Raw genomic sequence first — 576716 nt, forward strand, 5'->3', positions numbered from 1 at the left:
TGCCATCACATGTGTCTGTTGCACTTCTTTGTGGATGTAAGCACGCAGATTGTTCGTTCTTTCTGAGGTTTCTTCTCGGGGTATGCATATGCATTAGCGTAGAAACTGTCAGGACTGGCAAGAGTTTAATTTGTTTTCAAAGTATTTGAATATGTGCAACATTAGCCTGAAAGCAACTCATTATGGCCATTTTTAAATTGTCTGAAAATTTGTTGCTGTCATGACAAGTTGGTTGCTTTTATCCTTTGTAAGGACCAGCTAAAGGCATGCTCAGTCTAGCTGGTTAAGGCTTCCTTCATTGCCTAGTAAAGACTTTTTGGCATCACAATAACAGCAGTACTTCATTTTCACTGACCTAAGCTCTTTTTTTTTTCCCCTCTAGCCTGGAGTGGAAGGGTTCTGCTGATCAGCACCACCGGAGGAAGACAACAGATGAGTACGATGAATCTTGCAAAAGACTTCAGGCAAAGCTTTGAGTCTGGGACTTATTCATGTATTCTGATTTCGTTTGCCTCCCCGAGGTGTGTGGCCCAGCAGGAATCTTACATGTCGAGAACTTTCTTTGCCTACGTAGCATAGAGGTGTTTGCACTTGAGGTTGCAAAACGCTACTAAACAGGAGGTGGGGGGGGGGAAGAGGGAGGCTACACAGGGTAAAAGCTTTGAAAGTAACTAGAATTATAAAAGGAGCATCGAGAAGAAAAAAGTCAGTCATAATGATTCCCTCCCCTAGACAGGGTTCAGGTTTAATCGAATGAGCCACATGTACAGATTCACTCTTGAACATTTTAATTTTTATCGTGATTGTTATTTTTTATGTAATGAAATAAGGAGAATGAGCCTTATTTTTTTTTTTTAATAACTGTAAATCAGCTTTCACTCTAATGAGGTCTGTTAATGCTACAGGAAATAATGCTTCTGTTAGAATTTGCAAATTAAGAACTTGGTCTGGCTTCCACTCCAGACACTGATAATAGTTTCACTGTAAGTAGGAGGGGCCCTGTTCGAAGTAGTACTGGAACTGATGCAGTTTGCTTTCCCAGGACGTATGCTTCGCACTTTGGTTGCAGCTTCTGTCTTGGCCAGAGCATTTACAAGTGTCTCCCCCATATGGTTTCGCTTGTGTTTGCACCGTGTGAGCTCATGTTGCAGTTTTCTCTCGGCTGTGGCACTTACAGGTGCCATGTATAAAATCACTCTCATCTGCTCGACTACTTTCAGTAGCTTGTAGGAAGCTCATTAAGTGACTTCTGCCCCTGTCTCATTTCTCGCAATTGGTCAAAAGTTAATTGGGAAGAGCAAAGACAAAACAACATGGACAGACAGTGTGGTTTTGAGAACCTTGATTCTTCTGGACATCACACTTCAAACAACAGTGAGAATTATAAGTGTGCCTAAAATGAAACTGCACTATGCTTGAAGGGCGGACTTTACCTTCACATGTTTATAAACAAGAAACAAAGGCTTGTTACTCTGATACAGCTGATACAGCTTTCAAAAAATGCCAAATATGAGATGTTCTTAGTGCATTTAGTTGCCTTTAAAAGTTTAGTCTCTGTTGTACAAAACTGTTGAAAGCTCAGTCACAATTTGAATCAGAAATGAAAAGGAAAGAAAAAATTATGTTTGCTCAATTAGGAAAATGAGCAAGTAGATCTTTGGAAACTTCAAAAGGTCTCAGTGGATCTGGGCATTACATACAACTGATTCTGAAATTACAGTATCCGATTTTTCAGAAAAAAAATTGTTGCAAAATGTTGAGAAAATAATAAATCTTTGGAAATTGTGCTAGTTATACTTCTGCATCAGCAACGTGGAATTTAAAGCTAGTAATCTGTGTTTAACAAAGCCTGCATTTTTCTATGAAAAGAAAGGCTTGTTTTGGTCTTTCTAGATGGGTAGAGAAAATAATCCATTAAGGTGACACTACGGTGGGTGAACTGGCTCTAGCTGAAGTACAAAGCAATTCGCTCTTTTGCAAAACATTTTCAATACTTCCACTCAGTATTTAGTTTGTACCTCTTACACACAGAGGTAGCACCTGTTGACAGCAGTCCCATGGAAGTCCTTGGAACAACGCCTGTGACCAAAGTCAACAAATCTGTGCTGCGTACCTGACAACTTCCATGAGAGCAGTTGTAGGAAATCATCTGCTAGAATACGTCTTAATTTCTGTACAATTCCACAGGGTTGGCTGCTTTTTTCTCTCCTGCTGTTTGACAGCCGCAATACCAAACTGTTGATAAAACAAAGAATAATAAAAAATTCATAGGTATGAACCGATCTGACCACTCCAACACCACTGCCACCACCTCCTCCCCGCTGTATTTTTGTGCATAGATTCCTCAGGTTACCCGAGAAATGGAAATATTAGCAATGTTCGCCTAATACGGCAGCAGCATGGGTTATTCATATATGCAAGGCTTAAAAGGAAACTTCCACAAGAGCTTCCCTTATCCTAATAGCTTTCTAAAAGCACTTGGTAGTTCTTCCCTGTCGCTGACTCTGCTTTTGCAATGAATTGTGTGAGGGTACAGGTTATCAGAGGACTCCAGTTGCATCAGGGGAGGTTTAGATTGTATGTTAGGAAAAATTTCTTTACTGAAAGAGTGGTCAGGCATTGGAAGAGGCTGCCCAGGGAAGTGGTGGAGTCACCATCCCTGGAGGTGTTCAAAAAGGGGTTGCTTGACAGTTGGACTTGATGATCTTAGAGGTCTTTTCCAACCTATGATTTTATGAATCATTTGCAGTAAATGGTTTTTGTGAATGTGACGGTATCTGATGTTTGGGTTATACATTCAAAAAGAGTAGCCCTGCATTGCGAAAACATTTAATACCAAGCATTTAAAATTCATCTGGAGAATCAGTCTAATTCTGCTCCCATTTAAATCAATACCAAAATTCGCTGATGAGCCTCTTCCTGTGTTCAGTAAAACTGCTTACCTTTAGTTTTGAGTAGCTCACAGAGTATGCTCTCAGCATAGATTTTAGAAAAGCTAAGCATTTCCAGCTGTTGGTGGAATTCAGTTAAAGTGCTATTGACAAGTGAAGATCTGAGTCAGTCCAGTCGTATTGCCAGTGACAGCCCTAAACCAGGTATTCTCTCCTGTGTTCCCCCCTGACTAGGTTGGAGTCAAACAGCGATGCAGATGTGACAGATCAGAGCAAGGGCTGGCTTCGGGCAATGCGATATCTGGCACATGCCCCCAGGAAGTAAGTACAAGTACAAAGCGGAGAGAATGGAGCCAAACAGCCAGGCATAACACGTTGCACTGAAATGACTTTCAGACGATGCCTCTAATAATTTCTTACTCTTAGTTGTTCACGTAATGAAGAATGCTGGGGCCAACAGATCAACCGCTGGAATCAATGGAAAAACTTACACACATGACCCAGTGGGCACCGAGTGAGATCAAAGAGCAGCAGACAGAGGCTGAAATCAGGACTGGCAGGAGAGGAAGCAAGGGTTCACACAAAGGAGGTCTCCTTCTGCAAAAGGCCACAGAATGGGTGTCGTAATGAGTCAACATTTTTCTGATGTAAGTCAGCGCTCTTACAAAATAATTTTATTCATTAATCTCATTCTTTTTAGCAAACACAGGCAGCAGAAATTTGAAATCCTGCCAAGTCTGACTCAAAATTAATTTGGGTTTGTGCTTATATGGAAGACAATAGGCCTTTTGTCTGTAATTATATATGTGCTCCATAGGGTGACCCTGCATTACACAGGATGTAACTGAACAGCCTGTAATTGATGAGGTTTCCATTACCACATAACCCAGTGCGCACAGTAATGAGATCACAGAAAAACCTTTTTTAAAGCATTAAGTACTTTTTCATACAACAAGCTGAGTTCATATTAGAAGGCAATAAGTAACCCGATTTCCTGGAACCAGGCAGTAAGAAACTCGATTTTGTGGAACAATTCGATACATAGGTGCATATGTGCCTAACACTGGATTATACAGACATGATGAAAAAATTGCATTTAAAACTGAAAGGTAAACTGAGTCATGCAAAACTGGTGAACACTTTTTGTTTAATATAGTGAGTGGAAAAAAATGCTATTTCAGCGGAGACAGTTTTGACATATCCAAAGTAGCTACACATCATTTAAAAACTATGACAGTTTTGCATAGAAAAAAAAGGATATTTGAACAACAGTAAAATGTGGAGATGTTTGAAAAATACTTTTTTAAAGCCAAAAAAAGCCCTGCATTCAGTGAAGACTCTAATTCTGCAAATATCTAACCTCATTCTGAGTATGTACACACATGCATACTGCGACACTTCCATGTGAAAAGTAGGATACATGTGTACTGTGTGTAAAACTTTGGAGGACTGAGACACGGTTTGCTCATGCTGTTGCTCCTATTTCAGCAACACCTGGGAACATGCAACTGGTACAACACGCAGTCTTGTTGATGCAGTTGCAAGGTGATGGTGTTTGAGGCTGTGTTTTATATTGCTTCGGTGAGCAACCTCCAAGCACTCCTTTATGTTCCCCTCCCAGCAGGGCCATTTAGCAGACCGCAGGTGTGCCATGCCACGGGGCTGAACGGGGAGTGAGACTCAGGTGTGAGAGCAGGAGTGCCCCAGCCCGACTGTGTCAATACAGCAGAGGTGCCGCTTTATTTCCTGATGCTGAGAACTGGAAGTAAATGCGGCATCACATATGCTGCAGTCCGTTAACCGGGTGAAAGGTGAGTTTGTGTAGCCACTCTATAAATAAGCAGATTTAAAGAGGCAAGAATATCCAAAGAGGATATTTTTAAGAAATGGAATGGAAAATGGTGTTTGTTAACAAACAATCTTGACAAAGTTTTGCTAAGAAATGGAACTTCAGTTCTAGAGCTGACTACCTTGGGTATATGTGGGTTTTGGTACTTGATTTATTGCGTCTGTCCTTTAAGGGAAGATCTGTACGTGACTCATTCTGTGCTCATGCTGGAGAAACAACCCACTCCCCCCCCCCCAAAAAAAAGTCAGTGGGTAAGCTACATCTTTGTAAAAATATTTAACACTTGTGGAAATGTTTAACGTTTTGGTTTAGATCTAATAGACAAAAAGTGAAAAAAATATTGTTTTTAATGTCTTCTTCATCATAAAACATACATTTTGGACTCTTTTTCATGTAGAAAGTGGCCTTTACAAATCAGTCAACTTTAGGTAAGCCTGCCACAGAGCAGGATGAAGCCTTATTTATTCAAAACATCCACTGTCACTGAGGACAACTGGCTCCTAGAACTGAGATAGATGACCTTCTACAATTTCCTCTGACATTCATGGCATAGAAGGTTCCCTGGGGTAAACAATGCTTTATAAATGCAGCTGTTTAAATAAGTTCTTCTCTCACAAATCATCCAGGTAGTCCTCTTCCAATTATTTATGTCTGGAATGGTAGCAGGTGTCTTCTCTTTGTTCAGAGTTAATCTTCTGAAAATATTTCTTAATAATATCTTTTCCAGAATTTTGCATTTCATTGTTGTGAAGTGTTAGTGCAACGAAAATCACAAACCACAGAAAGGTAAGTCAAGCAGGGTTGGTTTGTGTTTTCATCTTCCATCTAACCCAAGTGTCACCTTCGCATTAGTAGCAACAGAACGAGGCATTTCTGTTTCCTGCAGGAATTTCTCAGTGTCCTGCACAAAATCCAACAGCAATGTACAGACTTTTTTCTCTAGAGTTTCAGAGGGATGCAGGAATTGCTTTAGTGCTGAGCTACATGCATGCAGTGACCCTTCAAGTATTTGATTTATCTTCATTAACATAAAATTCTGTTACTGGGAATGAGAAAGAATGAAGTGAGTTACAGCTGTATTTTTACAGTTACGCATAATGCAAGCACATATTACACAATTATTAAACTATAACCATAGCTTATTAGAACATGGAAAATAAGCATAAAAAGAGGAAACAAAAAATAAATACTTGTTGAAGAAGGAATAGTTTTGTCCATGAAGCCATATTTAACATATTATAGACTTTGAACTTCTCAATGTTTTTGATCTTGGAAAGCAGCAAGCACTTTAGATTAGCACAAACTTCACCAGGAGGGCATTCGGCCTACAAATTGAAATGCAAAGTAAGACATGTTCCTTTTTCCATTTTCCCCTCCTGTATATGTATATAAGTATAATCTGGCCCGTATGTTTTACTTATTTAACAAACTATTTTGGAGGGAACCCATTTTGCAGTGCACTCTTAAAATATAACTCAATAGATATAACTTTGAAGACTTTTAATACTTTGAAATGTCCTATCAACATAAAAAATACTGCTTTTTTTTTTTTTAAATTGCATATTAACATTTCAATATACGTTTTCTCAAAGAGGCACAGAAGAGTCTAATATAATTCCCCTGTCACTTACTGTTATTTCGGTTTGGTCTTTGTCCATCTCCAAGTGCTGGACTAATTGACAACGTAAAGAATTTCACATATTCCCAAAAGTCTGTTTTACATCTATTATTTTTAATCAGTTCACAGACAGACTTTTTAAAAGATTTCACCATTGTATGCAACTTGAGAAGTTTATTGTACATTAACTTGAAAACATTGTCTCACAAATTCAGAACAAAAAGCAATCAGGATTTTGCCATTTCTTATTTTCCATCACAATTCTCTATCAAGATTAAAAAGAGAGACCTGAACTATTGTGGAGATACTCATATGTCCCTTCTGCTAGGTGCTGCATACTCTTGACACCCCACTGAAACAGGTGTTTGGTCAACAGTACTCAAATTTAGTCCTACCTATTTTTATCCTTTTAAAAAAAAAATATGTAACAACTTGAATTTGCTGGATAAGACAAGTAAAATTTCAAATGCCCTTTTTTTTTTTTTTTTGAGAAAGAAATCATGAAAGCTGCATTCTTTTATCATTATTGTTTCAAAGGAACACATATACTTAACGAAGGGAAAGTTAAAAGAATAGTTTATACTTATTTGACTTAAAGAGGCTGGGATTTATAATTACCTGAAGAAACTGAATACTGTGCTACCAAGAAGGCATTTAAGAAATGTTAATTCTTACCTCATAAGGGTGCTGAAAGATCTCTTGGAAGTTATCAGCACATGTTCATAACGCATGATCTTTATATGTTCTCTTTTGGGGTTGTACTGGAAGCATGGGACTAATTTTTAAATATTTTGTGTTTTACTTGCAATTTGAATTAGTTGAAAAGTTTAGCTGTTAAAGAGGGAAGTATACTGTTGCATGATTATAAACCATGTCCTGTTGGCTGTATTTGTTAATAATTTCATCAAAATCAGCCAGTGTTCTCATGCTAGTGAATCAATTCTGTGCATTATGAATACAAGCATTAATTTGCTCATATTGTTACCATTTAAAAACATACAAATCTCAGTAGTTCCTAGTTTGCCTTCACAAATATATGTAGAGCTGGAGCAACCATTTCACATTGATTAATATAAAGTGACGCACAAAGATGTACTTGCTATTTGTGCCTCCTTTCAACATCTTCGTTGAAATTTTAAAATGCAGCTACATACACATTATAATAAATAAGGTGAGGATACCATCTGCAATTGACAGGAGATTCTATGCAAGACGGGATCAGAGCTGACTTTGCACTGTGGAACTATGACTTGTGGTTAGAACAACACTGGCATTGTGCAGACCTGTGACAGACATTTGCACTTAGATTGCCTTCATTACCACAGAATGTGGAAAATGCCTGCCAGGAGCTGTGGGAAGGGCAGGGAGGAAAAGCGACACATGAAGAAAGGGGGTAAAGAAGGCAAGATCTGTTCCTGTAGCTACTGGCAAAACAAACTGCTTTCTTATAATCTTTATTATTGGCTTAATCATCCCTTATTCATTCTTGACTTCTGGCTGATGTCCCTTTCTTATGTCTTCTGATCCCTCGTCTCATCATTATGATTTCCCCATTGCTATTTTTTTATAGCCTAATGGCAGTACGGATTTATACATTCCAACTTGCTATTTTTATATTTAGTCACCTTGGCTGGGATAATGATTTATCAACTAAAAAGTAAAAATTAAATTAAATCCATCAGATTATGAAAAACCACGGATTTTTGGTATGGATATAGCTATACAAAAGATACAGTGACTTGTCCTGTTTTTATATTGATCTTCTTAGCACATGCTTTATTTTTGTAAATAAACACTGTTACAGCACACACCAGGTTTTGTACTTTAGACTGCTAAACACGGTTATTTTACCCAATACATTCTAATAATGTCTAACTCAAACCTGCTAGACCAAATACCCAGTTCTATTAACTAGAAGTACTGCTAAGTTTGTTAATCGTAAAATCTCAAAACCTCTAATTGTTTTTTTTATTATGATTATTAATTATCCTATTTTGGAAACAGGTCTCAGAGTTTTGTTGTTAGTTTCAACAGAACCTTCATTTGGCCCTTAGAAATCAAATACGTAACTTCTGCTTGGAGCTGTAGGAGATGGACTTGCAATTTGAATCACAGACTCATAGAATCCCAGGCTGAAAGGGACCTCAAGGATCATCTGGTCCAACCTTTCTTGGCAAAAGCAGGATCTAGACGAGATGGCCCAGCACCCTGTCCCGCTGAATCGTAAAAGTGCCCAGTGTTGGGGAATCCACCACTTCCCTCAGGAGATTATTCCAATGATCACGAGCAGTCCATATGTCCACTGTTTTTTTCTGCAAATGGAGGTTTTTCTTCCTGAAGCTTCTTTCTGAATTTCACAGAACCCAGGAAAAGCAAGAAGCAGCAGAATAACTTCTTTCTCTAGGATTTAACTACAGGCCATCTTCTGGAGTACCACTTTTCATATTTCTTTACTCTCTTCTGCCTGTATTTCTGGTGCTTCTGAAGCTGTGGTTGTACATTTGCTGTAAAATAATCCAAACTGGATTGGAAGATCAGACAGATCTTTTTCCTGATCTGGTTTATTGCACAGCCACACCAAAAACACAATGGAGAGTGAACTGGCATGAATGTAGGCACAAGTGGCAGACCTAACAGCTGTTTAACTTAATTAAACAAGAAAGCATTAAGATGTAGATGTTGAAAAATGGAGTATTTGTAGAAGCCACAGTTCACTGATAACACTGTAAATGCTCTGGAAAACAAGTAAAGAGGAGACTGGGAAAAGAAGAGAAACAATAAATTCAGGGATATGTTTTTAAATATTCCATGCAAATAAGATGCTAATGCAAGATATTCCATCTAATTAGCTACGGAGGTATCCAGGAAAATATTAAAGAATATTGAAAATAAATTTAAAATGGAAAAGTACTGAGTATATGAGGTAATATATGAGTTTTCTGAAATACAGAGACTTTAGATATATGAGGTTTTCAGTGTACAAAGCTACCATATACTGTAATATTCTGTATAGTATCATTATCTAGTCACCTTTATTAATATTTAGGACAAACAACACAGCTCTGGGACAAATTAAAGGCACTATAATCACATAAAATATGCACAAATACTGTATTTAAACATAAAAAATTAAGGGATTTTTTTTGCAAGCATGATAGGACACAATTTCTGACTGTAAGATAAAACTGGCAGTATAGTTTTAATATTTTGGGTGAGCAACATAGGGAAAGCAGGAAAGTGATACACAGTGTTTTCTGATCTCAGTGCTTATAGAGTTAAGTCTGTAAGTCATTGAGCATTGAGGTGTATGGAAATATGTTTCTTTGTTATTCAAAGCATAACAAATTCACACTTCTTTAGCACTTTGAATTATAATAGTAAAGCCAGCAGATGTCATGTAATTGGATTTGTACTGCCTCTGACGGGAGTGGACCAAATTCAGCTGGATATTAGAACAACTAATATCATTGAAGTTCATATAGTTACTAGAGATTTGCTCCTGCCTGACTAAGAGGGCAGTGTTAAAATAAGAAAGGGGGCCAATTTAGGGGGAATGTTAAAATGAGGAGTAAATACAGGGCTAGATGCAATACAACATAAAGCTGTACTCCATCCCCGCTTCATGTTCTATTTTTTGAGTCATATACACAGAAATTTCAGTTAAAAAGCCAGCTGTATTTTAACACCTTCTCTGAATGTGGTGGGAAGCCAGTAATGCTTGATCTCCAAGTGAAGTGGGACCTGGGGGCTCAGGGGACTGTTTTGGTTATTTTTTTTACTAATTTAGAAGGACGATTTTTAATTGAAATTGTCATGATTGACTGAATTTGTCAAAAGAAGGTCTGTGTTAATCTCTTTGTTAAAATACGAATGTAACTGTTGGCAAGCTGCATGGATGACTATAGCATGCAAGGTAGCATCTCTGAAATCACATATGCCGAGCATCGAAGTCTTAATAGTGAGAGATATCAAAACACATCATTATAGCTCCAGAAAAAATATACAGTATCCTACAGTAATGAAGATGAGTTAGGGTCATATTGTGCCAACCTTTTTCACTTCTAGTAGTAGCACTGCATTGTCTATTCTGTGTGAATAGTCCCAGTGACTTCAGTGGAACTCTGAATGGCGGTGGGCTCGTGTGAGCTGGGACGGTGCAGTACAACCATCTGTGTCCTCACGAGAGTTAAAATGCCCAGATTTTCTTGTAACCATGGGGAAATTCTCAGTTCTGAGTTCCACTGCCGTATATGGTGTGCCTTAGACTATATGGACAAGTCACTAGTAAGTTTCTGCCACAGGTAAAAGAAAAAAATGTAAAACAGCTTGCTCTTTTTCCCAACCCAAACAAAAAGGCTAAATCTTACCTTTTGGTATAGAAATGAACACAATGAATTTGTAGAATAGAATAGAATAGACTATTTCAATTGGAAGAGACCTACAGCGACCGTCCAGTCTGACTGCCTGACCCCTTCAGGGATGACCAGAAGTTGCAGCACGTTGTTGAGGGCGGTGTCCAAAGGCCTCTTGAACACTGCCAGCCTTGGGGCATCGACCACCTCTCAAGGAAGCCCGCTGCGGTGTTTGACCACCCTCTTGGTAAAGAAACGCTTCCTCATGTTCAGTCCAAAGATTTCTAAGCAGGATGTCTTGAATTGAGAATATATTCTATATTTTTGGTAGTTTGTAATATTTCTAGAACAAAACATGTTGATCTGAGGAGTTTTTAAAAGTGGGAACCATTTTCATTCCCTGCAATTTAACAAATTCAATGCAAGTTCTTAAAAATTCTCTCTTGACCCATCCACTTTTTTCAGCAAAACAAAGTTCAGTTCAATAAGGTTCTCTAGCTCTAGTCCAATACTGCTGTTCTTCTGGCAATGCTGGACACTGCTTGAAGAAGCCAGAACAACGTTTTGCTCAGAACGTTCAAGAAACTAAATTAATTCATTCCATGTAGGGGAATTAGAATTATTTTTAGAATTTTTTAAACATTTGTGTTCAAGTTACTTATTCTTGCTGACAAAGCAGGATGAAATACGATGCTATGTGAAAGCAAAGCAATTAAATAATGTCTTTCAAAATTCCTTTCAATAGTCCCCTCCAGGTTAGTAAGGAGGCTGTGATCAGTTGACCCAGAGGCAGCAGCTCTCGTGCTGAGCGCAACATGCAACATCAAGGCTTCATGTCCATTGCAAAGGACGTGTACAATACTGGATCAAATGGCAATGAAATTTGATCTGGATGAAGTGGATGAAGTGTGAAATCGCAGCACATGTTTGTCAAATTATCCAGAGCATATGGCGTTGTTTTTATGAAGGCTCTTATCTTGGCTGTATGTTGGCTTACTGAGGACAAGCAGTACTCACCTAATCAAAACTCTGCTGCTGCTAGGTTACTTCTAGATTTTTAAGCAAAATTTGAACTGCTACAGTGAGTCTGTATACATACATGGTTATAGTGTTTTTGCAATATGTTCATGAAGTCAGATTTGCCATCTTGTAGTGACATAGCCTAAGGCAGAGTTAGAAAAGCATGCGCAGCCACAACCACTGGGTGATGTGGAGGCTATTACTTCTTCAAAATAGGCCCCAAAGTTGAGGTTACCAACTTTTAAAGATGCTTTTGAAGAGGTAGATCTAGGTACTTGACTAAAAGCACGGGGAAAAGGGACATGCAATAGGAAAAGTGTGATGTTAGCCCATGCTAACCATTTTCTATCCATCTGTTTTGAGTTAAGAGATAAAGTTCTCTTTTATTTCATCTATTTGGCCCATTTGGTCCTTTTAATTTATGAATTTATTGAGCATCTAATTGGCTATAATTTAGTTTGAGGTTTGTGATGTGAAGAACAGTTCAGGTGAGAGTACAGTGATAAATTAAGCAGCTTGGGCCAAACTCTCTGTACCTTTTACAGTCATTTCTATTGACACAAAGTAAGCTAGCAGTTTTGTGCTAAATGGAGTAGACTAGGCTTGAATATATGTCAGTATAACACAAGTCTCAAATGGGTGTAAAATTCTACCATTATTTGTGTTTTATAAATATTTTATAATGCTATAAATGGTTAAAGTGGCACAGAGCGTCTGCTTATTACATTCAGCGACAACCACTTGAAGTTGGAAGTAGATACAAGTATGCTGGAGGACGGGATTTGAATTCGAAATTATCATAGCAATAGCAATAATTAAAAAGATTGAATGCAGGTCAGTAAAAAGAAGTGAAAGGTAATGCACTCAGGAATAATGAGTTAAATAAAAACAGGATGAAAAAATAGTTGGCTTCATAAATCTGAAGGAAAAAAATGGATAATGGGTCAGAGTTGAAGGCAGTTCAATGAAGTCGTTAGTTGCAAAGAAAAGGAAAACTGCTCTGGTATCTCTGAACAGGTCGGTAGCCTACAGCACATACCGCACCATGTTTGTGTTTCACAGAGCATTGGTAAAGGCTTCATCTGCAGCTGAATGCCTGCTTTGGGGAACAGCCAGTCACAAAGGAGTTGACTCAATTAGATGAGATGCCACGAGGCAGAAGGATCAGAAGTGCAGAACAGCAAGGTGAAAAGAGATGTGACAGCAGTCTTCCCAGCCACTAAGGACCGTTGCAGAGGAGAAGCAGATAAACTTCTGCATGCTCATTGCAAACAGTATGAAATGCATTTCTCTTGCTGTCCATATGGAGTAGACATGATTAATTCCAGCAACAAATATTTAGACTGGAGACTAGGAAAAGGAATCTGAATGTAAGTACCGCAAAGCTCTTGTATGGATTGCCCAGGGAGGCTGGTGCATTTCCAGCACTGTACATTTGTAGATTTGACACTACGTCAGGGATGACATCAGGATATGAGGCTGGATTAGAGGGTTCCATTCTTTTTGATGATTCTGTGGTAAGGTTCAAGGCCACAGAGAATTGTGATGCAATGGAAACACCAGTATCAGTGATCAAACCCAAACCTATAGATTGGATTATGGTACAGTGTATGTGTGTGTATAGCTCTTGACTCCAGACTGGCAGAATTTGGCCTGATACTTAACAGAAAAAAAACTGACCACAGACTGCATACAAGGCTCAGAGAGCCAAAACCACAGCATACACAGAGAAGAAGCAAGGCAAGGAGCGTTCTGCAAAAATACAAACTTTTTGTTTTGAAACAGTGTATGTTTATAGCGTAACATCTCTCACAGCCATTAGTGTTTGTGTAGATTAGCTTATCTTAGCAACCAGTTCTAAAAACGGAGCACAGGCTCACACAAACTTCATCACATCACATCCAGGAGGAAGTGATTTTGTTACTGTGCAGGGACTTCTACTGTATTCATTACAGCCAACAATATCAAAGAAGCATGCAGTAGTATGAGATAACATTTATTTTTCTATAACATTTGCATAGACAGGACAGTGTAACTACTAATGTATTCCCTAACTAGATAAAAAAAAAAAAAAAAGAGAAAAAAACACCTCTTGGTATTTTGGGGTTTTAACACTTGAAAGCTCCATCATTTTTCTCGGACGTTCTATCACTGAGAAATGTGCGTATCTGCAAATAGGTTCTTTCTGCATTAGTCTGCACTGCTTGAATTTCCTTCTCTTCATGCACCTTTCTCAGTTTTAAGTTTAACCTGCGTAATGCCATTGACATGCATACCATATATACCACTGCAAAAAAAAAAGAGAGTAACAGCTTTTATCACAAAAGTGTGGTGGTACCTGGCATTAAGATACCAGCAAAGGAACACCATGCTCCATGTAACAGGAAGCTGAATGTCACTTTTCAGCTCTTGTTGTCCACATCTTTGGGTCTGACAGCTGCAGGAAAAATTGGTCTATTTCAGGACAGCAAACATTAGCATTAATTGTAACTGCTGAGATAATTTGTAATGTTTCTTTATTATTTTGTTAAGTTTCCTTTTGTGAGATGCTAGGAACCGAAGTTTATTGCACAACTTTTGAATCCAGACTGCAGGCCTTTATTTCAATCTTCATTCTTGTTTTCGTATGAATAGCTGTCAGAATGAAAATCAGCATGCAATATAAATTACGCACATTCAGAAACAGGGGGGGAAGGAAGAAGCACAAAAGAGACAAAAAATCAGATGAAAAATCCTTTAAAGATTTTGCAAAACTCCCTCAAAAAGATGTCGGCAAAACATAAAGGTTAACCTAAAAGTAACTACGTTGGATATTGAAATTGGATATAAAGGGTGTACTTGGGTGAGAGATGTGTAGAAGTAGCGTTCTGGCCTCAAGAGACAGCGACCATACAACCACCGTACATAAAAATAACACGTGGGTCCCCAAAATGCAACAAATTGCCATCAGCTGTCAGAGCTGCACAATGCCCTGGAGAACAAATGGCGCTGGAAAGAGCTCTCCCAAGACTCCGCAGAGCTGCCTGCCTGGACTGAGCGATGAAACTCGTACCTCAATGGCTGAGTGAAAACGGATTTCACACCTATACTTGAAAAAACCACTAAAATTACATCAAAATAGGCAAACGGACTGCTGAGTGGCACCCGAAGAGTTCGGCAGCGGGGCTTCCGTCTGGAGGGCAACACGTAGCTCAGAGCCGTCCTGCCCTCAGAGCGGCCACCGCGCCTTCCCCGGCCGCCCCAGGCCCGGTACGCCGTCCCCGCCAAGGGCAACGCTGCCTCCCTGCCTGGGCCCCGCACGCTGCCCCGGATGCCGCTGCTCCGGCCCGGCGGAGCGGTGGGGCAGCCCCGCTGCCCGCCCGGCCCGGCCCGGCCCGGCCCGGCCTTTACTGCCCGCAACCAACATGGCCGCCGCGACAGGCGCGTCACGCGGCCGCCTCGGCCGCCCCATTGGAAGAGAGGACGGAAGTGACGCAGGCGGGAACCCGGCGGGCCGTGGCGGCGGCGGGGCGATGAACAGCCGGCTGCAGGAGATCAGGGAGCGCCAGAAGCTCCGGCGGCAGCTCCTGGCGCAGCAGGTAGCGGGCGGCGGCGGCGGGGCTGTCCCCCGCGCCAGGCCAGGCCCCGCCGCGGCCGCTGGAGCGGCGCGGGCCCCGCCCTTCCCCGCGGGGAGGGGGCGATTGGCGGGCGCGCGCCGCCTCAGGTGCAACGGTTCCGCCGACGGTGGCGGGAGGGGGCCGTCGGTAACGGGAGAGAGCGGTCCTGCCGCTGGCCCACGGAGCCCGGCGAGCCCCGGCGGGCCACTCCGTTTGGCCCCGCAGCCCCGCGGTGGCTGCCGGGGGCCTCCCGCCCGCGGGCGGGCCTGGCCTGGCCTGGCCGGTCCGGTCCGGTCCGGTCCGGTCCGGGGGTGTGTCAGGTGTGAGGAGTGGCCCGTGCGCTTCCTGGATGTTACCGTTGGGGGGGGGTTGTTAATCAGTAGTCACTGAACTTGTCTCGCCCGCTCTTCAGTTGGGAGCCGAAAACGCGGACAGTATCGGAGCTGTGCTGAACAGTAAGGATGACCAGCGGGCGATCGCTGAAACGAGAGAAACCTGTAGGTCAGTACCAGTGTGGAGTTCCTGGGCTGAACAGTAACACAAGCCTTTGAAATAGGGTGAGGTTGCGCTCCAGAGAGCAAAATAAAATCTTACCGTTTGTTTGAAAACATACAATTCAGTAAAAGTAAATGCTTTAAGTACTCATCAAATCTGTATTTTGAATAAGGTGATAGTTTTAGTCATTCGCTTCTAATAGCAGTTTGGAAATCGAGGCTAGCTTTTGCTTCCTATGTTAAAAAGGTACTGAGGTGTGAATTTAGAGTATCTGTGCTCTGTAGATCTAGATATGTAGCTATATATCTATATATATATAACCTCTATAGATCTAGAGATACAGCTATATCTATAGCCTTTATAGATCTACAGATACAGCTATATGTATCTATAGCCTCTGTAGGTCTAGAGATAGAGATTTATAGAGAGATGTATAGAATCTGTGTTGTCCTAGAGCCTTTATACTTTTGCGAAGAGCGGTTATGGGGCAACTTATTTAAAAGTTCTTGTGGAATAACAGACACGCGTGGGACGGAGGTGCTAGTGCCTATTAATTCTCAATGCATAACAGCAATTTTCTTGTGTGATCAGGCTTAAATTTGTAGGTGTACTGTTTTGGTTAAAATAAGCTGTACTTTTTAGAACAGAAAAATGTGGAAGAGAGATACCTGTTTTCAGAAATCCTGTCCTTAAGAAGTTTTGCTGGTCTCAAATATACCAAGAGAGGAACAACTTCTTATACATGGGATTTCAGAATAGTTTCAAACTTGTAACAGAAACACGTAGTCAAGGCAGATTATCAAAGATTTCTGAAGTGCTCTCTCTGGAGAGAGAAGCTATTTTATATGATGATTTTTTTGGGATGTTTATAGGGCTGCTTATGATACTTCTGCACCAAATGCAAAACGCAAATACCCAGATGAGGGAGAAGCTGATGAGGAAGAAATTGAAGAATATAAGGTAAGAAAAAAAGGAAAAAGTTACTTTTCTCTGAAGGACTTATAAAATGTGTGTGTGTAATAAAAATGAATGCGATGTGTTTTGATACTTTAAAATATATGTCCCTCAGTGGCATCTCCCTTGACATCTTCCACTGCAGAGATCTAAGAGAGGGGGCACAGATGCAAAGTGGTTCTCTTCAGACGTGGCGTAGATGCATTGAACTGTCCACGCACCAGAACCCGATGTTTGGAGGCTTAGTTTAGGGCTGCTCCAAGGAGGAGGCAGGCTTAGGTGGTAGTGCCCACAGGGAATGGCAGTGTGCCATGGCTGGCTCTCTTGTGTGGGAAGAAGTGGTAAAGTGTGTGTGTGCGCTTGGGTATGCAAAAAAAAAAAAAAAAAAAAAGTCTTGACCAGAATTTCTTTGTGTCAGAAGAAAAGCTTGCATTTAGCAAGAGACACAGGGCATTGGATGAGATATAGGGAGGCTGAGGGTCTCTTCTGCCTTAAGTGCAAAGGAATGCAGTTCTGGATGAGTGGAAGAAAAAAGGGATTCTAAGGGAATGGAGGCTTGGTTTGAGGTGTGCTTTAAGTATCCAGAACATCCAGGAAAAGTTCAGTTTAAAAAAACAAAAACAGAGTGCCTCCATGGTCATTGAAGTATGAGGGTTGTCAAACTCGCATGCCCTTCGTTTTTGAAATGCTTGTCCAAAAGCGTTGTCCGAGATGAGTAGTAGATAAAGGAGGTTAAACAAAGGCACAATTGTGATACAGCTGTCTTTCTGATTTTCTTTGTGATCTTGTTGCAGCATATATCCTCCCTCTCTCTTTTTTCCTTGTCCTAGTAACCTTGCTTCTGTGGTTAAGCAGAATCAAGGCCAGTGCATTTATGAAATAATGCAATGTCTGCTGTTCTCTTGGGTGCCTAGAAATAGCAATTTTTGAAATATGAGGCCTTGGTACTGTTACATTTGTGTTCAGGTTTATAAATCCTTCTGTAATAATGTCTATTTTGTTTTAGTAAGAAATAAGAAGTTACTGTACGACAGGACATTTTCAATGACTAAATTTTAAAGTCTTATCTAAAAGTGGGCAGACATTCTTCTTAACATGCTAAGTGTTAGTCTGTACATCTTATTTAGCAAACCAATGAAGTCACCATCTCAAAGAGGGGATCTACAGAGTATACACACTGTTTGTAAAGTGGGGTTCTTAGGTTCTCATTAGTGAATAGTTCATACCCGTTTATTTTACTCCTTCACCAGGTATGTGGTTAAACAACATTTTTTTTTTTTCTGTAAAATGTGGATAAATCACTTCAGTTGGCAAAGCGTATGAATCTTATCGTTAACATTTTCTGTGGTAGCACAGAGAAGACTTAGGCTGAGGTGGGCTGTAACCACTAGCAAGTGGCTAGACTCTTGCTATATTGTTGAAATTGAAGAATATTTTAATAATACTAGCTTGGAGCAACTTCAGTCGAGCAGATGAATAGATTTAAGAAACTTGAAACCCCCAAGCAGAACATCTATAGTGGAGTCATCAGCTGTTTTCTGCAGATGTTGCTAATTCTCTATTGGCAAGGAGATAACTTCATAAAATCCCATATGTATTTATGTAACTTTTTTCATTAGTACTTTGAGCCTGTTTAAATTGAGTCTTGTAATATGAACTGATACAAAAATTTAAATCCTTATGGTATCAAGCCGTATTGGATTGTGTTTAATATTCCTTAGACAAAAGTAATAAGAGACTTAACTATTAATGTTACAGACAAATATTGCAAGTTTGTCAGTTTTGTTAGGAAAATTAGAGCTAAGTATTTCCAGTGTAAAGCGAGTCATATGTCTCTCAAACCCTAACTTGCAGTGTTGAATCCTACATGATGGTATCAGCTAATCCTTCTGAAGCGGTTTAAAATTTTTATGCCCTAACTTCAGGTTTGGTGGAAATGAATGTGCCCTCAAACCTTAACTGCTCCAGCTGGAGCCTGAGCATCTGGCTGTCATTGCTGGTGAAGACGGTTTACTGTGAAGATACAACATTGTTGTTACTGCAGTGCAGTGTGGTGGTGCAAGGTCTGCAGGGGTAGAGTGTGTGGATGTGGGCCTGAAATCTCTCAACAAATGCAGCTGGGTGTTTTAGAGGGTTTCTGTCAGTTTCCAGTGTTCCAAGCAGAAAGTGAAGTGAGCTGATGACACCTAAATGCCTGATGCTGGTGTTTTGAGAGAGGGCTGAACAGTGATGTTGGCTGTTTCATTACATGGAGGAAGTGTGAGAGCAGTTTTTGAGATGAAAGATGAAGTATGTTGATCTCTCAGCCATTTAGGAACATTTGATGCAAAAAAGGTGAAGTTTTATATTTTTTGGTTTTGTGGTGGTAGTTTTGGTTGGGTTTTTTTTGTAGAATAAGTGTAAATTTATAGTGATGGTTCTTAATAAGCATCAGGCTAATATGGAAAGAAAGGGCAGAAAGGCTGCTTGTTAAGCTTCCCGCTGGGAGCTTGACTTCTGTCTTGGAGCCTGACTCTCTATTACAAACCACAGAGGTAGGACATAGGGTAAGAGATGCGTTATTGGCAAAAATGAATAATGGATATATGAAGGTCAGAAAGCTAAATTGTGGTTTTAAAGAACTGCTGCAATAGTCTTGTTTTTGTGGAACAGTAACAGTTGCACTGGGGTTAGTTGAGCTCCCTGGTCTGTATTTGGAAGTGACAGATAATGGGACTAGACTACCTGCTGCTGCTCGCAGGCTTTTCATAGCCTTCTGAGATAAGTGATTGTTGCTCCACCTCTCCCCTTCCCCAGGTGAATTTACTCAATTGTTTGAACCTGTGTAAATGTCTGGTATCAACAGTGCTTTGTGGCAAAGAGCTCCAGAGTTTTAACTTTGTATGAGGTACAAAAATACCTGTGGTTCGAATTTGCTGTCTGCCAGCCTGATTTGATAGAGCCCTGTTTTACTTTGTTTCTGCAAGCAGTGGCCTGTGAGCTTGGAATGATTCCATGCCACTGTTCTGGAGGCGGGAAATCTCTTACTTGGTTGAATCATGATAATTGCTTAATGTATCTGTAGTCATTTGGAAAAACTTTATTCTTGAATATTGTGGGTAGGTTTTGTTTCCCTAACTCGGCAACAAGATACCAGATTTGGAAAATAAGAATGATTAATGTAGAAGAACCTAGTGTCTTGGTGTCTTGTATTATTATTAATTTCATTCTGTATCTGCTTTGACTGTGTCCTTTTACCTTTAAAAGTTGGTGGTGTGGGTTTTTTGTTTGTGACCACAAGACTTTTTTTTTTTTAATCAGTTAGGAAGACATGGAGAACTGGGATGACTCAGAAGCAGGTTCTAACAAATGCTTATCATAAGAAGGCTGAGATTTAGAGGAAGATGGAAGAGGGGAAACAGGTGTAAGCTTATGATGGCATAAGCAGTTTTTACTAAAAACTCAAGCTTTCAGCTTTTTTTTTATTTGCCTGAATAACACTTGCTGCTACTTGTCTGCTGTGCATTCCTTTTCCTTGTTAAACACTGTTGTAGTGTTTCTCTTTTTGGTCTGGTTAAACAAACAAACAAAAAGACTGTGTCTGTAAGTTCTTCACCTGAATAATGGGGAGGGGGAATCTGTGACCTATTAGTCACAGCAAACATTTCAGAAATTGGTTCAGAGCTCCAATTTGGAAACAACACAGAGCTTATTTTAAGATTACGATAGCTAGAGGCATCAAAATAGGGAGAACACTTACTTTTGCATTCAGACAGCTTTATGTAGCGTAGGGCAAATGCAGCAGTAATAATAGCCTCTTCTCTGCATCTTTTGACTTAAGATGTGTGTTAGGGGGGAGAAGTTGAGTTCTTTTCTATGAGAAATCTGGTTCTCCATATTTCCTTTTATTTCAGTGTGTTAAAATGTCTTTTTTTTTAAGATTTCAGCCTTCAAACTGCTTTTCTCCTCACATGAAGCACTGTATTAACTGATTAAGATTTCTGTTGTAATCAGTTATGTATTAAAGAGCATATGCATGCTACGAAAATGTGGTAGATGATATTATTTAGTGGTTCTTCAGTTTTATTTATATATAATATATATATTGGGTTGTTTTAGGATCAATGGGAAAACAGAAAGTGACATGAAGAAACAGGTCTTCTTTTTGTTTCTGTTCTCTCCGAGTTCTATGTTGGATGTTCAGAGTATGTCAGTGTGACAGATCTCTGAATTCCAGAAATCTAATGAACAAATGGTTGGTGACACTAACTGAGGAAAAAGATTGCAATACAAGTCCTGTTTGCTGTAAATTTTTAGACCGCAAAATGGGAATTTTAAAGTTACTTTTAGGGACAGTCCAAATGAAATACTGTCTTGTACCATGTGCTGTTTCTGCAAAGTGTGGACTTTAACAGATTTGTATAGAGAAGATGGTTTCAGCTGCTAACACTGGAACATAGAGATAACTGAGTGGGTATAAATGTTCAAAGGTCCTACTACAGAAGAACTTAAACAAAATATATCATTTGCTTTAGTCCAAGGAGTGAAATTTGGGGGGGACAAAAATCAAAAGTTCTACATCTTGTAAAGCACTGCCTACATTGTTGCAGTCTAGAAATGAAGGGTTTCTTATTTTATTCTTCTTTCAGAAGGCCTTTCCCTATAACACTCTCTTCACTAGTGAGAGAGAGGCAGACTTTTTCAGGAATAGGTAATTTTTTTTTCCCCCTCCAAAACTGGAGTTGGAACTGTTCATGCTCTGCTGTTTTAGGAGACTTCTGTTTGTAGACAGCCCACTTTTTTCCCTAAGAAGCAGAATTGTAATAAGGAAAGAAACAGCATGATCTTGCATACTTGTAATATCTGCTTTATTTCCAAGGATGAAGTAGAGCTACAGCAAGATGAAGAGAACTTGCCCTATGAAGAAGAGATTTACAAAGATTCCAGTACCTTTCTTAAGGTGAGCTTCTTTTGCAATTAGAAGTCTAGTCAAAGCTGGCATAGTTGTGTTAAACTATTTCTGCAATTGATGATATTTGAAATACAGCTTTAAAGGCTGAAGTAATTGACTGGAATTCACCAGTACGGAATTTTTCTGTGAAAGGTAAGACTGTAACTAGTGTTTCTGTTGATCTGACTAGAGATCTGTGTCAACTTACAATGAGCTGTGGTAGCGGTGGGCCTGATTTGGAACTGAAAACACAATGGTGGTCTTGGCTAGCATAGCTTATAAAGGCATGTTGAAAAGAAAAAAAAAATCTGTTACTTTCTCATTTGTCCGAGTAACACATGAAGTGTGTCTTCCTGTTGCTCTCGCTGAACTCCCTTTTGTTCTCCAGGGTACTCAGAGCTTAAATCCACACAACGATTACTGTCAACACTTTGTGGATACAGGACATAGACCCCAGAACTTCATCAGAGATGTTGGTATGTCGTAGTCAGTAACTGTTTGAAGATAACTCATTTATTCGGTAGCACTTCTTTTTCTTCCCCTTTTTTAATTCCTTACAGTTACTGGGAAATGTAGATATGCATACTGTCTACTTCATAGTTTTGTCTCTCTGTATGCATACATATCAATATATAAATTTATATGGATTATTTTCTTTTTAATTGGTTAGGAGGTGATTATTACCAGGGCTTTTCTTACTCTTGGTTTTATTTAAAAGTATTTAACCAGGAAGATTTTTTCAAAACTAAGCTGTTTCGGTTCCAGAAAGTAGATCAATCTAGTGAGTGAATCTTGTAACCTTTGGAAGTCTGAATAACTGACTTGCAGTTCATCTGTTTCCTGGACTGTATTTCCGCCAAGAATGCATGTAGCATGTAAAGTATGGAAAATACATTTAAGTCAGTAAGTGATATGGATAATATTTACCAGCTAAATTATGTGATTGCTGACAACTTATTAGAAGGCCCAACATATTATTGAGTTTAGAGGATGTTGTTTTTAACTTTATGTCCATCCAGCCATCACTGAACTTGTTACTGAAATCTTACTTTATTCGGCCTGAATTTAATCTTTCTAGAACTCTAAGGTACAGTTTGGTCCTATTTCCCAGAGCGGGTGCCTGGTAGTTACTTGGTTTTTAAAAAAAGCAGGACACTTTTCTGCAACAGTTCTCTGTATTTTTATCAAGTTTAAGATTGTCAACACACATATATTGTGTTTATAGATGCCAGCCCAAAGAGGTTTTGTTTGCCTATTGAGGCATTAGTTTGTTTCTTCTCTGTATTTTGTGAATGCTTGTGTGAAACACATCTGGATGTTTAATATGAAAAACGAGCTGTTTTGACTCAGTTATGTCTCTTATCTGAAAAGTATCTGGGCTTCACAGTATGTACTTGAAATAGTTACACACTGTTCTTTGAAATAAGGTGAGTACAAAGAAATAGCAGCACATGTTATTTACTCTGACTTCTCTGCTGCATAAAGAACTGGGAAGGGACAGGACAAATCGTTATATGAGTTAATCTGGAAATGAACATGTCAGCAGCAGTTAGTCTAGACCCTTTATTAAAGATGAGGTATGTCAAATTGCATATTGGTTAGCATACATAGTCTACATGATGATCAAAACTGCTTAGGTGCCACTTCGTAATTGGACATGACGCTACAAAAAGCTGTAGGGAAGTAGTGGTTCCAGAACACCCGGTTTTATCTTTTTGATGTTGCTGTTGGAAGAGAGGAAGACCTGTGGGTTTTGTTTTGGTTCGTTTTTTATAAACCAACTGAAGTCATCTTGATTGAAAATTCTTTTACATCTGTTGCTTAGCTGCTGCTAACTGGCTTCCATAACTGGTGGTCAGGAATGTTTGACTTGTACTGGCTGGAAGCAGCACAGGAGTGGAAATCAGAAGAACGTGGTGATGTTTTTAAGATGTTATGTATTTAAGGAAAAGAATGAAAATAAAATTTGTATGTTTTATGCACGTGTAATAAGAGATAATAAGGTTAGATACAAAGAACTTTGCGTTTACCAGGGCAATGCTAGGGTTGGGAGTTCAGAAGTTTGAATTCAAATAAGGAGAGGGATGAAGGGTTGTAGGGTTTGTGAGGTTGGGTGGAGTTTTTTTCCCCCATGGATTAGGACCGTTGAAAGTTGTAAATTTAAATGAACATGAAGTTTTGTAAATAACTCCTCCTAAAGCTGAGCCGATACTGCTTGGGAGGTGGGAATGGTACCTTTTGGTTTGTGCTGAGCCTACTGCTAGCAAAAACAAAAGCATACTGCCTCTACTTACTTTTTTTGAGGGAAAATGTAATATACTGAAAAATTTTCTTTTCTTATTTTTTTAAGTTTGCTCCAGAAAACTTAATTAGGGTTCTCCCTTCTGCATTCTGTACACATGAAAGGTTTGAAAATTAACATCATAAAGCTAAGTGTAGGAACCCAATTAATAAATATATGTGTAGTCAAATCTTCGTGACTGACACTGGAGTGTACCAGATCTCAACGTAAGGGTTGCCTAAGTGAACCAGCCACACCCCAGCTGCCATCTTAGAAATAGTCTTCAAAGATTAAATAAGAGTATTCTGTAAATGAATGTTAATTAGATCTTAATATAAACTAATGGGGGGATAACAAAATAACTTTCTCTCATCATTCCGGTACTTTAAGTTTAAATGAAAGATTGTTTCCTTCAGCCAAAAGGAGTTGTGAAGTTCTGGTCACTGTAGTGCTCTAGAGAAGATGAGAGCATAGACGTGACGTTCAGTAACAGCCGTAATTAACTGGGTGAAGGCAGGAGGTTTTTGTGAAGTACTGAACAAAAAACTGCTTTGAAGGGTTTGGTTTGTTCTAACAAAAATTGAAATGAGGCTAAGTATTAACGTTTCAACCTGTTCAGAATACTGGACAGTGCTTAATTGATACAGATTTACTCAGTAAGCAGTTACTAACTTCATGTTTTCTTCTTCTTAGGCTTAGCAGATAGGTTTGAAGAATATCCAAAACTTAGAGAGCTCATCAGATTGAAGGATGAGCTGATATCTAAGTCTAACACTCCTCCCATGTAAGTGTTCTTGTGGAAAATGCCTTTCTTCTCCAGACCTGTTTGAAGTTAGCTGTCTGCTTTGCAAATCTCTCTCTTTAGCACCTGCTCAGAATTTACGTTTTCTACTTATGTTTGTATATACAAATTAATCAATTGAAACTTCAGAAGAATAAAATCAGTTTGTTTTTGTTAGTTTAGTCTAGATGTTTAAAATAGTATATAAATAGATTTTCTTTCCAGCGTGTAATTATTTATAGTATCTAAAGCTTTGGTTTTTGAGACTGAACTGCCAACTGATTGGGCTGCAGGCTTTAATTTGGGGACTAAAAGAACATCGTATGACTGTGAATCTTGTGATATCAATCAGTTTACAATAACAAGAAAAACGTTACAGAATTGTCCTCTTTGTATAGCTTTAGTTGTTCTTGTAACAGCTTTTTTTTTTTTTTTGTATGATGTTCAGCTATTACCTTAGTATCAGGTGTTATTTCATAGTTTAAGACTCAAAAAATTTTAGGCTGGCTGGAAATGATGTGTCCTGTTAACTTCAAATTACCTCTGAGTTTTTGCTGAACGTTAGACGGTGTAAGCATGCAGCATGTTACTCTTAAGAATTTGAATCTATCCAAATGTGAAACTAATGCTTCTTAGGCACTGTAGTCCTAATCTGTACAGAGTGAAATAGCATTATTTCATGATAGTAACTTGAAAAACTCTGAAATAGTTGTCTGAACAACTGGGATACAAACTGCAGAACTCAGTTTGCTGTTTGAAGTTAGATGCATTTTGGCACTCTTAGCCTTAAAGCACAGAAGGGGAAAAAAGAGTAATCGAATGCTGCCTTCTGATAACACCAAGTACACTTACGGAATAATAATCTCTTCCAGACCCTTTGTTAGGAAGGGGGAGGTGGTGGTCTGCTAGTTCACTTCTTTAAGGTGAAAGATATTGATGGGAGGGCAGTGTAATTTTTTTTTTTTTATAGTGATACAGCAGTGACTGGTGTGCAGGTGTGAAGGCCAGTTTTAAGAGTGCATTTGAGTGTGTATTTAATAAAATCATTGTGTGTCGGGAATTATGCTTTTGTTACAGGGATAGAGAAATACATTTCTACTATATGAAAAATAACCACACTTCCAGTATTCATAGTCTTCTGAACATAACATATAATAAATGGCAATTCTAAAACTATGCCACTTTCCCAAAGTGAAACAAATTAGAAGTCTGTTAGCCAGGCAGTGAGTGTTTGCTTCTCAAATGTTGATGTTTTCTCCTATATAGTCCATGGATGTACAGAAAGGTCAGTGATTCTGTACTAGATATTGTTGTACAGTCTTTGTGGGCATCTGTTTCCTGCTTGTTAAATTAGAATTCTAAAACCTGTTTATTGAGAGAAAGACTGCTTTTAAAAAAAACATATAATGCAACAGCATCCAGCCTAGGTTAAGTGAGAATGCGTTACGCATCTTCTTTGGGTTTAGTGTATTTGAGCTATATGAACTAGGCAGGACACCCTACTCTTAACTGGCTACACTGAAGTGCTGTGTAGAGTACAGTTTTCAAACCAGTATTATAACTTGTCCAAGCAATCTATCATCTTTTGTTTGAACAGGTATTTACAAGCAGACTTGGAAGCTTTTGATATTAGGGAACTGAAGTCCAAATTTGATGTGATTCTTCTGGAACCACCACTAGAAGAATACTACCGAGAGACTGGCATTACTGCCAATGAAAAATGCTGGACCTGGGATGATGTAAGTGCTTTTCTTGTAGTGGAAAGGATTTCTTACATGTACTTAAGCAAATAATTTGAGGATTTAATTTGGTATCAGGAAGTTTTAGAGATGTGTTTTAAGGAAAAATGGGGTATGTTGGGGGTTTGGTTTTGTTTTTTTAAAGAAAAGTCTAGATTCTTATGAAAACTAAGTTTTATATTGTATGCATGCCTACACTATCTGTGTAGCCTTTTTTTATTTTTCTTAGAGGAGTTTAATGAATTAAGTACACCTTTTTGTTCTCACTGAGCCTGGCTGAAAACTTAAATCTATTAATAGTGGGTTTTCTCCCTACCCCCAAATTCCATGTGTTTTGTATTTGTTTTTGGCTGTTGAAATTCAGAATATCCATTGTAAATATTCCCTTGTTTCTTGAAATTCTCAAATTTTTAAGGTGTGCTTTTTAATATGCTAGTCTTCTAGTCAAAAGAGTAGATGAGTATACTTCACTGACATACATCCTTTCTCTGAGGTTTTGATTAAGTAGGAAATTTTAACAATCAACCCAGTTGTAATCCTGAGAAGCCCAACAAAATAGATACACCTTACTTGTGGAATTTTTTTTCTCCTATTTATGTATTCCCTAACTGTTCAGTCATGTCAAAGTTTTTGATTTTATTTTTTTTTTGAAGCCATGTTGATTTCTGACCCCTTTTTGCAAGCAAGGAGAAATCTTAATGTGCAAGATGTGGTCTTTTTTGAGATCACTGATGGTGCTCTCGTTCTGTTGTGCTCTAGTAAGTATGCAGAGAATTGAGTTAGAGAAAAGATTTTAAAGTTCTTTCTGTAGTAATGCATGTAGATGCTTGTAAAGAAGGAAACACTCAGAATGTATTGATGAGTAACTCCATTCTGTATTTCTCAATCAAGTCAGCTCAGGAAAAGCAAGGTGAGGTCTGGAGGCTGTGAAGTGCTGGATGTCATCAAGCATAACAATTTGACACAAAACCTGCTGCCAAATTGCCGTATCCTTCAAGATTGAACTAGAGAATTCCTTCACTTGGGCATTGAATAAAAAACTTGTAATGCTAATGTCAAATAGTGATAAATTGGCTCTGCTCTATGTAGCTATGCTTTACTCATTAAAAAAACAAACAAAAAACCCTACCCAAACAACCCCACCCTTGCAACAAAGCAGACAATCTGTAGTAGAAAGGAACAGCTGAGTAAAAGAAAATGTTTGCATAACCATGTCAGGAATTCTTGTGTTCAGGCATAAGGGTGGGAATACGAAATTAATAAGTACCTATTATTTAAAGACCCTATTTAAAAGGTATGCAGGACTGTGCGTTAGCAGCAAATTTGAAGTGAGTGAATCAGTAGATTGAAGCAGTTGTTGCTGAGATTTTCTTACCTGTGTTCAGTGCATTTTGGGGGAGGGCGGTGATGGTGTTACTTCAAACTAGATTTAGTTTGTCCTTAGACTGGAACCTGCACATGCTTGACTTCAGAAGTGAGTCAGCCAAACTGAAGGATCGTGAGAACAAACTAAAAATCGGTCCACCTTTAAGGAATGAATTTGAAAACAAAGGCATTCATACCTGTGATAAGAGACTAGGTAGTGGCACGTTAAGCAATAAGTAGCCTCTGTGTTAACCATTCTGTCACATCAGGCAGAAGCCGTGCCTGACAGCATTGCCCAGGGAAGAAACATTCTGTCCTAACAGAAAAACTGGAAGTGTTAGAGTCAGGAGTCACCTGCTTAGTTGGGAGCTATATCCTCCTAGAATGGTTTCTCCTGCATTATTTTTCTTCACAATGGCACTGAATGAAGCTTGATTTGATGTGTCAGCAAGTTACAGATGACTCTCTTCAGCTTGTAATGAGTAACAGATGCATTGCATCTGAAGTTATTTCATCCTGAATGTTACTCATTTGTCATTGTTGAACCACTGTCCTGATAAATTCTTGCTGCTTTTTTCCTGAAAGTGAAAATAGAGAGATTGTCTTTCCGATACACTAATAGGAATTAAGCTTTTTTTTTTCTGTCACGGGCTTAATGTAAGTAACTCTGGTGCTGATAAGAAACGGAGCACTATTGCTCTTTTTGCTACCAATGGAATGATAAAATGAAGCTGAATTTTGGGGAACAAAAAAAATCATGTGGCTTGTATTAGTCTTTTAAGTCTAGAATTTTCTGTACAGATAGCATTTCTGCTAATAGTTAAGCTGGTCATCAGCTCTGTCGAAAACATGCACTTGGGTACTGGTAAGGTAACTTTTACAATGTACTTTCTGAAAAACAATTTTAAGAGGATGGCCATGAATGGTATACAGACTAACATCTTTAATAGAAGTGCTTCCTGATGGTTTTTGTGATAATGCTTTAACACTTATTAAGTATACTTTCTCATACAATTGGTGATTTATATTTAATCCAGAAATGCTTTTATTACTATTACTTTTATTAGATCATGAAATTGGAAATTGAAGAAATTGCAGCCCCAAGGTCATTTGTGTTTCTGTGGTGCGGTTCAGGCGAGGGTCTGGATCTTGGCCGAGTGGTAAGATAATGTTTTAATTCAATTTATTGGGGACAGGCTTAAGAGTTTATTTTTATCGTTGACTTTTTCTATACAGAATTCTCAACTATAACTGCTGAGAGATGTTTTGTTACTGTGGTAGAGGATATATAATATGAAGTGGATTAAATAAACGTAAGTGTATCTGGTATTTTCTCTTTAGATACTGTTTATTTCCAGATGTGTCGCTGTGACTGTGAGGAAGCAGAATTCTGTAGGGTCTAGAAAGCTGTACTGCCATCTTGTTTTTGATGTATGCATGTTGCTATAGGAGTAGGTTGCCATGTTGAGTGTATTTACAACTTTTTTTTTTTTAACAGAAGTCTGAATAGTTTTCTTCCTGAAATATTCATGCTAGTAGAAAGTACTACTGTTTTGTAAAGTGAGATAAAATTGTGTGCGTAGCACTACTTATTTTCAGAAAACACCTGGAATTTAAATAGGTTTACTCTTGGTGAGCTCTACGAAGTTTTACCTCCCTATATGATCTTGGAGTTTTAGAATAATCTTTCTATATGCTGGGGTAGCACTGCTTGTGTTGGGGATGGTACAGTAGGAATTTCTTATTGGCTCTTGTTGTGCTGAAACATTCTTTGCTTATTTTGAGCAGTGTATTAAAACAATATGGCATTTGTTAAAGGACAACGTGTGATTACTAACCTGTTTTCTTTGTCTGCTTTTCGTTCTGAGGTTGGTTAAAGTAGCTATTTCAGATAGATTGATTTTAGTCATAGGTGTATGCATAGTAGCTGGACAGTTCTTGAACACAGCAGTAGCCAAATGAGCTGGAGTCCATAATGCCTGATTTCCTCCCTTTCAGACTACGCTTACAGGAGTTAAGGATTAAAAAATAATGTATAATTTTTTGGTATGTTTTGTTTTGTTTTTTACAGATATAGGAAAAACCACAAAATGATGGCAAAAGCTTTAGACTATTCATCTTCCTGTTTATAGAATTTTACTCTGATGTGAAAAACTGCCAGAGTGCAGGTGTTAGTGGAGACAGGGCCAAGGCAACTAATCATGATGTTGCTCAGACTGATTTTGATTAAATTTAAGCTTCACTAGGTAAAAATGAGTGCAGAGTTCCATAGGGGATCTTTGCAGTGGTTAGATTTTTTTTTTTTTTTTTAAAAAAAAGATGCTCTGTAGGCAAGTCAATGTACGCATAAAACTTGTCCTTATTATTTTTTGGGGGCAGCTTGACAAAACAGTACAGTCATGCCAGTAAACTGTTTCATTCATCTGGGACAGATTTCTATTCCAGCAGTTCTTTAAGAAAACTCAAGTACCTACATGAGTGTTCAGTTTAGGTTTCTTAAGTTTTTGCTGTAGTGTGAGCTGTTTTATCTGTCCATAACATTTAGTGTCTACGCAAATGGGGTTACAGAAGATGTGAGGACATTTGTTGGATTAAAACAAATAAGGACAATCCTGGAAAGACCAAGACTCTAGACCCTAAGGCTGTTTTCCAAAGAACCAAGGTAAAGGTTTGGCTCAATTTCTCCTCTGTTCCCATCCTGTCTCTTCGTGCTAATGAAACACCTGGTGCTCTGTGGCAGTTGGTGACATGCTTTCAAGAAGGTGTACATGAGAACTTTAGAGTTCTGTTCTGCAAAGTACGTTATATGGAAATAAACATATTCAGAGGATGAATGATGAACAACTGTCCCCTCCTTGACTTTAGTCAGTGTGAGGTATAGAAGTTTACCTACATTTAACACGGCTTGGTAAACCTCCATTACGGTCTTTTAAAATGTGCTACTCATTTGAGCCTTTTTGAAATGCAGGTAGCTGAGGAGGGTTCATAGATTGACGATGGAATGAGAATGAAATCCTGAGAGGGAAGATGGAAACTGAATAGAAAATGTTACTGTACGTTACAGTGGTTTTGGCTTCTGGGTTGTTTTGGTTATGGGTGAATGGTAAATAACTAGTTAGGCTGTTAGCAATACCTTTTGTGTAAAACACAAGCTCCTTTCCAGGTTAGAGGAGAAAACTTGCTAGCGGAGGAACATCTTTTGAGTGGAACTAAACTTAGCAGTAGAATTTGACTAAATTTACTGTCAAAAGAAGTCTTTAAAACTGTAGATTATAAATAGATGTAGTCATAAAAAATAACTCTGGAAGACTGGCTAATGGTTCTAAATACACACGTGTAGGTATGCACCCAGAGCTTGAACCAGGTAGAGGACTGTTAGGGACCATAGCTCAGTCAGCATCTCCCAACTTCCTGAAGATGGCTGTAGTGCACAAGTGACAGAATCGGTCAGCTTGGTTTAAATTAAACAGTTTCTTAGGGATGTGTTGTGGAGGACGTGTAGAAGAAGGTGCAGGGAAAAACAAGTATTCTAAGAGACTCAAATGTATCTTATTCAAAAAGTTAGAATAATGTGGATGGGATTAATAAAGAATTGTTTGGGGTATATGTGGGTATAACAGTGGCAGTTTTACTGAAGACAGAGTTGGATAACAATTGAACAGTTTGAAGTGTCATTAAACTCAGGATTCATTCCACATGCATTAATCATTCATTAGTATTAAACATCATGAACTCTGGCTGAGATTTGCCATTTTTAGGAGTATAAGCTTCCCTTTAAGATATCTGGAATCTTTCTATGTCTTGCATTTATATTAATCTGATGTTTGTTGGAAAGTGTGTTGTATTAGTTACAGTATTATACTTCTAAATATTTATATGCTTATTGCATATAGTATTGCAGATATGTGCAGCTGACTCATGAGGGAGAGGTTAAAAGTAACACAGGAGGATTTGGGGGGGCCTTCATGTCTTTGTTTAATGGAGAATAGTTTCTGATATTGCAGAATTTCTGTTTACTGAGCAAGGGTTGGGCTGAGGTCACTGTTTATAATAAACATTGAAAACAGAGCTAGCTTATTCTAAGTAGTCTGTTGTGCAAGATGTATTCAGCAATGATTACAACAGCAAATGCTAGCCTGTTACGTTTAGGCATCTCTCTAGATGGATGCTTTTGCTGTACCACCTGCTATAGAATCTGATGTACTAATGAATGACATTCCATGTGTTACAAAAATAAAATGTTTTGGGTGGTTCTTCTAAAGGCTAGATTTATAAGGCTTTGCACGATGGGTCGTTTGCTTAGCAGTATTCTGCCTTTTCATTTAGTTAAATGTCAGGTCTGAAAATCCGCTAGCTTGGATACAGTTGAACAACTGCATGGATTTGATAGGTGACATATTCTGCCTTTCATATTTATTCACCAACTCTTAAAACGCTTACCAAAAATCTGGAAATAATTACATACTCTTGTTGCAACTTTTTTTAGAGCTATCTGGTGGTGCTTAGTGAATCAGTGTTCTGTGGTACTGGGGAAGATCACTCATCTGAGCTTAATATTTCTAGAAACAGAACTCTGAAGTGAATATGTAGAACTCTCTTTTCGTCCTGTACCGATTACAGTGATTCCTCATTCATAGATTCTACATACTAGTAACTTAAATTGATCTGCAATGTTTTAGAGGAAAGCAATGCATAATACAGTTAAAGAACATTTTTAATGCTGATGGAGTTGGCTGAGAGTGCCTTTAGAGCTGGATAGTGGTTTTACTTTTTTGATGCAGTGATATCTTCTAGAAAGGAATCTGAGGGTGAAGGCTACTTTTGTAACAGAGATACAATATGACAGACTATGTCTCATTTTCAGTGGCTGTTCTATGACTGGGAACTTTGAATATTATTTGGACGAATAAAGTTAGGATCAGAATGCTGATACAAGTATTAATCATGTTTAATAACTATTCCCTTACTCTTGCTATCACTTTGTACTCTCTTCACTTGTGGTGATTTGTCAGACTTTCCAACTTAAAGCTTGGGCTTTGCTGTGATTGAAGAAGTCCAAATGTCTTACCTTAGCCTTTATTTGAGTTTTACCGCTTCATGGTGTAGTTCATCAAGCCAGATAGCTTAAACTACTCTCGGCTTTGTTTTCAGAAGGCTCTTTTGTTAGCTGCAGCTTGTTCTGTTCTTCTGTCTCATGCTTCAGACTTTTCTCTATGTAAGAATGGGATCTGCTCTGCCTAGAATTTCCTTTCCTCTCCATTGTGCTCAAACAGCGGATGTCTGTGCTGTAGCAGTGTGTGCGGCATGTGACCGGTGCTGTTCTGTGTGCGCAGGAGCACTGCCTCATGGGCATTAAAGGAACTGTGCGTCGCAGTACAGATGGTGACTTCATCCATGCTAATGTCGATATTGACCTAATCATCACAGAAGAGCCTGAAATTGGTAACATAGAAAAACCCGTAGAGATTTTTCACATCATTGAGCATTTCTGCCTTGGACGACGACGTCTTCATCTTTTTGGAAGGGACAGTACGATTCGACCAGGTAACTGTCATGTTTATTTTTGTCAAATAGTTATATTTTAATTTACTTTAATAACCCTCTTCCCTCATCTGAAGCCACTCGATGGGTTCTGATGGAAGCTGAGACAATAGGGGTTAGTCCTAACGCACCATTCTTCTGCCAGGACTTGCACCAACTGAATCACTGTATTTCTGCATGTAACCCCATTTCCCCCACCATGGGATTATGATACCACAGAAAGACAGGTGAACTGTCTTGGTGACTTGTCCGTAGTGGAAATCTAGTCAGGAGTGAGAAAATCTACTGGATGGAGAAATTTTCCCATTCAGATAACTAACCAGTCTAAAGTTCAGCAGCAGAGGGATTGTGGCATCACTTGACAGTTCTCCTGACACTTTGATGGTAGCAAAGTGACTTCTGCTCTAGTTAATGTTCTATCCCTCATCATCAAATAGTAGAAAATTTTGCTACAAATAAAGATCTCACATGCATATTTGCTTAGCAAGAATGTCTGTCTTAGGGTGAATCCTCAGCCTGTGTTGCAGGAGCATCATATAGAACCCTACTAAGCGATATTACAGTTAGGTTATGATTTCTATTATTATTATGTTTGGGAGCAAGACCAAGTTAAAAATGCAATTTAATACTGCTTACTGTTAAGTTTTGTTTTATAAATATTCATTTTTAGAAATAAATACTTGCTCAAGCAGTAAGACCTTTAAGCTTTTGTTTTCTCCGTGTCATCTCTAATTGAAGATAAATGCTGAAATTATTCAGTATTCTACTGGAATACTAAAGCGCATCATTTCTGTCTTTTTAAGTTCATGTTCTGAATATTTCTTTTTTTATTAAACTTTTATTTTTGGACTCGCTAATACAGTAAAATCCACACTAGCTCTAAAAATTGAAATGACTTTATCATGTGCAAGACAGAGTAGCAGAATTCTCTGCTTGTAAAATTCTTATCGGTGTCCTAAGGAGGTTTCCAGACATGTGTCATGGGTCAGACAATAGATCTTAAGGAGGTACATGTTTAGATTATGTGAAGATCTGTCAGTCATGAAGCAGCATTGTTTGGAAAGTCTATGACAACTATCAATTCTGTCAATTTGTTTGGAAGAAAGTCTTTTGTTAACCAATGTTTTTCCCTGTTTACGTGTTTAATTCATCAGCAAGTATCACAAAATTCAGATGAGATTCTTCTTCCCCACATGCCACACCAGAAGCATGATTTCTCTCTGTAAACTGATTTTAAATCCCTGTGAGCTTAGTGCTGGTCCTGTTGCCAGTATCTGAATACCCAGTGTCTTACACTGGGTGCGGCATCTGGCATGGTAAATGCGTAGGAATACATGGATCATTTTGAAGGTAACTGCATTTTATTTGTTTCCATGGTCGGGCCTTTCAGTGCATAAGTGATATAATATACATATTTCATGCAGAAGTGATGAAGGATTTTCACCGCAGGAGAATACAGATGGAAGAATAAAATCTATTTTGACAGCTTTTTAAACTGTTGTATGTGTTGTCAGTGACATTTCTGCCCTAAAGCCTAATGTGAAATACAGTCCAACAGTCCTGGTTCTTTCAAGTACCAACGAATGCTTGAATTGACAGGCTTTATGCCTCATGCTGTGGGTAGTGTAGTCATGCTTCACGTACTGATGGATGCTGTGAGTGTTGGTCTCTGGCCACTTTACGGTAACAGCATGCCCTTTTCAAAAGTAAGTGCGGGGCGAGGTGTGAGTGGGGCAAGTGCTATAGGTGCGCTTGCTTTACGTTGATTTAACAGTGTTGTGTAACACTGTTTTAACAGTAACACAGAGATTAATAGTTCAGATGACAGGAGAAATGGAATACAAGTCCATCCATGGCCAGGCTTGCTGCATGTGAATGCTAATACTTGTGATATTAAAAAAAACGTTGCTTATTCTTTCACTGCAATTGGAATAGGATGTAGATCAGTATACAAGCTGCAAGCAATAAGTTACCTAAATAGATTTTGAGGTGTTGTTTCTCTCTTGCTTGTACGACTACAGAGTAGTGGTTGTTGGCCACTCCTGTTCTTTGACCGGCCTTTGGCTTGAATTTTAATGATGATGTCAGGCTGAATTCTGTTGGTTACTTGTGTGTGTGTGTGTGGAGGGGGGCTGTTTTGCTTTGTAGAAAGACATTGTTCAGGTGTTATTTCAGTACTGTTGTAGGCAAATTCTTCTGAATCAAATTCTGTATTTTTTAAATTTGGTGGTTACTCTGGAATTGCATTGCATACTTTAAATCCTATACTTATCTCAGAATCCTCACAGTGCTCTGTGAAGTATGAAAACCTAACCTAACCTGCCTTTTTTTTTTTTTTTTTTAAATGTGCAGGAAGCAACGTAAATGTTACGTAAATTCTCAGGGTAAAGAGGATAGTGTTAAAGAACTGATCTTAGCTTTTTTTTATTCTTATGTTCTTTATAAGCATGTTGTTGAGATCACTGAACTACGTTTTTCTTCATTAATATATGATACAACTGAAAATTACATTCCCACTGACATCTTTCAGTGGTTTAAAGCCTATTTTATGTCCGAATGCTACTTAAGCTCATAATCAAAGAAATAGGAGCGTGCTTATTTTGAACGTCTGCCTGCCTTGAGTCACTTCATGAAGCTGAAGGGCGCACTGAGTGTTTGTGCATAAACAGGTTAATTTAACTCTTCAGGCTCTATTTTGATATCCTGTGGGCTTCAACAGAATTGTTATTTTGTTGGGTTTTCAGATACGTGTTTCCAGCATGCTGTGCTATTGGCTGCACCGCCACAACTGGTTTCTGGAGACAAAATTATCTAATTTAGGTTTAAATGTCTTTTAAAAAGGGGAGAAGGAGGAGGATGATGTTATTTTTCCACTAGGTGACTTTACTGATCTGGTTTAATCTGCTCCCAGAATGGCTGCAAGACAGTATTGTGGTGTAAGAATAAGTCGGAAGGAGGGGGAAGGGGCTTGTGAAAGCACTGTGTGAATGTTCCCATAGCCATGTGTAATAAAACAAACAAACAAACAAGCCCTTAGAAATATCAAACTAAAATCTTAACTTTTTAACAACTCTGGCTTTCCTAGAGGTGACCTTTTCATTCTGTTCAGTACGGGTGACTTGTAGATAAGTGTCTGTCCCTATCGCTTGAGTAGGAAAAAGACAATAATCACTTTACTAGGAAAAAGACAATAATAGCCTTGAAGCATGAAGTTTGTTCTTGCTTTGGTGACTCTGGTTTTGCTCCCTAGGTTGGCTGACTGTAGGACCCACCCTCACAAACAGCAATTTCAATGCAGAAACGTATTCGTCGTACTTCACAGCTCCGAATTCCCACCTGACCGGCTGTACCGAAGAGATTGAGAGACTTCGGCCTAAGTCACCACCACCCAAATCCAAGTCTGACCGGGGAGGTGGTGCTCCCAGGGGAGGAGGAAGAGGAGGGACTTCAGCAGGCCGAGGAGAAAGGGGCAGAGAGAGGAACAGAACTAACTTTCGGGGTGAGAGGGGTGGCTTCAGAGGGGGACGTGGAGGTACCCATAGAGGAGGCTTCCCCACCCGCTGACGACTTAGGTAATTGCTTCTTCCCCTGGTCCTATGCCTCATCTCCGAAGCTTTTTCTTAGTTCTGTTTTTGCTAAAGTGAATTATTCTGGGGACTCAACCTTTTAGAATTTTTTTTGGTGCAAGCAGTTACAGAGAGTCTGCCTGCCAGTAACCGGCCTGGCACCTCGTATCACCTCCAGGCAGGGCCCTGCACCCAACAGCCCGAAGCTCGGCCTCCTGACAGCTTCTGTTTGGCAAGCAGAGAGCACCATCTCTTCAAACCACGGACAGGATTGAAGTGAAGATGCTTGCTCTTCCCTTGTGAAACTTGCAAGCTGTGGGCTTTATTAACTGTCATTTTCTCCAAAACATGGATTCCTCTTCCTCCTTTGGAGGTTCAGGTTTGGACTGACTTGGATTAATATGATGGAGTGGGCATGAAATGCAGTTCTGAATTGCACGGCCATAGCAGACTTACTCTCTTACTCGTGGAAGAAAAAGTGCTGTGTCTAGATTCACACCTGTTTTAACTTCTCTGAAACCAAGGCGCAAATTGAATAAATACAATTCTATTTTTTATTATTTGGTTTAAATTTCCTGAGTTATTCCTGGGAATAGGGAACAAGTTTATTTTTCATTTGTGGTGTATATGCACTGACTTTTCATGTCTGTAGTGGGGAGAGTGGTAGTCCTGTGCAGTCATATGTTGTGCTTCATGGAAGGCAAGTTGTTGTGCATTGCAGAAGTTCTGCATCGGTCTGGACTGCTTCTTCAGTAGGGATTTTCACCCAGTGTCTGTTCATAATAGCCGTGTTCTTTGGTAGGGAAAACCAGTTTTATTGCAGAGCAGTTGCAGTGTCAGTAGTAAAAAGATCTCATTGGAGGTCGTGTTGGAGGTGTGAGGTGATGGTGTAAGTGTGCTTCCTGAAAATAATCACTGGGGTCGCGGGGGTGCAGTAATCAAACTGGGTGTTTTGCTTTGCCTGTGGACATTATGCTCATTGGAAATAGAACTGTTGGTGCTCAGATCGAGTACAGTGTGAAAAGCAAGCAGTTCACTTTGGTGTGTACAATATTGGTTTTTAGCAAAACCACAACTCTGAACTTCTTGGTCAGTACTTGGTAGACTGAACAAACCTGGCTTTTGAAGTCTCAGAATCTTAGGGGTTGGGAAATTGGCTTTTAAATCTCATAATGTTTCTCTGTTGAAGCCTAGCTTTTAAATAACTGTCCTGTAAAGTAGTGGATTATTAAACTTGTTTATCAAAGCTAACGTTGAAATATTTTTCTCGATGTTTTGTGGGTTTGTTCTCCTTGAGGTTTTGGAATTACTGAGTTTTACTGTGCTTTCCTCCGTGCTGTTGTAAAAGAGCAGGCAGTGACTGTTCTTTTGGTGTGTGTAATCTTAGCACAGAAATTTTTAGGGTCTGGTCAACTCCACGGCCTTGGTAGTGCACTTGCTAAGGGACTGCTGAAGGGCAAATGGAACTCGCCTATTGCTTATGTTTTGTTTCCTTCGGTGTTATATTGGCACGTCTGAGGAGTGACTGGAGTTGGGGGAGGCGGTGTTCTAAGGGTTGTGCTCATTTGACTGGCGGTGAAGTCTGCCAAAGGCTACTGGGAACAGCATCTGATAGAAGATACGTGCCACAGTAAAGTAACTTTCCTGCTCTTGCCCTAATCATGTTCTTACTCAAAAAGTAAATACTAGAGACACTTAGCCTTAGGAAGGTTGCTTTTGTGCCAGTGACAAATCATCTTTTTTTCTCAATTAGTACAAATTGTTAATTCCCATTTCCCCTTTTTAATTATATGTCCATAGCCGGTAGTTCGGTGCATAGGCTACTCATAACACAGGAAATAAGGCTACACTGAAGAGGAAACTCAAAAGTAACGGGTTGAGATGTGTATCTGTATCATTTTGCGGAAGCTGGGGTGCTGCTTAAGACTTCAGTGACTTGGGAAATTAATTGCATATGGTCTCATAAAAAAAAAAAACAACAAATCCCTCTCAAGCATGCAGAGTTAGGTTTCTCATCATTCCCTCAAAGCTGAAATAGCTGATGTAGCGTAAAGAAAAAAAGAATACTGCTCCAGTGTTAGATTAGATCTGTCTGGATGGGCCAGCTTCACCACGGAAGTGTAATGTATGTGTTGTTAACAAGCAACTCAACTGCCCCTTTTTTAATTGAGGTTAACAGACAAGGAAATAGACCTTTCTACATGTCCTCTGTGAAGAAAGAGGCATACAGTCATCATCTGAAGGTGGTGTTTCAGCAGAGGGAGAGGGCCTGTAAAGGTGAGACAGTAGTGCACAGGGGTGGGTACCCAAAGGCTTGGTGTCGTGTGCTTGTGGTTGAGGAGATGGTACTTAGGAACTGCTGTAGTGACACACTATCCCCCACCCCCAATTATACAGTAAAAACATCTGTTCATTTTTAAAATCACTGTTGATTTGGACAGTATCTAAAGTGGTGTCTAGAGATGAAAAGCTTTTAATGTCATTACCGGTTGTCAGTTGATTTCTCAGTTGTAACACTCTTAACAGAAGGAGGAGGCTACCGCTCATAATCAGTGAACTGATGAGTGTTTCATTTACCAGAAGTAAATGAAGACTTAATTTGGGGATGCTGTCCCTGAAGATAAAAAGCCTAAGAAGTTTCTTCCTTTCCAACTTTAATAAATGCATAATGCCACCAATCTGATGTGGGAGGCCTCTCTAGATCTTGTCATGTCTGTCCATTCTGGAAGAGGCTTACAGTGCTTTGAATAACTTACACCATGTATGAATTAAGGGAAAGATTTGACAGGTGCACTGACAAGATGCTTGGGATGTCTTAGCATTTAGCTTCAAAGGGACTTTCAGGCATTGGCCAACTCTTAAGTCATTGTGTGTGGATCCAGCCATCAGCTTGAGCATTCTTCCCTCTTTCTGACGCTGCAGGCTGTCAGAAGTTGGCTGAAGTGCTGGATGTGCTGTGCAGGTCAGTGGGCAGCGCTCTCAGGGATTCTGAGGTTCTTCCCCAGTGCAGGATCATGCAGATGACACAAGCTCACTGCAGATACTGAATGGTTTGTTCAGTGGAGTGGAATTTAGCCTGCAAACTAAACAATGATTTTGATCTGACAAGGGATGTTAAATGGCATTAAGTCAAGGGATTAATTTTAGAATACTCGGATGTTTTAAAATCCTTGGCAGGGGATAGAAATATCCAGAATGAACTCTAGAAAAGAATAAATGAACACTTGGAGCCCATTACATTGAAAGCATCTGTAAGTCTTGTTTCTTGAATGTGGCTTTTTAAGGATATGTGGAATCACAAAAGCGATAGATGAGACCTACTGTTTCTGTATATAATAGAAAAAATGTTTCCTTCCAAAACTGGTAAAGTTGGTGACAACTTTATTGTCAATAGTAAAAATTGTGCAGGATGAAGGTCAGCTTAATAACGTGGAGGAAGGCTCACTGATCCTTTTCATAACAGGGTCCATCTTATGGGTGAAAAAGCAAGCAGTTGTTAAGTTCTGTGGTGAAACATGAAGTAATTTTGAGTGTAATTATTGCAGCAATTGAAAAGGAAAAAAAAAACAAAACCAGGCCTAAGTACTGTAAATCTCAAGTGAGTATCACAGTCCTGCTGTTTATGCTGGAGACAGGAATTGCATTTGTAGTATGTCGCTGTGATAACTGTTGTGATTGCTGCAAGAGCTGCTGCATCAATGTGTATCTGTATCTCGCTGCTAGTTTAGCCATTATGATGTCTTACAGTCAGCAGAATCCACTGCATGTGAAAGGCCAGCCCTCCAGTGAAGGAGCTACGCAAGTACAAATAGCTCTGTCTTACTACAGCTTCATTCTGAAGAGCACCTCTTTGCCTGACATCCTTGCTCTCCGAGACTTTGCCACGGCACAGGGCAGTGCTGTGTACGCTTTGCTCCAGAATTCTAGGTGTAGAACAGGTTGCCCTAAAGCAGTTGAAAGGTGTTTAAGAGGTGTTGGATAGCTTCTGGCAGGGGCTGACAGCATAAAAACCTTAGTACATGAAAGAATAAATACACACACACAATGATTATATTGAATAATTGCTTATTTCTTTACACATAGAGTTGCTGGTGTCATTTTGCAAAGTACACTGATTTGGAATGGCAACAACTACTTTTTACAGGGTAAAGTCTTCAGCTAAAAAGTGCTTGTCTTGGCAGCTGAATTCAGGCCGAGGATTCTTTTGTAATATAGCCACTTATTTTAAGAGCTCTCAGTCAACGCACAAGGATACAAGTGTTTTGATAAGCTGTCAAACAAAAAATGTGCATCTTGACTGCTTATCTTGGATATTAAAATGATTAACACTGAGTAGCAACACTAACATGTTTAAAGGCACTTTTTTTTTTGAGGCCGTACTCTTATCCTTACTTTTGAAAGTTTTTTCTTCCTTTGAAACACTGATTTTTTTTTTTTGGTAACAATAGCTTTTCAACTTTGGAAAAGTTCAAACCTCACCTGCAGAGGCACTGGTCCTAAAGATACAACAGACTGATGAAGTATTTGAGGTAAACGGCACTTCCCGAGAGTCTGACTTTCTAGATTCTACCTTAAATATTGATATTAGCAGAGGCTTCTTTTTCAAAGCAGTGACTGTTGAATAAATCAGTCCTGTGAGAGGAAGTCACTGTAATAGAACCGGAATTAAACAAGAGGCTTTCTTTTTATAGCACCACAAATGACCTTTGGTTAATGTGTCAAGTGTCTCACAGTTGACCTGCCACTGAAATTTTGAGGGACAGATGTTTATCCAAGTTGTATTGGGAATATTCCAGTTAGCAAATGTACTAAGTAAAACCTAACACATTTGATTTTGAAAATATAACTAAAATGGTATGCAAAATTAATGGCTGCCCTTAAGACTAGAGATTTGTACCATAATTGTGTGGCATTATCTGCCAAACATAGCAAAAGAATTGTGTGATTGCTGTTCTTCCTGTGGTCCATCACTGTTAAACTTATTCCAGTTCAGTTATGAACTGAGGCATTTTTGCATCCTGGATAGCCCCGGGCATGGAAGGTTACCCAGAGCTCGGTTTCTGTAGAAAGTAATGCTTGTCCCTTCTAGGAAGAGAGGGATTATTTTTCAGAGATTAGCTTTATATGAAGGATATTGAAGTACTCAGTTGAACTACATGATTACTGCAAATCTGATTCAACTGTATGCCCTCACTTAGAAAAAGCAGTGTTTTCTATTATTTTTCCTCTTCTGTATAGATTCTTAGCATCTTTCCTGGCTCTTAGACAACTTACAACTAGCAAAAGGAATAATTAAAGAGTTTTCTGAATTATATTTGAATAAATGCATACCATATGCTCTTAAGCGTTGACAGTCTGAAATCTGGCAGTTCACTTGGAGGAGGAGTCAGGACTCCCTGAAGATGAATACCTGAGTGCAGAACTTCCTATTCTACAGCTTACTAAGCAAGCTAAATAGTGAGAGGTGGCGTGAAATGAACCTGCACAAAAAGAGCACAGAAAAGGTTCACTAAAGCACAGCAGAATGCCCGGGTATGGTGGAGCTGCGGGCCAGCCTTCAGGCACCAGTGACCGTCCCTCTTGCAAAATCAAAAAGAAACAGACAAATTATACTTGAGTTCCCTTAGCTGAGCAGCTGGCAGATCTCTTTGTGAACACAGCACAAGAAATCCACATAAGAAGCTCCTCCATAAATACTCTTGTCTTCTACTAGGAACTGTCGGAAAAGCATCTCTGGCTGCTCCCGTTGTTTCACTATCATCAGCTGAAACGATAAGAGATGATACATATTTTTAGGATCCAATCATACTAAATGGCAGTATGGTTTTCCTGGATCTGGTACTGTGTGCTGGTGGGGGGGATGGGACCCAAAACTAATGCATCTCCACATTGCAATAGCTGTATTTATGAACACAGGAGAGAGACGCACGTGAATTAAGGTTTGCAGAACAACATGGTAACCGTTAGACTTGACTACCTCTGAAAATCTGTTCTGATTAAGAATTAAGCACATTTGAGATGCTTGTGCCTACAACGCATGCTGGAACTCACTGATGTACAAGAAAATTCCCGGTATGTAAAACCTTTTACAGCTACTGAGGAGTTTTGTTAAAGCCAGTAGTGTTCTTCTGAACAGGTACAAGGAATGAGTTGAGGCAGAGAGAAGTTACCTTCATAGTGTAGGGCTTTTGGCTCTGGATAAGCTCCAGTATTGACTTCAGTTTCTTAGAAAGTGGATTGTCCAGGTCAGGCAGTGATGTCTATCAGAATGAAAGCAAGGCAGGTTGTTACATCCCAGTTGCATCTCTTATGAATTCATACAAGACCAGCTGCTGATATTTGTAATATTTACCATACAAGTTACTGTGGATTTCATTCTAAACTGGGAAATGCCATGTCCTTCACAAAAATGTCTCATCCATCTAAGCCATTTTGCAGTTTAAAATAATCACCATGTGAAAATACATCAGGAGAAACTTTAACTATTGCAAAGTGTTGTGTTCCAATTTTAGCAACACACATTCAATAGGACTTCAGTATCTGCAACAGTGAAAGTTTAAGAAAGTTTTAAAACGTTGTGAAAGCTTCCCTCCCGTACGTGTTCAGGGTGTAAAAGCTTATCAAAGTGTTAGGTATGTTGAGACACTTCTGGTGTCTTAACACCTTCTGCTGGTCACCTGCTTTTAGCTGAATGACGTGTTTCTCTGAGTAGCACTCTGGTCTTACTAAATCATAAATTCTGGAAAAGAGACTGGTCTCCGTCTACTCACAGCCTCCGTGCTGATGTGTGCAAAGGAGGGCACGTTGAAAAGTCCTTGGATGAGCTCTGGGGGCACACTGACTCCCAGCCACAGGAACATACTCAGACCATTGGCCAGAAGGAAGGCCCCTCCTTCGGAGAGACGTTCCTCAGAGCAGCGGACGGCAGCTGGGACAGCATCACTCTTCAAATCCAGGCTGTGCTGTGGGGTGGAAACACACAAGAGCTGTAGACTTGGGGCCTTCGAGGTGACTGAAGCTCTAATTAGATACTGAAAAGTAACTGTTGAAAGGTTTAGTACATCTTAGTGGTTCCTTTCCCGATTAGAGGAATTGGAAATCAGACCTTTTTCAGTTAGTGCACCATGTGCAAAGGACAACCTACCATGGGAGACGCATGCTAGCACTGACCTTCAGTAAAGCTGGCATCTTTCATTAGCCTGGGCAAAAACCTCGTTAAAAGTACAGTGAGATTCTTAGAGGATGCTGATGCCACTGACTGATAATGTTACTTCCCCGTTTTCCATTACTCTAGAGGTTCTAGCTTCCCTCCTCAATTCACTTCAGCTAGCCACTACATCACAGTACAAATGTAATCCAGCATGGTAGTAGAACCCGTGCTCAGCAGACAGAATCTTTTCTGCATCTGCAGGATTATAAAATCACATAATACCGAAAACAGTCTGACTGAAACTGAAAAGATGTGCAAACAAGATACTCACAAGTGGCAGAAGCTGGGGATAGAAAAACAACTGTGTGTTGGCTACCCCCATGGACATGACCAGCTGTCGGTGGTACGCTCGCTCGTCAGTTGGAATTTCTGGCCTGCCAACGAGCACGCAGCTCTTCAGCAGACAGTTCATGTACACTGGCAGCACCTTCATTGCGTCCGGAAGAATGAGCTGAGGGACAGAGAAGCCTTGTTATTTGATACATCCCATGTGCTGGGGAGTGAGTGCTGGGCTCTCAAACACTTAAATGACTGCTTTTTTCTTTGATTAAAGAGACAAAAACCTAGAAACACTGGTTTATATGTGCTGTTTCAAACCAGATATGGTAGCTCTGAATGGTTAACACATTTAATAAGAATCCAGCAGAAACTGTTTGCTGTGTAGACTGTCATTGTCATCTGGGATGCTGTCACCTACCTTGTAACCAACGCTCATTTTTAGGTACTAAAGGGCATCACATAGGAAAAGTGGCTGTTTTTTCTCCGAAAAATTTAAGGAGGGAAATGGTGGTCCACAGTGAGGGTCTCTGGTATTGTTTCTAACTTATTTGGTCCTCGCTAACATTAAACAAGTTACAGCCCAGGCTTTTGAATATTGGAAGTATTGCATGGTATGTAAAAGGCTTAGTCTTTCTCCAGGCTGAATCACCAGGACATAAGGGTCAATAATTTAAAAGAACTGTTGCTTTTATTGCAGCATTTAATTTTAAGTCATTTAATTAGGATGTGCTAATAATGCTGATCTATACATTACATTCAAGAAAAAAGAATTGGAAAATACAGTTTTTTTAAAAGAGATCAGGGGAACTAATCTAAATCAAAGCCTCCAACATTGTCAGAGTCCTTCGGCCTTCCTATTGACTTCATCGGTCATGTACAGTAGTGCCAGCTGTCATTCAAAAAAGGTGTCAGCAAGCCAACCCTTCCTGCTATCTTCTGAAGCACCTCAAAGTCTGAAGGAGATAGGGAAATATTTTGACAGTTTCAAGAAAATTAAAAGTTAAATTTGAAGGCTTACAGGACTTGAATTTTAAGTCCAGCCACCTCTGGGTATTTGAAACAGAGAAAGCTTTTTGTCAGAAATAGTTGCTGAAAGGATTTGAAAACACCTTCCTGCTGGTTCAGTTAGACGTCCCCAAATGTTCTGGATATATAAAAGAATGGGCTGAAAATAATAGAGATGTCTTAAGTTGGAAGAATTTTCAAGTAGTGGGGAATGTAAGGAATCAGGTCCCTACAGCTTCTTACTACCCTTTGGTAAATAAAGGAGTTAACAGACTGTGACCTTAACCACCATAGATTCACCCCCTTCCCCTGGAGTTCGGCTCCCATCTAGACATCAGGTATTTATTGCTCCAGGACACTTGAGAGACTTACATGCAAATTCAGATTGTTCACTAAGATAAAATGTTATTTTAATTTCTTGACAAAACAGTCTTAGTTGTCAAAAATTAGAATACTAAAATATTTAACAGCGTAAGAAGAAAAAATGAAAGCTTTGTGAGTCAGCACATAATTCCAGCAGGAAGAAAAGGCTGTCTAAGCGCCTTTGTGTGAATATGATCATCAGTTCCCTCAACGGCACTGCCATTTGTTCCGGAACAACAGCCTCCGTGTGTTGTAATTGCTACCATTGAATCCCACCTGTCACTAATTATATCTGAAAGAAAAGTCTGTCCTAAAATTTTCCTTTCTGGCAGTGCTGATGCTGCAGGCGTGGTCGCTCATCTCCTGCAAAGCCTGCCTGGGGGAGGGCTGAGTTCCACTGGGTTTTACCTGGCTTACTGCCGAGGGGCTGGCACAGTTCTTCCGGTAACACGCCAGCATGTGGGCTGTCTGAGTCACCAGGATCTCTCTGACGGTCTTCAGGGGGTGGCTTAGAAGGGCTTTAAAAGCTACAAATACAGAAGAATAAAAGAGCTTGCGAAAGATGGGGACGTACTTTTAAAGTATCTATATTCTGCTAGCTTCTAGTGTTTACTAACCTGAGGTCTATGGCTGCTTTTTAGTCTCTTACAGACAGCATCTGGAGGATGTTTACTCATCTTTGCCCCCAAAAAACCCCACCAAACCTCCAACACTGATAGGATGTCCACTTCTACTGCTGTGCCTATACGGTTTTGTTCATTACAAGTTTCTAGCTACCTTCACAAGCATTACTTCTATGGCAGTGTCTAAAATATGTAATCTATTTGTCTTTTCAATTTTATAATACTTCAAAAGTTGCTCAGGCTTGGAGCAGGAAGTTACAAAACATGACTTCCCACTAGGTAATCTCGCCAACTTCCATCCCAAAATAAAAAAAGGAAACAAAATTGGTCTGTTACAACTTTACCTGACTTCGCAAAGAAGTTGATAAGTGCATCGGTCTCACAAGTCTTGTAGACATCAGCTAACTGGGAGCTACAGTTTAAACCTATATTGTGTATGCGAAGTCGTCTTTGCCCGCTTATTGATGTGTAAAGCACAGCACACTGCAACACAGGAGCAAATTAGCTTTTATTTTTATTTTAAAACAAAAAGCTTCTGTTATTCAAGAGCCACCTCCTTTGTGTGTAGAAGGCACAGAACTACTTCTGAAGACAGCCTAGCCCTGCAGTGCTGCCTCAGTGCTTCTGTCATCTATAGGACCAACGAACCTGTATTATTTATGGAAGTATATTAGACATTGTAAAAGTTATGAATCTTAAAATTATAAAAAATAATGACTGACTGAAAGGCTTATTACTATCATTTGCTAGACACTGATGATATCATCTGAAAACAAGAGACTGCTGATTATAAATCATACTTCCTAATTGTGTAATATTTGAACAGTTCAAATAAGTGTATTTGAAAAGATGCCATACAAGAGATGAAAAGCTTCCTGAGAAGTACTGGAACATCTAGGATAGTAAAAAAGGACCTCCCATTATCTGATCATGGGTGGGATACTCCTATTCCTAACAAAAGGTCTACCACGAGTCAGTCTGTTGGCAGTTTAGGCAGAGAAATACCAGTTACTGCCTAAGTGGCATTTCCAGGAACTGCTACTGAAGTCCCATGTCATGGACTAAGGCGGGAAGCAAAGCTGTACTTGGCTCTGGAACAGCCTGGCATGGTCACGGTAGGAACAAAGCTCCTGACAGACTGGGCAGAACTCCTGTGCGCATGGCCCTATGGTGGCCCATCAGACCTGAGCTTGCCTAGCTGAGCAGGCGAGTGTGGAGGGCTCTCCTCTCCCCTCCCCTCTCGGACTGGAACCGCTCTGCTTGGGAGAGAAGGTGCTACCAGTCCCATCCTAATTCGCAGGGCACATCATGATGCCGGCAGGCGAGTGCTGTGGGGCTGACTGCTAGCGCTCGATCCCCAGAGCCTGAGGGAGCAGGGCAGCCAGCTGGCAGCTTGCAGGCCAGAACTTTCATTGCACAGGTCCCATTGCTGGTGGGTCCTGAGCAGCCCGCAGGGTTGGACGTCATGTTTAGCAATAGAGAACTGCTCTTGAGCAGAGAGGTCACAAGGAATGCCACAGCAGTAACGGTTTCCATACAAGTAGTAATGAAGCTTGTACTCCAAATACACTTATTTAGTAAAAATGGAAAAAAATAATAGCTAATGAGGTCTCAGTGAGTGTTTCAAAAGCACTCTGGTACCCCAAGTAGAACGTGCAGTATAGCAGTAGTTGAACACACTAATGGTCGTGAGGGCCATGCCTCCTCCATGCCTCACTGCCTCCCAAACACACATTTGTGCTGTTGAGGTAAGATGCAATCTTTGGCTAGTTTATTAAAACCTTATTATATTAGTGGTGTTATGTCAGCAGAATCTGCGCACGCTGTGCCTTGCTCCCATCAGTCCTACACCACATTTCCTGTTACAGCTGCAGAAGTTGTTGGTCACGATTTCGTGACGTTACATGTAAAGAAGTTTTTTTTTTACCTGAATTAAGGCTCCACTGTCTTCATTCAGTTTGTCGTCATGTTTGAACTCCACTGTCACTGCCTTGTCGCAGTCAACTGCTGCCATCTCAACATCCGTGGTGTTGTTCATGTAAATGGCACCAAAGAAGTCCGTAGCCCTAAAGCCTACAGCCAGATTAGAACAAAACAAACATATCCTTTTATTTAAAAATGACAAATAAGTTTGACATTATTTTGTGACTCTCTTTTCATGGTCAATTTTGCTTATAGGAACCGTTTTCCCTTGGGGATTTGCAGCCTCAGGGGGCCCCAGGAACTGTCCTTGCCGATGGCACTTTTTGACAGTTGGGCGAGAGGGAAAAGCTGATGGGCCGTGAAGCTGCGCTGTCGCCCTGAGACCACCCAGAACCTTTGTGCTGTTGGCTTGGCTACTCTGTGTGATTCTCAAACACTTGCATTTGAGGTAAGAATGAATGCTTGGAAAGTAGACACGGTAATGTCATTTGAAGTATGAAGAAGAAGGAACGTGTAAGTGTCCAGCAGCAACACTTCTTTACACAACTTGCTTGCAATCTAAGATGCGTGCATAATGATCAGAAGCCTTACTCGTACCTGAAAATTAATAGTTATGGAGGCATATACAGGAAGGACATCTTCATGCATTTCATCGGCCTATCCAGTTTTCAAGAGGTGCATAATGAAGGTAAAACAGTTAGCCTGATTTTACAAGTGATCTGTACAGCAGCATATTATTTTAAATTGTGTACTGTCATATGTATTCGTGTTTATTTTCATTCTCAGCGGGTACCATTACCTGTACTTGTCCGAACCCTCATGATTGCATCAAAGCCGGTCTGCTTTTCCACATCCTTCCGGAGGTCACGCAGGAACTGCGGGCTGTCAGCAGCGAGCTGGGAGCGCAGAGCAAAAGCAAATGCGGCAGTTCACCACCGGGAGGCAGCAACAGAGCAGAAAGCCAACCCTCCCCCCTCCCTGGGACCCCCCCTCTGACATGAAACCTGTTCTTTTCACATTTAACATCTCTTGTTTCCTTTAAACAGAGATAAACAACGTTGACTGCTTTTTTTCTTGTTAACAGAAACATGCATATGCTGTGCCCACCAGCTCATCACTAGGCACGGACAACCAGAGTTTCCATTCAATCAAATCAACCCCAGTAACACCCCTTCTTGCGCTCCGCCTCGCAGCCGAGCTAGAACGTTATGGCACAGCCTCAAGAATTACCGAGGAGCCTTGCTGACTTTGCAAAAAATGCTTTTGCAGGGCAGCTCCCGACACAGAGAAAGTCCCCTACTCCCCAGAGAGATTCTCATGAAATTTTAAACAAACAAGTATTGTTACAGCTTCTTTTCTGGGGGGAGTGTGTGTCTTCATCATAAGCATTTTATCTGTATATACAGGAGTAAATGACTTCGCTGCTCAGATGCCACCATATCTAAGCAGGGCTGTAATTTTAAGATACCAATCAGCTCATTATTGTTTCAAGACATATATTTGAGCCTGATCTGTCATTTCTAAGTTTGAATTTTATGCCCTGAAGTTTGTAAGTAAGTTTTCTAGAGTCACTCTGCTTTTATGTTAAAGTAGACGCGCACGTTGAAGAGAAAAACAACCAATCCCCAGGTGTTACTGTCTGAAAGGCAGGAAACCTGCATCGCTTACCTGGAAATTGCTGTACTTGTACAATGTTCCTCCAGTGTACATGGTGACAAGACCCATGGATGCTACGTCCACATACTGATTTGGGAAGAGGAACAAATTCACACAGCAGCCACTAGCCACACAATCCCTGGCTAAGGCCTCGTAAGAATTCACCTGGGGCTGGAAGAGCGTCTGCACAGAATTAAAAAATACAAGTGTCATAACATTACATACCGTCGGTAGCCAACCACAATCCAAATGCCCACTTGAAGAAAGCTGACGTGGAAGTTTTGAATGAGGCATGGACTCGATTAACAACACGTTGGCCCTGCCCGTACACCGGTATGCAGGGAACCAGCTCCGCACATGTTCGTAGAGAGCTGCATCACTGAACAGGCAGGGAGCAAAGGCTCTCCGCGGGTGGAGTTATTTGCTGCTGGGGGGTTTCTGTTTTTGATGGGAAGGGCTGCTCTATGGAACTATCCGTATACCTACATAATCAGGGCACAGCGAGAATGGGAATATTACATATTTAAACAATGCATCTTTGTAAAAGAGAAAAAATGAAAAAAGAGCAAGGCTCTATTAGAGAAATTCAGCGTAATAGCAGTCCCTTGTTAACTCAGAGTAGAAAATACCTTTTCTTTATCTGTATTGAGTAGTTTTTTGTCATCTCTGTTTCTCAGCTTCCCTGGTGCTTCCGCAGTTGGCAATGAAGAATGGAAGATAAACAATTTTCCAGCACGTTCTGCAGCCTGTTTCAGAGACACCATATTGGCATACTTATTACTACCAAGATAAACAAGCCTAATTTTCACACACTGTGATCTCTCAGAGAACAGTGTAAACTTTCTGCAGTTCCTCAGAGCTGAAGAACTAATTTAGAGACTCAAAACTTGATGGAAGTAAGTCCCGGAACAAATTTATGTCAGTAAGTAACTTGGTCTAGCACACAGAAATCTTGGCTGATGCATTGTTACAGTAATTTCTACACAGGAATCTAAAATCTCGATGGGCAAACTAGGAGTACCTCTCTTGGAGACTTTCTAATTGGATACAAGCATTATGCAACAAGCAAGTATCAAAGTACAAATACTAGATTAGATAAAATGGAAAAAAAAATGTCATTTAACAGAAAAAATTACTACTTTCAGTTCAGGCACACCAGTGTTCACTACATTTTTATAGATGAGCGATGATTGCAGTCCTGTGCTATATTCCCCATTCAAATCTACACTAAAATGCAGGAGTGCCAAAACTTGTGATGAACATTTCCTTTTGTCGCTAAGAAATGAAGTAACTGCCAGTTTTATTCAAGTTGTCTCTTCTTATTTAGAAGTCTAATGAGAACATGGTATTTACTGAGATGACAAACTACTAACAGAAAACCCTGAATTCTAAAGATGACAGTTACAACAGGAGCAGAACTGCAGGCATCTTTGTACTACTAACAAGCTTTTCCACCAAAATTTAGAAAATGCAGTTTATCACCTACTGTTACTACTAAGACAGCTAATGGGAATGAACAGAATGGAACAGACTATTTCAGCTGGAAGGGATCTACAACGATCATCTAGTCCAGCTGCCTGACCACCTCAGGGCCATCCAAAAGTTACAGCAAAGTGAAATGAAAACCGATTAGCAATTCTGATGTCATCAGGTATTGAAGAAGTTGGGTGAAGGCAAAGGGAAGGAAGGAGGAAAGAGGGATTTGTCCTTTTCCTGCTACAGACTTAACCGCACATCCAGGTTAAAACTGCAATACCCACGACTCCAGACCACAAATTGGCTCTGGTACGTTCTCCTCCAGGTCTTAAGATGTTCAGAAGATAAAGATACCCAACATTTCAAAAAAAGCTATGTCATTCTTCTGGGAAAACTAGAAATCTCTTTGCTATGGCAGACTTGCAGTTGAAGACAGTATCTTACTTTTAACAGACCTGAAATTTCACCCTTAATATTTCAAGCACAGATACCTTTAATCACAAAAGCCAATTTCTTCAATTCCTTTTAAGCAGCATTCTGCTGAAGACTGAAAGACATACCAAATACCCATTTGTCATGATAAGCATCAGGAGTTACTGACATTGCTTTTGACAAATTTTCTAAAATGTGTATATATATTATTTCTAGAAGTGTATTAAAATTAATCTCAAATAGGAACACAATCCATTTTAGTCTTTTTTAGACAAGAATTGTTTTCTTGAGCACAGGTATATGCATGTTAATAATTCACAGTGAAAATCCTTACAAATTACAACTTTAAAAGACTGAGCTAAATAAAAAGCTTCATCAAGAGCTGCTTTCTTTTATAGCCAACATCAAAGGAAATTTACAATTATGGCCCTTCAGTTTGTTTTGTAGAAGTCGAGTATTTGTGAAAAGCATTCTGACGGAAGCAGTAACCAAACATGTTTTGCACACACACCTTTTGGCAGTATGAATAAATAACAAGAAAACAGGTATTAATCAAATATTTAATAAACAGATCTGAGAAATGTTGTCTATTTTTAGTTCAACAAATGCATCTACTCAAAGTTCATGCTTTACTTATACACAGCTCGCAGATAAATCAACTATTTTAAAACACCACTGGCTGTTTTCTGCCCCTACAAATCTTGTGGTGAACCATGGTGGCATTCTTTTAACTGGCAGGGCTCCATGGAAATGTCACCACTTTAGGGGATGTCCCAGACGTACAGAAAGCAGCTGGGGATGCATCTTGACCTGTGGATTCATTTTCAGCTGTATTCAAGCTGTGAGAACTTGTCAGTTAAGCAGAAACCCCCTACCCAATTCAGTCATAAATATATCATTTTGCACAAGAAGTTGGCAGAAGCAGAATAGGCTGGGCAAAATCCAATATTAGACTGACTCTTTTCCTGCCCTTCACACGTGCAGGGATTGGGTATCTTCCAGAGTATCTACTAGTTCTGTTGCAGTAACTAAACACTTTTTTATTTCCCTCAAATGCTGAATGAGAAACGGACTCCTGCTCCTCATCTTCTCCTAAACATCCGTTCTACGTAGAATAGACTCTAGGGATTGGTTTCCCTCAATAAGCAAAACCTGGAAACAGACGTTATTGCTTGCCAGGGTTCTCATTTTGACTAAAGCAGTTCAAAAGTGCTGTTAGAATAACAGAACATTCGTGCTGGAAACAATCAGTGACTTTTTTTCTAATTTCCCAGTGTAATTCATAGGAGGACTTGGGACTGGCTTTTAGCAAACCGAATTTCTGCAGCTTATCAAGTTTTATTCTCATTAGAGAGGAACATTCTAACCTTTAGTGCCTCCATGCCAGCCTCGATAACAGGAGCAAAGATGGTCTCACTCTCGTTGGTGTCTGCAAACATCTCTGGAATCTGGTCCAACAAGCTACGAAAGATGAAAGGAGCAGTGTCTCACCCCGCTGGCGTATTCGGGATAATCCCCAACATACCTTGTAATATACCAAGTCTTCACACAGAAGATGTTTTCCGTGCAAATTTAGATTTAAAAAAAATGAGTTTTGATTGGTCAAATTCTTAGGATTCCAAAGAGAATAAAACAAAATATGATTTTTTTAAATTCTATGAGATGCCTTATTTCAAAGCTGGTAACACAAAGGAACATGCAATAAATAAAAAATAGCTAAAAATTACGGAGTTCTAGTGTGCTGTAAGGACTTAAGAGTCCTTAGATCATATCCAGGCGTGCATCATACACATCACAAGAGGAAAAACGTGCAACATGGCACACAGCTGCTGCAACACCCCCCCACCCCCCCATTTTTAAAGCAGCACAGCAGAAGATGCATGGTTTACACCTGGCCTAAATATGCTTTCAAATTCAGCACTGGGGGGTTGGTGATACCACTTTTTCCTTCCTCAGGGGTAGAAATATAACACTAGACACCTCTGCTGGTTTCTAAAGTATTTCAATAAATATATGTACCCCTCAAAACCCAATAACACAACTGACTAAAAGGCATAATGTATATCATAAACGTTCAGATCTTATTCACATATGTAATAATTATACTTTACTTGATAACCACAGATCGTGATTCCTGAAAGTTCACAAGGAAACCATCCAGCAAAGGAACAAAAACTTCTCCAACATCTGAGACCACCATCATCTGAGGCTGAGCTAAGCTGCTTTTTACATTAAAGAAGTGGAGGACCTTGTTATAAGTGACAAAACCAACTTGAATCGCTGAGGATTCTTCTTGCTCTTCTCTGTAAGAAAACCAAACCCAACTGGTTATAATTCTGAAATTCCGACCTTGCAATAAAAGCATTCCTTTGAAATGCAAGGCTGCTTTCAGATCATTATCTGTCCTGGGAGCAACAAAGCAAACAACCACCAAGCAGATGTAAAGGCCTCAATCTTTGCCTTTGGTCAAATTAAAAAAGCCTGATAAATTCAACTGCTGTATTATTTGCTTTTTTAAACATGCGTATTTACATCAACCCTATCAGCTGTGCATCCTAGCCAAGCAGTCAAAAGTCCCTAAGATAAAGAACAAGCCATGTTGTCCTCAAAACATGGAAAAGAGAACAGGATGATTAGTCATAAGATACGATCAGAAAATTAGCTTTATTTAGAACACATTGTAATTCAGTGACACTAACGATTGATGCCTAGTAAGAATAGCAGCTAGGCTTGAATAACGTCTGGTGACTTTGGTGGGTGAAACTTCTGCTTCAGCAAGACTACTTTTAAGCAGCAAAAGTGTTAGATCCTCCATAGCTCTGTATCAGACAGAAAACACATTGCAGAATTTCCTCATTATTGCACGTAAGATCCCAGGCCAACCAAAGCTAGCAAACTGCTGCTCAGCCCCTGTTTTTGTAGAGGTAACTTCCTACAAGCAGTAGCCCACTCTGCCATTAGTAGCAGTGACTCTAAAATTTCAAGCAAGCAAATAACGTGTTTTCTGCCATGCTGCAAGTCTACAAAAACACCGAGTTCTTGACACCAGGTCTTGAGACACCCACCTCAATCCTTTCTTTGCTACCTCTAACGTCTCACTTCACAGCCACTTTCACAGGCTTACCTGGCCCAGGCCTTTACACCGACAGCCCTTTTGTGACACAGATTGCTTTGCTACCCCAAGTCTTCCCTCTTAGAGACAGGAGCACAGGGTGAATTCCCAGCACAGGGCTTTCACCTCACGTGGTAACAGCAGAGCATTTTTGCAGGTGTCTTTGTCCAGCAACAGAAAATGAACATGCAGTGACCTTTGCGTCTCAGCACCAAAATAAGTTTCACCACAAATTTTGGTGGAATGCCTTAGGGATTTTTTTAAGTTAGTATTGTTTAAAGACAACAGACAAGTCTTTGAAGAAACTGAAGGGCCTGCCCATTTATATTTTTTTTAATTGCTTTTTTTCAGTGGACATGAAAACTTTGGCCCTGCAAACAAATTACTTAGCAGATCTCTGCAGAGTGCTGGTGAGGAGAAGAATTAATGTGTCTTTTTGTGATGCCGATACACTTGCTTTCATTTTTCCTCAACTTTCCTTATTCGAGCCCAGGTGTTTCTAAACTGCCAACTGCTTTTTGTTACTACACTCATGCCTTTTATTATCTGCAGAGTCATGGCCAATCCTGATGGAAAGCTCTGAGATATGTTCAGGATAATATCAAATGCTTGTGTCTCCAGTGTAATCTTCATCGACAAAGTACTTGAGAGATGGCCTTACATGGGCATCTGACAAACTAACCCCCCATCCTGGACTGGAATTTCTTTCATGCACAGAGATCCCAGAAGGACATACAATAAAAGATTTTTAACATATCCCAGATTACCTCAAGGATCTCATCTCCCACTCTTCCTCACTTTGTTCTCTCCATTTCTTAAGTCTGTTCTCCCTCTGCAGGTACTGTTATTTGGAACGCATTTTCTTTCTACATGTTCTTCAATGCTTTTATATACCTTCACTGAGAAACGTCTTGTCTACTTCATTTCTCAGTCTTTCACTGCTCTCATTTAACTCTGTATGTCTGCATTATTTAGACTTTTAATGAGAACTATACTAATATACTATACTTAAAACTATACTAAACTACAATAAAATAATATACTGTCATTAATATTGATCAGTAGTAATACTGCTACTACGTGCTTAATGCTCACAAAGCAAATGTGCTCTATTTAATAAAATGTTTGTCGCCTGCAAGATTTGTTCTCTTCTCAGATACACACCAGGACAGAAAAGTCTCTCAGCACAGCAAGAAGTGTTAGAAGTTTTGCTAATTAACAGTAAGAGCTAAAGATACAAGCCATCAACACTATGGCTTTAGAGAGACTTGCCATTCCCGAATAGTCTGGTTTTGGTATTTCCCTGTTTAATTTAATGAGAAAAGCAACATTGCAGTAAACAGAACTACAGCAAGTAAAATCAAAACTACAAGCTGGGACTTAACAGATAATACCACTAGAGTTCACTACAAGAAAGGAAAAGAACGCAAGCTACATGTGCAATGAGTATGACAGATTCTTTCCATTCATAGAGTAAGCCCAGACATCAAAAGTTTAAGAACTGCCAGCAGTGTTAAAATTATCATTTGGTCACTATCGCCCCAAAAATGCCCATACTGTAAATTTTGACATTTTCTGTAGCTTTTTTTTACCTCTCAACACGCAAAGCTGCACGAAAACTACAGTGTAGCGAGATAAGCAAAGCACATTTGTGTTTCTTTACCTTGGGAGTTTATCTAGCAGAGTCTTCAGTTCATCACATATGAGTTTAACGAGGCCACTGTTTATGTTTCTGTACGATACATCAATCATGAAGATATAAGCAGGTGGCTTTGGAGGCTTGTTGTTCTACAAGAAAAATGACCGTTCACAGGGAAAATTAGACAGTGCTGTTAATGTTGAAAAATTTACAGGTGTTACCATAAGGCAATCTAAATACAGCATTCAGTTGTTTGAAAAATGCTATGGATGATAAACAGTAACTGTTGCAGACAGCTGACAGGTACTGGGTAAAGTCCACCCCTGGAATAAAACATTATTACTGGAAAATAGCATCGTAATGGAATAAAATATGTAACAGGTAACAGTTTATTAGATATGATGAAACACAAACATTTGCTGCTGGAATTCAAGTGTTTAAACAAATTTGCCTTTTGGCTTTTTTCTGTACCCATACTGTTTTTGCATTCCCTATATCAATATGCAATACCATTTTGTTAATGTGAATGCTTAAATTCAGTTTTTGTTTGCATTTGCCTCTAACAACTGTTATTTCTAACCAATCTGGAAACAAAAAATACAACTTAGGTACTGAACCAGAATGAAAATATCTCAGTTCTTAGCAGTACTAAGCGGTGAGCATCTGCATCCTGTCTGTCTGTCTTGCTGTCTCATGCTCCAATGCGTTCTGGACAGCTGAACCGTACTTTCAGGAATAAGATGACTTTCTGTAAGATAATCAAAGCATGAGAGCGGAACATCCAGTGTACGGAACTGCTGCATACACAGCAATGACTTGGGCTGGTACGGGTTCCTTTGGGAATTCCTCTCATAATGTAAGCGGCCTACAAATCATGACACGCACTACTGACACAAGTTTCTGTAAGTAAGGAGAATTAAGATGAACGGTTATTGTTTCCAAATAAAGCAATGTAATGCTTAGAAAAGTACCCAGGAAGACGATCATACAAAGCGAACATAGCTACAGTGATCATCGTACTCCCTACAATCACTTTCCCTAACTCCCATTAAGATGAGCAGTGGTCATTACTTAGTGTCAAATCCAGGACAGCTTTTCCATTATACTGTTTCACTGCCTTCATATACAGAGTTCTGACCACTTAACCAAATTATACTTGTTCAACTAAACCTCAGAAAACTCCACTTAAGAAAAAAAATAATCTAATCCTTGAATTATGACTTATCCATAGTCCCTGGCACACTTCAAACTAAACTTTATACCCTTGATATCACTTCATTTGAATCATGTAAATCAGGATTGATTCCTACGAACTAAAACCAAGCAGCATTTTTAAAAGCTGTTCTGTTTACTGTAATAGATTCTAGTGTCAAAAACTGTATCAAACACTACTTCTAAACTCTCATATCGCATCACCATTTGTAAAGGATCCCTGTGTAATTTCTGACAAATATACAGCAGAAATGAGGACTTGTGCTCTTGCCACATCCGCTTTGTAGGAGTGCAATAATGCAAACCAGCTGTTATTTGTTAACATTTTTTGTGCTGTTCATCCTTGTTATTTGATAAGCACAAAAGGAAATGACTTTTCAGTTCTAGTCTCAAACTGGATTTATGAAAGAACTAAACCTTTGCAACTTGGAGCAAAATGAAAAATGAAATTATAAAATAATGTTAACTTCTGTATAAAATGACTTAGCATTTCCAGCATAAGTTTTAATTTTGCATGAGATTTCTTTTCTGTAACATTCTAGTAAGTCTATACACGGGTCTTTGCAACAAGCAGACAGACCGTACTGGATGGCTTATCAAGGAAATTCCCTCATTTAAGCTTTAGTGCAAAAGCCACTGCACTGAAAGATGCCTTGTGATGACGACTGCATCACATAGGGTTACACTCTGGAGCAGAGAAAAAGAACTGTGAAAATGGCACAGAGCCATTCAGCACACATGAGTTTTCAGAAGTTTAGCTGCCAGAAATTAGCAAAGATTAACCAAATTTGACAGAGCTACACTGGATGTACACTGAGGATCCTGCACTGTATTTCTGTAATGCCTCACTACAAGTCTCTCTTGTTCTAGGACTTAATCCAGATTTCAATAACATCTATACAGGTCGTCTCAGGGATTTCACTGGATTTTGGAGCAGTACCCTAGTGAAGAAAACAGAATTAAACCAGTTCATTTTCTTCATACCAGCAATAATTTGATGGTCTGAGGAAGTTACTTGCATCTGCTTCAAGATTTTGTAGGATTCAGTTGCCTTTCCTAACCTTATCATGACCTCAATTCCACTGACAGGAAGCAAATTCTGCCTGATTTCAGCAAGACAAGAAAAATGCGTCCATACTGGGGACAGATGAAGTCACACTTGCAGTTTTGTAAAATGCTGGAAAGTATAAGTAATTTATGCTTTGAAAAGTATCAAATACAGTTCTCTAACAAAAGCAACTACAAATACTTAGAGTGACTTGAGTGGGCTTTGGATTGAGTTCTTCAGTGAGTTAATATTAGGAGAGAGAACTCATTCCATTGTAACTTACTGGCCATGATACTAAAACTACTCTTGCCAGGAAAAGATTACAAGGTCAAATTTGCTAAGGTTTTCAATACTGGGAAGGCAATTTAGGCATGTGTCTGTCTTCCAAATCCACAGAAGACACACACTAAAATCCAACAGTGCATCAGAATTTCAGTTGTATCCTCTAAACAGTGCAACATGCTAGCCAGCACAAACACCCCAGTTAAAGACTGGTGATCCATGACTTTGCTGTGCTATTTCTTATTCTTACTTGCTAGTCTCATACTCTGCAGCACAACAGAACAAAACATAATATTATAAGCTTGAACTCTCTGCATCTATCTACATTTTCTAGAATGTTCCTAGACTCTGATATTCAGCTTACAAGTGCATTTATTCTACTGTAGATATTTAAAGGACTTTGTTTGTTTTGACATAAAATTTTAAATTAGTTTACATACTGGAAATACTCACTCGGCAATAATCCAAGGTAGCAACATATTCATAAGATCCCAGAGATAGCTCAGGCCTTTCATAGTGGTCAACCCGTCGGCCAGTGTGGTCCAGATGTTGAAAGAAGAACGGAGGGACTAAAAGCCAACACAAGAACAGGAAAAAAACATTTATACTTTGCGGAGGAGGGGAACAACCCAACAATTTCTTTCAACAGATACAATGTACTAATGTAGGCTCCTCTGTTACTGATCAAGGGAAGAGTTTAAACACTTCTTCAGGTGGTAATTTTTCCCCTACCCCGACACTGGGTTGAAAAACCCCCACAACGTTCTAGTAATGTTAGCTCCTTCTGTATTTAGAGGACAGGGCATATTCCCCTATAAATGTCCATATGCTCCCACCTCTACACTGTTAGGCTTGAGCAGGCGACCCAGGCCACTTCCACAGGCCGCAGCCTGCCACCCTCAGGATGCAGACTGAAGAGTGACTGCTTTGTTAGTAGACACAGTCTGCTCTCAGCTAATTCAAATCACCGAGCCAGAGCTCTGCACAGGGACAGCAGTTAAACCAGCACTTTTCCTAAAGCCTGTACTGCTTTATCCAAACATACCACTCCACTGGCAATGGCTCTACAAGGCTGACAGCCCTGGCCTACTGGGCAGCAAAGTGCATTGGGTACATTACACTGGGAACCTTCTGCAGCTACAGCTAAAAGGTGCAGAACTCCAAAACACTAAGAAATCAAGTGGGTTTGCCACCAACAATTTATACACAGCTGGTCTAACAGTTAGAGTCACACTGGGGAAGAGTCATCTCCGGATTTAAGCTCCTCTTTCCTCAATCAATATATATTTAGGATGCTTATTTTTCACATTTTTGCCTGTAAAAAGTGTATGTGAGTGTGAGCGGGGGGAATATGCACATAGCTTGTTGGCCAATTTTAGTTCTCATTAAGGGTATTTGTTTTTTTTTTTTAAGTGCTTTCTGACTTGGATAAAAGACACTGTAGTAATACAATGGATAACTTAAAAATGACACTGCAATTTAAATCTCTTAAAATGTTCACGATGCATTTAAATTTCTCTTTATGAGAGTTCAAATTGCTAACAAACCATGAAATTTGTTATCTGCTACGCTTGCACAAACATTTGAGTGTCAGGCAGAAAAGAAGCTGGAAGCAGTCTGTCAAGGTTCACATTTCAGAGTTGAAAAGATTACTGTATTAGGGAAAGCACTATACCGCTGTGATCCATCTGAGGAAATCCAACTTGATACAAATGTCTAGAAAGGCTAGTTCTGGCAAAGATTTGGGATTTAGCCAAGAGCACAAGAACAGTTATGAGTCACATGCAGCACACTTGAACAAATATGGCATGGTATCTTCTGTGAAAACCAACACTTGTCACAGCAAGATTAATAGGTTATTTAACCACTGCATCCACAGTCATGGACAGAACTAGGCTAACATGGTTCTAAATATTTAGGTTTTTCTGGACATTTAGATTTCTCAAAGAAATTATTTTTTTCCACACAAAAGTTGCTTTCAGTTAGCAATGGAAGAGGCTTTATATCCTATGTTGACATAATATTTTTAAATAAAGTTTGATCGTATCAGACAGGACTTCACGAGTCAGCATCATTTTTCATACATTTATTTTTTTAAACTGTACTGAACAAATGTTTCTACTTTCTTGTGTAGTACTTTTTTTTATTTAGCAAATAGGTCTAGTCACTGCATCTCACTAAACTATTTTCTCACCAAGTCAGCAAGTCCAGAAAATCATTTTAGTGATATAGTTTCTTTTTAGTTTTACGGAATTTGTATGAATCACGGACCAGAGAAAAACAACTTACCATCATTTACACAGTTGCAAAATCCACACTGGTATCTCCTTCCACCTTCAATAAACTGCATGAAGGGACACATATAAGCTTTGCACCGGTTGCATCGGATTGGTCCAGTCTCACCATGGTTTACAACATAAAGAGGTGTCTAGATGAACAGGTACACAAAGTTATAAAACGCAACACAAACTTGAAACCAAATAAAGTCAGCTAGAAAGCCGCTGCTCAACGTTCGCTCTTGTTAGCGATCACCTGATCAAGAGACCGTTCATTGTTCCGCATTCACCCCAGATCTGCAGCGCGGCTGGCTCAACCCCCCAGATACCCTGAGGGGCTCTGCTTCCAAGTTCACAGGCGGTATTCTGACATTTATCAGAAAGAGATTAAGGATTCACACCAAAAACCTACAAAGTTTTGAAAGCACTGGAAGTTCAGGGCTCCCGGCTGATTTTCTCTGGCAAAGGGTTTTTACTGCTCACTAAGAGAAATCTGCTGGAGTTGGGTATTTTGTCTTCTCTGTCAGACTGAGCTTTTCCCAAAGAAATCTATTGCTGCTCATCTATTGCAGATGGTCTCTCAGACAAATAGGTGTTAAGAAGGCTCCTAATAGTTTGTCCTAAACGCTGTCCCCCCAGTGCTGCCATGTTACATGCTATACTAATGTTTAAATGTTGTTAGGTCACCAGCTAGAGTAGGAGACTCAGAAGAAATACTAATATTTATTGAAGGAAAGTACATACAGCAAACAACTACAGGATCTCAAGCACTTGTCAGTTTAATTACACTGACCATGCTCGCTTATAGCCTCTGCCAAAAACCACAGCTAATGCAAGACATTTTCCAGATGCCTCTTCCAGTAATAACCACGCAGCAATTGAAAGATGCCTGTGATTATACTTCATGTTAGAAAAGTCATACTTGAAACCACTATAAAAATGGAAGCTTGCTGAAGTATTTGTGAAACTCTACGGAGCATAAACTTATTTTGTATTTTTCTTTTTTTCTCTCACTCCCTTTAATCCCGGCTAAAAATCTCTGAACATAAGTGCAAGAAAAAAAATCCAGAGTTTGGACACAAAACAGATCTCTACAAGACGAAAAATGCTGACAGCCTTTGAATGCTAAAACATTGCCACTAGAATTTTTTTTTTTTTAAATTATTCTGACTCTTCTTACGGAATGGACATATTTCATCTATTATACACTTTATATTTTATTGGAGCATAAGAGTCTTTGAATACCTAGAAAATCATTCATATCCTTCTAGCATTTACTGCTTACACATATCTTATTGTTTGTTTATATTTTATAGAGACTATTTTACTCATTTATTTCTCCAAAGGGTTTAATGCTTTTTGCCAAGGATTTTATACATATAAGTAGATTTTTATTGCATGAGTTTTAAGTGCTGCCTCCTACACCACTGAGACATTATTTTACTTCGTGTTCTTTATTCTACGAAAATTGAGTTTAACACAAATTAACAAATAATGTCAGCTGGCAAAATATCAGGGTCATTTTGTAGACACAAAAGCCCTGGCTATAAAACCCGCCCATCAGCCACAACCGCTTAATAAGTTTTCAAACTTCTGGGTTTTGTTCATTACTTGGCCATTTTCTGATTATCATTCTGCTGTATTAGTTTAATGAGGCCTGGATCTGGTTTGCAGTTAATATTATTATAGTATCTGACCTGGTAGGGGAAAAAAAGACTAAAAAAACTCCTGATGCATTTACACACGTTGATTTAGTAATTTAAAACCTTGTTTTGATGCATTTAACGTTGTCCAAGAGCAAAGAAAAATTACCCCCAAAAGATCATAATTTGAAACACCAAAATTCAGACCTTGGCAGAAAAAGCATGAGCAAGAACAATCAAAAAATAAATGTCATGAAGTTCAGACCCTAGGTGTCTACATTCTTCAACATATTTAATAAATTACCTTCTCAAAGGCAGCAGAGAAAAATACAATGGGTTTTTTTCCTTGTCTTTTCATATTTGGAGTGGAAATTTTAGTTTCCTCCTCTCTTTAAGCTGTACTTATTACAAAGTCCTTTTTAAAACATGGGGTAAGAGCCTCAGCAGCCCAAGGGTTATGTTTGCAAAGATCTACATGCACTTTTAACATCATGTATTAAATGGTTGTCTTGAAATTACTGAGACTATGTGTAGTGCATGAGGTTAAGACATGAGCTAAAGTCTTAACAAAATAGCATCCACAGGCAATGTTCTGTAAACATACACTGGGCTGGATTCTGTTTGGTCTTGCCCAGAGAACTAAAGGATGAAACACCAATAAAAAAAAAAAAAAAAAATCACACTGCAGAAGCTAGCTATTTTTTCTTCCTAATAAGTCTGCAGAAACTTAAAAAAAAAATTAAGGGGAAAAAAAACCCAAAGCGAAACCAAACAAAAATGCATGCAACAGAATTAGGGATTTTGTCTAACAGAGAAAAATCCTGAAAAAAAGCCCTGTGTGTACCTTATTTATTCATTTGGAATTTTTTGAAATTAGATGAAATTTACATTTTAGTATTTTCTTTAAATAATTTAGAACATTACTTCAATAATGAACACATCTAATGAAAAAGCTATTTGTATGATAATTTCAGAATAAGCCCTCAGACAGGAAGCATCAAAACCCCACTTCTTCACGTGAACAACATAGTTGTGAAAGAAACTTTACCTCAAAAAGGAGAAATCTTCCAGTGCATTACACTGCAAGACTAGACATTCTACCCATCACGAAAAAGTCATTTCTGTTTGTGTATGTAAACTGCTACTGCATTTCCAACTGTCAAAATGACTTCTCAGAGTGAAGTAACTTTTTTAAAAAAAATAGGTAGATCTCCACAGGAATATACAGAGATAAATAACACTGTACATGCATTAAAAAGCATAAAATAAAGTATTAAGCTTAAACTTATGAATGCATAAAAGAAAAATGGTCATAAAAAAGACATGGTACTAAATGGGTAAGTATTCTCTGATGTGCTCCACTCTCTGTAGATGTCACTGTATACCAGAATATAAAGCAGAGATCTGTGTATGGTCCCATGGAAGTCAGCGGCAAACTCTCATGGGAGCAGGGGCATAAGATAAACTGTTAATATTTTTTTTTTTTTTTTTTTTTTTTTGTTTTGTTTGTTTGTTTGGGTATTTTTAAAACAAATGCAATACCACTTTTCCTTTGCCTTTCCAGGTATAATGCTATCAGCATTTTCTTTCTCTTCTCTCTCAAATCTCTACCAATAACAAATGAATCAAGATATTTACCGTAACTATTTGGACATCTGCTATACTTGTGGACTTGTTATGGCCTTACACCTCTCTTCCCCCTCATCTCTTCACAAACCTTTGTCCAATTTGCCTATCTGGAGAACAGAGACAGACCTCGCAAAAAGGAACACTTCGGTATTGATTGTTGCCATTTCACTACTATCAAAATACAAATATTTCTCAAAACCAATGATAATACTTGGTAGCTTAAATCTGACCGGGACACATAAAAGGGATTCCTTTTATGTAAGCCAAAAGAGTAGAAAGGCAGAAAGAATCAGTTGTGCTGGGAGGCAGACCATTATAGTTCTAGGTTAAAGCAAAGGTGGATTGGGTAGAAGAGATGGGAAATGCTGTAAGAGACCTGCATAAACTTTCCCTTCTCTGGAGCCTCAGGGCCCCACTGGAGTGCAAGTCCTGAAAGCCAATCTGATAAACCATAACTTATTCCACTATTAGTCCAAATATAGCTATGATAGCAAGGGTTGTATTTTGGAAATATTTCAGCAAGAACATCTCTCAGGAGTCAGAACAATGTCACAAAGCAACAGACAGACATTGGTGGCACAGCTCCAAGATAAGACACATCCATAAAAATTGCCAAAGGGACTGTAACCTGTGCTTTAAAGTCTGAGAAAGCTGAATTACTGTTCCTTGCTATAAAAATGAAGTCCTGACTCACTCCTGAGGGTTCCCTGTGACGCCTGCAAAGCATCACCGTATTCATATTGCAGGATCAGGGCCACAGCTGGAAATTTTCAGTGTAGGAGACTGTGATGAAGCTCAAGATTGTCATGGCCATCTCTGGAAAGGTGTTCCAAAGAGAAAAATCATTAGAGTGTCTCTGGAGAACAAGAGAGGCATATGCAAACCTGAAGAAAACTAGTCATTTATCACACAACAAAATAAAATATACGCAGCATGTACTTTCATTGCCAACTGCCATACAGACTGGGCTGCAAGAAAACATTTCGTAGCTGTACTGCAACACAACTCCTCACGTGTGACGGACACCGCACCTTGTCTTTGCCTTTTCCTGCCTACCACAGCCCAGGTGGATTCCTACCCACTCCTTCACACAGACCCTGTCAGTACAGTGACAAGCCTACATTAGGAGCTGTGGTTTTGCCCTTAGCTTGACTTCACCATCCTTTTGGCGCATTTAACACCCCAGCACTGAAACAACAGGAATGCTATTGTATTGAAAAGAGGCCCACACAGCTTGTGAAGTCTGGCTACATCCGAGAGGAACGCAGAAACTCCTTCCATGAGTGTAGTTTTCAGTTAGATCTGCGTCTCTATCACACCTTTAACCCATACCCACAGGAAGAGGAACTTGCCACCAGTTCTTCTATATACTTTTGAAGAACATTACCGCTGGAAGACATGGAGGGTCACTCTACACCATGTAACACTGTATACTACACATAACAAATTGCCTTTTCAACTGCATATTATCTCAGGGGCAAATGATTCTGAAAGCACACCCCATGAAAACCCCAGATTTAGGGGATCTAAGATTTCAGGACGTGTTTAGATGAGGGCTATTTGTTTCAAAAGGAAGTGTCTCACAGGTTTGGAGAGTTGCACAGGTATGTAACTCCTGATGACTTCCAGTATGACAGTTCCTTAAAATTCTATGCCATGATCAGCAGTACTACAGCAGATAAAATATCTTATGCTTCTGCTGTACAGCAAACACTAAACACTGTATTTGCAAGGCTGATTAACAGAAAAAAAGACACAAAACTGCCAACTATTCAATCCAGACAGTTCATTAAACAGACAAGCTGTGCAGTTTGCCAGGGCAAAAAATTCAGAAAGGCAGTGTTTCTAGAGTTATTATTTACACTGACATTGATGCAAGTCTAATTATTAAAATATTCATATGAGAATTTTAAGATATGCTACACAATAAAAATTTCTAATGCGCAGGGGAGAAGGCTGTTGGCCAAGCGTGGTACCACTGTCCCACATAAATCTTGTATTTAATTAGTACAGTATGAGCAAAAAACTCCTCCAGATAATCTCAGAGAATTTTCAGATGTAACACTGATGTTTTTGGAAAAAACCTAGGTCATAAACCAAACGGTCTCTGTTGCCTAGGACTCTTGAATGGGTTTGTTTTCTTTTATTATATCATCATAGATTGCTTTTGAGAAAGATTAACCAGTCTACAAATAATCCCTTGGTTTTGAGTTGCTTTACTGATTCGCATTAAAATGTCAAGAAAGCATGTCGCTTTGTGATGTTCCTACTGCCTTTTATCAGAAGCCATTCCCATTGAAGACAGAAAGTACTTGGCCTGTTCTTGGTTTTCAGATGTTGAACACTGTGATCCCCCTCAGCTGATGACTCCAGCCAGTTTGGGCTATCTCCTCTGCAGGGTTCACAGCAGGTTCAAGTATTTTCTGTAACACTGCTTTTTCATCTATTTTCTTGTTTGTTTGCATAACTGCAGCAGGGCTAAAGCATCAGCCATGTGACGCAGTATCTCTTAGCTGTATCCTGATTTTCACAGATCACATAAAAACGCAAGAAGCATGTTCAAATGTTCGTGCTCAAAAACTTTCCAGATCCAGGCTGAACATTCACCTGCACAGACAGCAGTGCAAAAAAAACCACAGCACGGTAGCTGAATTTCAAGTTGACACCACACATGGGATATGATCCAGTGTGTACTAAAATAAACAGAAAACCAGTTATTGATTTCAGTGGATCACACCCCAGACTATCCTTGAAATCCTTACTCAGCATTCCCTTTTTAAGGGGAGTATTGCAACCAACCAAATAAGAGTTGGCAGCGTGAAGAGCATAAATACAGGCTACTCTATTCAACATGAGAAGGATTTTTTAAAATTTGAGAAGGGGGGGGGGAAACATGTAATAGTGATACAGTTTTGATGTAAAGAAACACAAAATTAGTTAACTTAGTTCTTTAGAACTTCCATATCATACAGGTGACTAGGAGGAGACACAAAAAAAAGGAAAAAAGTTTACTATCCATGCCTAAGAGAGGCACCACAAGCTCTCCTGGTCATGGTCCCAGACCAGGAATACCAAGCATTAACAAGTCAGCGCTCTCCAGCACTTCTCAGCTTTGAGGTGCTGACTGTTATTTGGATGTACGGACATGCTGTATCTCAAGTGAAGGTCAGCAGCCAGGATTAACTGATGATATAAGCAGAAGCATGAAATTGGATAATCAAGAAACCGTGCTGAACAACAGACTTTCAAAATGTTAGCACTTTAAAACAGATCTCAAGCAAGATCTGCCTCAGTCCAGTCTATACTCATCCTAGCAAGAGTGGGAGCTGTGCAGAGGCACATACACAAGAAAAGAACAAGGAAACGTGTAAGAGACACAAAACTACCCTAGGACAGTGTTGTCATCACCATGTTGTTCCTCCCCCCTCATTCCTGTTAGCACCCCTGAGGGTGATATGCACATGTTCAATCACATGAGAGGACTCAGGTTCATGCCTGCACTAATCCACAGTTCCACTTCCCACCTATCAGTATCATGGATGGTCCAGCACTGCAGTCCTTTGTCTGCGATTTTTAGGCATGATTGTCACACTAACTGTAAAACCACTGGGAAATAAGAAAGGGGAGTTTTAGGAAGCTTCTCTACAGAAACTGCAAGGAGGTAGTCTAGCTTTATTGATCACAGGGGTTTCACAATAAAATCAGAAGTTTGATTTTCAGTGATGTGTTCTCTGTCTAGCTTGAAATTAATTCAGCACAGAACAAAAGATATTTAGCAATATATTTTATATAATATATATTTTATATATATTATATATTTTATACAATACATATTTTACAGAATAAATAGAACTCAAAGATACCTCATTCAGGCATCATTTTTATTTTTTGCAGATCACTGCAGGAGAGCTCTAGAGGATCCTCAAAATAGCAGACGGAATTTGGGCTCCAAATACTATTACTACTGACAACTTCTGGACAGGCACAGTCTCTTACCTGTGCTAGTTTACCCTCACAAAATTTTTCAAGACTGCTAAGTAAATCACAAATCTAGCACCACAGTTTAAAAGTACAGGCACAGCCTGTAACACACAAAGATAATGGGTAAATTGCGTATCAATTCTGTTTTAGAAGGTCAAACACCATTTCATGTAAACACAGCTGTGACCATTCCCAACATGCTCTAGAAGATCCTCAGGATAGCCAGTCAAGCAACACTCCAAACAGTACTAGTGGAACATGCAGCTCTAGGTTTAGGGAACAAGTATTTAAGTCTGTAAATAAACCTAAACGTAGCATAGTGATCTCTGAAGCAACACTTCTCCTAGATGAAATTCTGCATCAGAAGAACATTATAGATGTTATTCACGTATTTGTATCAAGAACAAAACCTAACTTTGGATTTCAGGACCATTTGGGCTTGCTGGGCTATCACCAACTTTAGAGACCAAATAAATGGGTTTTTTTCTTTTTATACATGCACACACACAGATGGATAGACAGATGTGTGTGCATATACATGTGTCTGTCTGTGTGTGTATATACATATATATATAATATTTTTTCAGCATTTGAGAGAAAAGCAATTACTGACTTAAGATCATGCATGTCCTCTACAACCTACTGTAGGTGACCCTGCTCCGGCAGGAGGGTTGGGCTAGATGACCCACAGAGGTCCCTTCCAACCCCTACCATTCTGTGATTCTGTGATTCTATGAAAGTCTGATGAATGGAGAGCTTCTCTCCTTCTCGAAAATGTGGAGTTGTTTTTCTTTTGTTAGATGGCATTGCCGTGACTTTTTAAACCGACAACTCATGTTCGCATTCCTGAAAACAACAGGAACTCTCTTTCTCCTATTTTTACGTAGCCAAACATATTAAAGAAAGAAACTTTAATCAGAAAAAAAGCATAGACAAGTTTAAGAGCATTTTAACTGGAGGTGGATAAAATGATCCTGCTTATCTGCAGGCCTTCTTGAACAGTGTTTATTAGTAAGCATGCCTCTAACGCTAATTAATTTCTTTCCACGGAAATCAGAAAGAACTTGGCATACCTAAGTGGCATGCTGCATTCACAAGCCAACTACAGTTAGCCAATTGCCACAGCGGTACTTAGAAAGCATAAGGAGAATTTTTGTCACCTGAACAAAAAGCAGCACCAAGTATCTTCACCTCTGTAGCAAGTATATCTAGTTTGATACCCTTTTTAAAAGTCAAGTCCTTTCTACAATGTTAGTTTGAAGGTCAACAGCAAAACTAGCCGTTACTTTAAAAATACCACATCAGGTAGGAACGTTCATACTCTGAGTCTCTCTACCATGAATACTTTCGCTACTACGATATCTGGGATGCTTGAAGCAGACTCCAGAACTTCCAAGCATTAATAATGTTTGTATGCAACTACCCTCCTCTCTTTTATTAACACTGAGCTATAGGTGTATGTTACAATTAAGGGGCTGTGCCGTACCGACTTAGGAGCTAAGCAATCCTGCACACAGCTGCTCTATTGCTCCTTTACTCTAGGGTTGAGGAGGTAATCTATGCCTCTATTTACCAAGCATGGATTACCCTATTCTGTTAAACTCCATAGGAAAAAGCAGCCCACTCCACCTATTTCCTATCTTACAAGAAGAGGAGCTTCCCTTCCCACAGAATTAATGAAGGGACATTCTGTAAAAGGAAGCTTAGTCTCTCTATTTTTCCACAGGACAGCATTAGAGCTTGCTATGATTGTGCCCTAGATATAACCTGGTGCAACGTTTGCTTGATACAAAAAAACCCCAAAACAAACCACCTAACCACAACATGCCCCCCCCAACATCAGCTTACTACTCAATTTTAAAAAAACATTTTTTCTATGTAATTACACACTTTTCATGGTTGCATCTAAAATATAATACTGCACTAATATGCACAGATAAGTAAGATATGTATAAGCTGAAAATGCAGTAACAACTTCAGTTTAAAAAGCAAAACACAATCTTTTCCTCCTGAACTTACTAAATACCAGCGTGTTCTGGCTCTGTGAAGTTTCCAAGGTAACTGAGTAACATCCCTGACGGCTTAAGGTTAGAGCTTGCACCGTCTTACAATGTTTAATTTACTGCTGTTGCTACGATCAGCTTTGGCCAGTGCATAAGAGGAGACAAACACACATCATTTCAGGAGAGCAACATGCAGCCTGTAGAGGAAAGCGCACACACAGAATGGCAGATGCCATTCAAACAGCTATTTTGAGTCAGAGGTATCTCACAATACCCAGAGTAATTTTCTACTTGAATGTCATTTTCATTGGCAAAACAAACAATCCATATTGTTAGCTAGCTAATGAAGTGGACATGAATGTTACTTTTTATTTCCCTTCTAATTAATGTTGCTTAGGCAGGTTTTTCTTCTGCTATTACCATTCTGAAGAACAGACAGTCTCCAACTTATCAAAAACTAATTACAACATCTTTAGAAAGCCATTTTCCTAGTCTAAATTTCAAATTTGTAAAAAATTAATCAGGAACTCTGATTAAAATATGAATAAGGTGTATATAAATGTCAAATTTCAAGTCACTGTTCCCACCTCTTTCAGAATTACCTCCTTACCGTAACAACAATGGTGCATGGAACAACATGCTACAGAAATATTTTAAAGAGTACACTTTAAGAGTATTTTAAAACATATGCTAAAAACAAAAGGCAGAAAAAACTAAATCAGGAAATTTACTTGAATTAGGAAAAGCTTGGCCGCCAAAGCCTTTGCTAAATTTGGCTCTGTACATTCATTCTAGTTACAGAGTGTAGTTACAGCCCAATAGGCTAACAAAAAACACTCTCCTAGATGATGAAGTCTTGGGAACCAGTCCAATTCCAAATGCTTTACTACCAAATGCAGACTAGCACAGGGCATACTCCATAAAGAAAGCCTCATCTAACACAGGATTTATGCACCTCTAAATTAGGCATTGCGAAACCTAGCTTACAGGCACTGGTCTTCAGAGTGATATAAAACTTTCTGGGTGAGGCACCTGGAGATGCTTGAGAGTTCTGGGCTCTCCATACCAGCACCCCAGAGGAGCTACACAAAAACCTCAAACATTAACCTTGCGCTAGCTAGTTGAAAAAAATAAAATAACATTGACAGAGCAACAAAGATTGTCAAATGCCCATCCTGCTCCATAGTTTTGGCAGACGCAGAACTATGAGACTGGAGTTTCACAGTTCTCTCCCAAATGAAGGCATCAACAAGGATGCTTTGGAACTTATTTTAATATCTGAAAAACGAAGGAAATAGTAGGGCTTAGGCTCACACTTACCAGCGTGGTATACAGTAGTGACTTCGGAATACAAGTTTATGCTACCTGGACAGTGTCTATATGGATTGATTATTCCAAATAGCTCGACAATGGATTGGTTGTAAAAATACTAAGGCAGTCCTAAGAACAAGGAGGAATGTCTGGTAGCACGGCCCTACCCTGAAACAAACTGGCCTAGTTGTGGTACCAGTGTGGTACTGGTGCATGTGCTCTCTTTCTGGTCCACTGACTTCCGTCTGTAGAAATTTAAATGGAGGCAACAAATTTTTCCGTACAAACTGGTAAATAACAGCGGTCAGCCCCACTTCCCTGGAGGGTAAAAAAGTGTTTCAACATTGTCAGACTAAGTGTCCTAACTATTAAGTCATATCATATTTGCAGGGCTTCTAATCTCACTGCGCTTTAGAAAAACATGACAACTAGCACAGATTACCTTGCTAGTGTGACCCACAGACATTGACAAAATCCTTCTCTGCTGGATCTAGGACAATCCAGAGACCAGAACTGCTGAGCATGCAAAGCAATCTGTCCCACTTACAACTGAGAGATAGCAAAATATTATCTCCTCTCTGGTCAACAGCTGCTCGTTTTGCTGTGGAGTACTCATTTGAAAGGAGGAAGCTTTTGTTACCTACACTGGAGAGAAGACCAGTATTGCCAACAGACACGAAGCTATTTTGAATAACCTAGATATAAAGGATCATATGAAGTCTACACAAAGGAACAATGTCATTAAACATTCAACAAGCTCGGATATTTCATTTCCAGTAGCTGTGGATACGAAGAAGAATCTCACTTATGTCAGGTTCCAAGTATATATGGGGATTACAAAGTTACAAGCCAACACTGAGCAGGGTGAGACATTTCAAAACAGACAGCAGGGCAAAACTGTCACCAATCTCTCTTTCAGAATCTTTTCATCAGAAAGTTTTCTTAAAACTCTAATATCTTCACAGTTTAAAAAAAAAGTTTACCAGTAGTATGGATAATTTTATTGTCTAACCATGCAATTCCTGTCTAAAAAGACTCACCGTGTGAAATTGCTGAACTCTAGGTAAAACCAATTGCTTAGAGAAGCTTCAGCACCCAAAAGGAAAGAAGGCAGCAACACAGAAACAAACTCTGCAAAGAACTTTGGGGTGATCCCAGAGCTGCAGACCAGCAAGTCCTACTTCCACAGAAAGCAAACTGGTAGATACTACAAAGGAGGAGAACATAAAAAGACACATAGATAAATAGGACATACAGAGGAAGAGCTGATGTGGCTCTTGCGGAGGGATGTCATGACATACAGTTCTATCAAGAGTCAACAGTCAGCCACCAAGCAGATAAACATGATCTAGTTGATATACTGTATTTCTTTTGAAAAATGTTTTTTGACAGAATCCCTCATCAAAAGCTCTTAAATTAGCTAAGCTCTCATGCAATACAGGGGAAGGGCCTCATGTGCATAACTAACTAAATAAAAAACAGAAATCAAAGGGTAAAGTAAAAATGATGGCTTTTTACAGTGGGTAGATGTTATCAGCAAGCGCCTCAAGGATCTGTTCTGCAGTCTGTGCTTTTTAATACATCCCTAATAGAAAGAAGCAGTCAGTAAGATGTTTAGTTGGAATCACTTCGTACTGCCTGCAAACTAAGCATTCCTCACTCTCCTCAAATCAAAGTTCTGCATGAGCACATAACCACTAATAAATCCATGTGTCTATATAAAAACATGCTTCCAACTAAAGCTATGGTCTGCTCACCCTTCTTACTAGCTACACAATATAGACAGCAGAACCAGGGTCCCCACTGAGCCCAGGGTAGATTGTAAGAGTCTGTGGATTTCCCTAATTCTTCATATTTATTTAACATTTGAATTATTTATTTAAAACTCAAAGGAACAGACTTGGGGTCTAAAACAAATTCACACTCTGGTACTTGACATTGTTCTTGAAACTAAAAAACCCCCACATTTATAACACTGCATCACATGCTAGATATTCACCTCACTCAATTTTTAGCTTCTGCTAACCTTACAACTCTTCCTAGGAAGCCATACTATAATTCCTGCAAAAACTATAGCTTTCCAAACAGCTCAGCTGCACTGGTCATTAAAGTTTGCTATTCTGAAAAGGTTAAATGGCTATTAGCTCATGAACACCAGCATTTCTGAGAAGTAATTCCATTCCAATTTAATCTTTCAACTAGTTAATTAACTGAGGAGAAAATGAAAAGTGAAATATTAAATTTCCACCAATTGATATTTCTTAAAAAATATTCAAATAAATAGGAAAGAACAAAGTAGAGAATGATGTCACAAAACTACTAAGGAGCAAAGAAGAAGGTAATTTAGATATTTAAATATTTAAAACTATACATAATTATTTGGAGTAGTTTATATCTGCTTTTCCAACATGAAATACTCTTTTAACTACCTTTTGTTAGCAAGTAGTATTAAATGTTAAATTAAGATCACATGGTTTATTCAGGCTCTGGAAACATTCATACATCTCTAAAACAAATTCATGTAGGGCTTGGTCTATGATGATAACTGTGAGAGACAGTTTATTTTTATAGACTGTTGCTAAAGCACTGGTGGACTAAAAATAAGTTCTGTCAAACAATGATACTGTATTTTCTGTCTATAACAAACAAATACTTTCCATAGATCATCCAAATCAGGAGAGTGAAAATGAACTGTTATTTTTCAGAAATAATAAATAAGGACTTGGCAAAGATAAGATTCATAAATGCCTAGAGCTGTTAAGAAAGACACTGGATGGCGGGGGAGGGGAGAAGGGGATTAAGGCATGAATGTTTTAACAGCCTTTGTTTCAAATGATGTAGAGCACACATGTACTGTTCACTAGTTTATAATTTTCTAGACTGGCTGTAGGTTTTTTGTAGCAATCTTTGAGAGACTGTGTGCCCTCCATGGATTTTGTCCCTCTGACTTTCGACTTTTGTGCTAATCTGAATTAATCAATTTCACTTGCTCTGCTCTTTGGCAGCTCAGTGCCTATACGCTGTGTTGCTAACTTAGCTGCTCTTGGGATATCATACACAACCCTGCAGTGATCTCTGTTGAAAGGTCTCTGCTTATGCCTTATATTCACTCTCACTTGTGATTTAACATCACTGAAGTAAAGTCTCCTTTGTGGACTTCTCTTCAGTGTGGTCAGTTTTACTATTCACATTTTGATAATGGCTTCCCTAGAATTTTCATTGTGCAGTTTTACAAGGTTACATGTGAGCACCTGAAATCCTGCATCTCAGCTGCATTATATCTTTCTTATTCTTTCAACTATAAATTGATGTGAAGTTGAGCTTTCTTCTCTTGATGTGAAGACCAATATTCCGGCCTACTGGTATATTTTTATGTCTTGCTTCATATTCACTTATGTTGGCCTTGTGTTCTCTCAACTCAGAATTTCCACCAGACTTCTAGATGCTACGGAACTTCTCAGACACAGTATTACTCCACAGGGTCTCAATTGCCTGGGGAGTTTTTAGCAGGGTATAAAGCAACAGCATCTTTGTCTTTTCATTCCACTACATTTCTGTAATTCTGAATTTGTTCTTGCTCACTGCAGGGGCAAACCCTGTTTGTTTTGGTGCTCCCCCCCAAAAAGCCCCCACATTACACTTTTTTGAAGACATGCATGACATTATTTCGTTTAACATCCTTATCTAGCAGCATGATCATTTTACTTTGTGTTCTTATTTTGTTCTACAGGGATAATTTGTATGTCATTCTTCAATGAAAATGGAGACGCTGCTGTTCAAGTTTGTGTATTTCTTGGCTCCTGACAGTCTTTCCCCACACCTTAATTAAAAAATTTTTTTATTCACTTTGTATGCTAACTTTCCCAATTCACTTTTGGAGATGGGATAGCAGCCTCTGAGTGTATACACTCCACTTTCCCCAAAAGAACCCACAGCGACTAATCAACTTAAATCTGCCTTTCAGACATGCTGAAATCCTGAAAATTTTTCCAGGTTGGACCTCCAAACTGCAAGAATATTTCTGAGAAAACTACTGTTAAGTCACTGGATCTAAACTTTTTATTTGAAAGTTCCCAGGACCTTTTACCTTGATCTCCCTGTGTTCTTAGTCTAAGGAAACAAACATTCAAAGATGAATTTCCAGTTGACTACTGTCTCTGTGAATGCTATTGACAGCCTTTTTTTTTTTTTTTTTTAAATTGATTACAGACATTAGGGAGCGTTCCAGGCTCTGTCAGCTGGAGCACTATTGATTCTTCAGAGTAAAATCTGAAAGCAGAGACAAATGAAAAACATCTAAATGGTAGAACAAAATGCTGCTAACCTGCAGAAGCTACAGTAAACTCCAAACAGAATTTCTCATAGGATCTACTTGTCAATGAGTAACAGGAACAAAATGCACTTGACCAAAGTGATGCCTATCTTTCTCATTAGACGCTCAAGTCTGCCAGCTCCAGGACCCCATTACCTTTTCCTACTCCCTCCTATCCAGTTGCTTTAGATGAATAATCTCTCAGGCACTGCTTCCCGCTGCCTGCACAGCCAAGAACAGCTCAACACTTTGCTCTGACCGTCAAAGTGTAAACTCAGCAAGAGAAGCTAATCAGAGTGCACAACCCTCCAGCCGGTACCAATATGTAACACCATTTACAAGTCATCCACCACAACGGTGAATGTGTTCTACTAAGAAGGAAAATAAGGTCCGTACAATTGTGCCCTCCCTCTCGTACACATATCTAATTCTACTGGTGTCAGTAGACTTAGCTGTTTCACTGCTTTTTGACTAAATTTTTGGTGCATTTCACATTATACAGTGACAAACAAAGCATGGTTAGGAGAAAATACGATCCATAGTTCTCTTGATATTATTTAGGTCACCTGGACAGCACATAATGCTTCATCAATGGAAAAAACAATCCTCTCAATGAATCAGAGTGCACACTCAGGATTGGCTTCCAGAAAGTAAGAACAAGCCATCTGAAGACTGCACTGAATCCTCGTATTATTTAGAAATGGGAGCAAGGTAAGGTTTTTCCTTTGTTTCTAACCATCTTAGTGCAGTAATGGCATAGGGAAAAAAAAAACCCAAACAAGACAGACATGAATTCTATGGCAACAGATCACTGAAAATGCAAATCTATTTCATATACTATTTTAAATTCATCCTCAACTATAAGTGATGATCAAAGCAAAATACCAATGAATTAAGAAATGTATTTATGGAACGCTCTATTATTACACTAAAAAGTCTATGAGTCACTTGAATGACTGTGATAGCCCATAGCTTTTTAATACGGCTTTACTAACACAGAAAGGCATGGTCTATGTAACATGCATCACATTGGATTATGAATATTGTGTCGGTTTCCTGAAGTCCTTACTTCAGGAAAAGTAGAAGTGAGATAGATCAGTTTCTCAGCTGTTCCTAACCATACTAACAGCTGCACAAAGCATCTGTGGCCATTTCACATCCATGGTCCACTAAACCCTTGTAGCCATTGCTTTTCTTCCTTCTCCTTCGAAAAGAAACAGAACTGAAATTCTCTGGGTGCTAACACCGAATATATTAGAAACTGCAGAAACAGAGACATAACTGCAGCTGAAGCTGCAACAAAGGTGAACGAAGGGAAACTATTCATTGGAAGGCTAGAAAAAGAAATCGTTATTTTAAACAGTTACTACGTACAACATGCTGTCTCTCAAGAGAGAAAGAGATTAGACAGATTCCCACTTTGTACTGGCCTGTAACATGTGATGAGCATCACCTGTAGGCACTGTCAAAAGGCACTTAAAGGCATCCATAAGATAGGCTAGATATTCCGAAATGAAGAACGTTCTGTGCCTTGCGGTCGCTAGTTTCAGCCAGAATGTACCATACAAGGAAATTCAGAAACACACATGGGCCCCTGAATGTATTTTACCTCTATAAAAAGCCCAGTTCTTTCAAATTAAGTGGCTTTTCAGATTTAAAGTGGTTATAAATCCCATATGGAAGATCATTTTTATTAAAAGATCTTAAGAGCAAGATCTTATTTTGGCAGAAACAGTGAAGACAAAGTGCACAGGCAAGCCTCAAAAAAACTGCCTCAGCTAAGACTGCCCAGCGCTTCCTACCATCTCTTCAGTTCTTATAACTTAACCAAGCTACAATTGTTCAGACTAAAATTTTCCACACTGGACTTATGCCAATTTTGAGAGACATTTTTCAGATTTTTTTTTAGCCTCTTCCAAGAAAGAAGCTAGAGAAAAATACACTGCCCTTTACAGATTAATGAATTCCACTGACCTTTCCAACAGCTTGAGAGCACTAACACTTCAGAACGGGTGGGTCACTCAGTAGATCTTGTTGCGAACTCTGGGAAAACCCTCCTGAACTTGGCCAAGTAGAAGTGCTGATTTATGTATGTAGAAGAGATATAGCTTTTACCAACTCATTGATCAACCTATCCAAACACTATGCAGGAGACAGGGAAGCCATGCATGGGGTACACAAATGACTAGAGAGGCAGACTGAAAGCGAAAGATGCGCAAATGAAGAGCCAACATGGAAGCAGAATTGTAAGTGCCACCTGGGCACAGAAACTGGGATAAAGTGTAGTAAAGAGTAAAGAGAGGCTGGTAAAGTGAATTGGTGGAGAAGCAACAGCAGGAGTTTCAACTAGGAGAAAATGCGGAGAGGTAACAAGCAAAGTCTGAACATTCTCCTCAAGACCTGGAATTAGACCCAAAATTGCTGTCTAGTAGACAAATGATGAGACTCAGTATCTGCAGAACCACAAGTAATACATCCTACTTCCCTGTGGACCACAGAGAAGATAACTACATACTGCCCTGCTAAAATAATACTCTTAATTCAAACTACAGAGGTCTGTTGCATTGGAAGTTATCCATCCTGATAAAGAACAACATCTGTTTTTTTCCAACGTATTTTTTGAAAAAACCCTAAGAATTTACATGTCATAAAACAAAGTCAAAGAAAAATCAAAGACTGTAAAACCAAGAGCTGAAAGTCTTTGCAGTTTTAATTAGGCTTTTCTGTGCATGCATTTTATGAGGAGTTTTTGAAGACACAATCACATACTACAACTTTCATGAAATCCCTGGTTTTCCTTCCCAGCAAACAGCACTTTGGAAGTAAATCAGTGCAGCACATGAAAAGTGAACACATTCTGCAGACTTTTGTTGCAGAATTCAGCAGCTGTGCAATGGAGGAGGCAGGAGTTGAAGAATAAGAAAGATGATCCTACAGACAGATGATGCAGCTAAATGCTGCACTTGAAAACTAGTTTTATCTCTGCTACCGATACAATCCTTTGGGGATGCCAGGAAATCTGGGCATCTGTTTTAAGACCACAGAATACTGCCAATCTGCAGAAATACTTTGCAGACAAACCTGGGGTATGTTTGGAGTATGAAGGGCTATTAGAGATGGTCATGTGAGAAAAGGAATTGATTAGGTCAGTGCCTCGAAATGAGTGCCAAAAATGGGTGGTTACATTTGTCTTCTTTCTATGACTCAGCTCATCCAAGTAGAAAATACCATTCTCTTCTCAGTCTGTTCTGAAATTGAATTATTTTGTAAAGAACTAAATGGAAAAATGCCATTTTTTGAATGTAACTGTCCATGTCTTAAAAACTACCTGACACAGTTTGTGGTTGTCCTCTTTTAATGTCTTCATCTATGCCTACGGAGTTCCAGCAGAGCAAGCAACTGACAAAGTTGGCAGAAACTAGAGGCAGCTGGGGGAACACCAGGAGCCTAGCAGTTCAGATCACACAGCCACCACTCTTGCACCTTTTCTAAACAAAGATTTTTATCCCTTGAAGTTGCATCATGACCCAAGTGCATCTCAGTCTTCTGCCACCTCTTCTGTCTCTCACTGCTTCACAGTCAGAAGTAAAACACCCTCAACCCCAATCCAATCAGAGAAGGAGAAGTTTGTAATATTTAGGAGACAAAACCACATAGGACTAATACTCATTTAGCCCTTACCTCATTTGGTGGAACAACAGCAAAAGGCTGGATCACAGCTGCCAGCGGAATGCGAGCCTGTTTGGCCATATCTGAAGACACTGGGAAGCAGTAGGTAGTACATCGGATATAACGAGGGCTGGCGTGGCCTAGAACACCCAACATAGCATACAGAATGAAAGACTATTAAAAAGGAACCTACCTGTCCCAAACACAAACCAGAAAAATCAAAGCAACAACGTAAAGCAACAAGTGCATATACTAAGTTAAATACATGCTTTTTTCCCTCCCATGCAAGCTTCTGCCCATCTCTCCTCTACATATGTCCGTCCATTGCCTGCCCCTGTGCGTAAATCTTGTCTTGCCATTTGAGATTAAAGCAGAGATTTAAACATATCAAGAAAAAAACCACAATTATTTGCAGTAAGAATCTCAACAGAGATTAGTTTGAAACATATCATATCTAAGATCTTAAAAGAAAATAATATGGATTAAATTCCCAATGGAAATGTCAACTCCATATAACAAAACGCTGCAGACTGATATCTACTGTTAAGACTGCTCTAATAAGCTAGCTCCCATTCAGATAATAGTATACCTGTGTTAACATTACCATGCTCAAATGGTTATCTTGCAAAATATAGAATGCTAAAATCACCACACCACTTCTAGCACACTTAGCTCAACTCCCTTGATGAGGAAGTGTGCTGTTCGCTGCAGACAAGAGCACTGAAAGGCAACAGGAGTTCAGAAATCGGCTTCCTCATGCTCCTTTTTTAATCATCAAGCTGCAGCTCTGCTTAGTTTCTTGACAGGAATTTCTTTTTTCATCAGAACTTCATTACCCCTGTCTCTGATAATGCCAAAAAATCTTGATGTGTTTGTACATTTTATACAGTTTATCCAAGCACTGATAAATTACCACTGGACTAAATGACACCATCAGGTTAATCTGTCTTAAAATACAAAGTCTGCCGTGAAAAGCAGCACATGGAATATTGTACTTCCAGAATCTAGGCAGAAGCAAAGGCAGATACACTGGCCAAAGGAAAAAAACAAGTCAATTAAACAGCTTGTCCGCTGCCTCCATCGCCCGAATAGAATTTTCCAAGATTTATATCTTAAAACATAAGACTGCTAGTCTCATTGCTTCTTCTAGTGTCCATCTTTTAAAATTTCAGATTAATCCAAAAAGGGTTTTCAACTTGAAATTTAAAACCTTGAAAAATTCTAAGTTAAAAAGAAAAGTCATCTTAAGTATGCATGGTATTATAAAGGTCAGGAAGGGTAGCGGAGCTGTTAACCCAAGGTGTGAAAATTCAACTCCCACTTACTCCCCCCTCCCCCCCCGCCTTTATTTTTCTTTAAAGGGAGTTTCCCACTTCACATCCAATTTAGAGTATGAGCATTGTATTCAGATGGAAAAAGCAAGAATTTAGTCTGTCTTTTTTTTTTTAATTATATTTGATTTCACCTAGAAAGACTCCCAAATCAGTAACAAGGAGAGCTACCTTGGTCTTGGATTATGCAGTCTGTGGTGACAAGAGGAGGAACCTGTCCTCTTGTGTTTGTAGCATAGATCTGCCCTCCCCTAGAGGCCTTATCATTTTCAATTACTTGAATCTGATGAATAAGAAGCAAGAACAGTATGAGAAAGGTAAGCCATGAATTCATTTACATTCATAAACAGTTATGCTAACATCTACGCCAAGTAACACTATTGACATTGTCTTACACAGAAGTGCTATAAACTTATCACAATACAGGCTCTGGGACACTGAACAACTAGAAAACTATACACTCAGCTGAGCAGTGTAACTCATTCACAGCTGCAGTTGCCTGTTGGAACTCAGGGGTAACACTACACATTGGGGTGGATAAAACCTACATACAGTGAACAAATGAGTTATTTAGAGTAAGTATATCGACTGCTAGGAGGGCAGACCTTTTCAAGAGGCTAGCCAGCAAACTGAGGAGAGTGATGATGTAAATAAATCCTTATTACTGAATCTGACCTTCCATTCTCCCAGATCAAACTGAAGCGCAAGGCTGCATCACCTTACTCGGATGCCATATATACCAGATCATCTTCTGTAGGACCATACTTGTGCCAGCTGCTGTTCTTCATAAATGAATGTACAGGTAACTTATCAGATTGCAACGGTGGGAGGGGTTAGCCCTCATTTCTCCTGACTAGGCTCCATGCACAGGGTGGTTAAGAAACAAACAATAATCTACATAGCAGATCACCTTCCTAGCTGAGCTGTATTTCAGCACTGCCATTTAGAAAGCAGCAATTTAAACTCCTGAGAAAAGCTTTGTTGGCCATTAGGTAGTATTTCAACACTGGAGCTCAGGGTTTTCATTCTCTAGGTCAGACTACCATGTTGTGAGCTTCCTCCTAGAAAGAAAGTAAAGGAGAGCAATCACAGAAATTTTTATTAAAATGAGGCAGCTCTGATCATGTACAGATCTACTCTGGTTGAAGCCTATTTTACAGCAATTTACAATGTAATGTCATGAAATGCTCATGAAGCTGGCTTTACTACTGAACAAATTCCTTTCCCATACACTTCCTCTCCTGTCACTTCTGCACAGTCCCTCACCCCTGTTTAAGTCTGATACTTTTCAGGATATAACTGAAGTTATATAAAGAAGTATTTAGTTCCACACCATAAACTAGATCACTGAGATGATACCGTTATTCCTCCTCTTCCCTCAAAGAAGCTATCTTTTCAGTAATCTAGTTTAGAGTGTAGCTGAACAGCTGCATGAGGCAAGAGGAATGAGACAGGGAGATTCTGAAACAGGCTTTGCCACTGCTGCTGGTATTCCATGGAATTGTATCTTTACACTGCACATGAATTTCTAACAATAGCTAGGGAAGTTCAGAAGCCTCTGTTGGAAAGCAAACAGAGAAGAAAAACAATATTAGTCACATAGAGTCTATTGATCATTGTCCAAGTGGTATTTCCTAACACACTGGAAATAATCTGTGGCCTGTAACTTCTTTTTTCCCCAATAAAGTTTTTGTATTGCAATTTAAACATACAATACATTCTTCAGAGAGCTTGTTATATCTTCTGCTTGATTACTTTTCCCTGCCTCCTTGGCTTGTATACTTATTGCTATCTCTTGTAGTAGAAGGAAAAAGGTTTTGCTCTAAAAAGGTCCACTGGCTGAAGAAAGCAAATCACTTTCAGACTTAGCTCTACAATGGATCAATGTACCATGCTATTTCACAGTTAACGGGCCTAAATATATCACTGTTCTTGGAAATAATTGTTGACAAAGCCCAGATGCTAGTTTTCATAGATGCTGTCAGAGCCGTAACAACCTCTAGCATATGTAAGAAAAATATAAATCAACAACAGATAAGAAGCAAATTTATCTGGCAACATTACTGTAATTATATAATGTAAATATAACAAGAGAATTACACATGGTCATACTTATTCCTCATTCTGAATTAGCTTTTTGCCCTTTACAGACGTTGACCCAGATCATGTTTCTTTTAAACATGTCATTTTGATCCTCGCTGGGCTGCTTAAACAAACCTTTCAACCTATTTTAACATCGCTGTCATAGTCAAGGCTGTTTATTCTACATGCGTAATTGAAACAAGACATCAGTCCACCCTTTCATGCCAGGCCTCCTTCTCCCCTCCCCTCCTTTTTCTTTAATTAGACATGACCATTTTATCCTTCTTATGTAAAAAGCACCATACTGAAACACCTGGAATGACTGACCTATTAGGGGCATTTGTTAATTACACAGACACTCACTTTAGTTTTTTTACACAATGTTTTTCAGTTACATTTAACTGGAAAATTCCCTTTAGCAGAGACAACTGCAGTTGTTACATTAATCTCTAAGTGATTATCAACAAGCATTTTTCCAAAATTCTGGGGATTTTACTTCAAAGCCATCACTGGATAAAACAAATAATCTTTTCTAGTAGGACAAAAGAGTATTCCAACTTAAGGAAGCAGGGCTGCTCCCTACTAGACACTGTCAGGCTTTTACACAAATGCTTTTCCCTCATCTCAGTGGAACACAAATTCTTTCCTGTACAGCAATACTGCCTCAGCAGAGAAGTGGAAGACTCATTCACCCAGACTAGCTTACAGTGTAGTGGTTAATACATTTTTTTTTAAGAAGAAAGTTCTAGGTCAAAGGTGCAAGATACAGTCTACCTCAAGAATCCCAACTCTCCGAGAAGCTTTTGACTTGTCCGGATGATTGCCAGAACCAGTATAAGTGTGTGCATCAGAATGTGTTTTCCCCATGAGTCCAAGCACGTTTTCTCCCTTTATTTCAATCCACTGTTCTCAATAAAGAAGTTAAATGCAGCCTGCATCTGACTAGTTATTCCTTCGGGTAACAATTAGACTACTTCATTTAAAAAGGATGGACACAACCATAACCTTGTTTTCTCTTTGTCTAACACCATTCTAAGCAGAAGAGACACTGTCCCACCAGCGCACGTTCGGGTGTGCATCAACAGCTGAGCCTCTTCAACCTGTATGAAGCTTAAGCATTAAGTATATTCCAAGCTACTGAAATCTTTACAAGGCTGCAGCAACTGGAAGGCTGCTCAGGCAAATAATTCTAGTTGCCTGGGAAACTCCTGAAATCAAACAGTGAGGTGGCTTTTGAGCATGGGACTTCTCAGCATTTCCAGGACGGCAGTTTTAGAGTTCACATACCTGTATTCTGCACAAATTCTACTTTAGGTGTCTATCTATTACTAAGTTTAAGCCTTCAAACCTTCTGGAGCAAAAAGGAAACTGAAATGGAAATTGAATCATGGAATCATAGAATCATTAAGGTTGGAAAAGACCTCTAAGATCATCAAGTCCAACCGTCACCCCAACATCACCATGCCTACTAAACCATGTCCTGAAGTGCCACGTCTACACATATTTTGAACACCTCCAGGGATGGCGACACCACCACTTTCCTGGGCAGACTATTCCAATATTTTAGTATTTTTCCTAATATCCAATCTAAACCTCCCCTGATGCAACTTGAGGCCATTGCCTCTTGTCCGGTCGCTAGTTACCTGGGAGACCAACACCTGCATCACTACAACCTCCTTTCAGGTAGTTGTAGAGAGCAACAAGGTCTCCCCTCAGCCTCCTTTTCTCCAGACTGAACAGCCCCAGATCCCTCAGCCTCTCCTCATAAGACTTGTTCTCTAGACCCCTCACCAGCCCTGCTGCCCTTCTCTGGACACACTCCAGCACCTCAATGTCCTTCTTGTAGTGAGGGGCCCAAAACTGAACACAGTACTCAAGGTGCAGCCTCACCAGTGCCAAGTACAAGGGCACCATCACCTCCCTACTCCTGCTGGCCACACTATTCCTGATACAAGCCAGGATGCCGTTGGCCTTCTTGGCCACCTGGGCACACTGCTGGCTCATATTCAGCCGGCTGTCGACCAGCACCCCAAGATCCTTTTCCACTGGGCAGCTTTCCAGCCACTCTTCCACAAACCTGTAGCATTGCATGGGTTTGTCACACAAGTGCAGGACCAGGCACTTGGCCTTGTTGAACCTCACACAACTGACCTCAGCCCATCGATCCAGTCTGTCCAGATCCCTCTGCAGAGCCTTCCTACCCTCAAGCAGATCGACACTCCCACCCAACTTTGTGTCATCTGCAAATTTACTGAGGGAACACTCAATCCCCCCATCCACATCATTGATAAAGATGTTAAAAAAGATCAGACCCAAAACTGAGCTCTGGGGAACACCACTCGTGACGGGCTGCCAGCTGGATTTAACTCCATTCACCACAACTCTCTGGGCTCTGCCATCTACCCAGTTTTTTACCCATCGGTAAAGTGAAACTTGAAAAAGTGAAAGGTGAGGAGTTGCAGTGAACACAAGTAATCCTTCAGTACTGCTCACTGCCACACTGAGAATCTTGTTGAAAATTCCTATTTAAGTATTTGGAGTCACAGGTATGTCCCATGTTAGATAAAGTTATAAAGCCTCTTCAGTACTAAAACTAACATTATGCACTAATTTATCCAAAACTGACAGCACAGAGTACCAAACTGCATGTAATTAGGAAATTGCAAAAACTGGAACACACCTTGTGAACCAAGCCATGTAAGCGCCATTTTATTTATTTTATTATTTTATTTTAACCCCACCAATTAAAGTAAATACAGTATTAGCATTGTCATTCCTTTATCTTAAATGTGGCAGAAATTTACTTTTATAAAAAATTGTGGCCACATTACTTACTGGGCTTGGAATAGAGTCAGGATCAAGCTTCTTCTGCTGTGGGCCTGGGAGCTGGGCTGGACCCCCAGGAAAAGCACCAGGATAAGACAGCTGAGATCCTGCCATCTGAGGACCATAGTTTGCTGCAGAGTTACAAATGACAAGTCATTTGAAGTATTTGTGTTATGAATTTTTAACATCAACTTTTGCCATACAATTCATTCTTACCCCGCTAAACACAACTTCTCCTTCCCTCAGCAAGTAAAAGAAACTGATTACTTTGGCTCACACAGTCTGTGTTTTAAAGATATCACAAGACTAGGTGTGACAACTTTGGCTCCTAAGTTTTAGCAGTATGTCAAGTAGCATGGTTAGTAGCAATTATCACAGCTACTTACACCAGGCCATTACATTAGTGAGAATCTCTCCCCTAACATCAGACAGTGAAAATTGGTCTAGTTATTTTGACAACTAAAAAGCCAGCTAACTGTTATACCCATGTCAGGTGAAATAATTGTATTCAGTTACAATTCTTTATTGCCATAGTAAAGTATTTTTGAAAGCTGTTTATGGCAGACAGTACTATAACACAGAGAGCAACCTATGCCTTTACAGAGTATAAGAAAAACTCCTGTCATGTTGTGCCTTTACCCATTACTAACCAAATAATTCTGTTTCTGACCCAAATTCGTCTCCTTTTTCTTGTTAAGGTCTCAACGGAGTGCTAAACTTTTAAGCAAAAGCATAGCCTGCCTTGAATGTACTAGTCAACAATGTAAATCTTTCCATTCTATAAAAAGAGGATCACAGAATGGTAGGGGTTGGAAGGGACCTCTGTGGGTCATCTAGTCCAACCCTCCTGCCGAAGCAGGGTCACCTACAGCAGGCTGCACAGGACCTTGTCCAGGCGGGTCTTGAATATCTCCAGAGAAGGAGACTCCACAACCTCCCTGGGCAGCCTGTTCCAGTGCTCCGTCACCCTCAGAGGGAAGAAGTTCTTCCTCATGTTCAGACGGAACTTCCTGTGCTTCAGTTTGTGCCCATTGCCCCTTGTCCTGTCACTGGGCACCACTGAAAAGAGCTTGGCCCCATCCTCCTGACACCCACCCTTCAGATATTTATAAGCATTTATGAGGTCCCCTCGCAGCCTTCTCTTCTTCAGGCTGAACAAGCCCAGCTCCCTCAGCCTCTCCTCGTAGGAGAGATGCTCCAGTCCCCTCACCATCCTCGTAGCCCTCCGCTGGACTCTCTCCAGTAGCTCTTCATCTTTCTTGAAGTGGGGAGCCCAGAACTGGACAGAGTACTCTAGATGAGGCCTCACTAGGGCAGTGTAGAAGGGAAGGAGAACCTCCCTCGACCTACTGGCCACACTCTTCCTAATGCATCCCAGGATGCCATTGGCCTTCTTGGCAACCAGGGAACACTGCTGGCTCATGGTCAACCTGTCGTCCACCAGGACACCCAGGTCCCTCTCCGCAGAGCTGCTCTCCAGCAGGTCCACCCCAAGCCTGTACTGATGTATGGGATTGTTCCTCCCCAGCTGAAGGACCGTGCACTTGCCCTTATTGAACCTCATCAGGTTCTTCTCTGCCCAGCTTTCCAGCCTGTCCAGGTCACGCTGAATGGCAGCACAGCCTTCTGGTGTATGTACCATACCTCCCAGTTTGGTGTCATCAGCAAACTTGCTGATGGTACATTCTAACTCTTCATCCAGGTCGTTGATGAAGAAGTTAAACAAGACTGGGCCCAGTACTGACCCCTGGGGGACACCACTAGTTACAGGCCTCCAACTAGACTCGGCGCTGCTGACGACAACCCTCTGAGCTCTGCCATTCAGCCAGTTCTCAATCCACCTCACCGACCACTCATCCAGCCCACAATTTTAATTTTTCCAAGTCAGCAGAACACAAGCCGTCAATGGTCACAATTCCACCAGTGATTCTCCATGCATGTTTTGTTTCCAACTACATAATAAACATCCTTCCTTACCTTGCTGAGGATGATATCCAGGCCCTGGAGGCTGTCCTGAAAGCTGTTGCAAGTTTGGATTAGAGGGGACAGGTCCAGGGATTCCATCTTGTCTGGCCACAGGAGGCAATGATGCTTGAGCACAAAGGCCATTAACATTATTTGCTGGTGGAGGAACCTGTGATCCAGGTGGTAAAGCGATTTGCTGTTGGGTTGGTGGTGGTAGCTGCGGACCCTGCAAAGATGCCAGATGCCCAGAAGACACACAAGAGCTCGGAGTAGTGCCAGGACCTGAGCAAGAAACTATGTCAGCTGAGTCAAAAATGAGAACCTACTAACTCTGCGTGGAAGGTGGTCTATCTTTGCTCAATACATTTACAACATATAGGTAATATTGTATCCCATTCGGATAATGCTGCATTATGGGGATTCTGAATGCCTGTTTACATAATAAATCTGACCTCATAGTTTAAATCTGAACTGATTCAGACATTCAGGTTTTTTTCCTTTTGGCTGTTTTCAATAAAACCCTGCAGCTGGGGTGGATGTGGAAAGAGAGTGGGAAGCCAGGCTTTGACAATTCTTGATTAGAATACACATAATTCACTATTTGCTTTTGAAATAATATTTAATTATGTAATGTGAAATAACATTCTTTCTGCTTAATAATCAATTTCTCCAATGTGGCATGTTTTTGGTAGTCTGCTAATCACATTTCACCATGACAGGTTCAATAGAAGATAAATCCACTCATTTTATCTGGTTTACAACCATTGCCTGGCTTTGATGCTGAAAGATGAAACGTGGGAATTATTTTGTACATACTGGTGAGGAATAGTTTGTTGTTTATAAGCTCCAGATTCCCATTAGAATTAAGACAACCCTGGAAATAGGGGGTTTTTTTTGAGGCTTACAATCTGTAAATACTTCTTACTTTAAAAACCCTACATTTTTCAGTCAAATTTCTCCCCAAAGATCTATGGCAAAATAATCTTCAAGAAATCTAAAAAAGTAACCAAAATTAGGTTTGGAGCAAAAGGATCAACATGTTAATATACAAACATTGAAATGCATCTTCTGTCAAACATGTTAACTAAATAAAAATTTCACATGCAAAACACAAGCTCAGGTTCTCAGATGGTACAAACAAACACCACTCCAGTAGCTTTACCAGCTGTGAATTTCAGCACTTAACTCTGTCAAGTTGCACCAGCCTAGACTTACAGCTAAGGAAAAATAAGAAGAACAAAACCCAACACAGAGGCAGAGTTGTAAAGAATCCAGGTCTTCAGTGGTCTGAAGAATATCTCAACCTTCCAGCATGTAACACAATAAACAAGAACATTATATTTTACATAATTGTTGCTGAAGGCAATACAATGAAGGCAGGAAGCAAAAAAATTTTTTTGCTCTAAATAATGTAAGTTGCTATGTATTAAGTGCTCTAGAGGTGCTGGGACACACCTCATCCTGTATTAAAAGGTCTGAGTTAATTGTGCACTTGCAGTTCAGGACCTCAAGGTTGAATTCAAGTCTAAATTACTTTTTCTAAGGTGAAGAAGGTATAAGTTTTCACAAGCAATTGTACAATGAGAGGGTCAAGGTAGTTATGCAGGTTTCATTCAAGTCAAATCAGTGACTTGTAAAGCCAGTGCAGGAATAGTGATAAAGAATCAGCACAGCCTGAACTGAAACATGTATCTTACAAAGATATCAACCACAAAAGTGATCTTAATTTTAAAAAAATTCATACTCCTAAACACACTGGCCCCAGCAAAACAAGATGCTAACTAAATTCCACTCCTTCTGAATTAAATGGTAAATTTCACCAGGGAATACTCTGGAAAAGCAAATATGACCAAACAGAAAACTAGTGGTGGGAAGCAATTTACATGGAAGAATCACAAGATCACATCTTTACCTCATGGCTTAGATTTGAGACGTTTTAACCTCAAAATAAATGCAAATAAACTTAGATGAAAAACTAAACTATAAGATCTGGACAGAAAAAGAATAATCTAGTTTAAAAACAGAGAAAAAATCTAAAAAGCTGAGAAAAATGAAACCATGTCTGCATACTGTTGTCCATGCCTTGGCTGTTGCTGACAGGATCACCAAGTAATTCGAGAAATAACTGATAAAATAGCTGACTTTTACAGGAGGTTCATCAAACACCAATTCAGAATCAACCCAACAACACTGATTTAAGGAAGAGGATGATTTAAAAAAAAATAAAAATCTAAGAACTTGAGCAAATGATAGTGGTCAAAAATTTCATTTTCTGTTTATACAGAAGTTCAATAAGTTTCTAATTATCACAGTCTCAATAGCTTTAACTGAGAAAAAGTCAATCAGATCAGATAAAACTGATTACCATAGCTATTTATCTGCATGCTGTTGAGCTGGTTAGCAAGTTGTGTGGTAGATGAAGTGGACACAGTATTTGGGTAAGCTGGTTGTGACTGATGACTGTAGGGAGGATAGGGAGGTCCCATATTGCTTGGAGGTGGAGGGCCTTGAAACCTAAAGGGAAAAATTAGTGCAGTTATGCAAAACACTACATCAATCATTCATAATTCTAGAAGGTCTCATACCTTCTCAAGGGTGGCGATGAAACAATTAATTAGGACAGACAAACTCTTAAGAGAGTTTGCTCACATTCCTCAGAAAACATATACTTGTATTAAAATAGTCACGTAGCACAGAGAGAATGCACACTTGTTAAAAAAAAGACAGTACATGTTTGTTTGCATACTTGTTAGAAACAAAGAAGAGTGAGTATGCCATGGCAAAGAGAGAGTGGTAATAACTATAAGAAAGCTTGAAGATAAAGAAACACAAGCTTCTGAACATATCGCATCACTCCATCCCCTTTCCACGCTTATAAAGGAAGAATCCCTGCTGGGGATTGGTGAAGAAGATTAGGAGAAAAGTCTGCGAAGAGAGAAAAATTAAGTGAGAAACTGTTAAGGAGGTGCCTGTAGTAGATGAAAAAAGAAGATGCAGGTAGGGGAAAATTGCTTCATTATTATCAGATATGAAAAAACATGAATACAAGAAAAACAGCTACAGAAAAGAAAGAGGTAAGACACATGTGGCTTATAAAGATCTTTTCTACCAGACTATTTCACTCGGTGAAAAAGAAGATCTCAGGCTATCTCCTAAAAAAGATCTACGCTGACTTTATTATGGCTACTTCCAAAATTGAGGAGGGGCCTAGCTATATCAAGAGACGTATTCACTTTCCTTGAAATTCTGATGTGGAAATCTCCTGGCCTAGAACAGCAGCTCTCAGCAATCTGGGAATAAAACAAGATCAGGTAAAAAACAGTAGACATGCAGCTGTCAGCGCAATGACTGGAAGCTAGGAAAGAGAATGAGTTTTTACTGGGCTGGTCATGCGAACCTGACTCTGTTCACCCTATTTTTGCATCTTTAGGACAACCACTTCTCCCTACACATTAGTACATTGTCTTTTACAATTGGTCACCAGTCTCTTTGAGTCCTGCTTTACACAGTGAATAACACACAGACAACAAAGAGGTTTCCCTATTTTGATGCTTAACAAAACATATACATGGTTTTATATGAACACATATAACTATACAACAACTGAAAAGCACAGAAGCAGAATTAGACTTCAACCAGCTAAACCAAGAGCGTTCTTAAATGGTTTTGAGTTCACTAAAAGTAAAATAGCTACAGGTACACAAACTAATTTTGCCACTGCTGGGAGGTAAGCAAAATAATTAACATTTGACAGAATTAAATACAAGAGCCAAGCACATTTACCCACTTATAACTACCTGCAGTATAATTACTGTGTAATAAGGCTTGGCTATACCCTCATACAATCATTTTTCGAAGATTTCTTCTTAAAGCTTCCACCTGTCCCTGTTTTCCCCCTTCCCCACTACTGTCTCTCTCACTTCTTCCCGTGAGCTCTGGAGGCAGGACAACAGCACTTCAAATAAACTCTTCATAGTCAGTCTCAGACCTAAGCAAAAGCATAGCAGTCATCCATCTGAGAGGATATAATGAAACTGCACTATAAAATGTCTTTAAAGTACCCTATGGAGCCTTGGCTGCGATCCCACAACAATGAAGCAAAGACATCAATGCAAGGTGAGGGAACAACAGATGTAGAGGCATGCACCACCTTCTAGTCAAAACTCGCTGGCAACTATCAATTTGTAAATAACAAGTTTTTGGTACCTCCTAACAAAAGATAATTAAGACATCAGAAAGTGAACAAAAAAAAAAATGCAACTTCTATATCAAACAGCACTTACAACACCTTACTGTTACTGTTGCTTTGAAGCAATGGGTCTAAGATCAAGAAGAAAGAGTAATTAAAAATAAAAAAACCAACACATGATAAAGACCTGACTTGCAGTAAAACAGAACTTAATGGGATTACTGATCTGGCAGTTAAACATCACAGGGAACCAAACTAGAAGAGCTGGTTCAGAACTGGAGTAAGTCAGAACCGCTGAAGATAAAAGGGATGCCATACTTAAATGTCAGTGAAGCAGCCAAAGAGAGGTAACAGAGGCCAAACAGCTTAGTTATCATATATTTATTCTTGAAAGTCACCTATGTGGCTGTTGCCCTGGTGTACTGGGCCCATTTTGGAAGCTGGTCTGCCTGAACTGATGTGTACCAGGTGGTGGAGGCCCAACAGGAGCTGAAGATCCAAAAGGCACAGCTGATTTCGGTGCATCTGCAAAAGAAGTACTTTTATGTAAGAATCCTGTAAGAAAGCACAAGATCGCCAAGAAATACAAGAGTACAGCCCTGCTCTAGCAAGAATACTGGCTCTAGGTGGCCCTGCTTGAGCATGGGCTTGGACCAGGCGACCTCCAGAGGTTCCTTCCAACCTCAGTCATTCTGTGATTCCATAAGAAAGGACAGATTTTTGGTCAGCTATAGAAGCAGACATGAAAAAGAGCAGATAGTAAAAAGAAAGCAAACAGTAGTTGGTAACTTTCCAGCAAAAGAACCCAAGAGGGACAGTAAGAAATAAGCAAGAATGAACAGATCCTACAATTCAGTTCGGAACACTGTCACCCATTTATCTTTATACATAGAAACAAGAGTTCCCTTTAATTTTGGAGACCATCATCAGAAAGAAAACTTGGAACAATCTTTAAAAAATAAAAGCCTCCATATGTAGAACCTGTAAACCCATGCTAAACATGGTTCTTAATTCAGATCTAGAACAGTATGAAGAGACTACAATTTATGTGAACAGCAGTGCTGGATAAACAGCTCTTCAACCTGTATTTCTTGAATTATTTTCCTTTAAATTACTCTAATATCAAAATTTGTTTGGTACCAAAACTGGTATTATTCCCAAGTACTCTAACAAGACAATTACGAGAAGTACTATCTTCTGACTATCTTCAGCATTGGATCATGCTAACACAACTCCTGCTGTCTTTAATAAGAAGTTTTAGAGGAACCGGGTAAAACTTCTTTTTTCTGTTTTCACGATAACATAGAAATCAAGGACACCACAGAGTATTCAGAAAACCTCAATATACTTGGGTACTTAGTTGTGTCATTACCCTACTCCACCATCTCAAACACTAAATTTAATGTAACCTACCATAACCAAAATGTTATTAAAAATTCTAACAAATACTTTTTTTTAGATGCTTTAGAGAATACTTTGGACACCATTTTAACCAATTTCCCCTATGACATCAGGCAAAAATATTGAGATGGTTCCTCTTCCTGTCTCCCTACCTTGGCTATGTATATTAGTAGACTTACAGAGGGAAGAGGAAACTTTACTCTTTGGATTATTTTCCACAGCCCCAATTCACTAGTCTAGCACGCCCACTTTGACTCTACTGAAACTAGACCAGCATGACTTACATAGAGCAAAATGGGCTTAAATTCCATACTCTCAAATTATTTGTTTTTAAGCTTCAACCACCATATACTCATATATTACACTTCTTGAAAGATCTGAAGCCACATACCACTAAGTTAAAATTAGTGAAAACCAAAGAAGAGACAGTCACTTTTAACTGTTGGATGTCAATCACATTACCTGCAGCATAATTATGCTAATAGAAATAAAGCAAATAACCTCTTTGCTTGTACCCAAGGTACCCTTCCTCACAGGAAGTAATTACACCCTCAGTTAGAAAGCAGATGGGCTCTAACCATTATCGAAACAGCACCCAGTAAGCAAGCTTAAGTAGGAGAACACCAACTCATAGGCAAGTTTGTGCTCAAGAATTCAGTAGGATAGGGGTCCTACTGTGACGAGCACAACCCATTGCTGAGAGCTCGGCTGCCATCAACACATCTGAGTTGGGAAACATTTCTCTGTTCCCAGAGATCGTCCCTTTTGTATTTGTCTGTATTAGGTATTAGTCATAATACAGCATTAAGCACTGGTGCTTATTGCTTCCTGGACAATGGAATTCACACATGAAGGTCAGATACCAATCTTAGATCAACATCTGAGCATCAACAATAACACAGAAAAAGCCAGTGCAGTAGCACTGTAAAACTGAGCATTTTGTGTGGATACAAGTAAGAAAAAGAGATGCAAAATGCCTTAATGGAACAACAGACTCCGAAAACACATTTTAAGCCAATTTCATACCTGGTTGAGGTGCTGAGTATGAAGAGTTAGGGTCGCCATAATGCCCATAATGAAGTGATGAATTAGGAGGTCCAAAACCTGCAGAAAAGCCTCCTATTCCTGGCTGGGATTGGGAATATGGAGGAGCTGCAACATAGCCTTGTTGACTCATGATGGCAATATTCTCGTTCAAAGTATTGGGTCCTCTTTAAGAATCTGCAAAAGAGAAAGTGACACCTGCTACTACTCTGCACTCTCTGCGTGTTTTAAAAGGCTGTGAACTGTGTTCCCAAAAAGACAAAAGACACATCTGAGGGCAAAAAAAGGGCCTTGTTGTCCTTGCTATTACCAGCCATCTTTTCCCTAAGCTTTCACATCTTGATTCTGTTGTTGTTAAAGAAAGCAAAAAAAACATCCCAAACAAACAAAAGCCAAAATTATATTAAAAGCCATCTAGAAAAACTCTTCCAATGATGAGAGCATTCACAAGACATTTTATTTCTTTCTTGCAGTCAGATTTTGTTAAACAGGATAAAAGAAACTTTTAGGAAACTTTCAGGAAAGAGTATCCTGATAATTGCAATCATTTAAAATCAGAATTAGAAAATCCGAAGAATTCTGCATTACTAAACCAGATGATTGTATCTCATAAGACTAGTTTTCGGATACAGTGCACTTGTCACCAAGGGATCTGAAAAGTTATTGAAGTTGTACACTTTGCAGCCTTGCTAGTTAAATATCTGTTTTCCATGTAAAAAAGAAATTTTTTTTTTGACTTCATACTAAATTTAACAAAAAACAGAACTCCACTAAGTTTCTTGATGCTCAAATTAAAACTGTTTTGAGAAATGCTGAGGATCCAAACCCTGAATGAACACTTACTATTTTTGCAGAGTCCCAAGTACATAGGTCAGACATCCCCAAAGAACTAAAGACACACGATATAAGCTAGCACTTTAGATGTTAAATGTGCCTTTGCAACAGCTTTTCCAACCACCTACACTTCACATTCTTAGGTTTGAGCCATTGAGTTACCTTTGGGTATGCAAACCAGATAAAAGTAAATCAGGAATTGTGCTCCAGAAACGTGTACAAAGGCACTGCAAAAATCACATGCATCCAAGATCACAACAGACAAATTCATGCTGCACTGGACTGGCACATGTCAGCAGAGAAAAGCTATCCCTATCAGAAAACCCACCTCTAGGTTTCTCATATTAAACATACATTCCCCCCCCCCCCCAAAAAAAAACCCCAAACATGCAACAGTTTTACTAATCTTCCACGTCAGACAAGAAATCATTCTGAGCTGGGTACAGTGCCTAGCCCTCCTGACATGCTGCCCGTGCAATCCTGTAAGCCATGCTCCTCAACATGCTGTAACATTTCTCAGTTGCAGTATAAACTGCTTCAGATAGGTAATCTTAGGAGGTTGTCTTATATTTTTCAGTTAACAAGGTAAACATGGGAAGAAGAAAAAAAATGTTTGAACAGAAAGGCTTCATGCTGCCAGCTGTACTTTCTTCCCTCCCCTGCCCCCATCTGAAGAGACGTGGCAGTGTGAGCTTCCGTTACTCCAAATGACAGCAAGTCCGCACTAAGTTACCTACACCCTGGCACAGACACATATATATTATACCTCTAAAAAAGATGAGATGTTCACTTCGAGGCAGCTGCGACAGCCAGCACCTTTAGCTGCGACAGCATCCAGGGGAAATGACTTCCTCCACCGCTCACTCAGAAACAAAAAAAATCTTGCCACGTCACACTTCCCACACAGTATAAACACGCAGAGGTGGTGCTGGAGAGAGGCAGCAACTGTAGCCATAAGCAAAATAACGTAAGTTTATCAAACACAGTTCCAGATTCTATTTAACACTGAGCATATTTAAACACTTCTCAAGATATGTATATATACCAACACACCACGAAAATAGTTTGGAAGCAACACCCAAAATATCAGCAGAAACCAATCACCTCAGGCTTTAGCAATCAGGTTCTAAGAACAGACACACAGAGTCACTCTGGAAATTAGAGGAGAAAGATAGGAGGATCTGCTGAACCCAGATCTTTCCCCGGGTTTTACTACAAGTGCCACTACACAGAAGGACGTGAAAACTTTTTTCTCCCTGTCCCTCTTAACACTAGTTTGCCTTACACCCCACAGCCTGAGGAACAACACTAAGACAAGCACCTCCCCACGATTTAATTTACCGCTATTAGAGGACAGGTGGTCATCTTTCTGTCCAGAGGACTGCAGTACCTATGCAGTGCTCTACTGCGTCGACATCTCTGCGAAGGCGTAAAACTCCGCTCAGCGCATGCAGAAGTAGGACATCGGAATCAAAAACAGGGGCTCACATCCTCGGATAACTGAAGAACTACTGACTTGGTATTTCTTCAGAGACACCGTCCTTGGTCAGATACCACCTAGGAAGAGGTGCTGCCCCTCCCCAAGGCATGCTGCACCCTCAGTCTGGCAAATAACCTTTGGGGTGGGTGCAGGCATCGACACACACACACACACCCCGAATGGAATCTAGCTACACACATCACATTTTGTATCTGTTTTTAATAACACATTTTGGAACTAGCTGTGAAAGCATAAGCTTAAATTTACTCCAGCGCACAACCTGCAAACAGCTCGCATTTCTACCCCCATTAACGAGGAATTCCCAGTCACCGTAAGGTCGCAACAGGTCTCCCCACCGGGCGGCTGCCATCGCCCCGCTCCGCGCCGGACACCGCGGCCGGCCGGCAGTACCTGCGCCTGGCGTCGGCTCCTCCCTGCCGCCGCCGGCGCCCGGAGCCCCCTGCCCTCTCCCGCCGCCCCGCCGGCTGCCTCCGCTGGCGGTCCCCGCCGCCCGCCCCCGCAGGCCGGGGCAGCAGACCGAGAGGCCGGGGAGCCGTCGGCGCCGTTACCTGGGGGCCAGGCGCGCCTCCGCTCGCTCAGCCGAGTGCCACGTCTCCGCCCGCCGCCGCCGCGCCCGCGCCCCGGCCGGGAGCGCGCCCGGCCCCGCCGGCGGCGCCTGCGCACTGCCGGCAGCGACGCCGTGCCCTCAGCCGTGCCCTCAGCGGCTGCCGGCGGGGCAGCGTGAGGGGGTAGCGGTGCCGCCGGTCCGCGGCCTCGCCCGAAAGCCGCCGCCGCTGCTACCGAACTCGGCGGGCAAGGGTCATGCTGGTGCTGCGTGAACGCCGACCGCGCCGGTGAAGGGTGTTCGGAAACGGTAACGGGCTGGGGAAAGAGCTGGCAGCAGGGGCTGCGAGGCTGAAGGGGCGTCCCGCAGGGAGAGTTGCGGAGCAGCCTGAGGAGATCGGCTAGAAACCGACACACGCAGCTTACAGCTGTTACCATCGATTAGTTTTGCCTTCTCTGTTAGGGGTGAAATTCGTCTTCAAACATAGAAATGTTCTAAAAGGATCATGCTTCCTCTCATATGGTGCTTTAAAGCCACGTTTTTTAATCTGTGGCTATATATATATGTAATATTATGCCACCTGAATATCTAGAGTGAAATATGATACAGGTACTTTACCCGTTTGCATACGCTGGTTTTAGTTACTGTGCGAGTACATTTAAAAATGCTGCCTTCGTTACAGGATAGTCAATGTTTTTCTAATTAACAGAGTAGAAACATGGGAGTAACATGAGAAAGATGTATTGGTAACGTGACTGTTGCTCCCAGTCGGAAAACAAACATTCGTTGTGGTGTTAAGGTAAAAAAAGGAAAGTGGCACAAAAGGAAAGTCATCACTCAAAGACAGCTTCATAAGTCACATGCATCTGGAATTCAGGCTTCATAGGCTTTCTTATCCTTGTTCGTTCTACAACCTTAATGGAGCTTTTGAATAAAGCTTTTGAAAGGAGTGAACAGCTTTAGATGTTCACAGTAATGGCTACCTTAGACAAGACTGTCAAAAGCATTCATTACTGTACAAAATAATTCTGAAAAAAGTCCCTGTGCCTTTGAAACAGATGTCAAAATGAAGGTACACAAGGGCATCCTTCACATGAAAGATTTGCAAGAAGCCTCAGCAAGCAACACAAAGCGGGCAAGTACGAGTCTTGACCTGTCTTCACTCTTGCTATCCAGAGCTGGATTCACCACTGAATAATGTAAGCTGGTTTTCTACATGTTATCGGAGCCAATACTCTTGGATATGTCAGAGGAAGTCTTAAACCTTTCAAATCTCTCACAACTGTCTAGTCAGAGTGGAAAAATTAGTCCACGAGGTGACAAGCATCAGTTAAACTGGTTGTGGTTCTGGTTGCAGAGTATCAGTGACTCTTTCCTAAGCAGGATGCAGAACAACTGCCTTTCATCACTGCCGTGCTGGACTTTCACCCGTTGTCCCATCTCCTTTGCTGGTTATATGGACACCTACAATCACCCTCAGTTATGCAAAATTCTGGTGTAATACCACGCCACTGAGGAAAATAACAGCTTTAAGTTTGGACATGCCCTATTTTGTTGTGGAAACAGGCGGGTCACTGTCCCACCAGTCCTGTTGTGTCTAGCGCACAGCTATTAACAGTAAGCAGCTGTGGATAATTCGGCACTGAATAACTGTGCACTTACTTGGCCACTGAATACTTACTATCAGATTTCTCCTCCCTGAAATCAGCTCTAGTGAACCTGAGAGATGAGATCAGCAAAAGATAGCAGCGAGAAGCTATGGTATTGTCAGTTCTTCCCTTGTTTCAGGCCTGCTCTGGAACTGGATCAAGACGCCTCATTTTTCAAGGATGCAGCTTTGCTTACATTGTCCTTTAGCTTGGAACACTGAGACAAAAGGCACCCAGCATGTCACAGTCCACATGTTTTGAAGCTACAAGCAGTATTTATCTACAGCTTCCACTTAAAACATTAAAAATAATTTAAGGTGTTCAATTTCAGAAATGTGGAAACATCATTAAAGATTGAAGTGCATTCCTGGTCTGGAAAGTAACTTCATAAAAATGAGATTGCGGGATTGCTAAGCTGTTGTCACTTCATTTTGATTAAATTATTTTAATGAAACTGTATCATAAAATCTGAGAATCAGACTAGTTTCTTCTCTGTCATCATCAGTACTGAAAATCATGTAGGTTAATTATCTTTCTTAACAATCAGTTTATCCTGAAGTTGTACCAATGCAATGCTGCCGAAAACTAATGCGATTTCATATATTTCAGACCTAATTTGGACCTAGCGCTGGTGAAGTAAATAGAAGAATTTGTCTAAATCTATGTGCTTTTTTCATCTATACTAAAAAACAGCAAATCTCCTGCCTCTAAAATCTCACTTTTAAACTTCTCACTATAATTTTTTCTATTGGTTTTGAAACAAGGAAAACACATAGTCATCCATCAGCTTGGGGAGATTATTGGATATAGAACCAATACAGGCTCTGTAGAAGGCTAACTCAAATCTTTCAGAGACCAATTTTTTTTTTTTTTTAATTATTTTAATAATTTGGGATTGATCTGTTCCCTGAATTTACTAGTGGAGGTCTAGAAAAGCCCCTCATGGACAAACTGCGGAGAACTCCATGTCTCTATCGCATAGCGCATTGCCTTGAGACAATGCATGATTCCAGGAAATCTAAATCCTAACCTAACCTTTTCATTTAGAGGATGTTGTTAAAATATGGCCTTAGCACAAGCTGCCAGGAAGAATCAGAACACCACCGTGATGCATTTGAGCTACAGGCAGGTCTATCTCATGATGATAGCTATGGTACAGCTTTTCTAGAAGTTAACATTGATTGTGTTAACACATAGCCCTGACAACTACCTGCAGTTCAGTGCTATGATGTTTTAAAAAATCAAAATATATTCTAAACCATTATCTAGGGGAAGATGTGGGCAACATTGGGTACATTCTTTAAAGAAAAAGACTATTTCATCACAAGGAATAGTTCATAAAACTCTGAAGAAGGCTTTTTTTGTTGAAACTGTTTTTCTCCTTTTAGTTTCATTTTTATGTCCTGCAGACAAAGCAACAGGTTTGCTTTGCACAACATCAGAAGGGTCCTAAAAGTTGTTTACATAAAAAGATTGCTTTCTTTTCCTGTCTTGCTTACATATAATCACTGAAATCTTCTTTAATGTTTTGTCTACTGTACAGTTAAGATCTATGGAAAACAGTTTACTGTTTAGTTTAAAGCACTTTACAAGCAAAACAAATTAATATTTACAAAATTTATATTTGTTTAAAATGAAAGCAAAGGCTTTGATAAAAAAGAAGCAATCGAATTTTGAAGGGATTATGTTTTTCTGAAAAAAAAATAGTGTGTGAGGTCAGATTAAGAAATGCTATATGAAGAATAAAGAAAGATGTAATATTTCAGGAAACAGAACATGACTGTAAGAAGAAATACATCAGTGTTGTGACTCAGTTACATTTCTAATACAAAAACCTAAGCCCAACAGAAACATAAATAAGGGTACAACAGAAGTGAATGCTGATATTTTGATTAGACAATCTCAATAGCAATTAGAAAATATTATTGGAGTACACCCTTTAAACACTGCTTATATAAAATGAAAGCACAGAGAGCAAAGGATTTTCAGAATATTAGGCAGATGTAGCTGCTGTTATTCAGGGAAAACAATACAGTAATGTTAAAACCCTGGGCATACTTTCGTTGCTATGTATATTTTCTTGTAAGTAACCGGTGTTAAAAGATACTTCCCACAGTGACTATCCACTATCACCTAGTCCTGTTTCAGCTCAGGCACATGGCCACAATAAAGAAATAATTAATTCCTTACCTTTTTTTTTTTTTTGCAAGATCAGGCACTAATTGAGCAGGTGGTGAGCCAGAGTACCCAGAACCACAGTCGGCCCCGGCCAGTCAGAGGGGCCGCTGGGACATAATTAGGGATTGCTGAGCACACAGATCATGCAATTGATTCTCCCTTTTCCCTCCTGCTGAGCACTGACCTCCCGCTCTACAGTGATGGTAAAGGCTGTTCTACATCTCAGGCTGCTCTCAGCATACCATAAACAAAGAGGTCCTGACACCTTGTGCTCATTAAAGTTTCCAAAATGTTTTTAGATGAGGAGCGTAAATCCAATCCCAATTCATAAATTTGTATTCTGTTTGTCTGGATTCACCTGCAAATTCATTTAGACCAAATATTACTCTATTCCCTGCTGTGAGCTGGGCAATTCTGTTGCACTTGTACAGTTGCTGGTAGCTTTTGAACAGCTGCATTGTTCCACCCTAGAAATGGCTGCATTTTGCTATACCCTGCGGAGGAGAGGAAGGACTGGGAGCGCGCCATTCCTTTCCTGCCCAAACCCTTTTAAACATCACTGGCAACTGGTGAGTCCACGATGACAGACCGTTTTGTCTTTATGATCCCTAACTCCCCCAAAGAGTGGACAAAAATCAACCACCACGGAGGGCATTCATTGCCTACCTTGGAAAGTTTTGGTAAAGTTTATTGGCATATTTGCAAAGCAAAAAAAATATATTTAGGGAAGAAAAATTATATGCAAGTGAAAGAGTATTTAATGCTATTGTTTGCCTATGAGAGACTCTGGGTCTTGTGAAAAGGGCACTTGCCTTAAAGCCAAGGTCCTGATTTCCTGTTAGGTTGGTCCCTGCTAGCTAAAACCACTTTCTTTCCCTGAAACAGTAGACCAGAAATGATTATAAAATGCTTTATGGTCCTCCACACATGGTAAGTTCTATGCAAGTCAGGCATTACAAAAGCAATGCTTTGGAAAACTGACTGTGGCTGCTTTCTCTAAAAAAGTCTTTCTGGCTAGTTCAAGCCTCTGGATTTTTCAGTATCTGCAGACTGAGGCTCCTCTGCTTACTCTCACTAATTGTTGCTATTTTTGATTTCTAATGAAATCAACATTCTGGCAACTCGATCTGGAACATTTACAGGAGATAGATACAGTGTTCTGAGAAAACTGCTGTGACGTTTCACTTGGGGAATTTAATTATCTTTTTAAATTAATTTAGTACTGTCTAAGATGCATGAGAGTGGAAGATTGCACTACCAGTTGTTAAAGAAAAAAAAAATAAGACTTGATTACCCTGCTGTAATTGCTACATAACAAACTGTAACATAAAAACAAAGATGAGAACTTCTTATAATCTGATGAATAATGTATGATATATAAAGCACTGTGAATAAACATTAAGCCATCAGTTTGAGAAAGGACAGCAGAAAGTTATACAACCCTTTCTGTGTTTGCTTGCTGAATGTATGGAATTTCTCAAACTTAGACATATTTCACTTCTACATTCAAAAGCATCTGAAGTACCTTTACTTTTATTGTCTTTCATTTTACATTTCCTGCTCGTGTATAAATTTTCTGATATGTTAGTGGAGTCTTGCTGTAGAAGAGTACTCAAATAAGGTTACTATCATAAAAAAAAAAAAGTAACTTTGAGTTAACTCTTCATAGCAACCTAGCTATTTGATTGATTTACTCCGTTGTCTGTTTTCTCTCTTTGTCCAGTTAATAACACAGCTGTATTTCAGCCAGTGGTGGTGATCATTCAACACACTGTGAGTACAGTCCTACTGTTAGTATAATTGATTGTCTACTGCAACTCATATGATATTATGTCCTTACTCTGATCAGTTGGTATAACAAGCAGGGTAAGTTGGTTTCTGTTCATTAGTGCTGACAAATACTCGTAACTGTTGGGTGAATCTGTTGCGTAAGAAAAACAGCTCTGCAAAATCACCCTGAAATTACTTAAGATGCAAATACTTTTATGTTCATTCACACTCACATTCACTGTGCTTCTGCTTTACACCACCATTAATGCAGAAGTAAAAAATCTTCTACCTGAGCATGGAAAAATAGTAGAGGTACTACGTACCAGTAAACCATCTCTGTCATTTGCAAGAAATATTGGCACTGATTGCAAGAGTATTTTTCAAAATACTGGTTTTGTGCTATTTGGATACCTTTACTATAAACTAATTGATGCTTTCTCCATCATCAACAAAAATAAACATCAGAATTAAAGAAAATCATAATTAAATTTTTTAAAAATCCGTCACAGTATTTGTATATGACAGTTGCCACAAAGGGAGAGGAGATGCAGCTGGCATGAAAATAACTAAGGAAAGGAGCAAAATTCTACATCACGCTTGGTGTCACAGCACGCATACTAGATTTGCTCTGTGGAGGCACAAAAAACATGTTCAGGATTTTCAGACATTGGCAGTTGTCTAGGAATCGGCCCGATCCATGCCAACACCAGCTAAGCAGTAGGTTATCACCAAAAGCAGAAGCCTGTACCAAAGACAGAGGGAGCTGAGAAGTCTGGAAACTGGCTCCTGTCAGGAAGATGCAGCGCAACAGTCAAGGATGGAAGATCAGCAGGGGTTAAACACCAAGGTGTTTTTGAAGGGCAGACTTTTCTAATATAGTCTGCTCCATTAGGAAAGGAATTAGTTATGAAAGCAGAGAGTTGGAATTCTTGTTCCTCTAGCCAGGGATGAAGATACCTGGATTGCTTTTTAATCTATTGAAGTTATTTGCATGGGGGGTAAGATTTCATGCAGGGAGGTCCCTTTTGTATCATCTTTGTTGTTACTGTTTCTCTGGTAAGAACAGAACCATCCAGAGGCAAAGAGCGGGCAATGCTGTCAGCCTTACATAGACGCAACTGGATGCCATAGCAACTTCTTATGCACTGTCCTTTTGCTAGAGGCTGTAGTCCAAACCACCAACATCGGACTTGCTGGGGCAGACACTGAACAAAGTACTTCGCTGTATTTGTGAGGTGAGTGTTAGAAACTGCTTTACAATTCTTACAGCTTATTTTGTAGCACAGAGGAAAGAACAGGGTACTGCAGGAGGATGCAAACTATCAAACTACAGAGATTTTCAGAAATTCAAGCAGACTTCACAAGGTTACACTGTGTAGTGGCTACTTTCCCCATTTTACAGACCCAGACCAAAAATTAAATGACAATTTTCAAGTGTAAAAAGGGAACCTAAGCTTCCCAAGACCCATACTGTACTATAACTCAGTTGTTCCCCTGCTTCTCCCATTCTTGTTTTCAGTACTAATAAATTCAATCTTATGAGCCTTCCAAGCGACAAACAATACCTGCTTTAAACTGCAATGCAAAAATAGTTCATTTTTATGCTGGACTGTGGCCGTGCATGTAATCAGTCACTGAGCTCTTTAAAAGGAACAGGTCAAAGGGAGTTAATCACTTTTATTCTAACTAATAAGAAAAAAAATTTAAACGATGAAATTTGAAGCAGGTGAGTATTCATCAGACTGTCCTGGGTTCAGCTGGGATAGGGTTAATTTTCAGGAGAAGCTGGTTGGGCTGACCCAAACCTGCCAATCAAATGGGATATTTGATACCATGTGAGGTCACGCTCAGTATTTAAGTGGGGGAGCTGGCTGAAGCATGGGGATTTGCTACTTGAGAGTAAGCTGAGCATTGTGCAGTGAGAACATTGCATGCTGTATATTCTTTTTACCAGTATTATTGTTGTTATTTTCTTCTCCCTTTGCCATTCTGTTAAACTGCTTTTATCACAACCCACGAGTTTTGCCTTTTCTTTCTGCTTTGCCTCCCCATCCCACCGCAGGGGCAGGGGAGGAATGAGAGAGCAGCTGTGTGGTTCTTTGTTGCCAGCTGAGGCTAAACAATGACAAGACTAATGTTAAATCTTTAAGATCTCTTCAATCTTCAGTTCCACATTACACCATCATTTCAAAATTTAGTAGGCTATAGCTCAGCTATGATTAAAATACAGTTTCAAACTGAGTATGGTATGGTTAGTCTTGATTCATTTCACATCAGAAGAGTTTAGCATGGGATATTTATTTAGCCCAAGAAATAGGCATGAAATGTTTGCGCTGGGTTCTTTCAGTAGGAAGAGGGAAGATCATAAAAGCTGACTGTCTAAGATGAGCAGATAGATAAAAGGTGTTACTTAACTGCTACCTTTAAATGACAATTCAAAGAGCAGAGTGAAGCATTATGGCAGAAGCGAGGAACACAGAACACTTACTTACATGCACATTCCATTCAAGACCCAAAAACTATTGCACAGAAGATAAATTTTGATTCCTGTAAGCTCTATTAAGAATGTGATGCAACCTTTCCTTTGCCAAAACACAGTGATAAGTAAGAACAGCAGTGGAATGACACCTGGAAACATGAATTCTAGTCCAAACCCTGACTTCAGGATTTACAAGAAATAGCTGGTTATTCCAGAGTCACAAACATTTTTTTTCCATGTTCACAAATCTTGCAGTGAAAGTGTTTTACTTTTTCCTCACCACAAAATCTTGGGGAGCGTATATAGCTATTCTGCATATTGATTTCTGGGCACGTTCTGAAATCCTTGCCTTTTCATATAACTTACTGACCCCTTTCCCAAGACCCCTTTGGGTGCTTGCAGACTACCTGTACTTCTGAATTGCCTGACCCATACAAAGGAGTGGGAGAAAGAAAGGAAGCTCCTATTGTAGTGTGCAGCTGGGATATGGTGGGGCTATGTGTGCACACCTGGAATCTCAAAAAACTTTGAGAGTCCAGGAAGAAAAAAAAGTCTACTTCTCTTCAGCCAGTAGCTCAGGAAGGTATTTCCTGAGTAACTGGGACTGGCTGTGGTAGGAACAGGTAGGACAAATACCAGAGACATATGAGTTCTCTTCTCCAGACTCTTGGATTCTTACTCAAGTTACCCATACATTTTTAGTCATTGTATTTAAAGGTGGCAGGTCTTTGATTACAAGAGGGCCTGTGATACGTTGCCACCAAGGCATACGCTTAGAGAGCAGATCTTCATTAATCTACATCCTGTCATGGTGAATTATGGAGTTACAGGGGAACTCCCTCTGCATGAATTCCTACTTATTGTGTTGTCAATCAGTAATGCTCAAGGATACCAACTTTGTTTCTGTGTTTTGGAGGAAAGTGGCTTCTTTCATCTGTTTTTTTTTTTTTCCACAACAGAGCCTAAAACTATAATGATAAAGCCATTACAAGCATCTAGGATGGCACCCAGTAATGGAAGTGCTGAGAAATACTCTCCTTGTAGTGGCATGGCAAACTTCACATTTTTAGCTGACTTACGTTTTCTTCTTAGTGAAGCATATATAAATGCTGGCAGTGTGTCCTAACAAGCACACCTGTCAAATTCCAATGCCTGTTACTAACTGCATATGCTATCAGCTCAGGACTCACAGAGAGATACTTTAACTTCATTACAAAATGCATGATTGTGACTATTGCTAAGTCTACCATTAAGAGGAACAGAGTTCTTGTTCCTCTGCACAGGCTACCTGCATTAAGGAACTTTTGCTTGTGGCTAGAGTTACTATTTCTCATCCTACTAAGAACACAACAGGGAACAAAGAGGTAGGGGCAGGATAAACAGGCAAAAGTTTGACTCTTGCTAAATGTCTAAAACTTTGTTAACCTTACCTGAGCTGGCGTGGAGGCAAGGTAATTTGTTTCCAGAAGAGAACAACAGCGAATTACTTTCCCCTTCAAGAGAAGCTTGGCTGAGCTCTGTCCTGCCTTACCCTTTACAGTTGGCAGATCGTAGACGGAGTTTTTCAGAATGTGACAGTGCAACCCTTTGTATTTCCACTTAGAGAAAGAATTATCTCAGGTTCTAGAACATGACCAGATTTATTCTATATTTCTGAGAAAGTGGTTTCTCACACGAGATTTGGTACATTTCTCTGCTTCTTCCACCACATTCGATTTGCCAGTCTTGAACTTGGGGAAAAAACCAAAGCAGGATTAGTTATAAAATTCCAACCCATCACACAGTACCTAGGCTAATAATCCACATAAGGGATTAAAATTTCAAGCCTTTACTGGTGAGGAACTGCTCATGCCTCTTATGTGTGGGCAGAGCTTTCTCGTCTGGCCTTAGCGGTAGCTAACAATTATCTATGATTTGTATTTTTAATTTCTTTTCCCTAAGAACTTGGTATTACTGGTTTTCAGTACCTTTACCACTCCATGTCTGTACTTTCACTCAGCAAACCCTCTTCAGCTGGCAGTGCACTGCAAAGTTCCTCATGCAATCAAAACATCTGGATTCTATTAATTTCTCTCGCAGGACAAGAGAAATTGGATGGGAAAAATGAAGAGCAATCAGCTTTAATGAATGTTAGCTGGAGCCATGCATTTGAACACTCCATCAATATATTTCATTCACTTTGTCATTTTATACCTTTTTCGAAAATTGAATCCTTTCCATGCGGCTCTGTTCCTTGTTGCTGCTGAAGTCAGGAGAACAAAAATTAAGGGTAGGAATTAAGAAGAAATATATTTTTCTACTTCTGTAAGGTTTGGGGAAAATGATGTTTAGCTTTGCCTTCAAAATTTGCTTTTACCTTATGCAACTACTGAGTTGTACTACTACGAAATCAGGAATGTTATTAGGTAATGATTTGTGACAATAACATATGCTATGTTGCCTTACACTATCCAGCTCACAGAAGCCACTTAATAAAAGATCTAATTTGAAGGAATATATTAGAAGAGGCCACATTCACTTCATTTAGAAGAGATTGTGTGTCATGTTTTCTTAAGTGGCACGGCTGTGATTTTATCTTTTGTTCCATGTGGGTTTTTATCATGTAATTAACAAACAAACAAAAAAGCACTGTCATGTTTTTCCCCCCCCCCCCGCTGATTCTCCCATTTGGCTAAATTGCGTAGATTCTTAAATTGTTTACAGATGATAGAGTTATAATGTACTAGAAAGCTGTTAAAATAGGCATTTTTAGGGAAATAGCTTATGTTGATTTTACGTGAAAAAATCAGATGGGAAAAGAAAATGAAATGCGTAAAAAGAAGGAAATCAGACCATCTGGGTATTTACAGCAGTAAAATGCTGCCCATAAATTAGAGATCATGATATCCCCTTTCCCTCCCTCTCTTCCTCATTACTAAGGAATGGGTGGAAAGGTTTGCATTTTTAAAGAATCCACAGACCTGGGATACTATTGTAGGAAACTGTAAGTGAAATGACAGCTTTTATTTTATTGCTGAATGAAAGATGAACATACGTCTTCTTTCTTCTCACATTTGTAGAATGTCTTCTGAACTCAGCTACAGAACTACTTGATTTAAATTAGATTTTAGATAAATCCATTTCTAGTAAAACTGTTCAGAATCATAAATGATTATTAAAATAAGAAGAGAAAATATATGGACAAATGACAGTAGATGAGGGAAATAAAATTACGAAGTAGTCACTGAGACCACACAGAGCTTTAAAGGAATTCAAGGCTGAAATAGCTGACTCTTACTTAAAACTGTTACCTGAGATTAGGGAGCACTGTTTTTTAGCAAAAGTGTTCCAAGAGATATTCAGAAAACAAGCCTGTCGACCCGCTATCTATGCAAAACAAATAGGTAGAAACTATAATATGGAACAGCAGACATCTGGATAAATATGACTTATCTGGGAAGAGTTAAAAAGGTTTTCATAAAAGGAAGTCCTGCCTCACAAACATACGGCAGTCCTTTGAGGGGATCAAAAAACACGTGGATAAGGGTGATCTGATTGATCTTGGATTTACAGAAGGCTTTCAACAAATTCCTTCACCAAAGGCTTTTAAGAAAACTAAGCAGCCATACCATAACATGGCTTAGAAGTATGAGGTGATACACATTGGGGAAAAAAACATCAATTCACATATAAAACAATGAGCTTTGAACTGACTATCACCAGGCAAGATTTTAAGATTTTAAATATGGTTCAATGACAACATCAACTCAGCAGCATCTGAAAAAGCAGGTCAGGTGTTAGCAATGTTGGGTTTAGCAACTAGAGAACAAAATTGATGATATAATCATGTTATTGTATAAATATCAACTTCGTCTGCAGCCTGAAGACTGTGTGGCATTCCAAGCCCCAGTCTCAAAAACGATATAGAACTATAGAGGAGGTAGAGAAAGGCAATGACGATAATGAAAAGTATGAGACAGCTTCTGTATAAAGAATGACTAATTATTCTGTTCTTCTTCCCTTGAGAAAAGATGACTGATACGGGTATGTAAGAGGCCTATAAAGTAAATGCCTGGAAAGTGTGGCTGGGGATTGCTTGGCCACAGTTTCCTCTGACCCAAGCAGCAGCGGACATCCAATGCATCTGTAGGATCCAGAATCAGAGAAGAAAAGGTCATTCTTTATGTCACAATGTAGTTAGGGAAGACTTCCTACAATAAGCTACAGATACTAAAAGTTATGTGGGCTCAAGAGGAAACCACATGGAAAAGTTCATGGAAGAGAAATTCAGAACTGTTACGAAGTACAGAGGAACTGCATCCAGCCGAGGAAGTTTTTGAGTGGAAGTTGCTGGAGGCCATCTGAGGAGAGTAGTGTGCATTTTCCATATTCTTAATCTTTTTCCTAAGCAACAATTTTCCACCTGCTATCAAAGACAACATTGCAGGGTAGATGGCCTCACTTTGGTCTAAGTATGGCTATTCTTAGTTTATAACAGCTCATCAAGGCTAATGTACTAGATTTTTTGACTGGCAGTTCTTTAAAGCAGATGAGCAGGTGACGGTCTGACCTAGAAATTTTTTCATCCAGATCTCATCATAGAAGATCAGATTCAAGCCAAAGCTTTACCTGTATTTGGGCACAGATAGGTATTGGGTGAGTTCTGGCATTTACCATTTGCCAAGTTTATAAAGTTTTTTTTTGTGACATAAAATTTTTATCAGTGGTTGCCTAGTATTGGATCTTTAGGTTTTAGTGAAATGATGCAGATGGTGGCAGTGGTTAAGTGGCTGTGGTTGCCATTAGCTTTAAATATTTCAGAGCATTTAAAAAATTATCTCAGAATTTATGCAATTTATTTATGCTATAGAGACCACAGAGACCAAAACGTAATAAATCCCATGAATGACTCCACTTTTATCATGATGTCCAGTTTCTGACCAGCATTTAGAAATCCCAAAGGATGCATAGAATGTACAACAAGATAAGACTAGTATTAAAAAGCAAGATATGTTGCGGCATAAGCATTTAAGAAAGTCATATAAGGCAAATGGGAGCTGTTAATGCCTATGGAGTATTATTTGTTAGATTAGGGCATAGGAAGCTGTGGGTCTCCCCATCATGGGAAGTTTAGTTACAGACTTCAAATTCTTTTCTTACTGCAGAGCAAGCAACAAATTCTCTCTCAAAAAAAAAAAAAAAAGGCAGCAGTTTGTTTGGAATTTTTGTTATAAACCCCCCTCAACATACTGACTAGAAAAAAGTTACTTTTCCTGTCTTTGTTCTCCTGTCAGGACAACAATTCTTGCCAGTACAAGCAGAGAGTCCTATATCAGTTTAAATGTACCAGGTTTAAATGTCCGCAAAGCTTTATCATTATACTGCTCTACTCCTAGTTTAAAGATTTTGATGGTTTTTGTTTCTTTTTTTTAAATATCACATTCTTTTCACAACTTCTTCTGGACTAATTAGTACCACACAATATATATACAAAGCAGAAACATAAAGAATTTTGCTTTGGAGAGCAGAGATCTTACAGCACCAATGATATCAGCTATTGTTGCCACTACTTCCACAAGACGATTTAAATTCTAGAGCACCATGTAGAGATCATAGATGAGAAGCCAGCAGAACACTAAGCAAACACTAAAGTGTTCAACTTTAAGAATCACAAAATCTAGCTCACAATGTTGTAGACAACTGTTAATTTCACTTTTAAGAGAAATTTCTCTAATGTTTTACGTGGTGATTTTAGCCAAAACCATTGGCACAATTTTGCTATGTCTTTTGCTATGACACAATCAGATTTCAGTTGATTCTCTCTGCTCTTTTGCCTTAAGAATCTCAAATAGATGGTGGGGGATGGTGGGGGATTAACTTCAAGGAACACCAACTACTGATACTTCAGTAGCTGTGCAGAGACATTTCATCTATGCTGTACAACAAAAGCAAACAGACCCTGGTCTTCTGACGGGTTATTTTTTCAGCTGAGCAATGACTAATCAAGATTGTTCTGTTTTATCATTTTACACTGTTCTGTTATATGATCAAAGGAGACAGAAGCATCTCTATCTAGTAAAAATTCCCCTCAAATACATGACCATCCAAATGGAGGAGTGTTTCTCTTTAATTTGTTTTGTACAGTAAGTATATGAAGAAGTTCAGAAACAGAGATTGGATTTGATTATTCCTTTTTACCAAAATGATAAAAGAGAGCCTAACACAAGCTCAAAACACCCTAACAGTAATTGAACATACAAATTTCATCATAAATGTATAAGATTTGAAGGGCTGATAATTATGTGATTCATTTTCCTAAAATAAAATGAATTTTTGTATTTACCAGAGTGTCATAGGGCATTTTTTGCAGCTATATACTTAAGAATTTTATCATCATAAAAGTATCTATAAAAATATGCATCATTAGGCGAAACGGAGAGAATTTTGTCTAAAGCAAGATTCTGCCTCACGAAAGACTAAAAAGCTGTCTGCTCTAGCAACAAATCAACATTGCACAAGGTAATAAGCAGCAGTTAGCCACCTTGAACTCAGTTGTTTTAAATGAGGCGTCTTCCCTCAGAGGTTGTCTAGGAAAGTTCCTTTAAAGACATTCCCTTTTTGAGTATGGCTTCTCTGATAGCGTTTTCCTGAAGTATTTAATTATACAGCAAGCTGTGCTTGTTTTGCTTCTCCAGAGCCTTTGACTTGTGGTCAATAAAGACAGCACTCTTCCTCCCACTGAATCCTGATATTTAGAGTGACATTTTCCTCTGTTTGATCAGGGAGCTTGTCTCCACCCAGTTTTTTGGTTACCTTCCAGTCTTCAGAGGCCTGATGAAGGGCTCAAGCCCCTAGAAGCCTGTCTACTTTTCCCAGCCATAATGTTTCAGTTTAACAGAAGATCCTGTCTCTACCCTGATATTTTGCCTCATGGCCTTTAAAGAACATTGCTGTAGTCTAAGGAAGCATCACTCCAGGGACACTGAACTGACAGACATGCAGGCTTAGGTTTAAAGTCTCAACGATTACCAGCTACTTAGATGCAAAGTCGTATAACTTCAAGGCCGAGTGTTTCCTGTTGTCCTGACATCTCTGAAGACCTAGAAACAGCCGACCGAAAACACTTTGTACAGGCACCTCAGTGGAATTCAGGCTGTGGGAATCTGATATCAACCTCCAGCAACCTGGGTCTCAAAGCAAGAGGTGTTTGTTTCAGAATCTAGTCTAGCCATTAAAGATGTTTCTGCTTACGTGCCGAACACTGTCCTTCAGAAACAGCTTAATTCACAACGCAATGTGATGTAAGCCAAGCTAACTGACTTTGGGCTGAGTTGAGCAGGAGCGCTTTCGCTGTCAGTTGTTGACACTCAGCTAGGGGAATACTTATCCCTTGCTGAAGAACAGTCACCTCCTAAACCACTCCAACTAGACTTGGAGGAGTTCTCCTGTTTAAAGCCTGCATTACCCCAAGTCAGTAACAGGTCTTGTAAAGCAGTGGCAAACTGACTTCCCACTGAATCTTTTTTTTTTTTTTTTAATGCTTGTAGTAAGGTTCCCCTTAATTGACATAATGCAAATCATCCATTGATAGCATCAGTAGAGAGATCTGATACTTCATTCCACTAATCCTCTTCCCCTCTCTGGTAGGAATGGCAACAGGCTGCATAAGAACAGGTATTATTAGGGTCCAGTAATAATTCAGGTCATCGCTAAATAGCAGTGCATTTTAAACTATACTGAGGCTAGAGAGAACCAGCAAAAGAAACAATTCCAAGACAGGGAAATTATAAAGCTTTTCTTTTTTTTTGTTTTTTGTTTTTTTTTTTTGCATACCTGAAGTGCTGGAGAAAGTGCATGCAGGGTAGAGATGAAAATCATAAACCTAGTTCAATCTAAGTGTATCAGTTATTCAGAGGATGTAAATGATGTTTCACTCAAGATTCTGCTTTCTTCTTTGTTTGGAATATGAACGCAAGAAACGGATAAATTAGAGTTTAAAATGTCTGGCACCATTTACTAAAGTAAACCTATGTCCTAAATTGTCACTGGGAAATGTACACTTTTTTTTGCTGTTGTTTTGATTTAGCTGTCACAAGAATCGTGCTTAAATACAGCCTTTTCTGCCTCATGGCCGAGTCTCTTTGTGTGCATTTCCTCAACGTTACTTACTGTACTTTGAAGGTGGGCTGAGCGTAGAAATCTGACGAAAGAGTGGGCTGTGCCCTTGGTCCGAGGGAGCTCTTACATTCTTCTGAATGACTACATTTGCTAGTGCAGTACACAGCAGCAGCAACAGTGTGGTGCTCTGGGTCTCCAGCTCTGCCTGGCAGGCAAATCTCCGGCTCGCTGAACATCTGCGAGGCAAATATTTCATGTTCTTCTGTAAATGAATGCTGCCTAACTGCACCAGGAAAATGGGCACAGGGGATTACCTCTGCATTGCTATGAGCGGAGGGGCACCTTGGGGCTTTAGATTGCAAGGTGGCAAGGAGCAAAAGCAGCCTTTGCAAATCGCCAAGGTAGGATCATGAGAAAAAGATGTTATCGGTGTTTTGTGAACACGAGTGCAGAGACTAGGTTGTTTAAATATATACTGTTGCCAGTGAAATGGTTGGTGTGGGTCTTATTGTGATGCTTGTTTGAATTTGCTAACCTGTTTTGCAGAGATTCTACAGGTGCTGATTAAGTTTGTTTCAATAAAAAGGAATGATTGCTTTTTGGTAGCTTGCAAGTATTGCAAACATTTTCTTAAATGTTAAAGGTTTGGAATTGTGAAATGATACATGCCTTTCAGCTCCTGTTCGATTCGCTGTGCTTCTGAATGCACCCAGCATATCGCAAAACTGAATCTCATACTAGGAAATGCTATTTCAGTCATCTATTTATGATACTTTTTCTACTCTAGGCATAGAATAAATACAGCTTTATCATGAGAAAATGTTCTTACTATTTTGGGAATCCTGGAAAGCATTACGCTGAGTTATCTTTGCTTTTGGAAAGTTATCCAGTCTTAGAAGAAGCTTTAATAGATGCCAAACATTCCCTCTTATGCTTCATGAGCAACACTGAAAATTACTGAACACTTCATAAATTATTTTCATGTATAAAGTGAGAGCAAATCAGACATTAAAAATTAGAATAAATAAAAAAATAAATAAAAAATAAGAAAAGGTAATCCCGAATTGCAAAAGAAAAAGTTTAAAAGTAGTTTTGTTAAAAATCAGTACTCACTGCATTGCAACAGCTTCTCCACTGCTGCAACAATGAAGATTTGTCACAGTTATTCAGGGTTATGTAACTCTATGGAGCTGCAGTCTGTTCTCCTAGACAAGAGGGACAAATTTTGTCCAGACCTCCGAGGTCAGCAAAACACCACTGGGTGAAATGATACTGGGACTGATCATCGTACAATGAATTCTGCCTTGTTAAATTGAGGGAGAGAGATTAAAAATTATCTTATTACCTTTTCGTATCTTGGTAATCCAGTACATTGAGTGTTAATTTTTCTGTGCTTTGCGAGAGTATTTTATATCAGTAGTTTAACTATTTGAGCTCTAACTTTCTTAAGCTGTCAATATATTTATTAATTAGTTAAATCCAATTTACTGGATCAGTTAAGTTTTCACACACAGCAGAAACAGCAAGTCTACCTCATTTTATAAAAGAAGGTCCTTTTAGTTCCTCTGTCAAGAAAAGAACATCTTTCACTACTATTTTCAGTGATTTCCAGCCCATAATATTAATCGTATTCAGTAACAGAGCTATGATTTATTGAGTGTATGTATATTTTTTTTCATTTCTGTTAAGTTTTTTGTTTTTATATTTCGCAAAACTTTATCGTGTTTAAATTTTTTTCCTACCGATGGGCAACTCTTGCTTTGCAAATAAAGCCACTGATAATAGATGACAGTGGAATCCTGCCATCTAGTGAAAACTTGTAGCTAGAACTTAAAAAATTGTGAGTAATGGTAAACGGCAAGTGGCCTGCATTACACAAAACCAAAAGTAAAAAGCACAGTAGTTTGAACACAAGATTCTGATTAAGCTTTAGTTCTCCTGATAAAAATCGGCTATACAGATACTTTTGGTTATATTCACATCCTAGACTGTGGCACTTCTGAGTTCTGCTTTACCACTAAAATTTGGGACTTGAGAATGAGATACACGGTAACAGTTGTGCCTTACTTTTAATGGGAATATCCACCAGTAAAACAGATCTAAATTTAGAAAAAAAAATAAGATTTATATTTAGAAAATAAAAATCAGAGAAACATTAGTTTGTTTTCTTGCAAATGAACCCAATCAAAAGGCCACGTAATCCAATACTTCAGAACACCCTTTGTACGAGTACATGCGTACCAGCATATAAAAGTGTTATGAGCATGGTGGATTGGGTGCTTTATGAGTTCCAGATCATTCATTTCTCCACGCTCAGGAGTTGGTCAGGATCAGCAGGATTTGAAAATTGACACTAGTATCTGGCTGAAAACCTGAAACCTAGAGCTGCCAGGCCACAGCTTTCTTTGGGACTCACGCTGTCGGCAGGCTTCGCCGTCCTCCCCGGGGAGCCTGGGCTCTCTCAGAGGCCCGCAGACATGGGTCTCCAGGTCAGGCACCGCCGTCGGGTTGAGGCACAGCGAGGTGGGGGGTCTGCAGCTACACTATGCGTGACCCTTTTTGGGGAGAGGCAATGTTTCCAGCTTTTATTCTGCTATCCATGAAAACGGAATCTAGTAACTTATGAAAGAGTAAAGAATTACCCAACTAGTGCACAGTAATTTTCCTACTGGCTCCAAAACCCAAAGGCTGTGTTTCCTATACACAATAAAAAACTGGTTTGGGTTTGGTTTTTTTTCAGTTTAAGGTTCAGCTTCTCCACTGGTGCATACTAATGTAGCTCCACGGAACCAGTGGGTCATTGGCAACTGACACCAATCAAGATTTTGTTGGAAATGTGTATTTTTGGTTCTGGTGTCTCAGCTTGCAGGAGCTGGGAAAGCTGCAGAGGGGCTGCTGGCCTGGCTGCCGGCACAACCTGCTCACAGTGTAGCCCTGGACTGCTGCAGAGGGAAGCACACTCAGGCCATGGTCATGAGCAGAGCAGTGGTTATGATACAGATCTAAAGGGGAGGGGGATGTGAAACGGGGGGAAATGAGATAATCCATGAAAATATGGCAGGATACAAAAATCCCATATTCACACTTATCTACCCTTTTGATAAAGGAAACATACTGTTTTTAAAGCTAATGAAATAAGTCACTGCACCTCACTGCCAGAAGCAACTTTTACCAGCTTGTTTTATGCCTTTTAAAATATTGGTTTATTACATTTACAAAAAAATATGTAAACCTCCCCCTATTGCTAGTTGCCTAACTATTAAAGCATATATGAAAGTAGCATTTCCGCTAAAATAAATGAGAGTTTTGCCTGTAGTATAAAGTATTGTCTTCCACGATCACGCAGTGTTAACAAAGAGATAGAGACAGACCTTTTGCCTTCCCAAGAAATATCTCAGTATTTTTTTCTCACCAGCACATAAAATAGGAAATTTTTGTCAGCAAGTAATTTTACAACCATTAAATTACACTTGAGTCATTTCAGTAACTTGTTAAATGTGAGATTGCAACAAATGGGTTTTTTTAAAGTATCACAGAGTATCATTTTATTTGTCCATTTTTAACTCTTATTCAAAATGTAAATTTTGAAAACATTTGACCCGTTTTCTCTAGAGGCATACAAACTGCTTAACATTCCTCTTCCTCCCAACCCTAGCTGTGTACATCAACTTACTCTGTTATGTCCATTAATGTTGTAAATACTTCCTAAAAAATTATTTTCAGTTAAAAAGCATTTGCATATTCTATATACTGTCCACATATCCCATAACGACTTTTAAAAAAATCCATTTTAAATACTGTGTCAAAAGGCACTGTTTTAAGAAGGATGTCTAATAAATGAATGTTATTAAAAACAAAAAAAAGATAATCAGGAGTATAAATCTAAGGAAAACAGTGGTGGTATCAGTTGTGCTGTGTATACATCAAGACACTAAACCATGTCAGTATTGCATTGTAGGACAGCGTTCCCAAAGCAGGAGACTGCTGGGAAATCTCAGTACAACAGTGACCCTAGATGGCTAAGAATTCAACATATATAAGAGTAAAGTGACACGTGATATCCTTTCTATTTCCACTGTGAGATATAGGAAAGAATGCTTTTTTAATGAATATAATAGATTTTTCCCTTGTAAATTTCTTTGCAGTTTTTAATTTAAAATATATAAAAACTGAATGTACAAAATGATGGATTATTTTCTTGACTAGCACTTGAAAGAAAGTCCTGTGAGTTTTTCTGCTAATACTTCACAATACTAACTATGTTATATATAATGAAGCTATATCCTTTAAGAAGCATTTCTTTTGCAACAGGTAATTTAGTGGAGTTGTCCTATAGATGATTCAGATTTATAACTCAACAATGATGTAACTCCATTAAATCATCTGGTTACAATAGAGGTACATTATTCTCAGCACATTTGTTACCTACACCAAACAGCAATTTGATGAACTCATTGTTTGTATCTGTCAAAGTCTTGCTAACTTAAGTTTGGGAACTTAACTGAATAGTTCTAGGATTCCAGGGTGGTAAGCTCCATGACTCAGACCTCTAAGCAGTTCAAAGGAAATTCAGTCCTCTTTTTCCTATCAGTATTCTAAAAGTAAACAGATAATTAAAAATCCATCTGATCAATTGTGTTGTAGGTTTTCACACTGAGACATTGAGGAAACTAATGGGTTTGGGACAAGGTGCCTCACTTGTTACTGAGTTCAGATCACGTCAGTTCCAAAGTACCCTGGTCTATATGTAGTATATACTGGTATATTTCTACATATATACATCTCAGCAAGAAAGATGTCTTCAAAGGGGACCAAGTTGTCCTATTTTATATTTATGAGAGCATTCATCTTGGTCTCTCCCTTATTCATCAGTGATAGAACAATATGTAGTTGCATATGGAGAAACACACAGTGATTTTTTTTTTAAGTGCTGACAGGTTTTATGTACGTTTTCAGCAACTTTTTTTCAACTAAAATTTTAGAAAAATAAAATAGTAGCATTTCCCTTCCTTTAGTTTCTACCATGCCAGTTTGCCAGTGCATAACTACAATTATAACACCTATCCTCTCAAATGCCAAGTTATTTCAAAGAACTTTATGGATATTTTGAAACTCTTAGCAATATGATTTTGCACCCTGATAATTTTTGCTCTACTACAGACATTTTCTTATGTCCAAACATGCCGAGTATCATGCAATTTTCCATTGTCTTGTATATGTTACCTATATCCCTAATTGATCCTATGAAACATTTTCATAATTCGGGTTTCAAATCCATCAGACTCAACTAGGCTGCATGCAAAATTGCTACAGTTTGTGACTGTTTTGCCAATTTCTGAATAGACTTCTGCTGCTGCTGCACAAATAGTAGTTTTACCTTTGGCTCAGTAATGACACGTGACAACTGGCTGCCTGCTCATTTTAGACTTGCGTGCTTGTTCATCAAAACACTCAGATTTCAATTCAAGTCTCAGTTTCACCATTTTGGATTCATTGGAACCTGAAACTGAAAGTGAAATTCAAAGACATGGGGACAACCTGAACCAACAGTGTGAAAAGTTGATGTCTGAATATGATTACTTAATGCCAGATGTGTACAGAGGTGGGCTCTGTTGTGGTAGTTCGACTTTCTCCCTGAACTTTTCCGAAATCCTTGACACATGCAGAACCCCAAGAGGCTTTCATCAAGTTGACCTTTACACATAGTCTAGTAGGAAAAAAACAAAAAAGGATAAGACATGTTAGCACAGCTATGTTTTTGACACTGAGGTAAGGCAAAGCATGTCACTGTCACCTAAATGAGAGGTATGTTAGCAGACGGTTGGTCCATCCACAAAGTATATCAAAGCTGCTGGATTTAAGGAAACTTTCTCAAGTTCCTGACATTCTCTTACATTGTCACCATTGGCAAACACTCACACTTCCAGGAAGGAAAACTAGGTTAGTAAAAGCTGAAATTGTGGTCACTACATTCTAGTTGAGACATGATAAATATAGCTGTGTTATACCTGTGCTCCTGGCTCATTTCAGTGCTAAGTAAGTCACACAGCTGAGTACAAACCATCAGTTGCTGAAGCAGTGGCTTTTTGCTCCCCTGCTTGCCTCTGCACTGCTGAACTAAGAGCACCATCCTCCTAGTAAGATGAAGGTAAGAGACTGTTATGTGTTTCAGCTCATCTCCAGGTGATATTAAAACTCATCCTGGAGTTGGAGTTGGTGCTTTGGTGCTGCCTGCTTCTGAAAATATACTTGTTAATGCATAGTCAAATAGCATTTTACTGTACGCTACTGTGTTTGAGATGAAGATGCTCAGCATGCTGTGTAATGGCTCAGTACTGAGCTAACATGACCCTGCTGACCTTTCTCTATTTGTATGAATTGAAATTTTAAACAGAATTTGAATACAACCTTATGAATTAGCAACAGACAGAGCAAGCCATGTTTAAAACATGCTAGTTGAACTTTGGCAGCAAAGGAGGAGAGTTTAGAGGTAACCTACATGATTTTAAACACAACTTGCCTTACTTGGACTGTATTTAAAACTATTTGTTTAAATTTGCTATCTAATACATTTCCAAACATAGTTTGTTTTTGCAGCCTGGACAAACTCTTATTCTCAATTTCACTCTCCAGACCATCTGACACAGCCGGTATTTGCTGATATTCAGAAAACCCTGTAAGGCATATTTACATATTCTTTCACACAAGGAGTTATGTAGAAAATTGTGGGTTTATCTTTTCTGGACAGGATTTTGAGTCCATCACAAGCCTTAACCCAATTTAATAACCAATACATTTTTTTTACATGTTTAGATGACATAGTTCAGCTTCTGGAAGAAGCTGGGCTTTATAGAGGTTAGGTTAATTTATTTTGAAGAACAAGGGAACAAATTAAAGTTCCCAACCTCTAACTAAAATAGACCACTGTTAAATAACTCTGTACCTGAAAATCTGCCATTGCTAGTTCGGAAAATAATGAGGAAAAAAAATTCATACACCTTTACCAGCAAAGGCTTATATGTAATTCCAAAGGCCGGGGTCCATGTTTTCTAGTTTCAAACTTTTGCATTCCAGCTATTGTGCCAGCAGAAATGTTTAGTATTGAAGTCCCATCTAGTTGTTTAAAAACTGGAGGCTGAGCGAGCAGATGATCGTATACCCTGTTTTGGATATACAGAATTACATACCAAGCTGGTTTTGGCATGCTTTCCACAGTATTTAGGCAAATACAAGCACGCTTTGGATACATGGTAGGATTCATTTGTGTTTGTTTCCAATAGATACTTTCCAACTCTCATGCTAGGAGAGTTTTCAATGGAATAGAATGAACAACATAATTCACACTGATTTAAACTAAACAAACTAAAAAAACCCAGTGTATTCCTACTAAATTAGATTAGCTGCTTTGCATAGAGCTTTGCTGCACTTTTTAGTTTCTTTGCTGGAAACATTTAAAATATACTGCATGACATTATTATGTTTCATTGTTCTGTATTTTCTGCCATTGCATTCTTCTTATGAATGTGAATGCAATAGTAAGACTTTTGGCCAAGTTCACATTAAAATATCACAACAGGAAATGTTGTTTAGAAAGCCTTTTAGGATTGTGTCAGATTGTTTGAGAGGATACCGCAAGCAATTTGTGCATATCATGGAAGGGCTTTCTTCCAAATACAGAACTCAGTGTTCTTCGTATTTACAGCAGAAATATTTAGAGTAGAAATTAGTTTAAGAGATCATATTTCATGGGTTAAATGCTTAGCACTCTATAAAATGAGTCTGATTCGCAGAGATAGTTTCAAGAGGAACAATTCTGTGCATGGAATTAACTGTGGACAAAAATGATAACATTTAGATTGCAACCAGTACTTATGAGCACTGTTCATTGGCTGGAATGAAACTGGCAGTAAAAAAACCCCCTTGGATATCAGCTTGAAAGTTTTAAATTTCAGACCTAATGTACACAAGTTACGCAGTGGATTTCTTTTTCCTTTTCTGTGATTTTTCCCATCTGTTCCATTTCATTAGAATCTCCAGTCCATAGTCAATGTGGATGTTAGGATGAGACTAACGCACATTTAGACTGAAATACTTCAGTGTGCACCAAAATCAAAGTGCTATTTTTTGGTTATCTGCCAGTACAACATGGTGTTGAGCATGAAAGCCAAAAATCTGCAAAACACCTTAGCATCTTGCTCTCAGTGGGGTGCTGAGAACAGTGAAGTGGCTGCTTTATTTGTTGCTTACGTGGAAGGTAAATTATAATGAAAGCCTAGCTCTAAGCTCAGCAGAGCCAACGGGCTTATACCCTGAGCTCTCTATCACGTGCTGCTGTCCTGGGCACAGCACAGAATCTTCTTTTCTTGTTTAGCAGGGAAACACTGTCTACAGATCTTCTGCTTCCACAGAAATGTATTTTGAATCCTTCTAAGTTTCCTTCTTTGTTTGATATCTCCTTCCTACGTCTGGGATGGGGCATCAAATTCACGGGTAACCTTTTGTTTCAAAAGAGTTACGTCATCCTGGACTGCATAGCTGTAGAATCATTATTTTATAAACTTGCCTTTTTGTAAGTATATTTGGAGAAATATGGTCCCATTTAGGAAGCTGGATGCTTTGTTTTTTGTAAGCATGTTTTATATTAAAATTCATTAGCAGATGAACTAGTGATGGGTCAAAACTATGAAGAAAGTAGATAAGCTATGGTTTTGTACACTGCTGGTTTCATTTGATATGTTTTCTATAGCATAAACATGACACGTATGGCATAAATTGCTACAATATTGAATTTCAAGAAAGTTTCTAAAATAAAGATAGTGCAAAACAATCATATGTTCATTGTGGCACTTCACAGTAACAGAAAGAAAAACAAATAGAATGACAGGGAAACATAACTTAGTAAGACCAGATTTCCACTTTCTCGTACTCTCCACCTAATACAGGAGTACCAGGAACTGCTTGTTGTCTGCAGGCAAAGGTGGCAAAATTGAATCTTTGTTTTAAAAAACAAACAGCTGAAATATTGTTATAAAGGAAGCCTTAACAAAGGAGTTGCATTTTTTCCCATGAACTCAATGGGAGCTTTGCCACTGACTTTAAAGAGTAAGGGACTGGGCCTTAGTCTGAATAATATAACACAGTTATTTAATTAGAAGCAGATACCATGAATAAAAGTCCTCATTGGGAAGGGTGTAGCAGTTTTTGCTAGGGATCTACTTATTAAAATTTTCTGTGTCTAGCAGAAGCCATTCCCTTCCAAGGACCAAAAAAACCCTTAGATTTTGGGATATTCTGATAGCGTTGTTAAATAATGTAACTTATTTCAAGTTATTTGGTAATTATGCATTTTATTTCCAAGCTGTCTTGGAAGTCTTTGCAAGGACAAAGATACCCACTTAAATTGAAGACATTTCAGTTTGCATATTTATAAGAGAGTGAAATGATTGCTATTAATATGTACTAGACTGATATTACTAGAAACTAGAGGCCATTTATTAAAGGACTGATAATGTATCAGTGTAAGCTGAGGAGAAAATTTAGACTGTGGACATATCTCTCAGTTCCAAATGTTTACTGGCTGAAGGGACTACTTGGAACTACCCTCTTGCTTTCTTCAACTCTGCAAAGAGACAGGCTTGTGTTAGTTGAAATGAGCAGGTATTTCTTAACCGATTTAGATACCAGGGCTTTGCTAACTCACCTCATTTTGCCCGAGAGCTCAGGGAACAGTCATATGAGCAGCTCATCTGTAAGATTTCGGGTGTAGAAACCTCCACGGTAGGACAGAGAGGAGGAAAGAGAGAGGAGTGCCAAGCAGCTGTGGGTGGCAACCTTTTCAGCAGGCACAGCTGTGGCAGGACAAGTCAGACAGTAACTCCTTGTGTTGGCACACCCATCTTGTTGTAGCTGCACCTTCAACAGTTTTAACTGACATCCCTTTGGAAAGGCTCTAAGGGTCCTGCAAAGAAACCACTTTTCTTCCAGAAGAAAAGCATCTATATGGAGAACTGTGCAATGGAAATGATAATGGTTGTCTATTCCTGTATAGTATCAGGTGCTTCCAAGATGTACTGCAATCAAGGGGAATCACATCATGAGTTTCACTAGCTTTACTCAACCACCACCACTGGTGTTCCTGAAGAGACCATCTCTCTATTTACCTCTTTAAATCCCTGTCTTCTGCCAGAAATTATTGGTCTTTTTTCTCTTATCATTCTCTCGGTAGTACTTTTATTTAAACACACAAGTACAGTTACTTAAGCATCACTTTCAGTGAATTCACTGAAAATTGTGGGCAAACAATGCTTCGGACTTCAAACTTGTTACTTGGTTAGAATAGTGCCCATCACTTCCCGTGAACTTCCACTGGACTGAAATAAATACAGGAAACTTTCTGCTTTGCCTGAACTCTGTCATCACAGAAATCTCTGAACTACTAGAGTTTAACAGATGTGGCTGGAATAGACTGATCAGCATTTTGTTCCACAAATTACATTTTCCTATTTTGCAGAGATCACTTCAAAGACTATCTGCCATAAGCCACTGATTTAATTACAGAAAATGCATATGGAAATAATCTGAAAGGGATAAATAGCTTTTATATATTATCATACATTCACAATGATCTTCCTGCACACTGAAATAATACTTGCAGAATGACAGTATAAGATCGGCTTATAAAATTCTTACAATTAGAAAAAACCCCCATCATTAAGCATGGATGTTTTAAGCAAATTCTAACATAGAATACTATTTAATGTCTAAGATCCTCACAGACGAGCAGCTGTTTGACATCCTTCACTGAAAAAAGCCCAAAGTTTCAGAATTGTTGGCTTTCCAAAAAGCTTGATACCTAGGAAACTAGAATGGTTTCACCTAAATTCTTAGCCTGTGGAATAAGTATGTTATGCTGATCAACATAAAATGAGCCATTTGCAAACTTGGAGGGTTTTGTTACAATAACACATAATAAAATTCCATCACTGGAATGAAACAAAATGTTAGTTTTAAAGTGTTATCTCATGGTATCCATACTGTCAGTCAAAGATAGTCTTTATATGTGTTGTGCACTTTAGGAGTGTCTAGGGGAAGACTCTAGTCACTAAACTGAACTGGAAATCACAACTAGAACACCTTTTCCTTTCAAGTCCCCAAGCCCCTTTGCTAAGTGAATTAGTAGTGTGCCTTTATGTCCAGACTGAATAATCACCTTTTCATGATACTGACATAATATTGATTATCACTAGATGGTGCTCTTATTCATGCTCGCCAAAATCATAGGTAAGTGAATGTAAAGACAGTTACACCTTGGCGAAATTTCGGTTGCTAGCTTTAATGTTTTCTTACTGAAGCTGCTCAGTACCTCCCGGACCAAATAATTCTGAAGTGTAGAATTAATGCCTTCAAGATAAATACGTATATAAACCAAGTCAAGAATAACACAATATCAAATTAATCTAAATAATAATATTAAATCAATCTTCCTTTCACTTCTACTTATTATTCCCTCTATTCAAATAGAATGTAATCATCTTAAGGAGGAGTCCATAAATTTGTACTAGTGTTTGATTTGTGGTTTCATACCACTATAATTAGGACACATTTTTATATTTAAAAAACTAACTAAATAAAAAGGAATATTTCAGAAAGCCCTAAGAAAGAGGCAGTCATAATTCTTTAAAGAGAAAACTGAAAAATACTTCTGCACCTATTTTACACCATATTATGAACATTCAGTAGTAATATTACACGTGACTATTGAATACATGTAGTGAAATAATAACAAAAAAAGAGTAAAAAACCCCATTATATCAAACCTCGGTTTCTTCCAGCCCAATCTGACCACAGGCAGAGCACACAGGGCTGGGAGCCCTGGAGATGTAAGAAGTCTCCCAGGTCCTGTATCAAATTTGAACCAAATTTTGAGCTATATTAAAATGATGATTTTTCTAAGTTCCTCATTATACTGCTTTTCCTTTCTCTACCCCCACTTTCAGTCATGACTTCAGTCTGTAATATTAGCTCTTCTAAAACCAGGTTATTTTACTAATCTTATGAAGAATAGACTCCTACGAAGTACACCAAACCCAAATACAACAATGCATCCTTGAACAGGTAGGGTGTTGGAAATCTGAGTTTTGCAGCTTGAGCCCATTTTTACCCAGATAGTTTTAAATTAACAGATCAGTACAGGTGTGATCCAACTTATTTTTCCGTGACTGCATCTTTATTTGAAAGGCTCTGATTCAGCTCCTAAATGTGTTACATTTTTAAGTAATTTTCCAGATGACCAGGATGTCAACAAAAGATTTCTGATTTCATCGCACAATTTGTGACTACAAACAGCATTTGACTTTAAAATCTCTTGTCACTGTACAAAAGCAAAAAATTTCTCAAACTCTCAGAGTTACAGTTTTATTCCTCTATGTTTACAGGAACAGTGAAAAACAACCCAGTGAATCTAAATGTAGCGAGAGGACCATGAATGCCTCCGTTCTGCACTGGCAAGACCGGTACAAAGGGTATCATAGATAATTAAGCCTGAGGAGACAGTTATCTTTGTGGCCTGTCTTTTTTTTTTGGTGTTACTACATGAACAAATGGAGCACTGAAATGCATGGACTGAAAACAATGGTGCCCAGCCCCGTACCAGCCTTCTGGGTCATTCACTTCTTGTGTGCTTCCAGGCCTGATTTGCATAAGAGGGCTGGAAAAGGTGCAGAGACAGGAAATTAGCACAAATTGATACTGGGCGCTAAGTGACCCAAGTGAAAACTAAAGATTCATTGGCCTGTTGAAATCAGGCTTGAATTCAGGCCTTCTGGATTCTTGCATCATCCAGCTCTGAAGAATTAAACCCTGGCATGGTTCGTCAGTTGCTGGGTCCTGGGATAAAAATAGAGAGGCAGCAATGAGATAATGTTTTAGCACAATCTTAGCTGAAACTGAAAAGGGTGGGAAGGACCCCTTCCTCTGATGAAAAATACTTTCTTTTCAGGTGATCTAGGCAACAGCATGGCAATTGAGCTCACCTAAAACGTGAGCCAAACCAAATCTTTCCCAAAAACATTTTACTGCTCTAGATTCAAACATTTTTTTTAAAGGCCGTAAAATATTCATTGTTCCATGTTTATATGCAGGTGTGTTCCATCAAGAACACAGAACACAATTTATTTCGGTGACTGGATCAATCATGCTGGATGCACACACAGGCACAGTCATAGCTGTAGGAGTTACCTGTTGCCTCAGTCCTCTGCAATGCCTCTTGCTTGTCTCTTATCCAGCTACAAAGCTGCTTCTAACAGGTTTCCACCAGGTCACTGTGAGTAAGCCTTCAAATGAGACTTGTGCTATCTGGCATCAATAGTTTCCAATGAACATAATATTTTTAATGATGCACAGATTGTGGGACTAAGTTTAATATCTGAAGAAGATCTTTGGTCTGCACGTGGTCAAAATACTCTATGAATAGGTTTCTTTGTGATTGCCAGTCCCTTTTATATTGTAGGACTCTTGTATAGCTTTCTCCTTACTGGGAGAGGAAATGATATGCTACAAAGTCCTCCCTGTTGTTATTGTTTTGTAGTATTACGGAAAGCAGTGCTGTCCCTTAGGGTTTCACATAATCTCATGTTATACCTGTATGTCACTTAAAGCAAAACTTACACATTGGCCCAAGTGAGTTTAGTTTCATTTAAATGCTTCCTTGAGCCTTTCTGATTGCTTTCATTTTACATTTGTAAGATACTCTCAGGCCAGATGATATTTACATGTGCTCAGGTTTCATTTTGGCTGTTTCACTCGGCTCCCTGGCCTTGCGCACCTCTAGTTTCTCCGACATTTTAATACAATTAGTCACCATCTAAACCAGTATCTCAAATACGGATCCTGCCACAACTGCACTTGACTGGTCAGAAATACATCTGCATGACTGCTTTGCTTGAACTGAGCACACAGCTAAGGAGTATTTAAGGCAAAATCCTCTCAGCAGCTGGCCCTAACTCCATCCTTCTGCTAACATTGGTTATTGCAAAGCAAGTATGTGTCTGTCAGATCTGCTGAGGTTGTCCTTGTTGAAACACCCCTTCCATCTCTGGACCTCTCATCTTTTTAATGCAAAAAGCTTTGCTGCGCTCCTGCGGTGTCAGTGGTGGATAAACGCCTTCACAGAGTAAAACACCTACGCAACGGGTGTGGAATAGAGGGTGAGGGGCACGGGAGGAAAGGTTGGACTTGGTCTTCTCTTTCTTCTCAGAAATTACAGTAATCTCTGGCATCAAAGTGTCTTCCTTCAGGCACAGAGGATGAGATATATTTTACTTCAATATGCAGATTTCTGGTTTCTTCCACGCAACAAGAAAAGAACTGGAAAGCAACCCCCTCTGATACAGTGACATTAAAATACTCTTGCTGTGTGTTTTCTTTAAATTATTATTAGGCTTAAGTTAATAAGAAAAAGGTAAGTTGCAGGGCAAAACAATAAAGAGAAAAGGAAACTGGACACTGACTCAGGCACTGAATTTAATTTATGAAGGTGCTGACCTGTGACATCTGTTTAAAGACTACACAATCCTTAAAAAGTGTGCTTCCTAGAGAAACTTGAGAAGATACTAGCAGTTCATGTAACAGGACCTTTCCCTCAAAATTGTATAGTAATAGAGGTGTCAGCAAAGTTATAAGTCTTCCGAGGCAATCAGAGTCAGGTTATCTTCCTTTAGGTGAAAAAGAGCACTGTACATTTCTACATTTCTATTCAGTTTCTTAAAATGCCACTCTTGAACTTCAGTTGATTTTTAAATGACTTCTTACAGGACCGATATGCTGAAATTTGTGTCTGACTGTAAAGGTTTCTTAAACAGACAACTATAAACAGTGCCACGAGATAAGCAGTTACACCACCATCAATTTCCAGTGTATATAGTAATGTGAACCACAGGGAAGCATCTGCTCAGGAAAGAAATACACAATTACAGAACTGATCCACATAAATGTCTTTTCAGTTTCTAGATGGCCCTTCACAAGTTCCTCCTAGCCTCTACTCCCTTTATTCAGTGCTTGGCATTTGGAAGAGTGCTCTAGGTCAGGGCTGACTATGCCATTACCACAGGTTTCCTGACACTCCTTCAAACAATCATTCATGAATACCGTGCTGTCATTGTCAGATGTTCCTTCAGATTATTTTTCCTTTCATGAACAACCTCTGAAAGCAACATAATGCATATGAGAGGAGAAGACAGAATGATTTCCATTTCCTCTTATGCTTGTATCTCATGTTTTTAAGCTAGTATTTGACCTTTGTTGGGAGTTGAAGCACTTTCCATAGATCTAAAGTGAAAAACTACATGGAGGATCTGGGTTTTGTAGCTGCCAATGCCTTAATTTCAGCAGTACTTCGAAAAAATGCCTCTTCACTCTGTACAAGATACACTTCTTTTTGTTCTGTAGTAAAAGCAGTGCCCACTCTAAAATCCAAGTCACAAAGATCTGGTGCAGTTTTGGATTTAGACACACTAAGGTTACTTGGAGGTTCCATATGGCCAGAACCATGCAACTGAGTTAAAAGCATCATTTAATACTGAAAAATATGTAGGGTATCTTGTAGCAAAGTTTGAGCAACAATAGCCACACAAAATACAAATGAATGCTGTTGTCCTAAACTAATATAACTAGGGCTGGCAAAAAACTACTACTACTGTGTTGGGGTGAAATGTTCTGATGGCAAGTAAGTATTTTATAGCCACATGTTAATCTTCTTGAACGGGATGAGTTATTAAATTAAATCCTTAAAATGAGTAGCTCTTTTATGTGCGCTTATATTTTCCAGATGTTTGATACATTCAAGATTATCCTGCTCATTTGCATATTCTTGCTTCTTTTGTTGTTATTTTTAGAAAATTCTCTAAAATGTACCATTATTCTAACATCTGAGTAAGGTTTGGAAATCTTTTTTATTTTAGTCCCATAGCATTTTTAATTATCTTTCTTAACCCTTATTGTTATTCTTTATGGTTTTGGAAGAGGAGACAAAAGAACAGAAGCCTATCATGATTTCATGTTCTAACATTTATTCCGATAACATTGTATTGAATAGGCTATACCTCTGTGGCATAACTCTCCAGAAGCTGATAGAGCTACACTAGAAGAACTGTAGCACATTTTCAACAAAGCTCAGGGGGAATACAAAAAGGTTACATGGGAGAATATGACTGTAATTTGGGGTAACACAGCATTCTTCAAAACTATCATACTCTTATAGCAGATTTCAGATCTTTAAGTTTTCAAAATATGAATGTTCGATAGCAGCAAAATCCAGGACTTAAACTAATTAAGCAAGCAGGATTTTGTCTAGGTTTTGTCCCCACTAATTGACTTCAACATTTACATGGAAGTTTAGTGAAATTATAATGCACAGGAACTATGATGTCTTTAAAAAACACAAAGCTTTTTACATTATAAAAATATCTAAGGTACTGATGCTTTCACACTTCAGTGCCTTGTCTTCAGGAAATGCAGATGTACCCATACATCTCCTAGGTGTGACTAGCTCATTGGCAGAGCACAGTTGACTGATAGGCTGCATTTGTGAGCTATGCATCACTTAATGGAATTAGCAACCGCGGTGATATAATAGCATGTTTGTATTAAAATTCTATCTATGCTAAAACTAAAAACTGTGCTTCAAACATAAATAATATCACTTCAAATTGTGTTTTCATTTTTCAAGGCCCTTCCTTCTTGACCAAACCAGAGCACTGCAGACAGCTAATGCTGTGCATTCAGTACGTGGCCGTGTCCCTGCTGAGTCAGCCCCGGAGTAATCCTAGAAAGAAACGTGTATCTGGGGGGAGTTCTGACCACCTGCAGTAATTTCACTTTTTAAAAATCCATTTGCAGGACAGAGACTACTTTTAGTGTTCCAACCAAATTCCAACTTGTGCCTGCGATCTGATTATATTAGTTACTCTGTATCCGTTTCCTCTTTGAAAGTTTTGTTAGGAAAATATTACTTTACCTCCTAGAAGGCACACACAGTGGTGCCCTTGCTGTAGGATTGCTGCATTTCGTGAATGTTTGGGCTGCAGCCTTCTGTGTATATAACTGCATCCTTGACTTAGCCAGCACTTCTTCAAGCTGGCACAGATTTTGGCTAAAGGTCATTAAAGTACTTCAGAATCTATCTGGGATTGCGCTTGGGTTGGTACATAATAATAATAATATTTCAGAGGAAGATAATTAAATAAAGTCATAGAAAATGTATGCCAAAGATCTGCTTGAAACAATACTCCGGTTTCTTATATTAAGAATTGTTAAAAATGGCAGCGTTAAAAAACAACTGGCTCTTTCCCAAGCTATGTGCCATTTGGATTTCCTTAAAAATTCAATCTTTACAGTTTCTGAATAATGCAACCATTGTAATTCAAGGACGCTCCCCTGCTGGTTTGGATTAATTTATTTTAACAACACAGAAGAAGTCTGCTGTAGCTCCTCTGATAATGTAAATCCATGTTACAATGAATTCTATTGTCTCCACCTCTCTAATAAACTGTAGTGTCAGGGATTCAGAGCTAAATGGATGGCAATACAACTTAAAAAATTAATCTCTGCTTTTGCATCTGAATTTAATATCAGGATTTCTTCCCCTTCTACCCTTAGCTAGTTTATAACTCTATTCTTATTTCCCATCTCAGTAGCACATCCAGTGAAATACTTTAATTTGTATGCAGTAACACCCATTTTACACATTACATTTATTGCGAGTCTCATGACGTGCTATTTTCCTTAGAGTACCAGATATTCTTATCTGAGTTACAGCTTTCATTAAAATTAGAATACATTTCTGGATATTCTGGATTGCAAAGTGATCACATCCACAAGAGGAAAAAACCCAAGTAATCTCAAGTTTTTCATGTTTAAATCTTTTTTCATGTGGTACTAGAAAAATTATTATTTACTAGTTGTAGGGCTAATGGAAGAAGCTTGGAAGGACCACAGGCTGAGAACAAAATGCACAGGAAGACACCTAAATAGCTACTATAGTTTCTACAGACAGAAACTGAGTAGATGTACAACATAGCTGCTATTAAAATAACAGTGGTTTTCAGAGGCTACAGAAATTGTCGCAGCAATGTGTGACGTAGATATTTTCCCAAATTCTAAGAACATGTGCATACTCTAGCATTCAAGCATCATGATGAGTTTTGGGAGTCATACAGCACTATGATAGAAAGTGCTGTGTTAGCTTACTTATACAATTACATACTCTTGAACTGTTTTCATTCCATATAAATATTAAATACTTCTTTGTTTAAACTCTTGTATTTAAAATATTAAGTAAAATGAAATAACACAATTTACAAGCTGTTTCTTACAGATTTCTCGTAAACTAGTTGCTTGTTTGACATGTTGCATGTGTAGTTTCAACAGTGACCCTACGTGTGAGTGTACATACAGATGCTTTAGGCTAACATTAAACAATGTTCTATAGCTATGAATGTTTTTGTAATCCAAATAAAGTAGGTAGTGTTTTTATAACTATCAATTCTTGGGTTATGGAGAATGTCTTCAGATAGAAATGGAAAGAGGTTTATCACTACAAACAGGTCTCATTCCCTTAAAAGGAAGTTGTTTCTTTTTTCTTCTGCTTCTTTGGAGAACTGGCTACAAACTGGGAATGGTTATTGTATGAGTCATTTGAGAAGAATAGCTACAGTGTAAAAAGTTCAGAAAGGATTTTAATAAAACCAAACCCAATTATCTTCTGTTCTGGGCACGATAAGGATAGTTTTAAAGAGAAAAATACCAGATTTTTCAGAATGCTGTAAATCAACATAATACTGTACTATTTTAAAGGGAAGAGGGAAAAGGTCAGGAAAGAATAAAACTTTTACCCCTAGTTTCAGTTCTAGAGATAAGACAGAAATCTCCCTTCGTAAACAAACTTTACATTTACTTTATTCTGGTCTGGCCTGGAAGTGAGCTTCTGCACCCACCAGTGCAAATGACTGACTGCCAAAAACACACAACAAACTTGGGAATTGTCACTCACTTAGCTATGCACAGATAACGTGACTTTTCTACAGCACCCCACGTACTTCAGCTACTTCGAAATTCCTCAGAACCCTCACACTGTAATCCAAACTGTTCTTAATAATAAAATTATTTCAAATAAAACAACATTAATGACATAAGCATCTAGGCTGTGGATAGACTGCAGATGCTACAAGTATTATTGTATTATTCCCTGCATTGCTTTCCCCCCAGTGGCTTAAAGGATACAATAGTAAAGTTAGGACAGAAAAAGGCCATTTCCATCTTAAACTTCTGCTGTTGTTTCTGATTCAGCATTTGAAACTTTTGGCACAACATAAGGACCTGAAAGAGGTAGTCTCATACCTTCTAGCTTTTGCTCACTGTGACATTCAAAGGGGAGGCTGACGAGTAAGTAGGAGGCAGTATGCAAGTAATCATCGTAAGAAGGAGGCAGTATGCAAGTAATCATCGTACCCTTTTGTTACAACCCCTGCGTTAGTTTCTACAATTCCGTGTATGAAATCAGGTCTCCAGCATGCCACTTAAAGTTCAGCTTTTCTGTGCACCACAACACTCGAGTATCCTATCTTCATTTACAACAGGGAAAGAAACTGGTGTTACGTCTGACAAAGCTAAGTTTTAATAGGGTTTGTGATTGTTAATATTAGGAATATGCCTAGAAGAAGTGCATGCTAGCCAGTATATGTATTTTCAAGATGCAATAGTGGGTGAGGGATGCTGACTGTTTAGTGAGTGTTCCATGCAAGATATGGAGAAGCAAAATTTTTTTGAGCTCAGCAATGTTTACATACCGTTACTCTACCAAGAGAAGTTTGTACACTGCATCATGAACTATAAGAGTCTGCTATATAATCCTCTCTTTAAATAGCTAAGTGCTTAGAGGTTTTTTATCTAGACCCCAAGTAATAGGGTCAGGATATTCTATTTATTGTGATAGTCAAACACAGTTTGATTAGTTCAAGATTTGCTGAACAGTCTGTAATAGTTTTTGTAAGAATATGGCTTGTCTATTTAAAGTGTGTGAGATTACAAGGGCAACCATGCTAATTGTTGCGTGTGGCTGCCAAAATTCTGTAGAAACCATCTGGAGAGAAACACAGTATACTGAAAAACATTATTTCGCCTTAAAGTTATAGGCCACCCTAAAGGAATAAAACTTTATGGGATAAGTCAGTTGCTTCACATTCAGACACTTCTTACTGTGCAGTCCAAAGACTACTATGCATAAATAATTTACAATTATTCCACCCTAACAAAGACAATCATTTGTCAGTCACAACACAAAGGTGTTAATATTTTTGAAGATTTTTATTTACTTTGTCCTTAGTGCACGTATATTGTAAAGGAATTTGCTGCATTCATCACTTGTAGTCAAGGCATATCCTATTTCTTAAATATCAGATAACTACTACGTGGCTTCATTTTGATGTTACAGTGCATGTGCAATATGGCCCAATTATATAAATCAAAGTTTCCAAAAGTGCTAGTAGAATGGGTTTTTTTTTTTAGTTTCTCATACTTCTAGCACTATGGAACTTTTCCCTGAGCGTTCCTCCTAAGATTGGTTCAACTGAGGCTGAATTTAATAGAAAGCGACCAAGTGATTTCAATGGGAGTTTCACATTCAGAAAACAAAAACAGAACAGTATTTTGGCAAGATTGGAACTCCCACTCCTAGGAAGTTTACAGCAAAATTATGAACATTTTAAATTGTCATGAGACTAACTGCATTTGAATCTTCTTTCTAGTATGTGTAGAACATCCTGTAGTCTTCAAAGCTAAATTTTGAAAGAAAAAATGCTTCAAAGCCCTCTCCACCCCGCTTCCACCTTATTAATGTTTTTTTGCAAACCCAAGAATCTTGCATAACTACAGATGACTCTATGCCTTACAGTATAAGTCAGGCTAAACTGTAAAGGAGGACACGCGCTGCTGATGCTTTATGAGGTACCTTTGATAATGAGAGGTCTACATTTTCAGCCATAATTTACCATTGCGGTAGATTGTGGATAGACAAAATTTTAGAATTTGGATATTTTTAATGAATTTTTAAAAAATATATTTTGTGGATCTCACATTTAAAAAAATGTATGGGTGAAAATGTTGCTGCTACTGCTGTCCCACAGTGGTGTTCAGCATGGGGACCTGCAAGGTTAGTATTTGGGAGGGAAGGGCAAGGGGTCCTGCTGCTGGGAATGGGAGGCCAGGTGGGACAGGAGGCTCCTCCTTGCCTCTCTATTCCTCTGTCTGATAGCAAGTGGAATGACATTGCAAAAGACTGCAAAAGAGTGTCTGTGCTTCCTTTAAAGGCCTGTCCTGCACCTTGTTGCCAGAGAGCTGTGGGAGGGAAAAGGCTGGCAGCACACCAGGAAATAATTCAGTTGAATTCAATTAGAGTGCATCAGTAGAACTAAGTGAATTATTAAAATAAACAGGCTCCCTAAATCAGAAATAATGGGTATGACCACATAAAGCAGAGTCTTCACAGATTTGCTTTACAGTATATTGAGTTCTTCGTGCCGTCTAACTTGAGCTGCTGCATTGCACAGTTGCAAACATGCTCAGAACATGATTATGTTTAGGGGCCCCTCTGACACTGGTCCGTAGCAGACAGTGATGCAGCAAGGCACTAATTTCCTATGGAGACTGAGGAGATGCCGCCTTGGTTTGCGGATGAAAGGAAAACAGAAGGAAGAGCATGAGAGAATAGCACTGTGAGCAAAGCCTTCCTTCCCTCCTCTGCTGATGATGCCTGCTGAACACCTGCAGAGAGGGCAATAATTGCTCTAGAAGAACGACTCCAGATTTTTACAATATCCTGACCAAATCACCGGCCTGGATATAACCCTATTCGAGTAGAAATAACCCAGCAGTCTTCTAATACCTTCAGATACCCTGGATCATTTTTTCTCTAAGAGGTAAATAATAGATTTAATGAGAGAGATTTTCTTATTTAAAAGGAAGCATCCTGAGCATTTCCTGAAGACTGTAGATTTAATTTATTCAGCAGTGATATGGATATTCATCAGCAAGCAAATACCCAATTTTAATTTATAACAGGCATTGCACTACATACTAAAGCCAGAAATTTGGGAAGAAACTGGGTGTAAGTGATAAAGTACTGCTTGTAATTGAGACAGATAGGGCTTTTGAACAATGTACATTTTCCTGCTGCTTAGTCTTCTTTTGACAGTAAATCTTGTAGATAGTTATGTCTGACTGAAAAGTCACAGAGAAAAAAATGTATTGATACATAAGAATAGAAAAGAGAAGCACATATATTGCAAGAGATCATGAGATCATATATTCAGGAGAATAATACAGTGTCCTACAGAGACAACAGAGACACTTACTAGTGTTGAATAAAAAGAACCTTGGTTTTTGGATGGTATTCCAGAATTATGACTCACTGCTTAAAAAGACAAATAATGAAGATAACCCAAGTTAATGAAGAGAACTGAAGGAAACAAACTTCTCAAAAAGGTTTGCGCAGGAAGCAGCACACATTTTGTATGTGGAGAAAAATACACCAAAAAAAGTGTAGTGATAGTCTATAAAAATTTTACCTTGAACTGTTCCAGAATTTGAATATGAGTTCCCTTTCTTTCAAACATTCAAAGTGACAAGTTTTTGCAAAGCAGAGCTCTCAAAGTTTGCAAAAGGCCAATGATTTAGTTAATATTTTTCCCAGTGCAAAGCAAATGACTGACAGAGGTCAAACATACAATTTGAAAGATAAGTCCTATTCCCTAGTCCCTTTCCTGTTGATGTCTCCTCTTAGTGCTCCATTCCACAGGTTTCAGAGTTTTCCTATGTATTATTTATCAGCCTCAGCTTGTAGCAACACAAAACTACACACAGCACCAGCAGAACTCCAACTTGGTGTATTTTGGAGGCCTAAACACTTCAATTTAGAAAAGCAATAAAAACAGTCCTAGGCTCTCAGTATGTATTTCAGTATGCATGAGAACAAAATACAGTAGTTCAAATTCATAAATGTAAACGTGCTCTTAAACAGGTTCCATTCTAAAATGTGAATTCCTAGACAAAGGTTAACATCCTGAGCATTGGGTTTTAAACCAATTATTATGGAAGAAAACCTAACAGCTAATTCTGCTGGAGGAAAATTTCCATACTCACAATTTAAAATGTTCTTTTGCTTGCTTTTTAGCAATCATAAATGGAAACTGAAAATGTTTGCAAGATTCCTCCCCCCCTCCCCCCCCAATAATACCTTTTTTGGTTATGGACCAGTGGTGCTGACAAATACCTAATTCTTGCCAGGAGCCAAAATACTAAATGGCAATCTAGGCCATTTTTGACAGTGCATATGCAATATATGGCCACATCTGTAAAACACCATTTTTCAGCATGCTCCTGAGAATATCTAAAAGTGCAAGAGAAAGCATGGTTAGTTTCAAACCTTGTTGTATAACTGCAAAAAAACAGCCTGATGCACAGAACAAGAGTGACAATAAGTAGAGCCAAAGATGGAGTCCAAACCAAAAAAGTCAGAAATAATAGTCAGGCATCCTATCTCAACCCATTTCAGACTTCTGCAATACGGGTGAGATGGCTGTAAAATTTTGCACTTACAGATTTTGAGGGGTTGGGATGCCAGGACCAAACTCAGCCTGGGCCCAGGACTGTTCCAGCAAACTCTTTTTAGAAAAATCTTTAGCTTTTGTATTAATGTCATCAGCAAAACTGATTAATGTTAACAGAATTATGCTGAAGAGCTCCAGTGGAAGAGCTGGGTCCAGTGACCGTTGCAGCAGATAGAAAGAGCTTATGAGGGGCAGGTATGAGTAAAGAGTCCACACAGAGTAGTCCCATTTAGCATTACAGGCTAAATTACTTACGGGTCAGATACAGCTTTTTCTGGAAGTATTTACGAGCTTGGGTTTCCAGCTACTGCTTTTGATCTGAAAACCTGCCTTTCATAATATCTGAGATACTAAGTGGATCAGTTCTGAACACATTTTGCAGTCAGAGCCTCATCTAATGTCTCACCTTTCCCTTGTCCCTCTCCAGGCTCTAATGCCTGCAGTGTGCTGCTTCAACTTCCTCCTGCATACAGAGACATGAGCATACAACTTCTGTCCTTGAATAATCCACGTCTAAATAATCTTTGTCTAAAAATTTGTCTTCAAACACCTTGCATTGCTTAGGCTCAGCTACCTCCTAAACTGGGTGTTCCCCTTTCTTCCACTCTCGCCTTGTCTTTTCGGTCCTTTTCTTCTGCTCTTCCACTTATATCAATTATCTGTGGTGTGAGGGTCCTCTTTGCGGCAATTTCTACCATGTGAAACAGCTCTATTGTGCTTCCTCCCTGTTTACTTTACTGGCATATACACATCTTTCCTGATATTTCTCATTTCTTCATCTGTCAGGTGTTTTAAGGAAAAGAATTGAACTGGCATATTTGAAAGAAACTGCTCTTGGTAAAGGTACTGGGAAGCCATGTTACATGATGAAGACTACAGTTCTGTCCGGGATTGTGAGAATTATCAAACATGGAAGAACAGTAATTTAAATGTATTAACTGCTTTGCTACAAATACCATGTGCACAAGAAGATATGAATGATAATGGCAGTAGATTAAACTTGGTTCGCAAGGCTTCAAACATGCTCAGTATGACATTCTTTTTCATTTATGCAGCTGAGCAAGTTTACTTCAGCCAGCGGGTGGGGGGTCTAAGAAAACTATTTGGACTGCGTAACAAGAACACATCTGTACAGCTGAGATAGCTTTGAAGATATGTCCAATTTGTTTTGGGGTGGGTTTTTTTCAGTTGCTTTTTTTTTTTTTTTAAATAAGCTTGAGGCTTTTCATAAAAGAATTTTAATATCAATTCTACCCCTCACACCAAAAAAAATCCTCACATGAAAACAGCATCAGCAAGAGCCATGTAAGCATTTTTATGGCCCAATACATAAACTGATTAATCAAGTCACAGAATAGTATGATATACACATGAAAAATTGGATGGAATTAGTTTGCCTATTACGCATTCAAGCAACCATCAGCCAAACACATCTTCAAAAGCGTTGATATGAAATACAGAAGTAAAGTTGCCAATTTCCAGTGAAAATCACCTATAGCTGTTTGCAGATAGCAGTATCCAATTCTGGTATGCTTCAGTATTTAACTAGGCTTGGCAGGGAGAAGTTAAAACAAAAATATACTCATATCCTGGCAATCTACAGCACTTTGAATTGAACCAATGTAACCATCTTGTCCTATTCAGGAATTTTTTTTTCTCTAGATTTCTTCGTGTTCGATAATGTAACTGCAAGCTGATCCAAAATGACAATAAGCTTCATTCCAAGTGCAGTATGAGAAAGCAGTCACAGATGGTACTTCACTGCTTGTCCATAAGGCGGATTGTAAAGGGTCTGTTAGACTCTTAAAGAAAGCAGTCTGTTGGCAGCTACCTTTCAGACAGAATTTGCTAGTATTACTGATTTACTACATTTGTACACAAAAGAGTAATGTACATAAATTTCAAGACAGAGTATCAAATTCTCATACAACATAAATGTTCTAAGCATGCAGTTTGGAAGGGCTGGATTGTATTCAATGCTCGGGGAAAAAAAGATTACAGTTCCTCCTGTGCAGCTAAATTTGGAAAGCAAGAGACCTCAGACATGCTCTGCAGTGTTTTATGTACTTGTATTAAGAACATTACGCTACTCAGTACACGTCAGGCCTATTCTAGCCCATGGCATAGGCCACTGGCTTTGATATGCCCAGAGCATCCATGGTGCATACTGAAGTGAAAACCATTTGGACAAGCTGCCCGACACCAGCAATGGCTTCATCATTACTAGCAAAGAGCAAACACCCAGATATGGCTGGGGCTTCCTAAACAGTGTGCATGATAGCTCCCTTACAATGGTAATAAGTGGAAACACTGGGAAGATGTTTGGCATTTTCCTTCTATTTTCTCTGTGTCTCACGTCACATAAATGTAAATTTAAATGTTCAATTTAAAATTATTAGAGATTCAGATTCAAATGAAACTAAATGTGTAACTATCTTTTGGACACTTCTAGATGTTTGCTTTCCCTCCTCCCTTTTTCTGATCTTCCTTCATCATGAAATCTTCCGTGTCAAGAGAGATTACTGTAAATTTCAGGCTTCTACTTCTCTGTAAAACTTGCATTTGAATCTGACAAGTATGCAGTGGGTAAAGCGTACAGAAATTCCTTTAAAAAGACCTATTGGTAGATGTGCTGTTTGTTCTCCTGTGGTCACTGTGAGGGAGACTGCTCCTGTCCCCACAGAACAATCCAACAATCCTTTTTCACAAGTAACTGGACATCGTAGATTTTGGTGGAAGCATTACACAGAAGGGCTGTCATATGTTATTGCAGTCTTATCTTTGAGCTTTTTTCCCTTGGATGAGTTTATTTTTTCAATCCTAACACAGTTTTGATATAATTTTTGGCCAAAAAACAAGGCTAGTTTTGTGCCAGAACAGCCCAGTGTAATGTGTCAGAACCTATTTTCATCTGCTTATTCAAGTCTTCCAGAACAACATTTCAGCGCTTCCCACCATACAGAACTATGCCTACCTTGAATGGTTTGTTTATTCGTACTCAGGATAGCTAGGCAACAAGTGGGCAACAACTACCCATGACCTGGTAAAACTGCATTGTATTAAGCTGTACACGTCCAGCTTTTTTTTATTTCAGAAGATGAAGTCAAATGCAAAATCTAGACCAAAACCATGAATTCGGGGGTTCCAATGTTACCTTCATCTCTTTTTTCAAAAAATTAATACTGCTGCCACCCAGCATCACTGACAAAAAGAATGGTAGCTTCAACTTCTGCAGACCCTTGGCGCACTTAACTCATACATGCTTCTTTTACCATCAACTGAAGATTCAGTTTTGATTAATCTTTATCTACTCCCCATTAGAATAAATTGCAAGCAATGCACCACGGCCTATCAGCCACCTAAAATGAGCTCTTGCCAGAGGAATTTTGTGGTACCTGATGAGCTGTGGGTCTGCATAGGGGACTTAGCATATTACAAAGCCAAGCACACCGTGGAGCCCCACGGTGTGAAGACTGTCAGACTGTGCAGTTCAGTGTAAGGCAGGTTCATGTGCCCCTGTATCACAGTCCTGGAACTGGGAGTACTGGGGAGCACAATGGAGGGATACAGGAGCCACTCGGAGATGCTCAGCCAGGTGGAAGCAGATTTGTTAGCCCAAGATCAGTGCTATTGCTGCAGTCAGCAGAGGCAAGGAGGATGCTGCAGCTGACTTCGGGAGCAGGGTGAAGTGGATATAATAGAGAACAAATCCTGCCAATTTTCTGAAGTATGGCTTGGCTACAGAACTGTTGGGAATCATTACTGTGTAATATATTAGATGCGCTTGAACAAGTTATATTTCTTGTTTTCTTGGACGATGGAACGATCTTCCTTCTTTAATGTGCTATTAATTACTGTAAAATACAAATTGAGATATTCTGTTGATATGTGGGTTTTCTTTCTGGTTTTGTTTGGTTTGGTTCTTACGCCTGGTTTCTAACAAAGCATAACTTTCAGTCCACATTCATGTCAGCAATGGCCTTATTTGAAACAGCAATTCTTTTCAAGGTGCCTCGCAGGGTGATGACCCTTAATTCCAGACATCCCAGATTTGATTAAAGCCACATGAAACAAGTTCATCTTTGTAACCCTGCACTATATTGCCTCCTTTCCTCAAACACACAAAAAGCCTTTACTAAGGCTACACTAACTCATCTTTATGTTGGTCACATTTTCTTAAAGTTTGTCTCTCTATCACAGTTCAAGCCCCAAACCAGGTACAGAATTGTGAAGTACACCAGTAGCTATATCAGAAACAAGGTCAAGAATGAAGTACAGAGTGCCACATTTATTCCTTTAAGAAAAAGTCCCTTGGTGATACATTTGTTCTATCTATATATTCTTTAAGTAAACCAGAAAATCCTAGCATTTATAATCAGAGTGAGAATCTCAGTATCTCAGGAGTAAAGACTGTCTACTTCGCTCTTTCTCAGTTTACTTCATACACAGGCCGATTACAGAGAGGAGACAGCGTGGAGCCTGTGTAAAGCTTTGTCTGACTAGTGACTTCTGAGTTAGGCAAGCAGGAACCCTTCAGTGCTTTCTCTGTAAAATTAGACATCTTCCTCTGTGCTCTCACACAGCATCAAAAATACGTGCTGTCAGCAAGCACAACCATTACAATCACAAGCATTCCTTCTGAATGAGGAGCAGAGTAACTTTCCTTTTAAATCCAAGAGCAAAACCATCTTTTCCTATAAGACGAGATCTCCCACTCTTGTCTTTTTCAGAAGTAAACTGCCTTTATCTTCCCTGGGGTTATAAGCAGATGAAATCACATACTTCAAGTCAGTGGCTATTCCTGTCCCTCCCAAAAGTAGCTGGCTAGAAGGCAGAGGAGGGAAAAAAAGGGAACAGAGAATGCAAGAGCAAAACCACAAAGCTCTTTGGGGAATTGGACATGTCATTAAAAAAGAAAAAAAAAAAGAGGAAAAAAAAAGAAGGCAACACACTGCCACCACTAGTAACTGTACAATCATTAAAGAGGAACTGTGAGGAACTGCTCTGGATTTATTAACCATTTTAAGACAAGATCAACAAATATGGTACAGGGCTGTTGAACATAAGACAAACTATGGCCCTAGCCACATTATCATAGTGACATGGAGCACCTAAACCCAAATAAAAGACCACCCTTCATGAATTCTCTTTCCTTGTGGGTGACCACTACCTTCACTACTGCTATTTTCTTTTTGTTTAGAGGTCAAAAGAAATCTTCTTGGTTTGGTCCCTGTCTTCCTCTCTCAGGCTTTCACATATCATTTATTAAAAGTTGGCAAGATCTTTAAGGATCATAGTTTTGCAATTCCCACTTACATTCCCAACCCCCTTTCCTTCCTTCTAAAGCAGCTGCTCTGATCATATACAGGCCTTGTATTGATTCAAGTTTTTGAAACCCCACTGGAGATGACCCAATCCAATGGGATACTCATGGAAATTAATTAATAATGCTAGCTTTACTTTTCACATCCACATTAACCTCTTTTTATCCATCTTTCCTCATCCTGGGGAAAAAAAAAGTCCTACCCAGCACTTAACTTTTTAACAGATAAAAAAATTAAGCATTTCTAAAGTTTAAAGTCTCTACTAGATCCCCAACTCAATTAAAGAATCATCACTGTTTAGTACTTTCAAGAAGAATTTTATAGTAATATACAATAAGTATAAGTAAGTATAAAACATATGAAGTAATGTGCAAGTGATCCTCCAGTATGATAATACCTAATCTATCATAGATGCTGTTTCAGGCTCCTAGTTATCAAACTAATGCGGAATGCTGTTTTCTTACTTGACAGCACCACATACTGCTATGTGCTTTTCTGATTATCACAGTAGATATTCATTGGTGATACTTGCAATAATAATCCACTTCTAAAATGGTGTAGATGAATTACAGCACATAGAGTAAAATCTCAGCCTTTGAATACATTAAGCATGGCCACAGAAATTCTCTCAAACTACCTCACCCCCCCAAAAGTTGTCAGACATGGAGGTCTTGTCTTTCAATAAGAAGATGCACACAGAAGATTCAGTTGATAAAACACTGACCAAAACAGAGATTTTCTGATTTATCTTCAGTCCAAAAGTGTGTTTATGTTTGCTCAAGATTGTGAAGTGCAAATTATCCCCAAGGCTAAAAGCAAATCCCTCACATCATAAAACCTAAGCATATAATGCATCCACTACAGTTACAACACAGTGTATAACATCAGTTAATCCTCCAATAGTTCGAATTCTAGCTGCAAAAGTATTTCTGTTCATTGAGTTATGAGACAGAAACCCATTATGAGCCCTGGAAAACAAATGAATCTTAGTAATTTTCCATCAGTGTAAAAAGCTTGTAACCTCGCCTGAACATTAAATTCTAGATTTAAAAAAAAAGTAAAAAACATTTTAAAAACAGAAAAATAATTTCATACTGTTTTTTAAATTGTTTTCACTTTTTGCAGGACGCAAATGTTCCTGTGGGGATTACCTGAAGGAATGCCAAATATCCATAAGAGACTTTTGCTCTGCCTTTCATATACTAGGGCAAACCTTTTCACAAATAAGCAAACCAGGAGAGCCTTAGCTCAGTTTCAAATGACCCTCAAATTGCTTTGTTGTTTCTTCAGTTTTCATGTGGAACCAAGTGAAACAGAGCAATTTTAATTGAGTTTCACAAGGAGATTTGTTTCAGTTCATTCAAATTCAATGTGAATTTCCAAGCATAGGGACATATAGACAGAAGGCAAAACTTAAGTCTTCACAGCCATGCTTGTGACTTTGAAATGTGAAGCTATAAAAGGTACATACTGAAGAGTTCATAGTTAAATGAAAGACAAGTATCTTACCTATCTTCCTCTTCTAAACATCTTCAAAACATAAAGCTACTGGTATTAATTTATAATAATATTTGATTTCCTAAACATTGGTATTATTTATGTTTATTGAATAAGCATCTTTGCACAGGCTATACAACAGCAATTGTAGAATATACATACAACAATATACCTGCATGTACTGTGGAAATATCAATAAGCAATCAACCAAACATGCAGTGTTATGCTGTGCATATGCATGAGACCAGTTTTCTCAAAAATTGTTGGAAGTTTTGTTTTTCATATCTATCTACCTTCTCAGCCAGAAGTAGCATCTGAGATGTACTAACAGTAGTCATTACCCAGCAGAGTGCTCGAGCACATATTTTGTATAAATATGCAAGCATTAATTAAAGCAAAGGCTATCTGCTTAGAACGAGTTTCAGGCTGAGATATAGCTGGCTGAACCACAGCACATACAACCATCAGCCAGCATACAACTGAATTCCTCTGAACAGAATGAAACATAAAATAAAGCCAACAGAAGTCAAAATTTCTTTATATGGATTCTATTGCCACAAAACTGAATGATTTCATATGACCGTATGAGACCCTGCAACTCAATGCCAGCAGCTTTTGTTATACCAGTCCATAGAGCATATCCCCTCAGCATCTAAAACACAAGGCTCTTTTTTTTCCTTTTGCAAGAGAATCATAATCTGAGTTCTAAATTTGATCTGCTAAAGTGATTTCAAGTGTTAAACTTCTGTATATACTAGAGAAAGAACAGGACAGAATAAAAAGTACACAGCAGCCTCACACAGGCCACTGGGGAAATGCTGAGTCCCAGTGACAACAACGGAAAAGGTAGGTTTCTGCAGTCAAAATCTGGAGCCAGTCAGGCACAGATCCTTTGTAACCACTGCCATGACTTTAGGTTTCCATTCACAGGACTTAGAAATGGAGATGTTGAAAAAATAAACTGTAAAGAATCGCAATGGTGATTTCACATAGACTGCTCATCAGAACAGTAGGAGGAAGATCCTGTCATTGCTCTGTAATGTTCAGAGATGGATTAATGCACAGAGCTTCATACCACAAAACTATATATTGCTTTAGCAGAGTGTGCAACTTAAAATAACCTCAGCATCTTTTCTATCTCACTTTCAATTTACAACTTCTTTAAGAAATTATAAGCTTAAGTTTACCTTCTCCTGCCATCCTGGGCCAAAGTCCTGAAGTCTAAATTGATCAGCTTAATGTGGCAATTTTTCATTTTGCTTGTCCCACAGAACTTGCTCTTCTGGCTTGCTGTTCACTCAGACAGGTTCCAAGCACCAAGTCCTTGGAAATTCCCGTGCAGTTTTGCCTGTAGAAGTATCTAGGGAAAAATCAGTGAATTACAAATGGAGTTCTGAGAGGCCAGAGATGAATGAACATGCAGAACTGCAAAACTGTTCTTGTCTAGGAGTTAATTGGGGTCTAGAAACGAAATTTATAATAGGGGTTGTTGTTAGATCTAGGTGTTGACCCTCTTTTCCACCTGTGTGTAAGCATTGAAGCAGAAGTTTCTCTGTAGCATAGTAGCACCTTCTGTGAGGTGCTCAAACTATGCCACTGAAAGAAATTTTAGGACAATATAGTGACATCTATATTGGGGTTTCCCAGTGTGCTTACCTTATGGAGGAAACATGCTTTTTTTCCACACTAATCTTATCCAAAATCGTTATGCCAGTAAAATTTTTTTTTGTGTAAACTTAGCTAGAATAAATCAACTACCTAGAGACTCTGTGCTCAGAGACTGGCAGTCATTTTCTTCTATCTTCTAGACCACATGTAGACATGATTGATTATTTTCTTTTTTTGTTTCCAGGAGACAGAGGATAAAATAATAAAAAAAAGATATCATGTTGAATACGCAAATAGGTAACAAGATATCTTGGGAATGAATGTACCCACATAAAAGATAAACACGGAAAAAGAGGAGAACAGAGATGAGTGAGGGGCTTTCTAGCAGCAGGAGACTCCTGTGAGTAGGTAAAAATGATATAATGATGCTAGAGTAGTAAGAGCTAATAACCTTAGCCTTGCACAGCGAACTATGGTTTACCATCACAGAAAAGAAGAGATAAAAAACCTGAGTCTTGTTAAACTTTAAAAGTGTAATGTAGATGTAAAACATTAAAAATTATTGCCTTAATCTTACACATATATCACTTTCTACAGAGTTCAGCTGGTGTTTTTACATCAAAGAGAAGCAGCATCAGGCCTGCCGTCTGGCAGCCTGGTGTCTGGCTGAGTCTTAGTTCCGTGTGGATTTACACGAGTGCTACAGCCCAGATCTGGGCCAGCACACTCTGGTTGTCCATCTTTTACAGTAGCGATGATAGAAACTCAAAGGCCTGGAGCTTGCAGCTGAGGCTCAGAAGTCCCTTGCACACACAAACTGTCGAGCACTGCTGAGGATATAAATGTGGACAATCCTTTCAGAGGATCTTACAGTGCTGCTGCTTCTAATGCTGAGTACTAAAAGGGCAGAGTTACATATGAGAATGCAGGCAACAAGTAATGTTAACTATGATTGTTTTGTCACTGAAAATTATCAGAATAAAAGCTTATACAAAAGTTTGGAAAGAAGAGGTTTTAGTCTCTGAAGAGAATGTGAAACTGCTGTATATGGGGTGGATTCTGTTCCCACTGCAGCCATTGCAATCTTCTCCCAATATTGCATGTCCGTTTATATTTGGTTTATCTGGAGAGAAAAAAACCCAACAAAAGTCACTAGTGAGCTAATGAGGACGTCTGTACACAATGACTTGAAAGTTTTCCAACTTGTTTTACTCCTTGACATGATTTACTGATTCACCTCCTGCTGTTTAGCTTTAGTGCACCACGAAGAACAACGCTTCTAAACAAACTGAATCTCATTTGTTTGAGACATATTTAGACAACAGTTTCCTGGGGATCTTCTTTCTCTTGCTCAATTTTCCACTTCACTAGACGTTGTCCAACTACTACCGAGACACATTCAGTACAATTTTCCTGTGGAGAAATAGATTTCTTTTATCAGTTTGCACAACTATTTTCAACTTTTTGTGGAGAATATTATGGATAGTAAACAGTAAGTTCCACTCTCTCACAGCAGAATATGAGTAATTATGACTGGAATTAGTGTCTATTTTTATAGCTAGATTTGGAAGAATCAGCACTGATTCAGGTCCAATTATAAGCAGATTTGTTGGAAGCAGTTTCTATTCAGCAACAACTGTAGTCATCTGAAAATGTGTGTGGGTGTCCATGCACTTATATCTTTCTATACTTACGCCAGAGAGGAACTCTCCCTTATAGCTTTAAGCAGTGATAAGCAGGCAAAAAATCAATAAATATCTTTATCACCAGGGTAAGTCACCTGTTTGAGACTAGGGAGATCCCAGTGTGTTCCCTGATAACAGAATTGCATAGGACGGGTAGTGCTGCTAAGACCATCCACTGTAATTACAGAATATTAAAGTATGTATTCAACACCTAGTCTGTTTACCTTAACAACACATCACAAAAGAGGTATTTGAGGGCAAAATCCAGTCTAAGGAAAAAATAACTAACTTCACCATTAAATAAACACAACAATCCAACCTGCTTACAACAGCCAATGTAGGTTCACCTAAAAGGTGGTATCCCCATTCTTTGTAGAAAAAGGAAGAACTGGAAAAAAGGTCTTTTAAATCTGTTTTATCTGGAGATTCCCAGATATGAAGAAATTCATATTAATAATACCCTTTTTAAAAAAGAAAAAATACAGGCCATGAGGCACATGGGATTGCGGTGACTGAAAGTTTATATTTTAGGATAATGCTCTCCAAAGACTTCTTGAACATTTCCTTGCTTGGCTTTTGCACAGTAAGTATGCTGTGAGATTTCAAGCTGACCTTTAGCTTTTGTAAATGCTGAAGTCTGTGCTTGCAGAACAAGCCTGCACATTTCGGCTAAACAGAAGAAGGAAAAACAGTGAGGAATGTTTTGTGATGGGGTTGACTCATTTCTTTTAAACAAAGGAAATACTGCTGACTCAACAAAATATAGCTAGAGATCCCTTAAGTGGAAAGTAAGGGAGATGTTTGATTTGGTGAGCAAAATCTAAGTAAAGTGACTTTTTTTCAATAGGTGGTTGACAATGGTTGCCATTACATAAATGGTAAGTGAAAAGATGTTTCTTTTGCCCTGCCTTTTCTTGGGTTTCTGCATTGCATATAGCTTCCACAGCCAATGCCTTTTCCAGCCGAATGTCAAATCCAACTTATTATCCTTTACATTCTAATACTCTGAGACAAATTCCTGACGAGGCTATGGGGTAGGAGATCTCATTTACTTATTGGGTGCAATCTGCTGTGGAGGAACAAATAGCATGCAAGCAATCTGTCCATAGGATCATCACAATGGTTGCCAAGCTCCCTGCTGGAACTGCACTTGCAACTCATCTCTCTAAGGCTGTACTGAGAGATAGAAAGGGCTAATACCTGTCTTTTGCCCTTCTTTGATCATCTCCTTATGGGCAGAAAAGACCGTGGGATGTGTGCTGATGTCCTCATCAATATTCATATAATCTAAGCTTCCTCTTAGGAAAAAAACCCACAACTAACCATCATTTCCTTATGAGTGAGCAAGCTCAATCCTCTTTCGAGTTCTCACCAGTCTACTTAAAACTCAGCTAAAATTAGAATGTTGTCCTTTTTAATTCATCACAACCCCAACATCTTACACTGAGACAATGCCAGTGGTTTTCAGACCCACTTTTCCCAGTAGACTGCTTTAAGGGACTTCCATACTGGGATATATACTAATGTCTTGTTTGTTCTTATATCTGGCTTGAGACAGCAGAGTTCCAAAAGAAATACAAGAGTTATTTGTTTATGTTAAGATATAGCCCTGCTCTAAGTTGTCATCTCATTTCTAATTTCTCCCACAAATTTAGTTCACTCAGAACCAGATGCTTCTTATTCAGAGTGATTCATTGTAAGAAAACTTCTTAATATCTGTTTAAGATTTTTCACTTCATCACATTTGAGTGTGAAAACAGACAAGAATGAGGTGCAGAGAGCAAATGTTGTTCCAGAAGAAAATGGAGTATTTGTTCATTTCACAACCCGAAGAACTTACCCTCAGCTCTTCTAAGCACAATACTGTAGCATAGTCAAAACTGGCTTGAACTTCTCATATTTCCTTTGAACATTATTGAATTAATTCAGAATTCAAAATTCTTAGTACTTTGAATGGAAAAGTTTCTGCATACCAACTTATTCCACCTTTGATGATAAGGTGACTGCCTTCATTACATTGCTCTCATAACTTACTCGCTTGCTTCTGCAAGGCCAGGATACGTGCATGTTGCATGTAGGGATCGATGGAAAAAAATGAGATGCTGTTATCCTCATGCACTCCCCCATTTCCCACAGAAATAAAGAACAAAGCTAGCACCCTTTCCTATACCTTTAAAATTTTTCTCCATGGTGGAAAATCATCTCTAGAAGGAGCTCCAGCGACAGTTATGCTAGGAACTGCAGAATTACAGAGGGTGTGGGCAACCTCTTCAGCCAGTATTTGTTTCTTGTGAGACACAGCATTTGAGACTGGAATAATTTTCTGAGCTCAAGTTGAAAAATAGTGTGGGAAGAGAGGAGCTCAGAAATCTCAATTACATAATTGTGCCTAGAATTTGGGGTAAAAGCAACCCCTTCTCCCTCCCCCTGTCGCTGAGTAGAAATAGTTACTGAAAAATGACTGAGTAATTGCCATTTTGTACATTTTGGCAAGAAACAAAAATATTTGCAGAAAGTCAGGTGGCTGGCATGGGTCATCATGAATTTTGAGTTACAGAAAAATGAGTGGCAAGGTTATAGAAGAAAGAAGTCTAAGGGCCTTGAACCTGATGGAGATCATTAACAGTAACAGTCAGTAACAGCAAGCTCCAGTGCCCTGTGTGTGTCAAACTTTGTTTGTGATTTCCTCATCTCCCTGGGAATTTGAATTTGAGCAGATGAACTCTATGAACGCTATGTAATCCATACAGCATAGCATGCTTTCAGGTATTTCCTGTTTTTGTAGTGTACCATAAGGCAAGGAATAATTCAGAATAATCACAGGGCAAGAGGATTCTCTGATAGGAACAGACAATTAGGGTCTTCTGAAGGTGATATCCTGAATGCAAAGCTACTATCATGCCCAGAGGGAGAGAAGAAATTGCCTAGAAAGAAAAGAGAAAAAAAAAAAAGCTGTCAGAATTGGCCAGGAAACTGAGTTTCCACTCCACCACTTATTTTTGGTGTATCTTCAAGCATTAGCAGTTTCAGTTTTTATGCATCATGCTTGAAACTGCTGCAGTTTTTGTAATGACAACTGACACAATTAAGCCAACTTCATTTAAGTAAGTTAGCCATCAAAGTAAGATTGGTTTCTAGTGGGTTTATTACAAGAGATTTCGAGAAGACATTTTAGTAACAAATATCCAGCTGGACTACAAGCAAATGTTAAAAGACAGTATGGTGCCTTGTAAGAACGTATCTTGTGCGTAGCAAATTCTCCCCCTCCCTTGTTGTTATGTGCTATGCTTCTTCTAAATACCTAGATTGTGTTACCTTTCCCTAACAGGAGTTTAAAGAAAACCTGCAGAACAGAGCTGCATGAAGCATAAATCTCAACATTAGTCATAATTAATTTTGGGGAAAGAACTTAGCATTTCACAGTCCACATGTATCTGTACGTACTTGAACGGCTTTCCCGAACTTGTTCCTCAGAGCTAAAGCTATAGTTTATACATACTCAATGACTACCTACAAGTGCCATTAGCTGTTTAGAAAATCTCATGACATTTTGGTACTAGACTGCCTAAATAGCAAGCCAGTGCTGCTCTTGTGACACAATGCTTCCCAGAGCAAGTCTAGATGCAGTAACTGATGGAGTAAATTGACAGCAGTGCTAAATAAAATAGTTAATGACCTTATGCTACCCATGCCAGGTAGCATTTTGGTTTCTTCTTACATCTCACTGCATAAACACAGTAGTAAGAAGAGACTTCACAAAAGTTTTTGCGTTTGTGCCTTTTTTCTCCTCAATATTTCAGTCTTGATCTGCTCTTTTAATGTGTAGGGCCACTTCTGTAGAGATGACTCATAATGCTGAAGTATTCTCCAAATGCAAGGTGAACAAGCATCACCGGGGATTAGGCTGATGTCAAAATCACTCCAGATTCTCTACATTAGATATGAACTTGGGTCAAGAAAGAAATGAAGCACTTGTTCATTGAATCATTCTGCCACTTAACTCACGTCAGCCGTACTTTAGATGGTAATTACATTCCCAACAGCAAAAGAGATCTGAAATCAATTTTGCCAGATAAGTCTAGATGAAAGGTACTGATAAAGGCACCGGGAGCTATATGAGTCTTATTTTTTATAACCAGACCTTGTTATAGCCACCAACAGGCTTGCTAATGCAAGTGGACTAATCTTTTCAAGCTGACTGCAGAATCCTCTCTAGCACAGAATATAGCTTCCTGCACTGTGGAAGTGGGAGAGATCGTATCATACACTCCCTGCTGCGGCTGCTGCCCTCTTCTGAAAAATTCTGTCTGGACCTTATGAAGACTAAGGAGCTGTGTGCTAAGTCATTCTAGAAAGGAATGTGTTCATCTTCTATTATGCTGTTTTCTCGGACACAGAGGTAAAGTGGTCCTGCTTTGGCTGTCGTTTTCAAGGATTCACGTTATAGTCACTCTTTCTCTCAAACGTATGTCTAAGATGAAACAAGGCTGTGTTCAGAGTGCAATTCAAGACATTTTTGTGTGTGCCTTTTCTGCTACTGTGGCAACTACAGATTCGCTAAGGTACTGTAAACTGGTCTCCTGGATGTTTTTTGCCCCCCTTCCCATTAGGCTATTTAGGTGGTTGCTAGCGTTGATCATAGATGTGTGGGGCTGCTTGCATCTCGAGAGATTACATGCTCCACTGATTTGAGCTGAAACCAACCCATATCTATCACCTACACAGATGAGCTCTTGCAATTGGACTTTGTCAAAACCTCAAGTCATCATGAATTAGGACTTCTAGCCAGAGTAAAAATTCACTCAAGAGCCACTGAAAACCAGCTTCTAGCTCAGAGGATTAAACAAGCCTAGGCAATTCCTGACAAAAATTCACTTAAACTCTTCGAAAATCTTCAGTCAAGGCGTTTCCAGGACCCCTACTTTGGTGAAGTCTTTCACTGTACTCAGAAATATTGAATATGTACGCTTAACTTTTCTTTGTTGTAAAGTTGATTTCTTGCTGGTTTTAGTCTACAAACAAGAACAAACAATTGTACTGCCTTCTTTATAATAGCTTCCTGCTGTGCAGAGGTTAAGTCCTCCCTCCCATCTCTATAGTTGGTTTTTTGTTTCCCCTAAAAGAGAAAGACTGAACACACTAAATTCCTCCACAGCTTCCTCATAGCCCATGCTTTCTAACTCTTTTAGCATACTTGCTGATCTGCTTTGGACCCTTTGCAATTTGCCCACTTCTTTCTGAACTTGACAGAGTACTCAGAGCATCAAGTAAAGATGAATAATTACCTCCCATGTTCTACAGACAGAGCTATCCTATTAATATGGCCCAGGATCATGTTTCCCTCTTTCCTTAAGAAAAAAAAACCCAAACAAACAACGAAAAACCCTCAATAAAAACCACCTACCTCCTGCCTCAGTCCTCCCTGATTTATTTCAGAAACACACTAAACATCCTTCAGAATCTTTGCAGCAGAACTGGTGTCAGTAAGATACTTCTTGTTTTTATGAATTCAATTTCTCTTTCCCAAGTGGAATGGATTGCATTACTCTAATTAATAATATCATTTCACTTTTTGTCTTCTGTTTTCCAGATAATTTTGAATGTGGCTCTTTTATAATGCCAACAACCACATCCACTGGGCTCCCATTAGCCAATTTTATATGCATACTCCAGCTTCACTGAATGATTAATGAAATAAATCATCGAAGGGGATCCACGACATAAGCCTATAACACTCTTTGAATGTAGAATGTTACTTTTTCTAAAAAAAAATACCATTTTCTAGAGTATTTAACCTTGCAAAGTGCAGCCAGACAATGATGCAAAATGCCTTGAAAGGCGTGTAAGAAAAGCCTTCCCTCGTGTCTATGAGCACGAAATTAATAGTTTTCTAATCAAAGATGGAATCTTGTTGCAATAAAGTGTGGTATGCTTTGTGTAAGGAAATACAGAAACTCACAGGAAATCTGTCATTAATGATAATAGCCAATTTTAAGTCACATGGGGATTTTTTCCTGCCTAGAGACATATGGTGAAAATCCTTATGTCCCCACATCAAATAACATGTCAGAAGACAGAGAAGCACAAAAAATGCTATACGAGAATGGACTTTGTGAGGACAAAAAAAGAAAAAAAAAACCGATAAAATGTTTCTGTGTCCGCTAGATCAAACTTCTGACTCTTACTGTTAGTCTAAAGAGACTGTAAAAATCATATTAAAAAATGTGAAAATGGTACTGACTGAACACCTTTAATGTGCAATATGAATGTGCTATACCTCCATCAGAAATTATTTATGATGGCTTTTTATATAGCTGCTTGAATATTTCATACCAAAAATATTCCTCTTTGAAACAGTGAATATCAAACTCTGTAGTTCTGGGGAGAATGTCTGTGTTTTCACAAGGAAAAGTCCCAAGCTTTCTGTTGTTTTTTTATTTATTAGGTTTTGGGTTTTTTTTAAACCCCCTTCACCCTAACTTAACAGCTTTTAGTGTTCATATTTCACTTCTGTCAAAAAATATTCAGACATGGAAAAATACAAAAAAGCCATCCAGAACTGTAGCTGCAGGTAATATATTTTTTTTGTGTCCTCAGTACTGCTTTCCCTGAGCTTTAATTTTCACCTTATCTCCCTTTCTTCTTCCCTCTGCCTTGTTTCTCTGTTCCCTTTTGCAACATATCAAGACAACAACTGAAAATTCATAGGATAGTTTTAAACTACATATGCAGGGCAGCAAACAGTACTCTGGTCTGCAAGTAACAGTTACTTAAAAAATAATCATAATTTATCTAATTATGTCTGTATTCGGTCTATTAAGTAAAAAAAATTACCGCAATACCTACACAGATTTGTAATTTACTTTGCATGTGCCCTGCAATGGCCATTTCTGATAGAGAATGACTAGGAAGTGAGATTGTAAGGAAAGAAAATAATAATGTTCCTATGATCATACATTTTTATTTTTCTGTGTAGTGGATTCACTGCCCTCTACTGCTTGAGATGAGAGCAAAGCCATTAGGGAACAACTTAAGTTCTCTCAACAAGCCAACTGTAACATAAACTGACTCGGAAAACCTGTAGAAAGAAAATAGTAGTCTCACCTGCTTTTTAAGGAGAATTAAACTTTCTAGCAGTAGTAAAGCTTTCCATTAAAACAAAATGCATTTAGAGTGAAGGTCTTTGTTATTATCTCTTTAAAGTAAAAGGTTTGAACTGCATTATACTGCTCTATACAACAGGCACAGCATGTGTGTGCGCCCAATTAACAGGAGCAAAAAAAAAATCCAGTAATTATTAAGGAATTGAGACATGTAGAGTCTTGGATCATCAGTAACGTTTTTAATGTTTAAAACCCCACCCTGACTTCAGAACTAATAGTAAATGCAGATCTAGCCAATACATTGATTTGATGAAACATGGGTGCTTACTTAAAGTGACGTTTAGTCATCTTTGACTATAAAGGTACCTAGACAACTAATCAGATGTCAACTGAAACCAAGACATCGGATGTGTCCAAATAGTACAATGGAAAGTACATGTTCTAGCTCTGGACAAGCTCTCCAAAACCCACTAGAACAGTGTAATATCTCACCTTACTATAAGGTAATATAACTTGAGGTTGAATGGCAATATGGAGTTCCACCATCCTACTTTTAATACCTAAGCTACCTTGTTCGAAGAGATATTTCGGCCTTCTGATAGTGATCAATATGATACACAGATCCAGATTGTAAAAGCGCAGTTTCTGAACTGTGTTTAGTATACAGGGGGATTTTCAGCACAGCATAGACCTTACTGAAAAAAAGTGTGACTTGCATATAAATATTTGATGTATTTAAGATATAATGACATAATGTAATGGTACTTAGGTCATTGAGCTCATGAGAAGTATAACAACAGTAACAAGGGCAGTAACAAGGTGAAAATGGCAAGTATATTTTTATCTCAAGAGAGCAGCTGGTGACAATATCATCACGCCTATTCCAACAGTGTAATTTCACATTGCAAATATGCAAATCCCAGTTCAGCAGCTTTTTGAGCACTTCTCACTCTGTTCAAAATATACAAGAAGTCTCACACTGCAGCTTAAGGTGTTCTGGGGATCACAGTAACTTGCCAAGAGACACTGATGAGGACAAGAGGCAGCTAACACCAGCCAATTAATAATCCTCAGGAACTACTCTACACTGAGGGTTGGTTTTGTGCATTTTTTGTAAAAATAGATTTCATTTTAAGCTACTATCATATGCTGTATTCTGTAAGAGTTCCCCACTGATGCTGCTTCTCTAGCAGCCACGTTCAGACTGTATTTGGAAAATGGTCTGTACTCACTCATATGGAACAGTACCCATTCCCTGCTAGGTAGCTATCAGTCTTTCCTCCCTCTCCAGATACTGTTTTTACTGTCTTAGTAAAATGCATGGCCTCTTCCCTAGACATCACCCTGTGTCTTAGCTGCACACGTGGCTGGTGAATGACAGTTTCAACTATTTTCCTCATCACCATCAGCTACTTTAACTACTTTCTATTTTGACACAAGTCCACCTAAAGAGCCCAGTCGAGATCAGTTATCATCCTCCCGTCAGTTACAGCATACATGAGGTTTGCATCCAGACCTCTAACAGGGAAATCTATATACTGACACTTTTTAAAAAAAAATATTATCATACATAGTGACTCTGTTGTGGCTAAAGCCACCATGGCCATGATCACCTACACACAACCATTCTTACCATTATTATCTTGGTGCTCTCGAAGACATATAGAGGAAACTCCCCACCCAGAGGCTTGTGCCACACAGAGAGCAGCCAGCTATTTCTGCTGACACGCTACCGAAGGGTTTCTAAAATAGTTCTCAGAACAAAAGATATCTTCCTCCATATAAGGAAATTCTGATGCCCTGTCCAAACATTTAGCATTTGCATGGCGGAACATGAACGTGAACTCTTCAGTAAAATCACAGAACAATATATCCTGCGTGTGTACAGTTCTGATGTATAGTTTTTCTTTAAAGGAATATGATCACCATATTAAAAAGAAAAGAATGGTTCCCATACTTTAAAAGTTCACCCCAACTTTTGGAAGTTAAACTAGTTAAAGTACAATTCTAATAGTGTCTGCCATGGCTTTATATGTATGCTTTATGATAATCCCATATAATTTTTATCATGATTTTTTTCCATATCACAGGAAAGCAAGAATAGTGGAGTGACAGGCCAGAAATTCCCACATTTACCTGGTGCTTGTCTTATATGATATTTACATGCATAGTTTTAATGACAAACACATACGATCAGACACAAACACACATTACCAAAAGGTAATCACTAAAGATAATATTGATAATATTGAAGTCATACATCGGAAGAGAGAGGGGTGGGGGAAAAAAAACATAGAATAGAAAATAATTCAGGATACAAACTGGAAAGGTCTCATCAGCTCTTCTCAGAAGAAATTTTCACAATATTCAAGAAATTATCAGAAATCTTTATTGAGTCTGAGACAAGAATTTTGAAAATATGTATACTTGAGAAATGAAACAGAGCTGTTACAGTAAGACTATCAAGTATAAGATGCTCGAATAACACAGTTATAAGGCTAGCTTTATAAAAACTGAGTAGTCTTCCCTGATACTGGGGCTAACTAATTCAGAGCGATTGTGGAAGATTTTGAGCTTCACTTTCTCGGCAACAGGATATACACAGCTCTTACTGGTGACTGTATATTGACCACCACCCTTGTTTGGTTTTTTAGGTTTTTCTTTTTTTTTTTAAATGCTTGTCTGCCCACATTACATTGTTCCCACCATCCTAGTACCTTAAATATCGTAATATTGAATAAATAATAGAAGAATGCAAGCATTGCCTAGGCAGTTGCTTCTTCCAAACTTAGAGGGACTGTAACAGAGAAATAATTATTTAGCATTTTCCCTCAGTCTCATTTCCTTTACCCAGTGTGGTTCACTTATTGTTTTGTACTCTCAGAACAAGTACTATGACAAATATGTTGCTAAAACAGCTACACAAAAGGACTCCAGGACTAGTAATAGGTTTATAAATATTTTGGAAGTTAGTGGCTTTCTAAACAAATCCTTATCCCTAACTAAATTTAGGCTTACACAAACACATGCACAATACAGCTGTTTTCTGCAACACTATGCATTTTGTGCTGCAGAGTTAACCTTCAGCTGTTTAGAGGAGGCCTGATGAAATCATGGTACAATCACGACCTACAGACCAATGGTGTTTGTTTACAGCATAATGGTGTTGCTTAATCTTACTTGTCTCCTACAGCAGCATTTCAGCAAGAAGATGCCGCTTTTTTCAGAGTGTCTTAAAGAACAGCTTGGGCTTTCCACCTCCCTCACTATATCCTTTTAAGACTCTTTTTCTTTTAATTTGCAAAATATGTTATTGTCTGACATGACTGGAAAACACTATGTGCTGAAAACAGAAGCATGCTTATCCAGAGGTACATGAGAGAGAGACATTAGAATACAGAAAAAAATTGCAGAGTCAGTTTCTAATGGTATTCAATGAAATTTTGAAGTTAATATAAGAGTTCGCAAATAAAGTAGAAAGATAAGCCAATTTGAATGATCACATATGTATCCTTGTACTCACCATTTTAGATGATCAATTGATGATGACTAAAATTAAGGTCAGAAGTCACATCTCCTTAGCTTCCAGCTCTTTCAGCTTTTTTCTTGAACATACCCAGCTGATGTAGAGGAAAAACCTCGAGTGATGGAAGTTTATATACCTTGCTGCAAACAAACAAAAAGAGAGCTTACCTTTCTCTGGTCTAGAAGTGAACCTTGGAGTTGTAGTCCTTTATTATTGCTTTGGACTAGGCATTCGTCTATTCATGTATTGGTGTTTACATTTTACATATGGAAACACTGCATGTCATAGATTTATGTCATTATTAAACAGCTAGTGTTCATTAAATGGAAGTTTTTATTTATTTAGCAGTTACCAGTTCTAATCACCCTCTGTACGACAGCTAACCAAATGAAAACAAATGCAAGTGTAGAACAGTATCTTATGAGTAGAGCATGAGACTGAGTGGAAATCACAGTAAGAAAGTTAACAGAGAATATGTTAAGACAACTGACTGACCGGACGTATAACATTTTAACACATGTCTTCTCAATATCGTAAAATTGTGAGGTTTATTAACGAAAATGACAAGGATAAGGTTCACAGCCATCTGCATGCACAGCTAACAAAAGCCAGAATTAACCTCTAAAGCCTCAACCAGTTACTTGTCCTGGAAACAGTGCCGAGATTTGTTTAATCCCCGAAGGAAACCGTTCAGGAACTGGGGAGAGGCAGCCTGCGATTCCTGGCCGAGACAGCTGCGACGTGGATCAAATTAGGAACATGCCTTGGCTGCAGAGTAAGCCAGCAGTAGAGATGACATTGAGGAAGGAAGAGGGGACTGCCACGGGAAGATCCCTTGGGTGCGTTCTCGGTGCGGCAAGGGAAGGCAGAAAGGCACTTCACAGGAGAGCGAGAGAAGGAAGTTTCGGCTCAAAGCGGAGCTGGTTTTTTCGACACAGACTGGGAAGTATGAGGACCCGGGTTTTATGGTGCTACTCCAGGAACGAATACAACATCGCGAGAGGCCTTTAGCAGAACCGCACTGTAGAGTTATGCCCACGTTCTTTAAGTTCGTCGTGACTAAACCCTTACAACTCCTGCAGTTATCATAACGCTCATCGTGATTAACCCCTCCCAATTCCTGCAGTTATCTTAAAACCCTTACAGCTCCCGTCGGGCTCCTCGTTGTCCTGGCGGCAGAGGAACCCTGCGCTGTCCCGCCACGTCCGCACCGAAAAAGAAGCGCTCGCGGTGCTGCCCGCCTGCCACTAGAGGGCAGTGTTGCTACGCCCAAAAGCGCGGGAGCCGGCGGGAGCCGGCGGGCGCCCCTCCCCCGCCCGCCCGCCGGATCCCTTCCCGAATCCCTTCCTCCGGGTGCGGGCCCTTACGTCATAAACGCCCGCAACTGTTCTCTTCCTGTCCGGAAGCAGCATCGGTAGCTTACAAAGCCGGTTTCGCCCGTAAACCTGCCAAGGGGTGCCCGGCAGCTCGGCCGGAGCGGCAGCCCCCAGGATGCTCGCACTGCTGCGCGCGCCTTTTGTCACAAGCCAGGACTGGCGGGTCAGTGAACTCAAACGCATTCTAAACGCACACTTCAATCTCCACGATGTTATTTCTTCTGAATAACAAATGTCAAAGCGGAGAGTGTTCATTCTCCTGCTATTCCTGGTTCAGCGCCTTGGGCGGACGCAGGAATTTCCCTGGTTCAAACTACTCGGCGATTGCCGCCTGCGCTTCTGCTTCGCCACTGACTAGTCTGCCCTGGCTTACCTTCTGCTGTCTTTCCTGATGTTACCGGAATGCAGACATCACTTCCAGTTGCTGTGTGCGTTTACCCCTAGTTCAGATTTTCTAGCTGTTCATAATTTTATTCACCTGAAGCCAAACAGGGTATGTAAAGCTATCTAGACAAGAGAAAAACAGAAGCAGACAAACCCAAGGCAAGTTAAGACCAGCATCAGTTCAGTCCTGCCTCCGGTTTAGAATTCCCCCCAGGAGTCGTGTCAGACTACAGCAGAAATGGACCCAGTGTCCTTAATTTAGCTCTGTTGCCTCATCTAGTCCTTACTCAAGCAAAAATATATTGGCCCCAACTTCAGTGCTAACATTGGCAACAGCTGCTAAAACCAGTGTTACCTGGGCTGCCTCGGAAAGTTTGAGCGGACTAGAAAGTCTCCTCTGCTTCATAGACAAATTATTCCCTGGAAGCCAAACAGTTCCTCTGAAAAATGCAGTAGAAACAACATTGAGAATGTTACTTGAGAACTTTTAACTATTTAACTAAAGGTTTAACCAATTCTGTTCAGACCTTTTTCCTGTCTATTCACACAAATCCAGGGATTAAGGGTTACAGAGTTATGTGCTTGCTGGATGATTCTATGTGAGGAAAAAGCAGGCTTCACAAGAAGGCTCCCTCGCAAGCCAGCATCTCAGACACTGCTCCGTTCTTCTGCCTCTAGCTCTGACCGCTATTCTTATGCCCCCTGGCCACTCTGATTGTGTTTCTGCAGCACCCAATCAGTTTAGGTGCACTTTGTACTCAGGATAACTAAGAAAACTGTAGTTGGAAAGACTGAGCCTGTTAACAACACGTTTTACCTAGTTTCCCATGAAGGACATGACAGTAATTTGCTGGGTTTTCCCAGTGTTATCACCAGTTAGCACAGTAAGTTGTATTTTGGCACCAAACTGCGCTTGGAACCATCGCTTCCCTCTTGTATCACCGCTCATGATAAAGAGCTGGCATTTTTAATGGCTAAAGTTATTGTTTCAAGAACTTGAGAGAAATTAGAATATTAAAAATCAAATACTGGGTGTTCAGTTCTCATCTCAGTTCCCTCCCACCCCCAAAAAACTATCCAAGTCAGAGTATTTTTGTGTTTTCCAGTTTTACACAGAATTTTTCTCCCCCACTGAGTAACAAGTATTCTCGTATATTATAAAAAAGTAATGGCCTCCCCAGCACAGCCTTATATAGCTCTTTGAGTAGAATCTCTCTCTAAAAATAGAAATCTCTCTGACATTGACGCTCCAGGCAGCATGGAAACTGTTGCATTTCAAGCTGAAGCTTTTGGAAAGCGCGCTCTCTATTTCCTTTACAAGCGCCCCACAAATGTGCAAAATGCACGGCCTGTCCTGTCATGAACTTTGGGTAAATGAGATTTTGTTTGCAGCCAGCGCTGTTGCAGCAAGAGCTTCTTAGAAACGAGCCATAAAAAAAGAATGCAGCACTGGCAAAAGGTGCTGGATTTACAGCTTTGCAAAAATGACACCCTTTCTTGCCCCCCCTGCCCCCCCCCCCCAACTGCCAGCCTTTCTCAGACTGCCTGACGGGGCAAGATACTCTGAGCTGAGCCCGACACTTGCGCTGAGGACAGGACAGACGAAAACAAACAAACAGAAATCTCGCACATCAGGGTAGCAGTTTTTCCAGCTCTCAGGCAGACATTCCTCTTGAGAATACACAGAAAGGAAAGGGCAGGGGGAACACAAATCCTCTTGGTCCAGCTTTTGAAGATGCTGACAACTTGCTCTTACTGAAGTCAGGGACAGAAAAAGCCATCTCTGACAGCACGCCTAAATCGGAGACTGTAAGAGTAGGAGGTCTAATTCTTCATGGCACTAAGTCCAGGAGTATTAAAAAGAGCTCAGCACCTCAGTGTCAGACTTGCTGAGACACAACTGTGCAGTGGCAACAGCCACAGACGGGCGATTGACATTGGAGCCAAAAATCTGGCTCAGCTTCCAAGGTTACAGTCTGAGTAAAACAGCATTTCCTCAATGTTCTGACTACAACTATCCATTTGCCATGCCAGAAAAAGTTATTCTTCCACCAGTGTAATATTCCCCTGGAAGCATATTTAACATGAAGTTGAAAGTGCTGTTATTTCCAAATTAACAAATATGAGTGACTACTGATCTTAAAATCCAAATGAGGAGATGGGTATCTGATTCTAGCCTACCTGGAGAAAACGGGTATCTGAATCTAGCCTACCTGCAGAAAGAATCTTTCAGCCTTCATTTCCAGGGCACATCTCACGCTTTACTTGCAAGATACTTCATTTTCACTCTGGCTGGCCCCACACTGGAATTCTGATAGATAGCCTTAAACAGTATTTTACTGAAGAGCTGAATGGCAGCTCATGAATAGTAAGCTCCATGTCAGTTTTATGAAACACGCACAAATTGGCGAATGGGTTCAAGGAATGCCTACACAAGAAAGGACTGAGGGGGTGACAAAGTAAATCTTTGCAACAGACATACTTATTCCTATTTATTTTATAATTGTCTTCAGTTAAAGTCATTTCAGACTAAGCCACTGAAAAAAAAGGAAGAATTTTACCTGACGGTTTGCATCAATTCAGCTATAACCATTTTAAAGTTTGGTCAAATTAAGTTAAATTCTGAATATATTCTAAGCCTAAAAAAAATTGAGATTCAGATAAGGAAATCGTCATGGCAGATTATAGGCTTTAATTGTTTGATTAAAAGCACAGGTCTAAATAACTTGCTCAGTGTTGTTACCAGGTGAGTGGCAAAGCCCACAGAGGGAATACTTTTGTCTCCCAGTTCCCTGGAGGCTTCAGAAACATCTCTTGAGAGTCTCCAGCCACCATTTCCCCCCTCATTAGGGCCTCCAGCACAAGCACAGAATCCTTGTCTTCTCTGTTGGGAGAGCAAACGAGAAGTAGACCACCGGCCTGCCCTGGTAGGGATGCACGTCCATGGTGCACATCCGCCCTCTGAGCCATCATTGCTGCTTTCCTGGCCAGCCTTTTTTAAGCCACCAGGGAAAGGTGGGGCTGCTGAACATTCAAATTCTCCGATGAGTCGCAAAAAAAGAGTTGTCCAGGACAGCAGCCAGGCGACGCTGGAAGGCTTCTACGTGAACCTATGTACTGGTGTTCACAAAACATTCACCAGGTTTGGCAGAGCTTTTCTTTCTAAGCACCAAGATGGGTTGGTCTGATATTGCCCTCGGTTTTAAAAGGTTGTTTCAAAACATCACACCCTAAGCATGAGGGATGCTAAGTAAATTAGAAGACTGGTAATGGAGTTTGCATGCTTTTTTTGTTTGTTTCTTTGTTTAAATAGTGAGTCCTGGGAAATTTGTCTGAAACTCTATTTCATGGCTAAAGCCACTAGCCAATATAAATTTGTCCATAAACTGTCTAAGACATGAGGAACCAGGCAAGTAGAGACACATCAGGGAATAGTGAAATTTGGGTGAAACAGTGAAATGAGCAATTCTGAAATTTGGTCAGAAGAGAACTTTCCAGGGAAGTAGAGAACCTTGAGTCTAGCTGACTTATTTTGAGAAGTGAAAGAAATAGTTCAACAGAAAGCAGCATGGTGGAGTTTAATGTGAAATTCTGGTAAATAAAGCTACCAGCTTTCATAGTGGACCATTTTCTTTTGTCTAACTGTAAGTTTTACTTAGTTGAACAGTCCAGCTAAAGATGACGGCAAGTAACAGGAGCTGGAACTCAGTCCCTGTGTTGAGCTCTCAGCTGAGTTTGGGCCACTGTTTGATTCATACTTCTCCAATGACTTGGAGATTTGTGCTTTGCTTTGAAGATTAGGCATTGGCCACTTCATTTGTGAACTTCATTTGTTTACAACAGTAACTGTTTAACGTCTATTATCTAGATGCTGCATTTACCAGATGCTTGTGTTACTTGGTTTCTTTGAACAATCTGACTCATTTGTGCTAATGCAGTCCCCAAAGCCCCCCTACCCTGTCATTTGAGATCTGGCCCAAGTCTGCTGAGCGTTGTACACACAGAAAGCTCTCATAATAAACACAGTGCCACTGCTTTCTCCATTGGGAGTGAGGCAAAGCTTCTAGTTACCTCTTCATGATCCTTCTGGTGTTGACTGAACTGCTGCCTCAGCAGTGAGGCAAGTAGCAAGAAATACATCATTGGGCACACATTTCAGTATAACCTTGACATCACTGACAGTGATAGCTACAGCCCTCACTGAAACAGAAACCTGCAAGACGGCATTTGTTCCTTCTTGCTGCCTTTGCTATTCCTTTTGGAAGGATGATCATATGGCATGGTTGTATATTTGCAAACTCATGACGTAATGTTAAGGGATTGTCATAAACAATACCATTTCAGGGAATGGACTGAGGAGAGTGAATAACGATTTCATTTTAACTGCCACTGGAGTAGTTTTGCTTATATCCAGATTTGTAATGAGAACCTTTCTCCCTCCCTACTTTCCCTTCCTGCCTGTTCTCTGTCCCCTCACTTCAGGAGAATTTGGGCAGATGACCAATGAAGTGAAAATGAGACAGGGGAGCCACACAGGAAAGATTAATTGATACAGGATATGAAGCTGGGAATGAGTGGGTTTGACAAAGTGCACACTGGTAGCTGAGTGGCTCATTTGCCTGCTAGTAGGATGGATTTATAGCCATACCAATGTCAGTAACGAAGAAGCCAGTCATCCCCCAACCCCTGCCACCCCAAAAAACCCAAACATCACTTGTGTGTGCGTGTCCTCCCACCCCAGCATTGCTTAGTCTGAAAGGCAGGTCACAGGCCAAACCATCAAATTACACAAACATAATTTGGACTAAACTGAGGGAAATACAAAGACCTCCAGCAAACTCTTTCCCTCCAAAATCACTATTCTCCCACCAAGACAGAAAGATTTTCACATCTCAGCACCGTTCTCATCACTGTGCTGAGTAACTTTCCATCTGGTAATACAGTCTATTCTCTTATTCAAATAGACTCTCTTCTCTTCCTTGCTACATTTGACCCATAGCAAGGAAGATGCCAAAAGTGGTCTGAAACTCCCAGTGGTGTTCCTGGGATGATGCACCCTCTGCTATTGCTCAGGTCTGTGCCAAAGAGCAGCTCAATGTTGTCGTCGCAGAAAACTGAATTATCAGACTCAGCCTAATGGCTCTGCACGCTCTGTAACCAGTCATAGCTGGGACTTGCAAATCTATCTCAAACCTCATTTGTAAACTTCTCAGAAATTAGTTAATCCTAGATTATGTAGCTTATTTTACATATCTGAGGTACAGGAAGACTAGTTGCACCTGAAACTCACAAGCCTGCCTCAGCTTTCCTGAGACAAACTTTGGACAACTTCAAACTCGACAAAAGCCCAGAGCTGTCCAGGCAGAGCAAGGAACGACCTGTTAAACTTAGGACCCATTTAATGATGGCTGAATGCAAGCTTGCTCAGTATGAACACTGCTCTGCTCTTCTGTCCCTTTGCCTTTAAAGTGCTGGTCGCTCTTTAAACAACACTTCTTCCATGCACAGGAGCAATGCATCCCCCTGAGAAAGAAATTTAGCAAAGGAGGCAGGAGACCTGCATGGTTAAACAAGGAGCTTCTAGCGGAGATCAGGCAGAAGAGAAAGGTCCATGGAATGTGGAAAGAGGGACAGGCCACTTGGGAAGAGTACAGAAACGTGGTGAGAGCATGCAGGGATGCGACGAGGAAGGCCAAGGCTCACCTGGAATTGAAGCTGTCAAGGGATGTCAAAAACAACAAGAAGGGCTTCTTCAACTACATCAGCAGCAAAAGGAAGGCTAGGGACAATGTGGGGCCGCTGCTGTATGAGGCGGGTGTCCTGGTGACGGAGGATGCGGAGAAGGCAGAGCTACTGAATGCCTTCTTTGCTTCAGTCTTCAGTGCTAAGACTGGCCCTCAGGAATCCCAGGCCCCAGAGGTAAGAGAAGAAGCCTACAAAGAGGACAGCTTTCCCTTGGTCGAGGAGGACTGTGTGAGGGATCGCTTAAGTGATCTGGACGTCCACAAATCGATGGGCCCCGATGGAATGCACCCACGAGTGCTGAGGGAGCTGGCGGATGTCATTGCTGAGCCACTCTCCATCATCTTTGAGAGGTCCTGGAGGACAGGAGAGGTGCCCGAGGACTGGAGAAAGGCCAATGTCACTCCAATCTTCAAAAAGGGCAAGAAGGAGGACCCAGGGAACTACAGGCTGGTCAGCCTCACCTCCATCCCGGGAAAGGTGATGGAGCAGCTTATCCTGGAGGCCATCATGAAGCAAGTGGAAGAAGGTTATCAGGAGTAGCCAGCATGGATTCACCAAGGGGAAATCATGCCTGACCAATCTGATAGCTTTCTACAATGACATGACTGGCTGGGTAGACGAAGGGAGAGCCGTGGATGTTGTCTACCTTGACTTCAGCAAGGCTTTCGACACAGTCTCCCATGATACCCTCCTAGGGAAGCTGAGGAAGTGTGGGCTGGATGAGCGGTCGGTGAAGTGGATAGAGAACTGGCTGAATGGCAGAACTCAGAGGGTTGTCATCAGCGGCGCTGAGTCTAGTTGGAGGCTGGTAACAAGTGGTGTCCCCCAGGGGTCAGTACTGGGCCCAGTCTTGTTTAACTTCTTCATCAATGACCTGGATGAAGAGTTAGAATGTACCATCAGCAAGTGTGCTGACGACACCAAACTGGGAGGTGTGGTAGATACACCAGAAGGATGTGCTGCCATTCAGCGTGACCTGGATAGGCTGGAAAGCTGGGCAGAGAGGAACCTGATGAGGTTCAACAAAGCCAAATGCAGGGTCCTGCACCTGGGGAGGAACAACCTCATGCACCAGTACAGGCTTGGGGTGGACCTGCTGGAGAGCAGCTCTGCAGAGAGGGACCTGGGTGTCCTGGTGGACGACAGGTTGACCATGAGCCAGCAGTGTGCCCTGGCTGCCAAGAAAGCCAATGGGATCCTGGGGTGCATCAAGAAGAGTGTGGCCAGCAGGACGAGGGAGGTTCTCCTTCCCCTCTACACTGCCCTGGTGAGGCCTCATCTGGAGTACGCTGTCCAGTTCTGGGCTCCCCAGTTCAAGAAAGATGAAGAGCTACTGGAGAGAGTCCAGCGGAGGGCTACGAGGATGGTGAGGGGACTGGAGCATCTCCCCTACGAGGAGACGTAGAGGGAAATGGGCTTGTTCAGCCTGAAGAAGAGAAGGCTGCGAGGGGACCTTATAAATGCCTACAAATATCTGAAGGGTGGGTGTCAGGAGGATGGGGCCAAGCTCTTTTCAGGGGTGCCCAGTGACAGGACAAGGGGCAATGGGCACAAACTGAAGCACAGGAAGTTCCGTCTGAACATGAGGAAGAACTTCTTCCCTCCGAGGGTGACGGAGCACTGGAACAGGCTGCCCAGGGAGGTTGTGGAGTCTCCTTCTCTGGAGATATTCAAGACCCGCCTGGACAAGGTCCTGTGCAGCCTGCTGTAGGTGACCCTGCTTCGTCAGGGGGGTTGGACTAGATGACCCGCAGAGGTCCCTTCCAACCCCTACTATTCTGTGATTCTGTGATTCTGTGATTCTGCCCAGAATTACAGGAGTGAGTTAGAAGCAACAAGTAGCACTGAAACACTCAAACTGCCCTCGAGTCAGAAGAACTCATACTGAATGTGTTCTCAACTTGGCAACAATTCTGCCTTAACCAGAGATGTAAGCTGGCCTGTCAGCATTGACTGCAGCATCTGTGCTAGTGCCAGTTGTAGCCTTGGTTCTGGAGCCTATAACCCCAACTCCAGTACAGACTGAGCAATGGCCCATCCAACCTCCAGCATGGATAAATAAGCCAGAGCAAATTTTATCCTAACTGATCTCACAGCTTAAAAGCACAAACTATTACCCAAAATAGCATAGCCTGGATCCACACAGTTGTCTTCCCATTATTGTAGTTTCCACGACTGAAATGCAGCAAAGAGTAGGCGTGCTTACTAACCCCACATCAGGCCCTAGGGCTCTGCCAGCATAACTCACTCCAAGAACAGTGCTATTCCACCTGACATCCTTACTCATCACAGCAAAAATGCCAGAGTTTGGGCTGTTCCTCCAATCCTGGTCTAAGTCTGGAACCTCAGTTCCACACTGCCACCTGTAACTGAAAACATGTCCACATCAGCACATTTCTCACATGGCTATGCCTCAAAAGCAGTAAGAGCTTTTGCTCTTCAAGTTACATCTGGAAGTCTGGAAAGCAGTCTCCAAAGGCCTCTGGATAGCTAATATTGATTTTCATTAAGTTAGAACATGACGCTCTGTGTCAGAGGCCTAGAAAAATCAAGTGTTGTGTCCATGGTTTAAAAGGATAAACACAAATAATTATATGTTCTGATATCAGCTCTGACTATATCAATGGAAGAGTCAGTATGGTGACTCAAAGAATCAAGAATAGGCAACTAATGGTTATGGAATATTGCGTATTTGAGTTCTCTCCCAACAAGATTAACCCTGTCAGGGAAACTTGTAATCATGTTGATGTAACATGCTTTTTCTAAAGGACTCGCCATGGCACCACAGATATTGTCTGAGAAATTTAGAACAGGTCACTTGCTAAACCACTTAACAGTATGTATTCAGTTTGTTCTAGTTTACTGCAAAAGCCATATGAATGTATTTTAATGCTGAAGACAGTTTCCCGACTCCAGCACCCCACCTGCTGTTCCTGCCTCCTGTTTTCCTCCATTTTCCTCCAAGGACCTGCAACTCCTCTTCCTAGAGGACGGCCGTTGCTGGCATGGTTCAGGCATACCTGTTCAGTATCTTCCTCATACAGCTATCCCACTTTCTCGTTCTGCAGCTAGCCCATACCTCTTTGTTTTAGAGCACTGCACGATGTGACACAAACTCAACAGAACGGACTGAAAAATACCTCATATCACGTATCTCACAGTTAAACAAAGAGGAAGCATATTGCCACTTTTCCCCCTTCCCTCTCATTTATGGGGAGGAACAGCAAAAGAATCCGGTCTTTTTTTTTTTTTTTCTCTTTTTGTTTTTTTAAGAAACTGAATTGCAGGTCTGAAAGTGCTTAAGTTTTCAGTTACTTCTCACATACTTTTGCTGCTTTCTACCAGCAGCCACATGTCTAGGCTAGACATGCTGTTCTCCTGGTAACAGTGTGCATATACCCTACTATTCTTCTAGCACTACCAAAAGAGAAGTGCTTTCAGATGGCAGTTTTTGCTTTTTACCTTTCATTTACCTGTCCTTTGATTGCAATTTTGGTATAAGAAATGTGCCACTTTTTCTGCTGGAAACAGCTAGTGCATGGTCTTTAGACCGTACTAATAGTGCAAGGATATAGCGGTTCCCCTGCTGTAACAGTGACAGGAGGAGTTCAGCCCAACATTCGGCAGTGGATATGCTTACCGCAAGGACTGTCTATCGTTGTACTTCCAATGTTGCCTCGAACTATTCAGTAGCAGATAACATAGACATTTGTATTCTCTAGTTATTCTCCCTTAACCTTATCATAGAAATTCTTTTCTCCAGGCCGTAAGCTATACTGTATTTAAAAGACTTTTGATGCTACCTATATATGAAAGCGCTCAGTAAAGATGCATTATTTTCTCAGTCCCAAAGAAGCACTGACAATTCAGTTATCTCTCTGCACAGGAGGCACTGAGAAAGAAGAAATGAAAATGTAGCTACAATGGAGAGATCAAATTTGTTTAGGATTTAAAAATAAGCCAGGAAGCATATGGCCAGCCACTATTCCAGCTGGGCAAGAGGAAAAGGGGAATGGAAATAGAATAGACAATGCACAGCCACACTACTGAGAGGCAACGGCATCATTCCTCTCCTTGTCATGTGTTCACCAATTCACCAACAGTACTAGTAAAAAACGAAAATCAGCACACAATTTTAGTTTTGACACATCAATTACAAGTATTCAGTAGTACACCCCAAAAAGGATAATCCATAGCCAGGCTATGCACTAGATGTGTTGTACAAAATGAATAACAAACTTTAAGTGCTGTACCCAAGCTCACTATTGGGAAATTTGCTGCGTCGCCAGCATACCAGATCAATATTTCAGAGGTCATTATCTCATCTCTTCTTCAGCTGCTAACTTTGGATTTCTGCCAGAGAAAGGCAACCACTAGCAAGATGATACACTAGTACATTAGGCAAAGCTTTTGGGAATTTGATCAGGCTTTTCTTTTCCCTGAGATCAGCCTGCTCTCTGGTTCCAAATGGCACAAGTGCTCTGTCAATATACAAATGGTCAAACATGTTCGTTAAGCCTCCCACAACAGCATGCGTAAGAAGTTGTACCAAACTGCATTTGTTGAATATACTATGAAGTGAACATTATGGGAAGGAGGAGACGACAGTTACCAAACTGAACCAGTGTGCTCAAAAAGTGTGATTTCACACGTACAGTGCAATAGGAGAACTGACTGGAGACAGAGTTAAACAATAAGTAAACCAGTAACCAGACAGTACCATCACCCCTCTGCAAGAATGTCCCATGAACTTTTACATGAGTAAACCATGATTAAAGTTTTGCTCTAGGTGTGAGTTAGTAAGTAAAGCCAAAACCTTTGGGGCAACTAGATCAATGGGTTTTAAAGTTAAAAAGTACCTTCACTTTATGTAGCTTAACATCCTATATCACATATTTTGCCATAAACTACCATAATATTATACCACTTAATGTTCAGCTTTGCTAATGATGATCTTGGTGATAATCAAAGGTAGCACTCCCATGAACTCAGAGAGTAACATCCTACCTCACCTTCTGGAAAGACTATTTTGATTTAATCCAACAGCTCGAGAACTGCATCAGACACTAAAGAAGATTAAGTAACAAAAATATGTCTGAACATATTAACTCATTTCTTCTTTGATCTCTCTAATGTTGTATTTTCTCATTTTAAAGCCCATTTAGGAATACAATTAGCTTTATAGACACATGAAAGCCATTTCTACAACAGCAGATGTGTCTAGGAGCCTTCCCTTAAGACAAGAAGCAGAAAAGAGTGTGCTGAACTGCCAAATTCCCAATATCATTATCCTGCTACTGGGAAGAATTTGGTGACAGGAAATAATTCTGTGCTTACCTTACAAGCCAAAGATACTTCATTATTCAAAGCTTCCTCTCAGGAAAAGTATTCATGAGATAGCTTAGAAGCATTTTTGTTTAACCCAATTAATTAACAGACATTTGCGTGGTCTCATTAGTCTTACTGTGCAAACTCTACATACGGTCCCAAAAGAATGGGACACAGTGACTTCAAAGGTAAAACACAGAAAACTATATCCTACTACACTTATACTGTCTGTACTTATACTAGCTAAAGTCACAGCACTCCAGCTTTAGCATCTAACATGTTCTAGGGGCAAGGGTCCCTACTGTATGCCCATGCATTCAGAGGAGCTAGGGAGGGGTTGGATCTCACACTCTTGATGAATTTGCCCTGTGTGAAGGTTTTACACTGTGGCTTTTACTGTGACCGAGTCTGAAGAAAACTGGCTTGTCTGGTGGAGAAATTCAGTATAGAGAGGATGGCAACTGGTATCAGCTTGTTGCAAACTCAGCTCCAGATAGCACAGATGCAAATAGCTTGAACCATATTGTGCAGTAGACTCATATTCAAATATAGGCATGCCTAATGAAAACAGACTAGAATTTTGTATACCAGCTCTAAAGCAACCCTTTATAAGAGTAAAATGTATACAGCCATCAAAGATTTTGAGAGTCTGTATACAGAATACTCCTACACAGAAGTCATCCCACTCAAACTCCACACTATGACACTGTGTTATCTCAGTAGTATATAATCCAGTTTGCTTAAAATTTCATCCCTAAGCTTGAGCTCTGGCCTGCCAAAAATGGTGGGCTTTCAGTTTAGACCAGAACCTGGTGTTTCCAATGAATTTATGTGGACACAAAGCCTAGACTGGTGTTCTAGGCAAAAGCATTTCCTAATTATATGGTTTTGAAAACCTCTTAAGGCCCTCCTAAACTGTGCTACCATTACTCAGTTAAATCTGCCAGTGGCTCAGCTTACCTTTCACAGAATCACAGAATGGTAGAGGTTGGAAGGGACCTCTGTGGGTCATCTAGTCCAACCCCCCTGCCAAAGCAGGGTCACCTACAGCAGGCTGCACAGGGCCTTGTCCAGGGGTGTCTTGAATATCTCCAGAGAAGGAGACTCCACAACCTCCCTGGGCAGCCTGTTCCAGTGCTCCATCACCCTCATGACTCTTTCCTGTCTGCTCATCTCTATCTTACTGTCTACTGACAACTACTTCCTCGTTATATACATATTCAAAGAGGAAACGAAGAACACAAAGGTAATTCAGTTTTCCTCATGTATGGGCACAAGGTCTGATAACGAGATACTTTCTGACCTTAGTTTTTTCCAGCTGTCTATCTGAAGCATGTCATGATTTCCTATACCCGTGCGTCACTAATGACCTTCACAAACACAGTATTAAAGAGATGAATTTTAGACAAATGAAGTGTTCAAAACATTGCTTAAAATATGTGGAAGAGCTGGCAAGGTAATAGTTGTGAAAACTTTTCCTTTCTTGCTGAAGACAGCATTGTTATTCTGGAGTTATTCTATGTTAACCATGTAACAGAAAGCTATCTGTTGTACAGACAGATTTAATGCATAATAAACTGTTGCATGGGTACTAATTCCATGTGCTTGAAAACCCAGAGTGAGTTCAAGAGCTGAATGACATGTTCATATAGACATTAATAACACAAAAGTACATGCTAACTTCAACAAGCCTAGATTTATCAACCAGTAAAACAAGGTGCAATTTTATTATGCTTTTAGTAGGGTTTTGGGGTTTTTTTTCTTTTTTTCTTCAGATTCTCTCACCATTTTAAGCATACAGCCTACAAGTTGCACTCATGACTTAGCTTCCAAACCATGATGCGGGTCAAAGCATCTTAAATAGAGTTATTCCAGCAAAGGTCTTGATTCCTTGTACAAAACAGGATCTGCAGGCTGGTTCACAGGCCGTATCTTTATTTCCAGAGGTGTTGATTTAAAGCCGGAAACTGACAGTTTGTTTTCTGATAGAGCTGACAAAACACAGACGTTGAAAACTATAAATACAATTTCACATAGTGGCAAGTTTAGAGATGGAAGGCAAAAACTGGATCCTTACGGACTGTAAAGGTCACGAAAAAGCTTACTGACTGTATTTTTTAGTAGATGGCCACATTGCCAGAGAACAGAGAATTCATATCTGAATCGTTGGATGGGTACTAATATTTATCTCCTCATAGTAAAAATCAACTAATGGTTACTCAGTTACCTGCCAGACAATCCCTGAAGAGAGATACTAAAATAATAATGTTACATTCAGAAAGTAATAGGTAATAGTAATTCAGAAAGTAGCAGGTAGATGGAATCTACTCATAGAATATTACACAATTTCTCTATAATGGGAAAGCCTAGACTGATTATTTTTTTCTAAACAGAAAATAGGTCACCACTCCTGTCAGGAAAAATTTAAAAGACCTCAACACCAGGCACATTTAAACAAAGCTACTCTATTGGTTAATGGTGAGACTGAAGTGACTATACTGGTGAATAAGTGTTATAATCCTAAGAGTAAGGCTAATGATTATTTTATTTAAAAAGGACTATTTGATAGTTATTTCTTAAATGCAGTTCTGCATTATTGATGATGGCACAACATTTAAGAGCACAGTGTGCTACTGTAGCAAAAAATACTGCATTAAAAGCTGGTTTGTTGTTGGGTCTGAGAAGGTAACAAATTGGAAATCATTATTCAACAGGGGCATAACAATAGTCAAAGAACATATCCTTGTTAAGCACTCTTCACCATTTGTTACTGATGTTTAATCATCAGTCTAAAAGAAAACACAAAGTCACTGCTGGTAAAGTTTGCAGATGACATAACTAAAGTAGTAAACAATAATGAAGATGGACAACTGATGTACAGAAGTTCTGTTTGCCTGGTAAGCCGTGCCATTTTGGGCAACACGTTTCATCATAACAAAACACAAGGCCAGCCATCATAGACTAAAGACTAACACTAATTTATTTACACGTGTAAATAAATTTCACTGAAACCTGCTTCAAGCCTTGAGGTCCATACAACAGTTCAGAACACACTTCAGGAACCAGATAGGATATTCATCTGAACATTGAAGTGACCCCTCAGCATAAGAAACTACTCTGTCTGTATAAGCAAGGGACCTTAAATAGCAGGGAAGTGTATTTCCACTACACCCAGCAGCAATATTTTCTGTTCACTACATCCAGCAGCAATATTTTCTGTTCTGTTGCATAAAAGCTGCTGGAAAACTGAAAAAGGATCAGTAAATAGTTCTGAGAGTAAGTCATGGTTTGGAAAGCTTGCTTTGAATTGAGAATATCGCTGTGCAAATACATGTAAAGCCACGGAAGTCTTACTTTAATAGATAAAGGTTTAGGCTAAAAGAATTGTGCTTATGCTCAGATTGCTCATTTTCTCAGACTGGGTGCTCAGGTTGAGCAATCATTGAGCCTGACTGCTCAGTCAGGCTACATTTGAAGCACACCACTTAGACACACATCCCAGATACAGATGTGTACTCCTAGCAGCACACCAGAATGAGATTAAGATATACGTCATCCTTCCCAAAAGTCACTGGTAAAAGCAAGACTATGAAATATCCCAACAATTTCTTAGTTGCACAGTTGTAAAATCAGGACTCCAGGGTGATCTCAAGTCCATTTGCTTCACTTTAAACTACAACTCATTGACCTTGTTATCAGGTTCAACATACCTCAACTCTCTGATCTGCTTATTATAGGGCTCAGATGCACAACCAAGATCATCAGCTGGTAAGCTGAGCCTCAGTTGCTGTCTGTGCATCCACTTGCAGCCACAACAAGTAACAGGTGCATCTACTTTAGCTTTTCAGCTTCATCAGGACTACATTTTTTGAAGCAAGTTTCCCTATTATCCTGGTTTACTGTATGTTGTTTCATAGCATGGAACAGTTTGGTGTTACATAAACTAAACTGCTTTCAGATTAAATCAAAGGAGCAGATCTAATACCTGCTACCTGGCAAGGAGTCTCCGGGCGACAGAATGAGACTAGAGCTAGTTTAAAGTAAAAACCCAACAGGATACACAGCACGCAGGCTGGGCGCTCAGCATTAGCTTTCTCTGCAAAACCCCTCCTTTGCCCCACACTAGTATGGGCACAGCCACTGTGTATCCCTCAGTTTATTCATCTTTCCCTGGTTAAGAAACTGACTGAAATTACCATGAGCTGCAGGCACCCATGACTACTCCAGCCGCAGCAGCATCCCATAGCTACCACCAACCCACAGCAACTTGCTATCCCACACTTTTCCCCCCACATACCTGTGCCTCTGGGATGTGATCTCTCCACTAGTGCATCACAGCACCCATACCTTACTCACAGTTTCCAGCCCAAGTCTTTACAGACCCTCCTGAAGAGCCTCTGGAGAGCCCCCAGTCCCTTGCTGCACCAGCTGCTTGTGACTAGGTGCCAGGTGAGGGAGTGTGGAGCCCTCCACCAGCCCCCCGGCTTGCTGCCCCAGGGAGCAGTGCCGCTGCTCCTTGTGGAGGCTGGTGCTGCACTGCTCCCGAGGAGCAGCGTGGTCCTGGCTCCTCCGTGGTGCTCCGGTAACAGCGAGCATCCAGCCTAAGCTCTTCGCAAAGGAAGTTTCCTTAAGATTAACACCTCTGTGCATACGAGGAACTGTTCAGCACTTGACATTTTAAGCAGCGAGGGGCACTCCTGACAGTGGGAAATTCTGGATACAGGAGTAATCTGGGAACAAAAAGAAATTACGTACTCCAGGTAAATTGTCCAAGTAATCCAGTACTGTTCCTCACACCCTTTAGCAACAGCGATCTAAACACCTGAAATTAGAGAATATTGTAACAAAAGGCTCAGAATAACCTGAGGTCTTTATGTACAACTATTTATATACAACACTTTAATACTGTTAAACATCCACAAATCTAAAACTCCTTATAGGCAGAGCATGCACAGCATTGACTAAAGCCAGTAGCACTGCAAGGCCAAGACACCACGTACAATGATTTCCTTAAAACCTTTGGAATTCAGAGTAAATATTTCCATTACCACATCATTGGAAATTTTGTGATTGGAAGAAAATGGAAGCATTCTAATGAGCACATGATATAGAACTTGAATAATAACAAGGAAGAGTCCTGACTAAGGGGAGCAGAAACACAATACAGGCAGCACCAGGGGAAAGTAGGCTAAAGCGCTTCAACATGCCCCAGGAGCACCTGGTGTCTTGTCAGGTTCAGCACTAATGGTATCAGCTCAGCTTCGCTATGTTATACTGGTACGGCAAGCATTAAAAAACTAAGAAAATCTTTACAAACATATTCTTCTAGTAGTGAGATCCCATTCACAAGTTTTACAGGAACAAACACTTTCAATTCCCAAAGAAAACTCCAGCCCAGTGCAGATAGGAGAAACAAGTAACTGAGGAAGCCTGGGCTGCACTTTAAGGCAAGAGCAATCAGTAGTTTTGGAAGAATCTCTTCTGCTTTACAACCAAATATGCCTTGCTTTAAGTTCCCAAGAACTGGATAAAGGTTTCTTACTGTCCCCTGTGTGACCAAGTTGTATTTCTGCTAACAAAGGCAGCTTTCGTTTCCCAGTGGGCTCATCGAAGGCTTTCTGCCAAAACTTCCTTTGAGAGAAGGCTGTCCACTAAACTCACATTTTACCAGGAAGATCCTGCTTTCCACAAATCTTCCTGGGATTTTGTTGATGATGTTGTCTTGCCCCCCCCCCCCCCCCCCCCCCCCGAAATCTGAAAAGTTCTGGTTTACATAAGTAAATCATTCATTCATTTTTGTGCATTTCCAGTGAAGACAAATAAACAAAACCAGAAACAATTACAGCTTGCCTGGCAAGGCAATCTGCATATTGCTGAATAACCTGGTGATAACCTGAGGCTAAAATAACACAAATCATAATGATATATTTCTACCCTAGCAGCAACCTGCTATAATTTACTATGCAACCTGCCCTTGCTCATTTTTTGTCAGTGCTCTCTCCTCCCTTTTATTCCCCAACAGAAACACACACAAGAAAGGATAAGACTAAAGTGATTTTATATAGACATTGTTAAATTTGTGAGGTACAGGTGTCTCTGGGGAAGGCTGGGAAAAAAGGCTGACGTACAGTCAGGAGACCCATTAGGATGTACAGCATGCACAGTGTGATCATGCAATGGCAAAATCGTGTTAAAGGTTTGATTTATGTGGATAAATGTGGAAGTATAATACTGACATGAAATTTGCTTTAATGTGCATATGAACTGAAATGCTACCAGAGAGTGAGGTATAGTGAGTTACAGTAATTTCTTTCCTGCATGACCAGTCAAAGAAGGGGCTGAGGTTTTGTGTGAAGGTCCAAATATCTCACAGTTGTGATCTTCCAACAATTCACAAGGCAGCAAAATGGACTGAGAGGCCCTTTCAAGAACTTTAAAAGGAAATTCAATGCCCTTGTCTATTTTCTTTGAATGATACCAAGGAGTCTGTTTAAAAAATTATTAAACTGGTTAAGCTGTCTAGCAATTCACTAGACCTATTAACATGGTACATTTGTACTTTTGCTTTTTGATATAAATCATGGAAGTAATGGAATGGGTAACAGTTTCTCTCCTGAGACAGCTGTAATGGTAATCTATGACAGAACTGACACCAAATTCTCACTTAGTAAAGAAACAGAAGCGAGTTTTCTTCTCACAATCTAGGTATCACATCCCATTTCAGAGTTCACATGTTGCTATAATTGCTGTTTACCTGGTTTTTGAAAAAGACTTGCTCTAAATTCTTCCTATCATCCACATTAAATATTTACATTCAGGCGTAAGACGTCTTGTAAAACTTTAATACCATACCCTCCTATTCAAAAAAACATTAACAAACCCTCAACCCAAATCCTAGCTCATATATGAAGCAAAAGATTCTAAACACTGTTTAAACTGACATTTCTTCCCAAAGTACAGGGATGTTTATGCTCTTGCCTAAGGCGAGATAAACAGAGCAGCATACCGCTCCATATTTGTAAATGTTAACTCTGCAAGGGAGAAACTGGCTTTCTGTAGGCACCAGGCTTCTGTTTCTTCACTGCTCAAAAAGCCATAATATGACATATGGGTATGTGTAAATCGAAACAAGCCCGTCACTGAAAAAAACCATGTAGTCTCATTCTATTCCACACATCATGCTGACTTGAAGAAACTTTTCAAAATTGCCTCCAGAAATGTATCGTAGGTACCAGCCCAGTGGCCTAACAGTATATTTGGGATAATTCCATGAGTCTGTGGGGCAGTTGCACTCTCCAATCTGGTGTGCATCAGAAGTAACTTTCCTAGAGTCAGTGGGGACTGACTCTGCTGCTGTGAGTGTGGTACTACTACTTTAATAATTTTCAAGAAAATGCTATGAGAATTAATAAGGATAACATATCGACCCACCAACTGAATATTGTATAAGGCCAAAGTACTCACACCAAGAGGCAGAAGACTGAGAGCATATAACCCAAGGGCAGCCCTTTTATGTGTATGTGCCATTCTAAAATAGACTCCTGCAAGCATCCTGGTTAATATAACATACTGTTTGCCAAATATGTACTTTAAAAATAGCAGTCAACTGTATGGCATACCTTGAGTGGTGTTAAAGCTGTCTAGGTTTTGTTATACAAAGACGATGATAAGTTATAGCATGCTGCCAGTGGAGAAAGAAGTGAAACAGCAAAAATCGAGCTGCATAAGATTCTTGAATGAGTACTTAATGGGGAAGGTTAAACCATAACAGGAGTGTCAACTTTAATAAATCAGGGCACTTACTCAGATGACTAAACATGGATTTAGGATCTCCAGTTATTCAGATGTTTATAGTTTGGCAACTAAACCTACAGCTGGGCATCTAAGGAAAAGTGTCCCTTGTACCAGAAGTCTGTGTACCTACAGCTCTCACAGCATGTAGATATTGACATTCTGCCCAGAGGAGCCTGAAGTTATACACTCTTCTTTCAAAATCTTGGCTTAGATTGCAGCTCTAGTAGTCTTTCATTCTGGGAGAAACTAATGAGATTTCTTGCATTTCTGCTAAACTCTGATCAATTGATTGCTGTCCCAAACTTCTATGTCTCCCTGTTTTAAAAAAAACATTCCAGCTTTTCTGACATCTAGCTCACAAGCTCAGTAAAGTAGAGGTTTTTGTGTTTGTTACTACTGGCCAGAACAGCATTAACCTCCACTGGGACAAGTTATTAATTTGTGTTCCTAGAAATTTGTTTATGATGAATAATACCAATCCTTTTTCTTTTGTACGGATAAAAGTAAGTTGAGGACATGGTTGCTGCTGTTTTCAAATGAACACTAATTGTGCAATTTGGAATTTGTTTTTGATTCATTGTAGGTACGCAGCAAGAGCAAAGCAGCTAAGGCTGGACTGTGTGAGGGAGATGAGGTGGTGTCTATCAATGGCAAGCCTTGTGGAGACTTAACCTACGCTGAAGTTATCGTTCTGATGGAAAGCCTGACTGATGTCCTGCAGATGCTTATCAAGAGGTACAGGAATGCTCAGAATGCTTCGGTGGAATTCTGTTCAGTGTACCACATGGAAAATGCTGGGTTTGCATGCACTCATTTTGCAGACGTATACTGTGAGCATTTTTGTAAGCTCTGCTTGTCTGTAAGGAAAAGGGAGAGAAGACAGAGTATTTGATCTGAAGGAATCAATGTATATAGTTTGAACAGCACAGTGCAGGCACAAAATGAAGAGTAAAGTCTCCAAATGTAACGATTTTATTTCTTATTAAGTATTCTTAATACTTACAAGGTGTCCAGTACCATATCTGCATGCTGCAGAGTCTTGAGCTCAAATATTCTTTCCATTCCTTTGAAGTAGGGAAGTGTTGTTATTCCCCATAGATAGGGAAGTGAGGCTTACAAAAAGCAAAGGCTGTGCAGATGGAGAAAGTGTGTTACACAGATATGCCTTGATGATGACATGGCAAATGGTCTTCTTGGGTGGCAAAATGTGTTAGTAGTCAGGAGGGAGAGAAGGTCTGGAAATCATGACTTCTATTTCTGTAGCTGTTATCACTTCACTAGTTGAGGTGGCGCAAGTCACTCACTGCTCTCTGGGTCTCAGCTTCTCCACTTATAAAATAGCGATGGTGAATTTCAGTTTTCTTCGAAAATGCTTCAAGCTTCTTAGAGAACCTCCATGTACATTTGCAAGCAAGCCAGCATTACTGCTTACTGCACATCAGTCTATTGTAATGACTGTTCTGTAATTGCCATCAGTGTAATGCATGCAAGCCTGAGTTCAGAACCAGCTACAGTAAGCACATTCTCCCCAGACTTTGTGAATTCAGACAAGATGAACTCTGAATTGCCTTCAGTGTGGGCAAGAAGAGGAAGAAAAGACCTGAGACTTCCCCACTCTTTGTAAGGAATTACAGCTTCCCCTTGAGCTACTGCAGTTCCCTGTGTATGCTCTCCCATAGGCAGGACCAGGAGGACAGAAGGGGTCAGGATTCATCGCAGCAGCTAACAGAGCAGTGTCACTGTAAAGGCTGAAAGGACTCTGGTGAAAGGCACTTGTCTCTGGTTACCACGGATGTCTAAACAGCATGTGAAATTCCTCTGTGGTTTCTGCTACACACGCAAAGGAACTTTCCTAAAGTGTCTAGTAGTTCAAAATTACAATTTGCCTTCAAAATACCCTCAAGGAGTATTAGTTTTATTTATAACAGACATTTTGCATGGTCTGTCTGTGTGTGTTGTCTTGGGCTGAGTGATGGATCAATGTGATGAGATCAGCGGAATGCTGATAGCTGAGGATTACAGCTTACCTTCTCTGTAGTGCATAGCTCTTCTTTCTGGTTCAGCAGTGTACCATTTGAAAGCTCCTTGTGATATCTGCATTCTTAGCTTTTTAATACATACCATGACAGCAAGTTTGCTGACGACACCAAACTGGGAGGTGTGGTAGATACACCAGAAGGCTGTGCTGCCATTGAGCGTGACCTGGATAGGCTGGAAAGCTGGGCAGAGAGGAACCTGATGAGGTTCAACAAGGGCAAGTGCAGGGTCCTGCACCTGGGGAGGAACAACCTCATGCACCAGTACAGGCTTGGGGTGGACCTGCTGGAGAGCAGCTCTGCAGAGAGGGACCTGGGTGTCCTGGTGGATGACAGGTTAACCATGAGCCAGCAGTGTGCCCTGGCTGCCAAGAAAGCCAATGGGATCCTGGGGTGCATCAAGAAGAGTGTGGCCAGCAGGACGAGGGAGGTTCTCCTTCCCCTCTACACTGCCCTGGTGAGGCCTCATCTGGAGTACGCTGTCCAGTTCTGGGCTCCCCAGTTCAAGAAAGATGAAGAGCTACTGGAGAGAGTCCAGCGGAGGGCTACAAGGATGGTGAGGGGACTGGAGCATCTCCCCTACGAGGAGACGTAGAGGGAAATGGGCTTGTTCAGCCTGAAGAAGAGAAGGCTGCGAGGGGACCTCATAAATGCTTATAAATATCTGAAGGGTGGGTGTCAGGAGGATGGGGCCAAGCTCTTTTCAGTGGTGCCCAGTGACAGGACAAGGGGCAATGGGCACAAACTGAGGCACAGGAAGTTCCGTCTGAACATGAGGAAGAACTTCTTCCCTCTGAGGGTGACGGAGCACTGGAACAGGCTGTCCAGGGAGGTTGTGGAGTCTCCTTCTCTGGAGATATTCAAGACCCGCCTGGACAAGGCCCTGTGCAGCCTACTGTAGGTGACCCTGCTTCGGCAGGGGGGTTGGACTAGATGACCCACAGAGGTCCCTTCCAACCCCTACTATTCTGTGATTCTGTGATTCTGTGACTACCAGAACTGCACTTGCAAAAATAATACTTGTGGCTGACCAGCTGTCTTCTTTGCAGCCATAGAAATAGCTCCATATGCTTTGACTCCTGCCTGTTGCTGCTCTATAACTGATATTTCAGTTGGCCTGAAGGCCACAGTACACTCTAGCTGAAAGTGACAGCACATCTTCCATTCACTCCATTGACCCTGCTTGGATGTATGGTGAACAGCAAGACACATCCCAAAAATCAGAACCAAAACATAGTGCTTAGACGTCTCACACAATTCAGTGTTTCATGGAATGAAACTGCGTCTGCTAGCAATTTTAAGAAAATTGCAGTTGCTCAACACTCGGAAAGTGACTAAAATGTTCTAAAGAAATTCACCTTGAGAATCTTTAAATCTCTTCTCATTAGCTCATCTCCCCCAACTCCCAGCCCCTGCTGTCAGTATCTTCCAGGGTATGGGAGAATAAACTGGAACACTGCTCTTCCCCTGCCACCTCCTTTGTGGGTAGTAGCCCTCTCAGCACTACCACCAGAAGGACTTTTCAGGACGTGTCTTAGCATCCTCTGAGAGCACTGAGAAGCAAATCCTTCCTTTCCTGAGTAGCCACTTGTAAGCAGCCATCTCAAGAAAATGCTGGAAATCATGAGGAACAATGCCTAATTGAAGTGGTATTCCAGTGTTCCAGTGGTGATCTTTACATGCAAGCATCTTTCGCTGGCAGGGAATAATATTTCTCCTTGGGAAGCTTCTGACTGTTCCTGAACTATTTGCATGAAGGATGAGATTTTCATAGACAACCATTGTTGGCCTAATTCTGCTCTCACTACGCTTACTGGGAGGAAAATTAGGCTTTTAAAGCAGTTTTTAAAGTGTTACTTGGCCTTTGATGTCTACAAAATGTTCTCCCAATCCCCTGTAAACCACAGTCTGTTACTGGCCAGCAGTGCCCACAAAATCTTCGGATTACAGGATCAGAGGAAAGAGACACCCTGCAGGGCAGTTACTCTCCAGATGCCATGTGGGGGAGCATCTTACTGACCTTCCCGACAAATGCTGAACAGATGCATCCGGGAAACATCGAGAGTGGGGACAGAAACAGAAATGCTAGCCTGCCCTTTTCACATCAGTGTTAGCCACTCCTGAACTACTGCTGAGTCTAGAAAGAAAATTTCTAGGGGGAAGTAGGGAGTGAGCTCAGTGCATACCAAAATGAAATGCACCATGTAGGGAGTAAAACATGACTCTGAGACAAACCCTGCCGTGCTGACTCCGTGAGTTCTGTTTCCTTCCTGGAATTACACCAGGGGCGTTGTTCCTGCAGTGAGCTGGCAAGACCTGAAACAAAAATAATAATTTAATAATTTGACAAAACAGAATCTTAAATGACAAAAAAGAGATCAGACCCAGTATTCTGTCTCTTCACACATGGATACACGTTTATGTCTATATAGAGTAGAAGTATATCCATAAGTAGCAAGGGCCTTTTAAGGTGGAAATCTTTCTCTCTCACCCACACACAATCACTCAGCTACCAATAAAGGCTAACATTTAGCTGGCCCAACCCCCAGTCTCATATCTTACAAGGAAATGTTTACAGACTTCTGTGATTTATCTGTACTTAAGAGCAATACAACTGATCTTCCGAATAGCATAATACGATGGACTCCAGCAGCACTCACAAAGAGCTCCTTAAATTAAAATCTGTCTGACCTTTCTGTAGCTCCATATGTGGTTTAATGGATGTTACACATTTTGCACTGAGGCAGACCCAGACTGCTACAAACATGGCTAGAAAAGCAAGTGATATTGCAGCTTCTTCAGTGCACCAACAAATTTATTTCTTCTGTTGCTTCTTCCAGCCTTTCTTTGTAGGCAGTTCCAAAGTTTCAGAATACTTGGGACCCAATTTTGATATCAGAAATCTGCATAATACTTAATACTTTACTGAGGGTACATACATCTTCCCTCATTTGAAAAAGTTCTTGCTACCTTCTAGTCAACAGGAAGTCTTAATAACATGCTGCAGTCTTGCTGTATAGAAAAGGCTTCTTCTCGAATTAATAGTAGTCAGTATGGCCCAGAGTACTGAAAGAAGAAGCTAGAGTACACTAGCAGTCCTAACACCAGTAAAACAGCCTAACTGGGCGAGGGAAAAAAATAGTTTCAAAAAGGCAGCTACACTGAGGTATATAGTAGGCTTCAGGAAGTCAACTGGCTTCATTTGCCAGTTAGAAGTATGTATTTTTTAAAAATTAGGAAATATTGTATGGGTTCACTACCCTTTTTCACTGAATCACTGGAATAGGCCCAGAATGTTTTAATTATTCCATAATAAACAAGGATCGTGATCCTCAGAGGAATTATTTGAATGCGTATTTTAAATATTCACTCCTCTCCTTCTGATCCTTACCCAGTACTTACCTCTACCTTAGAGAGTAAACTGTTTGGGACAGGAACAGCATGTGAGGATGGTGCCTAAAACAGTTGCAGTAGTAGTCACAGAGCCAAAAATTAACCACTCTTCTGGTCTCATGCAAAATTAATTTCCTCATTCACATGTGAAATATGAAGTATTGTACCAGAAGTCTCAGCAGGATTTGTCTGGAAACACTGTAACAGAAATGTGTCTGTGAAAGCATACTTTTAGGAATGATATAACTCCATTTTGCAGAAGGATGGTAGTAGGATCATAATTCTACCACAGGAGTGTAATTTCCCTCTTATTGAACTGCTAAGTTGAAGAATTTTGAAAGATACAAAGATGTTTCAATTTAAGACCTCTGAGAAGGTTTTGGGAAAATCCTTCTACTTAAATGGAACAATTGTTACAGGTGTAACAATTAATGCAGTGGAAAAAATGCTATAGGGAAATTGCTTTTGTAACTACTTACAATTTCTGTGCTTACAGCAGCTTAATTTCTTGAATTACTTATGTATTTGCAGATCCTCCAATGGAATAAATGAAACCTTGAGTGCTGAAAGAGAAAATGGAAAGCAAGAGAACATAAAAAATGAGGACTATAGGGAGAGTACTACATTGCAAATCAACACAGCAAAAGAGATACCCCATGGAGATTTATGCATCACAGAGATATACAGTGAGACTCATCAGGGAGCAGGAGAAAGCAACATACACTTTTCTGAAATGAAACAAGAGATCACACAAAGCCACAGAATTACTCCTAAAGTGATCGGCACCTCCAAAGTGCTCGTGACAGATGAAGCTGCTTTCAGAGGGAAGATAGAAGAAAGAAGGCCAGGTGCTATGGTTGAGCTGCAGTTGTCCCTCTCAAATGATGCGCACAAGGGCACCAGTGCTCCTGCTGTGACTCTTTTAGAGGCAGAAAAATGCACCCCATCAGGAAAAGGACCCAGTGTACAACAAGACAGGACTAGCCCTGTAATCGCAATTCCCCTGGGAGTGAAAGAGGGCAACATCCAGTGGTCAAGCAAAGTAGTCCAGTTTTCTAGTGGCAAAGAGGTCAAGAGGATCCAAGGTGCAGCTCCATCTCTCCCCAGGGTGGAGGTGATCCTAGACTGTTTGGACAGGGAGAAGGAAGCACCCAGGTCTCTAGCTGAAAGGGGGTGTGTTGATTCTCAAGTGGAAGGAGGGCAGTCAGAAGCACCTCCTTCCCTCCTCTCCTTTGCAATCTCATCAGAAGGCACAGAGCAGGGAGAAGGCGACCAGCACTTGGAAAAGGATCACAGACCTCTTAAGCACAGAGCGAGGCACGCAAGTAAGTATGTCCCATGTAATCATTTGCACTGCCCGAGGGTATCTTTTGTAACTTTAAACATAATTCCAGAATGTTTCGAGTTTTTTTCTGTGATTTTCTAACTTTCCCTCTGTCTTTTTCTTTTAAATGATGTTTCTGTTCTTGCTTTATATATTTTTTTCAGGGTAATGCAATGCTCCTGCTGATGAGCCAAGAGTATACCCATGCCTTAACTGTGCTGAATAACTTTGCTTAGTAGACTTCCACTTTGAAATTAACTCATTGCTTTGTTCATCTAAAAATAATTACATCTCCAAAAAGGGCTGAATTCCGCTGGTCTTCTAATGTATGTTCGGAGACAATCTGTAGAATATTAACAAAAAAGCAAGTTGCTTTCAGATGTCTAAGTGAACCTTGTGGATTTCTCCTTTTATAGCAAAAGCTTTGTGTTGTCATTTGCATCATCTAAAATCAAAGCCATGCCACTGCTCTTAAAAGTTAATAAAAAAGGCTAGCAGAAAAGCTTGATGTTGCCTGCAGAACAGATTTTGACAGACACTAGCATGTGTATAACTGTTACATGATCCTTTCAGTTTTGTCGGTCTTCTCCAGACTGTAAAGTGAACATGCTATTTCTTCTGACTCCCATACCCAGAGGTCAGCTTCAAAATGCGTCCAAGAAGTTTATATGAAAGTAAACTAGCAAGTGGACCCAATATTAATTAACTGAGTGTAGATACGTATTATTTCTTTATTTATCTATGTATTATTTTAATCATTTGGGGCCTTTCTATTGGTTGCTTGCTCTTTCCCAACAATGCTAAGAATCCTGTCTGGGGATTTAGTAGGAGTATGTCAAAGGTGCTTGAATGTGTGCAGTGATATACTGTAGCAACAAGCTATTTCATATGCAGTGTTGGAATTAGTCTGCTAACACGCTGCTAATTCCTCTGTAGGCATATTTTTAGCATGATAACCATTTGTGTCTTATTGGCAAGTGGATTAAGCAGTTACTTATGCGTAAGTGTCTGTATGCAATCCACATATTTTTGGCATATTATATGAAGCATAAAAGAAAAGTGCACATGGTTTACATTTTGGCTGTGAAGTCAGAACCAACTGCGGGACTGTGCCTGTCTTTCTTAGAGAATTACTTGCAGTGCGTGTCTAATAAGGCAAAAGTACAAAGAATGAACTACATATTACATGATAAACTCCGCTTTCAAGTAGGACACAGATTCTGTCCTTTTCCCATCTCAACTATGACAATCTCAGTTCCTGATAATTTAGTGGCAGGTCATTATCCTTAGGAACCACGGATTTAATCTATAAAAATGTTTGCTTTTATTATTATTATTATTATTATTATTATTATTTGTAAAAACCTATCTACACATTAGAACAAACCAATTGCTACGAATAGGGGAATAATCTGTGCAGCAAATACTATGCATGTTTTTTGTAAAATTAGAAATTATAATGCAGCATTTAAGTCTAAACTAGACAAGAACAGTTATTGCAGGTATTTGATCTGTTTAGCATAAATTTTCTCTGTAAGTAGTAATCAAATTATGTTCACCTGAACAGGTAACATTTCTTCAGCCATCTACTGAAAATATCAATTAAGTAGCTACCCAGATGAATTAATTAAAAATACACTAGCAACATGAAAAGTTTCATTTTTTTTGCTTTCTGCAGAACTGTATGTGTACCTGCTGAATCCCCTTCCCAGAAAAACAGTTACTGTTGATGCAAGTAACTTATCTGAAAGTGTAGAACTCATGTGCTTTCAGTTTGCAGGGGCACTCTAACACTAATGTCCATACTTTTGGAAAATGTCTTCAGTGGCTATTGTAAGCATTTGGACTGTCAAAGGACTGAGCCAAAGATTTTGTGACTTTACTCTCACAGTAAAGTATTACAAATTGTTGGTGCGGGTGCTATGCTCTTTTATCTTTTATAGGTTCTTGTGAGAACCATTAGTTCAGTCATGCTGTCATCCAGCATAATGGCAAAACTCCAATTGTCTTTAATAGGAGAAGTATCAGACTCCATCTACTGACATGGCTAAAAGGATCATTAATAGCAAACACATCACATGGTTTTCTTTATGAGTTTGCTTTATTTATGCTAGCAAAAGATACTAAATTATTTATTGCTCTAGTTTCATGTATCAGAGGCACACTTTTTCCTTTTGAAATTAAGTGGAAGGGGACCATTGATTTGGGCAGCAACAGCTTTAAATTCTAGCCTTTTAAAGGGAGAAGCTATCGAGGCTGTCACTCATGAGGTGCGGTGGTAGAGTATAAGCAAGGCTGAGAAACAGGGACACCACCTGACTGGCATTGCCCCATAAGGCACGTGCTCCATGTTATGCTGATGTACAGTGCATCTACCAGCTGATCATCTATCAGGGGCTGAAAGTTAATGCTAATGGTTTCTCTGCATGCCTTTTTGGATGCATACTTGCTTTTAAATAGCCAATACATAGAAGCATACTGACTTTTATCAACTATACACATTTTGTAATGCATGTGAGTAAAATAAACACGTAAATGGCAGAAGCTGCTGCCTCCATCAGGCAGAATACACTCCGTTTCATTTGGTCTCAGATGTTAAGTAGTCATGGGCCTGGCTGGCAGGGAACATCTGCTGTAAGCCTAGGAACTATGGTCAAACACTTGGTAAATACCAGACCACAGAAACTGAATAAATGAGAAAATATCATCTGCCTGTTGCTGCTGAGATTACTTATGGAAATAAAAATCGAGAATACTAGAAATAAAGACACATGTAATGTTCCTGTTGAATGAAGAAAGTTCTAAAGAAAGTGATGTAGCCTTTGAACTTGCATGGGTGTGACTCTGAGGACTGCTGGGTATGGAATTTACGACACTGTTGATATTGTGGGAAAAGCGTAAGTATAATGACCTCTCCACGCAAAAGAACATAAATATTTTAATATGGGGAAAGGGGACAGTGGGTAAATTTCAGTATAGATAAATGCAGAACTATTTGTTATCAGTTTCCACGTATTTTGTTGGGCTGCATGCAATTAAATGTGTACTTCAATTCTGTCCACAGGGCTCCGGCGAAGTGAGAGTCTGTCAGAGAAGCAGGTCAAAGAAGCCAAATCTAAATGTAAAAGTATTGCATTGCTGCTGACAGCAGCTCCCAATCCCAATTCGAAGGGGGTGTTGATGTTCAAGAAGCGTCGTCAAAGGGCGAGGAAATATACTTTAGTTAGCTACGGTACTGGGGAGTTGGAACGTGACGAAGACGAGGGTGAAGAAGGTGAAGGTGAAGAGGGGGACAAAGAGAACACTTTTGAAGTGAGTTTGCTTGCAACAAGCGAGTCAGAAATAGATGAAGATTTCTTCTCTGACATTGACAACGACGGTAAAATTTTGACATTTGACTGGGACAGTGGTCTACTTGAGGTTGAAAAGAAGACAAAAAGTGGAGACGAGATGCAGACTCTTCCAGAGAGCACAGGTAAAGGTGCCCTCATGTTTGCCAAGAGACGGCAGAGGATGGATCAGATTACAGCTGAGCAAGAGGAGATGAAGGCACGCACACTCCATACAGAGGAACGCAGGGAAGCCACCGTGTCAGAGAACTTCCAGAAAGTAAGCTCTTCAGTCTATCAAACAAAAGAGGAAGAAATGTCAAGACAGCAGACCTGTGTGAGCAAAAGCTACACAGACATGAGCCAGAATCATAGCAAAGTGGTACAACAAAATGGCTTTGGCTTAGCACCACACACAAACCTCTCTTTTCAGTCCTCTGAAGCTCAAAAAGCAGCATCTTTGAATAAAACAGCTAAACCCTTCCCTTCCGGGGTTCAGAACCGAGCAGCTGCACCATTTTCACCTACAAGAAATGTCACCAGTCCTCTTTCAGATATACCAGCACCACCTCCTTACTGCTCTATTAGCCCGCCACCTGAGGCTTTATACAGACCTGTTTCAGCTCCTGTAGCCAGCAGAGCTGCCCCAACTGTGTGGTCACCCACCGAGCCAACAGAACACATAGCATCCAGAGATGAAAGGATTGCGGTGCCAGCCAAAAGAACTGGGATACTGCAAGAGGCAAAGAGACGAAGCACTTCAAAACCTATGTTCACTTTCAGAGAAACACCCAAAGTGAGTCCTAATCCTGCCCTGTTGTCCCTTCTACACAATACAGAGGGCAAAAAAGGTACTGGAGCTGGTTTTGAGTCAGGACCTGAAGAAGACTACCTCAGTTTGGGAGCAGAAGCTTGCAATTTCATGCAGACTCAAGCATCTAAACAAAAGGCCCCTCCTCCTGTTGCTCCGAAGCCTTCACTCAAGGTCTCTCCTACTGCTGGCACTCCAGTTTCACCAGTCTGGTCACCTTCAGCAGTGGCTTCTAGCAAGGCTCCTTCTTTCCCAGCACCAGCCTCACCTCGGGCAGCATACCCTGCACCACCCAAATCTCCACAGTATCCTCATTCTCCTGCCCATCCCCCAAGTACTCTCAACCTAGCTGGTCCTTTCAAAGGGCCTCAGGCAACCCTGGCGAGTCCAAACCATATAACCAAGACACCAGTCACACCAAGTGCTGGAGGAACAAAGCCACCTTTCGAGATGCCACCAGATATGAGTGGAAAAGGAGCACAGTTATTTGCCAGAAGGCACTCTCGAATGGAGAAGTATGTGGTAGATTCAGAGACTGTGCAGGCAAACATGGCACGAGCCTCATCTCCAACTCCATCTTTACCAGCTTCTTGGAAATACTCATCTAATGTCCGAGCACCTCCACCTGTTGCATACAATCCCATCCACTGCCCATCTTATCCTGCTGCTGCTACCAAGCCCTCCTCTAAGCCCACTGCTGCTACCAAAAATACAAAAAGAAAACCTAAGAAAAGTCTTAATGCTTTGGATATTATGAAACATCAGCCTTATCAACTCGATGCATCTTTATTTACCTTTCAACCTCCTAGTACTAAGGAAAGCCTTACAATTAAGCAGACATCGAAGTTGTCCACTTCAAAGCAAGCTCTACCTTTCAGACCACCAAGTGCTGGCTCTCCTACTAACGTCCGGGCATCTTCAGTGTACTCCGTGCCAGCCTACAGTTCACAACCTTCGTTCCAGTCAAATGCCTCAATCCCAGTAAATGAATCATACTCACCTACAGGCTACTCTGCATTTTCTAAGCCAGAAACCACCACATCCTCTTTGTTTACTGCTCCAAGGCCAAAATTTTCAGCAAAGAAAGCTGGCGTCACTGCACAGGTGTGGAAGCCATCAATTATTGAAGAGTAAACCTTATAGCTGAAACCTAGTGTCCATTTTGCTTGCAATCAATTTTTTGCAGTGGTAACCTGGCACAGAAATAGTGCCAAGAGTATTCCTTAGCTTACTTAATAACGTCAGATGTATCACCTCAAATCTGGGTCCAAGATATTTGAACTTTTTTAAGGAATCAAAACAGATATAAAATTTAGCACATTTATGCATATTATCAGATGCTTTATATACATAACATCCTGAAATGAACAGATACCATTGTATTAAGTAAGCAGGACACTAGGTTTTTGCTTTAGGACTACTACAACAGAAACAACAGTAAGCAATATTCCTGGTATGTCAATTAATAGAGAAGAGCTTTCTTTCTGCTCCCCTCCCCAACTATGTTCTAATAACCTAGGGATTTGAGGACTTTTTTGGGTTTTTTAAAGAAGTGCCTTATTAAGTGATATTAATAGTAATATGTATTACTAACATAGCATAAAATAGATACACTATTAGAGTCTGACTGGTCACTAGCAGAATACAACTGGATAGACCTTTGGCCTGCACAGAGCCCCACTGAATTCAGTCAGAATCTGTCCTGGCTCAAAGGTCCTTCCACAGGAATCTGATTGATCAGCCAGGGGCTTAGTTTGTAAGCTATGTGGATCAGCTGTGATCCAAAATCATGAATTGCCTCTGTGATTTCACAGAGAATGTGCTATAAGAGATGCTGGAGCGTTCTGAAGACTAAAAGAGGTGGATAGACAGCTGGAAAAATTGTTAAAGATTTCCCATTTGGGGAAAATTTGACATCCCAAGTGCAGACATATTTTTAGCCAAAGATTGCCCTGAATCCAGCAAGTAAGACAGAAGCCAGTAAACCAAAATTATTGAACAGTCAAAGAGGTGAGCTGGGTTTTGCAGCTGCAATTTAATGCAATAGTTTCTTCTGAAAGCATGATGACTGAGAATTGAAGGGATACACATATTCAAGAGTACTCACTCTCACAGCCAGAGTAGTATATGCCACAGAAATTAGCACTTACCAGGAAATCATAAATATGACCATGTCTTCCTATTGGTGCCTCGCACGCATTTTATTATTTTCACTTGGGGCTTTACAGTGCTTCTTCCCACTTTAAATCTTTTTACTCTGATCTTATACTTTCACCTTTTACTTGTTGTATTGGGGACTAAGATTGAAATACTGCTACTGCAGAAAATTCTTAAAGAGTCTGTGGTCTTGAAATCTACTGTATAATACTGCAGTGAATAGACAGTCTTGCTGAAATCAAGGCGTTCTATTTGAATAGTTTAGCATGGTTTTCAGTAAGCAGTCCTGTTAACATCAGTGGTGCTAGGTCTGAAACAAGGTGATGTTTGATGTATCAAAACCTATCCCAAGTGTGAAGCTAAAGATTATAGCATCACTCTGTGAATAAAGGTAGCAGAATCTGTTGATATATTTATTTAAACTACCATTCAGCTAGCTATAGACTACATTATGTATCTTTCATATCATAGGGGTTTTACTAGAACCATCTACTTTGATAAACGAAACATTCTCCATCATGAATAAAATCTCCTTAGTTTGGTCCCATGATGGTAATTCAAACTTCAATCAAAGTTGAGAAGAATAAATTTGCTTGTACATGTAGAAAGCAGACTGGAATCAAAGCCTAATCAAGCCAATAAAAATCACTCCTTTGAATTCTGGACCTCCAAAATCCTACTCTCCCCTTTAAATTTTGGATTAGGATAGTGACTGCATCAGAAGAAAATAGCCAAGTGATCCTTCTCCCTCTTAAAATCCAGGAGAATGATGTGAAATTTTGAAAAAAAAAAGTTTGGAAAACTCACGAAAGAATTACACTGCATTTGCCCGGAAATTGAAAGTAGTAGTATTTTAATCCTTTGGAGATCTCCCTTCTCTCTGTTTTCCACTGTCATATCTGTATTTTTCTTCCATCATTAAACTTGTCCCTTTCCTCTCTGCCTGTTTGGGGTTTTTTCTTTGGTCTGGTTGCTGGTTTTTTTTGGTCACTTACAGGTACAGACTGACAGTGTGTTAAGATAAATCTACTTTCTATACTATCCTGTTGATATGAAATCTCCTCCCTCCCCTTCCCTTTCCCCCTTACCCTTTCCTTACCCCTTCCCTTTCCTCCCTCCCTCCTTCCCCTCTAGTAAAAGTTTTACCTGATGTTACACACACTTTTTTAGGTAGAAGTTTAAGATATTATTATCTACTTGGAATAAAGATACCCTACCAAAGATAAGTAGTGCTGCTAAAGAGATACATAGAAATCCAGTCAGCCTGATATTGCCTTACATGTTTTTACTTACAGTCTCCTCCTGTAAAATACATCTGTAAATTGTAATCACACCTCTGTACTTGTACCACTCCAAGAATATTTACTTAATGAGGAGATTTTTAGCAGTTTTGTACTTCTACCACAAGTGTTGATGCTGATGCATGTGGCTACTGACAAGACAGAGCAGCTCACACAGCACAGCCGTCAGCTCATGTCAGGCTCAGGTCAAGAACTTTTGGAATTCATCACCACCTACTGAGTATCCTGTGTGAAATATGTGAATTACTGAAATCTAACTTGTAGGTTTATATGTACTTACATGGCATACCACTTTCCAAGTAAGAAATAATAAGCTTTATTATTCTAATTATTAGCAGGAGAAACAAGAGGTAAAGCTGGGATATATTCTCCTCCAAAGGAAATCAGCTCTCCAGAAAGACAGAAGTCAAGTAAATAGGAGGTAGAGGAGAGCTGTGGACTAAAACACAACACTTCAGTTTCCTGAGTTATCTGTCTAGAGCTAAATTCCCCTGAAAGACAAAAACGCATAATTGTCATCTTTAAAATGATTTTGCTGTCTCTTTCATTTTGAGCACAACTGAAAAATTCATTTAGAAGGTCAACTAAAACAGACGCATGTTTACAGCAATAAGCAAAAAGTCAGCTTCTGTGATAGCAATATAAAATATAGCTATTAGCCTATTTTCTCTTTACTTTGTCCAAAAGAAAAGCAAGTGCATCTATGCTGAAAATTTGGATTTTGTTCACATTTGGATTTTTTAGTCTGTTAGTCAAATACAAGTATTTCATATGGCCTATAGCAATGACAGAAAGATTCTTTAAAGCACCAATAAGAGTCAAAAGCAAAAACCCAGTGACACTAGTCCCAGGTGACACTAGTCCTCTTAACTCAGCTAAAATCTTTTGAAAATCTCATTCAAAGCCCAACTCGGAATTCAATTTCATGTATACACATCGATCTACATGCATAGTGCTTGGATCCAACTTGGCTTCAAGACTCTTTTTACTAATCAGGTAAGTCTGTAATTCTTATTGATATTTCACAAGACTAGCCTAACAATTTTATCTAAAATGTAATCTCTTGTGAAGCAGATATTTAAAGGAAAGTTGAGCTGTTCATTGTCATGGGTCCAAATTAAAAGCTAATGACGATGTCAAACACAGTTGAAATGCCAAGAAAATGAACGTTTTGTGTAGAGAGGAGCCATCTGAAATTTCACTTTGAGAGGGCAGTGAACTTTTGTACATGGTTTTCTGAAAAAGCTATTAGAATTAATTTAATATAATAGAACAAGGCTACCAAGATGCAATTGTTATGTTTACTATTTAAGCATATTTAACAGTGTATTTTAGGCCACCCCTAATAACAATACTTCCAGTACGTTCACATTAAAAGAGGAATTTAAGTGTTTTATGTTAATTTTAGCACCTTTAATTATAGCACATACCAGAGGTATTATACTGGATTTCACACACTAGACAGACTTTTCACAAAAACAGCTACCTCAATCAAGGGTTTATATACTCTCAATTTATGATTCAGTTATAAACCTCTTGTTATAAAAGCTGAATTGAAAAGTTTCATTTTGGAGATGAGTAGACAATGAGTTAAAATATCTGTTGCAAAAATAAAACACAAAATTTAGTTCTTGAATGAAGAACTGCTTAATTTCTCCCCCTTTCTCTGAGGGAACCACTCTTACCATGTTCCTGCTCAGCAAAAGATAACATATGATGAAGCAAACAGAAAGATATTTAAATGATATTTTTTCTGTAGGAACATTCACAGAGTAAACATTACCATCTCTTACAAGTAAGCCTCATTCTTTTGCTTTCTGCTCTCTTATGGAAGAAATAATTTCGCCAGTGTCCTAAGACATATGACAACATCCAGTGACAATAAGCTGCGTGGTTCCAAAAGCACAATTCACTTTGAGATCAAGCCAATGCCATTTAAAATCAGCCATCAAAAGGAGGTTTCAGTTAAATTTTGTCTTCTTGCACTGACCCTAATTTTATATACCTAGTTTTATTTTATTTTATTTTGTACACCTAATTTTATTTTATATGAGACATTCATGAGTCAAGACACAAAATCAGCCCTAAGATTGCAGTGACCCGTTTTGCTGTCACCACAGCAATCATGTGGCAATGATTTTTTTTTTTGGCAGAGTGCTGTTATTGTTCACACTAAAATGAATGTTCAGAATTCACACAAATTTGTGTTTGAAGTAAAAAAATACTAAGAGGTTGAAGTATCGGCAGGCTCCAAAAATTAGGAAGTAAGGGGCTGATGTGTGGTTCAGATAGGAAAATAAGTGCTAAGCAGCAGAGCAGCAATTTCGAGAGAAAAAACTACTAGGATTAGAGGGAACCAAATGGCGGGGAGACAACTCCAGGAAAAAAAGCAGAGACTGCACCGGACAAAATACCTATCAGAGAACCACAAAATACAGAAGGTACAAGAGCAGAAAACAATCATCAAGAAGTGTTTTAATTATTCTGCATAGAGGTGGCTGACTATTTCCAGCCCTTCATTGAAATTTTCTAGATTATTCTTGGGTGACAGAGTGCTCACAGCACTGGACATGAATTTTTCCTCTACTATTTAAAAAAAGATGTTGTGAAAGAACCAAAATGCTAATACCCAGCAAAAAGGAAAAAGTGAGCTTTACAAAAAAGCAGGCCCTATCAATAGACTATTCCTCTGAGAGGCAGCAGACCTACAAACATATCTTCCTAGATAGCTCCTATACACGAGAGTTTTCGAAAGTACTAAGGTGAGCTCTGACAAAAGCAATTATAAGAGAACTTGACACCAGATGATGTGACCTGGGAGGAGCACTGTTTGTCAAGTATCCAGAACGACACCTCGACAAAGGACCAGCCTTACCATGCTCTGCTGCTCCAGCATCTCTGCGAGGAATCCTCTGTACACTATGAGGTAGGGAAATACCAGTGAAACGACAGCACTCTTCTCAACTAACAATTTGCAAAATCTTTCTCCTCTCTTTTCCCAGGATCCTTTCCCAGATTTTGTAGCTTTAAGAATAAAAAACGATTGGTTCTAAAAAGACCCACTCTTCCAGTCTTGCCTTTTTAACAAAACATGATGCAACTTTCTTTGCCTGAAGTCAAACACCCAGGATTCCACTGATCGCTTTGGCAGTTTGGCATGGCAAGTGCAAACCTTAATTACACAGCTTGGCGTAATGTTATTTTATAAGGAGTCTACTCAGCTTGAAATAGAAATGTTATACAAAGAAGAAACTTGACAGATCTTCAAAATCCTGTGGATTCAGCAGCTCTGAATTACTCACTGCTGGCAGATTTCTTGGGAAAATATGTGAGCCTGATAACTGCATAGCACACTTGGTGCCACCGTCACAGCTCCCTACTACCCATGACGACTGTTCTTACTTTGTAGTAAACATTACCTTTGCATGTGATTACTTATGGGAGGAGTTGGAATCACTCCAGAGCCATGTTTGACAAGTGCCTTTCAGGCCAGTTGCTTACTACAGGAAGCACTTTAGGTATTTTTATAAAATGATTTAAAAAGTAGGAAAAATCCTGAAGCTCAGTGAAATACTATGTTGGAAGGAGCTCTACAGAAGCAGACTTGAACTCTTCCTTTACAAGCTAAGACTAACCATATGATGATATTTCCATGGTTTTAACATTTGCCTCCTTGAGTAAGGCAGGCAAATAATTTTTTTTATGTAGCACGCTAATTAAGTCTCCTGTTATCCTTTGCAGTTTTCAGAGGAAAAAATATATTCCTGTTTGTAGTGATCTTGACAAACTGTTTTCAATTTCATTGCATGTGAAACCTGCACAAACTTACGTGGTAGTGTGTTATAACTGCATATTCCTTCAGACTGAGGATACTCAGCTACGAGAAAAATAGCTTACTTAACCATGCTTACAGATTGACTGTCTGGATGAAGGCTGCTTGCGTGGGGTAATCAGCATAACAGTAAGTGTTTTCAAACAAGAATCCTTGATTCTTTTTTCTGTCTTTAAGACAGACATTTTAAAACAGAAAGTCCCCTCATAATCCCAGGCAATCGAAAGATAAGCCTCTATGAAAGCAACCAGGTCATTTCTAAACAGGTGCAAAGACAACTGTTGAACAGATGGAGCGTTTGTCTTGATGTTTCTGTCTATATCTGAAACAATAGATATAAGAAATGCACAACAAACAGAAGACAAGGAAGAACATTGCAGAAATAAGGTAGACTCCCAACCACTGTAACACATGTTGGATTACAAAGGGTGACATGGATCATATAGCGCTCATTGATTTCAGTATGAGCTTTACCTGATTGCAAAGCAAAGAAGTCAGTACATTTGTATGAGAAGCAAAAGTTTCCATACAGTAGTGATCTATGGACAAATATTCTAAATCTTTAATGAAAGTTTTTGTGAAAAAACTCCCTTTTTTAAACAAAAGTCAATAACCGTTAGTGATTTTTTCTTTGATCTGTGAGAATGCTGCTTCTTACACTGTGCAGGTTGTTGTTGGTACACAGCTTTATTACTGTGAACAAAAGCAAAGCATGGGTGTCTGGGTACACTTTCTTTCTAGAGTCTTGGCAACTTTCCACATCAAGCCTGTAACATAAAAGGGGAACCTAAGCAGGTGACAAGAAAACCTCAAAATCTGCCTGCAGTTTGATTTTCTTTGGTTAAGTAAACAGTTTTAGAGATGTGCAGATATTTCTGCCAGTCCTAGCCATGCTACCTGAATATCTTTTATGAAACAAACTGGGCTGTAATTTTCTTCAGAAAAGGTTTCAACATACTTCCTTGCTGCATCTATGGCTGATGTCTGAAAGTGCAGTGATGTGACAAATGAGAACAAAAATTTCATGATGGCATTCCATTAAAAATTCAAATGACTACACAAAGTGAGAGGCAGCAACGTAACTTTTTATGTTGACATAAATCTGCAGCTGCACTGTACTCTGTTGCACAGCTATGAGCATTTCAGATGTAGAAAATGATAAACTTTTCTCATCCTACGATTACTTTCAGAGAGGTATTTTGGCAGAGAAACTTGACAGACTTGGTACTGCTACAGGAACAGTACTGAAGCAAGCACCTGACCCTATGTATACGTAATTATGAAAAAACAATATTAAATGCTAGTGTTTAGATTGCAAAATGAGGCACTTGGAATTAATGTTAATCCAACCATCCTGGGTATCTCTGTGACAAAAACATCTGTAATCATGTCATCATCTGCTATTTTTTTCTGTGGGACTCCAGACTCAATTCAGGGCACAGAATGGTACTGCTCATCTGATGAATAGCTCTTCACTGTTTTGTTTTGACATTCTTCTGTGCTTAGCACCATTCCTCACTTAATGTACACTCCTCAAAGTGTACTCTTCATGCAGAATTATTTCCCTGTAGATTTTCTATTAGTATCCAAGTCATTCAGAAGCCATAGTTCATTTTTACACTATTGCATTCTACAAACGAGTAAATAATGCGTGAAGCATGCGGCACTGACACTAGGACAGTCAGTAGCCTTGGGTGTCCAGTTGAAGACACTTAGCATTTTCAGAGTCCAGCAGCATACGGACTAGTTACTGTATCAAAGTATGTGATCCTTAACATCAGTCTGAGTGCTACCAAATCACAGGTCTCCAGGTGGAAGCCCAGACAGGGAATCCTCAATGACCAGCTATGAAATCCAACCAGTGAAAGCACCTTTTGCACAATATAATCCTTTGCTATATAATCCTAATATTTCCTAAATGAAGCCCTGAAACGGCACTGGATGGGGCACTTAATCAAAATGCATATGCACTGGGCAATGATGCTTGCAATTCTTATCTTTTGAATACTTGACCTTCCAACTTCACTAGCGTTGCTTCAAGGTAGTTTTGTGTGTTTTAACACCCAAGGGTTTTCTAAGAACAACAAACCAAAACCCACAATACTATCATGTAGCATGCTGTAGCCATGTTCCTCCAGCATGGCTTGAATCGCCACAGACAACTGCCATCACGCTGCCACAGGAACTGGCAGCAAACGCGTGCTGACATCACACCAGTGAATCAGCACTGGGAGGATGACACAGGTTTTCAGCAGGGCTTCACAGTCTTTTCTGACAGCAGAGAGACTGTGGAAGGACAACCTTCATCCCTCTGGGGAAGAAATTTCCTTGGAACTCTGGAGGAAAATATACAGTAGTGGGCACACGTTCTTTTCCCCTAATGTACCTTCCTTGCCCCATTTCTTCATCTTTTTCTTTTCCCAGTCTCCTCATCGTAGCCTCATTGTGAGCTACAGAGGTCAATTTTTCATTCCTTAAGCTTCTCATCCAAGCGCAGGATCCTTGGCTGTCAGTTCCTATTCTCATCACTCTCCAAGCCAGTACTGAATACATATTTTCCTTCTGTATCGAGTATTACCAGATCCTGATTTTGCTTTGTCCAGTCTCTTCTCCGCCCTTCCCTTGTCTGTTTCTTCTACCCTGTTGAAAGCCTGCTACTTGCTCCCTTGTATTTAAGCCAGACTTTCTCCCCTTTGAGGCCTGACAGGATGTCTTGGGCTCTGTCAAGGGGTAGTTGTGCTCTGCAGTGCATCTCAGTCCTGATCAGTGAGTGTGCAGCCTCAGGTCCAGACCTGATGGTGGGAAGAGACATGTGTACGCACCATACGCCTGCACGCACTATTGTTTTGTGAATGAAAACTCAGCTGTCCAGCCAGCGCGGGAGCTGTGGGAACCCCAGAGACCTCTCCAGCCTGTGGGGTACAGGTAGCCTGCTGTTTAGACAGGCAGAGGAAGCACAAGGACAGTCTTCTTGTTCCCCTGTGTGGTGTCCAAAGACAACACAGCCTATGGCAGCTTAGACCTGTAATAATGAATAAAATCCTCCTGCCTAATGGAATATTATCACTGCTAACAGACTTCTCAAGAATTAGCTGTAAAAAGCAAGGTGCTCCTATTGAGCCTGTATACGGCGCTCAGCTTGAATATACATAGGCAAGTTCGCATGGAAATATGAGACACTTCAGATACAAGTATGAGTCTCAAACCAGTTCTAAAGCATGTAGCAGTACCACTTCCAAGGAAAACGATGCTAGAATTTTTTGTCATTGATATGTATTCTTCCCTGCTCTCACTCTTTGAAATGGATGAACTATATGGCTTCATTTGGTTGATAGGCACCTGAAATGGTTGGATCATTTGGGAAGAAGTAAATTAGAAAGAAAAAAACAACTAAGGCTGGAAATTTCAGTTTGAAAGATTTGATAACAAAATTATAAGGAACTGGATTATTTATCTTTTAGTTTGGATATATTCGGAAACAATAGTGCCAACACCCTGAAGTATTACAATATAATTAATATTTATTTTCTTCGATTTAAAAAAAAAAATATTACTAGCCTTTACTTTATATTAACTTAAAATCCTGTCATGGTTTGTACGAAATAGCAAGGTCAGAAACTAGAACTAACTTTGCAATTCTTTTTCAAATGTTCATTCAAAAGGTTTCATTTTCTGATCTTCCTTTAGGCTGTGCAATACAAAAGTCCAGAAGGTGGCAGCAAATACTCTTCCTTACAAGAAATGAACTGTCTATTCCAAGGAAAGCTACCATGCCTATGGCCAAAAAAGTTTCAGCCATTTGCTTTTTATAGGCATAATTGTATTGTATTTTAATAATCATATATGGATAAAGATTACATGATAATGGAAAGCACCAATATTATTTCATTTAGTGCAAACTGAGCTAACTGAATAACTAATTTATGACAGGTTAGCAGCACTCTTATGTTTATTTTCCACACAGACATTTTGCAGTAGTGAAGGTGTAATTCTGATACCTTAATTTTCTCTTCTGGCATTACTTGACAACTAAAAAGGACTTTACTGTCAAAATAGAATTTGTCACAAAGCTTATGTGAGTGTTTCATTAGCTTGTATACTAACGACAAAAACAAGATTATTCTCACCTGAAATAATACCACAGTTATAGAGATTCTAAACTTAGAATAAATTAGGTTCCAGTTCTTAAATTCCCTACAAATTTTTGAAAGCAAGCCCTGACAAGACAGCTTTGAGGAAGTTAGGATCAGATGTTAACTATGTGATTCTAATCTATTTCCATTCTCAGTACAGCCACTGACAAGGATTTAGTTGTTAGGTAAGATTCCCTGCCTCTCCAGCCATTAGCATCCCCATTAACCAAAATGCTGCATTCCAGTTTTAGCCTGCTATAAATTATTTCCAGAGTTTCTAATAAATATGATTTTTCCATTTATTTCAAAATTTTTTGTATTCAGATTTTAAAATAGCTGTAGCATTTACTCCAGAGCTGGCAGCATTTCAGAGAGAAATTATGTTTTCATTACATAAAGTTAAATTGTAAACCTTTTTGCATGAAAAAAGCTATAATAATATTAACAGTATGTGTCACTTCTATATGCAGGTCAGTTTAAAAATCTGAAGTGCTTGGTTCGTATTTAAAAAAATGGAAAGAGGGAAAGAATTAAAGACATAAATTTCAAGTATTACTTATTTTGTCCTATCATTTTCTCAGTGATTTGGTCTGTAACTGCAGCAGGCATTACAAGCCCATAGAAAGCAAAATGCGAAATGCATTGCTTTGGTCTTCTAAAGACATACTCATTTTTTGAGACAGTACAACTGTTTTATCTACTTCCTCATAAACATTAGCCAGGTGCTAATGTTAACTCAGATTTGAACATGCTTTGATATGGGATTAAGGACCAGGACTATACTGAACACATAAAAATAAAACTACATTAATGACTTAGACACCTAGGTCAACTTTTTTTGAAGTGACTTAATCAGGTGGGAGTCTATGTTGCAGAGAGTTTCACTGTTAAGAGTCCAACCTGCTTTTGAAAATAGAACTCTTGGCATTTTTTTTAAATTTAGTATCTGTCTCCCTAACTGGTGAAAAGGCAGTTTCCGCATGTAAACATAGGAATAATTTTCACTTATTAAGGAGATGTGCCACTTGAGACAGAAAAACAGTTATTGTGAAATCCTTTCACTAAGTAGTATTATGCACTCCCATTTGGTCTATAAAATGAAAAATATCTTTCTGACTCTTGCCTTTAAAATTGGCACTATTTTATGAAACTAAGTATTGCTCTTTTTGTCTCAGCTTTTCATAAGTATCAAGAAATTTGAAATAGAAGTAAATTCCAAATAACTGATTTTTCTGGACCATTGATACAGATGTTATTGAATCAAAGGTAGACATTCACACTCCTTCAACTTACATTAAACAGATCTATACGTGCACTCACCTTCTATAAGTATTGTGTTTACATCCATTTACTTATATACTGAAATGGTTTCCTTTGGAAGTAATATTACATTTGTTTTTACTTATAATAATACACAGCTGATAAACATCAAAGATGCTTGTGGTACAATAAATGTTTGCTTCATTAACCAGTTTATAAATAGTTAGCATTTTTAAAATGAATGTTAACCTAAACCTAAAGTTTAATCTGTTTGCATAAATACCTGAGCAGTCAGCGGCTGTTGTTAGGATTCTATGATTGCAATGGACAGTTCAGAACTGCCTTTCCTCTTGACACCCAAGAATCACTTTCCCTTCAATAACTATTGTAGAAAAGATCTTTCCCTCTGAAAACATTCACATAAGGCAATGGAAAAGAGCAAATTAATCACTGTACAGTGTTCTGGTTTGTTTTGCAGCATATACTTCGAGAGCTGGTATGGTATTACAAAGAATGTTTTACAACAAGATTACAGTAAAACAGTATGTGATAATGTAATAATTCTGGTAGCATACCACTCTTTTTTCTCTTATTTTCTGGGAAGAAGAATGGAAAATCTCTATCCCTCTTTTTATAATCTTCTTGTAGCTTAAGGGAGACAGAGGGAAGAATAATTATTCTCTATTTGTACTTCATATTTCCCACTGTCTCACTTACGATCTGGAGTTTGTGCATTCTTTTTAGCAGTTGCTTGTCAAAAGATGTATCTCCAAGAATTAAATATGAAGGGAAAATAATAGAAAGTATCACTATGGCTGGCTGCTGCTGTCCAGAAAATGAATGATGAATTCTAGTGAATAAATGTTGCCTTAATTCCAAAGTTTGTGTTTGTTAGTTTGAAGGGACTGAACATGAAAATAGTGACAGAAATCAGTATGATATATGAGTATCAAATACAGATCTACTTTGAATTTAGCAATGTTCAGATCTAGACTTTTAGTCTAGGAGCACCACTACCGATAATAAAAATTAACTGCAGTGAAAACAAGGCAATATTGATCATCTCTCAGTTCCTGTATTTAAGATACATTTATATTTTAGCAAAATCATGCTTTTCTACAAGTGCTTAAAACCTGTTTACTGCAGTGTGAAAAAACATGTGACATTACATATACTGAAGCCAAAGATTCTTCAATTTCAGAATAAAGTTGGGGTAGATAGAAATACTCTAATTTTTTTAACTTAATAAATTAGTATGTCACTATGCAATGTACAAGAATCTGCTGCACAGGGTGCTGTTGGATTGCTTTTATGACAACAGATATTACCATAACAATCTTAGCAGTCAGTAGGCTTAGAGACTCAATTTCTCTTCCTTAAGGTAAACACTGCGGCATGATGGCATACTGCATGTAACTGATGCATTTGCTGTATTTCTTCTATGGGTGATGAAAGAAATGAAATAATTTTCTGTGAGAGACATAAAAATTAGAAAAATATTCCTCTGAATCCAAAGGGTTATACCTGCTTCAAGTTGCAGCCACTTTACAAAACTTAGTAGCATTGTTTCAGGTCAAAACTGATATTTAATTTTCACAGATTTATTAAAAATAAAATTAATACAAAATTTTGTTTCATTCTCTCTTCTGAGCCTTCAAACCCTCTTCTGCCCACCTTCAGCATAGTTAGACTTTTTCTCTTTGGGAAATATAGAGAATTCAGCCAGCTTCTTCTATCAATAGCCTCTTCCTTCAGAAATTATTGGTCTGCTCTTTCTCCCCATCAGAAGTCAGACAGCCAGAAACAACATTGTAAGTGGAAATCAGTAAGTAAGTGGGGTTCTCTCTTAATTTTTTCCTTAAATTCCTTCAGACCCTTATGAATGGACAGAGTACTTCAGCCTTTTTCCAAGTAAATCATTTGGAACACTATTTGCACTTGCAGATTTTGTCCTCTCACAATCCCAAAAGATAACTCTTAGTTAAAAACACACACTGTTCAGCCCTTCCTTCATGGAAGGAGAGGTTAATCTTTACTTTACCAAATCTACAGCAAATAGATATACAATTTCACATTTTAGAGTTTGCAAGTTAAAAACCAGCCTATCATCAGGACTGCATCTAAATACAAGCTACCAAGTGGGAAAGGAGAAGAATTTGACTGGTCCAGGAATATCAAAACAGGACCAAATATGCTAAAGAACTGCCTACAGATGAGAATTATCCAGCTGACAGTGCCACAGTTTGACAGTTTGCTCTTGCAGCTGCAACTTTGTTGCTGTGATTTGGATGTGGGTTGAACAATCACCCAGAAGGAAGTAATGATTGATTATCTTCAGTGATACAGATCTTACTGAATGTGTTCACCCTACCCATTGTATCTAGTCTCCAAACAAGATACTTAGCACCCAACAAAGCCGTCCACTGGGGCATTCTTTGGATAACCTGGTCTGTTTTCCTGCCAGAATGAAGTCTATCAGATGATGGCTATTAAGATGAAGTCTAGAAATGTACATAAATATGCAAGATCCAAGAGACCAATGAAAAAAAATGCAGAAGCTGCTCTGGAAAATTGAAAGCCAGTGGCTTTCAAATGGTACTTTGGCAAATGGACAATACTTGAAATAACTATTCTTATCTTGGGGTTCTGAGGTAGAAAAGGAGAATATTTATCAACTTTTAAGGAAATTTGTTTTCCAGATAAATTGGCACAATCTCTCAATAGTTGGGTAAATTGTTACAGTTGCTGCAGGTTAGCTGGCAGTCTGTAAATTGAAATCCATTGAAAAAAAATCTATCATCACAGATGTTTTCACCCAATAGAGTGATAACTGAGTAATCCTCTCCAGAGCCAAGGAAAGCCATCCTTGCATAATGACACATTCTTCACTTCATGAGACATTGTGAACTATTTGGATTTTTACCCAGTCATTTTGCCCCCGAGAGCCTGACTAAAGTTGAAAACAAAATAAAAAATGAATACAAGAAATTTCAGTATAACCTTCATTCCAAAGGCACTACTGATGTTCCAGTTTGCTGACTGCATCTCTTCCTGCCAGGCCTAACATTCTAGCCAAATACAGACCCATGCTGCACAAAAGCTAATAAACTGAGCAGAATTTCATACCGAAATGGAGAAAAATTTTGATTTGCCTATCAGATTATAATCTTCCATATCCAAAGTATTTTGCATTATTTGATTTCTTTTTAATAAGAACCAATTCAAAAGATACAATAATATTCTCCAGCTTACCAATATTTGCAATTCTGCTTTTTCTACAACCACCTTTACATGTTGAATTTATGATTTACAGGACATTAGAGGTGCTGTGGATAGATATGATTTGAAGTACAAACACTTGTCCCAACTTGAGGACATAGGAGTTTCTCAAGCCAGTAAAACACTCATCCCCAAATCTGGTCATCAAAACTCGGTGCTAGTTCCTGTATATTGTATTGTTTGATTCATACAGAGGCTTTTTCTATGAGGTCATTTTAGTTCTCTTCTGCCAGTTCTCTTACTTTGCCTTATATGATAACAAAACTATCTGTAGAATCATTTACATCATCATAGAATAATATATTATGTTCCATGAATTACCTTGATTTTCTGTTGAGTCTGATCTAACACCCGTACTAAAAAAATCTAGAACTCACTATAACGTGAACATTTAATTTTGTCTACGCTATTTCTGCTTTTATAAGTTCAACTTCTACCTTCATAACATAGTAGAATGGCCCATTTTGTTAGACTAATAGTGAAATACACTTGATAACTCATCATTCTCTGATTAAACTCTGTCAAAGAAAATTAGCTCCCGCTTTATCACTAATGGTTAGGCGAAAAAGATATTTCTGCAACTTGATGAATGCTGGTGTTTTTCTCTAAACATGACAGACTAAACAGTATCTTGATCTAACTGTCTTGAAATGTCACATATTTCATGCAACAATTCATTCAACAGTATCATTTCCCTCTGCATCTCTGGAATCCTACAAAGTACTCATGGGGCTTGGAACTGGAATCTCCATTAGATAAAGGGGAAATGTGCTGTCTACTCAGTACAGACAATGTTCTAGAACCCTCCTGAGACTAGTTAACACGGGTAGACTAACTAGGTGAACATGTTTGATTAACTTTTTCTTCCCTTTGTACAACCTTATCTTCTTAGTTTCATGGTCAGGTTATCAGATTAATTTCTAATAGAAACTGTACCTCAATTTGCATACCTATTTCGATTTTGCACTTTAAAAAAAATTATTATTGCCAATAATTTAAACCAAATGCACTAACCAGGCTTGCTGAATAAGCTCTTTTCTATGGATTTGATGAAGAAAGAAATCGTAATGCATTGGAGGAAGAAGTTTTCCGACTGGCCTGTCTGGGTCTGCCACTCTTTTTCCCCAGGCACGAGCTATTACCTGGACTTTTATTTTCCAGGTAAGAAAAAGAAACCCCTCCCATTGGGTGAAGATATGGAGAAACTTTAATCCATTCTTGACAGTATATAACTTCATCTATAGGAAAAAAGTTTTATATTTTCTTTTATTCACTTACCTTCCAAATGGACAATTCTTGTTTTTTCTATGGTACCATCTTAGAGTACTCAGCTGGAATCTGTCTTTATCTGATGATCTGATCAGCCACATTTTATGTTTGATCATCTCAAGGTTTAAGTGAGGATTTTTAAAAATTAACTAAGTTGCCCAAAATGAAGTATTTTTTTTTTCTGGATAGAGTAGAAACTCACGAAAATTTGCCGTAAGTATTTGGGGGTAGGATTAATAATGTTGGGGACTTTTCTCTCTGGAACTGCAAAGTGGGAATAGCTGGTCATAACTAAGGTGAAAGGATAGTCCTGTTATAAAGCGTTATTTGTGAAACTCATCAAAACCCTCATTACATAACCTCTGTGTGTCAATCTACACTTTTTTTAAGAGATTCAGACTGAGCACCACCAAACTGACTGAAAATAATGAAATCAGCAGTCTCCTTCTCAGTTTCCATCTCTCATAGACAAGGCTGATATTAAAACATAACTTAAAAGCCTGTGTTAAGCAGAAGTCTTCTAAGTTTTGTAAATGCACGAAGATCCTGTGACAGAAAAGCCTATAAAACATGACATTTCTATGTGAATCTTTGCTAGATAAGCTACACCTTCTTATGATCAGATACCTGTTGGCTGGTATCTAGATTGTGCACATGGTATTTTATGTTTTGGAAGTTAATTAGGAAAAATACCACAGGCCAATGTTCTTTGAATGAAATTCTACCAAAGCTTCTGGCAAAAGAGCCTGGAATTTCACACCGGATTTCAGAGTTAAAGACATTTAAACCTCAGGATATGAATCAGTGGGTGTAAATCAATGAGTTTAGGAACCACATGTACAGAGGCTACTCAGTAAGAACAATGTAATTTGTCTGTGTAACACAAAGAACAGGTCTGGCTTGGGGAATATACTGTACCTGTTGCGTCCGCTGCCAAATGACTGTTGCAGCAGAACCTTCTCATGAACACAGCTTCTGTTGCAAAAAGTGCTGCATTACTAAGAAGATTAGGATTTGACAAATATGAATGGATTGCATCTACAAATGGGTCGGAATGTACTGAAATTTTGAGGGCATTGCCTTTTAAAGAAGCCAGGCTAAGTAGCATCCTGTAAGGATATTAAGTGAATGATTGCATTAACGACTTTAATTGTTTGTGTTCATTTTTGTGCTCTGGAAAGTGAAAACTAGGATAAGTCTAATAATTTCAGAGTAAGAAATGCCTTTCTTAAAAGGAGATTGCCAAAGATACGTGCTCAGACAGAGACTGTTATCAAATAAATTAGGCTATGCCTGCACGTTAGAAAGAATCTTGGAAACACACAGATAAATGTCACAACATGACTTACTTTTTCATTATTAAGAATGGTCTTTTCAGAATAAGGCACTCCAGCGAAGTAGTGGAAAAGCTGCACAGTTGCTAACGTAATTGTACCTTTTCAGTAAAAGCCTCTCTTTGGTCTATTTACTTCCCTTCAAAATTCAATTTGCTCTGTCTTTGTTCCTGTTTCTTTCTCTGCCTCCCTTTTAATACCTCCTCTCTTTGCATTAAAGTATTAAGAAGTACCCATAGACATAAAAAGCGATTGCCAGGATGTCATGTGCTTTCACAGTCTGTTGTTCCAATATGGAAGTGAAGAGAGGGGCTTTCTTTTTTGTTGTTGAATAACTGTAACTATATTCGGTATTTTGTTTTCCTAGGGAAGAAGCAGTGGACGCTCATTATCACTTCCTGGGAGACCTTCTTCATTCATTTCTCAAGCCATGTCTCCTACTTCTCCTCTGATATTTCAGCCTTCCCCTGACTACTTCAGCAAGCCAGACACAGCAGCCGACAGGCCTGGCAAGAGACTGACTCCCTGGGAAGCAGCGGCAAGATCCCCTCTTGGCCTAGTGGATGAAGCTTTTGGGCCCCAAAATATGCAGGAATCCATTGCTGCTAATGTAGTATCAGCTGCTCGCAGGAAAACACTTCCTGAGCCACCTGATGAATGGAAACAAAAAGTTTCTTATGAGCCTCCAGCCCCAAGTGGTAGCATAGCCGTATTAGGAGGGAAGCAATCAGGTATTACATCAGCCCTGAAAACCTCCCTATCTGCCCCAAGTGCCACCACGTACGCTGGGTCTCAGCTGCAGTACGCTTACTGCAGTCAGCGGTCCAGAACAGATCCTGATTTAATGTCCATGGATTCGAGGTCTGACTATTGCTTGTCAACAGCTGATTCAAACTACAATCCACTGCCAAGGGGATGGAGGCGTCCAACATGAGCAGCTGAAGGGCCTGGCATATTTTCCCTTCTTCCAGCTTTACAAACCTTAGATTTGAGTTGAAGAAGGAAAGTTTCTTGATGGCCTGACCATCTCTGAACTAAAGAAATGAGGAGGCAAAATTGGATGGAGCACAGTTTTTGCATGACTGCAGGGCTAGCAGCCTCTAGAATAGACTCAGTTTTATACATAAGCTAAGATTGTTCGGTTCGTCAAAAGGCAAAAATACACATTTCTTGGAGTGAGGGGTGGGATGAAAGTGGGGCAACCAGCGTGCTCCGTACAAAATTCTGGTAAGGATCTAGGCAGAGACAGCACAAATGCTTGCAGTTAAGTTAATGTGAAAAAAAAAAAAAGCAAAATAAGGGCATTTTAAAGGCAAGAAGTGTTTTAGAAGCTGTTGTAGGTTTTCTGGGTATGTTTGACATCTGAGTTCCAAGGTACTAGATGTAACCAGACTCGGGGAAGTTCCAATGGAAGTGGAATACTTCGAAGCACTATCTTACTTGCCATATGTTTTCTTTCCTGCATTTTTAGAAAGAGCTAGCAAAGTAAATCAATGAATATTTTTACTGTGGCAACAGTTAAAATATATCTATGGTCATGGTATCTGGATCCCCACAACATGTTGTATGCAATCTTATGCAGTCATCCATTTCAGATGGATTTCAAGACACTTTTGATGAAGTTTTACATATTTTAACTGATCAAATAATCTGAACACAACAGGAAGAAAGGTGTTATTAATAGAGAACAGTACCATGATACTTGAACAGAAAAAAGGATGAGGAAAATATTTAGAGTGAATTTAAACTGGATTGCAACTCAATTTTGTAATAAACTATCGAACAAGTCAGAGGCCGAACAGCCTTTATTTCTCTGTGAAGTGCTCTACTTGCTGAACATTTACTGCTACAGTGTCTGGTAATCTGACTGGCTGGGCAGTTATTTTTAGTACCTAGGTAGCTCAATGTTTAGAAAGCTTTTGATTTGTGTTCTCGGTTTGGAAGACACAGATAAGTTGTTAATCAAGAACAGCACCTGTTCTATATAGAAATTGGTATGTGAAAGAGGGTTTATGACATGTGTTACATGGTATGAGTCTAGTACGAGTAGCAAATATTTGGATGGTTGGCTGCAATTAAACTACCTTAATGTATCTGAAGAGATGGTAAATAATTTTTGCTGATGATACATATCTTGCATTTACAACTTATTTAAACAATATAAATGTGTGGCTAAAAATACATGCATTCCAAGCTTCTTGGGTAGTTTAGATGTTGTTAAAACATTAGATGAATACCCGAAGGTTTACAAAGTGCTCTGCATCCTCCTCGTTTTGTGGGACATTATTCAAGGATCTGTCAAACACAGTCAATTAAAATTACTGCAGAAGCACTGTTAACTATCCTCAGTTTCAATAAGGTTGTCAGCTGTGAGTAAATTGGTTAGATTAGAAAGGACTAAAACATGTATGCTGCAAGAAAGAATGTATTACAAAATATTCCCTTCTGCAAAGAATTTTCCATTATAGCTATTATATAATTGGTAAAAAGGAAAGAAGAAAATTAAACCCAGGCTCAGCTGAGCTGGAAAGTCCCATAAAAGCAAATAATTACATGAAAAATATACCCTTAGTGAGTTTAAGTTGGCAGTAATTCTCTAGTCAAACAGAAGTCTCCCTGAAATCAACTAGTAATTGAACAAGCAGGAAATGAAGACATGGGAGGTGTAAATCTTTAAACTAGGATCATATTGCTTTATCACCTTAGAAATTAATTTCAGAAATTATGAATTTGCAAAGAAAAGATGATGCAGAAAAATTGCATAAACAAGGCTGCCATGATATGCCGGGAAGTGAGCTTTGTACCTCAGAGTCATACACACACATAATCAGAGTAAATTTTTCTGCCACACAGGCAAAAATACATTTTTCTCTGCTGAGTCCCATAATGTCCCCTTTTATCATGACTGGGAATATTCCCACTGAAACCAATGGGACTGTGGTAGTCCCATCGGCCTTAAGGGCTTCTCTTTGGGTCCAGGCCTATCTGCCCAGAAGTACATGTCACGTTTTCACTTAATTTCAGTGAAATTATAATTCAAAGTGAAATTCAGTAAAATTTGTAATTCAAAGTCATCAAACACACTAGGTCATGTGTATTTCACAGAAGGCCTACATTCCAAAAATTCTATAATGCTTACATATTTTGCTGAACTGTGGTCCATATTAGCATAATAAAATGATCCTCTGTATCCAAGTCAAGTTCAGGTTTCTGTTTTGAACTGTATCTTTTACATTGTTAAACTGGAAACAAGATTAACGAGTTCGCAGTAAGGCATATTTTTACTCAATACAACTACTTTAATTCTCAGAATCAGATGCCTAACTTTTGAATCCTCACTGAAACTAATGTTGTGAATTCTAAGGCCATACATCTATCAGAAGGAAATGTATGCTTAATTTTAAGGTACGTGCTATTAAAACTTGCCAAAAATATTTTTGAATTTTGATATTACAAAAAAAATTATGATACCAAGTGATATTAAAAAGGATTTAATGCTGTGCTCACATAGCAATACAGAAAAATATACTCTAGGATCAAACTCTAACCGCCTCCCTCACCAAATATGCAACAAGCATGTAAGAATGGTAGAATCAGAGAGTTTCAGACAGAATCACTGACTTTCTGTCAATGTCCCGAGAAAACTAAAGTGTAGCCTTGTAATTTTCTTCCAGTCACAAAAAAGGAATTCATCATTAAGTACTTCTGTGAACATGAGAATTACTGACGTTGAGTTTCTTGAGGCTTCATATCTTATCATAGATTAACTTGGGTGTTTAACATAATCTAGTACAGATGGTTTTTTGCCTCCTGCTGAGGATTCACTAGTTCTCTTTCCCATACGGATTCTCTCATATCTAATAAGGAATGAGTTCACACTGCAGCATTTCCCTCAATAGCAACACTGGTAAGTGTATACGTCCTCCACCCAGCTGTCTATTTTTACAAAGTCTGTGGGCAATGGGTTGTCTTTGCGATCTATTCCACTGCCACATAGAAATTAAACAAATAAACATTTTCAAAGTTATTAATGGGAGGACAGACATACACACATGCATTCAGACAGATCACATAGCCCTGTTTACAAAGGAAATCAGGCTAAAAACAGATTGAGACAATGTACTGATTTCAATGGAAGCAGCACGCCCAGACTACTAAATGAAATGTTCATGCATACAGAGCATTATGAAGAACCACACAGCATTTTTCACCTTCTGTTCTTCACCTCATTCCTCCACTAGCAAAGCATCTTTCTATCGCATAGTTGTGATTGTTATGCGTGAATTCTGAATATATTAATGCAAGTATTTCTCACATTTGTTTTTGAATGCACAGATCTGCGCGGTAAATGTGAGGGAAAAAATCTCTTGATATTTTAAATACGTTGGTTTTGTGTTCACCCTCAGAGGTGTCTCTGTTAATATGCAGAGTATCTGAATACACAGTATAACTGAAAATTTAGTTTAGTTATGTTAGATGATGATGTTCACAGCTCCTGTTCATAATTTGTTTTCATTTTGGTTTAACACAACCAAATATCTATTCACATTGCATTTCTGCCTAGTAGCAACAGACTGTATTATCTTTTTAAAAGGCTTTTCACTTTCAAAGACTTTTTGTTCACTGCAAAGGACACTTTATTTCAGAGTGCATGCCAGAGATGTAAAGTGTATCATTTAATAAAGTGATTTGACCAATCAGATGAGAAACACAATTTTGTTTTCCCTAAATTCTTGTCTGTTTGTTTAAATAATCTGAACCCAAGTAAAGCCTAATCTCTTTTTCTGCACCATTTTTAGATTCACTGACTTTGCCTGTCAGTGACCTTGTGCTGATACGAGGTTCTAGAAGCTTAAATCAACACCAGGTCAAATGGCAACTTGTCAAATTCAGTAGAATTTCATTTTCATACTGACTAAGCAGAGGAAGGAAGTGAAGCACAATCTACCCAGGTAAAATAATAGGGTCAAAGCAGTTTTTATCTGAACATTTTCATCCTCACCGTAAAAACCTGCAGCTAACTTCTACTTACTATAATTACTTGTCTACCTTACGTGCATCTAAACCTCTGTTTAGTTCTTCAAGTTTGTTCATAAGGGCTGCATTGCTGTACTCTCTTATTATTTATTCTTAATTGAAACGTACTATTTAAAGCAGAAATAAATATTGACAACAAATTGCGAACCCGGTCTTTACACTATTCAGCCTATTAGAGTGACTAGCTTGTAAGGAAATAAAGACAGCATGTACAATCTATCTGTGAAAAGCCAGATCAACTTTTCACTACTTACATGAAACAAATCACAAAACAGTTTTTGTATTCATAAAGCGTGCAGGATTTTGCACCCAATACAAGAAAAATGATTGATGCATGTAAAACTTGGGGAACTGGTAAAGCTTGACAATAGCATTTTAATAGCTTTGCTCTACAAAGGGTTTACAAGGTTCTAAGATATTCAGTATTATTCCTTTTCATGTTTACATTTTCAATCTTCTTTGGTAAGTTCTCAGATACATCGTAAAGAAAGAAAGCAAGCATAAATCAGATTCAGAGCTTAACATAACTCCCTTGACTTCAGTAATCTGCAACACATTAAAAATCTCACTACACAGGCAAACAGTCATTGGTTTAGTATCGTGTTTTACCCTCCGAAGAACATACTTTGGGTTTCTTGAAATGCCCTAGATTTTCTGGTGCATTCATCAACATTTAAGAGAGTTTAAAATTACTGCAGTGTGGCAGACTGCTCAATTACTGCATAGGAATCTGGTGGAATGAGTATTTGGTGTAACGAGTAACCTGAAGTCCAGAAAGCTAGCTGGATGTTTCCAGGCTAGCACCCAGTTTTCCTCAAATTGAATGTTAGTGCTTTTACATTGTTCATTCGAAATATTATCAGATTTAAAACAAGAGTCTTGTGTTGCTGCTGAGTCAGAAACAACGCAATATGCTGTAAAATGTTTGGTGTTTGTTCACACATTTTCAATCCTACAAAAAATACTCAAGTGTTTTATATTCAAAACAAAATGACCTCGGGAGTGTTTGTGTGCATGCACACCTAAGTTGATTTTTTTCCCTGGAGAAAGGAATCTAGTGGTTAATTATTAGATGTTAATAGAGAACTAGGAAAACATACTGTGCTGCGGTACAGTTCAAAAACACCTGGAAGGTTACAATATAAGTGACATGTATAGAAAAGAAGGTGTTGATAAACCCCTAGCTATTAAAAATACCTAGATCTATTTTCATCTTTAAAATAAACCAAAACCTGAAGAAAATTTTGTCCAAATAGTGCAGAGGTTCATAATTATTTTTTTCCCTATAGATAAAGAAACCTAAGGAAAGATATGCTAATAGCTGGATAAATAATTTTGTATGTTGTAAACAATAATTTTAAGCAGGCTGTAGACAAGCAGAATTTGCCCAAGGAAAAAATGGAAAATAAACAGCTTTACAGCATTCAGAATCAGAATAATAGATGCATTGGTATCTTTTCCCAGCACGGACAATCTCACAGGACTATGGCAGTTATAAACAATTACCACTTTTCACTATTGTTAACAATTTGCTAAGTCATGTTAGTTTTAACCAGTCACTTCCTGTTATTAATGGCTGCACTTGAGTTCAATCTCAAAAAAACAGTAATTTTTGGAAAACACAAATCAACATAAAGCCAGCATATGCTCAACTCTTCTGTATTTCTAATAATTTTTTCTAACAGAAAAGCCTATAAGCATAAATAGTGCATAGTTTTTTTGATCAGGTGCTCATCAGCTACTCTGATTTTCAGGTCTGTTCAGGACAGTTAATATTTAGAGTTAAATGGAAATCTCTTGCCTGTTAAATAGTTTGCATATTGGAATGCAGAGCTTAAACTGAAGCACCCTGGTGAATTACTTGCATGCACAAAAGAATTGTCTTAGATGCCATTTTTTTAAAAGACGAGAAACAAATAGATAACTTTTCTAGTTTCCAAGAAATTCCCCACTGCGGATCCACATAACTTCACATCTTATGTGAAAGTCCTAAATTATTTTCTCCACTATTTCTGTGAAGATTTCCACCATTCCTTACTTCCCCTGGCAGTTTAAAACTCCAAGAGATATTCCATGTGGTAGCAAAGTAAAATAAAAAGATCATAGTAGAAATGGATAGATTTACCTACTGAATAGGAATACCCTGAGAAAAAAATGCAGTTCAAAGAAACACCAAGAACAGAACAACAAGGCAACAAAAATCCCTTGACCACATGGAGCAAAATCCTGACCCAAGCTAAGTTAACAGGAGCTTTACTACTTTACCCCTGATGTCAGCAGAGCAAGGATTTCACCTCACATAGAAATGTGCAGGACTACAAAACACAACTGATCATGAATTCACAAGGGCCGAACTGGTGTGAGCAGTTCTGTAGTATTTTGAAGCCTATAGTTTTAAAAATGTCATTCACAAAACAATAACAGGCATTAAACAGATTTTCTAACATCTAACTTGGTCTTTGCAGTGTGGAGAAGTATGGACAGTTATCTTTGTTGAGGCTCAAGTTACTGCTTTGGCCCTGTGTAATCAATGTGGAGAGGCATTCTTCAAAAGAAATTAACTCCATCCCCAAATAAATGCCTAAAATAGCTGGACTGCATGCTAAGTCTACAGGATATTTGGACAGATTAGGATCACAGAGTTTTTGACAGTGTGGAGAGTGCTGGAAGATGGGTGATTATACACCTCCCACTTTTTTTCTTTCTACATATACTGGTATCTCTTCTGTACAAGCATTGCAAAATCTTTGGCATGTAAATTATTTTTTAAAAAGGCTGAAGCTATTATGGGAAGTGAGATTGTTATTTTGGTCCCATTAGGATAAGTAAACGGTTAAGTTACAAGCAAGTCTGCATTAAGCTAGATAGTAAAATAATAAGGCAACTTAGCAAACAAAGAAACAGAATACATGCCTCTGTTTCTGGACCTGAGGTGTTTTTGTTTTCTAGTATATCCTGGTACAACAAATTCTGAGAGGACTTAATAGCTCTGAAACCATGCTGCCTGGGTGTGCAATGCCAGCTCAGTCTCAGAAGCTATATAATCATGCTAATGCAGTGCTGCGCCTGAATTTGCTCCTCATCTAGCCAGACTTGATCTGGTATGAGAAATGAAGTCGCAGGAGCCCAGACACATACTTGTGCCACTCCAAACTCATCTAGGTTTGCAGAGGTCAGATTGGATATTTCTGTACTTGCGATATGGATCATCAAGGAACCATATAATCCATCCAAGGACAGGGAAGAGATGATTGTTGTTAATTTGGTAGCCATAAAGATCTTGAACTTTAGGTTGATACTTTTTCAAAAGTGACATGAAGGCTTCTCAAAGGAACAGATCATTAGTCATCTCTTCCTGTGTTTTAATAAGCTGCTGTTTACCCTGGCAGAATTAGATACAGATCCCTGTGTTTTGGATGTGTATTACAGGAGTCAGATGTGACTCCTTTGTATTTAATCTCAAATGAATTGCAGTATAAATACAGGTTTAGATGGCAGCTAGTAGATGTTTGGATGGACAACATTTGGACAGTAGCAACAGCAGCTTTATTTTTCCTGGTGACCTTTATAATGGTTTCTACTCCTTCGAATGCTCTGTCATAAACTGTGTACCAGAGAGCAGGGAACACAAAAGTGCTTTAGGATTAAGTTCACAACTACAGTGAGGATTAAGGGCATTTCCAAGGCACGCTGTAACTTTTTTCCCAGATATTAATTTGGCTGTTTGTGTCTTACTTTGATATTACTTTCTCCTGTTTTAAATTTTTGCCATTATTCATGATGTCCCTTTCAGATATTATGGTGTGTATTAGGTGCATTACTTTTTTTGGCAAAGCATATATACCTCCTGAGAAAGCACAGTTAAACCAATTAGGGAGTACATTGTAATGAACATTCACCTACATATACACAGAATGCTCACAGACCACAAAAGATGTGAGATAGGCAGAGAGCGAGAAGGGAAAAAAACCCCAAGAAATCATGCGTTAACAGAGAAGCAGAAAGATATTTATATATTAGACTGTAGGACATCATAGGTTTCCATGAGTCTACTTCCCCTCTGCATTTTAGGGACGGATGCGATCTCTGGAACACCTTGACTCTGGTCCCTGTCATGCAATGTCTAGCACAGACAGAAAGACAGAAAGACAGCTGGGGGAGTACAAGATAACAGAGCGAAGACAAGCTAGTAGACAACAGTGCTAAGCAGTATTCTAAACAGACTTGCTATTCCATGATGTCTTTCTGCCACTGGAGACTTCATACCCTGACCAAGTCACACTGGCGTATCCCACCAGTAAAAAAGTAAAATCAAAGAGACTACTTGTTATCCTCTTTTATGAAAGAGCTAAGCAGACTAGTATGTTATGGACACTCAGCAATGTGGAGACCCTCTATGCAATCCTGTACTTAGCTGCAATAACTAAACTGGCTAGTGAATTTCATTTATTTTCTGCTAAAAGATGATCAATTTGTCACTAAACACTTCAAACTTACTTATAGAATATTATGATGTTTTCTCTCTCTCATGTTTTTTTCCAAAACTTGAGCTGTGTTTTTTGGTTGTGCTAGGGTGTAGCTGTTAGATGTTCCTGTTTCCTTAGTTGATGAAGACACAGATGAATCTGACACAAAACTTAGCTGGCTGAATTGCTAAGTCAGTATACGTGAACAGCAATATCTAAAGTTATCTGCAAATCTTCATTACCAGTGAAATCTAATCATTGTTAATGGCTGAGGAAGGAGAAGATCCTGAAGCGCACAACCACTGACAAAGCAATTGCCTTTCTCAAAACTCTAATTACTGAAGAAATGTTTGGTGAATTCTTTCAGTGGCCAACTCTGAAGCTTAAAACAAGATAAGCACTTTAACTAAATCTTGTGCTTCCCAATAGAGGGCAACGGTACACAAACCATATAAGCTAATATACTGTATGGTATATTATCTCCCTAACAAGGTCTGTATTTCAATAGAGAAGATCTGGTACAGTTAAAGGAGATCAGTCTGGACACCAGACGCCAAACAATGTAATTATCAGCTAGCCCAAATATAAGCTGTGGCAGAATTGGAACTTAAATGCCATAAAACTTCACAGTTTGAACTAAATAAGATGATATAGGAGGTATTCATACAGCACTATTTAATGACACCACACAGATACTAGCTAATCATTCCTGACCTCAACACCATGGGGTGGATAGATGTAATTATCTCATTGTACAAAAGGAAGAAAATATGACAATGAAAGAGCACGTGAATTGCCCAAGGCTGTTGAGACAATGGTAACACTGGACTTCAACACAGGCATTCCTGGCTCTTACCTTCACCTATGATCCACTAACTATTTATAGTAGTAGTGCATACTTAACAACCAGCACAATTGCATTCTTACAGCTCAGAAAAGAAACAGCAAGGAATCTCCAAATCCTTTGAAGAAACAATGTAGTAATTCAACAGACTGATCAGGTTATGGCCCAGTCTGCCAGACAAAATCCACCAAATTCTGTGACAGAGAATGTAAGGCTTTGGAGTTGTTTACTGATAGTAACCACAGCAGGGTGAACAGGGATTAACTGCAAAGGGCAGTAGAAGGATTAGTTTAAAAAAACAGAAGAAATAGAAGGGGAGTCTGCATTTGTCTTATCATAAGGACGTACCTGTCCTCTGCCATGTCGCCACTCTAGTGTCACTTAAAGTCTATAATGAAGCCAACAAAATCCATCCAAATAATCAGAATCTTTGAGCCTCCCCATGAGCCAGTGTATCAAATCATCACTGGCAATGTCTTCAGTCTTAAATAATTAAGACTCAGATGGTCTTGATGATGTCTATTATTAAGGAGCACATATTTTTTTGTACCTGTCCTAACACCAATGTAAAATATACACTCAGCTGCTACCAAGGTGCTCAGCTGTGCCACTAAAAGGAAAAGAATAACACAGCCGTATTCAAAGGCACCAAATGAAGATAGTTAATCAACACGAGGTATATTTATGTCAGGAGTCTCTTTAACCCGGGGAGAAGGTGACATACATAAAAAAATATGTCACTGTAGATGGTGTAAGCATTTCTTTTGTGACTCCTCGAAAACTGCTTTAATAAGAAGTTGCATAATTAATTTAAAAATGAACAAGTAAAACTTGTCAAACCTGCTACTTCTTTCTCAACAAAGCGGAGTTAACAGTTAACCTCTGCTTCTAAACAGGTGGCACAATAATAAACATAGACAAAATCAGTTTGCTGGCAGAGTATTTTTACAAACAAAAAGCTTAAAGAAAAAATCTGTTATAATGAATTAGCAATGCTAATGAAAAAAGAGACAGAAAGTACATGGAAAAGAACACGCCCATTGCTAGTGAATCTTCCTTAAAATTAGAGTAGCAAGGAACAGCCTTAGGATAACCAACAAGCATACTAAGTTTATGTGAATACATGTCCACAAACTCCAGCCACTGCAGACACAATATAAAATATCAGCCATTTCCATTCAAGATACTGAGAGTAAGTGGCACAACATAGACTGGAGAAAGAGAAGTGTGTTGGCATAATTAAAATGCATTATGTGGACTGTCAAAAATCATGCAGACTTTAGTGTTTCCAGCTTCCTTGCCATCCATGCCCAAGTTGTCTTCCACTTCCAGATAGGATAATGACAGTATTATATAGCTGTTAATTTTAATTTCACTTCTAACAGTAAATACAATACAGTGCAAGAATCAAAAACACTGTATCTGTCCTCCCTAAAATATCATTCAACCATGCCTCTTCTTTCCTAGGGCTGCCCATCATGTCCATTTGTTCTAAATCAAATATCATAGCAGCAAGATAAATATTTCCTTAGGAAAAAAACTTTCAGCCTTTGTATTTATGTGTGTACTCTCTACACTATACATATTTTTTGTCCTAGTGAAATGACATAGAAGAATAGCATCTGTCAGAGTTCAGATGAAAGGGAGTCCACATTTCTGGGGCAACAGGCTTTATGCTCCTAGTTCTCCATTCAAAATAGCCCTAAGTCCTGCAACAATGACTTTTATTCTTGCAGTATATTTTTCTAGGGGGATGGAACTACAAAGACAACTTGAAGTTCCAGACCTTTGCATTCAATAGTTCCTTGTTCCTTTTAGTTCTGTTCACTATCCTATGCAAAAGAGGAACTTGGAAAAGTAAATAATCTGCAAATGCTGGCAGTTTCTATTTGATTTGACAGATAAGCTTTATCTGAATTAAGGCATATAAAAGTGTTGTACAGAAAGTGTTATTCCCCTGGGCACGATGCCCACATTCAGTGTAGCTAAAGTAATGGAGAAATTACTCAGTAAAGTAAAACACGCATGTACAATTCCACAATGCATTCCCGTATAGTGCAAGGAGTTTTAATTCCACATCTGTAGGACATCAAGACTGAGAATGGAAAATATCTATGGCATGGTTGTATTCTTGTAAAGTGGAAAATATGAGATGGTAGGAGTTTTGTTTTCTGTTAATCATCTAACAAGCCCATTAGTCGTGAAATGTTTCTAAACTAAGTGAATCTGTAAAGAAAGAAGTAAGAGCAACAACATTAAGAGGGATAAAGCCTGTTTCAAGAGTGAAATATTCCTTCTCCTATTTTAAAATATTTCTTCTTGCAGCCATCCATGCAAAGATGGAACTATGGATCAAAATTTGGTCTTTGATTCTCCATGTTTAAGACTTGTGCACTTAAATTCACGATTATTTGGATGCAGTACATTACTTTTTATAAAAAAAAATGAAAGGGGCAGACTGATCATGGTGTAATCTGGATATAGTAATCCAGCAAGTATTACTTCCAATGCTGTTGATCATAGTTGGTAAAGAATAGTATCCAATCTCTTGTACACCTTCCAAAAATACTGTAAAATGTGTACTTACTATGCAATCTGCTCCCTGGGGGATCTTCTGTGCATGACTCTTGTAACAGCTAAAGAAAAAAATGGAAGAAATGCCAAGAATGAATCACACAGAAATTATCCCCCAAACAACTGCACAGTAGTATAGCAGATGTGCTCTACACATTGAAAACTACTGCAATATTTTGTACTTCATAGGGGTCAAATTGAAAGGTATATTTGGGGGGTATAATATAGTAACACTTCTTCAGTTGTGATGTGTTACAGTTTTAAGGCTTATGCTTGTTTAAGCTAAAGATACAGTATTCAGTTTCACCTAGTGAGGTTAGATATTGACAAGCAGAGCCTTGTAAAGTTGTTTGGGAACAATGTCAATACTTTTGAAAGATAAGGTCATGACTCATCTTGGTGACACAGCAACAAAGAAATGGTACTTCTAATTCAGTACTTGTAAGCTAACTTTGCAAGAGGAACACCTGCTCCACTACAGGCTTTCTACATTTCAGCCATGAAGCATTCCAGTTTACTTAGAAGATAATGGGATCACCAGGAAATACCCAAACACTGGAAATGTCACAAAGAAGAGCAACATCATCACCACCATTTACTGAAAATTCACTAAAGATGGTTGCTAATGATTTGCACCAGTGAGTGCAGAAATTGGTTCCCTACAAAAAAAAGCCCATATATGAAATTTGATTGGTGTTGTTTGTTTGTTTGTTTTTTAATATGGTAACAACAGTAGTGCTGAATCTTTTTCAAGCTGGGCTTTAGTTTCAGAAAGAAGAATCTCCGTTTTCACAGGGAGACTGCTTTGGTGGTGGGCAAGTCATATCTTTTTCCTCAGCAAAATTAACTGTGACAAGACAGAAACTCTTAAGGTTCTTTGATAGTGAAAACACCAAATAGAAAACAAGTTCAGCCAGACCGTAACTTCAAAAATGGGGTCTACATCTCATTTCTGATTCTGGAAAAACCACAAACCCAACAGACCCTACTTCTTCTCTGCTAATACTGACTCTGCAAAAGGAACATCACTTGCTTTGGTCATATGATTGTCAGCTGAAGATGACCAGAAGGTTTATTTAGATGACTTCTTAATTTCTGCTGCCTCCACTACGCAAGGATTTAATTTCTCACTACAAAGTTGAAGAGGTCAGCAGAAAAGCTTGATTCCTAAGTGATTAATTGTCTGAATGAAATTAATCTATTTTACCCTAAACCTTCCAGTCTTTTTTGTAGTGTATATTTATTTTCCAAAATATAACAAGTGCTCTTCCACAAGACCAATGTAAATTTATCTCTCTTCAGAGGACAAATAAGGAACTAATTTTCCATGCACAACTAATCCTGAATTCATTCCTTACATATAATTTAAAAGAAAATTCAGTCTGTCCTGAGGGTGAATTTTCCTCAGATCTCTTCACTGGAGAAAACTGACCTCTAGATATAGGGTCTGTTCCCTGAGAATCATCTACAACCAGCCTTTAACTGGCTATCTCACTCTTCCCAATGAATGTCCTGAATAAAAAGAAACACACAGTTACTGAAAAATGTTGGTCCAAGTTTGTGGTTTAGTAGCCAGTATTCTCTGTTACAAAAGTCCTTTTGCCCAGTATCACATTGTGAAGTCTAAAAATAACCTAGCCTCCATATTTACAGTGTTGGATATGTTCAGTCAGTAAATCCATGTTCAAAGTGTGTAAATAAAAATTACTTACTTTTCAGAAGCGTTGAGACCTGAAAACAGTAAAATGCATAAATGTCCATCATATCTTAAAACCAGCCCACTGTTTTGTAGCCTGAATATGTTGCTGCGTATGTAATTTTAGACATCTGGATTTTAAATGCTTTCTAAAAACAGTCTCTATAAAGTCAGTGACAAACAGGAATTTAGAGCCCTGCTGGTTTTTTCCCAGTTGTATAGGTGCTTTCTAGAAAGTACTGCTTTTCCAACCAAAGTGTTTTCAGATGTAGATAAGATACAATAGGCTGTAGGATTTACTATTGCATTTAAGACTCAACTGCAGGTCTCCCTGCAATGAATGCATGCAGCGCCAGTGACATTCAGAGAAGGTATGCATGTGCTAAAGGGGAAATCTTCTTTGGCCAGTGACACTATCACACAGCATTGCAATCCACTGAGTACAGAGACAAATCCTGGTTTCATACTTTTGCAGTAGCAAAGCCCCCCATCAGCTGACACTCCCTTCCCTGAACCAATCATGTATACATACTTGTTTTTGTTTAAATATGTTCCTGTGCAGGAAGGGCAGCAGAGGGTAATTTATTTCCACAGAAAAAGATGAGCAGCTATAATGATTAATGGGAACATAATTTTCATAACACTGGGATACTAAAAAGAGAAAGAAATGTGGGACAAGTTATGTAATGTGTACTTAGTGAAATACGCGGCATGTCTCTGAAAGGAGAAGTGATCCTGCTCTCTCCGAAGTGAACAGGAGCTTTGCCACTGTGGGAGACCTCAGCTGCTTTAAATCACAAATCGATTTCCCCTATTTTTTTCGAATTTACAGCAAAATATTGTTGTCAGTATAGCATTAGGGGTATGTTCAAGCAGAAGAATTAAAAACTACTACACCCAATACCAGCGTATGCATTGCATGACATATTACCACCTCATGAAGAATAGCATCTTCCCTGTGACACTTAGGCCTAAAACTCAGTGATACCAATGAGTACAAGAGCCGCCTTGCCCACAACGACCCAGGATAAAGCAAGGTTAGCACAGTTGCCCTGTGTCAGGATTGAAGGGTCCTCCAGACTTTGAGCCCTTAGTCTGAATCACTTACAAATAGCAACTGTACACAGATGAACAAGTGTCTTGGAAAGAAACCACTGTTACCTAGGATGACACTTCTCTTGGAAGAGTGCTAAAGTTTCCAGGATAGAATCACCTCAATTCCCAGGATTGTAAGACATGTTCACAACATTTTTCCTCAGGGCAGCGGGAGTATTACATCATTTCTCCATTTTTATTGTAAAATAGGATTGCGTGCCTGGTCATAGGCACTCAAGCACATGTCTGCATCAAGAAAGAGAATTCTTAGCTTGGGTCTACTAGTCACTGGGGTCACCTTTCAAACCTGTATTGCAGCCTACACAGGGACTTAAGAATGGGATGTCAAATTATCCGAGTCCTTTCTACTGGAGGCTGCAACCCAGCAAGGAGAACAGCCTCTAGAGGGGTGATGTTCTCCATCCTGCCTCTGCCATGGACAGAGAGGCTTCAATGCTGCGACTCCAGAGCGGGGCTGTGAGAGCACCGGCAGGCTGATACGGAGAAAGCTGTCTCTCCCAGTGACACAGCAGTTGCAGACTGTTTCACTGTTGCACGAAGGAGGGAACTGGAGATGCTGTGCTTGGGGACAACAAGCTCTTGCTTGTCCCTGAAGCCTGTAGCAAAGTTACAGTCTAAATCTCACGTAGGTGATGCAGACAGTGTTCCGTGCTTGGGGAGACGTTGTGTATCTCCAGTGAAATGGGACCGCCGTAGAAGTACTGGATGCCCCATTTCCTCACCACGCACAGGTCATCTCCCAGGCCAGAGGAGGCAGAACTTGAACCTACAGCTTAACCTCTGAATCTCACAAGTTTAACCCTTACATCACTGGCAATAAGCATCATCGGCACAAAACTGTTTGCTTTACTAGCCAAGACGGAAATTTAAGTTATGTGGCACAGCCTCAAATTCTGCGAGTAAATCTGCCAGTATTTTTTGTCAGATACTTCCATTACAGAAAACATAACAAGCAACTCCCACAACTCAAAAAGCCCATAAAAGCTACAGTTCTACAATGCTTATAACACAGTGCATCCCCGTGGTAAGATATCTAGCTGACCCTTAACCAGTACAACAGTAGAAAACATTTAGAAAATCTTCTTAGAAAGTGCATTTGGAAAATATGTCAGCTATGAAATTAATTTATTTACTAAATTTATTAAATTACTTTTACCCACTTTGTCCTATGCTTGGACATGTTTTAAGGGAAAATTAGGAATATCGTGTGAAAAAATTACAAGAACTTGCAGTAGCTCTTACATTAGTTGTCATCAGTTCTTCTGGTAGAATGTTTGTCAATATAAATCACATTTAAATTTAAGCTTTATACTCAAGATATGGCATACCAAGTGGCTGTGAAGCTGCAAGACTGTACCACGATCTTGTTTCTGTATTTCTAGTCCTGGGAAAAGTTTGGTCAAGGATTAATCATAAAATAGATGGAAGAGACATTTTTTATTAGTAAAAAAAGAACCTGTTACCTTCTTCAAGGGGAAATAGCAAAATGTTTTTTAGTTAATAGTTATAATAAAGTGGATGCTGATACACTCTACGGCCTTGTTAAAGTAGTAATCAGAAGTTATGTTACATTATATTCTTCATGTAGTCAAAAGATTCTGCCCCGAACATGAATAAACAAAAAGAAGAAAATTCCACTTCAGAAGATGATGACCTCTGAATATAGTTTATAATTACAGAAGAGGGCATGTTCTTCATTCTGGGAGAATTTACTTGGCTTAAAAAAAGTATATGAACAAAAAATATACTCAAGTAAGTTTACACTATAGTGAGTTTATCAGCTGGAGGAAAGAATTGAGCAAGTGATAAATTAAACCTGACATTCTAAAGGAATATTGACATTGGTTGTAAAACCAGAAGTCCACTGAAGTACTACACAGAGGTCCCAGGCAAGATGATAAACTGTACAGAGTACCAAACAACGGAGGAGCAAACTGAAATAATACCGAACACCTGGTTTTAGCAAAATAGAAAATAAAAATATAGACATCTAGATGTCAGACTACTGACAACACTATAATAAACTACTTTTCCTGCAACAGTTTACACTATTTGTTTTCTTTATTGATAGGCTGGATGAGATGGCTTTGCAATATGGCTTGCTTCTTTTACTTGCATCACCTCTATTCATTTGTTCATTTTATATCTTACAGAAAAGGTGCTTGCTTTATAGATAATTTTCAGGGAAAAGCATTTCAAACAATTGAAACATGTCAGCAATAAAACAGTTACTGTGTTAACCTTCCGTAGAGTGCTTTTCACCGGATGGTAATGGTTACCATGAAGTATTAGTATCAGCCACAGAAATGTTTTCACAGCAGGGCTACCTATGGCCGCCAGCCAGGCTGCCTGTTTTTGAAGCAAGTCACAATGTTGATAACTGTTCTCTTTCTCAAGGGTGGAAAAAAACGGAAGCACTAAAGTAAGCTTTGCCACCTTATTTGTACTTTTTTTTTTTTACACAAGAGTGTTTTCCTGCCAACTTTTTCCTAAGAAAACACTTGGCCACTTGATTCATTTTTTTCTTCTTGATTGAATATTTCCTGCCAACACAGTTCCTGTGAGTGCATGCCAGTCTTCCTACTTAGCCGCCACTCCATCTCAACTCCTCTGCCTTTACACTCCGGTGATATTCTCAGGTTGGCAGTTTATGAAATAAATAACAAACACAGGCTTCATATTGCTCACGCTTGTATGCATGAAAAATAATTCAAATACTCTTCTTTCTGTTCAAATTTGTTTCTAGCTCTAGAAGCTTTTCTTTCATCCTGCAGACCACCTTTCTGCTGAAGCGTTCCCTAACTTGTGCTTCAACTAGTCCAGTCTTGCTTTGGAAATGTAACCCCCCAGCAATCAGTAGACTAAGAACACATAAAATTGAACAGGTGTTTACTGGTAGGATCAGAAGTTTATTTTTCTTTAAACCACAAATCATTTTCCCTACTGATTATTCTCAGCTTTGTTTAGCAGTGTTTACCATTTTAAGGCTGATTTTTAAGTGGTGGAATTTTGCTCTCTGCTGTGTTTATTTTTAAGAGTTCATACTGTCCTGAATTAAAAACAAACATATGAACTGTAAACCACATATAAAGACACTTGCCCTACTCATAACAAAAGTCTTGTTGTCTTCCTGGAGTTAGTTTCAACCCACTAAATTTATAGAAGTCACAGCAACGTTTTAAGCCTGGTGACTGAGTTCAGAGCTGCTTGTTGAGAGAAGCTTTTAAAACATTTTTCAGACAAATTCTGTCAGACACAGGTTGAGGAACCCTGAGGAGTCACAGAACAGCTTAATCAGTGGAGCCACTTCAAAGTTAGACTGTGAAACTGGAGACAACGTTGGGCCTGACCACCTCTGTGGCTCAGTCTGCACTAGTGCAGCTGATCACGATGGGATGGCTATAATGCGTGTGATAGCCATGCCAAACTTCGGTCCTATTTCTACTCACAAACATGAGCTGTACTCAGCTAACTTTTCTGGAGACTCCTCTGATTCTCAGTAGTTTAAGGGGGAAAGAAGCCACACGCAAAGTTTCTGTCATCTGATGGCATTTCAGTGACTGCCTCCTAACTCCTACTGAAAAGACACTTGCATAATGAGTACTGCCAGCATCACTGGGCATAATTGCCAAGCCTGTAGCTGCTTAACAGACAGAAAAGAATTAAATGGATATGAAAAAGGCCGGTATTTTTTCTCCAAGTCAGGACTAACAAAGAGCAGCAAAGCAGAGCCAGGACAGCAATGCTGTTAAGATTTCAGGATTTAATCTCAAGTTTCAAAGTATTTTTTTTCAATTTCCAGCTCCTGCATTCACAAGAATCTCAGCTTTCCATTAGTTTCTTTTCAGAAAACTGAAAAGATCCCTGAAGGGCGTATCCGACAAAAATTAATATATACCTTCCCTGCAATGCAGTTAAAACCACACATTATTTATAAACCATTGTCCAGACTGTGGATCTTAATTCTGAATGGTTGGATTTGTCAATACAAAGCTAGGAAAATAAGTATGAAATTAATCAGCTGATCTAATAGTATCAATGGAGATCATAAAAATCAGATATACATTGCAGTTTGTGTTGGATCTGCATCTTCAAAATTTTTTAAAAACATACTACATACTTTACCATTATGAAATATATTTTTCACTAAAATTTCCCCCTTCATCTTCAAAAACAAAAGCCCCAAGATACTCTGCCGATTTGATCTTTGGCACTCTTCAGCAAACAGAAGTTCAACACTTTGGCAGAATGGTAAGGCTTTTCTATGAACTCATGTTTCTTTTGGAACGCTTCCTTTTAAATGCACAGTACCAGCATCAAAAGCTAATGAAACAGAATCATCAGGTATTCTAATCCTTTAGTGAAGGCATCTCAATAGATTCACTGGATATGGAGAAGGATGTTAGAATTAAATTCAGTATCAAAAGGACTTATTTCCAAACAAACATCGACCTGCCAAAGGGATATACACACCACCCAACATTTAAGAAGCTCCTTATGCAGGCGTAATACATGCTTGTGACACTATGTCAACATGTAATGTTGTTATAAGTCGTGAGAAGACTTGTATCCCTTTGAGGAATGAAAAAAACCACGAAATATGTCAGTCTCACAGCACAGTGGACCACCCACAGAAACGAATGAATTTTCAGCTAGTGATCATCAGAAGATGCACATACTAAATTAAAGCTTCCTGGCCAGCTGCTGGCTCTGATTCTGTCTTTGACAGTGCAGGCCTGTGCTTGTGGCCTTAGGTCTTGGGATTAAATTGAGTTCTCAGCTTTGTGGGTTTTTTAAAATGACAGTCTTTCAACTCTCAAAGACTGGAAGTAAAGCATGAAAGAGTGAGCCAACTGGAAGTGATAAATCTCAAGAAGTCACCTCTAATCTGCTGTTCTCGTAGCCTGAACTACAACCATCCCCGCAGTACTACAGCATCCCCGGGGCTGCTGAGGGAATTGTACTGTTCTCAGGGAGGAGTAGGGGTGATACGGTGCCTCCAGGACCAAATGAAGCTCTGCTCCATCATGACCTCTACACAGAAAATGTACTTCTAATATGCCTGTCCTAAATGCAGAAGAGTCCCACAGCATGGAAAAAATGCTGCTGAAGAAATGCTTCTTGTACCTATTATTATGGATTATTTAACTTCAGCCAAATACAGACCACAGTCTCCAACGAGTTATAACTATCAAACTATGCATTTCAATGAGGGGAAGTATCATTTAATGCGTGGTAAATTAGGATGATTAAGTCAGCCTGTGGGCATGTGAACCAGGGCAACATTTACTTGTCATCTTCCTTAGGTCATTTTATGTTACAGACAAAGCAGTTAAAACAGGAGGGCTTTTTTTTTTGGTAGGTTGTAGTGGGGGTTTTTTTGCAAGCTTTCTATGAAAATTGTTACTAGATGTGATGTGGCAAATGTAAATCCTACAAAATAAACCATCCCATTTCTTATTAAAAACTTGAGGATAATGACAGTACTAAATCATAGAATGTACTCCTGTAGATCCCAGAAAAACAATTATAGTCTTTCAATCCTGAACAGAAAGACAACACTAACAATATTTCGAGAAGTCTATCGAATACAGTATACATTATCAAATACATTATATCAATACCTGGATCTCTTGCTAGTCTGTCCAACATAGCTACAAAGAAACTACCAATACAGCACATAATTGAAACAAAAATACTTCATTTTTCAGCGGCAAAAATAATGATTTTTTTCCCTAAGCAAAACTTCAGACTGGACATATTCACAAAAGTGGGTTTTTTCACACTTTTGATAGGCAGAGTTATTCCAGATAACTCTACAATTTTTTTTTCATTGAAACAAATTTGAATTTAGAAGTGAAAATAGGGAACTCTGTACTGCATCTATTAGAATGCAAGAAGTATTAATGAAAATTTGTAACAGTGACAGGATTTAGTTTCCTTTGTGACGCATGTAGGAGGTTTAGGTTAGCTCAATTTCAGAATTTAAGTAAAAGCAGGATTATACGTCTATCTTCTTCAGGATTTAACTTTTACAAAGACATAACAAACCTCTCTACTAGTGTCAAGAAAAACATTCATTCAGTTAGATTCATGCTACATTTGTGAGAAACATGTCTGCAGATTTTCCTGAAGGTGAGAGAACTGACAAAGAAAATTATTCAGTGCATTAGAGGCAAAAATACAAGTTGGAAAGACCCATGACAGAAAATGTGACAGGTCTCTTTAAGTTTTTGTTTTAGTAAATATATTAAAATACAGGCTTTCTTTAGTAATGTGTTGTTTGACAAATGGAACAAGCTTCTCCCTAACACCAATCTTTACTTACATTCATTTCTTTGTTACATAAACATCATCTGACTTTAACACAAACCAAACATGTCCTATACATACATGGAAATCTATTATGAAGGTAAATCTGGCTACAAGATTTTCCGCTTGTCTGTGTTTAAAAAATTTAACAGTTTTATTGCAACTACTACTGAAACCAAGCACTACAAAAGAAGGGAGCAGAAGTTTTCTTCAGAAGGGAAACTCTTGCATCCCTTACTTTCGCAATGCTTTATTGACCTCCACATCTCTAAGGACCAGTTTAATTTAAAAAAGCAACTGTTGGCAATTTATCTCCACGTGATTTATTCTTTGGCTCTAGTCAAGTATTTTGTAGTAACAGTTATACCTGTAAATAGCTTTCTGAAGCTAAGATGGATAGAGAATACAGAAACGTCAGTGAAGTCTTTAATTGAGCAGTGACTTTGCTATTGTGTAGTAACTACAACCCCCTTTTTTACAAGCAGACTTATGTAATCCTTGAACCTCTTGATTTCATTCATATTGCGCATAAGACACTATAAATACATCAACTTTAATATCCTGATTATTTCATTGATTTACATTCACAGCATAAAATTAAGCACATATGGCAGTCACAGCCTCAGGATGAATTCAAGCACCTGCTAAGAATTGAGGCATTATTCAGCACTTACACTGTCTCTAGCTTAAGTCTTGTTTGAAAGAAAACTAGAATAACTCATTCTCTTCCATGCTGAAAAGAGAAAAAGCTAAAAAAAAAAAAAAAGAAGGACAGAAAAGGAGAGAAAGGACAGAAAATGAGGGAGAAATGAGTTACAGAAGTGGATGACTGTAAGGAGTTCAGGCTTTTTCCACTTGCCAGCCTGGACCTCCTTTCTGGTCAATTATGCAATTCAGAGGAAGCAGTGTGGTGGGAAAAATCCCACAAGGTACTGGAAAAGACAATACCAAAAGGAAAAGTCTTTCTTGGTTAAACAAAAACAACCTAAAGGAAGAACACAGGTAAATGTTGTCCTTGTTTGCAGGCTGACTTAATCATCTTAGTTTGCCACTTGCTAAATAATACTTCTCATTGAAATGCAAAGTTTGATTTTGTTATGTCACATGGTACTGTAATATTTGCACCTTCCTTAACCTTCACTTATTATTATATACACTCTATTATTTACATATATATATATATATGAATGATGTTTTAGCAACTTGGCATATTTTATGGGGCTCTGAACTTCTTTGAGCATTATAACAGAAAGTACCATTTAACAGGATCAGTTCTAGTTTTGCAGCTATGACAGTTAAACATTCTTTATTCCAACTGCAACGACACATGCTTATTTCCATTTTAGTTAATGGGAAAATCTTTACACACTAGTAAGTAGTAAATTAAACTCTGGGATAGTCATTCTACAAAGATTTTAAAGTTCAACTTCTAAATGGTAAAATTTACAGATAAAAATATCTGTCAGTAAAGTTTCAGGTTGTGTTATCTGTAAGTTGCCATCACTGCTTTTTCTTTGGAATAAAATACACTTCTGAAGTTCAACAGCACAGTAAGTGACAACATATAAAACAGAAAATTGTTTCAAAATACACAAAAGTACTAAAACCATTCTTAAAACTCTAATCAGAAGCACCTCGCTGAATCACAGATATTGCCATAAACATTTGGACCTACACACAAGTATCACAAGTAAGTAGGTTGAATTCACAAACCTTCCAAACATCTCAATGCTTGTGTTCACACTTTCTCCTCAGGGCCACCAAATGCAACATCTGATATTCTTACGGTATTTCCATTACTCAGATATTAAAATATTGTAAACAAAAACAGATGCGGGTCCTGGATGCATAAGAAAAAGCTAGTGAAAATCTTAAACATAAACAAAACATACATGTATAACTGAAATCTGTGAGCACTGTCCCTCTGCGAAGGCCAAACAGGAGCTCTAGGATTTGCCAAGTGCTGGAAATAAAACTGCAAAAATAGAAGCTAATTCCAATATCAATTCCAACAAAAAGCAAGACACTAATCTAATAGGTTAACTGATGGGATTGTTAAATAATGATTACTCCAGTCTAGGTGGTTATCTGTTTTCATGCGAACTATACAAAATGTAAGGCTGAAAGTGGAATCTAAAGTCATCAAGTTCGCATCCATGCTCTGAGGCAGGACCAGTATGGCTAAACTACCGACTTTTATAAATTGCCAAGGACGTTCTTTACACAACATCGCTAAGTGTTCTGGTCCAATGCCAGCCATCCTCCAAGAAAGAAAGTTTTTCTTAATATTTTGTCTATACTTCTGATATAAAATAAGCTGATTACTTCTTATTCCAAACTTTGTGAACAAGATTTGATATTCTTTTGATATTCTGCTCACAAAGCTCAAAATATTTGCCTTTGTTTGTACTGCACTAGTCACTAATATTTCTTTTGTGATTCAATGTAATTCTTTTGCCATATTGTTTTTGGCAGTTATTCCTTAGTTTCTTTCCCTGCAACTGATTTTTCCTTCGTATACACAACCACTTTGCATTTTAATTCTTAATTTTATTGATTTTTAATTATTTCAACAATTTTTCAGTGTAATTTTGAATGGTAATCTTACCATTCTCAAGAGCTTGCAATCATCCAGAAGTAACAGTTCGCGAAATTGTACATCGTCTTCCAATAGTGTAAAGGCACAATTTATCTTACTAGTGTATTTTTTATTTTATCAAATAATTAGTTAATGGAAATTGGAATAGACTAAACAGGGCACTATCCCGCTTGGGATGCCTCTTGATATTTCTTCCTGGATCAAAAATTAAAGTTTAAAGGCAAGTTCAGTGTCAATCAGTTGAATGCCCACTTTATAACTTCATTTGGATGTGGTCTTACTGAACTGCATTTGATTTTTTTTATTTTTTTCAGTTCATCAAGTTAATTTAACATTTAAATTCTTCCCTACAGATAGCTTGTAATTTTCCTAGGCTGGCATTTATTTGATATTCTCTACTTCGTTACTGAAGTTATTAATGAAAATACTGAGTACCAAGAACGCTTGACAGACTTTCCTCCAATCCCACTTCACAGCTTGTTGGTGAACCACTGAGAGTAGTCTTAGCCTTCAGCTGATAAGATTCACCCAAGACTTTGACCATGTTGCCAGCACTGTCGAAAACAGCTGATCCAAGCACAAAGACTAGAAAATAATTACCAATGAGTAACAGCAGCAGGTAAATTCTGATAGTGAGGATTAAAATGAACACCTCTTTGGGGCAGAGATGTCTAGGATCTCAGCAAAACATTTTGCAAAGCTAAGCCTAAGAATAGAAAGCTTGATGGAAAAACAATGCATTTTTTTGGTTGGACAGGCAGACTTTTAGGACATTGTATCTGACACATACATTTTATGTGTCTCAGAGTGCTTCTTGCTTGAAAAGTTAGGCACATAGTGTTGATGTATTTTATTACTCTCCAGATTCCATTTAGAGTCAGAATTCCTTTCTCCTGTCATATCAGGATCCAAACAATTTTCTGATCAGTCCTCCAAGCCAAACAAGGCCATAATTTTCCATAAGAAAAAGAAAATTCCTAGAACAAACCCAAATCCAAATCAGAAATACAAAAACTTCGTCCTGCTCTTATTGCCCCATAAAAATGGGAGACAGCTTTCTCAAAGGGGGAAGAGGATCTTTGCCCAGGAGCTCACGGGGCTCATTGACAGGGCTCTAAACTAGAGGTGAAGGGGGAAGTGGAACCTATTAGGCTTGCCAGTGACAGGCTAGGGGATGACACACAATGGTTGGAGGGATAGGGGGCTAGTAGGAGCCCTCAACCCGTTGCCCAGCAGCACGCGAGGGACACTGCAGCAATGTGGAAGTCTTGCGGAAGGGATTTGCAGGCACCTGAGGTATCAGGTGCCAACAAGAAAATACCCATGAAACACCTCAAGGGAAAAAAGGGGTGCTCTGCTATGAAGGTAACGAGGCCGACAGCTCAGATGAAATGCCTCTATACAAACGCACGCAGCATGGGAAACAAACAGGAGGAGTTGGAAGCAATCATGCTGCTGGAAAGCTATGACCTGATTGCCATCACGGAAACTTGGTGGGATGAATCCCACGACTGGAATGTAGCTCTTGATGGCTACAGGCCATTCAGAAGGGACAGGCGAGGAAGGAGGGGTGGGGGCGTTGCCCTTTACATCAAGAAAATATTACAGAGTGAAAAGCTGTCCCTGAAGAATAACCACAAGCAGGTCGAAAGCTTATGGCTAAGAATCAGAGAGAGAGGCAACAAAGGGAACCTAGTGGTTGGTGTCTACTACAGGCCACCAGATCAAGAGGAGCTGACAGATGAAGTGTTCTTCCTCCAACTCCAGGAGGCTTTGCGCTCGCAGGCTCTCGTCCTACTGGGGGACTTCAACCATCCCGACATCTGCTGGAAAAGCAACACAGCAAGCTGTAGGCAATCCAGCAGGTTCCTAGAATGCATTGAGGACAACTTCTTAAGACGGGTAATAAGCACCCCTACCCGAAGGGATGTGATACTAGACCTGGTGGTCACCAATGCAAGTGAGCTCGTTGGGGATGTCAAGATCGGAGGCAGCCTGGGCTGCAGTGACCATGCGCTGGTGGAACTAATGCTACTGAGGGAAATGGGAATAACGAAGAGCATAGTCAGGACCCTAAATTTTAGGAGGGCAAATTTCCAGCTCTTCAAGGAGATAGTCAGAAGGACTCCCTGGGAAATGGTCCTCAGGGACAGGGAACAGAACAGAGCTGGCAGGTCTTTAAGGATGTATTCCACAGAGCGCAAGAGCTCTCGATCCCCAAGTGTAAGAAGTCAGGCAGAGAAGGGAAGAGACCGGCATGGCTGAGACAAGAGATGCTGGTCAAACTAAGGAAGAAGAGGGAACTGCACAGGCAGTGGAAGCAGGGACTGGCTTCCTTGGAAGAGTATAGGGAAGCTGCCCGGTTGTGTAGGGATGGGGTCAGGAAGGCCAAGGCACAGCTGGAGCTGAACTTGGCAAGGGATGCGAAAAATAACAAGAAGGGCTTCTGCAGGTATGTCAGCCGGAAAAAGATGGTCAAAGAAAGCGTACCCCCACTCATGAGAGAGACCGGCAAACTGGTAACAGCAGATGAGGAGAAAGCTGAGGTACTCAACAACTTTTTTGCCTCAGTCTTCAATGGCAACCTCTCTCCTCACCCCTCCCGAGTCGATGGATGGCATGAAGGAGACCAGGAGGGTAAAATCCCTCCAGCTGTAAGTGAAGATCAGGTTTGGGACCTCCTGAGGAACCTAAACGTACAGAAGTCTATGGGACCTGATGAGATGCATCCCAGAGTCCTGAGAGAACTGGCTGATGTAGTTGCCAAGACACTCTCCATGATATCTGAAAAGTCATGGCAGTCAGGGGAAGTCCCCAGTGACTGGAAAAAGGGAAACATTGTGCCCCTTTTCAAAAAGGGTAGAAAGGAAGACCCAGGGAACTACCGACCTGTCAGCCTCACCTCTGGGCCTGGGAAGATCATGGAACAGATCCTCCTAGAAGATATGCTAAGGCACATGGAGGCCAGGGAGGTGATTCGAGACAGCCAGCATGGCTTCACCAAGGGCAAGTCCTGCCTCACCAACCTAGTGGCTTTCTATGATGGTGTAACAACAGAGTGGACAAGGGAAAACCAATGGACGTCATCTATCTGGATTTTTGTAAAGCCTTTGACACGGTCCCCCACAACATCCTTCTCTCTAAATTGGAAAGCCATGGATTTGATGGGTGGACCGTTCGGTGGACAAGGAATTGGCTGGATGGTCGCAGCCAAAGGGTAGTGGTCAACGGCTCAATGTCCGGATGGAGACCAGTGACGAGTGGAGTCCCTCAGGGGTCTGTACTGGGACCGGTGCTGTTCAATATATTTATCAATGACATGGACAGCGACATCGAGTGTACCCTCAGCAAGTTTGCAGATGACACCAAGCTGAGTGGTACGGTTGAGACACCAGAAGGATGGGATGCCATCCAGAGGGACCTGGACAAGCTGGAGAGGTGGGCCGGTGTGAACCTCATGAGGTTCAACAAGGCCAAGTGCAAGGTCCTACACCTGGGTCAGGGTAATCCCCAGTATCAATACAGGCTGGGGGATGAAAGGATTGAGAGCAGCCCTGCTGAGAGGGATTTGGGGGTACTGATAGACGAAAGGCTGGACATGAGCCGGCAATGTGCGCTGGCAGCCCAGGGGGCCAACCGTGTCCTGGGCTGCATCAAGAGAAGCGTGGCCAGCAGGTCGAGAGGGGTGATTCTGCCCCTCTGCCCTGCTCTGGTGAGACCTCACCTGGAGTCCTGCGTTCAGCTCTGGAGCCCTCAGCACAAGAAGGACATGGAACTGTTGGAGCGGGTCCAAAGGAGGGCTACAAAAATGATGCAAGGGCTGGAGCACCTCTCCTATGAGGACAGGCTGAGAGAGCTGGGCTTGTTCAGCCTGGAGAAGAGAAGGCTGTGGGGAGACCTGATTGCAGCCTTTCAGTACTTAAAAGGAGCCTATAGGAAAGATGGGGACAATCTTTTTAGTAGAGACAACAGTGACACAACGAGGGGTAATGGTTTTAAACTAAAACAGGGTAGGTTTAGGCTGGATACAAGGAAGAAATTCTTTACAATGAGGGTTGTGAAACACTGGAACGGGTTGCCCAGAGAGGTAGTGGAGGCCCCATCCCTGGAAACATTCAAGACCAGGTTGGACAGGGCTCTGAGCAACCTGATCTAGTTAGCGGTGTCCCTGCTCGCTGCGGGGGGGTTGGACTAGATGACCTCTAGGGGTCCCTTCCGACCCAAAACTTTCTATGATTCTATGATTCAGTTAGCTGCATTCAGACAGGATGCTAAGGGAGGAATGTTTCCTTCTGCCTCTGTTTCTTTCTGTCTGAAGTTTTTGCCGTCATGAAATATCTGTGCTCTACATATCACACATTTCTTTGATAAATTGATACAACAGTATCCTGGAATGCTGAACATTAGTAAGTTTTAAATTACTGCAGGTTTCTGTTCCTAATGTACAAAGAAAAGTAAGAGAATTTAAGTAACAGTTTGCAAGGCATGTGCTTGTTGAGAAATTACTCCCTACCACATATAACACTGAAAAATTTCTGATTTCTTTTTCAGAATAGTCTTTGTAGATCAGCCATCTGCCACCGACTTTAGCCATCAGCTACTATTGAAGCATGGTTTCATCTTTCACTAAAGGATTAGCTCGTGCCATTCTCATCTGATACAGTCTTGCCCATCCATATATTTAACACCTTATTTTTAAATGTCTCTTTCCTAGTTATAACACGGAGATTATTATTCTCAGAGGTGACGAGGAGATGATCTGCATGAGTACGAGGAGAGCATTCCATTAAACCTTCCAATAAGCTCTGAAAGGGATATAAACTCTCTTTGTTGTGGGTGCAGTTGAATCTTTTCTGTTCTCTTCTTTCACCAGGAAGATATGAGTGGCTGGAGTGTTTGATTCTATATATAACTGGTTGATGTCAGCTGGATGCCAATCCCTTTGAAGAGGATCAGCCCCTAGTTTGTCTCGGTACTAGGTACCATGCAGATTCAAGCACAAGGGTAGAAACCATCCTGGACCAGGCAGGTCATCCCCATACATAACTAACTCCTGAAGCTTCAACTAAAGGGTTGAGATCGCTTTTTTCTGCACAACAAAACAGTAGGGTAAGTGTTTTGTTTCCTGAAATATTTTGACATTGTCTGTCCTACAAATTGTCATATAAAAGACATTTATGTAACCTCTTGACTCTGCAATTAAAAAGATTATTTTTTTTACTTAGCCAGAAATGCACTTTCTTTAAAGATGCCAGAGCATCTCATTGAATTCCTCGAATTCTTTATTAGATTAAGAAATGTCAAAATGTAACATTTCTGAAATCATGAACCAAGATGCAATTAAAATATTAGATATGAATTTACATCTTTTAATATAATGTGTAGATGTGAGAAGGCCTAGACCACTGACACTGATTTTGCTACAGAATTTATGTAGCCAACTCAAAGTCAATTCCTTTGAAACTTCTATCCATCAGAATGTGTCCTAGCATTTGTCTGCAAGCAAACACTGCCAGTGCATTTTGCACAATTAAAAGTGCAGTATTTCTAAATCAGAAATAACTAACTTCACTATTCAGCCATTCTAAACAGGCTATTAGAAATTAAAGTTGGCTGAATCGTGCAAGCTGGCTCAACAATGTAAAAATGTGTTGTTTTTTTTCAGCAAGGAAAAATCGTGTCAGAAAATCACAATGTTATCACATTCTGCCATGGTCAAAGAGAGGAAACAACAAGCATCAGCCATTATGGATGAAATACAGAGAAATGGTATAGCGCTGAACCCAGCTTACTGTATATGCAATGTCCTCTAGCCCTCCCTAATATATTTTTTTAATCATAGAGTTTAACTCTCTTACAGCTTTGTCTCTGGGTGTTTTGCCATAAATAATCTTGTGGGAGTATCATGCTGGCTATGGTAACTAATCCTTTTGTAGTTGCCTCTTTTCATTTGAAAGCTATTTTCAGATGAACAACTGCTGTGGAGGAATGAAGTAATCTAACAGCTGATGTACATTCTGCCAGGATAGCCTATCAGAATATTATTTGGGGTTAATAACATGACTTCATTCCATTTTAAAAGGCTATCACCTAAGAAACATGCTCATCTATATCTTCGTTTTTTGCTGTTTCACCCTGCTTTTTCATATGAATGATAAAAAATTTTGAAACAAATGTTTACATCTCTGTTCCTTCCTCTCAAACTTCATCTTTGTAACTAACCAATTTTACTAGCATTTGGCAATTCTCTCTAATGCACAGAGACCAATTAATCTTATATGAAGAAATTTTTCTTTTCTGTTGTTCAACTTATGAAAATGCAGACACTTACGAGAAGGTAGTTTAATTTTCTGAAACAGGTTCTTAAAATTATGCTTCTAGTGGGACACCTTAAGAAGCAATTAACTCAGTTGGGAATATAAATCTGCTTGGCTTTCATTAGGTATGTGCTGGATGCTTTTAGAGGTCCTTCCAATCCTCCCCATTAAGCCTTTTTTACCATCTCCATAAAAGACTGATGTTTTAAAAGTGATAAGCATCTCACAAGCCTCAGTGAAAAAAACAGGGAGCTCCACTAATATTTAGAATTTATGAAAATCATACCACTCACAGAGGATAAAACTGAACATTAAATTCCAGTATTGAAAATCTTTCTTGTGGGCTTTTGATCCAAAGAATTTGAAGATGGTTATTGTACTCACTCACTGATCATTGTGACTGCAGAAAGAGTAGGACAAGAGACATCAGGTTTTTAGGAAAAGAAACGATGAGTTTCAGTGCCTGGTCCTAGTCCTTCTGATATTTCTATAGTTTTTTTTCTGTAATTTCTATTCCTAAGCAAATACCTTTTTCCTCTTTCCTTTCTCCACCAAACACACACCAAGTCTGAAAGCCAATCTGCCCTCACAGATTTCATTAAAACTTCTCTTTTTTTTTTTTTTTGGTATTGTAGACCCGAGTACTGTATGTGCCTGAAACAGTCTATAAGCTCTTCAGGGAAAAAAAAAATCTTTTATATGTTTGTGTGGAACCAGGCATTTCACATGGTAAATGTTGCTACTATTCATAGCAATACCAATAAATTTACCATACAGTCCTTGAAATCATTGGAGTTATTGGATAATCTGTACTGATGCTTGTCATTTGCTTCACATAATCTGTCCTTTTTATTACTTACGTATTATCAGATTTGCTGTCAAGTTCAGATTCATACACATAGATATGACAGTTTATCCTGCAAGATATGCTTGTGATACGTGGCCACTGAAGGCAATACTAATCCTTTAAGTGTGCATTCTACTTTTGCATGTTCTTTGGATGCCTGGGACATTTAAATGTTTAAAAAAATTATGAAATTTCACTAAATGGGTGTGGTACGAGTCCGAAATTTATAACTGTCCAAGCTCAGTGAAACCAGCAAAGAAACAGAAGGATAATCAAAGCTACAATCACACAAAGTATACGCTAGTTCTTTGGGACCAAATCTGAACAATTCTTGGAAAACTCAAGAAGAAACCTGGTTTTTAAATGACTAAATTAAGCTCTATTAATTTTTGACATTTTATTTTTTCCCTAATTGTTAATTCAATAAGCTAAACCTGAGATCTGGCGGGTGAACTGCTGTCTTTATGGGTTTTGCATCGGTGTTAGTAATGAAGGTCTTGCACCTGGTAATTATGTAAAAATTTAATGTACTGTTTCAGTCAGTCGCACAGACCTATGAAACTCTTCACTGCTAACAGAGGTAAACAGTAACAGAAGATTCTGTAATGCAGGCCCTGGTAGCTTGGAATGACACACAGAAAGCATACCTACTGCATTTTTATTTCAGCCCCTTTATTATAATGCTTTCATGTAAACAGTGGATCTTAAATTCTTTGTTAAAAGATATTCACAGCAGAAACAGTTATTGAAAAGATACAAAATCAGCCAAGTTTTTATCACTGTCTCAAAGATCAACAATCTCTGGGCAAGACTGGTAATGACTGAAAGATCACACCTCCTCTTGGTTTATGGGACATGACTTTGTGTTTTAGAGAAGTTTGACACGTCATAAAATGCTGCAGGAATAGACACTAACTGTAAACCCTCTTATGGTCTCAGAAGAGAGACTGTAGTAGTAAATCAGCGTGTGCATGTAGCGACCTCCTCAACCCCTTGGTTTTTCACTGGCAGATTTGGACTAATCATAACATTTCTAAGGCTACTTGATAGAGGTAAACATGTAAGAAAATCCATATGTTTAAAGACACCCTTGGCATTCATCAGGTTAGCCCTCAGTTACACTTAAGTCTCATGGCCTGTTCTATACTATTTCTTGAATGCAATCCTCAGTAGCCACAGGATTAACTATCTTTCATGATATAGTTAAAAAACCTTATTTCTGACACTGCAACAAACATACTGTCTGATACTCATTATTGAAATTTATAATCCAGATTAAGTTATTTAGAAGAGTGTAAACTGGAGGATTAAAGAGGGATTAGGTGGTGAATGCAGGAGGAACTACATAAATCATATTTAAATACATTTGGTTATGATTTTAAGCACAGGACAGGAATTATTTGCCAGGAACAAATTAAGAAATGAAGCTAAAAGGTTAAGATTAGGATTAAACTATGAATTAAACTTCCAGTATTAATTTTCCATGTCCGTTTATGACATTTATATTCTCTTTCTGTCATCCTTTAAATGTCCTCCTTTTCTCATTCTTCGTCACCTTTTCTGTACTGACACTGAACCAATCCCTAGACACATCATAAAACTAGACAGGTGATTAGATTTTAGTTGGCAAGGGATTCAAATGAACTTCACACTTACGTTTTTGGGATGCTGCCTGGATCCACGATAGTACACAACTGTGGGTTACAAAGTACCTTGGAGCCTTCAGTTAACATTAACAAGCACAGTACGTATGTAAGGGAACAGCAAGGCCCAAAATAGTTAACATCCAGCATGTCCCAGAAGAATACTGAGTGGTTTGGACGAAGATCTGCAATCACCTTGGCACCCAGTCTCTGAGGTTGTACATACTACCCACCTGTGTACAATGAAGAAAAGCTTTTTCTACATGAAAATGTTGCTGATTTGGGGGGTAAATTTCTTACCCCTCAGTAATATAAAACCATCCAACAGTCCATACCCCCAGTGTCATCCTGAGAAATGACAAAATCAAAGTATGTCTTGTCAGTCTAAATTTCAGGCCACAGGCCAATAACTAGTGCACTTAACCACAGAGCCAAAAACCCACCACTATCTGTCACTGATATGGCTACACTGGGCAAGCTGAGTCATTTTCTTCCATGTTAAGAACTCTCTGTTTGGTAGTTACCTCTTAAATAACAGGAGGGCGGTAGGATTTTTTGCGCGTACTATTTTTAAAGCAGAATCGCATGCTCTAGCTCACGATGCACTTAGCTTGCTCTTGCTCCAGTTAAATCTACTGCAAACATTCAATTGAAATCAGTATGAACAGAAGTGGATCAACAGTGGTGCACTCCAGGGCCCACAAACTTGTTTGATTTACTGCATGGAAAACTCTTGTCTATACAGCTTCAGCTAATATTTAATATAACTGTCTCAATTAAGTTTTCCTAAAGGTTGGCAAATCACATTGTTTTTCCAGTATAAAGTTACTAGGAGATACATGCCATGTTGAACATGCCATTTACTCAGAATGAAACCCTGCATATACAATGTTAACTTTGGCATTAGGTACCTTCTGAGTTAATTAATTTGCAATGTTAATTTTAAACTGGGCTTCCTGTGTGCTTACTCTGGAAGAAAGATACAGTGTCTTACATATAGTTTGCTTTAATTTCATTTTAATGCACTAAAATATGTCAAAGTTCAGAGTTTTAAATCCTGTAGACCACAAGAGTATGTGAAGAATAGAATGTCTCATTATTAAGGAAATAACAGAATGTAACTGAATAAGTGGATCAAATAAACATACTAGACCATTTATATGATCCTCAAAACACACTTCATCTTCCTATTTTTAATCCTGAGGCTTATGAACAACTGAGGAGAACAATTTCAATTAATAAAATGATAAATATTAAAGTGGCAATAGGAATTATTTTCTTAAAAATTCTGTTTTTTTCTATGTGAACCAATTATTGCTATATTTGTTAAATTCTACAACCTTCTAAGCAGAAATATATCAATAGAAAATAGTTTGTTCAGTGTTGAAGTTACTGTATTCTAAGGTTTAAGCTTTATCTATAGGTGGAGGACACCTAGTGAGAGAGTTCAGGCACTAAGCAACAGGTCACTCATTGCTACCAGCATCCCAGTTTCCAGAACAGTACCACGAAGATGACCAGTAGTTTCTGATATTCAGAGTTCCCCATTTACAGTCCCAGTTGATCTCCCCTTCCACTGTTTATGCATTTTCATCTTCAAATTTCCCAGGAGGTCACTAAAGACAAAGAAGGAAATTTTCCCAAGCAGTGAATAAAGTAATATTGTATCTAGGAATTCAGTTTCCTCTTAGAGAGAATTTAAAAGAAAATGTTCTAAATATATCAGTTTCTAGTAGCATGTTGTAATTCTTCATTAGGGCTCTCATTTTCAACACCTTGAGCTTTATTTTGAAAGCTTCTTTAAAAATAGTCTAAAAATACTGTTTCATACAGACTTTCTAATGTAAACTTTTGTCAAAGTACAAAATATGCCCTGGATTTCAAAAGCAAGCAGAATATTAAAGAAGAACTAAAAAAAAAATGTTTATAAGCAAGAAGATACTGGTAGGTATGTTTAAAAGAGGTTACTTGCTCATCTATCCAATGCAGGACACACAAAGCTAACAAGGTTTGATGTGGGAACACTGGGGTCAGATGGAATTTTGTTCCTGGTTTCAGCAGAAGGCATTTTTTACCAGTCTGTTATTATGATGGTGCATAGCACATTATAGACCTGATTTTGATAACAGCTGAATGCCATTCAACTGAAGTAAATCCGGAGCTTGAAGTGCTTTAGCATCTTCGAAAAAAAAGGTTTGTGGTGTTGAATACTCTGCTAAAATTTTGGAAGAGTGATTAATTTCACTAACACCGTATGAAGCTGTGTTATGTGTTAGATAACTACGCATTGATATGTTGGATTTCAGGTGTAGGGTATGCAATATTAGGCATTTAAGAAAAACAAAGGTATGTATTTATCCATTGTTTTGCAGTCTCACCCAGCTTAAACCTTGGAAAAAAGGTCAGCACCCCCAGAGATATCATGGTAGAGGAACTATCAACACTCAGCAACAGAGGTGCAAGACTCTTCAAGAGACGTCAGCGGAGATCTGACAAATACACATATGAAAATTATCACTATATAGCAAACAAGCCAAGAAATGTGAGTATTTTGTAATAACTTATTAATGAAATGAGACTAGCCTGGGGTTCCGTTGATGCTCGTGATAGATATCACATATGATTTATTTGTAGTTTCAGAAAGAATGTTTCAGAAAGTAAAATCTTGTACTAGAACAAGGCTAACAGGAAACAAGTCATTTGTATTTTATTGAGTTTCTAGAAACAAATAAAAAATCTGAAAGCCTTAATACTTAAGGACATCAAATTCAAATCATACTCATTCAAATCTGATTCAGGTTACTAGTGATCAGAGTTCTTATTCTGTAACAACTGACTACTGAAAATTAACTAGTTAATGTGAAAATTAACTAGTTAATGACATTCAAAATGTTGGAAGAAATAAGAGTCTTTTTCATGCAACCAGTAAGTATTTTTATTAAAACAGGTTGGGGGTCTCAGTGTAGCTCCCATGCAGCAAAATGACTCAATAGCTGAAATGACTCAAGGCACTAATACACTTCTGGCCTGCCTGTCTCAACAGGGAGAAAAAGGATAGAACATGTCATGGAAAGACAATTATTCTTCGAACTAGTCCTTCAGAAACTGGGTTGAAGCATTAGTGATACCCTTGGAACCCTAATGGCAGGAAGTAAATCCACCTGGCATTTGTCTCATCTGTGGTCTTTGCAAAATATTAAACCTTTTGCTTAACCTCTGAAAATAGGGACCACAACATTCATAAATTTTATCTAACTGTCCAATGTGCTGCAAGGTTTCATTATTTGAACATGAATACTCTGCGCCCAGTCTAGTACAGCACGTAAGCAGCCCCTCTAATTCCAGTATTGTATCAAATTCTGATTCTCAGTTACGTGTCTTCACCCCCACTGATTTCAGATACAAACGTACGCAACTAAGGAAGCAGAATTAGTCCCAGTACTTTTAAGTTGCTTTGAAGATGAGAAGAAATACAAGCTACAAAAGTTAATTATTATTAATTAACCTAGGAAATATTTCTTATAGAACAGCAATTCTCTTTCCCTGAAGCTTTTATAATAGTCATTGCATAGGTGGTGCTATGATTGTGTTAGCATCCAACCCCTACAGAATCCATACAAAAACTTTGACTCAATTCTTCTTTAATCTTCACTTGGGATAAGAAAAACAGTAACTATATGTACTGTATTGTTGTGATATAATCTAAAGTTTGCTTTGACACAAATAGGAAACAAATAATTTATTAATCAGAACACCAAAGCACCAAAAGGGGGCTTGCTCATATTCTGTCGAATTTTACTATAGAAAATACACACATACTCATAAATTAACCAGAAAAAATAAAATGAATGCAATTTGTTGACTCTAAGGAAACTTTTTGTCTAGTTGCACCTCTAAGGAGGCTTTGGGAGCAGACAATAAAAGAGGCATTTGCAATTTACCGTTGTCCATGCTAATCAAAATGTTGAGGGATCTCACAACAGTCAGAGAGGCTATTACTGGAGTTGAGTTCAGTATTTCCAGTATCGCAGTTGAAATCTCTAAAATATTTTTGTTCCCTTATTGAAGATGGAATTCTCTATGCTTCGTTGACTGTAAAGGTAAATTCATTTCAAATTCTGTGGCCTTTACATTTCCCATAAACAAATTAACTTTACTCAGGAAGTAAAGCATGTCTTGATATCCCGTGTCATAGAAGAAAAATTTTTATGTTTCTTTTTTTATGCTGAAGACATTTCAGACTTCTTTGGTCACTCATTCAACAGAAATTTTACACAGGGATCTAATGGGATCGTGTTTGAGTTTTGATAAATCTACCTTTTAAAAATAAATCTGCACAAAAGAAATCCCATACAAAAAAAATCTGAATAACTCCATTGAACATCCAAAACTATTATTAGAACACTAGTATTTAGAAGCCCATCTATGAATACTGGTCCCCCAATTTCTCCCTCCATTGAGCATTACAAGTTACACAGATAAATTCTGAGCACAACACCATCAATGTCGTCAGAATTTCTGTATCCACTTCCATGCTTTTCCTACAAAGTCTGACACAGCAGTTCCCCTCTAGTCTACTTCTTCCCACAAAAACACAGAGTACACATGCTGTACAGTCAGTATGACATTCTGAAGTGAAAAAATGATGCCTCTTTGGTTTCTGTTCCCTTCGTTTAAATGCCTGTTTATCCACCATTAGTGTTGTCTTTATCATCTTTATGATTCTGCCTGCCAAAATTAATCTCTCTAACATACTTCAGGATGGCTAGAAAACATACTGCCTTAATCTTTTTTTGTTTCAATGTTAAACAATTATTATTTGTTTGCTTTCCTACTTCAAGAAACTCCTACTCTAAACCAGTCTATATTTAAACTGCTTTTAGCCTATGTGTCATAGCTAAAATAAGATACTGACTTCTTATGAGACTCTAATTCTATATTTATTCAACAATGATTAAGCCTTTGGATGTTTCCTTAGAACTGATGACCCAATAGGAGGGTGGAAAATAACAGCATATCATGAATCTCCAGAAAGTGAGCTGCACTGAAGTTGTTATTTCTATTACAAATAAAGGAAAAGAAAACCCCAAACAAAAGCAATTCAACAAATGCAGTGAATTTTGAACTGATATGGGAAGAGCAGCTTTGAAGAATCAGTGCTTTGAACCTCAAATGGCTCAGACTTGCCAGATTTCTTGAATCTTTGGGTAGCAAGGGCACTCTGTCTGGCACATAGCAACTTCTAGCATCCAGTGACCCAAGGGACACATTTTTTGGGCCCCCCTGCAAAAGTGACCAGATCTACTCTTTGCTGTGAACCACACAGTTCATGTGCACAGACAAATTTCCTTGTGATTGGTGTAAGCAGCAGATGGGATGAGCTGTCTTCATAGACTGCATATCAATATTTACATGCCCCAAATTTAGGAAAAGGTCAGACAGCTCAGCTGGATGGTTATAAGGCTTCAGGAGTCTTGTTGACCTAGCTCACACCACCTCCAATCTTTTCAATAAAGCATTCATACACTTGTAATACAGACATTTAAAATTTCAATGGGATATCATTCTTAATACTGAAAAATTATCCTTTCTTGCTTACATAGCCAAGGTAACAGAGTTGTGAAACTGTTTCATCTTCTGGCTAACAGCTAGAAAATCCCGAGGAGTGCTATCCAGCAAACAGGGTACCGAAGAGCAGCACAGTATGCCTTCGGACAGCATACCCCGGGTCTCAGATCTGGGCTGTAAATTGGAGTATCACTCCAACCCTCAGCAGAGAATCACAGAGGGTTTTTTCACCTGTGCTGTCAATGGTATTTATTTCTATTTGAATGCAGCGTGGAGAACCCATACAGAGTGTTAAAATGGATGGCCTCAGCGTTGAAGGAATTCCCCAGCATGCCCCAATGACACCTCCGAACACACCTGATCCCCGGAGCCCACCACACCCTGACAACATTGCTCCAGGTAATATATGAGTTTACAGACATTAAATATATTTAGTTCTCATTTCGCAGCAGAGGAAGGACCTCTTAATAAAATAGTGTCTTCAACAAGAATCTGTTAATGGACTTACTGTTAGAAATTGATAAATTTGAGTCAGATAACTAATCAGAATCTCCCACAGAAATGTAAAGTGGTGCTCTTAGTCACTTCTGTTCATTTTTAAAGATTTTATATCCCTTTTGTACTACTTCTCCCTAAACTGAAAACATACATTAATATCAAGAGAGACTGCTCCTATATTTACTGGTCTCATAAATATTGAGAAACAGATTATCAGATTTAAAACCAGATTAATATATTGATTTTTCCTGTGAAATCTTTGTTTCTAATATGCAAGACACTGCTCAAGAGTCTGAAATTTTCTGAAATTGTCCGAAATTTTCTTATCCATTGTAATTTAATTACCCATAAATGTAAATCCGAAGTCACTGCAATTTTCGCTAGAAACCTTTACACAGTAACTTAAAAAGGAATTTGCCTCTGGCTGTATAAACTGTTCTTTTTTTTTTTAAGTCCTTCACTGTGAGGGTACTGTTGCCTTTATTTAAAGCCGTGAGCCACAAGAAGGCCTTATTTTGTATTCTTTAAAGACTAGAGAAGGATAATTTGTTTTAATTAATTTATTCAGTGATATAGCCCTTCTTCCTGTTTATGAATTATCCATGAGCAGACAGTGGTGTTTACAAATTCCTTCTTTGTTCAGAATTACTCAATACATGTTTTGTGCAGACCTTTTGCAGTCTATGTAAACTAGGTCAATGCTACTCTGTTAGTGACTGCTAAGACTCTGTGTATCCATCGGTCAAATACGATGTGAACAGAGGTAATGTCCATTGCTAAGACGTGACAGAAATCTTCAAGCCTTTCTTTAGGTAAAAAAAGGCTGGCAAAAGCAGTATATATTAAACCACAGTGGGGGTTTTAAGCTCATAGAAGGAAACAGCACTAATTTTAAGAGCTAGATGTAGTGCGGGGGTAAAAGAGTAGAAAATATTTCCCTTGTTTTTCAAATAAATAGTATATTTATAAATATATAAAAGGGTAATCCCTTGCTGATTTTAATTTTTCAAATTGTACGTTAAGGTCTGGCTTTCCCCACCCATCCCATCTTTACTCCTGCCATACTGTACTTGGCTTTAGAAGAAATCACACTGAATATGGAATTTATGTTTAGTAAAATTCTGATCAGAGCCTGATCCTTAGATGATTATGCAGAGAAAACAACTGATTCTTCACTTTTTCAGATGACAGAAAGAACGGGAGAACTAAGTAGTTAGGACATTTTAAAGTATCTAAGGCAGAGGCAAAGCCAAACCCTCCACTATAATGGCTGTGATCCTAAGTCCTTTTAATACTTTTGGAAAATTTCACCCAAATACTACAGAATTATCTTAGTTTTAACCAAAATGCTGTTTCTGAAATACTTTTGTTAATTCAGCTCAAGGGCTGTGTAGCTACAGTCTGGTTTAAAACAAATGCTTATAATGATTGAAAGAAATTTATATAAAACTGAAAAATACTCCGAGTCTCAAAAGAGGGTAGAATACTTTGGAGCAGTTATCTAAAAGGCTAAAAATTGCTCCTGACAGCTTTCTGTTTCTCTGTAGCTTTGCCAGGTGATTTGATCCAATTGTTTATTTGTTTCACCTAACTGTGAAATGATGGTATGTTACTCCTAGTTACACAGGATCATGGTAAGGAAGCAGAAAACACGAAGTATTATAATCATTTTGCCTTGATCGCCTTGCAGGATATTCTGGACCACTCAAAGAAATCCCTCCTGAAAAGTTCAACACTACTTCTGTGCCAAAGTATTATCAGTCTCCCTGGATAGAAGCCATCAGGGATGATCCAGAGCTGCTGGAAGCTTTATATCCCAAACTTTTTAAACCTGAAGCAAAGCCAGAACTGCCTGACTACAGAAGCTTTAACAGGTAATTCCGAATGGACACTTAATTTTACAGTGCAGAGAAAAATTACTATGAAATGAAATGTTTCCACCAGCTGTAAAAAAACCTACCCCCTGTGTTTGCAAGTATATGCACAAACATAAACACACAGACACATTCAAGTGGCAAAGAGGAGCATCAAGGAGGAAACTGGTCTCGCTCTAAAGTATGGACCCAAAATTAAACTGTAGAACCAGGAATGTAAGATGAACTGTTGGAAATATTGAAAGAAAGAAAGAAAGAAAGAAAGAAAGAAAGAAAGAAAGAATCAGAATCCAGTGTATTCAATTAATGGGAAACATGGCCTATAGCAATGCTTCAAACTCCTTTCAGTGTTTCTGTTGTTGACTTCAGTAGGTATGGGATGATAATATCTATCAGGGAAACTCTCAGTCAAAACTTTGACTGTAAGTGGAATAATGCAAACCACTCTTTTTTTTTTTTTAAATACAACTCACATGGTTTGTTTTTTAGGCAAGAACAGTACTATGAACTTTATCCTTCAACCAATTGCTCACACTGAATAGTTTGCAGATTGCATATTTATTGCATTTAACATTTTTTATATCTTCAACAACTTTTGATAATAAATTAACACATAAAACTTTACAAGTAAATTTAAAACACAATTAAAGCAGAACAGGATCTAAGAATGAAGTTATTTACACAGTAACTAGTATATGAAGGCTTCCAGTAGAACTTCTAGATATATGGACAATATTAGGTTTTGAACTATTTTAAAAGTTTTAAAACACGTCCTTACTTAAGTCTTTTGCTTTCATTCATACCACTCACACTATTGTTATATATTGAAGTTATGGACTATTTTTCCCTAAATAACCCCTGCTGAGTTCCAAATGGCTGAGCCAAACCAAAACCCTTCCTCAAAATGCCAAACAGCAAACTATTGAAAAAGAAAATGGTTCATGGCAATATAAACTTAAGAAAAATACCACAAACATCACCCTTGTGTTTCTGCCGTTGAGGTGGACCTCAACTGTGAGTGCAAGGACTGAAAAATTACACAATGTAACACCAAAACTGGCACTGCAAACACTACATCAATTCTGATTTCCTAACAGCAAAATACATAGCCATGTTAATAATTAAGTCTGTGCGGCACACTCTTCTCAGCAGACGAAACAGCAAATACAAGTCAGAGACATGCCACAGCTGGCTAACATTGGAACAGAAACAGCACAGTTTATGTAATAAGGCTATTGTAACTGAAAAAAAAACCAAACCAACAAGAGAATGCCAAAGATACATATACATGGAATAGAGACAGAATCAGTTCTCTCTCTCACAAGAGAGATTCTGAGCCCAGCATGCAAGTCGTTACTGTAAAAGACAGGATCAGACAGGGCACAGAGGCCCCATTAACAGGGATATGCATCTTGAGATGGTATCTGATGGCTTCTTTGTGGATTTTTAGCTGCTCTGTGGTCCCATATTCTGTTAGTTGTCCTCTTTACAACACTAACTGTTCAGATTTCTTTCTATGAGGATTTTCTGTATGAACAACATAGCAGAACTGTGGCTCACCACAGTCCGAATTTCTTGAATATGTGTACATTCATATAAGGTAAAGGTCAATATTCTCCTTTGTAACTGCCATAAAAACCTAAAACCTTGCACGTAAATCCACATTCAGACTGTGAAGTTGGTGAATTCAAAACATAAGGCATACAAATATAATCTGCCACAACGCTGCTTCTTGTGGAAAAAGTCCACATCCAGAACAAAATAAAAGGATGCCTGGTAGACCTAGAAAAGCTGTTACATACAGTACGCTCAGATTTATGTTTTCAAGCAAGAAGGAGTAGATCCAAAAAGAAACTGAGAATTTGCAAAATTGAAATTCAAGGTACTAGCTTCTTGGGGAGGATTTTACAGCCATGACTTAGGTGTCCACACTCCTGAAAATGCACAGGAGAGTAGATGTCTGATTATGGGAGTCAAAACAGACAGCACACTGCATGCCAAACTAAGCAATAGAAAACATTACAGAGAAGGCTAAATGTGACTTAAATTTTTCTTTGCTAAGCCCAGCAGCACCTAATTCTGTGTGCCTGTCTCAGGGCAGGGCTAAATTAAGGTCTTCCTTTCCAAAAACAGAGCAGGGGTCACATGTATTCTTTTAAAATTTGTTTAGACAATAAGGTTCATTTATTTGGAAAGAGTATTTTCCTAGAATGTTGCCAGCCTGGATTTATTTCTACTGGAATGTCAAATCCTGAGGAGAGGTGTAACAACCTGCTTTCCAGCTCTTCCACAGAAGAGGTGGGAACACTCTTCACTTCCCTTATTAAGACCTGTGCCATAGTGCAGAAAATAATAAACTTATTTGGGCTAGAGGGAGTAAACATCTTTCTCTAGCTGAACAATTAACTTTTGGAAAGAGAAACCCGGGCCTACATCTGAGTATCCAGATCTTTCAATGCACTTTCTTTGATTACTGCTTACAGTAAACTAAACAGATTCAGAAGCAGAAAACAGCACCTACACTTCCCTGCTATTAGTTGTGTTGCCTGATGTCTAGGCTGAGTCCTACTCTGTCTAATCCCAGTAATTTTTTATGTTTAAGTGGCATTTTTGCTGGAATACTGTATGTGAGCAGTTAGGTCCACTCTTATAAAGAAATGTCCTCAGACTGAAGAGAATCAAAATCTCTTCCACAACAGCTCTGGTCACAGACATGCTATTATTTGACACAGAGGTTCAATACTTGCAAGCCACGGATTTTGAGTGAAATGCTGCAGATGTGCTATTTTGCTTGCTGCAGTAGCACATTATGTGTATTTTCAAGCATGGAAGTTTAGGCAAAAGATTATTAATTAGACAATCACAGATGAGCTTTGGGGTAAGATAGGTGCAGCTGCCAGTATAACTAAGATTAAGGCAGATCTGAGCATTTGTATAAGGAAAACATCAGGCATCTCAGGAATTCAGCAGCCTATGGGCTTCACATGTAAAGTGAGTTATCTCTTTGGACTTCTGTGTCTAGGTCCTACTAAGTCATTCTGTGCATCTAGGTCACAGCATCCTTAACTTCTTTAACTGAAGTCTTGGAGAGAAAGCAAATGATACTGTATGAGACAAAGGGCAATATAATGGCACTGTTCTGTTATCAATGAGCATATCAATCCAGGCTTTCTATCATGCTTCATCATTCAATGAAGTGCCATTATGTTTGTTCTCCTGCAGAACACTGGAAAGCCATCATTAGTCAGGAGGGGATGTGGTTAACAGTAAGTGTGGTGCACAGGACTCCCAAAGGAAATGGGCCTGAGATTCTTCCCAGTTCATTCCGTGGTATCTGTTAAAACAGCACTCGGACTTTACAGGCCATATTCAGGTTCCTTTCAGCTTCCTTGTTACACAACAAACTGTAAAAGCAACACAACCTTAGCAGCTAGGGACATCTGATGTGTTGGAACAAACACACACATGCATGGTTTAAAACTATATTCAGCATTAAACAGCATTCATACATTTTTTTCCACTGCCAATGATGAAGAGGCAACTCTGGATCCTGTAGCAGTGTGGTTTTTATAATAGCAGCAGAATCAGAACTAAGGAATTCATAGAGGTATTAGCTGGGGTCTAGTACGCATTTTATGTTGCAGGGATCTTGCAACGCTGGCAGGTCAATGAAGGAAGAAGCAGTGGGAGAAACTGTCAAGCACATTTGCCTTCTGAGGCCGGGCTTTCTGTGAGACAGCCAGTGATGGGTTAGCAGCACATAGCACTAGACAGAGTGCATGATCAGAGAAACTGGGTTCTGAGGATCTCTGAACAGACTGTTGAGATAAGGCTACCCTTCCTCCTCCTGGATGAAAAGTAATCTACACTAGCAGAGAAATGCTGCAGAACAGAGCCACACCACCTGATTACTCCTGGAGATTAAGGCCTATTAGGATTGAAGAACTATTAACTGGTGAAAAATTTTATTGCCTCTTTCACCAGCGTGGAAGCACCTAATCATCTGTTGGAAAGACAGCATGAATCTACATTTGCTCAGGAGTTTGTAATATTAGCTAAATTAGTACCTTTATTCCATCTGCTTTCTTGGAGCTGGATAAAATGTCAAAGGTAGGGTTATGAGTAACATACAAAGCACTATGTCTTACTCACCTAAGACAAGCAAGTCTGACCAGTTCTGCCTCTCCTACCAGATAAATTCTTGCTCAGCTTTCTCAGTTCCCAAAGACTGCTTTTTCAAAAAAACTACAGGAATCCAATCCATCTGGACTGGGCTCTGTTTTTATTGATTAATGGATTCTGAACTCTACTGTAAAAATGCTGAGATCTAGAGCCTCAAAGGAATTTTGAGTGTTCATTTGAAGTGATGTGAGATCAGTGGAAGCTGGGTGCTTAGCCAGTTCCTTAGCACCTAAATACCTCTGTGAAATTGGTGTTGGCTCTTGCACTAAGCTACCATGAAGCTCTGAGCATTTTTCAGAGTCGGGTTCTTTGCTCCTATGTCGCCTTTATGCACAGAATTAAGAATAAGCACAATGTCCTAAGAATGACAGTTCCATTTTAAAATGTGAAACTCGCTTTCTTTGTAGTGATGTAATTGAAGGTGCTAATCCTATTTTCAGACTTTCCCAAATAAATAATTGAGACAATATAATGTTCAGTAAAAAACACTGCAGGATATGAAAAAAAGAAGCCCTGCTAAAACAACAGCTAAAAATAAATGTGGTTGTGCCTGCTGTTAAATCATGCACCTACTTTTTAGGAATATGCAAAGCAAACATTAAACAATCTCTTGCACTTCCTGGTGCCACTTCCTATGGCTCTGAACCAGCATTTCCAGCCTTCTTATGAGCAACGACTACTGAAATTTTTTACAGATGAGTTTTAGGCTTCTCCACAATGAATCAGAGCTCAAGTGATACAGCTGATGTACACGCAACACAGGTCATTACAACACCACCTTGTCAGACAAGTTATTGCTCGCAAAAATATACTGCTGCTGAGAAGGAAAATGAACATCTGTTAGCCAATTCCTGTAGTCTCCTTTATGTCAATCATCATGTGCTTCTGCCTAGCACACAGGAATGCGTAATTCTCTGAGGCCAGACTTTGTATAGGAACTACATGGGGTTTTTCCCCACAAAAGATATTTTAATTTCCATAGAAGATTTCCTGTTTATGATATCTACAGAAACACGATGTATTTAAAACACAAAAATACTACAAGGAAGAAGTTTTACACTATAGAATTGTTTTGCATTTTATACAGCTATTATTGCTCTGTTCATATTGATTATCCCTTTAATTTACATATTGATGAGAATTAAATATTACAACAGTATGAGAATGTGTATCATAATTAGAGCAGCAATTAAAACAATCTTTATTATCCTGTAAGATGTAGATCACTACATTCACTTTATGCCAATTACCAAGCAATTATTTTTAATCAGTACTATACAGTATCCAATTTGACACTGTGACCTATAAGAGAGTTTCACAAGAAAAGCTTGATACCACTTTGTGTAAGAATTTCCTTTGACCTCAAGAAAGTTTAATGCCAGGACTGGCTGCTGCTGCAAAATCCAATCTTTATTTGAGAAACCATGTTAGAGCTTAATCCAAAGCAACGCTCTTCTCCCAGTAAGCAATGCACGCCCAGAGCTTTCATGATTTTTTGTGTTACACGATTGACCCTTTGGAGTTAACACTATCACCTTCAACAAATGCTCCTTGTACTGAAATTCAGTGAATTATCTGTGTAATGAGACACGAGTAACATTTCTTTTAGGTCACAGATTCATTTTTCTGACTTAATCTCTTTTATTTTTCCTGGGGACTTAATTCTCCCTAGGTTTTATCTATAGTTCTCTTGTTGAAAATCCTTGTCAGATCTTCAAAGTATCTCTTTTTGTTTCTGTTGGTATTAATTTCTCTGGGCTTCTGCTATAGCACCTGAAGCCACTGGAAATGTACACCCGCAGACCTGCTGGTTTGTATCAAACACACAAAACCTACCAAGGCTGGTGAAACTCCATTTCAACAAGAATTCTTTTTTGCATACCACTATGTATCTAGCTTTGCAAAAATCAGGTGCTCATGTGTAGCTTAGAAATCTGACATTCTTAACCAGCCAGAATACATCCCAGCAAAGCTATGCAGCTGATCAAAATGCAGAGCACATGTAACAGTCTGTTTGGTCATGTTTGCTTATACAAAGGAGTCTGGAAAAAGTGACGGAAAAACTCAGCTGTTCTTCTTTCAGCCTAGAAACCTGAAAATATAAAAGAATCATGGGAGGTATCTGCTGTTTTAAATAATTTGTAAATGTATGTAACAGCCAGTTCTTGCTTAGTATTTCTTACTTTTTAGCTTCTAGGCTTAATTGCCTGGGAGAACATTTACATTTAAATAACATGAAGCATACTGGCCAAAGACTAGGGGCCAATTTCAGCCGGTGTTTCAAGGTTTAGTTACATAAACATTTTCTTTAGAAACAAAGCTGGAGTAAGCAGTCCTCACCCACTCCCCTCCTTTCTAGAGCCTGTTGTCTTTGGCTGTTCCTTTCTGCCTCACATTATGCTTTACTGCCTCTTCACTGGTATTGCTACAATTGTTTGAGAGTAATGATATAAATCGGATTGCTGAAATAATGTGGATTTTAAAATGCTCCTTTGTTTTGAAGGGTCTTCGTTTAAAGGAGAAGTGACCCAAGTTTATAGCACAACCCACGTACATTCTAACTGGTACAATAATATGGTGCTGAAATACAGTGTAGTGGGAGGAACAAGCAAATGGGGATAGAAAATGGGGTAAGAACTTCCTAAACTAATTACCTGCTAGTGAGAATGTGTTGAACTATGTTTTCAGATTCACCAACTTATCACCAGACAAAATAAGTTTAGTAACTGTGACTCACCAACGACAAGGTTTTCTTGCAACATCTTTTTCCTTTGGCTTTTCTGTCCATTTGAATTTTTAAGAAAACCTTAGGCTTTACCTGAGGGAAAATAAATTGGATCTTAGAGAGAATTTGCCACAAAAACAATCAGAATACTTTTCCCAAAAGCTTGAAAATGTAAACAAGAAATTGTACCAAATCTGTACCATTAAAATAGCTTCTGTTCTTTTCAACTGCTGGGAGGAAAATGAAACAGGCATTTTTAAAAGCACATTTGCTTTTATTTCTCCAATATCTACAGAGTTGCCACTCCCTTTGGTGGTTTTGAGAGAGCATCAAAGCTGGTTAAATTCAAGGTACCAGATTTTAATCTACTGATGCTAAACGATCCCAGATTCATGATCCTTGCAAACCCTCTTGCTGCCAGAAGATCCTTCAACAGGACTCCTAAAGGATGGACATCCGAGAATATTCCTGTAGTGTTCATTCAGCCTTCAGATTCCAACACCGTTCCAGAAACAGAGGACCTGTGAGAGAAGCTGTACTTTACACTGTACAAAATGCTGAAAGCTGCACATCCATGTATTTTTGGTCCAAATATTACTATAGGCTACTGACAAAGTTTTTCCTTGGCAGCTGAAGTAATAATGTCTGATGCAGTGTCTCTTTTCTGGCACCTTGTTTCATCTGTAGACATAACATAAATAAACTAATTTGGCAAATGTGACTGAGATACTTTCTATTTGTGTTTACATGTTCTTCTTTTACTTCAGCAAAAACTACAATATTTCTAAAATCTTTCCTTGCCATTTAAGAACAAGTGTATTAAGAAAAAAAAGTGACACTACTATCGAGGAATTTGATTTGATAGGTATGCTGATTATGGTAAACAACCAAGCAATACCACAACAGGCACTCGGTGCACTCCAAGTACTGCCTGCTCAAGATAAGCTCTGACAAATCAACCTTTTTTCCCAACCCTGCTTTCAGCCGAAGTTAAGAATTTTGTCCTTACTTCAGTAACAGCAAGTTTACGTCATTTTCATTCTTTCTGACTCTTAGCTTTAATTATGGGCATCAATATGCATGTCACCTGGATTTGTTTACAGAGAATGCAGTAAATTTGGCAACGGCAAAGATTACGCAGTGGTATGAAAAAGTACAGAGGTATTTCCTGGACAAGTCTAGAATGTGTTAATCACAATTTCACATAACCAGTCAAACATACCACATTAGTATCACTGAGCTACATTACCAAAAATGGGTTTTTTACCAGAAAGAAATTTCATACACCTGTTCCCCTATAGCCAAAGTACACACTGGGACTTAAAAGCATAGTGTTTTCTTGCTCTTGATATGCTGACAAGCTCTGACATTTTAGAAATACAAGTATCAGAGTCTTATTAAGCATCTCTAACTATACAGGAGGCAGGCAAAAATCAGTAAGACGGTGCTGTTTTTCCATGTCATTTTTCAGGTTACAACTACATTCTAGTAAGATGTAAGCATCAGTTTAATAATTACTTGCTTCTGAATGCTTTCATGTTTGTGAAGTATCTAACACCTGCAGGTTGGATATTCTAATGAACACAGTTCAGTTGGTATGTGTTTTGAAACAGGAAACATTGCGTCAACCAACAGGCCACTTTCATATACCCTAGATGCTTCTCCAGGGCATTATAGTCTCTAAGCGTGCACGCAACAACTAAGAGGTTTCTGGGTATCTCAGATACTCATTTTTTCTTTAAATCAGAGTATTAATAAAATTTTGTAAGCTGTATGGTAAGATGTTCATCAAATTTTATCTCAAAATGAAACCCACTGAAGACAATGATGGTAAGCAAATAAAATAACGTTATTCTAGATACTGTCCTTATTAATGGTTTTGGTGGCGCTGAGCTACAAAAGTGAGTATTTCAGAAAGAATCTCAACATCTGAAGAAAAGAATGGTAGAATGATATTTAAAGTAGAAAGATCAACAGAAAGTTTTGCCTATATTTTTGTGGATGAAATTTGTGTGTCTGCAAAAATGGTCTCCACATTTCAAACTTGGTTTAAAGGCAGGTGGTTAGCAAAGGAAATTGTCATCTATTTTTTTTAACTTACTTTGTCACGCAAACTGCACAAACAAATGTACAGGCCCTGAAGAAATTTATGAAAGAAAAAAAAATCAACCTCATTGAACGAGAACTCTTTCCTAGCAAAGGATTCGTCTGGGGACATCAACTGTGCACTTTATACAAGAATTATACAGACAATGACAAAAACATGAATTCTTCAAGGCTAAAAATGCAAAGGCTAAAGAAAAAAAACTATCGTGAGGAGCAATGCAAACAAGTAAGTTCTGGAGGAATTTGTTTTTATAAGCCAGCATAAGCATTCACAGGTCTATCTGAACAGAAATATAAGAAAATTGGTGAACAGTATATACACAGTAAGCACTGTGAAGAAGAGATACATAATTTTTATTATATATTCTGTAAAAATAACCTACACATGCAGAACATGCCACCTAGCTTCTTACACAACACACATAATGGTAACTTTAGTTTCCTGTACGTCTGTGGATCCACTGGTCAGAAGGGGCTCAGGAAGCTTACGATGTTTGAGAAGTCCTGAGCCTGCTATGCATGTGTTCTTCTGTTCATGGTCCAAATAACAGCATTAGATGTGGCTGGAAATTACCAACAGTCATTAAGTCCTCAAATTCTGTGTGAGACTTCTCAAATGAGCTGCATCACAGCAGAACTGGTAGCTCTGACTCAAAACTCGGCTAGAGTTATCAACTGCAGCAGCAGATCTCTGTGCCTCCTGCTTTCCTAGCTCTGCTACCATAGAGCTACATATACACTGGTAAATCAGACATGCCCAGATCGCTCGTTTTAAAACTGAGGCCAGCTGTCAAAGAAGAGTCTGCAGCCATAGTACTTAATCTTTCTGTACTAGGTGGCTTTTGCTAAATGGCCTACTGGGAACAGGCCCTTGACCACACTAAATGCTTGAACCACACTTGGGAACTGTTTGGGAGAGCGTTAATTGGCAGAAGCTAGGACTGCGCAATGTGCTAAGTATTCAACAGCACAGAAGATTGAGTGCCAGTGTCCAGGAATGTTCCCTGGCTGCATCAGCCTAGATGTAGCCTTATTGTGTAAGTCACACCGCAATAAACAAACCTCTCTGCCAAAAAAACAATTTCTTTGCCACAAAGGAAGATATCTTGTTAAGGTCAGAGATTCTCTATTAACTTCAACAGGTTTTAGCACCTGTATTTATTTTGTGAGACATTCATATGGCACTTGAAATGTATCCTATAACTAGAGGAAACACTAGCTTTGGGTAACTAATGACGAAGAACTTCAGAGATCAAGATTTGTATTGAGTTTTGTAGACAAAGAGATGGCTCCGAAGTGAGAGAATAAATGTTTCTTTAGTTAAAGGTCTGGAAAGATCAACAAATACGTATTCCTAAATTTTCAGTGGTGCTTCTTAAAGCTTCTTTTAGCTGTAAGGAATACAACAAAAAGGATAGATTAAATGGAAAAACACGTGAGCGGCAGCTTTACACAAACAAAACCAGAGGTATATAAATATTATAGAAAATGTGCTTATAACCTCAAGTACACTTTATCACAAGTCACTCATATTTGCTTCCAAAAGAGAAAGGGACTGAAGGGTATGATGAAAAGGCAGAAGCGTGGTGAGAGTAAATATATAGTTTAAAATGCCTAGAAGGCTTTGTTCCCAAAGGTTTTTAGGCCTCATTTTTATTTACACTAAGGTACCCACTGCAGCAGTATAAAATTCATGTAAATTTTTTCGCTAAAAATGCGGTGAATTGAGGAAACAGATCTGCTATTTCCCAGTCTACACGAAATACTCTGTGATTACCGTATGTAAAAAAGAAATGAGATACACTCTTTTGAGTAACTCCATGAATATAAGGGGTTTTAAAACCATATGCACCTTAAACCTCTTTTGACATGAAAAGCCAGGGTTCATGGCCTGTACTGTCTGCACTGTTGAGAATAAATTGGTATCAGCAATCATAGTCATTAGAAGGGGTTCATATTTTAACCCTATACAGTTACAGCCTGAAACTATGCTTATTGGTGTCACTTATGACATTCTTATTCCACATACTTTGGTCAGACTCCTCAAAATTATATATTCATATTTCACTTTACTTAGCTAAGCTGATAGGCCAAATTACCCTAATATGTAAGTCCTCCACCGACAGCACTGAATACAATTTCAGTGCTACTACATACACTAGATGATTTGAAATTCATTCTTGAATCCAGCAGGCCACAGTCTCTCTGATGTAGATTTCTGACAATGTGCTAATTTACTTATGTCTGGTATAAGGTATGTTTGCATGAATAGGGTAATAAAAAAACCCATATGGTCTCTCTACTAGTTTCAACAAAGGAACTGCAGCTGGTTTGTTTTCTGGTTGTAGTGTAACAGAGCTCACTTCAGTACCAGGAAATGAACAATTCGTGTTGTTACTTTATTACCTTCCAGAAACATTTTGTTTATACCTGATCTTGTGCTTTGGATGTGTATCTTTTTTAATTGCTTACTCAATTCTCGGACTTCTTAAATAAGTCAGCATGTCTTGGCTGCTTTCCTTTCTGCATAATCCATACAACTGATAATTGTGGAAATAAATTACTACTCTATTGTCTCAATGCATCTCTGTGTTTTAATTCATTTAATACACATTGTCTCAATCAGAAGCAGGAAAAACACATAGGACATGGAATTCCGGTCCCAGTGAAATCAAACAAAGGCTTTGGCACTGACCTCTGTACAGATAGAATTTCACCACTCATGGCATTTATTGCATCTCAAATGTGTATCTGTAACTGAAACTTATGCCACTACCAAAGCTACTATGTGTACAGTATCAGAAAGGTTGTTTCAGATTATAGAGCTGGGCCTATGTATGTAGTTCGTTTTGCATTGTACATATGATGAAGTGCAAACAACCCTAATGCCTCAGAAATTCTCTGGGAAACTGCATGGAACTGTAGGGAAAAAATGAGTGCGTTCCTACTAAGATCTTTTCAAAATTATTTTCAGACCAGTCATGAACAACGTGCACTCTGCTTCAGTTCTTAGATGGTCTTACCAACCAGCACAAAATACTCTGGGCTGTACCTAAGACAACAGGATAAAATGTACTTCTTGAAATACAGTAAGACTGTGGTGCATAAAATCCCATGTACGTTAGATTTTAATTTCTCAGTGTGGGGTCCACAAATTACTAGCAGTGTAGACAGAAATACCAGAAGATCCCCACAGAGCTGACAAGTCATGTAGTGCTGGCTCCTTCATTATTTCCAGAGGCTACATACTGTTCGAAAACAAATAGTGCTCTAAATTATTTATAAGTAATGCGTTTGCCACAGAGATGTTACGTAATTTGGTGTGAGAATATAGATGATAAAACAGAGTTCTAAAATGCAGTCAGAATACTGATACAGTTTAAGAAACAAAAGTTACATATAAAATACTCTTATTAAAAGGAAATTCAAAAGCAACTGAAAGGGTAAAATCCATTCTATGAAATAATTCATTATTTTAAACAGCCTGCAGGCTAAGTGTTCAGAGTAAGCAAAAACCATCACAGAGCTCTAATCCTTCCCTCCAAAAAAGTTAACATGGTTTAAGAGTAGAATCGAGGAGACTAAAAAACAATAAGAGAAAGAAAAGTTCTCTGCAAGGAAACAGTAATTAGACCATCTAAACACAAATAAAGGAAGTTATGACAGAGATGTCCACAAATGGCATGGAGAAAAGAAGGGGGGAACAATAACACAGGAACAAACTGACTCTTAATAAAATGATAAGGAACCAACTTAAAAGTTAACAGAATAAATATTTTTTTCAAGAAATGCCTAGTTGTGGAACCTGGTGCTATAGGATGTTGTGGGTCAAAAACTATTAATAACTTCTAAACAGGATTAAACAAATTCATAGTGGTAACTATGCCTATTATGGATAATGGCTACTATGTGATCTGAATCTGGGACTTCTCACTGGAAAATAGAAAGTTGTGTGAGAAAGATCACCCCACATTTAGCTGATTTCTTTCTATAAATATCTTCTATTGGGCCCTGTCAAAGATTGATAATAGGTTAGAAGGACCTGGCACTCCTATGAAATAGTTATTGGCTGTCTTCTGAAAATCATGTTAAAGTACCATGACAATTCTAGCAAGTGCCGTTAGTACAGATGTTTATTAATTTACATCAAAACACCCATTATGGGAGCAGTTAGAGGAAAGTCCACATGTGAATGACAACATTTAAAATGTAAGTTTGAACCTGAGAGAGCCAGGGTTAACTTAAAACCTCCCACACTGAGTATGGGCGCTGCAGGGAACATAAAAGCCTGACCTCAGCTACGCCTTTGGCAAGGCTCCTGATCCTATGCAGTGAGACCTCACCCTTCCGTGTCCACACTCACCACGTTCCACATGTTAAGTACGCATCAGCTCACAGGATATCAAAGGAATTTTTCAGTAAGTTATGATTATTATAGAAAGTTTAAGGAAAATGGATAAAAGAGACACTAAAGTTTCACTCAACCGATTAAAACACAAGAAGAGTCTTTGGGAAAAACAGTCTGAAAAATCCAAGCTTTGTACCTGGGTCCATCACAGACTGGTTCTGGACATAACATATAAATTTGTTCCTCAGTTCTCCTATTAATAAAACAGAAATACTAATTCAGGCTGTATAAGTTTTTGAGTTTTTTGTTTGTTTTTTATTTAAAACAAGAAATTTCATGGTAAAAAAAAGTAAAAAACATGTTTACATGAGTACATCATGAGTACATATATAACATTCCAGGCTATGGTTCATAATGAATACATAAACCATTACTAGTAGAATAACATTCTGCTTTAATTTTACTTGAAATAACAGATTTCCTTCTACAGTGGGCAGATTTTAACTGGCAAAAGTACCAACAAATCAGTATCTGAAGTTTTTAAATAGAAAGATGTAAGTTTAATCTTTAAAAAGTCCAGTAAGTTCTTTCTTAGTTATTTTTGGCCAAAACTATGAACTAAATTCAAGATGAATTCACAAATATCTTGTTTTCAGACAGAAATTGCACTTTCATCAAAAACACCTGGCCCACCATTTGCAATACTTCCCTACTTCACAGAGGCATTGTGAGACACTTAAATAACACTTGCAAGAGGCAGAGGATTTATAAATCACTGTAAGAGTAAAAATAAGCCTGAATATTGTGAGCCAACTATTCTTTCAAAAGCAAATGGAGATTAAAATATTCGATGGAGTTTGTACAAAGAACAGCTTGAACTTTGCCAGTTCAGAGCTGGTTGTACTCATTAATGCAGGAATGCCCTCAGGCTGCTTTGTGCGGAAGGTATAATGTAGAACTGGATTTCTCTGGAGTTTTGAAGGGCATCTGGAGAGTCATCTTAAAAAAAAAAAAAAGCTTCAAACCTTCTTCTCCTAACACGACACAACCCTTCTGCAAGAAAATACATCCAGTTCCTCTGATGTAGGAGCAGGAAAAGAATGGAGAAGGATTTAAAAGGCCAGTGTAGGGAATGAGGAGATCTTAGGTGGTATACAGAGCAGCAGGCTAAGAATTGCCAGGGTGAGAAGGCGAGCAGCCATGCAGCAGTCTAAAGAGTATCACTCTACTTCCTTTTGCTTTGTAAAGTCTCTCTGCAGAGCCAAGTTACTTATATGAGGCAAAATATTAACTTTAAACAGTAGTTAAGGTAGTCATTAGACTCAAGATTACTGAAAGATGACTATGCAAGATAGCTACAAATTATTATAAACAAACATTTGAGGCATGACAGGCTCTTCCTAGGCTGGCCTACTGTACGTCAAGAAGCCAAGAAAGGCTTAATTCTGGCAGCCGAATTCTAGCAATATGTCATTCCTCAAGTTCTTAATGAGAACATTTTGACTATTTGCTGGCAAGCTAAAAAAAAAGAACATGCTGTTCAAATAGGAAGGGGAAAAGCAAGCTGACCAGTTGCAGCAAGCGTTACTGAACTAAAATGGAATGTACTTATTCTCTAGCTGGGTTTTCCAGTGATACAAATACCTTTTGTTAATGTATCATGCCTGAAAAGAAAGTGATACTACACACAGTTCAAAATTAAAACAAAAATGTCTCCATATATTTAATGATACTACTTTATCATTCATTCAGATATAGCTTATAAAATAGGCACAGAGAAGAGAAAAATGTGGAAATCAGAAGCATCAGTGGGAAGGAAGCGGTAAAGCAGACCTGCAACTCTACAGTTTCACGAGATGAAGACAGGAAGCACTCGCCCCAGTTGGGTTGTCTTTCTCTTCTAAGAGGCAAGAGAAACCACCAACAGGCATGGTCTGTTCAGCACAGCCCCCTTAGCTGTCATTTGCAGCACAGTGGAGAAACCTAACAATCTCTCTACCACCTGTATCAGTCTGATTTAACCTACAGTTGCTCTGAGCTAGCATATATGAGACAGTTCAGACCTGAGTATGCTCTAACTTAATGAAGCACAGGACAAAACAAGTTCCATTCCGTAATGTGTCCCTTGCACATTATAGATCATTGTGTCACACAATGATCGCATGTTCTCTTAGCAATGTTTAGGGGCTTTGACTGTTAAAAAACTTCCTCTAATTTCCAATCTAAATTTATTCATACACAGCTTCGAGTAATTTCTTAATAAAACTTTTTTTTTTTAATTAAAGCAAGCTTCCTTTCCTGTCACATTTGCTTCAACTAGTACATTCAAAGACTGTAAGCTCTTTTATGCTTCACTTGTCTAAACTAAACAATCCAGGTTCTTATAGCCTCTTGTCCACTCCTCTCTTTTAGTAGTATTTTTTATTTTTTGCAACTCTTTTGAGTCCAATTTCTTGCATGTGGATTGCCAGATCTATTCTGAGTTTTTGAGATAAAGTTTCACCAGCCACACATACCACATGTGGCATTAGTACTTCCTTATCTGTACAAGAAATAAAAGGTTGAATTTACTTAGGACTGAATTTACATTTTCCACAGTAACATCAAATCAGTGGCTCACAGCCACCCTTTCTTTGGCTTATACATCCGGCTCTTTCAAATCCTCTCATCTCCCATCCAACAGGCTCTGAGCTTGTATCAGAGAGCGTTTCCTATTCACTTCTGAGCATGTGACCTTGACTTTATATTTTTCTATTTTATTCCCTTTTATTTCTCTATTCCTCAAGGTCATCCAATTATTCTAGTAGAACACCATCCTACAGGGACTATTTCCCAAATTCATGATGTCAACAAATTTCATTAGCAAGTTCTAGTTTTTGTGCCAAGATCACTAACGAAAATATTAAACAATACCAGCTTCAATACAAATTTTTGGACAGAGGTCTAACAACTTCTCCCTGCCATTCAGCATAACATATTGCCACCTTTTCCGCTGAGCTATTTCTTTGCCCGTCTCATTTACTAATCCCCCCCCTTCTTGTCTGGCATGATCTGTCTACGGAAAAAAAGACGTTTTATTCTATTTACTTCCACGTCTTTTTTTTTTCCTCCTGTAGAATTTGCTTTTTTTGTTTTTTTTAAATCTGAGGAGAAACTAAAAGGTGCCTGTCCTCTATAAAAAGCCAATCTGCCATAGTATCCATGTCCTGTCCATGTTACAGAAAACTAGTCAGTTAAGATGTTCACTTCACCTTTGAGCCTCATCAAGAAAATCTTCCCTCTCGACTCCAGGAGCAAGCGGTTCCTACTCTTCCTTTGCTTGTCCAGAAAAGTAGTGACATGTTTTTACAACAGAATCAATAACCAGAGACTAAAATATAAGTTTTTACTAAATGTTAGTATTGATCTGGCTTTAAATTTATCTGACAACTTAAAAAACTCCCTTCCCATAGATTCCTCTACAATTTAAGTAGAACATAGTACAGAGGCATTTGAACTAGCTAGCTCTGGAAATAGAAAAAAGTCTGGACGTCTCAGCATGGTAATACCTACAAAGTCATCATGTTCTTTGATTACTGGCATTTAAATTTTGTATAGACTAAAGTCACATATTAAATTTACATCTGCAAAGTAACTTATTAGTTTGCAATTGAAAACCACCTTCTGTGTGTAGAAATGGAGCTAAACATTTTTACATGGCACTATATATTCTGGGAGCTCTGAAAATTTCAGAAAGGATAAAAAAAGGAAAAGGAAAAAAAGGAAAAGGAAAAAAAGGAAAAGGAAAAAAAGGAAAGGGAAAGGACGATCTAAATCCTGAAATATAATGAGCACTAACACTGAACAAATCAACTGTTTTGTTGTGCTTTTTTTTTCCCTAAGTCAGCCTATTTTGTAACACAATCCTGTTACATTTTGCTTCAGTATAGGCTAAGGTGTGGACTCAGCTCATACATTTTAAATCAAATCATGTTCAGTTTCTCACACAGGATAAAATCAGTTTTTTAAATACTTGCTAACATTTTTGCATTCTATTATCTGAAGTATTTAATGTTTTTTTCAACTTTTAATGAGACAGAGTATATATCATGTAACGTTAACGACTGTAATGCTCCTAATTTTATATTCATTGAATACTGCTCTTTTGTCTTTTACTTCAGCTTGGGGTTTCACCCAAAAAGCTCAATTTAGCCACAGAAATTGCCTATGTGAATCCAAGGAATGAGATTTTAACAGAACCCCTCTCTCTTTCTTCCCTTTTTCTGCTGCAGACATCCATTCTTCTTGGCTTATATCCTAAGAGACAGCAATGAACCAGACCTACAAATTTGAAAGGATTGTGCAAGACTGATGCAACACAAAGAAAGATCATTAAAACTACATTTTCAAGAGCACTCAGATGAGGACACAGTTTGTAAAAAGTGCCTGATGTATACAGCATGCATAGAACTTTCTCATACTTCTATTGTTCCAAGAACGAACTTTAAAAACAGAACAGCCTAAAATAGGAGAGAATTTCAGTTGCATTGTTTTCCACAGAAGTAGATTATTGGACTAAAAACCAGATTATCCAAGAGGAAAAAAAAAGTCATTCTCAAGATTTACGCAACCCCTACCCTTTCCCTCGTTCCTAAAGAACGAACACAATTGTGCACAGACAGATCTTGTTCCAAGCCCGTTATCATCACAAAATCTGGAGAATGAAAACTGACATTTCTTTTTCTCAGGGTGAAATCCTAGATGACTTCAATGAAATTGCTTTTGCCATCCCACTGAACATTTTAGCACTTGAAAAATTATGGGGAAAAAAATTATGGTCAGTATAATGTACAATGAAAAAGAGCAAAATACATTGTGTTTATTCCTGCACCTAAAGGAGGAAGACATAAAAAATAGTGGTTACGCTCCACCAAAGTGTGTCTACAGCTAACTAAGAGGAGGAGGAGGAAGAAGAAACTTGAACATTAATGATGGGAAGTTCAGAATCTCAGCCCATGAGACAGCATACAGCAGGCTCCTCCCTGTAAGAGTGTAATGCTCTTTGAACTCTCTTGTGGTCTCCTGTTGTCTGTATTACTTTATTTTTAACCTAGCTAAAATAAACCAACACTTCTTAACACTCTCATTGCTTCTGAAGCTTAACTTAGCTTTTAAGATGAAAAAAATCAGTGATGCTTTTTCAGACAGGATCAATTTTCTCCTCCTTTCAACGAAATCTTCTTATATCCTTTTTCCTTCTTCTCTTCTTATTGTTGATACTAACTCTTGTTTCATTACTTCATTCTTATTTTTCACCTTTATTTTTGTCATTGCTATTCCATATCCTCCCCCAAAACTGTATTTCTCCTCATTTTATTCTCAACTCTCTGTATTTTTTCTTGCTTAGCCTTTCTTAGAGGCCCCGTATGCATGGAGCAGGCCTGGAGCATGTCCATAAGCAGCAGCACAGCCAGAAAGGCTATGAAGAGCAAAATAGCTTTTAAACATAGTGCTCCAGATAGGATGAAAAAAGGAGTGGGGAAACTAGCTGACTGAACATGTCTGCCTGAACGAGTCTTTAAAGAAATGCTCCACTAGCCTATTTTGAAGAAGGACATGGATATGCATACAAATTTTAGACTCCATACAGGATGTGGGAATGCGAGCAAACAGATGACTAAGCTTCATGTGACTGCTTGCTCCAGGCTGCATAAGGAAAACTTTGCTAGAGTATGTTTAAAAGGAAAGGTTGTGGGTATAGGTACTCATGGTAGGGAAAACTTGAGGACTGGAATATAGTCAGGTAAAGTTACCCACGAAATAATGTGTCTTCACTTAGCTTCCTGAAAGTTGAAGATGTATTTTTTAATTGTTCCGTTCCTGTTTTGGATCTTTTTGTGATAATACAGCTGAGCATAGAACCTAGAGAACTTGGACTAAAATATTGTTAGGTCTTCCTTTCAGGCCCCCTAGCAAATGCATACAATTATTATTTTATGTTGCAAATAATAAAAATACTATTTATTTTTTCTCTGTTTTTTTTTTTACTCCTCTATGGCTCTCCTTCCTACCAATCTGTTTTCCTTATTATGGGTAACTCTTGGAGTATTATGAAGGGCACTGAGCTAACCTCTCAGTGAAAAACCACTGCTCCTGAAGACAACTATAGGAGTGTCTTGGAATTTGAAAGATTTTTTTCTCCTCTCTGGGCAGAAAAGTTTAAGCATATAATCTGACGATACCCCAAAGGCTTAGAGAACATGAAAAATCACATATACTTAAGTAGTTTAGCAATACAGTATCTTAAGTAACCCTTATCTTAGTCAATTAAACTTTATCCTGCTACTGTTTATGCAGAATAGGGCCCAGTTTCCCTGATATCTTTCAAACTGCAGGTTCTTCTAGAAGAATGATTTTCTTAATTCTTTTTCTTCTGAGCAGAGTAGCAGAGCCTCAGACACTCTCTTAAGAGCTCAACAATTACTTCACAAAAACATGATGGCACGTGCCAGCCACTGAAATTAAACATACTTTTCAATTATAATGGGAATGTCCCACAAGTGTCTTAAAGGCAATGCTAAATGGTGGTTGATCACATAACATTCTTTATGATGGGCCGTTAAAACAGACTGGACCATAACAGGCAGTATAATGTCTAGTGCTGAATTGCATTCAGTGAAAATACTACCAAAAAAAGATTTAACTAATAAACCACATCTTAAATTCTGCATTAGCTTGTGGAATTTTCTGCCTCAGACCCTACACATCATTTGCTAAATTCTTTTTGCAAAATCACCCAGTAAGTACAGACACGTCCTGTTATATATGAAGTTGATTTCACGTGATTACCAGCTCATAAGGTGGGAGCTCAATGCAGAAGAACAAGAGTAACAATGACAAAATTGATTAGCTACTCGACAAAACATTACTTAACTAATTTTTTAAAAAACACAGACTTTAGTCTTCTACCCCTCCAATCTGAGATTTGAAGCAGATATAATTTCTTCATGAAACATTTGAACATGAAGAGGACAGTAACTGTTTGAAAAGGTTGTTGCAAACGTGTTCCAAGTGTCAAGTAGAAACATGAAAGAAGAGAACACGTGTCCCAGTATAGCTACAGGTATGAAAATGATCATAGAAACAGTATGTACACAAATCACATGACACAATAAAATTATTTCAGAGGAAGGAATCAGAATTTATTTACAGATCAGCCAGTGGCAACAACAGTATAAATGATGCTGGAACAGAAAAGTTCTAACACAAAAATAAACCCTTTTGTGTGCAGCTGCGAAACACAGATTTTCAGCTCATTCATCAGTGAAAACTATGTGTGATGCCTGCAGCTTTGATAAAAAGTATTTAATGCAATTACTTTGAAACCTTTTGATGGTTTAACATCTATCTATGTTAAGATTTTTCTTTCGGTCTATAACTTTCCATAAATGTGTTTTAACCTAGATTGGACATGTGCAAAACCCCAACCCCCTGGATATGCTGAGGGATTTGAATATGGTCTGCCTCCACTCTCTTCCAGCTCTGTGTTTCGTGTCACACTCCAGCCCTCCCTCCATCAACTGCTCTGCCACATTGTTCTTTCTTCCTTTGGAAAATCTTAATATTGGCCTGTTAGCCTGGAGCCAAGCTGAATTGTTAGATTACCAAGTAGAACTGTAAAAGCCTGTTTTACTGTACTCTGGATCCCTCTCCTCCAAGTTTAACACTTTTTTCAACTCTCTAGTCAACTCTCCAGTTTAACACTCTCTGTTACTAATACTACTAACATCAGTATTAAAACCACGTAAACATTCTTCTGCATCCCTGCATCATGCATAGCACATATCCTGTGCTGACAATAACTGCAACAGGAAATCATTTGCCCTTGTAGCATTGTTTTGTACTTGCACCATTTATTCTAATTTTAAAATTCTTCTTTTAGCTCATTTAGGGCTTCCTGTGCTGCACCTGTGTCATTCTCTGTCTGAGCTATGTGGAAGACTCTATTAAGATTCACCGGTAGAGAATCTTTAAATATACCATAATTAAAGCTCACAGACTACACTTTGAGAAAAAAGGAACAGAAGAAACAAATATAAATACGAAGGAACTTCTAAAAGATTAGCAGTGAAAAACAAATCTGTGCTGAAAAAGGGCAGAGGCAAAGAAGAACACAGAGTCGGCGGAGAAGCAAAAATATCAAAATGAGGTCATAATCAGAATGAGGTCATAATCCTACTTTGCGATTCACAGATGCCTTTGCTTGACTGGCTTTGCAAAGAAGTAATGCAGGGATCAAGGACTCAACTGATACTAACCAAAACAATAAGCAGAATGTTTTTAATAAATATACAGTAACAAGATGCATTAACACAAAACTGGATTTTTAATGGTTATGTTGACATACCGACTTTTAACGTGTTTTTATCTTAAAATCTCTAGTGAGAACTAGAAATTCAAATACCTATCAATGAACAGCTAAGAGACAACTACACAAAAAGAATAAGCGTGCTCACTGTGCCAATATACTGCATGAATCTTCGGACAATGAGAGAAGCAGATATTCAATTCCCTACAAAAAATCACAAAACCTAGGAAACTTATCAGAAAACAAGAGGCAAACAACTGTGTCATCTGTCAGAAACTTAGAAAGTGTATACATGTCAGTTACTCACCATAACATCCGAAAGGCTCAAGAAAAAACACTTTATACAAATCCTGTATTAAGTTACTCCAACTTGTGAATGTTAAGATGACTATCTAAATCACTGAAAAGTGTGGTGAGAGATATATACACACACACATACCAAAAGCCTACAAAATTTAATGAAAATATCCCCAAAGAATTTTTGGGGTTTTTTTAAGTAAAAAAGTTGGCCACCTGATGAAAAATGTTGGAGAGTGAAACTGAGAAAATTGCCTTTGTCAGTGGGCTTCTGACACCAGCAATATCATGGAAGAAAGACTACCAAAAGTAATGTGATCAAAATGTACTAAAACTGATTTTAATGAAAATAGATACAAGAACAACAAAAGTGTAATATTTAAGTAAGGCAGCGAACTAATCTCATGCAGTGCCTTGCGTTCCACACAGTAAGCTCTGGAGTGAAATGTTATTGCAATTTGGATGACCCAAAGGAGATGCGGGAAGGGAACTTCACAGGGAAATTATTTAACTTACTATTGCAGAAGATACTATTGGAAAAGTGAACATACCCTTATACACATAAGCACTATTCCAATCCTGAAAGACTATGAAAAAGGCAACTTGAAGAGAGAGAATACAGAAAGTTGTCTTCAGAAACATGTGCTATGGACTGATGTTGGGTGTGGTAACACTTAAAACATCATTAATAATCTAGAAATGAAATCTACATGTTTATCCAGGAAGATGGTAATAATAGTGAAATATAGAAGGTACTCGAGCAACTAGGAGTATTCATCACATGTAATTCCTTTTGTAAACAACAAAAGGAAACACCACTCCCTCCCCAAAACAACAGACCAGATAAAAATCCTTGGGGACACGACTTTGGGGCAGTGAAACACGTACCACCTCAGGCAAGTGATACATAATATAGGATGTTTCTGGGCAACGCGGGAACTCAAACGCAACCCTACTCTGAGGCGTTATGTGCACTTGTTGAGGGTTTGGCTGAAAAGCCGCCCTCTCCCCGTCAGCCTGTGCTGTCTCATGGGCACCTCAAGTCAAGCCAATGTGCGCGGACAGATATTCTGGAACGGGCACTGGGAAACAACTGCTGGAAAAACAACCGCTGCCTGGTTCATTTTAACGGGTTATTAACTCGAAAACCCAGTGGCTTGGAACAGCCCCAACAGAGGCTTTCTGGGCTGCAACCGGACGGCTTTCGAGAGCTGCTCCCAGTTACCTGCGACGCAGTCACGGCGGCTTTCACACTGAGGACAACCGCGCTCTCAACCAGTGATAATACGGAGAGGGGGGGATCGGGGGGGCGGGTTTGCGGCAGCCCCTTACCTTGCCACGGCTCCCCGCCCCGCCCGCCCCGTCGGCTGAAGCGCCACAGCAACGCCCTCCTGCCCTCGAGCGCGGCCCACTCAGGTGATCCCTCCCGCCACCCATTGCGCATGTGCAGCCCCAGCCGCGCGCCGGCTGGGTGGCCACGCCCACCTGCCGGGCTCTACCCCAGGCATGGCGGGAGGCGGCGACACTGTGATTGGTTCGGCCCCTCCAATCGCGCTCCTCCGCCTCCGCCTCTCCTCCCTCAGCGCCCGCTCCCTCTTCCTGGCGCCGGGCGCGCTCGGGAAGATCCGGACTACCGCCGGGGGACGTGCGGCCCCCCCGCTCCCCGGCCAGTCCACTGCGCAGGCGCGCCGCAGGGCGGGAGAGGGCGGGGGAGAAGCAAGGAGGAGAAGGGGGGGGAGCAAAAGTTGCTGTGAGGGCGGGGCCGCGCGTGGAGTAGCTGCCGGGAGGGGGCGAGAGAGGAGTTGCGTGCGGGAGCCGCTGGGGACGGTCGGTGAGTCGGGGGTGCGGCGGGCGGGGTCCGAGGTGTGGATGGGGGAGCGGGGTCCGAGGTGTGGATGGGGGAGCGGGGTCCGACTCTGCTCCCCCGCGGGACGGGGCGATGTGTGCAGCCGGGGGACGGGATCCGCCGCGGGCCGTTCATCTGCTGCCGCCGCCGCTACCACCGCGCCTGGGGGCGGGGGGGGTTCCCGCGTCCGGCGGGGGGTGGCCGCCGCGCGCTCGGCCGTCGGGGCCGTAGCCGTCGTCTCCTCAGGGCGCCGAGCCGATGAGCCGCCGGCCCCGGGGCGGCACCGGCCCCCGTTACCCGGCGAGCGGCGCCCACCCGCGGCGGGCGGCGTCGGGGCGAAATCCCTCCCGGGGCCGGCGTGGGCGAGGGTCACAGCCGGATGGCGGGGCGAGCTGCTGGCGCCGTCCCCGCGGGTTGTGTAAGCGGGCACGGCTGTGGCGTCCTGGCCGTGCGAGCTCGCGTGTTGGCTCGGTGAGAGCCGGGGCTGTGGGGTTGATGTTTAACGCGGGAGTCACATGCCCGTCAGCGAGTTCTTCTGGGGTGTTTTCAGAGACTGTTTGGAACAGGAAAGGCCAGTACAGGTAGTACGGAGCTGGCTGGGTTTTAATCGGTTTACAAGATTTGGAGGCTGTGTTATTTGCTGAGTTTGTACGAAGAGAGTTTCCGAGGCGTGTAGGTAGATGTAGGCAAATTGTCTGCTTGGCAGCTGATCTAAGTTTATCCCTTACTTTGATTTTTTTAAATGCAAATATTGAAAGTCAGCTTTTTGGAGGAAATACATCTTATTCTCCTGACATGTGTTTTCCACTTCCCAAAATAAGTGTGGGTTTTACATATCTCTACCTAATGATTTATTTTGCCCATGCAAAAAAAAAAAAAAAAAAAATCCCCTGTTGCTTAACTTTGAAGCTGCTAGGATTATTTTTAAAAGCAAAAACTTAATCACATGAATTGTATTGTGCCTGATCGATGATGCAGTATCCCCTTCCCCCTCAACGCAACAGAAATTGCCTTGACTGACTTTATTATTAACTGTCCTGTTCTTGTGGAATGAAAGGGTGATTTTTAGGTATCAAAATAGTGAAAGCTCCTGTTATCATCTGGATATAAATTAGCCTCATCAAATAACACATAATCCTTTCTTCCCCTAACAGATTGTGGAAAGTAAGATATAGTTACTGGTTGTTTTTTTTAAATATTAAATTACTTCTATAAAAAGTTATTAGCCTGGACCAGTGGGATGTTGACAATAAAAACACCTAAAATGTGGTCTTGACTTTCATATCAAAACTTGATAGTACAGAATCTGTTTCAGTCATACAGTGTGCATGATGTACTACTGACAGAATTGTTTGGGTATGAGACCCATAGGACTTCAGGGTCAGGGTATTAGCACTATTGTGTGTTTCGGTTACATTGCTTTCCAGGATCTTGGTAGCAACACTTTGTCGTTTTTCCTTGGTTAGTGCCTCTTGATAGAGTAAACCAGTTAGTCGCTTGAGGGACGTAGTGATGGGAATGATACCCATTCAAAGAGTTATTTAAAAATGTCCTCACGGGTTAAGCAGAAACAAGTTGGAGTTTGCCAGGGCCAGGTTGAGTGATGATGGATTGAGGCTGTAACAGGGAGGTGGGCTTGATCAGAATTTTAGGTGTGTGGACTGAGTGAAATGCTTGTAGATAGGTTTGTACAGATTTGTTTGTGAAGGAATATATGGAGTGTGAAGGTTCAGAAGGTTCTTTTTTTGTCAAGCTTATAAAATATGGGTGGGCTTAAAGATGATGGTCATATTAGCATTCATTGTAACTCAGTCATGTAGTTTCTCCTGGTGACTTAAGAAATCAGAAAGCTTTTTGGGAAGGAATAGAATTTGGCATTTTGCACTTCTGTTAAAGAGCAAACATCTACACAGAAAACTGAAGAGCAAGGTTACAGTTTGCACAGGCAGTTAATCTGGGATAAAAAGGCAAGCATGAGTATTATCGTTGTAAGGATACCTTCTAACTTTTTAAGGGTCAAGAAAGAGTACATGGTAATATTTGAACAAAGCACTTTTTATAAAGGAGCAGGAAGGTGGAGAAACAAAAATTGTCTTCTCTGTAGTTCTTGTGCAATGATTCACTGTAAATGCTGGCCTGTGTCATGGGTTCAGAATTTGTGTTCTTTAACATCTTCACTTAGGGTTCCCATTGTAGCTATTTCTGAAGTTGTTTCCTAGTTGTAACAGCCCAGAGGTGCAGAGCCATGAAGCTGTTGTTTTGGTTTTGAGGCAAACAGGAAAGCTTTGATTGGAACACCTTAAATAAAAAATTGTATACTTATACAAAAGCCATCTAGGGTTAGGATCTACACTTCTGGTTCTCCCATCTTGAAAGGGTAGGGAGAAGTAGGATGTGCAGGAGCAGTGGTTTGGCATATGAGGGACAGCTATATGGGTAATGGCTGGAGCAGACTCAATAGAGGTCTTTAAAATGGAAAAAAAAATGGGTTTTACATCTTTGGAGATTGGTTGGAAGAATTTCTACAAGAGATAAACATCATACACCCCTTTTGTCTCTTGGGGACTTCTTGAGTCAGTGACTGAAGGCAGAAAGAATGTGTCAGACCAGTACCTCTGGCTGGTATACTTGCAGATGGCCCGCAAAATCTCGGCTAATGGTCACTGCTGGGAATGTGATTTCCCCCCTCCCACCCCCCCCCCCCGATGTCTCAAATAGTGAGAATTTGCATTCTTGTGAATGTATTTCTTTGACAGCTGTTGAAGTGAACAGTATAATTTTCAAAGACGAAGACTGGTGACTACTAAAAGCATTAGGTGTATCTCATGGCAAATGAGATCTGTTGACATGTATAGTTCAACACAACAGTAAAGGTGGAAGGGGACAGGATTTCTGCATGGATGAAAAAAATAATGAGTCAGCCCCACTGCAGTGGATATAAGTGTTTCTTTGTTTCAAATTTCAGTCGTTTTCTACATTGTTAAAGCAACTTCACTGCTTTTTTTTTTTTTCAAATATGGGGACAAATTATTGCAACCTCCAATATTGTCACAGTACAAATCAGATTTTTGTTCTGTTGACAAAATTTGGCAATTTTAAGTGGCAAATTTTTGAGCTGTGGAAAACACTCAAATTCCCGCATTTGCGAGTTGAATTTTTGATGGATTTCATTCTGTTGAGGAGGAGAAGATAATCACAATCCTAATAATGTTGGCTCACTGCAGAAAATTCTAGTGGTTTGCCGTTGTAAGTTTATTCCCTTGCAATACATATAATCACTCTTCTTTCTGAATTTTTCGTTGTCTTGTATCTAAATTCCTAGTTTATAACATATATCAGTTTAGAAATTGATTTGCCAGAGTTGTCAGACCATTGGGTGGGTTGCCAGGCTCAACACAGAGGCGTGAGCTGCCAGCAGAAGCAAAAAGCTGTGTTGCTTAAAAGTAGCCTTAGCATCGATCATGAGGAAGGTTTGCCATTAGTCATTTATGCAATGCACTGAGCATAGTTGCAAAATGGAGTTGAGAAGATGTAAATAACAGCTCTTCAGTCAAATTTCAGACACGCACAGTCAGCAACTTTTGAACCCATTGACAGGTTTCCACCCAATTTGACAGAAGGGATAGGAGTCTTAAAGGTGATTATGTGCTTAGAAAGTACAGGAAAACAGGCAGCAGGCTGAAAGAGAAGATGGAAGGAAGAGAGTTGGCATGTGCCCCAACTAGGGAGAAAACTGTGAGAACTCATCTGTGGACACAAAACAATCAGGAGCCAGGCATTGATAATTCCAGTATTCACAGAACCAACTGTTTATCTCATCAGTTCTATCTAAATGGAGAACAAAGATGCCTAAACCCAAATGTGCTTCTAGAAAGTGATTTATTTAGGTAAAATAGTAACTGCACTGATTTCTAAGCTCATTTAGTGATATTACTTCTTACATTGAAAAGACTGCACCAGCTGCAGTTATTTGTGTGCTAGGGTATACCAACAAAACAGGTGATAACACAATAATCAGCAAAAACGTGTATTTGTTGTTCTGGAAGCTATAGAGGCAGGAGCCAGAAATTTGTGACAAGCATGTATTTTGTCCTGTAAGGCTGCACAACTAAGGGTACCAGGTGCTTGATAAGATCATTGATGGCTGAAGAACAGGGGCTGAAATTGGGCAAGGCAGAACAACTTAGGCTGATAAATAGATGTTGGTTGGAGAGTTCGTAGCCCTTGTTTAGTGTCTTTGGTTGAGAAAAGTAATCCAAAATTGATCCCTTTAGTCTGAAGAGCAAGAATATTTAACTCTCAGCTGCTAAAAATCTTACATAATAAGTCAATAACATTATGTGAAATAACTGTTTTGCTGAAAGATTTGCACCTATTGAGGACTCTGTATGGTTCAATGACTCATGATCCGTCCTCAGTCACCCACACGTTTGTCAAGCCAGGAACTTACAAAGAACTGGTAAACCCTGGTGGCTAATAAAAGCTGCAGTGCTCTTGGCAACGCTGGCTTACCACAGACATGCAAGAGCAGTCTTCAGTTCTTAACTATAGTCCTATAGAGTATTGAATTTAGATTAAAGGAGTCAGTGGTCTGAGTCCCAGTCATCTAAAAGTTTAACCAAATATTATGGGAGGTGGAAGGAACCCAGGTTGATCAGCAGCATCACTTCTGTCATTTATGGAACAATCTGCAAGGAGGGTAGGTATGTCAGCAGAGGAATAATACTCTTGGGGGGAATGGTCCAAATCCAGAAAAATTTGCTGTGACTATAAAGCCTACATCCTTGCCAGCATCTTCCACAATAGCTTTTTTTGATCTTGACTTTTTTCTTTCCTCTTCTTCCTCTTTTTTTTTTTTTTTTTTTTTTTTAACAAAACCAAACTTGGAGATACTTGTCCAATATAAATTTCAAAACAAGACGCTACTGTAAACTTTCTCTCCTTGGGGAGAGGCTGTGATGACAAATGTCTGACAGAAGTTAATCCCGTTGTTCATGGCACCATTGGAAGGCTCATCTGCAGTGTTCCTCTTACAGTGCACACTTCTTATTCACTAGTCATGTTTGATACAGGATGTTAGTGGAGAAAGAAAGGGTAGTGGAACTTCCTACTCCAGCCTAGCACTTACTAGTCAGTGTTGGCCAGAGAACTGCGAGTCAGGATGGTATTGTTTCACAGGTACTGTCTGTTCCTTGGGTTCACTATGACTGTTCGGGGGACAAAGAGTAGTGGATGAAACAAAGCGACTAGAGTGCCCAATCACTGCAAAGTTCTAGTTGAGTTCTAGAAGTACAGGGAGATCTTTTATATGTAACACCTTTCTTATATGCCCTTTTCTTAAATATGTGACACAGTTTTGAATTGGTGGTGGTGGGGTTATGTTTAGTTTGACATATGTAGTTTAAATAATGTCTTTATAGAAGGAGTAATTTGAGAAGGTTGTGTGAAAATAATTTTTAAGTAGTCACTTCTGATCTTTCTAGTGTTGTACTTAAATTTTCAGGAAAAGGTACACCGGTGTTGTGGGTATTTAACAGAGGCTATTTGAATATAACATCACAGTGCTTTGAAAAATGAATATCTGGCCCACATATGAAACTGTGCAATGAATATATTCCACAATTTATTAGGATAAGATTGTGTGCACTTACCCGGTGTGATAGTTGAAAATGTTTGTACTCGCAACTTTGTGGATATGCAATTAAACAGCAAACGTCTTAATGTAGTGTGACAGTAATGTAGAGCTAATCCAGACCCATTTTTGATTAAATTCTTGCAGTGAATCGTTGTAACTTCTCTGAAACCTAACCCAATAGTTAAATGCTTCGTGCATGGGATATTTATTCTAGGGCATCCCTGAAATGCAAAACAAAAAGACTTTCTAGAAGTTCTTAGTGAATGAATGCTCTTGGTCTTAAATTGTTCTGGAAGAACTCTTGTTTCCAAAATAAGTTAAAAGTTTTGCAGTTAAAATATGGACTAGGTAAATTCAGAGGTTCTTTCCCCCTATATCCATGCATAAATCTGTTGTTTGGAAACATGGGTAAACTGTGCTTGAAAGTATGATAAAAAAGGAACATAAGAATTCATGGAATCTCTTCTACCTTTGTGACTTAAGATAAGTAAGTCCCAAGGCTCAAAATGAGAATGACAGAGGTAAAATTTTTCTGAATGTTTTATAACTTTTGTCTGTTGGTCTTAGGGGCCAGTTTCACAGATGTGATTGTAGTAGCTATCTTCCTTCTGCATTTAAAGCAAAAAAGAACACAAATGTTTCCCAAATTTAATGTGACTTTGGGTCTGTCATTACACGTTTCTTCAGATGAGAAAGTAACTTACTTATGAAATAGATATTCAGCTTTTTTTTTTTTTTTTTTTTTTGGCTGGAAATGAATCCTTCTGTTCTTGCCTATCCTTGGATTTCTTTAAATAACCAGCTGTAGTCCAGCCTCACAGTTGAATGTGTGAGATCTGTTTCCAAATGAAATTTGGATACCAGAAACATGTCTTTTGCCAGTAACTTCTGTGTTTTATCATTGGCATGCAGTCTAGCTTACTTTCTATCTATTTCCTTCCGGTATTGTGGCTGGTACAGGCTGAGCAATCTTTACATGGAAATGCAGACAGCGGGGGACAGGCTGGCTGAATCACTCACTGTTGGTGGGGTACAACTGTATGAGCAGTTTGAGATGAGAGGTGTAGTGTAGTCAGTAGGGAATTTATTTTAGGTTTGGAGACCCTGATAGCAAGCCTGATATTTCTGGGGCAGAACTGTATTGATCCTGTTGCTCCTGTCTACTCAAAGGTAGGAACACAATGAGGGACATCTCAAGCGTACGTTGGAGTGCAAATACGCTTTACACCTTTATGGCTACCACAGGCCATCTGTACTGTTCCCAATCCAGTCTCTTTCCTGCTTTTTCCCCTTCAGTGTACCCAGTTTGATATTGCTGGTTACTAAAAATTGTTTCTCTTAACTTGAGTTTTGTCTTCTGGGACAGCAGCAGGAGGGTGAAGAAAACCATATGCAATTCTCCATGTGGGAAATTATATAAAGTGAAATTGAGAACTCTGTATTGCCAGGAAAATGTGTGCTCAAGAAGCTTCTCTTGGTATGTCAGGGAGCAAGCTCTTTTTGCAACAAAAATATATAATGTCAGTTTTTCAGTATGGATACAGAAATATTTAACCAGAAATCAGTAGGAAGTATTTGATGGTTGAAAAATAAGAATGTAAGATTATTCTGGGTGGTGGTTTTAGTTTTGTTTGGTTTTTTAAGTCATAGTTATAACGTTATTTTTAGGAATTTAAGTTATGGTTCCCTGTTATAGCAGGAGACTTTGCGCCAAATGATGCTTCATATTAGTAAGCACTTCTGATGTGTGATGCTGGCTTCTTGAATACAGAAGTGTATGTATTTTTTGTATATGTATCTGATTATAAACAGCTATATACCTGAGATTTTTTCCTTGACTCCTCTTTATTCATCTTTAGTGATTCATTATTTTCTATTTAGGTACTGCACTGAAAATTTCTAATAAAAACACTAATTAAAAATATTTTCTTTCCTTTAGTTGCTCTGTACAGATCATGTTATCACTTCTGCATACCTGACTTCAGAGAGTCTTTAATCTTTTTCTGTTTTAAACTTTGTTTTACTGTTATCTTCACCTCTGTCCTTTAATTTCTTAGAGTTTGGTCCGTTGTAGAAGAATAGCTGTTATGCTGGGGAGCACTTTGACTTTTATGTGGGGAAAAAACAATTGAAGTTCATAGTCCTTTTAATTAATTTAAAGTTCTAAAGATCTTAAACTGATAGGCATTTCTAGTTACTCACTACGTGTGTGTGGTTCCCCCCCCCCCCTTCTGGGTTCAGTGAAGTGAAAATAAAGAAAGCAAAATTATCACATGATATTCTGTCAAGGTCAGTTTCCAGTTAGATTTCAGACTCCTTGCTCAGTGCTATCACAAATCATACTTAGTATTTCTGGTATTATTAAATAAAATTATTTACGGGTGAGATACAGTAACATCAGTAAAGAAACAAAACCCACCTGATTATTCATGGGGCAAAAGAGACTTTTGGTTAGGTTCCAGTTACTGATTTTTTTGATAACTTAAGCAAGTGCCAATATTTCTTTTAAATAAAGGGGAGTGGTTTTAGGGGTGCAAGACTTCCGAGAGGTATTTTTGAAAGTTGCAAGATTTGTTTCTGTGGTATCCCAGCTGTACAATATTTGAGAGCTGTAGAACTGTTTGATGTGAGTGTGGTGTTGGTTGTTCTGAGCTGGGGAAAGTTGTCTTCCAATTTCTACAGCGTTCTAACTACAATTTTTTTTTAATGCTACTCAACAATCTTGAAATGTTCACACAGTGGAAAAAATTGTAGTGAGAAGGCTGCAGGTTTTGAAGTATACTGATAAGTCTCTAATATCTCACACACTTGTAAAATCTATGGTGAGTGTCTTGGTAGTAATGTGAGGCACAAATGTCACTTTTTTTTGTCTTTCCCAAATATGCAGCCTTAATCACTTTGGTTTATTTAAGTTTATTCTGTTCTGTGCTCTTACTTCAGATGCTTATGTGAATGGTGTAGTAGTGCCAAACTGATTGAATAATCCGTTGTTGTGAGATGATCGCTGCATGGGCTTTTACATGGGCCTGTGGTGAGTTCTGGGTGATGGCTCATTTAACCTTAAGTACGTACCTTCAGTGATGAGTGAAACAACTCTTATTGTTGGAATTTGAATATCCAGGAATCAGTTACTGGGGCAGCTACCAAAATGTTCTTGCTCTGCTATTAGCTATGTTTTTCTGGATGCTTTAAGAATGCAACTAGGGTAACGACACACTTATGTAGTGTTTACTAGGTAGTACAAAATTTTGAAAGCGGAGTACTGGCTGAGAATCCATCTATAGCAGCTTAGTAATCTTAAGACGTAGAAATACGTAGAAGTTTGTGAGTTGTTGTGATATTGAAATCAAAACTATCTTAGGCTTTGAAGTGTTCAATAAAAATATGTAATTCTTAGTATTTTCTTTAGTCTTGGAGATTCAAAGTTAGAATAACTCTTATGTGGTCTTTTTATAAGCTGTTGAATATTGTTTGCAGAAACTTTACAGTAATTTTATGATGGTCTTCAGAGGTGTATGATAAGTTAGAAGGTAACTGATTATGACAGATGAAATAATTTAATTTTTCTGCCTTAAAAACAGCTTTTAGGTGGCAGTTGTTTCTCCTCCTCTTCCCTGGTTATTGCATCTGCCTTTAGATTAAGAGGCTGTTTTAGCTGTGGTCTCTTTTCTGATTTAGAAGGTCTTTAACATTTTGGAAAATTATATTTTTATAAATTTTTTTTTCTCCTATTTCAGAGTCGCTGGAAAGAGAATGAAATAAACATGCAGTCTTCTAAACTGGAATATATTTCATGGGTCGCAGTTAAAAGTAAAAAGAAGATGGAACGAAATGAGAGAACAGTAGTTTAACACCTGTCAAGAACTTTCCATTTTTGTGATATATACATATATAAGCTTGCAATGTAATATAACTAATGATTTATAATAATACTTTATTGATATCCCTGGAAAGACAAGTCTGTTACTATGGAACTTGCTTAATAAGAACTCTTATTATAATAACTTTTAACATTTTTTAACTATAATGGGACACATTTTTTTTTTAAAGTGTGAAAGTTAATAACTTTGTATAGCTGTATTTTAACTGAGAGCCTGATCCTAATGGATGGCTGACAGCTGCTCATGGAAAATGGACTTAAACATATGAATGGTTACTGTTGTAGAGAGTTGAATGGAATGCCATGGCTTTAGAACAATTCTCTTAGAACCTTCTTCTTCGCCTTGCACGCATTGTATCCTTAAATATTTAAGCATAAATATTGTCGTTTATAAAGTCTAAAAAATAATGGCATGGGTGAAATTCTTAAGAAAACCTGGGGGTAACCTTGGAAAAGTTTATCAGCCTGGAAGTATACTGTCCCTGGCCCCTACAAAAGGCTTATTGAATGAACCGGGACAAAACAGCTGCTTTCTTAATAGTGCTGTTCAGGTAAGAAAAAACTTGATTTATTAAACAGCTCTGGTTTTGCAGCAGCTTAGACAGTCATTGTAGGGAAAGTGTTCTCTTGGCAATGCTGTTTTTACCATTTGTATTGCAGTACATGTATTCTACAGAAAAATACAGCACGTTTTTCAGTGGTGCTAATTTCAGTTCTCAGTTAAACTTAATGATTCCAAGTAAGACAGAGTAGTATGTCTTTTTGGAGTGGATTTTCCTTAGAAAATATAAAAAATAATTTTAAAAAAAGTGGCAATCGTAGAAAAAAGAGAACTGTGTGGAAGTAATTTTACTTAACATTTCATCTTAAGAAATTTAGAGTATTAAATATTTAATTTTGCAAAAAATTACAGCATGATATTTTGTTTGTATGCATTAAGGCTATCAAAAACTTTCCTTTTGTATTTGGAAACTTATGAGTCATACCTTTAAAACTTGCTGCTTGAATTTTAAAACTAATGTTTCTGTCAAACAACAGTTTTATTACTTGACAAAATTTACAAGACACTTTTTAATGTGGGGCAACAGAAATACTGCTTGTATTGAATAGGACACCTTTTATTAAAATTGAATTTTCTCAGAATTAGCACATGAGTCTGTGGTACTAGGGTATGCCAGAAGACACACATATAGTTGAAAGCTTTGATTCTAATCTTAGGAAAGATTTACGGAATTAGAGTAGGAGATACACTTGATACCAAAGAAATGTGTTTTAGATTTCTTTTTATTGTTTGTATGCATACAACCAACTTCTTGCATGTGTTTACCTACACACTGTTCTGTTTTACATGAGCTGTAATTGAACACGTTGGCTCTTTAGATCTCTGAAGTATAGTTTAATAGTACAGTAATATTAGCATGATTGTAAATGGAGCTCTTGCAAGCCTACTTATGACAGGGAATATGGAGATCTATTTAATTCTATGACAGAGCAGCGCTAGCCTTTCCGCATTGTCTGCAAGTCAGAGTACCAGGCACAGTTTAATTTATAGTATAGTCTTTTTAAATGTAGAAATTAACAACAAGAACAAATTTCTGGGCTGTGCAAATGAAGAGCAGAACAACATATTTTTTGTAATGCTTAGATTTTGGACCTGATCACTTTCAAATTGTACAGAATTATTTGCCAAACTGGCAGAGAGCTTTATAGATGCATAGACTTTTTAAAAAAACTGTCTTAAAAATGGTGTGGATTTAAAAATAGGAGATACGAGAGAGGTATGTACGTGGTGTGTATTTGTGTGGTATCTAAATATGTTTAAAATAAAAATGGACAATAGATTTAGTACAAAGAGTTTGCAGGATTACATTGAATGGGAACAGCATGACCTATATTCTCTTGCAGTTTTGCTGTTTTCCCTTAGGGTGCCCTAAAATTAAACCCTAAGACATTTTTAGTTACAGTTTCAGACAATCCTACTACTTCACAACCTACTGCTGTTTATCAAACAGTGGCTAAGGATTGGTGACTGCCCGTTTACAACTGATATCCCTTTCTTTTCTTTTAACCTCTGTTCAAACTTCAGAACTGAGGTTCGGACATTCCTTTTCAAATGCATCCTAATTCATTTTAGCTTCTATATTTATAGATAGGATCTCCCCCCCGTACCCGGGTTTGCAGCTGTTGTTACTGTACCTCTTGAGAACTCATTTTTGTTTTGTTTTTTTTCTTAATGATAACTTTCTGAACTACTGTGCTGATTGTGTACCTAAGACATTCAATACTGAAAGCAGTATAATGTAGCCAAGCTGACATTACCTTTATATAGAGTAGTTATGCGAAGAAAAGGTAGAAATATACCTGATTAAGCACTAGGGTTATTTTGATCTGTGGAAAACCAGATGTAGTTCAGCAATAATTGTATTAAGAGACCATAAGAATGTCATATACACTTAACCCAAATGATGGATGCATTTTACCTAGCAATTCAGTTTCCATCTTTGTTTCCTTTTTGTTTTTTTTTTGTTAATTTGAGAGAAAGCACAGGAGAGGGGGAAAGGGAAAGGGGAAGAGAGAAAGAGAAATTAAGTAAGCACCATAGCCGCCTTCCTCTTCTCTAAAGCCATAAGACGACTGTTGCATTGTCTATACATAGTTCAGCTTGCTGCTTGTTTCCTGAAAAGTATTTCAGTTCTTTTTCCACACAAAGTACATTGTTTGTCATTGTACCAAAAAGTTTAAAAAGGAGTTGTAAATTTTATGAGTGGTGAATGCGAACCTTCCACTTCCATCTACACAATTTACCAAGCTAATGGAAAAGGACCATAATTCTTGTAGCAATCTTGGTGCTCAAGTGGTACATATTATGTGAAATTAAAAAAAAAGACAATCCACTATATGTTGCTGTGTTAAACGTAGAACCTTCAGAACTCATTACTTACTTTCTGTGAAACTTTATTTTTATAGGTATTGTGGCAACTTGACATATTTCGACGAAGTTTAAGAGGTTTAACTGGACATGTATGTCAGGGAGATGCATGCATATTTTGTGCTTTAAAGGTAAATAATAATTTTTGGAATTTTGAAATTGTCTTTCAAAATGAGGTAAAAGTAACTAATATTTACTGATCTGTATCTCTACCATACATATATCTGGGTGACTCTTAAGTCATTCTTGTGCAAAGAAAATATTTAGGTTTAGGACATTTGTAGCAAGTGTTTGGAAGAGAAATATTTTCTTGTATTTAAAGAAGAAATTTTAGAGTATACAAATTTTACCACCTGCTTAAACATAAAACTTGGTCTACTAAAAGACAGTATGACTTACTTGAAAATTTCTAGCTAGCCTCTTGGAGATTTTTTTTTTTCTATTTGCATGCATATGTTTTTGTTCTTTCCTGCAGTGTTTGAATACAGTTGCTTTACAATAACTATATTACTGTCTGATATACAATAACTATATTACTGTCTGATAAGGTCTTGCGATTCTTTTTTTACTTAGTAGTTCATGGTAAGGGTGCAGAACTGAATTGTTCAAAATTGTTCAGTTTGTAAGTAATGAAAGGCAGGCAGTGGTACTGGAAAACTAATGAAAGCTGGTAACTTGTTACTATTTGAAAGTGAGATCTTCATATCTTAACTAGTGCATAAAACTTGTGCTTTAAACAGTTTTGTAACTCATCTGAGGTCTGTAAAGAAATGTTGAATTCTGTTAGGTTCTTACTGCTTTTACTGCATGATATTTTGGGAAAGCTTGTAAGCATGGTATCTCTTTCATTGGGATCAAAATTCCAATGAAAAAATATGTAGGGGTGTGTATATATGTAATTTTTTTTTTTGTTTTAATAGTATGCAGTTTCTACTCTTACTGCAGTTTGGCAGTGAAGACACTTTTGGGATTCTAATACAGGACTGTATTATGTATCGTCTAATAGACTAGTAGGTATAGTGGTATACAGAACTGGGAATCACTCATCTGGAGGGAGCTGAAAGGGACAACACTATTTGAAAATGTAGTTCATTGAGAAAGTAGTTTTTGACGATGCTAAATTATAGGCAAGGAGAAGCCAAATATTTTAGAGTTTATTTTCAGGGAGTTTCACAAACCAAACCTTGTTACTAAATGAGCGTTTTAGGCAAGAACAGTTTGCAGTGACATTTATTTAATCTTTCAGGAGGTGTGTAATCTGTGTACCATGTAGGTTTTTTCAGCCATTTTTAGTGTTTATCATGATGCAGTATGGTGCAGCTGGTTTTGAATGTGTCTGTCTTTTTTCCAAACATATTTTTTTCTAAAAGATGCCATTTTATTTCTTTGGTTAGAGTGGTTAATTTTTAAAAGCCAACAAGTTGAAGTATGTTGAGACTACACATATTCAGACTAACTTCCTGAGGCGTTTACTCCAACCTTTTTACAAGCTCTTCACTCTGCAGAACTTGTTGGAACTTTTTGTTTCACCAGTTTTTTGATGCACATCGTGTCGTCTGTGTGATGGACGCTTGATCCTGTTAGTACCTAAAGTCCAGATAATTTAGGCATACCTGTTTCTTTCAGGTCAAATCTTACGTCTATCCTGGGATGATAGATTTAGTTTCCTGGAGTTTTGTGTGTATAGGGATTCATTTTCTATCTGATGTCATAATATAAAGTAAACTTTATGGCCTTTTCCTTTTGATTTGATCCATATTACATGTGAAGTTCTGGTCATATACAGTCTTGTTCAATGCTGCACTGGAACCGCCTTTAAGAAATGAAGAGGGATTGAATGATGACAATTGCTAGAATGTATGTTACACTGCATACTCTTAATGACTAATATCGCTGAAATCGTAGTAAAAAGTAATGTAGCAGCTTCAGTGTGCTCAGAAGCATGAATAAGGTAGTGCTCATGGTGTGTTGCAATTGAACCTGTAAGCAATGAATTGTTCCGTTCTAATGGTGCACTTGTGAAGACCAGGTGCTGCTTTTTTTTTCAAGCTAAACATACCACTTGCTGTACTCTCATACCCTCTCTCTCCCTGTAGTTTCTGGGGCTCCGATACAAAGTAAGGTAGGTTTTGCATCACTTTTAGGTCACCTTCTGAAGCAATAGACTAGCTTCAGCTACTTCATAAGGCTGCTGTAATTTAGGAATTGAAATTTTCTTTATTCTTTCAAGTATCGGTTCCTGAGGGATTGATTACTCCCGTGATGCATCTTGTGCGATTTGTCTAAATGGCTTATTGTACCTGAATATTTTGCATTACCTTGGACTGTCATGTCTTCCTATTTTGATACGTTCCCAAGAATACTGGTAAGAAGTGGTATTGCTGCCTGTTGTGAAATTGGTTAGAATGCAATTAGTTATTGTTTTAACAGTACAGTTGTGATCTTTATAACTCCATGGCCAGTAGCCTAGGTACTGAACTCAAAACATTGTTGTTAACTTATTTGGAAGTATCTGTCCTCAGTCATTAATGTACACTGCTGGTTTTGCTTTTCTGTCTTTTTAGAGATACTGGATGACTGATTCTGTTTGTTCTGTGTTCAGAACCTGGGGCATTTTGATTTTCACGCAGTGCATATGCTGGATGAGGATGCATTTCACTAACTTGTTTGTGACTTGGGTTGGGTTTTTGTTTTTGTTATTTTTGGGGAGGGGTGTGTCTTGGGCAATTTTAACCCTTACTTGTTCACCAACAAGGAAGGATGTTTTATCTGTATCAGCCTCTCCTATAAACTAAAAGCATAGCAAATAAAATCTGGTTTCCTTCTGTTCAATCCATTCTCTTTTTCTTTTGGTGGTGTTCCAAGAAATAAATATGCTCTTTTCTTCTCTGAATAACACTGGGATGGGACTCTGGCTACACAGGCCACTAAAATATTTGCATAAATGCTTATCTGTGCTTTTTTTTTTTTAGCTGGACAGGTAAGGCTCTGTTCCGTACCAAAAATGACCTAGCAGCCAAAATGAGAAGTGATAAATGTTTTCAAAGCAGAGTTAACTTGTATTACCAGATCTGTTAAAAACTTAACTTTGAATGTTTACATTGAGATATTGTGTGTAAATTTTATCAGTAGTTCATGCTTTTTGTTATGAGAGGGAAGTTCAAATATTTGACAGACACTTACCCTGGAATGCGTCATGGTTAAAACACTACTTTCTGTTAGCACTGAAACTTTGCTTATCTGTTGTATCTTTGCCTTCTGTCAGACAGATTTATTTTTTTTTTAACTGTAGGAGGCCTACGTGAAGAATGTATATCTTTATTTGTATTTACATGGCTTCTCCTATGTTTATTTGTCTTTGTTCTTTTCATTTTTCTCTAAAGCTTGACTTAGAATTCTTGAGAGTGGAATACACCCTTTAATATCTGCAAATGTTTTCTCATTGGTTTAGCAGCTTTTAACTTCCAGTTCTTTCAAAATCAGCCTTCCTTACTTGCTAAATGACAAAGGTCACTTGCATATGTATATCTCTGCTGAAAAAGAAAAGTAGTATCCAACTGTTTCTTCTTGGGGCTGTTCAGCCTGGAGAAGAGAAGGCTCCAGGGAGACCTTATTACAGCCTTCCAGTACCTGAAGGGGGCCTACAACAAAACTGGAGTGGGGTGTTTTACAAGGACATGTACAAGGGGTAATCGCTTCAAACTGAAAGAGGGTAGGTTTAGATTAGGTATAAGAAAGAAATTCTTTACTCTGAGGGTGGTGAGGCACTGGAACAGGTTGCCCAGAGAAGCTGTGGCTGCCTCCTCACTGGAAGTGTTCAAGGCCAGACTGGACGGGGCTTTGAGCAAGCTGGTCTAGAGGAAAATGTCCCTGCTCATGGCAAGGGGTTGGAACTAGATGATCTTTAAGGTCCTTTCCAACCCAAACCATGCTACGATGCTATGAAATTAAGAAAATCAAGTGCAGTTTATTCTCATGGTCTGGAACTGCAGCTGCTGACCTGTTCTCTTGTATTGTGTGCACTGGTTCAGCAGAGAGCTGATTTAATATTAAGGATTATCAGCATTCTATCTAATTGGAGAGGTTTTTGCATATCTGTAATTTTAATAAAGATACACTCATGTCTTAAGTAGTAATGTAAATGCTACATTATTTAATGAATGATGGGTGTTAAACTAACCCAAGTGGTATTACATTGTGCCCTAAGATATACACACCATCTGTAGAGATGAGACATGTATGCATAAACTGCTATTCCAATGGCCCAGTTAAAAAACCTGCATAATTACAGACTAGGGCTTGTGTTGTTTCTGGGAGCTGAAGTCAATCACTTGCATTTTTATATACTTCTATGTTGTTTTTTTACTGGATCAAAGTTCACTTTGATAACATAACTTCTTATAATGCAATGAGTAGCAGAACACGGAACCTAAGTAACTTTAAGACAAAACAGTAATTTCTAGAGTTGCATAGATTTATAAACATTTTATATATTTGCTGTTTATGCATGCTGCATAAGAACTGATGTTTTTTTGTAGCACCACAGCATCTAGTCCAGTGGCTAATGAAGCTAAGTAATGATATTTCTTCCTAGGCAATATTTTCACAATTTCAACACAGTCGAGAAAAAGCACTCCCATCAGATAATATGAGACATGCCCTGGCAGAAAGTTTTAAGGATGAACAGCGTTTCCAGCTTGGATTCATGGATGATGCAGCAGAATGTTTTGTAAGTATTCTTTGTGATAGTTGAGTAGAATTACTTTAGTTTTGTGGATGCCAAGCTGGCCTGTTGTTTTGGTAGCTGCATGCTCGCATGTGCGATACAACTGACATACTACTGCTGACCTTCTTTATGTCAACTTAGGGGAACAGACACATGGAGTAAGTGTCTGGTAATGCGGGATGGAGTAGTCTTGCATTTGCTCCGTACTTATTCCCTACCTCTGTAGCTTAGACAGAGGGATGTGTGAAACATCATTCCTACAGGAGATCGGTGAGGTTGATGAACTCTCAGTCACTCCTGAAAGTTTTTGGATGGAGAGAAGTGTTAGCTTCTCTGGAGAAGAAGCACCTATAGATTTTAATATATAGTCTATTCCTCCAAGTATTCTCTCATCAACTACTGAAATACATTCCGTTACAACTAACCAGCTCATTACTGAAGTCTTCTGCAGAAGAGATTTCCATTTTCGTATCCAAGAGTGAGCAAATACTTGGAAAATCTTGGCTCTTGCTGCAATTACTTTCTGCTTTTATGAAGTGTCATTGAAAAACATGAGCCGTTACTGTGGCCGTAATAGATGACTCAAGATCACATAGAACACTGGTAGAGAAGCCTTTCTCAGAAGTCCTGTGTTAGACAATGAAAATTGTTCACCATAAATCGGGGGGGGGGGGGGGGGGGGGGGGGTGGAAATCAGTATTAACCTTCAGACACAGATTTGAGGGACAGAAAATACGGTTGCTGCTTTGATTACTTTCAGCTTTGGACATCCTTTGGAAGTATCCACAGATGAGTATGCTAGATGCATTTTCACATATGTAGGAAAATCCAGTGGAGAACTCCTGAAAGTATCTGTTTGAGATCTAGCAGTCAGGCTCATGGATTGCAATCATGAAAGCGAATCTCTCATTAGTGCTCCATCTAATCAAAATACATTTGGACGCCTGAAGTAATCAGCTATCTGAATGATCTACTTGAATAGATTCACTTCTTCCCATTACCTCTAGTATTCTTTGGCAAAAGAGCTAAAAATGGCCGTGCTGATTCAGGGGCCAGACTGATGATAATCACAGTACTTTTTTTGTTGTTTTCTTTTCTTTTTTTTTTAGGGTTGTTAAGTGAGACTTGGGATGGGATCAGGCATGTGCTATTTATGAGCTTTTCCCATGCTTCTGTCAACAGTGCTTGTTGTGTTGGCATATGTGCTAAACACGATCAGATTGACAGGCAGAGAAAAACATAAGTGTGAAGAACTACTGACACGGAGGCCTGATCCAAAAATATTTCAGTCATTGCATGCAATGACATTAATATCATGTCTTACTGTAAGAATAGCTTTTTTTAATTTTCCATGAAGATTCACTTCCTTCAAAGGAGAAGGCATTCTGGGAGAACAGTTGGGTAACTTGTCTAATGCTGCTTTGTTAATGTTTGGAAACCTTGAGATGAAGAGAATCCCCATCCACTGGGTTGTGAATAGGGACGGAATTAAAAACACGTTAAACTTGTAGGTGGATTATTTGGAGACAAAAGTAGTACTTGGGAGTATTAAACTGTAATGTTGCTCATGTAGTCTAACTTCATCAGTTCAGTTTATATTTACATAATTATTTTTATTTAGGAAAATATCCTTGAGAGGATTCACTTTCACCTGGTGCCAAACAGTGAAACAGATATGTGCACTTCAAAATCCTGTATTTCTCATCAGAAGTTTGCTATGACACTGTATGAACAGGTCAGACCTCTATTTGATTCCTTTAAAAAATAGCTTGTTTCCACTGTGCTGAGTAAATGAAAACAAAAGTATTTTTATTTTTGTAGTGTGTATGTCGCAGTTGTGGAGCATCTTCAGACCCGTTGCCTTTTACAGAATTTGTGCGTTATATTTCTACCACAGCCTTGTGGTAAGAGCTTTTATTCTTGTATCTCATTTTTCTATATACACTCTTCCACTAATAGGCAAAGCATGCCAGAGAAATACTGGAAGTGTTAAAACTGAATGTGTATTCCTTTGTTAAAATGCGTTTTTGAAATACTGTCCAAAATGAACATTTGGATTTCAAAAGCATGATGTAGATAGCTTGACAAAAAGTATGTATTGCTACTGTTTTACCTCTGCATCTTTTCTTTTTAGTCGTAAGATATAGCTAATTGAGAGTTGACTGAAATCTCTTTAACTTTTCAGAAGGGAAATCCACAGTTACTCCCATTTATTTTTTACAGTAACGAAGTAGAAAGAATGATGGAGAGACATGAACGTCTCAAGCCAGAAATGTTTGCGGAATTGCTGCAGGCAGCAAATACTGCTGATGACTACAGAAAGTGTCCTGTAAGTAAACAAGGATGCTGCATTACTTTAAGATAAAGGGAGAACTTTTTAGGATGTTAAATTGGGCTAAATTATTCCCCTAAAAGCAGGATTACCTGTGGCTACTTCAGTGCAGTCCACCTTAGGGTAAAAAAGTCCTTAAATTTATATTTTATTGCTCCAGTTATAGATAAACGTGGGTTTGTAGGTGCAAGTGGCCTGTTTCAAAAGATATTAGGTCTGTGTTTTATTCTTCATTTCATGTTCCACGTAGAGCTAGGTGATTTTGATTAGTTGGAACAGGTGTATTTTCTCAGCGAATCTGCTTTAGTTCATATACACTGGCAGCTTGATAACATTGTCTTCTATTAGAATAATTTTGTGCTTCTGTTGACAAAAGTAGTCTCTTTTAGCTTGTTCTACTTAATTCCTCTCTTCCTTAAATGGTTCTGTGTAAATACTGTTACTTTAGGAACCATAGAAAAGTACACAAGAATTTACTTAAAGGGGGCTTACAAGAAAGATGGGGATAAACTTTTTAGCAGGGCTGCTTGTGATAGGAGAAGGGGTAATGGTTTTAAACTAAAAGAGAGTAGATTTAGACTGGTTATAAGGAAGAAATTTACAGTGAGGTTGGTGAAACTAGCACAGGTTGCCTAGAGAGGTGGTAGATGCCCCATTCCTGGAAACATTCAAGGTCAGGTTGGATGGGGCTCTGAGCCCCCTGGTCCAGTTGAAGATGTCCCTGCTCATGGCAGGAGGATTAGACTAGATGACCTTTAATGGTCCCTTCCAAACCAAACCATTCTATGATTCTATGATAGAGACCTAAGCTTAAATGTTGAAATGGAGGGGGAACAAAAAGAGAGATTGTGATGGTGACTTGGATGTTTTCAGAGATACCTGTTTTCAGGTGGTGATTGGATGTAGAAGTTTAGCTGTGGTCTTCATCAGAGTGTTTTTATGGTGAAGAATTTTATCCTTAAATTGTTAGAAACAAACACCATTATTAAATTTTCATTAAAGTTGCAGAGTTGTTTTGTTGAACTGTTTCTTGTCTGGTAACTCAACTGTGGACTTCAATTTTCTAAACATTTTTGTTTTCCCTCTCCTCGCTGTTCTTTTCCTTTTCGTAGAGTAACTGTGGTCAAAAAATAAAAATTCGTCGTGTTCTCATGAATTGTCCTGAGATTGTGACAATCGGTTTAGTCTGGGATTCGGAACACTCTGATCTGACAGAAGAAGTTATGCGGAATCTGGCCACACAACTTTATCTTCCTGGGGTATCTGACCTAAAACTTACTATTTGCTTATTCTAGAATTTCCTTTTATATGTATTTTATGTATAGGTAAATATATATAAAATATAAATACATATACACATATGTATTTTTTAAAAAGCAAGATTTAACTTCAAAGTTTGTCTACTTTTATCATTGTTTATAATGTGATACTTGATGTAGTTTCTGTGAGAGGAAAAAGTCCTGTCAGAAGTGTTGATCTTGTGCCTAAGTACGAAGATGAATGGAGATGAATTCCTAGTTGAAAATCCAGGAATATCATGTTCAGCTTGAAATTTGTGGAATTATTCCAGAGCATTATTGTTTTACCCTTTCAACTATGCAAAAATAAATGTTAAAATAGACTTAAGTGCACAAATCATTATTTATACTTATGAAAAATTATGTAATGCAACAGGATATTTAATACCAGTTGCCATGGTGAAATGCCAGTAGTAGGTCTGGAAATTGAGGCGAAATGTTTTACACATACCTTAAAATATACAAATACTTTTACAGCTGTTTTATAGGGTTACAGATGAAAATGCCAAAAACAGTGAACTTTTTCTTGTGGGAATGATTTGCTACACAAGCCGACATTATTGTGCCTTTGCCTTTCACACCAAGAGTTGCAAATGGGTGCTGTTTGATGATGCTAACGTAAAAGAGGTAAATACTGTTTTTACTGCTACCAAATTCAGTAATCTTTACATTTCTAGAATGCATTCTTCTGACACCAAACTTCAAACAAGTCAAAGAAATGTCTTTATTTTAATAAATCTTTAGTTTTATAAATCAGTTTTCACAAATGAATTTTGGAATTGACTTCACTACAATTCTGTCTTCAAATGCTGAATGTTTCAGAATGTTAATGCACTTGTCTACTGTTGAGTGTGTACTTTTTTTAATGAAGAAGACCACCTAATTACTGGCCGCTGTATTCATACTTTGTTTGACATTACATGGGATTGTGAGCCCATATAATACTGGTTCTAGCTTTTTGCCTCTAGTTACATAAACTCTTGCCAAAATGATGAATCTTAATGTGCCTTTGGAATTAGGCATTTGGTATCTGTTGCTTAACAAGTTATTCTTCCCATAATTGGGTTCAATGCTGTTGATTAAGTTTTTTGGTTTATTTCGGGTTTTTTTTGTTTTTTCTTAGATTGGAACAAAATGGAAAGATGTGGTCTCCAAGTGCATTCGATGTCACTTTCAGCCGTTGCTGCTATTTTATGCTAATCCAGATGGCACAGCTGTATCTCCAGAAGATGCTCCTAAACAGATTATTCACTGGTCTCAATGCAAAGTAGCAGGAGGAAGTGGGGAAGACTTGGGTAATTAAGATACACTTTTTTGATAACAGTATCTACTATATATCTGAAATGGGGATTGTAAAGGAGGAGAGAATGGATTAGCTGCTTTGTTCTTAAATACTTGTATTAATAATTATCTAAAGGGTCTGAAAAGAACAGAGATTAGTATATTTGTTTGATATTGGAACTCTTTGTTTTGTGTCTGAAAAGGGAATACAAATTGAGACCCATGGAATGGGGGAAAAAATATTTTCTGTTGTAGATTATTCATAACTGCCTTACACATAACTCTAGTTATTTCAGAAGAAATTTGTGGTGTATTTGTATATGCGGATGTTCTTATGCCTGTGTTGATACATTTAAAATACCTTTAAAAATGCGATAAAAGGAAACTTCTAAGTAAAGCTTCATACAAATACAGAGATACATTTGGAGCATGTGTGTTTATACACATACACACACACAGAGACCAGAATTCAGAACTTTGGGAAAAATCAGAAGGAGCTGCAGGAAACTTCTTTTCTCCAAGATTTACATAGCATAGGCCTCAATGTGTAATAATCTAGTCTTTTGGTTCTGTAGTTTATAATGCTGTCGTCTTTAGTTTTTTTTTTTCTTCATGTTAAACGTAACATACAGGTAAATTAAATAAAAGGCCAAATGAATTTGATGTGTACCTCCACACATAATGAGTAGCAATGGGACATGGACTGCTTCAGGGAAGAAAGAATTCAGGACCCTCTTCCAATACAGTCTACCACTATAAATATGGCAGTATATAAAATATTACAGAACCTTATTGCCTAGCATATTGAAAAGCAGTGTGGGTTTTCTGTGAGGTTTTTCTTTTGTGTTTTTTTTTTTTTTTAAATCCGCAATTAAAAAGTTTTCTTATTTTTTAATTTAGATACTGGAAACTTATTAGGAAGTCTTTCATTTCTAAAGATAGATATGTTATTTGATAGGATTTGAAAAGCCTTCCGCTCCTAAATCAGACCACATGAAAGAGAATGGAATTGGAGACCCCATTAATCAAAGGAGTAATAAAAAACTTCAGCCAGATAATTCAGCATTCAGTAGAAGCCATATTCAAGCTAGTGGTGGTAGAGGACCAGGTATGTATTCCCCACCCCTCCAAAAAACCCAGATGTGTCTCATGAAATATTTCAGCTGCTAGCATGTCAGGTATGTGCTAATCTCTGGACTAGAACTATTTCTAAAGGAAGAATTCTGTCATTGGCTTGGATGAATCTTTGAATAGCAACTAATGTTTAAGTAATATGTGCTATGGCATGTTAACTTTTCTGGAGAACTGCAAATGCAAATTATTTTTTTTTTTGTTGCCCCTCATCATTCCTGCAGTAAAGTGGCTCTTGAGGCCTTGATCCATTTCTCAAGCATCATCATGCCTTCCAGTCGTAGTGTCAGTTAAAAGGCACATTGGAAACTTGAAGCTGATTGATCTTTTGGAACACATGGTGTGACTCTGTGGATCATTGGCGATCTGAGGAGCATTGTTCCCCAACAGCATTGTGATATGCAGCATTATTTGTAGTCCTGTATATTAATGGACTTTATCTTATGTTTGGAAAGAATAGTTAAGAAGTTATCTTCCCTGTTTAAAAATCCATTCTATCTGTACGTTAGGCTTCCAAGCACATCAAGCTATAAGAAGTCATATGAGGCAGTGACTTCTGCATTACTTCTCAGTGCCATTGCTCTGAACTCCCCATACTTCTCAGGCAGAGAGATGCTGCCTTGTCTTGGGATGTTTCTCCTCCGTCTCTGTTGTTGAATTCCTAGATTTTTTTAAAACTGAGAATGTTCAGCTTGGTAACTCTCTTTTTCATGGAGTGGTGACTCAAAAATGGTCAGTATTTACCTTTTCAGAGATAAAAGTATTTGTTTTCATAAACAGTGACTGTTGTTTTAATAAAAGTAAACCTTCACATTCAGACAAGATTAAACTTAGATTCCTTTTTTCAGTATAATTTGTAACATTTGATGTAAATAACATATGCTTTGAAAGTAGCTTGAGCATTCAATTTTAGTAAGTACAAGGTGCTTATAAGACATCCTTGACATAAGGCTACTTTGGTTATTTTCATTAGCTCCATTTAGGGGATTCCTTGGAGATACCTATACATTTATATCTATACTATACATCTCGTCTTAATCTGTGTTATGTAATTCATCTTTAAGTAATACTAATATTAAAAACTAAATTTTATGGTACATAAATATATTTGTATGTTTTGATGATGAATGACTTTTTAGTAGTGATCTCTGACAAAGGGTATTTCTTGCAGCTAAGTTAGGTTACAGCGATCAAAAGGACAGACTAAAGGACATATCCAGAGAGTGTGCTCAGAGAGCTGCTGATATGAAAAACTTCTCATCTTTACGAAAAGATGCAGACAGAGGACCAAGAAAAGAGTCTGGGAGACAAAGAGGTACGTTTTAAAAATATGGCCAGAGAATAAATGGATTAAATAGCTTTTAGCATCGATACTAGCTGTGCAGATTTTTTTTTTCTCCTTTTAAGAGAACACACTGTAAGGTTGGAGTTTTCGCCAGTTTTCAGTACTCTGAATTATGTACTGAATTTGTTGAGATACTTTTGTTTCTTGCACTACTGTAACAATATCAGTTAAATATTAATGAGAACTTTAATGAAGCTTTTTTCTTTTTCTTCTTGTAAGACTTGATTGGGGAAGATCGTTCCAATGTGAAGTTGGGGTCTCCTGCAGTTGGAAATGCACTTAGACCCTGTGCTGATCAGCGCATATACAGCAGCCAGGGAAAAGGCTCCTATAAGCATGATAATGCACCTCACCAAGCAAAGCTTTCTGTACAGGTGCTTGGATCAAATAAAACAGAAGCTTTTCCTGCTGGGGAGAAACCAGTGATCAGGACCCGGACAGACGGTGTCACTGGCTATGATACAGACACCAGTCAAGACTCTAGGGACAAAGGAAGTATCATTAGCAGCAGAAGCAGAAGTAAAGGTTGGAAACCTATGCGAGAGACACTAAACGTAGACAGCATTTTCAGTGAGGCTGAGAAAAAGCAGCATAGCCCAAAGCACAAGGCAAATCTGAACAGTAAATCTGTAAAGCATGAAAAGGAGCGAAGCTTTAACCATTGGCCAAAAGAGAACCAAAACCCGAAAGGTTTAATGACTATATATGAAGATGAAACCAAACAGGATACAGGAAGTCGAAGTTCACTGGATTCAGAGGGAAAAGGGAATGCTGAAAAAAGCAAAGGATTTGCAGAGAGAAAAATCCATAGTGATAACTGGCAAATTCAGAGGACAGAATCTGGATATGAAAGTAGTGATCATATCAGCAATGGATCTGCAAATCTGGACTCTCCTGTTATTGAAGGAATCAATGTAGCAGATGTGAAGAATGTTAAAGAAAGTGCTTCCTGCAGGTAATGCTAATGCTCTTAGAACTTGCACAGGTTGTGTTTAGAAAAATAAGTTGTTCTGATGTTCATATGTTGTTTCAGGAAAAAAAGAAAACCTCAGGAAAACATTGTTCGGAACTTTATACACTTGAGGTCAGGTGTGTAGAAAGCTAGCAGTGTATCTAGAAATAAGGGTGCAGACAATGAAATTGTGAAATTTACCTTCACTCTGAGGCTGCGCGCTAGTGCTGTTTGGAAGACGCTGAGCCACATTGTTACAGTGCTGAGCAAGACCTGCTGAGGGGCAGGGTGTGTTAATTTGAAGTAGTTGCTATACTTCAGTTACAAGTTTTTTTTAGACTGCGGGTAACTTGCCGTCTGTAATGGAATACAAATGTCTATATAAATCATATCTGTAAGAGTAGTACAGACAGGCCCCTCACAAGGAGATGGGAATGGTAGTAGGGTGAATCTTGTATACTGTTACTGGTCAGTGTTCTGGAATTCAGTTTTGTAGAACACCTCGGATATATATTGATCACTTGATAATTGATCTGTTTGAAGGAAATCTTTGCTGAAAAGTGTAAAATTACTAAAACTTGCCAAAAATGGGGGTTACAGTTCAAATTTTATTAAACTTAGTGGGAATTGATGTATGCTAGTAACAAATATGTTGCCCAGAGGTGTTGTGCAGTCTCTTGTATGTGGAGATGCTCATAATGCAGCAGGACGTGGCAGCTCACTGTAGTTGACCCTGCCTGAGTAAGGTGGGTTGGACTAGATGATCTGAAGAGGTCCCTTCCAACTTAGATGGTTATATGGTACTGTGAAATGTAAAGTTATCAGCCTTCCACGTGCAGTTTTCTGTATTGTGTGCCTTAAACTGTATGTGGAACATAGTTCCTACTAGAACCCTTACATTCATTCTTCTTTCAAATCTGATTTACATCCATAAAATGGAAGAGCACAGTTGTGAGACCAAGTCTGGTCATATATGATTCCTAGATTTGAGCAAACTTTTGGACATATATTTTCATGGAATGTTATTTTACGGGGGAAGAGAATAGCAAATACCAGGAAATTAAAAGGCTCTGACTTATCTAAGCAAAGATGCAAAATTTTAAAACTTATTTGAAAAAGAATTGTAGCAAGGTATCAAAACAAATTTTTTACTTAAACCCTACAAAATACTGCTTCTGTATGAATTGAAATGTCTTTGATTATTTTGGAACTGCAAGAAAGCAAAGTCAGTCATTTGCTTTGTTGTTAGTGTCCTAGGGAAATATGTATCGCTTACAGAAGCATAAAGAAGGGCATAAAAATGGCCATGCCAGGATAGGGCCAAACGTTTGACTAACAAACCTTTTCCCTCCCAACAAACTGTACAAAACCCCACTGTACAAAAACCTTATGGGCTTTTTATTGGATAGTGATATAAATATGTTTAAAGCTACTCCAAGCCATGTTTATATTTGCAGTTTTTACAGTTACCTTGAACAGTGATTCCTGTATTTACAACCATGCCTCATTTTTAAACATGCCCAAGAGGTAATGGGATGCCCAAATGCTGCATGCGTCTTATTATGAGAGAGAATGATAACTTTAATACAACTTAGTTCATTAAAATTGGCTTCCACTGTTGTTCAAGTGTTTGTCAAACAAAGAACAAAAAATCTACTTTATCAAAATACAAATGACTTTGTAGGACTTTCATAGGGGTTTTATATGACTGGTAATTGGAATTGACTAGCAATAACCCATTTGACCCCTTCTAACGGTTCAGACTTCGTGTCATACCAAAAAAAAAAAAACCACAACCAAAACAAAACAAATTAATTACTTCCAAGTTATTGTAGAAGGTGGAAAAAAATTACTTAGTGTTTTGTTTTCTGTTAGGTTCTTTCTCCATTCTTCTTGTTTCTTTCAGTATTTTTCTTGTTTTCCAGTCCTTTCAATAGCAAGTGCTGATTTTTTGGTTTGTTTTTTGGGGGTTTTTTAGTTTGTTTGGTTTGTGTTGTTTTTTGTTTTGGTTTGTGGTTTTGTTTTTTGTTTTTAAGTTGAAAACTTGCCACTGTGTATCTTCTTCCCCTGCCTTACTCTTGGAGAAGGACAAAATTGGCAGGGTGTTTGTCAGCTCCCTATCTGGATTGGTAAGGCAAGATTTGCTAAATCTGCTGATTTCCCCCCCCCCCGCCCCCTCCTCATTTTGGGTTTGCTGCTATAGTCTTCCAGTTTTCTTCCAGTTTGAGAAGTAAGTTTTTAAATGAAAATCCCTATGAATGAAAGACCAAGTTGGCAATCACAGCTTAGAATAATGATGTTTGTCATCGCAGCAAAGTATTAATAATAGCAAAATGTCAAACTACAAAAGTGGAGAAGATAGAATGTTAGCTAACAGGCTCCACATACCTAAGATACTGATGAGATTTTTTGTATTTTTACAAAACTTAAGCTTGCCATAATCTGATGCTGCTGTATGTTTAGCTTTGAAATGTTCAGGGTGTAAACTATTAGCACTGAAAAATGTATTTGTTCCAGATATAGGTGATACTCATGATAAATTGGAAACTATACGGTACCACGTGTAGTATTCTTTTTCTGCATTGAAGTGTCAGTTTTAGGCAAAACCTACAAACACGTTGAATTAGGTGACCAGTGGTATCTGTTCCATTTGAAAATCACTACAGAAAACAGGTATTCGGAACTGTCATGCTTTCTTGGTGATCTCAGTTAATAAGCACTTTCTGAAATTTTTATGAAATTTATTAGTTTATAATGAGAAAGTATGGTTGATAGTTCTTTTTCACAGGTGACATCATTTTTCTATTGTTGGTAACTTTGGGAACCAGCTGTCTTTATTAAGCAGGATGATGTGATATTAAGATCAAGAAAACTTGCTTTTTACGTGCGGCATGTTAGGCATCCTGCTGTTGTACTCCAGAGTAAGGCTGGGATGAGTGGGCATCCAATCTCCAGAATGAACTGGGAACACCAGCCTCGCAAACTGTATATTTTTTGGCTGTCTGTATTAAAGGATTCAAGTCATCCTAAATTTCTCTGCATCAGCACAGGCTGTTAAAAGCACTAAAGGGCCAACCCTACTATGTTATGTATCCTCTGTGAAGAGTGTGTGTGTGTGTATGTTAGTAAAAAATGTGACAGTGATGATAACAAGAGTCAGTTTCACATTGGCAAAGTTTTTACACATGTATGCATTCAAGGCAATAAAGTTTGTTATCATACATCAATAGTTCAAGCCTTCAGATCACATGTTTGCTTCTTTCACAGTGAACAGAACTTGTCAACCAAAAAAGCTGACAATATGTTACATTCAGTATCCCAGCAGAACAGAAACTTTTATGGTAAGAACTTTAACTTGTATATAAAGAATAAGAAGTTTTCTGAAAGTAATTTAGGGGTACCAAATTTTCAATACTACCTTACTAACATGACCCAAGAGATAGACAGATTTCTGATTAGCCTTTTGTATATTATAATTTTGCTGCATAAGTTAGTTTCATGATATTTCATAAATTTGAAAAATGTATATACAGTTTATCGTTGCCTTTTTTTCACAAGCCATAACTAAGTATTTCAAAGTTAGACAATTTGTGTATCAAGTTAGAAGAAAATTGGCATGGAATTTGTGGCTGTTCTGGCCATGATGTTAGTGGTTTTTATGTATTTTCTTCAGTAGAGAGCTCTTTTGCTGACTTGTCATGGCCTGTGTACTCTGTCTCTTTAAAACGGCATAAGAAATCTGTTTTACTGGGTTTTTTTCATCTACAGTGAGTTCCAAATTCTGTTCTTGTTCATGGTTTTAACCTTTTCAATGAGTTAAACTGATGGATAAAGATGGAAAATGTTCATATCCCTTCTTGGTACTTTTTGATGGAAGTGTGATGGAGCAGCAGTTCAATAACCATATGAACTTTTTTCAGGGGCATTTAAAGCATTCTGTTCCACAAAGCACCCTCATTTATTCAGTTTCTTGACTTTGTTGTAGAGCAAATGTACAGTGTAAATGGATTCCTAGCTATCTGCCACGATACGGGTTCCCAAATAGAGGGGTTGGGTTTTTTTGGTGCTCCACCATCATGTGAAGAAAATTATTTGTGTTATGACATAGTAGTAATAGTTCCCTATTTCTGTCCTAGGTCATGAATATGCATGGTGAGAGTTTACCTGTTCTTAGCATCTCCTTTCAGACAGGGGTAGCAGTGCTCAGCTGCGTGCCGAGTCATGTAAAAGCATGACATGTCCCCCAAACAGCTGTTTCACGTGACCTCAAGCACCAAAGTAGCAGGCTAGGTGATTTTTTTGTAGTGCTTGGATCTATTTTAAATGTGGTATTTTGGTGTGGAAAATGTATCGTTTTGCGAGGCCACAGCTTCTTTGTGCATGATTAGATAATCAGGATACAATGATTCTTCTTGCCACGGTGGTCCTCTCCTGGTGTGTTATGTTACGAGGCATTTTCTTTCTAGGTTGACAGAACAGTTTGTCCTTCCTTGTGCATGTCCTATACCACTGTGCCCTCAGAAGTGGCCAGTGGGTAACTGCTGCTCGCTGGTGTAGGTTCTCTGCACAAGAACTGAAAGCGCTGTTGTTCACCAGTATTAGTCATTTTCGCAAGGCCTGCAGTGATATGACAAGGGGTAACAGTTTTAAACTGGAAGAGGGTAGATTTAGATTCGACATAAGGAAGGAATTTTTTACAATGGGGGTGGTGACATACTGGGAACGGGTTGCCCAGAGAAGCTGTGGCTGCCCCCTCCCTGGCAGCGTTCAAGGCCAGGCTGGACAGGGCTTGAGCAACCTGGTCTAGAGGAAGGTGTCCCTGCCCCACAGCAGGGGGTTGGACTGGGATGATCTTTCAGGGACCCTTCCAACCCAAACCATTCTGTCATGGGAAGATTCTGTGATTTTTGGATGACTCTATGCTGGCATAAAACATCCAGTACAATTCATTTTCACTGGCTTTAATCAGTGCTTTCTTTTTAGTCCAATGGAAGTGATTAAACATAAATCTTCATTTCTGTTGCTTATGTTCTGCTTTGGGAACACATTTTTCACCCCACCCCCCAAAAAAGAAAAACCGTGGTAATTTTGTTCACTCCCTGTGTTTTCCCCAAAAGCATTTCCACGAGCTTTCTTGGTGGATATTAAGGAAGATTTTTTTTTTTTTTTTTAAATGTGTGGGTGGGCTGTGGTACAATTTGTTTTTCTTCAAGATATGAAGCAGTATCATGAAGAAACACTTGTAATAAGGAAATCTACTTCCTTTTATATACTAATATGTCTGTTGGGTTTTTATAAAGTTGATAAATGCCTTGGCATATAAATATTGTAAGTCAGCAAGAGGCCAGCCAAAATCATTATCTGCTGTTGCTGGAACAATGGAATGGTGCTTGTACAAAGAGATGTAGTAAGTATTAGGCCACTTCCCCAGGAAATGTTTGATTTTTATAGATATCAGACTTCTTTTCAAAGAATGTATAGTATAGTTTCTTCTAAGACTTAAATTGGAAGGGGGAGGGGTTTGTCATACCACTTTTATCTTTTCTGTCATTATTCCAATTTATTTTTTGGTTGTAGAAAGAGAACTAGTTTGGTGTTTGTTTATTTTGACAACAAAAAAAAACCAAACCTAAAATTGATGTTGTATGGAATGCCAAGATCTTTTTTTGCATGACATTTATTCTGCTTTTGTTCTGCACTATACTATACTTCTCATACCAGTAGGGGGGAAAAAACCCACTTCAACAGCAATAAGAAAAAAAAACACCAGTGAGAAATACAAAAATTACTCTGTCAGAGTGGGTTCAAACAGTGTTTGATCTTAGTAATGACTATTCTCCTGAGAGAACGATGTACTGTACTTAAGTATACTTAAAGCTTTCAACATGGATTGTACATTTTCTTTAAAAAAAGTGTAGTGATTCCAGGTGATCTTTACAGTTATCATAAAACATTGATAATAAGATCCCATCTATTCAGTTATTCTAATTCAGTAACTAACTTCTGAATAGTTTCATAACAAAAATGTATGTATTCTGTATCATGTGCAGTTCTGACATGGGTGCATGATTTGGAAAATAATAATTTTAGTGGAAGTGATTACTACTGAAGAGATCTGAAGAATTTGAACATTTCACATGTATGTGGGGTTACAGATTTACTTAGACTCATTTTTTGAGTTGTCTAAAAGGTGTGTTAGGACACATTTAGCAAGGACAGTAGTAGTCATTTGCAGGCATCAGTTGTATTGCCTTATGTTGTATCTCTGAATATTATGAATGATACATGAATTGGTATGTAAATACCAAATGGACTCCTAGAAAGTAGTACTTAAAGAAATGACCAGTCCTTTCTGAGAGAGGAATGGGATGTAAGAAATCTTTGTTAGCCTCTCATGGCAACTTCAAACAATATCTCTGCGTGGTTTTTTGCGTGGAAAACTTCATATGGAAATAATGTTGGACTTCTGATTATGCCCACTATTTGTATAACTGTGCTTACCGGTGCCTCATTTTTAACTGGAGCTGAATGAGGTTACTGTTCAGCAGTTGAGGAATTGTGTCCCTGACTTACAAAAACAAACTTATTGTTAGAGCGTTATAAAGATAATAACATTGGATCACACAGTGGTTATGCAGCTCAAATGGCTGCTTCTTTCACTGGTAGTCAGCAGTAACTGTAGTGCTGAAGCAGATGTCCCACATGGCCAATCCCTAATTTGTGTGATCACATTTTGGCAGGAAAATATGGATATTAAGTAAGCAGATATAGTATCCTTAATTTATATTAATAAGTTAGTGTTTATGAAGTTTGAGCTTGATGAACTATGGGTGCTAATTTTTTTTTATTATAAAGAACATGTGATGTGAACAGAGTGAGGACAAAATTTCCAACCTCACATTCTTCAAGTTGAAGAAAGTTGACTATAATTCTTGGAAGCTGGAAAAGGCTATAGATTTTTTTTTTTTAATTGATTTTCAGAGCAGTCCATGTGCTAGCTACTGATAATCATTTTCAATCACAAAGGGGTTTTAGGGGCTTTCATGACAACCCTTCCAGATTCCTAAGGCATAGACGTCTTCATGAAATTGCCACTCCTGACAATTTCGATAAGACATTACTGTTGAGAGGGCTAAGGGAAAGAAAAAAAAAATTAAATCCTAGAAGCCCTGTTTTCTAGATTCCTCTCCTCCCACGCCTTCAAAGCTCAGAGCACTTCGTTCTTGAAATAACCTGTCAGTAGAATAAGCACTGTGATTAAAATTGGCCAAGTGCTACATGGCCCCGTATTTAAAATGCAGTAATAAAAGTTGGCCATTCAGTGATCTCAGAAAAGGATGTACTTGGAATCAATGCCTTAAATTAATAATTGCTTCCCTTTGAAAATAAATGCAAAGCAGTGTTTGTAATGCAACAAATCCAGAGGTTTTCCCATTAATAATTATTCAGTTCAATAGTATGAGACAACTCCAACTGAAATCTAGAATATTTCTGAAGCTCTGTTGAGTATGTAAAGAAGAATCGATACTGCCTTTGTTTATTTGTCACTTCAGAAAACCTCACAAACAAACCATAATTCTGGAAAAGAAAACTCATCTTAAGAAAACCATACATTCATAGTAATAATTTAAAATATGCAACTCTACTCAAAAAAATCTATTTGTTATCCTTATGGTGCAGTCAATCTATATGACTGTTGTGTTTGAAGAGCTGAGTAGTGAATTAAAGCATGCAGCTACTTAATTTACTTAACATGAAACAGAAACAAATTCTTTTCTGGAGTGTCTTTAAATTCTAGATTAAAGATTTTTGTTTTAAAAAAACCCAAAACATAAACTTTCAAGATTTCCTAATGTACTCAAGCAGCCCATAAAGGTTGAAATGTAAAGCACTCTCACATATGTAACTAATTTTATTAATATGAGAAGTTTTCAATTTAAAATAGAGAATGCAAAGGTTCAGGATTGGGCTTTAAAACAAAGACCTGGTAAACTTCTTGAGACGAGCAGATCAGAAAGAGGGGAGGGTAATAGTTGGTGTTCTTTGACTGTTGGTTCACTTCAGAAGTATGCACCACCCCACCCCTCAAAAAACCAGCAGTGGAACTTTATTTTCATTTTTTCCAGATGTTTAAAGCCATGGAAAAAAACCTACTAATGAATATATAAGAAATGTTTTGCAACTGAATGTTGCTCCAGAAGGACATTTTTTCTTGAATATAAGGATTTTTTTTTTCCAAAGATGGTCACTGTTTTTTAAAAATAATACTCTATTTTGGAGAAGTTATAATATGTTTACCTTCTTGACTGGGCCTATGTTGTTGTACCATGTTTCCAAAGCTTCCAGTAAGTCTGTCTGTCATTTCAACTGAATACAGAAAAATGTCTGGGCTCAGAGGGAGGAATTTGCTACAGTACTTGTTACAAAAAGTATTACAACTCTTTTTTTTTTATCGGCAACTTGTACTTGTTTGTTTGTTTTTTTTTAAATCAGAAGTACAGGAAACATGCAGTTAAAACACATTAGAAAAAGGCAATTTAATTTAATGTGGGGGATTTTGTTGGTTTGGGATGGGGAGGGTGTTTCTTTCCCAGAAATTGGTCTTTGCAGATTTTTGCAAATGTTCTGTATGTGTAAATGGAGATACTGAGGAGAACTTGTCTGTCCTACCTGTTGGCTATAGAATAGCTGTTAATCTTTTGAAAATCTTGATTGGCTGTTCAGATGTGAAAATAGATGTTCATAAATCTTAAAAGCAGACTAGTTTGTACATCAGAAAGCAGTTACGTTTCATTTATTGGTTTGTATGAGCCATTGATAAGGATGTCAGCCTCCAGCTGAGCATAGCGCTTGTGTGTCCCATATTTAGGTTTGCAAAGAACGTAGAGCCAAAATTCCCAATCTAGTCTGTGTCTGGTTTTAACCATGCATGGAGATCCTGTCAGCAGAAGAGAAAATAACACATCTATTTTTAAGTTAGCTGGAATTCTGAAGGCACGAACCACCTGGTGTTGCTGAGCAGCTTTGGCTGAACGTGTGCCGTGGTCACACCAAGGAGAGGGCTTGTTAACCTTTGCTGCTGCCTCCTGCCTGGTTTGTGATGCTGCCCATACTGGATTCCTGAGGAGTTTGGCTTGCAGTAAAAAATAAAAAAATCAAAATCTCTAATCTTCACATCAGGCAGTTTGGTGAATTAAAGAGCAGTCATATGGGGGATTTATTTGCTATTTTTATGTGGACATGCTCTTGTTAAAAGTCAATATATTCAAACTCTGAAAGTTAAAAACACTAGCTTCAGACACTATTAATCTAGCAAGTTATGTAACTGATTCATTCCTAGAACAATATCCTGACGTTGGGACTGAGATTAGATACAGAATTGCAAAATATTCACAGGAAATAATGTGTCGGAGCCTGTGCGCACCCTGCCCCCCCCCCCCCCCCCCCCGTTCATTAAGATCTGTAGCAGAAAGAAATGTTTTCTGTTTGGAATCTCACCTCAGTGTTAGCTTCAATGCCATGGCCCACTGGAGCAGTTCTGAACTTTCTTTTAGGTTAACTACTTGTCCCTTGCCGGTGTCACACGGGCTTATTCAGTAACAGTATTTTCCCATAAGTATACTTTCTAAGGTTGTGGTATTTTTTATTGTGCCAGAATAATAACTTTTTTTTTTTTCATGTCAAGGCTCAAAGGGAAGTCATATGGGGGCTTTGTATCCTGTGCTCTAAGCCAGTTCAGCCTCTACAACCTGTGTTCTTTGTCAAAGATTTAGTATCTTTAGTCTTTCATCAGTTAAAGATAGGCAGATACTGACCCTCAAAACAGGTATCGCCCAACAGCATCACCCAAAGGTTTTAGTTTAGTTCTGTTCTGTTGTTGGGTTTTTGACTTGTATGTTCACAAGTCAGAAGTTCCAAGACTTTATTTAAAGTTGGGGAAGTACCAAGTGAATTAAAAAAAAAAAAAATCTTCCTAAGATTACATCATTTAAGAATAGATACAGAATCTTTGTAGCTTTTGTTGATGAAAGTATGGAACAGCCTATGTTATCCCACTGGAAATTGTCTTAAGTTAGTGCTGTCTACTGAACACGAGATTATTCTACTAGATATCGGGCAATGTATGCTGCCTTTTTTTAATTTAATTCCTGATTTTCTAAAATAGGCGTAGTATTTATAGGGATCTAGTCTAGATATACATAAACTAAGGCTTCCTTTGAACGGGTTCAGAGCAGGTGACTGGTTATAATGGGCTGATCATTGCATTAGGAAGACTTCTAATGTCTTATCTCTAAACAAATAGACTGTTGCTTGTCACTTGCCAAAAGAGTGTTTTATTCTATGTGGTGTTGACATGGATACTTCAATCCTTCCTTTATTTACTGTTAACTGGGAGTGGCATTGTTCAGAAATTGTGTGTTTTTAGAGGATGGTTCTTTGCGGTGAATAAAAGGAGCTTCTAGAGTGTGAGTGTGGTAGTGCTGGCCCAGGCACTCTCACATTGTGCGTTTAGGGCACATGACTGAGGGTGCTCTGTCTGCTCAGCACCTCTGTGAACTGTACAGTTTGCTTAAGTTTTAAAATCTATTTCAAAGAATGCATAATGCATTTCTTAAAAAAACCAAAAATAACCCCAAAACAACAACAACAAAAAAACCCACAAAAAAACCCCCACCAAAACCCCCCAAAAAAACCCCGAATCAAACACCACCACCAAAAAGTGAAAACACCCCCTAATCCCTATGGTATTCATTCCATTTAATGATCATTACATGATGTGAAATTTCAGAAGTCATAAGTAGTTTTTATTTTTTAATTTAAATTACTTTGGATGTTTGACTAAACATGCTTTTATAAAAAGCTGCTTTTGAAAACGTGCTTTTGATTAGATTAAATGTTAAGATGATCTGGAAAACATGTCTGTAAGTTTTCCACATTGTGGTAATTACCTATTTTCTGGTAACATTAAAGAAAACAAAATGAACATTTCTTCCAGATGATTTTGAATGAACATAAGATCTGACCTTCTGTGACAAATTGTTTCCAAAATGGTTATTTTGATCAATGTCAAATCTTGAAAAGAATGAATTGTCCTGTTGTGTTTTGTTTGTTTTTGTAATCTCTGAGGAATTACAGAGAAGGAGTTGGACTATATTTCTGTTTATTTTGAAATATTTTTTTCTATCCCCAGACTTCAGGAAAGACCAGATCAATTCAGAAGTTAACTGCAGACCTCATGTTAATTTCCCAACAGAATTACATTTGCAGGTGCCCAGTCCTCCAGTAAAGAGGTAACTAATACTGGCATTAATTTACTGTGTAATAGTTTAAGTAATACTGAATTCTGTTATGTAATAGTAATCAATATTAAGCATGCAAAAGTTAAAGGATTGAATATTTTTGACAGACAATGCCTCTTGTAATTTATATACTTGATAGGGATAAATGCTCTGTTTTTATTTTAATTTTGATGCTGTCAGTGGAACCAAATAGCTTACATAGTTTTAAGCTATCTTACCAGAGCAAAGGGTTTTAATATTTTTCTGTTTTGAATTTATATATTAGAACAGGCAGAGATTAACCAATTTGTGGTTGGCGCAATAGCCACATAGTTTTGAACAGTCTAGGTGAAAGGGGAGGAAAAGGCAACTTCTGTTTAGAAGCTGCTGCTATATACTTGTTGTTTCTAATTTGAACTGTAAGTGCCCAGTACCTCCTAAAAATCAGGAATCTAAATACAAATTTAGCACCCAAAAGTAGCGTCTGATATTTGAAAAGTGGATGTATCAGACTGAGTCACAGGAATGCTTAGAAGAGTGCAGAGATCATGTTTGACATAATCCTGAGTGTTGAAGGAATTTATTTTACTTCACAGATACTCAGTCTCTTGCAGAGATTTTTTGGGGGGGCACTTTGTGTTTGAAATGAAAGAAACCGTGGAGTGATTTAATACAACTTTTAATCAAATGGCTGTATGTTAAGCAGATCCTAATTCTCTACTCAGTTTGAATATTTAAGCAGCGTTACCAAGGCTGTTTTTGGAAAAAAAAAAAAAAAAAAACCACAAAAAACAAAAACCACACAACAACTTGGGCTATTTGAACTTTTTCTTATGTTTTTATGGATACTTACATCCTGTGTATTTTTGTATTTTAGAGCTGAAATGCCTGAGAGCAATAGGAAGCTTTTCCCATCATCAGCTCTACAGCCAGTTCTTAAAGACATTAAGTCAGAAAGTAGGAACAAGGCAAACGAACAGAATTCTTCAGAGTGGCTTATTCCAGACAAGTTTGAGAAGATGAATGTGTCAGTGTATTGTGGTGATGGCATGTCCCACCCCTATACAGAAAACGTCTGTGGAAGGAAGCTGATCAACAATGATTTTCACTCCTCTTCGCAGCCGCAGTCCCATCATGCCAGAACGTTTGGTCCCAAGGTGGGGTTGTCGCCTTGTGTGCCACAGAACCTGTCAGAACAGCCCGTGGTGCTTCCCCCTCCCGGTGAGCATGCTGGGCACCCACCCCGAAGGGTGGATGCTCTTTGGGTGCCTGAAGCAGTGTACCAGAATCTTCCCCCCCCTTTACCGCCAAAGAAATATGCTCTGAATCCTTTGCCAGGATCAGAAAATAACTTGGCAGCTGATGTAAAATCGACAGAAGTGTTGCAAAATAATTCGTTAAGGCAAACAGGTACACCTTTAAAATCTGCATCAGAAACAAGCGTATTTGCAAACGAGCAAAGGATTAGAGAGCCGTTTCAAGGGAATGAACTGTTTGTTCATAAACCGGATTCTCCGCCTCGCTTATCGGTTAATGACTTTTGGACTGTGTCTGAAAACTTTTTAAAGAAAGGATCTCGTCATACAGGACCAAGTGCTGGCTGTGTGGATGGAAATAATAGCGTATCCCTAACGACTTATTTTTCAGTAGATAGTTGTATGACTGACACATACAGGATGAAATATCATCAGAGACCCAAGCTGTATTTTACAGATAGTGGAAGCTTTCACAAAGAAAAGCATCCTCCGTCAGCTGGAGTAGAACTGAATGCCACATACCATGCTACTCTTGAGCCCAGGCATGCCACATCTGAGCAAAGGTACAAGGCAAATGTAGAAGGCATACACTGCAGTAGATAGATTGTTTAAAAAAAAAATAAAAATCTGGATATAGCTTTTGCATTCCATCTGGTCTGTAAATGGGCACAAACCTGGAATCTCTTGTGTGCTGAATAAGTAGGTACCCAGTTGACTGTACTGTGCTTTGGAGTTACGACTGTTTAAATGAATATGCAAAAAGAGGTGAACAGAGGAGAAGAGGTGCTAAACTTCTGGTTCTTTGACTTGTTACTCTAGTTGCCTTAATGCTTACCTCTGTTACTCAGCTTGTCTTCTAGTTTATGTAAAAATTGGTCCCTTTGGGTGTATGCATCTTACAGCAGTGGGATCAAGTAACGTTACTAATTTTGTAAGAAGATTTAATTAGTTGCAGTTTAAAAAGTGTTCCTTCAGACTGTGGTCACTACATACTTAGACTAACAAAAGGGATGAACATATTACCATATATAATGCCATAACTGGAGTTATAATAGAGCAGTATTTGTCCTAATAGGCTACAGGAGGTGACATCTTTTTTTTCAACTGACTTCTCTGATAGTCTGTGCTTTCACAAACCTTTAAGTGTCTTTTAATGCAAGTTTACCCAGAGAATTTCTAACTTTTTATTTGAAAAGCCTTAATAATAATAATTCTTGAAAAACAGTTCTGTATTGCAAGTGTTAAATAAGATTTTTCAAAGCGAATTCAAGTAAACTGCAGTAATGACTGTCCTATTAATATACCTGCTCTATGTTAGTGTACATTTTTAAACATTTATCAATTTGTTCACCCTATAAGCTACATACTTTAACTTATTAAAATAAAATTTAACCACATAAGCTGCTGATATAGCAGAATAGGATGCTAATTTTAAAATACAGTTATCATGCAACTATGAAAGATTAATTTTGCAAGATTTTAGACATATTTACTACTTACGTTCAGTTCTGATTTATTCTGCAATTGCATGCAAAGTCATTGCTGCTATTTATTGAACTTACTGTATTTTTTCAGCTTGACATTTTGAGAAATGTTTAATGGGGAACAGACATTTGATCTTACTGACGTTTTTTCCTATTCGGAGCAGTCCTGCACATGGATCTGTTCTGTATTAGCAGATCAGGCTGACTGAACCGGCAGCCATTTGAACTGCGCTGGCTGAGGGGTGCATGAAAAGAAGAGGTTCCTTTCTTTCTCTGCTCTAGCACTCTGCCCTGCAGTTTTGGCAGCTCTGGCATCTACGTCTTTTGTTAACCTGACTTGTTTCAGTAACAAAGAGGAGGATTTATTTGGCTTTTATTTGCTTAGTTAGATCAGTGCACAAAACTATCTAGTGACTGCTGAGGCCCAGCACATAGCCCAGTGAGGGCTGGGGAGGAAAGAAGTGCGAACAGGATTTTGCCCTCATGGCAGCCCTGAGTGTTTGAAATGACCCACTGTGTCTTGTGGTGTCAGAGGCAGGGGCTTAGAGTTCCATTTCAGTCCTACTGTAACATTGAACAACATATAATTTAGAATTTATGTCAGCAAAGCCTGACGTTATCTGAAAAGGCTGAATTTTGCCATTATTTATGTTAGAGTGCTAACTTGGGGTGCTGCTGATTACATCTAAACATCAATGCCTCTTAGTTACGAAAGTAATGCAAGCAGGTTAAAAATGCATAATAAACACTCTTGCTTATACTTGCACTGTTAGTCAGAAAGGCTTTTTTATGTTTATAAACTTTATTTGAGTTTTAGTGATTCAACCAAATGTTGGCAGTTGTTATCCATAGTATACATTTAAATAGTAATAATATACAATTAGACATTGGATAATACATGGTTATCCAGGGTATACATTTAAACAGTAGTTTTGGTTATTCTGTGTCAAGGTCAGTTTTTTTTAAACTACATGTAAGTTATAGTAGAACTGGAACGTGATATATGCAACAAATCAGGTATCTCAGATTAATCTTATTTCTACCTTCTTGATCAAAATTTGTTGTAGCACTTGGAAAAAAAAGAGTTCTAGAATTTGTAGCGCAAATAATTATGCATGTTGAGGTATGGCTGCTGGTAAACAGCAACTTAAAAAATTATTCTTTTGTAAGAAAATCAGTGGAATACAGGAAGAAAAAAACAAACCTAAAAATGTAAGAACTTGGAAGATTCCTAATTGTAATATTTTTTGAGAGAGATTTCAGAACCTGTAAATTAAACTTTTGTAGGTCATCTAGCAATGTTATATAATATACACAGCCAGTTAAGTAAAACTGTCTTCTAATACTTTTGTAAAAAGAAAGATTATTGGAATTTGTAAATAATGTATAATTTGTAAAATGTTTTGCAAAAATCTTGTATTTGAAATGACAGTATTTTTATGTATGCATAGCACAGCAACAACTGTGAATAACAGAACACTTATTTTTAAACATGCATAGCAATGTTCATAGTTCTGTCAATGAGCAGTATGAATGCCTATTACTGATACCAATGAATCTGGCTTCCAGTAAGCACAACTGGTAAACTCATTTTTAAAGTAGCTGCAGTAATGTAGATGTACTTCAGTCTCCTTGCTTGCTTGAAACAATCTCACCAGGCAACTTTCTGTGATCCATGTTTACCAGGTTATTTAATTATAGTAAACAGACAGCTAACTGAGGCACCTTTGGTTTTATATTTGACTCTGCACTCCATGTATGTATGTACGTAATATTTGCTAACTAATACGTGATAACTTGTTTTAACTTACCTAGGGTGCCTATTTATTTTTTTATAAATGTCCCCTTCTGGCTATAGATTTGTATAAGAGCCTAGACAATTTTTGTAACAGTAAAGATATGAACGAGACTTGTAATTAATATATTTTTCAGTCTTTAGAATTATTTTCTTGCAAAGTTCTGTTCAAACTATCAGATAAAAATTTAAAATATCTTTGTCTCCTGTTCTTTTTGTACTCCACATTTTTCTAAAAAGGAAGTTGGCTTTCCAGAACTACATTTTTAAATAGTGACAGGTAATACTGCTACTAATGGTTAAAAGTTTTGCAGAGATGGTGGCTCTTACCTTTTGTGAACAGAAAAATTCATCTTCTGAAGTATTTGTTTATAAAGCTGTTAATCTATTTAGCTTTCTAAATACCTATTAAAATTGCTTGATGGGTTTCATACATTAATCCCACAGACTTGGAGACAACTGAGTGATTAGTTATATGAGCTGTCTTTCTACCTTACTACCTTTGCTTTATTAGGGATAAGTGACATTTGCCTTGATATATGTGTACGGGCGCTCCAGGAGTGTGCTTGAGCCCAGTGCATCACAAGCCTCCACTTTGTTAGCTTTAAGTTTCCTGAGGTAAGTAAAACCTCGTATGTCAGATCTGGCTGAAGGAGAAAAGTAAATTATTAAAAGATACCTTCAAATTTCTGTTAACTTTCTAAAGGCTGTTAGCACTTATTCTCACCTGTCCTCCTCACCAGAAGAGAAATGGAGCAACGTTACAGTGCTTCCCTAACAGGTTTCCCTGGTGAAATCATGTTAAGGAAAAAAAATTAGTGAACTTGTCACTTAATAGCTTCATTTAAAAAAACTGGAAAAACCATTTTGTAAGAATGCAATCACAGTTCTGCACTCTTCTGCAGTGTAAGTCAAGAACTCTGACGCTGCTGACTTACTTCATAGGTACCAGCAGCCAGGATCATAAATGCTAGCAGGTAAAGGCATCTCGGTTCTTGAAGTGTACGTCTAACACACAAAGAAAGCCACTGTCAATGGAAGAACAGTCTTTAACAAGGCAAGAAAAATAAAGGGAAAGAGAGCATATGCCGACTTTTGCATCCTGAATCCTATTTAACCTGACAGTAGCCTGTTTTCATTTAATGTGTTAGAAGACACTGAAACACACTGTACTTCAAAGTCTCTGAAAACCAGTTATTTATTCGTAAAAAATGCCCACCAACAACCATGAATTGCACTTTTCAGAACTAGAAACCAGTATTCACAAGGGAAAAATACTCAAGAGAACTGAACTGCCTTCATCCATATTTGAAGATTGTCTTCCGCAAAAGCTGATCAGGTAAAAAGCCCTGTCCATGTACTTCCTTTTCTTTCTCCTGAGAAGGTGATAGACTCATTGACGTAACACTGCTTTGAAAGTTTCCCTACAGTGAGACAGAAGAAACTTTGATGGGGCATGTGGAAGTTGAAACCTGTTACTACTGTCTACTTAGTGTCATCCATGGAAGGTATTTCGGAGAGGGTACTTCACATGTAACCTGCCAGCTACTCAAGAAGGCTGTTCTTGTAAGCTTGCTCCTTGGCCATTTATAGTGTTGAAATTGGAACCTGTTTTATCTGAATTGGTAAGCCAGGATAGGGGGCTGCTACTGCTGGTAAACAGTGGCATGTTTCAGAAGGCACAGCAACTGCTGAAGCTAAAATCTTGTGTATGCTGTGATACAAAGAAAGACACAATAGAAAACCAAACAGCATGAAATCCTCATGATTAAGTTTTTGAACGTAAAACAGCTGCATAAGCCTCACCTACTGAGGCAAAAGGTCTGAGTTACAGTCTGCAAGAGCAGGATTTTATTCTCAGCCACTCCACAGTCTGTCCTTTCATTTGATTCTATTCAAACAGAATGTATCTTCATTTCTGCTTAACAAACCTTTCGGCACCAATTACAAAAGCACAGTCAAGCTGTCGTATGTGCCTTTAAGGCACAGTTTAGACCACAGAAAGAGGACACAGATAAAAAGCTGAACGGTAATACTTGTGATACAGTCAGAGATATATTATGATGTAGCGTGTAGTGTCTCTCGCACTCAGATGCAAGTGGAGCCGTGTTCCCAGTTGTTTATACTGCACAAATGGTCCTCCTCTTCCAGGGCCTGCTTCCTTAGGGTGCGTCCTGTGATTAGATTGTGGCTCTACAGAGAAGAGAGAAAGTCTGGGGTTACTTCTGCAGCCCTTTGGAAAACACAGCAACCATGAAAGAAGCATTAACTAAAAACTAATACTGTATTTTTTGTAAAAAAAATAATAAAAAAAACAAACCCCAAAAAACTTGCTGGTTGGCTGGCATTAGCTTTACCTTTCTTCAGAGGTACCTCTGCTCTCCAGGCCTTCCGAGGCTCGGCTGCCGGGACCCTCCAGGCCAGGAAAGCCACAGCCGCTCCTATGGGATCGGTACCTTCCCCGCGCGGGGCCCCCCGGCCCTGCGAGGCCCAGGACCCCCGGAGCTCCCCTCCCGCCGGCAGCCGGTGCCTCGGCGCAGCGCCCCGCCCCGCGCGGCCGGCCGGCCCGAGCGCGGCGGCTGACCTGGTCCCGGCGCCCTCAGGGCAGCAGGTAGATGACCACGAAGAGCGCCAGGTCGAAGAGGACGAAGAGCCACAGGTCCAGCCAGTAGGACTGCCCCGACAGCGACAGCGCCCGGCCGCCATCCGCCGCCGCGCCCTGCGGCCGCTGCTCCCGCCGCGCCGCCGCCGCCATGTCCAGCAGGTACCAGCTGCTCTTCCGGGTGGGCAGCCAATGAGAGCGGAGCGCACGTACCGCCGCCCCGCCCTGCTGGGGGAGGCGGTTGGCGGCCGCTGGGGCGCGAGGGGGGCTCCCGCGGCCTCCGTCGCCCCCCGGTGGCGGCGCTGGCGCTTTGCCGCGCGCGCCGAGCACGGCTGCGCGCCCTCGCGGCGCTGCCGCCCGCTGCTGAGGGGCTGCTGGCGGGGTAGGGCCGCGCCTGTGTGGTAGAGACACGGGACGTGGGGGGTGCGCCCGGTTCTCCCGCCGGTGGTGGTGGGAGAAGCCACGCTTGTGGGGGCTCTCCCTGAGCCGGTGGCTGACATTGCTGCGGCCGTAGCTGGGGCCTGCCGGTTGCTGCTTTCTGCCGGTCCTCAGCGCGCTTGGCCAGGTGAGACAAAGGTGTGGGGAAGAGCGGGGGTCCGTCCCGTTAAACCTTGTTCCGTTAAGCTGGACTGGGACTCGTGCAGAAATAAATGTTTACAAGTTCTTCCTGATACGGTTTCGTGGAGAGCAGATGATGCCTTGGAAGAAACCAAAAGACCTTTTGGGAAGTCCTGTTGTGAAGAAGTTCAGGAAAATTGAAGTTGTTTTAAGATATACTTCTGTCCTTGAAAGTTAGTTGGAGCTTGTACACCCTAAACGAACATGGAAAAGTTCATGTAGGCAGCATATAATGAGTGCTTTATGTACACAACACACAGCTGCGTAAGAAATAAAATTAAGCTGCACAACCTGATACCGTACTGACAGCTGGGATGTGCTACCCTCAGTGCAGCCAGTTCACTCAATATTGAAAAGGGTGCAATTACTTTCATTGTGTCTGGAAAAGTGACCAGAAACTTGGGAGTATACTAAAAAAAACCCTTCCTCATTGTAGCTATTAACCCTTTTTAGCCTCCTATTAAAAGAAAAGGCAATCGTTGCTGCAGAATGTAGAGCAGGTGTATCTGATCGGAGTTTAACTTGTCATAAGCATGCACTTAGGGGTAGCTGTTTTCCTTGATTTCAGTAGAGATAAGGATGAACTTGAGTTTCTCTTCATATAGCAAGTATCAGTTAAGCATATGTGTGTTAGGTGAAGTATATCAGAGATTTTGGGGGGAAACAATGACAGTACTTCCCCTTTAAGTCTTGTACCCATCTGTATTACCTCATTTGAGCAAAAGGAATTGTGGATTGTAGGTTTCGCCAAAGCAAATGATTTCCCATTAATGTGATTCTGAAATTCCTACCTAGAAAACAGAAGTCTTCTAGTCAAATTCACTAGGCTATGTCATTCACATGCTAATACAATGATCTTATTTGTTAGTTTACTAAAGCTGTACCACTCTCCTTCATCCCGTTAATTGATGAGATTATCTCGAGTTTTGGAGACTGAATCTTTAGAGATTTTTTCCTTATTTTTAAGTACAGCTGCCTACCATATTTGTCTGCAGTATTTGGAGCTGTTAAATACTTTTGAGCTCTCTTTTTTTTTTTTAAATAAATAATTGTCAGATTATTTTTCTGTTTGTGGCCTTGTATGTAATCCATAATTAACTGGAATAGTTTCTCGAACACCAAAAAAAAAATACCCTACTGCTTATCTTAGCCAGTCAATCAAACAAATCCAATAACCTAGATCAAAATAACCATGAATCAGGGTGTTACTGGGCTGGGTGTGGCAGAGGTAAGTGCTTTGATACCAGGCGTGGGCTAGAGTTTGTCTTTCTGAACCAGAAGGGTCTGAACCAAGACTTAAAGGGTCCACATAGTCATTCCCATGTAGGGAATTCTGTAATGAAGTGCTGTGAGACTCGACAGATATGGCTGCCTTCATAGGCAGTTTTACTGCAACCCTTAAGAAAAAGCGCAACTCAAGGGAGATGAGGCTGGGTTGAAAATAGCTCATGTAGAGTGGACGACATGAGCAGAACATGGTGCATGTTTGTCACCCATCAGAAACACCAGTGTTTGAAGTCAATGTTGTCTGAAATCAATCTTTATCTTGTTAAGATACCTGCAATGTTTTTATTCATGTCCTGAAACTCACTCACAGCCTGCTAATACTCTTCCTGACACAAAATGATTTGAACTGCAGTAAATTGGAACAACTCAAAATCTGCATGTTTAAAAGCATGGTCATACTTTATGTGAGATATCTGTGTATCATCAGTATGTGCTTTATATTATTCCTATTGATATGAGCAATGTAGCAATGGGATATCATTTAAGTCCTCCAAGTGAGCTGTTTTATCACACCACGTTTTATGTTTATTCCTTATTTATATTTACATGGAATAGTCTTAGAGATTTGGGTGTTGTCAGTTTTCTGTTTTGCCGTCCTTATTACACATATTCAATACACAGAGAAACTGTTTATCAATATAAATATTATGGTAAGGAAACTAAGTTGCCATTTGAGAACCAGTGCAAAATAGTTTCTTCAGCCTTTTACAGTATGGCACTCAGATAAGACTTGTTACAAATAACATTTTAGCATTTGTATCAAATTGTAATTGAATTTCGTTTATTCAAGTGAAACAGTAAACATAAGGAACTAGTCTGTGTTTTCAACAGGGCTCAGTAATTGCAGCTTAGGAGGTGCTGTGAGGGGATAAAAGAAAAAAAAACAGACAATATGTAGAAAAATGGTCTGTTTTCATTGGTTTTTGATTCTGGTGCTGTTCTGGGTGAAGTACTTAGCCCCTTTTGAAGAATCTCTTGGCTTGAACTCCTTCATATACGTAGGTCTGTTAAGAAATTAAGAGGAAAAATCAGTGGCTGCTATTACTAAGTTTCATTTCACAGATGCTATTGAGAAACGGTCAATAGTGATTTAATTAATTGTGACTGGTGGCCATGTGGGGTCTACCAGCCCTCGTGCAGGCTCTGAGGAAAGAAATGTAAGGAAATCAGCCTGTTGTCAGTAGGCATAAATGCTCTCTGCAAACATTTGAACCACTATGGGACAGCTTTTGGTGGCTTCAGAAAAAAACCCAAGGTGTTGAAGTGCCGTATTCCCAATACCACTACTTAACAACTTTCATCTATGTGACTGCTTTTACTAGAAGCGTGAAGAAGCACTGAAAGGCTGGACTGTGTGCTTCTGATATCTCAGATCTCACACCTGTCCATAAGGTATGTTTTTTTTAATTTATTCTTTTAAGAAGCTTCTGGCCTGCTAGCAGAGATGATCTTAAAGCATTACAGTTTAGTTCAGATTCTGGCTTTACTGCAGAGCTGTGAAACATTTCCGTTTTGTCTCAAACGTACGCATCTGTGCCATCATCCCCTGCCCCAACACCAAACTTTGTTTTAAAAGGGCATTTATTAGCCATTGACAGCATTACCCTGTAGTAAGCTCCTGTGCTAAGGCTTTTACAAGGCAGACACTTGGAAAAGGGCCTTCAGTCAGAACACATCATATAGTGTGTATTTACATATATATATACATGTGTATCTTTCTGTATATCTTCTGTGTACAGCTTATATTCACAGGCTTCATAATGCATTGGTAAGATACAGTCCACATGGGTAGAAAAACGTATAAATCACAGATTGCGAGTTTTATTTTAAAGTTTTAAATTTTGATAGATTACTCATCTTGAGAATTTTAACTAAAGATAAATGAGGTTATTTGGCTTGAAGAAAATATTTCCTACTTTCAGAACAGCTTTTAAATTTTTTTCAGTTCATTGTATTGTGATGTTGTATGTAAGTGACTGCTTAACTTACCTGAACAAGTTCATCACCTATGACTTCTCTGTGTGCTGTGAGTGTTTTTCCATTATCTTTTCTGGTAAATGTTCCTACAAGTTTATTTCCTTCCATGTTCCAAGAACCCTACAATGGGAAAAAAAACCCCAAATATTTTTCAAGAGATATGACACTGATTTCATTTAAAGACTGCAGGAATGCTTAAAAGTGAGAAGAGGTTGAAACAGTGTAATAATGCTGTTTTGGACACTGATGAAAAGCTGTAAAAATGAAATTTTAATAAAAGAATTAGTTTATTTAATTGCTTAATAGTCAAGCTAGATTTTTTTAGTGCTCAGTACAGCTTATTTTATTTAATTGTATCAACAGAGAAAAAGTAATTTCTTGGAAATACCCACTATACACGCTAGGTGGTGTACTGGAGTATTATAAGAAGTAAAATGACAATCACCTGGATTTCATCGTGTGAAAACTGCTAGATACTCTGCTTTTTGGGCACTCTGTGGAACCCTGAGTTTGACGCTACAGTATTGAACTATTAACACTTAAGACTGCCTTGTGTTTTTGTATATAAGCTGCAAGCATTCCTGAACAGTCACACCTTAAAAGTAAAATTTAAATTAAAAACCAGAAAGAGAATTCATAAATCATTCGTCTTGAAACTGTACTTCATGAAGTCATTATCATATAATAAATATATAATTATATAGAAAGTCTCTTACAGTAAGTTCAGTCCCATCAGCCAGACTGTACTCAAAGTTGACTCCCAGAGTGAATTCAATATCTATGGTACGGAAGTTACTTGATTCTTTGACAGTAAATTTGTTTCCATCTTGTTGAATAGTCAGCTTCAGATTATCATGGGCTCCTAACTTTCTTTTCATCACATTAATGCCTAGAAAAATCAATTAACATCAATCAGAAATAAAGCCCTAGAGCATCATATTCATCTTTTTTAGTGATTTTCATGTGGTCAAGTGAGTTTATTGACCTGGAGTTTTTTGTTCTTCACTCTTTATTGAGGCCATATTCACCAGTACAGATATAGTACAAACCACTATCCAACAGGAATATGTTTATATCCATATAATGCATTATATAATGTTATCAAAATAGTATCCTGCTATAGAATTCTGCTTAAAGGTTATCATTCACATTCTCTGACCCTTTTCCTCAAATGTAGACTTAGAGGTTCTTTCTTCTGTTGAAATACATCTGATGGAATTAGTTAAATTGCTTAAGATTAACAGAATGTAATTAAAATCAGAACATTTCTCAGTATCTCCCCTCCCTCCACCAGGTGGAATATTTAGAAAATAAATGCAGTACACTATGCAAGGGCAGAGTGGCAAACAACAAAAGAACAAGCTAGCCAGAAGGTAGTTCACAGACACCTTGAGTTTGTGTTCAGCCATTGTGGTATTATTCCTGTAGAAAGCATTGAAAAAGTAAGACTTACCCATTGCCTCCATGAATTGTTCATAGTTTTCATTTCTGTCTATTTTCCAAGTACCATTAAATGCCATGTTTCTGTATGTAGGAGGACTGTTGTGAAGTAACAGATCTTTGCAAAGAGTATTTATGCACTGGCTTATCTTGAAAGCAATTTGCAGGATGATGTGGCTGACTAAAGCTCAACTGATGCACTGATCTTTTCAAGCAGAAGTTTACTGTAGTTTAATCAAATTTCCAATCGTGACCACACTGCTTGCTGAATCTCTCCCTTATTGCCCTCAGATCATGACAGCGTCTTTATTGCTCATTTTAATAAAGAATTGCTAATCCATTCATTTTATTCACCATATCTCAGTCGTAGTAAAAATCAGCTATCTAGTGAAAGCAATAATTAGACTAAGAAAATTTCCTGACATTTTCTGTCTCTGTTGTATCTTCATGCTTGTGGGAGAGTTGTATGTAACTGGAGGAAATATCTTTATCCAACAAACCAAACACAAATCTCTACTTTGTCTATTTTAATTTGATAGAGATCTGTTCTGCTCAACATAATAAGCGTGGGGCAGAGGATTTACTGAATGTCTGCAGGTTGTTCCAGAAAACTATGCACTTGCTTGTTGTCTAGTGCTGAGCTATGAAAATTGGGATGATATTCTGTATTCACCTGCTCACTCTTTAATATATAGTTTAAATTCTGAAGAGTTTGTACAAATTTTCTTCATTATAACACATTCAGTGAATGCTATGTACACCTAACCCATTCCTAGAGCAGAAAAAGATGTGCAACTAAGTGAGTTTACCTTATGTGGTTGCTTTCCATAGGTCCCAGATTTTGTCTCTTCAAGGAAAATGCAGAACATGAGTCTTCCCTGACTTAGATGCTTCTTCCCCCACTCCCCTTCTCCTCTAATTAATGCAGCTTGAAACTGAGTAAAACTATTGACCCAGCTTTTGTCATTACCAAGCTTAGGGTTATAATTATTCTGTTTACATGGATGGCATCAGCTTTGCTATCTGTTAGCTTCAAAATGTAAATGTAACTTCACTTACCAAATTTTAACAGTGTCTCATGATAATCTTGTACATCTATGGATTGCAGCCTGGAACAAGAGGTTTTAGTGAGGTGTGAGTATAAATGTAGAACTTTGCTAGCGATACCAGAGTAGTGTGGCTTTTCAATCCAGTCAGCTTCATTCTGAAATCAATAGTAATCTGGCTAATGGACTGGAGAGGAAAAATACCTCAACAAGTATTTTTCAATTGATGAATATAAACAAAAGAATGTAGGTTCATATTGTTGCAAGTAATGTAGGGAAAAGTGTCACACTTGCAGCAAAAACATGGTGCTAGAAGCTGACCATGCATTAGAGTTAAAATTAACTTTTGCAGGCTGGTCTTTTGTAAGATGGGATTTGGTGCAAGCTGGTCTGCTGTAGTGGTGAACACCTCATGTTCCAACTGCAGCTATTCCAGTTCAGGAAGACTCTCCCAGCAGTAATTTGCAGAGATGATCTCAGATCTGCCAACAAAACTCTGTTTATGAGTGTTTCCTAATTAATTTCATTTGAATCACAGAATCACAGAATCACAGAATGGTAGGGGTTGGAAGGGACCTCTGTGGGTCATCTAGTCCAACCCTCCTGCCGAAGCAGGGTCACCTACAGCAGGCTGCACAGGACCTTGTCCAGGCGGGTCTTGAATATCTCCAGAGAAGGAGACTCCACAACCTCCCTGGGCAGCCTGTTCCAGTGCTCCGTCACCCTCAGAGGGAAGAAGTTCTTCCTCATGTTCAGACGGAACTTCCTGTGCTTCAGTTTGTGCCCATTGCCCCTTGTCCTGTCACTGGGCACCACTGAAAAGAGCTTGGCCCCATCCTCCTGACACCCACCCTTCAGATATTTGTAGGCATTTATAAGGTCCCCTCGCAGCCTTCTCTTCTTCAGGCTAAACAAGCCCAGCTTCCTCAGCCTCTCCTCATAGAAGAGATGCTCCAGTCCCCTCACCATCCTTGTAGCCCTCCACTGGACTCTCTCCAGTAGCTCCTCGTGTTTCTTGAACTGGGGAGCCCAGAACTGGACACAGTACTCCAGATGAGGCCTCACTAGGGCAGTGTAGAGGGGAAGGAGAACCTCCCTAGTCCTGTTGGCCACACTCCTCCTAATGCACCCCAGAATCCCATTGGCTTTCTTGGCAGCCAGGGCACATGCTGCTGGCTCATGGTTAACCTGTCATCCACCAGGACACCCAGGTCCCTCTCCACAGAGCTGCTCTCCAGCAGGTCCACCCCAAGCCTGTACTGGTGCATGAGGTTGTTCCTCCCCAGGTGCAGGACCCTGCCTTTGCCTTTGTTGAACCTCATCAGGTTCCTCTCTGTCCAATTTTCCAGCCTATCCAGGTCACGCTGAATGGCAGCACAGCCTTACGGTGTGTCTACCACACCTCCCAGTTTGGTGTCATCAGCAAACTTGCTGATGGTACATTCTAACTCTTCATCCAGGTCTCTGATGAAGAAGTTAAACAATGCTGGGCCCAGTACTGACCCCTGGGGGACACCACTAGTTACCAGCCTCCAACTAGACTCAGCGCTGCTGACGACAACCCTCTGAGTTCTGCCATTCAGCCAGTTCTCAATCCACTTCACCGACCACTCATCTAGCCCATACTTCCTGAACTTCCCTAGGAGGATATTATGGGAGACTGTGTCGAAAGCCTTGCTGAAGTCAAGGTAGACAACATCCACGGCTCTCCCTTTGTCTACCCAGCCAGTCATGTCATCGTAGAAAGCTATTAGATTGGTCAAGCATGATTTCCCCTTGGTGAATCCATGCTGACTACTCCTGATAACCTTCTTTTCTTCCACTTGCTTGATGATGGCCTCCAGGATAAGCTGCTCCATCACCTTTCCCGGGATGGAGGTGAGGCTGACCGGCCTGTAGTTCCCTGGGTCCTCCTTCTTGCCCTTTTTGAAGATTGGAGTGACATTGGCCTTTCTCCAGTCCTCGGGCACCTCTCCTGTCCTCCAGGACCTTTCAAAGATGATGGAGAGTGGCTCAGCAATGACATCCGCCAGCTCCCTCAGCACTCGTGGGTGCATTCCATCGGGGCCCATGGATTTGTGGGCGTTCAGATTGCTTAAGCGATCCCTCACACAGTCCTCCTCGACCAAGGGAAAGCTGTCCTCTCTGTAGGCTTCTTCTCTTATCTCCGGGGCCTGGGATTCCTGAGGGCCAGTCTTAGCACTGAAGACTGAAGCAAAGAAGGCATTCAGTAGCTCTGCCTTCTCCGCATCCTCCGTCACCAGGACACCCGCCTCATTCAGCAGCGGCCCCACATTGTCCCTAGCCTTCCTTTTGCTGCTGATGTAGTTGAAGAAGCCCTTCTTGTTGTTTTTGACATCCCTTGCCAGCTTCAGTTCCAGGTGGGCTTTGGCCTTCCTCGTCGCATCCTTGCACGCTCTCACCACGTTCCTGTACTCTTCCCAAGTGGCCTGCCCCTCTTTCGACATTCCATGGACCTTTCTCTTCCACCTGATCTCTGCTAGAAGCTCCTTGTTCAACCATGCAGGTCTCCTGCCTCCTTTGCTCGATTTCTTTCTCAGGGGGATGCACTGCTCCTGAGCTTGGAGGAAATGACGTTTGAAGAGCGACAAGCACTCTTGGACCCCCCAGTTGGAAGCGAGCCACCTCCTCTTACACAGAACATGTTTCAAACCTGGGGGATTTGCCTACACTGTGTGGGGAAGTGAGGTGAATATGAAGAATCTTATGGTTGCTGTGAGGGTGCAGTACCCCAACATGGGGTCACACTGAACGTGTTGGAGCACTAACCTGGTGAGCCAGTGCAGCTGCAGCTGGGAGACAGCTGGAACCCATAGCCTTGTCCCTGTTCTGTATGGGAAGGTTCACCTGCAGGTGACAAGGATTGGGTTTGTGGACACATGTCCTCTTCAGGCTGCAGCTTGTCCTGTTGTCTTCCACTGTTCCAGCTGCTGTCGTTCACCTTCCTCAAAGCCATGGTCTTCCATCTTAGAAATGTCTTTTTTTCTCTAGGGCTATGAAGAAGGAGGGCCTGCCACTCTTGCTGTTCTTTCCTCTTCTTGCTTCTTATATTCCTGTCTTGCAGGGTAAAGAAGCCCGCCAGATGGAAGGCTGTTTACTCTTAATGGCGGTGAGGGAAGTACCTCACAATATCTATTTAACAACACCATTTACGTCTCACATGCAGTTTCTTCCCACATTTTCATGAAGTTTTTTATCATCTTGACTTACATAAAAGTTCTAAAATAAAATTTGCAGAGAAGGAGGCACAATTTTATTAGTAAAATTCCTGTTTCTATGTAAATATTGGAATTCCAGAATGAACATCTTTTGTGAAGGACAAAATTGAAATACTGCATCTCACTGTGAACTGGAGCATTGTCAGGTACAGGCAAGACATTTGACTTAAGGAAATGTATACATGCTAACCCCTGTAAATGGAACTGGGTAAAAATCAGCCAACTGTAAAATGGAAGATGAGTAGTTGTGTTAGTGTGGTGCTGAATCCAAACCCAGTGTCTCAAAAAGTGTCATAGCCCATGCCCAGTGCTGTGCTAATCATGGATGCCCACCTCATCATTCAGCTCAGAAAATGGACAAAATGAGTTTCTATTAAATAGAGTAAGATTATCTCTTTTTATTGCTTTGGAGTGTATCTTGACCTTTGTAGTTATCATTGTCAATCTATATTATTTATGTAGTATACATACATACACAAAAATACCTGATGTCTGGTTATAGTTCATGCAATTTATTGTTGCTTAACAAAATTATTAACTCACTTTACAGTCTTTGCAGAAGGCTTCTTTCTGACAGTGGTGTAGTGCAACCTTTGAACCACTTCTATTGTATCCAGTAGAAAAATGAGGCCTGAAATAATGTCAGTTATTCACATTATTTCAAGCATATATGAAATCTAACAAATAGACAATGACCTTTTATTTTGAGCATTTCAGGAAAGCTTTTCTGCTTTTTAGGTGTGTTCTACATTCTCTCTAAGCACCTGCTAATTCATTTCATTTAAGAAATGCTAAAGTATCTGAAGGAGTGTTTATGTATTTAAACAAAACTAATGTTACTGATTACTTTCCTCATTTGAATCCAGCCTGTCTTCTTAACCTCTGAAAAAATAGCTCAGAGTAGTGACATTCTGCAGGTTAAGTATGAATTTCTATATCAAACTTACCTCAGCAATTTTTCTGAACTTAAAAAAAGGGGGAGGGTCTTCTGGAGTGAGTCCTCAGATAACAGGAAGATCTCTCAGATGTGCTTTTCAAGTTAATTATCTCCCATCTTGCCATTCTCTGCTTGTGATTCCTTGGTCTCCTCCAGAGGTCAGGCTAACCAGCCAACTCCAAACCTTTTCACCATGGGAGCAGTGAGTAGCTGGGTCCTGAATTTCATATCAGATCTTGTTGCTCTATTTCTGTCCCATTTTTCCCTTCCTTAACGTTTCTTTTCACTGGGCATGAATCCTTAGGCTCCTGTTCAGATCAACCCCACAGATCTGTCATTTAAGTGAGAATCTCCACAGGTGGTCAATATTTATCAGTTTCATAATGTCTCTACATTGGTGTATCACTGACAGCATGAAGAACTGTTCTCTGAGGTCTGGTGGAATGTCAGTGCTACAACAAACAGCCGTCTTTTTAATCTCTCACAATTTACATGAGTTACTTAAGACTATTAATGCACTAAAATCAAACTTCAGTTTTCTTACATGTGCTACAGTCATATGCTATACGCTTTATTCAGAGTTCTTTTGAGTTCCTATAAAAGCTGTGTTTCTTTCTAAAATTACAATTAAAATTGGTTTTACAGTTGGTTTTTTTTTGTCTTGGAGCATTCCACAGCCTTTTTCCTTCTTCTGTTTACCTCTTCCTTGTGTGGTTTTCAAAACTATAATTTTTGCTTAGATGGTGCATTGAAAAACTTGGTTTTTAGTATGGCTGGTTGCATGAAAGTCATGAAGAAATCATAAAGTCATGGGTCCAAGAGAGCTGGTTGCTATTTAAGCATCGCTTCCTCCATGCTTAGGATCAGTGCATCCCCCTGAGTAAGATATTTAGTGAAGGAGGCAGGAAACCTGCATGGATGAGCAAGCAGCTTCTAGCAAAACTCAAATGGAAGAGAAAGGTCTGTGGAATGTGGAAAGAGGGACAGGCCACTTGGGAGGAATACAGGAATATTGTCAGATAATGCAGGGAAGCAACGAGGAAGGCTAAGGCCCATGGAATTAAATCTGGCAAGGGATGTGAAAGACAAGAAGGGCTTCAAGTACATCAGCAGCAAAAGGAAGGCTAGGGACAATGTGGGGCTGCTGCTGAACGAGGTGGGTGACCTTGTGATGGAGGATACAGAGAAGGCGGAGTTTCTGAATGCCTTCTTTGCTTCAGTCTTCACTGCTAAGGCTGTCCCTCAGGCATCCCAGTCCCTGGAGGTAAGGGAGGAAGCCTGGCAAAAGGAAGACCTTCCCTTGGTTGAGGAGGATTGTGTGAGAGATGATTTAAGCACACTGGACACCTACAAATCCATGCGTCCTGATGGGACACACCCATGAGTGCTGAGGGAACGGACAGATGTCATTGCTAAACCACTCTCCATCATCTTTGAAAGGTCCTAGAGAACAGGAGAATGTCCGAGGACTGGAGCAAAGCCAGTGTCACTCCAATCTTCAAAAAGGGAAAGGAGGAGGACCCAGGGAACTACAGGCCAGTCAGCTTCACCTCCATCCCAGCAAAGATGATGGAGCAGCTCATTCTGGATGTCATCATTAAGCAACTGGAGAAAAGAAGGTTATCAGGAGTAGTCAGCATGGATTCACCAAGGGGAAATCATGCTTGACCAATCTAATAGCCTTCTATGATGGCATGACTGGCTGGGTAGATGAGGGGAGAGCCGTGGATGTTGTCTACCTCAACTTCAGCAAGGCTTCTGACAGTGTCTCCCATAATATCCTCCTAGGGAAGCTGAGGAAGTGTGGGCTGGATGAGTGGACAGTGAGGTGGATTGAGAACTGGCTGAATGGCAGAACTCAGAGGGCTGTCGTCAGTGGCGCTGAGTCTAGTTGGAGGCTGGTAACTAGTGGTGTCTCCCAGGGGTCAGTACACAGCCCAGTCTTGTTCAACTTCTTCATCAGAGACCTGGATGAAGAGTTAGAATGTACCCTCAGCAGGTTTGCTGATGACACAAAACTGGGAGGACTGGCTGATACACCAGAAGGCTGTGCTGCCATCCACTGAAAGCTGGACAGGCTGGACAGTTAGGCGGAGATGAACCTGATGAAGTTCCACAAGGGCAAGTGCAGGGTCCTGCACCTGGGGAGGAACAACCCAATGCACCGGTACAGGCCAGGGGCTGACCTGCTGGAGTGCAGCTCTGTGGAGAGGGACCTGGAAGTTGCGGTGGACAGCAAGTTGACCATGAGCCAGCAGTGTGCCCTGGCTGCCAAAAAGGCCAATGGGATCCTGGGATGCATCAAGAAGAGTGTGGCCAGCAGGACGAGGGAGGTTCTCCTCCTGTTCTGCTCTGCCTTAGTGAGGCCGCATCTGGAGTTCTGGGCTCCCCAGTTCAAGAAGGATGAGGAGCTACTGGAGACCGTCCAGCGGAGGGATACGAAGAAGATTAGGGGACTGGAGCATCTCTGCTACGAGGAAAGGCTGAGGGAGCTGGGCTTGTTCAGCCTGAAGAAGAGAAGGCTGAGAGGGGATCTTATAAATGCTTATAACTGTCTTAAGGGTGGGTGTCAGGAGAATGGGGCCAGGCTCTTTTCAGTGGTGCCCAGCAACAGGACAAGGCGCAATGGGCACAAACTGAAGCATAGGAAGTTCTATCTGAACATGAGGAAGAACTTCTTTACTTTGAGGGTGATGAAGCACTGGAACAGGTTGCCCAGGGAGGTTGTGGAGTCTCCTTCTCTGGAGATATTCAAGACCCGCCTGGACATGGTCCTGTGCAGCCTGCTCTAGGTGACCCTGCTTTGGCAGGGGTGTTGGACTAGATGACCCACGGAGGTCGCTTCCAACCCCTGCCTTTCTGTGACTTCTGTGATGAAATTCAACAAGGACAAGTGCAGGGTCCTACACCTGAGGAGGAATAACCCCATGCACCAGTACAGGCTTGGGGTGGACCTGCTGGAGAGCAGCTCTGTGGAGAGGGACCTGGGTGTCCTGGTGGACGACAAATTGACCATGAGCCAGCAGTGTGCCCTGGCTGCCAAGAAGGCCAATGGCATCCTGGGGTGCATTAGGAGGAGTGTGGCCAACAGGACTAGGGAGGTTCTCCTTCCCCTCTACACTGCCCTAGTGAGGCCTCATCTGGAGTACTGTGTCCAGTTCTGGGCTCCCCAGTTCAAGAAACACGAGGAGCTACTGGAGAGAGTCCAGCGGAGGGCTACAAGGATGATGAGGGGACTGGAACATCTCTGCTACGAGGAGAGGCTGAGGGAGCTGGGCTTGTTCAGCCTGAAGAAGAGAAGGCTGCGAGGGGACCTAATAAATGCCTACAAATATCTGAAGGGTGGGTGTCAGGAGGATGGGGCCAAGCTCTTTTCAGTGGTGCCCAGTGACAGGACAAGGGGCAATGGGCACAAACTGAGGCACAGGAAGTTCTGTCTGAACATGAGGAAGAACTTCTTCCCTCTGAGGGTCACGGAGCACTGGAACAGGCTGCCCAGGGAGGTTGTGGAGTCTCCTTCTCTGGAGATATTCAAGACCCGCCTGGACAAGGTCCTGTGCAGCCTGCTCTAGGTGACCCTGCTTTAGCAGGGGGTTTGGACTAGATGATCCCCAGAGGTCCCTTCCAACCCTGAACATTCTGTGATTCTATGCAGGCTAAGGGTGTGTGTCTTGGCTTCATGGCTTTCTTCAACATGCCAGCTTCAGAACACTGAAAACAGACGAACTTACTAACTTTGAAGTTTGATCTTTAAATGAGGTGGATGGAAATTAATTATTAACTTATATGGTCCTGCCAATCTCATCGTGCCAGTCTGTGATAATCATGCCTACGTGTATTATGATGGTGATAATGAGATTCCAAAGATCAAGGGACAAAAATGCTTTTGCAGTGGGTTATATTCATATATCCTATTTATTGTTTTGTGGCATGTCTTCAAGTTGTTCAGCCTAAAATTAGCTAGGACAGTAGAACTCAGCTTTACTGTGGAGTGATAATGGCTTGGTGCCAGCATAAGCAGAATATACTAATGTAAATATTATTATACATAATAGTATATGTTAAGAGAGAGATGAACCCCTGTTAAAACCATGCAGATTGACAGGTTTCTGTCAGGTGTTTGTGAACTGATTTGGCAGTGTTTATGCATGTTTTCTACTATGTGATTCTTCTATATGTCTTGGGATGGATTGTAAAGATGGTTGGGCACTTAAATCATTTAAGTGCCCCTGGCTCCCTTAATGTGAAGTTTTACTACTAATTTAAACCACAATACTCAAATTTATATCAATCTGGTAAATAGATAATTCTATGCCAGTAAAGCCAACTTTATGGGAGGCCAAGCAACAAGGAGCTCAATGGAGCCTAACAAATGCCTTCTCTTCGATAAATAATTTCAAAGTATGTATTTCAATTGGATGTTGTATTGCAGCAGGATTAGATGATACTTGAGCTAGATTTTGTCCTACTCCACCTGCTTGTTTGCTAAGTTTCTGGTTTTATTTTGGTTCAAGGAGAGTCTCCTGGATGCTGCTGATATGCAATCTGTTCAACATGAAGATTCAACATTTGAAGATTATTTAGAAATTTCCAGTGAGTACAGATCCATTTGATTAGTTAGTAGTGGGCTGTGGATCTTAAAATTTACACGTCAGTGTCTGTATATCCTCCTTTTAAATTTCTGTGTAATGGCTCTGATCGATAAAGTGCTGCATGTTTTTGAGAGGTGATTATTGGAGAAGACTGAAGTGCATGAGCTACTGAGCTCCAGGTTAAAAAAAATCTAGAAGCAAAATGCAGGATTTTCTTAAAGCAATAACATCCTTGGTACTTCATCCACTACTGCATGCTAAAATGAATCCTAGGATTACTGAAAACAGTATCTAGCTGAGTTTTAGTGAAAAGAGGGTGACAGTGGACAATTGCCAATAAGCGTGCTTTTCCAGTAAAGGTTATACAAATCTCTGAGTATTACTGCCATTTCTCACTTGTCACACAGAGACTGATAGATCAGTTGACCTATATGGCTTTGTGTCAGGCTTATCGAAGGTATTTAAAGGTATATCTTAGTACTCTTCCTGTATTTTCCATGGAAATACTTAGTAGCAGGCAACTTGAGGGAAGTAGTTTCTTTTTATTCAGAATCTGAAATTTGATCAAAGGGTGGGTTTGAGTTATAGTCCAATGAGCTAACAATGTACAGTATTGAAAGTCTGCATCAGTCTTTTCAGTTTCTCCAAAATTTGCACTGGACTTTTGGATCATTTCAGCATAGCTATCTGCTGATCATACACTTTTGCTCTTGATTATGATATAGCTCCAAACTCCACCAAAGGTTATTATCTGGATTAGTGACTTGAATCTAATCTCATCTGTAAAACAGTGAGCTTCAGAGTTGTTCTGAGCTCAGCATAATAGCAAGAGAGCACTTTATATGGCTCAGATATAGAAATATTTGTATATCCAAAAGGAAAAGATAGCTTCAAGGCAAAACATTCTTTTCTTAATGTCTTACATAAAAGCAGAATGGATATGTAGATCCTGGTTCTGTATACAGCTCAGAAATGGACTTTCTATGTGACCTTGATCAAATTAACCCCTCTACTTACCTGTAAAATAAACTTCTCTTTCTTTAAAAAGCTGTATAAGTCATAAAATAATGTGCCACTGGCTTGATTAACTACTACAAAAAAGGATTCTGAAGAAACGCCTGTATGTGAATGTATCATGTGTAAACTAGTGGTATGATTTAATGATGGATTTTACACCTAGTTTTTGTTAAAGATCTTTGATGATGTTAAAGAAACCTGTATAAAGCACAGATCTGTTCCTCAGCCATTATGAATCACTGGGTGGGCAGTAACAGGTTATGGCTGAAGTGATTATTCTCATATTTCAGCAGGAAAGAGGATTTTATCTTTACTTGATAGTACAGATTCAGAGCAGAAAATAATGCAGCTGTTTGGAGAACAGTTCAATCTCTTAGGAAATGTAAAAATAAATTTCCGTGTTAAATAAGAGCTTTGGAATAATGGGGGGGCAGCCAGGTATTTCAAGAAATTCTGGATTGTAAATCCTGAACTGAATATTTACTGTGTTTGTAACTTGTGATATCTTTCAAATGAAATTGAAGTTCTAAAGTTCTGTATGTGCTAAGAAACGCTACTCTCCTTTGAAGGGCTGAAAAACTCAACAGCTGTCAGATTCTATAAATTTACATGCTAAAACTTACTAGTGTAACAAACTTACACATTCATGGGAATGTGAAATGCATGTCAGCAATAGCTGTCACCACTGTTGCTAAAAATATGGCTGGAGGAAGGAGCTATTGTCTTTTCCATTCTTTAGGCACTGTAGCTGTGCAGGATGTCAAAGACCGAGTGTAACATTCTTTTTCATCTCTTCAATAAAAATGCCCTCATTCAAGTTTATATTCTTTTCTTGGCTGGGTAAGAAATGTATTCCAGCACTCTGGCTGAAAACTGTGCCACTTCTCAGAAATGAATTCAGACATTCAGTAGGCCAGCAAAGACTACGCAGGAAGAACATGACTAGGTTGGTGAGTGGGCTGGAAAGACTGTAGTCCCAACAGCAAATGGTTACCTGATATATGGAGATATACATAGACAGTTGTTCAGTTGCACTCATAAATTGCAGTTGGTTCAAGCAAACAGTGGTTGTGTTTTGTGCTGAACTAAATCTGGCCCTTCATAACTGTTTGAATGAGACTGTTGTTTGTCAGGGATGTACATACTTTTTGGTTTTGCCTAGAGCTAAAAAAAGTCAAGCCAGAAGTGTTGCTGTGGAGAACCTAATAAGCAAAGAACAGAAATTGCCAGGAAGCCCATTGGTCTAGAGTTACTTCTAGGATCAGCAGTTTGTACATGATGAGACTTCTGTTGACAAAAATAATTTTTTCAGAGACTTGTTTGAAGTGACTGGGTTGACTGTTTCCATCTCTCTTACATGCTAGCCCAGGAACTGATATCTGGGGGCAGAGGATGAGGATGGATCTGTGTAACAGTTGTATTTACTGGTTCTACTTCCACAATAATTAAACTGGTTTCTGACAGTTCCCACCAAGTGTAGCTGCAGTGCTCTCTAGTGGTTAGTAGCAATGAATTATTTTTTGCTGTTTTTAAATGAGAAGTACTTTACCACTGGCACATCTCAGTAATACTTATAAGTATCTGGATATTAATAGTGAAGTTTTTCTCTGCAGGAACTAGGACTAGAGAAGTTGTTATAAAATATAAATTAACAGAAGCAATGTTTTGAATCAAGGAACAATGAGGTGTTGAAAATTCAACCTTAATAATATTAATTAACAACAGTAAAATTTGACATTGTCCTTTTTATTTTAAAAAGCATGAAAACAGTACAAAGAGAAGAATGAGGAAATAAGTAATAAGCAGCAGTTTGACCACAGAAAATAACCTGGCTTCATATTCTCTATCAGCTGTACAGAAAGTAGGACTAATGATTCTCTTAAGTTATGTAACTAGTTTTACTAAGTAGTCATAGGACAGAAGCAAGCAAAACACATAACATTCTGAAGACTTTAATACTACTTAAAGGCAAAACATAATATACAGAGTAACCCCCTTAACCTAGTACAAAAATACTGCGCCCAGAAACTATGTATTTGTTCAAATATTTTTAAAAGATAAAAGAATACAAATGGACAAACTCAGTGGCTAGTGACTGTGATTAAGATTTTTATTAAACTATAATAGAAATGTATATTAAAACTATTTACAGTGCATTTCACACTACATTCTTTAAGAGACACATGCAGGTGTCTGCCATGTGAATACATAGAGGGCTCAAATTCTAACTTCAGTTACATCTGTAAAGTACCTTGGGCATCAGAAGGAATAGCTGAATACAGCAAAGAGCAGATGAGGCAGGTGTTACCAAGGGTAAGAGTTTGGTCCCTCTTTATGGTAAAAAAGGTGGGTTAGACCCATTCTTTCACTTTCTATACAGCTCAATCCAACTCCCACTGAGGTAAATGGGAATCATGTAAATGTCTTCAAATGGGCATTTAAGCATGCCTTAGGCCCTGGCATGACAAGCTCATACTGTGAAAGTTAGTGGAAACTAGCTATTATATAGCATTGTCATATAAATATACATTTACAAACAGTGGTACTTAGATATGAGTTTCTCTACGGAAACAAACTTCTTTATGTGGAAAATAAACTTTCCCATGCAATTTCCATTCATCTAGCAATGACATAGCTAAAATACCTTGCCGTCACAATTTCTATATTTATCAAGTGTCACTAATTACCAGGTCAGATTCTGTGATGTTTCTTGTTCCTGTGAAAGTCCAAACCAAAAAATCCAGCCCTCATTATTTATCATACTCTGGCCAAACACATGTTTTTCTTCAAGCTCCAATATTCAAGCTTATCTTTCAAATTAGTGCAAGTCCCTGAAGAAATACAGCAGGGAACTGTGAAATAAAGCTGAAACCTTGTGGTATATAAACTGCATGTGATTTGACATGAAGAAACTACAGCATCACAGAGACAAGACTCCTAAATAAAACTAATGTATAAATTTGCCTGAAATGCTAGCTCTCTATAAAACCTTTAAAAATGTATGAATTTATTATGAGTGAGGCATTTTTTCCATCAAAACTCTTTGCTATCTTCTCATGCATAACTGCAGGGGGCACCAAGCAGATCACTGGGGCAACATCCTCTAATTTTAAGGGGCTAGATCTCACTATTCATAATCGTTTTGTAAAATGGATTGGAAAATCAGTTACCTAGTAATTTTGAAAAATCTTATATATGACTTAGTGTTCTGATTTTGTCATTTTGTGCCACTGACACATAAAATGCATTCAATTGGAGTTCAAATGTTTATCTTTACATGCATGCAGTTGTCAGAGGGTGATGCAGAAAATCAGGTTTCAGTCCTCTCTTCTAAAGAGCGATCAGCTGGTTATCAATGGAATAGATCATTCACTTTTATCACTAGCCCACTTGTGCATGTATTCTGTGAAGATATGAGCATAATCTGCTCTTAACTTTAAACTGCTACAAATAAAAATCAATGCCATCTCCAAAATCAACATTACATTATCTTCCCCTCCTTTCTTTTATTGTGTGAGGTAATAGAAAACCTGGACATTCTACAGCTAGTATTGGACATGTGACTAACTTGTTGGAAAAGAACTACTACCTACAGCTTAAGAGCTTCACTGCGATTTTTAATTAGAAGAGGTCAGGTTAATCAGTAATTTTGTGTACGTTAACGCGTATGACAAGTAATTTTTTCAGAAGGGGAACAAAAACAGAAAGAAAAGTGTACTTTAAGCACTAAACTGTGCCTTGGAGTGACTTAAAAAGAAAGTATACCCATGTCAGACAAGTCGGATACTAACTTAGATGTCTTCATTGAGCCAAGTATTAAAAATCAGTGGGTCAAATTCTGTACCTGAAGACTTAAATATCAAATTTCACAATGGCTTTAATTGACTTAAGACTGAACTGACAAAGTGATAGGCTCCATTTCAGCTTGTTTCTTGTATGATCCACACTGATTGCTTTAGCTAGACAATATAAATTGGGGAGAATATGTTTGAGACCCAACTGAAATAATTAGATTCACAACTCATGACTAAATTAATGGCAGCTGCATGGCTGTAATCCACTGGGTTTGAAAGTTGAATTCTGAAGGCAATGAATTTCAGGCAGAAAACAGCCTGGCTTTTTTTCATATTGTCACCTGTCTACATTCTAAAAGGAATGAGTAATTTCTGCAAACCGTTCACACAAAGCTATGACACAAAACCAGCACACTCTGACTTCACCTTCAGGCAGGGTAAAACACTAGATAAACAATTTCATTGCTCTCTGAAATTTCGTGAAAGCAATCTATGCTTTTAAGATTCTTAAAACAGTAGTTTAAAGGGTTTGGTTTTGTAGAAATATATACAGATACAGGTGTATTTTGACATTTAAATGGTTTATTTACTAGGAAGTGTATTTCTACGTATGTTCCAATCTTTGTAGTGGAAGAGATTCTGTGGGATAAATGTGTACAGGTATGTAATTAAATATATGCACATATTGTATAACTGTGTTCATTTTAAGTGAACCTTTGAAAAAATGCAATGTCATGTCCATTTTTTTCAAGTTGAAGGTATGAATCCAGCACTCCTTTGTGACAGTTATAAATTTATGTCACAATAAAGCTTTGCTGAACCCACAATATAGCAAAGAAATACTGGGATCTTAATGTAAATGATATGTCACTATACTGTAATATCACCACAGTTGATTTGCTTTGTTGTCACCATGAATTACTAGCCTCAACCACACTAGCAAGAATACACCTTTATATACATATACTTTATTCATATTTATACTAAATACGCATCTCATCAGTTAGCATAATAATTTATATTTCAGGATCTCAAGCATTCAAGGAAAATAATATACAAGGACTATGCAAATCCTGAAGCAAAGTTTCCTATTTACCAAAAAGTACCTAAAATCTTTTTTTGGGCGTGTATACTGTGTATGCAAATAAATACACTTATGGAGCACTGAATAACAGTAGTCCTGGAATTTTTAATTATTGTTGAATTTCATACTATTTTTTAAAAATCTGGAAAAAAAATCAGGAGAAATAGTTTTGTAGAAAAATGTTTTAAAATTCAGCTGCAATAATATATTATTTGTAGTCATTAGAGAAGTCTGAGAGAGGATTTAATCAGTGACAAATAATTTACGCTGGCAGAAATGCCACAGACTATCAGAATATCTTTTTCTACATTAAAAAAAGAATTGACTATGAAACTCAGTATCATCCAACATTTTGAAACATTTGCTTCATTTTTTGTTAGCTTCTAGTATAGTTTATCTAAATGCAGAGACTGATAAAAAGAGGTTATTTTCACTGTCTTTCTGAAGCTCTTACAAGGGGCCACTGACAACCTCCTGGGAGTAAGAATTTATTGCAGTTTCCAACTAGAATTTGCTGGATTACCGTGGTAGAAATAAACTCCCACACTTCAAAGTACAAAAATCCCAAATGTACTACTTTTGCCTAATACTATTGTGGATTTTAACTGAAAAATCATTAATACAGATTAAAAAAAAAAAAACATTTTCTGTGTGTCTGTGCATCTGAAGTTACACCTACTGCTAACCAAACTTGGATTGCTGACATTAATCTCCTAATCCTGTCTACCCAAATAATAGTAGGCTCTTTGTATTACTCTTTTGGGGTTTGTCTAATGCTATATTTTCTTGAATTGGTTCCCAGTTCAAAACAATTTTTATTAGTCATCTTCATTTAAATAAAATATCAATGTTGTAAAAAATCAAATTAATTGATTTCTTTTCTGAATGTTAATGCCTCATATACAAATGGCAAATCCTGTAGCACTCAGCTACATTTGCTTTCAGTATTCTTTTTTCCTATTCCTTTAAGACATTGTGATTAATCATTGTTCACATTAGCTAATGCTAAAAATGATTTTTAAAAGATGTGAACATAAAACTTTCTTCTAAGTGGTCGTAGCCATTTCGTAATAGCACTGGCCTATAGAATCAGGCATTCATAGTCACCAGAAGTGTGCCATTCCTGCATAATTTCAATTCAGATTTTCATCTCTTGCTCTTGCAGTCACATTGTCTTCTACTCTTCCTGCCCATGATTCAGTCTGTTGGTTATGATGATGTTGAATTCAACTTCCAAATGAAGTTAAAACCAGCGTATAAAAATGATCCCATTTAGTTTCTGTTTCTCTGTGTGCTTCTTGCAGCTTTCCATGGGAGACATTCTTCCATGGCAGCCTGTCAGTTACGTTGTGACATTTCATCAGTCTTCAAGCAGTTTCCATTATTCATGGATAATTACGACACTTCTACCACAAAACTCCTAAGACCCCCATTGCCTGGTAATTCACAGGGTTTTTAAAAATTTCACCAAATGTAAGACATTTGCTAAGACATTCGTCTAATATGAAAAAAAACTACTGGGTGCACAGATTCTGGGGATTTTTTACTTTGAAGCCCAGTTCTGTCTCCTGAAAGAGGTTAGCACAGTATATGCTGGACTGGGCTCACCAGAGTTAGTCCCAATCTCTCCTCTGAATTTCTGGGAAGAGAACAGGCAAGACTGCTCATTGCTTTTATAACATAACACAGCAAGACTGATAGAGGAAAAATGGTGCAAAATGCAGTAGTCTTTAAGATACTGGCCACAACATGATCATTAAACAACTATATACATCTATAAAGTAATAGGCTCTTGGGGACAGTTGAGTAATGGCACTCATACCTTCTTGTAGAATAGGGTAGCAAAAACTACCCTTGCAGATCTTTTTCTATCTCAGTTAGATGTAATAAAAGAAACATACTATCTTTATATAACCTTGGCATATACATGGTCATGCTATATCTTGAAATGTGGAAAAATCATACAGCAGTGGCAAAACACAAGCCAAATTCGTACAGTGTTTAGCAAAATGCAGTACTCCCCTATTACTATGTCTTCTATGTGAACTTAAGCTTGTGGTTGTTAAATGAGCATCTCAGTTCCGTTTGGCTTGATTGCTTTCTCCATTAATCAGATTCTTCTCTTGCTGTTCGGCTAAGGATTGCCATTTCTGCCTATTTTTTCTACAACCATCCAGTAAAGGGTAGCAGGCCTCTGACACATGTGTTAGGGCCTGAAATACATTAAGAACATGTAAAACAGATTACCTTTAACAACAATATAAGTGTTCTTAAAGACGACCAAGAGAGAGACCAGAATGGCTGAAATACGAGGTCGATCTATAATTGAAATTGAACTTCTATTTTGAACTCCAAGGAATTCTTCCTGCTGCACTTCAAACATGAACACGATTACCTGGCATTAGTGCAGCTTAGACTGAGTGTCAGTGTCTATACAGCACTTGATATATAGGTGCAGAAGGAATCATGATAAGTTTGTTGTATTATGCACAAGTGACCTGTCCAGTATTCATAGCAAAGTACTATGCATGGGCTTTGTTTACAAGCCAGTCCTTTGAATGTATAGCAAGGCTGGTCATAAGGATGACCTTGGAATGGTAATCAGACATAGAGCAAGTATAGTCAGTGGGACCATATTCACTGATGGCGTATCAACTGATTCAGAGGAGTTCTCCCAGAAATATTTGAATTCAAGATAGTTAGCACACAACAGATAAATTACATTTGACACAGGAGTAACTGTGACTGAAGTCAGTCAAGTATTTTTCATGATCTGTTACTATAGCAGAGTGAAGGAAAACTGGATTCTGATATTTAAATATAGAATAGAAAAAATAGTTAGAAGAATAATTCATAAGCAATTGTGTGCTTCCTGATGGAAGTGATGAAAATGCATCCTCACATTTTGACAGTCAGCCCTTACTTGCATAAAGGTTCTGTTGGCTTTTGGAGTGAAATCACACTATTCAGAAGTGTAAAGTGGGAGTTTAATAGTTCAGACAGTGCAGGACAACAAGGTATTGGAACGAATGTTTGAGCCCACTGATTCTATAACTGCTATGACCAACTGTGAAGTACAAAGAGAAGAATCCTGGCCTCTCTGCTGGTCACTATACAAAATGTGAAATCAGTCAGAATTTCACATGGAATTCAGGTCTCATTCAAATAACGTGAGGCAGCAACGTCTAATTCTCCTGTAACTTTACATAGGGGCCCTACTGAATTATCAGCTTGTGTAAATCTTCATAGTTCCTTTTGGCTTTATAGACTGCTTCATTAGTTCCAGTAGACATAATTAAATTATTCTTGATTTACACCAGTATAAGAATGGGGCTGTCAAATATCTCTGGAGTTTTCCTGTTTTATTTATCTGAATATATCTAAACAACATTTAAAACTGCTAAATGATATTTTTTTCAATTCAAAAATGAAGAGAATGAAACACGCTTCTCTTATTTTTTTCACATTTCTGAACTTAAAGACTTGTAGATCATTCAGTTTAACTGCACTGGTTACCTAGCTAACAAAAGACACAGAACTTCAGTTCCTAGGGATCTGCCCTACTCTGAATAACACGGTAGGTCACATACTTGCAGTGCTGTATTGGGAACTCATCTCTGTTTGCACTGTGTGTCAAATTCCTACTGACTGGATGAAAATTAAGAAAACAGTGAAAAGACTGTCCTTACAACCCTGTTTATTGTTTGCTTTTATAGCATTAGAACATTGGAGGGTGAACTTTGTGCTTATTCATTTTCAAAGTAACATTGAAGTTGTTCATATGCTTTACCATTTATTACTCATTGAAGAAAAGTAAAATCCCCTAAATGTACTCCAGTCAAAATAAACAAACACTGGATCAGCTCAAATCATAGCCCCTTCCTTGGATTTACCACCACTGCTGCAGGTTTTGTCACTTCCTCATCGGCTCCTCATCCTCTTTAGTGCTTGTTGCATTATTTTTATGATTTTCCCTGATGATCATAGCAGCTCACTGGGGCTGCTGGAATCCAGAATACAACCCAAGGATTTAACACCAAGTGCACTGAACACAGCAATTACCACTAGGTTTTAAAAAATTATAACAAAACACATTAATCAAACATACCATTAAATATGAATACTAAAATATTATTTTCTTCAACTGAATAATGAACCATATGTAACAAAAAAAAATCTTTTTAAACTAAGGGACTAGTTTTTTATTTTATTTTTATGCTAATTTTAAATCTGCATCTATCAGAGGCTACAGTGAGCAGTTTTGGTTTTAGATATTTGCAGTTCTTTCTTAGGCACCATACCTCATACAGCTGCAAACAAACAGCATCTATGAATCCAACCTGCATGCTGGGAATTTTATTTTTCTTCTCTCTGTTCATTAGATCCTGCAGATAACAAGTAAAAAAGCTCTGTGTTTAAATGCATTAAATAAAAAACCCAACCAAAACCAAAGAGACAGGCTGGAATTAAAAAGCAGCACCTTAAAAAGCACAGCAAGCTCAGCACAGCAGGGTATCAGTACATGTGTTACAATGCAGGTAATTAGACTGCATGACTCACCTTAGGAGATTGTCTTTGGACTGACAGAGACCAAATAGCTAGATGAATAGACAAGCTTACTGGTTTTGGATAGGTTGCAAATAGGTACCAATTCAGGAATGTATTTCCTAGACAATTTAGTAATACTCATTTAGAAGAACTAATGCTGTCTGTTCTTCTGGCTTAGAGATAATGACACACTTGGTGTTTATGAGCCACAGAAGAAAACTGACTACTAAGAAGTCGGGAAGGAGTTGGTCCTATATTCTGATCAGTGGGAGAAACTGTGGCTTTTGAATGGAATGTGAAGTGCTGTTTGTAGAAGCCATTTTGAAAGAGGTTACTCCGCACGATTCTGCCACTTACTGTTGGTTCTATGTTGAGTTCCTTCCGCTCTTTATCTCCTTGATCAAAGAACTCCGTAGCTACAAGCTCAGCAATCTGTAAGAGATTTCACACATTGAGAGCTCTAAAAGTTTGCTTGCTACCTACAATCAAAACTGTTTCCTGTGTTTCCTATCTGTCCTTAGGATATAGCGAATTGGGACCCCCATAATGAAACTCTTCAGCTTAACAGCTAGCTTTTAGAATTCTTCATGCACACAACTATGCACAAACAAAACACCTGTATGTGCTGATACTTACCCTAACAAAGCAAAGTGAATAAAATGGCACATAGGCATCTTACCACTGGTAACAGTTGGAACAATCAACACACAGAAAAAGGTCAGTTGACACTAGTGTGTTGCATCAATTGACTGTCTTGCAGTAACACAGAGATGTTGGAAAGAACAAAGATTCCTGATTTATCTTCAGATTACTGCTAGCATGCAGACATAGTTAAACACATAGATCTTGCTACAAAGACCCAAGAAAGTCTTCAGTCCACGTACAGAACTTTAAAGGACTGCTTCCTAAAGCTCTGCATTCTACCACTGCCTTTGCAGTAAGGATTGGATGGAGGAAACAGAAGCTGTTATGTGCAGTTTGAATTTAGCAAATCTTAAAATTAAGCATATACCCGTTGCTGAACTGGCCATGGTTTGGTTATGGCTGATAAATCACAAGCAGTCATCAACATTGCTCTGTAGAAAAAAACCAGAAGGAAATCTATTAGTTCTGTATTGTGAAATGTATGTAGCCATCAAGTCAAGTGATTACTAAAATAGAACATAAAATTTCAAGGAACATCAAAGTCAGAAAAACAAGTGAAACTAAAGCGAAGTTATAAAGGTATCCAAGGCTCGATGATGCGGTAGACTTTCACCTGTGTGAAATGAGCACATAGAAATGAGAAATCTGGACTAGTTCATTTGGTGGATTCATGTCAAATGAACAGTTTCCTTCTATTTGCTACTGGAGAGACAGCACATTTATTTATTTCTGACATTACCAGTGACTGCCATCTTTATTGACAGTATAAGGGCCAAGGACTGAGATAGGAATATACATGGAACATGACTAAATTAGACTGTTTTTTAAAGTCACTGAATTTGAAATTTGGCATTCCTCCTTTCTGAGACAGTCTATGTAAGTCTGCTTTTCTGTAACTGCGCATGACAGTATGTGTCTCTTTTCTTTTTTCTTCACTTCCAGTAAGGAATCAGCTTCAAAACAAACTGCCTGTCCTGAATCACAGAATCACAGAATAGTAGGGGTTGGAAGGGACCTCTGTGGGTCATCTAGTCCAACCCTCCTGCCGAAGCAGGGTCACCTACGGCAGGCTGCACAGGACCTTGTCCAGGCGGGTCTTGAATATCTCCAGAGAAGGAGACTCCACAACCTCCCTGGGCAGCCTGTTCCAGTGCTCCGTGACCCTCAGAGGGAAGAAGTTCTTCCTCATGTTCAGACAGAACTTCCTGTGCCTCAGTTTGTGCCCATTGCCCCTTGTCCTGTCACTGGGCACCACTGAAAAGAGCTTGGCCCCATCCTCCTGACACCCACCCTTCAGATATTTGTAGGCATTTATTAGGTCCCCTCGCAGCCTTCTCTTCTTCAGGCTGAACAAGCCCAGCTCCCTCAGCCTCTCCTCGTAGCAGAGATGTTCCAGTCCCCTCATCATCCTTGTAGCCCTCCGCTGGACTCTCTCCAGTAGCTCCTCGTGTTTCTTGAACTGGGGAGCCCAGAACTGGACACAGTACTCCAGATGAGGCCTCACTAGGGCAGTGTAGAGGGGAAGGAGAACCTCCCTCGTCCTGCTGGCCACACTCTTCTTGATGCACCCCAGGATCCCATTGGCTTTCTTGGCAGCCAGGGCACACTGCTGGCTCATGGTCAATTTGTCGTCCACCAGGACACCCAGGTCCCTCTCCGCAGAGCTGCTTTCCAGCAGGTCCACCCCAAGCCTGTACTGGTGCATGGGGTTGTTCCTCCCCAGGTGCAGGACCCTGCACTTGCCTTTGTTGAACCTCATCAGGTTCCTCTCTGCCCAACTTTCCAGCCTATCCAGGTCACGCTGAATGGCAGCACAGCCTTACGGTGTGTCTACCACACCTCCCAGTTTGGTGTCATCAGCAAACTTGCTGATGGTACATTCTAACTCTTCATCCAGGTCGTTGATGTAGAAGTTAAACAATGCTGGGCCCAGTACTGACCCCTGGGGGACACCACTTGTTACCAGCCTCCAACTAGACTCAGCGCCGCTGATGACGACCCTCTGAGTTCTGCCATTCAGCCAGTTCTCAATCCACTTCACTGTCCACTCATCCAGCCCACACTTCCTCAGCTTCCCTAGGAGGATATTATGGGAGACTGTGTCGAAAGCTTTGCTGAAGTCAAGGTAGACAACATCCACGGCTCTCCCTTTGTCTACCCAGCCAGTCATGTCATCGTAGAAAGCTATTAGATTGGTCAAGCATGATTTCCCCTTGGTGAATCCATGCTGACTACTCCTGATAACCTTCTTTTCTTCCACTTGCTTGATGATGGCCTCCAGGATAAGCTGCTCCATCACCTCTCCCGGGATGGAGGTGAGGCTGACCGGCCTGTAGTTCCCTGGGTCCTCCTTCTTGCCCTTTTTGAAGATTGGAGTGACATTGGCCTTTCTCCAGTCCTCGGGCACCTCTCCTGTCCTCCAGGACCTCTCAAAGATGATGAAGAGTGGCTCAGCAATGACATCCGCCAGCTCCCTCAGCACTCGTGGGTGCATTCCATCGGGGCCCATGGATTTGTGGATATCCAGATCGCTTAAGCGATCCCTCACGCAGTCCTCCTCGACCAAGGGAAAGTCGTCCTCTTTGTAGGCTTCTTCTCTTATCTCCGGGGCCTGGGATTCCTGAGGGCCAGTCTTAGCACTGAAGACTGAAGCAAAGAAGGCATTCAGTAGCTCTGCCTTCTCCGCAACGTCCGTCACCAGGACACCCGCCTCATTCAGCAGCGGCCCCACATTGTCCCTAGCCTTCCTTTTGCTGCTGATGTAGTTGAAGAAGCCCTTCTTGTTGTTTTTGACATCCCTTGCCAGCTTCAATTCCAGGTGGGCTTTGGCCTTCCTCGTCGCATCCCTTTAGTTATTGGTTTCAGCAATTCAATATTAAAGTATCAACAGAAAAAGAACATGGTACCTAGACAGGAACCCTACACTCTTTAGGAAGAACAGTAACTCCATGTGCTACTTAACAAAGTTTATTATACAGGCTGCAGACTTAGTAATTCAGACCCAGGGAGTCATTTCAGTGACCTATGTGCCAGTGCCAGTTTGTACAGGCCCAGAACACATAGATCTGCTGGTTTTAATTAAATTCACAGCAACATGGCATGGAAAATTTGGTACCTAATATTAACTGACTTCTTAATCATCCTGCTTTTACTTACAAAAATAGCTCCTTCTGTGTAGGATCTTCCCAGTTGAATTGCTTCTTCCTTAGAAGTTCAAAAAATTCTCCTCTCCTCCTTTAAAAGCAAACATAAGATTTTACACCATGCAGACACAATCCCAACATCCAGAAATGAATATGCAGCCAACCTTGCCTCTGACTTACTTTATGTATAGTGCTAGGTCTGTGGCAAGAATGGCTTGTTTTATCATTTTTAGTGTGGCCTTGTATTCTTCAATGGAAAGGCTGCTGAGAATCTGATTTCCCTTTACAAAAAAACAAAACGTGTGTTTATCAGTAAAATGGGCAACAGCACACCAGTTTGCTAAAATGTCTCTTAGATACTAAATGATTATGAGCTGCTTGCTGATATCTGATGTCATTCTTTTACCTGGCTTCCTTTCACAGATTCCCCAATTTAAAAATAAAAATTCCAGTCTTCTTGAGTAACAGCAGAAAACTGCACAGCAACAGCATCATAATCGACTATTACAAAATGAAACTGCAAGCAGAGCAACATCAAAACCTTTAAGTCCATGTCATTTATCAAAACTAAATTTGTCACTACCTGTATAGTAGCATTTGTCTTTCCTCTTCCACTCCCCTCCCTGAAGCAGAAGAACTATAATACATTTCAGTACCTGCCTATACACCTCACATAAATTAAAATATTTTCTTTTATGAAGCAACATAAATAGCAAGCTATTGCACAGAAATATAAGCTCAGCAGCCCACTGTTAAGCCAAAGCACTATGGAGCTGGTGAAACGGCAACTCATCTCCACTTTTTTTCCAATATTTTCCTGTCTGAATAGGAAAGAGTCATTACAATACAAAGGGTGCCGGAAGTACCATACCCGTGATATGAAATGAAATAAGCAGTGAAAATATACTGCTTTGAAATTATTGTGCATGCTGAATAACTGGTCTTAGAATTAGTTAATAATATAAACCAAGAAGAATGCAGCTTTATTTGCATATTTACTTAACTTAGGTTTGGCTTCACTTTGGTATGTCAACATTAGCAGTGTTTGGTTTGGTCTCATCAGGACTGCTTTGTGTATGTGTAGGCCAGAATGTTTTTTGAAATGAGAGAAGGACTTAGGTTTGTTTGGTCGTTCATAAGAGGTCATGAAAATGGCAACAAAGCCTTTTGTTTCCTTTGGTCCAAGGAAGCAGGTACTCAAAAGGATATTAGCAGGCTTCCCTTATCAGGCAACACTTGGAGAAGTTTGTGACATTTAGTGATTTCAAAACTGCTGCATTTGCTTTCTTTACCCAAAAAGGAATAAAGATCACTTAGGAATGTATAAGGGTGGGAATCTATCCAAAAGCTAAAAATAAAAAGTAAAATAGGGAATAGTTTCCTCTGCATACACGAAAATGCGGCACTCACTGGACTATTCAGGATCATAAGGCATTGATCAAAATGGTGATGCTCCATGATTGAGTGGCAATACAGTTGAGCCAGCGGATGTTCACTTCTGAGGAATAAAACGACCCATCAGGTAGAGAAATCAAATTAAACATACTACTAATCCAGAAATAACTTCCCTTTTAATGTCCTCTTCTCATTAGCAGTTTACACTCACCCATCCATGCTTGTTCTTAATCAGTGCGTTTGCCCCTTCTGTGTAACCGGCCAAACAAAATGAAGACATTTGGAAGGACGCAGGGGGAGTACAGATAAAAGACACTGCTGTTACTTTGTCAGAGCACTGACAACTCTAGTTTTCTGCCTTCTGTTACCTGTAGAGACCAGCTGCACACACGAGTTGAGAACGTAATACAAGGTTTTATAAACAGTGATCTTGTATGAAAAGGAAAGGCAACAAGAAGGATCAATTCACAAGCAAAATTTTAGTGACAGTTTTAGGTTTTGTAACATTTTAAGCAGCTGCCTGGCATATTTTGTCAGCGCAGCTACTGAGCTTGTAAGTAATAATGCAGACCTAACTGGATGCCCACTGATACTACATCAGGAAAAATTCCTGCTGACCTCAGTGGACTCTGGTGCAGGGCCCAAAATGTCACTCAAGTAATTTCCCAGTGTTAGTTAACTGTATTGGTACTTCATTCATCATCACTCTCTTCTTGACCAAACTACTGCAATATTACCTACCCTTTGGCCAGCGTAAAATCCAAAAGAGGAACAAGATGTTAGTTGTACTACAGGCAGTGAAAAACAGCATGAAACCAACTGTGCAGATGCAGAATTTAAAGATATCTTAGTCTAGCAAATAGAATTTACTGTTGGAGTAGCTTTAGACAAAATACAGAAACTCATCCTCTCTGAGGATTTCTAATTTACCCCTGTTCTGCACTGCATAATACAGTTCTTAGCTTTTGCTCCTGTACCTTCATTTTCAGCCCCTGGTCCCACATTGCTTATGTCCTATCTTCCAACTAAATCAGGATTCTTTAGGAAGTCTGTTTTGCTGCTGATCCTGAATCTATTACTATAATTATAATCAGACCTAGAAATGTTTAATCATGTTAAGAAATTCTTTTTTAGCATATAGTTCCATGGGACTTTTTGTATGGTTAAGGATCATTCACACGAATTAGTTGTTGCAGGATTGGGTCCCTATGTAAGTGAGTGCACACAGAGACTCAAATAAAAGTCATAAGAGAAGACTCCAGGGATTTAAGAAGCACAAAAATGTGGAGCGAAAAATGGAAAGACAAACAAAAACACGGAAAGGAAGATTAAAGGATGCAAGCCCGTGAAGATCATGGGCTGACTGCCCAGCATCTCCTCTGAGACCACTGCAAAAGGAGTATATAGCAAACACGCTTGCGTGTTTCTGTAAGGAAACAAATTGTAGGATGGTGCCAACACATGCTGGGTGAAATTCCCATTGAGTTAAGTGGGATGCGTATTGTGTCCCCTAAAGTTCATCCTGACTGAAGAGAGAAATATGTGAGAAATATCTTAGGTTATCTTCCCAAGTACTGCAACACACTAGAGCTTGCTCAGTAGTTACAGAACCTGGCTGTCTAGGAAGACACAAGTGCTGGAAATAAACTCAGGTCCTACTTCTGTAGTACATTGCATTTCTGTTAAACCACCACGCCAGGCCAAAGGACATGACTGCTTTCTGAACACAGTGGTTTGGTTATGCAGTTTTCATACTCTGTGCTTGCCTGCTTTACATGTGGGTTTGGAAGAAAAAGAAAATAAAACCCCTGCATATCTACCAAAAGACCTTTAAGCAGTTAATTTCCTGTAATTTCTACTACCAGGACCATTTTAATTTTTGAAACCCTGTTGCTTAAAAAAAAGAATCATATGCCAAGTATCCACTTTCCCTGCTTCCAAGGAAGAAACAAAATGGATCTGTTCCTGGAAAAATAATTTTTCATTTAGATTCAAATGAGGGATTTAAAAAGAAGATTCATGGAACTTTCTGTTGAAAAAGAATTATTAAGCTGTAATCATCTCCACTTTACAGCATGTGCGAATGTTAGTTTTTGCTGTCTATGACACTTTCCCAGGACATTTCTGAGAGGAGATGACGCATCTCCAGATGTCTTCCAGGAAATTTATTTTTAAATAAATAAAGCAAAAAATAGCTAACCAGTTCCAGTTGCTGCAAGGCTACAGTTACTGCTGGAATCCCCTATTAGGGAACTAGAAAAAAAGTTATTCTTTGAATTTTGTGGGGTTTGGGGTTTTTTTTTTTGCTTTACGCATCAGTCTTAGTGTTATTCTGAACACATATCTGAAAGGCAGGAATTCTGCTTTATCTTACTTATTTTCTGCTTTTCAGTATTCTCTGACTCAAACAAACTTTTCCTCTCCTAATATCTTACTTTACACACAGCGAGAACAGCAGACCACTTCTTCTAAAGGTAGCTTCAAAACCACTCTCCAACTCTGCCAGAAAAAGATACAAGTATACGTTTCTCGGTATCTTTTCCCCATCTCTGGTCAGATCAGGACACATTGCTGTATCACAGTAATGACATTATACCATGTCTTAAATCAAGCTACTGAAGAATTGTATACTGTTATTTGAAGTGAATAATAAATTCACTGAAAAATACCTTTTGGGCAGATCTGAAACCATTAATAAATTCTAAAAAACCATGTATTTTTAGTTAAAAATTAAAATATGGAGAAAATTTTAGAAGTGTTCAGATGTTTCATTTTGATAACTTCAAAGCAAAATATTTTTGTTTCAAGGTTTTAAAACATATTTTGACTATTTGCATTCTAAAGGTTTTTTGTAATTACAGAATTGATTGAAGTTCAAGAGTACAGATAACCCAAAATTAATGCAAAACAGCAATGCATTTTTAGAGTGATTTAAAATGTGCATCTTATCCAAATCAACTTAGAATTCTGGAAAAACATGGCTAAATCACAAGTAAAACAATCAGAGTTCAAAATGGTAGGGAGACACCGCTGTATCAGCTGGCTGCAGATCTCAGCTCTGTGCTGGCCCAGGCGAGGCGGGGAACAGCTGGTTGGGCAGTGAGCCATCTGAAAAGCTGCACATTTCCTACACGCCATCCCTTAGAGGCTGGGACCTTTTGCTGTCACTGTATGGGAAATGGGGGATGGGACATCTGGAACAGAAGCAGGAAGATGCTGCCCCTGCACAGTCTGCAGAGAGTTGACTTCATCTACCATCGTAGTTAGTCAGCAGCTGAGGTTGCACATGTTTGCTTTGGACTCTTGAATGTTTCTGGCTGTTCTTGCAGTTACCGCTTTTTAAAAACCTGCTCCTTTGCACAGCCTCACATCATCACATCAGTTACGCTGTATTTAAATTAGCTCTGATTTTGGTATTCGTTTTTATTTAACTTCTCTCAGACTGACTTACCTTTGTATGTAAGAGTTGTTCACTCCCCTGTGATCCAAATCATGGCTTAGAGTTGCTATCAGCAAAGCCAGTGTTTCTAAGTCAGTCAGTTTGCTCTATATGTAAAGAGTAATACAAGAAGTGAGTTAGCTTTCTGATGGGGATTTATTTTACACAATGTGTTTTGTATCTGCTGTCTTGTCTTTACCACATAGCATATACAGTTCTGGCCCAAGGAGGACAAGGACACAAACTGGTATGCTGAGAATAAGGGTTATCTCTGGTTGTGGTACACAGTAATAATCATTCTCCATAGGCCTCAATGCCTCCCTCCTCAGAGGGAACATCGTCTAGCCCTATATATATATACTGATGAGAAAACTGACACAGAAGATAAGGAAGTGACTTGCATAATGTCACCTGTCAGTGAAGAGAGAGCATGAGGAATATTTTTAAATTCTGGCCCCATGACTTTTAGCTAGCTCCTCTATTACCTCAAGGGAGTTAGGCTACATTCCCGAAGGAGCTATAAACATTTATTATACAAATGTCCTTGGAATAATCAGAAGGGAAAAATGTCATGCTTTTCATTGACCACTGGGCAAATAAATTAAAGGATGTTTAAAACCCATGGAAAACAAAATTAACCAATACCTGATTCATTATTAAAGAGTTTATTCTGAAGCTCCAACAAGGATTAGTGGAGAGATTACAGTTTCTCTTTTGTGACTATTTCTTATCTTTAATATTGTTCATTAGAATTGGATAGAAAATTTATTTAAACCTCTCCAGTGAGAAACAGAGGCTGGACAAAGCTACAGTATTCATGCAGCATTTCATAATTGGAGAATAGCAGGCACAACAGTCAGGACAGGAATTTGAAGCATAGCTAGTGACAACACTGCCACTGGAGGGGCTGCACCCTCTGTACAATCAAATCCAAATTTTCTTTAAGCTGTTACAACTTCTGTAAATTTGCATCTGCTTTCTAGATAATGAAACCTGTCTTTAATCTAGTCAAAAGACAAATCAGTGTAGAAATGACTGATTTTATGTTTCTTCTAGGAAGATGTGTTCGCCAGTGCTTGCTTTCCTGTCAAACTAGAGAAAATTCAGAGACATATGTTCAATGCTGTTCTGACTCCAGAATGTAGGACATGAAAATCAGTCTGGAGTGAATCCAATGTAGTTAGAAATAAAAAAAATTATGGAAATTGCAGTAGAGACTGACAGGATTCCAAAAATAGCAAGCAAGCTATCAGGATCATCAGAGGTTGCTAGACTGCATAAAGAAGAAAACTGCCATGTCCATTTCAGTATAAAAGGAATATGAAAGCCCTTGCCTTTGTCTCTTCCAGCACCTTTTGTCTTTTATTTTCGGTGAGACAAAGTTCATAGAGGACGGGAATGCCTCCTCATTATTGGTATTGGATTTTGGTCTACAAATAGGATTTATTTATTCTCTCAGAAGTGCTTACTGTAAAATAGTATAAACCAACCAATAACAATTGTCTGTAATCAAACTAAAGAAACACATTAATTAATAATGAACAGAAACTTTTGTTTTCTTCAAGACAAAACCTAAAAGCATATTTTGGAAAAACCTTGAATCAATATCTTTCTTATTTTGGGGATCATCTAGCCTTTCAGTATTTGTGATAAAGAATGATTAGGTTATTTTTTAAATTATTATGTGTCTTTTAAGTGGAAAGTTGAAACATTGTTCAAAAGCATTAAAATGAGCATTTAAATCTTTATTTCCAAAAAATGTTCTATTGTTTGTCTAAAGCTGTACTCAGCTCTGTGTTTGAATTTAAAAAATTTCCTGTTGAATATTATAAGGAAACATCCTGAGATAGGGTCAGGCCTTTTCTTCTGCACCTTTTTGATTTGCTTGTAGCATAAGCATTAACTTTAAAAAAGGGCATAATCATGTACGTGCCTTATTGGAGATATTCCCATTGGGAACATCCACCTGATCATTTCCAGAGGATTTAACTGAAACTGGGTACATAAAAACAGGACAACAATTTCACAAACCAAGCCCTTAAAGCCAGAATTCTTCAGCAGAAATATTTTGATTTCACGAGCAATACCATGGAATGGTGAACATCTTACTGACATGACAATCAGAACTATGCATCATTATAGAATTTGTTTAGCCAGAAGAATCTTAATGTAGAAACAGCAAAATGTACCTGAATTTTACCAGATTTTAAAGCAGCAAACATGCACTGCGCTGTATTAAAGGCATGTCTCCAATTGTGATACGCAACATTTTTCCGATAATTCTTCTTTACACTTAAAATCCATCTGCAGAGAACCTTTAACAAACAGCATCACATGGTTAACTGTAAATGTATTAGAAGTCTGTTCTTTTTAAGAAAACAAATCTTTCTCTAATCTTGATTGAAAACTGTCTCTCACAGAAAAAAATTTCCTTTTAACTCAGTTAAGTTCAAATATAACATACTAGTAACTGTGCACATAGATAAGAATATGCTTACAGCCACTAGTTCAGCCTCTTATCGAGTACGTCATACTTGTGAGTTTGGGTTTTTATTACTAATGGCTAAATGTTAGTGTCAGATGCACTGCTGTTAATTCAGAAACTGAGTTATTTTGAGCTAACTGGGAGAAAAAAATCCTTATTTGTAATAACATATTTGATAGAGAAAATTTATTTTTTTAATTACAGAGTTCTCTTAAGAACTGTTTTGACAATGAACATGTGGCTTTTCCCTCATATCAGCTTGTCAAAAGACAAGCAGAATTGGGCTTTGGAAAGCAAATAAGTATTATAGAAAGACAGCGATTACTATATTGCTGGGTAGTGTTTTTTTATGCAGGAAGAAAGTATGTCCTGGATGTTTTACACAACATTATTACAAGTTGTGGGTTATACTTTACGAGAGTGAAAGGTATGCAGATAGTAATTTGATGTGTACTAGAACAGGGCTCTTGGTTTAAACGGATACAGCATACTGCTCTATCTTAAATGCTGGCTGAGAATCTAGGCCTTGGTTTGTTCAAGAAAATTTTAATGTTGTACTGGCAGAATCACTGAATCACACAGAATCACAGAATGGTAGGGGTTGGAAGGGACCTCTGTGGATCATCTAGTCCAAGCCCCCTGCCAAAGCAGGGACACCTAGAGCAGGCTGCAGAGGACCTCGTCCAGGCGGGTCTTGAATATCTCCAGAGGAGGAGAATCCAGAACCCCTCTGGGCAACCTGTTCCAGTGCTCCGTCACCCTCAGAGGGAAGAAGTTCTTCCTCATGTTCAGACGGAACTTCCTAAGCTTCAGTTTGTGCCCATTGCCCCTTGTCCTGTCGCTGGGCACCACTGAAAAGAGTCTGGCCCCATCCTCCTGACACCCACCCTTTAAGATATTTATAAGGTCCCCTCTCAGCCTTCTCCAGGCTGAACAAGCCCAGCACCCTGAGCCTCTCCTCACAGGACAGACGCTCCAGTCCCCTCACCATCCTTGTAGCCCTCCACTGGACTCTCTCCAGTCGCTCCTCATCTTTCTTGAAGTGGGGAGCCCAGAACTGGACACAGTACTCCAGATGGGGCTTCACTAGGGCAAAATCCAGTATCATTCACCCACATAAATGATTCCACACAGACAAAAGCAGTAGTATTCTCTGCCTTTCCACTGTTAAAAATGGAGTGCTAGGCTACTGCCAGTTTTCTTTTGCTCTAGTATGGAAAGCTGAAAGTGTAGCTTCAAAACTGTCAGCGTTCTCTTGCTTCTATTGAGATGTGTAATTTTGTGTCTATTGTCATGGTGTTATTTTAGTTTTGCAAATCCATTACAATTGCTCCACTAGGAACTAGAAGCCCACCCATTACTGGGCTACCTCTCTTCTGTTGGGACATATCCCTTAAGAAAGTACAAGTTCTTGGCCTTCTTACAAAGGTGAAACTAAGTACTGGGATATTCAAGAGATAAGATTAGGTAATATAGTACTCCTTTCGCTCTTAAACATTACTAATCTAAATTGGTCTATAAACTGGTGATTTAGAAAATAAATACCTCTTTTCTTTTACTAATCTGTTCGCCTATGAAGTCCTCCAAATTAGTCTTGTATTTTGATACTGAACTTTGGAAATTTTGTTGAAAAATATATAAAGTAAAAATAAAGTATTTAAAAATAAAAGTTTTTATAAATAGAAATTGTGTGTATTGACTGGAAGGGACCTAAGAGATTATCTAGTCTACCTCCAGGGCCACGAGCAGAATAAGAATACCTGTCTAGATCACCTCTGACAGATGCATATCTACAAGTAGATCTACTGGTAAAAACCTCAGCGAAATTTCCACAGCCCACATAAAGTAATCTGTTTCAGTCTTTACTATCTCCATAACTATGAAGTTCCTCCCAATCTCTAAACTAATCTTTTGTGGGGGAAAGACTAATAAGCTAATTACTTTTACTACCTTATATGAACATAGCTAACAGTTTTACTGTCCTCATTATAACAGTCTTTCACTTACTTAAAAGTTGCTATCATCTCCCTCCTCAATATTCTATTTTCTGGAGAAAACCAGCTTAATTCATTCAAACTTTGTTCAGTCTCCTAAATTGTGATTTTTAAAAATTAATTTGTATCTCTGTGTCGCTCCAAATATGGGCTACAGTACAATTACTGCGGGGGCCTTACATACCACTCTGTCAGTAAAGAATGAAATTTATCCCTTTTTTCTGCTATGGCACATTATTAAATTTTACACAGTTTCTGATACTAGTAGCTGTGAAATAGTTTTCTCTGTTAACACTAGGTATTATTTTGTTAACCATTTTTAATTTATGCTGGTTTTGTTAGTCTTTATATATTTATTCTTGCTGGTTTTGAAATATTGCTATACATTTTCAAACTCATTTGAATTTTAACAAAGTCCTCTACCTCCACTCCCCAAGTTTTCTAGAAGTCTTTTATAGTCCATTAACCAAATTATTAATAATTCAGTAGAACCAAACTGAGGACAAACCCCAGTACTGCCTACTTTATGTACGTTCCTACTTTGCTAACTATTCTTTAATACAGATTTCCAATTATATTTACTGTAGGTTCATTTCACTATTTTGGTTTTCTAATAATTAAGTTGTCTCTTTATGTGAAGCAGCATTCATACCTCATGTTTCATCTGGAAATTTTGCACCAGATTGAGGTCTGTGAACATTCGAATTGTACACAGTGTTGTTTCAAAATCTGATAGCTCAAAATCACTGAAGTTGAAGTCAGTTAGGTTGAGAGATTGTGCGGATGGTACTACAGCAGCCTAGAGAAGAATAAGAGAACACAACTTAGCACTAGGAAAGAGAAAGCATTACATAAATATCTGCTTTTTCAACAGAGAAGTAGTGAGATACTAAAATTTACCTTCACATTATACTGAAACCTGGTGATTACTTCTCACTTATCTTTCCTTAGCCTTTCTTGTTTAACATTACCTTATTTGCTTAGATTCAAGACACATTTTTCCATAGATCAAGAGAATAAGGAAAGGATTACCTGGTCAGTCTGTTACCTAAGGCAAATTGTAACCAAGAGTATGTATGAAACTGGGAGACTAAGAAAATATGGCAGTGGAGTTACATGTTTGTTTTTATGGATGTGTGCAGACATCAAACTCCCTAACTGTTGACATTTTCCTAAAAAAGGTGAGGAAAGAGATGTCAGTAGAACAGAACTCCTAACAGAGTCCACATTCTGTGCTATGGTAGTCAGAACATGTCCACAGGCAGAGCTTTCTCTATAAACCTGAAAAATTAGGGTTCACCTGTGATTGATAATCTTTAAAACCTTTGGACAATGTTTTTGATGTAATTTGAGTACCACCAGAAACCTTCAATGCGAAATCTGAAATTATAAAGTAGACCAAAAAACCCAAATCCATACTTTTTAAAATCTGTAACTTTTATTATCAGTAATATCTCCATGTATTACATTTATTACATGTATTACAACTTTATGTATTACAACTCTACTTTCTGTAGTTATAAAATTCAGAGTATAGGTATTGTTTGCCCTTCAAAATACAGATGTTAAGCTTGCTAACAGAATAAACGGTCTTACACTATAGAACAAAACTTGGTATCATTTTTTTTCAGTAAAATAAATGGTGGAGTTCTCAGTGCTACTTCTTTACAGTTTTCACCTCAGTATGAGTGTGGTTTAAAAGAAAATCAGGTAAAACTGAAATGGTAGTTTTGTAATTCTAGGGGAAAACATTTCTCCAGCATAGGGAACTGTGTCCTAGAAGGCTGAGACATTGAAAAGGAAGCATGTGTCATAATCTACAGTATTATTACATGTAGCATGCAAATCAGTTCTCCCCATAATTACGTCTACCAATCTCTGTTCCATGTAAGTTTGCTGTTATCCTTCCTATGTGTCAGAATTGGAAAGTCATGAAAGATTATGAAAAATAGTATTTACACAGGAATAAAATTCCAACATTCTTACACATTTCTTGCACCAGTAATTTTGTGTCCCTCAGTTTAGATTCATGTGGTATTTCACCTATGAGCATGTGAAAGAAGCTCCGGGCTTGTATGTTCAGTGGAAAATAATGCAACCATTCAGGAACTCTAATGACATGATTTTGAAAAACTGCAACTGCAGTTTGGTCTTTCATGAGGAAAGGGGCTGGAAGGGCACAGTAGGAGCTCAGCAGAACACCTCATGCCTGTGTTCTGACTTAATCATGATTTAAATCTCCCTTCCTTGATCTCCTGCCTTTGACAGCCCCACCAGCAAGTTTCATTTCAGCTGAGACATAAAAATCTGCACTCTATAGCTAATCAAGTGTTAATTAACTGGATTAGGTATTTCCTCTTTCACTTACTGAAGCCAGTAAAGCTATCTGCTCCCTATTTACAGCATGAAAGTTCACCAGCTATGTTAATTTTTACCTATTGAACTATGGTCAACTTCTCTAAGCACTGACCAAACTGCAACCTCTTGCTCAATTTCTCCACCTCAGGAATATTATGAAGAGCACAAAATAGTCAAGAAAAGACGAAGACATGCCAATTAATTCCCTTCTTTGGATAACTGTGACTTTTTAATTACTATTCTTACTATAGGCATTGTATTAATAGTAATTGGTAGCAAATAATTAATTAGCGACTCCATTTCATTACCTGGTTAAGTATAGAAAATAATTTTTTAAACTTGGGAAAACCAAAGCTCAGCTTGAGTTGGAACTAGTGAGAGATGGGAAGGGCAACAAAAATGGTTTCTATAAATACGCTGGCAGCAAATGAAAGGCTAAGGAAAATGTGGAACCACTATGATAACTGAGTGGCAACTATAAACAATTTTGCTTCGTTTCATTTGCTTTGTATGAAAAACACAGGTTGCAGACAGTATCCAGGCTCAAAGGAGGTGACTGATGCTATATCACATTCTGTAATATGTGGAAATGATGATGAAAGTGAAAAATTTGACTGCAGCCCATTACAGAAGGCAGGTAATGAATAGAATAGAATAGAATAGAATAGAATAGAATAGAATAGAATAGAATAGAATAGAATAGAATAGAATAGAATAGAATAGAATAGAATAGAATAGAATAGAATAGAATAGAATAGTTCTCGCTGGAAGGGACCTACAACAATCATCTAGTCTAACTGCCTGATGAAACACCTATTTTCTGTGATATCATATCATTTAGAAATAAAACAAAGCAAATTGCAAAAAGGTATATCCAGAAACATAATTTTAATCTATTTTGGCTGGCTTGATACAATGATATGAGTGCAAAATCAATAAAATTCTGAAGCCAAGTAAATTGCCATTCATCAGCTGACCCTCAGTGGTGGAATAAAAGTTCTAATATGCAATGTGTTAGCTTTGGCCACCAGAGAAGGTCCAGTTTATAGACAGTGACTTGCTACATCGTGTAATTTAGGCACCTGGATTGCATCTCCACACATTACATCAAAGTTGTACAATCTGAAGCGTGGAATAAACTATGAGTAGCATCTGTCTATCACTTCAGGCAAGGTGGTTACATTAGTTAGCTGCTCCACACGCTGAAGTCTTTCTATGATGTGTTAACAGAAAGATTGTTATCACAAAAGTATCCCAGTAATGTGGTAGAGGTTATTCTTAATTAGGGGAAAATACTATCACAAGTACTTCACAGAAGTTTTTGGAAAGTCTTTGTCAACACACCAAAAAAAGAAAAAAAAAAGTTCTCTACTCCTTGCTGACAGTTTAATTTAGATTGCAAAGAAAGAATCGTTTGCATAAGAAAGGAACTGCCATGCTTACATATTTCCCTGAATCGGTACTTGAAATAATCACTTGCTCTGAACTGCTTTCTAAAATCACCTGTCTCTCTCCCATGACTAAGAGCAAAAGCTAAATAAGCTGGCTTTCTCAACCCAGGTAGCAGGTACTCCCTTAGTCACTACTTATCCAGGACTTAGGTTAAGAGTAGGAGTAAGAGTACTGATGTATTTAACGTAACTGACTTGATCTTGAAACTCACTTGGCCCTATCTCTTTTCACGTACTGCTACCTTTATCAGTGCAAGAAACAGCAAATAGTTTCAGGAAAAAAATGACAGATGTTGATAGTTGCAACACTTAGTTGTGTTCTACTTCACGAGTACAGACAAAAAGGAAAAAAGGCAGCAATGATCCTGTATTTCAAAGGCTACATGCTAACAACAGCTATTTAAAAAACATGATTTGTCTCTTTTCCTTCTTTTAGGAAGGAGGTTTTAATTGGTTTAGCTGAAAGACTGCACTGCAGGAGTATTAACCATGTGACTGTAATGTGGACTTTTAGGGTAAGGGTCGGCAATTGCGTCTCATTGTAGGGTAACTAAGAAGAAAACCAAAGCTACTGTCAGTAGGTTGAAATTCTGTCTGCAAGGTTTTGCTCCCCCAATCTAAACCTTTCAGGAGGCAATAAATTAAACGTATTTTAAATTAAAGAAACCACTTGCTGGTAATTATGTTGTCACAAATTTCACTTGCAACACACTGTAGTAATTTCTGTTGCCAATGCCATGTCTCACTAATAAAGTCTACATTAACTATAATGATTCAAAGATAGTAAGTACAAGTATCAGTTCCAATATTATGCTATAAAGCTGAAGTCCTGTGTCTATTTTGATAATCCATTGATTCTGCTAAGTAACTTTGTGACAGCATGTGTCCCAGCTAGGAGAAAGCTCTTATACTAAATTTTACATTGTATTTACTTACAAAATAACAGAAAGAACGACAATTTTTTTTTTACTACAAAGCTGTACCTCTGAAAAGACAAGAGCTTCTTTAAATTTTTAGAGCAGAAGAATGTCAGCTTTTAAGGGCTAAGGAGTGGTCTATCCTCAAGGGTCAAGAGCGGCTTCCAAAACTAAATTGAGTTCTGCGATGCCCACTGAAATACTTGAGGATAACTTTTGCCTCACTTCTTTGCAAATTTATGATCTTCATTGTTCCAAAAACCAATGGGAACTGCCGTTAATACAGGGTCTGTCTCTCAGTTAGGGAAGACGTATGTTTTGTGGCCATCATTCATCAAGCTGTCTAATGGACTCCAGCTGAATTTTAACAGTTTGATTTTAGCCTTAGAGATTTGCAATTTGCAGTTAACTTGGAAAAAAATAAAACTTTGTTTTCAGTGTTTATACTCCTGTTTTTCAGCTTACTATAAACATAATCAGTATGTTTTCAATTTTTATAGACTCCTAAATTTTGAAGAAAAAGTATTTTAATGATTTCTTCTTTTTACATTAATTTTGATTTTTCAAGCACCAAACTGTTTGAGATCAATTTATAGAGGGACGTGAAATCGCCTTCCCATATGAGGTTACCATTCTTCTGGTCAAATTCAAAATTAACATCCTGTTCTCCATAACTTGGTTTGGAAAATAGGTAGCTTTTGGCAAGGTCTTTTCTATCAGGGTGCTTGTACTCTAGAGTAAACTCCTATTTCTGTTCAGATAGCACAAACTGGCCGATCCCATCCCTCTTCCTGGTTCCTGAGAAGAGAAGGTGAATGGAATGGAGTCTGTCACTGACAGTCCTCATTTGTGGATTTGGGAAGATTTCAAGATTCATTTTTATTTGAATCACTTTGATCTTCTGCAAAGATGTATGTACACCATCATGCACTAGCATGCTCAGGAGAGCTTACCCTATCTAGAACTATAACCAGAAGAGGGTTTCTTGGCTTTGTTGCTAAGCAGGAAGAATCCCAACAATGATTAAAGGAAGCATAGACAGCCTCTAAAATGTTGAAGACAATTTTGAAAAGTGTTTCTCTTGATTGTTATTCAAATTGAGAAAGGTTACAGAACATGTTTTTTCCACAGCAAAGAAAATATCAGCTTGTATGTTACTATTTTTACATTCTCTATAAGCACACGCATGTGACTGAATGCCAGGCTCAACCTATGTACAGAATAAGCCTCTCCTGAAGTCAGTAAGAACAATGTGCAATACTTAAATCCAAATATTGGCTGTGGTTTTATTCTTAAACACATTATAAATCAAGTAATTTCTCAATTTAATAAACTTTTCTTTGGATTTGTCATGTTTGAGTCAGCTTTGACCATCTGTTTGGCTATCATGGACATCCGTGAGGTGAGTTAGCGATGAAGTAAAGACATACAGAAGCTTGGGTTATTTGGAAGTCAGGGACTGAGTGGTAGTCTAAGATATAACTACGGCACTTGCAGAACCACATGCAAAAATGTAGATCATATACTAAATAAGGTGAATAGCAGACTGGAGACCATATAAATGGTAGTAGGTGAGTGAAGTATTTTAACATGGAGAGACTCTACAAACCAGAAAGTATTTTGAGCAACTTTTACTGTAATAGTAATAGCATTTCCATAATGCTTGGCATGTGAAGACCTCAAATTACTTCACACTCAGGAATTGAGAAAAAATATCAAGGATCAATGTTTTCTTTTGTGCAACACACACCACAAATTTCAAACACCACAAAACATTCTTGAGAAGAAAGAAGAGTGACACCTATGAAGAAATTAAATCACTGCAATTTAAAAAGAAAAACAAGCTGGAAAAAAGTAGAAGAGAACTACTTTCATAAAAGGCAACACAGTTAGGAAGTCCGTATGTCATAAGGGAAGTTTTGAGTAATGAAAGTGGTGGAATGTGGCACCAAAGAAAGAAATTAAGATTTCTAAAGAAAGCAGCAATTTTAGGAACGGTCACTGAATTAGGTATCTTGTACACAAAAGCACAAAGAAGAAACCAAATTATCAATGAGGTGGTTAGATATGTACTGCTGTATAAAACAGGACAGGGATCATTCTGTAGCAGTGAGGCAAAATGCCATAAACTGATTTGTCCATACTGCATAGCACTTGGTCTGTGGTTTGCTTTGGGTTCCATGTGGTGCCCTGAAGTTCTAAGATACCCTTATTTTTAGTGCCTGATTTCTTTTTTCAACTCAAATTATCTGAACTAATCTGACTGCTCTGTTAAAATTCAGAGTGATAGCTTCATGGCATGAAAATAAGGGTATTTGTTTCATGCCCTGGGATGTGACATGAGGATATGTGGTATATCTGAGGTGCAAAACCTGCTTGAATAGCACTGCAAGACTGTAGGCTAGAGGAAGCAAAATCTGATGCACTCATCCACACTGCCTATTGGAGATGGCCTGTGCTATGTGCTCTGGTATAGCCTTAGAAAGTGGTGGTTGATATGGGCCAAAATTGTGCTAGGAAGCACACGGACCGTTAAGCAGTAGAAATGGACAGTGATTCCATGCTAGGTTCATTGTGGTTCTGTTTTATTTAGCAGTAAAGATGTAACCACAGAGATTACACACAAGCCCTGAAAAGAAACCACAGGACATGTGTTGCATGCTGGTCTTGTCAGTGCCTCTTTATTGATGCAACAGCATAGTAGGACTGAGGTTCAAAATCTGCGTGACGCTAGCCATTCTAGAACTATCCTTAGTCTTGTGCCTTGTTCTGTGGCACCTTGCTTGTCTGGGCCAGTCCCATACTACCCAGCTTGCGGTCCCCTATGTCTACCTTCCTCTCCATTCCTCCAATTATTTTTGGTAAAGCAGGGGTGATGCTATTTCCCCAGAATGCCTGTTCCAACAGAAAGAACTGGAGAGACTAAGCACAGGCTGTGCTTTGAATGACATCTGAAATCATAGCTGTAGTTATTCCTTAGGCAGTGGTTTCTAAACACAGAATTAGAGATGAGCATAACAGGACATTACATAGAAAAGTAACCATAAAAATAAAAAAGCCCATTGCATAAACAATTAAATACGGAATTTCCGTGTAGGGCCATAAAGCTGCACACACACTTGGGAGGCTTGAAAGGTACCAAAGATGTAAAATACGCAACATTCAGACTTAGCTGCAGAAAGAAGAGTTCTCAACACTTTGCTTCTGAAATACTTAATCACTGTGAGATGATACTAACATTGCATCAGCTTAAACTGATCGGAAAGACAGTCAGTGTACTTCTGGTTCTCCTGTAATTGCAGCGCTCTGACCAAACTGTATCACTCGTTGTAGGCATTGTAACCTTTCCCTTTTATGTGATGTTACTGATTCAACTCAGGAACCAATCAGTTTAAGTGTCACTATAATTTTTATTTCTGGAAGATGTGCTTCTGCATGTTTAGGGATCCCATCTGTGTAAAGGACTGCTCTTTCTTCTATTAGTGGAATATTTCTAAAGTAATAGTAAAAAATTCAATTACCGCTGTTACCTGCAGCTCCCTCGTTTCCTCCTCAGCAGCAGAAGCATGGTATGAGAGAACCTACAGAAATGGAAAAGCAGACCTTAGTACAAACAAAAGACCCATGTGATAAAAAGTTATTTCTCCTAAAGCAGAATTTTAAGCTTGCAGCTGCACTGCATTGCATTGCATTGCATTTGCTGATGAAATCTGGTGTCCATGCAGGGCCCACACTGGTTTTAAGGGAGATCTCTGAAAGCATATGGGGAGATACCTGCAGCTTTCATAAATCTCCCACAGCACAGAATCTTCTTGAGATAATTAGGCCAAGAAAATGTAAATAGTTTCTATAAAAGAGCAAAGAACTCTGATTTTCTCTTTGGAACGTTTTCATGCCCCACTTTCAAAGGCAAATATGTGAAACAGCTATAATTATAAGCCTGACACTGTTGCCATAATAATCCTTTCAAGAGTTTATTCAGATGTAAAAGAAAGTTTTGCCCTCACTGAAACTTGGCAAGAAAGTCTGAAAGACAATATGTTTATTTTAAATTAACAAAATAAGCTCCTATTTTTTAGCTGTTAAGAACACAGGACATGAAAATGTTATGGAGTTCTTTTTAGCAACTAGAAACTGACTTTTTTTGTAAAGAATATACTAACCTATCATCTGTCTGGGTTTCCTATATTGTCTATAAATGTTATAGTAGGAGAGAGAATTACTAATTTGCCATATAAATAAACAGATCTTTTTTTAAAGCACTGAAATTATTTTGACAATAATTTTACCACCTTTGTATTTAACATAACAATATGGATTTATTTGAGTTGTAACTACGTTTCTTTTAGAGGTACATAATTCCCATTTTAGGAATTCTGCAAACACTTTGTTTGCATAATGAATGTTAGGAGACCAGAATCTACAAATTTTTCATTTTCAGCTTCAAGTTATCACCTCTGAGTAATTCAGCTGCTCAGAGTAAAAGCCCTCTTTAGCTATTAAACTTAACAGTAACTAATTCAAAGGCTGAGACCAGATGATGTTCATCTTGATATGGTTTGATGGAGTCTGAGGAAATTAGTGAAAACCTACAATAATGCTGCTGTTACTCCTCAAACTGGTTTGTCTAAAGGACTGAGCCAAAATCATCACAGAAAACCTCAGACAAGAAAAGGAAGCCCCTAATCCCCCAAACCATTTTCTCTTCCTACGCAACAGAACAAACTGGCTATGTTGCCAATGTGTAGCCTCATGTAGAGGAAAAGATGCATTCAGCTCACCACTAAATCTCATGAGTAAAGTTAAGATACAATACCAAATAAAATGGTCTGCTGGCAGATACAGAAACAAACAGAACACATTCCTGTGCAACCCAACAGGTCAAATGCTGTTCTCCTGGGGGACAACAGTTTCTGTTCAGTATTCATGTGAGTAGCTACACTTACATGTAGAACAGACAGGGTCTGCAGAAAATCAGCATCTGTTTCGGGCTAATTAAGGACCACCTAGATTTTGAGCTCACCTCTAATGTCACCATTTGTTTGGCCATGGCTCTTTCTACGGCTTCGTACATTTGTGTATTCTGGATCCCCAAGCCACAAAAGATGACAAATGCTTCCAGGAACTGTTCATCATTTCTGTTGAAAGCCTTGATTTTGCCCGAGTTTTCTTCCATCTTATTCACAAGCTGGCAAACCCCTATGTCAGGATACAGAATTAAAAGAATACAGACAACTGCCAACATAGCACCTATCGTATGGAACATCAAGAGAAAAATTAAGTCTAGGACAGTTTAGCCTACAGTATAAACCATGAATATACATAAAAGTGACAGACAGGAGTGCTGTAGGATTTTCCTGAAGTTTTTTAGAGTAATTGCACTGTATTACAGAATAAATGCTAAAACATATATTACTTAGTAGACTCAAAAGTATGTATTAGGGTTTGCAAAACAAAAATGTAGGGCTTTACAGACTTGATCATCTCGTGAAATCCTAGGGTCGTTTTCATCTTAACTTTTATTATTAACAGTGTTCTAGATTGATTTAATCCCTAAAGGCAATCTGTCCTTTGGAGGCTAATTAAATTTTTGTAACCATGCCAAAATAAAATTTATGAAAGTCAGAACAGTGGTACACAGAGTTTTCACTTCCTTATTTGAGCCAGTACTGGAAATTTTTTAAAATAAACGAACTAAAGAGAGAATACCCAAGTTGAGGCTCACAGCTTAAGTATACTCACTGATTCTATGAGGATGTGATTGAATTACAGCCTGCTCTAAAGAATACTGAACTAATTGAAAAGCTTCTTACTGAATTCAGCTCGTTAGGTTCAAACTTGCTGATTGTTGCGTCTGCTTATTTTCTGTTAAGAATTTCTGGACTTTTCTATGCACATGCCGTTCTAAAGTCTGACAGGTAACTTCTGCCAGACCTTGCTGCAGCTTAAATCCCTGGCACCATTTTAAGCAGAGGGAAATTCACACATGGACCTCACTTCAGTTTTACCTAGAGGATGGCAGTTTCTGCTAAGAAATCAGGATATTAATTAAAGCAGCTGCATTGTAAGTATGTACATTGTCTTTGGCCAAACCTGCTTTGGAGGTGACTATTGTTTTAAGTGAGACCAAATGTCTTCTCACTCTCACAAGTGTAAGTACTAACAGTTTCCAGCATAAAAGCTAGCATTTTCCTGGCTAACTGCAAATATTTATCCCAGTGAAAATATCAGTTGTAAATTAAAAATTCTGTAAAAAATTACTAAACGAAAAAGCCGTCATGTTCTATAAATTGCTACTGTGTACTGGTTTGTATACTTCATGTATTCTATGAAGAATATTTTGCAGCAGAAAGAGTAAAATATTAAATATGTATTTAACCAGCAAAAGAGAATATAACTATTTAGCATGGTGTTTCCGGAACACTATTAAAATTTTTAGGTTTGCTTGTAGCAGTAGAGCTACACCTAATTTACACAGGATATATGAACAGAATCTGAATGCCTTGAACTTTGTAGCGTAAAGTCAGGGAGGCCAGATTTGCTCTCTGCTTATGGGTAGGGAAGAAATTATAATGAATACTAGTTTACAGCAGTACCAACAGTGAACATAATCAGCAGCAACTGTAAGGTCTTGTCAGTGCTAATAATTTTTTATAGGAAAGTATTATTTCCAGCATTTTAGTATTCCACATTTACAGACTAAAAAAGCTCATGGAGATTTTTAATTAAAAGGAAGAAAAGGCTTTGATGGAGCAAGTGTACATCTTCCCTGTTACAGTAGGTAGAAAAACTGAGGAAAAGACTGTAGCACACACATACAAACTGTGTTTTTAGAAGTACATTGGCCTTGCATGTAGAAGTTCTAATGTCTGGTGACAATGTAACTCTGTCCTGTTTCCAAATTACATTCTGTCTGGGGCACTTATTTTAGTATCAGTGTCCTCTAAGAGATCAGTAAGAGTATTACAACTGTAGCTGCACACTATTGTGGCAGGGGTTGTGGTATCTGAATATTGCAAACGGGATTCTGAACTTTAATGGCATGAGATGACTAGATACTTGAATGATAGTAAAAATACGTAATCCTAGCAAATGAGGACTCACTAAGATTAACTTTCCCTGGGAAAAAGAAGCTGGCTTATAAAACTCTATAGGAAAATCTCATGACACTCACTTTCAGATCTCTGTTTAGTACTGTTTATGACATAATTATTTCCATAGCAACTGTGATGTAATGAACACAAGATTAAGACTCAACAGTGAATAAGCCACAAAAGCAATACACATTTTTCACATACCTGAAAAATGCACAAATCGGGAGAATAAAAAAGTTAATTTCATCTTCCTTGACAGTCAGATTTGCTTGGTTTTGCTGTGGACAGTTTTTTCCCACCCCACAGCCATCTGCACACCCCATTTCCCAAATTCTGTTTAGGGTATACTAGCCTTAAAAATAAAATAGTAGACATAATAATAGTCTTACATAGTAGATGGTATGCTAAAGGAGCTTTCGGGTATTGTCCCAAAGACAACTTCTTGACCTTGCCCTATGAAAGATCTGAACCGTAGGCAGGCTGTGAAACCTTAAAAGACTTCTAAGAACATATCCCAATCAGAATTACTCAGATTTGAAAAACTCACCTAAATGGGTGGCCTGACTGAAACTTTCAGTTTTAACTTCCACAGAAAATAACAATAGAAAAAAACTAGATGAGATCAGATGCAACTGTTTTATCACTAGCTAACAGCATAATGAAATATCTCTAATTACAGCTCAACAGTTCAATCTTTATCTTGGTCTTCTAGGGTCTTGTAGAATATTTAAAACAAAGTAATAAAAACTAATTTAAGAAGCATATATTAAAAGAAATTTCAGAGAACTCCATTAGGTAAAGATGATGCTTCTCTTTCTGTTTCAGGGGTTAAAAAAAAAGTCTGTCTTCATGGAAAAGGGACCTCACATTTACTATATAGATTAGGTTATGCAGTTTTGCCATAATTCTCAAGGGAAATTTATGTGAAGACCATTAAAAAATGCATTCTTGGAACTCTTAACATTTACTTGCCAAATTTTGTGAAGCTGAGGAAGTTGGAGTCATGCTGCTATCCAGGAATCAGTATATTTTATGTTCTGTTTATGTGTGGAACTCAATGATGCCAGGAAAGCAGGCTGACATTCTACTCTTCGTGGTACAGGGAAGTCCTGGTAATTTCCAAAAGCATCATCACCCCTTTGTTTAAGGTGAAACTCACTGAAAGACTTAAAGCTCAGTAAGCTTATTTCCTGACTAGATCCTCAAAACTATTTAGGTGTATACTTGTCTTTGAGGACCCAGACTGTGGCCACCTAAATATTTTTAGGAAACCAGAGATAACTAGGCTGCTAGGCTTCTTTAAGCATCTAGGCCTATGTGGACCTAAGTGATGTCAAATTACTTCTGAAAATGTTACCCCAGGAAATAGTGGTACTATGGCCACTCTTTAAAATAGAGGAACAGTAGTTCTAGAAAAAGCAAAGGAGATGCTGTACATATACTTACACTGGATAGCTTTACACACTTAAAACTAGTGTCTTATGATAGGCCTGTAGGTTCCCTGTGTAATCCACAGATATAAGCAGGCACCTCCAAAGGGCAAGTCGTAGCACCAAAACTGCACAGCAGCTAGCCTTTTAATGTATGAATCTTTCCGTAGCTGAGTCTCATTTGAGGAAACTGTCAATGTCCGTGCAGTTCAACTCGCCTTACCGCATGCTGCCACTGTTCCCTAAAAGCACAGCACTACCAACAGCTCAGGCCTGAAGAGCTTATTTACTGATCTGTGTCTTCTCTTTCTTTCACTGCCTTGTAAAAGATCTACACAAGCAAGAGCGGTAACTGACTCTCTGAACAGGAGGCAATGAAAATAACTTTACTTACAAAAAATTTTCCAATGCAAAGAAGCTGTAAAAATGGTGACACAAGAGTGTTGTAGATACTTGGTAACATCTTAGGTAAGCAATTTGCAGTCAAGGTTGCAGTGGACTTATTAGTTGAAAACATGATAATTAAGGATCTTTTCTCCTGGGTTGAGATTCCATGTTGCTGAGATTTTACTGTGGACCACAGAAATATTTCTACAAAATATGTAAAAATACTTTTTGTAAAAATACCTACCTATCACTTTATTCTTTTTCCCATTTTTTATTGGCGTACACAGCAAACTCTTTATGTGTTGACTTACATTTTCTGTATTGTCATTCTGTTAAACAAACAAATACAAAGAAAAAAATACAGTTACCATCTTAAAGACTAATGTTCAAGTGGCTGAAGTGAAAAAGCTGTAGAGCTGGGGTCTACAACTATTCTTGGCTTACATATTCCTTCAAAAAGCAACCATATCTTCAAAGAGTTTGCACATCTTTGGCTGGACGGTATAATAAACACTGTATCTGACACAAGCTTTGATGAATAATAATACAGGTAATGATGACAGTCTTCATTCAGTAGGATTTTACAGTGACTTGTGCAATTGTGCTAAAAATGTGCTAATTTTATAATAGGTTCTTTCATTAGAAGGTACCACTTCCATGAAAATGACAACTTTGCACCAAGACAAAGTGTTCCACTCAGTGTACAGATGAGATCAGATGGGCTTTAGGAGACACCTTTTTGCTCTCCTCAGGTGATGAGCTGTAAAAGCAGCTGACCTCTCCCCTTTCCAGTGTATCCACTCACTGGCAATACGGCAGTGTAAGGAACAGGTGTCATAAAACAAGAATACCTACATGAAGCTAACTGCATTTTGTGGCACTAAAATTTTCATAAACTCTTTCGGTTTGTTTGAGATGCCTTGATTAAATCCACCAACGCAATGAAAGGGGGGCTTAGTGGAGACCACATTATGATCCAAAGAACAAGTAGGAAAACTGTCACCAACTAGGTCAACATTCTGCAGTCTTCCAAGGACCTTTTATCATGTCTCATGCTCCAAGAGAAAGAAACTGAATTTATCTGCGGGGTGAGAGGGTGGAAGGGTGGAACAAAAAGTTCTACCATGTTTTCCAAATACCTAGTGAGAAAAAGATGTAATTCTGCTCTGACTGCTCCTGGAATAATGTGGCAGTTGCTGAGAAGTAAATTTGGTCCAATCTCTAATTATATGTGACACAAAAAAATGGGTACACACTAATGTTTCAGACCAAAAGGTTATTTTGAATTTTTTTTTACTATTGCTGCTCTGCTGTCTGGTGCTGTGCAAGGACTGTAGACAGTTTCTTTGCAGGCAAATGCACAAACACTTTAATGCTCACAAATGGCAATAGGAAATGTGATTCTTTAAAGAAAACATAAAAGGATTACATTGTGCCAGATATTTTACATGATGCCAGGAACTTAAATACTGCTACTTAAGAATAGCCCGTTATCAAGAGGGTATATGGAGTAACTCAAGAGTAGGATTTGAAGTTTTCTGAACTGTGACATACCTGTGAAATCAGCTGTAAAAAAAAGGATATAAGAATCAGCATCTCTCCCTAAACTCTGCAGCAAGGGCAGCTGAGAAACACAAAGTCAAGCTTGCATGAAAATTGTTTACGGTTACCAAGAGAAGAACCTGCCGTTTCATGGTAAAGTTCAGATGCATTGAAAGTCAAACTGGACTTGACTGGAGATAAGACCACAGTGCACAGTGCTTAATAAAAATTCTTGACCAAGTATTAATGAATAGGAAGGAGATTAAGCAAAAATAGGCTTAAATGCCCTTACAGAGTCTTGTAGATTTTTGAACTTTGTCTCCAGTGCACTAACTTTGTTGGTTCAGGGAAGAACATTTGCACATGACTGCTGAAGCTTAGCGTTTGGCTTCCATACTGTCCTTGTAAGTGGACTGAACCTGAAGCAGACAACATAATGGCTCTTCCACAAATAAACCGAAGCTGTTGTTCTGCCTTATGTCACTTACTTAGGTAGTTGAGGCCACCAAAGCATTTAGAAAGCACAAAGTTATTTTCATAAGGTGCGTAAGTATGCTGTTGAATGTCCTCCAAAGAAAGAGGCAAGCCAGGGTTTCTAGGGCAGTAGGTACACCTGGGATTTCCCTCATGTCAGGGTTCACAAGATTTCAAAATATTTAGCCTACAGCCCTGCCTTGAGACTGCTCCTACACAATGGCGGGGATGCAGCCACTGTGTGTTGAAAAACATTATCCAAAATTCCTTCTAGCAATACTATTATTTTCTTTTTATGAGTTTCTTTTACACGCATAAGGTGTAAGTCATGTAGATTCCAGGGCAAAATGCAAAAGAACTCTAACCCTACTGACAAAGTGAAAGACCTGTTTCAGACAAACAGTTGTTTGGATGGCTCTCAAGGTATTCATTTTATTTTAAAATGTCTTCAAAATAATCACCTCTTTCTTGATTGATCTAATACAGTATATCCATTTGTTTCTGTTTTTACTTCCGCTCCCGCAGTTAAGATAGCTTTGGGCCCTGTACTGCAAAGTCGTGAGCACTTAATTCCTGTGTTGCTCAGTCCTTCATAGAAACCCACTCCAGAACATCCATGAAACCTTGCACAGAGAAAAAGGGAAGCAACACAGCTCCCCACCATGAGCCTGCCCCTTGCTTCCACTTACTGGAACAACCACATTGAACACTGTATTTTCTGATATTTTCGTTGTGCATCTGAGAACAAACAGTTTGGTAAAAAGCTATCTGCTGATCATAGTAACTCCTCTTCCTCTTATTGCCCTCTCCTTGAGCCCCTCTAGCCAACAGGTTTAAATGTAATAAGAAGAGCAGACATCTTTCTAATTTCTGCACTGGCAGGAAAATACAGAATTCCAAGTTTGCTTTTTGTTGATGATGACTTTGAAGGCAACCTGACTGTAATCTGAGTCTTGCCAAGTGACCTTCCCTCCTAGCTCTCCAGTGTTCAGTAGTACACCATACCACAAGCTCACACTTGATGAAGTGTGAAGCAAAAGCTCCCAAAGAAAAGTGAAGTTGTTCCTTCTCCAAAACAGCAAAGAACTTGCATCTATAACATTAATCCTTGCCAGACAAGAAGGGAAAGGAGAGGATAAAAGGGAAGGAACTTCTGAGAGCCTCCCAACGCTCACAGTAAACTACCGAGGATTACTGTGAAAACCTCCAACTGGTCTTCACTTAAACGTTTTCCATAGAACATATTGCAAACTCTCCACATTGCACTATTTATTGACAAATTAATGTTAGGCTTTTTTAATAATGGCTGTAGGGATAAATTCATCTGCTGGCCACCCAGGATGCTGTGGGAGTACTGTACCGTTTCTTCACTGATAATGCATTTTATCAAGCAAATGTACCTTCCTTTGTGTTTGCATAATTCTGACTGTGGCCATGAAATTAATAGAAGCAACAAGGGGAAAACAAAAAAGGTTTGAAAGGTAAACAGAAAAACATTTTCCATTTCTGAATTTCAAATCTAAGCTTATTTTACATACTGTCCAAGGAAATCTTCTGTCTTTGCAGACATCTGGGATGTTGAGAGGCTCCATCGTATTCTTGACATACTGAGCATACATATAATTGATTTTGTTTGTATCATAGTCCCTGAAGGATACAACATTATGATTATTATTATGTGCTTAGTATGAAAATAGGTCATCTCATTATGCAAAGCAGGTAACTGCAATATCTTTCTTTATGAAGAAAGCATATAACCAATAGATATATAATGGAGTTGAGTTCAAATCCTGTATCCTAATCCAGCTGTCATCACAAAACTGCTGTATCCTAATCCAGCTGTCATCACAAAACTGCAGAGTGGATTGATTTATACATTCCACCATTTCTTTAATATTTAACAATGTTAACACTGAACACCAGACTTAAGAAATAAACAAACCAGTACTGTTTATGCAGATGAAGGATAAAGAATGAACAACTGGGTTTATATTGAAATAAACAGAACTTCTTGAAAACAAACTTCATTCACAAATCTGACACACTTGAAAAATTAATACTGGATGAAAGTCACATATTCTTTAAACAGAGTGCAGCAGGTAACATTTGTGAATTTTCTGCTTCTAAGTTCATTTCAAATTTGTTCTAAAATCAAAGGCACAATCAGTTGCATGGGGATTCTGTTACTGGAATAGAACTGTTTATTCCAAATCAGGATGTAAAATATCTTTACAGAATCAATCATCTCCTACTTTTTTAGCCACTATGTATTAAATTAAGGCATTTTAATTCTCTTGCACCCTTTGCCTGCTTTGGAGGAGGACATATGTCCTAATAATAAACTATTCCCATCAAGCTCCTGTAGTTTCCCCCCCCGACATTTGACTTGACTTTTGTTATCCTTCTGGTGTAAACATGTTCACAGTGCTGGAGGAAGGGAATTACTCTTTCGTTCTGTCACAAACTTGGTTATACAAGGCAATGACCCACAATTCTGAAAACCGGTCTGATTTGGGGTTTGATTCAGGGACTTGATTACACGAGAAGCCTGAAATTTTATTATGTAAAGTAATACTTCCCATCTAATCCCTGTCATTATATTTCTGCTATTGCCCAAAATCATACCCTTCAAGCATAGCAGAAGTTCTAACTCCAATGGTTGACTCATAGTACTGTCCTTGGCATAGAATTGTCCTGTCTCATGAACAGGATTCAGACATGCAATTAAACCTCCAAAATTCCTTCCCCATCAGTTATGAGAAATAATTTACTGATGGCCCATGCAAGCAGTAAATTACATTTTGAGTCCATTAACTAGTAACCATGAAAGGGATAAGGAATAGGAAGGGTAAATTCTCTTTACTGCTCCCATAGTGTAGAAGAGGAAGTAAACAGGAACTTTCTCTTTCAACCTCTGATCTTACTAGCCTATTGTATCTCTGTACTTGGTTGTACGTTGCCTAAAATCATAATACAGCTCAACAGTTTATTTAGCCGCTCAAGCCACACACTTTGGACATAATTTTCTGATATATGGAATTAAATTTAATATAATAAATGTTCACTGCAAAAAGGATAAAAGGTGTACAGAAATCTCCATCTTCTTTGCACACTGTATCTGTAGTAGTGCATTTTATATACAACTGTGTCTTACTCTTTTGACATTTTTTGAAACAACTGGGTTTGATGACAGAGGAAGGTAATGGAGACAGTAATTTTCAAACTTCAATACTGAGGTTTAGACTAAATTCGGAAACTATTTAATCTGGGTATTTTAATTTAACTACTTCTACATCATTCCCTTCCTCCCAGCTGAACTTCTTAATGGTTTCTCAAAGATGACTGAAAGTTAGAACTTCAGGACTTTATTCTTGATTTAGTCACTCATGTTCTTTGAGTCAGCTTCCCTATCTATGAATTAAGAATAATGATTCAAATAATTGATTAAAATTGTAAATAGGACTGGTATCTACTAATGTGGATATGTCCACTCTACAACTTAGTCATCTATGCAGATTTCTTACAGATCAGTTTTAGAGCAGCCCACCAACTTAGACTTCTACTTTTCCCATTTTGTGCATTTTCATAGCTTAGCCTTGCAATACAACTATGTACTTAGACTTGACAAAGTGAAGAGATCAAGCCCTACTCTCCTATTCTGCTCACTGTTACCTTTTTAAGGCAACGGAGTTTGTCTGTGTACGTTTCAGGGCAAAACCTGCTCTACAAAAAACAGTAGTAATACATGGTACCCAATGGAAATAAGATCTGTTATTATGAAAAAAAAATTAAAAGCATAGTTTTTTCAACATTCTCCTGGGATGAACAGAAGTTTGAATTCATTGGTTTACCTCTTCAGATTTTCGGCTGAATGTTCCAATTCCTCAGATTCCATGTGAAACACACTAGAAAATGAATCCTGGAATACCGAGAGAGTATTTTAATATATAGTTGTATAAGGTTGTCATAAGTTAGAATAGTAGTATTCATGAAAAACTTGTTGCAGTTACCAAAATCTATTCTGTAATAAAGACAAGTGTAAAATTATTTAACTTCATTTCACATCTAGCAGCAAGCGTACAGGATCCTACCACAAAAATATCTTTTGATGTAACTTTAAATACCATTGAAGAGTCTTGACTCTCTACTGATCACTCTGAGAAGAAATGCCAATATTTACAAGCTGTCCCAAATTTATCTGACAGCACAGAACTTCTTTATTTTAACATTCATCCGATTCCAGACTTGCTTTGCTTGGACAGGTGAGGACATCAAAACCTTTTAGACATATTGACTAATCTGTGTTGCTTTCCACGCAGCTTTTTTTAACAGTTGAGAAGCCTAAATGTAAAGAGAAATTAGATTCTCTCTGCACTAAAGATTCAAACTGCAAACTGCACACTAGGTTCTGGAGTTTAACTAACTTGATTGACAGTGTGAATATGTGAATACAAAAGTTATGTAAATTCCTCTTCTGTATTCTTGTGTGCAGGAGTGGTTCTTCTGAATACAGTGAGAGATGGGATTGTGTTAGATGATCACAAGTGCTGTGTGTTATTTCTGTGCTACAGAACCTGGAAATGCTTTGTCACTTCCAGATCTTAGTACACCAGTATCTATAATGAGTAGTAAAGGTAAACCTAGCAGTTCCAGTACAAGAGTGAGGCATGTGACTTAATACCCTAATCCTTGTTCTGCAGCCTGTTTTCAACAGGAAGGAAATACAGGCGGGTAGATTGGAAAGGAGTTGTGCTTTGCTTCAGTGAGCCAGGATCTTGGGACAGGCCGTGATTCTGTTTAGATACCTTGTTCAGATACTCCTTGCTTAGCTGTACTCGAGAAAGAAAAAGTGCTGTCAAAATGTATTCTGCACAGGAAGCAAAGCCACATTGTTTTTCTCCCAGCCTTTTCCTTTTTTCCGTCCTACATCAGTAGCCAAGAAAATCAGTTATGAAGGAGTTCAACATTCAAGATCTATGCCATAGGAGAGAGCTTAGAGCAATAGTTCACCAACATGCAATGCAATATGGCTGCATAAAATGGCAGTCTGGCTCACACAAAGACCGAAGCCTTCCAAGTCAACAACTAACCTGAGTAGATGCTGTAAAAGAAAAGGCAGAGGACGAAAAGGTGACAGAACATACTACGGGTTTGCAATAAACTATTGAGTCGGAATACAGCGAAGCCCACACCACTCCCACGGAACAAGAACTTCTGCCTTTAGACAAAAAACATACTCACAGTACAATCATCATCCACTATGAAGATGGTACACCCCTGCACTTGCATGAAGGATATTATAGTGGCAGCTATCTTCTTCAGTATTACTTCCAAAGACTGCTGCTCTTCAAAAATCAGGCTGGCAAGATCAAGAAGAACCTGGGGAAAAGGTCTTTTGTGAAATTTTGACTAATTGTGATTTAAGCAATAATCATCATTACTACTGTCTTTGATTCTCTTCCTTTTCCTGAATCAAGGAAGTCAACATATATGTTTGTGACCAAAATTAAGTTTTGGCTCTCACACAGACTGCAAGGTAACAGTACATAATAGCCAGTTGGACACTTTTGATGGAAGAAATAAATAGCATAGTTAGCTGTCTGATGTTTTCAGTCAGAGACACAGAATAGATTTAGGCGTTACCAGTTCATCAAATGAAACCTGAGAAATCCAGACAACACCATTATTTATCCTTAGGAAACCTAGTAGTTTCCTATGGCTCACATGTGCATTCTAAAAACAGTGACATTTACATTTCTTAAGACTTTTACATACAATTATTATCTGTTGTAATTCTAACAGATGCTAATGAACTAATTTGGTGAAAACATCATTTAGATACAGTCTACTGTATTTCAAAGCTGCTGCTGAAGGACTTAGCTGCTCAGATGTGCTCATATTATATTCTGGTTTTCCTCACAAGAAGCATGGAGCCACTTTGAAAAGATGGTCCAAATTTGTAACATTTTACAAACACTGATAGTCACTCAGAAACTCAGACCTACCAGAAAATTTTAAAACAACTGCTGCCTGGTTGTTTCTCCAAAACCTTTCCATACCGTATATGGCAGACATATTCACTCATGAAGGCCATGGTATTAATAACCCATCAGTTATAAGTTATAAAGATGGCTGCAAAATACAGTTACATTAATCAGAAGGAAATTAATTTTCCATCTGATCATTACTGAAAATATGGTTAGTGACAATTTATAGCTGTAGTAGACTAAAAGAGCAATCTGTATAACCTCTGCCATTCTATAGGGATAATTCTATCTGAAATTTCTGGAGTATGTATACCTCTGGTTATATAATATATATAGTGAGCCACAGGGTAACTTCAGGCAATATCGAGTATATGGACATGGAATGAATTTTCCGACATGTAGCTTTACCTTCTTACCCTAGATGGTCCACTTCTCGCAGCCCAAGCTGGAATGTACCCAGCTACTTCTCAGTGCAGTTAGTTAGAGCTTTATCAGAGATACACAGCATTCAATTAGAGTACTTAAAAATAGCCAAGAAAAAACTACTATATGAGAAATATCAGGAGCAGGCACTGATTACTAGCTAAACATTGTAATTTCTGTATTCTTGGGACAAACCTGTTGACCATACCTGATTACGCCTGTTCTCAAGCAAAGATGTCTCATACAATTGAGCATTGTGAAGAACAATTCCACAAAATGCCAAATATGCGGCAAAATCCTGAAGACAAATGAACACCAAGACCACATGAAGATAATGTCTCACAGCATCTTAACTCTATTCAAAGATAAGCAATTTTTTGTTTTCACTTTGAAGTACTGATATTTTAAAGTTATTTTTTGGCAACGACACATTCAGGTTTGGTTTTTTTTTTCAGTTACTCATAATTTGTTATTTCCTCAAGAATCTCTTCTCCCTTTTTTAAACCAATGATCTTCACAGTTTATCCTGGTAAAAGCAGGATTGATACAGGGAGCAGCTCAGAGGAATCAGCTCATTTTGCAGCAATGCATATTTTATCTAGAAAAACTGAGTGCCTCAGCCTCTCTTGGGGAACTCAGTCTCTTGGAAAGTGGAAATAAAATTCTGCTAACATAGTAAAACCACAAATCTTTTCCCTTTTGGAATGGGATTAATTCTGATATCCTGCAGATACTCAGTACGCATTTTGTTTTAAAGGCAAGTTTTCAAATGGAAAGGGTGAATTGTGATTTTTTTATTGCTGAGGGTTAAGTGAACTTCTTCAGCCTGAGTGCAGCCTGGTTTTTGCTATACCAATCCGTATGTGAAGCCTGGAAATCTTTGGAAAGCAACTGCAGTGTGAGAATTAGGAATCAAGGTGCTGATTATCTCATAATTTCATAATTATAATTTCATAATTTATACAAAGCTTTTTCTTGTCCTGCAATTGCTATACTGAGAAGTGATGCAGTATTTAAAAATGAATCACTACAAAAATTTTAATATTCGAAACATGTTTGTTGGGGATGCCATGAGAGTTAGAACCAGCTAATAAAAAATTACGTCTATTAAAAGTTATGAAACTGTTTTACAATGCATTTCAGTAGAGTAAGCCTGTGTTTCAGACATGTCTGAGAGATACCATGCTAATCTAGAAATTAAACTATTTCACATCCATATTTCTCATGGCCTCATAAAGAACAAAATTTGCAGTATTACCAGGAATTTTTACTTTTTCAGAGGTGTTTAATTTTTAATACCTTTAACATTTCTGATCAGCATGAAAAGTAATAAGATATCCATCCCCTGTTCCCCTATGAAAACAGAAGAGACATAAATGTCCAGCTTTTATACCTTTTCATCTTGTTCAGTGAAAGCGCCACCAATTCCAGATTTCTTATTGATTGCTTGAGCCACACCAACAACCTAATGTATTCAAAATGGAGTAATTAGATAATTTTTTAGGAGTCTGTAATTGGATTCTGTTTCTAGATATATTTATGGAAGATAATATATAATCATTACAGGCATTCATTTGGTTGACCTCTGGATAACAGAACATATTTAAGCATGATTTTTCCTGATTATTCATATTACCAATAGCTGAGCATGAACCTGATATATCAAAAAAAGTAAGTGGCATGAGTACTGAACGCTCTTATGAAGAGAGGTTGATTTGATCCAAAATTGATTCTTTAAATTGGAACAATCTTCGCCCAGAAAGACAACAACAGTTTACATTTCTGCAATCACAAGCCAGACCACACAACAGCTCTCTCTAAAGTTCATCTGCTTGTGTGTGTAGGAAATACCCTTCCTGCTAGCTCTTACGAAATTTCTAAAACATAGCCTCCCTACCAGATCTAGAGTTTGGCTACAGTGATCTTTCGGCATTCTTTATCTCTCAGAATCTGACCAGATTAATTTTCATCTGCTGAAAAATAGTATACAAAGGTCATGTTCCTGCCAGACTCGTTTGTTACTCAAACTTAGTACATTTTTAAAAGTAGGCTTTTACTAAGACCACATCAAACCAACACTGAGAAGAGAGATTTTGTTATGCTTCAGCTGGTAGTTAGACTGTCCTTCTTGCCAAGATATATTGATATCTCACCATTTTTAATTATTTTCCCTATGGAGCAACTCGGAATGTAGGGAAGAATCCTGTTTTAAAGGTGAAGAAGCTAAGAAAAGGGTAAAAAGTCATTCACAGGTCCCGCAGGACATCTGCGATGGACCTAAGAAGCAAACCCATATGGCCTGATCAACATTAATGGCTTTCTGCTCTTGGTGTACGGTTTTTCAAATGGACTGTTTCTTAAGATCACCAGCCAAGAGGCTTCATAAATTAAGGCTGCCCACATAAGTAAATCAGTGCACAGATATAACAAGGAGGGTTTACCTGAACTAGAAAAAAACTACTATGATTTGTGAAATAAAGACATCAACAGAGCAGCTCTATTTACTTCCTTTGTTGGCTTGTCTCCTTTTGGATTTAAGTGGAAGAAAATGGAATAGGTGTAATGAGAAACCAAGCCAGATTACACATCTAATTTTATTCTTATAAAGTTCTGTCTAAATTATGCTAAATTTCAGATGATGCTTTTTTAGTATAGAAATAATCTGTGGTAAAATTTGATTTCAACTTTCTGGACACAATTCCATGAATAGGAAGATTAAAACATGATTCCTTACAAAATAGAAAACAGTCTCTTTAAGGACAGTCAATTAAAGTCCAAGCTTTTGTAGCTTTCTACATAGAGGATAGTTAGCCAATAAACACGATTTCTCGATACAGGATGTTGGTTTAGATTTACAAAAAATGTAAAATGAATATGAGAGAACAACACAGCTGTTTAAGCATCATGGTTTTGCTACTGCCAGTCTTTGTGAGTTCAATTCTGTACAGTGGTGAGAGCCTCCCAGGAAACCAATCTGCCCTGCAAACAGCAGAACTCATTATAAAAATGAAAGTGGAATTCAGATCTTTGCTTAATACTGATTCCAGTTTCTAATGGAGGCTCTAATTCTGACATCTGGGGAGAAATTAATTTGAGTGGTTGCTTTGGACTTAGTCTTACATACTCGGCATAGATTTCTTCTCTGTAACTTGGATCTGTTTTTCAGAGCCCAAGGAAAACAAGAGAATTTAAAGAGACCTTCATACCAGTCAGTATGAAGAGAATTTCTTTAAAAAATTAATTCACTGGGATAGTATTTCTGTAGATTCCTCACTGCAGTTATTCAGCCTGTGTACTGGCAGTGACCATTCTGTCCTGTAAACTAGTTTAAACTTCTTATGTATTATGCACTTATCCTTGTACTTCCATGCTTCTACTCTTCCGAGTTATAAAATAACTACATAATTTCACAGCACAGTAAAACTGGAAGGCTTTCAGAACAAGAGACAGGTTAATTTTCTGACTTTCACTGTCGATACGGTGAAAATGAGAGGTTGTCTAACTCAATATTTTGTCATTCCATTAAAAAAGGTTGTTTATTTTTATTATTATACTACAAATTACTAATGCACACTCTTTTTCTCTGTTAAATCAAATTGTTACCATAATAAATGTTTCTCTCTAATGCATAAACATTTCCTAGATTATTAGCCTTTGCTTGATATAATTTAGTATCTTTGCAATCCTTCTGAGACTTTACAAATGATTACTAATCTGACTTTAGGCTTAAAAGAATTGGAGAAAGTACAGTTTCCTTGATTTGTGAAGTAATAAAAAATCTTCTGTTAGTGAGTAACAACAGGTTTCTGTAATTGATATCAAGAGTGGGAGCTATAAGGTGGTGAACCCAATGCTGTTTATCAGGACCGATGAGAAAGGTACCAAAATAGAGGAGGAAAGTGCCAAGTGAAGGGTAAGGACAATGATGTCTGAGCCATTACTTATACCGGTACCCAGAAATGAAGCCCACAGTTTATGGTATCAAGCTGAATAGCCACAAGCAGCACCTGGAATGGATTTAGGCTAAGGCAGAACTGAAAAAGAGGAATAGCATCAGAGCAAGAGGTAGGAAAGGGAGGCTGGAAACTGGGAGGAGCTGGAAGGAAGTCACTAAAACCCTGCACTTCCTTACAATTAAACTATTCATATATTTAAATGGCTACATCTCACCTTCTGCTAAACACAATAATGTTGTGCAGTAAACTCAGAGGCTAGAATGTGCTAGCACAGATGAAGCCCACCTAGCCCAGGAAAATAATATGAAAGAGTATGTGGTAAGAAGCCATAAAGTATATGCAAAGCTTTTGATTCTTTTCAGATTTTCTGGCATGATTACAACAAATGATTTACAAAGCTGCAAAGAACTTCCTTTGTTTGAGATCCAAATAGTGCAAGATCAGTGCAAGGTGTTAATGATGTTATTTTTTTCATCTTGCTTTTTTGCAATAAACAATATCAGAAGAAAAGTGTGTGGTGTGCATGTTTAAAAAGTTGTACTTAACTGTTAAACTGATGGAATGCATAGTTTTATTTTTGTAATGGAAAATAAGACTATTTACTATCTCTCAGCCTAGCCGTCCCAAAATACTGATGTTACAAATAAGGTCATTGTTCTGCAGCATGAATCACTGCCAACTGTGGGCTCAGAAATGTCTGTCTGAAATAAAGCTTAACTGTCAGCTCAGTTTCATACAACCCAGTTTTTCCCACAGTCAACCCCTCTTATTTCAATGAGGAGTATTTCTTATCCAGTGAACTTTCTTACTGTAATAACAATGTGCAACTAGCCTTATACACTTCTGTAGTAGACTTTGAATAGCAAGTAAATCCTTTAACCAGTCAGTATGCCTTTACAATAACCTACATGTGCAGAGATTAATGGTTAGGCCTTTTCTCATACCACTGTCTTCCGTGGGTATTTATTTAATTTATTTTATTTTTTTCAGTTTTGATCCAGCATGAGCTAAGACAACTTTAATGAGGTCAGAGGCTTTTTAAGGCATCCAAAAAGTGAGTACTTTCATCTTGTGTAAACACATCCCCTCCATGAAAGGACAGTCTGTGGTGCTTAAAAAAGCTGTAAGGAAATAGTAAAAGGACCGTATTAATATAGGAAAAAGAATATTTAGGCTCCCTTTAATAGCACTGCAGGTTTCTGATACACCAACAAAGGCATGTCTTCCAAGAAAAATGGTCAGTTTTAGGTCTTTGTCGGGGTCTTTCAATAAAAGGCTGTAACTGAAGAGGGAGGGAGTAATGAGGAGAATAAACCTGCTAAAAATTCATGGTTTTCTTGATGATGATAACAATTTTGTGCAGATGCAAACCTTGTTTTTGTTTCAGTGGCATTGTAAGCTTTTAAAGACAACTTTTTAGTATGTACCATTTTTTTCATATAAAATAAATAGTTTTAAAAATTAAACTGGTCCAAATTCTTGCCTCATTTATATCAGTACAAATTCCAGTGAACTTCACTAAATTCTGTAGAATGTGGTGTAGAGACAGTAATGAGAAAAACCTCAGATGGATATTATTTAGCCATTGGAGTCTTGCCTGCAACCAGGTAATTAGGAGAAGATGTAGGAAACCCAAGAGGATCTGTTCCTGTTACTAAAGTAATTATGTAATTAGGACAAAAGTAAATCCTGTGGTAGCATTTTAGGCCATGGAGAACATATGCCTGCATTTTAGAGAATACTAAAAAATCCTCATTTTTAAAACTTACTGTAAACAAATCTGAAATAACAATAGGCCTGATCTGGGATCTCCAGCTGGGAGTTATGTTCGCACCAGCAGAAAAACTGAATCAAAGGTGACTAACTGCTCTGAGCTCAGCTATACAGAAAACTTATTCAGACAACAGGTACATTAAAAGTGTGAAATCTTTGTGGCAATAAACAAGACATCTGAAATAAAGCTAATTCTCTGTAAAGCTTGGAGAATATCACAACAAAATGACAGTCCACTCAAACACTTGATCATGAAAGCACTGTTTCAGTCTACAAAAAGATGTTTTTTAAGTTACTTAGGCACAATATTTTATGTGTCTAATTCTCTAGCAGGCAGGCACCAAGTGAACTTTTTTGAAAGTTAATCCTGTAGCAATAAGGCAAAGATATGTATTTTTGATTTATTGTCATTCTCCTACTATGCCTACAGAATTATCCTGTATATTTCTTAGTCACCCAAGACAAAACTAGTAGGAAAGAAAGGGGTTAAAAACATCTATGAAAGGATATGACCACTAGAAAAGCTTAAGGTAGTACCCTGGACTGAAGAAAACTAAGGGAGAGGAAAGACTGAAGTAATTAGTATCTGGTTATACTTTGATACCTGTAAGCTTATGGCCTAATCCCTAAAGTAACCAGTTAGCTGTTGAGTCCTACCCACTTGTTTTCATGAGCTCTACCCTGAGTCTCAGTATGTAGGTGGGATTATAGAACCAGGTGTATATATAGCAGTCATTCAGTTCCTAACAAGAGCCTTCATCCAGGTTTGCTGTATTGAAAGCACATAAGGGGTGGGCATAAAGGAATAAGCTGTATGTAAAGGACCTTAATGCTCCGGCTTTCTTTAAAGTCAGTTGGAAAAATTCCCCTTGGATCAGAAAGCAAGTAGTTTGTTATCTTCCATTCAGATCACGTAAGATAGACAGATGCCATGAAGACAAAATCAGTTTCGAGAATGGTTGTCTTACTCTCAGTCCCAAAAAGGGGGAAAAAGCCCTCCAACAATTACTGAGTCAATATCCATACCTATTTCATCACATCTGAACACAGCTTTCCTAATTGTGTTCTTGCTGGCAACACAGGTAATCTTCCAGTGCTGCTTCTTGTTCTGTAACCTTTCTTCTTGACCTATACCAGTTATCCCATTTAATAAAGCCTGACTCACATTACAAGGAGAGATTTATTTTAATTATCAGAGAGCTTTATTTTTACTATTTTCTTACAATAGCTGACTCCTGCCTCTAGAAATGGCATGCTACCTAGAGTACTTCCCAGTAGATGATGACTGATCACTTCAGTGCTGATGACTGTGCTCTGAATTTTATTTGGATTGTTTCATGCTGCAATTTTTTGCACATTAAGATTACAGGCCTATCTCTGTGACACCTGTTCCAGCTTTACAGGCAGCCAGTACCCTTTTTAGCTGGTTCTTACTTCAGCCGACTTAAAAATACAATTAATATAATATTGCCTCCTAAGAAGGAATACTTTTTTGTTTACTTTGCTGGCACCTGAAAAAAAATGACATTAAGCCGAAGAATGGTAACAGGAAGAAGCAAGCTCAACTTTTGTCTCATTTTAAAGATGGGAACATATTCGCTTGAGAAGACGGTCTAAGTGGTTTTAACCTTACTTTGCTCTCCTGATCTTGCAGAGGTTTGATTCAGGCTTGTAAAATTATCCTGCAGGGACAGAACTGTATTTACAGACTTTCATTTTTAATCAACAAAATTTTCACGTTCTCTTCTATCCTTCACGCCAGCAGTAAGCCCGCATGATTTCCAGAAGCCTAGCTACTATAACACATGTCTCAGCATAAGCTGAAAATCCACCCAAGAAGCAAATTACTGATCTCCATAATCCTGCAGCAAGACTGCTACTGGAACTTCAGTCAGTTTGTTTAAAGTTAGCTTGGCTAGATCTACACCATACTGCGGTGACTGTGATGTATTATACCTGAAGTGTTCACTGTGGGAGAAAATAACTTAGCTGGCTAACAGTAACACGCCTGGTCACATTTTATGCAATAAAATTCAGCAGGATGTTTTCAAAGGCTGTTTGTATGCAGAGTAGCACCCCTGATTTGTTAGGAAGAGTTTCCCAGTGACAAGACATAGGGAAAAGTAAACAACAAACTAAACAATTGGAGTGAGCATTGCCAGAATAAAACATTTCCCTAGCCAATTAGCAGGAAGTTCAGTCTTACATACTCAAAGCCTGGGAGATAGGTCTCAGTTAATTGAGCTAAAAGTTCCCATATGAGAAAATCCTACAGATTTTAATAGAAATTAAACTGACGTAGAATTTTATGGAAATTATTTTGCAGAGCTGAAAGAAAAAAAATGCAGAAATAACAGAAAATTATGGCGTTCTTGTAGATGTTCAATAGCACCTGTGATGACGTGGGCATCAGAGACCATCCATTCTACAGATATTCCAAACTAGTTAGAGAGTCTTGTATCAGTTCAAGATAACTCCACAAGTTGGTTTAAGCTCAAGACTTCCACCCTCTATTCAGTTCTGCCACATTTTGTCAAAATGACTGTTTGTTTGTTTACAAATGTCCACAAAACCAGATGGAGAAATTTGAGGTGATAATTATTTGCAACAACTTCTGTAGTCTTTTTTCTGCGTCTCTGAACCCAAGACCAAACAAAACCAGAAGAAAGTGCCACTGCATTTACTGACTTATTACGAGAGCTCTAGAAGGCAAATCCATACCATCTGAAGCTTCTGAAAAATCAAAGGTTTAAGGACGCACCAGGAATGAAAAGCTGCTTTTTGAGATACACAATGCTGAACTGCCACAAACTTAGGTCTTCTGCCAGCAGTGGTAAAACCCTGATTTCTGTATAAGCACTGTAGCACTGAAATGGTTAGCATTAATAGTTACAGCTAAAGCCTGTGGCCAGCAATACCAGTTTCCTCTTGCACAAAAATAACCATGGTAACTCTGTGGTACAAGCTGGCTAATACTAACTTTTCATTGGTGGCTTTTGTACTATTGAGAATAAAAATTCAGTCTGTTTTGAAGGTTTTAATGTGTTCTCTGATACGTGTTAACAATCCAAGTAGCAAGTCTGATGTCTAGATAACTGTATACTGTTATCTGCTTTCACAGAAGATTCACTAAAAGAGAAAATCTTTCAGGATCAAAATGGAATCTTTGCTATGGCTTCACATTCACCTTATGACAAACTTAAATGCAGGAACAGGAGATTAAATTATTTGATTTAGAACCATTTTGTTTTTCTTTTTAAGTAGAATACAATTCAGGTTACACAAGGCCTTTCTTCTTCCTTTTTTTCTTCAGTGGTGATAACCTGGCCTTGCAGGCCAGAAAGCATCACAGGCAATACTTCTGTCATATGATGGGTTGGAAAGAATTTCTGTTTAGTTAAAGATTGTGCAGCAGGGCTTTACAGATATCAGAACTTTGTTCAAAGCCCCTGAAGTCAGATGCAAAGCTTAGTCAGTTTGCATTTGTAATTTTTCATAGGAAAATGAGAACTCTTCATAAAGCTAGCAGTATACAAGCCTCTATGATCTGATCTTAAAGGACATAATCAGCAGAATTTTCTGCATCTGAAATGCAATGTCAGCAAGAATAGGTTGAGTACGAGATTGAGAAAAGTTCTTTTATTATTAAGTGAACGTAATTCCATTCTTCATGCACATCTGTGCAGAGGTAAAGTCCTCTAATTGCACTGCTTTGTTTCTCGTTACTAGTTCCTGGGTCCTTTTTGTGAGCTCTTCTGTGAATCAAACTGTTTTCTTCTTTTCATCTATGGAATTTCTTACTAGGTGTTATTTTTAAGTGAGACTTTGGGTTTTCACACGCCTCACGGAAATATAGGCAAATGTAAAAAAAATCTATTGGAAAAATCTCCATACTTCAGCAGGCCCAGAGGATTTAGTAATCAGCATGAGATTTTCTTCCTCTCAATTACTGACTCTTTTATTTAAAAAAAATAGTACTAATACTAAACAAACAAACAGAAAACCCCAGCTGCTTCTCTTTCTCAGTGTTTATTTTTGGATTTCTTCCAGAATTGTCTTTTGACTGGTTGCTGACATCCTTGGCTAAGGCAGCATTCACTAGCCTCAATATTACTAGAGGGGCTTTGGGGATTTTTTTTTTTATTTTTTTTTAACTGAGAGGAGCCAGTATTCTGGTTTTGTTGTTTTGTTGTTTTTTTTTTAAACAGAAAAAGCAGCAGAACGCAAATGGAAAATTAAGGACTGATTCACTGACTCCAGCATCTGTCCAGAAACATGTCAGCCATGTGTTACGGTGAGAGGGAGAAAAACCTTCTGGTAGGGACTTTAAAATCAGAAAAAATTTAAAAGCACCGTCCTTTCCTACAAGAAATAATACAGTTTAGCCCCTTCAAATTATTGCATATGAATAGAGTGTAACACTTTCCTCAAACTTAAGGTTGGCTGAACTTTTCAAAATAAACAAATTCCTGCTTCATTTCCACTCGCGGATGCACTTAGGACTAGAAAGCTAGATGAAGGTACGGCCAATTGCAGGTTTATTCAGCCTGTAAGTCATGGTGTGTTGGACCAACAGACTACAGCTCTTATTCCTTCTCCTACCTACCATCAGGACCCGGTGAGAAGTCAGCGCTTTCACACTCCCTGGCCAGCAAGATTTTGTAATTAATTTCTGATCCCAATTACATAGAGCATAGCATTTTTTCCATTCAACAAAAAGAAAATGGGATGGCTTGGGTGAAATTTAAAGCCTTCCATCAGCCTGACATGGACCACTGGTCCCTGACTGCTCTTCACACAACATCTGCTTTGCTGATGAGCTGGCCCAGAGCCAGCAGTGCCTGCTGCCAGTTAGAAAGGGGATGACTTTTAAGTGGGAGTAGGAGAGGATCAAGTGCTGTCCTTGGAAGAACTAAAAAAAAAAAAAAAAATTTAAACCAAAATTAGTAATAGGTGAAGAAAGGAAATCCTGGCTGATCAACTGGGTCAGCTAGATTAAGATTCAACAAACAAGTTAAATCAAGAGTTTAACCAATTTATTTAATGAAAAAAAAGTTCAGTGCTGTAAGAGTCCAGGTGACACATTCCATAAGAGAAATAAAACATGGAAGAGCAAGAAAAAGAAGGTATGATGTCTTCAAACTAATCTTGGCAGCATTTCTTTTGGAGTTTGAGCTTTCTGGAAGCAAACTATAAATACTCTGAAAAATAAAGGAATTACAGGAGAGAAAATCTCCATCTCAAAGGTCTGATGCACTCTACAGAGAGCCTTACACTTTGTGAGTATTCTAAGAAATGGTGATGTGGCTGAAGGCTGCCACATTCAGGATAAAAAAAAACCAAAACACTTTCCTTACTCCCCAAGTAAAACAGTGCACCTTACTTTTTTTTCCATTAATTGGCTTTCATTGACTTTACTGAATTCATTGTTCAACTACTCAGTGGAGGAAGACATCGTCAGTCGATAATAAGAATTCTCCCTACTGCAATAGCATGAGAGAGGAAGAGAGAACTTCTGTGAGAAGTAGCATAGATAGGAAATATGTACAAGAGTTCAATGAGCAGATTCATATTATTTAAAATTAGGAGTGATTTAGTTACATGACTTGTGGATAACTTTTCTGAATCATATTAACACCACGTGTTTTTCAATGACTGATGTTAAGCACTTAACATGTTTCTGAATTTATTACTTATGAGCTGAGTTAATAGAATGTAAAAACCAGCTTTTTGGACAATTATAAAACCCATGTGTGTCCTCTGAAGAAAATAATGTAGATACAAGCTAAGCTGAAGTACAGTAACTCTTAATTGCAATCCGAGCATGCACTGACATAAACCAGTAAGAGTGCAGAGAACTTTAATGCTGACAGATACTTGCTACAACCAGGAACAGCACTTCTACAGTTAAATACATATATTCTACTTCTGCATCTGGGATTAAACTCTTCTTGATAATTCCCTCTGGCTTACATTACTGAACTAGATAAGACAAAATTAAAGTCCAAGCAAATATAAGCAGTCTTTTTTAAAAAGAGATGGTTTTCTACTGTAAGATAATGACTGCCAGGTAATAAAAGTTTAAAGCATTAGCATAGCTGGAAACAGTATTACATGAAGTGATCCCAATACTGCAACTTACCTCTTCCCTATGATTCTTTATTGGCATACAGAGAATACTCTGAGTCTTATACCCTGTGATCTGGTCAACTTCTGCATTGAATCTTGGATCCTGATACAAGAAAAAAACACAATTATTTAACTACTTGCCTAAAAACCAGTTATTTTTCTTCCCTGGTTTAATGGTTAAGAAAAGTATAATATATGACTTAACTGTTACCTAGAATAACAAAGGTTCCATTACTTGCTAATATAAAGTTGTTACTATCAGTGTGGTACAACAACAAAAAAGCATTTATGTGGAACATGAGTGCCTGTGGATAAATACAACTGCCAGAAAGAACAAAAAAAACCCAAACCCTAGAACAAGCCTTTCTTGAGCCTAGACCATCATTATAATAAATGTAGACATGGACTAACCATCCCTAGTATAGCTTTTATCATCAAGAAGAAATTACAGAAATATACTGAAAGACATATGGCCACAGAGAAACAAAGTTTCATGAATGTAGATAGTGTTTTTGCTTTTATCAGAGATTGCTTGTTTCATTTTTTCAGCTGAATACTGTTTATAAAACTCCGATATTTTTTTAAATCTTACTAAAATAAATCAGGTCATTTTCAAAGGCTGCTGTTCTTTCTCTAGTACTTGATTTCAAGTTAAGCATGATGGACCCAACTCAAGCATGAACTTTTAAACTATAAGGACAGGTGATGTCCCGCTGGAAACATGTACTTAGCAAATGTTGAGACAGTTTCTGAGGCAGCAAACAAGTGTTTGGTGAAAATTAAACTGCATGAAATTCTACTGCTATTTTTTGCTTCTGAAAAAAATCTACTTGCTAATGTTACCTAATTTTGCAAACACGTTCAGATTAAGAGAGAGGTGATCAATCAGAAGCGGTAATTTTCAACTCTGTATGCCTTTATTAATTAGTTAATTAATCAATTAAGTAAAATTTCCATCATCCCTAAATTCAAAGCACAAAATTAGCATATCCAAAGAGCCTGGAATAAAGATGTAAGAGATGTCCTCTCCCAGTGCTAGATTCTCTTCCTTTTTTCATCTGGCCTTGTATTAAATAAATCAGAGTATCGTTTCATTTAGGAGACCTCTATACAGTCCAAATCCTCATCCCGTTCTTGGTCATTCAGCTCCAACTCTTTATGCCTCAGGTATGATAAAATTCTCCAAAGTATTTTTAGTCATAGGACTCCAGTTTTGCAGACAATTACCCTCACAATTTCATTCGTTCTGGTGCAGAAGTATCTTACATCCTTATACAAGCAGAAATGTAAACATTTAAGAGTCCAAAGCTAGAAATGCAAATACTGGTGTGCACGTAGCTGGTTAAGATGGGGCTGATATCTGACTGCTGATGTCAAACTTACATAATTTATTCTGATGTCAGCATTCCTTCTAGCATTATTCATAGCTACGCTTCTGTATATGCATGTATTCTACAATACATGTATAATAACCCAAAACAAACCGTCACGTTTGCATCTTGACTGGTTTAAGTCAATATAGCTCCATATACATATACTAAAAGGGCAATATTACAACAGCTGATAATATGGCTGCTTCTTTTTTCAAGAATTGTTCAAGATAAATTTTCTTGGTTTACCTCATATGCATTCTTGATGTTCAGAGGCTGGCCTATAGCTGCTACATGACCCACAATGCCCTTGTTCCACTCCAGGCGAATGCAGTTGTTGGAAGCTTCTTCCAGGGTGGAGCCTTCTGCCACGTCAAACAGCCTGCTTACGAGAAACTTCTCATTAGAGCTGTCCTCACAGACCAAGAACAGGGAATAGCGATCAGCTGCTATAAGCTCATGGATATGTAGGAAAATTTTATGGCAAAGCGCTGTGACATCTAAGTGACTAGAAATATCTTTCACAAGTTCTAACAGTCTTGAGCACTGATCCCCTGCACTGGTCTCAATCCTTGGAGATTGCAGAGGCATCTGTTCCTTCTTTTCAGAGCCGCAGAGGAAGCTCACTGCTCCTACCGAGTCCTTGACAAAAATAGGCCTTAAGGGTCTGTCAAATTCAGAAGCAGAGATTTTCCTTGCTGGCGTCCCAGAGTTGGTGGTCTCAGCACAGGCAGGCTGGTGACAAGCACAGGATTCACTCTGGGACTTGGTTCCTTCCTTGCAGACTGGGATGGTATGAACTCTCTCAGCAAACCATGCATTAACCATTTCTCTGCAAAACAAAAATAAAAATACAGTGAATGGTGTAAAATAAAAATCCTCAGAAACTCATCCATATGTGAAGAGGACACTGCAAAGAGGATAACTTTAAACCTTTTCATACAGTGGATGTGGGTGCACCTTTAGTGCTCCTCTGTACCATTATTCTTCAGTTTTATGCAGCACTTAGCCTAGATTAAGCAGCTGTGTTTTATGCCCCATAAAAAGGAAGCTATTTGTGCCTAAAGGAAATACCTGAAATATGGCAGAGGAAGACTGCTTATGCTATGGCTTTCAGAATACAGAAGTTCAGAAGTTTACACTGTAATTTTGTGTTTGAAAAGTTCTGGTCCTTCTCACTCCTGAGAGTTGGATATCTTTGTAAGATGTGTATATATTCGTATGAAGACAAACTTTCTGTTTTAATTCCGTTTTCCTAGATAATTTCTGACTGTTAAAAAGATAATTTAAAATTTTAATTCTGTCAAATCACTCCTATTTTTGTTGCCTATACACTATTTTTAAGTTAAATTCCTCTTCTCTCACAGTTAATGAAAATGCTGTTTTGACTCAAAGCACAAAATTTTGCTTACAAACTGTCAGAAAGAAACATGAATATTTCTAATTCAAACCCCTTCAAAAACAGTGAAACGACAGTTTTCATGCATCTCCTACTTCCTTTCCATTCAGATGAAACTTATTGCCTAACTCAACCCAAATTACTGAATACCCCCAAAATTATATTTTTGAAGAGTTTACCATTAATTAAAAAACGTCACGTGTGTCTAGCATTTAACTGTTTCCCAGATTACCTTAGCACTAGAATGCCAGCCCTAATAATGTCCTCACTAAATACAGCATATATTGAATTATCCATAAGCATAGATATTATCAACAACATGAGTATACTTTTCCTTATCACTATAACATTTTCTTGTCCAAAATCTGTTCGTTTGTCTTTTTTTTAAATACAGGGCTTTTTATTTCATTTAGTCAGTGTTGAAGATTCCTCACAGCACATATCTACTCTCAGAAGAAACATTTTTTTCCAAATTACATAATGTATGGGCCTATGAACAGCAAAAATCCTACTAAAAAGTCTGATCTTTTGGAAACCTTTCATGGTGTTCATGTTTTAAATTTGGGATATTTTTTATTTGCTCAGCAGACCACAGGAATTTCAAGAGTGAAGCTGAATGAAACCATGGAAATTAGTCAGGTTAGTCAGCCGCTGATCGGTTACGTGCATCAGTGTATGTTAAATATGAAAAGCACTGTACATAGCCTTTTTTTTCTCCTTACAGAACAGCTTCATCTATGTTGTAGAATTCAATACTGCAAGTGTAATTAACCACTAATTCAAAGTAAAGTAATTGAATAAAATCTAAAGTAGACCAATCTTATTTTTACTAGCAAGCAAACCAAAATGGGAAACTTATTTGTCTTCTGTTAGGAAGGTTTGAAAGAGTTCTTCAGATTTTGCTGTTATACATCATTTGGAGACCTCAGCTGTAGGCAAACATGCTATGAAAAACTGAATTACTTTAGGAAATTGTGTGAGTGTAAAGGGAGCACCTGGGCAAAAGAAACTCGTTATGTTACTGTACCCATTCCACTTCAGTACGAGCTACCCGGTAATTTTTTTCCCCTCAAAAAACTATGTCTGACTGAGGTAAATATCACCTAATGTAGCACTGTAAAACCAAATTCCTCTCCTATTCACACCAGTGCAACTCCAAATAAAGGGTGATAGACTATTCTTTATTTTGGCTTCTGTATCTGTACTGTGGTCATGGTCATGCAAAACCTTACATACATGGTTAATATAATTTATAGCCCCAGTGATCTTCAAGGTTTAATGGCCAGTGTGGTCACATACAACATTTGTGAATCTTCTGACAATGAGAGTCCAAAACCACTGAATGAAAAGTTGGACACAATTAAGGTGGTGGGAGTTTTCCCTCTTGAGTTCCACAGAGCTAGGATTTCATTCCCTGTTTTTACATTTTCCATGAAGCTCCTGGAACAGCGCTTGCTGTAGCAATAATATACCTCAGTCAACATCTATTATAAATTTCCCAGCAATCTAAAGCAAACCCAGTTACATTTGGTAACATGGTACCAGAGAACACAATGAAATTCCATTGAAAGAGTTTTGGTCCATTGCTTAGCTACTTATTTTTAAAGGAACTAAACTCTGCTTTTTAAGTATATTAATAAAAAACTACCAATGATCATTCTTTATTACAGCAGTGACACATATTTTTTTGTGGAGTTACCTCATCCAACTGTTTCTTGCAGTGAAGAAGCACACAGAACAATTAATATATTATTAGAATTTTACCTTTAATGAGATTATTTTATAGTACTTAAACAGGATAAATATTAAATGTGGGAGCCGTGACCATGTATTACTGAAATGCATAATATAATTTGCATAGGGCAATATCTCATTTGCAAAAGCTGTTTCAATGAGAGTCAAAATAAGAAGCTAGCATTTGATAACATTTGGAATTTTCATTTATTAAACTGAATGAGAAAACAGAATAAAAATGTGTGATGAAAATGACCAAAAGTATTCTTAAGAAAAATAAAAAGCTTAAAATGCAAAAATTTGTAAGTAAACACAGTACAACCTCTAAAATCAGCGCTGATAACTCTTGTCCTCATATGTGTTATATGTAGGTTCTTTTTGTTTTACTCTGATCTTCTCAAGAAAAGAAATTACTTGGAAATCTTAGATTTTTCTAAACAAAATTTAGCATCTAGCACTAGTGCTGCAGAAAAGAACCTGAAAATGTGAGCTGGGTGCATTTAAAGCCTCAGACACAAGAATACAGACATAGAATAATCAATAGGTTTCAAAGAAGGCCTGTGACTTGACCCAGTTTCATGATTGTGTGTGCTAACTTGATTTTTGAACATGAAGGACTGGCATTAATGTAAAACAAGATTTTAAAGTAACTGTAATACCCTAGTATCATGTGGAGACCGTTCTTAAACTAGCAAGTGATTAGGCATAGGAAGCCATGTTCTTTGTCTAGGCATGTTTGAAAATGAACTGGCGTGGACCTGTACTATTGCTGAGTAGCAGCAATTTTTAAAGCAATCTCATTCACTGCTTATTTACATATAAGGAAAGGAGAATATAATATGTTATCATTTCACCTACCTCTGTTTTACACTGAATTTACATACGTGGATATGTCAATATAAGATACAAGGCAGAAAAAGAATCAGGTACCCTTTGGGGACAAAGCAAAAGCTAAAGCAGATGTTGGGTTTATCAGTTGAAACCCACCATTTTATTTATTCTGCCGTGTTGTGTGATGATGTCCCCTGGCCTTAACAGTGTAGTAACAGCAATCAGTAAGAACAATGTATTCTGAATTCTAATACCAATTCTCAAACTGTGCCTTTTTACTATGTAAAATAAGCATTCATTTCTCTATCTTACAGAGTTTGAGGGATGTGAAACATAATTGTAAAATATTTCACATAAAAGTCATTACATTTCCTGTAACTGACTTCTTGTTAGGCATCTGCACTATTTATGAAACACTTTGACATTGAACAGAACTATATGTCGAGCTGCATAATTATGAGTAGCATATTCCTGTCCCCTTTAATGTCTCTTAGATGATGGTCCAATAACTTGCCAACATAGCGTGTGATTCTCAAAAAGCTGTGTAGGTTAACAACAACAACAAATCCTTAACTATACTGTTTAAAACACGGTTTGCAACTTCAAACCATTTAGGCATTTTTATTTGGGCAACAGGAAAGCCATTCAAATTCAGCTGGAATAAGAACAGTGTTCACTGACCTTTACTGAATGCCTTTTCTAACAAGGAAACTATTTAGCTCCTTTTACTCACACAGTTATACACCCAAGTGGAAGAACCAGCATTTCAAATTAACCGATGTATTCTAACTCTATTTAAAATCTCTTGAAGTCTTGACATACATTTGCTTGTTGACACTCAATCCTATTTAACAATGCATGACAAGAAGAGTATTATTATTAATACAACTACTTTCTCAGTACAGAATTAGCTCAACAGATACCTGATTCCAGGCACATACTGAACTACAAGTGAGGTTACTGGAAATTATTAACAAGTGCCATGTGTGATTAAGATGTCATTTTGAAAAGACTACAGGAAGAAACAAACACTTGTGACTATTCATACAAATAGTCTTCAGTAAGCACTGGCATTGTCAAGAGCTCATTGTAAGGACAAGACCCTTGCTGTAGAAGTTTAGAAGTTGCAGGAGTGTATTAAACAGGAACAGATACTGAACCATAGTGATCTATGCAGATAGTTAAAACCAATGCAATGTCTCTATCCCACCACAGCAATCACTGTGTGTTGAGGAGTTATAGGCATCAGCATCCATTCCTCATCAGCTGCATTCATACTTTACTGCAATACGATCTTTTACTGCAGTATGAGCCTCCACTCGAGAAAGCTGTAATTTATCCCAGAGTTCATAAACAGGAATAGCTGAATATGAAGTAACCATTTTTCAGTCACTTCTATCAGCCAAATCCAGTCTTTCCTCTATAAAACACAATTTCAAAGGAGCATGACAATAGTGACTGCTGAATTTGACTGGTGACCTCAGCAGCGCATGACAAAATTGGAGAGTAATTTTGAAGAGATAGGGATGAGACGGGGATGAAAATACAATGGCAGGTAAAACATTTGAAGAAAAAAAAAATGATTGCGTGATCCTCCCCTCTATAATCACTTGTATCCAAGTACACATTATCTGCATTACATGAGAACTCAGGAACTTCAGAGGAATTGAGCATCTTTGGCCTCTTTGGCCTCTATTTACAGAAAGTAGACCTGTCCCTAAAGCAAGAAGTTTTCAATATGAATAGGCAACAAAAATAGAAAATCACTGAGTGAGAAAACATAGGCATAAGGAAGCAACAGGGCTTGAGCCAAGCAGACCTGAAAACAACCTCAGGTCTAAGACCTGGAGAGAATCTTGCTCTATTTCCTGTGCTGTATGTATCAAACTATGCTGAACTGACACTAATTACTATTCTACTGATACACTGGCAATATTAAATAATTTATTGCACCCATCTTTGCTTCATTGTGATTATCTTCAAGATACACAGCATACTTCTAAAAAAAACAACCCAGTGAAGATGTTTAAAGAGTAACAGCCAGATCATAATCATCTTGCTCACACATGTAACCATGCTATGTATGTAAGACCATACCAGTGTGACCATTCAGCAAGTACTTGGTCTCTTTGGAGAAAATGTGCAAAAACAGAGCACAAAAGTAATACCGAGATGCAGCAATGACACCATACTACATCTTACTTATCTTGCAAAAAGAATGCATAATAATTACTGTACCATAAAAGTACTGAGTGATGAGTAGCTTTCAGTGAAAGAACAAATAATTCCCAGTTTCTCTGTTGCTCATAAATCTTTCATATATACAATCTATAATGTTGCAGCAGTTGTGTGGACTGTTTTGCTAATTTTTAATTCAAACCAGCAGTTACTGATAACACACTTCAGGAGAGGGATTCAATCCAAACTTGCCTACTAGAGAATGTCAGCTTTCAATTATCTGAATTCCTGTGGCCTAATCCTGCTAGCGTTGAAATCAACAATATTTCAAGCCAAGCTTCGTAAATATTTGCTCAATTGCTTTCCTTAAAATAACCACTAGATGTCTTCAAATTTCTTGACATAATTTAGATGTAGAAATCATTTAAAGCATTAGCAACAACTCAGAAACTATTATGTTTTAACAATTGAGTTTGAAAGTCAAAGTCACTTGGATATTATGCTTGCCTTCCTATTTTCTTTCCAGTGCTTCCTATTTCACAATCATGTTCCAAGTGTTTTTGTCTCCTTTCTGGCCATGGAAAGATTTAAATAAACTCGTAAGGCGTCATTAGACGGAAACAGCAAACTGACTGTAAAAGAAGTGTAGATTGACAAAGACAATAGTTGTGTTTCCTTAAACCCTTTCCAATTACAGTTAGTAGAGATGCTATTTCTAACAGTGGTAGACAAACAGTTTTTCAAGATGAAGTATGACTTTAAGTCGGTGCCAATTTTTTGGCACAACTCAGTCAAATTTATAAGCATACATTTAACTTTAAACGTTACATGGCCTGACTGACTTCTGTTTAAATACAGATCTAAATTAAGAACTCTAAATCTTGATTCAAACCATGCTCGTGAAAGAGTGAAATAACAACCTTTTAGAACGGTGAAATATTGTAAATCTTGTCTGAATGCTCATATTATTTTTTAAAATAGGAAGCAGAGGCTGCTTTATTATTTGAAGGAATAGTATGTGAAATGGAGGACTAACACTAACAGGCTATTCTTGGATATTTTCAAACCATTTTAACAACCAAACTGCAAGCTTAACTTTTCACAAGAAAGCTTTCCTCTGTAGAAGGGACTTTCTATTCACACTATAGACAGAATAAATCCTCAGGGACTGAAAGTCAAATTCTAGAACACAACCTTTATTTCTCCTCCAAATATTTACTTCTTGTTCCAAGCTCAAAAAAAAATTAAAATAAATACGTACCTAATGATTTTGTTGTGGAAAGCAACAGGACAATGCCTGCGACTTTGGTGAAAGATGGATTAAAAGTTAAGTTCACACCTGCCTGGAAACATCACATTAAGTCTTAGACACCACTTCAGTTCCACTTAAATTCCTAAAATAGGGGTTAAGGAGGACTTAAGTGGTGCAGAGGCTTTGGGATGGCTCTCTTTGCTGGGGCGAGTTCACCATAATGCACAAATAAATGGGAAAATACATATCTTTTACTAAGCAAATATATTTTGTGGCTATATTTTCAGTGCCAGACCTAATATGAAATTCCAACCATTGAGTTATTCAGAAGGGCCATTTGAGTAGGGCTTCTTTTCTGGCACTTCGTAAATAGCTCCTTTTGTATTTAATGTCCTTTTTTTTTTTCTTTCTTTTCCTCAAGTAAATCATATAAATGAGAAAGCATTCCATTAAATTTATGTCTGTTTCTTTGCCAGTAAGGAAGAGAAAGACTTGTATTTTGTGGTTTTATTAATTATATTTATTCATGACAAAAGCAAAATGCTTCCTCTTCAATGGAGAAAATGAAAGTTGGTGGTAGCATATTAAAGTCAAGAATGTATTGTCTAAAATTGCTTTGTTTGTAATTTTTGATCCAAGTCTCATATTCCCACACAATTCAGCTTTAATCTAGCATTGAAATAACCATGAACATCGGCTATGATGTACTTTATTTGATCTGAAGACATCATAGGTGATGTATCATTAATTTTATCCTTGTGCAGAGAGCTAGCACAATGTCTACACACTATGGAAGTCTCACTTCAGCTTCAGAATTTGACTGATTGGCATTTTCATTTTATATATGTAGTCTTTGTCCCAATCCTGTACAAAGACATGAATTTGCTCCTCACATGATGATGCTTGAACAGATGCCCAATACAAAACTTCCACAAACTTCTACACTTTAGAAATAAAGCAAAGGTGTCTGTCTTGTCTCCCACAGAGGCAATGTATGCCTAAGCTCTACTTCTCTTCCCAGCTGCCAGAAATTTGACCCTGTTCTCTAAAGTCTTCCTAGTAAGTGCAAAAAAAAATGGAAATGAGATTTCAAATGCCTATTGGCATTATCTAAAGTACTGTAATATGATAATAAAGTTACCCTGAAGCAAAAGAAGGCAAAAAGAGATGTGAACTGTTAAAGTAGTTCACCCCATCTTATTTTCTACCTGTCCTCTAAGGTTTACCAGTTGTATTTTAATTAATGTATTGTGCATGCCCATTTGTTTCTTTATTACCTAGGGCAAACAGTATGTAGTAAAAGCACATCCTCCCTGTAGCTGCTCAGTACTATCTACTGACTAGTTTATCTTAACATCAAAGATTCTGTGTAGGAGTTCAGGTTATAGCTTTTTGGGAATTAAAGATGTAAATTGCTGGTGATTTCTTATCATTCTCAAATGACAGTTTCTTCAGTCTACAGTAATTGCTCTTTTAGACATTGTTTCCAAAATACTCCAGCACACACCTAGATTTCCAAGAATAAATGCCAAAAATACTTAATCACAGTTACAACTTCATGAATGTGGGTAACATTCCTTACCTTCCTGAGTGCTTTTTGAATCAGGAGTTTGAAGTATTTGGGGATGATCTTAACACTGTGAAGTCATCAATAAAGGCATAAGGATATCAATAGATTATTTATAAGTGGGACAACTATGGAGATCATTAGACCAACAAGAAAACTTTGCAAGATTTCACAGAAATGGATTTTTTTTTTCTGTACTTCATTCTCTGAAAAGCTCTGTAAACATCTAATAAAACCAAGTAAGTAGGAGAAAATATTCTGATCCCTGCATTACCACCAATACTTCCTGTGGTTTTCAAGCCATGGTCCAAAGAAGCAGTGGGTCTGCAGTCCTCTTGTAAATGCTTCGCATAGGATAACTTAGAAAAGCAAGTCCCCTTTCAGCATATTTGAACAACTTGCATAGGATTCTGTGCCTCCACTGGAAAACTGTTAGGGGTCCTTCAATCACAGAAGCTTAAAACCCACTGTCTACTTACCAAGCTCATGTTAGGGATGAACATGGCTCATACATGTATATTTTTAGGATTATTATTTTTTGTATATCAGTAATGTGTTTTTAAGAAAAAGCACAGGCCAAAGCACATTTCAATGCAGAAAATCTTCAATAGCTCTGTCTTTGAAAATATAAATTTTCACACACTTGTTCCAAAAGTTAATTTCCTTTCAAATGGAAAAAATTAAGCACACATATACTACCAAACAAAACAATGCTATCATTCATATCACATATAATATTTATGAGATTAAACATCAAATAGCCAGCTCAGAATGAAATAATTTTTTAAAAGCCCTCCAGACACAGAGATTAGAAGGCAAATCTCTTAAGTAATTAACTACTGCAGGCAGCACATTACAAACTGATTGTTCACCAGCCGTGAAGAAGAAAAAAACCCCAACAATTGTACTTGAGTTTTTTCAAAGTAATAAATGTAATTGATATATTCAGGTTGTGCAATCTCTGAATTCCAGCAAAGTACAGTTTCCCAGTAAATGCCACTTCTGGAATCCTCAGTGAAGTGCTATGAAGTACCATGCTGTTAAGGACATTTATTTTTCCAAATACAACCCCACCTTAATTCATTTGTAAATATTTCCCAACTCTGCTAATAAACCAAGATGTATTTACAACAGTGTCTTATTTCCAGTGAAAGGCATACAAGACTTGGGTTAGTAATTCGCATCTATCATGCCTTACATTTAGGAAACCAGACAAAAACTGCCTGGAACAATGCAGTTGCTTCTCACAGAGAGGAGAATTTTTACTTTGGCTGTTTTGTCAGTCTGCTCCTTCTGATCGCAAAGAGCACTAAGAGAGACTCACTCCCGTGTTTTAAGAGTAGGGACAAACAGGAAGTCAGTAATACAGAGGTATTCCACAGGGGGTTAAAACAAGTCTGATGTTTGAACATGACGGTACATGGATTTTTTTTTTTAAAAGAACATTAAAAAAATAAAACTTCAGAAAGACAAAAAGGGTAACAAATTCAGCTGTAAATGCAGTACAATTTTGTGACAAAAAGGCTGCAGATTATGCCTTTGCAACATCTAGTTAGAACAATTATATTTCTACCAGCAGCTACAAAGAGCCTTTAAAAACAGTATAGGTAAACATATGATACAGCTAAAAGAAAAATCATTTTACTTCAAAACATTTACTGCTTTTTGGGAAGCCAGAATATGATAGGCAATTCTAAAACTCTGAAAGGGGAAAAATAACAAGAAGAGCTGAAAAAAAAAGAATAAAAAAAATAGCCTAAATTGAGTAGGAGCTAGGCTTTTAGAAACTCTTGAACCCATAAGTGTGCAGTTACAAACTCTCCAGCCAGAAAGTTTGTCAGCCAGCACACTGTATCACTGAGTGAACCAAATGCAGCTCGTCACCGAGCGTGCTGGTGACACCCTTCCCCTTTGTTGTTCTGCACTTTGATCATACTGTAACAATACTTCATGGATAATAGCTATTTATATTCTCTCTGCGTACCACTTGTCTCCCTGATACGACATAAAGTAATAAATAACTGATTCTGTAGCTTCCTACTTCTGGGATCAACAGTTTATTCACATACTCGAAGGAGGGAGCAATTTAAAGCTACTCACCTGGTTTACACACTTCTAGGATTGCAACCTTGCGCTGTACAGGTGGAAGTCAATCAACATAGCTTTACTGCAGAATATGTCAGCCCACCTAGCTATCAAAGCCTTGAGGAAGGCAATAATGTGGCCCGCCTGCAGACACTATCAACCTCGAGGCATTGCAGGATCAAAATACAAGGTATAAGCCATTCGTGTATACTTATCTTCTACAACACATTTTAGGGAAGAGGAGAAAAGCAGATGCAAATTTGTTAGGTAGACAACCTGCAGCCCTTCTCCCCAAGAATCCAGAATATGGACTGGGGACCCTAGCGACTCTAACAGTTGCCACATTAGGAACAATAGTTAATACAAACTTAATAGTGAATAAAAAGAAATGTTTTCTTTTAAAGTGCCACCTTGCCAGAAAATGTAATTTTTCTTTAAACCATGAAAACAGATACTAATATCAAACTGACCCATGCAAAATGGAACAAGAGGTACTACGTGAGATGATGTGACTCCCATACTTTTAAAAAAGCAACAAAAAAAAATCTGCAGGTATAAGAGCACCCAAAGTATTTATTTTTTAAGTATTATTTAGACACCTAATTAAAACATTTTTTCTCAGAATTACCAAAAGAACTACTGTATAAAATACTATAGGAATTAATTAATTGCAGAGGAAAAAAGTTATTTAATACCGATCATAAAATTGCTAAATTAGGTTCCGATTCAAAGCTCATTACTATCAGTGGAAAGAGCTTGTATTACTCTGGAATAAATGGTGGAACTGGTGATCTTTTCCTATTCTTGTGTATAGATATTTGAGACAGAGATACAGAAAATCTCTTTATCCATTAGCAATTATGCCTCACAATGTTAAGCAGATTATGCCTCTGTGCTCTGCGAGTTACCAAATTAACTACCTTCTTGGTCTATTGCTTTTAGGACCTGTGAGGACTTTGTCATATTATGAAGCAAAACAAAAAACAAGAAGCAGTAAATTAAGATCAGAAAACAGTTGGAACTAGTTCAAGGAACGCTGCTTTACTTGACAGTGTAAATATAATGCCAAGTAACAAAACATCAACAGCATAGTTTTTGTTCAATATATTGCCCTTGTACAAAGATTCGACTCAAAGCGCAGCATTAAATTATAGGGGTTTTCTCTTTTCAAGCTCTAAATAACACTACAATATAGAACATTAAACCTTTCTACAAAGTACATCGGTTCTTTCAAACTGCTCAGCTTCACAGGATATCATTTTAGTGAATAAAATTTGAACCAACGTTCAGTCAAGTAACTTGTCATTTGTCTTTTCAAATACAAATGTACATATAGAAGTATTTCTTATTATATAGTTACAGTTTTCTATTTATACAGTAAGAACAAAAAAACCAACCCCAAACACTCCATGCAAGACAGCAGAGAGTTTTGAAACAAATGCAATGTTTCCATCACTTCAAAAACATCACAGAATTGTTGCCAAGCAAGAACTCCAAGCGAACAGTTTTTCTGCAGAACCCTCTCTAAATGCAGAGGCATCGCCGGCATGGAGACACGACTGAACTGCATTTTGTGAACTACTGCCGATTTCAGACCCAGACAAACACAAAACTCTGCCTCAGCATTCAGAAGAAAAAAAAAAAAGGAGACTAACCAAACCTCTCCATGGGGAAAACAAATCTGACACAGCGGTTACTATTAATTAGCATTCCTATTTGTTCAATACTACTTCCAGTTTCCAAATGAAGTGTGACAGGCTGAACTAATAAAACGCTACTTCTCCAAGCTGCTAACACCCCTCTTCCTGGGCAAACAAGCCCCCCTTCAGTCACACACCATGCACTGTGTTCTGCAGAGTGTCACCGTTAACTACTCCCATCCACGCATCCTACACCTATGCACAGCCTTTTTTAAAAAAATCAACATCTAAGGGACAATTTTAAAGGCTTTTTTATTATGTTTCTGTTAAATGAACCTAAGGAAGAAGCAGCAGAAGAAAGGGGGCTGCACGACAGATGGTCACAAGAAAGCAGGCGACCCCCGAAGCTTTCTAGCTTCCTGCGAGTCAATTATTAATGGGGATGTCTCTTCTTACCGCCCCATCCCAAGCAGAGAGGAGCAGCAGCAAGACCTCGTTCAGAGCGCATCCATCCCCGCTGAGTGACCCGGGCCAGCAGTCCGCCGGCAGCGGAGCAGATGGCGCGGGCGAGGCGCGGAGGGGAGCAGCGAGGCCGCGGAGACGGCGCGGCCGAGGGACGAGCCCCGGGACTTACTGACCCGCGCTCTCCTGCGAGACACACCGTGGGAGCGGCCGCCCGCCCGCGCTCCGCATCCCCGCTGCTCTGTTTATCGGAAAGTATTCGGAATGGAAACCTGACTCCACTTCTAAAAATAGCCGAATTTACTCGGCTTCAACTTCAGGTCCCACTGCCGAAGTGTGACAACGGTGAGCAAATACCTCGTCTTATCTCCAAAAGGCAGCATGTCAACAACCCAGGGGAGCAAAAGCCCCGAGGAGCTCTTCGGGTCTCTACACCGGGTGCCTCGCCACAGCCGACGCCGATGGGCGCCCGGCGCCGCGCAGCCTCCCCCTGCCGGCCAGGCCGCCCCCTGCCGGCCAGGCCGCCCCCTGCCGGCCAGGCCGCCCCCTGCCGGCCAGGCCGCCCCCTGCCGGCCAGGCCGCCCCCTGCCGGCCAGGCCGCCCCCTGCCGGCCAGGCCGCCCCGCTCCCGCCGATCCCCTGCGCGGCCCTCCCCTGCTTGCTGCCCCTCCCCGGGGCACCGTGTACGGCCTTGGCGGCCGCTGACGGCTCGTTCAGCCCCCTCGGCACTTAGCCCATCGCCCTCTCCGGCCGGTGGCCGCCGAGACGTCAGAAAAGGTGGCGAGCACACGGACAGCGCTTCGTTTTGGGACTACGGAGTAGTGACATAGCCCGCCCTCCCGAAGAGATGAGACGTTATCTGAGCTTCCCCATAGCTCTGTCTAGTCACGAGAAGTTGACTAGGTCTGTTTTAAACCAAGGAGAACACTGAACAAACAAACAAACAAATAAATAAATAACTGAAATGCCCGGGGCAGGGAGCGCCGAGGCCGGGACGGCTCCGCCGCTCCGCGAGCGCCCGGCGGCCGCGGGCCGGGGGAGGACCGGCAGGGCGCGCGCTGCCCGCGCCCGCCGCGGCACCGAGCGGGGCTGCCGCTCCTCGGTCTCAGTTTTCGCTCTTTCGAGGATTGGGGGGGAAATCGCTTTTTTTCTTTTATTTTCTTTGGAGACAGCAAAAGGAAATGGAAGAGCGACCTCCTGCTGGGAAAAAAGGATCTGCCTCTGCCCGCCGCCGCTCCGCTCTTACCTGGTAGCTTTCCTAACAAAGTAAGCGCGGGTAAAGTCGCCGTGATCGTCCAGCCACGCTTCCACCGCTTCCTGCTCCGGCGCGGGGGGGGAGCTGCGCTCCATGCTCCGCGCCGCCGCCGCCACTCCCGCCGCCGCTCTGCCTCCTCCGGCCGCCGCCGCCGTCGCGGGCCTCCCCCCTCCCGGCCCTGCTGCCGCTGCCGCGGCCCGGCGCCGGCCCGGCTCCCAGGTGTGCGCGGGCGGCGGGACGGCCCGGTGCCCGGCCCCAGCGCCGCGCCGCCGGCACCTCAACGCATCTCCGGCCCCGCCGCCGGGCCCGCAGCCGGCGGACGGCTCCACCTCCGCCGCGGCCCCGCAGCGACACGGGGGGCCACCACGCCCCGGCCCCGCCCCGCCCGGCCCCGCCGCGGGGACACCGGCGGGAGCCCCGGGCCCCGGCGCTGGCGGTGCCCGGCGCGGCGGCGGGGCCGGGCAGGCGGCAGAAGGAGACGCCGGTGCGAGCGGCCCGGGGCTGCCCTGGAGGGGCCGGCCCGGCCAGACCCCGCGGGGCTGTGGAAGGAAAGAAAAGCCGTGAAAAAGTAAATTGCTCTCCCGCAGTCTGGCAAAGGGGGGGTACGGCCTGTTTCAGCCTGCTTCGACCAAGTGGTAAAGCGGGTGTCACTTCGGAGTATTTGACTGCTGGGTGTCAATACGTGGTCTTTGACAGACCTCAGCCTGCATACAAGTACTAAAGCCCTGGCTTTTCAATCCCTCATGTGAGGCTTTTAGATCCGTTTCAGACATCTAAGCAGAACAGCCTAGCTTTGAAGATGCTCCAGACTCACAGCTCCTGCTTTCTCTTATATTAGACAGCTAGGACTGAAATTCTGGTTAATGCTGAGCGTCCTTTCACGTATTGTGGTTCCATTCTAAGATGTGCATGTGCACACAGTTGTAATAACTCATAATTTGCATTTGCAAAAGACCTTGCACAAAGTCTGATACACATGTATGGTTTCCCGTGTCGTCTTGGAAGGTAAGATACGAATAACAAACAGCAGCATGTTTCTGGTGAAAGAGTTATACTGCTGCCGTGTAATCAGTTGAGAAATGTCACATAAAATGCTTTCTGTTACTCTTAGACTCCATTCAGTGTGTGCTGCAGATGAAGCAGACATCCCTGCGCACCTTAGCAATTTTTTGCAGTGCCTATCGAGACTCGACTTAGAGAGACTTGACTTACAAAGAGGTAGGATTCTGCAGCCTGAGAAGGTGCAGCAGCAGGAACTTCATCAGCAAAAGGATTAAGAGCCTATCCATGAACTTGGGGGAAAAGATTTCTGCGTCTTTGTGTCACATCTGTGCATAACACTCACTTGCACATGTTTGTCTTTTGGCTATAAGAGCTTGTGTGTAGCATGAGGCACACACAAAGGGAAGTTTTAGATGAACATTATCTGTTACAAAAGGAACCTCAGGAGAAATGTGCATGGTGATCAAAGAGCAACTGTGAAGATGAAGTATAAACTGGTTGAGACATGCTGCAAGAGTCAAGCTGCTGTTCAAGGCAAAGAGAAATCTTTCTGCAGGGAAATACAGAATTACCAAGCAAACAGTGTAAACAGACAACATGGCAACAAATGAAGCCAATGTTTAGTGTCAAAACCTGGAAAGTGTGGTATGTTAGAAAAAAAAGAAAATAAACCTGTCATATAACTCACAGATTTCTAAATTAACCATTTCATTTCAGGAGAAGGGTTTTGAGGCTACAATAGACATGGAAATAGAAGCTTCTAAGCTAGGCAAAGCTGTTGGAAAATAACACTATGTTAGAATGCTTAAGAAGTATAGCAGAAATGTAAAACATACAATTACAAAATGCAGATTTTATAAATACCTGAAATGCCATTCCCTGAATGGTCTCATGTGGAATATTGATCATAGTAGTGCTCATCCCATCTCAAAAAGCAGTTGCAGAGTTATCAGCGGTGATCTAGACAGGAAAAACAAGAATGACCAAACACATGGAAATGTCTTTTCTGTAAAGAGGGAGAAAGAGTTTGTTTACAAAAGGATGCATACAAATATATAATTTAATTACTGGTATTTAAAAAGTAAGATAGGATTTTCTCTCTGTCTCATAGGAGAATAACAAGGTAATGGTCAATGAAATTATGTCAGCTGCAATACATAGCGTCTCATTTCATGTAATTAGGAGTAGCACTAATAGAAATAAGCATTTATACTGTAGTACCATCAGTAAGCCTCAGTCAAGAACAGATATCATACTGAGCACTGTAAACATGTCATATTAAATAGTAGGCTCGCTGAGAAGCCAGCAGCATCCCTGTACTTCATGCCACAAGGTACTGAGACTCTTGGGTGAGGCTGCCTCTGCTGTGGACAGCTGCCCAGGCTGTGCCAGTGTACGTAGGGCAGTGTACCACAGGAGGGGGAAGCTGGGGGCTACAGCGGGGCTGACAGCCACACCATTATTTAGCCTACAGATAACAATCAGTAAAGCCAATGCAAATGATTATGTTCCGGTGAACTCAATGGCAAAGCAGCAGTTCAAAAGATTGCTACCCAAGGAAAGAATAGCATAGTCTTTCCCAAAAGAAATAAAAATGGAACAGTTTTTTTGGGGAAAAGGGATACTTTCTCCATATCCGATGAATTTCCATGAATAATAATGAACACGCTGTTTTCATTTTTAAGGTGACAGGAGGGGGTGAAGGCCAAACATAACAAAAAAGTGAATGGTAAAAGTGGAAAACGTCTTCAATAATTTTGGCTTCCAAAGTGCTCTGAAAAAGCTCCGTGTATCTTAGCTCACGCCCAGCTTTCCAGTTTATTTCCAGAACTCAGATGACAGAATTGATGTGCAGTAGCTATAAACCTGAAAAGGATTTGTAGTAGTGGCAGACAAATAAATATGTCCGGTTCAAGTTTAAACGCTGCTTGTGGCAAAGCAATATGCTTCTGAGCTCAGCGTAGAAGCCAGGATGCTTTTCCAGCAGTAAGGCCATTCTATAGCAGGACTGGTTGATGGAAAAGCTGTTTAGCTGAAGGCTTTCATTTGTATGTTTTGCAAATGTTGTTATGTAAGGAGATAAGAAAGGTGGGGTTTTTTTTGTATGTCCAAGGCACATAAATTAGAAATTCTGCTAACTCATGATAATTAGAACAAATATGGAAGTGTGTAATCATAGAAGAATTTGTGATATTTTATGCTCAAAGAACTCTATATTTATTTAAACTTATTTGCAAGTAATTTATTTTTATATTGTTTCATTTTAAAAGAGAAGAAAGTAAGGTTCCTAATGTTACCATAGTTGACTTATTTGTCTGACTTACTCATTAGACGAATTGGAGCAGCATTTAGCTTTGCTAAGGAGTGGGAACTGGCTGTCTTACTACCATCCCTTAAATCTGGAAAACAGTTGGTCCATTTTGGCTGCTAAAACAAGTTTAGGTCTGTACTATATTGCCAGTGAGGCTAGAATATGATAAGGTAGAGGAAACTATTCCGCTTCTTTACAGCCAGCACTTTCACACACACATGCAAACACACACGCAGTGGAAGAATTCTAACATTAGTAAAGCAAGTTTCCATTTCCCTCCAATTATTGAAGTTGCATAAGGTGACTGAAATAGCAACCAAAATCCGATTCAACTGAAATCTAGTTGTTACTTTAGTGATGGAAATACTAAATCATGAGAATGTCTTATCAGTTTATTCTCTCAGTCCTTTCCAAATAATTGCTGGAAATGCTTCTGAAATAAACATAGCTATGCAGAGCTGCTCACTCCTTGCATAACCTGCCTTCTCCTCTGGGATAACATTGCATATGTCCTGCAGGAAGCCATGTAAAATAGTAGCTTCCTCCTATTTTGATTTCAATGTGATTGAGCATTTGCATCAATCAAAGTACCATGCGAAATTATTCTTAACCTTGGGAAAGCAGCAGCGTCTCAAAGTTGTTAGTAATACACAGACGTTTGTCTGGAAAATACTGTCTAACTTTATCTCTTGAAAAATGCAATTTAGAATTTGAGTTTAGCATATTAGCATTTAATATGCTAAACCAGTATGCTCAAATTTTAACCTTCTCTGCTTTCTGCTGGAATAAATTTGAAGGCTGTTACCAAGCCTTCTCTCCTTTAAGCTAAGTGGTGCCACGTCTTTCAGTTCATCATTGAACATCGTGTTTTCCAACCCTCTGATCATTCTTTTTCACTTTGGACATTTCTCAGATTGTCTCTACCATTCCTGCAGTGTCTCCGAGCTAGGATCAAGTAATCTATTTGAGTGCATATCAATACTAAATGAAGTGGAAGGGATATTTTGGCTACCATGTAGGCTATATTCCTGCTAATATGCCCTCTTGGCAACAGCCTGATATTGTTGACTCACGGTCTGACTGTACTCTCTGTTCCCTTTCTCTAAATACTTGCCATGTAGTCAGACATTGCCTGTGTACCTACTTACTTCTGCCTAACTGTATTTTCTTGCTCTAGAACCTTTTAATTTCATCCTGTGCTTGCAATCCATTTCTCCAATTTGTCAAGATTATTTTGAACTCTATGTGTGTTCTCCAATGTGTACTTGGCCTCACCAAGCTTAGTGCAAATCTGCTAAAGGGCGCAGGTCTGGGCAATGATTGGGTGTGATGCAGATAGGTGAAATTGTAAGTGGACTTCTCAGTATCATTACTGGTTTAGCTAGCTAGAGCTTCTGCTGCCTACTTGCTAGAAGCACATCTTCAGTGAACATGCAGAGTCCTGATCGAAGTAGGGAGATTATGCTGTGGTTGTATTGTGGGATAACAACAAATGCAAGGCTTTGTCTGGTTCAGACGGGTTTCAATCCCTGGTAACTGTGTAACCACGTAGTCTATTTCCAGTTGCATTCAGCAGACCCTTCTGGGCTTCTGACACGTTGAATATTGATGCTGTGATCAACCTGTCTTTTAATGCATATGCAGAGTTTGGCAGAGCTTAAATAGGAGGTAGCGGGAAAGTAGGAAACTTGTGTAGGCCAGATTTCATTCCAGGCCCTTCTCAAGTGCATAACAAACCCTTTTTTTATTTACTTGATACATAGCTTGTTTTTGAAGAGCTTTTTAGCAACTGCTGGATAGTTAGTTATTTTTTAATTAGCAGTTGCTCTTATTAGTACTTTTGCTAGTAATTGTGATTTTGAATTGAGACTCAGTGATGAACTGTGTAAATCGAAGACTAGTCAGATGTTTTTCAAGTACATATCCTTGCAATTTGGACCATGCCATTTAGGATTGTATGGGCTGCTTAAGCATGTGTGAGGACGAGAACCCTGTTTGTAGTGGAGTAGTGCAATAGCTTTCACCCATGTCGATGGACCTGGAATTTAATTCAATTCACAGCTTCAATCTCTCTCTGCATTCTCAACTGACAGTTATAAAGAGCTGCCCCAGTGCCCAGTAGCTAAAGGCATATTTCCCACCACCATGCAGCTCTATGCTGTTCTTTTTTTCACGTTTCTTAAACTTCTGCTTGTTAATGCTACCTCACTTGAGGCTTTGCAGATGATAAATTCTGTATCTGCAGAAGAGAGCAAGATATGTTTCAAAATCTGTTGAGGATATGACCATTGTCACAGTGGGCAGCAGGATGTACAGCTCAATGTTTTCTGCTGTGAGTATTTGCATAACATAGCATGCCAGAAATGGAACATGGGGGGAACACTCTCGTGGGGGAAAATAAGAAGTAAATTCACAGGAGTTTGAAATACATTACTCTTATGATGAACTCAAGTTTTCCTAATAAAAGGTCATGGAACCTCATCCAGCCATTCAGCATTAATGCAAGGTTTTAGAAAGACAATAATTTTTATATAGGGATTTGAATCCAACACATCCCCAAATATGTTGTTCACACAGTTAGTTTTCCTTGCTGCTGAACATTTCTACTGGGTTTCCTTTGCATTTATCTGTCTTCAGTAGCATATATGGAGCCTATTATGGTTTTTTCCAATATATTAGAAAGCCTTCTACTCTCCCATTTCTATATTTATAGCCCATATTTCTCTGTTAAACTTCTCACATACTAACCTAACAATTGTAGTTTCTAAAGGCTCTCTATCATCATAGATTATTAGTCTTTCTCTCAGTAAAGCCCTTGGTTTCCTGGAGATTTTTTTTTCAGCACATTTTCGCAGTAATGATCTCTCTGAAACCACAGAGAGGTGTAAAAGCATCAACAACACCTACCTGCTATCCCCCATCTTGTACAATAACAGTAACTTTTGTCTACACTTTGCTTTGAGAATGCGTGTCTGCTTGGGTCTGCTGTTACTGTTTCTTTCGTTTCAGAGTCACCGCTTTTCACAAAATCATTTTACATCTTGGACACGAGACCAGTTTTCTTTGTTCTTTTAATGGACAACTTTGTCTTCTCTGTGTTAAAATGTAGTCCAGACTTTACGAAGTGATCTTAGTTGGTTTATATTAAAGGCCTGCTTTTATCACTCTGTAACTTTTTGTAATTTGCAGCTTTTTCCAGCAGCAATTTTATATTTTTGTTAGATCATTCAGTATGGTTTGGGTCCATTTACTATGGACCACACTGATATTATACATTGCTGGCATTTTTACCAAAAATGCTGTGAAGGGGTGAGCCAAATCCCTACAGAAATCTTACAGAAGTTTCCTTTATCAAAGTAATTCTTAATCTCATGGGAAAATAGAAAGGTTTTTTTTTCTGACAAAACTCATTTTCTCTGTTGACTGGCATTGATTGTACTATCATCCTTTAATTGTACACTGATTGCTTCCTGTACCAGCCTTTCCATCAGTTTTCCTGACATTGATGTCAGGCAAAATGATCTGCAATTTCCTTATTAAATAATGGAACAATGCTTGCTTTTCCCCTGTCTTTGGGAACTCGCATGGGAATTCAATACATGTTTTTCTTAGTTTGGTTCTTTATAATTTTATCTTACTGAGGCTTAGGGTTAATACGTGTTAAACAGGTATTATTTTACTTTCTGATATTTTGGAATCTTAGTCGTAAACGTTAATTTCTGCTTCGATAGATCACATGAGGAATATTTTAGTGGCACAGAGCTGTTTAATCTTTCTAGTACTGTTTGTTCCTATCACTATGAAATCTTCATAACCCAGGATATAACATTCACAAAAGCATATATGCAATTAATTTCACTGTTTTCTGTCTTACCATAATAAGTAAAACTGCTGTTTAGTCATTGCCCTGGAAACTCTGTGAAGCATCTATTGTACACTGTCTAATGTGCCCAGAAAATTTGTATCACAATGCAGTCCTGCTACAACTAGATAAAAGTAATAAATTTGTCTAGTGCCGAAGTTTTAAAGCATTTTATGAATCTAAAATTATGCTCTCTCACTGACATTATTTCCTTAGAGGAGTAGAAGACTTGATCTTGTCCAGACCTCAAAGTAATTAAACTGTTGAACATTTCCTATTGATCTATGTTGAAGACATTTTTGAAAGATGAGGTGTTCCTTTGAGCCAGCTTGCATTGTACTTAACTGAATGAATTAACTCTTTCTGACCCATTAGGAGGAAACCTATTTTAGTGAAACTGTGATCTGATTTACTCATAAGAACAAACATCGTTAGTATTCTACATGCATCACTGGTTCTGGAAAAATAACTACGAATGAAAATCATCGCTAAACTTTCTAAAGACCACAAATGGAGTCAGGACGTCTTTGTATGGGAAGCTGTACCACAAATACATCTCTTGTTTGGGCGGGTGTGTCATCAAATCTTCACGTATTTTTTTTAATTTGTGGAAGGAGAAGGGGGAATGGAGGTTTGTACCCAGTCCAATACAGAGCCTACAAATAAACACAGAATATATCACTGGAGTATTATGCAGTGGGCATAAAAATTGTTTTCAGGGCATGTTAGTAATACACAGGCATATACCGGAAATTAAGTAAAGCATTGATCGGTGACTGTGAAAGATCAACAAAAAATTAAGCAATAAATAAGGTGAATAAAGAGATTACTTATGTATAACATTGACATTATAACCTGAAGGTGTAACGACAAAATCTTCACTGCGCTGAACAAGCAAGGAAAATGTGTAAGAGATTAGTTCATAACTAAGGCTAACTGCAGCACTTCTAAATGAACACATTTGGCTTGTATGGCATTTTAGTTACACTCAAGAACAAAACCCATGAGAACAGTCAGATTGAAGGGAGGTTCTTATACATGAGTGTGTGTCTATTTCTGGATCCCATTTGTTTTTATTTTTTGCAGCGGTATGGCATGCTCAGGATCCTTCCATTTTCTCCTTCAGTGTTCATGCCTATCTCTCAAGACATCTGTGGTGTAGACATTTGTTCAGCCAAGGGAGTCTGAATGCGTGTATTCATAACGTACTATTGCTGATCCCAAATCAGCTGCAATCTGATGAAGAGCTGTTCCCCACGGTGGCTGTTCATGCTGCCTCATCTCTTTTTCTTTAAGCTTTGGCTGACCTGAGGACCTGGAGCCTTCAAAACTTTTTTATACTAGGTAACTAGTTTCTGTCTGGTAAGTGAAAAAAGAAAACTGTTAAAGCAAATCAGTGAAATGGATCTTTACACTCTCCATTCAAATAGCTTGGGGTCGGCACCTCCCTGCCTCTCTGAAGAAATGAAGCTGTATTTCTCAGGAAAATAGTGAGTGATCCAAAAGCTACCAGGTCCAAATTGTCATGGCTACATATGTTTTCACACTTGGTGCTCCATTTCTGAAATGGCTACTTATATTTCATCACTGGCAGGTTGCACGCTGCTAGGTTTCTGAGGTGGGGGTTGTCCATGGCCATGTCTTTCTGCAGCATTTAGCATGGTTGGTACTTCACATGCTGCTGTAAAACCAGTACAAACAATAAAGTAAAACAATTTTTGTTGGAACCCAGATACCATTTGCATCTCTTAAAAGCTTTTCTATTAATTGGTGTCCCCCCATTAGGTCAGTGAAGACAGCAATAGTTGTCGCTGGTCTTATACTACAGAAGGCTATAACAAAGTGGAAAGATTATGTGATTTGATTTAGGCTATAGAAAATGTTTCTGTCTTAGCTAAAATTACATCAGATGAATCACTTGGTTTTAGTATTGCGTTTAGTCTTCTAAACCACCGGGGAGATGATTTTTAATCTATCTGTGCTTTCTGTAGCCATGGGGGTCACACAGCTAATTCTGGCAGCTCATACCATGTCCTAGGAGAGACAGAAAGAGTTATGTCAACAGCGTGTTGCAGGCTGCAAGTGACACCGCCTGATTCTCAAAAGTGGCAGACCTGATTTGGTGTCTTTGCTCCCAAATGGATAATGTCAGCATCTGAAAACAGCACATACCTCACGGGTGACTGCCTGATCTGCTGGCCTGTGGGCTCCTGGTGAGGGAGAAACTCGGCTACTCAGCCATGAAACACGGGTAGCTGGTTCACCCCTGAGTACAGCCAAGCTCATAGGAGTACTCTGAGGGAGCTCAGCAATAGGCAGTTCTGGAGTACAGCAGGGATTTAGTGCCTGAATGGGACACTGGTATAGATGTAAGCGGCTCTGTTCATGTGTTTAAGCAGTCGGTTAGATACCTTGGGATTTAAAATGCCAGCAGTGCCGTACGTAAGTACTCCTGGAAGCCACAGCCAAGCATCAGTGACCAGCTACCTGGGATTTTTCACTTTAAAAATTTAGGCATAAATTGATTTGGGTAGAATATGAAAAGGTGAACTGTGGCTTTCATCTTTCTAAAGCAAAAAGTCTCATATCCAATAAAGGAGGCAAGTACCTGCATGTTAGCTGTTGTGGCACCCTGCTTTTAAGGACTGCAGTGTAGATTTTAGACCAGGAGAGAATCAAACTGTGTGAGAACAAAGCTGCCAGAAAAAGCTAGGTACATAGGGACAGTGATACGGAAATAAGCACATAATTTTGCTAAACTATTCCAGTTCAGAACAACAATATTAAGGAGAGTCTTGATGAGCCTAAAACTCCTTCCAGCTGCTTGCGAGCTACCGGCTGTGCCTGGCATTCCTGCTTTCCGCCTGCAAAGTCTGGTCTCTTTTTAGAAACCTGAAGAAAAAACATTTAATTTTTATTGGAGCTTATTGAATTTATTTGAATTTTATTTATTCTCCAAGTAAAATGGTTATGTGGAAACAGAAGTTCGTGTGGTGTTCTCACAGCTTGAATAATAACACGAGCACCCCTGAGGAAATGAAATGTGACGCAGCATGGACCAGCCTGGGAGGACAGCTGAGCGCTTGCAGGCTATGGCCTGGCTTCTCAGTTCATCCAGCACCAAACACATACATATCCCCTGCTATTTTCGTCCTTTCCGTATGAGACCAGATGGCAGGGGTGCAAAGTGGACTGAAAGGCGGGATTTTTGTGTGTGTGGTACATGGCCTTCATCTGTCATTTTGCTTTCCTTTGTTAGTGATCTAGAAGAGGGACTTTCTGTGTTTTACAAGAATTTTATGCTACCTAGACAGCATGGTAGACACTGCCAATACAGTGATATTAACAGATAAAAACATATGCAGAATAGTATTGCAGTACTGGACTTCAATACATTTATACAGACTGTGTGATCTGAATTTTCAGTGTATGCATTTTGATAATAACTGCCAAAATCTGTTTTGTCTTTGACAGCTGACTTTGTGGGTTTTGTGAGGAAAACCCACTGCTGATTAAATATGTATTGACAGAATTGGATTCTGTATTTGCAGGAAAACAGCTACTGCAGGCCCCCCTGAATCACATCTCTTCCTCTGTTCTCACTTTAAGGTCCTGAAAACCCAGGATAAATCAGGAAACATTTGCCATTGTATGTTCTTTCAGTGTAAAGTAAACCCAACACGTTACTGATAATTGACGAGAATAGTTCTTTTGATAAATTTATGTTTTCTATAAATCTGCTGTTTAAGTGTCTTTCAGATGTGGATTGATTTATCCGTTCAGCACTTCTGTTTTAGCAAAATCTTTTGTTAGTTTATAGGAGATAAATCACAGATATTCCCTTTAGTTACTCAGTGGCTGACTTAATTTCTTGATCTCTGTCTGTGTGTGAATAAAAATATGACCTTGTTTTGCTAATTAAAAGTAGTTTGGAGAGATAAAAGAATTCAGAGTTGTATGGAAGGAAAACTAGCAAAAGGAAAAAAAACCCAAATCAGTCTTCTTGATGGTTTTGAATTTTTAGTGAGGTTGAAAAATGTTAATTTTATATAGTCTAATATTCAGTTTAACTGATTCATGGAGTTTAATATTACAACTAGGAAAAGTAAATTTTGCCATTGCTGTAATCTTGTAATTCTATTGCTTGCTGTAGTATGAAGTATTTAGAATGGAAAATTGTAATAAAAGGGCTATAAATATATATATAAACAAAAGGAACAGGAAGTGGAATTCTGTAATGAGTATAGTCACTAATAAGGGAAGAAAATAAAGAAATATAAGTTGTTCTTAAACTAGTCAGTAAAGTTGAAAGCGAATGGTGCAAATTCTCCCAAGTGCTTTCCAGCCATAAAAACTTGTAGAATGTAGATTTTAACACAGATACAACCCCGTTGAGCATTGGCTGAAACATGCATAGTACTATTGTTTTCATTTGCTAACAGTCCTCACTTGCTGCGGGGGTCCCTGAAGGTTCAGGCTGTTTTTCATTCAGAGTGACTCAAAGCATTAGGACAGTTTGGTCACTTTACATCTCTATAGGAAAGTTTCAGACTGAAACAATCTTCCTCATTCAAACATAGTGTTCTTTCTTTTTTTATCTTTTCCCCCAGGATTCTTGCTGTTTCTGAAGAGCTATGCTCATGAGTAGTAATATAAAATAATTTCTGAAGCTCTTACTACAAGTTAATAAAAAGAATAGAGTAAAATGTCTTTCAGTTTGTGTGCTTATCTGTGTCTTTGAATATCTGTCAGTTGCTTTAACTCCAGGATGCTTCAAATCACTGGCCAGCATCAGGCAAATCTGGTGGAAGGATAAAAGTAACAAAATAGTGTGAACATCTCGAAAAAAGAAGAGCCCCATTGAAAAGAGACACAGCGTTAAGGCCCTCGTTGAGAGTCAGGGTATCACTGAGCCTCACAGGAGAGGACACTGCGCACACAGCAGAGCGCTTTGCAGCCTGCCGGCACTGGAGCTTCAGCTGGGGCTCTGTACGGGCCCAGATGAGTGTTAGTGAGGTCTCTCCTGCGTGGGTACTTCGCTGCCTGCAGTGTTAGTATAATTCAATTAAAAATCTGTCAGTCAAAAAATACAAATAGAAAAAACGCAGCTGGATTTATTCTGATGTTCCCAGAACAAATGGCTTTCCTGCTTCAGGCTGGAACGTACCTGCTCTCTTGCTTTTTTCCCTTTGCTAAGGTTGAGATTAAACATTTCTTATCCACTACTTCAAAAAACATTGTGGAGACAGCCCAACTTTCACTTGCCCTCTGTTTTCAGTTTCTTTTTGGAAGTAATCAGAGAAATGCCCCTCTGCATATTGCCCATCACCCTACAAATACTTTCCCAGCTTCCAAGTCAAGAGTGAAATTCTCTTCTGGTATCTCTAGTGTTCTCACCACATTTCACCATATTCCTTTTCATTTGCACTCTTATTATCACCAGTGCTGGAAAATACCTGACACTACTGCAGGAGCACAATGTCCTCTCCTACTCAAATCTGCTGCAGAAAACTCTTCTTTTGTAGCATTTAGAAACACAAATTAATAGCACTAGAGAGCCATCATTATCTGACCATGCACACTGGTGGTTCTGGTTTATTGCTGTCTTTTTGATCTCGCTGTACACTGCTCACAGATCTGTGCTGCTTAGTAAAGGTCCTTGGGACATGGACCAGGCCTTTGTGTTTTGTACATAGTGTTGTTTCTGTTCTCTGGATGAATGTCTTGACCTTTAAAAGGCATCTCTGAGCCTGTCAAAATGTGTTTTATTTAATCAAGAATCTAATTCAGAGATAGCACTTCTCTCTTACAGGCCTGAAATTCTTTCTGCGTACTGTTCATGCCAACCCAACTTTGCCCACACAAATGTTCGTGAAGCTCAATTAAAAAGAGCTGTAAACATAGAAGAAAAAGCCTTCAAAAGGACAAGGAAAGCTTTTCTTAATATTTACTTTCTTGTTGACAAAACGGGCAATTTGGCTTCGGGTTAATCTGGTTTTATTCCAAAAATGAGAAAAATATAACCGATATTTTATTCCTCAGCAGAGCAGATTAGTCAGTGAGCTAAGCACAACACAACAAAACGAAACAATTAAAGAAAGTCATTAAAGGTAAAAACATTTGTGTAATCAACAACAATGTTCCCTTCAGTACAGGACATACAAGAAAGCTGGTTGTGCTGCAGGCCCTGTTGATTTTGAATGACTACAAAGTAGAATAGAAACTTTCTACATAAATCCTTGGGTGCTAATGCAGGAAGGTGGCTGTGCAATCTGAGCTGTCTGACCTTGGCAAAGTAGCCGACTGTAAACTCACTGCCTAAAGAAATTGTTAAAAAAATCAGTGCTGGGAAGAGAACTTGAAGTTTTATTAATGTCTATTGGATGAAAGAAGCGAAAAAACTGAAGCAATATGAGCAGCGCATAAAAGCAGGGGACTGAAAGGAAAAAATGCTTTTGAAGCATGCCATGGCCTCTCTCAGAGAGCCTCCCGTCGATCTCCCTTCCAGTTCACCCTGTCAAACAGCTGGCATGGTGTGTGCTCCACAGGCAGACGAGCAGCGTCATTCATACAGCTGGGCTAGCTGAAGCACAGATGCTTTCACTTGCACTTGGTACTGCCTAGCCAGCTTCCAGAGTTTTGGCAGAATCATTCACAGATGTTTGACACACAGAGATGAGACAGAAATTCATTGAAAAGGGATATGAAGTTAATACATAGACTTGTCTTAGCGTTGTCTTTGTCAGACTCTGTGAAGTCCATCTCTGTGGATCTGGTAGGAAATGATATATACACGTTGCACTAAAATTCCTTCCTGAAATTTATATATACCAGAAATTAAGGAAAGAAGACCTTTCTGATTTATTTATATGTAAGAGTTTTGATGTGCTTGTGAAAGACACTGATCTGTCACTGCTAGGGCCATGGTCCTTATCCACAGAGCATGGTGCATGGCTCGCTCTTCAAAGAGCCTCTTCATGTGCCTGACCAGTGACTTAGATTTCCTTGTCCTAGACAAGTCTCTGCCTGCTCACGTCCCTTGGCTCCCTTAGGTCACTGCAGTTTTGCCAATAATGAAAGTAGTAATGACTTTCTTATGTTAGCACAGTCTACTGGAAAGTGACTGGAATAAAAAACGTCACTTCTCGCACACTGCCAAACAGCATCCACATGGGTGGTGGGCTTAGTTCCTACTAACTAGAAGATTTCATTGAAAGAAGAAAGCTTGAGGCAGCACATACATGCTATTTACTTAAGTGCGTGTTCTGCTTCTAGTTGTGGCTTAACTCATTCACTATGCCTGGCTGCTGTGCAACCTCTGATTCTCTAATGCGTTGCTGCTGCTGGGCATCTCAGCAGCCTCGCAGAGGTGTGAGGCTGGAGTAACATCCTTCTCTGCTCAGTGCCGCACGTTTGCTGTGGTCGACTGAACCTCTGCATCAAGAGCTTGCACCCTCAGGGCAGTTCCACAGAATACTGCCATGTCCCCAGTCCTCCTCGGGATTGCTGTCGCAGTGGTAGGAAAGTTGCTTGGGATTAATGCCTGTACACGAGAGCGCAGAATTTAGACCAAAGACCTTTCTCATTATTCCTAAGGAATAAACCTGTCCTTATAGAAACTAGTGCAAACTGAGGTGGCCCTAAATGTACATTTATAGGAAAAGAGAAAAACAAACGAGTGACAGACAACATGTATTTTAACAAGAGAATCTAATTTTTCCCTTTTCACCACACGTTATGCAATGTATGGTGAGCGCTGTATTTGCTGGCAAAGGAGGGAAGTCTGGGGAATCTATTCATTTTCCTCCATGTTTAAACAAACACTTTCTTATAACCATGACCAAGAAAGGAAGCAAAAGTACTTAGCAAACTTATATTAAGTGTTCTAACTCAATGTTTATATTTTGTTCCTGAAAAATATACTGACTGTATTGATAGCACAGTAGTATTCAGTTTCTGCAGTCTGATGTGAAAATTTTTAACCTTGTATGGAAACTTAATTTTGTTTTCAAAATACCTGCAGCTCAGAACAGTCTGAGCCATTCTGAAGCAAAAATTGTGGCCTTCAAAGAAAGTTCATACGACTCCCACAGAGTAATCATGCCTGGGAGAAAAAAGCTAGTACTGTCCAGAGATACAACTCCCTCTGGGGAAATGTATCACTTCCCCTAACTTTCTAGCAGTGCGATTTTAAGACAGAGGTCTTATAGACACCAAGGATACTCCTGTAGGAAGACGATTTCTTTCAACAAGATAGTTGTCTTACATTAATTCCAAATCACTACATAATGCTACCACTAGCTAAGGTTTTACAGATTTGCATTTGATGGGTAAACCTGTGATTTCATTTACTAATCTGGAAGCTTCTGAAGATAAACACCAATATTTATGAAGTTGTAGTCTATTCCCAAAAGTCTGTATTTTCAGGTATCATGCCAGAAGTTCTTACTTTGGGAAATGTAAATCAGATTTGAAATATGTAATTGAAAAGATAATTTGGTCTTGAGAAGCAAAACTATTTAGATTTTGTTTACTTTTTATTCTCATCTCATTCATTTTGAACATTTCATGCTACAGTTCCCTTATGTGTAAGTAAATTATCACTAGTTAAGGATCAGCTGCAGCTTCCAAATGCAATCTCCAAGGACAAAGGAAAAATAATGAAGAACTATTGTTGTATTTTAAGAATACTTCTGAAAGATTTGGATAAAAGATTTTGTTTTCTTTCCAATTATCCAGTTATTTTGTTTTCATTCCAATTATCAAAATAGTGGCCCTCCTGCCACGGAAAGGAGAAGTCATAAACTGCATTAAATAGCAGATCATGTCTTTTCAATGAGCAGTGTTGTCATTGTGTGGCTTGGTTTTCCTCAGGAAAGTCCCATATCTTTTGTGGAGTTGAAACAAAAAGTTTTGCTTTTACTTATTAGCTGCCTTGAAATAAATAAAATTAGTTGTAATAATGAAAAAGGGAGGAATTGTAAAAGACAGGTATTTTATGGCAAGGAGTGGCTCATTGTTTCATATTTCTGTGATAACAACAGGATACGATGCATAGATTCGTGCCCATCATTAACCTCGCCAAGTGCAGTAACGCAGTAGAAACATCACAGGCTTAGGATGAGAAACGGCTGCAGTGATACCTGGATTCATCTTTGCTGTCCACCTTCATATTCTCATTACTACTGCAAATCTAAATAAATTTGAAAAGCACAGTCACTCTTTATGCAGTGGGTCAAATCCTTTTCTTTACCCTGTACTGTATGTTTTGAGTGGCTCATTTCACTAGGGTTTATCTAAATTTATGCCAATGTTGTGAAAAGTAGAAGCTTATTCAAAATGACATTTTTTCCTCTTTGGGACATTTGAACCCAAAGTGGTATTTTTATTAGAACTGTAAAGAAGTGCCAAATCTGGATGATGGTAATGTGTTTATTTCACCTTGATAATTTTGCTTTAAAAGATGTTACTATTTTTCTTTACACTACCAGATTCAGCTTTTTCTAAAATAACATTTTTACTGCTTGTGTACCACAGCAGTTTACAGAAATGGTCTTGTCTGTGGCCCCAGTGCTGTCATGAGGATATTTAGTACTGTCTATCAGTCCGAATATCTCTGAGTGACTAATACAGTGGATAAGCCAGATCAGCCCTATGAACTTTGCTACCACACAGGAAGTACAGTGATGTTCAGTAAGAGCTCAGTGTAGATATAGGTTATCTGTATGATCAAATGAAATGAATAGATATCTGCTAGATTCAAGAATATTTGTACTGATGCTTAAAGGACCTTATCCTCCATAACTCTGTGAGCTTAATTCAGATTTACATAGGTAAGGAGAGGATATTCAGGTCACTTTTTCTCAGGAATAACAGATATAAAAAGGAAAACAACAAAGGGTCTTGACAATTATATCTTGGCAATTCCAGCTTCCCGTTAGAAGCAAACACACATGCTTTTTTCAAAATGACGCAGATGTCTCTGCACGTCCATAGCTTGGGAAGACGCAGATGGACTTGTGTTTTGAGAAAAAACAACAGGCAGTCAGTTTGGAGAGGAAAAACAGTCTTTGATATTTTGTGGCTGTTACTTTTTGATAGAGGCATGCACATGCAGTCAGCCCTGCCATAACAGGGAGAGCTGGATAGCCCCACCAAGTGCTTCACCCTGAACCTCCACAGCTCCCACGGCTGGTCTTAGAGTCAGAGTGTGCTCTGCCATGCACGTGTGGGATGGAGGGAGTGTGCGGCGGGCGTGGGCAGGCTGGGACCTGTCCGTCAGCTCTGTCCCCACAGTTGTGCTGCCGGGATAGTAGAAGGCGATGCTCAGGCACAGCCAGAGATATGCGATGTGGGGGGCCTGGAGCACACCAACCTGCTCTTCTGTCTGAATTGGCTTCTTCATGGAAAAGAAGAATTTCCATCTCACAAACTAATCTATAGTGGCGGTGCAGAGAGCAGCAATAAAATACCTGTAGAAAGATGGGTGGAAAGCTGGAGCTATGAATCAGAGAAAGACACTGAGTACCTTAGGAGTTCAAGTTTTCAGTTTCATGAGCAGGGCTTCCAACAGTGTTTTTTGCCATGTTTGTCTAATTGGCTAATTTTTAGTGGCTTGATATAACAAAGAGTCAGAATTCCTTATCTCCGTTTCCACCACTGTCATGATCTAGAATTATTTTTGTTATAACTGATTATTTATTATAACTAATTATTAATTTATTTCTGGATATAAATAAATAAAAACCAGTCCCTGACCAAAATAGTTAATAATTTAACATGAGTGATAATTTACGTTATTTAATTATCTTTGTCTCAGATTACTTCAGCTGCAAACTAGGTATAAAATATTTTAATTTTCAAAGGCATTGTGAGCTTTCCTTCATTAATACTTATAATAATGTTTACAGAAGAGAAATAAGAGGTGCTGTATCATGTCAAAGTATTGCTGAGGAGAGGAGAAAGACGTCAATTCATAACAAATATTCAGTGTCCCATATGGAGAAGTGCACTGAACATAGGCTTGACACACCAGCCTGCCATTTTCATCTAACTGAATTTGGGCAGAAGGTACACTATAAATACACAGGATCTACTTTGTCATAGATTACATTTCGATTGCCTTCTACATGAGAGCATTGATCTGATTTTGAATCATTATTTTTCCATGTATCAAGTCATTTGATATATGAAAGTATGGTAGTGTAGTGAAGTGGAGAAAATTACCAATTTATCTTTTCTAAGAGATCATCTAGGAGTCATCAAACTGTCAGACAAAGGTTTATTCCTGTTGCTGAAGTCAGAAGGCTTGCCAGGACAATTAAAAGTCTACCCTCCACCTATGGCTTCTACAGAAAAGAACTTTGTCTCCTTTTGAAATTTCCTGTGCTGCAGGTGACACCAGGCAACGCTCTGAGCTGACCAGTGTAAAAGAGTGTAAGGGAGATCAGAGAAAGAAAGAAAGGGGTTTGGTCTGTATCAGGTATAAACAGCAGGAGAAGAGAGGCTGTTTTTTCAACATCAACGACTCTGCTAGCGAGTGGGTACTGTTGCATGTGATCCCTGAAAGACTCCTTAAGTCTTTTATCCAACCAGACTAGAAAAACTCATACATATATATGTATTTAAAATTTTCGCACACTACCATAAAGTACTCGGTTATTAGGGAAACTTCAAATTCCTTTTGCCACTGCAAGAATAAAATTGTCACTTTGGAATTTGTCTTCCATTAAAAGGAAAAAAACCCTATAATTCTTTCCAAGAACTTAATCAGAAAAAGTTTTCAGGAAAAAATGTTCTTTTTAGGAGAAGTCACCCACTTAAAAGCTCCACATAGCACAGATTCAGCCAGTTACAGATTCATTCAATTGCATAGCAGTGGCTGTGCAGAAGTGGAGAGTGCTGGCGGATGCTCACAGGTACATTGTCTGGCAAGGTAAAGCAGACAGTGTTTAGCTTTGGTTATGTAAACTCTAGCCAATAAAATAGTTGCCGTTATCTAATAATCTTAATCTGTGATTAAGATTGTGGGGAATTGCTGGGAAATAACTACAGTGGTCAGGCATTTTGCCAAACGGTAGTCTCTTGGGACAAATTACGGCCACCTTGTATGTCAACTACATTTCTGCCCTTTAAAAGGGGAGATGGTAAACTCCACTAATACCTTATCAGGGAACAAAATGGATCAGAGTGCCTTAGTACTCCTTCCTTCAGTGTCCTAAGGGCTTTCTCTAGCATGGCAGGTCATATTTCCTAGTGGAAAAGAAGACTTGTTATGTCTTTGCTTGTCACAAGCCTTTCATTGTCCTGGGCAGTGACTTTACATTAAAATGATTTCCCCTGAAAAAAGGGTAGATAATTCACAGCAGAAAGTGGTGGGTTGAACTGAAGCGTTCAATACTAACAAAATGGTTAATGATCTGAAATTATTCAGGGGAATAGGTCTTATTACGTGCAGTGTTGTAGAGAAGGACACTTTCCTGACCCGTGTCACACCCCAGATGCAAGACTTGTTTCTGTCAGCCAGTCGTTTAGCGAGGCTGCCGAGCCGGGTCCTGTTCAGGCTCCAGCTAACCGGACTGATAAGGTCAATGCCCCTCAGTGCAGATTAGTTAAAGTTTCTCGTCAAGACTTGCCCTTCCTCCAGCAGAGGTTACTGATCCCTAAAATTTAGTACCACAACTATTCATGAAATTTGTGCTAAACACCATTCATTCAGAGAAAAAAAAAAGCAACTCAAACTACTATTAGTAACACTTAAACTAACCTGGATTATTTTGAAATATCTGTTTTAAGGATTAACTACCTGTGAATTATGTCAACAAATGTAAAGAGATGGTAATCTAGAAGTGTGATCATAACAGAAACCTTTTCATCCAGTTGATTTGCAGCTGAAAGAACACAAGTGTCTTCTCCCTATGTCTTCTTTTCCAAGGCCTGATGGTACTGTTTGTTTGAGAAGTAAGGCTTCTCTGAAACCAAAGATAGGCAAAAAAAAGAACAATTTAATTTACAATATAATTTACAATTTAATTTAATGCTGAGAAGGCATTCTGAGAAGCATGGTAGTAATATAGTTGAGGGAGAGTGAGATAAATAAGCTTGCACTAATGTCAGTACTAATAAGCATCCTGTTTCCAGCAGCTGAGGTAGTGTGGTCAGAACTAGCTCAATTATGTCTGTGCTCTACTACAGCGTGCAGTGCAGATAAAACCAGAAAAACATTGCAGTGTCTGTGTTTGGAGGCTAGCTCTCATGGCAGCAAAATACTTGAGACTGTTCCAGATGTGCTCATGGGAAATTTTCACAAATTCTTATTTTCAACTTGCAAGGAGATACAAAGCTTTCTTTTAGTGACTTAGAAGAGAGTTTTAAAGAATGATACACAAGTACACAAGTCTCACCTCAAAGCTGCTACAGTTTTAATGATAATTTAAGAGTTGTCATATTCTGTTGTATAATATGCTAGATGGGAACTCAATAGAGCTGGTTTCTGACATTTCATCTCTCGGAGCTGATTTCTGTTAGGAGCTAACAATCTAAACCTACAAGACAGCCTTGTATTACAGGTATTGCACAGTTCTCGGTACAGTGGGAACACGTCATTCAAGTTCTCAAGTGCTATTGTAAGACATATAACAAATAATATTAAACATTACCTTGAGAGGTCACTTTGCACTGTTCTGGTGAGAACAGATGCAAGTGTGGAATTCAGCTGTGTGGATGAGGACTTTTGGGGCTTAGAAATGCTAGTCATTTTAAAGCTGTAACTTCACCTGTGAGCTTGCAGGCATTTCACATCAAATGCTTTATTCTTTGAAGGTGTGTGTGCATGGATATAATTGGTCAAGTATGCACAAAAATCTCCCTACAGAACTTACCTCTGGATGTATTTATGGAAACAGAGAGATTGTTTCTATCAATAATATTGAAATGTACAAACAGTATAGAAAATGGCAAACATTGTAAAATGTTGACTGAAAAGTTCAGCCAAGCACTAGATACAAATTGACTTTGAATTCCAAGTTTCCAAATAAACATATTTTTCCCTCTCTAGATTTATATAAACTGTTCTAGTTCTCCACTAGTTTCCTCTTAGTTCTCAAAGCTGTGTTTGTATTTAGTTCATTTGGCCTGCTGGATCACCCTTCTCTACTGCTCGTCCCTAAGTTTGATTTTTGAGTCAAGTACTCTTCTGGGGGTGCTCAGCACATCAGTCCCTTGAGGGCTAAATTTGGAAAGCATAGCATCAGTGGTTATGATTAACTGCCTCTAGAGTACTTTGTAGTAGTGAGTTAAATGATGGATTTCCCAAAGCTTCCTAAAGAACGATTTCCTACTTTAGACCAGGGCACAAGCTCTGCTATCTGTTTAATCAAGTGACAGAAGGAATAGCCGTAGTCAAAAGCCAGAAGAGGAACAATTATCAGTCAGATACTTTGAACATCTTTAAAAATTGACTCGACAGTGCAGTAAAGTATAATTTCATTTTCATCCAGACATTAAAAATATTAGTAAGAAATCACTATGAATTACAAACAGTACAAAGTATTCAAACCAAATCAGCTGTAAATTTCCTCTGGTGAAATTCCAGAGGTCTAATTTAGTCTTACAGAAAAGATTTTTGGCTTGATACTGTGCTGCTTTTGTAGTTCCTTTGTTTTAGTATCAGCAAAGAGAAGCAGAAAGCTAGAACAGCCATTCTTCTTCAGAGTAGAAGCTGAAAAGATCAAGAAAGACTCTCGATATTATCTTTAAAAAAGAAATAGGCTACTGGCTAAGGTCAGGAGTAATGGGACATGAGTTATTTCATAACTAGTTTGGATATCTTCCACAAGCTGGTTAGAGAAAAATGATATCATTCTGAAATGATAGCAGAGAAAGCACAAATAGAAAATTATTCTAATGAAAGCTTTTGTAGGCAAAGCCTTTCATTATGGCTGTTCAAAATGTGCAAAAGGGCAAAGTAACAAGTGTAAATACGTTTTGTTTTTTCTTTGAAGCAATGCCCGGTGTCACTTGAGCTTCATTTGTTCAAGTAAGAATATAGTGATACAAGACCAGATGGTGTTTGCTGTTATTGGATGACAGATGTTCTCTTATCCTTGAGATTATGCAGTTAAGTGTAATGCATTTATAGCTGGGTTATGCAAAATACTGAGCATCCTCAGCTCCCATTAGCTGCAAGGGTAGCTGCAGGGTCTCAGTACCTCCCAGGAGGTGCATATCACTTAGGCATCCAGGACCTTATTAGCTGAACTCTTCACCTAAACACTCGCTTTTGAGATGTCCTGATCAGTGTTCAGCATCTTTGGGATCACTCTCCAGTGACCCTCTTTAGGCCTGAAATCAAAGACCTTCCCCTCTTTTCAGGAAACTGATCAACTGGTGAGGAACTGTGGCTAAAATGGTCACCTGATTAATGCAATTATGTGAATGTAGTAATCACACTAAATGATAACCTTATTGAATCACACATACATACATTGCACAGAGGTAATAAAGAGAGTAGAAAGTGCTTAGTAAAAACTAAAAAGTTTCAGATGCTGGACAACCTCCCCTTAAACTGAAGACTGCTGTAGCATGAAGTATTGGGTGAGCCCTCTAGCCAGCCTGGATCCTAAGTGAATCTTGAACATGGCGATTCTAGAATTATCAAAGAGATTTTTTTCTTCTTCAAAGGAGATTTCTTTTGAAATGGCAACCAGTGTTTTTGAATTTATTAATGTGGACCCTGAGATGAGGTGGCAAATGTATAAAAGTCAGTCAGATTTAAAGAGCCACCACACAAGTTTACAAAAGGGAAATACAAACATTGAGTGCGCATATAAATATACCCTTTATACATAGTGCACAAATAAAGGCACCTTGCAAAGTGGGGCTCTGGTGATCTGCATTTATTAAACACAGGCACTGAAAATCAGGATCACATTGTGAGAAGCATCTGTTAAAGTTACTGTTCCCAGATTTTCTGATCTCAGTTTGAGGTGAATGGTTTGCTTTCAGGAATGGTGGGGATATAGAGTTTTGATGGCTTTGACAATCTGGGTATTGATTATTCTAATTCGAGTTGAGTAGTCCAAAGGGAGGCACACAGTTTTAGTGAATGCTGCTGAAGGTGCTGGTTCTTTTGTATTGTATTAAAGCACAAAGGCACTTTCCAGAGTTATGGAATAGTTCAGGTGGGTTTTTTAGCAAGAAAGATAATCTGATGAGCTAAATACTGGTTTGGGCCAATGTACGTAAAATGTTTTGGAGGTAACGTAGGAGCGAGTGAATCTTAAATTTATTTGTGATAAATTGGATGAAACAATAGTTGTAAATGAAGTAGCAACCCCCCAAAATTATCATATCATGGAATCTAGTAACCTATTTAGGTTATTCAGGACTAAAGAGAACGATGAGGAGTATCAGGGACATCTAACAAAACTCAGTAGGTGGATAATGCAACTGAAGATTATATTAATTTATTGATTACTGTAAATAATGTATGTCAAAAAGTGACGTCTAGAATCAGGAATATGTCTAGACTGGCTTCTGACTATTGTTAATGGCATATATAGTGACTTCAGCACACATATAAGTAGATGTCATCTCAGAGACAGAAAATATTCTGTGTCTTGGTTACCTGTTGCCACCCTGTCATTTCCAGGCACTGTTTCTCTGTAGTGCATGGCTTGTACCACGAGGAACTGACACCTCCACTGCTGCTCATATTGTAGAGTTTCGTCCCATGCCATTCGTATTACAGACACTGGGACCAGAGGGAGGTCACTGCTCTGAAGTGCCAGCAGAACTGTGACACGTAACGTGACGCTTCAGTGCCTTCTCCAACTGCCAACGCCCTTGCGATCCCCTTACCTAGCACTGAGTAATCCTGATCCCCACTGTCACAGCATCCAAGCACTGCACACCAAGCTCCATGGAAAAAATTCCCTACTAATGAAAATTTTATTAGCATTCATTAGGAGGAGTTTCTCCGTGGTCATCAATTCTCAGTTTGAAGTCAGTAGGAAACTAACCTCTTTTTGTTATTTTGTGTAGTCCAAAGTACAATCACCCATTCTTAACTTCTGGATGTTAGTGCATACTCTAGATGAATATAGTTAGAGAGCACCTCTAATATAAATTAAGAAATCATGCCCCGGGAGTTCATTCATCCTTGCCCTAAAAGTTTCTAGATTCCTGCTGAGCCTCAGCTATGACCTTCTCTGAATAGAAACAGGAGACAGTGACTTCAAAGTTAATACATTTCCTGGGTAACAGAGTATGCTACCAAGTTTATATTAGCACATAACAAAACAATTTTTCAACAGTTAATTCCAACATTATTTCATTTTATATTTTAGTGCTACAAACATGAGGATTCCTTCATATAAAATTGTAAATTTTATTTCACTTGACATTTCTCTGCATCTTGAAAAGCAGATTTTTCTTAGTAGTGTACGAAATACTCTCATTTGAAGAAATCAGTCTCCATGGAATTGCTTATTTTAAAAAAGTAGATAACTTATAACAGCTCCCTCTAAATTTTTCTCTTTTTGAATAATGCTGTATTTTTATGTAAGCAATACACATGCCAGACACTTGCATGAAAAATATGCTGTGTACAGTGCATTTCATTTATTTCTTGACATAACAACATAAGTTGAAAAAACACAGCAGTTTGTAGGAATGAAGTTATGACACAAACCAGAGTATTTATGTCAAGAGGAGACAATTTGCAATTAAAAACAGAGGGATGAGGACTGGCTACATAGTTCATGCAAATCTTATGTGAATTGTATAGAAGTATGAAAGTGACTCGCTGCATCCATGTGACAAAGTGCAGAGCGTTGTCGCTTCAGGACAGATTACACTAACAGTACTGTCACGGAGTAGTGTTTCATTATGTAGGCATCTAAATACTAAATCTAGTAAGTGTACAAAACCCATTGCTCATGAAAGTCGTGGACGTCCAAATGCCTGATCGCCTCCTGTGACCTGGGAAAAGTCTAGAGCGGTACTCACTGGCAGCACACAGTTTCTTGCCCACTGTCTGCAAAGGGAGGAAATCTGTTCCTTCAGGACTTCAGCAGGCACTGGTAGGAGTTATAGCATCATGTTAAACAAAACATATTGTCTGCCTGAAATTACAACATAATTTCAGGAGGAGCAGGTCAGCATGAAATAAATATTTGAGGTTCAGTTCACTTTAGGCAATTTGCCCAAAATAATAGATGATGGTTTAAAATTGTATTTGGTTTCCAAATACCCATCCAAATGCATTCCCCTTGGCAGCTTGACAGACTAGCCAGTTTTTACAATTATATGCCATTAAAATCAGAGGTCACATAAATTGTAACTATCCAAACATTAGACTAATTATTACTACCCTGTGTCTGTAACGGTCTTTGTTCCCTGTCAAGACGCCTTAACACTTTAGCATAAATACCGTAATACTCCTGCCCTACTATCCCTCTTTTCATCCACCCCAACCCACACACAAAGTGGCATTTAAATAAGACTCTTCACACAATGTCATAAATATTAATGACATAAAACTCAGGGCTTGGTATATTTCATTAATGGCCCTCTTCATCACTGTTTCACACCTGGACTGCAGCCAGGTCCTGTGTAACTGGGTGACGTTTTTTAAAACAATGCTAATATTGAAGTGAAACAAAATACTGAGATAATTTTTCACAAATTAAAATTGTTGGCAAACCCTCTTTCCACATTGTGTGCTTGAGATATCATTTGGCCTGACTTCTTGAACAATGCCCATGTTGGCTTCGCATGGTTTGACTTGTAATTGCAGTTTATGCCTTTCAGCTACTGTCTACAATACCCCCAAATGAGCTGTGGGTGGAAATTTGATATAACACTTGGGCTGCTTTTTAGAAAATGAATACATTTTTCCCTATACTCTAACTTTTCTAGTAATTTAGATAGAAGGATTAATGCCATTGTTGGTAATAAAAGAAAATTTCGTTCCTAGTTCCTGTGATCACTTTCTTTCTGGACTTTCTGTCCTTTAGGTTTGAGCTGCACCAATTGTTTGGAGTTGTAGATTAAATAACAAACAATGTTATGGAGATATTTATGGCAGAATTCAAGATTTAATTTTCTGTTTTCTCTCTGCCTGAATGAAATATACACAGCTCAGTCTCCTGAACAACATTGATGGCTCAGTCCTACCAGATAATGAGCCTGCTGAACAAGCGGCCAGATACTGACACACTTCCTTAAACAGCAAGTGTGTGTTTGGCTCTGCTTGCCCTTCATTATTTATCTGAATAAGGACTACAATGTTCATGTCTCATAGCCTTGAGCCTTGAAGTTTCTAGCTTGTGACTGAGAAGCTGGCGTTTCAGTAAAACAATAGGTTCGAATGAGAACAATAATAATTTATCTTTTGCCTTCAGTAGAAAGTGAAAGAAGGTAGAGAAGCAGAAACTTGCACTGCGCTCATTGAAACAAAATGTATTTCGCCGTGTGGTGTATGTCATGACCTTTAGTGCTCTGAATTAAGCAGGATAAAGAGCAAACGGAAACTATAGGATCATAGGGCTAGAAGGAACATGAAGTCACCTAATCCAAGGCAAAAGCAACAACCTTTGAGTTCTTCACGACAGACAATTGTTAGCCTGCCTTGAAATCTTCAGTAGGGATACACAAAACCTCAGTCAAACTCTTCTACTGTTCGTGGCCCTTTCATCATACAATATTTCTGAAGATGCAATCTGAATCTTCTTGCTTGAATTTTAGCCTGTACTTCTGTAGACACATGAAGTAGCCTTCTACGTGTCTGAAAGACTATCATGTCTTCTCTCAGTCTTTTAGGCTAAAAATCCCACTTTTCCAGTATTTTATGATAATTAATATTTTACAGACCATTTATCATTCTTGTTGCTATCTTTGGGACTGTCTCTGACTGGTTCATAAATTTCTTGAAGTGTGGTCCCTGACCTAGGCACAGCAATCCAGTTAAAGCCTTATCAGTGCTGAGCAGAGCAAAAGGGTTACTCCACAAACTTGCATACTATCTGCATTCCAGAATGACATTTCTGTGTTAGCAGCAGCATGTTGTTAACTCATGTCCAGTCTGTGGTCAACTATAATTTCTATACCCTTCTCTATCTGACTTTCTTCTTCCTCAGCTCTTCCCCATTTTGTCTCTGTGCAGGTTATTATTCCTTAGTGTGGTGCTTGCACTTCTGTAAGTTGAAAAATAAGTTGAAAAATATCTGAAGTTTTCCATTCATATCTGCAGTTTATCACAACCATATTGAATCCTGTTCTTGTCCTCTAAAGTACTTACAATGCTCCAGACGTCATTTGTCTCTAAGTGTAATGAGCTTATTCTCTGATCTGCCATTTGGATCAGTAGTGAAAATATGGAAAGGCACTGGACCCAGGACAGACCCCAGTGGAAAATCCATTTGATAGATCCTTCCATTTTGATAAGGAACTAACTGTTCAGCTTTGCACTCACATTTGAGATCCTTTTCCCTAATTGGCTTATGAAGAGTCATGTGGCTACATGAGACAGTATTACAGAGATAACACTAATGAATGCTAAATATTTAAGATTTATACTTTTACTTTCCTCTTTTCAGGGATAAAGAAAATCTTCTGCAAAGCATTCAAACATGTTCTGACTTATTTTTCAGGGTTGTTTTCAGACTGAACACTGCAGGTGTAGCATCATTACGGGCTATGTATCTCCTCAAGATCTTAATTTCTCAAGAACGCAATTCTGAAAAATTCGACTTGGCATGCAGCTAACAGTAATATTTGAAAGCACATATTAAAAATGACATATTTTGTATTTCTTAGTTTCTTCTTTAACATATAGAATTAAAATATCAAGAAATATTCTTTCAATCCGAATGTTCTTGACGTACTTACTGTAAGCCCACATATTTTAAAAGTTTGCATAATTTAATGGATGTGTACCAAATGCAACATAAATTATCTGTACTGTACAAAGAGAAACTCATTATGTATTTCAAATTCAGAGAAGTATTTCAGTTTCAGAAACTTTGAGCATTTGGTGACTGGATTTCATCAGCTCTGAAGTCTCCAGCCATTCAGTAAACTCAAAGTCAGTGTAAGAATGCTTGGATCCAGGATGCAAGTTTTGTTAAAATCTCAGAGTTCTGAAAATTTACAGGTGTTTGCATTTGGTGTTATGATTTGCCCTGTGTTACTTCCATCTTTGTTTTAATATGCAAAGCGTTTAAAAAAAACCCCTAACAAACAGAAGTGCTGTTGTACAGGGGTGTTTGTCAGATGTATGCCCAGCTGTATATAAAATATTAATGGATCAGTCCAAAACTGATTGTGGAATGGGCAGTGATATCCTGCTGTTTCTCAAGGGCTTGAAGTATTTTACAAATGCTTAGTTTTAATTTATACTTGTACTCAGAAATATGGAATGCTTTGATTCTTAATTTAGAACATTCGTACCATGTTTTGACTCCAGAAAACAAAGGCAGATTACCTAGGAGTTTAGGACTTTGCAAGGCTGTTTCCTTTCATTTCTGTCACCGTTAGTATCTCTGTACAACAGTAGCCGAAGTGTGAAGTGTAAAACTCAGAGTGTTCTGTAGTTTGAAAGCAGAACCATTATTGTACTCAAATTTTCTCTACGCAGAGGGAGTGGAGAATTGTCTAGCTGAAATAAAAAATGCCAGGAAAAACCTATGGTATCTGCTTTTAGAATATTATGGAATACCAGTGAAACAAAGTTTGACTTGCAAGGAAATTGCCACTTTGCATGAGAAAAGTAACTGTATTCTGGAAATGGTAAGTAGATGTGAGTGTAGACAACAGTAAGATAAGTATGGTGACACTTCAGAGATGCTAAGGCTAAAAGCCAAAGTTCTCAACTACTTGCCAAATGAAAGTATTCCACTATAAAGGGATCACAGCAACCTTCATTTCCATGGCACTTAGTTTCTTGAAACCCTAAACCCTTTCTAAGTGTTTGTTAGTTCACTTTGTAATGCTCCCTTTAGGGGAAAACAGTACTTTCAAACCATTTTTTACAGAATTTGTAACTTTGTCTCTTGAGGATTAAGTTGCTTACCCCAATTCAAACTAGAAACACAGATTTGAGCTCCAGGTTGTCTCCTGTATGAATATCAGATTTAATGCTACAAGTTGGCAAGCACTTAGAACGACAAAGAAGTGAAAGAGTCTCAGACTGTACAAATACTTGTAGCCCTTTTACAAGTAGCCCTTTTACAAGCAATACTGGTCTTTCTGTCCTACAGAGAGATCTTGAAGTGATATTAGGTGACCTGAACTGCATACTTGTTGAAATCAGGTGCTCACCCAGGAAAAACCTTACGCAAATGTGTAGATTAGGAGCACTGTTCACATTACAGTCTCACAAGCTGAACTGGTGTGCTTTGCACTTCAAGCAGAGGTGAACTGTATGTGTTACCATCCTTCTTTTGATGTCTTTGCAAGGAGGAACTCCTTTAATCTGGATTTTTTTCGAAGTTGTTTGTTCAACTTGTGGAAGGGTAGACTGTCAGCATGGAGTCCTGGTACCTCTGATAAGACATGTCTTCCCTATGCGTGTACTGAGGTACCTCTGAAAATACGTCTTCCCTATGAGTGTACTGAGGGCCAGGCTATTCCAGTGAAATTCAATCCTGAAGCCAATAAGACTTATTTCTATCAGCCTTCAGGTAGCTGCAATTTGTTTAGAATGAGCTGAAATCTGTGGACTTCCAGTATGGCTGGAGTTTACTTAGTTCTTGATAAGCATATGTGGAATTTTGGTGTTTAGGATTGGTTCTAGTGATTGCTGTTACAGGCCAAGAGACCTACAACATACTTCTAAGCCAAAAAACACTGCTTTGAGGTCCACGTAGATCTGGTTTCAGAGAAACGTGTATGTGTAAGGAGCAATGGCTTGATATCTTGCCAAATTTACTTTCACAAGTAGAAACTAAAGATGAGATCTTCTCGTGTGGCTTAGATAAAGAACATATCCTCTCATACAACTGAGGACATATGCAAAGTCTTAGTCTCAAATCTTCACCAACAAACTGTTTCTAAATAAATGGATATGTGTTGGTCAATTGTTTATTACTTTTTTACTGTTAGTATATTTTACAGAAGACTGTAATGATAGGAGCAAAGCAAGAAAAACATTACAAGAAAATAGTCACTGTTTTTCCAGCAAATGCTTGCACTCATTTTTATTTGCTTGTTGTGACAATATGTTTGCAAAAAGTGAATGCTGGGCTTTAAATTGAGATTAATTTAATGATGAGATAGAGTTTGTTTCAAACAAATTTAGTCTGGAAGGCTATGCAGTCAGGAAGAGGAAATGATATCAAGGAACTAAGTTGAGCAAACAATTCAGATACTGAATTGTGAATATTGAGCAATCAGAAATATTTCATGTGGGTTGACATTAGTTATCTTGTCAAAATGGACAGTGAGTAACTTTTTGAATGAAAAAGGCTGGGTGGGACGTTGACCGACAATTCCTCAATATGAAATTCAGCTGACTCCACTGCCTCTCTGTTCTGTTCTTCTCACTCCTGTTTACTAGTGTTATACTTCACAGAGTATTCCATTAAAACTTATTGTTCTTATAAAATGGACCACTACCTAGCTAAGTAAAGAATAAAGAACATGATTCTGTCACTACTTTCATTCTTCATTGTCTGTCTAGCTCTAACTTATTTTCTCACTTTTGTGTCAATGCAACTCAAGTAAGCAAAGTTCCTGTTGCATATTCCCTTCGCCTGTCTTGCGAAAATCATTAGGGCCTGACTTTTCCACAAAAAGGAATGCAGAATGCTGTCTGCTTGTAAGTTTGTGATTCATGCCTCCTGTCAAGGCTACCAAACCAGTAAAAACACTGGAATGTAAAAAAAATAAGCATGATTATATATTTCAGGAAAACAATTTTCTCAAGAATGTTTCTGGAACAAGTCTTCAGTGTTTAGCTATTTCTAGTTGATATTTCAGTGATGGAATGCCTACTGGCACCAATTTGTACTGTGAAATTGTCCCACAGGACAATGCTTTCCTTTAGTGTGTATAAGGTGTCTTTTTTCGGGTTCTTATAGCAGCAAATCCTTTAGCAGCTCATTACTTAATGGAAACTAAACAAAGCTTCTTCCAGGAAAAAAAGCGTTGATCTCTATCACCCCACAGTGAACTTCTTTTCTTAAATCCACAACACATGCTTTTGGAAAATATCTTCAGTTTAATCTGGATGCTGTAAACTCCAAAGACAAGACTACATCCTCATTCATCCATCTTGCATAGCTCAAAACTCCAAACTTTCTGGGGAAAAGAAAAGGAAATGCAGAAGATAACTTTTTGTGTATAGAAGTCTACTTGTATGGTATGACCAGACTTTTGTCTGTCATCCCCATCAAAAATAGCAACCTACATAACTAAGAACTCAAGGGTAGGCTGTTACACATAGGTCTCCTAAAGGCACTGATGGACCTGCTTTGCTGTCTAATAATAGATATTTCTTTAGGTGTTTTTCCATTTCTTATGGAAACTCATTCTGCTTTTTATTGTCCAGAAAACTCCAAGCCAGTTGATCCCTCCATACCTTATTGCTACGTCTGTTTCTGCCAGAGGATCTTTTTCACAGCTTTTCCTTTCTGCTAGAACTGCCACTGAAACACCGGTATTGGTTGTGCAAAAAGTGGTATAGTGTGTAATTCAGACACAAAAGCCGTGACTTTAGCAGCTGATAACATCATCATAGATTTTGAAAAATATATAATAATGATATTGATCTTTGATCAAGAATGTCATATACTTCATGTACAATCTTAATTCATTTGGGGCAACGTTGGATCAGGGGGATATATCTGTATCAGATTTTACTGCTGCTGCCATTTGCAAAGATACAGTGCACTGTTTTAGTGGATCCATGCTGGAAGTGTACTTCCACATTGGCTTTTGCCTGTGCTTTTGCAAAAAAAAGTGCCATGCTTTCTGCAGGAAAATGTTTCTGCATAGAGTTGAGCAACCATAAAGCATAATGCCCTGAGTCTCGTGGAAGCAATGAATAAAAGAAAATGACAAGCTATTCTGCAGATGTGTTTTGGAAACATACTTTCAAAATGTTTGTCCTTTCAAAGCATTAAATTACAAGATTTTATATCTAGACATTGCTGTTCTGACTTCACACTGTAGGAAGACATCTTGCTCCATTTGTCCTCCCTGCATTAGTGAGCTATTCCCACTGGAGAAGTCTCAGTATGGGGAAAAGAAACTGTTCCTGAAATCAGTGCACTCTATTTTAAACTGCCAAAGCAACTTGCTCCTGTTTCTCCTCCCACTTAACCCATAATTCCTGAAAGTAATACAGTTCCCAGATATAAATGTAGAAAACCTAAAATTAAAAACAGATCACTTGCCTTTTCTTTTGAAGATTGTGAAATTGCATACTTTGTGTTTATAGAATAGCTACTAGCTAAATGTAGAATACATGGCAAAACACTGCTTAGTCCTTCTACCAGGTTTATATTTGTGACTTTTTTACTTTAAAGTAATCACTTGTGATTTACAGGAATATTATAATAAAATAGGGCACAACATTGTCTACTCTAAAGCATCTATGCTTTGAAATGAGTGAATAAATCAAGCAGATAATGCACAAGATCACTATCCGAAGTCCACTGCATTCAATTCCAAAGTTCTCTACTGGTTCTTGGATTACATTCCGATAACTGGAGGACAATTTTCTCAGTACTTCTAGCAACTGTTTGTTTTTTTAGAGGAGAAGGTTTTCTTTTTTAAACATTACCACAATATAAGCCTAGGTTTCTCTAGAGGTTATGTAAAGAATTTATGCTATTTTTGATTACACTGCTTTCATTGGTTTAACATTGATAGGTTTTGAGTTAATTACATTTAAATATAATGTTTTAATTCATGCTACAATTATTTGTAACTTCTGAGATGTACAGGAAGTAAAATAGTGGTCATTTTGGTTATATAGAATTATAAGGTTTCATGAACATATGAAAGTCATAGTGACGTGAATAGAATGACAAGCATTTAGCATACATGCACAAAGTCATAAAATATCCCCCCAAACTTAGAGGATCTGATCTCTTTTCCATAATTTGTCTGCAACATCATTCATCATTCCAGAAACAAACTCTTTTAGCTGAGTAGCTCTACTTTATAATTCACACATAGTTGTTTTCTCTTTAATTCATATTCCTTCCTTATTTTCTCCCCTGGTTTTCTCATCCCTCACATTGCTTCTTTGGCCCTCTTGCCAATTTACTATACCAAAACAAATACCTATGTGTAGGTCTTTGCTAGTAGGACTATATACAGTGCACCATTGCAAGATCACTCCTACTGCCACCTTCTTTAAATGAAAAATCTTTCACAGGGCACAATTACACTAAAGAGCAAAAAAACCAGCCCTTTCAATTTAGCTGGAATTACGTAGTAAAAAATGTATTATGCAGAAAATGCTAGCTTGTCTCTATATTGCCTTCATACCATTTCTCATATTTTCTTTAAAAAATAATACCAGAAATCACATTCCACGACAATAATACATCGTAACAAAATAAGGGCATAAAATCATTTTTACTATCACAAATAGCTTTTTGTAATTGTGAAGTTAGGTTGCTGAATACCCCCTGATAGCTGGTGATGAAGGACAAACTGACAGGAATACACGCTTAGAAGATCCCTTCTCAAATCTAGGCCTAATTAGTTGGTTTAGGCCTAAAATATAATGAAAAATTGTTAAACCAGCAGGAATAGAAACAGCTGATATTTCAAAAAGAGTAACAAATGAGTATTACTAGAGAATGAAGTCCTCGTCTGTGCTTCAACATCTTTGATTCAAGCCCATTCTTAAAAAAAGGGCATCAAACTGCTCATATTTCAGTGCTTCATCATCCCTGTAAAAATTCCAGATGCTGCTGTTTCTAAAAATGCATAATTTGTTGTATAGTATCTGCACGGTTCTGCAACACTCACAGTTTTGCTAGTCACACTTAAAGTGTATGATTACCTCATTACTAAGCTTTGGGAAATCTGTTGCTAATTCTCCCAGAGTTCCCCATTGGGCAGGAAATAACACAGTGCGTAAAGAGACTAAGACAGATTAATAAACAAATACCTAAAGAATTATTACTTTCCTGTTGATGAGGAATACCTTTTGTTTCTCCCAATACCATCCTTCCACAACGTATTTTTTTCAGAACACACTTAAGGTGGGTATGGAAACAATGCCATTCGGACTCCATTATAAAGAAAAGCAAAAGCTGTAATGCTCCTTTGAGCTGTTATCTAAACGCTCCAACTACCCAACAGGCACTGTGCTGAGAAAAATGTCAGACTAGTCCAAGAAAAATAACATGAGGAGAATACGATAAGCATTCTGCGCTATGGGGGTGAAGATGCACTACAGCCTTCGTTATATTCCCTGGCTCTCTGACGGACTTTGCCGCATGTCCTCCCCCAGTGCCATAATGGGTTGCTGCACCTCAGGTCAGCTAAGGACTGCAGAAACTCAGGTGATTCCTCTCTGTTCCATCACACTTCCTGGCAACGGCCAAAATCGGAGAAGTTTAATTAAATCTCTGGAATGTCGGATAAAAGTTAATAAAAAACACATGGCAGCTCACTATCATGTTACTTCATTTATCTTTTTCAGTTCTTTGCCAGATCTTAAAACTAGTGATCGCTCAGACTCATCAGTAGCAAAGACAAAGAAACCACATTAAGGGCAGTGAGAATAAGGTTTGCTTCAGAAAGCCAGGACAACAAGTAGCAAACCATATTGCTTTCCTACTTGCTCCTCAGTCACTAAGGGGGCACCAGTCACCTGGCCTCAGGACCAGTCCCACTCTCTGAAAACATCAATAAATGCAGAATCCCCAGGTTATCCATTTTCCCTTCTCATACCCTGATAAAAAGAAGGAAGGAAGCAGAAGGGGGAAGAAAAAACAGCAGAAGGACTGGGGGAGTTAGAGCGAAAAATAAACTAATGCATAAGCTATTTCTCTTTAAGAACTTCCTTGGTCCCAAAACGATCTTCGACAGCCTTGATTCATAAAAAGCCTGGTGTGGTTTGTGGTGACTATTTCTGTTCTCACATTCCCTGATTTTCAGGGCTCAAGACTTCCTAAGGGCATAGTAATGTATCAAAGTTCATCTCTATGTAAATAGTTCATGTATGTGGCTGGCTGGCTGTGGCTATGTCTAGCTTTTGTAGAAAAGCTGGAAAGAAACCTCAGGTGCTAGGTCACTTGTCTCACCATGTTTAGCCATGTCACTCATCCACTTCAATAATAAATACACTTCAGGTAAGTGTCATGAAATTGACACTACATTAGCAGCAAAAATGTTGATTCTATTTATTTGCAATTTTCTGTTTGCTGTAAAAATAAGCCTTCTTTAGTAGATAATCAAAGTAGTAACTAATCCTTTACCCAAATTTAATTTTGTCGCAAAATTCTGTAGGTTTGTGCTGGTTTAAATATTAAATTTCCACCTCAACAGCTTCTTTAAACAGGCTGGGCCAGATGTGCATCTGGTATAAATTAACACTGCTCTGTTGATGCTACAAGAGACAGGAAGGTTTCTATCAAGCAGTGGTCAGTTCCTGTATGACTAAACGTATATTATTACATCATGCATTTGGGTATAAAATGCTTTTGAATCAGGATTGCTTTGAAATCGCTCTACACTTTACTTGCCCTGTATGTAGTAATGGTTGCAGAAGGGGTGAAGCACTGACCAGTCAGGCCTGTATGACCTGAGTGATACATACTCTGCTGGAATGAGGAAAAAAAAAAAAAAGAGGGTAGCTATGTCACAGGGTGCTCTAAAGGCATCTCAGTGGGGAGGGGACATTAGAAAGGCAAATAAGCGGCTAAGAAATTGGGGACCAGCTATTTACTGTTTAAGATGAGAACTAGCAAGGATTCAATGAAAACATCAAGCAGCTGGTTAAAAATGTACAAAAAGGAGCTGTTTTTCACACAGCTGTGGGAGTCATTGCCACTGCTTGCTGTGGAAGTCAAAAATAGAAAGGGGCTCATAAAGCATTCTCCAGTGTCAGGAGGGTAGGACTATCAGTGGGTACAAAGTATGATGAGCTGGATGCAAACTGTGCCTCATGAGGTCACTAACTCACTAATTGCTCCCTGTAAAGCTGGAACCCTACAAGAGAAAGCTCATGTGATACATTTACAGTTTCTTTACGCTCCTCCCCTAAGTACCCGTGACTGGCCATAGTTGGGGATGTGCCATTGGGCCAGCTGTCTTGTGACTCTTCTCAGGCTACACTTTTAATGCCATTCATGATGCGTGCTGTATTGGTGGAGGTATAGATACGGATGCAAATACGTCAGAATATGATCCAGTGGAACAGATCGTTGGCTGATGTTAGTATAATTGCATTGGTTTCTACAGAGCTTTGCTGGCACAGAGCAGCTGGGGAACTGGCTCATAACAAGCTTGTCTGTTCCAGGACTTAGCCACCAATGTGCTATTTAGTTACAAGTTGATATAGTACTGTTAAAGTTAATGCAATTATAGAAATGTAATATTGGAACAATACAGTCATGAATTGCAATCTTTATGTACTACATGTTGTTCTTTGTAGTAAGCTCAGCTAAAATATGCCTTAATGAGCTTGAAATATTCTCTTACTGATGCCATTGAAGCATCTACAAGTCAAATGAAATCAAGCAGTTCAAAAAAAGAGGGAAAACTGAGATTGAAGCTGATTCCTACCTGGAACAAGTCATGAATAATGAGAAATAAAGAATATTGTTTTCTCCCCTCTTCTATAACACCTAAAACCCATACATTTTTTGCAAATGTCTAGCACTTGTCAAACTTAGTAGAATGAAAAGTCTCATGCATCGAGCTACATAACTGAAAGCAGAGTTAAACATTAAAGTCACAGCCTTACATATGATAAATTATTGCAAATTAATTCATGTCTATTAACATGAGCATGCTACTCTCAAAAAAGATGATCTGTCATAAAGTTTGACCCTATGGAAGTTTGTTTATGACATTATAGTCTTCCTAAGTGTCTGATGCAAAGAAGAAAAAGGTCAAACAATTAATATTATTGCCTTAAGACAAGTAGTCTTCCCAGTGCTACTATTTCCCATTTTTATTATTTTTTATTTCTAATTTAGGCCTTTTCATATGTTACTGTCAACATCTGCAATATTCTAACTGTCTGATGAAGAAGCTAAAGTTGTGAATGCAATAATTATCTACTGGATCTGAGGTCTGTGCATAGAAATGTTAATCTGCAATTAGGACTGATAAATTAATTTGTATTTTTGTATTTTATGGGTTCTATGGACAATCCAACTGTAGATGTTGTTTGGCTTAAAGGGTATGTAATAATTTTCACAATTTTGTTAGTGTTTCAGTGTAGGATTGCTTGACAACTAAGCTCTTGTGAAGGACACAGTGTAGAGAAACACATCCAAATCATCAAAGACTTTTATAGACATTTCATACATTTTCAGACTTTACAGTTAATAATTTATAGTTTCTGTCAGGGGTTTGGGAATTCTTAGTAATTTTCCTGCTGTACCAGCTTTCCTTGCATTTTCTTTTTAGAACTACAATAGAAATATGTATTAAATCAATATCTTTTACCTATTCATGAAGCTTATTTCCCAGAAACGCTCATGATTTTGGCAGGCAGATTCCCAAGTATCTTTAGTAAATGTATTAATTAAAAAAAAACTTGTCAGAACGTAATTCTATCATTAAAAATATCTACATCAAGCTAATAATATCTGATTAGTCCTTCCTTTTCCCTCAGTCAGTGGAAATGATTTCTGTTTTCAGACAAATTTGTTCAAGATAAAGAAAAATTTCCTACGCTACTTAATGGACCTAAGAAATAGCGAAGAAAAAAAAATTCTTCATAGATTGGCTACAATGTCTGTGCTAGGTGCCTTTACATGAGGCACTGCTAAATGTGCAAACAAAATAAACTTCCTATAACTAATAGAAGATTATATACATTCCTTTCTTCTCTTTACTTTGTGACTGGTAGAACTAGCTTTTTCTCTGGCCTATCCAAGGTATTGGATTGCAACCAATCACAATACTCAGTTGCCAGGCACCGGGGCAATTATAAGAAGGAACAATGAAGAAGAAACTCTGTATTTATGTTCTCTACTCTATAGTAGATGCATATACAAGATGCACATTTAAGGCTTTAGAGCAATCAGAAGTAGATGTTTGGAAATATTTTCAAATATATGTCTTATGCACCAAAAAACCTCAGTGTAGGGCAGTGGAACTATTGAATAACCTCAGGCTGTTTATTCAAACAGTCTTCACATGAGAAAGTAGACTTCTCTGAGACTGGTCAAAATGTTTTGTTTCAAAACTTAGAAAGTGTAACTTTGAATTTGAAACTATACTTGAAATTAAGTTTAACTACATTCACTTGTGATCACTTGGCCAAAAATTCAATTATTTACACAGTTCTACTCAAGATGTTCAAAAACATGTTTTCTTGATATTAATTTCTACATCTTTTATAGTTTATCTGTTCAGTGGATATAGATGGGCATTGCTCAGCTGAGACTCTGAAACCATAACTTTTGATTCTGATCTAGAACAGTGATTCCAATCCAAAGCAGAGAGAAAAAGTCTCTGTTTAGGTGCAGTTCACAAAGATTTTCATATTACCCTTGGAATGGAAAAGATTACTGTAAAATATGGCACAACTGTGCATGTAAGGTTGACAGATTTGTTGAAATCTGATTTTTAACAAATTCTGAAGTGAAGAAAGTTTCACCTGGTTTCTGGATTTGTAAGAAAATAGTGTGGAAGGTCTACAGTCCGCACATTTCTACTGATTTCATATCAGACTTCTGAGGTCCCTTCAGAGCACCATTAGTCCTTTTCATTAAGCAATCTCTGGCAGTAGTTCAGGTCTAAAGCTTTCCTCTGAAATAACTAAATGTAATTTTAATAAACAAATATTGTAAATAAACAGTATATCACTCTTTTAAAATCCTCTTTAAAATGTTGTGTCTCACCTTCTTTTTTATTCTTAATGGTCTTCTAGATCTTGTTTTAATCTTTTCGTGTTTTTCATCAACAATACCTACTTCTGCTTCGTTTCTTGTTTTTCAAAATGTGACTGGTGCCATAGCACATTAAGGGTTCCCCTAGCAACACAAACACACACTTTTCCTTGCAGCGGCATCTCTGTAGTCTAAAGCATTTAAATCACGACCTTTTAGCTACAGCTTGTTCTGAGATTAATTAAGAGCATTTAACAAGAATAGTGATAAAGTTTAGCATATTCTTTGATCTGCAGAAAACTGAACTAACGCTTGTATTTGCACTCATGTAAGGGGGCCAGATCTTCAGCTTTCTATACCCAGATTAGCAATGAACCTCTTGCATCCTGGGTTTATATAGTATATATCAAAATGGAATTAGATCCTTGTTTTGGACTTTACATTCAGTTCTGTTAAACACTGTCTTTACTGACGTTGGCACTATGTGGATACACGAACGTTTTATCTGAGGACTACCAATTGCAATGACATCTGTTTATACAGTTTTATATTCATTCTCTGACACAGTATGGCAGCTCTTCCACAGTTATTACACTCTCCATAAAAAGAAGGAGGTGTGTATGCACACACTTCAATTTGCTGAAGTTTACCCAAACCTAACTGCAATGAAACATAACAAAGAAAATGAGTTGACATTCAAGATCTGTTTAGCTTGCTGCTAAGCCTTTTCAACAGCAGAGCCTGAATGCCTGCACTAAATCCTTTTCAGGACATTGGTGTCTTTCTCCCTTAATGGAAAACATTTCTCAAGAAAAATATCTAATCAGAATCACTGTACCTTAAAACATTAAAAACACAATGAGCGAGTGCAAATAAGAAAATGTAGTTTTTCTTCATTATGATAAATTCCTGAAAAGTACCTTCTCAAAACATTTTCAGCATGAAATAAAAGCTCATAACTTTGCTTCTTGCAGCTTTGCTTGAGTTCGTAACAGGACAACTTCACTGTGCTTGTGCCAATCTGTGATAGAACTCTATAAATCCCAGTAGAATACTTGTCTTTCATTACTTCCCTTTGTCATTCTTTTTGACATATCATAGTATTTATTTACAATAATCTATGCATATCTGACCCTTTCATTAGTTTTGCACCAATAAAACTTCAGTACCAGATTTGGCAAACTTCTTAAAATCAAATTTCAAACCACTGATTTTAGAATGAGGTCTCAAAACCATAAAGTAATAAGCAACAGTTTGTAAAACTTTCCAGGATGGGGAAAAGGCACCAACTATCAGATAACTCTGAACTGCTCTCTCCATTTCTTCCTCCTAAGTTTTGTCCTGTGTTACTAGGCAGTAAATATTCAAAGCTCTGGGTATAAATAGTCTCTGATTTACTCCCATAGTAAGGCACATAGATTTGTGGTGATCTCATTGTTCGAGGTGGGTAAATGTAGCTGAAAGATAAGTTTTCTTACACCAAAAATATAAAACTTCCCAATGTGGTTAACTTTTATCTTTGGTCCCTTTGTTCAGATAAGCCCAGTTCATTGAAGGCCACCTGACATAAAGGGCTTCTAAACCTACGAATTTGAGAGCTCTTTCCAATTTGGGAAAGTTATGTATTTCTGAGTGCCTATGCACACCAGTCCATTTGCAGAAAAGCGCTCTTATTTGTGAACTTTTGGTGAACAAGTTTTTTATTTGCAAGCTTGCATGCTAAAAGCAAAAGACCTCTGGATTCCAGTTTGAATGGATGTGCAGGGAGAGTATCTCTAAAAGCAAACTTCCATCTTCTCTTGAAATGCTGTTTTATTCACACAGTAGATTAATTGAACAGACATAGAGCTGCTGCTGGAGGATTTGTAAACAACCTATGGAAATCCTTTCTCTAAGAAAGCTCAGTCCATTCAGTTAGAAAAGAGATGCAATATATAACTAAGAAACATAACAGGAAAAATTACAAATTAAGTTCTATGAGAAAATGTAAAATTATTTTAAATAGCAAAATAAATAAAGGCCACATGCAGGCCACTGGAAGTTATAGGTGATAATTAGATTTTATCTTTCTGGAAGCATTTAGCTTGTAAATAGCCCTCATGTTTCTGCTGTATGTGATTTAATTTTAGAATAGTCAATTACAACCACAAACAGAGAACTTTATTCTTTAAAAAAATAGATAACATTTGTTTTTGTTTTACCTTTCTGTAACAGTTTTTTCTACATGAAGTTTTTAAACAATGACTGACTGAATTTCAAGAAAATTAATTTCTTTTGGAATAAAATCTCTTTGAGAACTGTGTCATAGATGTAGGATTAGAGGAGTCAGTACAAATAACTAAATGTATCTACTCATCTATGACAAATATTACTATTAAATCCCACATTTATTTCTGCTTTACCATTCTTCAGACTCCCCAATTAATGTTTCTGTGATGTTCTGTGGCAATTTTGTTGAAAAAGGGTGAATGACTACATTCTGAATAACTTCAGAGAACAATAAACAAAACTTTGTATTGTACTTAAAAATAAATAGACAACAGGTTACTGTGGTACGGGGACTGAAAAAATAAAGTGAAAGTTTCTAATATTAGTTTACCAAGTCTGTTCAACAGGCAAACAGCGTTTTCAGTTTGATTCAATTCGTTATGGATATTTCCCAAAACACTCTTTCATTATGACTGGGGGTGCTCCAAACATTAGAAGAACAATGACAAATGGTAAAAAGCATGAGGGATTCCATCTGCTGATGGTGAAACCAGCTCTGTAAATTTATGAGGTGGAGAGCAAATAAATCTTGACATTTGTAGCTGGTGCTAATATGTTGTAATCTGTAGACTTGATCCAAGGTCCACCTAACTCAGGGGAAGTGCTCCACTGCCTCGTGATTTGTGATACAGTTCCTATCATGAATTTTATGCTGATTAGACTCCTTTCAGCTGGTTGGTGCATAGTGCCATTTTGTTGTTGTGAAATGGGCTTTCTTGGATTTTCTTTTGATAGTGTCCCTATTCTCTGTGGGAAAGCACAGTTCTGGCCCTATGTCTGAAAGCTAGCTGCTCATTCCCTTCCAAAACACTGCCAGTGCTGCGGGTGGGCAAAGCAACTTCTGCTTAGGGACACCTGGCCATTGGTCACCTGGTCACCAATCCATATTCATAGTGTGGATTTAACTCAGCTCCCACAGTGTCTGACTTCTCAGCCTCATTATCATTGGTTTTGTATCTGTGGAACTCATATGATTATGATTCTTCAGCCTATACTCCTCTATACAGCGATGGGTTGTCGGCTCTAAAAATTAGTTCTGCTTTTGCTCGTGGACACTTTAAGTCTTTTATGACACCTGAATCTGAGGATGCTTTAAAATGTTACACAAGTACCAAAGAAGGCCATTTCATCTCTGAAAGAATGAACTGAGGTAGAACACAAGTCAAGAAAGTTTCCAGGACAGGAAGCAAAAAACCAGCTGTTTATTCACAGCCAGATGTACTTGTCTCTTTCTCTGTCTGTTTGCATTAGTCCTGGCTCAGCTTTCTCCTTGTTTGTGCTTTGCAAGTATGAATGAATATTATGACATGCTGTCTCCCAGTGGTTCCATGTAAATAATTTCGAGGAAAGGAGAGGTAGATGGAGTTACACACCCATTTTGCATTTTAGCAGATATTCTGACATTTCATACACAGACAAAACGTGGCATGCTGCTTAATACATGTCACTGCTTTCATTCATCCTGGTAAATTTCTGGTGTGTATAACAGGATTGCGGCAAGCAGTTCCCAGCTAGAAAGGAGAGGTTATATTCTGGTTGCTAGTATGAATTAATGAATTGTTTAGACAAAAAACAGAAGATGTAATTCCAGTTGTTCATTGCAAAAAGAAGGAATGAATGGCTATGATTAAGAAACAATGAAGTTATGCAGAAGTTCATAGTCAGACAATAAATATTTTAATGAACTAGTAGAGAATGTCAACCTTTCAATTAGGAGCTCTGGAAGGTACTTGAGAGATACATGGCCAAGCAGCACTGAACTTTAAACACCAACAGGCTCTTTACCTACCTATAATATTCTGGAGTAGAAGCAGCTCCAATCAAAAGTGAAATGTCAACATGCATTTATGGCCACATCGCATGGCAGGGACTTTCAGTGGGGGCAAAAGGGACAATCACCCCTGCACACACCGGGTGAATTTGGGCAGGTAGCCCCTACATACCCCTTTCTCCAAAATCTCTGACTGCCTGGGAAGTGTTCGAATTCATGCTTCTCACACCTCTGTGACGTAAAGAAACACCGTTTTGCAGAGTAGAAGTCTGGATACAGCAACCTCACAGCCTGCTCTTCAGAGTCAGTGGAAGAGTCCAGCCTAATCTGAAGAGAATAGGGCCCACAAATATTCAGGAACTTTGCAAACTGAGAGCCTGGGAGTGAGGAGCAATCCTCCCGGGCTGGCCTGGGAATGGGGTGTTGCTCTGGAAATACGCGGTTTTTAATCACAAAGCATTTCCACTTAAACAAAGTGAGACCCAGGGGGTGATCAGGAAAAAAGACTGGCTCCTTTATTCAGCAGATTTCAAGGTGGATTATATTTATATTTGGCTGAATTATTTGTCCACCTCTGGAAACTCAAGGAAGACTGAAGAAGAGCTCAGTAGATAGAGTGACTGGATGAATTCAGTGAGTTTTTCACTGAACTCGGGAACATTTGAATCATGTTCTCACAATCCAGTTTCCTCCAAAATTGCTTCTAGGGTGTAACGTGCCTAAAACCGAAGTTGTTGAATGACAGGAAGATGAACTAAAATCTCTTAGCAGATCTCAGAATTCCACCGAACAGTATTGGCAGGGACCAGACCTGTTACTGAAGCATTGGCAGGGACCAGACCTGCTAATGAAGGATGAATTTAAGCCAGGGCAAGAAGTACTTTTTGCTCTTGAGAGGCCAGTTTTAATGTGAAACTTCAAAACACAGAGGCCTGTAGTGACACCGAGGTGGTGGTTACTGTATCCTGAGGAGGTGAGAACTTTGGTCAAGTGATACCAAGATTTGGCTGTGGTGCTGAATTTAACCAACTGTGTAGCAAGTGCATATAAATGCAAAGACCATCTGGCTTTGATTACAGATACTTCACAAATTTGAATATTGAAATAAACCTCTGACATCAAGCTAAACATCAGACAGGAGTGCCCAGAGCTTCAAAAGAGTACAAGTAGAGACTACCATCCTCTGTCTATTACAAGCTGTCCCACTGGAAGGAGGTGGAAGACCCCTCTAATTATTCGGTGTAGGGGGCAATGAGATCAACTGCTATTCCTGCCCCTTTTCTCTGGGTGGCCCTGCCTACCTCAGATGCCATCTCTTCAGCTGATGTAAATGAGTGAAGTAATGATATTAGAAGACTCTTGGCTGATTTCACAAACTAAGAATATAGTCCCCAATTGCTTAAAGTTGTCCTACTGTTTGACACCAGAACCGTCTTCTTTACATGTTAGTACTTCACTTCTGATGAACTATAAAATGTTCATCCTCAGGAGAATCAAAGCTCAATTTTACATGTTTGGAATGATAGTAATTAAAAATATCACACACTGATTGCATTGCAGCAGCATGAAAAACATGTTATATTATAGGGAGCAGCTGTGCATATTATTATGGGAATGTTTCGCTTTCGGTACAGGGTAGCTGAATAATGTTAAATAGAAAGTATTTTGATGCAAACCTGTGCTGATTTTACCTTGTAACGGATTCATCAGGTAAAATTACAAAAATATTAATTTTTAAGGCTTGCTTATAGGAACTCAAGTATGTTTGAGTAACTCTGAGATAAAACACCTCTGTACACAAAAGGAACAAAAATATCCCTAGAGCATACCCAGACTTCACTTACTACACCTCCAAACCAAACTTTTCCTCTGTGCGCAGCTATGTAGCTGCACATATTCACGTTAATAGTGTCATTAATCTTTCCTGCAGTAATCTCTACCTCTCAGCTTTCACACATTCAGCACCTGGGTCAAATTTGACCTGACAAGTTTGTCCTTGAATACTATAATTTACAAAGCCTGTGTTAAAAAATCCATGTATTAGCAGAACTGCTGCATTTTATCAAATAACTGCCACCAGCTCTCGCCTGAAATAGTTCATTTGCAAAACTGTTGCCACCGAACTGTGGAAACCAACCATCAGTCAAAGGCTTGTTTTGCTCTTTTTTTTTTAATAGCAATAGCAAATGAACTGCAGATGGAGCACTGTTTATACTTTCCCATCATCTCTGGAGTGCCTGGAACTGCTGCTGTGATGTCATTATGTTTGGGCAGGATATAGAGAAAGCAGCAACATTGGAAATAGTTATTTACTGGGTTAGGGCCAGTTTGACTTGTACTGTAGGAAGAACATCAAGGTGCTTGAAATGCAAGGCTACATGACCCACTTTTCATGTAGACCAATAATGGAAACACCACATGGGGAAAAAAGTTTGATATGTTGTGTCCCACCTATGGGGGGGGGGAGTGGGAGGATAGAAGAGAGGTCCTATAAACTCCTTTGAGCTAGATTAAGGTGAAATTACACCAAACAGCCAATTAAAAGTTTTATTTATATTAGAGGTAACTTGAACTTGGAAAGTGTAAAAAACATTGGGAAGGTGGGTTCTCATTGGAAATATCTGTAAGAGGAAAAGGAAAGAAAAGAGATGAGGAGAGAAAGATATCACTACCCTAGCATCCTGCAATGACAATGATGGATGGGGCAATCCTCCAGTGGTGAGCACATGCCTGGCTCTTTGTAGTTGTACTTTTTATAGTCTCGTCTCCACCCTCAGTTACACCTCTTGATGACTTACATGGTGCTTGTTCCAGAAAGTTTGTGGTTTTCCATGCAGGCACCAGTGTGGGGAGATGTCTCTTGGGTGGTCGTGAGCCTCTTCCTCAGATGAACTCTATGTGAACTCTGGCAAGGCACATCAGAATGTGGAACTGCGCATCTTCTGATACGCCCTCGCCGTCCTGTGTTAACTGACTTCTCTCCTGCAGTCTGTTGTTGCTGGGCAGACCACGACCTATCTTATCACAATGCTTGAGACATTAACTCTTTCAGTCTCTCACATATGTCTACTGATCAAACAGAAAATAGAATCATAGCATAGAATCATAGAATAGTTTGGGCTGGAAGGGACCTTTAAAGGTCATCTAGTAAAACTCCCCTGCAATAATCAGGGACAAAATATGAAGAACTTGTTCTTAGATTTACATAGCTTCATGTCAGAAGGACCTTTTTCTTGTTTGGGGTGTATATCTGAAATCTCTGTCACTGAAATATTGGCCTTTCTGTCTGTGACAGATGAGTTCTCTCAGATTAAGGCATATGGTTTATTACGTTCCTGCTCTCAGTTATCTATGCCATCTTTCCGCATAAGTCACATTGCAGGAGTTCCAGAAGTGGATGGCTGCAGTTAAATTTGCCAAACTGCGAATTACAGAAGCTGCAGGACTGGCATGTGTTTGCCATGGGGCGATCACCTCTGGCAAAGAGGTGAGTGGACAGCTGAGAGTAGAAATGCCTTAAAACATTATAGCTAAATCTATCAGTGCCCATCTGTCCTGGACAGAGATGGAGATACCAGATGTAGATTCAAGCAGGTGATCTGCTATAATTATTAAAATGTATTACTGGAGTACAAATGTCCAGCTAACCACTGTGAGTGGCCTGTACAGTGGAGTAGGCAGTGAGGATAAAGCAGAACTAAACAGGCTGATGCAACAAACCAAGCTGTCCAGCCAGCCAGAACTGTGTAGCAACAGTTCTCACCAGCACAGCATCTCTGCTGGCCTCAAGGCAGGCATAAACTTCAGGCAGAAATTCACAGGAAGGCTTTGGGTGGATTGTTTTTCAGCAATGTATTGATAAAATCTAAATGGTTTTATGTCCGAACATAATATTTGATCCTAGGTACTGCATATGTAGCAAAATGGTTTCGTCTTCCACCTAGTGCTGCAGCACCTCTATGAGGTGTTCTCTAGCACTGTACAGGGCATCGCTAACTTACATATATTTGAACCACGTACTTGCATGTATGAAGTGGTGATCTACGCTTGATAGAGAAGATAGTGATGGGCTCACATGGTTTGTTTGCAACTTAGACAATTAGTAGTACAAAGCACTTGCTAGACAATGAGGAAGTAATATTGTAAAGAAACTATGTTTTCTGGCCAAGCAAAGTTCCTTTTGTGATACCATAACCTTGATTTGTTTACTTTATCATTGCTTATGCGCTTACCAGTTGTCTGTTATCAGGCTTTCACAATGGCTGTCTCCGTCACTGATGTGACTTACAGAGTTTCCGCTGCAAGTACAGATTAATGGATAAAGCCTGGTATAGAAAGCGAGCAAGTCTATGATTAATTTCATGAATTAATGCTGCTTTGCTTTATGCACAACAAATACCAGCTGGCTTAAATTACTCCTTGCAAATTCTCCAAAGAGGGAAGGGTCCTCTCATCATGTAGATCCAGCACGGCCAGCTCCATACAAGCCCATTTGCAGTCCTGCCTTTAAGTGCTCTGGCTCAGCCCTGGGCATGGTGCTAAGAGGGGGATTAGCACAGGCTGTGAAGATACCTAGCAGGTGTCTGTAATTTAGATTAACTATAGATCTGATCTCTCAGGAGTTCTAAGGTTAGCAGTTCTGTGGGGGTACGGTTAGGTTAGCTGGCCTCATTTGGGAGTGCTGGTTGTTTTGTTTCTGAGCTACTGCAGCCAGCCCTACGTGGCAGAGATGTGACCTCTAACAATAGCAAGATTTGTGGAAAGGCCTAATCCCTGGTAAGAAGTTAAGGCTGGTCTAGTATGAACTGGTAAAATAGTGAAAGTTTGGGTAGATTTCATTCCTTTCTCTCTACCAACTTTCAAGAAGTTTTGTATCTAATTCTGCTTTCCTAAGCACAGAGTTCTTTTCAGCTCAGTTAAGCCAGTCTATAGTAGGAATGTGCGAATGAGTTCTTCATAGGGCAACCTATGTGTGGTGCACAGATGTCCTTTGTTTTTATTTTAATAATGAATTTTCAAGGTATATAGGCTAAAGTATTTTGTTCTGATTGTAGCATTTAGTATTCAAGTTCATTGCTGTCTGTAGGAAGGTGCATTATTATGTGTTTAATAGTTACTTAAGACTCATTTAAAGGTTTTATTACAGGATGTTTTTTAACAGTGCCAAGCTTATTTCTGGAGCGGTTTTGTTCCTCTATTTTTGTTTAACTGATGCTTAAAAAAAGGTGAAATTTTAAAGATGTTGGTAGTATCTCTGAATATTTCTGTTTGAAGAGATTTCAGGAAGTAATTTAGTCCCATTCCTCTACTCCAAGCAGGCATAATGTTGACACTATAGCAGGATGCTCGTGGCTCTTGATGTCTGAGACGCGAGGTTTCACAGCCTCTTCAGTGCCTCTCAGCAGGAGTCATGGTGAAACGTGTGCAGTGCAGCCACTCAGTTCAGCTCCCAGGGAGCCTCAGAGAAAGCTTGGTAGAGGTCCTAGTGCCGTGACCAGCGATTGTGGATCTGCCAGTCTGTTTCTGAAAACCTTTTTCAGCTTGCTTGGCTTTTCTGTATTGAACTAGTGTTTTAAGGCAGAGGAAAGAAAATGTTCAGTATGCCTCCACAGGGACCAAAAACAGCATGGGGTGTAATTTACTAAAGGTCAGGAGAGGGAGAGGTATGAGAAAATATTCTGGCAGCCAAATCACGAACTTGCTTTGTTTGCTTGATCTAGTTTCTTCTCTCCTACTTCATCATCCCCTTTTCTGTCGCTGATATGGTGTCTCCTTCCCTAAATAGTTTGACTTATGTTAGTTCCTCTAGCCTGGGCAGGGTGGGGAGAAATTCTGTTTCTAAAGAACACCAAGTGTATATACAACTTGTATGTTCTCCTCTCATATTTTTTTTTCTTACTGCAGATCTACCCTTTAACTTTCCAGACTCAGAGAAAATGTAGGTTATCCTGCCCAGTGGGTTTCTCTGGTTCTGCCCAGCTGTAGATGGATGCAATTAAAGTCAATGCAGATAAATGAGATCATATGAGAAGGCTGGGACAAAAGTTTCCTTCACTGAGCAAAGTCCCATAATTAACTATGACCCTGAGAATCTTCTTACACTGTGGTTAGAAGTAAAAACTGAAATACTCCAAGTCACAGGAATAGGTGATAGGAGAACCGTCACTCTGGTGCAGCTACAAACCTGCACAGGGGGAGGACTAGCCTGGATAATTTAAAAGACCATTTTACCCTTTGGCTAGATTTTAATTTTTGTTATGCTGGGGTAAATTAGGCATCATTTTATTGACATCAAAGGTTCTGGTCAAGATCTAGCTTCACGCTCTTGAAACTGAGGTCAAAACCACCAATTTTTCTAGGCAAGTTCTGCCCAAAATGAATGGGTGGAGCAAGGTCAAGCCTATGAGTTGACTCTTTCCAGTGGGCGCTTGCACAACTTGGTACTCACAGCTGGTTTTGTCTTTTAAAGGGACATTTTTTTGGCATCTGAACTGGCAATTGTCTGGCCACAGCTATTTAACTGCCCTGTTCTGATGGGATGACTTGGGGGTAGGCACGCTTGCAAAATAAAGATGCAAAGGGGTATGAAGTTATTTTTATGATACCGTAAGAAAGTTACATTGGATTCTAGGGTTTGAGGTTCAGGCTATTATAAAAATAGAGCTGGTGTTCAGACTACCAGTTTTCTTTTTGCACTTTAAGTTATTGAGCCATATGCACAGCAGCGATGAAAGTCTCAAAGTAAATGCCTGTAAACTTTTTTGAATAATCTCTAGCATTTTTCTTTATGATAAAACATAGGCATCAGACAACTACTGACATACAGATCCATCTTCAGGTGGTTGTGCTTAGCTACATGTCATTCTTAAGTTGGATCCTTATACCTGCACCAAGGATGCTTTTTTCTCAACTTAAAATTCACTGTTTTAATTTCCACTATTTCTGCTCATAAACGTCTTGTAGCCAGAAGAGAAGAACTAAGTGTCTTGCCTCAAGGAAAAACCAGTATCAGTGCAAGTAGCAACTTTATATCTATGTGCACTTTAATTGTTCTGTACCACACATCTTTCTCGGGTCTCTGAAAGCCTGCCTGGCTGCAGTGAGGAATGGTGCTTTCAGGGGTTTCCTCACAGGAGTAATGCCCTCTGTGTTATTTCAGTGATTTTCTATTGTTTTCCAACCAGGGAATTGCTTTAGTAAAATGCTACATAAGACATTTCTAATAAATAAAAATCTAGCTTCTGGCTTTGCTGTTTTTGTGTCTTACAGCTTTTTTGACTTTGGGGAAAAAGAATAATTACTTTCAGTCATGTTCATAAACCAATGAAAGTTAAAGTTGCTGGTGTGGGTGTTTACTGCATTCACATGCAAAGCTATGGTAAGGGATTGATCTGAAAATAGTGAGAAAATTAAAAAAACACCCTCCTTAAACTATTTACACCCCATGACTAAATGTCAAATGTGTTAAACGTTTGTGGTATGTTTTAACACTCTTCGTGTCCTTTGGCAAGCAACCATGTTTTGTTATTTCATTTGTGAGCCTGATCATCTATTGAAGTGACGTTGGTGTTTTAAAGAAATTGCCAGTTATCTTGTGTGGTTATACTGAGGTCAAGTTGCTGTATGCTGTTTCCAGCATTAAGAAATAAGAGTATGTAGGGCACTCTGTCTACCTAGCAAAGAGCTAGTGATAATTTAAGAAAGGGTTCTGAGATAATTTATTTTCTCCCAGCCTATCCTGTGGTTGTAACTTTTATAAAGAAAAGGGGTAAAAATATTCTACCAGTATTTTTTCCTATTGAGGCAAGAAGATAACCCTCAAGAACACCAGCAGCGCTCAGCAGCAATTGTCCCGAGTTGCAATAAAGTAGGCATTGGGAAATCATCTTTTTAATGGATGGTCTGTGAACCCTTTATTTTCTTGCAGTAACTATTGCACTGTAGGTGTCACACTCAAACTGAAGCAGGTTCATTAGTAGTAGATTACTACTTCAACAGCAATAAGGTCTTTATTGGCATTTCATTAACATCTAAGAAGAAACTGCTTCTGAAGCAGCCCTGGGCTGTGTTCTTCACTTCATTCACTGCTTCTAGTTCCTAATGGGGCAATCCAACTCAACAGAACTGACAAACATGTTCTGCATGAGGTATAGTGTTTGGTAGTATGTGCTGCAAATGCCTGGTACAAGAATTATACGTAAAAGGTAGTTGCTGCAGCAAAGTCAAACACTACAGACACAGAGCAGAAGTGTTGTAGATGTTCATGTAAATTTAATTTCTTCCATGTCCACTATGGTATCAGTCTTCAGTTACATGATCTGTCCTATTGTTTTCTCCCATTTTCTGCTTGTTTCTTTGTGCAGGAAACAGAAGTGTATTCTGCTAAAGCTCTGACTGAAACACCTTGAAATAATGACACGAGCATAATTTCTGGTATGGTCTGGTTCAGTTCTAATCATAATTTTGCATGCACATACAATAAATCTATTTTATTTGGTAAAGTGATGAGATCTTACCAGGTAAAGATGAGAAAACCCCATACAAAGTTCAAAAAGGGCAAAGAGTTAGAAGCCAGAAAAAGGACATGGTAACAGTGAAAAGATTGAATTTCATATAATAAGAAGCAGTCTCAGCATGCATATTGCCTAGCCAAGGTAAACCACACAATAAGTTACTGTATAAACAGAGAATCATAAAGTATATGATCCTTTAATCTTGAGGTGACATCAGTGCAGTTCTGTTGTAATTACCTTTACTACGGATAGGAGAACCTAATGTGGTTCCAGTTCCTGAAGAGGTATGGAGACTTCCAATTGTTGGAAAATAAAGACAATACTACAATTTCACATGCGGGCTTAAAATTCGGCTGTCAGATGTATTCCGATTTAGCTGTGGTTTGGAAGGTGTTTAAGGAGAACAGCAGCTTAATAGAGCATCTGGATCTCATTGAGGACAGGTTTTTTGTTTTTGTGTTTCTTAAGTTATTACTACACTTTCCAGCTGGGCTGGTAGTGGCACAAAGAGGACAAGATATTGCTCAAAGTCACAAAGCATATTTATATCTCGGCTTAAATTTGAAAGTTTTCTTTTGCCTTTTGCTTTAAACATTAAGTGTGAGAGCTTCCAATACTACTTGATAGTATTTTTGCTTGTCACTTGAAGTTTCACTTGTAAAATGCAATAACATTCCTCATTTTGGAAACCATTTTTTAAAGATGTTTTAGAAGGCTTTATTTTTTCAGTTTTGTTTTGGGACACTGATGTTGTTCTGTAGAAATAGTTGTTATCCATTTTCTTATTCAAGAGCACACGGGGGGGGTGTGTGTCTGTGGTTTGATAAGACTGCTGGTTGAATGCAGCACTGCTTATGTGCATCTAGCATGTCATCTCATGCTGGGGCCCCACTTCATTACAGGTGTCCTTGTGCTGGAAATGAAAAATAAAAAAACCAAATCTGGAGCTACACTGTAAAACGTGCTGTATGTTAAGGTAACCAATACTTGATTCTTAATATGGATAAAGAAATAGTGGAACATGCCAGCTATTGACTGTATCGTGTTGTTTATCCTAGTTATGTGTCTTCCTGCTGGCTGTTCATCCTCTCAGTACCCATTTTCCAATTACTTTTGGCTGAAACTTTTGCTTTCAAAACAAAAGAGCTGCAGTCACATCCATGTTCTGATTGTTGCCTGCTGTACTCTTCCTTCACAAGACCATTTATGGTTTTAATGAGTTTGTTGTCCTCCCACTCTGTTAAACTATGCCAAAATGCAGAATGTAATTGACAAATAATGTATTGGTCCTCTTGTAAGGAAACAGGAAATAAAAAGGGAATTCCATTTGTAAGCCTCTTTGATTCTCTTAAGGCAAAATACATTTTTGGTTGTCTACCTAATGGGGAAAACCCAACCCTAGCCACTTAGTTGAAGATATGTGTAGTCTTGGCTGTGCTGGCTGTTTACCACTTAGGTAAGTTAATGCCATTTCTGACATCTGTAGATCATATCCTTTGGACTGCTGCATAACCCAGCCAAATCATTTCAATGGGCGTGAAGTGGAAAGACAAGAAATTTATCCTGGTGTTTAATCTGAGTGCAATACATAGTTTTACATGAGATATGAAGAGGGCTCTTGAGACAGTAAATAGAAATACATCATGAAGCAGCCATTTGGGTCTCAGATCTTGAGATTTCTATTTCATGCTCACAGATCTAATTACTACTCGTGAACTGGAAAGATACATATTGGCTCAGCTCTTCTTTAATGCGCTGCTGATTACCGCTATATAAGCCAATAAGTGAAAAAACAGAAAGAGCCTGGCAAACTTTAAACACTGTTTGGTCCAACTTCTTTTTTTGTTCATGATCCATGAAGAAAAAGGCATGGGCAATTCCAGTTTACTTTTTACCACATAAATGAGATCAGACCATCTCTCTGACTTTTGTTGAATAAGATGTTTCCTAATGCAAATTACAGCAGCCACATGGATGTTTTATCAGAGGAGCCATTCTTCTAGCTGGGATCATTGGAGTACTTTCTGTTCGCTTTCCTCCTGCCTTGCCTTTGAACTGCTCCTGTGCTCAAGTGGTGTGGAGGTAGAACCACAGACCTGCAGGAACACAGAGGAGCCTTATGAGGGCTGTGGATTTTAACCACTGAGTTGGTGACAATCCCTGAAAGACAGATAGTACCTTATTGTAAAAGTGGTACATAACCTGTGGTTCTCCTATGTGCAGCTGCAAGTGTGATGGTTCTGTCTCAAATTCCTGTGTTTATTCAGAGGTGTGTGTATTACAGCAGCTCTGAAAGCATCACAACATAATCCCTTTTCCCTGTATATCTTTGGTCTGACTAAAATTCTCATGCCCTCGAAGATTCACATGTTTCTTTCACCTAATAATGCTTAAAGTGTTGTCAGGATTTGAACAATCATCAGTAAATGCACAGGTTCTTGCTTTGAAGAACTTTGAGCACTGTTGGGATGAATGTCAGCAATTCTACCTCTATCGGCCAAAAAAGCAGTAGACGAATACAAAGATAAGAGTGTGCTAACTAGTGTTGAAAACAGTAGACTTGGCACATGAGACCATGCAGAGCATAGTGCTTTATAGAGTGGTGGAACTTGTTGCTTCATTCTGCTTTTCTGTATTTTGAAGGTTTTTGTGAAAATGATGGCACTGGAGACAGTAGTGATGGGGATCTAGAGAAACATAGTTCGCCTGCAGTCCCTAGTCTCAAAATTTTGAAACCTGTATTGTTTTCTTTGGGAAAACTTTTAGTGCCAACTCTGTTCCAACAGAGTTTCTGAAGCAGCCTGCCCATCAAAGTTGTCTCTTTTCAAGCTTATAAAATAGCAAACTAACAGCATGCATCTTCCCTTTTGACCCTGCACAGCATGATAAAGCAAGTGAAAAGTCATTGGGCTGTCCCTGGAAGCTGGGTTATGGATTCTAGCCAAAAGCATGGAAACTGCAATTAGTGTGGAAGATCTTTCTTCTCTTAATCATGCCTTCATATCTGATCTTTCCAGTCTTCCCAAAGAACAAGTGATAAGCCACTCCTTTGGAAGAAGAAAGGTTTGAGACAACATAGCTTGGTTTGTTTGACCTTTCAGCTCTGCTTGCCTTTGAAAGCAGCTTTACTTCTGCTGTATGCAATTTGGATTACATAGGAATTCAAAACCAACTGAGACAGGGAGGCAAATGATAATTTTAGGGTCAGATTTTCGAAGGAGCCTGGCTCCAGTGACTAAGACAAGGAATGAGACTTTGGGGGAACCCCTGTGTATTGGCTGGTAGGCTTTCTCAAATTTTGGTAAGTGGTACCAGACTAGTTGCTGAAGCTACTTGCATGAAAATCTGAGGGGCTTGAATGGGAGGTGAAACCTTGAAAATTCTAGCTGTTAAGGATGGGTCTTACCATGTGGTGCATGTTGGAAGGCCTGTTCACATCAGGAAAATATTTGAGAAAAAATTCAGTGTGTAAAATAAAAGTTAGATGAACTCAAGAATTGAGTTGTAGTTATTTTGGTATCTGCTTCGACTGTCCAGCAAAAAGAGCACACTGGTTTTCCCAGGCTCCAAAAGGGTTTGCAAGACTGAACTTTGAGAGGAGCTGACCCCAATATGTCTAAAAACAAAAGATTCCTGAAGGAGTTGCCTTTGCCAGAAGAGCAGCTGCAGAGATTTTCCTCTTAAGTGAAATAACACCATGCCAGAGAAATCCAATAAAACAGAAACCCTACTAACCATGCTATAGAATGGTTAACACGCTGAATATTCAACCCATTGTAACCTTAATATAGCTAATCCATACTTTATATAAGCGTATTGCATCAATTACCATGCTTGTGTCTGGTGGTGGAAATAAACTCAGCTGTTATGCTTCTTGTTGAAGACTTAGGGCCATTTAGGGTGTTTTCACAGCTCTCTTTGTTCTCAATAACATGTCCTACAGGAATGAAACTCCGTGACTCTATCACTATATATGTATCACTATTATGGAAAATGTGCTAAAACCTACACTGCAGTCCTGCATGCAGTGGTTTCAAAATATCCTAGAGACCAGGTGCACATTAAGAACAAAATGCTGCAACATAAGGCCAACAATACTAATCTGATAGGCATACAATGTCATCCAATGTATGGAAACAGAAGTCAGGACAGCTGATTTAATCAACATAAACTATTGAATGTGGTTAATATTTTTGTGATTCCAAATAATGTTTGAACAATGTAACCTTAGGCTACAGTGATTCCCCCCTCCCCTGCTCCAGTCAGGGGGAATTTGGGTTTGATCTTGAGTAACTGAGACAGAAGTACCAAAGCACAGTAAATCCAACATAATTCCTTCTTAACCCAGAACACACATTCCAAAACACTGGAAGAACACAGCATTTTTTCTGAATTATTTACTGAAGAAAACAGATGAAAAATAATAGTTCTTCATGTGGCAAGGAAAATAGAATTCAGGAAGCTCATGAATGATTAAACAAGTGTACTGTATGTACATCTTAATATGCAATATACATATAGTTCCATCTTGCTTGTATATTAGTACATGGAGTCAGAGGACAAGAGCTCTCTAACAGTAAATCGGGAGTTACTTTAGTAGCCCAGAAACCAAGAAGATAGCCTGAAAAGTAACTTTACTTGGATTTTCTTTCTACTTTGCATACAAGATTATACTATGTTGGAATCTGATATGCATGCATGTAATATTTGTCTTTTAAGCACAATTAATGTTCTAAGGAAAAGGCTTAATATGCAGTTGTAGGCTTAAAGAGTTACTTGGAATTTAGGGATCCAGCTCCATGGTGTATAGTCTACCCTGGAGTCAGGATAACTTATTTTCTATGTGTAGGTAAGGAGAGTGAGGCTTGAAGCAGAGCTGGTTGTTAAGGCGAATGTAGCAGCTCTCAGTGTAGAGCAGGCAAGTGACGTGGTCTATTTGTCCCTCCCAGAGCTGCCAGGTGGTGCCAATGTAATTTGCTCTGAAGATGCTATTCTTCTCTACTTTCTAATCAATTTGAAGGGATCACTAGCAATGCCAGGCATCCGTCTAACTCTTGGGGTGCATAACTTTTATCGAATTATCTGTTTTCAGCTTGCATTATCAAGTTTCTCTTTCAGAGGTGTGTATGAGAGACCATGCCTCTGTCCAGGGAATTTAAATCTGTTGTATAAAGCCTATGACTGGTGCCAACCATAAGTGCAAAGAATAGCCTTTTTTGTTTGGGTTTTCCTTTGATATGTATCTAGAGGAAGCATGCAAGCCACTTCTATGGTTTATCTAACCTCTGTGGTAAGTTCCAATCAGATTTAGTTTTCAATTAACTATAAAAAGTGGAGGATTTTAAAAGCTGTAATTCCAAATTTGTACGCCAAACAGCTGCACTTTGTGCTGGGAAGTGCCTTGGAGGCTGAAGGAAGGATCCTTCTCTCCAGGCTGCGTAGATGTTTTACAGCTGCGAATGTAGCCTTGAGGTTAAGGCAACTTCCTTGGAGAGTCTGCCTACAGATGGCTGGCCAAGCAATTTTGCGGTTATGAAGCATGACCTTGGTCTGTTCTTCTGAATGCCTGCTGTAGGGGGGAAGAATGTGATGATGGGAGGGCTGCACATCTTCACCTGCTGAGTTCCTGCTTTTAGTACTCTGTCACCTCTCCTTGCACATACTTACTGCGCTTTGGAGCCCTGCTAACAAGTATGGACAAGTTTGGCGAACCTAAAATTGAGTGTGCCTGTGTCTGGGAAGCAGCATGTGCCCGGCTGGGTGTGAGGTGCTGAGGGGTCTTGTTAACTGCGTGGGGAAGCAGAGGAGTCCCAGGCTGGAAACTGTGCTGAAGCAAGGGCCTTGTTTCTGGTAATTCAAGTCGTGTTTGTTTTATGTACCCTAAACTTTCTCAAGCAACTCTGAAAGCTCCAAATCCAATGCCTGCTTTACAATTATCTGACAACTAATTTAATAACAAGTCTGCAATTAACAAGCTGAATTAATGCAGCTCATGTTCTTCAGGGTCTCATCTGAAGGCTTTGCAGTTACTAATGGGCAGAACTTTGCAGGCACTAATCCACTAAGCTTTGCTCTAATGTTGTTTAAAAAAAATAATTACCCTCACCATGTTGTTTCTGCTTTGCTGTTTCGAAACTGCAAATTCAGGAAGCTGCCTCTTGTGCATGATTGTAAATTGCTGGTTTGGGTAAGGCATCTAACAGGCAACTAAAATATAATAAAATATTATATGCATTTTCATATTGTATGCATTCTGTTTCCATATTATTCACCAGAGACTCTGAATTTGGTTCAGAATAACAAATGTGGAGGGGAAAAATTCTTTACTCAGTAATGAGAGCAGATACAGCAGAAGGTATTTGGCCTATAGTTCTTCCCTTGAGGAACTTTGCCTGAAAAAGATATGAAGAAAATCTCAGGAAAATGTCAAGATTTGACCTATTGCTGATTATGTGAGAAATGCACAGGAAAGCAGGAATTTAATAAGAGGGAGAAGGAAAGTAGAGTGCAAAGTATGTCCTTAAAAATCAGAATTTCCTAATTTGTGCGTAAGAAGAACAGCAGGTTTTATTAGTGGCTTGTAAACAACACTGAAATGTGGAAGTGACAATTAACAGCAGCCCACGGCTTGTTAAGTCCATGATAGAAGGTTATAATTCATATGCCATCTGGATGTGGAAATTTTGTTAAAAGCAGCACTTGAAATGAGCTCATCACTTGGTCCTGAATACTCTTCTGCAGGAATGTGTCTCAAAGAACAGCAGTAGAAAACACGAGGCAACAATTTTGAGATTAGGAAATGATAAATTCTGTCAGGGGATGAGGGCAATTTTATTTTCATCTTTGATTTAGTGATATTATTCTGAGTTCAAGAGTTTCAGTTAGATCCAGAAGTCTGGGTGCTCCATGGCAGTAAAAGAATCGTATTTGGCCAAGAAGAAGGGATAGGAAAAGTGGATAGCGAATGAAGGACTAATAGATGTTTTTATGGCAGAAACCGAAACTAACCATAACAGATGCTATTTAGTGAGTAAGGAGAGACAAATGACGTTTGGAGACATAACTGCAAAAGTTTTCCTTCTCCTAGGGGAAAAAAAAATCCTCGTCTTTATCTGTTTGTGGACATGTGTGGTTTCTTCAGTGGTCCGAAGAGAATGGAGAACATTGGCAGCCAAACAGGGTGGTGTTTCAGTAAACAAGGCATGCTACAATAAATGTGAGCTAAGCAGCGTAACAAGTATTAACCTTAGTACCTGTTATTGTATGGCTTGCCTTAGACTTGTGGCCTAAACCATAGGGAATGTGTGCTTTGAGATGGTGTGCAGGTCTTGTTTCTTCCTGAGTGAGACTGGTGATCTGGTCACACTGTGCCATGTACCACAGAAAACTTTCCTACAGACCTTGTACTGAATACCTGGGAGGAAATGGCAATGGGAGAAAAACATAAAAATAAAATATTAAAGATGGCTTGATTGAATCTATCACTGATGTGACATAAGAAGAGACGTGGAAAGTTGTTTTATTTAGGCTAACAAAATAGAAGGTGGGTAATATGTCATACACATTACGTAAAAAGTTAAATACTAGTGAGAAGAGATTATTTGAGCTCAGTGATAACATTGACACAGCAATAAATTCATGGTGATTTAAAGCCATTTTAGATTGCAAAGTAGAAGGGGCTTTTAATTTTTAAGGCAGGGAAACCTTGGAGCAGGTTTTCTTCATTTGACTCAAGGATGGCAAAAACCAAGCTACTTCTATGGTGGAGTTTGAGCTCTTTGAGAGATTAGATGATATGACACCTGTCATAGCAGGGACTGGGTTTAATGACTCAAGAACTTGTGCATCATCTATTTTCTGTTCCCCAAAAAAGGTCTGGGGGGAGTGTATTCTGCTCCAGTGTGTGCATCATCAGAAACAGTAATTAAACTCACAGTAGTTGGCACTGTAGAATTGCCTAAATCAAAGGGGGTGCATAGGGGTCTACCTTTCAAGTCCCCATGCTCTAGAACCCAGCACAGTTCCTAGGCAGTGGGGGTAGTAACAAATTGAATAGAGATCCTAAAATAGCCTTCCAGAAGTTTAGTCTCAGGAATTGTCTGAAGTTAACCGGTTTTATTTAGTATTTGACACAGAAAATGCATATACAAGTGGCAGTTCAAGAGTGATTGCAAGTAAAACTGAAATTGTGTATAAGCTCAGTTTGTTAAACACAGCACAGCACTTAAATATTGATACATGTCATGCACCCAAAGCAGACTGATGCGGATGCTAATTATTTTTAGCAGTTAAGTTCTGTAATTAAAATCAGACTTTTCTGATAGCTGTGGCTGTCTCCACATTAAAGTATTTGACCTTGAATAACATATGCTGACCTAAATGACCGCAGTTGCAATCGGCACAAAATATATTTTGGAGCTGTGGAAAGATGAGCTCATAAAGAGCACACGCAACCCACAGCCTGATCCACGGGCTGTGATTACTCTAAGCCCAGACAACCAATTTTATTTTCATGTTCACTGAAGATACTCTCTGCTTGCATTTACATTTGGAGATGCTTTTGACAGAGTAAGTCACCAGTTTGCCTGCTCTGACTAGTCATCTTTATAGTGGTGCTTTGCAAAGATTTGCTGTCAGCTGAAATTTGTACCATTAGTCGTACCGTGGATTCAGCTAGTCATTCTGAAGTCTGGGTTATGTCTCCTCTTAGTTTCTTCCTTATATATTCTTTTCTTTGAATTATTGCTGATCTCACACTGTATTAAAAGAATTCTGTGTATATAGAGTATATTTTATAGTAATATATGTATTTGCTTGTTTTGCTAGAGGCCTTCAGGAATGAACTTTAATTTTTAAAAATGCTGTACTCGTTAACCTTCTACTTGCCACTGAAAACACTGGGACTTTGCTAACAAACCATTCAATTCTGAGATGAATGTACCATAGGATCATTCCCTTAGCATGGGAAAGGTGTAAGAAACCTTAATCATTTCAGTTTAAGCTCAGTTCAAAATGAGACTCACTATTACACCTGATCCGTGCTGTTGTTTACAGAATCAAAAACTATTCAGATCAGAACTCTGAGGACCTCAAAGTCAATTAAGCCCTTCCTGAAGATTTCATCACAGCATTTATTTGGGCACACTGACATTATTAGACCTACGAGGATCTATTGTGAGAATGGCAACTTCAGTCATCCCTAAAATCAAACCTTATAGAAAAATTCTTTACAAATTTAAAGCCATGAAGCAAACAGATTTCTCTGGAGCTGGGAAGGCATAATTCTGTTTGGGATTCATTTTTTAAAAAGAGTCATCTCAGAAACAAGTTTTCCTCTTAAATTTGACAAGCAAAGGACAAAAAATGTATTAAAAACACTATTCTGTTTAGTATTCTACTTTATTTTGTATTATATGCTGTTTATATGGTACATGATAATGCACGATCTGCTCAAAGAAATTCAGTAGCAGAAATCATGGTATGAGGTGGTAAACTGAGAATTTCTGACAAATTGAAAATAGCTAACTTGGAAAAGCGATATCTGGTATCTTCTGAATGAAAAGAGCATGTCTCTTGACAGGCATTCTTGCTACCTGCTCATCTTAGCATTTAAAAATGTTTCAGAATAGGACAGGACTGAATTAAGAGAACTTGGATGAGTAAATTCTCTTGTGGCTCTTTAGCAAGTTACAATCCGCAGAAGAAATTAATTTGCAAGGAATCTTCTACTTAGAAGGCAAAAAGAGAAAACTAAAGGCCTCTGTTGCACACGGCTTGCTCCGATTCCTGCCCCCCTGATATGTAGCCAGGTTGCTCTGAGGAAAAAGCTGAAGTAGTAACTGGGGTTTTTTTCCATATTGGTGCAAAAATTTTGTGAAGAGATGCTGACTGATTCTGTCCTGTGCAACTGGACTGGTGGCTTTCTGAGTATTCGTTCAGGGCTGCGAAGTTATGAAATATTTGATGTACAAGCTGAGTGTGAATACAGGTTTTATTATTTTGAACAAGACATCTCGGCTCAAAGTTCCCTTGCTTACATTTGCATGGATATTAACGACCTGTTAGTTAAATGTGGATATGAAAATGTCAGATGGACTAAAACAGATCATATATTCCTTCTTTGTTTTGCCCTTCAGATGTTTCATGGTTAATATCACTGGGCTTCCCTCCTCTTCTCTTGATGTGTGTTTACTGGTTGTTACACCGTCACCTTTTCAAATACAAGATAAGCCCACAAATCATCTGGCTGCTTTTATTCTAATTTATATGAACAGAGTTGTTCTCTGCTTTCAGAGATGAAGGAATAGTTTCTAAACGGGGTGTATGCAGAACTCCTTTTTACATATTTCTTTATATTTTAAATTATATCTCTGAAAAATAGCAGGCTTTCTATGGTCTAATACCTTTCAGATATGCTAGGAGAAGCTTGAATTAATCCTCTTTAGGTCTATCTCAAGTCTTCACATGCTACTGTTGGTGTATTTCTAAAATTCTAGATTAGACCTTTACTCTTGCCTGTCTTTCATTTATGTGAACAAAGATCAGTTTTTAGTTTTCTTATATTTTTTTTTTCTCCTCTCTCTGTGTTTTTGTAAGTGAGGACAAATAGGAAAGGCAAATATGAAAAACTGTGTGTTTCAGAAAGGTAAGTACAATGAAAGAAAGTGAAGTTTCAAGGTTTATATTAAATGATTTTATAATTTTCAACAAGATCTAGTTACTAATATTTAATCTTTATATTACTTAAGTAATTACGTAGCATTTCAGAAAGAATAACTAATGATAGAAATTATGTAGTAAATGTAGAGATTACTTTCAAAAGGGGTGCTTCAATCATGGCATTGTGGTGCTGCAGTACAAATCTGATCTGGTCAAATGTTCTTACATCTACAGCAGAAATTCAGAAAAGTGCTTCTGTAGGAAAATGGCACTAGACAATAGTAAAACCATAAACGATGCCCAGATTTACTTAAATTCATGGATCTAATCTCTCATCGAGGTGCCACACCGTAGCCAAATGGTATTTAAAGAACTCCAGTAACCTCTATGCATAGAAGTAGTTTTGTAGTTACCCAAAGCCTATATACCTTTTTGGCTTCCTCGTGCATGAGGAAACTAATAATGTGAGAACCAATCTGATTGTTTGTTGATCTGAAAGGCTTCAAAGAAGTAGTACACAAGCCCTGCTGGCTCCCAGGCAGTAATGCTGAACAAGTAAAGTGTTACAAGCAGCATTGTATTTTGTTCTTGTTGTCAGCTAAGGTTTCCAAATGCTGTAAAATTCTTCTGTGTTTCTGATCCTTCTCATAATGTTGTTGTATGATACTGTAATTGTACAAGAGTTCTCAGCACCCTATGAGCCAACACCTGGAAGCTATTAAAATTCTTCATAGAGCATAGGATGGCACAGGAGCAACCAATGCATCTGGAAAACTCAAAACCCTTCTGTTGTGCCTTAGGTAGGCTAAATGACTGCCAGGTTAAGGCTGGGAATCTCTTGGGATGCTTCAGACTTCTGGTACACATACAGTAGGATACAGGGCTGCATGTATAGTATGACCAGGTACCTAAATGCTCCACGTGAAAAGGATATGGAACATTGCTCTTCTGTTTTTGTTTTATTAGTTAGTGGTGGTCCAGTCTGTAAAAAGTGACAGCTACTTCTATGTGGATAAATCTCACATGTGAAACCAAGTATTTTGAATCAAATACATGCCTTGTATTTGATTTGTGCATGTGCACAATGGCTCTGTGGCATATGGCATGAATCATAGGCAGGACATCTTGTCACATGTGACATGAATTGTACAGAGGTATTTTTTCCATGCTGATACGATTGATTTATTCAAACTTAAGGAGCTCACTTAGGGCAACCTAATTTTTCATCTTTCCTTTCTTCTCTTGTACTGGTCATTTAAATTCATTATTTTGTTCCAGTTCAAAACCAAATATTTTAAATGTACATCTTGTGAGATGATTTGTGCAAGGCCATTTGTGTCTGGTTATTATATATTTTCCACAGAGATTAGGAAAGCTCATTTTAAATTTCAAGATGAAGTCTAGCTTTTCAGTACTACTTTTTCTGGACTCTTACTTTGTTTTATTAATATAAGACTGGCAACTCTCATCAAGCTCCCTTGATTCTCATGATTCTATGAAGAGGCTGAAAGAATGTGTTCTAATATGAAGACAGAATTAATTGCTGTTAGAGAAAGTGATTTTATGCAGATACTGTTTGGTACCAGAAAAATGATTCATAAACTTCAAAAATGGTTCCTGAAATTTTACTTGGATCATCCCTATGAAAATACAACAGGTGAACTAAAAAAAGGACAGAAACAGGAATAGCAGGTAATAAATAATGTTAGGTGGCTTCTGCAGATACCTTGCCTTTTACTGCTGAAGACAGTCTCCTTAGCTGTGTAGAATGGATGTAACTCCAGTGGTGCCATTTAACTTTTTACTGAAATGTTAGCATGTGTCCTCTGCTTAAAACCACATTTGTGCTATGCTCATACACTTCTTTAGATTCCAACTCTGTCCCCTGGACCGAAAGACTTTGCTCCGGTTCATGCATCTTTGCTCCGGTTCATGCATCTTTGCTCCAGTGAAGGATGAGGTTAACAAATTTTTTGTTGTGGCGTGCAACAGTACTTCTCAGGCTTTTTTCACCTTTCCTTTCAAGCAGAAAATGCTGAGGCTTTGATTATAGGGCCATGATCTAAACATAAGCATGTAGTTTTAAGTTGAATGATAACATCATTCCATAGCTGAGAGAGGAGTGGATTGTAAACAAAAGGTAATGGAATAATAAAAATTCAGGGGAAAGGCAGGGTGCAAGTGAAGACTGGGGAGATCGAAGTGACCCACTAGCAGAGCAGATGGACATAAAACTAAATGAGAACTGACTGGGCTGCAGTACATACGAGGGAAGTCTGAAATGGGGAAGGCAAATCCTAGATCATCACAGACAGAGCCAGGCTGTTGCTGAGCCTTAGTAGCACTTCCTACTGCAGGAAAAAAAAAACACCCTGTTTCTGACAAATTCAAGAACAGTGTCACTCTTATGATCACTTACTCTTCCATAAAAATGGAACAACAAACACAGAATAAATAAATTTTTATTTAGGCTCTACTTGATCTCAGAGTAGAGGCTTGAATCATAGAATCATTAAGATTGGAAAAGACCTCTAAGATCATTAAGTCCAACTGTCAACCCAACACCACCATGCCTGCTAAACCATGTCCTGAAGTGCCATATCTACATGTTTTTTAAACACCTCTGGGGATGGTGACTCCAGTACTTCCCTAGGTAGCCTGTTCCCATCCCTGACCACTCAGTAAAGAAATCTTCCGTAATATCCAATCTAAACCTCCCCTGATGCAACTTGAGGCTGTTTCCCCTCATCCTATTGCTAGTTACTTGGGAGACCAACACCTGCCTCATTACAACCTCCTTTCAGGTAGTTGTAGAGACCAATGAGGTCCCCCCTCAGCCTCCTCTTCTCCACACTAAACAGCCCCAGCTCCCTCAGCCTCTCCTCATAAGACTTGTTCTCTAGACCCCTCACCAGCCTCACTGCCTTTCTCTGGACACGCTCTGGCACCTCAATGTCCTTCTTGTAGTGAGGGGCACAAAACTGAACACGGTACTCCAGGACCGGCCTCACCAGTGCCAAGTACAGGGGCACGATCACCTCCCTGCTCCTGCTGGCCACACTATTCCTGACACAAGCCAGGATGCCGCTGGCCTTCTTGGCCACCTGGGCACACTGCTGGCTTGTGTTCAGCTGGCTGTAGACCAACACTCCGAGGTCCTTTTCCACCACTCCTCCCCAAGCCTGTAGTGTTGCATGGAGTTGTTGTGACCAAAGTGCAGGACCCAGCACTTGGCCTTCTTGAACCTCATACAGTTGGCCTCAGCCAATTGATCCAGCCTGTCCAGATCCCTCTGCAGAGCCTTCCTAACCTCAAGCAGATCGATGCTCCTACCCAACTTGGTGTCATCTGCAAACTTACTGAGGCAGCACTCAATCCCCTCATCCAGTTCATTGATAAAGATGTTAAACAAGACTGGACCCAAAACTGAGCCCTGGGCAATACTACTTGTGGCCAGCTGCCAACTGGATTTAACTCCAAGACTCCTTGGGCTCAGCCATTTAGCCAGTTCTTTATTCAGTGAAGAGTACACCCATCCAAATCACGGGCAGCTAGTTTCTGCAGGAGGATGCTGTGGGGAACAGTGTCAAAGGCCTTGCTGAAGTCCAGGTAGATAACATCCACAGCCTTTCCCTCATCCACTAGCTGGGTCACCTGGTCACAGAAGGAGATCAGGTTGGTCAATCAGGACCTGCCTTTCATGAACCCATGCTGGCTGGGCCTGATCCCCTGGTTGTCCTTCACATGCCCAGTGAGCACACCACAGTGAATAGTTCCATAATCTTGTCCAGCGCTGAGGTCAGACTGACTGGCCTGTAGCTCCTGGGATTCTCCTTCCGGCCCTTCTTGCAGATGGGTGTTACACTGGTGATCCTCCAGTCATCTGGGACCTCCCCTATTAACCAGGACTGTTAATAGATGATGGAGAGTGGCTTGGCCAGCTCCTCTGCCAGTTCCCTCAGCACTCTTGGGTGGATCTCATCTGGCCCCGTAGAATTGTAAGTGTCCAGGTGGCAGAGCAGGTCGTTAACTGCTTCCTCCTGGATTATAGGAGGTTTGTTCCACACTCGTTCTCTGTCTTCCAGCACTGGGGGCTGGGTACCCTGGGAATAATCAGTCTGACTACTAAAGACTGAGGCAAAGAAGGCATTAAGTATCTCAGCCTTTTCCTCATCCTTGTTGACAATATTCCCCCTCGCATCCAATAAGGGATGGAGACTCTCCTTGGCTCTCTTCTGGTTGTTGATGTATTTGTAAAAACATTTTTTCTTGTCCTTTACAACAGTGGCCAGCCTGAGTTCTACCTGGGCTTTTCCCTTTCTAATTCCCTCTCTGCATGACCTAACAAGACCCCTGTACTGCTCTTGAGTCGCCTGCCCCTTCTGCCATGAGTGATAAACCCTCCTTTTTCTCCTGAGTCCCAGCAAAAGCTCCCTGTTCAGCCAGGCCGGTTGTCTTCCCTGCTGGTTTGTCTTGTGGCACATGGGGACAGCCTGCTCCTGTGCCTTTTAGACTGCCTCCTTGAAGAATGTCCAGCCTGCCTGGACCATTTTGTCCCTCAGCACTCTCTCCGAAGGGACTCTCTCAACCAGCATCCTGAACAGGCCGAAGTCTTCCATCTGGAAGTCCATGGTGGTGGTTTTGCTGTCCCCCTCTTCACTTCACCAAGAATTGAGAACTCTCTTATTTTATGGTCACTAAGCCCAAGACAGCCTCTGACCACCACATCTCCCACCAGTCCTTTTCTATTTGCAAACAGCAGGTCTAGCAAGGCACCTCCCTAGGTAGGTTCACTTACCAAGTGTATCAGGAAATTATCTTTCACACACTCCAAGAACCTCCTAGACTGTTTCCTCTCTGCTGTGTTGTCTTTCCAGCAGACATTTGGTAAATTGAAGTCCCCCACAAGAATAAGGGCTAGCGAATGTGAGACTTCTGCCAGATGCTTGTAGAAAACTTCATCTGTCTCTTCATCCAGTTCGGGTGGTATATAACAGACCCCCAGCAGGATGTCTGCCTTGTTGGCTTAAACTATTTACTGCTGCTGCCATACAGCCATTTCTAAGTTATATGCAATGATGCCAGCTCTCAAACTGGCCTCTGAAATTGTCTACATGAGCTGCAGGCTAAATGACTTCAGGTGAGCAACCACTGTTTGGAAGTAGTGGCTTGTATAGAGACTCTCAGTGCACCCATCGACCTCGCAGGGGGAAGAGCTCAGCAGCCTTCCTCACGGCTCTGCCACTGGTGCTGGTAGCACCCGGCCTTGGCTTACAAGGTAGGGCCATGGCAGAGTGAGTAATGGATGTGCTGTCTTGGCCTGATGAGTAAAGTTGGAGGACACAACTTGTGTTTGGGTGTGAGTAGGCAGTGTGTGGGAGAAGAGGGACTAGGGAGAGACTGAGCTGCAGGAGCAATTGAAGCAACTACTGCTTGCAGTGTCTGGGACTGCTGTTCCTAATACTGATGGCAGTACCTACCACTGCTACCTAAACTAATTCTGGGGAGAAGTTTCTAGGATGTGTAAGAGGGCAGTACTTCCTTTGATATTCCCCACTCTTTGTATTTCTCTATGCAACGAACACCAGACATAGCAATGGGACAGTGATGCAGTGTGGTATCTAGGCAGTAAGTAGTGCTAGTCTGTAGATATGTGCTCTTTCCTGTGTGCATCTCGTGCCTGTGCATGAAGAAAGAGCAAGGACTTAGTGTTGTTCCTGCTGTGTCTGGCCCCTATCTCTAATGGTTCACAGACGCAGACTAAGTCTGGGACTACTCAACACTGTTTTTTTTTCCTCTGATAAATGACAATATAAATTATTTTTTCTTACCTGACAGAGCTGCCTACTTACATGTGTATCATCATATCTGTTTAGTGATAAATACAAACATTTTTTTGTTCTACTAGCCCTGCAAAGCAAGGAAACAAGAAGGTAAGTTGTATTCGCACTAAATTCTAACCCACTACATCTCCCTGAGGCATTACAAGTCTACATGCCACTGAATTCTTATTACTGGTGACAGTGTATCAGCCAGATTGGATCAAGCTTGATCTTCAGAGTCCAGGCTAGAATCTTGCTGGGCTGAAATAAAGAAATACCTTTCAAGTTGCAATTTAAATCTATCTGACAAACACATAAGGCATCCCTAAAGCACCAAATGTACATGCTTATTTTGGAGAATAAAATCGCACTTTAAGACACTGAGGTTAATATTGCCATTCAAATTAAGAGACCAGGTTTGCTTAAACAACTGGGTTTTTGGTAATCTCAGGACATAGGCATGCTCCATACTGTAAAGAAAGGCAGGAAATCTTCATGATCCCTGTCAGTCGGGAATAAATTTGTCTCATTTCAAATCTGCGTGGGGATAAGTTTGACCCTGTGCTTCCAAAAGAGATACTAGTGGGGCACCTGCCCAAGAAGCTGGTGTGTGCTACCTTGCAGTGCATGCCTATGGAAATAATTCACTTCTGGTTACTGCTTAGAAGAGAGGAGACCAGATCATTACAATATAAATGACTAATTTTACATGGAAAAGGAATGGGAAATAAAACAATTTTATTCCTGTGTCTTGCAAGTAATTAGCTCTGTTCCTGAGCAAGTAACACACTGTATAATTCCATCTTTTAATGCTGATCTACTATTGTCTTGAGGTGCTGAGGTCTCTGCAGACCTGCCTGTTGTAGATCTAACAACTGAGCTGGAATTAGGTTTTGACCTCAAAGAGGAGAAAATGCAGCAGATACCTAGGTTTCCAAGCCACAGGCTGGCTTCACTGGAAAGATACATTTAATGTAACTGATTTTGCTAGCTTTTCCGCTGAGGAGCGATAGCGTTGGACATTGTTTTAGAAAGCGTTTACGGGCTGGAGAAATGGGCCAACAGCAACCTCTAGAAAGGGAAATGCAAAGTGCTGCACCTGGGGTGGAACAATCCCAGGCACCAGGACATGCTAGGGCTAGACCAGCGGAAAGCAGATAGGACCCTGAGGGGGGAGGGGTCCTGGTGGGCACCAGGTTGAGCATGAGGCAGCAGTGTGCCCTTCTGATTAAGCGGAATGGTATCCTGAGCTGCATTAGGAGGATCGTTGCCAGCAGGTTGAGGGAAGAGATCCTTCCCCTCTGCTCAGCACTGGTGAGGCCACACCTGGAGTGTGGGGTCCAGTTCTGGGCTCCCCAGTGCAACAGAGACATGGAGCTGTGAAGGAAGAGTCCAGTGAAGGACCACTAAGGTGATTAAGGGTCTTTCTTATAAGAAAAGGCTGAGAGAGCTGGGACTGTTCAGGCTGGAGAAGAGAAGGTTGCAGGGGATCTCATCAATGTGCACAAATACCTGCAGGGAGACTGCAGAGGGGATAGAGCCAGGATCTTTTCCTTGGTGCCCAGTGCCAGGACCAGAGGCAATGGGCACAAACTGAAACACAGGAGGTTCCCTCTGGGCATTAGGAAACACTTTTTTTCTACTGTGAGGGTAACCTCACAGTAGACTGGCATAGGTTCCACAGGGAGGATGTGGAGTCTCCGTCCTTGGAGGTATTCAAGAGCCATTTGATGTGGTCCTGGGCAACTGGCTTTAGGTAGCTCTACTTGAGCCAGGGAGGTTGGACTAGGTGACTTCTGAGGTTACTTCCAACTTCAGCCATTCTGTGAAGTTACACTGAAATGAAGCTTCTGTGTATGCTTAGCTTTTAAGAAACAAGTGGTTTTAATGCTTTTCTGCTATGCAACTGCTATTAAAAATACATTTCATTACGAAAATCTCTTGCAGGCTAAATAGGAGCTTATTAGCAGTGAATATTAGAGTTCAGAGATGTCATATTTTCCTACTGTTGTGCCAAAGCTATTAAAACTGCACCTGAAACTAATGACTCTAAACAGAAGAAAGATAAAGTCCTGTTCCTCAAAGTCTGTTTATGGATTGCTGGTTTTAATAAAAAAAATCTGACTTTTCACAACTGCTGTTTAATATCCACAGTTATAACTGGTTTATGCTCTGTATTTATAACAAAGTGCAGATAACAAAAGTAGACATGATACTGGCTTTCTTTTTTGTAGAGTGGGTACAGCTATGATTTTCCACTCAGTAAAGACTTTTGACCTAAAGGAATGAAGTGTAGGCAGATGCTCAGAACAAGTGACAAGGATCTAGGAAGATTTTAAGACTTGCAGCTCATGATAAACTGCAATCCTTTACAAACAGATTTACAATTAGCTGCTTAGCTATGTTCTGATGAGATTTCTGAGGACTCAAGGAATTCTTGGTGGTGGAAAGAGAACTTAACCTTCTCCTAATACACCTCATGTTCTGTTAGCTATGCAGAGGCAATGCAAAACATTTGTCAAAACAGGCGGCTGGACTAGCCCCCTGCCATTGAATACAAATGGTAAATTTAAGGTCCAGTTAATGGCGGGTGAGCCAAGAAACATTTGGAGATTTAGTTTAACATTGAATATACCCCAAAGAACACACTATTACAATTCCAGGACTTCTTGGCTGTGGCCAGACTCTGAATATTGCAAGAACAGTCACTTCACAGTTTACACTTCCAGCCAGAATGAAGAACTGCTGAGGCACATGAAAACTAAGATGTAGCAGTTAACAGTTTTCAAGATTTTATGAAAAGACATGTTCGACAGCAGAACATTTTTTGCCCAGCACGATAGTCTACTATGCCATTCAACTGCTTTTCATATTCTAAAATAAATATTTATCTTAAAAGTAATTATGTGTATAGAATATACTAGGAGACTAAATGTGAAAATATCTGGGTTTTCTATTAAAAAAAATACGCTGGCATGTTACACTAAAGTAAGTTTCACAGAACAGTTAGGTAAAACGTGGAAACTATGATCTGCATAGCTGAAGTGTTTGTAGTTGCTGGTGGCATGACTATTAAAAGCAAAATAAAGTTGCAGAGATGTTGTCTTACATGCATCCAATGAAACAGGTAGTGGGGTAATTTGTGCTTCCTTGACTTTTTCATATTAAATTAATAATGAAAAAAGCTTCTGCTACGATTTAAAAAATTCACTCTTAAATAAGAAAATGTTACTTGTCTGAGTTTGAAACATAAACATAGAAAAAGCTCCTACAAAGTGTTTGCAATAGGAACATCAGTGCTTTATAGTGACCCTAATCAAGATCCTAGTTATTTAATTATGTATTATTCTGTAAAGGTAGTTTTTTTCTATGGAATGGATAGAAAGGAAGGATACAGCGCTACTCACTGCAATGCAATGCAGTGAGTAGCAATCTTTTACTGCACTATGCCTGTGCCCATGTATCCTTTGCCTCTATGTTAGGAATAAGGCATAGAAGACCAGAGGTGTAACACTGTTGGAAAACATAAATAACTTAGTTGTAGACACAAGTGCCTGTTATCAGGTTCAGAATGTTTCTGCCCAGTTGTACCTTGCTGCACTCCCTTCTGCATGCTGCAGGGAATGTACAGCCTCAACTTAAAATCAAGAGGAAGGGCTGAAAGATTAACCTAACGAGCCTGATAATTGTCAGACTTACCCATATTTGCTTTCCTTAGCTTATCATTAATGACTTAATAAGGATTAGTTAAGGGTACTAGACTACTTTTTTCTTCTACATTTTTTCTTCTAGAATTTTTTGAACCTGCAGGATAGACTTTTACACTGATGCGTAAAAGCCAAGTTACTGTTAACTGTATCTTAAGGTAAGTTGTTAAACACCCCGTGTCACTACTTTTTTGTTTATTTAGAGTCGTAAAGGGTTCATATGCACTATACCCTGTGTAACTTCCATGTGAGTATGGAATGATGACAGGTACTTAATTTCTATACCTGTGGTTTCAGATTGGACCTAGAGACCGTACCTGTGGTTTCAGACTGGACCTAGAGACCATACTTAAGCCAACTAACCTTATAAAGATGTGAGATTCTTCCTCCTCAAAACCATTTTGATCTTTATGCAACAAATTTGGCCAATGTATCACCAATACTTCCTGCAAAGCAGAACTGGGAGAGATATGAAAAAAGCTGTGAAGTTTTCTCTTGGGAATTAGGAATTGAAGATGAGTGCAAGAGCAATACACAGATGTTAACGCACCTCAATTTGCAGTAATATTCAACTTTTAAGACATGCACAATAAAGTACAGAGATGTGGAAGGTAATCATTAATACTAAGGATTTTCTTGGCAGATAACAGCTTGTTGTTGTGGCTGTCCTGGGAAGATTGCTGTTACTTGGAAGCAGCACATTTCTATGCCTCTTCTTGACAATACCTGGGATTAATTTTCTGCTGTTACCTAAATATCTCTATACATAAGAATCTATCTTGAAGGAAATGGCTGGAGAGAGCCAATTTGAATGGCAAAGAATTATGGTTGCCAAATTTGTTTACACAGATAATTTCTTAGCTGAGGCTTTCATTATGTAGTTTGACACTAACAAAAGTTCCTGGATTTGAAGCATTTGGAAATAGTGTAAGGGAATGAAGATGGATGTACAAAACTAGAAAACCCCAACTTTAAATATATCCGTCATTTAAAACAGGAAAAAAAAGTTCATTGAGTTTTCAGAAGTATGGCTAGAGAACAAAGTATTATTTGTTTCTAGTGAATGTGTTCAGTACTGTACAAACAAAACAAATGTTATTTTCCCTTAATTCCTCTATAAGCCTCCGTTCTTCCACTTTACACTTACAGTGACAACAATATAACACTATTACATTATTTGCTGTGGCTATTATTGTTAAAACACAACTGAAATATAGCAACCTGCCTACTTTATCCTCCTGGTCAAATCTCTAATTTGACACAGCTCCTTCCTACTTTTGACTTCTTATATTCTGGGAGAAAGAACAATGGTGGTCTCCTGTTTCTTATTACACAGGATCAACTGATCAGATAATTCAAAGTCTTATAAAATATCTCAGTGAATTCAGCTGTATGCAGCAAGCATCACTGTTATTAGGCCATGTTAAAGTAAGAGTGCAGTTCTTTTACCAATTTTTACCCAATTCTTTTGTAAACAGCATCAATACGCTATGCTTAGCAAGTATTTTCTCCTGTAGAATATGGTTTTTATTTTGTTTTGCATTTTAAAATGTACCATGCCATTTTAAGTTGCTAAATGGTGTGATTTACTAACTGTTCTTGATAGATTGTGTTGGCATCTTGCGAGTACTGCATTCTAGCTTTCTTCTCTTAAAATACTGTCAGTTCTAAGAAAGCAGTGTTATTCTTGTGAAAACAGCTTTTATATATTTCTCTTGCATGTTTATCCTCAGCATCATCTTACTGGGAACATGTTTAATCTGCCAAAAGATCTTCTGAACTCTGACTGCAAACCATTCTGCAGTCCAGATTTCTCATGCAAATCCATATGACTTCAGGTAGGTAGAGAACTTCAGGTTCTCTATGCACATTATCCGCAACCAACTTTACAGTTTTCCGAGCATTATGACTGCTGTATATTCAAAGCTCTGTTCACTTATTGTACTTGTCAACTAGTTAGACTGTATAACTTCTATCTAGGCAGTTTGCTTTCAGTCTTACCTCAGTATTCACAACCTCATCTTGCTGAGAAGTCTTACCCAGGCTCCTTATCCTGAAAACTTGGGGCTTTTTATTTGTTTGATTAACTTCCATGGCTTGCAAGCAATCCAGATTTTCTTCAGTCGGTGTTCGACAGGCTGGTGCATGCCTCTGCACTGCTTGGGTTTTCTTTAATCGACTTATGGACTATAACATATTGTTTGTTTTGAATCTGATGTCATGGGAAAAAGTGTTGCTTGAGTCGTATGGAAACTTGCCCAGATACGTTCAAGTTGTTTCTTCGTTGACTGTAGTATCTCCTTGAAACTTTTCACTTGCCTTCTAATGGTTATTCCTGCTCATCCACAGGCTGTTTCCAGTCCAAATATAGAGTTACTTGATAGAAAAAAATCCAAGAAGTGGTTCTTTTTGGCACGCGTTTAGCAATCGCAACCAAATCCCTTCTGAAATGCCATGGTCCAGTTTGTCACAGGTCACAGGCTTGCTAAGGCTGTCCCTCTGGACATTTCAGTGTGTCTGCACAGCTAGAAAAACTCTGCTGAAATCTGGAATGTTTTTCAAACCCTCTTTTCCCCTCCCTCTGAAGTCACTGTGAGGAAGCAGCGACCTAGGGTACCCTTGTGAAACTCCTATTGACCCACAATTTGGAATGTGCAGCCAGTTCAGGGCTGTGCCCTACATCAGGGTGCTGTGCTTGGGGTCGGGTTTTTTTGCACTGAAGGAACCTTTTGGATGATATTTGGGAATGACTTGAAAACACAGCCAAAGTGATTTTATTTGCTTGGATGCTTAACTGAAGGCTATTAGTCAGGGCAAACTAATGTAACTCCACTGATATTAATAGAGCTGAGTTACAAAAACTGAAGAACAAGCCCTTAAATTCTAAGAAACTATTATACAGGCTGAGCTTAAAAGGCTCTAATGCTGTCTTACAGTGTATAAATAGCATGAAGACTGCTTAATCGCCAACTGATTTCTAATTAGCTTTTTCTTTCTTGTTAACTTTTCTACTATACTTTTTTCTGTTGCTGTCATGGTTTTGCTGTAAGAAAACAACAGAACTCTGTTCAGGATAAAGCTGTCCTGAGCTGTACCTTGAGATGTGTAGTACCTGCTCAGGACAAGAGGTTTGGCAGGCTTCAGGACTTGCACGTTCCTGATGAAACATTCAGAAAATCAAAATGTAACAGTTCCTGTTTTGTATATACCAACTGGGATTTTTCTATAACTCTTAACCCAGCTGTTTAAGAATGGATTTTCCTGGGCACAAAAAAGATACCATTCTAACTTGAGGGTTGTTCACTGCCAGATTTCAAGCTCCTGTTGTAAATCATTACGGCTCTTCAGAAAACAGATGAGAAACATGAACGTTGGTAAAACTATCCTTCACTAAGTTTGTTCAAAAAATGGCTGAACCATTTTCTATAAAACTTTAAAAAAAAAAACTGGAGTCCAAGAACAAGACCAGTTGAAGTTTGACATATCTGAAAACTGAAGCACGTAATGAAATAATTAGACTGAACTGTCAGCTCACCTTTTCAAAGTCACATAAAGACTAAAGGCAAGGGTCAAGATATGCCCATTCTCTTTCTTTCTAACAAAAGATACCTTGGTAGACAGACAAGATCCTTGAACAGAACTGCATGATATAGGACTTTGTAAGTGGGTTCCAGTGGTGGAATTGAATATAGTATGTGTAGCATTTATTTACTTGCTACCTGGATGCTACTGGAAGACAGGAAAAAATGTCTGTAGACTATGTATTTTTTTAAAGATACAGAAAGGAAATGCTGGGGAGTGTAGTAAACACTTTTAAAGCTGTTAATTTTGTTTAACTTTTTCCAAGATGCTTCTCAGCATGTAGCCAGTTTAGCAGTTATTAAACTATTCAAAATTTCCTCCTTCTGTTTCAACAAAAAAAACCCCTCCATCCATTACAGAACAGTGGTCATGTTTTGCAATTGCTGTAAAATATTTTCTGGCAGTCTAGGTGGTGTTGCATGCTTTCTTGGTTTCCTGTAAAATGACTTTGTTCATAATCTCAGAAGTGATGTTGGTAATTATGTTTTACAACATTATGGAGTTAGGTCTACCTTGATGTCATCTGACTAACCACTCCTATTTTTGTTGGCATTAGAAATATTTTATAATATGGTTGGCTGAGGAACTACATGTAGGGAGATCTTTGGTTGCTTTTAGCTGGCTTTGGAGGAACTGCTGAAGACCGCAAAACCTAAACAGTGAGAAGGGGCTAAGACACCCCGGCTTTACTCAGGCAGCACTTGTCAGGGAAGGCAAGTTTGTAATTTCACCAAAGCATTAAAAACCTGCTTATATACTATTGAAATAATGCATATTCTGCTATCGAAGCCACTTTGAATATGAACTCTGTGGGGAATTAAGTTATAAAACAAACCTAGAGACCTGGTTGAGGTTGCTCTCTTCTGGACACATTTAAGTTGCAACTAAGATGATGGCAAAGTTTAACTCATCTACAAAAGGACTCAGAACAAACAACTACTTGAATGCAGTCTTCCTTTTATTCAGAAGCTTGGATAGCGCTTTCTGTTAGCTTGTCTCATCTATTGTGTTTCCAGTCCATCTATCAGCGCAGTTACAATTATCCCTTCAGCTGCTCCTGTGTATACGACGATGAGAGAAACCAGGAGCCAGGCAGAGAATATATGGACTGTCATGACCCCTTTGTCTTTTGTAGTCAATGGTTTTTGCTCAGAAAAAAAGCATCTGGCCCTTAGGAGCACCACTTGGCAATGACAAATGTGCATGTATTCTGACATTCAAATGGAGAGATCATGTCCTGAGATTTCTTCTTAGTTGCTAGTCTGTATGACCAGTGTTTTTAAAACAGTGAAGGAGATATCCAGGATATTTTTGCTATTTATAATTCCCATTGTTGCAACTCTCTGGGGGTGATTAGATTGGATGACTTCAGTGGTGTGATAACTATTGATATAAATAACTTTCCAGAAGGTTTCCTTATGACTTCAGAACAAATTAGCCAGTAAGAAAAATATTTCTGAAGGAGTTTAGTTCCCTAGCTATTTTCTGAAAACCAAACTAGGCATAGTGATCTGCATACAGAAGAGCTAAAAATCTCTAAAAGCTAATCTTTGCGTGCCTAGGCTTTTCATGAAAAAAAAAAAAATCTGTTATCAAACACCTAGGTCCCATTTTCAGGAGCCTCAGGCTCCTCAGTTTCTTAAGCATTTCTGAATATGCTGATTTCTGAGAGGTTTAGAGAAAATGGAAGATACGCTCACCTAGCCAAATTAAACTGTATTTATTCTTCAGTGATCAGAGAGAAATAGTGTAGCTCAGTGAATAGCTAGGGAAATCTGGCCAAGGGACAGATAATTATCCAAAACTCTCCACTTACTTGAAGCATACCTAAAGGTCTGCTGTTGGAAAAGGTCTTTCCTGTGAGATTTCAAGTGTTTCCTGCTTTCAGCCAGGAAAGGAATAGTGAAAGAAGTGCCTCTCACTCCATTTTGGTACTTCTGCTTCTGATCCCCAAAGAAAGGAAGCAGAGGCATGGTGTGTGTTTTTAAATAAATTAACATACTTCTAATTGCTCTTTTATGTGGTTTTATTTCATTCCATGTTTTGGCTGCAATTTTAAATTGTTTTTGTGGACTAAGTCTGAGGAATTGCTTCACTCTTCCCTAGGAGGACCAAAGATTTTGGACAGTCCAGAGGTCTAAATAACCAAAAGGTGAACCTGTTTGTCATTCGTTTTTTAAAGAGAACTCTAAATCTGAGTTCATACACCCAAATGCTCAAAGTTTGTGTGTGTGCCTGCACATGTGTGTATACAAGTACAATTTGGATAACCTCCGTAGATTACATGTGAAAACTGGAATTCTTAGACCTGATTGTTGACTGAGAGACCTTGGATGTCATAAGAAACTGCCCCTAGGATTCAATGATTTCATCAGAAGAGACTTCTTTTAGTTAGCAACAGAAAATGCTGAAAGTCTTTGAGATGACCTCACACTTGCGTTTCTCAGTTATGTGACTTCTTATGTGCAAAGCTGCTTCTAGCCTGTTACAGGTGTGCAGATGGCATCCTATAAAGATTTGCTCGATTTGTTGGAAAGACAGATACTGCTATGGCAGAAAAACATTCAAGGTGGTGTTTGAGGTTACTGCAACTCCTTACCTTAGCAGAATGAAGTTAGCTAAGCATTATTCCAACACGAAATGTTTGCACTACCATGGCATGCTGTTTGCTACACGGAGATCCAGATGTTCCTCAAATCAGTAGTGCTCCATACACCTTGAAACTTTCCTCTAAGTGACAACCCTGCTTCTCTTGGAGAATATTTTAGAAGTGTTTCAGAGCCATCTAAAATTGGAAAACTCCAGAGAATGAGCTAATTCCTTAGCCAAGGAAATATGAATATAGTTGAAATTCAGTAAAACCTCTGAGACTTGCTGAAGTCACCTAATGCTTATCAGTCAGCAAGACTCTGCAGAGCAGGAACAAGGCTGGTACCATGTACTTCTCGTGCCAAGGGAGTACAATCCTTTCCTGTCACTTTAAAATTAGTGTGCTGCTTAAGGTAAATGAACTGCAATGAACTTATCTGTAAAAAAAAAACAACCCAGATAGTTACTTACCTGCATAATGAAAATGCAGAGGTTTACTTAGTGTATTTACAGTGAAAGAAGTGTATTGTCATGCTGAATTAGATCAGTGGTCTGTTACCATAGATGGTGGTGACAAGTAGCAAATGCTTCTGAAAAGTGTAGGAAATGCAATTTTAAGATAACACGCAGTAATTTACTGATAAGGGAATGTTTCCCTTAATTAGAGATTGTTTATAACTTGGAATGATAGACTTGCATCTTTTCAAGACTATTTTCTCATTTCCAGTTTAATCTAGATTGTATTGCTAGCCTTGATGTAAACACTAGGGGATACAACCATAACTGGGGGAAAGAGGGAAGCTTCATCTTGTGAGATGTTACACATACTAAAAGACAATCCTTAGGTGGACTGATTATACTATAAGCAGCTGACAAAAGTAAAAGGTATCCTATGTAACATGCTAGAGAGTAAAATGATGAAATTTGTTCCTGCACCTACTGCAGACTGAAAAGCTGTTGAAGTTCTAGCCTATTGTTCTAACCCAAAGTTCCTCCCTGATGTTTCATCAGGACCCAGATAAATAGGCACATGCCTTAAAGCATAGCACTATTCAGTTCTACTTCTTCCACCAACTAAATGTACAAGAGCACTGTTGTTACCTCTGTTCTTCCAGCCTTTGATTGTCCGCAAATTTCAGATTACTTAGAATCATAGAATCATTAAGGTTGGAAAAGACCTCTAAGATCATCAAGTCCAACCGTCACCCCAACATCAACATGCCTACTAAACCATGTCCTGAAGTGCCACATCTGCATGTATTTTGAACACCTCCAGGGATGGTGACACCACCACTTTCCTGGGCAGCCTATTCCAGTATTTTAGTATTTTTCCTAATATCCAATCTAAACCTCCCCTGATGCAACTTGAGGCCATTGCCTCTCATCCTATTGCTAGTTACCTGGGAGAAGAGACCAACACCTGCCTCACTACAACCTCCTTTCAGGGAGCTGTAGAGAGCAATATGGTCCCCCCTCAGCCTCCTCTTCTCCACACTAAACAGCCCCAGCTCCCTCAGCCGCTCCTCGTAAGACTTATTCTCTCGACCCCTCACCAGCCTCACTGCCCTTCTCTGGACACACTCCAGCACCTCAATGTATTTCATGTAGTGAGGGGCACAAAACTGAACACAGTACTCCAGGACCGGCCTCACCAGTGCCGAGTACAGGGGCACAATCACCTCCCTGCTCCTGCTGGCCACACTATTCCTGACACAAGCCAGGATGCTGCTGGCCTTCTTGGCCACCTGGGCACACTGCTGGCTAGTGTTCAGCCAGCTGTAGACCAACACCCCGAGGTCCTTTTCCGCTGGGCAGCTTTCCAGCCACTCCTCCCCAAGCTTGTAGTGTTGCATGGAGTTGTTGTGACCGAAGTGCAGGACCCAGCACTTGGCCTTCTTGAACCTCATACAGTTGGCCTCAGCCAATTGATCCAGCCTGTCCAGATCCCTCTGCAGAGCCTTCCTAACCTCAAGCAGATCGATGCTCCTACCCAACTTGGTGTCATCTGCAGACTTACTGAGGCAGCACTCAATCCCCTCATCCAGTTCATTGATAAAGATGTTAAACAAGACTGGACCCAAAACTGAGCCCTGGGCAATACTACTTGTGACCAGCTGCCAACTGGATTTAACTCCATTGACCAACACTTTCTGGGCTTGGCCACTTAGCCAGTTCTTTATCCAGTGAAGAGTACACCCATCCAAACCATGGGTAGCTAGTTTCTGCAGGAGGATGCTGTGGGGAACAGTGTCAAAGGCCTTGCTGAAGTCCAGGTAGATAACATCCACAGCCTTTCCCTCATCCACTAGCTGGGTCACCTGGTCACAGAAGGAGATCAGGTTGGTCAATCAGGACCTGCCTTTCATGAACCCATGCTGGCTGGGCCTGATCCCCTGGTTGTCCTTCACATGCTCACCTCACTTAAGATGAGAGCGTGCAGTGTCCATACAAAACACCGAGCTAAGGCTATGTCAAAATTTGCTTGATGTAGTGAGGTCAAAAGCTCTCTATTTCCACGCCTGTATAACATGTATTAAATGCGGGTATCCTTGCCAAAGGAAGCGCTTCTAATGTGAACATATAATAAACAAGCATGTTTCTCCCTTATTGCTTCATTGCTAGATGCTGTCTTTCATTAATTACTCTACCCACAACTGTTTTATCTGTTTCTTAAAATACTTTCTTTCCTTGTGGAAGTCACTGACTAATGCTAATAATTATTATGCACTGGGTTCTGTTTAACAGTTTCTGCTTGATTGCTATGAGATTCCTAATCCCTTAACCAGATCTTCTGCCAGGACTTGTTTAACAAAATCTCTGTTGCCCATCAAACCAGGTACTGGATGAGGGAATTATTCTCCAGAGACCATCAGGTACTGCTGTGTGCTAAAGTTCTCCAGCAGATCTGTAAAAGGATGAGGGAAGAGGCTTGACTAGTGGATTATGTTCCCAGTCAAGGCTCAGGCACATACAAGATTTCTCCACTGGAAATAAAGGAGGTATTATTCAAAAGAGGTATTACCTGAAGATACCAGGGAGGAATTTTCTTCCTCTGGTATTTTTTGAGTGTCAGGCAGCTGCTAGGCTGAGACACTACCAAGACAGTTCTTTGCTGCAGAAAACTGGCACTTAGGGAGCTGCCACCTGGCAGTGGTGTGTTACTGCCTCCTTTTTCTGGGCTGCTGCTGCTCCCTGGTGTGAGAGAGAGGGCATGGTAGAAATCTATAATTCATTAGCCACGTTAGGTACTCTTTTTCTTGTATTTGCTCTAGATTGACTGTGATAATGGCAGAGAAAAAGAATATTCACTTGCTCTCATCTCTGTCCTTGTGACTGTGAGATCTTTAGTCCTCTACATGACATTTCATACAGACTTAATTTTAGAGACTTGTTCTGTGAAACCATCTATGCTCTTAAAAAAACCAACCCCTACTTTTCAAAGATCAAATCTAAAGTTAACCAATCTCTGCTGTCCTGCTTAATCTGGATTTACTTCTTCCAAAAAATAAACGCTACTACAATCTGTTTGACTCTGCATGGGGTAATTCCCTGTAGCAGGAAGGCCAGGCCATGTATTTATTCAAATTAAGTTAATTTTCAACAGTAAAAGCTAATTGGAAGCAAGATATAGTAGAAGAAACGATGAAAACCCCACTATTTTTCCCGCTCTAGCTCCAACAAAACTTCTTACTTTCATGTCCTGACTTCTGACACAAGACACTTTCACATTCGATAGAAGTTGATTATATTGAGTCTAAGCTTCAGAAGCAAGTATTTTTGTTCCTTGTTTTTGATCAGAGATATCTTTTAATTAAGGAAAAACAAAAAAAAGAAACAGCAAATAAACACTTCATGGTCAATCTCGGGGGGAAGCTTTGAAAAGATGTCTGAATTGCAAATAGACACCTTGCTAATGCATTCATAGTGCTGCCAGGCTTGAACTGCAGATGGCCACTGTCTGAAAGCTTATCAAGTTACCGTTTTGTCCCGCTAACAGATGGTGAAGTAGCAAAAGGCAGGTCTCACTTTTCAGGGAGTTGTCCTCTGTACTGCCTTGACCACAGGTTAAGAGAATGAAGGTCATCCTGTGGAAATATGGCAGACATTTCGCACTTCACTATCTGGGTGTAACTGTGTGCTGGCTCTGACATGTGGAGAGAAATCACAAGAGGTTTGTGGTAAAGGTCCAGTATCCTGTTCTTGGAGGGTCTGGGAAGATTGTCCATCATATGAGCTACCATCAGTTCTTCAAAACTGACCCCTGTAGCAGAACAATCTTTGGCTTAGAAAGAAAGATATTTCTGAAAGACGAATTGTCTTTTGCTTTGTCATGTGTATCTTAAATTGCATGTGCCCCTCTAGAAAGTCTTAGTCCTGTCACTTCAAGTGATGGTGAACAAGAGATTTCACTATAGTACTTGCAATATACCTGTCTGATGTGTCCTTTCCTTGCTTCCAGTAGGAAATTTTATTGTAAAATAGCAAGCAAATTAATTGATGTCGAAGTCCCTTGTTGTGTCTTTTCTATGAGCCCTTTGTTTTGTGGTGCGTGGGTTTGATTTTCAGGCTTTTTCTAGGACACCTTACTAAAGCTTTTTAATAAGATATCACAAACACTGCAAAGGCTTCTAGGCTTTGATATTTATATTGGCCTCCGACACACTTCAGGTAATGAGGTTTCTCTGCATTGGTTTGTGCTATATATTGTCATGTAATTTAGTCTACAAAGAAAATGTGCAAGGCAACATATGAAAGCAAAGTGACAGCTCTTGGGCTTTTGTGATGGACTAAAATAGCAATATAGCCATAGCGGTGGCTTTGTGGAACAGTGCCACTCTGGAGGGGCCATGGGGATGCGTGAACAGATGAGGGTAGGAGGGAGTCCCATTACTAAGATTTCCACAGTGTATGAAAACTGCGTCACCAGTGTGGAGAAACGCAGACTCCTAGCATTTCTGTTTGTAGCTCTCCTCATTGCTGTGATCAAACAAATGAGGACAGGGTAGGATTAGTGGCCTGTCATCCAGTTGCCTTTGAGACTATATCTACTTTCATGTCCACAGAGATGCACCTGTGCTTGAGGACATCAATTATTCTCAGAGTTTATATCTCCTTGGAATAGCTAGGGAAGCACTTTTTCTAAAATAATGTCCTTTATAGACCTGAGGTTTTTTCTTCCTTCTCTTGTGTGATAAACAGGAGGTCCGAATAGCTATGACATGTATGCTTTTTCATTTATATAAAGAGAAAACTACAAAAATGTTGGAACATTGTTTGAATAATAATTAACTTCAAATCAAAGGTGGAAATAAATTATTCTTTATTTTATTTCCACTATTATGTCTCTGGTCACGTAGTTGCTATTAATTTCTGTGTTATTCTGTGTTAAGAGACTGGATAGTATCTATCAGTCTGTTTAAAAATTTGGGATGCTCTTCCAGTTGGTTTAGGTATCACAAAAATCCTACAGTTTATAAAAGTGACACAAAAAATAATTTAATTGCCTTTTGACGTCAATAATAATGAAAGCTTGGGGATTTAGTTGGGCACTTGAGCCCAGTTTCTTTAATCTGTCTCTGGTGGCTCCGGCTCTAGCTTGAATATGGCGTGAAAGAGAGAACTGGATCTAAGCAAGGACACTGGTGCAGGGGGAAGTGGCTCGTTATTCAGGTCAGTCACTGCAAAGGGTATGGATGCTAAAAGCTGAGCCACCTGGCTCTATGTGTTCAAGCTGAAATCTAAGCATGGCCACCAGAGGTGGTATAGGTAGGTATAGGTACCTTCTCTGCACAAGAACTGTTGCTCTCTGGAAGTGGGGACCCAATGATTCTTCCCATTTGCCCCAGTGAGCTCTTTGAGGCTCTGTACTCTGACAGGGAACAATTACAGAATAACAGAATGTAGAAGAAAATTAGAATCAACTGCCTATGCTCAAATGTCAGAGGGAGGGTCTTCCTACGGTTAAGGGTTTTCAGTTCTAAGTGCAAATTTTCAGGCCCTAGCTGAGCAAATTCATTTACCTTTCCAGCCATGGCAAGTTGTCCTCCTGTGGGAGAACTGCATGCAGAAACTAGTTTGATGCTACTTTGCCGTAGAGAAACTGGGAGGGCAGGAATTATCACTCGAGCTGCTAAGCGTGGTATTAAGCATGTTTTTGCAGTGAGCAGGACCTAAAAGCAGAGCTAATAAACACAAGAATCTTTCCTTTAGCGCTTGTCTTTGTGTTGCAGATCTGCAGCTGATATGTGATTGCTAGTTCTTTGTGCGTATGACCTTGCATAACAAAACAGCTGAATTCAAATGTATTTTTCATAGCTTCCTCTCCTGTTTCAGGCTGCAGTCTTCTCTTGCTGGAAGGAGCTGGCATGTGATGGCATTTTTTGCAACAGTAATGAGTTTCTCTTGAAGGGGTAGATCAGAAAGTCATAATAAAACAAAACAATGCAGGCAGCTGACAACATGCTTCAGAAGCAGCTGAAAATTAAATGAAAAACACTTCAAACTTCTTGTTCCCAAACTGCTCATGTTAAATCTGTTCTGTAATTGCTGTCTGCACAAATGTAGCAGGAATTAACCTTTCCTTGTGTTACTCTACGGCAAACACCGCTTTGTGGAAGTGGATCGTTTACAACATGTGTAGTGCTCCACATTAATGTATTTGAAACATTGATCTTTAGACCCCAGTACATACAGTAAATTACTTTTGCACTGTATTCCTTACTACAGTTTAACACCTTTTCAAACTCAGTTGTGAATTAATGTTGTACTTCCTTAGACTTTTTTTCCCTCCTTTCCTTTTAAAAGAGTGTATTAATTTATAATATCTATATATAATTCTTTCAGAAATAATGAATCTTATAAAAGCTCTTCAGATAATTAGAAAATATTTGAAAACTAAATGAATGCAATAGTCTGTTATCTAGAATTCAAATGTGTGCCAAGTGCTTTAGGCTCTAATGAGATAATGGGTCATCTCTAGCTCTTTACGAAAAATGTCAGTGTACCTTTCAATTTCCTGCCTATAAATAGTGGCCTTGGAACATCTTTTGGTTACAATACAACTTCAAGTTATCTGCTGCCCTACTTTGATTCCCATGGCAATATCTTTCAGGACTTCTCTTGGTTAAAAAAAAAAATTAAGGCTTTGATACATGACTGAATGCCTTAAGGTACTGAATGCCTTAAGGTACAGAAGAAGGGTGCTTCTGTTCTTGCTGCATTAATGGGGAATGATAGCAGCAGCCAGGAGAAAACTTCAGCGTGAGTTGTGGGAAATCTCTAGACGCATTCTTCTTTTAATAACTGGTTAATGAATTGATGGGAGTGGAAGTCAAGATGAAGTCTTCCATGTTATTTCTAAAAGTAAATAGCTATGATGTTTACATGAACTGCATAAAATACTTTTGTTTCGCTGCTTTAATGAAAGTTGTTGGATACCAAGCTCTTCTCAAAATGTGGCAGTAAGTTACTGTAGTTCCGAAATGAGATTGAATCAATCAGCTGAATATAGACATAATTCTGGTAAAAAAATAACACTGCCTATCTGAGCAATCTGAACAGGGGTAACTTCATAAATATGAATTTTACAAAATAAATACAATAAAGAGTTGGTAGTTTTTGTCACAGGATAGAGACCTTGTGTAGACCCCTAAACCTCTCTGGAAATTAAGAAAGGAGGTAGAGCATGGTTCCTGTAAATGCTCTTTTATGCTCAAGTATAGCCTTGGCATTCACTTCCTTTATCTTAAAGATCCAAAGACATCAATATGACAGAAAATAACTAGTTACACATTTGATAAATTACCACTGTGACCTTGATCATACTCTGAAGTATCAGCTTCATGTGATATCAGCTAAGGCTTTGTGTTACGATTTGTCGTTTGTGTGGCTGCCAGATGCTCACAAATTTGTTGACTACGAAATTTGTCAATAAAAGCATTGTGGGAATTTATTAAAAAAACTTGATTTATTTGATCTTGATCTTATCATACATAATCTTAACTGGTGTTATATATGGCTATTTAGAAGTTATTGAGCAAAAAGTGAGGACACCCAAAAGTAATTATTACAATGGCTAACCCATTCCTAAAGGCCACATATCTGAATGGCAGAGTTAAATTTCCAAATATAAGCACAGTGTGCAAGGATTAATTATTATATTTGTTAGGAAACCATAGTAAACTGATATTCACTTTTATAGATGCTTATTTAATAACTTCAAGGCACCAGTAACCTAATGGTTGGAAGAAAATAATATCTCAGCAGTACCTCCATAATTAAGATTTCAGCTCCCAGTGTCAGGCTGCCTTCAAGGAGTGTGCTGTCATGAGTCTAGACACGTTTTTGTGACACCTGATATTGTTGTTTCAATGCAATAGGCAACTTCACATTCAGTTGGAGCAGTGCAAATGATAATATTATGGCATGACAATGTTATTCTTTTAAGGGATGGTTTGCACCTCTAACAAGGAAAGTTTTATGAAAATTTGTATTGGCTTGATTTACAGAAAGCATACCCATTTAGTGGTTCACTTTAACATCACTCTTCTATTTTACTGCTTGGTGTACAGGAACAGAATGGTTTAAAATTTTTTCCTTTCCTGTATTTTTCTTGCTTTTGTCTTTAAAAAGCTCCAAAGAATTTCTGTGTGCAATGTGATTTGAAATAGAAAAAGATATTCATTTTGAACAGGCATTTTGTTTTAGTAAGTATCCATTTCAGCACTCTTGTGTATTTATTGGTGAGAATGGCACAGCTTCAAAGGATAAAGATAAATACTTCATTCTTAGTGTTGAAAACAACCTTCTGTCAGCACAAAAGCTTTTTGAACTGGCTGGAGCCTAGATTTGAGCAGTTGTTAATTTCTGACGTCTCTTAGCCCATCTCTTTAACTTGCTTTACTGAACGTCATTTGCTACAGCCAAAGTAAATGGCACTGTCTTGTCCTGAGTGGGAGGCTTGGGGCAAGGGAGCATCAGCACCGGGTGCTCTGCTGGCTGCGCCAGAGTTGTCGCACTCAGGCACCCAGAGAAGCAACCTGCCTTTCGGTGATATGAAAGGTCTGGAAACTTTGACTTAACCTTTTCCAATAGTGGGAGTGCCCATCTGCACACAAATGTGAAACCTAACCTTTCTAAGCAATCTTTCTGTAAAAGGGAGCTGTAGATAGAAATTTGACCTGTAAAGATGCCCCCTATTTTATTAAAATGCTTTTAATGTTTTTTTTAGGCTTTTTCATTTTACCAGTCTTAGGCTAGGATGTGAAAACTAATCTATACTCTATCTGCCTATTACACCCTCCCGTGAGAAGGAACACTTTGCAGCCTATGCCAACAATATTGCATGAGGCAGACAAGCGCAGTCCCAACAGGTGATGGTGTTGGAGGAAAGCCATCGACCCGGGCGAGCGACTGCTGTGCCCCAGGCGGGAAGGGACACTTCCTGGTGCTCCTCTAATGCCGTGGCAAAGACCAAACTCTGTCCTCCACATGGGTTATCTCATTGCGAGTTCAACAAGGGCGTTGCATGTCCAGCACAACTTGCAGTGAAACTGGGATTTCTGCAAAGACTCCAGTAATCTTTTTGCGTTCTGAAATTCTCCAGTATTTCAGTAATACAGACCTTATCTCAGAGATGCTGGTTTGCCCTGTTTGCTGCTGTGACACTTCCCACCCTTCCCTTCTCAGGTGAAGCAACAGGAATGGTGCACGTGTAGAGGTAACATTAAAAAGTACTTGTGTGTTGTACCTTGGCCATTTAGGGGAAGGGAAAAAGAAAGCATGGCACTTTATTTTGTTGCTGGTTTCCTCTCTCCTACCCATTGGCCCCGTGTCTCTTCCAGAGAGCCAGGAGGAACTGCCCAGCACTGTGTGAACTTGGCTTGGCTGTGAAGGATCACAAGAGCTGTATGGATCAATGTTTAGAAATAGACTAAAAAATATATTTACATATTGGAAAAGGTTTTAGAGATTTTCTTTCTGTCCAGCTGAAATTTCAACACTTTGAGCAGGATCCACAAAAGACCATTCTTGAAAACAAGCTCCTATACCAGATTTTGACATCAAGAAGACAGTAACAGTTTAGCCAAATTAATGGACTTGAAATCTATTTTTCTCTGGGAAATGTTTAATATTATTCCTTATGCTGGAAGGAGTTGACAGATCACAGAAGTGAGTAACGCTTTCTCTAACATTATGTTCTCTGCTTCTGAATCTCTACTGGACTCCAAAGACTACCACAGCTGAAGGGATCGGAAAAACAACCACGGAAATTTAAAATTCAGGCTCCTCAATAAGAAAAAGCAAGAGTCTTCAGTTCACTACTTAGTAGATTCTTAATCCTTAACAACAATTTTTCTTTAATATTTCAAAATAACTTTCATTGTAATGTAATATCCCATTTGGGTACCTTACAAAACTGAAATATCACAATTTTTTTATTTCACTTAAACTAAAAGTGATAAAAATAAGCAGGTTCATATTCCAGGTTTTAACAGTGAGTACCTAAACAGACCCCTTGAAAAAGCCAAATTACTTCTATAGGTGAAATTTAAGTGGAAAAAATATTAGTATGAACATATTTTTGTACCTCCACTGAACCTCCACTTTTCATATTTTTGGTGCTGGTTGGAACCCCAATACCTAGTATTTCTTTCCCATGTGCAATGTTTTCAGCAGCACAGAAGACAACAGGCTCAGGACTCATCCCAAGACCTCAGACAAAGGTTACATTTGCTGCAAGTCAGTACCTTCTTTCCCAGTCCCGCTGTTCTTTGAATCTGAAATAATTTTCAGTTTCATCGCCAAGACTTAAATTAACCCTTGTGAAATAGAGCTTGAAACACATATTGATTTCAGATTTCCTTTCTTCCTGAGAAACAGGTGCATGTGAAATATTCTTTAATCATGCATCAATCAAGTTATTTTTTAGTGAACAATTTAATAAATGGCATCTTTCTTTGAACTTTTTATTAAGGGATTCTATGGGAGCTTATTTGTAGGTATATACACAGCAGAGATAAAAAGAATTTTTTGTGACTTACTGGGTATTTCATATGTAACATACCTGACCAGTAACCTTAAGAAACAGTCAGTTAAAAACTTCATGGTCTTTCACAGACTTACAATCAGGAAGAAAAGAAGCTGTTAATGGCAAAAGAATAATAAATGTTTAATCTGAGGAGTGGCATTGTAGTTTGTGGCCTTGCAGAAAGTGGCCTCCATTAAACGCATGCTCAAGAAATCATCAAACAGCATTGATACACTACTGCCAGTGAGTTCCTGTCTCTTGTAAGACAGATGCATTATTTAGTTCCCTTTTTTAACAACAGAGGAAGCAGATCTATTTAGGAAAGGTGAGGTGCAGTCCAAACTTGCTCCTGTGTCGGCGGCAATGCTAGACTAATCTGTGGCAAATGGAAGTGACAGAGATAGTGAGAAATGATGGGAACAGAGGGACAAGATAGCCAGTACTGACTACCAGTAGGTCAAAGTCTTCTGGCCGTGAGCTCTTTCATTCCTCTCTTGAAGGCTGCAGCTGCTCTTCCCACTCATCGGTAGACTGAGGGCTTAAACGCTTCAACACTCTCCGCGCCCAGTCTACTAACTTTTGTCATTGATGCACAATTATGCTATTATGGTGTAGCTGAAATAGTTAATGGAGATATTAACAAAATATTTAATTGGAAGGATCGAGGACAGAGTCCATGGTCATATCCTAACAGTAATAAAAAATGTCTTCAGGTAGAACACAGATGTTTCAACACAATACTGTTTCATAAAAATGTTTGAAAGGGTTTAATTCCTCATTGAAACAAAAACAGATTTTGAAAACTTGAAACAAAAACAAATTTTGAAACCTTGAATGCAATTACAAGACGGATTTGCTCCCTGGCCAGCTCTGTGCTTCAGCCTGATGAGAGGTGTTTCCGCTGCCGTCAGCTTGGGTTCCGCTGCCCATCATGTCCTTTGCCTGGCAACCTCAGGGCAGGGGCAGTCCTGGGGAGCAGTGCTCCCTGCAGCGCAGGGAGGAGACGGAGGAGATCTTTTCTTGTGCTTCTAGTAGAAATCAAGAAGTAACTCTCCTTACACCTTTAACTGCATTTTTTCAGGCTATGAAGGAGGGGAGGGAGCTGGGCTTGTTCAGCCTGAAAAAGAGAAGGCTGCGAGGGGACCTAATAAATGCTTATAAATAGCTCAAGGGTGGGTGTCAGGAGGATGGGGCCAGACTCTTTTCAGTGGTGCCCAGTGACAGGACAAGGGGCAGTGGGCACAAACTGAAGCACAGGAAGTTCCGTCTGAACATGAGGAAGAACTTCTTCCCTCTGAGGGTGACGGAGCACTGGAACAGGCTGCCCAGGGAGGCTGTGGAGTCTCCTTCTCTGGAGATATTCAAGACCCGCCTGCACAAGGTCCTGTGCAGCCTGCTCTAGGTGTCCCTGCTTCGGCAGGGGGGTTGGACTAGATGACCCACAGAGGTCCCTTCCAACCCCTACTATTCTGTGATTCTGTGATTCTGTGAAAAGGAAGGTGCAGAGAAGGTATCTGCTGAGGAAATGGAATGTCATCATTCCTGTGGAAAACAGGGAAACCAATGTCAGTAAATTGGCAGTAGCAATGCAAATCAGCAGTTCTAATATCTGTAAAAGGACAAGACTGTATTATTCGTAATGGAAATAATCTGTGAAGCATGCTCTGCCCAGGTACGAATCACTGTGTGTCACCTAGCTGAGACCCTGCCCCGACCCCTGACATGTTCTACCTCGTCAGCCTTTTTGTGTGGAGACACTGACACATGTGGTCAGTAAAACCTAATGTAAGGCATGGGTGGGTGCTTTGATTTGACTAGATTTAGACTTGGTCCCGAGAACAGCCCTGCTGGGCCCAAGACCTGGTCATATGGGCCCACTTTCTAGCTTAGTGCTAGGAAAAAACAGCCCCGTCTTTGATCTTTTTCTCTTTTCCTATTCCTTTTTCTTTTCTTCTATTTATACTCTCTTAATTTGTACACCCACTCTATTGCCCTTTTTTCCTTACTTTTTCCTTCTGTATTTCATTCTCTCTTCCCCTGTGTTTTCCATATGCTTTCTTTCCTGCTCTTTTTTTCCTACATTCTTCACTCAAGCCACAACAGCTTTTAGTTACAATGAGAAATGCCATATTGTGAAGGTACTGTATTTTCCAACCTCTTCCCATACTCCGAGCTGGGAGCAAAATGTTCCTGGTGTGCTGCCAGCTGAACCTCTTGCTACAAAGCTGGCTCCCTCCCATGCGTGTACTCCAGGGATGCACTCCCACAGCATGGGCTTTTTGTCAGCTATTTCCTACGTGGCTGGCCTTCTCTTCCATTCCGGCACAGGACTGAGCAATTATAAATCAAACTATTTAGAAAAACTGTCCTTAAAGACCAGAGGTAGCAAATCGATTTATCATAACCCACATCCTTCTGGAGAAAATGGCAAAACCTTTATTACGCTCCAAACGTATGTGCTATTACCTTATATTTAGCATGGCAGTTAGACCCATCTGAGACATATTCACTCTTTGGATAAATTGGGATTAAGTGTCACTTCATTTGCACTTTCTTTCAACTTCAGGATTATATGGGGATCTAACTATCATCTACTCACGTTAACCAGGCAAACCCAGACTCTCTTCTCTACAATATATTAAGAAAAGGCTGAAGACTTTACCCCGCTGTAACTTCTGGCCTCTTTGTTTAGCAGCTGTTCACATCTTTTACTTTAAGCTCGTAGGCTTATTACTTGACATTTATTTGCAAAGAACAACAGTGCTATCTATTACCCCACCTATCTTTAAAAAGTTCTTTTAATGTAGTCCTCCAATTTTTAAAATACAAGTTTTTCTATCAAGTACATTCTGAAATTGTGGAAATACTACTGCTTTCAGCATTACTCTGCAAAGAGAAAATAAGGCATATTATTTTGGGGAAAAAAGGTATGGTAGAAACAGCAAATAGAACACAATAGAAAGCATATGCTTTGCTCACATGAATGCTAATCTGTAGTTTTAAATCATGAGGTATTGGCCCAGTTTCTGACTTCAAAATTAGATTCCTTTTAACATAAAGAGGCAGTAAAATAAATCATTTTGTGGTGTTTATCAGCAAAGGGGAAGGCATGAAGCTCAAGGAGAAGTGTTATATAACATGTCCTATAAACATTTCTGTATTTGTAGTACTATAGTAGTACGTCTTCCTCTTTTTGCTGAGATTGAAAGCCTGAAGATCTGTTCCTTATATAGCAGGCAAGCATCACTTTACCTCTGCTGTACTGCCAGTGTTTAGGCTCTCCCAGGGTGTCCTGTTCTGGGCTATGAGCTCGGAGAGAAGAGCTCAGTATGCAGAAGAGTTGAGTCCCACACTTTTACAGAACTATCTGTTACAAAAGCAGCTTTGTCTTTGGTGTTCAGATATTTTGGGAAGAGTTTAACCATTTATCTCGGAGTAAAATGACATACCAACAGTAAACACTTTATCTCTGTCTCATATTGGGTTTATTTCTTCAGGTGTGTTGTTTCTAAATATATGACAAGACGAAAGAAAATGCAAGCCTGTGAGAAGCAGCTCTAATCTCCTCTAGGCCAGTCTTGATGTGTCTGGGCAGGACCTGGAACAAGTTTCCTCTCCCATGACTCCACTCATGTGCCTGGGGTGTAGTGATACAGCAGGCACTTACTGTCATACAGCAAGTCTGTGGTAAGTCAGTGACGCCGTCCTAAGACGACCAACCTTCCACCTCTCACAGTGACGCTAAGCACACTCATGTGGATATTTAAAAGCTGAGCCGGTGGGGCTCCTGGAAGTGCTGCCCACAGCGGAGCAGTCCAGCACTCCCTGCTCCACTGCAACAGCATCAGAGGAGGATATATGTTCTCACTGTCAACATTCCAGTTAAAAGTCCTTGTTTCAGCACAAAGCCTACAGAGGTGGAATGTTTTAGCTTAAAACCTGGGCTGTGCAGACAGTGGTGGCTGGGACAGGGGAACAATTCCTGATCTGTCCCCAGTCGCTCACTGCTAGATTTGCAGAAATGTTTTGGACAGATGTAGCAAAATGCTCTAGGACTTGTCTGTCTGGATCCTTCATCGAGTAACTCCCATGTCCTACATACAACTACTTTCTTTCATTTGAGATTTATTCTCTTGGCTTCTTGAGATATCAGCGCCCCGTGACCTTTTCTGGCCATGCACAGTGCTAGAAATCTCTGCATACTCTGTACTGCCGGTGACTAGATCCAAACTGGGAGCATATGGTACTCCCCGTTAATCCTTTCAATCATTCTTTTACAAGCTTCTGGCTGCCTGGTTGGATGATGCCTTCTCAAAGCCATGTGTCAGCTCTAGCACAGCTACTTACAGTCACTAGGAAATTCTGCGTCACAAACTGCCCAGTTTTAATTGTCCATTTTCTCTCAGGAAATTCAAATCAGAGGACAAAAATACATAAAGCATGAGTGTGTGAAGCAAGAGGGTTTGAATTTATTCATATTTCCAATATGCCTGTAACTAATTTGCTCTTAAATAGAGGCAACAGTCCACACAGAGTGCTCAGACCTCAAATCTGGCTGCTGGGAAGAGATGGAGGAAGGAGCTGGAGCTGGCTCCTACTCTTAATGCACTTTAACTCCAGGCAGACTGAGCATGTTCTGGCCTCCCCATCTGCTTCAAATCTTTCAAATGGTACATCCATCTATCTATTATTTTGTTCTGTTATTTATTGGTTTCAAAGCATACAATTTAGTCCTTCCAATTTGTGGTTGTTGCAAGTTAAGAGCAGTGGATTAAAGGAACTGCCCTTCAGTAAAATGCGAGGTGCTGTTAGCACAGGAACTAGATCCACATCTGCAAGGGAGCTATTTAAATGTGGACAAACTTATATTTTATTAGCTGTTAGGTTGCTAAGGAGTCATCCACTCCAGGTAATAGTAATTCTAGTTAAACTTAGACACATACCGAGTTGGCATGTTAAATAACAGGAGGAATAGATGTGTTCAGAAACCACTAAGTTATACTTAAACCAGCTTGTGCCTGTATGCAAAGCCAGTTCTAGGGCTTCTGTTGGAGAAGCACGATGACTGCCCAGGTTACCTCTCAAAGATAAGCATGCGAAGCAGATCTCCCTGTGCCAGCCCTGAGGGATTTTGATTATGCTGTAGCAGGTGGATGACCACAGGTATTTTGTCTGTGTCAGGCACAGTCTTTCCAGCGTACCTGATGGGTGTCGTGAACATCAGCACTGTCCCCCACCAAGAGGCATGGCCTGAAGTTGGAGCATTGCCGTCGAGTCCCCAGTTATAAAACAAACCAAAACCTCGACAACTAGACAGGAAATCCCTTTTTGTTCTGTAAGCTCCTTGAGTCAAAGGCCCTGCAGAAATCCCTATTAATTGTTTATTATTCTTGGTAGGAGACGTGGGCAAAATCCTTTCAAATAGGAAGTTCTTTTATGGCTATTTTCTGAGCAACTCTAATCACATTATGTTTTCTCCTTCTTCAAAGATCCTAGAAATATCTCTGTTCATATTTAATGCCTGGATGTGTTTGTTATATTGATGGTAATTTACTTGCAAAGCATAATTATGGCAAATTCCTACAGCTTGTGATAAAGTGCACAAAACTGATCACCACAGAAGGTTCTTCTTCATTTTCAAGTGACCCCTGACTCATTCAGAGAAGTAGAGACCTGTTCTGGGGAAACAGAGTTCTTCGTCAGTGATTACTTTGTTGCAAAGATTTTTTTTCACTTCGTGCAGTAAGATTTGGAAAACGAAGATCCATTTCTAGGGCTGCTTCTTCCATGGTTTCTTGGTCCCTTTTTGATTTGTAAACTGTCACATACTACTTACTTTTAACTGGCGGAACTTCGCTATTTTTCTGAAACCGACTGTGTAGTAGCTCTACAAACTTGAAATAGTTGTATGAGAGTTTGGCAGAGTTAAAGCACATTACTGTTTACAGCCTGTGCCTGTTTGTTACGGATGTATGTGGTTCCACTGTGGAAGCCAGGGGATCGTTTTCATCAGCTGAGATGCTGGCTCTGCATCCTTGCCAGGTTTCTGTGGATGTCTATTCCTTCTCTTGTTCTCCCTCTGCATGAACATAAGCTCTCTACGAAATGAAGTGTCATTTCAGCTGTTTGAGCACAAGTGTTTCAAAATGTTAAGAAACAGTCTTGCTGCATTGTTGTGTAGGCAAAGTGGAGACAATAAAAGCAAGATCAAGCCATAATCCAGTTTTAATATGATTGTGGAAAAAATAATAGAAGCAACTATGAGAGTCAGTACAACGAAAATTTACCTACTGCATGGAATAAACTTGCTCCTAACAGCCCTGGGATTCCACTGCCCACTGCTCACAATGGGAAGGGAGAGGAGATGGGCAGTTTACAGAACAGCACAGTCTGGTAGCTCAGCTGTCAGCAGAGGCACCGTTGTGGAAGGTGAGTCCGAGCTGAGCGTAACTGCATTTACTAAGCATCAGAAAGACAAGATACTTAGTTCATGGAACACAGAGAGAAATTCCGTCTGTGTTGCAAGTGCTGAGTCCCGCTGAATTCACGGGTTCCAGTGCTGCGGTCGTGGCTCCTGCTAAGAGCTGATTATTGTGGGATTTCTGTCCTGCACCCCCACGAGCTGCAAGACAACTGCTGTAGTTCAGAGCATCAAGGAGCTGACTCTTAAAAATATCTGTTTCTCCCCAACTCTGAACCTCTCCCTTGTAAGCATGCTGCAGATGTTTCTAAGCTAAGGCAGCAACCTAGGACTGTCCCAAGAGCCTCAATGCTTCCTAGCATGTCTCCAGGCCACAAAGAGAGATCTCTAGCACATCACTGCTGCTCCCAAGCCAGCCCTGCTCTTTGCAGTGTGGTCCTGTGAAGATGGCTTTGCAGCTGGCTTTTGAACTGCTTGCAGCAGAAAATTCTCATCCAGTTGGATAGTGAGACCACAGCCCTGTAAACCCCTGTAATAAGGATAGGGTCGTACTCAGCCACACAAATAAGACACTCGGAGAAAAATTCGTAAATATCTGCATTAACTGCTTGGAATTATCTCTTACTGATTTCCCCATGCTTAATAGATCTGATAAAAAAATTCTGTAGTTGATTTAAAAAGAACAACACCGTAACAAGCTTAAAGTGCAGCACTGAAGGTTATACATTGAAAAGACTTTATAATGATGAGAATAGCAAAGTCCTACACTAGATTACATGGGCAGGCAGTGGCATCTGGAAGAACACAGAAAAAAGGATCCTCCTTTATCATAGGGAAAATTTCTCTCTGGAGGTCCCTTCCAGTCTTCTAGTTTGACATCTGCAGTGTTGCTACACGGCATCTCTGGTCTTTCACAACAAGCTACCTCTTGCAAGGCTGTGCATGCCAGTAAGAGTGCAGAGGGTTCACCACCAAGACCAGCACCTTATCTCAACACCATAAACCTCAGCCTTATCTGCACTGCATCTTTTGCTAGCCCCTTAAAAGCATTGCACAGACTGTTCTTTCCTGCAGACCAGGTGTGCCTTCTTGCTTTTTGGTCCAAATCTCTCTTAAAATTCCAGTAAGAATTCTGTATGGCATTTAGCCCTTTTTCTGAACCTTTCTGGGTTTTACCATTAGTATTAAATATAGTTACATATGTAAGTTGATACAAACAGATCTATCTAGATACATTTTCATTTGTGTTTCTATTGTATTTATTAAAGGCCTTTTTATTGTGGTTTAGCCTATTTAATTTTCTTGCTTTTGTTAACAGCCTTATTTACAATTTTTTGGGGGGTAAAACCAAAAGTAATATATGAAATTTTCAGTTTATTTTTTATGTTGTAATGTGCCAAAGGTGGCTTTTGAACCTTTTTTAAGCTTTTTTTAAGCTAGACCAACTTTTGAGTTGTAAATTCTCTCCCAAGAAATTGCTTAACTCCGATTTCAGTAAAATCAAGAGATTGTTTCTGAAAAAGTAGCATGTATTAAAACAAACAAAATGAAAAAAAAACCCAGGAATTATGACTATCCTGATGAGTAATAGCTTTTTAAGAGTGAATAATTTCCAAGGCAAGTTTAATTGCAGTAATAATAAACTTTTTTGCTTAAAGATTTAAGTTTAAACTTTTTTTTGTCACTCATAATGAAAATACATAATCACAATGAAAATAAGTAAGCATAACTTAAAACGTTAATTTTTACAGAATTAGTATGGGCCTTCTGTTACATTGGAAAGAGCATAAGTTCAGCTGAAAGTAAGTTTTGGGCTAAAGGGCATGTTTCTATTTTAGTTGTCCTTTAATAGCTCCCTATTAAATTAGTGTTACATAAACTAAGCTTTAGCATAGTTCTATTTTTTATCCCTTTTTACAGCCGGTATAATAAAGATACAGCACTCGAGGACAGAAAGTAATGAAACACAAGCTGTCAGAATGTATAGCCAAATCTTTTTCAGCTTAAAGTGCATTTGTGAAAGGAAGGGCATGTCTACAGGATTGATGGAATTTCTGATTCAGTGGTCCTGTCAGGAGAATAGAATACGAAATCTCTATAAAGTGCTCAGACACCACTAGTGTGAAAGCAATACAAAAATATGAGAAGCCCAACAACCACCAGATCCCTCTGAACGAGAAATGCTTTGTAATTCTACCAGATCAGACTTGGAGAGAGAGGAAACCTTGAAGCAAGCTTGAACCCAAGGGTCTGACAGGAAATGCCTCTGAGAAGGGTGCCAGAGCCCTGGGGGATAGGGGCCATGGTAGAGACAGAGGCCGTGACTGTCTTCCCGCTCAGCTGTTGAGACAGAAGGAAGAAGCAACCACTTTGTTGGGCACTTGGGGACGCATCCAAAGAAGTTTTAAACCAGACTGTGCACAGCCAAATGTTTCGGTCACAAGTCTTGCATAAGCTATTAAACATTTGGAAATAATCTTGCTCATTTTGGTCAGAGAACAGTACACTGACTCTTGCTTTATTAATAGCATCCTATTAAGTAATGCAGTTGTCTGTTTAAACATCCCTATGACTTAATGCATGGATGATTACTCCGCTAATAGGCATTCACTAATATTTTTTAGGTAAAAAAATGTGCTGGCTCACAATAGATTGATATTCTCATGTTTGTTATATATAAGCCTTCCACTACCAGTAGCGTGTTTAATTTCTGCCAGACACCTGCAGAAAAACTGCAGGCATCAAATGGATGGCCACCAAAGCAACAGTCCCCTCGGTTTCTTACCTATACCCTAACTTCTCCAGCAAGTGAATTGGCACTGGCACGTGTTTTGCATTTCAGAAACCCACTAATTCTAATTTAATGCCTTTAAACTGTTATATTTGCACCAGTGGTAATTATTCTTAATGTATTCTGGGCATGTGTCTTCCAAAGGGTATGCTAAAGGACAGAAAAAGATTTATGAAATGAATGAGATAAATTATAGAAACAAAATAAGCATCTAAAACTTAAAAAAATGGGTTAAGCTCAGGGGAAGAGTAACTTAAGCACTAGATTTTAAAATAATTTGGAAATTATGGAGGGGAGTATTTCATACCTTATAAGCAACAGCCATAGAACCTATCATGCAGACAAACAACAAAAAAGATACTTCTATTCAAAATCAAGTTAAAAAAAAAACAGGAAAAATGTTTCCTGTTGTATGTATTTTTGTGAAAGACACTTAATGACCACTGTAGAAGTAATGTGAAGAAAAGTTTCTTCCTGGCAGGTAGCGCAGTTTCCCTGCATGGTATGGGACTGCAGGATATGACAGTGGTTATTCATGCCACTGACATAGCAAGGATATGATATATTCAGAGAAGATTGGTAAAGATGCATGGTTCTTGGTCACGCCGCTTTTGTATAAGACTTCTGTCATTAAAAGAGGGCTGCAGGAAAGGGATGATGAATTAGATTTGCTCTGAAGGAGCCGATACAAAAAGCACGAGTGAGGGAGCCATGTTTTGTGTATTTGTGAATTTCAGAAGAATATCTTGGCGTCCACATTTGCAAGTGATGCAGCAAGGAAGGGACACTCTATGTAGAAGAGTGAAGAGTGACAGCAGTGTTTATTCCTGTGTGAGTTGGTGGCCCAGAGCTGCTGGCTCCCGCTGCCAGGAGCTGTGTGTCCTCCCTACCTGCCCACTCAGTCACTGCCCAGAAGACTTCGTTCAGCTACGAGTTGTGCTGGCTCAGCCCGATGGTCTGTGTGGCCTAGTGTCTTGTCTCCACTTCAGAGATCTGCACTTGTGTGCACCTGCACACACGTGCTCACATGCGAGGTATCTCACCAAACCTGCACCACAACACAGATACAGATCTTCCCTTCACTCTGTCCCATACCAAGGCTGGACATGGTCTGTTCTGCTGGAAGTCTTTGCTGAGCACAGATACAGGTCCCATGCTCAGCCAGAAGGGTGTTTTGGCTTCAGACAGGTACAGTCTGTTGAGTCATATTGCATCCCCTGTGGCTGCAGGCATCTCTCCTGCGCTGTCCCCCAGCTCCTGGCTCATCCGAGTTGCTTCCCTCCTGTTGCTCACGCTGGCAGCCCAGAGGGCACACACTGCCACAGCTAAATTTGGGTCTGATGGCAGCTCTGATGCCTCTGCTGAATGCTGATCAAATGAAGTTTAAAATTTCTGTCCAGAATAGAAAATGCCTTTGTACTGCCAGCACGGTGCAGTGGAAGGGGAACGTTGCTGACAGCGATGTGAATCCAGGTTATAAAGGCCAAATGACCTGAGTGAGGGTTACTAGAGGAGCTGTGATGACTGTGAGAAGAGACTATGCATAAGAGGAAAATAGACATTAGACAGCCAATATCTCTTAGTTAAAAGTAGAGTGAAACTGAGAAACAAGTTAATAACAACAAGTGAGGCTAAAGCATTACTTGTCTTTGTTGCATAGCTGTTGTAGTCCATATGGGCTTTTATTGGGAACAGTTAGTGATCACGCATACCATATGTGCAGCAGTATCTAGCTTAGCAAGCTGGAAGTTTGAACTACAAATTTCCTTACAGTTAGTGGTATTAATATGAGCCAAAGTGATATTAATTTTAATTAGAGCTGAATGAAGGAAAAACCCAGTAATTTCCATTTGTTCCTCTAAAACCCCCGAATTTCCCTTTTGGCTCCATATGGAATGCCTCACGTTAACTTTCCAGTGAATTTCTGTTTGTAGAAAGAGAAAGCAGTGGAAATGCCCATGTGTACTGGGAGGAGTATTCACACCCCACGGGTAGAGGTGATTATTCCGAAAGCAACTTGTAGATTTGGTGGTTTGTAAACTTGGAGAAGAGAATCAGCAACAAAAACCATATACAAGGGACCACTTGCACAATGTCAGTTCTGAAAAGCAAACTTTTAAAGTGACATGAAGAATTCATGAGCTATTCATCGTTTGAAGTATTTTTATTTAAACCATCTGGTGGATAATCTGTAATAATAATAAATCACCAGTAAATCCAGGTGTATATTCAGATCTCTACAAACAGATAACAGGGTTGTATTCCAGTAGTGCCTTCCAGGTTTTGAAGTATCTCTGAAGAAGTGAGCTCTTCTAATTAAATGCTTATCTGGATCAAAATGAAATACAGGGGCTACAGCATATACCTGGGCTATACAGGTATATGCTGCAATGTGGTCTGCGGTATTTCAGTCTCACTAGGATGAGGGAAGAATGTTTCATGGCTCTTTCCTGACCTTCATGTGCACTTTTTAAAATGTATAAACCAGGGTACAAAGGGAAGGAGCGGAGGGAACAGCCCCAGCCTTGGCACGGGCACCTCTTCGCTGACCCACGTTCCTTCTGACACAAGAAGATCGAACACACTGGAGCAGCATGTTTTGATAATCCATCGTGCTTCACCTTGTTATCTCTATGCTGAATCCTGCAGATAACGTGTTTTTCATTCAAGCGTATCTTCTAAAAAGGTAGCCAGTCAGGATTTGAAGAGAATGAGAGATGGAGAAGCCACCATTCCCCATTCTTTCTTCATGTTAGATTTTAAAGTGTTTCTGAGTAGAGATTTTAAGATTTTAGAAAAGGATGAGTTTGAATGTATTTATGTCCATTCTCTGTTGCCTGTCTAAAAGGCTGTGAGAAATTATTTTGCTCTGAGAGGGAGATACTGAAACCTAAGTTGAAGCACTTAATTTAAGCAGTATGAAAATACACAAAGCCTTTCTACATTGGCTCTATGTGGAATTTGGCCACTGCCTTTAGGAAGACTAAAAACACCTAAAATGAAAGTACCAGTATCTGCATAAAGTAGGTCAGAATCTTCCCACTTCAGAAAATTTAAGAGCCACCTTTCCTTTGACAAAATCTACCCAGCTAATTAGCTTTGCCTCTTTACACAGCTCCAACTCGTACATTAAGCAGTGACTTGACAAAACTGGTTTTAAAAACAGTGTGTTTGTGCATTTTTCTGATATAACTCCAGTGTGTCAGATGCCAAGGTGGAAGATACTGTTTTGAGAACAAAAGTTTGTTTGAAGCACACCTGCTCCCGAATGATTTCTTTCACTGCTGAGATTGTGCACTGACAGGAAGGAGCTTATTCTGTTCACAAATAGGAAAAAATGACGATGAATCTTTGCCTATAAAACATATCAAAAAATAATTTACAGTATCATTAGTATGTGTGTGAACAAAACTGAAACTAACAAGACATGCTTATTATCCTGCTGACTGGTTTAGAAACAGGACCCAGTTTTGTTTATTAGCTCTTCCTCAGTATAGTCTCTTGAGTCAGAAACTCTGTCTTAGATGTGAGAACACAGAACATCTGGTATAGAAAGACCTTGATCCTGGAAGGGGTTGTGGAAACTATCAGGGAAGAAGTAAGTCTTGCCGAGCACAGTGCAGAGAAGCAGCAAACTTGCTTTGAATTTCTGTGGTTTATTCCTGTTGATGCATGCCCCTCATTTTATACCCCCATACTGCTACGCTGAGCAATGCGAAAGCTGTTTTCTTTCAGGATGAGTGACTACTCCCGCAATCTGACTCTGTCAGTTGATTGATCAATGTTACAACTGGAAGGATGATGGTCCAAGATGCTGGAACCAAGCAATTGGGTATCACTTGCTGCAAGTGTTCTCCACAGCTGTGGTCCAGACAGCGGTACCTGGAGCTAACTAGCTCCTTGATCCTCTTATTAATTCCATCTGTTCTCAGGTCTTTGGCAAATTTTCTCATCTTTTTAGCTTTCAGACACCAGTGATAATAGATTATTGTAAGAACGGATTTATCCAAGGCTGTTTAAAGATCTGAAAAGGATGCACATCAAAGGCAGCAAAATGGCACGCAGTGTGGATGAACAGTGGAGAAGGACATGCAGTCAGATTAAATTAGCCCTTCTGCTATATGCAAGCAAAGAAACAAATTTCTGTTTGCCTTTTCAAATGCTTTGCTATAATAGCCGGGGGGACTATAGAATGAGATAAATCTCGGTTGAAAGGGAAAGTTTAGAGCCGAGGTAGGAGAAAGGTCAGACCCGCTGGGGAGGAGGCGGGTGGGGATGCATGGCTGGAATGTGTAACTCCTCTGCTTGGCAAAACCGGTTTATAGAGACAGGGGTTTACCAGCGCCAAGACTGCATGCTTCTGCGGCAGGTGCAATGAAAAATGTTTCAGTTGCAAATGCAAGCATTGTTGCAAAAAATGCGGAGGTTGGCACGGAATCCCAGTCTGCTGCAAGGACAAAATAAAAATGCAGTATGTTAGGAAGCAGAAGCAGTCATCAGGACTTTCTCTGCCATAGGAAGAGAAAGTAGGCAAAAAGCCTGGAACAGAACTGCCTCAATTTTGTTTCAAGGTGTTACCAATCTTGCTGTGAGATTAGACAGACGTGACGGCAGTTTATGCAACAGGATTATCAGCGGGGGTTGAGACCTGATATAAACCACAACCAGACCTGAGGTGTACACACAAATGCTGATGTCCTTTTAATATCCTAAATCAATATAACAGGGAGAAGTCAGGTAGCAGTAAAATTAGAAGATTATTTGACCTTTTTTTGACAAACAACACCTGGACCTACAACTGTCTGTCTTTTCTCATCTCCACCCAAATTTAAATACTGGAGAAGAATACAGGATCGTTTTGGCTTATCTGTATCAGTGTGTGAAAAGTTTAGGACAAAAACAAACTGAGTTAAGGAAACATCTGTACCCTTTGTAGGAAAAAATGGAGTGCATGCCTATTATGAAAAATGGAAGAACAGTTAGGAGTCTCGCTGCCTGTAGAGATAGAAAGAATACTGCAAAGTTAACCTGTTCAGCAACTGAAGTGGATAAACTTCATGATATAGCCCAAATGCATAAAAGGAAAGGTAGGTATAAAGACAGTCAAAAGTGCTACAAAACTTAGGTTATGAACGCTGTAGGATGTGTAAGACACTTAAATGTTGTATGTTGGGTGGTATTTTCAAATGATGTTTTGCATTCATCTGATAGGTGCGCACTGGAAAGGTACTTTTCCAAGATGACCAAAGCAGGAACTATGAGTATATCCAATTATTTAACACTGTATCTGCAGGCCCAGCTTGATATTGTAAATAGATCTCCAGTCTTTTGCAGGGAAAGTGTCCTCACAAAAAATGGCATGTAAGCTTGCATCTTCATAATGGCTGGCAGATGTGCCACGTCAATGTTCTTCTCAGGAGTTGATAATACAGTCAAGTTCCTCTCCTAATTTTTGATTCACCTGACCTTTCTCAGAATCCGGTGGCTAAGAGGTCTGTGTCTTAACTACAAGTTCACGTGCTGGAAAAACCCGTTATTTGTTGTGAACCTGCCACCTGCTACCTTCATCTGAGGTTCCCTACCTCTTGTCCTGCAAGAAAAGGAGCAAGTATCACAACATTTATGATTTTACAGACTGTTTTATCTTCTCTCAGACACCTTTCTTCTACCCTGAGGGTCCAGTCTATTTAACTGCTCCACAGATGGAAACTATTCCCTATCTTTGATCTTGTTTCTTTGAAGATTTTCCAAGCCTGTCTTGGGAGGAGGTGGGCAGAGGTATCAGATGGACAGACAGAAGAAAGAGGACTGATCAAAGCTGTACTGTTCAAAATGTGGGTGTAAGGGGTTACAGTGTGTAACGATTTCCTCTGCTTTGTGCTTTATCCCTTTTCTAATAATTTTCAATTACTATTCTGTTTGTTGTCTTAAGCATTGAGCTGATATTTTTATTTATCTACAGTAACTCCAAAATCCTACTCCCAAATTTAGTAATTACACTAGAGCTTATAATTTCATATATAAATTTGTGAAACCTTGCTGTATTTTTATTTACTGATTTTTCTCTGCCATTTTCTTGCCTTAGCACTCAGCTTTATAAGGTCTTCGGCTGTGCCATGAGGAGAACCCTGCACCTACGTCCTCCCTTCCATTGCTCCCACCGTGCATAGGCAGCTCAGAGTAGCTGGAGCAGAGCCCCTGTCTTGGGATAAAGCTACGGGCAACCACTTACATCCTTCTAGGCTCTGTGTTTCTCTGCCCGATATTTCCTGGTCAAAGATGAACGTTCTGTATCTCTATCTTGACTAGGCCGTTGTCACAAATAATTGTAAGCAAAATAAAATGTTCCAAGCAAAACTTTTCCTATATAAATTAACAGGGAAAAAACCTGAGAGGATCTTTATAGCCCTATTGCCATGCACCATTACAGCCCTCAGAACCACAGCTTTGTTTAGAGCTCAGTGGTGCAATCCACAAACCAGTAAAACTATTCTGCTGTGACTTTACATAAATTACTGCAGATCACTTCTCACTGACGATGTTTTAATTCTCTTTTGATTGCTATTTCTACTTGAAACAACAGCTCCCTCACCTAGTCACCAACACTGAACTTCTTAAAGGATTTTACGTAGTTTGGTGACAGTAATCAAGGCCATAAAGAAAGAATAATTAAATGATTTTTTAAAAATTTTTTTAAAGATAAAACTCATTGTCTACCACCCACCATCACTGTATCAAAATCCTTGGCATTTGGGACAGAAAGCATATCTGTCTAGACAAAGCATTTCCTATTAAGTTGTCTACGTTGAAATGACAAACTTCCCAATTAGTTTATTCCACTCCATCTCTTTTTATGGCTCCCCACTCTGTAATATTTTTATGAATAGTTCATGCTGTGGTGTACTTATTAATATGCTTCTGCAACCTAAATAGCATAATTAGTTGCATTTTTATCTTGAAGGTTGAATTAAAAAGTAATCTAGTAGGATGTAGGATTCCCAGTTACCGAGTGTAGGAAAGACACCTATTCTGTTCTCACTGTCTTTCATCTCAGATGTAATTAAATCATGTTTTTTCCCAAATGAAGTGTAGCTTTTCATCCCTGTGGAGGAAGGAGAGAGGTCATAGAGGCCTGTGGAGACCATACATAATGATGTCTATTTTTACCTCCACTTTTCTTTAAAGGTACAATTAAACTTGTGGTACACTCAAATTGTAGACATGACAGAAAAAGAAATTACTTTAACTGCTTGTTATTGTAATTGAACAATATTAATTTTTCTATTCCAGGTTCATTAATCAAGCCTTTACAAGTACTTTCAAAGTAAAACAAAATTTACATTTTATTTCTTGCATGTGTTTCACTTTGGAAACTTGTAAACAGGTGCCACCACTCTTTATTAAATGTCAGAACAATGTGACAGATGTAAATCTGAAATTTAATATTTATAACATAAAAGCAATTAAAACTCCAGATATAATTTTCAAGGACAATAGTTGTGAATAGTGTGAGTCTTTAGTAGTCTGCTTTTCCTCTAGTGAAGTATTCACAATAGTTATTGTAAAATTGAGCTTTCAAAGTTAGAATATTTTCCATTAATGCTTTTAAATTAATTGTGCTAAAGAAAGACAAGAAGTAACAGCAGTAGCATTTACTGAAGAAACTTGGCCAGCCTCTCCACTGGGGCAGTGCTAGCGGACTTGGTCTTGTGTACTTGGGAAACCCCCTACATTAAAAAGTATTTTATAGCTGCTACGTCTTTGCGTCTCACACAGGAGGCAGCTTGAAGAAGACAATGAAGCCATAAATGAGCTAGCACATTGAGCAGTAATCTCATGTTCAGTCCTGCCAAGTAGGACTGTGTGCCTCTTAAGAGATGCAGCATTCCTGTCTCCCAGGGACAGCCAGTTTTGGCATGACCAATCCCAGAGCGGGAGAGGCTCAGAGCTGTCTGTGGAGCCATGGAAACCAGGGGGATTTCTCACAGAAATCAGTGCTTACAAGATGAGGTCGTTAGCTATGATGACGGAGGCAAGCAACATAATCTTGCTGCAGTGGGCATGTTATTAATTATGACCCTGTTGTAGTCAATGAAGAGTTATTTTATTTACATACTTGAATCTGTTTATAAGATGCATATTGCACAGTATTTAGAAAGCAGTGTTTTAAATGATACTGGGTTATGGCTGATCAAATTTCCTTTGCATTCAGTGAAAATGTAATAATGGTAAGTTATTCTGAAAGATTTTGGTATTGCTTGGGGTTTTTTTTTAGCTAATTATAAATATATATCCCTTTTTTGGATCAAATTTTTGCTTATGTATTAGGAGGCCATATCCAGGGTCAAATCCTGAAAAGTCTTGTGATTGTACCTAGGTTCTGTCCAGCAGGCTGGACTCACCATGGATGCAGATGTAGTAAACCCCATTACCTGTGGGTTATATCCAGGAGGTGTGTATCCTGTGGCTGGGATGGACTCAATCGCTAGTACTGTTTTATATGGGTAGCTGCAGCTCAGTATGGTGATGCAGTTAGTTGTAGTTTTTCAACAAACTGTAATGTCACAAATCAGAGTTTGATAGGTTACTTGTGAAGTCTGAATAAAGCACATCCCTTCAGTGAAAAGACAAGGGCAGAAATCTAAAATGTTAAACATCGCTGTTTAACTGAGTTCGTTTTCTGTTGCGACATGCCCGTGGTGAAGATGGACAAAGCATACGCATACAATATGAATGCTGCAAATGTCAAACTTTATTCATAGATTCAGTACCTTATATACTATTTTTCAAGATTATCTCATCGGAACATGCATTTTTCTAGTGACAGCTACAGATTATACCTGATATTTATGGTGACAACTACTAATTATATTTGATTTCTAGTTTCTCATTAGTACAGGATATAGCTCATTAGTACAGAACATAACTTTCTCACAGTAGCATCTTTACTCGCCACCTGCATTTCTTGGCGGACCATTCAGTCCCATTTCCTTGTGAATCTTTGCTTCCGTTCTTGTTTACTTTGGCTGTACTTTGCCACAGTCCTTGAGTCTTTCATCAGGGTGTCCTTCGATCACTGACTTTTGTCAAGCAAGGCCTACAGGCCCTGCTCTACCACAGCGAACCCCACAGTTTTCCCCACTCCTTTTTTTTCCAGAAAGATAGAAAGCCAAAACCAACTTTTTTAGCCCTTTCAATCTGACATATTAGGTGGCCACTAGCTGAGAGTACACACCTACATTAGTCTCATCCACATTTCTGCATTCTACCCAGATAACTCCTTTTGAGGCAAGAAATGGACTTGCAAGATTTCTGACAAAAATGCCGATGTTAAGGAACCTTATTTTTAAAAGAATAAAAATACGTATCTAACTTGTCAGAAGACTATTTTTGTTAAATATTAGTCTATCTCCATATAATTGTTATTTTCATGAAAGAAAGTATTGGACCACCCAGATTTTTTGTCTGTTAACATTGGTTTGAGTGTGTGTATAGAGTAGTTTCTGGGCCTCTTTCCAAATTATATAAACTTTTTCCTTAGAAGATCTGAAAATGGGCATAATTTACGATCACAAGGCATTTTCCCCATTAAAATGTTCCCAAGATTAGATCACGATTTGACACAACAAACAGAATTTATTTCTTTGGCTTTTTTTGTAGGGAATTCATTACAGACAGATTTCAGATGGGGGCACAGTTCACCAGTGAGAGTGATAGACTTCGAGCGTGGCTCTTTTGCTGCTTTGAGACTGCACACAGTGTCAATGGAGATTTGGTGGGATATTAAACTGATTTAGTGGGGGTTTATGCTCTTAAAGTGAGATGATAATATAAGGAGTTGCATGGACAAGATGATTCTAACATCCCACCTCACCTCCTGACTTATCTTTCGGAATCATTGTCCCCGTGTTATTTGCCCTTTGTTTCCTTGCCCAGCCATCCTCTCTGAAATGCAGGTGCTGATTCTGCAGTCAGGTCAGCATCATCCCTCTTCTTACTTTGCACCATAGATTGCATCAGAGGAGCCCTAAAAGTTTGCAGGCAAAAGTGAGTCAGTTCTTGACACAATCCCCTTAACTATATTTACATATTTATATTTTATTATGTTTACATTTGTTTACACAAATTCACATAGACACATTTTATATATTTTTATATACACTTGTGTGCTCAACTAGCAACATGTTTTTGTTACTGTTTCAAGCTGCATATGTGGTACTTTCAAACTGCAAATCAAATACCAGCCTGAATACTGTGACAGCTTCGCAGACAGGCTGTCTTGCTTTATATTTATAGTGGTATATGGCTTAGATACAGTTATGGAACTATGGCTATTACTATTAACTATCCCCTCATTATAGAAATATTAAAAAAAGCTGTAACACAAGTCCATAACAGGCAGCATCTGAACAGAAGCATAGTAGGTATAAAGAAATGGTTAGAATTTTCTATTGCAGTAGACATGTCATAATAAATTCTTTTGGGGACATAAGCTGTTGTCTAGGATTAAAAACATCAGAAATTTAGAGTCCATGATTGCCATAACTGCACGACTGTAGAAACAGCCTGGCAATGTAGATGACTAGAACTATGCTTACAACTTCTTCCTTCCACATCTGTGTACAGTTCACCATCACAAACAATGCATTCAAAACCAGTGGTCTGTACACCAAAGAGCAAACATGTCAGTTGATGGAAAGAGAGGGACATCCAGATGCTTTTCTGAAAGCTAGGCCTTTAGAATAATGAAAGTGAAGATTCAAGCTGTGGCTAAAGTCCACACTATTTACTCCTACTGCAAAGAGAAAATAGCCTTAAATACATAGTATTTTTATACATAGTATTATCATAGAGGACTATACCCATACAACAATGAAACAAAGCAACACCATCTCCTTTTGTGAGATTCACACCCATCAGCTTCAGCATGAGTTTGCTATTTTTGTATTTTCTAATGTCTTTCTGTTTGTATCTGTGAATAAGCTAATAAAAACAAAAATTAAAATACATGACACAAAATACTATTCTAAAGTATCACAATAAAATGAAAGCTGGCAAGACACAAGGCTAGAGAACACGAGTCGCATCAGGCCTACAGGGGAACAAAAGGCAGGAGATCTGTCTTTGTTGGCTTTCATTTACTTTAATGTTCTAACAAAGTCCCAAGCCTAATGAAGGGGCCTGCTTTTGGCTAGCTCTGCAGGACCTAACAGGATTGTAGATGTAGATGCGCTGTGGAGAGTTTCAGGCCAGGGTAGGCAGAAACTGTGGCAGTGATTTATGGGTGTGCTGCAGCAGGACTCCAGTATGGATCAGTGTGATTACAGCAGGGTCATGTTGTCGTCTGTAAAATATTCGAAGTGTAATTTACAAAGGCAAGCAGCTCAGACAAAGCAGGACCTAGCTTTCTGAGCGACACTTTTTAAAAAATTCCTCCCTTCCAGGGTGGAGAAAAAACCTGCCCATTCTGGAAAGATATTTATAGCATTTGGATTTTGATCTCTCTATTCAACTTTTCAAACACCATCTCCTCAAAACAGCATAGAAGACCTGCTGCAGTTAGTATCAAACGTAACATTCTTTGCTTAAAAAATACATTCTGATTTTTTTTTTTTAATTTTGAAATGAAAGTGCAAAAAGCCTCCAGGCAGTACAGGGAAAAATTCATTCCACTTTGATCGTTAAAGGTGATCTCTGCCTTCAACTCTGACCCTCCCCAGACCAATAGGCCTTTTTGTGTTATATAAAACCTTGTTTTCAAAAAAAATTTCCTTCTGTGGGTTCTAAGCCTTATCTGAGATGCATTGGTGAAGAATGGAGAAAATGCACTCACAACAGATCTTCATCAAAAATACTGATGGGAAGCCAGTAGCTGGTTTGTGAAGTCATTGAATGGCAATGAGTGAAAGGGACATGACAAGATATCCATTTTTTTAAAAGGATTTTACCTATCATTCTAAGTGACCTATAAACTAGGAGAAATCATTTAATCCATCACTGACAGGTGGTGACTATTGTAAGCACACAGTCATTGGATTTGTCTGTAATAGTTCATGGAAGTCTCAGAAATTGTAAGGCCTTGTCAAGAAAAAAGGAGAGGATTTCAGAGTGCTGAAGGTCAGTTTACAACAGCTTGCTATCTAGGAAAATGAGAGAGTTTTTCTTTAGTAACCCTGCAAACAAGCACTTTTGAATAGTCATTCATTCATGTAATATAACTATTAGCTAAAGTTTAACAAGTCAGCCTGCGTATGCTGCTAAGCTGGGTGATGTTTCGTAGCAACAGTGCTTGAAATATTTACTTACTTATTGTTTCCTTACCACTAATAACGAAATACCTGAGATCCTGTTTGCATTTCCCTTCTGTTAAACAAAGCACATCCATTTGTACATTTAAATGGGCCACATTTTCTGGCATGAGCTACCAGAGATTTCAGCTATTTTTATACGGAGCAGCTTACCCTAATGTCAGAGTCAAATTTATGTAGTTATGGATTTGCTTCTAGTTTCTTCAGTGAAAGTTTCATATGATTTATTTCATAAGCTCGTTGCTTTCTGTCTCATAACCCAAAAGGCTGCACCAGAGAATGGCTGATAGGAAGCTGGGTTTGCTCACCAAGAGGTGTGTTCTTTGCAGAGCATACGCCTGAGCAGATACTGGAATGTGGGATCACGTTTCTAAATACAGATATTCAAGTATTAGGCATCAAAAGAGAAGTGGCCTAATTTACAGTGTCCTAAAAGTTTGCAGCTTCATTGAGGTGAGCAGGTAAACATCACTGAGCTTTGTACTGAAAGGCTCAAGCTCTCAACTGTTAAGCTGAAGAGGAAACGATGGTTGGCATAAATCAAATTGATTAGAGATGCAATGAAAGTAGCGAGTCCAGTGTACAGGCACACATCCCTCTTCTACCCTACATGGCAAAGAGGAGGCCGCAGAACATGAACACAACCTCATCTGACTCAACAACATCCCCTCGGCGTGAGGCTACGGCACCATCTACGGGTGAAACCGCTGTCCAAACCACTTGTCCCAACTTGCCCTGCTCTCGAAGGCTTACAGTTCTGCCCAGTCCCTTGCTCCGTCACCAGAGCAGCTGGACATTGTGTGCTGCCTCCTCACACTGCCCCTGCTGCCCGAGAGCGAGGTGGTCTCTCTTCCCGCTCTACAGGATCCTGGCCATGTTTGAGATCCTTTCCTCAAAAGTGTCTGTGACCAGATGCTCAGTTACACTGGAGGTTTGCTGTGTGGCCCATGAGTCCTCACCTGCGTCTACCCGGTCCTTCAGTCAGGACCTGCTGTTTCGGGGAAGGACCGCTGTACTTGGAAGCCACCAGTGAGGGAGAGAAAAGGGCCTGTTCCTCCTGGTGAAGCTCCCCAGGGCATTGAGGCGAGGGGCTGAAAGCCAAGCTCTTTCTGAAAGGCTTTTTTTCTCTTTCACAGTCCTCTGCTGTGGTGAGACACCTCTCACACCAGAACTGGGGAGAGGGACACATTGCAGCCCAAGAGTGTCTTCTGGCCACGGCTGCACAAGCTGCTGGTGGCAGCAGTTAGATCCAGGGGCCGCAGCCCTGCAACCCCGTTATTTCCTCGGCGCTCACAACAAGAATAACGCTGGCCTTCACATCTTTTGAGCGGGGTGGAGCAGCAGAGAGGGCTCCAGCCCTGCAGCGTTGTCAAACATGGATACCGCCGTGCTCTTTCAAAAAACCGCAGCAGCTCCAACCCTGAGGCAAAACCTCCGGCCCAGCCACCGCGGCAGCTGTCTCTCTGCTCCGCAGCGGCCCGTGTTTCTGTCCAGGACCAGCCAGGTGTAGGGGAGCGGGGAGCTGCCAGCCCGCCAGGCACCGGCCTCCTCCCTGCCGCCGGGACCCCGGCCTCGGCGGCCTCCGCCCTGCCAACACGGCGCAGGCAGGGGCTGCCGCGAGGGCTGGAAGGGCCGAGGGGACTTAGGGACACCGCCTTTGCTTTGGTGGTGTTTTGTGGGGTTTTTTTCCATGTCTTTTTTTCCCCTCCGTCATTCCTTGGGAGTTTTGAAGTGAGGCAGAGAAGGCACCTGGTTTCAAAGCAGTCCCTGCTGGGGGTGCGGGCTTGCTTGCCAGGCTTCACTGTCCTTCTCTAGGCTTTCAAAGAACCGCCATCTCGCCCGGAGCCCTTCCCCCAGGCAGCGCACGGCCCAGACAACAAAGTGCCGGCTCAGGTCCCCCAACGAAGGCGGCTCAACGACGACTAGGAGCCGCGCCCCACGCAGGGCTGCCCCGACACCGCGCCGCCCCCGCGCATGCGCGGTAGGCCTGGCGAGATGGCGGAGGCGGAGGAGTGAGTGTGGCGGAGCGGCGGGTCCGGTATCCGCCGCCATCCGCGGGGAGTGCGCGGTCGCGGGGCTGGGCGGGGGTCCCTGGGGGTTGGGGTGCGGTGGTGCTGGGTGTGACCGGCTTCTCTGTCCCCGCAGACCGAAGCGGCGGATCCCGCTGGTGCCGGAGAACTTGCTGAAGAAGAGGAAGGCCTACCAGGCCATCAAGGCCACCCAGGCCAAGCAGGCGCTCCTCAACAAGCGGAAGGTAGGGGCTGGCCGCGGGGGGGTCCCCGGCGCGGCAGTCCCCGGCCCGGGGATGCTGAGGGGGCGGCGGAGATGGCGCTGTGCGGCGGCCTGCGGATGGCGGCCGGCTGGAGGAGCCGGGTCGTGAGGGGGCGAAGGCCGGGGTGGGTCTGCGGGGCTGTGGCAGCTGTCCGTCCTCGTGTTTCGGAGAAGGGAATGCCGGAGCTCTGCGGGTGGGCAGGGGAGGGGGCGGGCTCGTTGCCGAGGCTCTGTGTTAGGACTGTGGTGGTCCTCAGGGCTGTCTCTGAGGGGAAGCACGAGTTCATCTCTTCAGTTGTTGGACATCTTCCCCGTGTGTCTCTGAGCCCTTTAAAGAGGACAGAACTTTCTGGCTTGTTATAGTGAAACACAGGTTTGTTGAAGACTGTGAGTTTTTCCTCTCAGATCAGTGATGACCAGGGTGCGTGTGTGGTAAAATGTAATGCTGCTGAGTTGTTTGTGCCGCCATGGGGCTGCACTGTCTGAAACTAGTTCGCCTTTGCATTGTCAGCCCTCATGGAGCCGGTGTGCTTTTCTGAGAGTACGTTTAGAGTTATCTCTCTGTCGTTGGGTAGATAAATTTGTTAGCGCATAGATGGGTCATCATGAAGCCTGTTTCTGCGCGTAGGGTGGCACGTGTTCACAGAATCACAGAATGGTAGGGGTTGCTGATGCAGAGACTCCCAGTCCACAGTGTGTGGTTTCCAGACCGGCAGAGCACAGCAGACCTTCCTGTTTCAGAATTTGAGACCTCTTTGGCTGTATCTCAGCTAATATAGCAGGTGCCTGTCTCTTGGAAGCAGCTTAAAGCTTTCCCCCTGAATCTGTTTCTGTGGAGTTGGTGCGATTATGTGCAAAACTCCTGCTATTTTTGTTAGATACTGTGTTTATGTTTTAAAATATATGGATGGCTTGCTGTATTTCTGAAGTGGAAGCATAAGCAATAATGTTAAATAGCCACCTTTTAAGATTCTCGTTAGAAAAAATTACCTTAGTGGTGAGGTTTCGATCAGGTCTACCTGTTTTGAAAATTGAGACCAACTTCATGGGTGATTTACAGGGTGAAATACAACAGAAGACACATAACATTAGTTTCTTTAGTTTTTAAATGGCCTAATAACTTAGCCGGTAGTGTATCTAAAATGTTGTTGGGTAACTGCCATGCACATTCAGCTCCTATTCATTTGAGAAAGCACTGTGATTTAGGTGGAGGCACTTGTTTCTGAGTTAAGGATAGGAACTTCAACAGCTTTGTAATTTAAAAAAAGCTTTAAATTTTCCCATAATTCTGAAAAGATTTTTTTTTTCAAGTGAGCTGAATGTTTTGTGTTTCAATTAGAAATGCTGAATAGTTATTTGAATGCTTGGGGGCTTTTTTGCATGCATGCCTTTACAGAAAAGAACTTTAAACCTAGTTACTTTCTCTTGGGTGATAATTTTGAGTCACACTAGGCTAACACTGCAGCATCTGTTTTATCTGCACACATATGTTGTTTCTGGTTTTCCCAGTGATTGGCTGAGCTGTGTATGTAGTTGTGAAGATCTGGCTGCCTGCAAATGCTTCCATTTGATTTCTTCTGTGCCTGTAGCAGTATCCTGGGTCTTGCTCTGTTTTTCCTGTTCATAAGTTATAGCTAGCTGCCTGTAAATTGCTATGTTGTCCCTCAGTTCTATCTCCCTTGGGCTTAGATTATGAAATTAATTTTCTTCTTACTGCCTTGCAAACTGAAAGAGTATAGTTCATCAAGTTCTGAATTTCACTTGGCCTTTGAGGTGCAGACCTCTAAGACTGTTGGGAAGGGTGATAATTTCTCATAATTTTTTGTCTTTAGCATCAGAAGGGGAAACAAATCCAGTTTAAACGCCTTGAGGCTTTTGTTCGAGATTCATGGCGCAAACACAGAGACAACGTCCGGCTGAGACGCATGGAGCAGAGACCTGAACAGACAGCTGTACCTCAAGAGCACAAACTAGCCTTCGTTGTGCGGATTGTAGAGTAAGAAACTTTTGTTTCTCCTTACCTTTCTTATTGCTACCATTTGTAGCTGTCATATCATTGCTAAGCAAAGGAAGGGTGATCAACCCAGACATGCCTTCTTGAAGGTAACTTGAGACCTTTTTGTTGCTGTGTTAGAGTGGTTCCTAATAGTGTTTCTTTCTTTTCTGACTCAGTATTAAGGGAGTGAGTAAGAGGGTAAGAAGAGTGATTGAGTTGCTGCGGCTGAGAAAAAATTTCACTGGAACATTTGTTAAACTGACTCCTTTATCGCTGAAGATGCTGCGGATTGTGGAACCTTACGTGGCATGGGGGTAAGTACCAGTCCTGTGGCTTGATAGTAGTTTGTACGTATATATCATAGCTTTTTGATACTCCACCTGGTATCACAAATCCATAGCTGGCTTTTGCAGTAACGGTCAAAACTTTGTTAACTTTATATCTAAAACTTGTTACTGTCCTTTTACTCATTGTCTAAACATAACTTGTTACTTTCCCGCCTCTATACAAAGAAGTAGGGTGGGATTTCCTGCTGTATCATGCCTCTTTGTTACAGAACCTGATTCTTGTTTTTGCAGACACCCTAACCTGAAATCTGTACGAGAGCTCATCCTGAAACGGGGCCAAGCCAAGATTAAGAACAAGAGAATGCCTCTGACAGACAATATGCTGATAGAGAAACATTTAGGTGAGGAGGAGGATGAGAAAACTCAGTGAATCAAGGAAAGAGGCGAATGTTGAGAGTTTGCAGTCTGACTTAAGAGGGAGAAAAATCTTGCAAGACTTGTATATGGAGGACTGGCAATTCTGGAGTAGTGCGAGGAAAGAGAATACAGTTGGGCATCTCATGTGTATGTTATTTCGGAGGGAGTTTTTGTTGTTTTATTGTGGTTTTTTTTAATTTATTTTATTTTTCTGCAGGGTGTTGTGGTATTATTTGCCTGGAAGACCTTATTCATGAAATCTACTCAGCTGGGAAGTATTTCAAAAAAGTCACTAACTTTCTGTGGCCATTCCATCTGTCTGTGGCTCGCCATGCTTCACGTAACAAAGTGGGTTTCCTCAAGGAAATGGGTAAGCCTGGCTGCAGAGGTGAAGCAATCAACAAGCTTATACGTCAGCTGAACTAGTCAGGTGAGAAAGGCCTGTTATGAAACTTCTAAATTTTATCCTTTATTCGATTTCCTAAGAATAACTATAATGCCATTGGAGATGAGGGGAGGCTGCCTTGCTTTTGATTGTTCACTCTATAGAAGTGACCCACAATTACGGGAAGCTAGCGAAGAGTGTGGGTCCCCTTAGGTGTCAGCAAATCCTGTTGGACACCTCCATAAAGGCTGGGCTACTGGGAGACTGCATTAGTGTGACTGTTTTTTTTCTTTCTTTCCTGTTCTGCAGGGTCTTTGTGAAAACTTCCAGATTCATAACCTGTTCTTTTTCACAGATACTATCTCTATGCAATGATAGAGCTCTTGACTGTTGGTGCCTCTACAAAAAAAAAAGAAAAAAAATATACAGATGGTGATGGAGATAGACTTTGCGCTGGTCCTTCTTGAAGATAAATTGTGTTTGGTACAAGAAAGAAGTGACTTCTGCATCCCAGTAAAACAAGGGTTTTTATACTCATTACTGCTGCCTCTGTACCAGTCACCTGCTCATCTCATCTTTGGTCTAAAGCAGTGGTTGTGAGTTCCTGATTTAAATTTCTTACAGTTGACTTGCACTCACTGCTTGGATCGTCCTCCCCAGGAAAAGTGCTTGAAGTTGCACTCCTTGAAGTGCACCTCCTAGGTGTGAAGGGGTAGTGCAGTCACCTGTTAAAGAATATTGCTGACAGGCAGAAGAAAAACACTAGTTATTCCTCTGTTACTGCAGTGCAAGCCCTAGTAGCAAATAATGTAACATTTGTTTGAAGTACCTAGATTATATTTATTTTTAAAAGTCATGATTTTGTGCTACTGATTTACAAAAGGCTGCCTCTTCACTTCTGCTAGATTAGGACTGCTGGAGAGAACTGTTCCCTAGTCAGAAAGTCCAGAAACTTTGTAATACAGTAGTGGAGTACATGTAACCAATGTTTTTTAAATAAACTTTTGTAATTATACTGTTAAAACAGGAAAAATCATGTATTACCCTAGAAGAATGGGAGAAGTTAAATGCTCTGGCTGAAGTGAACTTAGTGAAGAAAATGAACTAAAACATGGAAGAACCTGAAAGTTCCATTACCACTTACAGTTTTAAATGCCTAATTTCTTCCAGTACAAAAATGGGTGAAGAATTCAGGAAGAGTCCAATGGCATTTAACAAATACGGAAGGCAACAGTGTGCTTAATCAGTGACTATTTATATTGTTACTTAAAGACTTAAGTGGAAGAAAACTATTAATCCATTAACAGATTTCATACTGACTCTACAACACTGAGTTTGAGACTCAGAGGAAACAGAGTAATGATATTGGGGGTATTAAGCAGGATACCTTTAGGGTGTTAGTTCTGCAACAGTTATTAAATGAAGATACAGCATCCATGAAAACACCTAAAATATGAAGTACTAGAGACTCTGAATTAGAGAACACTATGCAATTTCAATCTTTATTCTATAAAACAAGAATACAAACATAGAAAATGCTTGACAGACACTAGAGACATACACCAACTTAGAACAACAGCATCCCCAGACCTAGAATCCATCAGTCATTAATATACAAGGCTTCGTATATTTAAGATTTCCTGATAAACAGCTGCTTTCATTGTAAAGAAGTACAAAATAACTTCAGGATTGTTCTGTTGATTCATTTTAGGATTGTTTCTGGTAATAAAACAGCCCAGGCTTTTAATATGAAGAACCAGCATCTCAGGAGATAATAGAATGCAGCTTATAATAATCTTAAAATACAAAACTGGAGGATCTGAACACAATTTAGGATTTAATCCTAGATTTGGGCAGTTTTTCTAGTGAATGTAGTAGTTAAACACACCATTAGTTTTGCTCATACAGTTAAGTAAGAATTGAACTGTCATTATAAATACCTTATTTAGACCTCTTTAAAAACAATACCAGCTTAAACTAGTGGGTACACCACATTTTCATAGACAAACAATGCTGCCTTTTTTCTGTATCATACTTCAGCAAGAGCAATGGTAGTGATGTGTTTTCTTGACTGAGCTGCACTATGAACAGAAACTACAAGGTGACAGGATATATGCAAACTCCCCCAGTATCTTAGGGGAAGGAATCCTTTTTGTAAGCCACCATACTGTTTACTTTGTGGATTGTAGTAGTGAAGGAACGAAGACGAACCTCTTCTGAATTGGCTATGAATTGTGGTCCTGACTCTTCCCACTTTTCTGGCACTGCCAAATCTTTATCTGTGTATATCAGCAAGTCAAAGGCACCTGTAAGCAAGTGGGAACAAAACAGTAATGCACGCTTAAGAAGGTAGCATGTTTGAAGTTAAAGAACTTGAGGCATACCAAGGTTCTCAGAAATTACACTGATGCTGGTTATGTCAAAAGAAATAGTTAAAATATGAAAACAAGTCCTGGTTATATTCATGTGTAGCCATTTTAGTTTTCTCAAGTGAGTGCGATGTGAATGTTTTTTTTTCAAATGTTAAAGTGCTGTGGAGCTGAGCTCTGAAGAAATAGAAGAGCTTCTGTGAAGTTCTAACACTTCACATGAACTGAATGGTTATTTATACAAGCCTGTCCACAGGTAGTCACAAAATAATTTATTATTTATGAAAACTTATATTCCTCAGAGTACACATACTACTTCCATTAAGTTAAATCAGCCACTTTGAGTTTGGTCGTTTTGACAAAAAAAGCTGTAAGTATTTTGGGGAGAAAGTACCACTAGTCCCTTTAAATGAAGTTGCTCCAAGTTCTTTAGCGAGAGGTGGCACACAGTATTTACATTTGCAATTATTTTTACTGTGTGTTGTGCAAGAAACTGTATAGGATATTTATTGAAAGTATTTGATCCAACATGTGATTGTACAGTATGGAAAACAGCAAGAGACGTGCTCTCACTCTAGCCAAATGCTGTCTCACAAATGTGATGGTATATGACATGTAATTATTAAGAAGCCTGAGAAAAATTAGCAGAAAATACTTTCTAAAGCAGAAAACTTGTTGAGGTTTTCGAAAAGAAATGTTCTGAAGTTAGGAATACTCACAGGCAGCTTCCAACAGTGGCAGAAAAGTTACTGTGGCAGTTATTTGTCTGATAACAGATCGAATTTCATCCTGAATAGCTTTCTGAGATTTTTCTCGTGGTGCACTGGAAAAATAGGAAGACTCTGTTAGGAAAGCAAGCTTCTACTGTACTGACAGTTTTCTTTAAATACAGTTCTTAAGTTCTGTTGGTCAGTTCACTATGCAGTTTAATTTTACAGTAGTGGCACTCTTTTAAGCCCTAGGTAGACAGGCTTAGAATAGTTAAGTGATAGTTGATTTCACTTCATTGATGTTTGTGAAGCTTCACAGTATTTGTAAGGAATGTTACATTTATTCTCAGTCTGGAATGGACGAGAACATTTTGGCATAACAGCAGGAAAGCAGTAGTTCTTTAGGGCACGTACCCAATATGAGATTTTAGATACTTTGTTGAAGATTAAAAATCAAGTTTTGATCTGATGCTTTAAAATAAAAACAAACCACCAAACAAACAAACAATCTCACACCTGAGGATTATGTGCACTCCAGTGACACAGTGACGGGTTTACAGACAAACAGAAGGAACAGCAGTGAGGAAGGCAGTAGGCTTGGTACAGTTTGATGCTTGTACTGGGAAGAGGCGCTCTCAGCCGCTCTGAGGAGCCGGAGGAGTGGTGATCCGCACGGCGTTTATTTTGTGACTGCACAGCTACGAGGCACAGGGAAGAGCAGGGGCAGAGAACGCTGTCACTCACCTCTCCTCCTTCACAGCTTTGTCACACTCTATGTCAAACTGCCACCGCTCCAGGACTTCGTTGCTCTCGATGCTGGAGATGACCACCACCAGGCGCTGCACGATGCACTTGTAAAGCCACTCTGAAAGAAGCCGCAGCAGTTAGGTGCAGTGCGAGGAAGAGAGAAGGCACAGTGGCCTCCTGCCCGCAGCTCCAAGAGGCCCCCTCGGCCCGGCCCAGACCCCTGCGCCCCGCCACCTTTCATCTGCTCCACCACGTTGTTGAGGTAGTTCTTCAGCTCGGGGTCGGTGGTGACGAGGAGGGTGAGCCCGTACTTCTGGACGCGGGTGAAGGTCTCGGGGGGGTAGATGCCCCGCTGGTAGAGGATGCTGTTGATCCCATAGGCTGCAACACACCGAAGGGAGAGGGGGCGGTGCATGGGTGAAGCGGCCGCCCCTCCCCCCCCCCTCCCCCCCCCCTCCCCCCCCCTCCCCCCCCCCCCGCCGGCGGCCATGTCGCCCTGCAGGAAGCCGACCAGCCGCCCGCCCGCACGTCCTCGCTCCCACCCCGGTCCTCGAGGCCTCCCCCCCCCGCAGCCCCTTACAGAAAAACTCGGCGACGATCTCGGCGCTGCCCCGCAGGGTGATGCCCTGCTGGTCCCGGCCGAGCTGCTTGGCCATGGAGGCTGCGCGGCCGCCGCCGCTTCCCGCCGCCCGGTTCAAACCGAGCCCCGCCCCGCCGCAACGCCCCTTCCAGCCCCCTCAGCCCGCCGGCGCGCACGCGCGGTCGGCGAGGCCGCGCTTCCGCCTCTCCGCGTGCGCCGACCGTTGGGGAGCGGCCCGTCTTGGTGCGCATGCGTGCGGCTGCGGCGGCTGAGGGGAGGGCATGGCATGGCATGGCGTGGCGCGGCTGGGAGCCCGGCCGGGCCCCGGCGTGTCTTCTCGGGGGGGCTGCCGTGCTGTCAGCGGTGGAAGGGGCTGTCGGGGGCAGGCTGGGCAGCTGCCTGTCGGAAGGCAAAGGCCTCTCTGCGTTAGGCGTCCCAGCAGCCCGAGGTGCCGTTGCGCGGGGCTGAGGGAGGCGGAGGCTGGGGCGAGTCCTCCCCGTGGAAACGGTGCTGCAAGTTCGCTTTCAGAGCTTGTTTAGATGCGTTCGTCTGCATGAAGGCGCTTTTGAACTTAAAAATGAGACTTCCCAGGTACGAATGAGATGAAGCAAGTACCCCGTTTATGGGAGATTCTTGGTAGCGTTCACTATGTAAATCACGTAGTAGATATCTAAAATAAAAAACGGCCTATTGTGCAGGCACTGTCAAGAGGCAGGCAGGGAAATCCTGGGAATGAGGGTGGTGAGGCACTGGAACAGGCTGTCCGGAGAAGCTGTCCGGAGAAGCTGCACATGCCCCCTCTCTGGCAGTGTTCAAGACTTTGAGCAACCTGGTCTAGTGTAAGGTGCCCCTGCCCATGGCAGGGGGATTGGAACCAGGTGATCTTTAAGGTCCCTTCCAGCCCAAACCATTCTGTGATTCTGTGAAATTGCGATGAAACAGACACTATCTTCCTAAATCCGTAGGATAGCGGGTAACACAAACCAAAAGGGGTTAAGAGGCATTTAGAAAGGCAGGGAAGCCACGAGCTCTGCGCTCTGGACATACCCACCTGGGCTGTCAGGCTGCCACAGTGAAGGGCAATTGCTAGCTGGTCAAAGCACCTCAGTGCTGTTGTTACAGGGACGCCAAGAAAGACACTGCAACTTGCAGTGACTATCAAATGGAGGAAACTGGCAGAGGTTAACAGGTGGGAAAGACTGAGTGAAACAGCAAGTAAATGTTAAGTGTAGAAACATTTAAGCAGTGTCACGAAGACAGAAAGCCATAGTCTGCTGGGATAGTAGCTAGCTGGCCAGCTAGTGAGCTGATAATAAATAGGCAAGTAAATGCAAATTGAAAAGTGAATGGATTTGTTGGACATGGAAGAGCTGCAAATACAGTCCTTCCCTGAATATGTTTTTTCTGAAGTGACTGGAATGAATAGATGTTACCATCTAAGATGTACCTGTATTAGACGCTCATACTGACCTTGAAAGAACTGATCAGAACAACCTTAAAATTAAGTGACGTTCGAAATGGAAGTATTTTAAACCTAGGATGAAATCCGTATGGTCTGAAGGCACCATATGGTGCAGTAGGCCAGCTGCTAGAAGAGTGAATCAGTGGCATGATTGCTTATTTTGTTGTAATAATGTACTTTTTCTTAAAAGCTGAGACTTTCTGTTCATTCCAGTTTTTGCTCTAAGAGGAAGTACAGTTTGCTTCAGGATTTATGCTGCTGTGATTAAAACAAGTAGTATGATCTTGAAATCATGTGCTGAGGTTCTGAAAGGGTCTGAATAATTTAGTTGACCTAGAGGACGTTATTCTGGGTCTTGATGACTAGTGATTGTGTTATAAATTTGTCTTCTGAATAAGATATTTTCTGAGTAAGGGTGTTGTATTTCAGAGCCTATGGTAGTGGAAACCTTTTTCATTTGAAGCCAAGCTTTTAGAAGCTAAATAGCTGTGCATATCAGCTGTTTTGCTTCAGACCTTATGTACTATCATGCTCTTGTTCATCTATCCTAAAATGGTCTCAACCTCTTTTTTTTTTCCCACTTCGCTTTTCATCTGTTTTGCTTCCTCTGAGATTTTTGGAGAGCTGCGTATTTTGGTGATAAATATAAGAACTTGAAAGCCTTGTTGCACAAGGCCAGGCAAGAGTAGTAGAGCTTATGATTAATATTTACACATCTCTCCTCCAGCTGTTTTATTGTTAAAAGCAAATGGAAGAAAAAAATCCAAGTGCTTCTTGGTTTACCAAATTGATTTCACTCTATTTCAGTGTAGATGGCTTGAAGATCTGTTGTTGATATGACCGGGCAGATATGCTTATCAACAACAGACTTACTTGCATCTTCTTTATTTCTCCTGAGATTCATCTGGGAGGTATTGAGAGGTGGTGGTGATCCCCAGTACCTCTGTTAAAACTCTAAGCTTCCTTCAGTGAACCTGGCACATGGTATTACACAGAGTTTTGGATCACTTCTCTATCCCCAGTTCTGTACTGCAGTTAATGCTGGTTTCTGCCCTGATGTCATGTCCCCCTCGCCCCAAAAAAACCCAGCCCCAACCCCCTTGCATTTTGAAATGTTAGTTTTTCTCTGTTTATGGAAATGCATTTCCCTTTTACAATGTGTCACTACTTTTCTTCACATTTCTTATATATGCTGTAATGTAATCTAATGGCAGAAGCTGCATAATTTCAATACTTCTGAATATCTTTTATGATACAAAGCTGTTAATGTTTCCCTTTGTCTTTTAACATGTAATTTTTCTGTGGCCAATTCATTAGTTTTGAAAAGTTTAGTCTTTTAGGTCCATGAAGGAGTGTCTGTCTTTTTCTTAATGTTTGTATTTCTTCCACTGGAATGTTCTTCATCTTCACCTCTCTTTTTCTTCTCATGTCATCAAGATGTTCCCCTCCTTCACCCCACCAATAATTCACTTGCATGAAGGTTTAGTTATTTGACAATATGCGTTTGCTGCTTTTCCCTTCACATTCTCTGATGATCTCATCTTTGTTTCTCTGTGACAAGTCCTAAGCTCCACAATACTTGTCTTCATTTTCTTCACTTTGTTTAGGTCAGTGTCACTCAGCTTCTCTGCCAGGTCTAGCCAACATCCCTCAACCCAGGCACCCAGGGAGTTTGTGCTCATCTGTCACGTAACTAATATGCAGTCACCCCTTGACTGTGGCCCGGGACATATGCATATAAGTCCACTGTGCTGGGGACATATGTACATAAGTCCTTTTGTCATGTTACTGAATGCGCATGCTCCATGCGGTGGTGATGGCTCTAGTGTGTGTTTAGGGCACGTCCAGCTACATGACAGGAGGAAGGCTGCGGGGCTCTTGCAAGGGAGAGCAGCAGGGAGATTGCCGTGGGTTAGTGAATGATTTGTGTGGCTGACAGCCTGCTTCCTGACCAACTCTGGGGGACTCTCAGGAACGAAGATGACAGGTTGAGTTATATGTTCTGGCACACCAGGAGCTGGCTATCCTTGCTTTAATTATCTCATGCTAAAACCGTAATTTTCATAAGGAATGTGAAATCCCAGTTGTACTTAATTTAGGTCTCTTACAATTCTTTAGTCATTGCTCTGTTTCTCAGTTACAGCTTGATGTTATGACTGAGTTTTCTTGATTCTCTTTCTGTGGAAGGAAATGTCCCCTATTTAGCTTGGCTTTTCTGCAACATTTGACAATTGCTTTCCCACGGCGATTGCCAATGAACGTGGGACAATCCAAATCACTGGTACGCCTTCACTTTTTTTAAGGCAACCCAGGTCACATTCCTATAGTCATTCAGCAGACTAGAAGACATAATCCACTTGTAGATCTCATTACCAATTTTTTTTTTTTTTTTACCCCCAGGATGGTGCAGACAGGTCTCTCCTTCCAGTATAGCAAAATAGTCTACAAAACGAAAGTTCTGTTTGCTGCAAAAGCCCTCATATCACATTAACAACTTGCCTTATTAAGCCGCAGTAAAACCAGTTTTCCTGTGCAGAGAAAAGAAGTCTTACCCTGGCCAAGAGAGCCTTAGTGCTTTGCCTTTTCTGGTAGATCTTCAGTTCTTTTAAGTCACTTCTTCTTACAATTTGGGAGGAGATTCTGTACTTAGGAACCCATAGAAATAGCTAGCCCTTTTGCCTCCTTCCCTCCTATTTTCTGTGCATCGCTTTGGTTCTCCGTGGGGTTTTTGAATGCTGCCCTTGCCTGTAGTTGACAGCACTCAAAATTCATGGCACGTGTTGAGCTCATTCTTTTTCTGCAGGTTAGACTTTTTACTCCCTCTCTTCCTCAGCCCAGTCTGTGGTTTTTGTAGGTCACATGCTGGGTGGGAGAGTTCTCAGTTGGCTGAGCTTCCATGATTTTTGGTGAAACTGTTACTTTTGTCTATCAGCTGTTTAGTTTCTTGCTATAGGAGAATGTGATGTTTAGGTTGTTCCCAGGAAAAACATTCCTGGACACAGGGCAGGCCACCAGCACAGCAAAGTACCATCATTGTTCCTTTACGTAAGAGTTATTTTTAAATCTTCAAAATCTTTAAATCACTTTCCTATCTTTAAATCACTTTGCTGTGTGTGAGCTTCTTTACTGCCTTCCATTGTGTCTTCGCAGCTGTCATCCAGGATTCCTTTGGTGATTTCATATTATCTGGAATTAACTCTCGAATTAATGTAAAATACTGCATTTTTTGACAGGTGTTTTCTTGCCAAGCTCATTTTGTTTTCTTTTTTGTTGTTGTTGGTCAAATTTGTTTTCAACAGTCTTTGTAGCATTAAAGATTGCAAGATAAGTACAGGTACCTAGTGTCAGCTGTCAACATAACTGTAACATTTCTTTTCAAGTTGGGTAATGCGATTTTTTAAAACATAAAATATGGAATATTATTACAAATAGCAATACTGTATTCTTTCACCAACAGCAATGAGAGAGTGGTGCAACTGGGAAAGGTTGTCTTGAATTTCAAGTATTCTTTAAAAGAAATTGATTTTAAAATGAGTCAGTGTGGGCTAATAAGCTGCACTGTAACTTCTAATAAGATGAGTAGAGTTCTCAAAGGTAGAAAATTAGACTTACTCAGGTGACTACTTATTTATTCTATAAAAAAGTTTTGATGTTTTCATATTTAAACCAGTGAAAGAACACCATTTACCTTGAAAGTAGCTACATCCACATACTGGCCACCTTGTGCAGTGAAATAACTTTTTTGTGGATTTTGAGAGTTATGAAAGCTACTTCTGTACAATAACATTCAATTCTCTTTTTTTCTTTCTCTTTTCTTTTCCCCTTTTTTTCCCTCTCCCTCTGAAGACTTTCTAAAGGATACACATGAAAAAATTTAGTAAGGTATTTGTGATGGTTTTGCCTCTAAACTACCGGCAGATGGCACCAGGCACATATATTATCTGCACCCTTTCAGTTTAGTCTTGAACTACAGCAAATTTACTTTACTGTTACGTACTTCAGTTTAGACAAGTTTTATATGTATTTGTTTTGCTAGTTTTAAAAACATTGTCCCAGAATGAAGGAGATACTTAAATTGATGCCTGCTTTTGATACTTACTTTTGGTTACTGTGGCAACTAAAGACAATTTAACTGATAAACAATTCTTTTTAAAGGTTTCACATGAAGACTGGAGTCCTGTTTCAGAATCAGAAAGAGCAGAACTTCAATGAACTTTCTGTGCCTTGAAAACTCCATAATGCTTGAAGATGTCGTGTTGCAGTGGTAACATGAAATCCACTGAATCCAGCTCTTTACAACTTAATCACCTGTACTATTTAATCCCCAACCTGCAGGTTGATAATTTGAACGATAAATGTTAATCCAGTTCATGTTAGCTCCTGTCATATCTAAAGTTTTCATATTAATGAATTAATGGAAAACTAGGCATTCTCAGGTAGTTTACATTTTACTAAGCTGATATACTGCTTTAAATTCAAATCAGGTCTTCTAAAGAGCACTAGAACAGATTTATCAGGAGAGATTTAGGCTGTCAGTGGGTCATCCAATACCGAGGAGCAAAAGGGTCCAGAAGATTGGTAGCATAGCAAATACACCTGGATAGTACCATAAGGACTTCTGATAGGATCCTGTTGTATGATTACAACATATTAGATGACAATTGTTATTTTGTGATTTCTTTCTCATCGTGTCACTTCTGATGTATAACCATGATGGACTTGTTCTAGTAATTATGTTGCAAGCAATACAATACAACTTATATAATGCCTAAGAATTATGATGACTGAAGAGGTTAATAGATTGTGAAAATCATATTATTAGCATTAGAAGTATTTGAGGCAAAAATAATAATAATTCCTTAATTTCCTTTTGAAAATTAGAATGTTTATGTGTTTTTTTCCTACAGTTAGATGCCCAGGCAAGTTAGGTGCCCTGTTGTCAGAATGATAATCATTACTGAAAATAGACATGCAAAATATTCAAATTCTTTCTCCTAAGAATTGGACAGCTTAAGAAAATGGTAAAGAATGACTTTTTAAATAACATATCTGTTCCTGTATCGAAGGAGGAATTTTTTAAAGAATGTAATAGATTTCAAGAAAAACTTCATTTTTCACATATTTTGAGAAATTTATGCATACCTTCCTTTAAAAATATTGAAAGAATAAATGGCCATCAATGTGTCATTACAGTGAGATGAGCTAAAATATTATTGAGGCACCCAGGCCACATGTGCTGGGACTATTTCCTAAGCTATTCCTCTCCACCTCACTAGCTGCACCTCTCACTGCACATTGCTGCCTTGGGAAGTCTAATCCTCTAGCATGGAGACAAATGCCTGACTTCTGAACTTGCTGTGATGTCTGCTTCAGAGCTCGTCTGCTCTGCTGGTTAATAGCAAAAGAAACATGAACGGTCTAGTAGTGACATGGATTGTTAAAAATACCTTTGTCTGAAAATCAGGGCAATATTTTTTTACTAACATTGATAGCTTAAAAGCAATTAAAGAAGATGTATTTGCACAAGAACAGCATTGAGCTAGGTATGGGAAGTATCAGGTACAAAACAAAGCTTACACAATTCTGCTTTAAGTGTAAAGAGGCTCCTCTCTCAATTCATCACATGGATCACACAGGAGGTGAAATGTTCTACTCCTTAATTGTTTTTTAGTCACACTCATCAAGTGATAAGTACTTCAGTGTTTCTTACATTTTAGTCATTGATTCATTTTCAGTCTGGCAGCCACTTCAGAAAGCAGGAAGACTATTTTGGATTCCATTTGCCCTTAAAAAAAATCACTTAAAGGGGGACAGTGGGACCATTGGAAAAGTAGCAAGGAAAACAGGTGAAGAAATGATCTACTAGAACACTTTGAGTAAAATCACTTTGTTTTCTAAGTCCTTAATGAGGCTAGAAGGACATGCTATTCACTGCTTATTGAGTTAGTCAGCACTGGCAAAATTTTTAAGAGAAAAACTAGAGAGGATTGGAATGATATTTGAAAGTTCACGCTAGTTATCTGCATCTCCTGCACAATGGATGGCCTCATCTAAACCTCATGATCTGATGTTGCTAGGAGTGTGAAAATGGAAACCAGATGGCTCGGTAATGTGAGTAGCAGTTTGATGCTAATTGCTTCTTACAGTCTCCCTTGCTTGAAATCTGATTTGAGTGAAAACATGGCATTATTGCTCAAGGTAAGCTATTCCTTGGTTGTAATCTGACAGTTAGTGGACAGGTAGACCAAGAGTAAATACTTACTCTAAGGTTCAGGTCGCTTTTGCTACCAAGAAAAATTCATGGAGTCAAAGCAAAACTGTAGTTCGTTTGCGTTAGCTGAATGATTTGCCACATATTTGATCTGATAAGTTTCTTTAAGTCTTTAAAGATGCTAATGAAGAAGTCCATGGATGCGGACTTACATATAATGAAGGAGCAACCTAAGCAATGATCTAACATTTGTGAGAGAGAGAAAAAGAAATAATAAATATAAATAACTTTTTTATTAAATGCAGTGTTACTGCAGTTTTTGCAGAAATGCAATATAATCTGTTAAAACAGGAGAGACAGGTCATGCAGACCTTCTGCTTGATGAGAAAAAATCACTGGGTAATAACTGATTACCCGGTTACATTGAGGGGTGGCATGATTGCTTTGCTGTGGTCTTTGCTTAAGCTACATACTGGCCCAGGATTTATTTTTTTGTTACAAGGTCTCTACAGTGACTGTGCAGTGTGACCCTTTGATGTTTTGCAAGGTGACACTGTCCCTTGTGGCTACTGCATTTGGGAGTCAGCACCTGTTTCATTTCCATCCATGCTTGCCAGGGACTTTATATGAACTTGAGCTAATCAGTTTAGATCTAAGTTTCCAACAAAGAATTTACAAGTCCTGCAAGCTTAGGTACATTGCATTTCTGCAGCTTCTATCTTGGAGATGCCTTGCCAACTGCCATCTTTTTGATTTAAAGCACAGAAAGATTCTACTTTTTTTTTTTTTAGAGATGTGACAGTGATGATGCCCACACGCTTATTTAATACTATGATATAAGAACAGTCATATAACATTGAGAAGATTGAGGTTCAATAATTTTTGCATACAGAAGATATCCAAACCCTCATCTCCCATGCTCAGGGAAGTGTTCTTGTCATCAAGCTTTTGGCTAGTTTGGCTGGCAACATTCTTTATCCCATCTGTTGAAACTGTGCCACAGAACAAAAGGGAATTGAAACTCCATTTGAAGACAGAAGGGAAAAGGGAGAGATTGAGTTTTAATGGTCAGACCTGGCAAAGAGAGTCCAGAACAGCAGTACAGCTGCCAAGTTATTTTGTGTTTCACATATTTTATTTTCTATATAATTTCACTTTGCATAAGATTTTCAGCACTGGTAAAATCTAAACTTCCTGAGATCTCCTGCTCTGAATTAAACTCATGACAGAAAATCTCTTTTAATATTTCTTTTTAATGATTGATGCATTTGTTTATATGACATTTTCATTATAAACATTGTTAAAAAAACACAAAACAATATCAGTGGGCAATGATAATAAAGACATGCTGCCCTAGTGATCATAGTAAACTTTAGGGGTACATGTCTCCTATTGTTACCTAAATAATCTCTTAAAATGCTGCAGGATTATCTGCTTGCTGCCCATGCTAATTTGCTTGGTAAAATGCCCCATCTCTTTCTGTGTTCTCTTCAACATGCCCAAAGTTACATGTAGCTCTTTCCGCTCAACAGCATGACCAGATTGCTGAGCTCTCTCTGCCAAAAGCTTTATCTCACTGTGAATGGCTGTCTCCAGTCACTGCCACATGTGCGTTTTGCATTACACTGATGATATTTAGATTTCATCTCCGTAGCAGCCTTAACCTTGCTCTCTCCTTGGGCACATTTTGGCCAACCAGGTTGCACATGAATTTAGAAGTCGTAATAATCTCTGCTGACCTGCAGGTTTTTACACATCACCCTTACTGATTGTGCATTATATTTACCAAGCAAATGGCACTGTTATACATAAAGACGGAGAAAGAATCTACCTAAATTCTCTGCAGACAGTAGAGGACATACACATGTTTACTCCATTTCCAGTGACAGCTGCACTGATATTTCATGAAAAATATGAAAAAAACTTGATAGTAACAAAACTGGACCTAGACTCAAACAAAAATATGGAGGAAAGAAGCAGGCACATTGCATAGATCTTCTCCAACATGAAACAGAGTGTTGTAGAGCCAAAGAACATGATCTAATGGTGGGTAAATGTAAACAAAAGCTTTGTGTAACACCTTAAAACATTCAGTAACAAAAACAGTTTGACTGACATAACCTCTATATGGGTGCATTCTTAGGAGTAAGCAAGAAACTAGAGCTCAGGAATCACGGGGTTTACTCTCACATTCTGTTTTACCATGACTTGCTGTGTCATGTTACCTCTTTTTTTGCCCCTGACCCCATTCTTCCGTTTCACCTGCTTCAAGATGGGCTTGCAGTTGTCATGGTACTCTAAATAACACAGGTTTGCAAAAGATTCTGTGATGTTTGTCTGGGCACAGCTCATCAGCCACCTTTGCTTGAGAGAGTTGTTCTGGTGTGTGTAGTTAGTATGAACTGAATTTTACAGCTGCTGAGCACAACAAGAACTGGAACATGACTGGCTTTAAATTTGTATGGGGAAATCACAAATGAGAAACTACTGGCTGCACAGTATTTTGAGACTTCCTGAAGATTTAGGCAAGCAGTTTAGATACTAAAAAAAGGGCCCCATTTCTTGAGATGATGAATTGTGATTAAGCATGATTTAGCCAATTTTCAGTATGTTAAAAGCTCATAAAAATCAACTGTACCTACTTTACTAGATACAGAGCAGCTCACATCTGAGCTTGTTTTTGTGTGCAGATGACAATGCTTGCATTTGCAGACTTTCTGAGAAGGCAGTGACACACTTTTCACCTTCACAATTCAATTCTTCAGGTGATTTTAAAAGCATTTTGGAAAACTTGATTAAGTTCTAATTCACAAACAGCTCCTGACCCATGTATTAGCGAATAATGGCCACAAGGTTCTGTGGCAAGATTTGGATAAAAGCTACTGTGTACGGTCTGAAACAACATGCTGACCTCTGTAGTGCTACGTCAGCTTTTCTTTATACTGAGTATTTCTATTGTGTTAAATACCTCTTGGTGTTCCTTAAAACAAGCCGTATCAGTCCCTACTCAGCACTGTCATGACCCTTTTCCCCCCGTCTTTTTCTGGTTGCCGTCCCATTCTCATTCTCTTTGAGTAGAGGAGGACATGGTCTGGGAGTGTGGCATTAGAACTGCATGTCTTCCTTGTTTCCTCTTGAGATTTGTGGCCTGAAATTATCAGTATCTTTAACAGCGTGAAGGTGAGATATCGTGGAGCCAGTATTTTCTTGTTTTTGGTAAGGTGCTGTTACTCATTGATATGCTTGAGAATGAATTTTCTTACATTTTATTTACTGTATTATGAAGTGGAACACTAGAAACAATGCTTATGTTAGAATAGGTCTGCCCTCTATAACCCAACTCATTTTTGTGAAGCAAAATAATTGTTCCCAGAAAAAGATATTCCTTCCCCATGAAACCTCCATTCTATTTGACACACTGACTGTTCATTCTCTGGGAATCTAAAAATAACTTTTAGTGATTTATGGACTGCTGTGGCTAATATTTCCATGATCTTGTTAAAAGTGGGGTTTTTTTCCTCAGTGGTCAGTTTTTGTGTTTTAAATAAGCAAAGTGTCAGTTAAACTAAAACCAGGTCTAATTCATGTATATGCTAAAATTGGCAACAGCTTGCTGGCAGATTCTATAAATCATCCAAATCTGTCTATCTGAGGAAAATGAAAAACGAAGTTCTGAATAATGTAAGGAACCAGGAAATGCATAGATTTACATGGTGTGCGGCATTGAAATAGTTACAAGTCAAGTTTTAAATATTCTTTATTTGCATTTACTGTGTTATATGCTTTTGTATTATTCTATCTTAGACATGGGTTTATATATATAAGCGTGTGTGTATATATATATATATATATATATACTTGCTCTAGTGGATTTGGTTTCCTCTTTCTGTGATGCTTTTTGCAGGTAATAGAAATGAAAAGGTCATACGTGTAATGAACACGTACTTGTTCATAACACGTTATTTGTATTACTTTGAAGGACATACAGAACCACAGAATGGTTGAGGTTGGAAGGGACCTCTGGAGGTCATCTTGTCCACCCCTCCCCGGCTCAAGCAGGATCACTTAGAGCAGATTTCCCAGCACCATGTCCAGATGGCTTTTGAATATCTCCAAGGATGAAAATCTTCTCTAGGCTAAAGGTCCCAGCTCCCTCAGCCTTTCCTTAGAGGAGTCTCCCTTAATCATCTTAATGGCCTTTTGCTGCACTCTCTCCAGTAGCTCAAATATCTCTCTTGTACTGGGGAGTTCAGAACTGGACACAGTACTCCAGATGTGGCCTCACCGGTGCTCAGTAGAGGTGAAGAATCATCTCCCCCCAACCTGCTGCAACACTCCTCCTAGTGCAGCCCAGGATATCATTAGCCTGCTTTGTGGCAAGGGCACATTGGTGCCTCACATTCAACTTCGTGTCCAGATCCTTTTTTGTAAAGTTTTTTTTAGCTGGCCCATAACATGTCCTGGTGCTTTTATTCTGCCACAAGTGCAGGACTTTGCACATCCCCTTGTTGAACTTCATAAGGTTCTTGTCAGCCCATTTCTCCAGCCTCTTGAGGTCCTTCTGGATGGCAGCATGGCCTTCTGGTGCATTAGCCACTCCTCCCAGTTTTGTATCATCAGCAAACTTGTTGACGGTATGAGGGTACACCCAGTCCCATCATCCAGACTGTTAATGAAAATGTTACACTAAAGCTCTGGATAAAGAGCTTTACTGAACAGTTTTTCTCTAGGGAGGAAGCCTCAAAATCCTGGGTCTTTTTAATTTTGTGTCTCCTCTTTTCTATGAGCATTGCAGTTTCTTTGGGCATTGTGCACTGTTGGCATCTTGTGGGCTTTGGGCACAAAGGCTCTGGGACTGAGCAATCTTCTTTATCTCTTGGCAGTATTAAAGTGTTCACAGCCTCAGCTATCTCCTGCACACCATAGAAAGACTTGGAGTCTCTTCATTTCCTCATGAAACTTGACAGAACAGGGGAAACCTTGGGGATACACAGAAGAGTTAAGCCTGCCAGATGCATCTGTTCTACTGTTTTCTTCAGAGATAGTCTCAGTAACCTCTTCTCTGTCAGTGACAGCACAGTGGTTCTGCTGCTTTCAGCACCTGGTGATGGGAAGGTCAGCAACAAAGTTTGGCATCTTTGTAAAGCAAAGACATCTTTGGTTGTTTCTGTCCAAGAAAACAAAATGCCAGACAGAACTCACCTTTCCGGTGTCTCAGTAGTGTCAAGAATCCTAACTGGTTGTATAACAGAGTATGTGTCTGAGTGTCTGATAGTGGTGGGGTGTTGGGCTTGACCATCTTCTGTCTGTAACTATCTCCTTTCTCCTGAACGCTCAGGTAAGGTAACACAGCTGACATAACATCACATGTGATTATTAAGGAGTGAAAGCCTTCAGCCCTAGTCTTGACATGACGAAACCCACGTCAGAATACCTTCAGGAATGATACTTAATATCTGATCTATGGGAATGTTCAGCAAAGGCAAGCTCAGTTAAACAATGAAACTGGGATAGTTATACCACGTTTACATTCATGTAAATGGGAACAGGCTTTGGCACAATACCTATGAAGCCAGATGTCTCTCCGTAACTCACAAGAAGCAGCAAGAATAGAGCATATTTGTAACATGATACTTCTCTTACTTTTTAAAAAATTATTCAAACTGGATGCTTTACTGAATGTATTTATTTTTCAATAAATTATTCTGGTGTGCATATAATTTCTGTTTTCAAATGATTGAAACAGCAGGTTTTTCTCAGTAAACAAGGCTAGCATATCAGCCTACTTGTTTACAGAGAATGGTATAAAAGCTGCATTATATATTACCTGCAGAGAAGAGTTTTTTCTTCCCCCTTTGTGTTCAGCTTGTGTCAATGTATTTTCTCCTGGAGGACATCAGCTCATTGGTAAAACTGTTTGGCTGTTAATGCTGAAAGCGGTAACAGGAATAGATGCATTCAGATAAGAAGAGCCCCAAGCTTAGTTTTTATTAATGCAGAGCACAATTTTATAAAATAAGTGTTGAGACTGGAACGTTCCTTACCATAGTAAATGTTAATGAAACTACCTACATGCACAAGGATGAAAGTCAAATTGTTTAATTTTTTGTGAGTTACCGTTTGGTTTTTAAATTCACTTTAAAAAATATTTTGGTGCAGTGCAAACAACATTCTGTGAAAAAACATTTTTTCATGTGCCAATCTGAGTGATGTTCCATACTGAACATCTTTGACTCTTGTTTCTTCCCCTATACAAGCAGGCCACAGCTTTCATTTGATTGCTGTATATTCCATGATTTCCAGGTTGAAAAATTTAGTTTTTTTAATCCACATTTACAAGAAATTAGCACTTTTGAAGTGACAGTTTTGTGGAAAATATTCTTACATGTTTCCTTAAAATTACAAAATTAATATCCACTGAGCATTATTTGCACATTGGAATATGATAGATGGCATCATGTGCCACTTCCATTAAAGCACGAGCTGATCTTGCTATTGCTAATTGAAGACTAAAGTTGAAAGTTAAGTCATGATTAGCAGTATTTTTGGTCTGGAATTGATAGAAATAGTTATAATTGGCAGTTATAAAAAACCCAATCATTCCGTGACTGTGTGAGGGAGGTCAGCACTATGTAGTAAATGCTATGAGGCTGGTATTTCTAGAACCCCATAGGGAGTGTTTGATGTTGGTATTATTAAAACAGAGGTCACACAATTGAAGTGTATGATTCTGGCTCAAGAGTGCAGTCAAAGGAAAGTACAATATTATAATACACAGACGTAATCAATAGTTGGAGTTTGTTCTTATATGTCCTGTGAAAAGTTACAGGAAATTTTGTCTGTTGGGAGGTACTTTGTCAAGGAGGGAGTGGGGAGACTCAGAAGATTATGAACTTCTAATACAAGAGTCTGTACAAATGTCTGGATCCAGACATGCTAACCAGAATAAAACCAGTATTTTTGTTCTATGGGAAGTTCTACTTAAATTATTCTTAACTTCTGATCTCTATGAAGTTAAAATAAAGCACACTTTTAGAGAATTGTATCTTTCAAAAAGTTTTTACTGGATAGATTGCAAGATAGATAATTTTTGTGCTCATTACAGCAATATTTACCATGATCATATAAACCTATGTGGATTATGAAGTATATTGTAAACACATGAAAGAAATTCATGGAAAATGTAGAAGAGTTTTGTAGTATGAAGTCAATGCTTCTGAGAAAGATTAAGACCTAGATTTAGCTGAAAATTTTCTTGCTAAATAAGTTTTTGCCAGAAAATACTATTATGTGAGAATTTCAGTGAAAAAAAATGAGAGATTTGAGATTAATAACGTTGGAACTTCATAGGATTTCTTTTTTTGTCAAAATGTAATATTTGTTTTATGCAGCAAGCATTTTGACAAAAACTTAAAAAAAAAAAAAATTAATCATTTGCCATCCTGCTCTGTCAATGGGAGCAATAAGTAGGTAGGCAGGGATTGAACTGAAAAAGAAGGGGTGATTTCCCCACTAACGATTGAATAGGATTCAAGAGCATTCTAGCAGAGCACATTCCAGATAGGAATCACATTGAAGAGCAGGAAAGGTAAAGGTTGTGTATACTGCCCAGATGCTTGTGTCGTCCAGGTGTTTGTCTGAGTAAGGACCTTTTCAGAGCTACTAGTGTTTCATTTGCTGGGAGTGAGAACGTGGACGTTGCATCAGGCGAGTGAGAGACATCAGAGGGGGTGAATTGTGGGAGTGCAACATACAAGGCCACACAGGATCCAGAGCTGGAAGGTTTTATGCAGAGCTTAAGAAATGTGGAATAATTTGCTTTCTGCTAATCCTGAACAAGTGACTGTATTAGCACAAGGACAGAAATATTAATGTCTTACAATGGCATACCTTCTATCCAGAATTTAGCATAGTTTCCAGACTGCTTAGTTTCTTGCTACAGTTTAGGAAAAAATGCCTAAGTGTAAAGTGGTAGTTTTTCGTTGTTATTGTCTTAAATTTTACTTTTATTATTTTATTTTAACTTTATAAGGCACTTTTAACAAGAAAAAAACATGACACTAAATTGAAGCTCATCAAAACATATTTTAAATAAGCATTTTAATGTGAGGAAGATGGAGAAAAATCTGTAATAAATTCTAGTGGTTGATGTCTTTTTTCTTATTAAGAAAGATAAAATGTTACCCGTGAAAACTCATCTAGGCACGTTTTGGGCCAAAATAGCTGCTTTTATTGAAGAGGAGGAAAAAAGAGGGGAAACCTTTGATTCAGATTATTGTTCAATGTCAAAATTTGTTTGGGATCGGTGCTGCCCTTGCATAGTGTGGTGCTAAGCCTCTGCCACAACTCAGTAAGTAAAGTGGTTTGTCAGCTGCAAGGTATCTGTAGTGCTGGGTGGTCCCAGCTCAGCACTAACCTCGTTCCACAGAGTCCCCCTTGTTACTCAACTCTTATTCCTAGCCCCATGCTAGCTGCCCACAGTACACATGGTCTCTTTTCCTTGCGTGCCAATAGCTGGTTTACGAACAAAAGCAGATACCTGTCCTCAAATAGACTTGAGGATCTGTTCTGGATCCAGTTGCAGCTGGGGTTCAGAGGTAATGGTACTGCATGACCCTTTGTTGAAGCGCAGGAATGTGTTAGACTTAGTTCAAAGATCTCTTCACTGCTCTCTGCTGTGCAGCGTAGCCCTTCTGTTCTGATCAAAGTGCTGTACTATTTGGAAACCTAGTTATCTCATTTATATACCTGGGGAGGAACAACCCCATGCATCAGTATAGGCTTGGGGTGGACCTGCTGGAGAGCAGCTCTGTGGAGAGGGACCTGGGTGTCCTGGTGGACGACAGGTTAACCAAGAGCCAGCAGTGTGCCCTGGCTGCCAAGAAGGCCAATGGGATCCTGGGGTGCATCAAGAAGAGTGTGGCCAGCAGGTCGAGGGAGGTTCTCCTTCCCCTCTACACTACCCTTGTGAGGCCTCATCTGGAGTACTGTGTCCAGTTCTGGGCTCCCCAGTTCAAGAAAGATGAAGAGCTACTGGAGAGAGTCCAGTGGAGGGCTACAAGGATGATGAGGGGACTGGAGCATCTCTCCTACGAGGAGAGGCTGAGGGAGCTGGGCTTGTTCAGCCTGAAGAAGAGAAGGCTGCGAAGGGACCTAATAAAAGCTTATAAATATCTGAAGGGTGGGTGTCAGGAGGATGGGGCCAAGCTCTTTTCAGTAGTGCCCAGTGACAGGACAAGGGGCAATGGGCACAAACCGAGGCACAGGAAGTTCTGTCTGAACATGAGGAAGAACTTCTTCCCTCTGAGGGTGACGGAGCACTGGAACAGGCTGCCCAGGGAGGTGGTGGAGTCTCCTTCTCTGGAGATATTCAAGACCCGCCTGGACAGGGTCCTCTACAGCCTGCTGTAGGTGACCCTGCTTCGGCAGGAGGGTTGGACTAGATGACCCACAGTGGTCCCTTCCAACCCCTACCATTCTGTGATTCTGTGATTTGTTTGGTGGCTGCTACATAATTTCTGCCCCTTCTAGTTCAGTTGTTGAGTTAATCTCCTGATTGTGTGTATTTGTCTTCAAAGGGAGGCTGTTGCTGTTCCCTCGCTGTTGGGTGTGCTTGAGGAGGGCACTGTAAAAAGGGTCTTTTTCACACATACTGTGCGGCAGCGTGCTCCGCAAAGGAGGTCTCCTTTCCCTGTGTGAAGGATTTGGTAAATGTTAGCAAGTTCTGTTGTGTCCGTATGTTCAGTATATCTTTCTTATGCTGTTTAATTAATCCCCAGTGCCTTCACAACTCTTACACAAGGGATGAATTTGCTGTAAGAAAACTGAATTCCAGCAAGTGGGATTCTTTCAGTGTTTAGTCACCTTTAATGTCCATTTTGCTGTTTTGCTGTGAAAAATTGAACTATAATATTAACCACATCAAACAAATCTAAATGAGAATCATTTGAATTCCCATTAACTCTAATTGGCTTTCTTAAACTCAGTATAAAAAACAGATTGTCTCTAATTAACTTCCAAAGTGCCCCTTTTTCCACGAAGGCTATCCCAGGGGACAGTTGGCAGACCTCCTCGTTGAGCTTTTTTGCAGATTCCTGTATGCAGAATGTGGTAGATGATTAGTGTAAAGCCACACCATTTGTTGCTGTGATACTTCCCTTAAATGCAAGCATTTTCATAATGATGCCATCGAGGGAGTGGAACTTTCCGGTCATGCACTGAAGCCCAGACTGCAGTCTGGACCACAGCAGAAGGGTAGTTGTGAATGTTTTTGAGATAAGGACTGAGGAATGCAGAATACGTAAAGAGGTGCCAATACATCAGTACTTAAAGTAACTGCAGGTGAAAAATAGATTGGTACAAAGTATTGCCTCCATCACAGAACTGATTTTGAAAACAACAACAACAACAAGAAAAGGATTTTCTTCTGTCTTATCTCTGAGGAGGACAGAAACAAGCCTGGGTTCACATTTGCCTCTCCTCCTTCTTATTGTCTGTGCGTGTTTCCTCCTGTTTGTCCCATTTCTGTCCGTTTCACTTTCAGTATTGTTTTTCAGAGCTTGGGTTAGGCCGCATGTCCTCTAGGCACAGATTACCTGAATATGTTTTTTTTGAGTTTGGAAGTTGATTAAAGGGTCCACACAAGCATAACTTCAGAGCAATAGATAGGTGATCTATAGGAACAGAAGCTGTTGCTGAAGTTGCATAGTGGAAAGTTTTAAGTTGCTATATGTTGCTGTACCTTATGATTATTGAAATTAAAGTCAATGTGAAAGAGATGATATTGAAGTAGTGAGAACTGCATCCTTGGAAGCATTGCCAGATAATCTGAACAGAGAAAAGGAGAGAGAAATGAGACATTTGGAATTGAAGAGGATTCTAGAAAATCCCCAGGACAAAGAGAATGGCTTGAAAATGAATTCACTGAGGTCTGCTAAATTGCAAACCTCCTTAAGACTTTTTCTGCATTTAGGACATTTGTAATACCCTCCTGTGTGAATTTTCTGATATCTACTAAGGACTAAGAGACATCATTCCTTTTCCACATGGGCACTAGTAAGTTTTCTCCCCATTCCTGAGAAGTGTAGAAATTTAACATCTTTTGAGACCTCTATTGTTTTGACAAATCTGTTTGATGGGGGCTGGCAGGGCTTTAAAGTTATTGAGACAAATGACTTGGACAGATGAATACACATATGATACATGAATGTGTATATCTTGCTTCCTAAGAAAGCAGCTCTTCTAAATTCTGGTTTAGGTCTTCAGACTATTTATTTTATGATCATAGCTCTAAGTTCTGCTAAGAGCTGTTTCTGCTGCTGATTGATAGAATCAGGGAGGGAGATGATCTGAAATAAAAGGATAAGGAAGTGCTGCTGTTTGATGTAAGGAATGTTGATGATTTCAAAGGCTTGCTGTCCATAGGTGGAATACACTATCCGAGAAAAGCAAAATTATCCAAACCAGGTATCCCCTATTTATCTCTTTTTTTTCCACTTCCCTGCAGTGGTTTCTTTGTTTAAAGAAAAAATGAAGAAGGCCAGGCTATCTTCAAAGCACAGGGAAAACAGAGATGCCTTTTTTTTCCCACCTGCTTCCAGGATCTCTAGAGGAGGAGACGAGGTAGAAGTATGAGTTGGAATTGCAAGATTTTTTCAACAAAATTCTCAGTCATATGCTTTTAATTGTGTGCCTGCACGTTCAGTTAGTTGGCTGTTGGCTGGTTAGGAGACCTTTGTCGTTTCCTTGTCTGTGATTGCATTTCACTGTTCCTTTGACTCATGACATTACTGAGGTTGGCATAAAAATGTGAGAAGCAGTGAGCTTACCAGTTCTTTATTTTTACTTTTTATACTTTATTCAGTGATGCTGAACCAGTAGACTCAGGAAGACATGTTTTTTTCTCCTCAGCAAGTTCATCTTAGCCAGATAGCTCGGGAAGGAAATATAAACTTATTGGTGAACAGGACCTAAGTTGTAAAGGGGTAACACTAGTCACATTGGTGTTTCTCATACAGCTCACAAGAGATAGCAAACAGTTAAGAGCATCTTCCCTTTCCAACCCAAAGTATCCAAGCTATTGTTTTTCCATTACTTACCATATCCCAGGCATGCAACTGGTACCAGTGAAATCTTCTGCACGTTATTTGTGTCTTCTTATTTAGCATGCCTCACAAAGCAGAAATGTGCAGATGATACTGCTCGGTACTTCTTTACAAACAGGTTGTTTGCATCATTTTTTTTCAGCTGAAGTAAGGCATGTCATTTTTATTTAGATACATCTTAATACCTCTTTTGGATCTACATATGTTCACTTTTGTAGAGTGGAATGTTTTATTTCCCACAGAGAAAATTATTTTACAGATAAACACAATGTATTTGTTTACATGGGGGATAGACTATATGATTCTAATGCATTTTGTATCTTTCCTAAGGAGACAAAAATGTCAGATTTTGTGTATTTTATTATGCATGGTTTTTTTTTCTGATGTCTTATTTTTGTCTTGTAGGAAGCTGTGCTTCAGTAGAAAGCTATGTTAAAAATATAGTTAGAAGAAAATTGATCTTAAACTAATCCTTTGAGTCAATGAAATAATACTGATCTCAGTAGAACATCTATTAATGTACATGTAATATTACTACTAATACAGCATGAATTCATTACAGCCAGGGGCAGCCCAATGAGTTCCAGATGAATTCACAATACATAGATTCTTAAAATGCTACCAGGTTTACTTCAGGTTTTCTGTTTCCATGTGTAATTAATACCAGAACCCAGCACTGCTACCTGCTTCTATTTAAAAAATAAAAATAAAATGTCATGTATATGAAATCCAACTGAAAACTTGAAAAAGTCTGCCTGAGTCTTGGCATTGATAATCTGAAATAACAGTTTTGAAGCCACCTGAAGACACTGATTTTACATAATCATAAGTTGTTACTGGTTTATCTCCTTCAGCACAAATCCAAGCAGCCAAAATTCTCTGAACTATTTTAATATAACTAGCTACATTAGTAGCTTACTTGAATAGTTATTAATATCATATTTAGAGATGCTGAAGTGCAAAATTGGCTACAAAGCTGTACTTCAAAGATATCTATGAAAACAAAATGTATTTTCAAAGATTTGTTAGTCAAACATTCTAATCCCAGGTAGAAACCTAGTAGCTTCTTTTCATAAGAGTGGCAAAATCTGTTTAAGGTGGTACTTTTTGTAAAAAGAGACATGGAAACTTACAGTTTCACATGATCATGGGTTGTATTGAGCAGTTATTTTTTCAGAAGTGTCATATGACTGTTAGAAGCTTCATGTAATGAAGTTCAGCATTTCATGTGGAACGTTAGGTTTCATAGTGGAATCTCCTGCTATGTTTGGGCCCACATAACATCACACATTTTTGATTACATTATCCGAGCTTGGTACTGGCTGTTACCAGAATCAGACTCCCAACTCTGGCAAATGTATTTAGGTTTGAATATTTCGCTGGTCTCTTTTTTCATCAGCCCTTACCATATGGTTCACACAATGTTTCCATAGCTTAATAGACCAGATGTGTGTATTGTGCACACTTCATCAGAAAACACTACACCAAGGACATGGCAAAAATAATCTCCAGTAACTATTTAATGTATTGGTTATGTGATGATGTAAATTAAATCGTGGTCCCATAAGGGCTGTTTCTTTTTCTGTAATGTAGAGGAGATGCACTGATAATGGGGAGCGAGGGAGGAAGATGGGACAGTTTCTTTGTAGCTTTCTGTAATGGTAGGAGAAGGATACTTGTACCGTAATTGTGAGACTAGCCATATTTTACTTCCAGTTCTCATCCCAGCTGAGCATTGTAACACTGAAGTCAGATGTGTATTTATGCCAGCACTGTTTTCTCAAAGTTAGCCTAACCCTGTGAGGGAGGAAAATTTACCAGCTCTGAGATTCATAGTCCGATGACAGCTTAGGGAAGAGAATGAGGGTGAATAGAACATGTATGTAAGGTATCAACAGACTGACAACAGTCCCCGCTAGTGAATAAGAACACATTTGCCACAAATATTTAACAATTAGTTTGCAATTCAGAAGTATTGAAAGTACAGGACACACTTTTTCCTTGTGCAAGCATATCACAAGAAGTAAAGCCACATCAAGGCCTGTGAAATAGTGCTGGATGACAAAGACTTTGTATTAGCATTCTTCTCCTTGCAATTTCCAAATATGCATGAAAAGAGAGTTCTCGGCTTTTCTTCAATCTTGGTAGGATCCGACAACCTCCTGCGTGAAAACTCATGACAGAGCTGGGTGATGGGCTGATGTATGGCTGTCAAATATTGAGAACATTGCACTGGGATCTGGTGCTCACAGGCCCCTGTCAGTAAGCGTGATGTTCTGTTAACATCTATTGAAACACCTCCTGTATGCAAATATTTCTTTGATTCCCTTGAGAAAAAGGCAATGCATTGACAGGTGTAGCAGAAATTTTTGTGGCTAATGCATTTTGGTGTGGACAGAACAAATATTCCATCATCTTATTCTTCACTGAGGCCATGCACTTTATACCTTCTCCATCAAGAGCACTATGGTCTCCACCTTCAGACCCAGAGGACCTTTTGAAACTGGTAATTAGGTAAACCTTTTTTTTTTTTAAAGATAAAACATCACCTGTAATCTTTGCTAGATATAGTCTGGTTTCTTTAACATGAGATTCAGTCCTACTTTCCTACTTTTAACCTGCTTAAAAATCAGTTTTCAAGTCTTATGAAAAGGGGCAATGAAGAAGCACTGAACTGAGACAGGAACACTAACAAAAGAAAAGAATGTAAAAGAAGAGTACAAAGGAGGCAAAGGAAGAAGGGAATAAAGATGGAAAATAAAATAGAATTAAAAAAAAGAAAATCCATACAACTACCTCAAAAGAAAAAGAAAAAGACAGGATTGAAAATAAGTTTTACACATTCAAGGTTTTACATAGGGTTGGTGAAACTTAGAACTGATATTGCTGGGAGTAAGTCCAATTTGACTAGTGGATTTGTACCTGATTACAACAACGCAATAATGTAGCTTTTTTTTGGACAAAATGTTCAGTGATTTATGAGCTAGTCTGTTTTCAGAAAGGAATTGTGAGTATCAGGGTTTCACTGAGACTTCAGCTCCTAAGTGCCTATAGCATTTCAAGACTTAAGCTTAGGCTAAATTTTAGAGGTGTTTGTCAATGAAGAGCTTAAGGTCCATGGAACATTTGAACATGAATGCTTTTGAGAACAGTATCCATTAAATTTTCTAGGGACAGTGAAATAACCAGGCAAGGATAATAATTGTTGGCTTGAACAAGAGGAACTTTCAGTTACCCCACCTGGCTAGGACTCTAAAGAGAGAGAATGTATTCACATTTTTGTTTAATGCAGCTATTCAGTAAGGTCATTCTTCTTTCACAGATTTTTAAGGGTAGTCTTTGCTGTGTTTGGCAAGGAAAAATTTTGTCCCATTTACAATACTAATACAGTCTGATACAGCAGGACTCTCTTACTAAGCTGTCTCCTCATTCAGGACAGTGCAGACAGTAAAATGCTGTAAAAGACCTCATGAGTAAAGCAATGTAAAAGACTACAGAATATCTTTTCCTCCAGATGAAGCAGTCTGACAGTGCTCCTCCTGCTAAAGGAGTTTGTGGCTGTCTCTGTAGAGGTGTTCAAGAGTGTCCATTTGCAAGAAAAGAGAAATATTCATAGTTACAGGCTGCCCAACACATTCCTTCACAATACTGCTGAAAATGTATCTCAATTTAATGTAGAATTAACTGCTGAATATATCACTTGAAAAGACTGTAAGTTAATGATATTCTGGCTTGGGACTTTTTCCAGTCAAAACCACATGCACATTAAATTTTTGTGTGAATGTTGGGATGCAGAGAGGATTAAACACTCACAAAAATCGCTCCAGCAAACATAAAGATAGAAGAAAGCAAAGGCATCTGGGTTTTGCACCTTTTTCCTGTCACGCCGGAGGAATGAGCTACAGCCTGTTGATTTAATTGTGCTAAGTGCTGTGGGCCTTCAGCTATGTTAGTCATGCTCTATGCGGAGCAGCTGTGCAGCGCTGGGCACGCTGGCTGGGAGGCAAGCCCTGCTGCAGCCGCCCGGTGCTTCCTGGGGCTGGGGCTGCGGGGGTCAGGCTGGAGGGCATTTCAAAGCACAGACCTTGGCTGCCTAAAGAAACGGCCTCATTTTCTTTAATTTTATACCCGCTGTACAATCAATTCAAAACAATAATATCTAACCTATTATTGACACTTTATCCTGTGGGGAATAGCCGGTTTTGACTATTATAAGCAACCACTGATTTTCCCCAGGCCCTCAGGGCCTCCTGTTGTGACTGAGGCAAATGTTGCTAATAAACGCCTCCTTCAAAGTGACTTTTCCAGCTGAATCGGAGGGATTCCAGTCACCCATTTGATGGAACTTTAACCAGAAACGTGTTGGACAAATTAAATATGGGTTAGCCTCTTGCTCTGGACTATATCAAGAGCCTATAAATGCAAAATGTTTGAGTCACAGAAGACCATGCTCTGTAATTAACTATTGTAAGTCTCCTCACAAATCAAAAGCAGCCTAACCTGCGGAGTTCAATATGTCAAGACATGGGCACTGAAATGGTTTAGAGAAGGAAGAAGAGAGGAGAATAGGAGGGAAAGGTAAACAAGAGTATGCATATATGTATATTACTGTTAGCTAATATTGGGAGCCTTGAACTTCGCAACTTGTTATGGACAAGCAAAGAACTGACGTGCTTTAATATGTGAAATCACATTTGAATCCATATGTCATTTATCCTACTGGGAAAAAATATAAAGATCTTCAGACTTATCCACTTGGAAAATAATCATGAGCTGGAAAGACTTTTACAAACTAAATATATTGGTTTTTCTTTCCTTTGGGCTGCTCCTGGAATATTTACAATTTGGTTTAAAATAGCTTGTCAGTGGGCTGTTTGACAAGTTGAAAATGACAAGGCTGGTGTCAGCAAGTATGACAGAGTAAAATAGGCAGAGTTTGACTCTGCACATTTCGGTGTGGAAGGAAGGATATTTTTGGTGTGGACATCAGGTAGCTTTTCTTCTGTCTCTAGTCAGGAGTTTAGTGTCAAAACATGGGCTCTTAAGTAATTTAAAGAAAGAAAAAGGATATAATGAACAAATACTGAGTCTTATAATTTAATCTGGACCAAGTGATCATTTTAATCCAAGTACAATGAAATTAAATATTTGTAAACATGTTTATTGAGGAACTGTCTTAAATTCTGTCTCAACATTAATTGTAAATGTGCTGTAATTCTGCATCCTTCTCTTACCAGCCATCTTCTGGCAAGCATTTGATGTTGTTGATCGTAAGTTAACCTTAAGTCATCACATATAGCCAGGTTTCTTGGAAAGCCTGTGAAAGTGCAGTTTTCAGTTATGTTCATGCATATATATTTCATCAGCGATAAATTTGAAAGAAGTGAGACTTAATTTTAAGCTGGTATGCTATGATACTTTTTGTGCAGAAAGAGATATTTATTAAAGATGATATCTCTTTGCTTATCTGTCTTAATTTTCAAGTGAAAGTAGCTGACAAAATATTAAGGAGAGAATGACAGAATAATTTGCTTTTTGCATGAATGTGCTTTGTAAGCTAACTTTGACTTCCTTTATTAGGATATCTACGACAATGTTGTATTGCATCCAGTAAGAAGTGAAGAGCTGCTCGATTTCTTGTAGTTCATAAATAGCTATAACTCTAAATGGAATAAATAGTCTCTATCTCTCTTACTTTGCTGTAGTGCTTGTATCAGATACTCCTCTGTGATTGTGTAAGACCTTGTATAATGTGGTAGTTCATGACTGGAGCTCCAAACAAAAGCAATAATGTATTTACCATTTGTATCACGTGCTCTATTAGTCTTGAGGCCTTCTCAATATCTAAACCACAGAATGAAAAATAGAGTGATTTTTTTTTTTAATCTCCAATCTTTCTGGTATTATTTTTATTAACATTATTCACACAGTTAGGCCAAAGAGATCAGTCTCTTGACTTTGTAAACCAAAGCCCACCACAAGAACAGCAAGCCCAGGCATTAGAGAGGAAGTCTTTGTTCTCAGAAATGTGGAAGAATAACTTGATATTAATTTCATCTTGTCCTTCCCGTTCAGCGTATATAGAGAGAAGGCAAGTGGAAGGCTCAGTGGGGAGATAAAGCTGAATAGCTTTCTCCTCCTTCTCAGTCTAAAACTGCTTCTTAGTGCTTATGTTATGATACTTACAACAGCTGGATATTGGTAAAGGACTTCCGTATCTCTGGCCAGAAAATCATGGGCAGTATATATGAAAGTATGTGTGACGTGTGCAAGTGAATCTGGTATGTACATACAGGGGCCAGGAGGATTCTCAAATGCCTTTTTTCTGTTAGACAAATTCAGGTTTATAATACCATACCACAGTTTTTCTGTTTGGGAATACATCGAGGAGTGATAAATGTAAAACCAAGCTGGCTTTGCCTAAATTCTGTGGATTGCAAGGCAGGACTTCTGCTGAAAATACTCTCTTGTCAACTCCCTTCACTCATGGTTTTTAGACATCTTTTTGTCAGCAATGGTATCTCCAGTGAACAGAGCTAGGAGAAAAAGCAGCTAAGGAAAGGCAATTACTGTGGCAGACCTATGTGGATCTTTCTAAATCTCCCTGGAAAGAGACTGGGACCTTGACATGGATTGGGTATTGGACTGGTAACTCTTGCAGGGCAGGGAGCAATGAAATACTGTTATTCCATCTGCCATCTTCACATCATAGGCTCACAGCTAATTAATCAGTTGTAATTTCCAGATGCCTTCCAAATCAGCCTAAGGCAATGCAAACTTCAGCAAGTAAGAGCTCCATTATCAAAGTGTCTGGTGAAAGAAACACAGTATACTGTTTTCTACTGTGCTGAGAAGGCTGAAAGACTAGGAGCTATAGCTTCAGAGAGAACACAGTGTTCAAACATGAGTAAACCAAGTCTTTCAGCAGCGCTACTTTTTATGAAACAGTGTTTTCTGTGATGTGTATGCTTTCATAAATAAACTCTTCTAAAGTACAAGGGAAAAGGATCTTTCAATTTCTTAATAATACTAGAAAACTTTTAATCTTTTTTTTTTCACCTGCATTGCACCATACTAAGGATAATTTTGAAAGAGCAAGCTACTCATAGTTCTCAGATTACATCAGTAATTGATTACTTTGGTTCGATCACAAGAGTGATAGCATGTTCTTAAGAAGTAAAAATGCTACACCTTAAGATTCAGTACAGTTTATTATAATTAATATATATTTCATAATATATGTTTCATAATTATTTGAAAACTGAACATTAGCACCTATAAACTTTGGCTTCATTTGGGTATTTGAAGAATATCTACTGCTGTAAGAAAGACTGTCAACTGTAGCACAGCATCAATAGGTGGACATTGCAGATAAATTTGTTTTTATGTATATTGGCCAGAAACTAAAATTTGTTCATAGAAACAAAATCTTTTTGAACGTTGTGTTACGTTTTACTGTATCTGTTTCATTTGATACAACACATAGAAGACATTACTGTGAACAGTGTTTTTTTTCTCCTTTGCCAAAGGATGGGTTTATATGCTGGAATAACTAAGCTAATATTCAAGTTATATTTTTTTTAGAAATATTGTAATAAGGCACCAAATTTTATATCTCTCAGTACACATGAAAAAAAATTATTTTTTTATCAGAAACCTTTTAACAAGTCATCCAAATAATGGCTCTAAATCCAGCTTTTATTAAACTCAGCACCGTAGAAAATTTAGGTGAGATGTAGTTAGGAATGTTTATTATGAGAATAAGGGTTTGTGTGAGTTTATATCTGAAAATGCGGCATGCAAACTCCCATAGATATGAAATTGAACAGAGTGTTTTCACAAGCTCTTGCAAAGGAAAATCACCAACAATTTCTATGATCTTCCTGTGTTTGCTATTTTTTTCATGCCATAACTGTTAGGGGCTTTCATTTGCTGCGTAAATAGTTCTGAGAAGACAGGAAACTGGAGGGGTTCTAGAAAGTAGCTTTTCCTTCAGCCATGACCTCTGGAGTCATGGTTTAATTTGAGTTTTATCTGCTTGGAAACCCAGTATTCTTTTTAGAAGTCTTGATTTTTCCAGAGCAAAAGTACCTGACACTTCTGAAAATTATTTTTCTTAAGGCATTTAAAGTAAGACACCATAAAACTGAGCTTCTCTAAACCATTTTAAAACTTTTAAAACTGTAAGGCTAAACAAGCACAGCAGCATGATTCAGAGAAGTGAGTATTTTAGCTTGCATAGCATGTGCTATTGAGTATGTGGTCTTTTTTTGATCCTTATGTAGTAACAAGGAGTTACCATACAAATAATGTCAATTGTCAGTGCAGATACCATACAGATAGCACTGATATGGTGTGGATCACTAAAGAAACATATTTGTGCTGATGCTTTAATTCTGAAATAGTGGCAAACTTGAGAAAAAGAAAGGATGTGAAAAAAGATGAACTGTATTCTTGTGTCCTAGAATTAACATTGGAAAATGAGTGCACGAGTAACAGATAATGTGAAATTACAGAGTTGGTGGTGAAATTTTACAGCCTCACTAGATAGCAAAGAGTAACTGCCAGGAGGCTGTGAGTTGCCACTGTAAATCCTATGTAGGAAAGCGTGCTGTAGGGGATCCTGGAAATTACTGAGTATGACTCTCTTCCCTGGCAAGATGGGAGCCTGTAATAAAAAAGAGATTTCTGAATACATGGAAAGCAGTCTGTCTGGCTAAGGTTAGCATGACATCTTTAAAGAGAAATCTTGGCTTTTTAGCTTGTTGGAGTTCTCCAAGGGTGTAAAAAAGCATGTGGTTGAAGTGGATCTACTGGACATACTGGATTTTCATAGTGAATTTTAAATAAGCTTTTGGCCACCGTTCATACCGAAGTTTATTAAAGACACGTAAGTCACCATGTGATTGCAGAAAAAGTTCCCTTGTGGACTGAAAGCTGGTGAAAGGGTAGAAAGCATATGATAGGATTTAGTGATTACTTTGACCATTAAAAGTGCCAACAAAATGTTTTTTCCATGTCTTCATGGACACCACACAGAAGAGGCTGAAACAGTGAGATTTTCAAGTCTGCAGCTGCCACTAGGCTGCTTAGGTAGAAAAATGCCATGCTTACGTTGAAATAATATGTAGTGACCTCACAAAACTGAATTGGCAAAAAGTGACAGAGTAAATTAGTGGGAAGCTACACACCTAGGAAGAAGTAAGCTGTACTTATATAATCCTGGACTCAGAACTGGAGGTTATAACTCAGGAAAGGGAGATCTTACCATCATTGGGAGTTCTACAAAACTATTGACTTAATGTGCCATGGCAGCCAAAACAATCAACAACGTTGGGTGTCCCTGAGAGAATATTACTGATAACAAGACAAAAGGTGTCATTATACTGCAATGGGCCCACGTCTTCACACAAAGTCACGCAGATAGTCACACAGCTGATGTATCAGATGGGTTTGCTGCCATTCAGAGGGACCTTGACAGGCTGGAGAACCAGGCAGAGAGAAACTTCGTGGAGTTCAACAAAGGGAAGTGCAAAGTACTGTACCTGGGGAGGAATAACCCCAGACACCAGTAGAAACTGCAGGCCAAGTGGTTGGAAAGCAGGTTTTCAGAGGAGGACCTGGGTGTTCTGGTGGAGCATACCTTGAATTTCAACCAGTGATGTGACCTCTCAGCAAAGAAGGTCAACAGCCTCCTGGGCTGCATTAGGCAGAGTATTTTCAGCAGGTGAGGTCCCTGCTACTCAGCACTGATGAGGCACATCTGGAGTGCTGGGTCCCATTCTGGGCTCCCCAGGCCATGTCTCCAGATGAGTAAGGGACTGGAGCATTTCTTACATGCAGAGAGGATGAAAGCTGCAACTGTTTAGCCCGGAGAAGGCAAGTATGAGGGGATCTTACAAATGTATATAAATACCTGATGGGAGCAAAGAAAGAAGAAGGAGCCAGTGCATTCTCAGTAGTGCCTACTGACAGAACAAGAGGGAATGGGCATGAATTAAAACACAGACTCCATCTGAACACAAGAAACACTTCTGTACACTCAGGGTGGTCAAACTCTGGAATAGGTTGCCTGGGGTGTTGTGGAGTCTCCCTCCTTGGAGATATTCAAAAGCTGTCTGGACATGGTCCTGGGCAGCCTGCTCTAGGTGGCCATGCTTGAGAGCATAATCTCAAGAGGTGCCTTCCAACCTGAGCCATTTTGTATCATTCTGGCCACAAAAACTGGCCAGGTTTACCTGCTGTCTTAGTGACTGTCCAGGTTAGCATGCTGGACAGTATAGGCCCTTTGTTCTGAGTCAGGAGGGCAGTCCTTCTATCCTTCTGTAGGTTCCATAAGTTGAAACATGCCTTGTTTCTGCACTTTCTGCTGTTAAGTATGTCTGTGCCACATAGAACCTTGCTTCCTTTTGTCTTCCCCTAGACTCTGCTAGTCCAGAAGCCATTTTCCTTATCTGGCATAAATTGTCCTTTATGCTTATGAACTGTCATAACTATATGATTTCTGAAGTAATGTAGTAGAGGGATGTGAAATCTGACCTGTGGCAGCCAGCAACAGTGGCATGAAGGGTATGAAGATTTATGTTTGTTTATTGTTGCTCAGCTTTTATCCAGGTCTGAACTTTCTGCCCTTCTGGAGCAGTAGACTTTGCTGAAATGGTGCAACTTTGCTCACTTTGAGTTAATCTTCTGGTAAGTTAATTACTAGTAATTACAAGTTCTGAAGTGGCTCAGAACTCGACGCTCATCTGGTGAAGTCATCTGATCTAGTTTAATTTCACAAATTAAGCTGCTAAACTAAACTGATCTACTTCATTTACACAAGGCCTATACATTTTATAACAGTTGCTTCCTTTTAGGACAAGATGCCTGGAATTAACTCTCTGGGCTACTCTACAAAACCGTTTAATTTAATAGAGAAATTTACTTTTTCCTCTGTGTTTTTGGTACATGTTTTCTGAAATAGCTGTCCATTTTGGAACTAAATAACATGTTTAATGAAAGCTTTTGAGGAAGAAAAGTTGGTTCCTTATGGTCTTGCAGCTGTCTAAGGAACTATTACAGATTATGAACTGTTTATGCATTTTGCAACAGCTGGCAACAGTGCTTCTCAAACCCAATAATAATAAGCAAATGCTGGTTTATGTAAATTGATGTGTCCACATATTTTACTGCTGTGCTGGCCTGTCTCTGTTATTACTTGCTGTCCACCACAGTTGTTAGTAAGAACATAACAGCGAATTAGTGGAAATGTAATATTTCTTTGCATGCTAAAGAATATAAAAAAATGTATGTTCTTGGCAGATGATACTTATCTGACGTGAGTTTCTTTCTTAAATATGTACCATTAATGTAGGCTGTGCCTGAAATGATGAGGACCTAAATGTTGAAATGAATGAGCAGGAAATTAATCCCATAATCAAAAAATTTTACATTCTTCTTTAATTCTTGATTGATACCTAATAGTTTTTACTTCCTTCCTTAAAACTTCATCTGCACTTAAATTATTTGTTAGATAAAAAATCAGTGTCAGAATATGGGTAAATAAATGGAGAAATATTTCTGTTCATTTTGGGTTTATTTGTAATGTTATCTGGAGAGGGTGTCCCACATCAGACCTGACTGTGGGCAAGTCGCTTATTTGTTCTGGGCAAACATTTTTGTGTGAAATCCCAGTTTCCCTTGGATCAAAACCTGATCTCAGATTTGCTAACCATGAGATGCAAATTTGAATCTGTTACGTAGCTTGTGTCTCTTCAAATTTCGTCTGCATTTTCTAGGAGATAAAGGGTAACCAGGTGGTACATTAGCTGATGCAATTTTGTAACTATCCACATAGTGGGGGTTTTTGTGTTATACTACTGCTGTAAACGTTATTCTGTCTAAAACCCTCAAAGGTATATGGAAAAGTTGACAGAAAAAAAAAAAAGAATATGTTTTTCATGAGCATGCATGGGTGTGCTAACACTACTGCTGTAAATGACAAAACTGGCCTTAGACCTAGTGTGGGTGAAGGTGTTTGGTGTGGGAGTGGAATTTTTTGTTGATTGTTTCTTCTGTGAGTAGAAAACAGCAGAATTTGCATTTCTTTATCTCCCTGCTCTTTGTTCAGTAACTCTTAGCTCAACATAACTCAGATAGGAAGATAGTAACTATAGAGCACTGAAACATATCAGACAGTGAGATTTTAATCTTGCTTATCCTAAAGAAACAAAATAAGAAAATAATGTACTGAATATATAATCATCCAAGATATTTAGTATTCAGAATGAGAGAACATTAATATTACTAATTATAAATTATCATAATATCTTTCAAAGCTTTTCATATATGGATGGATTTGATTTAATAAATAGCTAAGACTGCAAATTCTGGTTGATCAGACCTATAGAACTACTTTTATCCATCACACAGTGCTACAATGAGCATTGTCATAAGCTACAGTAACATACTACAGTGAGCTTACTTTCATTGTAATATTTTTAGAGGAGGAAAATTCCCTGTTTTTTTTCTGTTACTGTTAACTCTTTCATTTATTGTTTTTACAAATGAGATATGGACAGTAATTTCTAGAAGGAGGGGCAGCAACTGGTAAGGAGGCAGACTGATTAAGAGGCTAAGGAAATATTTTAAGCCATGACATGAAGAATAAATATGACAAATAGAACCTGTGGTAAATAGTTAACTGATCTGTAGAAAAGGGTAGAAGAATCTACATCTGCATCTATACCAATGCATGTAGCATGGGCAATAAACAGGAGGAGCTGGAAACCATTATACAGCAGGAGAGCTATGACTTGGTCGCCATCACAGAAATGTGGTGGGATGACTTTCATGACTGGAATGCTGCGATGGATGGCTACAAACTCTTTAGCAGGGATAGGTGAGGAAAGAGAGGCAGTGGGGTGGCTCTGTATGTTAGGGACTGCTTCACTTGTATAGAGCTCAGCGATTGTGATGACAAGGTCAAATGCTTATGGGTAAAAATGAGGGGGAAAGCCAACAAGGCAGACATCCTGCTGGGGGTCTGTTATAGACCACCCAAACTGGATGAAGAGTTAGATGAAGTTTTCTATAAGAGGCTGGCAGAAGTCTCACAATCACTAGCCCTTGTTCTCATGGGGAACTTTAACTTACCGGACATCTGCTGGAAATTCAACACAGCAGAGAGGAAACAGTCTAGGAGGTTCCTGGAGTGTGTGGAAGAGAACTTCCTGACGCAGCTGGTAAGTGAGCCTACCAGGGGAGCTGCCTCGCTTGACCTGCTGTTTGCAAACAGGAAGGCCAAAGCCCACCTGGAATTGAAGCTGGCAAGGGATGTCAAAAACAACAAGAAGGGCTTCTTCAACTACATCAGTAGTAAAAGGAAGGCTAGGGACAATGTGGGGCCGCTGCTGAACGAGGCGGGTGTCCTGGTGACGGAGGATGCAGAGAAGGCAGAGCTACTGAATGCCTTCTTTGCTTCAGTCTTCAGTGCCAAGGCAGGCCCTCAAGAATCCCAGGCCCCGGAGGTAAGAGAAGAAGCCCACAGAGAGGATGACTTTCCCCTGGTTGAGGAGGACTGTGTGAGGGATCGCTTAAGCGATCTGGACGTCCACAAATCCATGGGCCCCAATGGAATGCACCCACGAGTGCTGAGGGAGCTGGCGGGTGTCATTGCTCAGCCACTCTCCATCATCTTTGAGAGGTCCTGGAGGACAGGAGAGGTGCCCGAGGACTGGAGAAAGGCCAATGTCACGCCAGTCTTCAAAAAGGGCAAGAAGGAGGACCCAGGGAACTACAGGCCGGTCAGCCTCACCTCCATCCCGGGAGAGGTGATGGAGCAGCTTATCCTGGAGGCCATCATCAAGCAAGTGGAAGAAAAGAAGGTTATCAGGAGTAGTCAGCATGGATTCACCAAGGGGAAATCATGCCTGACCATTCTGATAACTTTCTACGATGGTATGACTGGGTGGGCAGATGAGGGGAGAGCCATGCATGTTGTCTACCTCGACTTCAGCAAGGCTTTCGACACAGTCTCCCATAATATCCTCCTAGGGAAGCTCAGGAAGTGCAGGCTGGATGAGTGGACAGTGAAGTGGATTGAGAACTGGCTGAATGGCAGAACTCAGAGAGTTGTCATCAGCGGCGCTGAGTCTAGATGGAGGCAGGTAATTAGTGGTGTCCCTCAGGGGTCAGTGCTGGGCCCAGTCTTGTTTAACTTCTTCATCAATGACCTGGATGAAGAGTTAGAATGTACCCTCAACAAGTTTGCTGATGACACCAAACTGGGAGGTGTGGTAGATACACCAGAAGTCTGTGCTGCCATTCAGCGTGATCTGGACAGGCTGGAAAGTTGGGCAGAGAGGAACCTGATGAGGTTCAACAAAGGCAAATGCAGGGTCCTGCACCTGGGGAGGAACAACCTCATGCATCAGTACAGGCTTGGGGCAGACCTGCTGGAGAGCAGCTCTGCGGAGAGGGACCTGGGTGTCCTGGTGGATGACAGGTTAACCATGAGCCAGCAGTGTGCCCTGGCTGCCAAGAAAGCTAATGGGATCCTGCGGTGCATTAGGAGGAGTGTGGCCAGCAGGTCGAGGGAGGTTCTCCTTCCCCTCTACACTACCCTGGTGAGGCCTCATCTGGACTACTGTGTCCAGAGTCCAGCGGAGGGCTACGAGGATGGTGAGGGGACTGGAACATCTCTGCTACGAGGAGAGGCTGAGGGAGCTGGGCTTGTTCAGCCTGAAGAAGAGAAGGCTGCGAGGGGACCTAATATATGATTACAAATATCTGAAGGGTGGGTGTCAGGAGGATGGGGCCAAACTCTTTTCAGTGGTGCCCAGCAACAGGACAAGGGGCAATGGGCACAAACTGAAGCACAGAAAGTTCCGTCTGAACATGAGGAAGAATTTCTTCCCTCTGAGGGTGATGGAGGACTGGAACAGGCTGCCCCGGGAGGTGGTGGAGTCTCCTTCTCTGGAGATATTCAAGATCCACCTGGACAAGGTCCTGTGCAGCCTGCTGTAGGTGACCCTGCTTTGGCAGGAGGGTTGGACTAGATGACCCACAGAGGTCCCTTCAAACCCCTACCATTCTGTGATTCTGTGTTGGGAGATGTGGTGGTCGGAGGCTGTCTTGGGCTTAGTGACCATGAAATGAGAGAGTACTTGGTTTGAGTTTAAGTTAACAGGGGGGCTAGCAAAGCCACCACCATGGACTTTCAGAGGGCAGGTTTTGGCCTGTTCAGGATGCTGGCTGAGAGGGTCCCTTGGGAGAGAGTGCTGAAGGGCAAAGGGGTCCAGGCAGGCTGGACGTTCTTCAAGGAGGCAGTCTAAAAGGGACAGGAGCAGACTGTCCCCATGTGCCACAAGACAAACCAGCAGGGAAGACAACCGGCCTGGCTGAACAGGGAGCCTTTGCCTGGGACTCAGGAAAAAAAGGAGGGTCTACCACCTATGGAAGAATGGGCAGGCAACTCAAGAGGAGTACAGGGGTCTCGTTAGGTCATGCAGAGAGGGAATTAGAAAGGGAAAAGCCCAGGTAGAACTCAGGCTGGCCACTGTTGTAAGGGACAAGAAAAAATGTTTTTACAAATACATCAACAACCAAAAAAGAGCCAAGGAGAATCTCCATCCCTTATTGGATGCGAGGGGTAATATTGTCAACAAGGATGAGAAAAGGGCTGAGGTACTTAATGCCTTCTTTGCCTCAGTCTTTAGTAGTCAGACTGGTTATTCCCAGGGTAGTCAGCCCCCAGTGCTGGAAGACAGGGAAGGAGTGCTGAACAAACCTCCTATAATCCAGGAGGAAGCAGTTAACGACCTGCTATGCCACCTGAACACTTACAATTCTATGAGGCCAGATGGGATCCACCCAAGAGTGCTGAGGGAAATGGCAGAGAAGCTGGCCAAGACACTCTCCATCATCTATCAGCAGTCCTGGCTAATAGGGGAGGTCCCACATGACTGGAGGATAACCAATGTAACACCCATCGACAAGAAGGGCCAGAAGGAAGATCCTGGGAACTACGGGCCAGTCAGCCTGACCTCCGTGCCAGGCAAGATTATGGAGTGGTTCCTCCTGAGTGCACTCAACGGGCATGTGAAGGACAACCAGGGGATCAGGCCCAGCCAGCATGAATTCATAAAAGGCAGGTCCTGCTTGACCAACCTGATCTCCTTCTGTGACCAGGTGACCTGCCTAGTTGATGAAGGAAAGGCTGTGGACGTCATCTACCTGGATTTTAGTAAGGCCTTTGACACTGTTCCCCACAGCATCCTCCTGCAGAAACTAGCTGCCCATGGTTTGGATGGGTGTACTCTTCACTGGATAAAGAACTGGCTGAATGGCTGAGCGCAGAGAGTGGTGGTGAATGGAGTTAAATTCAGCTGGCAGCCAGTCACAAGTGGTGTTCCCCAGGGCTCAGTTAAACAAACATCTTTATCAATGATCTGGATGAGGGGATTGAGTGCTGCCTCAGCAAGTTTGCAGATGACACCAAGTTAGGTGGGAGTGTCGATCTCCTGGAGGGTAGGAAGGCTCTGCAGAGGGATCTGGACAGACTGGATTGATGGGCTGAGGCCAGCCATGTGAGGTTCAACAAGGCCAAGTGCCAGGTCATGCACTTGGGTCACAACAACCCCATGCAACGCTACAGGCTTGGGGAGGAGTGGCTGGAAAGCTGCCCGGCGGAAAAGGACCTCGGGGTGTTGGTCAACAGCTGGCTGAACATGAGCCAGCAGTGTGCCCAGGTGGCCAAGAAGGCCAGCAGCATCCTGGCTTGTGTCAGGAATAGTGTGGCCAGCAGGAGCAGGGAGGTGATCGTGCCCCTGTACTCGGCACTGGTGAGGCCGGTCCTGGAGTACTGTGTTCAGTTTTGTGCCCCTCACTACATGAAATACATTGAGGTGCTTGAGTGTGTCCAGAGAAGGGCAGTGAGGCTGGTGAGGGGTCGAGAGAATAAGTCTTACGAGGAGCGGCTGAGGGAGCTGGGGCTGTTTAGTGTGGAGAAGAGGAGGCTGAGTGGGGACCTTACTGCTCTCTACAGCTCCCTGAAAGGAGGTTGTAGCGAGGCAGGTGTTGGTCTCTTCTCCCAGGTAGCTAGCAATAGGATGAGAGGCAATGGCCTCAAGTTGCATCAGGGGAGGTTTAGATTAGATATTAGGAAAAATTTCTTTACTGAATGAGTCGTCAGGCATTGTAATAGGCTGCCCAGGGAGGTGATGGAGCCACCATACCTGGAGGTGTTCAAAAAGCATATAGGTGTGGCACTTCAGGACATGGTTTAGTAGGAATGGTTGTGTTGGGTGGATGGTTGGACGCAATGATCTTAGAGGTCTTTTCCAACCTTAATGATTCTATGATTCTACGAAAACGATGCCTGGCTTGCTCATGGATTTACGTATGGCACAATCAGTGGTGTGTTCACCTGTTTATTTCCAGGCCTCACTGCTTAACTGGAGTGAAAAAATTTACAAAACTGTGTAAAAGAGTTTTTTCACTGATCCTTTTTTGCAAGCCAGGGTCCTACTGTTCACCGATAATTTTGATTGTTATGTTCTTCCACAGATGGACCGTAAAGCTGTTCAGTACTCCATCCTTATACCTAAGAATAACAAGAAGAAGAGATTATTTTGTTGTGCAGTACTGTTCTGTTCCAGTAAGTCTCAATACTTAAATGTGGTGCTTATTTGAGCCAAGTCTTTGTTAGTGGCTGTTGCAGCTGCCTCATAACTCAGCATGACTGAAGCTCTATCCAGAGTTAGCGGTGTCTCTGATCAGTGTCCCTGCTCATCACCTTTGACCCATCCAACTGCGCTTGTCTGCTTGAGATCATGTCTTGTCTGGCTGCTGTGCCTCTGCTTCTCCCAATTTCTCTTCTACCTCCCTATTTATTCCCTCAGAACATCTTACAAGCAGATCCGCTCCAAATCCCTCCTCCTTTTCTGTGGGGGTTTTGTGCCTCTCATTTCCTCCTCTTTTCCTTCTACATCTTAACTTTGGATAATCTTTCAACAAGGACATTCAGTTATCTTCTGAAGTCCAGACTGAAATGTTTGTCATTCTCTGTTAGCTTCCATTCTTGAATGCTTTAACATCAAATTGGCTCCATAGCTCAGCTCCTCTCCTCTACTGCAGTTACCGTATGAGCTACACTGCGCTATCACTGCTCTGCTACTTCTACCAAACCGATTTCCTTGTGAGAGCATCTTCCCCTGTTACGTAGATGTTCAAACAAGCGTCTTGTGCTTTCTTCTAAGTTGTCTTTCATGTTTAGAAAGATATCCCCATGAGTTAGCAAAGCCACTTCAAAACTGTTTTTCAGCCTCTGATATTTCTACTTTGTCACGAGGTCTACAGAAATATTGAAAGCACATATGCAGATGATGTGCTGAAATGATTGATCATACTATTGATTAATCTTAGTTTTGGGGTTTTTTTTCAATATTGTCTATTATCTGATTTCAGACCATGTCCTAAGTAATACAGATAATTATTAATAATACAAATGTTTTTAATTTATGATGTTGATTAAATGCAACAGGAGTTACAAACCACAGGGTATCACATGAATTTTATAAAACAAATATATTTATTTTCACCCATACAAAAGTTCTGAACTCTTTTCATAGTCCACATGACTTCATGCTTTTATTTATGTTACCTCTCATTGATACTCTCTGCTTTTCCTCCACCCTTCTACTCTGTACAGTTGGGGGATACTCTCTGGGGGTCACAGTGTATTGCTTACAGGTTCTTTACTGATAGCTTTCACTTGCCTTTCATAATGTTTTAATTCATTGGCTTGAATCTACCTCTATTTTTCCTTAAGCTTCTTAAAGAAATGACTGCACTAGTCTTCTTGTTAAATTTGTAAGCCAGTTGGACAATGAACTTTGCCAGATCTCCCTAGCTGATTTATAGAACTGAAATCTCCCCATCCTCCAGGGCATGCACTCTGATTTTTATGTATAATAACCTTATTTACATTGTTCTTGCTGACTTCTGGCCAAGGAATCCTCTTATTCTCCCAAATGGAGTACTATGAGTACTGGAGCACAGTGCATCTTTTTTAGTTGGCTGGCCTTTTCAAGATCTAGGAGTTCCTAATCACAAGGGTTTTCTGAATGATTAACAAACAACACATCTGTCCTTTGGACTCCTTTGACTGACAAAGAGCTGCTCTACTAAATGCATCTGGGTTCCCTCCATCTGCACAAGATTATTCCCGTTGAAGTTTCTGTATTTTTCTCATCTACTTCATTTCAGCAAAAGTGAAATGTGAAAGGAAGTGAAAATTTGGACCAAATTTATGTTAGCCTAACAGCTCTGTTGTTGCAAATGACGTAATAAAAGAAAGTATTCTTCAAGGAAGAAAAGTAAGTTTTGATCCAGAAACGTGGGCTATTGAAGACAGGCACAGCAGTGGTGTTTAAAGGACAAGTTGAAACTGTAACTAAATGAAAAAAAGCATTTTATGAGCAAATCCAGTGTGGTGGTCTACTGGGTTCCTACTATATAACTCTTAACACAAGGTAGGCTCTTCTCAGCTTCTTTATAGACTTCAGCTGTCTTTAAATCCCCTTTGTCCTATCCTTTCTTTTGTAAAGGGACAATGATAATAAAATGACTTTATTCTGGAAGCAACGATCTGCTACCAAAATAGCAGGAAACCTCTTTTACCTGGGAAAATGTAGCTTTTGGCAATGTATCTACCTCCGACACCAGCAGAAATAGGAGAAAAAGAAGAAATAAAGTAAAAGGAGGTGTCGGCTGGGTGGAGAAGAGCAATGGAAGAAGATGCATATGCTGACTGTGGAGAGCTAAGCGGCCAAGTTCCATATTAGCGGTTATTTTCACTGGTTAAGAAATGCAGTGTGCAGTGTTGCTACTATTTATATAGATGCAGAATGCTGAGGTTCCAGCTGAAACCTGTTTGTGTTGAGCATCGTACCAGTACTAGTTATGAGAGGAAACAGGAAAAGTGTCCTGCCCCAAGTCCCACAACAGATCAGTCTCGTGTGGAAACAGAACTGGTCACCACTCAGGAGCATATAATGCATATCAGGCTATTACACTTAATGAAAACAAAGTAGCATGAAGATTGACAGACTTCACAAATCTCAGAATGGTGTCACACAAAAATAAACTCCACCTTGAATCTACTTGTCCTGAAAAGAGAAAGCAGGCACCTGAGTAGATGCTATCGGGTAGTTCTTGAATGTCTTCACTCCAGGACCTGAGAAGGCATCTCAAGGGAAGGATAAATCTCTAAATACCTTGTTTTCCTAAGCATCTGCTACTCAGCTAGCTAGACCTTTGGTCTGACCGAAGATGATTTTCTCATGTGTTGAGCAGCAGTAGATAGGAGGAAAGCAGCAGGGATGAAACAATTAATCAGGCTTCCCATTCTAATTTTTTGGCATTCCCTTTTGTGGGTAACAAGAGCACTGTGAGATACAACTGATGAATCACAGAATCACAGAATGGTAGGGGTTGGAAGGGACCACTGTGGGTCATCTAGTCCAACCCTTCTGCTGAAGCAGGGTCACCTACAGTAGGCTGTAGAGGACCCTGTCCAGGCGGGTCTTGAATATCTCCAGAGAAGGAGACTCCACCACCTCCCTGGGCAGCCTGTTCCAGGGCTCCGTCACCCTCAGAGGGAAGAAACTCTTCCTCATGTTCAGATGGAACTTTCTATGCTTCAGTTTGTGCCCATTGCCCCTTGTCCTGTTGCTGGGCACTACTGAAAAGAGTTTGGCCCCATCCTCCTGACACCCACCCTTCAGATATTTGTAAGCATATATTAGGTCCCCTCACAGCCTTGTCTTCTTCAGGCTCAACAAGCCCAGTTCCCTCAGCCTCTCCTCGTAGGAGAGATGTTTCAGTCCCCTCACCATCCTTGTAGCCCTCCGCTGGACTCTCTCCAGTAGCTCTTCATCTTTCTTGAACTGGGGAGCCCAGAACTGGACACAGTACTCCAGATGAGGCCTCATAAGGGTAGTGTAGAGGGGAAGGAGAACCTCCCTCGACCTGCTGGCCACACTCCTCCTAATGCACCCCAGAATGCCATTGGCCATAAAGGATACATCATGCATGTGAACACTCATAGGACTGAATGTTAGCGACTGAAATGTTGATAAAATAATCCCGGAATATGGTGTCAGAAACAGTGGAAAATATGGGGCCTCACATCACTGCCATAGAATGCTGCAGAATATAATTGTTTTGAACAATGATGTGATTTTTTTCTTTCCATGAAAAATTATACAATGACAATGAATAGAATTAAAAGCAGCAGCACAATATTGGGAAACTATAAGAAACATTTCTGTGTTGGGGCGTAGATGATTAAAAGAAAAATGTAGGTGGAAAGTGACATTAGAAGTGTACCTGGCATTAGATGCAAAGATGATCTAAAAGAATGTGGAATATTTTACAGTTTCCAAGTTTACCTTGCTGCAGTGCAATCCTTTTATAGAAATAATAGTCATTGACTATGTATGTCTACAAAGAGAGTGTATAATCCATTCATGAAATCACAAAACTACATTAAAACGCCTTTCATCCATGTACCCTTAGACCATGAAAGCTGAATTCCTGAAATCAAGCCCTGACTAACCAGAAACACTGGACTAGCACTCAAAACCTGAGCCCTGTCATACCACATCATCGGGTATGGATGGGAAAAAGTAGCTGAAATGCAAATTACTGATTAGAATAGCTAATTGTTCTATGTTTGTGAGAAATTCAAGCCAGAAACCAAAGTTCAATAAATAAACCATTCCTCCCTTCACACCTTGTTCAACCTTCTAAATAATTTGGTCTTCTAATCTGGCTTCAAGAAATTTTAGACAACTCTTCTAATTCTTTTCAGTCTGCTTATTTCTAGCTTTTCAGCAAATGGCAAGGACTTTTATTTATCTCCTTCACAAAGCAGAACAAAAAATTGCAAGATTTATGTGCTTCCAAAGCTGTCTCCCTCACAGATACTCTCTTAAGTTCTCTCATGGAATAAGAAGACATCTTTCATTCTTATTACATTGTCAGCTAAAGACATTAAGACAAATTAGGAGAACCAGGCATATGGTGTCCTCACAAATTTAATAGAGGCAAGATTTACTTAGAATCACAGAAACACAGAATGCTTAGGGTTGGAAGAGACCTTTAGAGGTCATCTAGCCCACCCCCACTGCAGTGAGTAGGGACATCTTTAAGCAGATCACGTTGCTCAGAGCCCCATCCAACCTGACAGTGAATGTTTCCAGGGATGGGGCATCTAACACCTCTCTGGGCAACCCGTACCAGTGTTTCACCACCCTCATTGTAAAAAATTTCTTCCTATGTCTAGTCTAAATTTACCCTCCCTTAGTTTACAGCCATTACTCCTTGTCCTGTCACAACAGGCCTTGCTAAAAAGATTGTCCCCATCTTTCCTTTATGACCCCTTCAGGTACTGAAAGGCCACAATAAGGTCTCCCCACAGCCTTCTCTTCTCCAGGCTGAACAACGCCAACTCTCTCAGCTTGTCCTCATAAGAGAGGTGCTCCAGCCCTCGGATCATTTTTGAGGCCCTCCTCTGGACGCACTCCGACAGGTCCATGTCCTTCTTGTGCTGAGGGCTCGAGAGCTGAATGAAGTACTCCAGGTGAGGTCTCACCAGAGCAAAATGGCAGAATCACCTCCCTCGACTTGCTGGCTGTGCTCCTTTTGATGCAGCCCAGGATGCGGTTGGCCTTCTGGGCTGCGAGTGCACATTGCTGGCTCATGTCCAGCCTTTCATCCACAAGTACCCCCAAGTCCTTCTTGGCAGGGCTGCTCTCAACCCCTTCATCCCCCAGCCTGTATTGATAGCAGGGGTTGCCCCGACCCAGATGCAGGACCTTGCACTTCATCTTGTTGAACCTCACGAGGTTCACACAAGTCCACTTCTCAAGCTTGTCCAAGTCCCTCTGGATGGCATCCCATCCTTCTGGCATGTCAACTGCACCACTCAGCTTGGTGTCATCTGCAAACTTGCTGAGGGTGCACTTGAGCTCACTGCTATGTCATTGATGAAAATGTTAAACAGCACCGGTCCCAGTACGGACCTTTGAGGGACACTACTTTTCGCCGGCATCCATCTAGACATTGAACCGTTGACCTCTACCCTCTGGCTGCACCTTCCAGCCAATTCTTTATCCACCAAACAATCAACCCATCAAATCCATATCTCCCCAATTTAGAGAGAAGCAGGTTGTGGGGGACTGTGTTGAAGGCTTTACAGAAGTCCAGATATATCACATCTGTTGCTTTTGCCTTGTCCCCTGATGTAGTCACACCATCATAGAAAGCCACTAGGTTGGTCAGGCAGGACTTGCCCTTGGTGAAGCCATGCTGCCTGTCTTGAATCACGTCCCTGTCCTCCATGTTCCTCAGCATTGCTTCTAGGAGGATCTGTTCCATGATCTTCCCAGGTACAGAGGTGAGGCTTACAGGTTGGTAGTTACCAGAGTCCTCCTTCCTACCCTTTTTAAAAACGGGCACAATGTTTCCCTTCTTCCAGTCACCAGGGGCTGCGCCTGGCTGCCATGACTTTTCAAATATCATGGAGATTGTCTTGGCAACTACATCAGCCAGTTCCCTCGGGACTCTGGGATGCATCTCATCAGGACCTCATCAGGTCCCATACACTTCTGTATGTTCAGGTTCCTCAGGTGGTCACGAACCTGGTCTTCCCTTACAGTGCGAGGGGCTTATACTTAATCTGTACATTATCAATGTTCTCTGAAAATTCAAATGCAAAAATTCCCTAATGCATATAATAAGGAATAGCAGGGAAGGCTTAATTTTACGCAGAATGTAATGACAAGGTCCTAAGCCTTGATGCTGAAGAAGACAAACAGAAAACTATCTGATGGCAAATATTAAAAATGATTGAATGTTTGGGCCACATAAACATTCACAAATCTGTTCTAGTCTTCCATCATTTACAGGGACTATTCACCTTTGCTGGTGGCAAGTTAATTGCTGTTTTATCATGAGGATTAGCATAATCGTGCATCTTGCCCTAAAATATATGAATAACAGCAGAAGGTTTATTTGCAACTGAACATTTTGAGCTAAGACTGAAGCTTTTTGGACTTACTCAGCAAATAGCAAGGGAGATCTTGCATTTCAACAGTTAGCATTTCAACAGTTATAACTCTGGATGCTCTTGGCTGTAGATATGAAGTGTCCACGGTGATTGATCAGATTTATACATAATACACCAATGCCTACCTCAAAACCAGATTATGGGTGAAGTGAAGGATTTTGATAGAGTACTTTGTAGTGTGCCGCACTGGGGTCACAGTTACAGTATTTCCAATGTTATTCTTTGTACAGAAATTCAGAAAGTAGATTATTGCTAAAGTATAGATCCAAGTCCATGTGAAATTACATCTAAGCAAATAAAAGGACAGTATGATTCTATTTCTCATGCTTTAGGGGTTTTATCTTATTATATGAACTTCTCATAACCTATTTGGGACAGTACCAATCCTGTCCAGGTTTTGAGAACCACTCTGTTTCTCCCCTTATAAAGGAGAAGAGTGAAAAATACGGTGTTTGGTCTTCATATTTCAATTCTCATATTAACATCCTTAATAATTTTATGGCAAGAGTTTTAAGGAGTCACTTGAGATACCATATACTGTTTGCTCTTTAGTCAAATATTCTGCCTTTACTGGTAAAAGGATACCCTGATGTTGTTTTATTGATCTTCTTCCTTGCATTTGGTTAGGCGGTTAACCTATGTACTTTGTGGTTGAACATCTGGGGCAGCATTTACGATGAGAAAGCCATAAATTTTGCTTTTTATTAGCTGCCCCTGTTACAAACAGATTCTCATCTGAAGATCTAACCTGCCTAGGTCAGACACATAAATATTTTGGCAAGATTTGCTATCTCACATTACTCCCAGTTTTCAATCCCCCTTCTCTCCCTTCCAAATACTTAAGCCATTCCAAACTTCCATCTTCTTTTATTGTATGGTCCCCACTGGGCCCCACTGTAATTTGTTTACAGGGCATGGACTTCCCCTCTCTATTTTCTTCTGTTAGTATCTGCCATCCTATCTGGAACAGAACTTACTACCTAAGGTGCTGTGTTACCATGAACTCCTAAACTTTACACCAAAGAATGCATTTTAATTGCTTAACAAAGAGTGCAAATTTGTCATCACAACTATTGATCATTCAGTCAGGCCTAGCTCCCTGCCAGCCCTGAAGAGTATGGTGTAATACTTCATCCAAGCAAGTCTTCCATTGAGTTAGAAAATGAAACAGACTTTTTATGTAAGCACAAATCGATGTTTATCATGTTTCAGACTAACCTGTGTAAGAACTCTAAATTCTTAAACCAATAAAATTACAAAAGAAATCAGTGTCTTATGTTAAGGACTACTTAACAGCCCACACTGCTTGCTTGCTTTCAAGATTAAGTAACTTTTCTTCAGCCAACAACTCCCATGTTTCTTATAGCCATTCTCATGCCATTAAGCTACTCTAACAGGAGCCAGAACAAACACCTTTACTCCCTAAAAGGTATTGGACCAATATGTTCTATCTGGCCTTTTTCTTCACATAGAATTCCCAAGGTAGTACGCTAAACTTGATTGTAAGATGGAAGTGTCGTTTTTTCTAAGTACACATCAGTATGAATAATGTGCCCTCCTTCTTCCATTATCTTACTGTATATGTTATGACAACATTGTTTCCAAATTTTAAATATCTATACTGTATTTTAAAAATATGGGTTTTATCTAGTCTAGGTACTAGACAGTGTCCTGAAAATTTATTGGAGGCCTGTAATTTATTTCATACCTGGATGAGATTACCAGATGGTTCAAAGTGAAGTTAAAAATACAAATAACAAATTCTAATGTTTTGATTGGTGTTTCTAGTGAAGCTATGTAACATGAAGTATACAATCAAAAAAGATCTCTTATGTCAAAAGTACTACATTAATAGTCCCATGTGCATTGATTCAGACAAGAAGAATGTCTGAAATGTATTGTATCACTGCAATGCAGCCTGAGAATCATTTCATTAATGAAAAAGGAATCACAATTTTCTCGACTCTGTAATCCACTGAGGGTAATATTGGAAGTGTAAGTTGCATGCCCCAGCAAAAAGGCCATTTTGTTGTCATGGCCAGGTGAAAAACAAAGATTGAAAAGCTATGTGAAAAACTGGAGTCCAAGTTCTGTTCTGTTGTGGCTAGGTATGCAACCATTGACTCTACTCCAGGACTTACTAGTTTGCATTCACTGAGGAGCTGAGTCTACGTGGGGCTTCAGAAAGTGTTTTTAGACAGTGTGACACAGAGAAGCTATGAAAATTGTGAGAAACACAATGACTTAGTTTAAGAGGTGGTGTCTCTCTGTGTATTACACAGACCTATTGGGGAAGAGGCTTGAGCCACTGCATTTTGGTTTCATTTGGTAGGGTTGGTGGAAGAACATTGTTCCTCCTCTTTAGATTTCATTTATCTCTCTCCAGTACAGCTTAAATCCTTTGACTTTCAGGCTGTGGTGCAATGTCCAACTATTTGTATGGCCATGTGGGGATATCTGAAGTGTGTGAGACCACAGACGAGGGCAATTTAGAAAGCTGAAGTATATCAGTGGATTTCCTGTGATTAGAATTTTCCCTTGAGCTTTTTTGCTTTTCTGGTTTATTCAGTTGTTCCAAATTATACTTTAAGCATTCTTTTTTTGAATTTGGTTTTGTTATGGCTTTGTATATGCTAATTCAAAATAATGGACACTTTACAAGAGAAACACTGTATCTTTGTTCTTTTGGCACCAACTAGGTTTAGATAGCATGTGCCATACAGTCATATATAGCTTCCAACCATCTCAGAAATGCTTACTTGTCAGATCTTTTGTCATTGTATTGGCTTTTGCCAAGTTGCATCCACTAACACCAGGAATGAATTTATCATATACTGATGTTTATGGATTTGGAAGCTTCCAGCCTAACAGTTGGATATGATACTTGGAACAAAATTTGGAACAGTTTTGGGCATGATTGGGTTGGAGTTAGTAATTCTGCATTTCTGAACTGTAGGATTACCTAGGGCCTATAAAGAAAATGCAGGTAATTCAGAGTTCAAAATTTCTGTTAAAACTGAAACTTGAAATATTTCTCTATCTTTGTTACAGGACTCAATATTAAGAATATCATGGCATGTGTCCTCCAGTGTGGCTGACCTCTCCATGTTGGTGCACATTCCTGATGGGGCAGAGAGCTGACATTCTGACAGGTTAGAAATGGTTCATTCTAGTCTGGTGGTATATTCAAGGGCACTTTTAGAACAAAAAGCTTGATCCTTAACGGTTTTAGTTCAAGACTTTTGAAAGTTTCACAGTGAACTTTGCTTCCCCCAGAATCGTTCTGGCCATGTGTGGCTAAGAGGTCAGCAACATTAGAATAAATTTAATATCAGTATCCTTAACGGAGCAGGCCTCAAGTTAGGCACAAGAGGTGCACAAGTCAGTCGTTTCAGATGCACAAAAATGCACCTTGATCACCAATGTCCACTGCAGTTTTACATAAAATATCTACTCATTTTATCAAGTCAAATGTCCTAGTAATTGTTTCTGCTTACCAGGAGATTATAGTAGTAATAGTACTTCCTGCAATCATTCTTGAAGTACTAGTGTCTGACTCGCATTGCAACATTGTGGGCAGGTATCATTTATATGTTGACAATTTTTGTTTTAATTTGATCTCAGGAGCAGCCTGATTATCAAAGTGCTGTTGCAGCATGTAAGATGTCTCCAAAAAATTACTCTTGCTGGAGACTCTGGGCTGCAGTGAAATGGTTCTGCTAGCTGGGACAATCTTTCAGGATCTTAAGAAAAGCCCACAGGCCACTGCAACAGTATGTTTTTCACATTTCCTCCATACAGCATTCTTAGCACAGTCTAAATTCTTGATATTTCCTTCTTCTTCTTCTGAAAAAAAAATTTGTTCAATGCTTTCTCCTGATTAGAATGTCTAGAGGTGTGGTAACAGTTGCAGGAGATACTTTTTAAATACATAAACATGAGGATTTTGGTAGATTTGGTATTGTTAGATTTGAGGATATTGCATCTTGCTTTGTGTGGTTTTTGAAAGACACTGTGAGCTCAGATTTCTTTATTAACATTGTCATCACCTGAGACAGAATTTGTGATTGCTACATTTTGTCCAAATTCAGCTATTTAATTTTTTTTTAGTTTCTTTTTGCATAAGCTAATTGAGTGATACATCTTCATTCTGTTAGTCTAACCTACCTTTGTACACTTATAAATCCAACTCTGGGGAATGTGATCGTTATTGTATACCCCTTGGATCTGGTTTAGGTATGACAAACTAGAAGAGCACACCCCAGTAGAAGAGGACACCTTCCTTTCTTTTGTGGTCTGTGAGGATCTTCATACTGGTGATTTCCACTCTGGAGCATAGACAGGCATTACATCCTCCATCCGTTCACAGTGATTACTAGATGGTACAGTGCTAGCTTTCTGGCTAATTGTCCAAGTCTTACATGGATTTTATAGGATATGGTCTATAAAACCCAAACAGCACCAATCAATATGAATTTTCGTTCCTTTTGCCCGTATTTCCATTGATATCAAGACCCTAAGTAGTACATGTGGAACTTGTTATCCCATTTCCCATCAATTGGAGATATTGCCAGTACAGCTTGAAAGACTAACAAAAACCCCCAGATTTTGAGTCAGGCTATCTTTGAGTTTCAATTTAATTTTACTCTATATAGAGTGAGAATAGTATTCAGTGATTCAATGGAGTTACTGTGATATAAAAAGATGTGAGATCAGGAATCACAGTTCATTCAGCCAATCATGATATGTGTACATAGACATCCTTTAAAAATAATTTATTTATTCTTTCCTGTAAAACACTTTAATAACAAACTTCTATGAAGTGACATTTGCGCATTATGAATGACATCCAGTGATTTCCACAGGTAGATGCTTAGCTGTTTCTTTTCTGCTGCTTGCAGATTTGGAGTGCATTAACTTTATGAACTTCATGGAAAAATTATTGCTTTTTAGAGGGATTATTCAGTTATCCACTTCAGGCAAAATGCAATAAATCTTATATTACACTAAAGCTGAGCATTAATCAGCAGACCCTGCAAGCATGACGGCTCTGTTCTTCTGAATGTCCAGCAGGCTTAAGACAATATTCCTTGTCTTCATTTCATGGCTCAGAGGTACAGGTGATCAATTCTTATTATTATGCAGCATTTTTTACTTTCTAACATCTGTCTTCATCTTCTGAATTTGCTGTAACCCCTAGTTTTCCTTATGCATTTTGATTGTAGTTTAAATTCTGTTCCCCTTTTAAGTGAGTTCTGTATAAACATGCAGACAGAGGCAAAATATGACCTATTTTCCCCTTAACTCTTATACTTGGAAAATGTTTAGGAGCCATTTTCAATATTTTTAAAAAATAGTTTTAGTACAAATGTTCTCTGTTTGAATACTGTTTTCACTAGTGGCAAAAATTTTTGAAACTCAACTTTGGTACTTTTCAGTAAGCGTAGAAATGAGGTAAAGCACTGCCATTTTTTAAGTTTGTACTTAGAAACATTTTCAACTTAAATGTTAATCACAAAATACAGTTCCTTATCATTTATGGTTTGCTTCTTCATCTGTGAAGAATGTATTCCATCTAGAAAGGGAGAACAAAATATTTAGAAAAGCAAGAATAGGAAAACTGTTTTGAAGTTTTTTTGCGTTCATATTTTAATGGATTTTGCACAGATAAGAACATTTGTGGCAGTTACACTGAAATGGCTTGCTCCTACTCAGTGTCTGTGTGTTGAAGAATTGCTTGCAAAGTCAGTGCAAGCAACTTCTAGTTTATTTGTACTGGTTATCTTACAAACTGGAAAGATCCTGTTACATTATATCACTGCACTCTGATGAATGTCAACAGTAATGAGAAGCTAAGATAATATTTTTCAAGGATGTGAAGGAAAGCCTTCTTGGTGATGAGAAAATAGAAATGTTCATGCTGCAAGAAGAAATTAGGGCCTGTCTCCTTGATTAATAGATCTCTTGGTCTTGTAGTCCAGGCACTTTTGTTCACTTTTCAGTAGATGGTGCCAGAGTCAAAGTAACTTCTCTTCACTCTCTGAATGACTATTTTTATGTTTTGCCAGTGGTGCTGAAATCTAATTTCAACATACTATAAAAGGAAATGCAAATTGTAAAAAATGAAACTGCTTGCAAAGCAAAACATCACACAGAGATAACACTCCCAAAGCCTCCCTACATTGAACACCTCACAGTATTCTTGTGGCAACTAGTAATATTTAGTATTTGTAACACTCATGCATCTTTCTCCTGGTTTGTTGAAACATTTCTCTGCCTTGGAAGAGGAAAGATGGATTAGCTGCTCTGTCTGCTGAGGTGAAGATTGGAAGTCCCCTAATTAGCGAAAAAAGCTGAGGTCTTTGTATTTGATGTTCACATTTTACTCAACAACATGGTAGCTGTTAA

General features: G+C 39.2%; 9 protein-coding genes and 2 long non-coding RNA genes across 27 annotated transcripts; 6 read left to right on the top strand and 5 right to left on the bottom strand.

Annotated features, from left to right (window-relative positions):
- Nucleotides 1-15198: 15198 nt before the first annotated feature.
- Nucleotides 15199-37538, top strand: METTL14 (methyltransferase 14, N6-adenosine-methyltransferase non-catalytic subunit). 2 transcript variants are annotated; one of them, XM_075420892.1, is made up of 11 exons: nt 15199-15308; nt 15739-15827; nt 16694-16781; nt 21634-21714; nt 22094-22181; nt 24680-24770; nt 26365-26506; nt 28939-29031; nt 30417-30533; nt 33205-33415; nt 36663-37538. In XM_075420892.1, the coding sequence occupies exons 1-11, from the start codon at nt 15243-15245 to the stop codon at nt 36974-36976; spliced, it is 1380 nt and encodes a 459-aa protein (XP_075277007.1). In that variant the 5' UTR covers nt 15199-15242; the 3' UTR covers nt 36977-37538. The 2 variants fall into 2 exon arrangements, with proteins under 2 accessions (XP_075277007.1, XP_075277008.1); XM_075420893.1 differs by lacking the exon at nt 30417-30533 and having other exon boundaries at nt 15221-15308.
- A 3488-nt stretch (nt 37539-41026) lies between these two features.
- On the bottom strand, nt 41027-273077 carry SEC24D (SEC24 homolog D, COPII component). Of its 5 annotated transcripts, XM_075420895.1 has the most exons (32): nt 273059-273077; nt 256748-256828; nt 221372-221420; nt 184888-184971; nt 184418-184606; nt 183251-183331; nt 158350-158492; nt 147276-147451; nt 145618-145790; nt 96501-96679; nt 94883-95077; nt 92854-92980; nt 90632-90780; nt 88279-88548; nt 86311-86432; nt 81565-81676; nt 80075-80202; nt 61528-61666; nt 59692-59807; nt 56721-56845; nt 54057-54248; nt 53313-53406; nt 50667-50783; nt 50050-50220; nt 49181-49277; nt 48386-48531; nt 46803-46941; nt 46244-46362; nt 44460-44639; nt 43749-43940; nt 43149-43238; nt 41027-42742 (listed from the first exon to the last, which is right to left on the bottom strand). In XM_075420895.1, exons 11-32 carry the CDS (start codon nt 95031-95033, stop codon nt 42602-42604), a joined length of 3117 nt encoding a protein of 1038 aa, XP_075277010.1. In that variant the 5' UTR covers nt 95034-95077; nt 96501-96679; nt 145618-145790; nt 147276-147451; nt 158350-158492; nt 183251-183331; nt 184418-184606; nt 184888-184971; nt 221372-221420; nt 256748-256828; nt 273059-273077; the 3' UTR covers nt 41027-42601. The 5 variants fall into 5 exon arrangements, with proteins under 5 accessions (XP_075277010.1, XP_075277013.1, XP_075277011.1 ...); XM_075420898.1 differs by lacking the exons at nt 147276-147451; nt 158350-158492; nt 183251-183331; ... (3 more) ...; nt 256748-256828; nt 273059-273077 and having other exon boundaries at nt 145618-146502; XM_075420896.1 differs by lacking the exons at nt 145618-145790; nt 147276-147451; nt 158350-158492; ... (4 more) ...; nt 256748-256828; nt 273059-273077 and adding an exon at nt 97784-97873.
- On the top strand, nt 97914-99825 carry LOC142361405 (uncharacterized). Its single transcript, XR_012764000.1, has 2 exons — nt 97914-98088; nt 98838-99825. It is a non-coding gene; the product is annotated as an uncharacterized LOC142361405 (long non-coding RNA).
- On the top strand, nt 114126-213121 carry SYNPO2 (synaptopodin 2). 2 transcript variants are annotated; one of them, XM_009936484.2, is made up of 5 exons: nt 114126-114353; nt 179563-179714; nt 184940-185733; nt 188797-190976; nt 208805-213121. In XM_009936484.2, exons 1-5 carry the CDS (start codon nt 114225-114227, stop codon nt 209369-209371), a joined length of 3822 nt encoding a protein of 1273 aa, XP_009934786.2. In that variant the 5' UTR covers nt 114126-114224; the 3' UTR covers nt 209372-213121. The 2 variants fall into 2 exon arrangements, with proteins under 2 accessions (XP_009934786.2, XP_075277009.1); XM_075420894.1 differs by lacking the exon at nt 208805-213121 and having other exon boundaries at nt 114131-114353; nt 188797-192969.
- Nucleotides 238071-257443, top strand: MYOZ2 (myozenin 2). Of its 2 annotated transcripts, XM_009936495.2 has the most exons (6): nt 238071-238190; nt 238747-238850; nt 244261-244430; nt 247726-247855; nt 249645-249828; nt 257031-257443. In XM_009936495.2, exons 2-6 carry the CDS (start codon nt 238775-238777, stop codon nt 257260-257262), a joined length of 792 nt encoding a protein of 263 aa, XP_009934797.1. In that variant the 5' UTR covers nt 238071-238190; nt 238747-238774; the 3' UTR covers nt 257263-257443. The 2 variants fall into 2 exon arrangements, with proteins under 2 accessions (XP_009934797.1, XP_075277015.1); XM_075420900.1 differs by lacking the exon at nt 238747-238850.
- A 541-nt stretch (nt 273078-273618) lies between the features above and the next one.
- USP53 (ubiquitin specific peptidase 53) lies at nt 273619-315199 on the top strand. 6 transcript variants are annotated; one of them, XM_075420903.1, is made up of 17 exons: nt 273637-273664; nt 282255-282345; nt 283052-283745; nt 286162-286254; nt 290718-290852; nt 292471-292584; nt 292671-292753; nt 293073-293178; nt 294294-294440; nt 294957-295106; nt 295603-295774; nt 296719-296868; nt 298063-298206; nt 298456-299191; nt 302456-302529; nt 310380-310479; nt 311345-315199. In XM_075420903.1, exons 3-17 carry the CDS (start codon nt 283602-283604, stop codon nt 312324-312326), a joined length of 3330 nt encoding a protein of 1109 aa, XP_075277018.1. In that variant the 5' UTR covers nt 273637-273664; nt 282255-282345; nt 283052-283601; the 3' UTR covers nt 312327-315199. The 6 variants fall into 6 exon arrangements, with proteins under 6 accessions (XP_075277017.1, XP_075277019.1, XP_075277018.1 ...); XM_075420902.1 differs by lacking the exon at nt 282255-282345 and having other exon boundaries at nt 273619-273664; XM_075420904.1 differs by lacking the exons at nt 282255-282345; nt 286162-286254 and having other exon boundaries at nt 273619-273664.
- Nucleotides 315200-316175: 976 nt separating this feature from the next.
- LOC142361406 (uncharacterized) lies at nt 316176-317772 on the bottom strand. Its single transcript, XR_012764001.1, has 2 exons — nt 317587-317772; nt 316176-317195 (listed from the first exon to the last, which is right to left on the bottom strand). It is a non-coding gene; the product is annotated as an uncharacterized LOC142361406 (long non-coding RNA).
- Nucleotides 317773-320462: 2690 nt separating this feature from the next.
- On the bottom strand, nt 320463-323014 carry FABP2 (fatty acid binding protein 2). Its single transcript, XM_009936526.2, has 4 exons — nt 322940-323014; nt 322203-322375; nt 321499-321606; nt 320463-320513 (listed from the first exon to the last, which is right to left on the bottom strand). Exons 1-4 carry the CDS (start codon nt 323004-323006, stop codon nt 320463-320465), a joined length of 399 nt encoding a protein of 132 aa, XP_009934828.1. The 5' UTR covers nt 323007-323014.
- Nucleotides 323015-335482: 12468 nt separating this feature from the next.
- On the bottom strand, nt 335483-480376 carry PDE5A (phosphodiesterase 5A). 4 transcript variants are annotated; one of them, XM_075420911.1, is made up of 22 exons: nt 479933-480376; nt 407844-407939; nt 391825-392407; nt 390219-390308; nt 379741-379812; nt 378556-378645; nt 377179-377316; nt 375789-375856; nt 373476-373584; nt 370166-370250; nt 366034-366209; nt 364532-364591; nt 356937-357083; nt 353995-354120; nt 351818-351912; nt 348382-348469; nt 347152-347252; nt 346985-347062; nt 344196-344259; nt 343541-343615; nt 342937-343020; nt 335483-340848 (listed from the first exon to the last, which is right to left on the bottom strand). In XM_075420911.1, exons 2-22 carry the CDS (start codon nt 407870-407872, stop codon nt 340711-340713), a joined length of 2496 nt encoding a protein of 831 aa, XP_075277026.1. In that variant the 5' UTR covers nt 407873-407939; nt 479933-480376; the 3' UTR covers nt 335483-340710. The 4 variants fall into 4 exon arrangements, with proteins under 4 accessions (XP_075277026.1, XP_075277025.1, XP_075277024.1 ...); XM_075420910.1 differs by lacking the exons at nt 407844-407939; nt 479933-480376 and adding an exon at nt 405969-406137 and having other exon boundaries at nt 364541-364591; XM_075420909.1 differs by lacking the exons at nt 407844-407939; nt 479933-480376 and adding an exon at nt 405969-406137.
- A 38246-nt stretch (nt 480377-518622) lies between these two features.
- Nucleotides 518623-523031, top strand: RPL7L1 (ribosomal protein L7 like 1). 2 transcript variants are annotated; one of them, XM_075420913.1, is made up of 7 exons: nt 518623-518663; nt 518797-518905; nt 520755-520918; nt 521095-521232; nt 521497-521606; nt 521840-522052; nt 522317-523031. In XM_075420913.1, the coding sequence occupies exons 1-6, from the start codon at nt 518626-518628 to the stop codon at nt 522046-522048; spliced, it is 768 nt and encodes a 255-aa protein (XP_075277028.1). In that variant the 5' UTR covers nt 518623-518625; the 3' UTR covers nt 522049-522052; nt 522317-523031. The 2 variants fall into 2 exon arrangements, with proteins under 2 accessions (XP_075277028.1, XP_075277029.1); XM_075420914.1 differs by having other exon boundaries at nt 522363-523031.
- Nucleotides 523032-523482: 451 nt separating this feature from the next.
- Nucleotides 523483-526531, bottom strand: MAD2L1 (mitotic arrest deficient 2 like 1). Its single transcript, XM_075420916.1, has 5 exons — nt 526414-526531; nt 526068-526214; nt 525831-525951; nt 525096-525199; nt 523483-524313 (listed from the first exon to the last, which is right to left on the bottom strand). The coding sequence occupies exons 1-5, from the start codon at nt 526487-526489 to the stop codon at nt 524141-524143; spliced, it is 621 nt and encodes a 206-aa protein (XP_075277031.1). The 5' UTR covers nt 526490-526531; the 3' UTR covers nt 523483-524140.
- Nucleotides 526532-576716: the final 50185 nt, after the last annotated feature.

The sequence above is a fragment of the Opisthocomus hoazin genome, chromosome 5, assembly GCF_030867145.1.
Source record: "Opisthocomus hoazin isolate bOpiHoa1 chromosome 5, bOpiHoa1.hap1, whole genome shotgun sequence".
Classification (NCBI taxonomy): domain Eukaryota; kingdom Metazoa; phylum Chordata; class Aves; order Opisthocomiformes; family Opisthocomidae; genus Opisthocomus; species Opisthocomus hoazin.

Excerpts from the sequence above, each read along its gene's own strand:
- SYNPO2 (XM_009936484.2), top strand. The coding sequence starts at position 114,225 with ATGCTGCCTAACTGCACCAGGAAAATGGGCACAGGGGATTACCTCTGC. Across the intron at positions 185,734-188,796 it reads GCACAGAGCGAGGCACGCAA|GGCTCCGGCGAAGTGAGAGT; the intron begins GTAAGTATGTCC and ends TTCTGTCCACAG. Across the intron at positions 190,977-208,804 it reads AAGCTGGCGTCACTGCACAG|GGAAGAAGCAGTGGACGCTC; the intron begins GTGTGGAAGCCA and ends TTGTTTTCCTAG.
- PDE5A (XM_075420909.1), bottom strand. The coding sequence starts at position 406,072 with ATGGAGCGCAGCTCCCCCCCCGCGCCGGAGCAGGAAGCGGTGGAAGCG. Across the intron at positions 373,585-375,788 it reads TCAGCCGAAAATCTGAAGAG|GGACTATGATACAAACAAAA; the intron begins GTAAACCAATGA and ends TGTATCCTTCAG. Across the intron at positions 343,021-343,540 it reads AACTCAACATAGAACCAACA|GATCTAATGAACAGAGAGAA; the intron begins GTAAGTGGCAGA and ends TGTTATCTGCAG.
- FABP2 (XM_009936526.2), bottom strand. The coding sequence starts at position 323,006 with ATGGCATTTAATGGTACTTGGAAAATAGACAGAAATGAAAACTATGAA. Across the intron at positions 321,607-322,202 it reads CTGATGGGACTGAACTTACT|GGTTCTTGGAACATGGAAGG; the intron begins GTAAGAGACTTT and ends TTCCCATTGTAG. Across the intron at positions 320,514-321,498 it reads TAGGTGATGAACTTGTTCAG|ACCTACGTATATGAAGGAGT; the intron begins GTAAGTTAAGCA and ends ATTTCTTAACAG.
- MAD2L1 (XM_075420916.1), bottom strand. The coding sequence starts at position 526,489 with ATGGCCAAGCAGCTCGGCCGGGACCAGCAGGGCATCACCCTGCGGGGC. Across the intron at positions 526,215-526,413 it reads GATCGTCGCCGAGTTTTTCT|CCTATGGGATCAACAGCATC; the intron begins GTAAGGGGCTGC and ends GGTGTGTTGCAG. Across the intron at positions 524,314-525,095 it reads GCCACTGTTGGAAGCTGCCT|GTGCCTTTGACTTGCTGATA; the intron begins GTGAGTATTCCT and ends ACTTGCTTACAG.
- USP53 (XM_075420902.1), top strand. The coding sequence starts at position 283,602 with ATGGCATGGGTGAAATTCTTAAGAAAACCTGGGGGTAACCTTGGAAAA. Across the intron at positions 290,853-292,470 it reads ATGATGCAGCAGAATGTTTT|GAAAATATCCTTGAGAGGAT; the intron begins GTAAGTATTCTT and ends ATTTTTATTTAG. Across the intron at positions 299,192-302,455 it reads AAAGAAAGTGCTTCCTGCAG|TGAACAGAACTTGTCAACCA; the intron begins GTAATGCTAATG and ends CTTCTTTCACAG.
- MYOZ2 (XM_009936495.2), top strand. The coding sequence starts at position 238,775 with ATGTTATCACATTCTGCCATGGTCAAAGAGAGGAAACAACAAGCATCA. Across the intron at positions 244,431-247,725 it reads TAGCAAACAAGCCAAGAAAT|CGTGGAGAACCCATACAGAG; the intron begins GTGAGTATTTTG and ends ATTTGAATGCAG. Across the intron at positions 249,829-257,030 it reads GACTACAGAAGCTTTAACAG|AGTTGCCACTCCCTTTGGTG; the intron begins GTAATTCCGAAT and ends CAATATCTACAG.
- METTL14 (XM_075420892.1), top strand. The coding sequence starts at position 15,243 with ATGAACAGCCGGCTGCAGGAGATCAGGGAGCGCCAGAAGCTCCGGCGG. Across the intron at positions 29,032-30,416 it reads GTCTGGATCTTGGCCGAGTG|TGTCTACGCAAATGGGGTTA; the intron begins GTAAGATAATGT and ends CATAACATTTAG. Across the intron at positions 30,534-33,204 it reads CTGTTTTCCAAAGAACCAAG|GAGCACTGCCTCATGGGCAT; the intron begins GTAAAGGTTTGG and ends CTGTGTGCGCAG.
- RPL7L1 (XM_075420913.1), top strand. The coding sequence starts at position 518,626 with ATGCGCGGTAGGCCTGGCGAGATGGCGGAGGCGGAGGA. Across the intron at positions 520,919-521,094 it reads TTCGTTGTGCGGATTGTAGA|TATTAAGGGAGTGAGTAAGA; the intron begins GTAAGAAACTTT and ends TTTCTGACTCAG. Across the intron at positions 521,233-521,496 it reads GAACCTTACGTGGCATGGGG|ACACCCTAACCTGAAATCTG; the intron begins GTAAGTACCAGT and ends TTGTTTTTGCAG.
- SEC24D (XM_075420895.1), bottom strand. The coding sequence starts at position 95,033 with ATGAGTCAACAAGGCTATGTTGCAGCTCCTCCATATTCCCAATCCCAG. Across the intron at positions 46,942-48,385 it reads ACAGTGGAGCCTTAATTCAG|TGTGCTGTGCTTTACACATC; the intron begins GTAAAAAAAAAA and ends CCTGTGTTGCAG. Across the intron at positions 44,640-46,243 it reads GCCCCTCGGCAGTAAGCCAG|CTCATTCTTCCGGACGCAAT; the intron begins GTAAAACCCAGT and ends TCTGTCCCTCAG.